Source organism: Aphelocoma coerulescens, chromosome 14, assembly GCF_041296385.1.
Source record: "Aphelocoma coerulescens isolate FSJ_1873_10779 chromosome 14, UR_Acoe_1.0, whole genome shotgun sequence".
Classification (NCBI taxonomy): domain Eukaryota; kingdom Metazoa; phylum Chordata; class Aves; order Passeriformes; family Corvidae; genus Aphelocoma; species Aphelocoma coerulescens.
This window is the reverse complement of record NC_091028.1, coordinates 12418154-12910150: the sequence shown is the minus strand read 5'-3', so window position 1 is coordinate 12910150 and position 491997 is coordinate 12418154. Positions and strand designations below refer to the sequence as shown.

The window sequence follows — 491997 nt, the reverse complement described above, 5'->3', positions numbered from 1 at the left end:
TCAAGAGCTCCCAGCCCATCCAGATGCGGGAGGCCTCTCTGGGTACTGCGAAAGCTCCTCTGTGGTCTCACAAGTAAACACTGGCACTCCACGCGACGCAGCTAAATTAATTAATCTTGTTCCACCACATTTGGAGCCAAGACACAAAGGTTCCCATTCCCTGAAGCTGGAGCTTGAAGTCTGCTTCTCCCAAAAGTGTCCTGCTGCCCCAGGATTTGTGTTGCAGTAAGATTGGAGGAGTGGCAGCAGAGCAGCTCTTGGGAGTAGCTCCAAGGGACTGGCAGAGCCAACAACCCCCTGGAAAAGTGGCCATGGGCACAAACCATCTGCCACCAGCCAGCTGGAACATTCCTGATGTGTCCAGCTCAGCTTAGGCTGACAAAGAGCTTGTGTGCACAAAAACTGTTGTGCTTTGGGTTTCTTCCCCAGCCATCTCAGGTGCTGCAATTTATTACTTCTCCATACAAACCTTATCTCAATTATATCCTCAGATCATTCTCACTGTAACAACACTCCCACCCACCACAGAGGTTGCACACACACACATCTGTGCCTGGCAGAAGCATGGCAGCCCCAAGCACGACAAACCCTTCACGCACTGACAGCTGACAAGCCATGAGCTGCTCCACAGCTGCCTCCAGCCTTGCAGGGTGATCACAGCTCCTAAAAGACAGATGCAGACACCGGGGCTCTGGGTATGATGTGCCAGGAGGCTGGCAGCAGAGGCAGGGGAGGGCAGGTGCCTGGCATGGCCACTCCAAATGTATTTCCCTGGCAGAGCTCACAGCCAGGAAGGACAGTGAGCTGAGGGGTGGGCTGGCTTCTGATCTCACACCATCTCACACTTGGGTCCTGAAGACCAGACATGTCCCAGTACAGCTGTCAGGAGTGGAGAAGCAGAGATGGAGGTGCTGGAGCAGAGCTGGGAGCTCCAGAAACCACCTGAGATGGTGAAACCCTTTTGGATACAGTCGTGTTGCTCCTCTGGCTGAGGTGACTGGGAAGTCCCTGCCCCAGGGTGGCTTTGGAGAACAGCACACCCAGAAGAGCCCACCTGTGGCTGTGAAGGACTGGTCCATCCATTGCTGCTCTGAAGCTGTCAGGAGATGGATTCACCCACTGGTGTGAAGTCTGAGCCAGTCCCACTCTTCTGCAAAGCCACAGACGTACACAGATGGAGATCCCCAGCTCTGATGGCAGAGATTGGTTGGCAGCACAGCACAAAGCCCTCACAAAGAAGAAGAATAAACCAAAACACCACAAGATGCCAGCAAGTGGGAGGAGACAGCTTATCCAGGGAGCTAATTTAGCTGGAGGGGAAGGAAAGGATGCAAGATGTTCCCCTATTAAGAAAGAAAAATAGCACGCAAGAGCAAGGAGCTGGAGGTTGAAGTGCCTGATGGAAGGAGATGTGGATGCATTTGAGTTTAAAAAGCCAAAGCAGAGCTGGGGCAGATGCTGGACTCAGAACAAAGGCTGTGTCAGCCGAAGCTTGAGAGGCAAAGGTTAGGATGAAACTTGCAGAGACCTGGAAGCCACTGAGGTGGGTGAATTGTAAGTGGCACCTCATTTAATCTGAGCAGAATGCATGAAACCAGATAATGTAATTGAAAGGGTTATTTAAACTGAGTATTCAGAGGGAAAAATAAAGCATTGCAGGGAAAATAATAATACTTAGCACTTGTAATGTGCTTAGCATCTTCAAAAGCTGGTCAGCCATTAACTGATTGCTCCTCTGCTCAGTCCAAAGGCTAATAAAAAGGGACGGTTCATTTAGTTATTTCACAGCTGAGCTTCTCAATAGGGCATGAGGAAGTGATCACTGCTCTCCAGCATGTTGGTAAATAAACAGTTGGAAGTAGGAAAATACAAAATCCTCTCAGCACTTGGTCACAGCTTCGTGCTCGGCTCCTTCCTTCCTCACCTTGAGTTTGTCCAGACCAGACCTGTGACAGGGAGTTTGCCTGGAGGACTGGCTGTGAGCCACATGAGCAAGGGTGTGGAATCTGCAGGGCACTTGTCCGTGAGTGGATGGGGTGTGTGATGTGGGCTCGGAGAGACCCCACCTGTGCAGCCTGGTGGCCTTGGCAAGCACAGAGGCTGAGGGAACCAGGCAGCCTCTTGGACAGCAATAAAGAGGAAAGCATTTTATATTTGTTTTACTTCAAAAGCAAACAGTTCCTTCTGTCTTTGATGAGCAAGCGATTTCATAAACTCTGCAGAGAAAACATGACACACTTGCACCTCAGTGATTTCCAGCCTCTTCTCCTGGCAGCAGCACTGGAGGAGCAGAGAAGTGCCTGAGCAGCTGCCCCACACAGTCCCACAGCTGTCTGGGGGTGGCCAAGGGTCTGGGGGCTGCTCCTGGTCAGGCCTGAAGGGAAACAGCCAAGAAAAGGAAGCTCTTGTCAGGATGGAGCCATTCAACCTGAAACATGTTCAGTCCCAGCTTGGGTGAACAAACTCATTGCGTGTCAGGTGCTGCCACAGGCTTCACATTGTGCCCCAGGTGCACTCACTCACTCAAAACAAGCAGCCACTGGTTTTGCCACCCACTTTGTGATGGTTTCTGGCCTTATGAACTTAAACACCCACTAAAACCCTGGCCTCATCACTCCAGAGAAAGGGAGCTGCGCAGATGCTCAGCTGCCCCCATACAAGTGCCCTGTTTTCGGTGCAGTGATGCTCCAGACCCTGCATTGCTGGAGCACAGATCTCCCAGAGACCCTGCTCCAGATGTCCAAGACCCATCCCAGGGGGATGTCTCCATGGGGTCCTACCAGACTGTGCAAGGTCTCCAGCTCACTCTGAGCTGCTGGGACAGCAACCAGGAGAAGGCAATGGTTCATCCATGCTCTGCCCAATCCCAATCCCAGCAGCAGAGACAAACTTCTAGAAGATGTTAGGGAGCTATTTTTCCACCTCAGTGTTGGGTGATCCAAGAGGGGTCCTGCTGCTTTATAGAAGAGATGCAAAAGAATTCATCTCTGAAAGCATTTCTTGGGATAAAGTACAGGGCATGAGGCTGAACTTGGCTTTTCTGGGGCATGTCCAGCAGCAGAAGGGCCATCATCAAAAGCCTATGGTGGAGACAGGGGTTGAGGGATCTTACTTTTTGCCCCAGGCACTGCCTCCCACTCTCTCAGCTGTGCTCGTGGGCTTTGTGCTTTCTTTCTGTTTCTTCAGGTTTTCTTCCTCTTAAATGAAACTTTCCCCAACTCTGCTGTGAGCACAGCCCTATGGATCCTGTGCTGAGGGGATGAGCCAGGTAAGAGCAGGAGGAGATGAGCAGAGACTCCTTACCCGAGTGCCTTTATCCCAAGGCAGGTTTTGCTTGAGGGCAGCATCCGCGTCAGAACCTCGAGGATTTGCAGTGCAGGACGTGTCCCCCTTCCTCATCATCTGGGGGCCCTGGGGAAAGCACTGAGCACAGAGACAGCAGCAGCCTTGAAGGGTTGCTTAAACACCTTTCTGACGGGAGGAAATTCGGGATGTGGCGTGCTAAAGATGCCTCGTTAACTTCTGTGCAACGCTCACGTACGGCCGGGCAGCAGCTCCACGGTCTGTGAAGGCTCTGCCGATCCTCCTCTGCCTGCTCCTGGCCTAACGAGGCCCAATGGGTGTGTGTAAACAAAGCAAGCATCTCTCTCACTGGACCTCATGCATCATTTATAGCCAGCTTTTCTGTGGCACAAGAAACATTTACATATGCCAGCATTAATTCCGAACGCCACTTCAAAGCCATCTCTGTCTAATGAACCCCGTGCGCTGTGCACAGCAAATTCCACCCCAAAAATAATTAGCAGCGCACGCCACCAAAGCGTTACAAGGGGAACGCAGCACACCACCTGCTGAAGCAAAATGAATGCCTGATTTATGTATTTTTTGCCACTTTTTAGCAATATTCAGGCACTGACTCAAAGCTGTGCTCTGTTCTCAGCTTTGTAGGGCCCCGGGAAGCGTAACGTTCCCACTCTGCATTCCAGGCTGAGAAGAGATTGATTTGGGGGCGTTATATGGAACCACAGAAAGGTTTGGGTTGCAAGGAGCCTCAAATATCATCTAGTTCCAACCTCCTCCCCCAGACATGGGCAGGGCTTATGTTTTTCTTACATCATGACTGGACAGAACTGTGCAAGACCCTGCTGATTTCTCCGTGCCAGAGGTGCCAACTGGGATTTAGGGTGCAGGCAGCTCTATGACCCTTTCTCTGAAGCTGCACAAGTCCCAGACCTTTGGGATGCTGTCACCAGCTGACCAATCACAGACTGGTGGCTGGGAGCAGGACAGGACTCGAGTCTCACCCTGGTCTGACATTCCCACAGAGCCTTTAACCCCAGAATGGGATCAGCCTCACTGAGAAAAAAGGAAATTGGAAATGAGATCAGGAGTCGGAGGTTTTGGTGCCCCTACCAGCCATGGTGCTCCCACCCAGTGCTGGCTACAGGCAGCCCTGCTGTGAACAGCTCAGGGGACAGAGCTGGCTGCACTGAAACCATTTCTTTAATCTGTGTTAGAGCTGCCCAGCCCAGCTCACAGCGGGAGGAGCAGCATGTTTAACTCAAAGCCTGAAGTGGTGGCATTGCCACGGGAGACCCAGGTCACAAACCACCATAGGCAGAGAGATGGAGGCCAAACCTGGAGGTGGCTGTGGGCACAGGGGGACCAACTGTGCCAGGATGATGCTGGGATCCTGTATTCTCCTAGTTCTGTCCTCCTGGAGTGGAAGGAAGGTGCTCTGCAGGGCACTGCTCTCAGCCCATGTGTCTCTCCAGCATCAAACCATGGAATTCAAATTGTCAATCTCTGCCTTGTTAGGATGCAAGGGGTTAAACTGTTCTTCCTATGCAAATTAAGCTTAATTAATCCTTTTCATCAGTTGCAAATATACCTTCTGAACCCTATTAAAAACATGAATATGCAAATTCAGACCTTTTTTAATACTCATTTTCAAGGACTTGGAGTCAGGCTTGATTATTCGATTCCCATTAACAGCCTGTAAAACCTGGTGCAAAATTTAATTTCCATTTTAAGTTACAAAAAAAAAAAAAAGAATCTGTTGGTAATTAAGCTAATTACAGTGTTACACTAAAGAGGAGACAAACAAGGAGGACAAGATCATTCATTACATTTAACACTGGTTACAGGACCTGGGGACTGTCCCGCGTTAACTGAGAAGCCAGGGAACAGCAGTGATGGAAACAGGGTGTGTGTGAGGAGGCTCTGGCTTTTGGGGGGCCTGGTGCTTTCCTCACCTTGGGAACAAACCTGCTTCAGTCCCATGAGCCATTCTCCTCCTCCTCCCAAGGGGAGAAGCAATGAAGAGGAGGTGCAGCCAGGCTGGAGGGGTCCTGTCGGTGTCGTGGGGTCTCTGCACAGGTCAGGAACATGCTTGGGGTTGGAGTTTCAAAGTAGCCTTATCTTCCAGAGCTGAGCATCCTGTGCAGGTGGGACTTCCATCCTCCCTGAGCACCTTCTCTGTGTGTGAGGTGCAGAGGGGAGGTTTGCTGACACTTCCCTTCACACTGGCAAAGCCATCAGGGACGACATATGACAAGACTCTGCAGAGGCATCTACAAACTGCTGCTCCACAGCCATACTGGGGGGACAACGAGGTACAGGATGTGACCCCCTGTTGCTCATGCCTGTGGCCAGCACAAGTTGGGAGATGCCAGCAAAACCAGCTCAGCCTACACCACCCAATCCTCCCTTGTGGTCACCCATCAGAGCTTGGCAGTCAGTGCTGGTAGCTCTCAACTTGCCCATCAACCATCCCGTGCCTCCAGGCTTTGCCTGCATATAATTTTTAAAAAAAGTAATGCTATAGGCTGTTAATTATTGTTTACCACCACAGTGTTCTCTTAAAATCAGTCCTTAGGATGCCCAGCATCTATTCTGCACTTGGTGCTTTCTAGTGAGTTTGCAGAGTTAATGTGTCCCTTACCAGAGCTGTAATCCTCACCTCGGAGTGCCAGCACGGCCTGGTGGGCTCAGGTGAGGAGTCCCATGGCTGGGGTTGGCACACATCACACAGGGGATGCTCTGCCTGCAGGAGGTCAGGGCTCAGTGCCCACGATATGCTGCAGGACACTCCAACACTGAACCAGAATGTTGGCATTACCTACAGACTCACCCAAAGACCTCCAACACCAGCAGGATGCACCCACCCAAGGGATTTGTGCTATCTGGGAGCTCCTCATCTCAGCGCAGCTGCCAGCACGAGCAACTCGGCTCCCCATGGATTCGGTTCATCCCTCACCATCACCTCCTCTCCAGGGCTGCTCCTGGCCCTGCCAGGACTCATGGTGAGAGGAGCTGTCACTTCAGAGCACGACACTTCACGGGCAGCTCTGCCTCACAACAGCGGCGTCAGAGCAGGAGCTGATCACGTACACAGCCAGGGGCTGGAGCGTGACTCCCAAACCAAGCTGAGGAAAGGCTCAGGCACATGGAGGAGCCGGGAGAGCAGCGCTGGGGAGAAGGGGTGAAGGAAGGACAGTGGGATTCGCCATCACCCCCCCGTGTACCAGGCTGCGCATGGTCAGTGGGGAGTGGGGGGCACCTCCAAAACGAAGGACCCAAGTGACAGCCTCAGTTTGCATTTCTTTTTAGGAAGGCCACTCCTTGGCACTGGTTATGGGGCAGCCTGGCAGATGAACCAGTCACTACCAGCAAAGTGAAGTATCTGCTGTCATACAGCACAAATGTCACCCAGCAGATGCTCCTGAAGAGGAGAGGTTCATCTGCCAAACTTCAGAGCCTTTCATCCGCCTGGAGAACATTTCCCACCATGCTGATACCAGAAGTTTCTGATCATTATCAATGGAGTGTGACAACAGAGATGATAAGGGAAATGCTTTCACCCTCTAGCCAAGCCCTTCGACCTGCCTGGTGTGTCTTGTCAACTGTATCATATTTTGGGGAGAGTCAGAGATGCAGAACTACCTTCTCAGTCCCCGCAGGCAATCAACTTGCTCCCCAAACCATGAGATATGATTGCCCTTATTACTTTAGCTTGCATAGCAGCAAGCCTTGTTAATGGTCATAAAATTATCCAGTCCTTATTTAAATCCTACAGGCGTCTCTGTTTCAATGACCTCCTGATGGTCTCTGGCTTTGCTCCAGGCTGAAGAAGCATTACAAGGACCAGGAAGGAAAAAGAGGCAGTGGGAGGATTAAAGGAAAAAAACCAAAACCACAACAAGCAACAGTCAACAAAGAGAATTCAAAGTGAAACAGGGAATATTAAAGAGAGATCAATCAGTCAGCTGGAGAGTTCAAAAAAACATAACCTGTCATGAAGAGAAGGAAGCAGCATCAGGTAAAATTAGCAACACTAATAAACTCATCAGCACTGGAGCCTGGGCCAGGAAACAGCACAGGGAAGATGAAGGGGTTGGTAGAGGCTTGATCCCATGTTGGGGAAGCAGAAGAAAACTGTCAGAACCTGAGGGAATGTGCTTTGGTGGAGGAATGGTTTGAGTGGAGACAAAAGACACGGGCTTCTTCCAAGACCTCCAGAAGCAAGAAACTGCCTTTGTGCTCCTCCATTTACATGGCAGCATTTTTCTTTAAAGTGTGTTTTTCTTCTGTTTTGTTCCTTGTACTTGCCCTGAGGGAAAACACGCAGAGAAGGAAGGCTGGAGACACAGACACCGTGGGTGGAAGGAACAGGAGGAGCCGCTGGGATGGCCTGTCCAGGGCTGGGCTTTGGCCAGTGATCTTTCTGGAGCAAAAATCTCATCTTTCTTTTAGATAAAAGACTGTTCCCCTGTCCTTTCAAATAACATCTGCAAATCCCCAGAGTACCAAAAGATTTTACAACAATAATCCCTCAAAACAGAAACAAGAACTGGAAAAACCCCAAGCAGCCGAGAACTCCTTTAATGTAACCAAGCTCCAACACAGATTTCCATCAATTTTGCAGCAAACCTGAGTCATGAAATTAAAAGTAGCATCAGCATATTTCCTATTAGCTACAGTTTCTTTTTCAGAACAGATCATACATTCCTACCCTATTTTTCTAGACACTTGTGTCAATGCGATATCATCAGATGCCGTTCAGTCTTTCCTCTTAGCCTGAAAAAAGCTTTCCTGTTGGGAAGGATGGGATTTTAATATTTAAAAAAGACTTCGTGAAAAAGCTTTGCTGATTTTTTACTTATTTATTTATTTATTTAATATCCCTCCCATGATCAGAGTGGGTGCGTTTTGTAGCTTTTAAATATCATGCAAGTTTTAGCAACGCTGCTATTAAACCCGAATCTGCTGTCACAGCAGGCAGCAGGAATGTGATTCACACCAGCACAGAGAGCCTGTTCCGTCCTCGCCAGCTCCTGTCCTTAGCTACAGTCACCTGGCATCAGACACCATCATTGTTTTCCCAACATCTCTGAACAGCTAAAAGCTCCAGCAGAACCAATCCTGCCCTGGCTGTGCCCTCTCCCACCCCGAGCAGCACAGCCCGATGGGGTCTGGCATCACCTCGGTGATGCCTGAGGAAGGCTCTTGCCTGTCACCCCCTGGGGTTTATTTTGACATGTCCACCCGTCAGCACAACTCACAACACTCTCAGCTGCCTCTGAGCCCACTGCTGGGTTGGGAAATGAAAAGGGCAGGTGCTGCTCAGTGTTTGTTTGGAGCGAGGGGAGGGGAGGAAAGGAGGACAAACAGCAAGGCTGGCACTGCAGCTGTTCAGAAACAGTGGCCTCTCCTTCCATCCAGTGCCCTGTTTCTTCCATCCATCCCCTGCTCTGCTCCTGCCCTTCACTCTAGGTACCCAGCTAAATCATGGCTCCATGCTCTTCCCCCTTCTCCTTCCTTTGCTCCTATAGTGTTACATGGAGAAGATCCAAAACTAACATCTGCAAGCTCCAAACTTCTCATGGTTCATCCCAGAAGGGTTTCCATCCCAGAAGGGTTTCTTTCCCTGGTTCCCTCTCAGGCATCGCACACTTCCAGGACAACGCAAACAACACGTGATGACACCAAGAGCCAGGAGACACAAAGCAGGAGCAAAAGGCTCCAGGTTCAGAGATGTGCCCTTAGGAGAGGCATGAATCTGGTGAAACCTGCCTTAGCCCAGAGCTCTGCTGCTTTCAGACTGTATGGCAGCACCCGACAGCTCCGTGCCTGTTCGGTGTTTGTATGTGCACACAGATGGACAGGGCTGATTTGCAGGGGAGCAGTTTGAGTGAAGGGAAGCTTCAGGCAACACTGCAAACGAGACAGTGCTGTCACACACACACACACACACTCTCTCCTGCAGCCACGCACCAATAAATCATATTTTACAGCCTACAGCACATAAACCCAGCAAGCGTGCACAGAAACCCAGTGAGCACACGCATGCTTGTGAGCCCTCCCGCCTCTCCCCTCCACCCAACTGCAAATTTATTACCCACTTCCCAAGATTTTCTAAAAGGATTTTCCACAAACAGGGCTGGAGCTTTGCAAGTGGTGAGCCAAACCCAGGTGGGACTTGTGCCCTCACCACCCGGGGTGGTGGCCACTGGGATCTCTGTTTGCACTGCCCCAGGGGGCTGCACCCACAGAGCAGGGATGCAGGGAGTGGTGAACACGGTGGCAGTGCCTTTGATGGGCTGCTGAGCCGATATAGCTCATAAAGGAAGGAGCAACCACTGTGAAATTCAGTGTCACAGTTACTCCTTGCAGCTCCCTCATGGCTCAGACAAGCAGGATAATGACAGTGGCAGAGATGGGAGCTGCCGTGGTGTCAGGTACAGCCATAGGTTTGTGGCTTCATCCTGAATTCAGTGTTGGAACTAGAAACAGGGGAGTCTCAGCTCCTCTTCTCCATGGCTCACAGGTGGCCCAAGTGGCTTTGCAATGGTCACACCTTCACATGAGCAACTCCCAGGTTTCCATGTGTGAGCCTTAGAGAAGGCAAGCTTCCCAAAAGTCCCAGTTTCCCATAGTGCCCTCTGAGCTCACTGTGCAGCAGCATAATGCCATGAGCAGGGCAGGGGTGCTGCTGGCTAAAGCAGAACAGTCACCCAGCAGCTTCCCAAGCCATGGACAGGTGCTGCACCATGCCAGCACATCCAACCAAGCACCCACCCTCACCACACACCTCTCCCAGCCACACTGCCGTATTAAACTTAGCTGAACAAATCAGTCTTGCTGGGAGAACAGAGAGCAGAGCAGTAATTCATGTCTCCTCCCCACCGGAGGCATCTCGGAAGCCTACTGTGTGTTCTCTCCCAACTTATTATCCTTTCCCTCTTGGGAGGCAACTTTCCAACGGGCAGAACATGTTTTCCCTTGTCGCTCTCCAGCATCGCTTCTCGCCTCACCTGTGTTTTGCTAAGATAGAGGGTTTATTGTAAACTTATTAATTACTTCATTTCTCCTGCAAGGAGCCAGGAGAAAAATTTTCCGCGGCAGGCAGGATCTGCTATTGTGTTGGTGGCGGAGCTGAATGCGGCTGACGTCATGATTCATTTTCCCCATGACTGGGGAAGGCGACTCTCCGTGCCATGCCGTGCATATGAATCAGGCAGCCTTCCCCTGGCACAGCATGCCCAGCAATTCATCTTCCACCAGGACTTCTTCAAGCAGAAGAGAAAACGACAAACTTTTGCTATTGCGTTTCCCTGCAGAGAGGAGGGTTGGGGAGATGGGGGCTGCAGCCTCCCCAGACTTCATGCTTGCCCCTTCACCTCTGATCTGGGGGTTGATAGCAGATGTTTTCCATGCCTGTAGACGCATCAACAGGTCCCCAGCAAGCCTGGCCAACCCTGCAGTCACTGCAAGTATCTCAGCTAACTTTTTAGCCTGATCACTGCTACCTTCTCTCCAAGCTTAGGAAGTTCCTGCTGAAATCAGGAGGAAATCAATACACACAGAAGTTTATAGCAAAGTGATTTGGTTTAAGGCAGCAGGGCTTGGAACTAGATGATCTCTAAGGTCCCTTCCAACCCAAACCATTGATGATTCTATAATTCCATAATTCTATGAATGAGACTTGCCTGGAAAAACAGAGATAATGATGTCCTCCCTTTGCAAAGCACTACCAGCATCAGACCACTGATGTGCTCATCCTCTGCATGTGGGAGAGCATGGCAAGGCACAGTGTGCATCCCAAATAAGAGTCATGCACCCAGTTTGGGAAGTGACACTTTATTGCTATGACAGAAGAGCTACATCCATTATAACACAAAATGTTAGACTTCTGGGGATGCTCCACCCTCCATGGAGGGGAGGAGGGACACCTCCCAGAACAGATACCCACAGGGTGGTGGCAGGCAGCAGGCTAAAGCCACCAGCACTGAACACAGCCCAAACTGCTCCCTTCCACTTCCTACAGTCCTGAGATAACCAAGAGCCCTAAAGCCTCAGTGAGGAACCAAAAGCACGGCAGTGACTGAGCCACAGAGGGGTCAACACAGGTAGAGGGGCTTCAAATGGCCATTTATGCTTATGCTCGTCTGCTGAGTGATGGCAGACTCAGGTCACTGATGTCTTAAAAATAATTGCAACTTTGCTGAGTGATGAGACGCTTGCAAGAGCAAGAGACTTTTCCTGGGTCTCTGTCCCTGGGGACAAGCCCTTGGCTCCCATTAGAAGAGGACAATGATGGGGCAGGAAGCACCAGCCTCATGCAGGTTTGTCTTTTTGCTGGGGCCCAGATTGGGGGATATCTTTGGAAAAAGCTGCAAATGGTGGTGCTGGGGCTCCTCAAACCAGGAGTTCCCACTGTATTCCCAGACAGATGCTGAGAATCTGGGTAGTGATGAACACATGGCCCAGTTCAAATGCAGGGATTGGATCTTGGCACAGGAGAGCCCTGGGATGGAGCTAGAGTTGCCCTCCCACAGGAGGAAAATTATGCTTTTCAGAGGAATTGGTGAGATTTGTGACTCAGCATGAAAGAAGGGGGAAGAAGGAGTTCCCTGCAAAACAGAAGCAACCCAATACCACAAATTAAGGGTGGTGGACATGAGAATTTTTTCTCGCTACCTCAAGTGTCCTGCCCAGGAGGGCCAAACCCTGGCTGGCAGTGGGACACTAAGCAATGGTCTGGCGGCTGAAGAGGTCGAGGGTGAGGGCGCTGAGGAAGGCTGGGATGCTGTCCTGGCGCAGCAGGTGGAGTTCGATCAGCTCCCCGATGGTTCGGGAGAACTCCGTTTCCAGAAGCTGCATTTTTCCACCGGAGGAGCTGGAGGCCTAATGGGAAAGAAGAACAAGCCCATTAATACCAGGGGGTTTTAATTTACCTCCCGTGACACAGGAGCAGTGCCACCCTGAAGCCTCCTCTGCACTGAGGATGTGCCATCTGCTTGGCACACGGCATTCCTGAATCCTGTATTCCAATGTCCCCATGCAGGACCCCTGTGTGAGCCTTCCCCGGTGACAAATATGGTGATGGGGAGGTGAGGGGTTTGACCATCCTGGAAAAAGCCTGTGCTGCCAGCACACAGCAGGGGTGCCCACATGAGGGTCACTGTCACCAACACCACCCAAGGTGGCAGGAGCTCTGCACAGGGGTTTTCTCTCCATGAAAACACTTATTCCTTAAGTCACACCACTTCTGTAGGAGGAAGCAGACCTGTTCCTAATTAACATAACTCCTTCCCAGTGAGTACTGATCCACCCTGCATCCCTAAAGTGTTTAAATCAGCCTGGCATCACACAGCCGAAACCTCCAGAGGAATTACTCCAGAGATGCTCTCAAGAAAATAAGGAAACTCAACATGTGGGAAGACATTACAAATCTCCTGTAACATATAAAACAAGCAAAAAAAAAGCTAAATGCAAGAGAAATAAGGAATGCTTGAAGCCTCTCCTGCCCCCAGAGGCACAAAAGCAGCTTGTTTATTAATAAAGAGCAAAAACATCACAGTGCAAATGCTAATTTTTTCCCCTGCTATTTTCCTCTTCAAGATACCCCCATTCCTAATTGCTTTGCAGCTCTGGTTCCTGTCAGACCGAGGTGAGACAGCACAGGTGGTGCAGGGCACAGCCAGCAGCCCCCTCCTCAACCAAAGGATGCCAAGATCCAAAGTGGAGGATTGCCAGGTGAGGGGAGAACATTATGAACTTCCCATGTTTGGGTCCCTTGGGATTGTGAGGAGTGCAAGGTAGAGAGGATGCCCCTGTCATCCCCGAGCCAGGCAGGGAATCAAAACAAGGTTTCCACGTGGAAAAGTGAATTAGCTTTTGTTTAAAGCTTCATTTTGGCTGGGTTGTTTTTCAGCAAATCCTGTGCTTTGATCTGAAGCTACCTGATGCCTCCTGTGCACCTGAGGTACCACTGAGGGTACACAGATCAAAGAGGGAAGTGATGGCAGATGAAGGAGCCAGTTGGAGGCATCGGGAAGGATGTAAATCCCCATCCCACGTAAAGCCAGAGGTGCCTGCCGTGTGAGGCTGTAGCAGAGCAGCAAGCACAGGGGCTGGGTGCTGTGGCAGCAGCACAGGTTTTATTTTGCAAATCCTCCCTGGATTCAGCTGTTGGGAAGTGCCAGTTTTGGAGGAAGGTCCGAGTATTATGAATGCATCACTTGTGTCTCCAGCTCTCTTACCGCTGAGTTGGATGCATCTGAAATGGGAATTCAAGCTCTGTATGAAGTACACAGCCTCCCTCGCAGATTTAAAACACTCTTTGGGCACAGAATTAATTTCCTAACAATTTACAAGCAAATCCATTAATTGGTTTACTAGTTTAATTAATTAAAGTAAATTCCTTAAGAAATTTAGCATCCAGTGCCAGACCATTTGCTTGTGTTTTATGACCACAGAAACTGAGCAACATAAATGTTTTAAATTTCCTCTACGTTGAGCTCACTGGTGTCGTGGGTGAAGGCTACATTTGAATATCTTCTCTTTTTTTATGAGATTAATGGTCGTTTCTCTCTACTATTCTTCCTAACCAAAGTTTCCTCCCGCAGCAGAGGCAGAAGAATAATGTTCAGAGAAAGTTATGTGGACAAATACATGCTTCTGAGAAGATTGGTATTTCCCACTGAGTTTTCTCAGCTGCCAAGGGAGGCACCATCCTCCCTGTCACCCCCACGGCCTCTGTCTCCCCAGGAACTCCAAAAAATCAAAGAAAACCCCCAAGTACTTACAAACCCCAGACATCTCACCCAGGTTTCTTATGATTGCTTCTGTAACAGGCACAAGGCAAGGCAGCCACTTGGAAAAAAAGCAATTCTTCCTCTGCCGGGAGACGTTTACATGTGAACTTAGAGGATGGATGCACTTGCAGTGCAGCTCATTCAATCTCACACTGCTTTTTAAAAAATGGAGAAACTTTTTTTTCTTTTTTTTCCCCCAGGAGTGTTTTAAAATTGCTATCATTGTTACTTTTCTTATTATTTGTTTTTATTGCTTTTTTTTCTTCACCCATCTGTTCATAATGTAGTATAGACTGGGATATATAGATAGATTTGCTGCTTTGGGTTCAACAGCGGGAGTACCTCTGCAGCCTGTGCTTTACAAATAAAGTGATTATATTAAATAATAGCAATATGTTCCCATTAATTCACAGGATTTCTTTTCAAAAGGCAGCCTGCACCCTGCCTGGTGCACTCTCTGGCAGAGAGGGAAGTGCCCAGGGAAGGAACAGGAGCGAGCAGGGGATCATGGCAAGGCAGGGGGATGCACAGGGGTGTGCAGGAACACCGAGGGGGAGCACATGGGGGGGATGCTCTGCTGAGTGAACGCTGCAGGGTCTGGTGTTTCACACCATTCTGGATCAATGCAGAGCATGCCTGTGACTCCAGCTCTAAAAACTGGATTTATGAAAATAAGAAATGTGAAATTTCCAGTGGTTCAAAGCTGCAAGGGCACCCGAATCCTCCTCTTCACCGTTCATAGCTAGGATTCCCTCCACCCATTTTTAATCAATTTTTTTTAAAATTGAAAATAGTCTCAACCCTCAAAGGCAAACCCCTGGACACAACTCCTGCTGACAAGAACTTGCAGGTGCCAGCACAAGCCAACTATTCACAGCACACTCCATGTAATACAATCACCAATCACCCTGCTGATGCATTCCCTAAAATTCTAAGTTTCGATGAAGCCAAAAGCCACCCCAGCCCATCTAGGAATAAAATGCAAAGCTGAGAAGAGCATAAACAAGTGTCACTGGTCCATGGGGACAGTCCATGAGTGGGAATGGGGTGAGAGAGACCAGAGTATGTTCAAACCCAGCCCTGACTGCTCTGTGCCCAGCACTACTGACATCATTGCTATAGCGTGTTGCTCTTCAAGAGAGGGCTGAAAGAAAAAAGCATCAACACTTAGAGTCAAACTGAATACATGGGATCAAAGGAAAAGCTGGACCTGTGAATATGCCCATCCATCCCAGAGTCAATGTAAAGAGGAGACAATGCAAGAGGACACTCTGGGGACCACCATCACGCTTCACTCCCCCTTTCCCCTTTGTGCTGAGCCAGACAAGTGCAGTGCTTCACTAGAGATGTAAATATTCCCTCCTCAGCCTCAGTTTCCCGGAGCACAGAGCAGCCTGGGATGCTGAAGCTAAGCACTATGAGAATACCATCTCTCAGGTACTCTGTACATAGCCCTATATTGGTTTCTTCTAATTCAAAAGTCTGTCTGGCTCACTAAACTACCAAGATTCAGGTCTCTGTTATGTTTTATTCAGATCTCAAATACTTGCAAAAGGAAAGATAGCAGCTTTCACTAAGCTCTGTTGCCAGTTCAGTCTGATTGAAGGACTATGGGGACCTTTTCTAGAAAAGCAAAGGAAATCACTCTTTTCCCAGTCTTACCGTACACCCAGCTCTGCTGGAGTGGGCGGGATGTGACTCTGGTTGTAGATTTGAAGGGTGACACCCTGTTTGTCTCCTCACAGGCTGTGCTACCCCACAGCAACCAGATCAGGGGCAGACCTCTCTGTATCATAAACCACATCAACACTGGCCTATTTAGCACAGAACAACACGAACTTGGAGGAGCTGCTCTGAGAAAGGAGCTGTTAGCACAGCTGTTTCTTCAGGGGAATCGAGATCAGCAGCCGCCTGCCAGAAGGAAACTTCATAAATCTTCCTCTTAACCCTGGAAACCGGTAAATTATTCAAGGCTTTATAGTTCAGATATACATGTAAAAATCTCTCAAATAACCACCAACGTGGTAGAAAAGCGGGTTCTTCTCTCTGATGAATAAGGAGCAGACAATGCAGATGATGTGGAGGAGCAATCAGCAACAGGCATTCCCAAATGTCCCACTCGGCGGATGGACTTGCAGCTGGGTGAACCAGGCTCGTAAAACTGCAACATATGGACCATAACAGGCTCTCTCAACTACTGCCATTTCAGTGTAACATGTCCAGGACTTCTGTCTGCGCTGGTCCTGCTGAGATGGCTCTTTGCACCCGTGCTGCTTCCCTGAAAGCCAATACCCAGCACTTCCTTCTCTGCTTCTTCCAGCAGCTGAGGGGCAGCGATGTGAAAAGTGTGACAGTGTCTCCTTTAGTCACTCACAAGCTACCACGGTGTGGTTCAGAAGTGCACTCTCACCCAGATACACTCAGGTTTATACCCATTTCCTCTTCTCTCTGACATATTTTGGTAGCTAAAAACAATGGCTCCAAAAGTGCCATCCACTATAAACCGGCATGCAGTGTGACTTTAATCACACAAAGGATGCTTCTTGAAAAACATGGGCTGAGCATAAGACTCAAGGTCATGCAGACCTTCAGACACTGGAATAAGACTGAAAAGAGGGTGGTTGACTGCCCCAAGGAGAGAGCTGACATGGGGATGTGGTATCATGAGAAAGTATGGAATAGAAATGCAGAAACAGGGAGAAGAGGGCTTCAGCGTTCTATACAACTTGAGATTTCAACATGAAGTGAGGATTTTCTACCTCTGATTTCCATACTGAGCGAGCACAACTGCCTTTGGGGATGCAATCCATGCAGGACATGTGTTCCTGCAACTTCAAACACACACCTCAAGCACCGCAGGTGGAGTTCCTGAATGGGTTTTGGCAAGCTGACAACAGGGATGGTGGAGCTTTGTGCCAGGCACAGCAGGCGAGACAGTTGTGTCTCAGCTTGGGAACAAAGGAGGCTCAAACACCTCCACAGTGTGCAGAAGGATGAAGTCCTGGGCTTTGGCAGGGCTGCCAGAGCCACCCCTTGGCATGGTGACAAACCTTTGCTTTGCAGATGCCACTTGGCCACGCTCTATGGTAGACAGTGCTTTCCAAGGCTGAGATGTATGAGGGGTCAAAAGGAGCAAGTGAATCATTGTCCGGTGACATTTACCCAGCGAATGCATCTCGAAGGCCCCATCTCATCTGCTCTGCTCCTTCCATAAATCACTGTCTGTGCTGTGTCCCCACGGCTCTGAGCACACGCAGCAACCAGCCCCCGTGTGCTGAGGGAAGGGGAACACACACCCAGCGCTGCACACGGAGCTTCTCCCTGCTCTATGCAGGCTGCTCCAGCACTAAGGGCCATGCTGCAGTCCCTGTGACCCAGTTCTCACTGCCTTTTCCTTTCTCCTTGTGGTGCTCCCCACCCTACCCTGAAGAGCGCTGTGCCATCCACTCCAATGAGGGTTATGCACATCTCCCCACCAGATCGACCCATTTGGAAATTTGCCTTCATCACGTGAATCCCTCAGAGCTCCTCCTCATGTGGGGCAGTCACTCCCTCTTCCCAAAGCCTTCACACGTCAGCAGAAGCCCTCAGGGTTGGCTCTTCCACCCGATCACCTCCTGCATCTCTGTTGCCATGTGTGCCTCGGAGCCTTGGCCACGCTGCTGGTCCTGAAACCCCCTCATCTCCCTGAGGCTTCCCCACGGCACCCACGGCCTCCCTCAGCACTCATTAACACACACAAACCCTGCCACAGTCCTACAAACCTATTTGAAAATTTCCTTTAAGAAGCTGCTGGCTCTGACCTTTAAATGAGAAAATCCTTTAGTTTCTGCCTCTTGCTTCAGATGCTGAGATTTTTCTAAATGTCAAAGGCCGCCTTGTCCACGTGCAGATGTTGAGGGGGGAAGCAGTGGTGCTGAGTGGGCTGGCACCCTCTCTCTGGGTCTGCAGAGCTCATAAATCACCACTTCAGATCACCCCAGACAGACAGACAGACAGACAGACAGATGCACGGCAACCCACCATGCACAGAGCCAGCCAAAAAGCTGGAGTGTCCAGAAAAAAACCAAGGAAAATACGTGTGTGTGTGTGTGTGTGTGTGCACATGCAGGAACTGCCTGCTGAAGTTATAACAACCCAAACACGAGGTTTTGAGATTTAATTGCTCGAACTTGGCTCTCTCGGGTGATGATATCATTATCAAAATACCCCAATTGAGTTATGCCTCACCAATCAATCTCTCCTAAGCATCATGCACTGCTCAAATACCAGGTCCCCAGGTAGCCTCTAAATCACTTTAATTACAGGCCGTTCATTTAAAATTAGGGAAATATTAAAGAAAAAAAAAAACCAAAAAACAACACAAAATTGAACCACAAGACATGCTTATGGCTGGAAATATTTATGAGGTTATTTAGCAAACTGTTTACTGGTTTCCTTCTTTTTTTCATGGAAACTGGCAGGTTCCAGCTGGCCTCACAGGACGCCTGCACATTGTGGCTCCCGCAGGATGTGCAGCACTTAATCAATCAGGTCACCTCCCTTTCCCAAATGACCATTCCTTGTCTGCAGCAAAATTTCCCCCCCTTTAATATCCTCATTGTAACCCAAAGAAGAAGAGCACTTCTTTATAATAATTGTTTCTTGCCAAGACCTCTGACCTCTGTGTCACCAGCTTGGTATATAAAGTGAATTTATGAGGCAGACAAGGATGGATGCCTGTAAAGGGCCTTCCAGGAAATGTAATGAAAAAGCTGCTTTTAGCTGCTGAGCAAAGAAAAGCAAATGCCTGGCAGTGCCAAGAAGAAAATTGAATGCTGGGATGGGGTAAGTGAGAAACAGCCCCGTGTGCACTGAGATTTATAGCAAACATTTCCTTTCTCTTTCTTATTATTCAACACTGAGATGAACCACAACCCCAGAATGTCTTTGGAACAAGAGGTCAGCTCATATACTTCCATCTTAATCAGAAACACGACCCAGGCACTGTGTACACGAGTGGCAGCAGGGATGGGGTCCTGGATGCTGCACCAGCTCCGCAGCAAAGGAAGGCAGAGCGGGGTGTGCTGCGCCAGCCTCTCCCCACAGCTCCCTGTTTTGATCTAGCTGAGCTCTCCTGCACCTCACGTCAAAAATGAGACATGAAAAAGAGCAGGGACATGTGCTGAAGGGCTGCACCCCTCTCCATGGGGGAAACCTGCTGGTGTTAATCCTGGGGGACAGTGCTCTGCGCAGCAGAGGGCGAGTCAGCACCTTCTTTCAAAAGGTTTCTCCTACAGGTTAATGCCCTTTAGACTGTCAAATGCGATGCCATAAAAATAAGATCAAAGGCTTTAAAATAAGGGAAGCATATTTTTTGATTCATACTATTACTATTTTATATCTGAATATTCCTATAGAGCTTTTCATCCTGGAAGACAGGTCTTTGAACTGCTGTGATTTCACCTATCACTGAGGAACAACCCCTGGGGTAAAATGTGACAGCTATTATCAGGGTGCATTAATGTTACTGAACAGTTCAGGACAGACAGAGACAAATATATCCAATTTAAATCATAGGTTTGAAGAACTACTGCTCAGTGTGGATTAATACCCATGCATTTTCCAAAAGGGCTTTGAGAGTTTTTAGAGAACAAGTGCTGAAACTAAAATTCCCTGTCTCATCTGTAGGATTCATTCAGGCTCCCATCATTATGCTGCAAATTGAACATTGTCAGAGAGGGAAGATGGCAATGTACATGATTCACTCATAGTATCTACTTTTGCAGATTCTGATGGGATGTCCAAACCAGCCACCAAGGAGACTCACCCTGTGGAGATTTGCTGAGGTGATACCTAAAAATGGTTCCACTGAACACATGGCTGGTGAGAGTAAATCACAGCAGATTACTCACATCACAGAGAATGGAAAATCACATGGGATGTCACTCTAAACTAATACTGGCAGCTGGCTGTAGTCAGAGCTTGAGGTCATAAATTATAAGTTTTTAACAGACTCAGATCTGCTAAATAGTGTTCACCAGCCAAATATGCTTATAAGCATTAAGCATGGAGGAGTAGAGATGGGAACAAGGCACAGAGCTCACAGAATTTTTCCAACCCCATTCCATATCAAAACCCAAACTATGACATTAAGCCTTTAAAGCCAATACCTCCATAAAATCTCAGGATCTTTACAAATCAGTGTCTCTCCTTGTTATACAGCGAAGCTGTGCTGATCCCCCAGCCACAGCTATCTCTGACCTACAACAAATCCCTTTGGAAAGAGCAGCCAAACGTGCGTTATCCCATCTGCTGTCACACCCCGCGGGGCAGGGCTGGACCGCTCCAGCACCCCGTCTGCAGCTTCCCAACCATCTGCGGGGTGACCGTGTTGGACTGGTCAAGCTGCAGAATGAGTAGCTAACAAGCATTAACAACATCTAGCCCATGTGTTCTGTCTAGTAAAATGCCAACCCATCTGTCTGTAACATCAGCGACTCCGTAGAAGCCATATGCAGGAGAGACATAAATTAGGGAGAGAAAAATCTCCCGTTACTTTCTCTGCAGTGACTCTGCAGTTGTCGCTGGGAATGTGAGGGACTGGGTGTTTTTTAAGTTCTGTTTTCCCAGCCAAATCTCAGGCTCATGTAGCTCTCCAGCCCTGCCATCCAGAGGCAGTTTCTGGTCTGCACCTGACCCCGGTGAATGTGTTTTGGCACAAAGAGAAAAGTAGCTGCAACTCAAACCAGCTTCCAAACCACTCCCCTAGGAGAGCCAGAAGAAGACAGACAACTTGAGGGAGATACCAGGGACTGGCAAGTGAACCCAGCATACAAGAAACCCCCAGTTAGACAGGAAGCTCATTAACCAGCCAATCTGCTTATCACATTCCTGTCCATCTCCCTTGCTGGAAGCTCTCTGAGCTGGAAGGAACAGAGGAGCAGTAAACCAAGAACATGGAGTTTCTGGAACATGAGCACCTATGGCAGAAATGGAAAAAAAAAAAAAAAATCATCTGTGTGGGCTGTAATTAAGACAGCCTGTTGCCAAGGCAGGGAGATACTCCACTTGTGAACTGCAGCTGGGAGCATGAGGTCTGTAAGAGAACATGAGCAGCAAAGTTTGTCAAACCCTGCATCAGTGAGAGACGTCTGGAACCACGGAGAATTTTGACGGCAACTTTTGAAGCTGTGGCGTTGCCTGGGACAATAGGCACCCCTCCCCAGAGCAAACCACTGCTCCCCAAGAGGCAGAGCTTGCTGGAGCCTTCATCCCTCACTGAGTCACACCAGACATGTGCCATTCCACTACTTGGCTGCTCCTGCTTCATGGTCCTGCTCAGAAGCCTCTGCTTTCCTGTCTCTGGATTAGAGCAAATCAGCAGTAAAACCCAAGACTCCCCTCTGAAGTGCCTGAATGTGACACAGAGTGAAAATAGGTCATACAGACTTCAGGACTCACCAGCTGCCAACTGGAAATGAATCCCTGAGTTTGGGAGCTGGGCATCTCACTTTGCATGAGATGGAGGGAGAGTGCCTGGAGCTGGGAATGAACAGAGGACACATGCTGGGGAGGCACATCTGGAGTGACTGCTACTCTGCCACACTGCAGATGCCATCATGTGATTAGTACAGTTATCCTTATCATCTTTTTGGTATCCTTCTCCAAGTCTTGCTATAAGCAGGGTGGATGGAAGGCTAAAGAACTGAACAAGGTCCTGTTACCAGTAATGGCTCAAGGGACTGTAAGTGATAAACTTAATGACAAGCAGACAATTAGACCTTTAGCTCTGTGGCTGAGGGATGGGGCAGTATATGGAGCATGCCCGTTCCCGGCTCATTGAGTCTGCAAGGCTTGTGGGGGAAGGAGTAACAGATGGACCTGATGGCAGAGTACAGCTGAAATTCTCACCATGTTTATTCATTACACTCTCCTAGCTCTTGTTTGTCATAGTCTGGCACCCCGGGCTAAAATGCAGGTTCAAGCTTTACATCAAGGAAATTGGTGACACGTATTAGTCACCTCTGCACAGAGCCAGCTCCGCATCACAGCCAGCGCTGCGCAGACCAAAGCCACCGCTCATCTAAGAGCAAGAAGAATTGGTCAATAATTACCCCTTCCTGTGGGACTGTGTGACTTGCTTACAGTTATGATCTACCAAAGTGGAATTTAAGTGTTGGCTCTGGGAATAACGTTAGTGGCCGTTGCAACATCAATAACCAAATGTCACAATGTTAGCGTGAGCTGAGGAAGGTGCTTTTACTGCTCTCGCTTTTTTGCTGGCTCACATTTTCTTCGTTTTTCTTCATTTGAAATCGCTGCCATCAGCACGACTGTCAGCAGGACCAAAGTAAGCCTGAGTTGTCAGTACCCAGAAAGTCAAAGAAGGAAGTTGATTCTAAACACGCAAAATGATTTTCTTGTGTCCTCAAGAATGAGTTTTAACCCTTGACAGCTCACAACCCCACTGTGGGGAAGCACATTTCTCAGAGTGCCACAAGTAGAAGTTTATACTGAGAAGAGATGTTATTATTTTTTAAATGTCAGCATTTCTTTCTCAACTTCAAGACTTCTGAATTCATGGAGCTGATGGTTACCAGTAACTCTGTTTGTGGAGTTGCTCAACCAGACTCGTAGTCTACAGGCAGGAAATCTTGAAGAACAAGTCACCTGGCCTGTGCAGGTTGGGTATACCCAGCTTTCTTGAAATGGGCTTTTAATGGTAAAACCCAATGTGAAATAGAGACATAGGACTCCTCTCTCCTTGAGCAGGTGGGATCTCACCTCAAGAAGAAAGCCCACGGCTCAAGAGACAGAGGTTGCAGCTAAGGAGTGAATAAATAGGAAGATTTCAGTATTCAGTGAAACAGTAGGAGAAATTCTACTGTACCCCTTGGGGGGACACTCGGCCCTTTGGGCTACAACACATTTACTGAAAGTTCCTGCTGTTGCTGCCTGTGCTGTCATTTGGCACTAACCTCCTGAAGAACACGGCAAGACAGCGCTGCTGGTTCTCATGTCTGGATGAACATGCTCCTCTCCCCGAAGGGAAAAGGAGAGGTTTTGTGTTTAGCGAGTGCGCCATGTTCGAGCAACCTCCGAGGAATCTGCCTGGGGCCCTGGGCCTCCCCATCTGACACACATCTGACTGGTTGTCTCTTCCTGCTGGTGTTCTCCCACTGATGTGCTGCCATCCGCCAGTCAGCTCCTTCTGCTGCAAGTGCAGGGGGGGAAGAGATTTATGCAGACACCATGTATGCAATTATGAAAACAGAAGACAAGACACCCGGATATCACATAAATTGATGCATTTTTGCTGGCAGGCTTTTTGCATGATCCAGTAACAGCTGTCATGCTCCAGCTTCTCTCATCTGAGCTCCGCTACCACTTCAGCATCCTTCCACATCCTTTAAGAGGGCTTCCTTCCCTTCCTGGTACAGCCTGCTCCAGATGCCACAGCAAGGCAGGCAGTAGCGTGGGATGCAAAGGGGAGACAGTTCGGCTGCTTTTCATAGCAGCACTAAAACGAAATGTTCACTTCTTTAGGCAAAATGCTGCTCATTAGCAATGACCTCGAGGCATGCAAGCTGCTCTACCAGCAATCTCTCCCACTCTGGAGCTCTTTAAAATTTGCCCTTTTCCTGTGCCAAGTCTTTGGCAAGCTTCCCTAAAGCCCAGTAATGATCTGCAGAGATACACACACGTCCCAGTGCTTTCTGGAGAAAGGTGGTGCAGGGGCTTTCTGGAGAAAGGGGAGCTGGTATGGAGCTTGGACTTCATGTCTTGTCCCCTACTCAGCATAGCATTAAGGGAAGGAAAGGACAAGCCTACAAGTTTCCCTGCCAAGTCAGCTCCTGCTGTGAACTCTAAAGCCTGGGAGCCTGTTAGTGCCCACATCCTCCTGGTTTTCAGCACTCCATGCTATGTTTGCTTTTGTAGATAGATTTAACCTTTCTAAAATTAACAACAGAAGAGAACTTCTTTTGGCAGAACACCAGTTTTAGAAAGATGGAGGAACACAACATTTTCCAAACACTTGGAAACTGCAGACTGAAGATATGTGTTAGTCTCTGCAGTGCTTGCTGGTTTTGCTCATTATTCTGAATGCTAATACATTAATAGATCCTCTCCTGATTAGCGGCTGCACTAGACTCTCTTTCTAGGAACACATATGGCTCCTTCTTGCCACAATATTGGAATAGAGAGCCAAAATATTTAAACACTGACACTAAAAAAAGATTTTATCACCCCCATCCTGATGTAAATAACTAAGGCTGGAGCCAGCTCTTAGCTCTATATGCCTATCTTTCAAAAAGTTCTTAATCAAATATGAATGAACTGGCTGAGGCCCATCTGAAGTAATTGGGCTGTCTGTGGTTACAACGCTGCAGCAACAAAACCACTGTGACATCCTCTTATCCCACAGGATGCTCTGGGTCTGGCTGAAAGGAGCACATACAAGTTGGGGTTTTAGACCCAGGTGTGTGTGCAGTGGCTGGTTCTGCCTGCAAGAAAAGGGAACACATTTTTTCTTTACCCACACCTGCAAGGTTAAAATATTGTCCTGAATTAAGATGATTTTCAGGGGAATCCAAATGCTTCTCTCCCAGATGTCTACATGCATCAGCATTTATCCCACCTGCTGAAGGACATGGGAATTACCCAGCACACAGCCCAGAGGGTATGGTAAAAATTCTGGTAGTGTATATTGGGATTGTTTGGAGTTGTAGGTCAATTGCCAATACAGAATTGCCTAAAAGATCTGTTCCTCCCTCATTTTTTCCCATGCTGTGCCATTACCTTTCCTCTCTGCCATATGTCTTGCCCTAATCCTACCTGTCTAGTGCCATCAGCTGCTAAAATAAACAGCAGTTCCCACTTTGTGCTGTTTGCCCTGCTGCTGATCAGACCTGTCACTGGCTAAGAGTGACACAACCTGACTGCTAGCAAAACCCTGAAACTTAAAAAAAAACCTTTCTACATTTCAACAAGTGAGACCTGAAAGGGGAGGGACTTCAGGTCAGTACTCCAGAAAACACTTATCACTACAGAGCTGAAACATGGTGTGAAAATAAAAGCCCTCAAAACCTGCTTTCACACATTCCCCAGCGTGCCTGGAGGTGTTCCTGCTCTGACCCACCTAACAATGCTCTTGAGAATTGTTTTCACAAGCAAAAAATACAAACAAAACAGCAAAAGAGTCAAGAAGTATTTCTTCAAATGCCTCCAATCTAGGCTGTGCTCTAAATACAGTGTAGAAACAGCACTAATACATACTCAGATGTTACAGAAAGCCACAGAAAAAGATCTCAGCAAACGCTGAACTGTAATACAGAGCAGGTCCTGACTTTGGTGTCAGGATTATTTGAGATCACTGACCTCATCCTGCTCAACCAGACTATTTTATAACTCAATTACTTTATTTCTGTACATATAGATGTACATGAGATACTTAACATTCTTTCTTGTGCAAGAACCAGACAGAAAGCAGAAGATGCAGATGAGAAAACATGAGGATGAGCTCCCTTGGAGGTTTCACGGACAAAGATGTTTAAACGAAGTAATTTAAAACCAGAAAGAACCTCACAAACAAAGTGTTTCTAAGCATCTCATTTCACTTGCTTGTTTTCAACTATATTTGAAAAAAAACCTCAGAGGGAACTAAACCACTTTAGCTGCTGCTTCCTCATTCCTGATGTCCTCTGGAGAACATCACCAACCTTTTTTCCTACCAGTTACACACCAAAATTTCTAGAACAAGTAACTCTACAGCAGTTAGGAGAATTGAAAAACATTATGTAGTCATTGCTTATCACAGCTCTGAAGGGCAGGGAAGTACCAGCACAGCCCGAGACTGACAGACAGGAAGAAATGGGCTTCCTACAGCATCAGAGCAACAAAGAGCCCAAAGGACTTGGAGCTCGAGTCTTGCTTGCCTCCTGTCCTGCAGAAACCAGAGCTTTCCCAAACCATGGGGCTGCAGGGAACGTGCAAGATGTGGGATTCAATTCTGCAATAATCAATCCCAAACTCTGTGTCACGGTGCGGGGAGGGAATGCCCACAATAAAGCCAGCAGTGATGCCCAGGCACCTGCAGCATCCCCTGGGCACAGCCCCAGCCAGGGCTCAGCCTGCCTCGGGAAGGGCCCTTCAGTGTGCACAGGGCTGTTCCAGCCCAACAACCAACCCATTCATCCCCATGACTGCTCCATTCAGGACGAGTTGACACATCCTTCCCACAACAGAACCCTGCAAATGACTTTATTTAACCAGGAAAACAGATTTGTGTTGTTTCTAAAGACAAACGAATCTAGTTTTGGCTGCAGAGGACTGAGCTGGGCCCCTCTCTGTGCCAGTAAAAGCATCAGGATTGTGGAGGAGACTTAAGAGACTGTGTTTACTTTCAGTCTCCCATGGATCATAACTGAACAGGAAAAAAGGGCTCACACAGCACAACAGATCAGGCTGTAACTGTAAAGGAGTTCAACACTTTGGATCTGTTTCTCTCAAGCTCTCAATGAATTTTTTTGAATTTAGAGAAAGACTTTCCACAGTTTACTGGTCTGCAGTGAGAGTGGGGCATTTTAAGGAGAGGATGGTGAAGCAGAAGATTTCATAGAATCACAGAATAGTCTGGGTTGGAAGGGACCTTGAAGATCACGTAGTTCCAACTCAAGTGGGATGCTGCCCACTAGATCAGGCTGGTGAAGGAAGATGCTACTCTTTATTATGTTGTCACTTTTCAGCACATACATGGCCCCAAATGTGGCTGAGCTCTGCCCGAAGATGCAAATATAAGCGTTCCTGTGCTGGAGGCTCCTGCCTGTGTGCTTCAGACAAAAGGGAAAAGGGGAAAGAAGTCCCCAGAGAAGCAATCAAAAGTGCCCAGGGGCACAAAGCAGGTTGGCAGCAGAGGCAGGAGCCATAGACAGATCCTGCAAGTCCCCCCAAAACATCCAGGCTGTGGGGAAATCTCTGCTCTCTGGTGCAAAGGCAGAGGAGGATGCAATGACATGGATTTATCCTTAAGTTGCTAGGAAGGGAGGCACAATTCTTTACTTTATAGTGCCCAGTTATTTAACCTTAATGCTCCACTGACACTATTTTTTGTACGGAATGTTATATACATGTCTGTGTACAAATTTGCAGTGTATAAATCACGGATCAGAGGTGACCTGTAAGTTTGTGCATGTGGAGATTCATGCAGCATGAGGGCTAGCTGGGAGGATGAAGTCATTAAGATGTGTTCTCATCTAAAGTTACTTATGAATTATTTGTAAGCTATTTTCTCACTTATTTTGTTATAATACCCCCACATACTCACTCACCAACCAGTAAAAATAGCTTACCAGTGAATACACGTTTCGGAAGTCTGTTTGCCTATTTTTCCTTTGTGCTGCAGCTGCTGTTGCCATGCTGTCGTTGCTATGTTTTCCTTTTTCTTTCTTTTTCTTAAGAAGAGAAAAGGAAAAAAGAAGTCTATTCCCTAAACATGCTAGACTCAGCTCATGGAACAAAATACCTGAGGTAGAGCCTAGAGGAATATAACATAATCTGGCTGAAAGAGCATAGTTTATGTGTAGAAGAAAGCCTTTTTGACACTAATACACAGATTCTTCTCTGAAAGAGTTAATGAAACCACAAGTATTATTTAGATCAGGTAAAGATCACTAAAGAAGAGTATTAATACATTACAAAGTGGTCAGGGAAAGGTAAAACTCCATGCCGAATAGGTTGATAAGGAGGTAGAGGGGAAAAAAAGAGATTTAAAAGAGTAGATGTGGCCAAGTCTCATCTGGAAGACAAGACAATGAAGTTGCTCAATAAGCTTGTTAAAACAGTTCTTAAAGCTTGAAAGCTAACATTTGTCTCAGTGGGACAGCCCTGAGAAATACAAATGCTTTTTCCAAAGGCTGCAAGTCCATGGTGGAAATTTTGGTTCTGGGTTGTGGGTCCCAGGTTGCTGCCTTTTGCCTCTCTTCCCTGTATGAAGAGCAGGCAGAGTTTGCCAGACTAAGGTTGGGGCTCAGCAATTAAGTTCTGAAAAGACAATTTGGGTTTCCCATTCCTCTGCTGTCCCTCAGCTCAAGAGGAACTTGGATGATTCTCCCATCCTCAGTCCCCTGCTGGTCTCCGTGGAGGACCGTGGAGAAGAGTTGGCAACATGATGACAAGAATCGATAGCTTCAGCCCAACTACTGATGATTTAGAGCACAAGAACCCCCTGTGAGATGGCAAAATGACTTGGGTAGCTTAGGAGTGTGGAGAACTGTGACGGAGGACCTGTGAAATTTGGGTCACTGGGCAGTGCTACAGCAGAAGAAATTCGATACAGACAAGTGCAATGTAGTGTGTGTTGTTCTGCCAATTTAAAGGACTCTTAACATGCTGATGTGTTGGAGGTGATGTAACCTCTCAGAAAAATGAAAAGCCAAGTGCCACCGTGGCCAGTTTCTAGACAATTTCTCAGTGTACAGTGTCACTCGAAACATCAAGTAAAAGGTTAGAATAAAATGTGCTTGAAAATAAGGCTGGGAGTACCATGTCATGGTTTTATACAGGTTGAGAGCATGTCCTCTTCTGAGCAGTGAGTCAGCTTTGGTGAGTTCAGTACAACACGAGGGCAAAAGATAAATTAGGTTTTCCTCGTTTGAGGCATGTGCTGTTTAACCTGCCTTTCTTCTCATCACTGACTCCATCCCGGGGTCACTGGGAGAAACATTAAGGGCTGCAACAATTTACTGCAGAATTAAGACAGGCAACAGTAAAGAGAGGATGGGCAGGGTGGTGAATGCTGAGTCAGATGTTACACTAGAAAACAGACTTCCAGTATTTCAGGTACTCTTCAGCCATTACCCTCCTTGACTGAGGTGGGTGAGAGTTACAAAGCGCAGCTGGATTCAAGATGCCCCTTTCTCTTTATGGAGTTTGGCTGCATTCACTGCCATTTTTCTTCCTGGAAAACCAAGTTTCCATAGGTCAAAACCCCTCCAACCCTGACCTGTGTGGGGCAGGGGTGCTACTCCTGACTGTGAGCTTAAAGCACAGCTTGCTCAAGACCAGTTCTGCCATTCACTGTGTGTTAATTACTCCTGCCTTTACCCACATCCTGTCAGCCCCAGCCTTTGGGGTCTGACAAAAACCCCTTCCCATGAGGACAGCCCCTTCCAGCCAAGCCAAAGAAATCACACAGAGCTATGTAGTCCCATGATTAAGAGCTGTGAGTCAGGAGCTTCCAAGTTTATTCCTCACTTTGAGTCCCAGCATGAACTACACAAGTAGCATCATTTCTCTGCATCTCAATATCCTCACCCTCCACTAGAACTAATAACAACTCCTCCACTGAGCAGCCCTGCTGTGAGAATCAATTGGTATTTGTAAAGGCCTTTGAGAAATGTAAGGCACAGTCTGTATGTGAAAATTATTGATATGATTCATTACCAGGCATTCATACTCTATTTATGCAACTCCCAGTCCATTACTAAATATATTGTCCATTTGAATATTGAAATCACTGCTGCTAGTAATTTCTGCTAGTGTTACACTGGTCTTTCAGAGGTAGCTTTTTCAACTTGAATGGGAGAATTGTGGAGGCAGTGAAAAGGGGAACAAATGCCAGAAGAAGAATTTAAAAAATGACAACAGCTCTGCGCAGGTTTCATGGAAAACAATAAAAAATCCATTTAACAAATAACTTTGTGCTAACACTTTCCTGAATCCTCTTCCCGTTCTCTTTTTCCCTCAGCTGAATTTGTGTGAAAATCTGATCTCCATTAGCTTGTGCCTGCAAGATGAAAACAAGCAAACCTGAGCGCATTGTGTCTCTCCAGACAGACCACTTGCTCCCTACACATGAGCTCGGGTGATGCCCGAGACCATCTTTGTGACCAGCCTCCTTTCCAGAAAGTGAGGATGTTCCATCCAAACCATCATCCTCCAACCCTCAATCACCAGCTCCAGCTTTCCCCAGCCTTTTTCTTTGCCATGCTACTGAAAGCAGCAAAATCTGGGACTACTCGTAGAGTTTCTGAGAAGAGAGAGCATATGTCTATACATTATATATTTATTCACACACTGAGACATGTTCTCACTCCCGAGACACACACGGTATGTTCCGACTTTCTCACTCCAGCATGTTTTGCAAATCTCTTCTCCACCCCCTCTATTCCCTTGTTTCACTTTATCAGTATCTTGTTTAAGGGAAATGCTGCTTATTGTAAACTGGAAACGTTAAGATCAGGTCAACAGACCATTCATTAAGACACAGCTGTGGGACAGGGAGTGATTGTGCACAGCTATTTTCCTGGCTCAGCTTCCTTTCCTTCCAGTTGGAAAATTTACTTCCTTGCTGTGATCCTTCTACTCATTCTTGGTGCTGACAAAACGTTGCCAATATCCGTGGTGTGGGAACTCAAGGACGATCGATATTTCGTTTGAATCAAATACAATGATTTCTTTTTGTTTGTTTTGTTTTCAAAGCTCAACATTTTGCAATTAAACATGCCAAGACATGGGGAAAGTTGAGGTGGGGGTTCTTTTGTGAAAGGCAGGAGGAAACAACACAGAAGTAGAAACCAGAGCAAATCAGCAGTGAAGCCAATAGAAATCTGCTGCGTCGTTTCTTCTTCCTCTTAATACATTTTTTACGAGAAGTGAGATCTTTGATTACATTTTTGATTAGGAGAGACAGGCATTGCCCTGCCCAGTGCACAGTTAGAAGGAAAGGAGCCTTTCATGTTCACAGATATCAGACATCAAAACAGCCATTCCCAGCTCTTAAAAGGATCAGACAAAACTGCAGCTCAAACTGTGCCAGGGTACTTTGGTGCAGGCAGGTTCCCGGTGGAAGGCATTCTCAGAGCTGTAAGAAATTCTGTGGATGCTGAAACTCCTGTTGAGTGCAGGGACAAATATGGGAAATTTCTCCCAGAGACGTCCAGGACCATTGTAAGGGCATTTCAGAATCAGCAGACTGAGAGCCATGACAGCCAGGCTGCAAAGAGAGCTGCCTAAAAGGAGCTCCTGGTTGTAAAGGATGGCTAGGTGCTCCTTCAGAGGGTCCAGGCAGGACAGCTCAGTGGGGAAAGCAGCCATCAGAGCACAGCCAAGAGCAGGATTGTGCAGATGAATTACATCTCTCCTTCCTGAAGACTCATGGGCTCACTGAAACTCCCAAATATGCTGATGCCCAGCTGCAGGACAAGAGCACTGAGAACCACCTCCACCTTGCAACACAACTGGTCTCTGTCTTCAGAGCTGAAGAGCCCCAGTGGCCTCCCTGGTTTAGAGGTCACCTTGACACCCTGACAACCTACGACAGCTGAATTGTGTGAACAAGAGATCAGACCTCCGATCTTGCACGACTCCAGTTGAATACTGACAATGGCAACACGGTGTCCTGGCTTATCCCTCACCCCCACTGCAAATGGCCCATCATCAAATGGCTGTGGGATCTGTAAAAACTCAAAGGCTGAAATGAGACAGGACAGCAAATCAACTCATGGATTAATTCAGAGTTCAGTTCAGCCTGGATTCAAGCACCTTCTCCTGCCACAGCTTGCCAGTATGCATGACAGAAGAAAAAAACCAAATCATTGACAATTTTTCAAGGTCCAAAGCAGGCTTTGTCTAGGTTGGTGGCAAACATGATGCCCATCTTCCCAGAATTTGGCTCAGCTGTGCAAACAGATGTCCTGAAAGCATCAGCTGCACCTGTAACTAACTTGGATGCTAATGCAGACACCTGAACCTTCTCCATGTGTCCCCAGTACTGAATACTGACCCTCACCCATTAAATGGGCTTGCTGGTGCAGAACTAGTCCTATCTCATCAGGCATAAGTCTGGCCTCCAGCCTGTTCCTAGTCTTTCTCTACAGAGAAGTGTCCTTCAAAGCCTTGCACCATCACTTCACCTCCACCATCATCTTCTGTATTCCCTCTAAGTCAGGGTATCATACAGAGAGAACGTCGAGCCTGCACAGCCACCAACACCAGGACACCATCCAGTCCAGCCTGTCTCTGTCTGTGGCCTCCATCTGGCAGCAATGATCCAAATGGCATTAAGCTGACTCCATGCTCAGACTCATAACAAACATGTTGCAAGGGACAATTGTTCCTCCTACCAAGGCTGCTGCAGATTTTTATCCTGCTTTTCCCTTCTAATACAGCAATAATGTCAGACCAAGGGAGTCTGGAGATTCCCACAACTCACCCTCAATGGTGCATTGACACCCAGCCCTACATCTACATTAAGGATGAGCAGAGCCATCCCTCAAACGCCGAGTGCCAGAGTAAGGTAAGTGCGTGGATGACAAACAGCTGTCTCCAGCTCAGGAGAGACACTGCAGAGCTGCTGCTGGAAAATTCAACCCCATCTTCCACTGAAGTGCCATATCTATCTGGGAGATAAATAGCCCTTATTTCCTTCTGCACACACGTCTGCTACTGATATGTGCCAGCAGTGGCTGTGAGCATCCCTTCTGCTGCTCCGAGCAGCCAGGAGGTCACAGCCTTTCACTCCGATGCAGGCTTAGCTTGTGGGATCCCAGCCTCTCTTCCAGAGGGTGTAATTCACAAGCACACTTCCCTGCTGGATCAGCTCGCAGCAGCTTGTCCACTTAGCACAGAGGCAGGTGAGAACACACTGTACTCCAGTGCTGCCTCGTATCGGCTTGTCATTAAACAGCAGATAGGCTGCCATTGATTTCAGTTACATTTCTGTTCCCAGCAAACTCTCTAGAAACACTTATCCCAAAGCCTGAAGTGCTCCTGAACACATGCCCTCCTTGTTTTCTACTGTTATTGAGGCACTCAGTATCTCTCAATGTAGAAGGCAGACCGGAGGAATGCTGCAATCTGATTTCCTCCCCAACATCACCAATGGGATCAAAGCAGCAGTGGGAGCACAGCCATTCTGTTGCTCTTGTGGCTTTTTCCTCTGTGAGACATGTAGACCTTTGATGGTGTTTGAGGCTTTGATTTCACTGGCTGCACTGATTTGATGACACCACCAATTGTTATTTTTTGATCTCTACCAAACAACAGAGAGCTGCTGAAGCTTGAGCACATGCAGTGATTAGCTGCATGGCAGAAGAAAAGTAAGATTCCCCCAACACTGAGGCATGACTAACAATGAGGTAGATTAATTTTTCTAGGAATACTTTCCTGCAAAGCAGGAAAAATCCAAGGGATATTTGGTCCTCTGGATGACAAGAAGAAACCATGAAACAATTCATGCTGCAACCTGAAGAAACATTCCTGTATATGATCTCAGAGTTAGAGGATGAACTTGAGGTATAGAAACAAAGAACATGTGCCATGGACGTGTGCAAAAGTCTCCTCCCCAAGTACAGCTGCCTCCTGTTGATCTCACCCTAGATCCTGCTCACCCACGTGCCATCACAGCACACTAAAGCCAAGACCCCAAGCTCTGTGCATGGCACACCTGTTGAAACTAGCTGCTCTGTGTTCTCATGCTACAAAGAGAGGGAGAGTGAGGAAAAAACAAGGAGCAGATGCACATATCTAGATATCTATGATGTTTAAAGGGAACTGTGTTGGTGAACAAAGGAGAGAGGTAGGAATGGATGCAGAACCAGGGAGTTAACAGGCACCAGCTGGGCATGGTCAGCTCAAGCAAGCATTATCCCACCCAATTTATATGTAACTACCTTGGCTGAAATGCCACTTAATTTAAAACATCCAGGAAACAAAATAATGCCTTCAAGGTTGGGTGAGGCCAGTTTGTTAACTGGCAGGACAATTTTATTTCCTGCTGACTTGCCACCCATACTAATGGTCCCACCACAAGAGCATTGCCAAGGTGAAAGGAGTGGTCCACAATTTGAAACAGCCCATGATGTGCAACCAAACCATTGGCAGCTTCCTTCCCATGGCTGGTACAATCAAACAGCCCAGCTCCCAGTCCCAAATGCCCACCTGCCTGCAGGGGCTTCTGTTGAATTGGAAATGGGAACAGAAACCTTAGAGAAGCACTTCAAAAGATGAGCCTGTGGTTCCCCTGCTCTCCAGCTGTGTATCTGGTGGTGGGCACCAGAGGAAGGGACTTCCCTCGACAGCACAGTGACACTCTGAGTGTAAATCCCACAGGGATTTACAAACCACATTGGATGCAAATGGCTTAGGAGCCCCTCTGCTCCATGCTCCTGTGGTGCTGCTGGCACACACCGAAACACTAAGGAGGCTGGGGACAAGAAAACTGAACCCACTGGTGTGGAGGGACACCTGGGGTCTCAGAGCAGCGTGAGCCATCAATGGCTCTGTGGCCACCTTCTAATGCTCTCCTTCCCTATTCACAAATGGCCATTTCCACAAAGGCTGAGGGATCAGAGAGAAGAAGGTGCCGAATGAAAAACTTCACAGCATCATCAGGAGGCGGGTTCTGCACAGCCACAGCACTGCACCTGGTGAGCAAGCAAAGCCCTGAGGCAATGCCCAACCTGATTAAAATAAAGGCATACTCCTCCACATGCTGTGCTGCCTTGTACTCACGCTGTTCCTCCGTTTTTCAGTTTGTGAAATAGAGGAATATTTGCTGTACCTTGCAACAGTCCTGGAAGGCTTAATTCATGTTTGTGAAGTGCTTTCAGATCTTAAACTGGAAGGCTTGAGAAAGCACAAGTTGTGATTATAATTGCATTATTAAGTGCTGTTAAAAAAAAAAAAATCAGCTTATGTTTTGTAGAATTCAGGTCCTTCTTCAGACTAGCTTTGTCCCTTGACACATGTATTTGACAATAACCCAAATAGCCTTGATCTTTTATTCCCAGCAGGGTTTTCTTTATACCTTAATGAGGTCTCAATCTTTTTTCTGAAGGATAAACACCTCATCTCAGTACAACCAAACTCTCTGAGCTGCTGCACATGAGCCTGGTTTCCCTCTGCTGGACTGGATCTGCTTCTGTAACACCAGTCCAGAGAGGGGAACAGACTGGTCAGGAGGAATATGGGTGGGATGTCCCATATCCCTCACAAGATGCCACAGTACATTTGCAGATTTGCATTGGATATCTCTAATTTTTCTGCCACTTAGGACATTTCTCCTGAGAGCCACGCCAGGTTTAGTCTCAAACACAGCAGTATTTTTATCCCTCTTGTCCATAGTCCCTGGTATTCAACCTTATTTCTGTTGCATAGCAGAAGAGGCTTCCAGGATATATTCCTGGACTATATTTCTGTCCCGAGACTCCAATATTTCACTTCCCTTACCCTTACCATTACCAAATCACTCAGAGATCTACAGCCTTGTTGATACTGACATTCTTCTCTCCTCAATCCTTCTCTCAGGTTTCCTTTTTTTCCTGTCCTATCATCTGCAAATTGCATCGTTTTTATCTTTTGCTATGCTGGAAATCTTATGATGAAAGAGAGACTTTTCTTTTTTCTTTTTTTAATTAGTACTTGGTAATATTACCAAGCTGTGAGTTTATGGTTTTGTAGATCTTATATTTTTGACACTAATTACTCACAAAGGCTTTTAAAGCAGCATTTCAACATAGCAACCGGCATGACTGTAATTAAGTAAGAAGCAGCAAATTTTATTTTACATTTCAGAGGAAGTCTCTAGCATTCCTGCCCTGTATCACAGCTCAGCCCCTGGTATTGCTCCAACGAACGAGACCAGATGCCAAAAACATATTACTCCTCATGCACACAGAGCTCTCCCCACCCTCACCCAAGCCCTTGGCTGATGTATTAATAGTGCTGTCAGCACAGAGGATCCACAGGGATTCACCACTTGCCTATTGCCAATCTGAAGGGCTTCACTAATTTTAGATTTGTGGTTTCTGCTACTTGTGGGAGAGTGTTTTCCCCTGTTCAAACCTCAAAGACTCATGTTGTACCGACCACATGACTGCACTTGATTTATTTCCTCCCCACCATGTCCTCGCTGGGACCCAGAAGGAACACGGAAGGATGTACTGGTTTCCATACTGATGCTGGATGTGCTGCCTGGAAGGTACCAGGGCAGCAAGTGCTCTCATGATATGTTTGTAAACTAGCTGCTACAGAGATGATCAATTAAAGGCGTCTCAGTGGGGAAAGTTTCATTCCACTGGCCTAATTCATTTTCAAATTACTCCAGGATGCTGCCTTTTACTATTACATTATTTGTTCTGAAACTCCAAATTAAGATTTTATAGCGCCATTAATTTTTATGCAGAAATTACCATTAAAATCAATGTTTTCTGCTTAAAAGTTGACAGTTGGAGATGACTGATTGCCCAGCCTGTTTCCTACTGCTTTACTGCCTTGGAAGGGGATGGGTCCATCCTCGTGTGCTGCTAACTCTGAGCAATGTTTTCACTGCCCCCTACCAACACCTGAGCATCATCCCTCTGAGGGAGCTGTGACATCCTCATCACCATGTGTCTCTCCAACATCACAGGTTGTTTCCAACACCTCCTGGAGGATGCAGATCTTCCTCCTGCTAACGAGCCAAGGGTAATGATGGAGCCAGGTCTCCAATGCAGGTTGGAGTGCTGCCCTCCCTTCTGCTCTGGCAGGGAGAGCTCAGGGCAAAGGGCATCCCTGGCCATGCCAGCTCCTCTTGCTGCATCCGCACGGCCACCTAAGCAAGGTCTGCACCTGGGGTACCACCCTGACCAGGCTGCTGAGGTCACTGCCTCCCTGCTCTTGCAGTCCCTTAGCTGCCTGTCCCCATCTGTGGCCTCTTGTCCTATTAACAGCCTGAACACTGAATTGTTGGGTGCTTTGTACAAGCCAGGCTCTGACCTAGGGCAGAGGTTCCCATGCCCAGCAGTTACACCAGTCCCGAGTGGTGCTGGCAGTGACCAGAACTATTCAGGTGCACGAGGCTTTAGACTTTACACTATATCAGGAGCACTTCACGCTGATGCTGGCAGTGACCAGTAGGGCCACCCCCAGGAATCACTCCCAGGAATTCTGTTTTCTATCTCTGAGGGAGCCTTCAGGGAGCTGGGCAGCAGGTAAGGGGCAGAGGAGAACACATAATAATTAAAAAATCATAGAATGGTTTGTTCTGGAAGGGACCTTAAAAATCATCCAGTCCCACCCCCTGCCATGAGCAGGGACACCTTCCACTATCCCAGGGTGCTCCAAGCCCCGTCCAGCCTGGCCTTGAACACTTCCAGGGATAGGACAAACACAGCTTTCCTGGGCAACCTCCACCAGGGCCTCACCATCCTCACAGGGAAGAGTTTCCTCCTTATATCTAATCTAACCCTGCCCTCTCTCAGTTCAAAGCCATTCCCCTGTGTCCCATGCCCTTGTAAGTCCCTCTCCTGTTCTTTTGTAATCCTCCTTTAGGTACTGGAACTCTGCTATGAGGTCTCCCTAGAGCCTTCTTTTCTCCAGACATTTTATTTATTTCAAGACATCTTTCGGAATAAACAAAAAACATTTGCCCATCCTGTGGCAGCCAGAGGGAAACAAAAGAATAAAAGAGAGGGAAAAAAGTTTGATCCTCTAAATATGAGGCGTATTAAGCAAAACTGAATGTGATATGTAGTGAGTATCTGTGACAAGAGCAAACCGATCCTGCTGTTGGAATATTCATGCAAATAGGAGCAATTTCACTATGATTAAAAAGGCAATTAGCTGAAAAAAACGCCAGCAATTTCAGAAGCAGCCTGTGTGTCAGTGAGGCCTCCACGCAGTGCTGAACTGACATTTTGCTCACTTTCATATTCCATCAACGAGATACTCACTACTACAGCTTGAGAGTACTAATTACTCCAACTGGAGGCAGATGCTCTTAGAAAGACTCCAACAAAGTCTCCACGAGGCACTTCATGCACCCTGCAGAGAGGGGGTTGTGCCAGCATCCTGCCTGTCCCACCCCCGCTCGCTCCGCCGCTCGGATGAAAGGCACCGGCACAAAGAGCATCCACTGAAAGAGCCGGCCCAACCTAAACATTGTCAGCCTGCAACACAAAAGCGTTCAGGGAATGGAGCACGGGCAGAATCGGAGCTGCTGCTGCCTTCTCCACTGTCCGCTGGTGGGATTGAAAGCACTTCCCCCCCTGTGGTCAGATCCAGAATAGGGAGATACTGATGAAAAATCTTCAATTACCCACGTGACAATCTGCATTGGATGAGTGCAATAGCCAATAATCTCTCACAACGCAGAGGGATTTAGAGGTAGCATCTGCTGTTGACACCTGAATGCCCAAATAACTTGCCCCCACTCCAGAAGAAAGCTGAGACCAATGCACTGGGCAAAAGCACAGAACCGCCCATTTTCAGAGCTCTTCAAATCCCAGACCATCAAAGATCTCCATGTGACCACCACATACCCCAAGCATCTGGTGAACTAAGTGTACAGTGGGTTGGCTGTCACCTTCCAGAACCAGGCAATCCATCCCCACCAGCACGGGCTGCACACACCAAGAGGCATCAGCAAATTCTTCCGCAGCGGCTGCTGCTCCATCAGCGCTCCAGCACCCGCACAGGCAGAGCCGCTGCAATATGCATGAGGTGGCTTCAGACTTGATCCCTGTGCAAGCTGAGTGTCCTCTGCTTGTCTTTGATGATTAACTGAGCACCAGACTCACCCTCTGCTCAAGACTTTTCTGTGGCTGAGGTATTTTGCAGCTAGTCAGAAACTTAAATATATTTCCTGGCCAGCAGATACTGTCTACTCTTGAGAGCAATTTTTATTGAATTTGTAATCCCCTTTTCAGTTTTTTCTCTCCCCTTTTAATATTGTCTTTTAAGCCCTTTACCAGGAGTTCACTTTCTGAAGGCCAGCAAGGGACAGTGGACAGAGCCTTTGGGTTTAAAAAGGAATATGCAAAGAATGTTAATGCAAGTGAAATATGCAGCACTCTGACCCCTTTCAATTAAGGTGTCATCTCCATAACCTTTGGCTGTCCTCAAAACTTGGATGTGCCCTGAAACAAACAAAGGAAAGACCCAAGAAATCAGTGCTGTGAGCTGAACCTGAGACATTTGACCATTTATCTCCACCAATGACACGTGCTGTGTCTGCCTTTACTTACACAACCTCTCTAGACCAACGTCAGTGCCAAGTGCTGATCAAGGGCAAGCAAGAAATGAAACTGGAACTGTTAAACAGAAGATGAAAGGTGCTAATGCAGGGGTGGATCTCACCACAGAAAACTGCAGCCACTGGTACCTGGAGAAGCACTGGCACTTAGAGATGAAACGTGGCACTGAATGAGGATGGGCTACACCTGCCTGGATACACATGAAGGGCAAACCCCAACCATCCAAAGAAATTTTGTATATGCCACACCTCTCCTCCTCGGATCCTGAATCCAAGATGCACAGAAGATGGGTAGGGAAAGAAAACGTTCCTTTTAATCCACCAAAGAGTAGGCTGAAAGGTCACATAAACACAGAAGGGCAAAAGCAAACCCCTCACTTTTCTCTGAAGGAGATGAGGGCCCTGCAGAGAGGAGGATTGAAGACGCCTTCGACAGGTTCTCCAGCCACGTGGGACTTCATTAAAACCAGGAGAGGCAGGAGGGAGCAGCAGCACATGCTGAGGCAAAAGGCTAAGGAGCAGACTTGGTGTGGAACTCTCAGGAAGCATCCCTGTGGTTCCCTGCTACACCATACATGCTTGTTCAGCTGAACAAGACAAGACTTGAGGCTCACAAGAAGCAAAGAAAAAGTCATTTTTAGACCACTCTAGCCGGTAGAAATACAGGATTACAACTCTTTTGTACCTCCAGAGTTTGGATGAACTAGACTTCTCTCCCGTAATCAAGGGTTTTGTGGACCTCTGAGGCTCCTGGTGAAACATGTCTCCAGCCCTGCAGCTCATCTCAGCGCTGCAAGGCCCTCTGCAAATTGAGAGGTACCTGAGGTTCACCAGGGTGCCTCAGCCCTGGCTTAATTAACAGCAACAACAAAGGGAACAGCGTTTCCCTGGTTTGCCAGACTCTGGCAAAAAGTAACCGAATGAAGTGATGTGTGGAAATCCTTTTGTCAAAAATGAAATGGAAGAAACTCTTTTCTCTTAATTAGCACCACAGGAGATTGGGCTGGTGAGGTCTTCCTGGCTGCACTGCTGATTGTGGCTCTGTGGCCCGGAGCCTGCCCTGGGTGCAGCAAAATAACCCAGCATGGACAACATGAACTCCATCCTCCCACACACACATTCTCTTTGCACCTCTCCTTTGATGGCCATTCCAGTGTGATTTCCTTTACAGGTGAACAAAAGCTCCTTAGGTTTATTTTTCATGCTGTCCTTCTAATTCCTCATCTTGGCACCGGTCTCCCTGTACGGAACAGCGAGCAGGATGCTATAGCCTCCCTGCATCATTTTGCTTTATGTCTGCAAACATCTGTACATGCAATTAGAGGGCCAACTCCTTTTATGTCCCTAAATGAGTAGTCTTAATCACCGCCATAAGAAATTAAACCCTGGCTGGGCAGCACAACTCAGCAATGCAATCCTGAGCCAGGCTGGCACTACCTGCCTGCAGGATCAGCCCTTGGGAGAAATCTCCCACCCAGGAGCAAGCTCTTCAGGCTTTTCTTCAAGGCATTTTCACAAGTCTAATTACAGGGAAGCAGTGGGATGCTTCCCTGCTGTGCCCAAGGCTTTTCAGTGGCTTTTTGGGGCGCTCAGAGACCAAATTCCAGGCATTAGTGCTGCCTCACAGAGATGTTGGGCTAGGGTTGGGAGCAAATGGCTGTAAGCTGGGGTTTGGCTGCCACACTGCAGTTTCCTCTGGCACATCTGAGGGAGTTATAAAGGGAATTGTGTGATATTATTATAAAAAATGGTATAAGCAATGGGTGCCTGCATTCCTCCAGAAAGATATTTCTATTCTCCCCTCTCTTCACCTTCAGCTTCTCCACCACCAGCCTTTGATGACTTGCCCTGTTTTTTCTTGACCTTTCTCTGTCATTTCTCCATCACCACAAAGTGCAGACCCTCACAAGCAGCTCACTTTCCCCCAGAGCAAACATCCATGTTCCACAGCCCCCACCAAAAGAAACAGGCCCGCAGAGGCTTGCTGGCACCTCCCTCGGCTGAGGAATCACAGACTATCCTGAATTGAATGGACCCACAGGGATCCAAAGTCCAGCTGCTGGCCCTGCACAGCACAACTCCAAGAATTCCACCTGACAGCAACGTCCAAACTCTTCTCAAATTCCGGCAGCCTTGAGGCAGTGACCACTGCCCAGTGGAGGAGAGCTGGTCCCATGTCTCTGGTACCGCACCATCACCGGCTTTCCACCACCTCCTCCTCCCACCTGTGCCTGCTTCTGCCTTTCTTCCACCCTTCCCAAAGTGATCTCTTGCTTCCACATCCACTTTCCAAGCAAGGTTCCTCCCTGAGCAACCTTCAAAGTCCATAAGGCCAGGGAGAGTTACGGCGATGTAGTGCATCTAGACCGACGGTGGGAAGCATTTTGTCCTCTGGAAAGCAGCACAGTTGGTTTGATTTGTGTATGTGCAAAATATATTAACTCCATTTTCCACTTCATTGGCCCTGGTGCCTGCATGAAGCCTCTGCCCATTCTCAGCACTCGGGTCTTGAGGAGTATTTTGTTCACCTTGCCATTAGATTTTATGGCATGCGTGCCAGTGACCATTTTGGATTCCAAAGGAGTGCTCAAAATACACACAGTCTTGATTTTTCTCCTTTAGATTTACAAGCTATTCTTCTGCTATGTAGCTTTAAGTCATTTTATTTCAAGCAGGAATATTTTAAAAGAGTAATCTGTATGTGCATGTCAGGGAAAAGAATTAATTATTGCTCTAATTAAAAGGACACTGTTGAAAATAATCTCTCTCTTTTCCTGCTGATTTTGCCCTTTTTCTGTAAGCTTTACATTTTTGCATGTATATGTTTCTCAAGTAGTTTAAAATTAACAGGGCTTATTTTATTTATGCAACAGTATCAAGCAGGAGTTGTACATCAGCAAAAAGCACATTAAGCTGATGGCAAAGGCAAACATCAATGATTTTGTGTAGGTCCTAGCTAAGTACTTGTTGTTATTATTATTATTATTGCTGTTGTTGTTGTTATTATTACATAAAATCCTGGATCCTTTAAAGAATCCTAAAAGGCATTCCCTCTTCCCGAGGCTGCACTTCAGGTTTAAGACTCTGAAATGTGTCAATTAAATTTTGTGACTGCAATGTGCTTTAAAAGGCACGTCTCTGGAGAGCCTCCTCCTCTCCCAGCAGCACAGCCCGCCCGTCAGGGCTGATTGGACAGACCCAGCCGTGGCTCAGTTCCCAGCCTGGGGACGCCACTGCCTCGGGGTCCCCCTGCTCTGCCTGTTTTCCTCCCTGTGTGGCTGGAAAGGTGGCTCTCGTGCTGTCCCCAGCCTGCCCCACCTCATGGGGTCCCCAGGCAGGGCTGCTCAGCCATATGGGGATGTTGGCTCCATGCAGCACTGCTTCCACTGGGGATGGGGACAGCTGGATGGAGCCACCTGGCCCTGTGCTGGCGCCAAGCTCGAGCACAGCTATCAAAGATAATGTCAGCACAGCCTACATGCATCTCCTCTTGTTTTGCCTTAAGGGAGAAAAGGTTTCTTTAACCACAGCTTTATGGTAGCGATAGACAGGGAGAGATGGGAACTGCACAAGCCAGCACAGCACTAGTCCCAGACAGCTTAAATTAAGGAGGAAAAAACCAGATTAATCCCTGGGAAGATGTCATTACATGACAGTATCTGGCCATCAGAAAGCTAATTAAGTCAGTCATTTGAAACTAGAAAAAGCTTGGGAAGACAAGGAGGGGAACAAGCAGGAGTTCATGGTGGGATGTGTGGAGTGATCCACAGAACCCCAGGATTATGTCACATATGGGTAAGGTTAGAAAGGACCACAGTGGGTCTCCTGGTCCAACCTCCCTGCTCATGAAGCACCATACCCTGGATTGTGTATCCAGACAGCTTTCAAATGTCTCCAGAGAAGGAGACTCCACAATCCCCCTTACCAACAGAATGCAAAGCCTTGACACGCTGGAAGACTTGCCAAGGTTTACATTTTAAATCATACAAAATCCAAAGCCTTCCACCCAATCTGAAAGGAAATCCTGACCTCCCAATCGATCACTGCAACTCTTCTTCCAGCAGTATTTAAAGGAGAAAGAGAGAGAAGAAAAGGAATGCCGGACCACTGCATAATTCAGTGTGTTTTGACAGTCACCTTTGGGCATGTCACGCTCAACTGCTCATCATTCTCAAAGATGGATATGAAAGAGGGTGGAGAAAGGGACACTGGATGATATAATGAAGAAGCAATTAAAGAGCACAGAAAAGGAAAACACAAACCAGCTGCATCTTTCTCTAATTTATAGGACATGGAGCAGGCAGTGTGACCCACTCATACATTTCTCATCCTACGGGAGGAGAATAAGAAATGATGTGCAGTGTGAGGAGCACAAACTACATGGCCTCTGTTGACATGTCACTTTGTGACACTTCTCCCTCTTCCCAGCAGATGCTTGTGGAAAACCCATCAGGGTTTAGCACTCTCTCCAAGCACTGATGGTTTAATGAGACACCACGACGCTCGCAGTAAATGCAGAGTCAATTTTTGCAGAGCTCGCAGTACCGGGAGAATGGCGGCATTAAAGGGTGGAGGGACTTTGGCACAGTGACCTCCACATGCAGGCTCAAACTTAAATAAAAATCATTTATAGTTCAGAGCTGGTAAAATAACTGTCTGCTGGTAATTTGCTGTAGATCCTCCTCAGGTGATGCCTTGGAAGAACAGAGATTTCTCTCATTTTCTCTTTCTAAATGTTCTTCAGGCAACTCTTCCTTACCTTATCCACTATCACCCCCTAGATGCTGACAGTTCACAGTCAAGTGTGTCAAACACATCTGTCTTTCCAGGGTATTGTAGCTGTATCCTGACTGGCTTGATCTTCTGTAAAAATGTTAAAAATATCATAAACACACTGTTATCCTTAACAAGGAAACAGAAAACATGGGGAAAGCCAAGGATCAGTGTGAAATAGCTTGTACTTGAATATCTTTAAGGTGTTCTCTGCAAAAATACAGATGATGGAGACAAGAAATCATGCTGGAGAGATCTGGGTGGCTGCCCATAAATCCAGAAGAAAATTAAGTCCCCAAAGCTCTGAAAGTTGCCATTGCTCTCCCTGAAATGAGCAACTGGGTAATCAATGTTAATATTAAACAGCTTGTTCTGAAAAAAAAATAAAAAAGTTTGAGAGATGCTGCCTTCCAGCACCAAGAGACAGTCAGAAAACCTTGGACTAAGAAATGGGACATTTTGCTTGTTCCTGAACTCACACATGTAGCTATGTTAACCATGATAATGAAATACCAAAAAATGGGGGTCGTGTCAGCATTACCTGTCCCCTTGCCTGGCAGCATCTCAGCTCTGTATTGGGAGGATTTACTGGCTGAGGAAACAAAGGGCTGGGTCACCCACAGCAGCATTGTCTCCTGATGCAATCTGCTTGGCTAGCAGGTCCTACTTGAGCCAGGCTCCCTCCTGTTCTGAGTGTGAAACATCAAGTTAAAAAGAAACAGGGAGTCATAAGAAACTGGATATTCCAAAACCTGAGCTTACAAATGCTATTAAGATTGGACAATTTTTATTCCAAATACATATATACATAGAAATATATAAAATACATATCTATATATAAAACCCCTCTATGCTTGCCATGCCAAGTTTCCCTTGCCAACTTAAGTCCAGAGCCCTTTAGAGACCATCAGCAAGTAGAGTTTGTGTAGATAAGCATGTCACTAAACTGCAGTGCATTGAGGACTTTCTAGCCTAGATGCAAGTTCAGTGGCCTCTGGAAAGCAATGTATCTTCTGTTCCCAACAGGATGAATATTTGTTTCTTGACCACTTGACACTAAAGGGAAAATTTAAAATCAGTCTGAAACGGTAAGATTGTCTATTTTGAAACTTACACAGTCAAAATTATTTTGGGGGGCAAGGCTGGAGGCATAGATGAAGCAAAATACGTTAAGAAGAGCAATTTTTCTTTTTAAAATGGCATCTGCATGCCATGGCTGGAGCAGTCAGAGGATTAGCATGAGTCCCTAGGGAAAATCATCACTGTATCTCAACAGACACAACACTCATTCTTACACCCCCATGGATGCTCAGGCATGTTCCAGCTATCTCTAGCAAAACCAGGAGTTTCTATGCATTTACCCTCGGATGGGTGTGACTCTGGCATGTGGGTAAACACAAACACACACACACAGTTCCCACTGCACTGTGTGCAGTTCATACAACCAGCAAACACGGAGATGGATTAATTCCCTGCCTTTCCAATGGTTTCCTGCTGGAACCAGTGGGGCTTCTTGGTGCCTGTGAGCACCTGGGTTGGTAGAAATGAACCATCAAAACCTGCCAGTATATGAGAACAGCCTCCCTGGGGAGTGCAGAAGGCTCACTCTTGGACAGAACCTTTTAATGAGTGCTGGACAGGGAAGACAGAACAGTGCAAGCACAGCAAACACCAGAGAGGTGGGATGCTGGAGCAGAGTCTGCAAAAGCTGGAGAGCTGGCCAGGATGGGTTCCAGGGAAACATGGGGCTGAAGCCAGGGCTGCTGGTGTGCCTGTGCCTTCCCCCTGCTGCCCACAGCCCCATGGAGTAACACCAGCTGTCACACAGGGCACAGGCTGCTGCAAACGTCTGCCAGCTGGATAAATCAGGGAGGGTCTCCAAATGGGTCACAACTCAGGGGAGCCCACTCGAGACATGCTGTCATGAGACAGAGACATGGAGAGAGGGCCCAGGTTCAGGGCAGATAAGCTACAGGGCTGCTGCTGGAAAGCCAGTAGACCCAGAGACCACCACAAGATTACCCAAGATCCTGTGTTAAGGGCAGAGACACAGTTCATGGTGAAATAGCATTTTATGCCGTTGATATTTACAGGAAACCTATAACTAAACTAGGCCTTTATCAGCAGATTGCAGCCTTTATCAGCAGACTATGGCTTCAGGGGCTGGGCACTTCTGAACGTGAAATAAAAATATACCGACTTCTCTGTCCCTTGCTTGCTCCAGTGGCCTTACAGTAGGTGCACTTATCCCACTCAGCTTTCTTGGAGGCTATTCATTTTTGGCTGCGTGCACAGGTCTATCACAGGCCCATTCATAACCAGCCTGCAGAGCACTTGTGACACCACCAGCCGTGTCCTTGAAAACAAAGGTCAGCTGCATCAGGACCTCCGAGTTCCCTGTGCACCACCACAACACAGCACAACACCGTGCCAGGGGCAACAGCACCGCTCCATGGGCCCCGGGTCCATCAGCCTAGTAGAGCCAAAGGAGACAACGCTCCCTTCCCTCTCTCCCCCTCTTGCTCAGGGTCCTACATCTTGCTCCCTCCCTGCACCCCTGAGCTCTGGGAACGAGCGCATGTGCAGGCCGCTTCCCAGCTCCCGCCTGCCCAGTTTCACATTCACGGGCGCACGTCTGCGGCTCCTGAGGAGCCACAGCTCCTGCTAACGCAGCAGTACCTGCCTGGAATTGAAAAGCTGGACATCACCACCCCGTCCAGCTCTGCTGACTTATCATTTTGCTATCACCTGTGCCTCATTATCATGCAGTTTCTCGCCAGGTCTTGGCTTTCCTAACACATTCCCCCGCTTCCCGGCTCTGCACCTCTCTCTCCCCTTCTTATTAAACATGGGCTAGATGCTATCTCTCAGTCCTGCTCGCTCGTCCCTCACCCTCTCTCTATTGATTATTTCCTGGGAGCTCCCTCCAGCTGCTCCCCCAGCACCACGTTTGACCTTCCCTGGGAGGAAACAAAGCCCCAATGTCAGGCGACTCTGAGCGACGCAGCAGCGTGAAGCAGCCACTTCAGCTCACTCCCATTGCACAGACGGACAGCAAAAGATGGAAAACTTGGCCAGAAAAACTGCAAAGGAAAGAGATCAAAATATAGCATTTGAACCTAACAGCTCCTCCTTTGCTCAGAGCTGCCCTTGCATCACTGAAGCACAGCTCACCCCAAGTGTTTGCCGTGCCCCAACCCACTTCCTTCCCTGTTTTATGGAAATGGTGGAGCTTTTTAACTTGCACATTGACTGGCAGAGAGAAATCCTGACAGCTTAATGGCATCCTGCAAATTCATCGTCACCTGAGCTGCCAAGGGCCTTGTAATGACCATCCCACATACTCCTGCAAGGATGACGTTGGCACTACACACTAATGGTCTCGGGAATCTTTGGTTTGACTTGCATTTATGTAGCCTTCCCATTTTTAATGCATTCAGAGCAGAGCACAGGGAAGAAAAAGGAAAAAAGGAAAAAAAAAAAACAAACCAAACCACAAAAAAGCTTAAGAATCACTTGGGTTTCTGCAAATCAGATGAGCTGGAGGGAAATATCCGGGACGTAGCATCAAAGGAGGGGCAGGAGCACAGCAGGAAGGTACAGAGCTGACGGCAGCCCAGCTCACTCACACTGCTGAGGTTGTGCAGAGAGCTCACACACAAAAGGAGGAACTTTAAATAAAGATGAAGCGGATGCAGTGACATTGTTGCACGGCCAATCAATGCCACCTCCACCTCAGGGGTCACCTGAGAGAGAGAGACCTTTCAGTGGCCTTTTCCAACCCTTCCATTTCTCACCAGCAGGTCTTTTCATACTCGTATCTGGTCTATTAACCCTTAAAGCCTCCCATTGCTCTCCTCCCATTTGTTATGTCCATGCACTCCTTTAACTGACCTCTCTGTTTCTTGCTCCACAAACCCTCTTGGTCACATCTATGCTGAGGGCAGCCCTTGGTCTTCTCCTCTTTCAGTGATTTTTCCCTTTATCACACTCAGCATAATTGAGCACACTCAGTGATAATTTCTATGCCAATAGTTGACAGGTTTACTTCTCATCTCATCTGTGTTATCTCTTGGCTCTCTTGCTTAGACATCTCAAAGGCATCTCACAAACCATTTCCTTAAATGTGGACTCAGTGCTTTTGGAGCACTTCGAACTCAGGACGTGCTCAGAAAATCCCAGCACCTCCATCTTTTTGCCTCCTAAACATTCTGTGTTCCCCTTCTCCATCAGTACTAAAAACTTCATTATTTGGTTTGAGTTTTTTCCCCTGGAATAATGAACATCCTAAAGGATTAGCCCTAACAGATGATGTATGACTCCTCTGAGACTGAGCTTGCTGCGCACAGGATGGAGTGAGCTCAGTGCAAACAGCCTGGCTGTGAGACACAGACCCCACGGATTGCTCCCTCCTTTGGGCTGAGGGAGGGACTAGACAATCTTATGTCTTAGCTCTTTCCCCTGTCATTCTGCTCTAAATGCCTACAAAATGTTGGATGGATGGATGGATGGATGGATGGATGGATGGATGGATGGATGGATGGATGGATGGATGGATGGATGGATGGATGGATGAATGGATGGATGGATGGATGGATGGAACCATAAGCATTTACTGGGTCTGACACTAGGAAAATGCACAGCTGGCTCCTTCCTAGGGTAGGAGAATTGCCAGTACAAAGGCAACTTGTATCAGAAAAGAGCAAAAATTAATAATAAAGACTTCCCTGCCAAGCAGCTTTAAGCACCATGGGACACATTTTGACTCTTCCTAATGCATTCCTCTGTCTGTCACTTGCTGGGTAAGCCCATCTCATGACCAAGAGCATGAACTGCTGTGTGGATAGAGCCTGTGAAACCATCAGTGTAAAGTTACTCTGGACACCAGAGAGCTGCTTCACTGACCTGAACTCACAAAGATACCACCCAGCATTAACTCAACAGCACATATTTTCAAGCCCTTAAGCTACAAGTCACTTGGCTTCAGCCTATGCTCTTTGAAGGAGAGAACATCTGTAAGGGAGGAAAGGGCAGAGGGGAACCCTGCAACCTCCAGAAGGTGATTTTATCAAAGGGGGGAATTGAATAGAACTGCAGCTATTGCTGTCTCATGGGCTTGTAGAATTTAGAAAGATATCCAGGTGACATCGCATGATTTAAAAGTTAATTAAACTGAGTGATATAGTATAACAGCCCCAGGTGTTTATTTCAAGCTGCCTGTTTCTGCAGCACTTAGAAGGAATGAATGGGGCAGGGGGAAATCTAATAAAAAAACCTTCTGCATGTTGCATTAAGAAATAATCACACCGTTAAATCATTCCGGTTCTGGAGCAATTCTAGTACCTTAAAATCCTGGCAATTCTCTCCAGCTCAGGCTCATTTCCATCGTCGTGCTGTCCTCCTTCCCAGAGCTGGCACATTTTTCCTTTTAAGAACCCCAGGAGAGAGCTGCACAACCCAGCAGCCAGGGCCTCGTGCATCAGCTGTGCCGGCGGCTACGCCTTTGCTGGAAGGCACATCAGATCCCTTCTGAGCACTAATGGAGTGCCTGGACTGGCACCATCCCTCTCACACGGCTGCTGGGATGGGAGGGAAACAGCCTGGACACAGCACTGGGCGTGCAGCAAATGCTGACAAATCTTAGGAAAACCAAGGGAGTAGCTGGAATGTGAGGTGCGAGTAGGGAGGAGCAGAAGGATCCATAGGAAAGGACCTTCCATAAAATTGGAAGTTTGGGAGAGACTACTTTTCTCCCTCGAAGACATTTTGTATGGAAAATGTAATTGTAAGAAATTTCCCAGGGAAGACTGAGGTACAACAGCTTCTCTTGTTTCTTGGGAAGTCTCCCAGCATGGGCATGTCTCCTTCATAGGCACAGATCTTTTCCCCAAAACCAAGCTAATGGAGAATCCTGTCTTGCAGGACATTTGTCCCACATGCCTCATAATCATCTGACACCAACAGCTGACTCTCTTCAGAGTTCATCACCTTTTCTTCTATGGGTTCAAAAGTCTTCTAAAACTGTTGAACTTCAGACCTCAACATCTGTGAATCCCTAGCCAAGCACCGTCTCTGTGCAGTGTAAATCCAACTGACATAGGATTTGAGCAAGAGCAGGAAGATGGAAGTCTCAAGAGTCTGAGATGAGGGAAAAAGAAAAAGAAAAGGTTTCAGTATCATCAGTGTCACCAAAGGCCCTGAGTTATCTCAAAGGCATTGTGTCTAGGAAAGTTCCTCTGCATTCTGAGGAAAAGTCCACTTTTCTGTAATTCGTCAGGTTAATAAATGACTCCCTCTTCTCCCTACAGCCTCTCCTGTTACCAATTCTCATGCAGCATTGCCAGAGCCTCCTTTCACTATTAATACCACTCACTGTGAAATGTAATTACCAGCTCTATCACAAGGCGTCAGGCACATTTATCCACTGTACACACTCGTTGACTCCAGATCACATCAGTCACTGGTTGCCTTGTTCTGACAATGCTGTCCAAAGGAAAGTGCCTGCACAGGCTCCCAGCTAACTTGGGCCGCTTAAGTGGAGCATGAAACTTGTTCTGGGGGTCCAAAATGGGTTCAATAAGCAAACAGAAAAACAAGAAGCAAAAAGAGATACTTAAATTAATACAGACTCATAATTTAAATCCAAAAGAATGAACGATGATAGGCAGAGAGGAGTGTTTGGCTGGAGAAGATGGATTAGTAAGCGCTCTAGAAAGCAATTCAAAATGATAGAGTGAAATTAATGGCTCCCTCCTTTAGGCTGACACAAGCAAAATCCCTCCTTTGCTTTATGCTTTAGGTCTCCTCATTATGTTTTGATTAAAACTGATACAAAAGAGCTCACTTACTGTCCCTTGCTCATGGCTTTCTTCTCCTGCCTCCCTCTTTACACCTCCTTGCAGCTGTTTCCAGCAAGCACACAGGATACCCAGAATTCACATTGCTCAGCCCTTTGTCATTTGGCAAAGCTGCAACTCTCACAAAGGGCAGGGACTCAGCCAGACGTATCAGCTTTAGCTTTATTCAAAAATCCTATTAGTTAGAAGAGAAAATGGTATACATTCTTACTGATGTCCAACTGACTCTTCTATTAAGTGCTTCTAATTCCATGGGGCTAGAGGCAGCTTTTCCTGTCCTGTCTGAATATCAAGTATGTGCTTTGAAGGTGGTACCTTCACTGCACTCAGTATTCCTGGAGTTGTTTAAAAGCACACAGCCTATGCCTATAATGGGGAACAGATAAAAGGTGAATTTTATTTACTGGTTGAGTGTCACCATGAGGCTATGAACACTGAAATAGAACCTGAGAAATGCAACTCAAAGTACTGCTGACAAAATAAAATAAGAATTATCAGCATACTCGAAGAGGAAAGAAGTGGAACTGAAAGAGGATTAGTTATGTTAACTGCTTATCTGCCCCTGAGTCTCCAACATTTAGACGCCGGTGTCCAAAGCCAGCTAATGATCTGCACACCAGCACTTCCCTAGGCAGAGACAGGGAAGAGATGTCTGTGAGAAACCAAAAAAATCTTTTCTTGAGGAAAAAAAAATGAAAACAAGAAAGGAGAGCTTGCAAAAACTTTCAGGTTCTAAAAAACCTGAGGATTAAACTGCTGCAGATGAGGAAGGAAATGAGGTAGGCGTCTTTCAATTAAAATAAAGCACAACAGTGTGACCTGCTACGGTGTGTTTGTCCTAGGTACACATCCCAGCAATACCTCCAGCAAATCTCCGTGCTCCCAGGACCATCACAGCGCTTCCTGGAGCCTGGCTCAATCCAAGGTGTCTCTTTCCACCTGAATGGGCTCCTCAATTCCAACCAAATGCAACTGGTGGGGGAGAGGAGAAGGAAACAGCTGAACTTCAAGCCTTTCCCATGCTCTCACCATTCTGGTGTTTCAATAATGATGAATTTGTGGATCATACTCCTCTACTCTCACACAACAACGATGTTTCCTGCTTTGATTCAAGCCCTTTTAAGCGTGATGGTGGCAGACAGCAGGCTATTACACAGCATGGCCACACAGCAATGGGAGCAGGAAGGATTATCCACAGAAATAGTGACTCTTCAAAATCAAAAAGGTGAGGGCCCATGGAAGAGCTGTGGTTTTATTTTTACACCTCAAATCAGTTATTTGAATGCATTATGAATGCTGTAAATACACCCAATGGATATAACAAAAATACATTATTAATTGACACTCATTATTAATGAAGTTATAAATTCACAAGTGATGGAGCCATGACAGTGTGAGGGAAAGGCCATGAATAATAACTGGAGATAAATAATATATGCCCAGTTAGCTCACAGGATACTATGTTCATATGACTGTAGTGCCTCATGTTTATTTAACTCAGCAGTGCATTGACTTCTTATTCTTTGCTAGATAATAAGAGAAAGAATTACAGGGACTATAATCTCTATTAATTCAATGTAACAGATCACAATGGACAGCTGATCCTTCCGCAGGGATGCTCCTGCATCTTAAGTAATACTAAAATGCTGGAATCCACCTCTCTTCTCCATCATGCTCTGCCTCTTTGACATCTTGCTTTGCCTCATTCATCCACGGCTGGCAGATAGAGAATGTCACATCTAGAAAGTCATAGCAGACCCAGAGATAAACTCATGCCCAGCCCGAGTGGCACATGAGGGTGACTATCAGTGGTGAAATGCCACAATCTCTGCTGATGTCCCCGTGTGACAAACAGCGGAAGACAAGCCGTGTGCTGTGTGCACATACAGACAAATTTGTTTTGGTTCCATCTGTTAGGACTAATTTGTTAATTATTAAATAGATAATTTATCATCTCTGCTTGCTTGATCGGTGTTTATTACCCGCGGTCTGAAGCAGAGAGTGCTGTGTGAATAAAGATGGGATTAATTAATTACGAAAAGTTCGGGCGACTGCAAACTTGCAGCGACTGCTTCCAGTCCCTGTCTACTCCTGAACAGAAAGGAGGCTGGGGGATGGAAAAAACATCAGGAATTCAAGCCTTTGAATGTCAAATTTCCTCCTTTCCTCACAAATTAACTACTGCTGGATGATGAAAAGCAAACTCTATCTTTTAAGACTTCACCTCAGCACTTTCTAACCAAATTTTCTTGAAAATCTCTGGATCCAGCTACCCTGTGAATATGCCAGCCTATGCAACAGGCTACAGGTGAAGTAAACACCAACCTGCCTAAAGATACCGGACAGATCCTGAAATTCAGGGATGCTGCACTGCAGGAAACAAGAGAACATAATTCACATGCTATCAACTGATGCTGCAAACACACAGGTAAGGGATAACTTCCAAGGAGCCCAGCATTCAACTCACCAGCTATTCAGTCTTCTGAAGGGAGACATCAAGGGAAATCAAAGGCAAGAGATGGTAAGTTATTTGATCAAAGACACTTTTAAGGTTAATGGACAGGCCACAAACAGCAATCACGCCTCCAGTCATGCAGTCAGAAAAATAGATACATCATGTTTGGTTCATAGTAGGAAAAGATCTTCCCCACAGAACTCATTCAGCCAGTTCTTTAGGGACTTTCAGGTGAGTTTTTGGGTAACTGTTGCCCTGCTACGCCTCTGTGTCACTGCATTTTCACTCCCTCAACTGCTCATGACCAATTTAACAAGTATTTTGTACAAACTAAAGTTTTCTTGCTAAATAAATTAATTATGACAGAGTAAACAAAAACTTTTTTAAAATGCATGTTTTGATGTAATTACAACTTTAATTGGCTGGTTTAACATTTGAAATTTGATTTAATTTTAAACTTGATTATCCTCTCAGCAGGGTCAGGCTGCCAGAGACACAAACGAGCACTGAAGCCTCTGGCACTCCTATCCAGCTCCCAGTGGAGCCCCACTCTGTACTGCAGCATTCCTCGAGCCCCCTTCCCTCTTTTAGTATTCTTATTTAAGAAAGGAAGATCAAATTCAGGCCAACAGCACACATACGTTTCCTAGCACTCCATTAGTAATTTTAAAATGAGATGGTGGCTCTGGAGGCCCGAGTATTAATCCCAGCTCTGACAGCTCCTTTCCCTAATTGCCTGAATGAAATCTCCACCCCACCCCAACTGTCCTTGCCCATAAAACGAGCAAGGATAACAAGAAGCCAGAAAGGTATGCCAGGGAGTGGATAAATTATGTCTGGGAATTGCTTGGAAGATGGATGCTCCAAGCTGGGACAAAGAAAGCCACTGCAGTGTCAGTCGTGTGTCAGAACGCACATGCCATGATGAGGCTGATGAGGTGACATCTGCAGCCACCTCTGGAAAAACCAGCCCAAGGTAGGTTTGCAGCCTGATTCCTACTGACACACAGGAAAGCCATTTTCTTTCCAGCAGAATTACCAAGTTGTTAGTAAATGTTGCCACAGATTTCTCTTTCCTGCTTCAAAAGAGCCTTTTGCACTATTCTCCTACTTCCCAGTCCCAGTATTTGTACTCTCAGGTGCTCTGCTGATCAGCACTATCCCTGATTTCTCATAGGTTCCCAAATTGTGAAGCTCAAAAGAACCGTAAGAATCAGCCAATCTAAAAACTGATGAAAAGCACAAGCTGGTGAATTAAGCAAAGCAGTTCCTGCATCAGGCTCATAATTACCAGCTGACTTAGAACATTTCTTGTACGAGAATATCCCATCTTCATTTAGACACTTCAAAGTGATGGCAAATCCCCTACGTACTGAGATAAATAGTTCCAATGGCTAATTACCCCCGTTGTAACAAAAGCATTTCCTTATTTCTAATCTTTTCTGGTTTCTACTTCCAGCATTTGATCTTGTTATGTTTTTGTCCGAGAGATTAAAGAGCTCTTCACTAGCCAAAATCTCCCTCCCATATAGGAACTCGGACTATGATCAAGCTGCTTATTAACCTAGCCTTTGTTAAGTTAATTAGAAGGAAATTCTCCAGCCTCTCGCTGGTTTTCGATCTTGAGGTGAGGCAGGAGAAATAGAGACTGGTCACCAAGGATTTCCCCTATTTTTAGAGAAAACAGGTTAAAATCATGTCGTGATAAAATAGAGGCCCATGTATTATGTGCTTTATGCTATCCACCCCATCTTTATGTCACCTTTCCTGCCTCCTCTTGTCCTGGTATAGGATGATGCAGGAAGTGATACTTAAAGTTGATTTCAAGCTGAATTTGCACATCTTCATGATCACTGACCCCACCTCAAAGGAGACATAAAAGGAGGGAAGCAGAGACTGAGAATCAGGAGATTCTGCTGGAAGACCCAAAGGAAGCACACTGATTTTTGTCAAGAGGCTGCTTGCTAGGTCGCCCTGTCTTCTTTGAAGGCCCTTTACCAGCCCTTCTCTCCTCCCAGGGCTGCTTTGCTCTCCCCTGCCTGCATGGCAAACTACCTACACAGTCCTCTCTTCCCCTAATGCCAACGGGAACTCTTGGACTACTTCTCCCCTCTCCTCCTACCTCTCTCACGCATGTGTCTTCTCTTCACTGTCTTTGCCAAACTGCCTGAAAGAGTGCTTTCTCCCTTCCCTTCCTCCTTTTGCTTCACATCTTCTCTGTGGGAGGACTCACAGGGCTGGTGCTCTCCTCTGCATCCATACAATCCCTCTTCCCAAATCCTGCTCTGAACAGGAGCTGGTCTTCTTCTCCCTCAATGAAGGTTTTTTGGTTCCCAGCACTGGGAGTTTACACGAGCGCAGCTCCCGTGTGAAATACTCCAAACCCATTTGTACCATGCCCTTTCCAGCCCTTTGCAACACTCCTGTCCAACTGCTTGGCCTTGCTGTGCTTCTTGCTGCCCTCCGAGCATCACTGTAAGCACCAACACTCCAAGGCAAAACTGTTTTGCTACCAGTAGGATCTCCAAACAACATCATCTTTCTGTGAGTCACTTGCTGGGAAAGGGAGATGGGAACAGCTGTGCTGTTGCCTCAGGACTGATTCCTCTATCCCCGCGCTGCTTCACAGTCACAGAAATATTCCTCCTCAAGAAGTATCTCATTCTGACTTATGCTAACCACTGGCTGACTTCATTCATCATTGATTGTCTCCTCTCTGAGAACCAGAGTGCTGCTGCAGATGCATTTTGGTGTGCTTTAAATTGAGTGGTGATGGGGGTTTCATTATGCTCGTGTTCGTGCTGAACAGCAGTGTGCTGGTGGTGAGGGAGCAACGGAGGAGAGCTGGTGGGAGAACAGTGAGCACCATGGTGGAGATCTGGGGGGGAGCAGGGAGAGAGATCCACTGACATGCAAATCTAAAACTGGAACTACAGACCAAGAGGTGTTGGGTCATCTAACAGCATCGTGCCCCCATGAATGAGCTCTAAGTGGACAGGAGGAGGATCCACCTTGCCACACAGAAGGAGAAAACGGGAGGGAGACAGCTATCAAGCTGAGGGGATTGGAAAGAGCTCACACTGTTTCCCTGTTAGCCCGATCTGATTTGTAGGAAAAAGGCAGACTTGGGAGAACAGGTTGGGGTCACCTTAGTGTAAGAAAAGCAGGGGAAAAATTGAGGAAAAATTGTCAGCAGACAGTAGAGGATGAATGCAGAAAACATAATTCCTGCCCTTTATTTGCTGTACTGTCTTTAGCACCTTCTCCTGCAAAACAATACCCCAAAGCTCTCAGCAATACTCAGGAAATGGTGGGATTCAAACACTGCTCAGCCCATCTGTGGGGTAGGATCCAAGGGTGCTCTCCATGGTTTTCTCTCCCTACAAGCAGTGCCAACCCCAACACACTGCTTCCTCCTGGTCGAGTGGTTTAATTAGAAATGAATTTAGAAGGGTGGGAAGGAACTAATGGCAAGCAGCCAGAATGAAATGAGCCATCCCAGGAGAAGGATGGTGAGACAGAAGAGCTGGGCTTAGCATACCAAGAGGGGTGACACGCCCCAGTGTCCCCTAGACAGGGAAGACTCAAGTCCTCTCCTCCTCACAACAAAGATTAGCATGGTGGATCCTGGGCTGCTGGCAGCAGGACACAAGGCTGGGATGGCTCCTGTGTTGTTTGTGTATCTGCTCTTTAACAGGAACTAGATAAAGAGATAAAACCCTTCCTGGTGAGAAAAACTACTGCTCAGTGTCAATGATTTTCTGTCACTTCTTGCCAGAACTCTGGGTGAAAAAGTCTGGCCTGGGGACCTCTGGGTGAAAAAGTCAGGTCTCAATTGACTTGTATTCTGGCAGTGAATGCTGTCTAGTGGTCTTCTGCCCACTGGCAAAAGACAATTTTTCCCATCAGTTGGGGTTGTGATTTATTGGTATAGGGGTTGAAATTCAATAAAATAAGCTCCTCCATCATCACCTCCCAGCAACTGTCTTGCTACTCTGCTAATCTCACAGACACAACCTGGGAAGACACCCAAAGCCCAGCCCCAGTGAGGCAGGAGGCTCTCAGGTACATGTGTTTGTGTCACCACAGTTTGTAACTGGCTGTTGTGGCACTTGCAAAGGCGGCTGCAGAGACAGAGACTGTCCCAGGTGCAGAACCTGAACTCTGTGCTGGTGGCACAGCCAAGGCTCCGCTGTGTCAAAAACTCCTGGATGCAGAGTAAATGCAGGAGGTTGTTAAGAGAGTCAGCACAGGAGACCACTGAGGCCTTTAGGCAACAGCAGCATGGGGAAAAGAGAGAGACTAGCTCCTAAGAGTTGGTTTGGACCAGTTGTGAGGGTACTCTGGACATAAATTTTGATGTATTAATGAGTCACAGCGGTCACATAACCCGCTGTTCCATCATTTCTTCCTTTCTAACAGCCCCTTTTGGAGATCTAATCTCAGTAAAATGCTGGAGGAGCCTCTCAAAAGGCCATGTTTTACTGCTGTCAGTCTATCACCAGCTCCTCATGCCAAAGGGCCACGGGGGAATAATCTCTTATCTCAGAGATCAAAGTCCTGTATTAATGACTGGGAGCTGCCACTCATCCCGTGCTCAGACCACCCGAGAAACATGCTGCTCTCCCCAGCTCAAAGCCTGGTTTGTTTATAGCAGCAGCATTAATCTGGAGGATGTGCCTTTCAGTACAGGCACTTTTTATTATTTATTTAGTACCCAATATTTATTATTTATTTAGTGCCCAAAATGCCACAGGTCTTCGTGGCAACATGAGAGAAGCAGAATCCATTCCTTGAAAAGCCCCCAGGCTGATAAAGACCCTAAAAGAAGATGAATGGGGTTGTATGGACAAGGATGGGTTTGAAGAGATAAAATACTCAGTTTCTCCTCACTACTCACGCTCACAAAGCTATTTTATACAGCTTCCTATATGCATGGAACACGTGCAATGGGATGGCTCCTTTATTTGGATGCAAAATGGGGGATTGAAGGGAAAAAAGGCAGAAGTGGCTGTATGGACTCCAAAGAGAACAAATAAGTGGAGAGGTGGGAAGGATAAAGAGCCTGAAGTCTTTTCCAGGCTCTCCTTGAGGTACTTGGCCATATTAACAATGTCCAGTTTTCCTCTGGATCCAAGGTCCCCCATGCAAAGCCCATCTGGCTGCTGTACCTCATGTTGGACTGGCTGATACAAACATTTTCCAGCTCTTATCCAGCTTCTGTGGAGCCATGTTATCTTCCTCTTTCCCATATCTCAAAGATAAAATATCAGGGAAGACCAGCTAGAGAACTACTGATCTGGCACAGCCTTCCCCAGAGAGCAATCCATGCATTTGGACTCCATGAAAACAAGGACTTAGTCTGAAGCTCTCAAGGCTTTTACATTTATGTGCCAAAAAGTGCTTCAGAAGAAATTCCTGAGTATCTTTCTCTATGTAACATGGGGTGATGGTTTTCAATCTGTAGATTAGGAGACAATGTTCAAAGATTTAAGGTAAGGAGCAAGAGGAAACATCATTAGGATGTGATGTGGCATGTTAGCAAATGCTAGGAAATAGAGGCAGGCAAACCTGAAGATTCTTGGCTTGACAATGATCAGAATTATTATTGCTTTTTCTGCCAAGGAAATCTCCTCTTTGCAATGGTGACTCGGTCCTCCCATGTATTACTTCCCAGCCAGATTCTCATCAGAGCTGCATCTTCCAGGTGAGAAGCTGGGGGGAATGGGATGCTTTTGACACCAGGAGAACCTGCTCAATGCAGCCCTGCTGGAGCCAGAGGCTGCCCTGCCTCTGCTCCAGACATCTGCCAGTGCACTGACTCTCCCCAAAGCACAAATCCAGCACAGAGAGAGGCTGCTGTACACGAGCAGGAGCATGAGCTCATCCAGAGAAGGTGTTACTTCTGCTGGCATTAGGAACGGTGCATGGAAAGCCATCTGTGAGAAGGAGCACGTGGCCTGGCCTTGTGAGGATGCTCCCTCCTCTTTGCCACTGTTCTCATCACTGCTGCACTGGTTTCAGGCAACTGCCTCGCACTGGCTGCTGCTCTACAGGAGCATCAACACCCCATCATTGCCAGTCCCCCGCCCAGTGATGCTCATTCCTTCCTTTGTTCAGGTTGCCAAACGTCTCCTGACTGTGCTGTCCTCCAGCCTGTGTACAGCTGCCTCCCACCCTGCCCTCTCCAGCGTGTCCTCACTCTGGGGACAAGCCCAAGATCAATGATGTAAAGAGATCTGTGACCATGCTGTCACTGCCACCTCTCTGCCTCTCAGCTTGCAGATGGAAAGAGGCAGAGGAGGAAGAATAATGAAACAGAAAAGAAAGGCATTGCTTGCAGAAATTGTATTGCTTCTGCTCCAAACATAAAACACAACAGCCCACAGCACTCCCCTGGGGACCTACTCCAAATCCATGCACAGACTTGGACACTTCCTGGATAAAAGCTTCCCTGCCTGGGTTCATTTCAACTCTTAACAAACCCATTCCTAAGAGAGAGACTGAGCTAACAGAAGGCAAGGTTGGAGGCTGCAGGCCTTAATGGATTTGGGAAGAGCTGGGGGATTGCTAGTCCCCCTGGTCCTCTCCACCAGCACAGCACCCTCTGCTCGCACAGGACAGCCAGTCTCTGCTTTCAAAGGCCTTCTCCAGCCTGAGAGAAGGGAAGCTGTGGCCGGGCATACTCCTCTCAACCCTACAGAAGAGGGAGCAGAGCCAGCACCGATGGTAGCACTTAATTAAGGATACCATAATGCCAGGCAGAACTGAGTGTTTAGCTCTCCAAGGGAGCTTTGTGACCTCTCCTGTGTGCCTGGAGATATTTAGCACTGCACTGTTTGGATAAAGAGGGTTTGTAAAGGGAAAACAACAACAGAAATCCCAGTCGTCTACACTGACAAAAGCGTACACAGAAGGCAGAAGAGCAGCAGAAGATTTTCATGCCTTGATGGAAAGACTGCATTTAAATAGCCCAGAGCACCACAGTTCCCCCTGGCTCCACGATGTTGCTTGTTGAAGGAAATCCGCGTGGTTAACCAGGCAGGGAGAACACATCTCTGTGATTTTCACTGAGCTAATGGGAGCCAACAATGCTACCTGTAACTTGGAGGACAGCATTCCCACCCATCCCAATATTTGCCTAATAAAAGGTCAGCCCATTATACAGCACCTATTTGCAAAATTAAGAGCCTCTCTCCAGCAGCTAAATGCTTGCTTTAGATTTGGAATTACTGTAATTAAAGTTACATTGTGCTCGGATTGGTGCCAATCACTGCGGAGCTCCAGGCGTGACCCGCGTTCCCGGCGCCATGCGCCTGGGCGTCCCACTCCATTAGCTCCAGGGAATTAGCTGTCATTAACGAAGAGATGCACACTCCTTCGTGTTGTCAAACCGCAATCAAGCGGGTCACAGGTGAAGAATAAATACTTTCAGAACAAGCCCAATTACACCATTTACATTTCATTACAGAACCTGTTTAATCCACTGATGGGCTCCCAAAGTTCTTCTGCCTAATAAACAGCATTTCAGAGGAATTAATAGGCCCTGCAAAACATGCTAATTACACTCTTTTGCATTGCATTTGCAATATTGATTTTAAAGTTGCCACTTCCCCCCCTCCACTCTCCTTTCCCAGCCCCAAAGCCTTAACTTTCAGCGAAGTACACTCAAACCAACCTAATTACTTGTGAGTTTGGAAGCTAATGCATCTCTATTGTCAAAGCTGAGTTCCAGCAAAGGCCAACATACAGGGAGGGATTTTCACATCCATAACTTGTGCAAGTTTCTCCAGACAACCACTGGAAACAGCTGCTGAATAGCAATTACAGGCAGAGAGCAGGCATCAGCAGAGACTTTGCCATAGCAACGAGACTGGCTGGACCTGCTCCCCAAAGACGCCTCCTCCTCCCAAAGACCAGAGCAGTGGAACAGGTACAATGACAACACAACCACCACAATCTCATTTTGATTTGAAACCCGAGCTGTCTGATGCTCTCCTAGGCACTGAACTGTTTAAAAAACAAAAGGAAAGTTTATTTTCAAATTGCGGGTCTCAGCTAAACCGTTCGGAAGAGAGGAACAAATCAGCCACGCTGGTGGAACATGCTGGCTGCTTGTTTATTCAACCTGGCCATTCTGCCCAGCTCCTGCCATGGGCTTTCAGTTCTCTTCCTCCTCTACGTGCTCACTCTGCCCCCTCCTCTCCACTTCTCTGAAATCCATTTTCTTTAATCAGTGGGTTTACTTCCCAAACTCTGACTTTCTGCACTGGCTTGGCAGCTGTCACTTACCCTTGGGGTTTTATCCCAAGCTTACTGACAGCTCAAAGCATCTGGAGGAGGAGATGGGAGAGGGACAGAGTGCTTGTGGTGTTTCTCTACAGCACCTGCAGGTTGTTTAAATGGAGCCAGCAATAAAGGACAATAGCCTGCTGTGTTCAATTCCTTTGCTGACAACGAAGCAAGAAAGGAAAGCCAAAGGAAGGTCTATCAGAAAAAAAGTGAGATGCAGAGCAGCCATCCTACCATAAGGGCTGATACCTACTCCTGCTCATCAGAAACTCTCACCAATAGCAGGTTTCAAAGAGAAGGGATATGGAAGCAGATACTGCAAGAATGGACATAAGGAACAGTCAAAGTTTAACAAAGACAACACATGCTGCTCAGCCCTACTGTCCCTTTGGTAGGAATTTGGGCATGTCCCCAGCTGCACCGAGGAACAACACAAACACAGCCCGTGCCCGAAGATTTAATCTCTCAGGTTTCCAGTCTCTATGAATGCTCCTGCAGGAGCAAATCACTGCACGAGTCAAAACCGTTTGTGTTTGCCCAGCCATCCATGTAACCCTCTTTGTGAAGTCAGGACCAGGTGCTCCTCAGTGCCCCAGGTGATCCAGGGAGTGCTGTGTCCTTCTACAGTCTGGCCAAAGAACAGCCCAGGAGCCAACTCCTGCACAGCAGGAGGAGCCTTCACCCCTCCGTGCCCACACTTCTCTCATGGGAAATCTGCCTCACAGGAGGCAACGTGTGCAGCAAGAGGCATCCGAGCCGCGTGGGGAGGTGGGCTGTCGTCTTCTACCATTTTATATCATTTATTTATCATGTGTATGGAATTTCTTTTGCCTCTCGGAGATTCTGTAGGGATTTACAAACATGAAATGCTACAAATAATACCTTGGAATCTCCTTCCCCTCACAGGCACCAAACTGGATTAGTTTGTTATTGTCTGGAAAAGACTTTGAAGTATCACTTAATGCTACTAATCATGCAGCACCTCTTTAACACCACCTACCAACGATAGCACAGGCTGGAAAGGGGATATAAATACCAACCAAGCCTGGTAATTGCACTGCAAATACATCAATATTTTTCAAGAACTACTCTTAATCTCATAAAAATGCCACAAGAAATCAAGACCTACAAGCATTTCTGTATCTCTTCCTCAGGGCAGACCCTTAGGCAATGCAACATCTCGACTGCACGCTGTGCCCATGGCTGCCTCAGACAAGGGTGTTTTTTACTGCAAAACCTTCTGACAAACCTTTTACTGCAGGTTTTCCAAAGCAGGGCTAACTCAGACCAGCCCTGCATAGCTTCCAACAGCAGAGATCATCACAGGACAAGAAGAGTTTGCAAGAGAATGGCTAAGACCATCTCTAATTTAAGCTGACAGAAAAGCAAATTGAGAAAAAGATATAGTCAACTATTTGAAGCTTGGCCCTTCTTAATCATCCACAGAAAGCAAGAGCTCAGTGTTGCCATGTCATTGCACAGGTAAGATTAAAGACAGGCAGGAGATTTTTACCCCATAGTTAAAATGATTAATGTTTCTAAACAGACACATAGTTTGAAAGCACTATTACTGGAAAAAGAAAAGTTGTTGCCTCATATTCTCAACCCACTATTTTCCCTGGGCATTGAGCCAGCAGCTGAAGAATGAGGAAAAATGCTATTTTAAGAGTTTTCTTGAATTGCAAGGTTTGGTAACGAACACGACTTGTTACTGTCCCCTTTGCTGAAATCAGGGGCAAATGGAAAAGGTGTGCATGAGTGCTCTGCTGAGCACTCTGTCCTTAGTCAGACTTGGAGGAGGAAGGCTGGTGATATGCTCCTGACAGCTGTCCCTCCATCCCAGCCTCCCCGGTGGCACCAGAACAAACTTCACTCCCTCATTGTCCGCAAAGGACCAGGAGCTGCTCTGCACAAGTTTGTCTGCTGCTGTCAAGAAAGATGCAAGAAAATTATTCATAGAGTCCCAGAATGGTTTGGGTTGGAAGGAACCTTAAAGATCATCTAGTTCCAACCCCCCTGCTATGGGCCACTGAATTCAAAGAGCAGGACACAGCAGCTTTGACTTTTTATACAAGATAGGACACTATATAAAGCTACTGGTCTCACAGTGGTGACATAATGCACATTCTACAGGTGATCATGCTGGGAAAAGAAAAGGTGTGAGCTTCCATGAAGCCAATGTTCCTCATTAGTTGCTGCAATACTTCTGAGAACAACTCCTGCCAGAGCTGGGATGCAACATGTGTGCTGGCACCTTGCTAGGAGACACAGGAAATAAGTTGGAATAAGTTCCTGCAAACCCAGCTTGTGGCCTGGCTGGGCATGGTGTGTTGCTCTCAGTTCCTATTGTACCTCATCATGCCCCAATGTAATTTAAATAGTTCACTGTGGGAAGTGAGAGGAGAATATATTCCATAGGTTTTGTTTCCCACTTCGTCTCGGGAACACTGATGTTGTGAGTTGTTGCTGTAAAACCTCACCGACAAAAAGCCCAACGTGACCTCCTGCATCCAGGGCTTCCTGCTATTATAAACTCAGAAAAACAACATGCTGCGTCCTGCCCATGAGGCAGACAGACAACAGACTGTGGTCTAATTAGAAAAGACATGCTTCCCACATTATCCATAAAGCTGCCTCAGCCTACAACTAAGGACAAATAAATAACTGTCAGGGCTAATAAGCCCAGAATCATAAGAGGAGGAAAAAAGCCGAAATTGGATCTACTCAGACCTCAGTTACGTGATCACAGAAAACTTGTGGTAACAACTGTGAAGACAAACAAAACCAGCTATGGTTGAGCCAGCTCCTCTTCAGCAGACTCAGACATGCTCCACCTCAACAGATTGTGCCAACCTCTCGGCATTTCTCTGAATTTCCAAACTAATAAGAGACACAAACTGCCATAGGTGATTAATTGGAGCATTTGAGCATCACGAGAAGACCTTCTCCATTTCAGCATGCCAGAACACAACAGGAGGAGATGAGGAGATATCCAGTGTGGGGAGCTGGAGAGAACAACCCAGAAATGATGAAGATTGTGAGGTTGGCACAAGCTCCTAGGGCCAGCTATATCAGGAATTTGTTTAGGACATTCTTGGGATAAAAGACATTAAAGGGATGATGTCCAGAAGCTTTGTGTGCATTACCCATTTGGATCACAGCCAGTCATTACACAAGTCCTGAATCTAGAGCCCTTCAATTTTTCATTCCCTCTTGCTGCATCTCCCTAGGAAGGGACAGAACAACTCCAGGCACTCTTCAGAACTCCCCTGGGAGCCAGTTGTGTTGTTGGCACCCCACACCGTAGAGTTTTACAAAGCAAGTTCCTCAGCTTCTTGCTGTGCTTGAAGAAATTTTAAGAATCCACAGAAAGGATTAACTCCAAGTGACAGTTTCCAACTGAATACATGAAGAACAAGTTGGAGTTACCCAAATTGCCTCAGTTTAGTCTCTCCATTCCTTCCTCAGCCACTGAATGACAGCTCAGGAATCTGTTCAGAATTAATTTTCATCAATCTGTTTCACCTTTATGCTCATGGATCCGATGCAGGGCATGGGCCCTGGACATCTGGAGGGTGTTGGAGCAGTTCCCACTGGGAGCCTGTCCCTGCCAAGTGACAGGGGAGCACCCACTGGGACAAAGCCGTGCCAGCTCCCAGCAGCACTGTGAGGCAAACGTCACCGCTCAGGTGCAACCATGCCTGACAGAAACACTGGTGTTTTCCAGTGCTCTCTCTTATTTGGTGAGGGGAAAACAGGGGCTGGACTCGAAACCAGGAGGCTGCTCAGAGCTTTTCCCACAAGAACAGTGACAGCAGGAGCCGCCATATGGGATGAGACAGGGAGCAACTTTGCCTTGGCCTTATTGATTGAACAGGACTAATCAGGCTGAACTTGGGGCCCATCTGCTGACCACTGATCAGAGGCTATGGAACCAGGACACTGCCCATGAGTTGGCAGGACTACAGGCATGGACAGTTGGGAGGGAGCACCATCCACACACTCACCCGCTCCTTGGTTCTTCCAACTCTGCTTTTTAGCTCTGTCCTGGAGGGATCTGTCTCTGGAAACAGCAAGGCAGTGCCACGTGCTGCTGCTACATCAGATCACTGATCAGCCTGGAACATACATCTTTTGAATCAGAGAGCTATTTATTCTAAAAGAAACATCTCCACACTGCAGAGACTCGATGCTCACAAGGTGCTCCTCAGCTCTTGGAGGCCACCAGGTATCTCCTGCTCATGGCTGCAGTGTTTGAAAGAAGCAGTAACCCCTTTGGGAGGGTGTGGAACCCTGGCTGAGCAAAGGTCAAGGAGGATGGAGCTTCTGCTCTGCCTCAGCTTCCTCTGCCCTTGAGAAAGGTCTGAGCTGGACCCAGAGCCATTCTGGTGGGGTACAAGGAGGCAGCTCTGGGGCAGTAATGGGACATGACCTCAAGAGATACAATCCCCATTGACATGCACTTCATTTCACCACAAAGGCAAGCTCAGCATGAACAAAGGACTCAAAACCCTCCAGCTTTTGTCCCTTCCAATTTGTGGGTGCATCGAAGCACCAGCCAGAAGCTTGGAAGCTGATAAGGTGGAGATCCATCATGGAGAATTTGCAAGGTGCACCAAGGTAGCAGATTACAGAAAAAGCCCTAAGCCAGACTTTGTGTAACTGCATCTTGGCCTCCAGGACACCTTTGCATCCTTGGCCCGTGCCAAGGTGGCTGGTTGGGGTGCTTGTCCATGCCAGATCCCTTGATTGCTTTCTGCAGACAGCTTATCCGCAGAGAACTGGACTAAACCCAAACTCATTTCACATAGGTCACTGACCAAGAGGGCAGCATGTAATGACTTCTCATCTCTATCTGCACAGACTGGATCTAAACCACTGATCTATAGCACCACTGAAACTCCCCAGTTTCACCCCACATCCTCAGTTAAAGGACGTCTCCTTCCCACCACCACTCCCCTGGTGCCTGTCAGAGCCAGCAGAGCTCTCCCTCTGCAATGCCTACAGGAAAATTCCCCTTTCATAGGCTCAATTACAAAGGAAAATCTCAACATCTGCCCACGTGAGTCAGCTATTTCTCTGAATCCCAACTACTTTGTCTGTAGGAGATGGCTGGGAAAGGCAAAACCAGAAAGACAAGAAGGGTTGTGTCCTAAATAAAAACAAGTCCAAACACTTGGCAAAAAAAAAAAAAAGAGAAAAGAGAAAAAACCCATTTAGCTTTGTAAGGCAATAACAAGCAGAGCAATACGTAGCTTCAAGGCTACATAGCCAGGTCAGAAAACCCTCCAGAGAGAAAGAAGTAGGCCACAAGGCTCTGATATTAGCTGCTAAATCTGCCTGCATTAGCCAAAATTTGTGGGGGAGGCCCCTCTGATGGCCATGTTGGGTCTCTGACAGAGGCAGCCACTGCTCCAACAGCCAACATCTGGCTGCCATCCCTGCACTAACATGTGCAAGATCTGGAAATGTGGAGAGCAGCAATCCCCAGTCTGCTCCCTCTTGGATCCACTGATGCCCATGGTACAGGACCTTACAGACCATTTAGTTTCACACCCCTGCCATGGGCAGGGACAACTTCCACTATCCCAGGTTGCTCTAAGCCCTGTCCAACCTGTTCTGGGACACTTCCAGGGATCCAGGGGCGGCCACAGCTTCTCTGGGCACCCTGTGCCAGGGCCTCACCACCCTTACATTAAAGATAAAAATTTACCTCTGCCTCTAAAACTTTCACCTACAAATCCAGTGTAGTGAGAGATGGCTTTTACAGATGATTTTATGGAGGAAAAGTCTTTGAGGTTATTCATTCCTATTCCCCTCAAGGGAAATCATTTCAATATTATGAGCAACAGCACTGCTGAAGAGAACATGCAAAAAACCTGGAAAATGCCTCATTTTATCAACAGAAGCAAGGTCATCCAAACCCGGAGATGACGACATTCAATATTAATATCTCCAAGCAGGGTTTGAACCTCTTGGTAACCATCCATTCCCCGGAGAAACATCTTCCAGTAACTTTGACGTGAATTAATTAGGCTTGCACAGCTGCTAAGTGCCATCTGCCTGCCACCACAGTGCTGGAGAGTCCACGGAATGGCAGAGGATGGGCTGTCTCACCCCACAGCACCTGCTGTTCCAGCACCCCTTCCTGCATCCTCCTGTGTTTCACAAGCCCCAGGCTGTCCCAGCTTCCAGCAAATGCAACAATTCAACAGGGCACCGTGCAAAGACAAAGCTGCCTCCTCTCTGACACAAGCAACTTCCTCATTTGAGCCCTGGTTTATTCTCATTTCCAGGAACTCCACTTGTTTCTGCTGCTCCAGCCCTAAGCAGTTGTATACAATGTTCTAATGAGGTCTATTCCACTGATATAAAGGGCACATGGACCACACAGCTCAATTTATTTCTGCTTGGAGCATCTGAGAGCTGCTTCTCAAGGAGTTTGAGAAGATCTATTAAGAGTCCAGCCCCGACTAGTAAACAATGTCCATTTCTGGACTGGCACCATCAATCCAATCAGCAAAGGCATTTAAGGACAGGATGTACAATATGGGAAAATGAAATTACTTTGAAAAAATTCCTCCTTGCTTATTTGCCAGCTAATGACAGAACCAATGCCAAGCACAGCCAGTCTGTGCTAGGGTGTTCAGAGAGACAGTCCTTATGCCGAGACATCGTTTTTACCTTCTCATCCACCTAAACACATCCCACGCATTGGTCCTCCCCCTCACTTGAGCCTGGGAACACCTCCAGAGGCTTCTCCAGCAGTACAGTGGCAGCAAAATTCCCAATGCAGCATGATCAGGTGCCTTGTTTTGTCTCTTTTTATAAAACGTCCTGAATTTTGCACTTTTGGCAAAGCTGTGTTGTTGTCTTCCCCTTGTAAATATTTGCTGTTGAGAACCATTTGCAATGTGAAACTTCTCTAAGGAAGGGGAGAAAGGCTGATGCTCTGCTGTATCTGATGCTATTCCTTATATCATCCATGGTGTTTCCCTTCTACTTTTTTAGGTACTTTCAAAAAAGACTGGATGATATTCAGCATGCAGAAATACAAAAATAAAGAGAAGACAACTCAGCAAGCTAAACTCAGAGAGTTAAGCCTAAATTTGGAAGATCCAGGCTCAGTTCCTTGCTGTTCCCTACACGACCCTCCTGCCCATCCCACAAAGAGATTAACAACATTCCCTGACAAAGGTACAGCCCCACACTCCTCCTGACGTACCTGAGAAAAGCTTCCAGAGGGTTTGTCCCCAGCACAGCCCAGAGGAGCACCATCAGCCACAGCCTTTGGCTGCCCCAGCTGTGTTCCACAGCATCATCCAATCACACCTTGCACTCTGCCCCATCCCTTCTCCCTGTGAACTTCCATATAATAACTGAAAAATGTGACAAGTCTAACTTTAATCATGTTTTAACTCGGGTTGGTATCATTAATCTTGCAGCCACTGATGGGTAATTTAATTAGGGTGCATTTGTAATGAATTACAATCATCATTTAGTGCTATTGTTCCTCACACGAGCAGAGGGGAGTCAGAAAACTGGCACAGCTGATCTTAATAACACTCACACACTATGCAAGGCACCAGCAGCCCCAGCCTTTCAGAGCTGGTTTTGTAGATAAAGGAACATCAACAACAGGGACCCTCCACATCGAGCCTGGCAAACATCTCCAGGCATGCTTCTCACCAGCAATTGGTGACTACCAGGCCTGGGAGATGGAACCTTTGATGGAGGAGCTGTCAAACCTTAAGCAAAGAGCTCAAAGCGAAAGCAGAGAGAAAAGTACACAGCTAGAACAGAAACTGGGCTCCTTCGTTCCTTCTCACCACCTGTGAACATATGACAGACATTAAGGTATGGCAAGACACAAAATATGAATAAATGGACATATTATAAGTCCAGAAGGATCCCAGCTAAAGGACTGGATGTATTAAAACACGCTCACTTGATGGTGCTGTATAGTCACACCAGAGCTACAGGCACATCAGAGGCTGTGGTCACTAATGATGCTCTAAGGGAAGAATATTTGCCCCAGAGCTTTAAATCTACCTCTACACAACAGCATCAGAAATTTCCAACCAAAAACGCTCATTTCTGCTCAGCTCCTCCACTGCTCCAAGCAGGATGCATGGCAGTGAGTGCACGTATTTATTTCAGACATGACTTCAGTCTGCAAAAGAGGAGCAATCTGTTGCTGTGGCTGAGAGCCAGCCCACTTTCTCCTCGCTGTCTCCGTGCAGAACAGACAGACTCCACCATGGACACTGTTTGTGCCACCCCCTTTGGCAGCCAGGCTAACCTGCTTCTGAACTAAACCCTTCTGAAGAGCTGCTCAACTTTTGTTGCTCTCAGTGAGGCGTTTTATACAAATTTATATTTGTTTTTATGTGTGTGTGTATATATATATATATATATAAAAAATGTGTTTTACACAACAGGACAAAAGGAAAGCAAGCCCTTTGTATCTCCTCCAACAAGGTGGTCAGGACCCCTCTCTCAGTCTCTACTCAGACAAAATCTGGATTTCCAGACTTCAGAGCAAGCAGAAGGAACTGCTGTTCCCCACATCCCCCAGTTCTGGCACATTGCTATGGGGAAGCAGAAGCTAGGTCAGATTTTTAAGAGAGAAAAAAACCATCAGACTTTGGGTTCCATGGTCTAGGAAAGTGTCCTGAGGGCAACATGACTTTGTCTCTCCCCTCCTCAAACATATTCATTGAGGCTTCACAGAAACACCATCTGAAATTACTAAAAGTGTCCCAAAGTGCTTTTTTTCCCCAATTAATTTTGTCAGGTATCATGAAGGACTCCTTCCTATGTGTGTGGAATTTGCCTGGAAACCAAAGGATTCTTGGGCAAGGCAAAACACTGGGTTTTTGTCAAACCTAGCTTTTAAATAAAGGCTTGGGAAGGAGCTTACCAATTTGGAGTGGCAAACCATGACCCCGTGCCAGCAAAATGAGCAAGGAAAAATTATTAAATTTATGTGCAAATCCTCTGTGGTAGTATAATAAGGTAAGAGAAATTGATGTGGCTCAGGGCAGAGGACAACCAGGCCTCTGTTTTGGCAGTGCTTTTTCCAAGAGTTAGCAAAACTTGGATGAAGCACTGGATAGGAATGAACAGAAAATAGGGAACAGTCTGGATTATACAGTAATGCAACTTTTTAATTGGTGGTTTATACTTATCTGAAGCATTGTGCACTTTCTTTAAGACAGGCCCAGGAGAGTAGTAAAAAGCACTAGAGGAAGCAAAGAAAGAGGTTTTCATAAATCCCTCAGAAATTCTGGGAAAACTGTAGGAAGGGACAAGAAACAAGAGGCTCATAAAAGAGGTCTGTAAAATATCAAGATTATAATAGAGGAAGAAAGAGCACTGCTCTTTCTTCCAGGAGAGAACTCAGCTGAAAAAAATAGTATGTAAGGACTTTAATTTTCATACAACATGTATTAATTAACCTCTGCAATCATGGTTGTAGGGGAGCAGAAGCACAGAATTTAATGAAAATCTGAACAGACAACAACATCCCAATTTCTAAATGGTATTTCTGCCATTTCCATTTTGCTTTTGAGAATGGGATATGGTCAAGAGGAACCTCGTTTTAATCACATTATTAACAATGCAGTCACTGAGCAGCATTTAATTATGTTTTCCTAAATCACAAGGAACTTCTGTGGCACACTCACAGCTGGGAGCTCAGATGGCAAAACCCTTCTGAGTGACTCTTCCTGGAAAAGGTCCTGCCTGCTCTGCCCCTGCTCTAAGGGCAGGTGAGCACCAGGATGGGTGTCCTGTCCCCTCTGCCAAGCACAAAGTGCTGCTGCACGTGGGGATGGAGCACACCTGGAAACGTGTAACCGTGCTCACCATTCAACCTCAGCATCAAACCCTTCCTGTCACGTCCCAGCCTGGGACGCTGCCAAGCCAGAGACACGCTGCAACTTCACACAAGGTTTCAGGCAGATGCCTTACCTGCTCCCATTGCCTGCCATCATAAAAGCTGAAAAATACAAGGGGAAAAAAAATCCTTTTTATCGTTGGGTTGCTCGCCAAATGCAGAGTCGGCACTTTTGATACGTTACCATCAGCATTTCTTTGTCAGTCGCTTTTCTCCACTTGCTTTCACGTAGTGAGTGAAAAGGATAAAATACCTTTTCTAGCAAAATGATTGTGAAGCCACTTCAAATTAGGGGAGGGATGCAGGCGCAGGTGCAGCTCTCAGCTGCTGCACTTGAAGATGACGCTCTTCGGCTGCAGAACCTCCACTGCAGCAGCTCTCAGCCCTTCCACTCTCAACTCTGTGAAATCCTGACTTTTCAGAGCTGACATCACTCAATTACTTTCTCTGCTGGAACTGATATATTTCAGGGATGCACTGGTAAAAAGCACAGAGTGCTCATGAGATGTGCTATCCAAAGTGTAATTTTCCGTTTGTAAATAAATTTTGGCCACCGCCCAGTCTGGGTGGGATGACTGGGAAGCAGCTGATATTTGAAATCTCAACCATAGCATGAAAATAGTCTTTAATGAACTGTGCATCTGAGGGAAAAAAAAAAAAAAGAATTGGCTGCAAAATAACAAGTGATAACCATTGGAAAAAAGGCGAAGCATATGCAGGAGGAAACTCCATTAAAGCAGCAGCCATGCAATTAAAGATGGATGTGGGAAACGCGTGTGCGAGCAGCTCACGGTGCTGCTGTGACCCACAGGCCCATTAGCTCTGGAGCACTGGTAAGCTGATTAGCTCTGGAGAAGGATGATGGCAGAACTCATCAGCTAAGCTTGTTAGCTGCCACACAAAGTTGGTGTACCTTGGAAGCTTTGCAAAGTGATTAGCTCGGGGTGGGAGGAGGCAGCAGAGCCTGCTACAGGAGATGAATAACCCAAAGCAGTCACTGCGTGGGCACGAGCTCCACGTACAGATCGGCTGTCTGGGCTCCGGCTGCCTGGCAGAGCTGGCAGTGGGATCTGCCTCTGTTGGGGTGTGGGGGAAAAGACACCCATTCCAGGGCACAGCATGCCTGCAGCTGCCAAATCTGTGCCTCGGTCGCAGCCAAGGTCTGCAGCCTCCTTGCACAATACAGTTAAGCCCCCACGGTCTGCAGGTCCCTCCAAAATCCCTGCCTGCCATGGCTGAGTGCACTCCGATCCTCACCACGGAAGGCTGGGAGGTGGATGCTGTCCTCGTGCCAGCCCAGCCCAGTTGAATGTCTTCAACTCTCTCCAAAATACCTCTTGACCAAGTTTACTTTAAATAAAACCATAGGAGCAGGATAACTCAGCTCAATGAAAAATGACAATTTTCTCCCATCTGCCTTCAGCCTGCATGTCGATGCCCTGCAGCCATTCAAGAACAACAACTCCTGTTTCATTTGGGAAACAATTTCAACGGGGCTCAGCACTAAACACCTCTCTTCCTTCTCTGGTGGGATTCCATTTCTGCCACAGAATCACAAAATCATTTTGGTTGGAAGAGACCTTTAAGATCATTTGAGCCCAACCATTAAGCCAGCACTGCCAAGTCCACCACTAAACCATGTCCCCAAGTGCCACATCTGTCTAGTGGGGAATGTGATCTGCACTTCATCCACTTTTATACAGCAAGGTAAACATTTTATCCCAACTTAAAATGGTTCATACAGCTGCTTCACCTCTCCAAAAACTGCACAAACCTACTTCCACTGCCATGTCCACAAGCTGAAGCAAAAAAAAAGGAGCTTTGGTCTTCATGCCAGTTCACAATGGCAGCAGTCTTGTACATACCAGCTTCTGTTTGCCTTTTTTTTTTCCTTCTTTTTTCCACAAAAACAAGACAGAGACAAGAATATCTGTGGTGGAATATAAATATTAAAAAAGCTTTAATCACAAACCCACAGATTATTTAGGCTACATGTGGCTGTAAGAGTGTAGCAAATGTCTATAAGGGTGGAGAAAGTTAATTCTTTAGGGTACAACCATAGAGGGAAAATACGTGTTTTAATTTAACACTTTCTAATTTCCAAGTGCCTACCTGCAAACATTCATTGTGAATGCATGGAGATGTCTGATGCATTCATTAAGACTGTTTGGTTAATCTGCTTTTACACAAAACTAAAAGAGATTAATAAACTTCTCTAAATGCTGTACCATTGCCAGAATTCTTCCCTTTCTGAAAAGCTTTGCAAGATATGATTTGATTAAAAACTTTTCTTCAATTTCGATATCCTAAAGTCAAGGTACTAGATGGCAATCTTTGTTTTTGTTTCAAAATAAAGAAACTTCGCAGTTGCAGAGAAAACATGATGCAAGTATAACCGACAGCTCAAAACCAGATGGCAAATAAAATTATCTCAAAGCATATTGTTATTTTTTACATCGCATTTACAACTTTCAGCACTCATGTTTGGCAACACTGCTGTCCCTCATTTTATGTAGGTTAAAAGTGAGAAGCAGCCGTCTGCTCACTTCAAAGTCAAGTATTTACCCCCAGGTAGGATCTATTTATGTGCATTTAACCAACTATTTATAGCCATTTGAAAACAGAAGGTTTTCATGGAAGTGCTGGCACAGCCTTCACTATAACAGTGCTGGTAACATGTTCTCTCTGTTCCCACTGGAACTTCTAACTTGATAACTCCTTTGGTAAAGATGAACTGGAATGTGGGGACCTGTGATATTAAAATTTTTTTAAGCAACCAACCCCTCTGCTTCCCCAGATGCTTTTCTGCTGCTTGTAGCAATAAATCTTCCAGTCAAGCAGCAAGGCACCAAGGCACTCATGGCTTTTATTAGATAGGCTACCAGGGCTTTGGGAAGTATTAATAGTCCATCAGAGGAGGCACAGACACTGATCTCCAGGTAGCCAAGGCAGAACATCTCAGTGTGACGGGGCTGGTGACGAGCACAGGACAAAAGCACAACCAGAGTGTAACCCACAGACATCTCCCCCCTTCATCCCACAGATTTATTCTCCCTACTGCCCTTTCTAAGAAACACGACAGTCACACCGTGAGATTTCTAAAATGAGCTCTATCCCAGTCCCTCAGCAAAGCAGCAGCAGGAGCAAGAAAAACAATTCATTTCTAGAAGCTGATATTCATCAGCAAACCCCACCTCTCTGCTCTGTTCACTGCTCCACCACAGCAAACAGGGCCTTTCTCATTCCCAGGCTCGACTGTACAAAGATCCATTAGATAAAACAACATATCTAAATGAGAAATGCAGCAAAAAGAAATGAGTTTAGACAGCTCCTCCTCTCTGATCTGGGCTACAATAATTATGCCCACGTCATGCGAATTCATGACTACACATCCTCAGCCTAGCTCATTTTACCCATTAACTTCAAAATCCTCATCCAGAGGCTCCTCTCTCTGCTCACCCACCGGTCCAGGTGTCCAACTCACTCATTTCTCCTCACCATCACAGCTTTCCCTTGCATGGCCCTTCCCTAAAGCAGGTGCTCCTTGGCAGCCACACATACACCTGGCTCTGCCAAGGAAGGTTTGCAGCTTTGAAGCCCAGACAGTTTCACCCATGTGCCCACCCATGCTTTTTCCCATGCTAGAAAAGAGCCTGGAAGAGACTTTTGGGAGCAATCCATGCACACATGAACACATTCTTCTTTCAAATTTTTCCAGACATCCTCCTGCAGAGAGAGCTCCAGAACTCTGGCAGTGGATCAGGATGGGCAGGTGACACGCCAGCTCTGTCCCTCTTCCTCTTGCTGGCTGCCAGGTTCCTGCTGTGTCCTTTGACCTACCTCTACTCCAATTAACAAACCAAATGAATCAACAGCCACAAGTGTAAACTCATGACATTGTGCCAGCTACCACCAGTCCATTTGCTCATGGGCTGCTCCTTCCTTCGATGCTCCTTCAGGTTTGGCTTTTAGGCTGTGAGCTTTCTGGAGAAAGCATTTATCTCCACTTATTTTTCCTACAAGAGCCAGTATTGATGTGGTTAATAACAGCAGCTAACCTTTGGCTGCTAAAGTATTCGCAATGCCACCCATAAAGCTGTGTCATATTTAGTGAGCTGTCAGAGCAGCAGCATCATTAAAAAGCCCAAGCACATAACTAATGTATGTAAAGCACTGCAAGAGATAATCATTTGGTTGGTTGGTGATTTATTCCAAAACTGATGGAAGCAAAGGGCTTGGCAGTGAGAACTGCTGAAGGGAGGGAAGCAGGGCAGGCTAACACTCATACTGGAATGGTCCTACCACCTGCCTTGCAGTAGCAAGTTCTGGTGAAAGCAGTACATGTGTTTTTCGAAACTCAAGTGACCCTTCATGGTCTGTGGACTCACTCTCCTAATGACTTCTGCCTGGATTTGCAAGCTCTTTTTTTCCTTCTCTTCTCGTTTCACATCAGAGGGATGTCAAGACTTTTGCTGCCTAGTGTTAACTTTGTGTCTGTACACGATGTTCTCACTGTGCTTGCTGTGACCCGCGGGCTTTATAATTAGGGCTGGATTCAAGCAGCACCAAGCACACTTGCAAAGATTTTCTTCAAACCCAAACTTCCCCACTCCTTCCCAGCGCCGTCCCTCCCTCCCTCCCACCTCAGCTCTGCAGGCTAAAGGAGATTGCTGAAGAAAAAAGCGACGCCTTCCCCTCCTCGGCACAGTGAACCCGGCTGGCTCTCCATGGGCAGCAGCACCAGGCTGCAGTTCCCGAGCTCTCCTGCTCCTGCATTACCCAGTCTCTTTGTCTCCTCTCTCCCTGCGGAGCTGAGACCCGCAGTCCTTGCTGGGAACACCGGCTCCCTCTTGCACAGCCACGTCAGCCTCTCTGCACACCTGGCCTGACCCACAGAACCACAAGCCTGACCCAAGCCCCACAGGGCCCAGCCCGTCCGGCAGCTCCCACGGAGGGAAGACAAGACCTGTTGATTTCTGCAGTTACATATAAGTGTGAATTGATGAGCTGCTTCAGGAAGCTAATATTAATTCCTAGAATAACGTGCAAGGGCTGCCTAGCTGATTACCCCTCATTCCTGTCTGCTTACAAACAATGATTACAGTCTAATCTCAGCACTCTTGGAGGAGCTGCGGAAAGTACCCTTCATCTACTGTAATTATGTTCCAGCTCCCTTGGAGCTGGAGCTCTTATTCACTCCTAGCATTATCTGTGGTCTAATCTAGTTGGCTGGAATGGAGGTGAAAATTACTCCAAAGAGCTGTAGTAAGCTCTTGCTGTAGCCCCAAAGCCAAGCTAAAGAAAGCAAATTGTTTTGTGATGGTCAGACAAAGGCACGGGATGAAGGAGAGATGGGTCCAGCACATGGCAAAAGCGAGTGTTGCCGGCGCTGCCGACAGCCGACATTAACACGACTCAATGAACCCTGTTTTCTGCAGGCCTGTTCACCCTGCTGTACTTCCTTCAGCCTCTCAGCAGGATGGAGACACAGCAGACATCTCTGCAAGCTCTTTTAAAAGAAAGCCTTTTCCCAGGGGGACCTGGTCATACAATCTCCCATAGCTGCTCCTCCACACTTCAGTGAGGCCTCACACGGTACAACGAGGCATTAAGTGTCAAAACATCACCAGCCTTTAGAATGTGATGGGAAGGTTTAGCTGCTTCCAGAAGTTTTGTTCTAAATATCAAAAGTCAAATACAGTATATGCCTGATTTAATCCTGCAAAGGCTTCCAGGCAACTTCATTCGGCCTAAAAACCAATTCTAGGTAATGTGCAGGTCAACAACCTCTAAATCCACTTTCTGATCATGTTATTTTCTCCAATATCTATAGATTAGATATAATGACAAAATTGTTCCTTGGGAGGATGGTGAGGCCCTGGCACAGGGTGCCCCGAGCAGCTGTGGCTGCCCCATCCCTGGAAGTGTCCAAGGCCAGGTTGGACGGGGCTTGGAGCAACCTGGGATACTGGAAGGTGTCCCTGCCCATGGCAGGGTGGAATGAGATGGTCTGTAAGGTCTCTTCCAACCCAAACCATTCTGTGACTCTATGAAATTATATTTAACTGTTTCCCTTCAATGTAACTACATTCTGGAACGTCGACATTGCTTGCTGCTCTTGTTAAAAAGACACATGGTTTTACACCACCTCCTTGTGCAGGCACAGCTGAGACCCTCTGCTCAGCCACAGAAAAGACCTCTCCCTCCAAGGCTGTCAGCAGGATCCTGTGCTGCCTTCCCTTGCTGGTGGGGATCGTTCAGGATGATGGTAACATCTGCTGGCAACCACAGCCTGCACTGACCACTGTCTCTTATTCACTACTGCTACACGTACCTGTGAGATGGAATGTGAAAGAAACTGCTTGCTCATGTTGCAATTACATTTTGCCTTTGCTGGGGGACAGGAAGCCACCCCTGTGAACAAAGCAAGGGCATGAGCTCCAGTGATGCCTGAAGCACAGGAGGTTTAACTGCAGCAATCTGGGAAGTGAGACATCACTTCCCAAAGCCTGATCTCAAGGCAACCTGATATCTGGGCTGCCAAAGGTCCTGTGTTCTAATTAAGTGTTAAATCTCGTGGTTTTTTTTTTTTTTTTTAAATTCTAGTAAGATGTTTCTCCATCCTACAGTGCCGTCACTCTTTGCTGTGCTGTAATTCAGTAAGGAGAACAGTTAATTAAGTTAGAACAACAGTGTCTAATGACTTCTATTTAAAGCTGTTCATAAAAAAAATACTAGAAGCCCTTAGAAATTACCTAAATTTGGAAGCTAACACAGTACCTTAAGAGAATAAAACATTATAGTCCTGCACACTTGCACTTTGAAGGCGTTATCTTCTACCCCAAGCAGCGTAGTGGAGCAAGGCATCCCCTCCTGCCCTACAACTGCTTATTTTATATTTAAGTCATGATGAGAACACCATGAAAATAACAAAATGTCCCTGGATGCAGGGATCAAAATGAGTGCTGGCAGTATTACAGTTAAGTGCAGTTCCATTTTAACTACTCTCAAATGCTGGAGCAATGCAGCTGCTTTGTGGAAACCTGTGGAACCTGGAGGGGAAAGTAAGTGGAGAAGCAAACAGGTCCTGAAGAGATGGGAAATACTGAAGAGACAACAAAATGAGACAGCCTAGAAAACCAGACAGCAGCCCAAACAAAGCAGGATCATCCAAGATCTCAACAGGAGAAGGCAACCTCACTACAAATGGCTTGAGAAAGGAACTGAGGATAAGAGAAGGGGGAACAGAGGATTATCTACTCTGTTTAACCTCTAGAGATCTTAATCCTTATGTTCATCTCTAGAATTCAACAACAGGCACAGAGGTTATGCTGAAACACACGATGGCATAGGGACATTGCACCAGAGAAACTCCAAGAACAAAACCCACAGAGACTTAGACACGTTACTGGTAGACGATAAACACTGGAATTAACAGAGAAATTAATAAGAAGATTGTTTAAATATTAGCCTAACTTAGCACAAAAGAGGAGATCTAGTGCAGCATTAACCTCAGACAGACCCTTTGAAAACACATCCTGGGAGTTGTGTGCTCACTACACCCACTCACCAAAGTATGTCTAATGAATTTCCTCCTACCTGGTGTGTCGGCTCTGGAGGGAACCCCTCGAGGTAACTTCCTTCCTAGCCTTGCCTTCTGCTTCATGCACAGACTGGGAGTTGTTTGGATTGCAAAAGGGAAGCCTTATTTTACTTATTCTTCTTGGTAGAGAAGAAATGACAAAGACAACTATCCATCACTGCTCCTCATGAGCATCACAGAGCCATAATGGAAGAATCACACCTGATTTATCTTCTACGCAGCCCAAATAAAAAAAGACCTCTGGTCTGTCTTTACTCGAACTAAATCTTGCCAACGTAATAAATAGAAACATAAATATGAAGCCTAGTTTCATCCTCCTTTTTGAAGTCAGCAAAGGGACATGCTGAAGGGAGTTCAGTCTTCCCCTGATGGATTCCACAAGTGCCCCATGATGGGGACACATATTCACCTGCTGCCTGTCAAAGCCTTGCTGGGTGTCATATAAGCATATAGCTCTCCCTGTAACTTGGAAAGTTTGCTCAATTCTCCCATACCACATCTCTTATCCTCAGAGGATCATGAATCACCAAGGCAGGATAATATTTGAGGACTTAAAAGTATTGAAATTGTTAAAAATAAATTAGCCTTAAAATTGGATGTATATACCAGCAGGCAAGAAAGGAGCAATATTGTAGCCTGACTCCAGGTTTTCAAAAATGAGCCAGAGAATATGAAGCCTTAAAACTTATTTCTGTACCAAATAAAACTAAACAAGCAATAATAAACCCCCAGGCAAAAATAATGCTAATAAATAAATAAAACCACTCCCTTTCCATCTAGGATAATTCCCTAAAATTCTTAAGAAGGAAAAAAAAAAAAAGAAAGAAACCCTGAGGATTAGGTTTAATTATTTGGATTTTCAAAGCCTCTGTGACAAAGCACCGCCAAGAAGGCTACAAGAAACTGTCTGAGCAATGGAGCAAGGGATAAAGTGCTATTACAAATCCAGAAACTAACTGAACTAAATTAAAAAAGGAGGTATAACACACGATCAATATTCAACATAGTGAAAGATTACAGTGGCTGCTCCCCGAGGACCGGTTTTGTCTAACATATTCTTCAGCTATTTGCATAGGAGAGCAAGCTGAGATGTGGTGAGACTGCATATGACACGATTGGTTTGGGGGGCATTGAGCTGACCTTGGCTGCTCTGCCTCTTAGGAGCACTGAAACGCTTCATCTTCACTGCCAGTTGTCTTGGGAGAGGTTCACTCACTTTAGTTACAGAAAATATAAAAACACAGCTGTTTAGCAGTTAAGGAGAAACCTGAGAAAGCACAGAATAATGAAGATATTTACTCTTTTCTTGCAAGATGCTAGGGAAATGATACCCAGAGGAACAGAATGGCAATTTTAAACAGACATAAAAACCTCTCTTTTCTCAAGTCCTGCGTTGACCTCTGGAGCTCACTGTCACAGGCTCTCTCTCAGATCAAGAGTTCAGAAAGTTCAAAACTGAATTAGATACATTCAGAGCAATAGTGGTGAAACACATTTACCAAAGCTTCTGAAAAACATCTTTTATAAAGATACCACAGTAGTTTCTTGGGCAGGGTTACACCACTATGTGCTTTGAAATCTGAAAATAAACCATCTCTCTCTGTTTAAACAAGGGTGAAAAAGCTCCCTCTCCCTTGCAAGCTATAAAAATTAACACTTCACCAGGAACTTGCACACCAGAACTGGAACACCTGGACAAAGTGGCAGAGTCATTACTGCTCCCAGGTCACAGATGGGGAACGAGACAGCGTGAGGCACTCAGTGGCAGTGCTGGATTACAGTTGTGGGATCCCTGGATTTCTTGGCCGTGTGCTCACCGCCAAGCTGCCGTATCAGCTGACCAAACAAGCACAGAGAACCTCAGTGGGGAAGAAGAGGAGCTTCCTCAGCTCTTCTCAGCCCCTCACCCATCCCATCCCAGCCCAGATCCGCACTGCAGAGGAGAACTCCCCAGGGAGCCGCCGCTTCGTCAGTGCCAACGCGGTGTAGGGATGGGATAACTACGGACACTGTGCACGGGATAACTTCCAAACCCCACTCTCTCCGTGCCCTCAGCTCCCTGCAGGGTGATTTCCATGCAGATCTTTCTGGCAGCGGAGCACTGGCAGGCTCTGGAGGAGCAGCAGAGCTCCCACCCAGTTTGGCCAGGAGCTCCAGCAATGCTCCCTCATTTTCACGCCAGGTTGCACACCTTGGTGGATCACTGAGGCTCAGCCTGGCTGCTGTCAGCTGGGAAGCAACTGTGCAGAGCAGGAGGTGGGGAGCTGAGGAAAGCCTGCCCTTCATGGTTTCCTCTTCAGTGTTAAGCCAACCCACCAGCTCCATCCACAATCCAACCCCTTGCTTCCCTCCAGATGACCATATTTGCTTTCCTAATATTCCTCTGACAGACACACATCCTCCCCCTGAGCTGTGCATTCCAATGTCTTCACATATTCACTTATAATTTAAAAAAAAAAAGGATTAAAAAAATTAGAAATTACTTTAAAACCTGTAATGGCTTGAGGAGTCTCTAGAGTGAAAGGGAGGAGGGAAGGGGGAACCTGGGTTAATAAAAGCTGTTAATTAGAGTCAAATTTGCTGCTTAATGTGTCAAGAACTAGTGAGTTACGAGTTAATCAACTGTCTGAGTTCCTTGGGAGAGCAATAAAGCTGAAGCCTGAAGATGGAAGGACAAGGTCAGAGCCTTCAAAGGAGGTGTCTTTAAAATTGCTTAATCCTAAGGTCCAGGTGGTGAGACACAGGGACTCTCCCCCTCTCCTGAACATCCTGTTCTATCACTGACCATCAGCATTCCAAGCCTTTCACAGTACAGTCATCCTTCCTTTTTACCTTTTTATCTGCTTTACTTGGGACTTTATAACATGGGACAAAAGGCACAGAAAAGATTGGTAACTCTTCAAACCCTTAATTTTTTGCTTCTGCTGTTCCCTGTGAAAGGATATTGCAAAAGCCCAAAGCAAAAGGCAGAAAAGAAACACAGAGGAATTGTAAAATATCCATCAAGCCCTGGGTTCAGGATCCACTGTTCCTTGTGCAAGACCTATCAACATCTTCCTACACCATGCAGTCAAAGGAGCTGGCACAGCAGGAACTGCCTTAGAGAATAAATTAATAAAAACATCAGAGAGGAAAGAGCGAATAAAGCTTGTCAAGAAATGAAGGGTTCAGAGATGGAGCATTTCCCACATTTTAATGCATCTGGGAGATAGAAGGCAAATGATGGGTGATTTACTTTTGCCATTGAACTACGGAAAGATTTAATCTATTTTTATTCCAATTTACTCTTTGCAAGTCTAGCCTAGATGGAGTACATCCTTCTTCCCTGCAACACACCAGCCATCGCTACTGCGTCACTGCCATTGCTAAGAGAAGAAAAGCTGCAGTTACTGTGGGACCTCTGCCATCACCCAAGAGCTTTCCCAGTGAGGGGGGGTGCAAAGGGAGCTAGAAGATAAATATTTACAGCACAGGATTCCACCAGACTTCCAAACTTCTGCTGAAACAGAAGGCATGAAAAACTTTTTTATTTTTTTGATTGAGACACTCAGTTATGCACCTCCCAGCCAGGCACACACCCAACTCCAACGAAGCTGTTAATTCATGAATATCGTTCATCACTGGGCATTGCTCAGTGTGGGCACCACAGAGGATCACAATTTCCTGCTCTTGCCACCACATCTGCCCCTCTCTTCTCTTCCCTGCACGGCTGCCACTCTAAGTTTTAAAAGAAAAATGCTTTTCCTGAGAGGTTTCTTCTGCCTTGCAACCTCTACTTAGTTTAGGGGGCAAATGTGCTATGTAACTGTTGTGGAGACAACATGACTCCCAGAGGTTGGGACTTGGCACAGAAAGGGAGAAGAACAGATGTTCATGGATTTCATTGCAAAATGTAATTAGCCATGGTTTTGAACACTACATACAACATATTCCAGTAAACGTGAAGCAACAGGAAGTGCCCTCTGTGTCCTTGTGGGCATCTTGGGTGCTCCTCAAGATCTTACCTGTATTTTCCATACTGCAACATTTCAGCACAGCAAGCAGCAGCCTTCTGAAATGTGGGGAGCATGAAGGATCATTTCACATACAGCCAAATAATCTTTTTAGCACTAATTTTCTCGTTCTCTACAACATCCAGGTCCTGAGGGAAAGCTGAGCCCAAAGCTAGCACTGGATGAAAAGATCAGTTGCTTCTGCATTAAGATGCTTGTAATGATTCAGCAACTTCAAGCCATCTTTCTACCAACAAGGAATCTTTGTGCTTCTTCTATAATCCGATAGTTCAAAGTGACAAATAGAAGAATTTGGCAGAAGTCATTACCACCTACAAAGCTGTTGTACATTTGCGAGTACAAATGGGTCAATTGTGCCCCAAATTTGCAGCTTTATTCAGCTGGGGGAGTAATCCCATCCTTCTTTCTGAAAAGAAATCCACAGTTTTTCCTTCCCTAACAAGCAGTTCACCTGAGGCATCATCAGCAGAGCAGAGGCAGTGTCATGCACAGCTCGAGGTGTGACAGTTGCTTCCCAAAGAGCAGGTGAAGTGCACTGAGGACAGTGAGATCCCCTCATTGGGAGAGTGACCAGCTATCTCCCATCTGACTCCCCTTTCCTTTAACACCAGGCACGATAAACTCCAGGAGCAATCAATCCTCTGCTTTTTTTGAAAACGGTTGCTGCACAGAGCAAAATAAACTACAGAAAATCTCAGCAAACAATTCAGGGTCTGAAATTCTTCTTTTCTAACAATTAGTAGAGAGCTTCTTTGTACCTCCTTCTGCAGCTGTCTAGTGCAGAGGGAAGTGGAGAGGTCACAACCTTAATTGTGGACACAAATTGGCTGCTGGTTCTTCACTGCTGTAATGGGGAGGGGAGGTTGCGGCCACAGAGTAATGAGTGAGATTACACTGCAATCAGGGAACAGGGATGGGAGCTGGAGACACATGCTGAAGGTAGGGAAAACATCCCCTAAATTAAACCCCTATTGTTCACCTCATCTCTCTGCCTTGGTGGATAACCCACGAAACTCTGAGCTCCTGCCAGGAGCCAGTGTGAATAATTCTGGAGCATTTTTCCTACCTGTTGCTAACATAACTGTCTGTGAGTGCACGAGCTTTACAATTCTTTGAGCCATACGTATGGGAAGGTAAATTTTCTGTAATCCCTGGGAATATCCTCTTCTCTTCCCTTTTGCCAGTAAAATCTATACTGGATTTTTTTCAGGATGAAGGGGTGCAAGTTGCACTGCTGAAAAATCAGGAGTGCAGTACATGACTCCTCAGCACTTTGTGCATCATTAGAGCGAGGTTATTAACATGATTATGCGGGGCTGAGGGCAACGAGCTCTCATCCCTCTGCAGGATGATGTGTGAAAGCAAGGAAGGCAAATGCAAATTTGCAGAGGAACCATGCTCCATCCAAGAGGTGAATTACTGTTTCCTTCCTCTGAGACACTGTGGAGATCCTCACACCTGAAGAAAACCCCATGGTCATAAAACCCTTTCCTGAAGACAGATGAAGAACAAGAATTCCACAAAGATGGCAAGACTAGAATCATCAATGGACATCAACGTTTTGGGAAATAGAATCTGGGAAATACCGAGTAGGAACTGATGCAACGTGCTTTGAGATCATCCTTCAGAAGCCTTTGTGTAAGACTGTAATGGCATCCCATACCCAGAGCGCTGTGATGCTAAATATAGCCATGCCCACTGAGAACAGCCTCAAGTCCTATCTTTGAAACTGCTATGGATATCAACTCTTCCTTCGTCTCATTAACACTGCTGTAAAGTGCCTGGCACAAATCTACATCAAATGAATATAATTACAGGGGAAAGTACATTGCATTAACTTGTATGTCTGGCCTTCCCTTGCTTTTTCTGTCTTACTGCTGTACACAATTTTGTTTCTATTTTTCTTCACAATTCATCTTCTCTGTCCTTCTTTTCTTTCAGCCTTTCACCTACTCCTTATTCCAAGCCCAAAGTTGCTTGCTTTCCTTTTTTTTTTCAAGTTTGATTCATTTATTCTGCACTTACATAAATTATTTTATACAAGGCATATAAGCTGTAGAACTCCTTGCAGAACAACACAAGCACTGCTCCCCATGTAGGTAAAGAGGAAAAAAAAGTAAAGTAAACAAAATGCTAAATTAAGTAAGAATCTCTTACATCACACTTTAAAGCCTGCCAAATCTGACTCTTCAGATGTACTGCAACAGCAATTTTCTAAGACACAGGTCTTTTGCAGGTAAAAATCTTTAGTGTCAGACTGAAAAAGAAATAGAGGTTCTTCCAGCTGCTCCAGCAGGGACTAGGGGATGATATACCTTTCAAACAACCAGGCTGCAAGTTGTCAGAAAGTCACTACTGCATGGCCCCAAAACAATGCCATTCTCCTTGCCTATTATAAAAAGAAAGGGAAGGAAGATGAGGGGAGGTATTTACTTTTCATATCTCGTCTGAACCACCTGCAGGACTTAAGGCAAGTGATCTCTGCTGAAATGCATTGTATTGCTCAGTCCATCCTCACTTAATTCATCTCATGAAACTCTTAAATGGTACCTAGGCTACAGGCTGGCTGTCTACAGAGATGGGAATTACATCCCTAATTACAAGATATGGTACTGCCCTAATAATAAATCCTGTGCTCAGGAAGTCCCCACCCAGGGGAATGAGCCTTGACCTCTTTTAACAAAGACTGCAAAACAGTTGATAAGAACATTAAAGCAAGTCCCTGCTCCAGAAAGCAGGCATTTGCTTCTTCCAAGCACTCTGGGGCTGGCTGCAGAAATGAGCTTTGAGCACATCTCTCTAGCCTGAGCTGGTGATGGTTGTCTGTCCCCCAGCTCAAACACAGATTTGGCAACAAGCATACAGAGGTGCAGAAGGGGAACTAGAAAGACAGTTTTTCACCTCCACATATTCACTCGTTTTACCCCACAATGCTCAAACAGCACCAGGACAAGCTCGGCTTGACAGGTCCATTCCAGGAACTGCTGGAGAAATTAATCTGAATTTTCACACATCTTCAGGATGAACCTTCACAACCTCTGGAGATGATGGGCTCCTCTACGAAATGCTCAAAAGAACTGGGCGTTGCTAACCTGTCATTATTGCTCCCTGCATTTCCTTACAAACAGCACCTCTTGCCCTAAGAGCTCTCCCACCTCACACTGCAGCAATAACAAACTGGGGCCAGGTTTTCTTCTCCAGCACAGATTTGTAGCATTTAACAGCAAACCTTCAATTACCACAGTGCATGACCGTAAAACTTGCTCAACTGGAAATGTTCACTTATTTCTAACCTTGCCTTCAGTTATCTTCTTTCTTTTGCCCCCGAAGCCATCTCAAACAGTATTCTCCTGGAACCTCTGTGCAGCCTGCCTAGCACAAACCTAAACCATAAGTCAAAGTGATTTAAATTACATGGAAATATATATGTCCCCTTCAACACCAAACTGGGAACGTGGCTCCTAATGGGACATCACTACACATTACTCATAAGGCCAAGACATGTGGCATTTCCCAGGGAACATGCACATTCTCCTTTTTATGCCAGATGACATAAGCAGCCATCAGTTTTTTTCCTGCTGGGGCTGTGACTTCCACACACATAATTTGAGTCCTTAAAGTGAGCCCCTTGATGTGGATTCCACCTGCCTCAGAGAAGAAAAAAAATATATATATTAGGGAAAAATAATAATAAAAAAAAGTATTGGAAATATATAGCAACAAGAAACTGGCAGGACAAACTCACACCCCCACTGTGCCAAATTGCAAGTTTAGTAATTCTGTTTTCTTCCCACTGAGTGGAAGGTGTCATTAGCTGCTGTATTTAGAGCCACAGAAAAGGTTCTTGGAGCAATCCCCAGTCTTCCTCTGAACCAGGTGGCTGCTGACCACAGGAGCTCTCTGCAGCTGGGGACCTTCACCTTCATCTTCCTGCAGTCACCACTTCCATTTGAATGGAAAAGAAATACACAGGGCAAGTGGAGCTGTGTGAAGAGAAACGCTCGGGCTATGCCGTCCTCCTCGGGGCTGGAATTCATCCCTGCACCACCACGGCCACTTTAAAGCCCCTGCTCTGCATAACGTACTCTTGGGTGCTTTTAACTCCAGAATAGCTTTCCTTCTGGGAGAGGATTTCTCCTCTAGGCCCATTGAACCAAATCCTCATTTCTGAAGATTACTATAACAATTCAAAGAATCATCATCTTACTGCGAGAGCCTTGGAAAGGGAGCACAAAGGCTTTGAAAATGCCCTGCAACCATGCAGCGTGCACCTGGGCTAGAGTCTCGTCTGCTGGCAACGTTCCTACAGGCTTTTGAGAATGTCAGCCCACCAGACCACGAGGACAAATGTGCCTATCCACCGCTGGAGGTTTTGCTGGCAGCGCTGTGTGATGGAGGAGGAATGGCAGAGCGCAGATGTGATGACTCGATGGGATTTCAGATAAATAAAGATACAAATCCATAACCATAGGGGGTCTTCATGATGCCTGCAAGGAGGAGCAAAGGGAATTGTGAGGAATTGCCCCTTTGGTGTGGTAACCAAGGCTGGGAGCACCCCGTGGTTTCCAGAGCTGTTTGGGATGGTGGAAGTGAAGACCACCTGCGCTGACAGAGAATTGGGAGAATCTGTGCAAACATTCATTATTTATAAGATAGCTGTCCAAAGGCAAATTGCCTGGAATCCATTAAAGGGAGAAATCCCAGCTCCCTCTGGCAGTCGCCTGGCACAGACCTTTTCCACTGGCAGAAAAGGGAGGGGGGAAAAAAAAAAATCACTTTCATTTCTAATTAATCTTCTGGTATATAATACTTTTAATTAGGAGGAAAAAAAAAAAAACCCTGTGTGCTCTTTGAGAGAGGAAGGAAGGAGCCAAAAGTGAGGCAGAAAGCTCTGGCATCTTGGCTGTAGTTCAGATGTTGCCTTTAAACCTGAGGAGCAGGTGAGCCCTGGCTCCTTCTCTTCCCATGATGTGACCAGAGCCCCCCAACGCTTCAGGGGCTGCTCTGGAGATGGGGAGTGGGACCCTGTGTGTACAGAGCTGGCTATGTACCCTGGAAAAGCAAATCCAAAAGTACTGGAAAAATGCCTTGGATAGAAATGAAGACGACACTGCTGGACACAGCATGGGCAAGACAAGGAGAAAGGCCCAGGGAGAAGGAAATACAGCCCATACATTATCTCTTCAAATTAATAACCCCCAAAAAACGTTCCTTCCCCAACCCCAAATTTCCCAGCCCTTCTTTTTCCTAATGTCTCTCTTCCCTGCATTCATTATTAATGCCACTGGGGGTACAGATTTGCACTTCAGTTTCTGAAAAATTAATTCAATGATTAAAATTTCAGTCTCTGAGTAATGAAAGCAGCTCGGGCAAGCTGGAGATGCCCCTTTGCAGTCTGAAGGCCTTTGGTGTGCTGCCCATTTACCCCCTGCATAAGAAGCCTCCCTGTAGGCCTGGCTCAAGAGAGAAAATTAGGTAGGAAAATGTGGTTTTAAGTTGATTAAATTCTGGTTTTGTGGAGAAGCCATTTCGGTTTAATACCCTACCAATTCTGTATTCGCTGCAGAGAGTGAACCCCAGGTTCTTCCAAGGCTCAAGTACTCATGGCTTTCCATATGACCCCTTGGGTAAGGGCAAATCTCCAAAGAATGTAAATATTAATCAGTGCTGTACATCTATCACTCACTGACAGGCTGATTGTAGGCTCAGAGACTTTTGGTGTGGCTAATGAAATTTTCTGTGACACTGTGCTTAAAATGAAAGAATAGCAGAGAAAGGTTCCCAGAGAAAGACATCATCTCAACTCATAAAAAAATATCTATTTTCTCATCTGTACCCGCACTATCAGCAGAAAGAGCGAGACTCAATGAACCTGTTAACTGGTGAGGAAAGGGCAGGTGACACAGCACCCACCCCTGGATGGCAATTTCACCTCATTCCAGAAACACAGAGACTCCCACAGCAAATTCAGTATCAGCTCAAGGAAGGTCCTTTCCCAGCCTGCAGCAGAGCTACCCTTCCCACCAGCTCCATGCCAAAGCAAAAAGTGGGCAAAAGACCTGCATAATTCTCCACCCTCAACTCCCAGCACTGTTATTTTTATTTATTTTAAAATAAATGTGAGAGGGATGTCAGAGCTGTGAGCAGCACAGGGAGCCAAGAAGCTCAGAACCCTTCTCCAGGCTGAGATTAGAGGAGAGGGAAGGGCTGGATTTAACCTTACACATCCCAATTTCTTTCCTAAGGTGCTAAAAGATAGCAAAATAGAACAAATATACATAAAAAACACCCTGCCTTTTCACTGGCATTTTGCTTCAAGGTTTAGTTGGATTTTTACTCAGCAGAATAAAGACAGCTAAAGTGAACAGAGTCCTTAGGAAGCAACATCTTGGGAATATGGTGGAATCTCAGGGCAGCACTGGCAGGACACTCCCCACCAGCCAAAGAAGCGCTGCTTGTGCTGCCATCATGGGGAAAAGAAATGGTCAAAGAGGAACAGGAAGCTCTGCCAAAATCCTCCACAGGCAGGAAAATAGCAAAGCCGTGAAGCTGAGATCTGATTTTCTCTGAAGCAACAGGATTAGCGACAGCCCACACTGCAGTTCACTGGGGTCAGGATAACTGAAGGAACACCGAGCGCTGACTCAAAGCCAGCTCCTGGATTCAGACGCTGTGCGGCTGCTCCTGAAATATTTTATCAAAGCCAAGTTTCTAAAACTCGACTGATTTGTGAATTTTGGGGGAAAAACCAAACGTAGCTCCAGAAGAACACATGCTGTGTACATCACCTGCCCAGTGCTACCTGCTAACAAAAAGCAACAGAAGCACAGAAACCTACTTTTTACCCCATTTGCTGAAACTTTGCCAGGTGAACGTGCAGAGCATCGACTGCTTGGAAAACTCTCTGCTTTTCTTCCTCAAGATGCAGCTTTGTGGAGATTTCAGAATACGTGGGCTTTTATGTGCTGTTCAACTCTTGAAGCTATTCTGAGCTGAGCCTTTAGCACTCGGCCCTGCATCCACAGGGCAGACAGAGCATCAGGACATGCAGGATGAGCTCCCTCGCAAGCTTTCATGTGCCAGCCTTCTCACCTTGGGACAGGTTCATTCATCTTGCTCTTGGAGCCCAGGTGGTTTTACTGAGCCTGCAGCTATTAAATTTTCCCTTCTGAAGAGGCTCCTGAGCAGGATCCATCCCAACCCGAGCGATGACGTGCTGGGGGCACAGCCCTGACGCTCTGCGCAGAGCAAAGAGGAAATGGAAATGCTGGAACAAGCACTTTGGCACAGCTTCTTGGCTGGGCTAAAGGTTTATTCCTGGGATGCTGCTTTCCTGCAGACTAAGGGAAATTAAATTTAGCACTTTGCAAATAAATAGGTTAGGGCTGAAAGGACACTATTTAGGAATTTACTGCACACAGCAGCCTCAGAGATTATAGATCCATCACCGTCTATTACCTTGCTAGTTACTGCTTCCACTCTGTCTATCTTCCCTACTTACAGAGTGGTCCTTTCATCAGGTCTTTTTCTGTTCCAACTTGAAACTGTCATCATTCCCACAGAATTATATGAAGAAAAACCACTTTAGGCTGCAGTGACTCTGCCAAAAAGTCAAGGACAACTCCCGTGGTTCCCCAAGACAAGGCAATGAGATTCCTGCCTGACAGAGACATGCACAGATGTCTGACAACCTCCTGAGCAGCACAGCAAGAGACAGCTGTTTACACACATGTCCAAAACCTCTGGGCCTCCCTGCAACTGTCAGCTGGGCCTTTTCAACACCCACAAAACACAGGAGGCTTCACAGGGACTGGCAAACCAACAGCTGATGGCAAACGCTGCTGCAGATTCATCACCACTACATGGCACGTGGCAGTCACCAAAGGCACCAACACGATTGTAACCCCCACCTTGTGCTGCTCTCCACTCTCTACTTCAGAGAAAAATCATCTGCAGACAGTTCCCTCTCCAGGGTCGGATACGTCCCAGAAATGCAAAGTGACAACCAGCACATGGAACAATCTCCAGAGCCTTCCATTAAGACAGACAAACCCTTCATTTAAAGGTTTAAATTTATGACAGCTCCCCAGAACATGGCTGAGATAGATCTACTGTTATCAGCTACCTGCTTTAGCTAAAACAGAGTAGGGACAAATTAAAATTTTCAGGTCTCAGTTTGACATATTCCCTCCAAGATACAGACAGACTGGTTTGTTTTCTTTCGGAAGTAAAAGATGCCATCAAAAGATAATCTTGGGAGTTATCAAAGCTGGAGGTCGTCCTCAGCTCTCAAATTCCCTGCTTCCCCCACGATGTGCTTTAGCTACAAATCCTTATAAGATGGATTTGACATAAAATACTTTTCAGTACTTCTTCCTCAAAGGACATTCTCATGCAATTGGCAAAGTAGAAAATACATTAGATACAAAGGCCTAAAACAGTACTAAGTTACCTGCTCACAGCACTAACACTCACATGGAGCAGTGGGAATGGTTTCTGTGTGGAGTTACAGTGATTCGTGGACTTGCCTATTTGAAGCAAATGTGAGAACAGGAGAGGTTTTTTTTACCATTTCCATGAATGTGAATGAAGACAGTTGATACATTATCAAATCCTTAATATTATCCTTACTAGTAAATTATTAGAGCTGTATCCATGTGAAGCATTAATTCCTTAAGTATACAGAATGTAAAGAGCTGAGCTGCAAGCACTGTTGCTCTATAGTGTCAGGTAGAAATCCACCAGAATCCCAGCAGTCAGTCCTTGCACAAAGCTCTCCAGGAGGATTTTCAGGGTATTCCTGCATTCTGTCACTGCTCTGGACACAGCAACATTAATGGATTAACACTGCACCAGTGATATGTTATGATCTGGAGAGCCTGCATGGCACACCATGCTTAACACTCCCTGATGCTGTGAAGTGCATCAAATCTTCAGGAACTGCCACGACTGGATGCCTGATGTGCTTCCAACCCTCTCCTGCAGTAACTGCCTCCAAACAGTGGTAGGATGCCTGGGGGCAAAGCAGAAGGTATGCTCACAGTAGTTATTATCTTTGCTTTTCTACAGGTGGTTTCATTTTTTAAAAAAAAAAAAAAAAAAAAAAAAAGAGGCCTCTGTTTAGATGAGGGTCTTGGGGAAAACCCAAACACAGCAGAGGCTGGGATCCCATGAAGGAGAGCTGCCTAAAAAGCTTTGAAATGTGGGTTCTTATCTTAAGCTGGCAAGCCAGTTTGAGAGAAAGCACATTAACTGGTTTATGCTGTGCCAACTTCATGGCTAAGAACCATGTAAGAATTGAGGTTTTAGACTGTGAAGTGTGGAAGAAATACAAGGATGATAGAGGAATTGTATGGTTGTGAGATGCTGGTCCCTATCTCGCTCCTGATGGTGGCCCTTTGGCTGCCAAAGGGGACCTGTGACCACAACACCCCATTCTCTGCTTCTCACTAGTCCCCCCACTCCATCCTTCCTGCTCACCTGCCAAATGTGGTGGGAAAGAGCCAACCACCCCATCACCCAAACTGAATTTAGGCTGAAATCTTACATGAAGGCACAACACAAGCATTTATATTCACAACAAATAAAGGAGAAGACCTTTATATGAGCCCAGACACGCCTTTCAGATGGAGGCAATAGATGTCCCAGGGCCACACCAGCATCAGACTCTTTTACTGTGTCTCCATACTTGTGAACAATTTTTATACACACAAACACACACCCTCTTCCCTCCCTCAAGGTTAGAACATCTTTTGCCCTATTCAAGCACAGGCAGTAGCTATAACTCCCAAAAGAAGAGATAAGACCTAATTTTATCTGTATTTAAACAATGTGCTGCTTACTCAAGAGAGAAGAGAGGCAGTGACTGCCACCCACTCCACTGGTGGCTTTGTGCAGGCTGAGCTGTGCTGCCGTGACCTGGGCACCCACATGCCCAGGTGCCCACATGCTGGATGCTACCAGCTGCACCTCAGAGCTGTTTCCTGGAACTAACTACTTTTCCTGGAGGTCTTCTCACAAACCTGTTCCCAGAACATACAGGGAAAAGGTGAAGGAGTGGTACAAAAGGCATCTTGAGGTCTTCTTGGCAATATTCTCACTACATGCCCTCTGCACCACCACCCACCCCTCACAGCCAGCTGAAGAGAGGCTTCAGGGGTGTCCATGTGGAATCACAAGTAGAGGAAAGGTCCACAGGGATTGCTGAAGTGCCTGACAGATTTTGTCACACAGGGATGGCACAGAAGATGCTGTGACAGTCTTGCTCTGGCAGAACGTGCTGCCTTGGAGCAGACCAACACCTGCACAGAGGCCCAGAACGGGCCCAAGGCACAAGAGCTGACCTGTCCCCTCCCTCCTGTCCAAGGACAGCAAACAACAGAGACTGTGGAGCAGCCAGGGAAGATGAACTGAGATGCAGGGTACCCAGAAACTCCAGGCTTTTCCCCTGTGAAAGGATAAAAACCTCCAGCAATTTCCGCTGCTTTTCATGTGCAGCTTTGAACAGAACCATATGCAAGCCACCAGCGGGCTGTGGTTTGCTGACACGGCTCTGCATGTTCTGCAAAATCACAACAGAGCAGCCAGGGACAGTAACAAGCATGCATCAAAAGCTGCTTTGCAAAACACCCATTTCATGTGTGCTGCAGGGAGGTTTGGTATTCCCCCATCGCCCAGGCTCAAGGCACTGCCTTTTCCTTAAAGAGTGCTGATCACACAACCCCTAAGTAGAACATCTTTTGAAACTACCAGAGACTCAAATAAATAAATAAATAAAAATATTTGAAGATATTTAATGCCAGTTGGGGGTGGTGGGAACCCACAGAAAAGGAAACGAGCACTAGTGCAGCCCCAAGCCCCCTCAGGATGCACCATGTGCCTGAGGGATAATTTCCTGCATCCATTGCTGTGCAAGAAAAGCCATCTGCCCTGGTTACATCTCCAACCCATCCACATGCAGCTTCCCCACCACAGGACATTTTGAAAAGCTTCTCAAACCCCTGGGAGTCCACGAATTGTAATATCCTGCACCCAGGTGAGAGGGACAGAGAAAACCAGGAGGTCGAGTGACCTAGAGCAGATTTAGCAGCAGAGATGGGAATGGGAATCCAGGAGGGGTTTTGCTTATGTCCCCTCTGCTTTATCCCTTCTTGAACACTGTCTCCATCTCACAGTGCATAAACACATCCCTGCCAGCCCACACAGTCCTTTGTAAGCTGTTCAAACACAGCAGCAGGCGGACACAGACATCCTCCTCTCCCGAGACCTCCCACAGGGACACTGGGCACAGCCAGCGACAAGAACAACTCTTCTTCAGCAAACTGCAATCACGCGGGTGCTGGGGCCGTGCTGGGGGGGAGAGAGGAGAGAGAGGGTTTTATTAGAGCAGGTAAGGCAGCCAGGACCTGCTCTGCCTCCTGCTCTGCCTCCTGCTCACTGGCACTGCCACCTCTGTGCTGTGCAGGGCTGCCTGGCTCTGCCCCATGGCACCAGGATGGAGTCACAGGCTCTCGTTTGGGGCACAGGCACGACCTGCCCCATGCCCACCCCCTGTCCCTCCAGGGCCACACATGTTGCCACACCAGCCTGGATGCTCTGGTTTAATTAAATTCTTATCAGTGACCTGTGCTCCTTGATGGTGAACGTGACAAGCCCCAGAAAGCACAGGCTGTCACTTGTGTTTCATTAAATAAGAGATTTCAGTGTAGGGGATTTGGAGGGAGATAAATTGCAAACCTACTAAAAAGAGAAGGTGTATCCCAGTAATTTTGTTAGTCATTGTTATTGCAGAATCATAGAATCGTTTAAGTTGGAAAAGACCTTTACAGTCATCGAGTCCAACTGTAAATCTAATGCTGCCAAGGCCACCAGAAGCCCAGGAAAGATGGTGAGGTCCTTCAGCTGGGATGGCTGATGCCTGTCACAGCCTGGATGAGGCGATCAGCAGTTCTGACAGTGATGGGGGCTGAAGTCAGGAGAAGAATTTGTGTGGATAATTCCAAAGCTGCCTTTTTTCAGTGCCCTGCTCCTTTGCCAAAGGAAGTACAGACGGAGAGGCAGAGCTCATGCCAGCACAAGGAGGGTGCTGTGGGGAGGGAAACCTGGGAATACTGCAGTGACACTGCTGTGTCCTTGAGGAATGAAGGAGCAAAAGGAATGGAAAGTGCAAAAACAACTTGGTGGTCAGCAGCTGATGATTACAAAACAAACAGGGAATTGCAGAGAGACAACCTGAAGCTCAGATGGCATCTGAGAGCCAGCCTCATGTTACCTGTCCCAAACCAGGCCTGCTTTTGTGAAGTGACAGGTTTTGTACCTGCCTCACCAGGTAACACATCAGTCACTCCAACAGAGAGGATGCACCCACCAGCAAGACAAACCTCTGACCTTTCAGAAAGCCTCACATGCACCATTCTGCCAGTCAGGAAAGACTCTATCACTGTCATGCTCCAACATCAGCAGCATTAACTACCTCCATGCCTGGGTTTACCTTGGCAGACTCACAGGCAAGGCAGGAAGAGGAACAAGTGGTGCCAACACACTGGAAACGGGTACTGTGCCAGCCTGGCAGGTAACAGGGGAGGGTATTCCCCAGCCCAAAGGTGCTCTATGCTCCCCACCAGCACCGTCCATTTACCCTCACAACAGTCCAGTGACATTGGCAGGAGCATCATCCACCTTGTACAGGTGGGGAAGAGAGGCTGACAAAGAGCATTCCCTTTGTTCAGTTGAAAGAAGGCTTCAGCCCAGCCTCCTCAGGCCTCTGCTCAGAAATTCTGCAGTCAAAAGAAAACCTTCTGTTAGATTTTTCCACTATACTCGAGGTGACTGGCTTCATTAAAAACAAAGAAGGAAAAAGCCCTAATGTGCACTAGGGAATAGGCAGTTGTTCAGGGAGGCATATACAGTAAGAGAGAAACTGTGTAAGGAAGAAAAAAAAGCATGAAGAAGAGCAATTTGAAGACAGTAGCAAGAATTAAAGTTAGGTCCTAACACAAAACAGGCTGCTACAATATCTGAATGAAAATTATGTGTGGGAAGTTTAAACACAGGATTTGATGCTGGAACACCATAGGTTGCTCAGCAGCTCCTTTTAGAGGCTGCTGATTAGTGCAACCCAAGATGGGTGCTTGCTGACCCTCCCAGGAATCCCAGCAATCATCCAGCAGGAAGGCACAGTGATGGCAGGCACCCTCAGAGCTGAGCTGAAATCAAGTCTCCACACAGGCAACCACACGGGCAAATTGAAATCAAAATATGAAGATTAAATAACCTGTAATTAACAAGAATGAGGAGTTAAGAGAGGCCTACAGTCCCTAATCAATCTCTTGCTGCCTGGCCTGCTCCACCGATGAGCCCCATTGTTAGTTTTGATTGTGTGTACAAGAGTGCGAGACGGTGGCTGGAAGAATAGCTCTCCATCAAAACTGTGATTTCCTTCCCCCCTTGAGACTCATCAAGGGTGAAGAGGAGGAGAGAGGAGAAGATAGAGATACGAAAAGAAACAAACAGCTACAGCAGGCTTCTCCAAGACACTCTGCTATGTTCAAGGAGGAATATCTGAAACTGCAGGTATGCCAAGAATGTGGACTCAAGAATCACAGCTCCCAACAGTGCTGTCAGCTTCAAGATGAAACAAGAGCACTCAGGAGAATAAAAGTAATCCCTGCATTAACCATCCTGCTTATTCTGAGGTGTACATGATTCACAAGTGTGCCCCGGCCCAACCTGTTCTCAGATTATGCTGGAATCTCAGCAGAACAAACTCTCTCTGCACGTTTAACCACACGAGTTTTGCTTCCCCCTTTCAGGCAGCAGTTTGTCAGCATCACCTTGAGTCTGAAAAACAGCCTCCAAGTTCTTTCTTGTTCAATCCAGCCTCATTTCCCTCCTGAAGAAAAGAGAATTAAACTAATACATCTTGTGCACACTGGTGCCCTACTGTGTTTCACACACCTGGTCAATACAGAAGCAAGAGGTCAGCGAGCTGCCCAAGCCATGGGGCAAGCAAAGGAGGACCCAGCCAGTTAAAGGTGATGTCTGCCCTTCCACCATACCCTTCCATATAAAGGAAAAAAATACCCCATGTCCTTTTTTACCCTCCTATGCATCTACAGTGATTGACATCAGAAGCAAGAGCTCCTTTTCAGGTGGCCCCAAAGTTTGATAGTTACAGTTTCCCCTCACAGATCTGCAAACTAATTCTGCATTTAACTCCTTAAAGAGGTGTGCAAGGATGGTATGTGCACACCAGCTTTGCACAGCTTTTTAATTTATCCGGCTGTAGAAAAGCTGTTGATTTTATTTGATTTTGTGAGCGTATTACCAATCCAACAGGACACCAATAAAGGTTTTATTTTGCAGCAAGAAGTGCCAGCCCTGGAGCTGGCCACGTTCTCAAGCTATGTCAAGATGTTCCTGGTTTTGTTTGCTGTCTGGTATCTTGGGTATTCTCTCTCAAGGAATACAGCCTATCAACCTGGGGATGCTCTTCAATGAACTACTGCTGGTGTTTGGGTTTTCATTTGATAATTTTGACAGAAAACAACAACACGGGCGAGACCTGGAAGCAGAGAGAATTCTGTACTCTGCAGGACTAAGCTCTGAGGATATAGAAAATATCTGTCTATGAGCTCAGACACATAACACCACTGTGACACTGGAAAGAGTTTGTCTGGTTTAACTTCCTTCCCAACCAATTTAGACCCAAATAACTTAAGCATGAATTATCAAGAAATCTGAGCATTCCTTTCTAAGAAAGTAGCACTCCTTTCTAAGAAAGTAGTCTTCCTGACACCACGAAGGTTGCAAACATTGACAATTACACAGGATCAGATCCATGACCTGCTCAGCCCAGGAACCTTTAGAAGTGACCAGCCCCACATTCATGCTGAAACATTGGAAACAGTTTACCTGAGCACTGAGGATAATCAAGAATAGATTACTCCCTTTTCTTTACTCAGGTCTTCACTCCCATTTCCACAGAATGAAGTTGAATGTTGCCAAGTACAGCAGCAGCAAAACCATTTGTACACCCAAGCCAAAAAATAAGCAGAACGAAGGGGAATTCTCTTCCTAACCTCTATAGTGAGGAGTTGCCTTTACCCCTCCAAGCAGAGAGCTGTGAATGTCCCTGCTTCAGGTAAATGTACATATTTAATGTAAAACTAAATATTACTATTTGTCCACAAAGATATCTTAACATTTTAGAAAATGCACTGGCCTCCTGCTCTCAGTAGTTCCCTGAAGCCATAGGGTCTATCAAATAAAAGGATTTATACTCTTTTCCTTTAAAATTGATTGACTTCAAATGCTTTGGCTGGGACTGTGTCCTTAGGCACACAGAAAGACAAAAGCCTGCGATTTAATTTCTTTCCAATGTTTGTTCATTTGCACAAGTGTTTCCAAATCATCTCCTCTTCAAATTTGACCAGTCTTTCTGTTTACTGAAGGACTTTCTTTGTCTGAAACAATTGTCATTGCCTTTCTAAAGACCTCATTTCCTTACTCCCATTCAGGACCCAGCCAGAGACAAGGATAAACAGCACAATGTACACCTGGCCAGGCAATGACAGCCTGATTTGCCACCGCCTCATTCCGAGCCAGATAAGCTGATCTGGAGGCTCCCCTGCAATGCTTGTTTGTTCTAACAGATATCTTTAATGGCTTGTTACAAAGGGAGTCGATGCAGTTCCTGGATATCTGATGGGTGGGCTGGTCTAGACACACTAGTGAAGCACCACAGAGAACACAAAGTCTGTGCCATGGCTGGACACATCGAATGGAGCAGCAATGGGAATGGAATACGAACCTGTCAAGTGCCCCAGGAGGTACAGTGCATTACAGCCCACAAAAAAAATCGTCAGAATCTAAACTCCTGGTGAGGAATCTGTAACAGTGCTTTCCACAGCGTTTAATTGAAACAATAAAAAGGAGCAAACAAGCGGGAGCGCGCTGTGAAGCCTGAGATGTGCCTTTCTGCCCACGCACTCACAGAGGGGATGAAAATCACTGGAACATCCTTCAAGCTGATGAGCTCATCTGTTGCACTGATAGGGATCACCAATAAATACTGGCATGGTTTCATTGGAATTCAGTGCTCATTTATGGATGCAGTCATTGACATTCCCAGCACAGCACTGTGATTAACCCTTTCACTGGAGCTGTAATCCAAATTAATGCAAACTGGCTGGACACATACAGCAGGTAGATAATAAGCTCCACTACAGTAACAGCACACCTTGGCCAGGAAAACCAAGCATATCTTTCATCTTCATTTAGCTTTGAAGGGGTTACATTACAGAGTCTCCTACTGCATCCCTCACTTAAAATTAAATGCCACCAGCAGTGCTACTGAAATATGCTTTTAAAGTTTACAGCCGAACTACAGAAGCTTGTAAAGTGCCAAGGGACTTCTCTGGTTTAATTATATAGACCCTGTTCCATAAACTGCTTGAATAGAATAAATACAAATAGCATCCACGCTCTGTGACCTCTCTGGGTTAATGAAATGCACACAAACACCCACAGTCTGCTACGGCTCAGAAATTCCACAGCATAAACGCACAACCCTGCTGGAAGCTGTAGTCAGGATTCAAGCCTTCATACATACATGAGAACCAGCTGCCTGGACTCAGCAAGGAAATAATTTGTTGTTTATATTCTACTACTATTCAAAGCTGCAGTCGGTGGGAATTGTCTGCGATCTACTGAACAGGGAGAAAGAGACTGAAATTTTCTTGTTCATGTTCTAATTAGCAAATCTGCTCCTCTTGTCTGGAGAGGTGGTGAGGTCAGGGAGGCTGAGGAATTCCAAGAATCAATAAATGACCCACCCTTGGCTCTAGGAAATGCAAGATCTTCTCTACCTGGTGACACTCACCTCCCTCCTCAGAACATACTTGGGAATAAACACTCGAGGGAAGAAGAGAAAGCAGGAAGAATGTGTAGAGAGAGAAATCTCTCTCTGTACTTTATTATCCCCTCTCCTGCATGTAAGTTATTTATATTGCCATTTCATGAGGGAGGGTTTGCTCCTATTGGAGAGAAGCTCCTGAGCTGCCAACCAGTTCTGGTTCATGTGGCCAGCATACAATTTTCTCACATTTTCTTAACTTTCTCCAGGCATGGCAACTCTCCTGTGGTGCAGAAAAAACTGCAACTTGTACTGTCTGGCCATGGCATCCAACAGACATCTCCAGGAGTCTGCTGAAGTATCATACATTAAATATTTAACACTACAGGTGTGAGCAGAGGTCTCTGGAGGTGTTAGAGCAGCACTGCACCATCTCAACAGAGCACTGTTTTTGGGATTCAATGGCAGCACCTTAAAACCAATAGAATTATTCTCTTCCCTGGGCACTGGGCTTTCCTTTGTTGCTGCCATGTGTCTCAGGTAGTCCAGAACTCTCCTAAGGCCAAGCAATATGACTGTTTTGGGGATATTTTCCTAGTTTTACCAAAGATCCTATGTGCTGTCTTATACACACCCTCACTTGCTTTATTTGTTGGGTTTTAGTTGTTTTATTTTTTTTTTCCGGAGGCTCTGAAGTTGCAGAACAGGAAAATGTTTGTCCTGGTATGGAGAGAAACAATCTTGCAGCCATCCAGGTGTGGCACACAGCTGTAGGTAGGTCTGCAGAAACAGAACTTCCCCACTTCCTGCTTGTAGAGTTCCCTCCTGTACTGAACGACTCCAAAACCTTTCAAAAAGGAGATTTGCCCTAGGGAGGACCAGTGGGAGGCAGGTATGATTTTAAGTGCTGTTGTGTTTGCCATGGAGAAAAAGAAAGTTCTCCCAGTGACCTGTAAACTTGGGCTGTTGGCACTTGAACCATCATAAAGACCAGACTTAACAGCTTGGTGACTTCTAATGTCACACCTCAGCTCTCTAATGCATCAGCCCAAGTTTGCCAGCTGGAAGGCAACACAGCAGAAAAACAGCCCCTCTATCAAGCCACAACCTCACAGCCCACCCAGCCAGACCAGAACAGCACCCGACAGACAGAAGACAGACTGTTATTGCTACTCATCTGTGCTGTTCACATAAATGGCACTTCACACACACCAGGATGAGTTGCTGCTCAAAAGGGATTCCAATTTACATAAAGACAAGATGATGACACGCAGACAAGCTAGAGGATGGTAAAAAAACATAGGGACATATATCTCATAGTGAAGTAATGATGAGCCTTGATGGTTACATAAGGTTTTATTACTGCGACATATAACTGATAATATAAAAAGGTGAAGTGCCAGGCCAGATGCCTGAGGTATCATGCATATATAGCCTCTTCTCTTTACTCCAGACTTTGATATATAAGTGGGAGACCAGATGTCAAACCTCCTACTTTTTAACAGAAGAAAGGATCTTTACTTCCCTCACGAGGGACACTCTGCTACATAGCAGGGGGAAGTGATTTTCCAGTCTAATTCCTGAGAAAGAGAAAATACACCCTGGCACATTGAAAACCATGAACCCCAAAGAAGCAGGTGCAGCCAGGGGTGCACAGACCTACCTTGAAAAGCAGGCAGTCCCCCTGGTGCTCGGCGTACATGGAGCTGAGCCGGTACTGGTTCTCCGTGGTGATGTCGATCTGGTACCCCGTGAGTGTGTAGCACACCTTGCGGAACTCCTGGATCTTGGTCTGGAAAACTTCTTTCAGGCGCTGGTTTTTCAGTTCTGCACTTTCCACTTGCTTCTTCAGCTCTGGGTAAGGGAAGAAAATGGGTACTTTCTTATATGGCACCGGCACAGAGCCCTTGTGCTGTACTTACAGTGCTGGCCAGACTGAGTGAATTCAAAAGGTTAATTAAAAAGTGAATTAAGCAGGCAGAGTAACGAAACAAGCAAGCTGGATGCCTCTCCTCCTGGCTCCAGCAGACTAAAAGATAGCAAACTGGGGAATAAGGAAAGCAGACATGTCTTGGTGGGCTGGATTTTCCTTTTGCTCAGCCAGTCTTTTAACAACATACTACCAAAATTCAGAGCTATAGCATCCATTTCCCTACATGCACACATCTTGTTTTCTACATGCAACCCAAGAGAAGGGTGCTCCTCTACACAAAGCAATAAAGTGGAAAAACGGTCCAAAATACGCCTCCATATGGTTGCATCAGGAGGAAGCTGCCTACAAGGGAAATCTCCTCCAATGGAGGAGATTTGAGGTAAGTGCTTTGATCTCAAATTGACACACTGCTTAGGAGTCCCTCAAGGTTTGGGAAGGGGCTTTTATTGTGATAAAAAGCCCGGAGAGCACCAGTGCCTCTTTGCATTTGCTACCTTAACTGGACTAGTCCCTATCAGAGAGGTCCTGGGAGACTGCCTGCCACTCACCCTGTGTTTTATTGCTACAAAGGGAGCTGCCAGTACTGTGAATCCTTCAAGAGGATACACAACAATTACCATGAATCTTTCACCCAAGGTGCCTTCTGAGTAATTAAACCTCAGTTTATCATCCCATTAATTACAGAGATTGGCTTTACTCTAATATACACTAGAGATGTCTCTCAAGTCAGCCTCTTTTATCAACACTGCAGTCCAGGGTTAGGAAAAATCCTGACTCTAACAGCAAACAAATAGACTTCCTCAGTCGAATACCTCTTTGTCATTCTGAGGTTTAAGGCTTTGTGCTGTGATCAGGGACATAATTGCAGCATTTGTAGCCCATATGTCTTGAGTTTAGCTAGTTCAGGTCCAGCACTAGGACAGCAGGAACTTCAGTGCAAGGTGACTGCTGGAATATGAGGAATGTTTTTGGCAGGGTTTATAGAGCCCATACTAAAACTATCGCTTCCCAAGTGAGCTGGAAATTTTTTTGCTTGAGTATTTGCTGGAAAGTGTTTCCATTGGCCTCCCAGGCACGGTGCAGGGAGGATGCAGGATGGAAACTGCAAGGCCATGGACTTGCCAGTGATTCACCTCTGAGCAGCTGCTGACACACCCAGAGAATGCCAGTCACCTCTCCTCCCCTGTACTGCTTTAGTTAGGCACTCTAGGTGGGACAAAAGGACCATTCAGCGTGTTAAGTTAAAGTGCCCTAAATGCCACTGAGGATGCCCCTGCCCAGAAGTACTTTGGCTTTAATTCAACTCAGTTTAATCCCCAGGCAAGGACAGGAACTCTTTAATGGTTAAAGAGAACTGCATGTCCCTTTACTTCTGAGTGAGAGCATCCACACAGGGAGAGTTAACCCTGGCCAGCTCCTTACCTTCAGCTGATCGAGCTCCACCTTCCTGAGCAGCTTGTGGTGGTGATGTACAAGCAATGACTGCCTTTACACTGGGCCTCCCCACAGCTGCATCTTGCTTTATGAAGGGGAGCAAGCCAGTTGTGGGGAACATCACCAGCTGGTTCATTAAAACCCTGCTATACAGGGAACCCCCAGTTGTAGCGGGATGTAAAGTAAGTAGAGAATATCCAAACCACTCTTAATGGCCCAAAGGGTTGTGTCTTACACACAGTCCCTTCTCATGAGCTCAAAAAGGCTCTTGCCTGACCACCCACCTTCCCACTCACAGCAGCTCATCAATGTGTGATTAACTCAGCCCTTCTCGGGATTGTTACAACCCTTTCCCCATCATCTCAGCTGGGTCTGGTCTTCGATTAATCAAGTAATCAGCCTCTGAAGTTGAGAGGTTAACGGGTGGCTCTGACCTAGATATTCTTTGCTTTCATTCAGCTAGGCAACTGTTAAGGACAAAATCCTATATATGAAAGTAAAAATTCAGTGACCACACTGCAGTGGTAAATAACATTTCGTCACTGTCAGAGACAGCACTGCCTTTAATATATTGCCCATGTCCAACAGCAATATTTTTTTCCCTAATAAATGCAGCCTAGCCTTGGAAAAGTAAATCTGCCTCTTCCTACCACATCTCAGAGGTTGCCTTCCCAACTTCTATAACCTTGGAGGTGGATGGCACCCTAATTCATTAACTCCTTGAACAGCTTTTGTTATTCATGAAGAGTTAGTGCCTTTCCACTGTTTTGTCTCTCAGACTCGGTCCTGCCAGTGGCCACCACGAGCATCCTCACCCCCACCCAACAGCGCTGGCCTAGTTAAAGAACCCTCTGACTCTGCAACAGCAACTAAGTGATGGCAACTGCTTCCCTCCACTACCCTCAGGGTGAGAAAGTAAAAACTTTGACTACAATCAGTCTTTTATGCAAGAAATCTGGGGCTTTCCAGTGTAACTGAAGTGCCAGGGAGCCTTCACCCCCGACCGCGTGCCCTTGCTGCATCCCTGCCGCTCCTCCTGGCCCTCTTTCCAGAGCCTGCGGCAGTGTTGGTGTCCTGGCTGGAGGAATTCATCTGCATGAAAAACTTATCTGCTCGTTGGAGATGCCTTGTGTCAGCCACTGGCACAAGGTGCTGAACTCGGGAACTGCTAATGTAGATGCAGCTGAATGTGCCAGCACCAGCCAGGGGTGGGATAAAGCCTTGTCATCCCTCTGTGACTCCATCAGCACTTGTCCAGCAGGGCTTCTTTAGCTTAGGGACAGAGCAGAAAAAAACCCAAGCAGGCACAGGGACACAAAAGGAGTGCCTGAGCGTGCAGCTGCCCCCAGTGAAAGGTCCAGTGAACCCTGACTGTAAAACAGAGATTGCTCCTCCTTTACGCCCAATTAAACCGCAGCCCTGAGCAGCTCAGCTACAGCGACTGCTGGTGCCTCCCTCCTGCAGCGTTCATCCCCTGGGAGCCATTCAGCCCCGGGCTGTTCCTGGTTTAACTCAGGACAGCGCTCAGCACTGTGACTGCTCCCCTGCTTTCCACTGAGGGATCTGCTGACACAACCAAGAAAGCACATCATGAGCAGGATCCATGGAAGAGTAACTTGATAGGAAGGTAAACTGAGACTTGAGGAAAGTCAAGTGGGATCCCACTGCTCAAACAAAGCCATTTGAGATGTCTTTCGTAACTTCCCACCATGCTTCTGCAGGAAAGAGATTTCCTGCAGGTTCTGTGTGATACCAGCCAGCCCCAGGCCAATGTCTCAGGCATCCTTGAGGTGTCTAAAATGGCACAGAATATCTATTTTTAGGCACTGGGTACCTATGGAGCCGCTCTGCACCATGGATCTAAGCACAGAAGTGGCACCGCAGATTCCCTGCACCCAGCCAGCAGGACAGCAGCATATGCACGGACTTGGGGACAGTAATTAATCTTTCTAATATGTGCCCCATCAAGTGAAGATGTTAAGCTAAGAGGCAGCTCATTGTTTGCTCTGCATCTGAATTCAAAGCCGTGACAATGCTAATTCTTAAGCCTCACCTAATACCGCTAATTCCCGCCAAATTTCTAGCACAGTCAGGAAAAATTGATTTAAAAGTCATCATTTGGCACAGAGTGCAACTCAGCTGTTTCAGAGCAGTACTTAAGGCACAGCAACAGAGGCCACAGAACAGAGGGAGATCCTTTTGGGATGGGTCAGAGGCAGCAGCAGAGCAGGGCTCTGGTGACAGCACTGGTGTGTCCACCCCTTTTATCTACCACCTACAGAACACTGAACATCTTGATCCACTCTGATCTTTCCTGCCACCTGGAGAATTAGGTTTAATTACATCTTTAAAAGACAATATTTGAATTCTAGAACCTCTGTATTTAGAGAGCCTGTTTGAGTTCCTGTGTTTGACCTTGTTCAACTTGCACACAACAGGTGAGAGAAGTTGCAGAGGCCATGGATGGGGAAAGTCACACCACAAACACCCTTCATCCTGAAGAAGGGATGCCAAAGCATCTCCAGGTTAATGAAACAAATAAGAACTGAGAAAATAAGCATGAGGTTTGGCAGGCCATGCCTCGGTTGGGGGTAACTACTGGCCTGAAAAAAAAAATAAAGGAGAACAGAGAGAACAGGAAACTATATAGAAATATTCTCCCATCTCCTTTGTATTCAGGCCAAGAGTATGTACAAAAAGTTGCCTGTCCCAAAGAGTTTGATGTGGAAAAAATATCCTCACTGAAGAAAAAAAAAAAAAATCATTAATCTGTTAGAGAATTAATATTGCCAAATGATTAATTCCTCCTAATGATACTGCTTCTTGAAACACCTTGTATTTTCACACACTTACATTGACTTTAATGAATAATTCAAACTATTTTGGATAAATAAATAAAATATGAGTTGGGCTTTTTTGGTCTCATATTGAAAATGTCACTGCTTTTTATTCCATTGCTTTGACACTCCTTACATCTGAAACTGTTCAGAGCAGCCTGGAAATACCACAGCTTTGGCTCTTGCTCTGAGTTCAGCCGGGTCAATCAATAACAATAGCAGTCTCTACACCAAAGAAAACCAAATTCACGCTTAACCTTTTCCCCAGGGAAAGAGGAGGAAACAATGTGGCTCTGAGCATGCCAAAAGTGGCATGAAATTAAACGTATCACTAGTCTTTTTCAGGAAAATACAAATCTGTTCTGCCCATCCTCAAAGATGCCACAAGCCATGTAGCTGCATTAATTCAGCAGCAATCCAGCTAATATGTATCTCTCTCAGAAAGGCCTGCAGTCCTTTCTAACTCCATTAAAGGTTACTTTCCCTTAGTGACATGTTTGGGGATCACTCACTTCCACAAACACAGGATAAAGTATTTACACATCAACTCCTGTCCCTGCTGACCGTGCCAGGGTGCCCCAAGACAGATACCACCCAGCAGTGCTATGGAGGATGCTGCATTACCACCAACCCTGCTTTATTTAAACAAGAGATTGCTTAAATTTTGTTTCCAGCTCACAGAAGGGATGCCAGAACCACCTTGTTCACACAAAGTCCATAACGGGAAGAGGGAACATTGGTTTCTCAGTTCCAAGCAGCAAGGCCACAATTACCTTTATTCTGCCCCATCTACAGAAGCTGCTGCCGTGCAGTGGCACCCCTTAATCACCCCCCTGCACCCCCAGCTGACACTGAATTACACCATCCATTGCAGGTCTGTCCTTCCCACATGACTCTCTGCACCTGGGACCCTTCCAGTCATTCCCCTGCTCAAACCCCAAGCTGAAATTTTCTTTGCCAGCCTCAGTTTATGAGGAGCAGCGTCTGAAAAGAGTTCTGTGATATTCTGTGAAGGGCACAACATAAAAATAAATTGTATCGTGTTAAATAAAGGCTAGCAGGAGAAGAGCTGAACATTTTCTGATGTAGGCAAGTTTACGACCATTGCTTTTGAGAAATAAAATTCTCTTTGCTAGATTTTATAGGCGTGTTTTATGCCCTGGGGGAGTGGGACCGCGCAGCCCCACACCACCCCTACTCGACCTTACAGTCTGGCAGCCTCACACACTGCTCTCTGCAAAACTTGAAATTTGTGACATTACAGCCATGAAATATAACTTTTCTTGAAGGTAAAAAGAGTTTTATATTCAACAGACCGCACTGGCTGCTCAATTTGAAACCTAAGTGGTATTTATTTGATCAGTCAACATTGGTGTATTTTTAAACCGTGTATGTACCATATGGTTCAATGCATCTCCCAGCCCCCTCCTCCAGCCACCAGCTTGCCCTTCCAGCAACTCTGGAGAGAGTTTTCAAAGGCAGCACAGCACAAGTAAAGGTCTCCACCACCATGACCAGCTGCAGCTCTTGCACTGCCCAAGAACTCTCCACGAAAAAAACATTTCCCAGATATTTCTCTTCACTGAACATGGTTGGCTGAAGGCCCCATTTCAGACAACCCACATACCTTTACAAAGGTACCACTTCTTGGAAAGAAGTCCATCATCAATTACCCTCAGACAACTTGCAGAAAGTAGCAGAGGACACTGGAAGGGTGAGAGCAGCAGGACACTGAAGACCAGAGAGAGGAAGCTGTGGAAAAGCATGAACTCTCTTTGGCAGATCCTACACACAGAACACAGATCAGGATCAAGTAAAGAGTGTTTTTCTTTTCCTCCTTTTGTTGAGGCTGAGATTACAACACCAAGGTGCAAAACTCACCAGGACACCTGAAGCTGGCCAACGAACCACCACTGAGCAAAAGGAGCAAAAGGCTCTCCCAGAGGATCCCAGCCTGGGCACTGCTTGCAGCTTTCTCTGTCCTTCTTCTCCTTGTTGGCAGAGCTGTTTTGGAGTGGGGGCAGGCAGAAAACAAGTGGGCTTTTGGAAGCTCAGCTGAGCTCCTCAGCCACCCCTGCAGCTGTTCTCAGTGGAGGCAGCACAGTGTTGTGTGATGAGACCCCGGGTACCACTAAAATCTGTAGCTTTAATGGTGTGAGCAGCCTGCTTGCAGCAATACAGAGCTCAGTGGGGATGGCAACACACACCCCAGACACAGGATAAATTAATCTCAGGAGAACTATTTATTGCCCAAGATGGACTTCATCAATTAGCATGATATGGCACAAACAGTTTGGAAATTAGGGTGGTCACACTGGTCATAAATTGTGACCCAGGCAGGAAGACATCTCCCTCTACCTCCCAAACGATGATTAAAGTCCTCCAGCCACATTTCCCTTCCATATGGCAATTACAGCCCAACAGCACTTCTCAGAACAAAGTGATGTCAGCCAGAGCTGGAGCAAGTCATTAACTTCAGATGCAAAAAATAGCCTCACCTTAAAAACACAAATATACTGTGTCACTTCAGTTTACAGGAAAGTGCTTAACTTCTGCTTCTAGAACTAGCCAGCAAATATCAGGCATAACTCTTCCAGCCCACATGTTTTCCAGGTAATCTATTTTGGAGTTAAAAAGAAAAAAAAAAAAGTCAGTGGGACTTTTCATGGGCTGTAGTTCAGGGAAGTCAGGTAGCAAAAACCAGGGCCATAACATCATTTGTCAGATGAAGGAGAATCACTTCTCCACTAAGTTGCTTCCAAGAAAAAGAGTGCTCTGAAACCACCCAAGTGTCTAATGAAAAGATTAATCCTAAGAACTATATAATTAACATATATAATATGCATTGTTAATTAGGGTGGTCTGCAGAAGCATTTAATAGATTAATTTATCCCCTGTCTATCACCTCCCCTGCACTCTGCCCATTATTTTGTTTCCATTGGCACATCACTACTATCAGTACTACCCCAAAACACTGGATGCATTTAAACCTCCGAAACAGCACCCAACATCTGCTATTAAACCAAATGAGAAAAACAGCTCCAGATATAGATGTTTGTTCCCTCTCACAGTGAAGACTTTTTGAAGGAGTTTTAGTCATTCACAGCACAGGGTGGACAATATTCAATCATGCATTAGAGAGTGCTTCACAGTTTATTAGCTGATGATGTTCACCGAAGCTGTGAATGGGAGCTTTCCACTGCTGGCAAGAGATGATTTCAAGCCTTCCCAGGAGCAAAGCCATTCTGCTCTTACTCAAGGAACTTTCTATACTCAAATTCTGAGGCTGAGACTCATGGAAATGCTATTTTGACTCAGTGGTAGTGTCCAAGATTGTGTTACTTACAGTTTCTTGTCTCCCTCTGTTCCCTGCACTGCAAAATCTGTGCTCACAACACAACAATTTTGTAGCTTTACAGGCAGAGAATCAAAATATAGAACTAACAAATGCCTGAAGAGATTCCTCCCATGTCTAAAGTCACTGCCAAGTAACTGTGGTGTAAGACAGATGCTGAGATGGGGCAGGACATCATACAGATACCCTTTAGTTCTTATTCGGGACGCACAGACCAAACCCTAAACGCTGCAGACTCCCCGACTGCTTGGGAGCATGATTGCCAACAAGCCCTTCTGCCCATATAATGACTTCTTCGTAGTCTTTACAACCCCATTCCCATCTCCAGAAGTCCCTTTTTTGTGACACTGTGCCCTGTCCCCGAGGTGGGATGGCTCAGAAAGGTCAGCCAATGGCCCCACGGGCGCTGAGTGCAGCGACAGCCTGTGGGGCACAGCCAGGAAAACGCACAGGCTTCAGTCAGCTGGGAGGAGAACACAAAGGCACTGCAACAGAGAAAGGCAAGGCTCGGCAGCACGCCACCTTACTTGTGTTTTTAATGGCAGAAGATTGTGGGGTTTGTTTAGGGCTTCTGTTCCAAAGGAAATTAAGCTCTTAAAAGCCTCCGCTCGCTCTTTCTATTCAATCCTTTTTTTCCCCCCGTTTATCCCCTTAATAATGTTTTGAAGTGTTGGCTCTGCAAATGTATTGCCCTTGGCCTGAAAGCTCTCTGGATGCCAACTAGCCAAATCTTTCCCAAACCCTTCTCCCTGCTCTTTGTGCTCCTGCAGCAGGACCCGAAGGCACTTTGCTCAAGAATCACATCAGATGTTTCCTCTGAGCACTCTTCTGAGTGCCCCAGACCTCCTCTCACGGGATAGCAGGTTCTGCTCTGTTTTTATTGGCATATTTTTCATGTGCTACTTCATTATCTGGTGTCCACTTTATGAAAACAATCCTTTAAAGATGCTCGTGCTGGAGTGGAACAGAGCACGGGTTCAGTGTGGAGCAGCAGCAGAGCAAGAGGGGAAAAAGGACTTTCAAACAACAGAACTGCAGGATTGTGACACAGATGTAAGGACAAGAAAACTTATTTCCCTGGAGCATGAAAGATGTTTGGAAACAGAGCCATCTCCTGGATAACCAGGCTTTCAATCATGTTATTCCAGCCTCTGGAGCTTTTATTTTCATTGCAGGAGTCTGATATGTTACTATGGATGAGGGAGGGTTATTTTTTCCCTTAACCTTGTGCTGGTGCTCTTGGCCAAGAGGTAAAGGCTTGATGTCTCCAAGCAATGTCCACAAACTATGCCAAGGCTGGAGGACACCAAAATCATCTCTGGGCAGGGAGACAGGAAAGGTAACATCTGTCTCAGCCCAAATGCCAAGCCTCCTCTCCTGATCCTGAATTATTCATCATGTGCTGACTTCCAAGCCAGTTCAGTTTTCAATTTTTAAATATTTAATAATTGGGTATTAAATATTCATGCAATTTTATTAGAAATTTTGGAAGATGGGCACTAAGGCTCCAATTGTAAAGTTCATCATTGGGACTGACTGCCTACTCAGATAGACCTTCTAGCTACCTAGAAAGAGAGAAGGGAGAACAAAAAAGGTAAAACACGTACTTATAGACCTCTCTGACTCTAAGTCACAAGAGAACAGAGACACCTACGCCCTTTGTTTTCAAAAAAACATCATCTTTTTATGAAAAAGCTGAGAAACCTACACTGGGAACATGCTAGTCAGCTGCAGTCTAAAGAGTTTTTAAGAGTTTAATTTCAGTGCCACAGAGAAAGATGGTCCACCTCAGACAGCTGCAGTGGATCTGGCTGGTAAAAGGAGCCTCTGATTACAAGAAGAATATGCAGTAAGTCTTGGTTGTGATTCGAGGCAGCTGCAGGGACAGTTCAGGTCAATACACCCCTAGAAGGACACAGATTCCTCCCTTTTTCTGATGTCAGAGGGGACACCAGGATGCATGGTCTCCCCTGAGCTGGTGTAATAACTTGGATTCATTAATTATCCATGGCTGTTTCTCTCGATGTAGTTCCTGCAGACCATGTTTTCCTCCTTTTCAGCAGATGACATGTCTTTAACCCTGACTCCTGCTGAGAGCGAGCCCATGTTCCTGTCCCTCTGTATTATGAGCACACGTTCCCCACTGTAGTGGAAATTGTATGGCTCACACAAAACATGACACAAAAGGCCTGGAATTATATGCAAATGAATGGATCCATTCCTCACTTCTTACCATCACAAGTCTGATTTTCCAACAACTGCATGGGGTAATTTCTGCACCAGCTTTCAAACAAAGGGCATCTCTGTGTTATTAACATCTCACTGTGGTGAGCAGTTTGTCACCTTTCACAAGAATTATCCGAAAAGACACCAGCAATTATTCCCAAAGAGATTATTGGGTGGCTATGTCCCAGAAAAGCAGCTGGAAGCTCAAGAGACATAACATCCACCAGGAGAACTACTTTCTCAAATCAAGAGAGCATGGAAGAGATTAAAAAATGAACTAACTGGAAACAAACACAAAACCAAAGTCATGCTTGTTGCCTTCAGTTTTGTTCATCTCTACACCAACATCAGGAGCACATCTACAAAAGAAAACTAGAAGCTCCTGATTATGACATAACAGGACATTAACTTTGGACATTTATCCTGGGAAGGAGCTTGGTATGTTATAATAAAAGACCCTGAGGAAGAATGACTCCAGCACCAGCTCCAGAAATCCAGCTGATTTCTAGGTCTTCTACATTTGGGTTTTCCAATCATTTTAAACACCAAGGACTGGACAAATGCAAGACAGCCAAGTGTTCTCTTCCTGGGACTGCTGTGTAACTCCTGGTTGTATCTTGTAATACAACACAAGACCCAGCATTTGCTTGGCCAATGTTCTTGAATGAAGTGGGGCAAAGAGCAGAAGTCCTGTGGAATTCCAAGGAAGCAATTATCACGGCTCTTGACAGAAGTCAGTAAGTAGAGTCCCTGCCTGTGCAAGAAAGACCAAGAGATTCAGTCACACGGATTTTTTTGGGGGAAATCGGCATTGGAGAGGGCGATGTTCTCCTGGGTGTCCTTTGAGGACAGGCCATTTCCAGTTGCATAGAACCACAGAATGGTTGGGATTGCAAGGAACCTTAAAGATCATCTTGTTTCACACAGGGAAGGCACTCACTGGATCAGGGTGCTCAGGGGCCCATCCAACCTGGCCTAGGGGAATTAGGGGGAAGTAAACCCATTAAGTGATGCTCCAGCAGCTGCTAATTCCACATTCTGACCAGAAATCACACCCAAGGAACCAGGGATGTAACCCTGGGACTGTAACCTTGGGATGTCAAATTTATATTCAAAAACCCAAAAAACAAACCACCACCAACAAAAAAAGCAACAGTCTGACCTTGGAGACAAAAGTAGAAATCTCTTACCCAGTGAAACACTTTTGCTAGTGCTGAACCAGCTCGTTACCTTCAGCTCTGTGAAAAATGCCTCTTGTTACTTTAATAGAAATTCTTCTAAACACCAACACCCGTGATTAGAGATCTCTTTGGAGCCAGAAAAGCACAAGAAAATCTGAGCAAGTCTTCTGTTTGATGGTGGGAAAGAAGAACACACTATTGCTGCACTTTTGGGTGCATACTGTCAACAACTCTAAGCTCAGACTTTTCACAGAACCTATAAACATATTAAAAAAATTATGAGCTCTGCTTGTTTCAAGCCCAAGCAACATCCATAGAGCACATAATGGTCCAAAATGGAGCACTTTAGTGCGTTCATTTCTTCACTGATGTTTTTAAAAGTTTCTCTGCATCATCTAGGAGATATTGTCCAGAGTCAGATTTCATGTTGCTGCAACACATTCACACAGGACATTCCACAAGTCCACAGCCAATATGTAGAATAATAGAGCTGGGGACAGAATAGATCCATGAGGAAATAAGGACATGCAGTGACTTTGCAAAGTTAGCTTAAAGGGTAATTCATAAGAAGTAATGAAAAAAGAAGGTGGAGGAAAAAGATTTTTCAGAGAGAGAATGCAGAAAAGATTTCAAGACCAAGTCAACCACTCTGATATCTTAAAAAAAAAAAATTATAATAATTAAATAGTGGGATTTGGGAGAATGAGAAAACTGAGATGGACAAACGCAGTCAGCCCACAGCAATCCAGAAAGCTGTATGGACCAACCTGCTCAAAAGAACACCCTCTGTGGTTACAAGGCCAGTTTGACTAGCCACATCATCAAGGAAGATAAAATTAATACCACTTTTTATTCTTATCAGCTGAGGGAGTGTGATGGAGGAACAAACAGGGGTGGTGAGTGATCTCACACCTGCACATTTGAGTTACCTTAAGCAAGGTGAGCAGGACCATCTGGGAAGAACTTAAATCACACAGTACTTGGGGATAGATCTAATAAGACAGAAGCCCTTTCTTTTTTCCTAAGAAAGAGGTATTTTATTGGCCTATAAGCCTTTTTGTGGCAGCAGGAATAAAACACACCCAAATTAAAGATTCTGCAGAAGGCTCAGCATCTTTCTTCAAAGGAAGGCTACTGAAAGAGTCAAGCAAAGAGCTTGAGAGTTTTAACCAGAGCCTTTGGAATAATTTTGACAGCATATAATAATAATATGCTCTGACAGCAGGGGTTTGGGTGGAGAAAAAGGGTAAGGGAAGTAGAAACATATTCTTAATTAAAATCTCATTTAGCAAATTTTTTTTTAATGTGCTTAAAAATTCCACCGAGGTCACCATTCTGGAGAGATGACAAACTCCTGGGATAAAGGCTGGAAAATCCTGGTAGTCGTGTCACATTTAGCAAGTCAAAGATATGTTTGTATAAGGCTGTAGAGGGCTAAATCCATTTTACATGCCGTATGTATTATTAATTTCTGACAGTGGGCTTAGAAAAACCTAATTCGCTGGAATACGAGCTCCCTTTGAGCAGAGGGAAGCCTTTTCAAAACTCATCTTTTATTGACTGAGTCATTTTTGAGTCAATCTGTCTGCTTTCGGCAAGACAAGAGTTTTAAATCTTCTCTCTTTTTTTCCTCCTTTTTGAGTCGTGGCAAGTCTATTAAAACCTGCTAATGTATGCAGCAAGGCCTCTGATTTGAAATGTAATGAATTCTTCAGATAGTGGCAGATTAGGGGGAGAAGATGATAGAAACAGCTAGAGCCACCAAAAAAAGAACTCTCCAGAAAAAGAGGAGGAGAAGGGTGAGTGGGAATGAGAAAGATTAACCCTTTTTATCCAGAAGAAGAAAATGTTTAAGCTCCATTAATAGAATCAGTTAAAAAAGCAGAACTGGAAGAGGCAGAGCATCTCCAGGCTTGCCTGGGGCTGAATGAGACAGAGAATAAATGAATCTTTCCTCCTAGAGTCTCTTGTAAGATTAGGTAATTCCCTAAGTGAAAAATGAATAACTTAGAGAAAATTAGCTCCATCCATATAAATAAGCCTTCATATTCCAAACTCGTCACCCAGAGCTTCCCAGGCAAATGCCCTGAAACATTTCTGCTGTTGTGTAACAGATGGTTTCTTCCTCCCCCCTTCCTTGGGTTGGTTCCAACCACAGTATCTTTCAGGTGATCTTGTTTTAGCACAAAAATGAGCATTTTGGGTGTAAATCATCAATCCTGTTAGTGAAAGGAGGCTTAGCAGTTTTATTGTCTTTGGCATCTTGGAAGTGGGGGACAAACCTTATGGAGCCACACAAATGAGAGATTAGCACTGTCTCCATTTTACAGATAGAGGAGCTAAAGGAAAGGAAGTCAAGGATACCACTTAATTCGACAGCATGGATCTGGTGACAGCCCTGAGAACACAGAATCTGCTGAATCACGGCACAGACCTGGGATATCTTCCTGTTTAACAGGAAAATTCATAGCTCAGCCTTGAATTTGATGGCTTTAAAAAATAAAATTAACTCCATAATAAAGTTCTAATGAAACAAAACCTTAGAGAGAAGAGTCTGACGGAGCACAGGTGACCCAGTGGATTATAATGAAAATTAAGCTCAGCAGAACTGATGCAGGTGAGTAAATGTGGGAGATTGAGAAACTGGTTCTGTCAGCCTAATGTCCCTTTGCTAATGAAAGGCATTGAAAGGCTTTAACAACTGAGAAATCCCAAATAACAGAGGCAAAATCCTTCAATTTAACATGCAGCAGAGATACATAAGTCCATGCATGTCTTGAAGGAGGGACTGTCTTTCCCTACAGATGCAAGGCATTCAATCCTCTATCACACAACTCAAACTACAAAAGGCAAGAAGTTTTAAGTGCAAAGTTAGCTCAAAAGCTGCTGGAGGCAGAGAGAGAGCTGTGGAAACTAAGCATGAGCTGGAAAAAACAGCAGCAGGAAACCTTAGCAGTGGGATACAGGACACAGGTAAAAGGGTTATCCTGGAGGCCAGGAAGCCATGGGAGTCAGCCTGGCTTTTCAAATTGCTTCCAGGCACTGTCTGCATTTGCTGGCAGAAACATTTTCTTCCACCCTGGAGAAAAACAATGGCTGTATGCTTGTGCTCACACCTCCTAAACTCCATCAGTCCCTTGATGCGATCCTCCCCAGCTGGGAAGCTGCCTTTTCCTACCTGTCTGCTTGCTTCCAACCCTGACGTGAGCGCTGCAGAATCCACAGACGAGAACTTTTACATTTCCACGTGCCAGTGCTTTTGGAAAGAAGAGGCTGTGCTTGCTTTCATGTACGTAGACACAAACCCGACCTTTAGCTGGGTCCCAGCCCTGTGATTCAATAGCTGGCACTCGCTCCCTGCATCAGTAATGAGCTAAAGGTTATGGCAGGGAGCACGCTGCTCTCTGGATATACCATTTTTCAGAGAAGATAAGAAACTCAGACCCGGAATGTTACAGAAGAGGTAAAACATTTTCCTGGCAGAGAATTTTTTATTTGGGGCCGAGGGCACGACCCAGGACTGTGGCATCGGTCCTGTACAAGTGCCATTTGGTAACCATGTTCTGCCTCCTCCACTTTCAATTTAAAAAGGCACTTCTCACTTTCTGCCATCGGGATGGTTCCTGTGTGGCACTAAGCAGCTACTGTACTTCACACTAGCCATGGATACACGTTAGTGGTGGATGAAGCAACCCCTGTGCAGATTTCCTTTTGCTGTGAAGTTGGCAGAGCACTTTGGGAATCCCGAGAGGCCAACACGCTCATTGCAGCAAGCTCCACCACACCAACTGTGGTAGCAGGCTCAAAGAACAACCTACTCCAGAATATCACTGTTTTTCTTTTCCAGCTGCATCCTAAATTCCCCCTGCACAGCCTCTACATCCCTTGCTCCTGCCCTACTTGTCGGGAAGATCCTCTTCCTTCCTGACATTGCTTGAACTCTTCCATCTCTCTGTCTCCTGAGATCTCTGCACCAAACACTGGCTTAGTGCAGGACTAGCCTGCTTGGAATAAGATCAGTCAAAAAATCCCGTGCTTAGTCACCAAACAGATTATTTTGGTATAGAAAAAAAACACAGCACTGAGGTAACCTTGACTCTTGGTCTCCAGTGATCCACCCCAGGTCAGGGAGCAAGTGCACACAGAATCCTGATCTCTTGCACTGCAGCCTCCCACAAGAAGGATTCACTTCAGGTTTAGGTTTAGACAACATTTTACTCGCTGCTGCTGCTGCTGTGGACTCCTCCCACTGAGGTCAATGACACCAAGTGCCATGGAGACCATGCTGCTGGCATGAGCAGCACTGCCAAAACAGGTCAGAGAGGCCTAGGGAAGGTGTATGTTGAGGAACAAGTGAGGAAAGGAAAAAACGATGCACACAAAAGGTCTGCGTGCGTGGGATGTGTAAGCAATGAGAAACAGATTTACCCAACTTGGCTAAATCAGTGAATTAGCTCTTTGCTCAAAGAAAAAGTTAGCCTTAAAGGCTGTGCTATTCAGTAGCTCACTTTACATCTGGGAAAAGTCTGCCAAAATCCCCCTGCATTATCTCTAGCCTTATAGATTTTTTCTTTTCATCTGAGGCTCAGAGTTGGGATTACCCATTAAGGTGCAGTGGCCAAATCACATTCAATCTATTCTCTGTAAAAAGAAGAAAAAGCTTTAGTCTTTCCTGTCCTCTTCCACCTCATTCACTTCCTATGTCCACATCCAAAGCATTTACCTCCAACTTTCAATAGGTGAATTCAATAGATGAATAGGTTCTGAATACAAAGATGACACAAAGGATGATACTAAATAACAATTCTCAGCTCTCAATCCTACAGGCTGCATCCCACTTCTCCAGCACCACAGAACAAGGGTTCATTTAAAATCTTCATGTATTTCTCAACCCAGTAATGAGACAGTTGGCAATTTCCAGCCAGCACTGACCAATTTTGACCTGCACAGTTTCCACAGTACCATCCCTCTTGTTGTGATCAGGGCCGTGACAGCGACAGCAGCGCTGGCAGGTTGGTGTCAGAGCATCGGGGCTGAACCACACTGCGATGCTCAAACATCTGGTTCACATCTGGCCACCCCAACACCTGACCTGGCAGCACCAGCTCGAGCAGATACCTCAGCAAGGGATGACGTGACCAAGAGATCCAGCCCTGAGCTGTGCCAGCTCTGCCTCTTCCCCTGCTCCAGCAGCCCCAGTGGGACCATTACCAAGTGGAGTTAAACAAGGGAGTTAGTAAGTACAGCTGGAGAGAGGTAATAAAAGCAAAAGATAACTAGAAAAATACCTTTGTAAGCAGGTGAAGCATGTAACTACAGGCAACTAAAACGCTTTTACCACATTGAGTTTTTATAGAAATGTGTTTGCTTTTCCTCAACCACAGAAGTCAGAGACTGTAAACATCTGCTTGTTCATGCTGTCTCTCTCCCACAGTGTTTTGATTTAGGTATTTTCCTGTAATGTCTGCAACTTAAACACATCAGAATTGTGCCAAGGCCTCAGTACCAAACAGTAAAAGGGATTCAAGGTATTAGAAAAGTGAAAAGCTAATAAACCCAAAGCCATATAAACAAACTGACAAGAGCCCTGGCATCACTGAAGCATTCCAAAGCAGAATTTCCTGAGCTGAAATTACCTTGAATGCATCTTTCCAGTAAAACTGAAATTACTTCCCTTTCAGCATGAGACCTATTGAAGCAGTTGACCCTTTGGACATTATAATCTTCTTGGCAGCATTATCAACAGTTGCTTCAGAAGCTCGTGAGCTGGAAGCCCAGCATGACTGCTTGTCATGGTTTAACCCCAGCCAGCAACTAAGTACACACAGCTACTTGTTCACTCCTTCTCACGGTCTTCAGGATCTCAGTGAGGTTTATTCTGCTGCTCTGTTAATTTTATTTACTTGTGTTTGGATTTCAAAACAAAAAAAAGTCAATTATGGCTTAATAGGAATTATAAAGAACTTGTGTAATTGGGCTTCTGATTTAGTTATCAATCCAAAAAGACATTCTGCACTAAGAAGTAAAAGATAAAGCCACAAAGCAAGGTTTGCATTACTTGCAGCTGCTCAGATTTAAAAAAAAAAAACAAAACCAAAAAAACCAAAAAACCAACAAACAAACAAAAACTTAGAGAAAACCTAAAGATATTTTTATTAATGCTTTAGATAACTTCGAAAAAAAGTCACTTAATCATAACATTGTAAACAAGGAAGTTCTACAGCAGTATTTAAAAATATCCAAAATTGTTTCAGGAGCCCCATTGATTTGAATTAGGCAGCTGCATAATCACAGGGGCTGCAATTTTAATGAACATTTCAACAGGAAATGTAGAACTGATTATATATATCAAAACAGGAAAGATCCAAAAGCTGCAGCAACTCTTTCTTGTTGTTGTTTTGTTTATTACCTCAGTGTGCAGACCCAAACCGACTCCAGAACTAATACAGAACTTACCTGACAGCCCCTCTCTCCTCGGCTCCCAATGCTTCTGGCTGCAGCTCTGATCTTCCTGTCTTGATGCATGTCATTAGGCACAGCATTTTGAAAAATAATTAGTGATTCAATCAGATTTTACACTTGATTTTGGATCAAGTGGCTGGAAACTTCAATACTGTGCTGCAGTTTTCCCTTACCATACTGTAGGGCATGTTATATATACTTAATTAGATAATGTTTATACAGTGCTTTGAAGAAATAAGGAACTCTGTAAGGGCTGGATCGCATTTTCACAAAGGAAAAGAGCAGTGTTGAGACAGCACAGGCACTGAGGAAGAACAAAGCTCTCAAAAGCTGAACACCACCTTGTTTTCAGAAAGGTTTCAGGACACTTGAGAAAAAATATGTCAGCAGCTTCCAACATGCAGGCACTAAGAAAGAAACAAAAGTTGTGAAACAGGGGATGCTGCAGAGGCAGTGAAATGACAGTGCTGCTGATACCAAAGTGAGAACAGTGGCACCAGAGCCACAGGAGCAGCAGCAGCTCTCCAGAAGGAAAACTTTGCTTATACCCAAGCCCAGGGCTTAAAGTGGAAAATATTATCATTATCATTACCCTCTTACAGCAATTTTCAACACAAGGATTCAGACAGAGTCCGATGCCTTGATAAAACAAAATGCATTCCACTCCTGTGAACGCTCTTATTCATAAAAGTGGCAACTAATGGAATAAAAGTATCTGGCTTCCTATTGTTTTGAGGTGAGGGAAGCAGCGCTTTTTTATTAAAGTCAGGGTGCTTTTGGGCTGCACGCTAAAATGCTAAAATACACCACAAAACACAAAACTGTGCCTTCCTAGGAGGAACAGGGAGCAGCACATGGTCTTCCCCTGACAGGGCACCCAGAGCAAGCACCAGAGGGGATGCAGAGCACAGAAAGGGCGAGAGCCAGGTTCTGCTCTGGATCAGGATGAGGCACCACATAAATCCTTCATCCAAACCTCTATTAAAGTAATTTGGAAAGCAACAAAGCAAGCTGTGGCTAAATCCACTCAGAACGAACAAGAGATGCTGCATCCAGATATTCGGCTCCCTACAGGGCAAGAGGCACAGAGAGTGCTCCAAAGAGTTTCCAGTGAGCAATGAAAGCAAACAGTGTATGCAGGGAGCTTTAAAAATGATTGCAAAGAGAGCCCTGAGCTTCTATTCTGTGCTGTTTTGGGTTTTTTATTTTCTTATAACTAAATTACATGATTTCTTTGCAAGTCTAATTAAGCAGTTAATTGATGCTGGTGCCCTTTAGCATCTGGCATTTAAGATTAAGTAAATAATGGAGAAAAGTGCATGCAGCACCCAGCAATAATTAAACACAGCAAGAGTTTGTTCCCCCACCCTCCCCCGTTCTAACCTGTTACATATAAATCTCTGAGGATAACTGTCTTTAAAAGCCTCAAAGACACTTACACACCATATAATGGATACTTGACAACAGCATTTTTCCTCTTAGAGATGGTAGATAGTACGTGTATCTTTGGTCTTAATCAGGAACTTTCATTTTCTGCCTTGCACTGAGGGGAAGGAGAAGCTTCATTGTGACAACTCTCCCTGACTGAAGAAGATGTTAAATGATTCTTCATGGGAACACACTTTTAAATCCAGGACTGTGAGTGTTGGCATCAGGCATTAAAGATTTGTGGTCAAATTTTCCCCTTTTTCACATGCTTACTCTTTTCTCATGGACCATTCAGTGTTATTCATGCATTTCCTGAAGTCTGTGGAAATGCAGGTTACAAAAAAGAAAGATTGAGTTATCTAAAATAAAGCTCCAGGGAGACCTTATTGCTGCCTTTCAGTTCTTAAAGGGGGTTTATGAGAAAGACATGGACAGACCTTTTAGCAGGGCTTCTGCAATTGGTTTTAAACTAAAAGAGGATCAATTCAGACTAGATATAAGGAAAAAGGTTTTTTTACAGGGAGGATGGTGAAACACTGCCCAAAGAGGTGGTGGGCAGAAGCATTCGAGGTCAGGCTGGACAGGGCTCTGAGCAACCTGACCTAGTTGAAGATGTCCCTGCTCATTGCAGGGGGTTGGACTAGATGACCTTTAAGGGTCTCTTCCAACTCAAACTAGAATATGATTCCATGATTTTTTACATGTAGAGCACTGCACTGAGATTTCCATCTGATCTTAAGGGCACAGTTTCCTCAGAAGACCACACATTAAGGACTGGACACAAATTGTAAGACCTACTCCAAGTCTTATGCTACAAGAAACTCTGAACCAGCTGCAGCAGACCCAGCTTCTGCTGCTCTTCCAACAAGACCACTCAGGAGCATAAACTCAGTCCAGCAGGTTAATCTGAGCCAGACTGCTTTCCTAATATGACTTTGATTCAAACTAACACCACCATGAAAGGTTTTTAGTTCTTCCAGAGCTGCCTGATGGAAGGAATTGCTGCCCAAAGATTAGTGCCACAATCTCTTTAGGCTCTGCAAGCAAAAAAAGCTTGTGTGGAGACTCCTGCCCACCTCCCATGGGTGCTTAATTAGTACCTCTGGCATACTCAGAGACCTTTGGACAGAGGGTGCTACAGAAGTGGAAAATATTATCATCATTATGCCTGCTCCCACCAGTGCTGGCAGCCAAGGGAGAGCTTTCCCAGCAGATGGTGAAGTTGTGAGCACGGCTGGCTTTGGTTATAATTTCCTTCATCACAGACTCTCCTTGTTGGAGCAGCTTCCCTTCTTGATGCCTGAAGAGCAAACCAGAACCTGCAGAACAGGACTGCATCCTGCTGGTCAGTACTGCTGACACATTCAAGCCAGCCAGCACTCAAATCACTGCAAACTAAATCATCCAAGGGGCTTTCTAATTAAAAAGAGCTTCACTTGGATGGCAATTTTTTCTCCTGCCTGTCACAGTCAGCCCTCCCCTGAATTCTGATCATTAAAAGGGAAAAAAACCCAAAGAATCAGTCAGCTTTTGTTAAGTGTCAAACATTCCCACTCTAAACAATGAGCAAAACAAGGAGAGGTGTTTAATAGCTCTCAGAGCAACTTTATACCTTCCTAAACACTATTTCTGTACCTCTTGCTAATTGCTTATTTGCCCTGGTTGTAAGGATGAGCCTGGCTCACTCCAGCTTTGACAGAGGAGAGCAGCAGCGTTTAAGATGCTGCAGGAGGTGTGATATGCCTGGTTCTAATTTTTATCCTTATTTATTTCTGTTGGGGTTAGCAGCTGAGGGCTCTGAGCTACCTGAGGCGTAACTAAGATGCCATTAGCTTTAAATCTGTTCCCAAGTGCTGCAAGCAGCCTCTCCATTTGGCTTAGGACATCACCTTGCAGATGAAGCTTTTGCATATGTGGGAACATTCTGCTTAAAATTCCTCCCTTCACCAAAAACTTTCTAGGGACACTGGAACAGAAGCACAGGGTGACGCTCCCCTCCTCTTTCCTGGGGTTTTTCATTGTACAATGTGAAGGATCCTGTAGTAGAAAGAAGTGCTTTGAAATGGAAGCGAAGAGTAATCTCTGCTACTGCTTGTAGCACCATGGGAGTCCAAACACGTTCTGCAGGGAGCTTGCAAACGCATCAGCACCCTGCCCACGTAGCGAGGAAGGGACTCATCGTGGAAACAACCTGACCTGGAGTTCCTTGCCATGGTGGCTGACGATGGAAACGCCTTTAGCCCACATCTGCTATGCAGCTCTAACATCACCGGCTCTAACTCGGGATTTATTTTTATCGCTTTTCTAAAATGAGACAGAAACTTCCCCTCGCCTGAATCCTGCCTCGTTTCAGGGAAGGCATGGCAGCATGGCAGTCTAAAAGGGGAATCACATGTCGGCGTCATTACCAGCCTATTCAGAAAGCCTTTGCTGAATGTCTCAGATCTGCACGGTCGCTTTGATGCCACCAGCGGAGAGATTTCTGATGACACATCCGCAGTCTCCAGCAAAGGTGCTGCTGCTGCCGCCTCCGGCCCTTCCTTACAGAAGCCTCTGATGTATTTAATTTAGGTACTTTTGCTGCACACCTATGACAGTGTGTGATCATGGCAGAAAGTAACTTTACAACATTGCACACCTATCCAACAACCCCCCCCCCCCCATGCCACAGTCCTCCAACAGGACCCATCGAGCCTCTTCTGTTCAACTGAGACAGAAACGCACACAGAGCCAGAGAGTGAAAAGGCAATTTGTGAATCTGATCTCATTTTCAGCCTTTCATCTGTTTGATTTTCATCCATTGAGCTGGAGCTGGTTGTATATAAGAATGAATATGCTGTTCCCTAATGGAAGCTGGATTGACTTGCTCCTAAGTGGAGATGCCAGACAAGCTGGCACTAAAGCGCAGAAAACACGGAAACACGACAATAACGAGGGAAGATGCATCAGTGCTGTGACACACAAACCACACCAGGTAGCTTTAGTTTACTGTAAAGAATGGACTGCTCCCAGATGCTCAGAAATCCCTGATGGGCAGACAAGAGTTTCCTGCCTTTTAGGACGTGCTATGATTTAACAATGCCTTTGCCTCCCTGGCACGAAACCACACCAGCAGCAGGAGGTGCCCAGACCACAGCCAGCAGCACAGAGAGCACTGCATCGACTTACTGACCTAACACCGGGGTGTCAGCAAGCCAGGTCGATAGGGGTGAAGATGCTAAGACAGGTTTTTCTCCCTTCCTGCTGACATCCTTCTGTCAGAACCACATTCCAAAGGATATCACAATGCTACCACATCATGGTACTGGTGTCAGTGCCATGATTAAGACAGCAAAGTAATTACAAGTGTGTGCTTTTGTATGCTGATTGCTTTCCAAATAGATGTTCTCCACTCCAAATAAATCCACTATAGATTAACATTTTTCCTCCTTGTTCACCACCTAGAATGTATTTGATTAGAAAAACATGATCAAAACTCTGCTTGACCATTTTTCAGCACTTCACCATTTTTCTTTTCCTCATCAGGGAGAAAAATGTATCCATTAGTTAACCTTTTCAAACACGTTCTTTTTGTAGTCTAATTCAAAGAAGGATTATAAAAAAATCGTCAGGCTCGGCGTGTGAATAGCTTTTTGTGAGCACGGGGAACAAGCATTCATATATCAGAACATCAGCATGGGGAGATAAGGGAGCTGTATACTGAGAGCTTATCTGAATGCAAGATCCGCCCTGTGAAACCAGCATAAACATCAAGGACAGAATCCATATATTGATGTAATTCTTAGTGCTACTAGTGCATTTGTGTGAATTTGCAATTACATAAAGCTTATTCCTTACAAAGAAAACAAGAAGTTACAGAATACAGTTCAAGGTCTATTGAGATCAATGGGAATTTTTTTCATTGCACTTAAATATAGCTCCCTCTCCCTCCCTCCCAATGTGTCTACTAGAATATTAAGAAAGAAATTACCTGGAATTTGTTGGTACTACTTTTAAACAGACCAAGAATTGAATCCTCAGTTCTCTTAGTCTGCTTTCTAATTCAGTAAATCCAAAGTTCTCCTTTCATCCACAGCTAACATTAAATGTATTTAAATCCACATTAGCTTTGTACCAAATAAAGTCATTGAAAATACCACAAATAGATGTGGGTGACAAATTAACTGATGCAGGCAACATAACTTTGAATTTCCTGACTTTTAGGCAATTAAAATATCAACTTAATTGTTGGATCTGTGTAGCTTCTCTCATTTTAATATGTAAATCAGTCCCTATTACGCTATAGCTCAAAGAATGTGTGACTCTGCTTACTTGATTAGGCTGGGAATTGCTGGTCCTGCTGTCACTATGTTTACACTCTAGTGACAACTTTGCACATCAAATTCACATAATGCAATGTCATCAACTTACTCATCAAATATAAACTTCTTAAATACAGCCGTCGCTCTGAAATATTGAACCTTATTTTACTTCATTTACAGATCCTAAATAATCAGCATAAGTGAAAAGAAAAACTGGAAATTCAGCTGCAAAACAGTATTTCCCAGAAAAAAACAGCTTCCCACAGACAGGGAGATGAACCAGAAAAACAGCCCATGCCAAAAGTTATCCTTTGGTTTTCAAATTTTAGTTGCATGTTGCCCCTTTAAAATGTGGTACAAGGAGACACTTTATTTCTCAGTCTCCACACATTCCCCCTGCCTCGTCTGGGATTCAGTGTTAAGGAGCCCTGATTTATCCTGTGAAGACCATCAGATTTCAGCTCCTGGCCACACATACTTACCTGCAAATTGATACAAGTACTCCAGAGAAAATCTGCAAAATCAGTCATTTTTTTCCTATTATGACCTGATCACAACAGGAGAACCATCTTGAATAGTATAGAATGGGAAAGGATAAATAAGTTCAGTGTTTTGCCATTCCTGTCATCTTTCCTGAATCCAATAAACATCCCCACCCCCAACCAAGGGGACGTTCCCCTTGCCAGCACAAGGCTTTTTAAGACTTCCCAGTATCCTTGACACCCCTTGCAAAGTCCCTCCACTGGATTTCTACCACTCTGCTGGCTCACAGAGGCACCAGGCTTTAATTTCCAGGAGAAACAATACATTGACAAGATGCAGAGCAGAGATCTGAGGCTCTCCGCTGCCGGAGCGCTCCGCCACGCTGGCAGGCTGGTTTTTCTGATGTCAGGGAAATCGTGTCGGCCTCAATTTGAGACATCAGCACAAGCCTTTCCTCTCAATCCTGCTGATGAATGAAAGAGCATTTTCAATTGTGTACATCCAGAGGCCTTGTGGCACATCAGGCCTAATCAAAAGCTGCTCCATGATGCAAACTGCTGTCAGAGGCAGCTCACAGCACAGCCCTGCAGGAGCCAAAGGGCAGCTGCAGATAACAGTGCATTTCCTTCCCTTCAGGACTAGAGAGACCTAGCAGGAGCATCCCAGCTGTCACACAGCCACCAAGGAGGCCACACCAAGCAATGAGAGCTCGACTCAAATATCCAAGCAGGAGAACACAAATGCCAAAGTTTACCAACAATAAAGCTCAACAGGCTGTTGGCTTGTCTCTGGTTGACAAAGAAACCATCAGCACAGAGGGATATTGAAGAACCAGAGGGATGTAGAAGAACTGTGGCCACGAACAGTGTTACCTTTTGTGCAGCAGTTTCTATACAGTACAAATCTGATGGTGTTTTACAAGGATTGTGAGGGTGGGAAGGAGCTAAAACACAGAGAAGGGTTTTGGATACTTCTGCAGCTCATTGACTTTTCTTCTTGCAAAGGCTCTGAACACCCCCTGAGTAGAAATTAAGGAGCACAGCTACTTCTGGGGGTTACTTCTGGTAGTGAGAACAACTCTTCCACATGGTCACTTTGTATTTCTTTCAGCTACCGATGGACTGGGAACAGGAATCCCAAGTAATCAGGCTTAAAAATACTGTTTCTATCACCAGTTTTTCCTTCACAGCCACATACAGAAGGAGACAGAATACTCCCTGTAAGCCCAGGTTTCTCTACACATTTTCTCTTGATTTATCTGCTCCCAGAAGTCACCTCTAACCTTGCTCTCTGCCCATCCATAATGACATTAGCTACCTCCAACCTTCCCACCTACCTCAGCAAAGGCAGCTTCTTCCTCCTCGTGTAACACCACACCTTTATGGTGTCAGGACCGAGTAAGGAAAATGCATTTGCCCAGGAAACCAGCAGCCTTCTCCTCAGCTGTATGTTTTTTGCAGTGCTACTCATTTCCATTACACCCAGATTCAAGTCAGGATCAATAAGCCCAGAGAATCTTCCCTTGGGAGCCTCCCTTCCTCATATTGCTACAGAAACCATTGCAGATGTTGTTGCAGTTGTGTTTAAATTTGGTGTCCCTCATCACATATACATTTTTATTTTCTTTTCCATTTCCTTCTCTCTCACAACTTATTTTTCTGTTTTTATCCTTGTAAAAACGGTTTTATTATTTTCTGGAACAAGGCTGCTACTTCTACTAAATATTTTGTAATCCATTTCTACACAGTGCCTAGCAAGAGGGTAGAAGATGCTTTAAAAAAGCCCTTGTAGGACTTGCTGTGGAAGTATTATGTGGGTTCACAGGCTGTCTCTTAGAAAAACAGAAATACTGAGTTCTTGGAGAACTTCACATGTGAAATTGGTAGAAAAGGAGGGCAGGAAGAAATCCTGCAGCTTTTTTTGCTCTTTGTGAAGGCTAAGTATAGTCTGGATAGTAACCTTTGACTGACACCGAGTTTTACACATTCACTAGCTACAACAGAACTACTTCACAGAATTTATTACAAACCTCTGGCTCCCTGGACAGCAGACAGAGCCTGAAAGTTCCAGCAATGTCTCGGTGGCACCTCCCATCCCAGTTTCACAAGAAGCTGCAGGCTTCAGGCATCCTTGGGGGTTTGTTCGGTCAGCAACCTTTGGCCCGCTCGCAGCACACAGATTACACCGAGCTCGGGGCAAGTCTCTGGTTGTTCAACAGACTCATGGCATCTTGCCACAGGCAGGGCACACTGCTTGCAATATCCTCAGTGCTGCATGACTTCATATCTGTATTAGCTCAAAAAAACCCCTTGGGAATCTTTCTGGATGATGAATACTAGATACGATTAAAGCAATTTTTTTTTAAACTGCGGAACATTCCTTCCAGCCCTCTTGAGATACTGGACTTTCATTCAAGCCAGGACACCTGGTTCTTTATAGGTGCCTGCAGTGACTTCAGTAGTGCAGAACATTTACTATCAAAGCCACTGTTGGTGAATCAGAACACACAAAACCTTCAAGGTATTTTCCCCTTACGGCTACACTGCCCAAATCCACTGACACCATTTAGGGACTCTCCCCCAACCACTGTAACCCTGTCAATATGAAATATAGGAGATCACAACTCTGCTAGAGTTATTTATGAAAACAGGTATGTTTAGCAGCACCGCCTGGCTATCTCTAGTGCTGGGCTGAGACAAAGGGATATGGAGAATAAGGAAGGAAATCCAAGTAAGCTCTATTTAAACTATCAGCTTATTCCCACTCTTAATATACTATTCAGGTCCCAGACTGGTCTAAATGTCTTGCAGAAGAGAAAGTAGCACCATAAAAACAATAATAGTGAGCTGAGAGCTGGAGGGAGTGCCCCACGGAGGCTATGGAGTCAGCACAGGAGGGAAGGCAGCTCCCAGTGGGTCAGGACTGCTGCTAATAACACTCATCCCTTGTGCTGCTTTCTGTATCATTTGTGGTTTGCACACTGATGCTATGCAACATCTCGGATGCAGGTAGCAGTAGGGGATGATTTCTTCCCCCCTATCAAGGATACGTGGCCATCTCTGGAGTGAAAGAGGACAGACCTTCATCAGCGCATGGCAAAGCACCAGAGGCAAAGTCAAGCTCTTTATTAACTTCAGATGAAATTGGGATATGCAGAAAGCAATTTACTGAGATACAGGCAGGGCACAAAGGCTAACATGCTGCTTTTAACTGAAGTCCCTTAACATTTAAGGCAGCAAATGCCCTGGACCCTTGTGTCTCTTTGGAATGAAGGCAATTCCTTCAGTACAAGTGAAGGAGAACTGGCAGGTTAAACAAAGTGAGAGAAGGGTCACCTAACAAATCCTTCCTGTGCTTCAGAAAGAGGCAGGATGAGACTGAAGGAGAGCTGCCCTCTGTGCACTCACCTGGCACAACCCCATTTGACCAGTGAGATGCTGGGAGCCACTGGCACAAAGTGAGGAATGGAGGCTGCACTTCCAGCCCCCACCAGCAACTGAGGTCATGGAGGAATCCTCCATCAGGTGGACTCGGGTCTCATTCACAGGTGCAGCCCTCATCATGTGTGGATTCCCTACACAGATGGCAGGAAGCACCAAGGCTTCCAAGCACCAACAGCTCAGCCAACTGTGGATGGAGAACGGCAACTTCTAAATTCCATCTGCTCCTTTTTTGTCACCTTCTGTACTCAGAAACACATTCATCAGAAGCACAAGCACACTGGGACAGTGACAAATTTTACCGTCTCTGGCTTGTCACTTCAACAAGATTAGATTATTTTAATATTAATTCATTACCCAATTTAAATTCAATTAAATACCTTTTACAAGGCCCTGGCATGGCTGTGATGCTGGGGACAGCCCCTGCTGAACGCCAGGTGTAGCATCTCTGCAAGGGCCAAACACCTGCCTCAGAGTGAGATTCCCCAGTCCTTCACCAAGGACCCCCTTTTCCTACTTTTTCCCTAACAAGGGGAAAAGGACACTGAAACCATTGAGATGGATGAACAGCTTTCCTTTTTGGTGGGATTATGGTCCGGAAAATAGTTCCAACATTCTCCACAGATGGTTGAAATCAGAGTTGATTTCCCCATCTTCCTTCCTGGTAGGGGTGCCAGCCTCTCTCTCACCAGAAAGAATATTAAAAGCACTTTTCCTCTTTCTCACAGGGAGAAGCTGCATGAAGAAGGGAACACTCCAGTGTAACTACAGGATAGCCATAAATCGTGAGAGCTCATGGAAAATTTGAATTACTGCATTCTTTTAGTCAGGAACCAGCTTCCACAGATCATCCATTCCTACCTTCAGATACACTACCTTTAAGATAATAACACAAATGGAGATAAGGAGTACGTGAAGCATTGTCTCTCATTTTCACCTGTGCTTTGCTACAAGTCATTACTTCTGTCAGCTTCCCATTAGCTGCCACCTACATATTCGCTTGCAATGAAGACCCAAATCCATCTCTAGCAGTGCCAGAATTCAAGATATCCACCAGGACCCCACAAGGCAAAAAAAAGAAGATCTAAACAGAAATGGCCTGGAGATAAACGGGAAAAAGTAGGAAAAGTTATGGAGATGGAAGAAAAAAAGATGTGGACTGAAACACAGAAGGGGCAGTGGGGGGAAGGTGTGAAGAGCACGGGAAAGGGAAATGCAGAACTGGAACAGATTTCAAATCTGTGCAGCAATGCCCTGCACCACCTTTCCAAAGCTGTCACAATCTGTGCTCCCTGTTTCCCAGGCAGGAGGACTCAGAGCCCCTCCCCAGATGGCTGTCTGACCTTGGTGCTCCCTGCCCTTACACAACCCAGCAGAGGAACACAACACCCACAGAGGTCCAGCCCACGGCCCTGCCCCCCGTTAACAGCCCACGAGCCTGCACTGCCAATCTGTATTTTGGAAAAGGACGGGATGTTGTTACAGCTCTCCATCGGTCCCTGTCTGAACAGAGGCTATTACGGCATCAACGAGAGGAAAGGACCACTGAACCACGTGGCAAGTTGCCAGGCTGTGCTGCAGCCTCCAGCGGTTATGCTCAAAGAGATTTAAAGTCCAGCATAACCTTGATTTTTAATAGAGTCACATTTAATGAGCTTTAACGTCCACAGTAATAATTTTCTTATTACCTACGCAGGAGTCGGAAATATGATCAGAAAGAATGTGCTGCACTCCAATCCAGTGAAGGGATTTAACAATGGCCAACACATTATTATCAAAATCATCAACATCATTGTCCTTAATGCCTTTTTTTGGTTGGTATAATTATAATTCTGTGAACCATAAGCATAGCTGTTGCATATCACATGAGCTTGCTGAACGCAGCAAACCTGGCTGGCTGGAGGCCACCCAAATCCCTCCTCACCAACCATCCAGTCAGGTTATATGGCAAAACACGACAATAAAATCTTACATTTACCTCTGTCTAAAGGCAAAATGCAAACTTACACATGACCTTTGTTGTCCTCCCAGCTCTTATCCACACTCTTCCTACTCTGTCCTTGCTCTCTCTTCATCCCATTCTACTCTGACACCAGGGACCTCCCACCTCAAAAGCTCAGAGAACTGAATTTGCCTCTTGTGTGTGTCACACGAATGAGCTGGATAAACAGACAGATGGGGACTGCAGCTGGCAGAAAGGGGTGCAAGAAGAACTCCAATTCTTGTTATTTTTGTACAGAAACAGCTTCACAAAACTCACTGAAATCCACTCCCTCATCATGCACAACAAACCTCCCTCCTGGGGTAGCCAATTGCACAGTGACAAACAGAGCAGAGGGAGCTTCTGCCACACGCTCCCCACGTCACACCTTGAAAATACACTGAAGCAGAAGGCATGTGGCAGCTGTTCCTGTGGGCAGAGCTAAGAAAACAGCAAAAGCTGGATCTTCCATGTCTTACCCAGAGGGAGACAGTGTGAGGTTTCTGGCCACACGAATCCATGTTGTTAAGCCACTGCTGAACAGCTGCTGTATCCATACTGCAGATGCAGGATGGAGTCAATGCAGAAATGGATGCAGCTTGCACAGCACACTTGATCAGCTGCCCCCAAACCCACCAGGAGCTCTCCCTGCTCCAGCAAGGAGACCAAATCTGGCATTCACCTGGCTAATTTAAAGCCAGCTCAGAATAACCCAGTAACCTTGTGGTCAGCACTGTAACACCCTCAGCATCTCTTCACATCCCAATATTTGCAGTCCCCATGCTCTGACCATGCTGCTGAATGCTCTCACAGCAGAAATGAGAGTTTAGGTGTACTTATGGCAATTTGCCCTGTGCATGACAGTGATGCATACAAGCACGTGAAATACAAGAAAGAATGCCCAAGATCTTTCCATATAGCCTGGCATCCTATACCTTCACCCTGTTCTCAAAGAGAGTCATCCACAGGGCTGCTCCATCCTTCAACAACAGCTTTTCCCCATTTTGTTTACAAGAACCACTTCCAGATGCACTTATAGGCACTCTGAGAATCCAAAGGGCCCTCCTGTGACTGTGGTGCTAAACAACAATGAAGTACTTCCCACCCTTCTAAGTTCTGCACCTGATTCTCTCTTCCACCTGAGCTGGTCACCAGAAGTCAGAATGATGTAGCCTGGGACTGGGGTAAAAGGAAAAAAAAAAAAAAAAAAGCATCACATACATGAGGCTGGAAACACCCTGAAACCCCCTGAGCTGTTTGTTTTCCTGTTGGAATCAAAGGCAGAAGAGAAAACAACTTTAAAAATGCATCCCTTCTGAGCTAACGACAAACCTGGTAACATCCCAGCACAGAGGCACCTCACAAACAGCTAAAAGCAACTGCATGGAAAGGCAGCAGAATGTAATTCTGACTAACACATCACAGGAGGCACACGTGAGGAACACATTCCCCCAGAAGAGATGGTCTAATTACCACAGATGATACCCCAGAGGTTCATTCATCAGTGACAGAGACACAGGGCTGACCTCACCTCTGCAGCCTCTCTGCCCCTGCCCTCCCCGGGCTCGCAGGGCCCTGTCAGCCCCCTGGACCTGCAGCATCAGATGTGCCTGGTACTCAGGGACAGGAGGACAGACAAGGGCACTGCAATTTCAACCCCTAGAACCTGGTGCATTTTGAATTCAAATTGCAATGCAAGAACTAGCCCCAAGAACTGCTCAGTGGGGGTCTGAGACTGGAAGCTCCTACAGATAATGGTCTTTTTAAATGTTTGCCAAGTGTTTCATGCTTGTGCATCTGTTAGAGCACCCACTAACAGCAGTGACAGAACTGTCACTTACTTGTGACATCCAGTGAGCTCTTCACTTTATAAACCACCCCATCTGCACTTCTCACCATCATATTTTTAGGGCTATATAGTACCATAATCCACTATGAGATGCTGGAACAAACACATTCCCAGCAGTAATAAAGTGCCATTGCTTGAGCGATGGGAAAACAGACAAGCTACTTCCCGAGAATTTCGGTTTCATAACAAAGAAAGATGGTTTCTTCTGTGCATTTTCTTTAAACCAGGGCTCTGCCCTTTTGTGGGTCTGAAGTTTCCAGCACTCGTTACCTTTGGGAAAAGCTCTGTTCTCTCAGCCTCATCTGAGGGAGGATCCTGACCTCCAGACACTGACCATGTACGTGCAGTTGGAACACACCAGGTTAGCTCCACACGGACCTTCAGTTCTCTTTTATTTTTCTCTTCTCTAACAAATTGTTTTGAGGGCATGACAGAGTTACAGCAGTGAGCTCTCCTGGGCTCTTCAGCTAAACTCAATTCTGCCCGATTCCTCGCAGTGTTGCAGGCGATGGGTCAGGCTATTGATATCCTTACCTTGATTTTCAGAGTCTGAGAGTATGTCTGGAGGTGTTGATTTTTGGGGTTACTGTGCTAAAAAGTCGTCTCACTCAGGTATGTGAAGGGAAGACAGACTGTACAGGAGTGCCACAGCGTCTGTGAAATGTATTTAGCTCAGTGAAAGATGTACTCTGCTTTCACGGAGTATTGAATGTAGCTGTGATTAATGGGGCACATATACACTGATAAACAATATTAATTTGTTTTAAGCCAGGTCTGAAAAGATTTCAACCACTTGCTTCCCTGCAGCTACGAAAGTTATTTCCTGCTGTCTGTACTACCTCAAGGGCTAAACCAGCCCTGAAAGGAAGGAAATATTTCCTTTCACTCTGTCGGCAGCACCAGCCTATGAAGGCTGTTGTATTGGTATTTCATTTATCATGAGAAAATGATATGAATTATTATTATTTAGCCTTACCACCCACCCTCTACCATACAGCCACAGGATTGCCACCACACATTCACTCTCTCCTGCATCAACCCAGCTTTGTTCATTTTCCATACAACCACTCCATCAAGCACACTGTCTGCAATGCCTCCATCTGCTTCTGCAGTCAGTTCCTCTGGCAACACGGATGAATAAATGCATCCCCAGGACCAGGAGCCAGCAGCCTACCTGCAATTTCTTGTGGGGACTGAAAACCCCCAACTCCTTCCAGATTCCCAGAGATGGAGCCGCCTCCTTCAAGCACCCTCACGAGCTCCCGCAGCCTTTCACACTCCTCCTGCAGCTGCTGCTGCTCCTCCTTGCGCTGCTGCTTGGCCAAACTCATTGGGTTCATGCTGAAATGGAGAACTTTGGTTCTGCTGGGGTCGTAGTCGCCCTGGGTGGCAGAAAAAAACCAGAAGCACATTGAGTAACTAATCCAACCCCTAAGCCCACCCAACCTGTACCACTCTGTGAAATCAAAAGATGTTACAGCAGAAAAAAAGGTGACATTTATGCAGTGACAAGGTTTTAGAACAACAGCTGAAGGCAGCCAAACCCAGTGTTGTTTCTCCTTCTCTTGCTACTCCATCTTTTAAAAAAAAACCTGAAACAAGGCAAAGAAACAACAAACAAAAATAAAAATCCAGAAACAAAATCACAGAAACACCCCACTTAACAGAACTTGCTCCCTGGCTGATACTTCCATACTTAATTTTTTCCACACTTAAATTTAACTCCAGAAATGAAGTTTTATAGCTGTATTTAAAATCTCTTGATAGCAGGAGATTATAATGAACACCCAAATACACCCTTAAACTACTTCAGGACACCCAGTGCCAGCCTGATTTATTGCTCATCTGAGCCAGCAACATCCATGGCATCCAAAGGTGGAGTCTCTAGCAAGTCGTATCAGCTCATCCCAAGCAAGAGAACAGATATTCCATTCTTTTTTTCTCAAAGGAAGTTGTATCTACAGCAGTTTAAATAGTCAGTCAAGCCCTAAGATGGTAAATTAATATTCTTTCAAAGCGAGAGGAAAACACTGATGTTTCATTTGTGATTTCAGAGAGACAATTTTTATATAAACTACAGGAAGCCTCACAACCATAAATGTCGTAAAACATGTGCTAACGCTGGCTGCCACGGCACTCTGCCCAGCTGAAACCCTATAGCAGTGCCTGCATAAAAATATATTTTATATGGTAATATTTTTCCTTCAATTAAATCTCAGGGCCTAAAGTGATTTTGTAAACATTAATTAACCCTCAAGAGCAGCATGAGGTAGGTATTATCCCAATTTTATCATTTCATTTTCATTAAAGACGTGCTAGAACTTTATGTGAGTTTTTCCCATGTAAACCAGAGCAGAGACTGAGCGACCTCATCCTGCATTGCTGGTCATTGCTGGTAAGAGAATCCAGAAGATCCCTCTCCCAAACATCTTTTATTGAAAACACACTCTATTGACATACTGTGAAGCTCCTCATCAGGCAGTGAACTGCTGAAACTCACTGCCCCAGAGCCTGGCAGCAGACACAAAACTGCTTCCAAAATGGGTTTGACAAATTCAAGGACAACAGCTCCATAACTGGGCTTTGCCAGGGCAGGATATGCAAGCATCTTCCTGCATCTCTGGTTGCTGGAAGAGTGCTGGAGAGCATGGACAAATTTGTGGGCTCTCACAAAACAGCAGCTTCTATCATTGTGGTCAAAAATGCTCTTCTGGGCTTTTCTTCCCAGAGGAAGAAAAAAAAAAAAAAAAAAATAAGAGGGGTAACTACTCTGAGAAACCAGTTTGACCACAGCTGTGAATCTGGGTAGGAGAGAGTAACTATTCCACAGTGTAAGTGCAAGTTACAGAGAAAGGAGACCACATGTGTATATCCCAGGCCAAGAAGGGGTGGGAGAACCCCCCAGAGGTCTGCCCTGGTCCAAGAGCTCACTCCAGAGAGCTGGGAAAACTCAGGCATGGAAACCTCAGGTACCCTCCCCAGCTGCTTGCACTGCCCACAGTCAAGAGTAGGTGGTGTCCCAACCCTTGGCCATGCACTGAGCGAGTGAGGAATGTTCTCCTACTGCCCCAGCCTCACTTCAGTGACCTCGGGAACACCTGGGAGGGCAGCACTGTCCTGCAGCCCCTCAGCAACAGGGCTTTGTGATCCCATTTCTGTGGCGTGGCTGAGACAAACCTCCCCTAATTGCCAATGAGGCAATTGGGACCAAAAGAAGAAATAATCCCACCAACAGCCTTGACCAAGAGAAATTCGGGTGAGAGTCGAAGGACACAAGCAACATCTTTGAGATGTCAAACAAGAGGAAGAACGAAACAGCTGCAGCCCCAGCTCATTAGATATATTCTCCCCAGCACACACTGGCATTTACAAACCTGTTCTGTAGCCAGCTCTTTACCTTCTCGTGCTATTTGCACTTCAGGGCTCCTCCAGACAGGTCAGGGCACTCCTCACTCTCGTGTTTGTTTGGTTTTTTTTTTCAAAGCAAGAGATTCAACTCCAAAGCTCGTAACAGGTTTTACTCTGGCTGGCAAAGATGTGTCAGCTGTGCATCCCAGTTCTCCCTGGGCAGCTGCTGGTGCTCCTGACCAGCTGGGAAGGGCTCTGGCCCTGTCTCCCTTGCCAAGGTCAGGCAGAGCTCGCAGCTCCCCATCCTGGCTGCCAGCACTATTCCAGCTCCAGTGCAGGGATCACCATTGCTGCAGACACAGCAGTAGGATCCCTGTGTGAGGAAAGCCATACACACCTGGAGACTGCTGCTACCTCCCTGCTGGAGCTGCTGTAACCCACGCTGCACCAGACTGTTTATTCTGCAGGTTATTTACTCTTTTCTGTCACCTATCTGGCCTTTCTATAAAGCTCTGCCATGCAGCTGCAGTGCTTTGGCTCTTACAGATCTTTCAGACTATTTATCCTCTCCTTTCATAACATGCCCCCCTTGAAAAACCATGCTCTAAAACTCATCACCAGGACTCAGCCTTATTTTCAGGGTTCACCAGCTCTCCTCAGCACATCAGTCTGAAGCTTCACCCAGACAAGAGAATCTCTTAAAAGCCCACAGTGCGACGAAGGCAGTGGCAGAATCCCTCTCATTTAACATTTCTGGGAGATCACTAACATATTTGCTATGCTACTCACATTTTTGGGCTAGGGGCAGTAGCTTTCTCTTTCTTCTACACAGCACACATCAAACCAGTACATTTCTCCCTACAGCTAAAATATTAGTGCAGCTGGTTTGTATTACAGCCATGCCTAAAAGAAACCAAGTGAGACAGGGATCCCAGCATGCCAGGTCCTGTACAAACCCCATAGGGAGCTACCACCTAAAGCCCAAAAAGCAGACAGCAAAGCCTGAAGATGCAGCATGTGAGGGGAGTGCAGGCATGGAAAGATGCAGTCTCCAGTTCCAGATTCCTCAGCAGTACCATGGCAGAAAAGAAAACACATCTTCAGAGCTGCCCCCCCTCACCACCAGACCATGCTGCCACCTCACAGTCGTACCAAGCAGAGCATTGCTTAAGTCTCCAGGAAATTTATTGGCACTCTCTGGAATTTCAAATAAATGCAGGAAGCTTTCCATGGAAACGGTGCAGACCAGAGGCAGTGCCTGATGAAAGGGCTGGGTCTCGTGTAGGTAATACAGAAAGTCAAACCAGTATCGCAACTTGGATCATTTGGAGTGTTTTTCCAAATTTCTGAAGGTTGGGGGTGACTTTGTGTTGTGAAAATGAGTGGTTTAGGCTTGGCTCTATGAAGAGCCATGGCTGGAAACTGCTAAATATAACAGACAGCAAAGCAGCATTAAAATCTCAGTAGCATTTGAAAGACATGAAACCCTAATGCTGGTAGGAAATCAGGGACTGAGGAAAGCAAACAACATCCTCCTGGAATCCCTTTAGCTCTGGAAAATGTAAATTGCTGTTTTTCCTCTGTCAACTGCAGTTCCACCTACAATAAATCAGTCTTACTGATCATAATTTTGTCCTTTTGGTTGTGCAGCAGAAGCCTGGAAAACGGTGTTTCAGGCACTGGGAGAGAAGACTTAAAACAGATTTGCCCATTTAGAAAATAATTTCTAATCTTGGGTGATTGAAGAGGAAGACCAAACAGTGGCATTTGAAAGGTGGGCACAGAAGACACAGCCACGTTCCTTGAACAGGAGCTGGGACTCCCCAAACAGCTGCCCAGGCACAGCTCCAGATGCTGCTTCTGTGCTGAACCAACACATGCAAGGAAGTATTGCTTAGCAGAGTTAAAAAGCATCTTGTAACAAACAGTAATGTATCCCTAGTTTCTCCAAGAAGTGTGAAAATTGTGCTGCAGGTTTGGAAACTTGGCCTGAATGTGAGGTTTGACCAAATCCACTTAAGCTCACGGTGCCTTTATATGGAAATATGGGACATTTGGGGGATGCAATCGATGTGTGACCTACAGAGCTCTGTTGGAAAGCCATCCCTTCCCTGGCTCATTCAGCAGTAACTTGGTAGCTTGTTTTGCTCATCAGCACATCATGGCCAGTGCCTCAGAGAGCAAAGATAACACATTACTGCCAGTTTCTCAGCAGCATCCTCTCTTTACCCCTGTTTTCCCCAATACCTTAAAAACCAAAAATTGTAGAGATTCTGAAGAGCAAATGACTTGGACTAGAGAGAGCTGCTGGCGTTCATTGATTCTTCTCTTGAGGAGTAACATTGAACGAGTAATTCAGATCTGTCAGAAAAATGCACACAGAGCTTCAATTTAGGGGGAAGCAATACATACCTTGATTGAATGCAACCAAGCCTGGTTGGCACTTAAAAAAGTGAATGACTCATTCCTGGAAAGCAAGATGTTAACCAGCTGATTTGGTGCTTAAGGCAGAAAATCCTTTTATATTTTTTTTGGCTCTCAGAAGGGCACTGGAGACTTTATAGAGATGATTTGTTGATTCCACGTGTAAATACGCTTCACAATTGGTGAAATAATGTTGTTTTGATGCAATATCCTCAGTCTTCCAGACACATGCCTCGGGGTATGCACAAGGAAAACTCTCTCATGGACCACCCCATTGTTGCTGTCCCAACTGTGCAGTCACTCTTTGAGACAGACACTGCAGATGCCACACACAAATATTGGCTTAATGCAACATGTTCCAAGCACACTCTGGCAGAACTATTTAGTAAGACTGGGTATCAGTAAACTTTCTGACAAAAGACTATGGAAAAAAGAATTTGCAACAGAGCCAATTTGTCATCTAGAACCGAGGTACAAGCTCAAGTCAGATGCTGCTGCCTCCCTGCTCACTTCCATCTTCCAGCTTGAAAAAAAACCACCCCGGGGAGATAATTGTGCTGATACTTTGTGTCATTTTTCAAAACTATATTATTGTCAAACAGTCAGCATGTTGGTCTACGTGTTGAAATTACAGCTCAAAAACTTCCTAAGTAATCTGCCCATTAGGGAAGAATCAGTCAAGTGCCAAAGCAATGAATGAAGACAGGACTGCTTTAATCTCTGAAAAACAGAAACTTTTCCTTTAGAAGAGGAGTTGTTTAGAAGAACAATGAAAGCTGCCAGTGACAGCACCTTGAAAAGGGATGAACTTCTTTTGGCATCTCTCCTCCTGGTTGTTTGAAAACTGCACAGTCCCAATTCAGCGATGTCTTTCTCCAGGAGCTATAAAAGCTTTTCTCTCTACTCCACTCACTTTCACAGGCACTCAGGTAAGAATAAAGTACTTAAAACCATGTGGACCACTTTACATTTGAAGAAACGTTCAGTGCTTAACAACTCCACTTAAGGTCTATTCATCTGCTGCAGGTATTTCTGATCAGAAGGTAGAGCTGGTAGCAAAGGGAATAGTCTCCATTAGTGTGAATATATTTACCTAACATCACTAATGAAATTAAAGAAGTCCGTACATCCCAAAAAGGCCGTCACTGTCAGGATACAATGTCAGCAGGCACTGTAAAGGATTTTCAGCTGACTTCACATCCTCACAGGCTCCTTCTGTTTAATGCTTTGGCAAGCAAAATCATCAAAACCCATAGATGGGGCTGACACGCACTTAAGTACCTCATTTTTTCATAGTCTTGGTATCCATCAGCCTTAAAAGACTGTGATTTCTGAGCAGCACAATAAATTCTGGTGGAGCATATGGACAGCTGAGCTTAATCGCTGCTGGCTGGCAATACAACAGCTTGTGCTTGGCCCTGCTGAGAAAAGGCTGGCAATTGGAAGCTCTTCAAGGAAAGGACCATTTCCTCCTGACGTGACTCTCACGCACGGTGAGAGCCACCCAAACACTGCTGCCTCCTGAGCTAAGGAATTTCTTCCCATGCCAACTTCTTAAGAGAGAAATCTCCAAGGTTTCTGGACTAGGACACGTTATTCAGTACTGGAGAACTTAAATAGAAATGATTTAAGGAGCTTAGTAGATTGTATCAGCTTTAAATGGGTCAGTAGTTACCTTGGAAAAATATTCAAAATAAAGACTGCATCTAGCTGTAGGAGACAGATGGGAAAGTTTCTTATGTACAGATATAAAACATAAAGCATCAGATGGGGGGATGATGGAAGGGATGTGCTTGAAAAGCATCCAACTGGCAGCTGGTTTATATTAAATGGGGAATGCTCTTGCTTCCATTTACTGTGTCTTGTAGGCAAAAGAGTAGCTTAAATTGTAAACACTAACACACAGCAGATCATCAGGTATATGCAGGTGGTCAGTGTCCAAAACTGAACTTCTGAACTCTTGAGCAGAGGATGCTACCTCACTGCTGGCACAGCCTGGTGGTACACTTAGGTAAATCCTGGACTAAAACAGAGGTGGCACATCCTGAATCCTCCAAAGATAGGACAAAATGTGACAAAATGTTACTCAAGGTTTCTGGCTGGTCTTTCACTGTGTCAGGCTCCAGCTACTGAACTCTTGCAAAATCCAGGTTTCTGATGCTAGAAGAGTTGACACTGCTTTTGGGGACCTGCAGGTTTATTCCTGGGATTCAGTGCCTCCTCCTGACCAGGGATCCTTTACACAGCTCAAGCACGCCTTTCCCAAGGCTTGGGGTTTCTGGAATGACTGTTTGGCTTCCCTGCAAACGTGGTATTTGTGGGTAAACACAGCCACACGGGCTTTGCACACAGCTAATGAACACCCCATTGCTTCCACTGCGTTATGAAATCAGAGAAGTCACATATCATTAGAAGTCGTCTTTGAACATGTTTATCTCCAGCTTACAGTTAATGGCTCAGCATTTATGTCAAGAATTGTCTGCTGTTAGTCCTGCATCAATACCCGTTGGAAATTTCACTCAAAGATGGAGAACAAAAAAAACAGCGGGAAGGCAAAATTGGAATTTATCACCTGAAAGGCATGTGCAAGGTCCCCAACAACTACAGCTCTTGCTACAGTAGCTTATTAACTAGAGTCTGCCTGGCTATTCAGGTGAGCAGCTTCTCCTGATCTACCTAAATTTTATTTTAACTCTAACAGCTCTAAAAAAAAAAAAAAAAAAAAAATTGGTTACTCAAATCTCTCATACAAAAGCCTATTGGAGGCATTTCTGTACCCAGTACAAGGCAGCCTCAGAAAGCTTAATCCTACCTCAGGAAATGCCATTTTAATGGAAATTCGGTTTCTTGGGTTTGTTCTTTTTGTTTCTTTGCTCAGGCTTGTTAAAGTGATTAGAGTAATACCCAAAGTAAACTGCATCCCAAAGAATTCCCTCTGTACCCAGTGCACAAAGCACAGCACACTCACCCGCCCCAGCTCCCTCTGTCACACAAGATAACCACACCAAGGGATCTTTAAAGCCTGTGGAACAAGAGTTGTATTAACAAAAATGGATTGCAAAGATGAGACAAAGCAAGCTAGCAAATAAGCAACAATCACCACCTGCTCCTCGTAGCTTTGCCAGTATGTGCATGCTTGACATCAGAAACAGTTGGGGGGGGAAAAAAGAAAAACAGAAGGTGCTGGATGTTGGGAAAAGGCTCATTTGTTCCCACCAGGTCTCATGCCGCTTCTCTACCTTTTTTCTCTCTCCATCTTTTTTTGTGTACATCTGCACACACACAACGCTGAAACCTGGCAGCAGAAATTCACTTGGGCAACCTTTCCATCCTTCTCTTAGCCAGTTCTTAGGACAACACCTGCTACTTCTTCTGCAAAAGAGGAAGATCTTTCCCCTTGCCCAGGTGATGGGACCTCTCGTCCATACACCTTGATTCAGGCAACCTTTCACCTCTGGCCTCCTGAACACCCACATCAGTCATCTCCAGAACACTGAAGACACTCTGTGTTAGCCTGAGTTATGCCTCTTCATCCCCAGTAACTCCTCCACCAGCACAGATTCCACATCCTTGCCCTCAGGAGCAATCAGTAATCCCACATCACCTTCCCCACTCCATCAGCAATGCCACCTGCAACACCTGCATCACCTGCTCCCCCCACAAAGGCTTCTACAGGGGTTTTTCCTCTTCCTTCCTAAGCAGATCCTCCACACTATCCATACTCATTGATATTCCTCCCTATGGCCTCTTTCACCGCAGCATCTACAGCAAATTAGCAATGAGACAGGGAGGTGGCTGGAGTTAGGCTGTATCACAGACAAAAAAGCTCTAATCACCCTAATCACGCTGTTCTAACACCAGACCATATCTTCAGGTACAGCATGTAACACATTCTGGACACTGCTACAATAGGAGTAATAAAATCAAATGTCTTAGCAGCGGTGCTGAAGCCCTTCAGGTACAGTTTTAAAAGGAGATCTGTTTTCTATACCTCTTTCAAACGTGTTGTTCCCCAGAGAATGCAAGACTGTAATTTGCATTGAGTGAGGCAGTCAGATGAGGTCTGGGATGCAAACAAACGTGACAAGAAGGTTAAGAGTCAGGACAGAGAGACATGGAATGGCATGAAGCTGGGATAATCTAAAAGAAAAAATGCATCCAAATGTTCACTGTCCTTTTCAATTGCTGCTCTTCTTTTTACTGAAATGGAAGAAAATCATAGGCTGCTCTAGGATGGTTTGTTACCACCTAGAGACTTGAATTCCAGGGTTTCTACACTTGTTTTTTCAAGTCAAGGATTCCTGTCTTTCCTGAGAACAAAGTCCATAAAAAGTTGCTATTATTTACAGTCTAGAAGCATGCAGAGGAGACCTGTGCTGGTTCAAAAACCTCTGATAAAGACACTGAAAATAAAAAGCACATAGGTTCTGAAAACAGCCCCAAAGAGCTTATAGTGTGAGTTATAAACATTCTTTTTCAGAGATAAGTCTTAACTTTATATGGTGAGAAATGCTGGCTCCCACAGATCTGAATTTCAAAAAAACATTCTATCAACTTTCCCATACAAATGAAGTAACTTTGGTTGAGAATATTGTCAAGAGGTGTCAGACTAAATCTAAGTTTTCAAGAGAAGAACACACAGTTTGTCAAAAAATTTAACTATTTCTTTGCTGCTCTCTTTTTCATTCTGCAATGTGCACATACAGTCACTGTTCAGTAGACCAGAAAGACAGGAGATACTTGAAGTGAGGTTTTTTTGTAGTATTCACTCCAATCCAGATATTCAGCCACTCAAAGCTTTCCCCTCCTGACAATGCTCTATAAATCTTGCTTTGATGCCTCCAAATTCTGTATTTCCTGCTAAAGCTTTACTTTGGAATGAATTCAGATGGGATTTCAAGGGGAGATCCCAGAGGAGAGAAGCAATGCAAATTGGCTGTGCTAGACCAGGACCCTCAGTATCCAGACAGGAAGGGAAGACTCAGAATGAAGTACGACAGCAGAGGTCCTGCTTTCAAGACTTTATAAAGCAGGGTGAAACTGCAATGTAATAGGATTTTCCAGTTAATGGATCTCATTAGCAAAAAGCAAAACATCTACGGGTATTTTTTTAGATACTATCTGATATAAAAAGAAAGATGCATAATTTAAAATTATGTAAAAGCCTACATGGAAGCATCAAAGTTCATCTGAGCATATAAAAGCCTGAAAAACAAGTGACAAGAAGAGCTGCCAATCACATTGTGTACTGTTACAGCAAACACACGGCACAGACTGGATGCTGAGGTCAACCACAACAGCCTTAGCAGCAATGCTGAATCTCCTAAAGGCTTTAAGTGCACCAGGACATTTTGATCCTGTAATTTAATGCATATAAAAGTACTATTATATGTCCTTGCACACTGAATTCCAACCTGGCAGGGTCCAAAGCAAACCCACTGTGTCTGAGTGAATGAATGAGCACCCTCTCAGCCTTGGCTGCACCCCTGAGCTAACCCATCATCATTAACAGATTCCTGCCTCGAGCTGGAGGCATTTCCACTCAAAGAGCGAGTCAAGTTCCCTTTCCCATCACACAGAAGCTGTGACAGACACGAGTGCTTTGGAGGACTTGTTTCTGACAGTCACCTCGAGCAGCTGGGCAGTGCCTGAGTGGGATTTACAGCAAATGTGTTGCAGGTTAAACAAGCTCCAGTGCAGCCTCTCCCTGTGAGGGGTTATCGCCTCCCACGCGCCTTCTGCTGTGGCCAGGCAGACAGGAAAAGGAGGAAAACAAAACATGTCCCTGCAACACACCCAGGGGAAGAGCAGCTCCAGCAGAACTGCCAAGTTTTATTCTTTTTGTCACTGTCACTTCACAGCGATGTGGTGGTTGTCTTGCCCCTGCGGAGAGCTCATCTTCCCCAATATCACCTCAGTGTCCAATCAGGTACAGGAGGAAATTCCTCTAGTAATGGATAATTGGGAAGAGGGAAAAGTGAGAAAGCTTCCAACATCTCAGAAAAAGATGTATCCCTGTACATACCATCCTTTTACCCACGTAGTTACCTACATTAGTCACCATCAGGAGCCACTGCAGGCTCCCTTAGATGTGTTGAGCAGGCAGAACCCTCCTCTGTTTGCTCAAGTAAGAGACCTGAGTGTCTAAAAACATCCAAATATCGATTCAGAGGGTACATTCTCTTCTATCTCCTCAGGGCAAATAGACAAATGTTTGGTTTTCCCTCCCTTTTCACCATTTGATCAGGTTAATTTTTTTTTTCATTTAAGCAAGTTGTAGGATCCCTGATGAAAAGAGCTCTTTTCCCCTTGTCCAGGAGCATGAAAAAGGTCTCCTCCATCTCCTTCCTTCTCCCCACCTTGTGATGACTATGTTTTAGCTCCAGGTTTCCTCACCCAGCTCCCTTGGTCCCTATGCAGAAGGGCATCGCTTTGTCTCCTTTTATTCCTTGAATATTAAAAGTTTCTACAGACTTGGGATTAACAAACATTAGAGATGTCCCAGGCAGTCAGAACAGGGCTGTCATGGAAGAGGTTGCTGTGCATACAAAGAAACCTTCGACTACAAGAGTCAGCAATGCAAGGAGAATTAAAAAGCACAGTTAAATAACCCTAAATCCTCATGCATATTTATAAACTGCATCACATCAAAACGAAATCAATACCCTCACTAGTTACATATGGCCTGAGAAAGCAAGAACTGGTAATTTGGGTTTGCTTTACCCATTGTACTGACGAGACCCAGAAAGTCTCCACACAGGAATAAATTCCTGGGCTGTGAAGGGGAATTTCAAGCTGTAACATCACAGGGTAAGATGAAGCAGAAGGGAGCAGCCATCCGCAGATGGCACAAGGAATCCACCCGAGCCTTGGCAATGGAGCAAAATTTCAGTTTAAACCCTTCTACTCCTATGACAAAGAGAAAAACACCTCTGGCAAGAGAACAGGTTTCACAATTTCAGCTGCATCTCTGTAGGTGACATAAACTACATCCCCCAACATTTCATACCCCCTGTGCTGGGTGAGACTGTTCACACGGGGACTTCCATCAGCACAACCATCTGCTTAAATATACCTTCTTGGCTTTCCCTGGGGGAAAATACTTCTTGGTTGCCTGCAAAGCTTCAATTACTATTCACATCTTTTCAAGTAAATGCAATTTGAACCAAAGATATGGGAACATGCTTTAAAAAGTCACACTGGGATCACCAACCCATTAGCAAAATGTCTCTGTCAAACATGCTAAACCTGACTTACATCACTTCATCCCCAACAACACATTTTCCTTATTCAGGCTTAGACTGCTGCAAAGTTGAGCCAAACCCAATTTGAATCTACCTTGAAATATATTTGGTAGACACAAAACTGTCCAAACAACAGTGCATGACTTAATGGTCTGAAATACAACTGTCCTGTCTCCAGTTTGATTTTATTTCACTAGTTTTACGTCACTGCACTAATGGACTGGAGAGCAACCAGCACATTTTGCACAGAGACGAGAAGGGGCAATGATTTTAAATTTTACTGCCAGGTTTTTCCAGAATTATGACTGCCAGGTCAATCTCTAAACTGTTAAGACCCTACAAAACCTCCTTCAAAACACAGTACTTCCTGCTGCGTAAAACTCAGGCTTTGATTTTTATCATCACTTTCCTCATTGCCAACATATATCACGGCATTTTTTATGAAAGAAAATGGTGAATGAGGGGAAATTCTACTTTTCTGGTGTTTCTCAGTGAGAACCCAGTTCTCCAGCCTTCATGTAACAATCCAGGGAGGAGAGGACAGCTCAGCCTCACACTACAGCTACCACAACATGCTCCTGCACTGCAGTAGTTACTTCTTTCCCATTAAGTTTTAATTAGACAACATATGCATAACGTGGAAACACAGCCAGGCTGCAGTTGAGAAGGCATCTTCTCAAGTTCATCTGAGCAAACCTGAAAGAGAGCCTTCCTGTACTTCTCTAACCACAGATTTTCAGATGGCATCTTTAAGCACACAATCACTCTGACTTTCAGGGGTGAGACCACGTTTGCTAGGGAGAATGCAATTTTCTTTCCTTGTAGCAATTACCTGCTCCTTTTCCACATTTCAGTTACTGTTTTGTTTTTAATGCAGTTTTAATACCTTAAAATTACTGCTACTTCAGCTGCACTCTTTGGCGGTACATAGGGCCTCCAAGGGAGCTAAAGGCATTTATTCTGAGTTATTTTCATGAGCAGAACCCCAAAATTGCCTTTGGTATGGAATATACTGACAGAAATCAGGGATTTTCTGCCTGAAACTGAGACTGAGTAGTAGGCAAGCACCTTGGAATTCATCTGACTGAACAAGCAAAATGTGGCCTCAAGAACAACGATAAAAATCTCAGTTGCATAAATTTAGACATTTTTATCCTCCAGCAGGTCAACAGTGGAGGAAAAAAAGATCAAGAGGGGTGATAAGGGAAAAGCACATTTGATGTCAGTGATTTCAGAAAAAAATATTATTTTCTGTAATCACTGTGAAAGGAGTACAAATCTCTGCCATCATCTTGCTTAACAGAGCTCAACAATGCTTACATTTCACTTGAGAGGAAATATCCTTTTTCATTATTCCAGCCCACTCAATCACTCCTCCTCCACTTTCTTCTCCAACTTCAAACCTTGACTCGGATGCATTCACTTACTGGAGTTTGCAAATTGCTAATCACCCATTGGCAGTATTGATCTGCACGTTTTACTGCAGTCGGAACGAGACAGCGCTGGCCGGTGAATAGACTGTGAAGACTGAAAAATGAGATTAACCAGCTCGCCTCATACAGATCGAGTTATCTGCTGCCTTGTTCGCTTTTCATGAAGCTTCCAGAATGCAGCAAACTGAATCTCCTTAACTCACAAGACAGGGCTGATACGTAACTCCGTTAGAAGAAAAGATCAGAAAAAGCAAGTAACACAATTTCATGGAAAACAGGTCTTGTCAAACAGACTTGAAGAGATTTCAAGTCTAGTTAACTAAGATAACTGTGTTGACATAACAGAATAGGAGTTCTGTAATATATTTGCCTCGGTATCGAAATCGCATTTTCTTTTAAAACCAGCATGATGCAAAATCAGACTGTGCAGTCTGATTTTGGCAGTTTTTAAATGGCCCAAAAGCTGATGAACTCATAGTGACATTTCCCTGTTACTTCCAACAAGAGTTGCTTCTTTGGCTGATCGTATGCAGCACACATTCTCTAAGATACATAAGAAAATAATAAAACCTTACTAAAATATGCAGATAACACAAAGGCAGAATTGTAGCAAAGCATAAAGCCCACAAAGATAGCTTAGAAATCTGATTGTGCCAGGCACAATCATTCCCTATGAATTCAAATGCACCCTAAGAGACCCCAGAGGGCAGAACAGTCTCAGGTACACAACACAGCAGGTACTTTCTGGAAGACTTGTGTCTGTGAGAAGGCCACAGTTAATAACCAAGGGTTACCTCTAATTTAATGCTGTGGGGAGGAAAAAAACCCCAAGGAACAGCCAGAATCTTTATGTATCATTGAGTAGGAAGGACTAAAGAAACAATATTGTCCCTGAAGGCAGCACTGATGAGACCCCTACAGTGATAACACACCCAGGTGAGGTGTGCAGGCATGAGGGCATTGTTGAAAATTAAGGAAAGTGGTGAGAAGATTTCCATGAATGATTCATGGTCTGAAAAAGCACATCTTCCACTGAGAAATTAATGGAAATCAAACTATTTCATTTGCTATGGAGAAGGCAGAAGCAATTTGACCCGGGTTTTTGGTGGAAATCTGGCACTAAATGGTTCTTTAATGTAGCAAACAAAAGCATAGAGGGAACCCGATAGCTTCGCTTCACGGTGAAGCCAACAAAATGGAAATAATATATATTTTTAATAGGGATGGCTAACCAGGGAAACCAATACATTGTCTGTTACTTAGTTTCTTTAAATCAATATTTGATATCTTATTAAAAAGAGTCTATGGAGCAACCACAAGTTGCTAGGCAGATTTCTCTTAAAACTACATTTTTGTGTTATATCAGACTAATGGGTATTCTTTTTGGCCATAAACCTCTTAATTCAACTCATCCCACTTCCTCCAATTCAAAAAAAGTGTTATCCAATACTTTTATCCATTCTCTCTCATATCATTAATTCCCCCTCTTACTTTATAAGCCTCCAGACAATTCTGTAACTTCACCATTTATTCCTCTTAGACATAACAAGAACTTAGATGTTATCACTGACAGTTTAATCTTTTTCAAGGAGAGTTTTAATTTGTAGAGAAATTATATTAGAATCAATGCCTCTAAATATAAAAATACTTTCAAATCTATGTTCATTTCAATATTCCAGAGTGGCAGAGCTACTCAAATCCTCAGGTGATGGAAAATCAGAATGACACTTAAGACCCAGCCACTGAGATTGTGCTTTTTTTCCCTAAAGGAAATATCTTTTTTTACAGTCATAACGACAACTTGAACATGCAGATGCTGATCCATACAGATGTAATCCAGCTCATTGGAAAATTACAAGGGTTATTCGGTGATTAAGAGAGCAAAAAATCAGAGAATGGAAACAGATTTGTCACCTGCCATCTTTCTTGATCCCTAGGCTTTATATTAGGGAGTCTCCATCCTGATTTAAGGGGAGTGAAGTCAGTTTAAGAACTACTTTTCTGGGAGATGATGAAGAGAAAAACAAAGATGGACTGAGATGTGAAAGCTCTACAGGTCACAAAACACAAACACACCTCTATCTACATCACTCCTGATCACATGTGTACACATTCTTTGTAAAATAACCATTCTGCACATGTATTCACCTTCATTAAAGCCAAAGCTTTAACAAACTATTTCTCATATTCCCATTCAACATCCTGCTGCCAGTCCTGCACCCATCTCCCACAGCTGCCCTCTGAAGGCAGCACCTGACATGAAGTCTTGAGCACTTCTGGGGAGGCACTTGAAGGATTGCAGAGTGGGAGGGGAGCAGAAGAGCAAACACCTTGAAAAAGCACCATTTCCCCCTGTAATCATGTATTATTTCTGCCCCAGCGTGCACATGTCACAGGAGCAACAACATGACTGTGGTTCTTCACGTGCTTCAAGCACAGGTTCAGACAGAAAAAAATGTATGGTTCTGTCCTCAGGAAAGATCTGGAACATCATGAGCCAACACACTGGGAAAGCCAGCTTCACCAGCCAGCTTCACACTGATCTTCTGCAACAGAGAAAACCCAGCCCACTACTCTCAGGCTTTGCTCCCCCCAGATACCTCCTTGCCACTGCCAGCAATTCCAACCCACATTACAAAAGCCCCACAGGAGACCATAATATGGTTGCCTCTCTATACCAGTAAGAAAAAAACCCACAAATCCCTCTAATTCCTCAATACATGCCTGCTTTCTCTGGATCCATAATAAGTTTGTCCACATTCAACTTGAAAACACTATTCAATTTTATGAATTCTGCCTGGATCCGTACCAACCTCAAACTCTAATTTGTTTTCTGAATGTTATCTCAACTGTAAGAACTGATCAGTGCCTTCACTGCAGCTCTGCAGCCTGTATATAAAGTTAAACCACACACAAATGTGTTTGCCTCTCCCAAAAGCTGTTAAATGAGATCACCTCCTATGGAAAAAAAAGCAATACTACCAGGCAAAGAACCAGGAGTGCTGCTCTGCCAGGTGAGATGGTCAGCAAATTCTGGGTTACCAGGCTGGGCAGTCCATGTAACCTCTGTGAAGATTGGCCAGCTGTGCCCAAAGAAGTCCAGAGCTGCTCCAGGCAAACTTAACTGTGCCAGAATCTGACAATGGACCAAACCTGGTAGATTTGGACAGGTGTAATAGATGCTCAAAGGAAATTTGTTACTGCAAAACCTTTTTTTTTTTCAGAATTGTTTCCCTCCCTCTGTGATCTCCAAACCACACTGTGCCAAGAGGGACTGCTGTGGCCACCTGAGCATCTCCTTCCCAGAACAAGGGACCAAGTTTCAGGGACGTTATCCACAAATTCCACAGAAGTCACTTGCACTCAATCACACCCACACCAAAGTTGGAAGTGGCATCTCCTCCTGCCTGCCAGACTTGTGCCCTGTCAATAACCCATCCACATCCTCAACTCTGCTGTGGCACCATCTTCCTCTCGCTGCTTCTGAGCTCTCCCTCCTGCCTCTGCCCCTCATGAACATTAATGTGGGAGGTTTTACTTTTCCAGACATAAGCTTAATTGACCAAATATTTATAAATAAGTGAAGAAGAGAGACTGAGCCCTGAGGTTTTTGCTTGCAACAACCTTATTGCTGATTTGAGCTTCTGTCAGGGATGGGTTTTGTGCTGCCACAGAGACCAGACAACCTTTGCATTCAGGAGATTACAAACTTGTTCCAGTGTTCCTGACACAGGGTTGGGGTTGAAAAACTACTCTGACTGTGGGTAAATCACTGTGCTGCACTGCCAGTCCTCATCTGGGCAGCTGCTGCTAGTCCAGAGCATTATCATCACTGAAACAGTCATGTGTAAATAGAGTGCAATGGGCACCCTCAAAGAACAAGGTACTTGAAGGCAGAAGATGAATTAAAATCCAGTTTTTTGTATATTACTTTCTACAAGTGAACTCTCAAGTGCTCAGTCTCTAAGGTCTTGGGAAAGAACAGTAGCTGAAAAAACACAGGGACACAGGGGAGCAACAGGGGAGTGGAGTAATGAGAGATTTGTCTGCTAGTGCCAGCATTTTAAAAGACAAATTCTACTGATTTTCAAGCTAGACAAATATTTTCCAATTCTCTTCCAGGAAATGGGAACATGCAGATTGACAGTGGACCCAAGGTTGCTTAAAACCTGATCTATAACCCGGCTGCCAGGGAATGCTGCAAGGGATTTGTAACCTTCAGCCTTGGCTGGTCTCTCAGACATGCAGCGGCCTTTGAGCAGCTGTGACAGGCATCCCAAACACTGCAGCAGGGAGGGAGCTGGTGTGGGGGAGAGCAGCTGGAGGAAGAGGATGCAGGTGGTTCCTGTGCAAAGCACAAGTGAACAGAGCTGAGAAGGCCCCTCCATGGGACCACACTGCTCCTCTTAGCCATAAGCAGATCCCTCCTATGAAAAACAGCAGGAGGTAAGGTAAGATATTCCAGACTCGATTTAAACGGCTCCATCCCTTGCAGTCACATTGACCAGAACCACCTGAAATCTCCATTTATCACCTCCCTATTTTAAAACTAATCAATACCACTGCGGGACAGCAACTTTCTGTATAAGTAGAAAACAAGATGGCCTGGAGACCTGGGAAATTCTCCCTGCTCCCCACCAGCTCGATACCAGCTCTGATCCCGAGCCTGCATCACGCGCAGCCGGGGCTGTAACACGGCCTTAAACAATGCAGCAGCAGCAACTACTTTACTTCCAGCAGCTCCACAAGCCTCGAGCTGTGAGTAGAGAAAGAGCCCCCTCTGCTTGCTTCTCCACAGCAGTGTGTGCACGGGACCAAGGGTTTAATCGAAGGCAAGGAAGGAGTATGTGGGATGTAGCAGCTGTAAGCTCTGTTATAAACCCATGTGTGTGTTGGGAGAGTTTTGAAGGGGAGAGTGAATACCTGAGAAACAGAAAAAGGTGCAGTCCACAGGCACATGCAGCACTCCAGCTGTAATTTGTGGTGCCCAGGTGGCTAAAAGCTTGTGAGAATGAGGGACTGGCTTGAGCTGTACTCTGTGGGCACAGGGAGCAAAGTGCCACCAACCGTCCCAAGAGAATTTTTTTAAGTTTGTCAAGAAAAGCTGGGAAGGAAGTTAACTCACTATGAAGGGTCCCCAAGAGAGGGGCAGAGGGCAGTAAAAGTGCAACAGTAGGAGGAAAAGATGGGAAAGAATTTGTGTGCCCCCTCGATCCTCCCGGGTTTTTTCAGATGCATAATTCCTATGGGCGATGACCTGGTGGTTTGAGTGTCAGAGCCCATCTGAATCTTGTCACCACAACAGCCTTTACTGATGTTACTTCCAGAGGAGATACACCCACTGGGAATTAAATACCCTGGCACAGAAAGGTTTTTAAATAACTCTGCTCTTTCCTTCATTCTGTACTCTTGCTGGTAGCATGCACATTAAAAATCGCTGAGGAACCACACACACTAATAATACAAACCACAAGTGTTTGCATTAAGTTTTACCGACCTCATATGTAAATCAGCCTGTAAAGCCTGCTAGCCCGTTATATACTATTCAATTACTACAGCAAGCATCCATCCTGTGCCTTTCACAGTGATCTGTAGCCTGGAACAGGTTCATAAACAGCTCAGAAAGGCGGCTGCTGTAGATTTCACTTAACTCCTTATCTATCTGCTTTAAACAGATTAAATGACTATGTCATTAAAATGCTCGAAGTAAGCCTTTGATCATAAACTTCTCATCATTTTACAGTTATTGAATCTGATCCCTAATGAATCTTATTCTGCCATATTTCTGTCTCTGCTCCCAGCCTTGCTCCCCATTAGTCCTGGTTGCTCAGTCCTAATGCGACTGCTTTGTATGCCCGACCACTGCCTCGTACAGCCCTCGATCGTAGCAGCTGATTGCCCAGCCCAGAGGAAGGATGAAGAGCAGGAATTTCATTTGAGGTAGGGTCAGAAGGAGCGAGAAAATAATCCACAAAATACAAACCACACCAAACACTCTCTCCATATTCACTGCACAGCTGCGTGACTGCAATTCCTGTCTGAGGGCCCCGCACCGAGCAGAGAGGGGGGCTCGGCCACTGTGCTCTCCAATATGTTACAGAAAAAAAAGATGTTTGATTTACACAGAAAAGGGGTACAAGAAAAAAGAAAAGCACTACTGAGATGAAGGGATTTTCTGCCACAGCACAACATCAGATTTTATCAGCTGCAACGAAGGATGTGCCTGATCTCAGTACATGCAGAGGTGGGGGAAAGTTTGTGGTGTCCAGAAGTGCCCCAACACAAACACCAGACACCAGCCCATGTCTAATAAGCACAGCAAGGGGAAAGCCACTGCAGATCCTGGGAAAATGGAGGGAGACAAAACATCCAATGCCCTGCTCCATACATGAGCCAGTAGGGTTGGTAGTAATCAAGGAGAACAAATGTTTACTGGTCTGCAATGATTGCTAGAGATGGGGACCACTGAGGTCATTCTGCATTCCAAGTTCTGCTCCAAACTCAATCAGGCTACAAAACCAGCTATTAAATGTGGTGCTAAATCTCATTTCTTGCACCAGTTTAGTTTTGGCAAATCCAAAGGCACAAACACGAGGGCTGGCAGGAGGAATCTGCAAGCATCAAGGATGATAAACAGAGAGGGTCTTCTGACCCTACTACAAAGTAGACTTGTATAAAGTATTTTTTTTTATATCAGTATACGATATCCTGAGTCTCTGTATTTTCTCCTCAAGGAGAATACAACCACGTTTTGAAATTTCAGAGACTTTTTTTCTAGTGAAGTTCATTTCCATCAGGCACAACAGGAAGAAAATGCACAGGAATTCACGTCTAGCTGTCATTCAAAACAACATAGAAGGATTCCATGGTGAGAGTGGCTTTTATCCTTCAGAATCAGTAGACACAAAAAGGACAACAAGAAAGTCGTTCTAGTAGCCACAGGAGAGGAAAGGTAGGGTACAATGTTACATGAGCACCAAATGTCTGTTTCAGCTGTGAACTCTATTAAAGTCACATGCAAGTGTTAAACTGAATGCTGAAAAACTGCACGTTTGATATGGAAGAGGCCCATTATGTCAACTTGCACAGTCCTTGCCAATGCAGCACTGACTAATGTTAATCATTCTGCATTCTAATTATCTTACCATTATAGCAATTTCCCTGATGATCATCTTTTTTTTCCCCCCCTTCTGCTGTTGTTCAGTGGTTTTCAATGATGCAGGCTGCAAGGCTTGGACCACCTCTTGGCCATTCGAGTGTTTCCAAAGAACACACCAAAGGGTGTGCTATTATCTCTCCCCATCATTCCCTTGGCTTTCCAGGACATATGCTGTACTTTCAAACAAAAGGATGGGAAAGAGGAGGATGCTGCTTTGCTTCTGTCCCCTCACATGCTGGGCACTGAAACAGATTGGCTGTGGAACCCTCCCAGCTGCCCCAGTGCTAACCTCTGCTAGCCCTGGTCCTCTGGCACCAGTGTTGGCTATGATGGGACAGCAGGAACCAGCATCTTTGCTATCGCCCAGCTGGAGTGAGACTGCCTTAGTAAGTGCAGCAGAGCAAGAATGGATTTAATTTATTTTCTGCTTTACTCCAGAAAGAGAGAGAGATAGAGAGAGAGAGGCCATATTTACCCAGTGGCCTCATTCCTACCCCCAGAGCATGAATTACTTGCAGATTTCACAGTAAGCAGATAGAAGCAGGGACACAGACGAATTCCTAGAACGAAGGAAGGGATCAGTCTTTTCTGCCTCATCACCCTCATGTACATATTGTGACATTTTAATTAGCTTCCCTATGTCTGACAGACATCCTGTGTCATGCAGAGAAACCACCATTTACTTCCTATTTCACAAAATTTGGGAGCTTAAAAAAAAACCCCCCTCAAACACCAAAAAACCCCAACCCAGTCCCCTCTTCCTTCCTACCCAAGCAATTCAATTACTTGCCAGACAGCACTAAGAATCCATTAGAGAAGAATATATTCTGCATTTGCTGTGGAAATCTCCTGGTGATCTTATCTGTCTCTCAGTTCAAGCTCAAAGCTCAATTGTTTTTTTCTGCCAGTGCAAGGAGACTTCAAGCAGCACTGAAATCTTTTCAGATGGGGACAGTCATCTCATCTTCATTTCAATTTTACAAGAATAAGAAAGATTTATGGATAAACTGAAACAATAAGAGGAATGGCTATGGGGCAATCTATTGGATTTTGAACAGCTTTGAGTTAACTGCTCCAACCAACGAATTCAACATCATCCTGAGCTGCCTGCCTGAAGAAATAAATACTTCAGAAGCAGCCTGCCCAATTACAAGTTTTCAAGTTACCATGGAGTAAATCAGTAGAAGGGCATCATCACCTCTAACTTTCACACATATCTAAAGGACTCAGACTACCTTTTTGATCCCCTGGAAGCAGGAAACATCAGTAAAGAGCATTAAGTTGAACGAAACAGCCAAGGAGCTAAAATGGGAGGGATGAAAGGGTAGGCTTAGCAGGAATACACTTGGTGAATTCACCGACAGGTCTGCTTTGCAGCATGTCCAGTCACTTTCTTTTCTCTAGGATGCTTGAGAGAATGGACCACACAAAAATTTCCAGATAAGACAGAGATTTCTCTTCTAAGCAGTGTCAGCAGAAGCATCACACTCAGAAGAAGTCAGAGACCTTGAGAAAGCAGAACAGTCAAAAAACTTTGACATTCAATCCTCAAACTGCTTGGCTGTAGAAGCTACCGTGTGCTACCATGGCACCACTTGGCAGCACTGGGGAAACCCTTTCATGTTGTACAATCACTGTTCCTCCCCCCCATCTACCTGAAGAGGATCCTAAGGAATGTCTCCAATACTGCCACCTCCTTCATTTCAGCTTCTGTCAGCCTGAAGGGAACAGTCTGACAACTGCCATGCTGCAGCATACCCAAGGAAGAAGCCCCAGCTCACACCCCTTGCCTGTTCTCCCTCCTGAGCAGGCATTTCCCTCCCCGTTTGGCCACCTTTGCCATCCCTCTGACCACACTCCAGCTGGCTTCTGTTGAGCCAGTTTAGGTGATATTCCTCTTTTACACCCATCTATATCAAGTCATGTCTACATCTAAATACATTCCAATAATCGTCTACAAACATATATAGGTATACAAAAAATTAAATTCCCCAGTGTTGTATTTAAATGTTCAGGCAGCTCCACCATGTTGATATTAATCATAAGAGCTCACACATATCTAATCACACTTTTCCTTGCACACTGAACAGATCGACCTCTGAGCAAGCCCTGACTCCTTGGGAAATAACCTTAAGGTCAGCAGCTCTAGCTGTGATGGATCTAGAGGGAAAGCAGCTCCACAGCTGAGCTCCCTTGCAGACTGCTGTCAACAGCTTTTCACATCCCTCTACTCATAAAAATGAGAAAATTTCTGTAATTACTACTGATTGCAACTGTGGTAGCACTGCACAGAGAGAAAGAATGTATCCACTGGAAGACAACCAAAAATACACAAGAGGACCTCTGGAGAGCTCATCCTTGCTGCACAGCCTTCATGTTAATGGTTTTTCAAGTTTTTCATCTTACTAGAGCCAGAAGCACAATGAACCCCCTTTTCAAAAGCAGAGTCTTTGTTCTGAAAGGTCACAGTCCCAACTGAACCTCTTCTGTCATGTCCAACATGCACAACAGCTTTCAGGGAATATTTATTTCGTTTTAAATGCCCTGGCAAAAATGCAAAGAACGGGCACAGAGCTGCTGCATCATTTAGGAAACATGGGGTTTAAATGCTGATCAGAGGAAGCAGCAGAGTTCCTGATGGAGCTGAGCCCCATGATCAGGTAAGCATGGCTGGGATGGATCACCTGGGAGCTCTCCATCTGCTTGGAACACAGCTGGGCTTCCCAGACACCTCCCCTCCTTCCTACACACAGAACCCCCTCATGGGACACTGCTCATTTTTTTTGAAAGATACGAAGGAGATGCTCTTCCCACAGCACTTCACTTATCCTGCCACTCCAACTGTCCATCCTCATTTAAACAGAGCAGCCTTTCTACCTAAATTAGGCATCATCTTCCATTCCACTGCTATCTGTCTTTCAACTCCAGCTAGGAAAGCCATCAAAAACAATTACTTTTTTTCTGACTTGTCTGGATCCACGTCTCTTTAAAGTCTTATCAAGCAACAGCAAATGGAAATTGAGGCAAATTTGGGCTAGGAAGGGCCTATATCAGGATCTGACTGTGCTCAGGGTTTGCTGACAGAAATGCTCTGTTATTGGGGTGTTACTTCTCCCCACTTACCCCCCTGGGTACATCACAAGCCTGCACTGCTGCATGAACGCTCAATGCCACACATCTGAGTGACAGAGGCATGTCAAGCTTCCTTCCTACTATCTGCAGAAATTCTTCAGAGAAAACCCATTTTTTAAATGTAAATCTGTGCCTCCAAGTGTCAAATAGGTGGTAGGTCGGTCTGATCAAAGGGAAGAGTTCTGGGATATGTAAGATAACGTATCAACATCTCGCATGCTTGAATCCCCCTGACAGAGGTCACACAAAACCCTGTTTCTCTGATGCACACCCCCACCAGTGCCTCAGCTCAGAGCATCTCCCCATTTCCTCATGTATATTTTAACATCATTACAAACACTGCCCACCCTTTACTGTGACAAGAAACAGGCAGATTTTTCCTCTTCCCCTCATCATACACACAGAGAAAACATTATTAAATTCTGACTTATTTCTTTTCCATTATCTGGGTGACACATCCTGGCATTTTGTCTCTTAGAGATGGTGTTAAGTTTTACATATACCAAGTAGTAGAGGAAAAACACGGCACCATAACCAGAGTCTCTTTATCAGAAGAATAAAACTGCTGAAGAATATTACTAAAAACTTGGACTTTACAAAGCCAGACACAACAGAAATGGCAAAGACAAGGGCAGCATGAAACTGTGACCTATTACTTTGTTTTAATCAGAAACTCAAAAATAATTGGGTCATCAAACAAAGGCTGAAATGGTAATGAGTAATGAAAAGCTAAAAGCCTAATGTGGAGAGAGCTGTAACTTAAGGACGTGGTACTCATAAAAGTCTGAGAGAAAGCAAAAAGCTTCAGTAAACAAACCTTGTGAAGCGTTATTTGCGTTATACAGGTCTAAATGACATTCTTGTTTTGTTTCTGCCACATGGAAGCAGAATTCAAAGCAGCAGAAAAATAATAGAAAATGAAGAAAGAACAATTGAAAACTAATTCGTGCCACTGAATGACTACAGAGAAAACCAAGAAAACTAAGGGACAGTCACTCTCATTGCTTCCTGAAACTTTGCTTTTTCTTCATGCGATAAATAAGATTAGAGGAGTTTAAAAGTGATGTCTCGTTTTAAAGTGGTTGTTTCTGTCTCCTCAGCGTTGGCTTTCACCCACAAGGTGATTCTGGGGATCAGTGAAACACACAGAGACCTTCTGGAGTTGCTACTTACTACTACATCACTGGCATTCATTGTTAGTTTTCGGGTGGGGATTTAAATACACAGCTGTGAGTTTGAATGTGCAGCTGTAGCTGGAATTACTAGTTTGTGTGCACTGCTGCTCTTTTTACCATACAAGAGCACCAACAAGAGCGGTGTCTCTGTCCCCATACTCCCATGAAGGCAGTGCACACAGCCCAGGTTTAGTGACCTCCTGCCATGCAACCAAGTCTTGCACGATGCTCAAAACATCACCATTTATTCTGCAACACCTGTTCAGAAAACCAAGCTTTTTCCAAGCCAGCTTTCCTGTACCACAGAAGGACTGGGACAATTTCCTGGTGCTGGCCCCTGCAGAACACACGTGCTCAGGAGCAGCCTCCTCCTCAGTGCAGCAGCATCCTCATCTGCATTTTGTGCTTGATTTTTCTACTCCAGCATGGATGGCACCTCCTAAAGTTTGTGCTTCTTGTGTAGTGGTACAGCGACCTTTTCCAGCAGGGCATTTCCCATGGCCCAGCTCTCCCTGCTTGCTCTGAGCTCCCCGTGCTGCTGCTCAGGTGCTGACACTCAGTGCACTGACCTTTCCTGTTTCAGAGCTGTTCAGGAAATCCAGCGCTCGCCCTTCCTCCCCCTCTGCTCCTCTAATGAGCTCTGTGATGCCACACAACCACTGATATTTTCAAGGGCAGTGGCAGGAGAACATTAATGAATTTATTCTGGATTTTCGTGTTAAATGTATTATGCAAATGTTAATCAGTTTCTGCAGAACTTTGAGAAAGGTGCTGCATGAAATAAACACTACGGTGGCAGCTCGGGCAGAAGAATTTATAGAGCTTCAGGTGTTTAATATTCAGTGTGCAAATTCCTTTAAAAAAAATTTTTTTAAAGGGCACGTTGGTAAAATTTCCCTGCACAAATGTGAATCTGTGCACTCGTGGTCCCTGATGTTAACAAACATTAGCAAGTCTGTTCTGTGCATGTCCTTGTTTCATTCGACATCCACTCTGCACATCACATTTATCGGGGCCACCGAGGTCATTAAGCAGCTTCTCCTTGAACCACCTAATGACAAACCTACAGGTCAATGACATATTTAGGCTTCTCCTCTCTGCTCCCATGGAATGCTTCTAATTTCTGTTAATTCTAATAACAGCAGCATATTCAGAATTAACACATACAAATATTTGCATAGCCCCAGCTAATTCAGTGTCACGTAATCCCCAGGGGCTGGATCACAGCAGGTTCTGCACTCCTTCTGTTTCACACCAGTTCTAGGACTTCCCGCAGTACCTAATCCACGTGGCACAAGATACACAATGTTTTCTCCCAAATAACACGTATAATCCTTCCAGCACAATTTACTGGCACATTATAGGGAAGCTCTTTTCCCCCCCATTCATTTGGGTGGCACTTCAGCATATCCCCTTAGCATCTCCCTGTGAACACCAGGGACACCCACAGCAGTTCAGACTTAGTTTCACCTACCCAGCTCAAGAGATAATTGAACTGAAGGTGGTGTAACAGCACAGGTGCTGCTCAGGCCAACCACCAGGACATGCTGGGGGACTCCACGGTGCTCCTCTGCCCCTGGCACGCCACTGCCTTCACCATCCCATCTCCAGAGCTGTTGGAGCACCAGACTCACTTGGTCCCTTCTTCAATCAAAGCCATCTTCCTGTGTGAATATTCTCCAGTGTTTTATGCAAGAATTACACACCTCTGATCTGTCATAAATTAATACCCATGATGTCTGTTTACCACGTTTTTCATTGCTGTTTTGAGCAAAACTGTGGCGTGATCCCTAGAGTGGCCTCTGCCTACATACACTTGAGCAGATACACATCCTTAGGTCACTGAAGACTTGCTGCTGCCTGTGAAATTTAGAAGATAATCTCTGCCTGTAAAAGATGAGCTTATTGCTGATCAAATCCAGGAGTCTGTGGAACAGGTCACAGATTGCTCTGCTCCCCATCCACTCCCACACGCTCCCATAAACTCGATGCACGGGATGAGTGGGGCAGCACAATATGATACAACCTTCTGCAGTCCTGGGCCTGCACTTCTCTTCATCTTCTCTTTACTGGGTCTCCTGCTGTATGCTCTCAGTTATTCTACCTCATAATTAAGTCCCTCCGGAGTACACGCAGATTTGTTCCTACACCTTGACAAAAGCAGTACCTGACTGAAGAGATGCCAAGTGATTTGCCCAGAACCATCTAAAAAAGCCTTTTAGAAAAGAAAAAAAAAAGGCTGAACTTAGAGTAGGTTTTCAGTGGGGACCAGCTGTGCCACAGAGGCTAACACGGACCTCAGCATGCACAGGTGAAGAAAAAAGGACAGGAAGTTTGTGAAAAGGAAGGGCATGGAAATAATCCAGGAAGAAGACTTGTGAGCATTTGAGAGGCAAATTAGAGAATGTTGAAAGGTTGACTATGTCCTTTTAAGTTTTATAACAGTGTAAATGATTCATTCATCATTCTTCACTGGTCACAAAATGAACAGTTAGACTGTTAAATGACCTCAGCTTTGCCTTGGGTTCTTAACTCCAAGCTAGTCACTGCCTGGCTGCCAAAGCCCTAACCATAAAATGAGTCATTAATGCTTAAAGAGGAGAAACATTCCCTGTCCACCTTCCCCTGGGGTACAGCTCCCAGATGTTTTGTTATTCCTTCAAAATACAGCACTAGAAGAAGGAGGAGACCAGCCCAACCACAAAGGTTGCAGAGATAAGGGAAAAGAGAAACACATAAATGCTCTGGATGTTCAACACTTCTATCCATGGACATCTGATTCCTGGAGAACTTAACCCAGCAGGCACTTCCCTCAAGAGCACCATAATAGGGAATTCAGTCCCTTCTATTCTAACAGCAAAACTTAACAGAAATTCCAGCTTCTGTCTGGGGCAAGTTTTCTGATGACTGTCCTCACACTATGCACTTAGTCAGCTCTTTCTGAGCTTTGGAATAATAGGTAAAAATCAATCATTACAATATGTATGAATAAGAATGCATTTTTGAGAGTGTTGTTGTCTTACTACTGACTGGCAGAAAGGCTAAACACAACCAGTCACTACTGTGAGCAGGGACATCACAATCAAAGTTGCACAGTCCAGAGTTTGTGCCAAGCCATGACCCCTTCCCACAGACAAACTGCCCATGTTGGGTTTTGTCTACTCCCTGAGATCCTCTCCCAGTTTTCTATCAGGTTTTCATGACTGCCAGCATCCACAGGTGATTCTTTTTACTCAGAAACAAGCCAGAAAATACAGACTCTTTCCATTTAGCCTCATAAATACACATGCACACGCTCAAAGGGATTAGGCTGCCAGCTTGGCTATGGGACTAGAGGTGATTTTCAAGCCCAAATACATCTCAGTGTAAAAAAAATAAATCCCATCTTCTTGCCTTTTATCCATACAGATCCACTTATCTGAACTCTAACTGGAGTTTCATTTTTCTCACCAACCAGCTGTGAACTAATTACGAGGACTTTAACTAGTCCTGCTCCCTCTCCAAGCATATGGATCCAATTAAGTCAAACTGCAGCTGATTTTAATCAATCTTCCTTGAAGCAGCCAACCTTGAAGAATCTCTTCTTCAGCTGGAAGAGTAGAGGAGAGCAGGAAAAGCAGGAGAGTAGTATTTGCATAAGGAACACTTCACATCCGACTGGTTGCCTGTAAACACAGGGCTCCTAGCAGTAAGAAATGCTAATTGAACACTCCTCACAACTCTTTCCTCCCACTTTATCCAAAAAGCACTGATTTGATCAGTCTCTTTTATCCTGGCATCAAGCTGCACTTTTCCACCAGCACCTCTGGAAGATGGTCCAGATGATTTCAGATAACTTAAACAACCCAAGCCTTTCTCTGAAATCTCAGCCTGCCCACCACGGGCCAAGCACTGGCAGCTCAGGTTTCCTGGAGTTGTCTTTTGCTTCATGGAAAGAAAGAAGGGTAGAAGAGATGAGATAAAATTGTCTGTTTAAACCCAATTTTTCATATTATTTGAATCCCTCTCCTGAGGCAGAGTTTCAAACGTCTTCCTTAAGATAATATCCTGGACACTGGGAAGGGCAGTCTCAAGCGGGTGTCATTTCCCTACAGCTCTACATCTCTTGTGTTTTTGTAGTCTGAGGTTTTCATTAGCAGTACAGACCTGGCCAGTGAGTGATATCCATGCTAAAGTCTTTATACCAGTGAAGGAAAATCAATGCAGCCTGCAGCTAGGTGTCAAGAGGCAAGGGGTTCCAAAGATGGGGTGTGTGGAGGTGGAAAACGCCTTCAGGCATAATTCAAGCTGTCCCCACACAAGCATAGAATACAAAAAGATGTCAGCTGTAATATACATGGCTTTAGAGAGCTACCAGCACCTCAGTTCATTTGCTAATAGAGCTCAAGGAGTGTGAGACACACACCAAAAGCACCTTTCCAGGTACTCCTTGCCCTCTGCCCAGTCCCTCAGGGTGCCCTTGCTCACAAAATGGGCTTTTGTGCAGAAATTAGAAAAAATCATGTGCCAGTACTCAGGTACAAAAGGATGTGAGAGGAGGAATTTCTTTGCAGAAAGGGTGATTAGACATTGGAATGGACTGCCCAGGAAAGTGGTGGATTTGCCATCCCTGGAGGCTTTAGGGAAAGACTGGATGTGGCACTCAGTGCCATGGTCTGGGTGACAAGGTGGTGTTGGGTCACAGGTTGGAGTCAAAGATCTGAGGTCTTTTTCAACCTATATGATTCTGTGATTTGGAGACAAATATTTTTGAAACTTTACGCCTTTCCACACCTCAATACATTCAAACTGATGTTTTTAATTACAAATTATTAGCTGTATCTCCCTAGATTTCATGCATCACACACAGTTTTGTGAACTCAACAGATTCAATTCAGTATAAAGCAGTCAGAACCTCGATTCTACAACCTGTCTCTTCCAAATTCACAACTTTAGTGTGTCCCTTCTACGTATCTTTTCATTCCAGAGAGTCAGAGGTTTTATTTTAAAAGAAGGAACAGCAGATAAAGATTTGTATGAAATCACCCTCATTCTACCTGATTTAATGTCACCCCCTTCTCTTACACCTTTTTTTTTATTTGAAGCCACGCTTCTCCTATGTTTGTAATTTTAGTCATCTTCCTGTTCAGTAAAACTTCCTTGTGACTTCTGTATGTAGTTTGTCCTGCTTTTTTTCCCCCTTCATGACACAGGCTTTATTTTAACCCATCATGTCCCAATGATTTCTTTCAGAGGTGGGAATAAATAACATGTCAAACTAGCAACACTTCAGTGACCTTATCTGAGTGTGTAATGACATTTTCAGCGTATTTGCTCAGCACTGATAGAAGAGGTGAATTTCTAAGCTTATCCTTAACTTTGTGGGTTCTCACTGTAACAAACCTTCTTTCAATGTGTTTATAAAAAGAGTCATTTTAAGCTTGGCCTGTCAAGATATTTGATTCACAAGGTGAATAAAAATTGGGAAGGCTGATATTTTCCCCTCTGAGGAGTTCTTGGCCATTCAGGTGGGCACACATTGATCAATACTGACACATCAGCATTCAGCTGACATATTCCTGTACTTGTGCTTTCCCCTCTACTCCTTCTCTTTCAAAAAAACTACTTGAGGCATCAAGTTCTCTAAGACACAAGTAAAGTGAGAGCTTAGGGACGGGGGGAGCTACATCCTGTTAAATAAGGAGTTAAAGCCATGTTCTCAGCCTTGGCAAGGGAGATAGAAGAGCATCATTACCTGAATTCAGCTCACTAACTGAAAGATTTCTCTTTCCTAGACCTGCTACTCAAGTCTTGGCATCTCAAGAGCTGTATGAACAAAGAAAGCAGATCTTTGTGATGTCTCAAGACATCACAAAGAAAATAGGGAATTCCTCTGGTCAGGCCTTCTTGGAAAGCCAGCAAACACTTTAAGATCATGTAGGCAAATTAACCACAACCTGAACTGTAATCTGTTCTGAAACCAAAGCTGCTCTTGTGTTTGTCGGAGACCTAAGCATCCAAACACCAGCCCAAAGCTTTAATCTCCTTCTGATGACTGAAACCCAATTAAAGGGGAGCAGGGTGACAGGTTTCACACTAAACATGGCTCAGCAGAGATGCTCAGCAGCTCTTAGCTCCCTGCTTTATCAAAGCTGTCACTTCCCCTATCTCCAGGAATGGGTTATAAAAATAAAAATAAATTTGATTCACGTCTAATAGGTGTCAAGATAAAAATCAATGGTCTGGCTGAAATCTGGGTAATTTCAAACCTGCAGGTTTTCTACCATGAAGCAATTTGCAAAAAAAAAAAAAAGAGGGAAAAATAAAGATAAAAAGAAAGAAAAATTAAGATAGTAGAATGCTACATACTGAATGACAAATTGTTCAGCACATCAGAGGGAAAGGAAGGAAGAGATAACACTGTTCATAGAAAGGTGGGCTTTGAGGTTCTCATTTTCTCCAGCACCTTTCAAACAAGAAACACTACAAAAGCTTGAAGCAACTCCCCTGCCCTTCCTCTGCACAGGAAAGCTGTTCCTACAGTGACAAGCTGAACAGCCAGTTCACTTATCTGCTGCAGGTGCCCGTGCCCTTGCCCTCCTTCAAGGAGGGTGAGATTTCATGGATCTATCCAGAGTTCTGCTCACCTTCTACCACAGAGGACAGCACCAGGAAAAGGCAAAACACACACAGTAGCACAGCAAAAGGAACACACCTCCCATCCTTCTGACTCCACACCTTCTGCTCTCCATGTCTGTGGATGCTGCCAGCTCATCCCCTCAACAGCATGGATGGTTCCTGGCTTGGCAAACTCTGGCCTATTGAGGTGGTCTCTGCTTCCATCACTGATAGCAGCAGGGTGGAGACTTCAAAGCTCAAAATTTCTGATCCACTCCATGCTGTTCAGCCCTGTCTATGCTCCCACTTTGGCATGAGTGCAGCTGGGGACAGACAACTTCTAGTGATGGAGTTACTTAACATGGACAAATTTTTAAGGCTCCAAGAAGAGAAGTCCTGGAGACAGTCATCCAAAAATACAACTGCATCTGTGTGATTGCATCTGACATCAAACCTCTCCAATGGCATGGTCAGAAACACAGGTGTGACAGTGCAGTCAGCACAGGCTGCTGGAAGGTGCCTTGCCCAGATGGAGGGAAGGGAAGCTCCATGCTGGGAGCACTCAAGCACATCTGTTAGAACAGCCACGGCACATGGACCACGCCAGGCTCTCCAGCTGCTCTGGACCTCCACATTCCTACCTGCAGAGTGAGCTTCTCCAGCTTCATTTCCAGAGATCTGTTCTCCTCTGCCAGCTTGCTGCGTTCAGCTTCCAGCTCCTCAATTTTCAACCTGGAGAAAAAGGGAAAAATTAATAGACTTTGTGTGTCCCTGCACAGTCCCACCACAAATAATCAAGTAAAGCATGAAATCAGAAACAGTATCAGATTATTCCTGCATTCAGTATCACAAAACTGCACTACTGAGGCAGCTAAAACATATGGTTAAAAGTGACATGTTTATATGATGAGAATATTATTTGTAAAAGTATATTAAAAATCTACAGCTTGAATATAAAGCAAGTTCAGCTTGGATACCATCTGAACCACAGACGGAGTCTAGACCATCACATTTAATAACCACCAACAGCTAAAACCTCCAGGAGGTATCAAATCTCTTTTTGATCTGATTTATACTTTTGGCCTTCACAACACTCCTTGGCAGTAAGTTCCACAATTTAATTATGTGCTGTATGAAAAATTAGTTCAGTTTGTTTTATACTTCACATGTGATTATTTCACTGAGTGCCCGTTAGTTCTGCTATGAAAAGTTGTCAATTATTGTACCACACTCCCCTCTCCACATCACAGTATGGGCCTCTCTATTATTTCCTGAAGAATCTCAGTTTAGTCTTCCTTCACATCAAGGATTTTCCATATTTTTATTGTTCTTCCTTGTTCCTTCAAGTTTTATATAGACTTTTTGCTATGAAATAAGCTGGAACTACAAACAGCACTCAGATATATTCAGTGGTACAATGAGGATTTCTGCTTTATTCTCAACTTCTTCTCCAATAACTTCTATTATTCTATTTGTATTTTTAACTATGGAGCACCTATCTGATATTTTTTAGAAAGCTGTTCACAACGTGAGATCTCTTTCCCGAGTGACAACAGCTCATTAAGAGCTCTCTGTTGTGGGAATAAAAGTAAGGGTGTTTTTACTTACGTGCATAGGTTTGGCAATTATTGACATGCAACTTCATCTCCCGTCTCAAGCAGCATCATAAGATTTCTTCTGAAATTCTGAATGCTCTGATAAGCTGAATAATTTCATATTATCTCAAACTCTGCCACCTTGCTACTCACAAACCCCTTTTTTGTCTTGGACAAGTTCCCAATTCCCAGTCAAAACCATTCTAGGACCGAGTGGAAAAACCCTCAGCATTGTGAAAACATTTGTTCTTTGATTTTCCATATTTTAACTTTGTATTACATAAGCAAATTAATGGGGAAAAATGCATGAAGATTTACAAAGTGAGAATATATTATTTTATCTCTGGCTCAGGAAATCCTGGAGACAAGGCACAGAGAAGCCAGGAGAGCCTCCTGGCAAGGTACCCAGCTGCTCTGTCCTGTTCATGTGGGCACCTACCACTGGCCACTGCCCCAGACAGTACACTGGGACAGCCAGACCTCAGGGGTTTATACATTCTTATCAATACAACAAAGAATCTCCTTTTTCATTCCATCAAAGTTTCTTTGTGACCTGTGGCTCAAAGCTTTTTGAAAGGTCAAATACATTAGATCAACCACACCAACCTCAGACAAATGACTGGTGAATCCTTCAGAGAACTCTATCAAACTTGTTAGGCAGGATATAAATATATATAAAAAAGACTGGATATAAAATTTTTGCTTGCATTTAAGTACAGAATACAAAACCTTGATGCTCCTTTCAAGACCCTCCCCTTCCACATGTCAACTTATTGTACAACTAATACAGAATAACACTGATCTTTGGATTCAATTTTCTCAGGATCCTTTTTTCAGAATGTTCTTTAAGAATTAATTCTATTGCTTAATAATACTTTTAAATGATTGAAATTAAGAGTAAAGAATGCAGTCACCTGCCAATATCCCAAAATTATACAACAGCAATTTCAGGTACAAGGAAGAAGTCATCTCTCCTATTCATTTGGCAACAGTTCCAAACTTTCCCATAGAAGTGGGTTGATCTACATCATGTTCAGCACAGAAATGTCTCTTAATAAATATGCAGCTTGGATTGCTTAAATTATTTGTAAGCCTGACCCCTGCTGGCAATTTTCAAATATTATAAAGTATCATCTTTTTCTGCTCTTAGAAGCTTCTAAAATGACGAGGAATAGTTTTAGCACTGTCCAGGCCATTAAAAAATATCATCAATAACTTTCAGAAGAGACACAAAGCTAGTGGGGATGGAGGACGCCGAAGCAGGAGACTCAAAAGGTCAGGAAAAATGGAAATTCAAAGTGGAATTAAGGCTTTTAATGGTACATTTCTAAATGGATTGCAGAACAGGCCGTGAGGAGAGCAACACTCTTCTCTGAGGAACACCAGCACAACAGCTCCTGAAAGGTCAGAGCCAGACACAGGACTCTCATCAGTACTTTCTCCAGTCTTGACATGCTGAATTTTAATTGGGAACAAATTTCTCCCCATCCAGCCTCACAAATAATCTGACACTGCTGCTATCTGCCTGCAGAACTTGTCTCTGCGGGGAGGTTCAAGCTCAGGCCTCTCAGTTGCCCTTTGAAAATCATTCATAGCAGTGCTCAGAAAACACTTCCCCAGACCTGAGACACAGCTGTAATGAGGGTAGATTCAAGCCATTACATTTTTGTGCTATTTCACCTGCAATTTTAGGATTCAATAATCTGTTGGTGACCTTTGTGCCTCACTGCTTAGCAAGTGGTGATTTGAAGCCCGGGGCACTCCCAGTCAGGCAGCAGATACCACGGAATCCTGAAATGGTTTGGAGTGGAAGTGACTGTAAAAATCATTTAGTTCCCCCCTCTGCCATGGGCAGGGACACCTTCCCTAGACCAGATTGCTCCAAGCCCAGTCCAACCTGGCCTTGGACACTGCCAGGGATGGGGTAGCCACAGCTTCTCTGGGCAACCTGTGCCAGGGTCTCACCACCCTCAGAGGGAAGAATTTCTTCCCAATATCCCATCTAACCCTGGCCTGTGTCAGTTTGAAGCCACTCCCTCTTGTGCTACCACTGCATGCCAGGGTCATAAGTCCCTCTTTGATTCTCTTGTAGCCCCTTTAGGTACTGAAAAGCCACAATAAGATCACTCTTACTGTGCCCTCTCTTCTCCAGAACCACCTACTCTGTGACCAGCAACAGGCACAGGAGCACCCATGAGCTGAGGGTCACAGCCTTTCCCCCCTGAGCATGGCCTTAGGCTCACCCCTTGGATGGCTGCTCCTTCCCAGTGTCCCAGCTATCGGGGATCCTCCTTTCCTGACACAACGTAGGGCTTCCTGCCATGCCCTGGGCAAGGTCAGCCCATTGAGGCACAGGGCACTCCCTGGTTCTCCTTCAGAGACAAAATCTGTTGCTTCCTCTGCTCTGAGGAACAAGAACATTGCTGTAACCTCTTTGTGCCAGGAGGATTTTGGGACTGACTAGTGCTTTCACCATTTATCCCTCTCCTAACTTATTTTTAACACTGTTAAGTGTCCTGGATCTCCAGTGGGAAACCAATCAGAACCATAAGCAAACAGTTTGTGCTATTCCAGCTTTGCTTCCCAGCTCCCTGGGGAACACTTCCCAATGGCAAAGAGAGAGAAGCAAGGGAAGTCCTATCTATATAAAAACACAGCAAAGCACTTGCAGCTGGTGGTTAAGATATGGAAGTCAAATACTGAAAAATATTTACTGGCTTGGCACTTGGATTTTTTTCATTTATGTACATTCAGGTATAGGGATGATTTGGTACTGCTTTGGGATGCACCAGCATCCACAAAGGCAGCCTTGGTGCACACACCTTGTGCCTTTTCTCTCCAAGGACACCTGCACAAGAGAGGTGATACTATTTTATCACCATTTTGCAATCCTCAACTTGTTACACATTGGAGTTACCTTCAGGTAGGGAGAACAACCCAAGACAAATTTGTGTGAGGACCACAAAAAGCAAGGATACAGAAACACCTGGGTACAGCACAATCATCTACCAGCTCAGTTTTTGGCCCAGAATGGTCTGGGTTAAAGAGGACCTTAAAGATCATTCAGTTCCAGCCCCCCCCACCATGGGCAGGGACATCTTCCACTAAACAAGGTTCCTCCAAGCTCCATACAACCTGGCCTTAAAAGCTGCTGTCTATTCTAAAAACAGCCTTGTGCCACAAGGAAGGAATAAACATCAGTTACTTTCTGAAATGTCAACACCATTGACAAGTTTTGTGATACAGGGAAAAAGCATTTGAATTAATTTCTGGAGAATCCATGAACTTCTCCATACAGGGGTTTGAAAACATGAAAATATTTAATCTCTGGCAAAGATCTCTTCACATGTCTGGAAGATTTTCCTGTATCAGACAGCTCAACCCAGAGCTGAAGGCTCCACAGGCATAAGGTAAATTGATGCCACCTCCACAACCTTTCACAAGATCAAATTTAGTGCAAGAATACAGATTCATTGGCATTTGCTCAGCCACATGGATTTTCCCACTTTTCAAAACTGAGCTTTATATTGCCTCCACTGCATGTTTCATTATCTCAAATCAGAAGAAGGAATGAGGAAAAAAAAAACCCACCTACAGCCTCAGGTCTCCTGAAATGACACTTGTGAGAATCAGGAGACATCCCACCGTGTGTGTTCAGTCTATCTAAAAACCTTAGATCGTGAGACAAGGCTGCTCCTACTTCAGAAAGGAAAAAAGGGGGCAATCTGTTGGATTTTCAACAGCATCCAGGCACTCCAAGTGTCTCTCTCAGTCCAAAGCTTTTCAGTGGAATTAATCAGTGAAAACTCCCCCCCGCCCCCATCACCCTTTTCTCTTTGCTTTATTGGTTTTTAATGTTCTCAGCTGTGTTATGTGGTTGCCTGTGGATATCACCGATGAGGACATGTCTCACAGAGGCCCCATCTGTGAAGGGGACATGGCCTTGTGGAAAAGCTATTGCTGAACAGGAAACTACTGAATGGAGCAGAAAATGTATGTGTTGGGAAGATGCTATTAAGGGATCCAGATGGCATTGAGATGGTGTTAGGAGCAGAGCAGACAGAATTCCTGCAAGTGTGACTAATGGGCATTGGCAAGGACATGAATTTCTTTTGAATTACTGTAACTCTACCCAGTCACTAAATCCACAGAAAACATTTAGGATTTACCGGGGTTGCAGCTTGACAGCAGAAAGAAAAAGTTCAGATTTGTTCCAGCTGAAAAGGTCCTTCAGTTGTTGCCACTTAAGTCTTTAGTGAAGTTATTTTAAAATATATTCCTTTTATTTATAGATTCTGAAATACCAGTTTCTGCACATTTATCACCTTCCCTCTAAAAGGTGCTAATGCCCAAATGCTGTACCCTACAGTGCAGGAACTCAATGGGTTGACCACTGTTTCTTTTCATAGGATCTACAGAATATAAACAAATATTATTTCAGAGGGAGCAGCAAAAAGTGTGAGAAATGACAGCATTAGCACTGCTTTTATTGTCCCTCCAGAAACGATGATGCTGGGAGAGAGCTTCACATTTAAAGTTATAAAAGGTCTGACGAAATAGCACTTTGTTCTCAAGAGAAGGAGGAAAAACTGATAAAGTCTTTCAAGTTTCTGGCTGAAAATTTACTTTCCATACTAAAGAAAAATGAGACAAAAGATATATTTTTAAAAGCTCTCGTTCACTCACAGGAGGTGAATACAGATTCAAAGAATTAATATGGATTTCTTTTTCTCCTTTATGTCTCCCCTGCTTTTGTTTTCAGAAGTGAGCTCCGAACCACGGGGTCTATATGGAAATGCCTGGAGGCTCAACAGCCCATTCCTGCTCTGCACACTCCTCTTGCTGGCTTCAGTGGTTCCCCCTATTTTTCACATTCCTTCGTGACAGCAGCTAACAGGAGAGGCTGGGCTCAGCCCAGAGGAGCAGACACATCATCCTGTAGGTTATAGGATTTCAAAGACTACAATAAACTACAGAAATGGAAATAACTCCCTCATAAGCTGTGGCATTTCTTTTCCCTCTTTCCAATTTGGAAGTTTGCATTCTTTCCCCCATTTTCTCCCAGAATTAGTTTCTGGCAGTGGTGTTGTCATAGGTAGAAGGAAGGAGTGACAGTGGAGACTGTGTTGTTCTCTTCTCCTTAACAGCTATGTAAAATTGAGTAAACGGGTGCTGCTGAGGCCCACAGGAGGAGGATGAGCACAGCAGACCTAACCCCTTTGCATTCTGATCCCTGCTCTCCTCCAAACCCCTTCTGTTCTTTAATCACAGCCACCCAGTCCATTGCTGCTGTACAGAGAGGACACATCCAGCTGAGCCACGAGGAGTGTTCTGATGTGGATCACAGCACATCATTCCTGAATCCCAAAGGACTGGGAGAATATAGTGATTTATTCTGTATTCCTTTGAGAAAAAGCCTCTTCTATGAAGAAAGAACTTGGCCCAGTTTCTTGAACAATGCACAGAAAATGCAAAATAAAGTCCAACCATACCCATTGACTGCTTAAGTCTAGAAACATAAGAAAAAATCTTTATAGAGTCAATTCTGCAATGCTGTGAAGTTCTTGAGAATGCAAGATGTCTGAAGCAGTAATAGAAGCCAACACTAAGGAAAAAGGAGCAGGGACTGGCTTAGAGTGTTCCAGCAAAGAAAGCTCCAGCAGAAAGAAAATGCCTTGCACCAAGTCATTTACTGTTAGAGCCGAGCAGTGAAAAGAGTGATCAAAATCAGACAAACCCATGCTTTGTGGAACAGCTCTGTAGCTAAATAACCAGCACCAGGGCCTGGGACAAGTATTTAAATCAGCCATAACAACAAAAAGTGGTTCAGTAAAAGATGACAGAAGAAACCAGTCTGGAATTAGAACGTGGGATTGTGGCTGCTATGCACCCACAGCTTCAGGAGCAAGAGACAAGAAAACCCAAAATATCAACATGGAACAACTGCAGAAGCTTGGCCTCTGCTGAAACAGCCTTCAGAGTATTGCCCACCACTGGAAAACAGCTCTGCACCATCAACCACTGCACTGGGAATTGGCCCAGGTATGGGACATTGTGTGAAAAGTTTGACACCATTTCATGGAAGGAGGAGAGACATGAGATTAGCAGTCAAAGAAATTCTTTAAAAACAAAGAGGGAAAAACATTATCTAGGAGCTTTAGGGCTACTGTTGAGCTGAATCAAACACCATGATCCTGCAACAAGGAGGTATTTGTGAGCTTCACTCGTCCCTGCCCAGGAAATAGATTTTAGTTCAGGGCAGTCAGACATCTCCATCCCCACTGACAAGAGCCTGTCACAATATGGAGTGGTCTGGACTATGTGGCAATCCAGCTGTTTCTCCCTGAAGCTGCTCAGGTAATAGATGGGAAATGCTGTTCAGGGAAGGTAAACACCAAATCATGAGTCTTGGAGGGGAAAATAAACAGCCTGGATGTCTCCCAGATGAAAGGGTGCTGCAGCAACACCAGCCAGGGAGGCACTGTAGAAAAACTCTGCAAACCTGCAGGTCCCAGAAGACAGCAAACAGGCTGCTGGCTTTACTGATACACAGGAACATTATTAACCAGGAGTGACAGGTTTAATGCTGCCAAGGAGGTGCTGAGTACTTCTGTAGCAGTGTAAACCTCAGGTTTCAGAGGGTCCAGTGTGCCTTAGCAGAGGAAAAGCTTGAAGGAGCCAAAAAAACCCCACAAAAGGCAAAAGTTGATAGAGACAGGTTTATCTCCCTGAAAAAGGGAAGTCATAGCATTCTATCCTTTAGCAGAACTCAAACATATGATAGAATAAAAAAAGGAGATGTATGCCCTGGGCCTCCAGAACTATTACAGCACCTTGAGGGAGCTATAGGAGCAAGTCCCCAAGATTAGGTGTACAGCCCTAAAATGTATTGGAATAGCTTAGCTGAACATGTGTTATTTTCAAACACCTCCCTCCTGCTATGGAACTGGGCTTTCAAAGCTGTAAAACAAGCTCCAGAGGCAAAGCACAAGAGCAAAGCCATAACATACAGGCCAGTAATTTCTGCTTTCTGCAGGATTCTGCTTGCTGAAAAACCTTGCTTTCAGTCCTATGAGGCAGTCACACTTTATTGTGATGGAGCTGAAAATATAAAAGAATTAAGAAGTAAAACTCCAGCCAAAGTCTTAAATCAGCTGAGAATAAAATACTCAAGCTTGTCAGGACCTGATTTGCTCAACTTCAATGAAAGGAACTTTATTAAACATTCAGAAACAGATGAACTTTTCTGTGCTCAGTATTTATTGTGTCACCTGCTTTGCAATGGAAGCTATAAATACTTTAATAAATACATGGAAAGGTTGTTTAGCTTCACTGTAGCTTTTGTAAATGCTCATGTATCCTCTGCTGAAATGCTGTTTTGTAACTACTCTTTCACTGAATCACAACAGGTACCTTTCTGCCATCTCCAGCAATGCACAAGGGGAAACATCCCTCTTTTATCTCCAGTGCCTCACATGCATCAGCAGTACAAAAGCTGGATTCTAAACCTCTTCACACACATGCCAACAGATGCTGTATTTACAGTCGAGATTTGGTCAAAATAAGAAACAAACAGCAATGCTGTTTCCACAGGAAAAAAAGTCAATGGGGGAATAGTGATGCAGTCTTACTAATTAACTGACAGCAAAAAACCCCAAACATTAAAAGAAAAGAGCCTGAAGCCTCCCAAAAGATAGCAAAACTTATAAAGTAGCTAAAGGCAGGACAGATCAGGGGCTGAGTGTTTCTGTTAACGCTTCATGGGTTTCTCATGTTCATAATAGCTGGTGAGAAAGTAAAACGTGCTCAGGAAAAGAACATCCTACTTCAGGAATACAAGGAAAATACGTTCTGATCAATGGCATCACCCCATTGCCTGAACAGCAGGCAGCCTATGGACACAGGCAGTCTATAGACATAAACTTCTTCATGCACTGCAGCACAGTGAGCTCCTGTACCTGCTGCTCCACGAGGAGATGACAATAACCACAGCAGGCAGTGAAACTACCCTGGGCATTTCCCTTCTCATTAGTTCAACCAAAAATAGCAGAATCTGCTCAGCCTTCCCCTGGCTTTGCCTACCTGAGCGTGTCCACCTCCTCCTTGGTGATAACAGAGCTCTGCTCAGCCGTGCACTGCTGAGACTTCAGGACCTTCATCTCCACCTCCAGCTGCAGGAGAGAAAAGGTATTAGTTCCTCCAGCACTGGTAAGGGGCACACACGAACAGCAAAGGGAGAAGGAAACCATGAGGTTCTGCACAGATCAGACTTCTCATTACACAGATGTGAAGCACACCTTCTCATGTGTTAAATGCCAAAACCTCACTTAACCCTGCTTCCCTTTGCAATTCCTTTTGCCTTTCCCAACATTTCCTCCACAGTAGATGAGGCATGGAAAGTTGAATGTTACTAGCAAAGCTTTTGCTTCTCTTACAGCTATTTCCCCTATTTTCCCCCATGGATAATAGGATGCAGAAGACTCTGTGTGGCACTAGGAGCTCGCTGGCTCCTGACATTTAGTATTGACAGTTCAACCTCACTCAATTCCTCCCCCAGAAGAAATGAACCACAGGATTACGCTGTCTTGTCCACGACAGCTCTGAGACACATACATCAAATCCAAAAGATTGGGGAATATTTCCAGCACTCTCCAATAAACACTTCTAGCTCTAGCTGCTCAGGTAGCTCTGGCTGAACAAACAAACAATTAAGAATATTTTCTGCCTCTGGCTTTGTTTGGGAAGGAACTCACAAGAAAGTATTTCAAAACTCTACAGACATGAGAACTTCTTAACCAGACTCTATAACTCCCAGGCTCCCTGACTTGCAGCAGTCTGGATCCCTAATTCAGAGACCAAGACAATTCACAGATTGATATACTCCATATGTTACTTGTTTCTAAACCCCTCAGAAAATGATTTACTCTGAAGTGTAAGCAGAGACAAACTGCCCAGAGGATACTCAAACTTCTGTTCCAACACCTTCTCCCAGCTTAGACCTTCCTCATGCACTCATCCTTGAGGTTCTGGACTTCCTTTTGTCATCGGTCTTTTTACCACCTGTTGACTAATTCCCCTAATAAATCCATTTATGGAAACTATATTTTTTCACCCAAGAGGAAAAAAATAAGCAATCCAGCCTTAATTATAGATGCAAAACTTATGACCACAGAGAGCCCAGTGCTCAGCATCAGGGAAATAATCCATTAATACACCATTCCCTGCAACAGCATGGATTAGACTTGTAGAGCAAAATCACATTGCAATGGCAAACTTCTGCAAGCTTTTTGCAGAAACTCTCCAACTTTCCAAGGAAAAAGAGCAAGCTGTGACGGACAGTCATATTGCTCAGACAGAACTGAAGTTCTGACATGCTGCCTCTTCACCCTTCCGTGCTTACCAGAACAGACAGGCAGAGCACGGCAGTGCTGCTGGCAGGAAAAAGCAGAAAATGGATGGTTGGATTATTCTCTCACACCTTTCTGACACCAAAGGAACAGAGCAGAAGAAAGAGAGCATCAAAAAGATGCTTTAACCTAATTCCCCCTGGCACCCCAAAAAGCCCTGCATTCTCCCCCTGTCAAAAAACATCCAGGAATAAAAAATAAGCAAAGGCCCACCTGCATCATCAGGCTGTACAAATGTTAATGCATATTAGCTGCCTGATAAGATTATCACAGCCAGAAATGCTTCCCTCAATTTTCTGATTACTGAACTTATCTCTCCCAGCTCAGCCCATCACAGATGGCTGGGGATAAAGCAAGCACACCAGATAATTCCAGGAATGTGAATAAAAGGTATTGGGATGAGGAGTAGGCTTCAATTCCAACCTACTTCTAGCAGGAAAACACTCACTATGCCTCCCATTTCCCCTGTCTGCTGAAGCCTGGATGTGTTTGCTGTTAGGAGTTTGGGGATGCTTTCTGGGATGAGTGAGGACAGCATTTGAAGATGGAAGGGCTGGTGAGTTATTTATCACTGGCCAAGAGGGCTCAGCCTCAAGTTTTTCCACCTGTTCACCCACACAAGCACATAAATCACAGCTGCCTTCCCAGGGGACAAGGGCGGGCGAGGAACGTGCTGTTGTGATCTGGGGTCTCTTGTGATGGCTGCACAAAGAAAGGGGCAAAACCAGAGTGTGAAACAGGAAAAGGAGATGGGAGAGTGAATGCACAAGAGCTCGAGGGAGCTTGGAAGAAGCATCTCACTTGATACAAAGCAGTGGCAAATTAATGCCAGGTATGCTCAGCAGTGGCAGGATGAGATTCTGCTGGGTTTCTAAGAATAAACTGTTGAAGGAGAACGAGGAGGGAAGGGCACATGGGCTGTAAGGGCATTTCATCACATTTTTATGTCCTCCCAATTTGCAAGCGACAAGACTCCCTGAACTGAAAATCTGATGTGCCTGAGGTGAGAAAGGAGAGGAGGACACAGTGGTATCACTACAGATGAGACTGGCTCGAGCAGTGAGCTGTTGAACGAATCTGCTTCCCAGGCCTAGGAGTAAAACTACTGGAGAGTTCCAAGTTCAGGCCAAGACACAACTTTGTGCCACGGGAAATTACTGCCATTCAGCCCTCACTAATTGTTTATAAAATAAGTAAAGCAATTAAGGTATTAAATGCTTCATTCAAAATGTGTTCTTTCCAGGTTTCATCCCTAGCAACTGTTAGGAAAACATCCCTTACTGCGAATCTCACTGAAGGTATTGAAATATTAAGATATTTAAAATACTTTTTAATTTTATGTTATTAATGTATTTTCCAGGACAAAAATAGTTAGTTGAGATGGAGTAGCTTACTGTTGGGACCCCATTCTGCTTTTCTGAAGGCAACACTGTGCAAGACACAATACAAGAATGAAGAGAATGGCTAAAAACAAGGAATCTGTTGATAAAGCCTAAGAGGTGAGGAGCTTTCCAAGACCATTCCCTTTGACACAGCCTCAGGAGAGCTCTGGGAATGGGTGATGAGCATGAAATAATACACCACAGGGGCAGTTTGTCCCTTCCTGTCCCCTTGTCCTCTCAGTACCTGTGCCAAAGAACAGCCTCAAGAAGGGATACGGAGAGGAAGAACCAAACCCCCCTTGCTGCTTTCTCTGCCTAATTCCCACCACATCCCTTTTCCTAAATTAATTTCCAGTCCTGGTCTCTCTTGCTCACCAGATGCCACTTTCAGCAGGCATTTTATGCTTTTTGAACCAACTCCTTATTCCTGGCTAAAACTCTTCCAATTTTTATCAATAATTTTATGCAACTGGCCGAGTTAAACTTTTATTGCTTTGAATACATTAAACTAGTAGAAGTCATTATCAAGCAGAGAGGGGGAAAAGGGCTGCTCAAATTACAGCTCATTGCTGTATTCCCCCACTCCATACCAAACAACCCAGGTCAGCCTTGATCTTTTAACTTGCATTGAGAGAAGACAGGGAACATTGCTGTGAAATATGGGATTGCATCTCTTGTCCTGAAAGCTGCACAAGAGGGACTTAAGGACCTACATCATCTGCAGGAGCTTCAGGGATTATATCACCTGGGATCAGACCTTCAGTGATATTCCCATCATACAGAATGCATTAAAAACTTGAAAAGAAATCAAGCTGTTATTTTAATAAAGTTATCTAAGGTTTTTATGATAAGGCAGAATAATGAGTGATATCAGAGCCTATGAATGAATAAAACCACATGAACATATTTTGAGGAAATACTGTTCTCTTCTCAAAATATACTGGGGCCTCTTATTCTCAACCTAAAATGTTCCCATTTATTCTGAACCTTTTCTACCCTCTTTAACTTCTTAAGCATTAATTCCAGTCCAGCTTTATTGCTCCCAATAAAAGGTGATCAGGACACACACGGGATATAGATTAATTTTAGAATATCCATTGCCACAAATATGGAAGCGCCCCAAAAGATGAAATGCAAATAATATTTCCGAAGTAAGTATTGCCATCATTATTTACCAAAGGAGAAAGAGAGGAAGGAAGAACATGGATGGATTTTCATCTAGTATTTAATTATATGAAATATCATTCTTCTTTCAGCTTTACTTTTAAACCTGCCTCGACAAGATTCCAAGAAGGTGGTTCTCCTCCAAGTGTTAATGACATAGCAAACACCCACAGCAGGGTAAGAAATATGTTCCTCACTGGTTCTCTCTTCTGTAGCAATTATTTAAAGACATATGAGATGACAGGAGAAACAAAATTATAAATTCATCTCCTGACAGCTAGAAGAAACAGAGCTTTACTTTAGGGAGCTGATTTTTCTAGGTATATTTCTGGCATTTGTCATTTCTGATCCATATTTGTCCCCTCCAACCAAGCACCCTGAGCCTCTGCAATGCCATGGACCTGTTGTTCCTCACACTCAACTCCAGGAGGTTTCAGCATTGATGGAGAAAAGCCTTTCCAAAGCATCCCACTGACCACTGCTGTCCACACTCCAGAATGAGGCTTATCACCAGTCAGATCAGTCAGCCTTGAAAACCACATTTGCAAACTTCTGAAAATTTTAACGCGCTGCCCAAAACAATGATCACATCTCTGTTCAGGTGCCTCATTCTGGGTAATAAAGGACTCAAAATCTAAAGTATTTCAACTCATTGCCAAAGTAGGATTTGCATGTTGAAAAAAAAAAAAAGGGGGCTGGTTTACTCGCCCACATCATGTACACACATTTCACAGAACACATGCTGGAGACATACAGTTATTATTTGAATAATGAGTGCATTTTAGTGAGCGGCTGATACAGCAATCTTATCCTGATGAAGTGTGTCTGCACGTCATTCAGCATTTTTGGAACTGCAAAAAGCAGGAAATGCTGAATCCATTATAAATGTCTAAAGGTTTATTTAACAATGGGCTGATGCAACATCCTTTGAAAGGCCTTCCTCAGCAAAAGAGCTGATTTTGAGCGGCAGCAATAAATGGGAACTGAATTGCACAGAGCCAGCATGGAAAGGTGAATTGAGAGGTTGTGTTTGACTACAAGTCTCAACACAATTCAAGGAGCTATTTCAGTACAAAAACATTTAAAATGTATGAACACCAAGCAGACTTGGAAAGGAAGAGTGTACACTAAAATAGACAAGAACAGATGAACCGGGATCCCGAGTATGACCTGTCCACTCAGGTCTGAAAACCTCAAGGCAAACCAGGACCTTGATATGACAGCAATGCCATGTGTGCTTCCCTCCATGGGATGGAGCAGAGACTAAGGAGCTTCTCTGTCTCTCTTCCCACAAGGCAGCACAGCAAGCTTGGTGTTGTCTACAAGCTCATAAATCTGGCATCGGGACAGAAACCTAACATACATGGAACACCAGTGAGTTGAATTTGGGGGTCCAGCAATACCACAGGGTAGTAAGACACCATGCTGAGCACTTCAGAGATCATTCTGCTCAGCAAAAGCAGCACCCCCTCTTCCATATGCCCACCCCACTGGCATCCTGAAGGGCTGTTCTCCCAAAACATCTGCAGAGAAGCATACACAGGGAGAACTAAGCCTCCCCAGATTTCCTAGTGAACTTTACTTTTCTTCAAAAAGTCGGACAGTACTTGTAAAACAAAATATTGCTTGCCATTTAGAAACAGGCTAAGCAGCCCAGGATTTTTTTTCTTGGGAAAATTAATCCTCGATGCCATTGTGAAACAAAAGCAATAAAGCCAAAGAAAATCAGATATTCAATAAAAAATGGGTTGGAACTACCCGTCTCCCAACTGGCTGAAGCAAAAAAAATTTTTTTTTTTTTTTCTTTTGGAAGATGAAGGCTGGCTGGATCAGAGTCACCAGTCTCTAGGGGTTCCACCATCTGTAACAAACTTGCTGTGCTTTTATCACTGAGAAGTCAGGGCTAGGAGCAACCTCTCAGCAAACTCTTTCCTAAAAATGTACTCATGCATATATATTATTGTAGATACACACACACTGGGAAATGGACATATGCTGACTTCTGCTTCTCTCCAATACAGTCTGGATTGTGGCTTTTTCTCCTCCTGTTGCAGTAAAAAGAGAGCAATTTTTCAAGTTTATACCAAATGTCATTCTATTTCATTTCCAAATATAATCTCCCAGAGAGAAGGTTCGCTTGCCCTATTTCCAATCTCTAAAGTTAATACACAAATTTATATTCCTTTCTCCCACTCGCTCCCCTAAATTAAGAGGTGTAATTACTAGGAACGCTTGCTACAAACGAATGGAGTGCCAAGGGAGAAGGAACTGTCAGGGCTGGACGTCTGCAGCAGCCACCCTCCCCTCTCCCCCATCCCTGGAGGATCCTGCTTATGAGGCAGTTTCTATCTTTCCCATTAGCAGGGGTAGCTCACACACAGGAGCAGGCGACAACCTCTCCCTTTGCAGGCAGGACAATCATAAGGGACAAAATTACAAAATTAACTTCAGCCTGCCAAGGCCCACTGGTGCTTGCCAGGATGACTCCCCCCAAACCCACCTTTTGCCTCTCCCCAGCTCTGCTGACCTCTCAGGCAACATCAGGGCTCCTTAACAGCAGCAGAGAAATGTAGATCTGTGATCTAAAAATTCAGCCCCAGTCTCCTCACTCTCCCCCTTCCTCATATCCAGCACACCCTCTCCAAAGGAAGATTGATTATTATAATCAGACTTAGCTCTGACACAGCATTTGCATTTTCAAAGCACAGCATAGTCATTAACTAATTCATCTACCCCAAGGGAGCCTTAACGAGCATTCACCTCTCTCCCCTCTGATTCCCAATCCGCAGGCAGCCCGCAGCTTTCCTTCCAACACCTCCCCTCCACATTGTGCGGCACCAGCACAACTTGGGGAAACTCCAGACAGGCTCAGCGAGCCAAACTCAGCCCTGCTGCAAAGGAACAAAAGGACAAATGCACAGACACCCTATTTAAACCAGCCACCCTACGGCTTCCATACGTAATCACAGTGCTACAGGGTCTGGCAGGAAACAGTTTGTTCTGCAAAATAAGGCCAATGCCACAGGGGGCCCAAAATGGCTCAAGCCTGAGCTGCCTGTGCAGCTGCAAGCATGTGAAGTAGAAACCATCATCACACCACAGCCACCAAAGCCCCAAACTCCTCCTGCACAGCCCACCTACAACACACCTTTGCTCCAAGACTTGGCCTCCTCCCCCTCTCAAGTGTCTTCTCACATCCCAATGTCACCAGATGCCAACCCTCCCCACCCACCCACCCACCTTCCTTGGTGTTGTATTTATTTCTTTTTAGTAATCTGGGATGGGTGCAGGATGTGAGTTTGGAACTAAACACTACCAGACATTTCAGATGGATGGAAGCTGGCTCGGAGCTCAAAATTAACAAATCTGGAAGGTTCACGGGGAAGAAGAGCAAACATCTTGTACAAGAGATACACCGAGCAAGGGAATTGAAGATGTTAATTTAAACCCATGAGTTTATTCAAGTATAATTACACATTTCAACCCTCACTCCAAGAAAGGAGCAGACAAGGAATCTCTTCCTCTCAGCCTGTCCTGCCCACGCTCCCAGGCACTGCTATGAGACCTCACTGCCACTGCTTGACAGCAAAACACCTTGACAGCTCCACGTCCAAAACCCCTCTCTTTGCTCTAATAGCTCATTCTGAAGAAGGATCACCTAATTTCCATGTTCATTCAGCTCAGAGCTCTCTGCTGTTATCAGCCTCGCTTCACCACTTCCACCAGTGTGTAGATGACTGTTTCCTTTAATTACTACTGAAAGCTCCTCCCCAGCCAGGGAGAACAAAACAGCTGGAGTCCACCGGGAGAAGGCAACTCTGGAGTAATTAGCGTTAACTGGCTGACACCTCCTACCCATTACTCCTGGTTAGAACAGCAAAACACAGAATAAGAGCCTGTTTAGGGAACCTGTCAAGGTGCCAGACTGGATGTGCCACATCCCTGCCCAGTGTAGCTGCGGTGCTGGCACAATGGAGTTGTCTGCTCTCGAGAAGAGCATCACACAGATGATTTCTTTCATGCAGGAATAGGCATTTTTGGCTACAATCAAGTCTTCTAGCAGCTGTAATTTACAGTCAAAGCAACAAATAAATCTACAAAGATGTCATACCTCCTCCGTACAGAGTTTGAATACAGTTTGTTTCCTGAAAATATAGCCTCGAGGAGTTTCCAGAGCATTCACTCAACAATTCTCATCAAACGGGAGCTTGTAATCCCACCTCTCACTCCCCCCATCAGTTTTCTCATTGAAAAATCATCTCACAATAAACAGTCAGAGAAGAATCTCTGCAGTTACCAAGCACCTAGGAAGATCAAAGGGGAAAGAGGAATCCAACATCCATTTTTGTTCCTTTGTTTTCTAGCATAAATACAGTGGAATCAATCCCGCTTAATACGGCAAAGAGAGCAAAGGAGCCTTCACTGAGTGCTTGAACTTAATCTTCTTTGTCTGGCTCACATGGAACAACACACAGGCTGTGCTTTTAGGAACAGCTCTCTCACTCCTGCTGCAGCTCCAGCCCAATTTTGCAGTTCACTACAGCGGGGAGCACTGTTTGCTGGCACCTCTAGGCAGGGGCCAGCAGAGCTGCCTGCTCAAGCTGCTCTCTGACCTCCCAGAGTTGGGAAATGTGAGGATGGGGCAAGGGATCCAGCTATGGGAAAGCAACATCTCTCCTGACAGGGCCTCCCAGCTGCTTTAGAGGAAGTGGCAGAGCCTTGAAGGAGCCTGACCAAAGAACAGGTTAAGTGGAGCAGGTTGAATATTTTCTAGCTAAATGACCCATCCTGAGATTAGCCTGTGACAAAAAGCAGTGGGCTTTTAATGTATAAAAAGCAAGAAATCTCTCTCCTGGTGCCAAAACCCAAAGGTTACAGGGCCCTGCCAAGACTGCTCTGCCCATTTCAACCTCTTTGGATGACGCCTGCAGGGCCCTTCAGTTGCCAGCAGCAGTCACAGAGTGAAAGGCAAACAGCAATTCCCAGTCAAATACCGTATGTTCAGCTCTGGTGCCAAAGCACAAACCTGGCATTTTAACCTTTGGTGAACACGTTCTTGCTGCCACCAACAATAAACTCTGAGGTCCAGCTCAGAGGAAAGGTGTACTGGATGTGCAGCGATGACATTAGCACTGAACACAGCATCAACAGGACAGGAGCTCGATTTTATACAGCCAGTCTTTAGAAGTTAATGAAATATTCATAAATAAGTTAAAATTCTCCTGACAAGCCAGATCCTGTAATACAACATAGAGTTGTCAGCCTCAATTAAACGATTCCAAAGAGGCAGGGCTCTGCCATTCATTATTTACCAAGAGGTCATAGGACAAATCCTGCTCTATGATCTCCTTGTCTCAGTGGATAAATTGAGTTTTACAGTTCCTGCTGGAGGACTCTGCTGCCCTGACAGACCCCAGCCTGCCACAGCTACTACCTACCCCCAGCATCCATCAGCCAAAGGCAAGAAACACTGGGAACAAGCTCTTCTAAGGACACTGAGACACAAAAAGACCGAAAGCAAATGATGTAGCAAGCTGATTAGGCTGTCAGTGTAAAGACTAAGTCTTGAAACTTAGACTTTTTTTTAAGGCTTTATCTCCCTTTTTGTATACACAAAGCCAGCCCCAGGCAAGAAGAGAAATATCCAGCAACCTTTGATCTGCAGGCACATCCTCTGAACATGCCCTCCATGCCTTCCCCCAGATCCCATAGCTGGAGAGCTTCACATCTCCCCTGCATGTTCAGGACAAGCTGTGCTTACGGAATTGTATTTCTTGTATCAGATCTCTCAGATTGCTCCTCTTCTGATGCAGGCAGAGCTTCCCAGGACTGTGAAAGCAGGAGGAAACTGGTCTCCATCCTTGTCACAAGGAAGATGTAAATTAGGTATTACTTTGTCCCATCGTAACACGACTGTTCAACAGCCCCAAGTCCTCCTTTCCCTCTCTGGTCATGCGCTGGAACTTCATGTTCCTTCTACAGCTTCTCCAAGCTGCCTTTTAGGAAGGCAGAATAAAGGAGCAGAAATGACAGAATCCTAGAGGTACCCTGGACCTCTCACCTGGTTTTCTTAAAGTGCTGAACATAATGTAGAGCCTCTGCATTCTCCAGGGAATTTTAGCTCAGCTAAATCGAACCAAGTGAGTCTGAGGTAGCCCATAAACTTCTTACAGGCTCTGGAAGAGCACAGTTTTGCACAACTATTAAATGGGCCTTTCGTGTCTCTAGGCTGTGGCTCCTATAATAAAGCCTCTGATAATACCCCTGTCCTGCTCTCATTTAGCCAAGTAACTCAGTGTAACTCAGATTGTAGTGACAACAGTGACACTGACAAGCACCACTCCAGCTGCAGCATCCTCTAAACAGGAAAATGATTCACTTTTCTCCTCTACTCAACAACTGAAGAGAAAAAAACCCTCCCCACTCCTCCCTCTCCAGTCCTTGTTCCTGTTATAACTGTGCCTGTCAATACAGCTCAGGTTTTAGGGGTACACCTGTGGCATGGAGGCCACCCCAAGTGATGGGCTGGGAATTAGGGCAATGTCCATGAGTCCCATCTGAGTTGGAATTGCTCTTCACATCTGGGTCAGACCATTTACCCCCAACCTGGCAGCACCTGTCCCACAGGGAAGAGCAGCAGGAAGGCAGCTCTCCACTTCAGAAAGGCACATTTCTTCCTCCTGACAGTCCTAACCCCACGTCAGCTCTTATCACTTTGGAAGAGCAATCGAAAACAGTCCTGCTGAAACCAAACGGTGCTGCCGTGTCCCATAAAACTTCCCCGTTAATGGATCCAACAGCAGGTTCATTTGTGTAATGGGACTTTTAAACAGACCGTTTATTTCTTTTTAATTTGAAGGGAATGTGCTATCTGATCCCATGTGCCCGGCTAGATTTTTAAAACAGAGATAAACCACGAGAATTGACTCACTAAGTCTCTCCTTCTCACCTAATTAAAATAGCATTGAGATAGTAACGCGCAGGGGTGCAGTGTGCTGATCACCTCTCCAGCCTACAGGCAGCTTGTCAGCACTGATCCACCAGGATCCCAAGGCTCCCTCCACGCTCCCTGCTTTGCCCACAGTCACGTGCCACAGATGCTTCCGATGGTGCCACGGTGTTGTGTGTTGAACATGAATTTTCTAAGAGGGAACATGCAGCAGGTGCAACACACCAGCTGAGGCTGTTCATCACTCCTCAGGCTAAGAGAGGGAGAAAAAAATAACCTTGTCTGTGTACCTCAGAGCTCACTGTATTCCTACCCCGTGAGGAATAGCAGGGACCAGTTTTAATGTAGTTGTTTACAACAGGCACTGAGAGCTCTCTGCCAGGGAAAGGGAAAGGAGAAGTGTACTCCCCTGCCTCTATTCTAGGCCTCACTCCACCTTCAAAACTAAAGCTCCACAGTTAAAACAGGGGGAAGATTCAAAATAGGGTATCAATGACTCCTGCACAATCCCCCTCTTCTAACAACTCATCATTCAGAATTTACAGGATGGCATGATAAAGTGAAGAATAATACAAACACTGTGAAGTAAACAAGCAACAAATGGCTCTGCTGAAGTAAAACTAGACCTGACAGAGAAAAAGATGTGTCAGACACATTCAAAACAAACAAAATTCACAAAAGACCTTGGGTCTAAAAATATAAATGCACAAACACTATTACTGATAGCACAGAGGCTTTATCACAGAAAAGCATAAAATGATCAGAAAGAGGAAGCTACGTGAAAACTGAAGGAACAGCACAGAACTGAAAAGTCATAGTGCAAGTCCCAAAACAGCTGAAACCTTCTACAAACTGAGCCTTCCTCAGCCAGAAACTCGAGAGGAGGACAGAGTGGAGCAGATGAACTGATCCCAGGATAAACATCAGCACCATGTGGCACTGGGAACTGATGATGACCTGGATGCAGCTCAGATCTTCCACCACAGAAGTGGAAGAGGTTCCTGCCTGTACTCCATGATCCTATGGAAGACACTTTTGCAAAAGCTACTGCTGGAACATCACCTGGAATAATGAGACCACTCTGATTACTCATCTTCAAAGGAGGGACAGAAAGAGGCAGCTTTCTTTAAATCTCTTCAAGATTCATGAGGAAACTGAAGAGCTTTAAGAGAAGGCTGCAAGAGCTTGATTTGTTTAACCTAGACAAATGAAAGGCTGGGAGAGAACAATTGTTCTCTATAAATATGTCACAGCACAAATACGAGGGAGGAAGAACAGTCACTGTAGTTTAAGGAGAATATTAGCACAAGAAAAAAATGGATATTAGCTGCACATATATTTTCAGTTGGAACTGGGAAGATTTCACCTGTCAGAGCACTCTTTCCATGACAGTAATGGTACAAACAACCAAAGCAGTTTCAAGACAAGCTTGATAAATTTATGAACTGAGATATATGCTGCATTTGCCTCAGTTACTGAAGGACTGGACTTTATGATCTAAAAGTCCTCTTCCAGTCTTCTGTTACTGCATCATTTCATTCTGGATTAGCTTCTTTTGCTGTCTCTTTATAACCAGATTCATGCTTTTCAATCTGATTTGAGGAGTGGATATTTCTCTAAGATTGCCTTACTAGAACTATTCACCCTGCTGCTCAGTTAAGTGCCACACTGCTCATCTGTCTTGGCTTTGCTGGCCTCACATAAGGTGTTAGGATAAAATCTGTCACATGGGAAGGAAATTAGCTGTCACCTGATAAATCAATTCAGAAATTATGTAATACACTTTTGATAGATGGAGACTTCCTGCACCAGTCAATTCTCTCCTGCCCCTCCCAATCTGTTGGTTCTATAGATGTTCCAGCAAAGTTTCATTTTTATTTACAACTACTGTGGTTCAGCCCTCTAATCCCACATTTAATTGCCTTCCTATTACAGATAATACAGAGAATTTACATTTCCAGTAATGAACGCCACTTTTGTTCTTGGTCTGTTGTATTTCTTGCTTTATGTTCAGTAACTCTTAAACAAGAATTAAATGAGCTCTATTGGCCAGTAATCCAGGCAGATGTTTCTATAATAAAGTTGACTTTTTTCCTACTATCATTGGTGTTACCTGTAAATTAAAAATACAGGTAATAACTTTTCCATGTTGCCTTCCAGTTAACAGCTAGTTCCCAACTACATCAAGCTCAGTGTTCTCTGAGTTTATTTCCTTCATGCACTCTCCCTTCTGTCTCCATTTCTACTCCTGATAACCATCAGTGTAGGCAGCCACTGACATTTAAATTAATCCTAAACATTATGATTTCATCAGACTGAACACATGATGGATTCTTTAACTATTGCTGACCTGCTGCTCTTAAATAAAGGTCTCCTGTTCTCTGCAAAGGGTTAACCAACACTTTTCCTCAAGGCAAGGGGCATTCATTATATTAATTTTAAGGTGCATTTATTGCCTCTATAAGGACACTCAGTTTATGCCATTCATTTGGTGACGGTGGCATTCTTGGACTTCCAATCTTCTTTACCTCCAATGCTGCTGAGCAACTCTTCTGATTCTTATATCCATCCTTTTTAATCTGCTGGAGGGTGAAATTTAATTTTTTCCAAAGAGCAGTCTATAGATTTCAGAGCCCACATGGGCCAAGCTGTCTTTTGAAGATGAAAGCCAAAAGATACCCAGAGAACCTCAGGGTAATGAAAACACAGGTGATGCTTTTTTAATACCAAGCTAGCTTCCCTCAGGGATTAATGATAGAGAACAAAAAATCTTGACATGAATGCCCTCTGCTACAGAACCAGACTGGAAGAAAGCATAAGATCAGAGATCAGAGCTGTTGCTTGGATGGCAAGCTTGAGCCAAACAATCTCCTCGTGTCTATAAAGGGATATGAAAAAGGCAAACGAAAATTACAAAAATGAACACGTCTTCTGTTTCCCTCCCTCAGGGAAGGAAAGAAAAATAATATAACAAACAAGAAGGCATTTTCCACAAATAATATTTTGGTGTGAGTGAAGCTCTCAGCTTTAGGCCAGTAGAGCACTAAACCAGCATATCATGAGAAATGAGATCCTAGGACCACAGATCAGGGAGCTGCGTGAACTCTGAGCAACCTCCTGGCACATCCTGGAAATAAAGACACTGTAGCACCAGCCTCAATAAAGAAAACTTCCAGTGCTGATAAAATTGTCAAAAAAGCACACATTCATACAAAAAAATTGCAAACAACAAACATTCAGCAAATGAAAGACAGACAAACCCCACGGATTTCTGGGGCTGCTCAGCGACCTGAGCCCTATCGAGAGGGGTGACTCTTATGTGTCTTATGGGCAGGCACTGTTCCCTTACAGTATGAACATGCTTAACCTGTGAATAAAGAAAAATAAATAAGTGAAGGGTTAGAGGGAGAGGAAAATCAAAGTTTCATTGTTAATTACACAGCACAATGATAAGGGTAATTTTTCTTAAATCAAAAAATAAATTCTAGGTTCAAGTTCCCTGAAGGACATAAAATATTAGAGGGTTTTTTTATGGTTGTAATCACAAACTCATTTCTCCAGCCACTACTGGCCGTGTCTAATTAGGGCAAAGTATGTTAATGATACAGAGGCACAGCCCAGAGAGTTCTTCAGTTGCAATATAAATTGCATTTAGGGAAAGAGGCATGAATTGTGCTTATACAAGCTAATTAGTATGGGTTTGCTAATTAATACTGGAAAGTCAAACTGCCTTTGTCTTGTCAACTGCAATTAACTGAAGACATTTAAATTTCTTTTTTTGTTGTTCCTCCAGCAGCACATTCACTTTTTAGTTGACAAGCAATGAAACCCTGGACTGGAGCAGCCAGAACAGCCACTCCATTCCACTTGCATCCCATTTTCCTCTAGCATTTCCCTTCTGCTCCAGCCTGGCACAGGGTTCCCTATCACACACACACACCCCCCCGCCCTTCATCTGCTGTTTTCCCTGGGGACACAACTCCCTGAGCTTGTGTCCTTGGAGGAGAGGGTCCTGAGTGTGCAGCTACTGTTGTATTGAGGCCACGATCCCATCAGATTTATCCCACAAGTACTGCACTTTTAAATACTGCTACGTAAAAATGAATCATTTACCAGGGCACCAGAGATGCCCCCACTGATAGAAGGAAGCCCATGGGACTCCTCAGTGAGGTGCCATCAGCCAGTTCCCTGGCCCCAGAGCCCATCTCTTCATTTCCAGTGCCCCAGGGAGGGTGGCAGAGCCATCAGAGCTCTTCAGGGTGGCAGCAGAGATGTCACCTGCACAGAGGTTTGTCCCAGAAGCAGCCCAAAGATTCCCCAGACTGCATGAGAGCACCTGACAGATGTTTGTTGTTCCATTTCACTTAGAGTCACGGCCTGCTTGCAGAAGAGCTGATGGAAAGCAATATCCACATCTGTCAGCACCCAGAACAGGACAAGCCCTCCAGCATTCCCAGCTCAACGTCAAACTGAGACTGGAGGTTCATGGGTGAAAGGGATGAAAAGGAAGGCAAGAGGCCAAGAATCCAAACCAGGCAAATAATTTTGCTGAAGTGTCAAATTTAAAGGAGTCTGAAAATAAGGCCATCCAGGTGAGACACTGATCTGGAGAGGGGGGGAAAAATTACATAAAGATAATTTTGCTGGATGGCAGGGAGGACAGTGGGGCTGGTAGCACATCCACAGGAGCCCTTGGCAGGCAGCTGTGGAACAGCCCCATCCAAAGGGGACAGACCTTTGTCACCACCAACACTGCAGAAGACACAAAGTGACAACAGCTTTCCCTACCAGGGAGCTTTCCACTGGGGATGCAGAAGAACCATCTACACCAGTGAAAAGAAGGAGCTACACGATCAGGTTTTCCCTCAAGAGAGGGAAAAAAAAATCTCTTTTCCTCTGTATGAATTAAGTTTCCTGTCTTTACTGAATAAATTCAAGCTGCTGAATAAAGCCCACACCTCACAATCTGCAATCCACGGTCTAAAGCACCACAGAAAACAGCCTGTTCATGGGAGGTTGATGTAAGAGTTTCTGGAAGATCACAAGACCAGGAGTTTTCCACTGAGAAACCCTTGGGAATAGGCACTGAACACTGACTGCTGCTTTATCCTCTGCTGATGGAGGATGCACAGCACCAACTAATGCTTTAACACTGGAAGTTCCAGTTTCTCCAGCCCCAGTCCTCTGCTAGCCTGCTTCATACAACAAATTTTTGAAGGCAAACAACTCAAAATCCAGGCTTAATGAGCCCAAAAGAAAAACTTTAAAATGTTAAAAAAAACCCCAGAACATCAGAACTTTTAAAACATCACAGCAAGTTTTTCCTCTGATACGTCCAGCGAGCAGAATGCAAAATTGATTGTATAGAACTTGAAACTGTAACAAGGCAGCACGTAATGAGATCAGATGGCAAATAGGATTAATTCAGTTTTCTTTGGAAGTATCAGTTGTGGCCTGTGTTACCACAGAAAGCAGCTGGGCATACGAAAATGTTTGCCCATAATGTGAGACCACCCCAGAACCGGAATCAATTAATGCTCTCGTGATGGAAAATCTGATGTTGAAACAGCAAGAGGCACAAATTAAGAAAAAGATCCTAACACACGTAGGGCAACCCATTAACAGCACAGCAGGGGCACCTCATCCTGCCCTTCAGTGCCCTACTAGAGGTCAGCACAAGTCTAAAAAGCCCTGTGTTGGCACTGTAGTTTATGATTTGGATTTTAGAACAGATGTCTGTTTAGCACCTACTTACTAGCCAGTGATGCAGGCCTATTTTTATATTAGTAATAAAATTAATCACATCTACAGAATGAGTCTCTGCATCTTGGATACTGCTCAAGTTTTCCTTGTGACTAGAAAAAGTTGCAGGAATCCCACAATTCATCCATTAGCAAGAACATCAGTTCACGAGATGGCTTAAAACTGACACCTCATTTACTCCTGAGTATAAAGAATCATATTCAAGTCATGAAATTGCACATAAACCTCCCAACTACCTGGTTTTGTGTCCTTTATTATTTTTGGTCCTTGAGGGAAGTGCCAATAAAACAGACGAACCCAGCAGAAAATTAACAGACATTATAAAAAAATAGTTTGTGGTAATTCCCTTGTATCTCATCTGCCTGTCCTTTGAACGCTTGAGACTGAAGCAAAGGCCCCCAAAGAAAGGAGTTAATTCAGCATGAAATAAAATGCTTGCTTCTGATCTAGAACTGCTAAGGAGAAAAGGAATTGCCAAAAAAAAGGAAGACAGACCACTAGATCTCATTCAACGCTTTTTCCAGGTGAGCATGGAGACAGGGAGTGCAAAGACTGGCAGCAGCAACACAAACTTTTAGAATGTTTATTTGCTGTTCATTTCTGAATATTTAGAACTGATCCACTGTTTAAATGAACTTTGCATATTACTGCTCTGTAAAACAACTAGGGAAGAAAAAAAAGGCAGAAATTGAACACTTACCATCTCTGCTCTTTGCTTGTGGTTTCCCACTTCTTCCAGAGCCTGAGATAGCTGAGCCTTCAAGACACAGGGGAAAAAAAAAAAAAGGAAATTAATTCTAGGATGTCATTTTAGAAGTTTAATAAGACTGTCATCCCCTCCTCCCCTCTCCCCCCAAAAATTCACCCAGGGCACCATGATTTTCATGGCACTGAGAAGGAATTGTGTTTGTTCTTGTTCTGTCCTGCCAGCATCCCATGCCATGAGACAATCCTGTCCCAAAGAGCCTGAACTCAACACACACAATTAAAAACGGGTTTATTGCAGAGAATGCCACTAGATGAGCCAGCCCAAATTTCAGTCTCATGGGCCAGACAGAACCATGCCTCCACTCCATTTCTTTGCAAGCTGCAGAAAGAGTGGTCTAAAAGCCACCCACTTTTGCCAAGCTTAACTTAGAAGAAGAGGAGGTTTAGCTCCATAGCTCTGGAAAGGAGTGCGTGCTTCAAGTTGACACCATAGAAAATGTTCTCCTGAAGTTCTGGGGTCCAGGGCTGGGTTTAGAAGCCTTCCAAAATGCTGTGGGACAAAATACTAAGAAAATCTGCTCTGTAACATAAACCTCCTGGATTTCTGTGAGAAAATATCCCAATGCAGCATTTTTACTTTTTTTAAAGGAAAATTTTGATTTGAGATTGTTTATATTTTGAGTAGAAATATCTTCTGTTATCCCAGCATAATTTGGGGGGAAACAGATACTTGACTCAGAAGAGGATCTTTCACAGAGTTTTGTTTATGGAAAAGGATTTTAAACAAAATGGGTATTTAGGAGATGGTTAAGAGAAGCCACACATAACATGAGTGCTATTACTTCCCACATCTTTGATTTTCCAACACTCTTCTAAGGCTGCCATCAGCCTTTCTCTGCTTAGCAGAAAGCCCAAAAAATAGTCACTAATGACAGAGAAGATAATTAAAACAATGTAAACAAATAAAAGAAATAAAAACAACTTTCCTACAAACTGATTTGCGTAATTTCAAGCAAATATTCATTAAAACCCTCCAGAGTCCCTCAGCTTCTCACCACATGAAATATGGGTCTTTTGAGTGCCACATCCAAACCAGAGACAAACAGCAAGCAGTTTATTATGATGAAAGGCAAAACATTCAGCTTTGGAGGCTGAACTGAAATGCAAGCAAACAAACAAATACAGCCTAAGTGTTCAGCACAGCAGAAGTTCCATTATGCAAACAAACAACCAAACAGTTCAAAATTTCCCTGGCCCCAGAGCTCAGCAGAAACTGAAAAAGTTTCAGCTTCTTGCTGAGCAGGGCCTGGGATGATGTGACATTATTTGAGGAACAGACACTGAAATAAGATGAAAAGGGTTTTAATACAAGCCTGGGACCTGGCCCAGGAGAATGAAACACCCTCATTAAACACTGCAGGAGATGCCAGCCCCAACCAAAACTGGAGTGCCTGGATAAGCAAGCAAAGAGAAAAAATGAAATGATCACCAAGTTTGATGTGGAAACCTCAGGGAACTGTAAATTTGCAGACATCTGGGAAAGACTTTTCCCCACTGCTACCGAAGCAGGTACAATGACAGCAGCAGGCTGGAGTTGCCTGGGGAAGAATTAGACAACATGGCCTCAGAGAGGTCATTTAGGAGAGGTGCTGGCATAAACTTTGCAAAACTCCCCAAGACTGACTGAATATTTTTGATTACAAACTACCCCAACTGTTCTGTATATTTATTAGCCTTATCCATATGAAGATGACCTTTAGATGAAAACCACTAGCCTATTCTAAACCAGATGTAAGAATTACTTAATTAAAAATTACATTAAAAATCATGTATTTTCTTACAGTAACTGAATTTGAGGGTCAAGTCTCTGTTCACACAGACTCCTTTAGAATCACAGAGTAACCCACATTGGAAGAGTGTGAATCCCCTTAAGGCTCAATCCCCTGTGGTTTTGGTGGGCACCTAGCACCCAGCCTGGATCAGCCCACCACACTGTGCCAGGCTTTGGTCACCCTCATAGTGTAAATGTTTTTATTTATAACACCAAGGCAACAGTACCCTAGGAGCCTGTTTAACTAGATGGGTTGAAGAGTATTTTAAAGTATAATACCTCCATAACCATCAGAAGAAAAGGATAGCAAAGACTCCAACATATTTTACTTCAGGAGAAAGCTGGAAAAACCTTTTAGGCAAGAGAGAAATAATACAAAGGGATGGGAGAAATTGAAAACACAAGCAGGAAATATGCCATAATTTATCTTATATATAATATGGCTTGGGGAAAATAACCATTTCAAGGTGCTGTGCCAACAGAGACACAGAGAGAAACCTGGACAGCAAGTCCAAGCCAGCAGCATAACAACAGCAGATCAATACAATTTGGAGAAGCAATCAGATAAAAACTAAATCACAAAGTAGGTTTTCTTCATTGCATTTATTTCTAGGCAGCTCATCTCCAAGGGAAAGAGTCAGTAACGACTGGGAATTCAGAGAGCAGCTACTAAACTTACTAGACTGCTGGAAGAAATGATTTATGAAGATTAAAAGATTTTTATACATATGGTTTGACTACAACTCTCACAGAAGAGCAAAAGGGACATATTTAATGCACTGAGAGCTGTTCCAGTGACAAAGCTGGAAACAAGGAGGCTTCCCCAGCGCTGCTGATGCCGTGGGATGCACTCGGAGCCCGCAGTGGGGACCCTCCCATGCCCTGTCCGTGCCCACCTACCCACACAGGTGGGGAAGCACAAGACAAAGCCCAAACTCTCAGCAGGGTCCCCAGTGTCTGCACTTGCCAGGCTGTGATCCAGCTGATCTGGATGCTTTATCACGTCCAGTTTGTAAACATCAGCCCTATCCCAGACTTTTTATTAGCTTAAATCAAATATTGAACCTCCCTCAGCTGTTAGAGGACAGCTGCTTGCAAAGTGATTCACTGCCATATTCCTTCTAGGCCACAAGAAAATACAAACTAATCACCAGCAGCATGACAGATGCACACATTTTTAATTATGGAGGAGAAATTAGGCTCTGAACTTATCCCCACATCTCGCTTAATCAGAGTGCTGGGGAGGAGCTGCCAGCCCCCACAGCCATGGAAGGAAGGAGCTGCAGAGGGCCCTGGACTGGTGCCTGGCAGCCTGCTCAGCCCCTGCTCCCATTCCCCAGGCATTTGCCAGAAAAGACTTGAAAAAAAAAAAAACAGTGTTGTGTTGTTTCTTGGAATGTATCTTCTCAGGAATGAGCTGTCAGGTTTCTGGGTTGAGCCATCTTTGGCCACATCCAGACAAGGAAAACATGACGGATGGACCTGGGACATTCAGGAGTGGTGGGAAGGCACAGGGATCCAGCAGATGCTGGAGCAGTTTGCCAGTCCCATCTCAGAGTTCTGCTCTGGGAAGAGCCACGTAGGTAGTGACAGGACAAGGGGGAATGGCTTCAAGCAGGAGAAGAGTAGGCTTAGACTAGACATTAAAAAAACAATGTTCCCTGTGAGGGTGCTGAGGCCCTGGCACAGGTTGCCCAGGAAGCCGTGGCTGCCCCTGGATCCCTGGAAGTGTCCAAGGCCAGGTTGGATGGCTCTCTGAGCAGCCTGCTCTAAGAAGGTGTCCTTGTCCACAGAAAGTTGATTTTTAAGGTCCCTTCCAACCCAAACCCTTCCGTGATTCTCTCTGTAGCTCAGCTCTGTTTTAGGGGCTTTTCAATTGATCACATCCACCTTGGTATCTCTCAGGAATCTCTCAGCAGGATAGACTTCTGTGTTGAATTTTCAGGCTACACATAAAAGTTAACTTAAAGCTCCAAGGAAATTCTCTTTGCTTAAGACACGTGTTAAATTCCCACAGACCACTGAGCTCAAGCACTAAGAAACCTGATATGCAAACAGATATTATGAATCAGATATACAAACACAGTGCAATTTTACCCAGCGAAGGCAACACAAACAGGTAAAGGAAAATCGAGTAGCAAAGCAGGGGGAAAAAAATCCTCTCAAGTACTCAATTACTTTCAGCTTTCAAAAAAAGGGTTTGTCAATTCAAAATATTCATCTTACATGAAAACACAGTCTAATCTACTGTCAGTGGACTGTGATCCTCAAAAGAGAGCAGCAGGAAGGGGAGAACCTGTGCTCCAGCCTCACTGGGAATCTGCAGCTCGGGCTGAAAGAGGAGCAGGAGCGGTTTCCAAGGAGAGGAACCGATTCAGCTCCAAGGAGACATTTCTGAATTGTTTAACTTGCTTCCCTGCATCAATAATTTGTCTTCTGGACCTTCCAAAAGTCAGCCTCCACTGACAGCACTGGAGGAGGCTGGTCAGGCAGGGTTTAATGAATGAAACTGAAGCAACCTGGTGGTGACAATGCAGTTGTTAAACCCACTACACCCAGAGCACCCCACATCCCCTCCCAGGGCTGATGGTGAGCTGACTGCCCTGAACGATGGGCAAGCAGCTCAAATGTGAGCCCCATTTGTAGGGAAAAATTAACTACTCAGTCTCTAATGAACAGTCTTTCTCTGCACAACAATACCCTCTGCTCTACGAGCAATTAGCAAATTGAAGCGCTCTCTTTGTGGACCTGCATTAATTTACTCCTCGATGTGGCACATTAAATAGCTCACAGGTACAGCTCAGCAGTGGCAACAGCCAGCACCATAAAATAAAAGCTTGCTTCAAAGAGTTTGGGAAGCAAAATTAGGCGTGCTGTATACAGGGAATAAATCAAAACAACCTTCATTTGGAAACATCATTTTAGTCTTATGCTTTCATCAAAAAACATGATTATTGTAACAGTCACGTTAATACAATGTCGGTACTCTACAAGGGAGAGAAACAAGCAGCACATTCACTACCTCAAATTAAGAAGTGCAATTTTTATTCTTTCTCATCAGGGTGAAATACCTGAGAGCATAGACAGCTGCCTATTCTGAGGTTGTGCTTTCACAGCTATAAATCCCAAGTGAGAGTCCCCAGAAGGAAGGCCACTTGTTGGAAGGGCAGCACCCCTGCAGGGGAGGAGAGGACAGGACAAAGAGGTTTTGCCTGGCAGAGCTGGAACACAGCTGCAAAAAATGGCATTTTTACAGCTCACTGAAGCCCAAGATACCCTTAGAAGTATTTTATATGCAACAGTTGTATGCAAATCCAAGTCAAGTGTGATAATTGGCTAATTCAGGTATAACGTTAATTAATAGCTATTCCAAAGTAATTAACTTCTAAGTTAAATTCTTGCTTCTCCTCTTTGAGAGTTAACACACAATTTAAATTTACAAGGATATATCAGCTACTGATCACAGAAATAGGGAATTTTGTATGTTCTAACATGCCAAATCACTTCAGTTTCCTTGTGCTGGCTGCCCCCCATTCCTTGGATAATTTCACAGTTACTTATTTCCCTGATCGCTCACAAAAGAAGAAAGAAGATGGAGACTCTTGGCTCAAGTTGGATGGCTTTAGTGTGTGGCTAAAGTGTGATGTGACCTCTACAGGGTCCAAGCCAGCCCAGCTTGTCTGGTGCCATAGGCTGGGGAAGAAGGGAAAGAAAAAAAAAAAAAAAAAAAAAAAAAAAGCACAATATCACCTTTTTCTATCTGATTCAGGAAACACAAGGCAAATAAAGTGCATTGAAGCTGCAGCTGAAATACAGAAGGAAACTTGAAAACATGGCAGCACTCCCAGGACAGTTCTGATAAGGAAAGCACTGACTGCAACAATTAGAATTCAATCCAATGTAGAAACATAAGCACCGCTCTGATGAGTTCCATGGAGCAACACAGGAATAGGATGAGAACAATCTGAAGAGAACTTTGCAGCCACTAATTACCTCTCATGCAAAGAACGAGGCTCTGGCTTGTGGAGAAAACAGAAGGAAAACTTTGATTTCACAAAAGCCACAGACAGATTACTTCTGGGGGTGGCAGAGACTGAGCATAAGTAACTCATCAGCCACTTGCAGTCAGACTTCACTTTATTTGCATATTGTCATCCTGCATATTAAAATACTGTGAGAACCGAAATTAAATTTTCATTAGTGTTCAATCTGAAATCTCACCCGTGGGATTCAGCTTTCAACAGTTCATGCATGCATTTCCTTGTTTACTTTAAAGTTAGATATCCATTTATGCCATGCTAGCCAACACTTGTGGCCTTCAACCCATTGCACACCATTATTGCTCAGGGGCAGCTGTACAGGATTGTTTCTGCACCTCTGAACTGCACTACAGAATTACTCTGAACTAACTGGTCATTTCTAATTTAACATATTTTGACGCTTTGTAGTTGAAATTGCCAATCTTTCACAAAATTGCGTCAGTTGAGATCACAATCAGAAAGACATTTTAGTACCAGCCATTGCTAAATAATTTCCTTGCTGCTTTTCAGGCCCCTTTTTGCTGCTCTCAAGAAAGTTCTCCTGGTTATAAAATCAAATGCACATCCTCTATAAAGTGGGAAAGAACAGCTACAAATAAACTCTTCTGCTGTCTCAGAAGCATCCAGAACACCATGTTATCTCACAGGAGCTGGATTGGAGGTGGCAGGGGGCTCAGCCTGATGCAAAAGTGAAGAGGAAAATTCCTCAACAACATTTGAACGTGTTTCAGAAATTTAAATTCAGTGAAACCACACTCGCTCTGACTTGCAGAAAAGCTGCAACAGGCAAAGCAGAGACCATTACTTACTGACGTAATTTATGAGCATAGGCTTGCAGCTCAATGAAAAGCATGTGTCTCAGGCCACAGTTTATGTAGTTCTCCATGTAATTTAGTCCTTAATTTCACCCCAAACAAGGACAGGAAGCATGGGAAACGAGAATGCTTGTAAGCCAGATGTCCCACATCTCCAGGGACTCGTGCTCCTGGGCATCACAGCAAACCACAACACCCAGGGACTGAAGGCCACTGCTTTGTCCAGAGCAGTGAGAGTGCTTTCCATGAAAAAAACAAGAGCTGCTCCTTCTCTGAAAACCAGTTTTGTACTGGATTTGTGCAGGGAAATGCCGCCCCCCAGTGAGAGACAAAAAGCAGCTGGTTACCAAAATCAGGGAGGAATAAAGCAAAGCTCTTGGGTGCTAAACAAAAAAAATGATCCTGCAAATTGAAAAAATCGCCAAAGTCGTCGCTATAATTACTGAAAATGCAGGGAAAATATCTCCCCTAGCAAAGATATGGGCTCCTGTCAACACTCTTTCAAGATTTACTGGACGAAGGGATAATAACCACACCTTTCTCTTGCTCTTAAGTCTCAAGGACAGACCAATCTCTCTCCTTCTCTTTAAGAGACACAGTCGCTTCCTAATGTCAAGAATTCTCGACAGTAAGCTTATTATAATGAAATAACCCCAAGCTCTCCCTGGTTAGACTATGAGAAAAGGGTGTTAACAAAGTGACTGTGGAACAACTGATATGAGATGAGGAAGACAGGATTCCAAGCAGGAATTGTCCACATCCTTATTCCTGCAAACCACTTGACCTAGCTTAAAGTAATCTGCACAGTCCTGCAGCAAAAACCTGGCTTTTCTTCCCACTCTGCCTAACAACTGCTGAGAGACCTGGGGCGAAGCACTAAACTCTGGAACTCCTTTCTTTTCTCTCCCTCTCTAACCTAAAGATAATACTGACTCTGTAAAACCCTTCCAAAACCTCTGAACAAGGATAATCTCTGAGCACAAGGTGCCACTGTTGACACAAACCACACCTGATGGGCCACAGCACTCGGGCACTAAAAGGATTAAGCACCATAAAGTCCGGCACCGACACATTCAGAGGTGGCAGCAACCCTGTCTCCCTGATCCTCAAAGCAAAGGTGACCTTCACAGCTGCAATAAAATGTAAAACTTGGAGAAAGACCCTGAACTTCTCTAAATCTATTCCATCATCACTGTTCTCCCAGGCAGATGCTGCCAGGAAAGGAAGGGAAGCAAACTGGGAGATGGAAAAATGCAGAGCATTGGATTCAGGAAAGGATGAGTACCTGGAGGTTGGACAGCCCCATGCCAGGCTGAAACATTTAAAAATGAGGCAGGTAGGCAGGAAAATAGTGGGCTCAGGTAACAAAACCAGCTTAGTTTTGCAAAAACATCTCAAAACAAGAACAATCATTTGTTGTTTCAGTCTCTGAGCTACAGCCGAGGTTGAGGTGAGGCTGAGGGGCAACACCCCAGAGACTCCTCTCTCCCCCTGTTTCCCTTGATGCTTTTATTCAGCACCTTGCTAAGAAGGAGCACAGAGACCAAAAGATTAGCACAGCTCTGCTGGGAACAATAAACTTGTGTAATAGGTCTCCTTCCCTCCATCCTAATCAAATGGTGCTGCAGTCCCCTGGGGAGAGGATACAGTGCCAAACAAAAAATGTGAGTTTGCAGCTGCTTCCTCAACAGCAAAGGGCAGCCTGACTGATGAAACTCTGCCAAGCCAATTGCTTCCAGCATGATGCAGTCAGCCAGCACAGCATCTCCAGGACACACACAAGTGACTGCAGGATGCTGGTGGACTCTCCAAAGGAGCCTTTCCCTATCACTGGAACACCCATCAGAGAAGCCTCTGCCACTAAAATTCTCTTTGTGGCCTCAGAGAAGCCGATGAGTGTGAAGATGGAGCAGGAAGTCCTTCCTCTTTTGCTGCTCCCCAGCAAGAGTTTTAACTCAACAGCAGAATGATAACCTGGCATAAAAATCTGTGTATTGAGGGTCAGCCACTAATCTCTTGCCAGGAGTAAAAAAGATTATTAATATATTAGTGCAAGTGAAAAACATTAGGAGAGTACCAGCCCACTCCACAGGGAAATAGCAAATAGATAAAGAAATACACAGTATCTGGAGGACATTAAGGAGAATTAATTTCACTGTGCTGTGGTCAAACGTCTAAAGGTGAAATGAAGGGATACCAGCACCCAATCCTGAAACAGATGTAGCAAATCAGGGAACCTGGTAATTCCTCACTATTTAGGAGCTCTGAAAACAGGTACTGTAAGCAATTCTGGGATCTGGTGAGCACAATGGTTTCCTCAGGTTGTATTAACCCTCCTGGAGCTGGGAAGCAGAGCTAGAGACAAACAGAAGACAACAGCAGCTAATGGGAACGGAATCCCTTGCCATTATATGCAATAATGAAGCTGGTTGAAGGAAGGAGGAACAAATGCTTGAGTATTTGTTTAATTTTCTGACAAAATTTTAAGCCCAGCTCATTTATTTACTTCTTTTTTTTTTTCTTTTTCCCCCCCGTCCTTTGGTTATCAGCAGAATGACTTCAGGCTCCAAAGCTTTCCCTTGATGAAAGCAAACATTAGCACTCACCAAACCCAAAAAAAGGAAATCTCAAAAACTAGAAGTGGTGGCAATGTGGCACCCAGCACCTACCAAACTGTTCACTCCTTCCTGTGCATTTTTGCCAGTACAACCTCCCTGGATCTAAGTTCTCCCCAGCAGTTGCCTCCAACTAAGTTTGATAGCTAGAGGGAAAGAAACAGCATTTAGTTCATGAAATCTGTAAATTAGCCATCAAAAATGTTCACTCTTATCCATTCATCATAAAAAAAATGGTGGAATTACATCTCTACCTAAAAAAACCCTTCTAATTTCAGCCCCATGAGTCAGCACTGCTGCATCTCATCACCAAGAGTGATTCATTGTCACTGCACTTCTCAAAGTCAAGAATAAGGGTATTCACCCCAATTCTCTGTCATCTCATAACTCCTCTGGACCCAGGCACCGTGTTTGCACACAGCACTGTTATAATGATTTATGTGAGTGTGTCACTTTTAATTTAAAGGGATAAAGAGTTATTGTCAGTCTAGCAACCATAAAGCAACATTTTCTTTCCACTGAGCTGACAGTTGAATACCTGGAAAATATTCCTGTTTGCTGAGAAAGGAGAGGGCTCTACAGCCCATAGCCTTAGGGTGTCAGTGCTTCTGAAGACAGGAGTGGATGGCCAGTGTCTTTGGAGAGGAACACTAGGACTTAGGAGAGTTAAAAAAAGCCTTACAGTGGAGTTAGAATATGAATAAAAATTCAGACAAAAGCAGTGTTGATGGAAAGCCTCTGCCCCAAGTGAAACAGTGAGGAAGAGGGTTTGGGGTATTGATTAGACCCCAAAAAGATGATCTGTAGCTGGATAAAACAAAGAATACCAGAAGTTAAACAGCAGCACAGCTATGGTTTTCTTATTCAACTCTCCTAATATCACAGTCATTTTTGATAATCTTTTAGCTGCTAAAACAAGGCTACTGAACAACTCCCACTGACCTTACACCCCTGAGTGGGCCAGTGCCTTCCTTTAAGCTGCCCAAGGCTGCTGGCAGCTGGTGATAGTTCAGAAAAGTGTCTTTAATGATGCTGTGAGCTCTGTCCCTAGATATCTCACTGTTATCCCCACAAACACTCCCAACAGGAGCCCTCAGGCATGTGGGCACACTTCCTTGGGCAACTGTTGTGAGCCAGCCAGAAAACAACATTGGCAAGTGAAGATCTGTATTTAAATCAAACTTTCTTTGCTAGCTTGAATCAAGTTTAGTTTCTGTTCTGGTTCTCAACACTTCTGCATAGGTTGCCCCAGCTCTAACAAAGGTCAAGGAGGGGTTTCAGCCAGCACTATCCTTGGCTTGGGAAATCACAGCCAGTGTGGTTTTGGCATCCAGCAGAACAGTGGGTAGAGTGCCTAAGCCTCGGAGGGTCTCCAACAAACTTCAAACGCTGTTGGGAGTTGCTAGGTAACAACATCCACCCCCAGGACAGGATTGTGCAATGTTTGCTCTGCCAAAGCAATGCTTGCCTTGCCCTCGCTTCCGCCCTGGGAATGTGTGTGTTGAGGACCTGTCTCCTCTGCTGCCAGAGCATTTCCAGCCTCTAGTCTGGGTGCCTAGTTGGATTTTGCTGAATAAAGCAAACATCCCATTTTAAACATAGCTATTATAATTAGCAGAAGCTCATTGCTCAATTCCCCTTCCAGACAGGGATTTCCAAATGTCAGTGTGCTTAGCACAGCTGATCTGTGCTGGCTGCTCTAAACACAACTGACCTAGGAGGGTCCAGAGCATAAAATCAAATCCTATTGTGGGTGGTGAGATGGAAAAACAAACAGGATAATTGTCCTCCTTCAGTCTATACCTTCATTTTCCTGTACTGTCTGCACAGCACTGTGAGCAAGGCAAGGTGAGCAGAGACTGACATAGAAGGTATATTCATGCTTGAGGCCAAGCAGGAATTTCTCTTAGAAATTTATACCAGTTTTCTGAATCAGCCCTCCAGATAATGCTGCCTCATCCTGCTTGTCCTGCCAGGGTATCACGGCATAAAATCAAAGGGCAGTAAGGGGAGAACAAAAAAAAGGGGGGAAACCCCAAACTAGAACAGCTCCTGCTGCTGAAACCCTTTTACAGAGGCTCTGGCAAATGCAGAGACCAGTTTCAAGCAGTATTTGCTCTCTAAACCTGGTCTGGGAAAGCAAAAACAACCTTAGTCTTCCCAAGTGATTTTCAATATTAAAAGAAAATTGCCAAGTATCTTTTCCCAGCACAGACCTCCCCTCACCAAAGAGCTCCCCCTCCATGAATGAGAAGTAAAGCACTCCCATTTCCAGGTATTGCATAAATCAGTGGCTCCCAGCCTTCCTGCAGACACTTCAGAAACCCTGGCAGAGCTCCACACACACCTCAGAATGTCCCAGGGAGCCAGCAGAAGTCCAGCTGGGTTTATTAATGTGGGCCTCGTGCAATCTCTCACCTGTGGTGCACAAGTGTCTCACCCACAGCTCCTGCCTCGTTGTTTGGGATATGCCAGGATAAACTCCACGAAGGGCTGAAGCAGATTAGCACCAAGCTGCTCAATAAAAGGAGAAACTGAAGTTTAAAGATCATGTGTCCTTTGCAAGGCCAAATGAGCAGTCATAATTTACAATTACTGTATTTTACCCCATCAGGTTTGCACTATAAACAGATTAGAGGCAGAATTTGCCTGAAGTTTAAGGGAAAAAGACTGAAGGGAGAAAAACCCAGAGGTTAACAATCTCTCTATCCAAAGACATTCCTCACACTGAAAAAATAAAAAAATCCGCCAAGATTCCAACTGGAAGAAAAAAAAAAAAAAGTGTAAAATACCCTCAAAGAAAATCAAACATCCCTGCACACCATGGTCATGCTCCTGTAACTTCTTACAAGAGGAACAAAACTCTTCTACTTTTATTTGAGAATTTATTCAAAATAAATAAATCCCAATGGAATTTAGGCACACTGTAGAGGCTCCAGCAAAAATCGTAAAAAAAAGCAAGCAAACTAAAAAGATCCTTTCTTGGCATGCTCTTAAAAGAAGGATTCACCACATTTCTGATTGACTGCCACTGTGGTTTAAATGAATCAGCTATAAATAGGCAGCAAATGCAAGGCAAGCACTTTAAGGGAACAGCAAGGGGGTTTTTTTTGTTTTCTCTTGTTATTGCTTAATGGTCTGTTGGGAAGGAGGTGGCTGACAAGGTAGAAGAAATATGGTAAAAATATAAAGAAACCGAGAAAGACAGGGTGTGGGAAGGAGGGATAAGGAGACATAAAGACATACCAATGTAGGGAATGTGCAAATACCTTTCTGCCTCTGGTTTTCCAGAGGAGTGCAGGATCAGGGATGGGAACAGGCACACAGACTTGGAGCTGGGGATGCCCTGAAGGTCTCCTCACAGCCACAACTTGGAGAAGGCTTTTATGTTATCAGTAACTGCAAAGTCAAGCTTCTGTGGGCCACCTTGGACTTTTCTAGTAACTAAAATTAGTTACTAGAAACGAACTAACTAGAACTCTCTAGTCTTTCTTACGTATCAGATTCAACATATGAAGTGCAGCCATTAAAGAAAAGCACTGGAAGTGTTTCTGCAGCCCTCTTGTGTCAAGAGCCACCCAAACCAGGAGTGGACTCAAAACAAAGTTAAGCAGCTATCCACATCATAACAAAAGTGAAAATACTCCTGTCAATGAGCAGCAGAGCTGGAGGAATCTGAGTCACACCCAGACAGGATCCAGTTTCTGGAAAGCATTTGCAGGGAAATGTCTAATAAACTACTTTTTAAATATTGAATAATTGCTTCTGAAAATAGCTGGAGCTTATTTCACAGCTCTTGTTCCAACTGTCTGCTCACTCTCCTCCTCTCTCCCACAGCTAGTCTGACTGCCCACAACATCCCCAGTCTCCAGCTTTCTGGCATCCTTTTTAATTACTCCTCTTAATCTTGTGCTCCTTCTTTCAAGCCTGAAGGAGACTCTCACAGAATCCAAGGAGCAGAAAACCTTCTGGTTTCCCTTCCCAAGGAGTCTGACTAGCTTTAAAGATCTTCTCTACTGCTGCAAAGTATTTCCTTGCAACTCCATGGAAGATCTTTGCCAGTGAGCAGCCCAGGACCTCCTCAGAGCCTTCTCCTCTGTGGGGATGGAGGCTGATCGATCCCATGTCAGCTCTGCACAGATTTACAGCTTTCTCAAAATTAATTGGAACAGAAGGGACCATTTCCATATGTTGCTCCATCAGTGCTGCTCGGTTTTGGGCTGAAAGGATTAACTCCAGAGGGAGCACTGCAATTTCATCTTAGCCGTGGTCCATTTGTTTCCCTTGGCCCTTCTGCTGAGACTGCCAAAGATGCCAGACAGGATGATATTTCTGAGATGTGGGTGTTTATCTTCTCTGAGTGGACCAAACAGCAACTTATTTCAGGAAACCAATCCAGCAACTCACAATTGCTTCTTGCTCCAGCAAATACAGCCTGACAAGGCAAGAGGTGAAAGTGCCTGATGGTGCCATTAGAAACCTTTGAGTTTCCTTGCTCCTGAATGCCTGTTGAGCAAAACTGTGCTATAGAAACATGAGATATCTCCATTTGGCAGGGGAAGGGAGTCAAAACATGTGCCAAAATAATCTCAGTTATTAGCTCCTGCCACACAGCTAAAGGCTGTATTGAGCCACTCCTCCATGGCACAGTGGGGATGCTCAGGGCTGGGAGCTCTGTTCCAGAGGCTCCTGGTGGCAAAGCACCATGGAGCATGACAGAGAGCTCCCTCACGAAAATACTTACAAATAAGAATTGCCAACACTTCTTTTTTTAAGCTTCTTTTCATGCTTCAATTTTCTTTCTTCTTAACCAAGCAGACAACCATCTACACACATTTACCTGTGCCTAAAAGTGCCTGACCCCAGGGCAACACCAGCTTGCTTGTCCAAGGTTGATACATGCCAAAATAGTGATTCACTCTTTGTGCAAGAAGCCACAGAGGAAGGGTACAGAAATGTACATTTGCTGTAGGAGTGGCTGTATTTGTGCCATGCAGCAGCCTCCAGATATTCATGAAGACTTGAGTGTGACCTTTCCTTTTCTCAGTCCCCTTTGCTGGTCAGAAGAAAAAGTGTAATCCAAAGAGCAAGTGGAATGTAACAGAAGATAATATCCACAATACTTGCAGTAATGTGTCCAGTGTCAATGGGCTGGAGGAATGGGGTACAATGACTGTGGATCTCTGGCCTAAATAAAAAGATGCTCATTATCCTGAAAGGAAATGCCACTTAGGAATGATAAGGTCATGCTGCACAGGGAAGATAAATGTCATTTCTCTACACCGCAGTGATGGTCTCACCTACTGTCTTCAAAAATGGACCTAAACAGCAAAGCAATAAAAAGCCTGTAGAATTAGCCTGGGACATTATTGTTTTGAGAGTGTAAAATCACTCATCTAGAGCTCTTTAGAGATGCTTTCCTAGGAACACTTCTATATGTGTACACGTGTATTTACATTGTGGGAGTACATTTACATTTTGGGAGTAATAATACATGAAAATAATTAACCAACACTTTCAAACAAGCTTGGGTGTGTTTGGTACCACGTTTGTCAAAAGAATTTGAGACTCACCATGTATTTTATACAGCTGTACACATTCCCAGGAATTAAATCCATCTGCATAGGTAGTTTTGCACTCATCACAGGCCCCCCCCTCAGGCAGCCTCTGCCAAGCACAATGAGCAGCTCTAAATAAATACCATCCATAATGCCAACAACTTCTCTCTTTTCAGCAGCTCTGTGGGCTGCCATGCTGCAGCTGAGAGACAATTAAGTACACTCAGATGATCTTTAAGCACACAGTACAGAGCAATCCCCTCGGAGCAGGAAGGGCAACATCCATCCCCTCTGAGCAGAAGCAGCACTGGGGGCTCCAGGTAGCTCCAGCCCAGGCCCTTTGAAGAAGGGGTGTCTCATTTCAGCACTCTGCAAGTGGGGGGCTTCTGCCCCTTCACACCCACACGTGTGCAAGGCAAATAACTGATGAACATTAGTCACTGCTTGCATGTTCCCACCTAGAGGAACAGGGGTTGTCACTGCAGACATCACTCCTGCTGTCCCTATCACCTTCCTTCATGCAAAAGGCCACAGAATGCTTCAGAAACCAGCACCTTATTTTGCCAAGGTGGGACTAGGTCCATGGAGGTCAAACAAGCACACATTTTATCTCAGTATTTGAGATATCAGGGGGCTGATCTATCCTAAGGCTGCATTTTTCACTAATGAAATGACCTATTATAAACTAGAAAGTGAAGAATTCTGCATCCATATGTTGATAAAATTGAGAGTATTCAGAATAGAATTGTCCAAGGGTAGGGCTGGTAAGAACTATCTTAGCAATAATACCTACCTACAAAGATCACTGGTTTAGGGTCTCTGCTATCAGGTCAGTTCCCAAATGCACTGCACAGCCTAGATTTTATGAAAAATTCAGAGTTTGTGGGTTCTCAAGAAATACTTCAATAATTAATACAGATACAGACACTCATCATTTTTTTTGTGTATTTAAATAATGTACAGTGGTAACCTTTATACAAAGCAGCCTCAAACCCTCTCCCATTATGCATGATATGCTACTTAAAATAACCTCTACAAAGTAATGACTCTGTTCACGTTTATGGTTACTGAACATCTCACTGGGCTTTTACACACCATTAATACCATAACAGGTAATCTTTCAAGCTTCTTGTTGATTTCCTTTAAAAATCAAAAATATTTAGGTTTAGCAACTCTTCCAAGAATCAGCTTCCCAATGATAATGAACTGTTTCTACAATTCTCCGAAAAGAAGCGAAGTCAATGCCACAAAAACGCACGTTTGGGAGTGTGGAACACAGGCACAGGAACACAGAAGAGATAAAAATCTATGTCTTAAGCCATGAATCAGTTCTGTTTTTAATGTGAGCTTGAACACAACTAGAAATCTGAGCGTACACGTGTCAAAGCTGCAGCCATTAGAGCCGTTTAAACAAATTGAAAACATAAATCACATCCATATGTCAAATCGATGTGCCATGCATTTCATAGCCATGATACTGTCACCACAGCTGGATTCATAGCACATGTGCTCTACAGCACTGCCTGTTTTATTAAACAGCATAAATAAAATTCAAAAGAAAAATGTTACAACTTGCATTACAGGGAGATTGTGGCTTTCTCTACAACTTTGGACTTTCAGTTTGTTTTGCTGAGAAGCTTTTAGCACAATCAAAGCACATTTGACATTAACACTGATTAAAGCAAATAGATAAATTGCAAAGCCTCTGAGAAAGCAGAATTGTTCCATACAATTTACCTGGACCACCCCTGAACAGAGAAGATCTATATCAACAGTTTAGTTTTTATTCACAGCATGGTGAGAACTGCTATCAGCTGGGTTTTTCACTTACTCTGCTCCCAGCCTTATCCAAATATTAGTAGGCTGGTCACATCGAAGGGCAAAAGAAAAAGAAAAATAAAGAGAGAAATCCAGGCACCTTCCTTTGAATTCTGTTCACTGTTTTGACTGGCAATGGTGCCATGCTCGAATTCATGACCTTAAGACAAACCAGGCTGAGGAAATGGAGGTGCTGCAGCCTCTGGACAACCCAGGCCATGGTGAAAGGCTGGGTGAACAGATGGGAGCAAACAACAGTTCACAACGTGGAGAAGTACTAAGGGTGAACAATTATTGATATTCTGAAACAAAACAACTGCAATTGGCACTTGCATTTAGGCCCCATTCGACAAACTGCTCAGGCACTATGCTGAACCAGGCTTTTTAGACTAATTAGTTCCCTGAAGAAACACCTCTTCTACTGCATGTAATGAAGGCCAAAATAAAGAATCAATGGGCCTCAAAAAGAAAACCAAGACAGCAACTACTGTTGTTCTAATTGCCACAATAACCGAAGTATTAAGTGCGTTAAAATGGATCTTATAATCCTTGCAAACTACAAAGAGCAGGAGTGTGGGGATCCACAAGAGCATGGGAACAAGCTTCTGTTGGTGTTCTTTTCTCAAAGCACTTTTTCTATGTTGTAACTATTTGGTAACAGGATTTCAACAAAACTCTGTAGCTGGACCCCACAGAAACACAGAGGGCACAGCTGTGCTGAGCCTATTTGGAGGCTCCACAGGAAACCCCTGGAATCTTTACAGGATGTTTTTAAACAGAAAATAATCATTAAAAATATAATTCACTTTCACAGGTCACCATCATCGTGAATTAAAAGATGACACGAAAACACTTACAACTACATACTTTAAATCTTAAATTATGCAGAGATTATGCAATTACTCTGAAATGAAGCACTACAAATCACAGAATTCAAATCCAATGATTATAAAAATCAACAAATCTCAACAAGTTCAGAACATCTCAAGACTCCCAGACAAGAGCTATTTCATGTCATTAATACAACTCAAAGTTAGGGAAAGAGGTAAAATTTCCATGTAAAACACTGTCCTGATGTGTAATATTAGCTTTTACATTTTGTCAGAAGACATTTATTTCCTTTCTGCCCAGAACTTGGTTTCCACGGGCTGTTAAAGCTTTCATTGATGTGAGGAGGTGCCTAAGTAGCAGTTCTAACAAACAGGAGACATTATTGGCCTGAGCCTGATTGATTCACTGATAGAAGGGGTAAGAAGCACTGGCCTGAGAACCCCTCTGGGAAACATAACCTGAACAAGCCCAGCTTCTAGTTTGAAGAGAAACTGGTCATTCCCAGCCAATTCTCCCATTTTCCCAAATTTTACCATTCCTAAAGAGTCAGGCACCAAAACATTTATCTGGTGGCTGAGCCACATGAACACGACCACACACTTCAGGAAACTCTGGGTTGGAAGTGCTCTGGAGAATGCAGCAGTGCCTCCAAAGAGATCCCATTGCCTCATTCCAGAAAGGGACCACACACCTTGGAAGCTGTTGGGAAACTTGGACCATTCCTGCCCAAGGCAGACCAGCTGTGTGGCACAGCAGTGACATGGGCTGTACCTGCACAATCCACATGGATCAGACCAGTGTTATCCCAAATCACCATGCTTTCCAGCCTGGAGGAGATTCATAGAGGTTAAATCTCCAAATTAAACACAGAAAGCAGTTTGTCCTAATGTTGAATGTTTCTCTAACGTTGCTAAGAAAACCAAACTTCTGCAATTGTGCAAAGCAACACTGGGAAATGGTGCAAGCTCTAGAGGAACTTGCCCAGCAACCTCTTTACTGCCTCCCATCCATCCCTCCACGCTGCCTGCAGCTGCAAGTGGAGACCAACGCGAGAACACACTTCTAACTCTTTCAAAGCCTTCCTTTTGAAAAGCTGGAAGCTATCTGTTCCTAATCCATTCCCCAAAGATACTTAATTTGCCTCTGTCTTCTGCCTGAGAGGGAAGAGACATGTCATCACTGCTCTGCCTGTGCCCCAAGTCAGCCCCTGCTCCCCAGATGCAGGAGGGGATTTGTACCACCCTGCACAGAAGTTGCTCTTTGCTGTGGATAGAGCCACTGCTCCCATTCCAAACATATTCCTGCTTCCTCCTCCTCCTCAAGACATCTAATTGCAGAGCCTGTATCTCTCAGCACAGGCATGCAGGCTCTCCAGTGTAAAGCATTTTAAAGCTCTCAGCATCGCATGAAACGCTCTCCCCTGCTCTATTGTGGTAAATATGACTCATAACTGCACCTCAGTTATCAGCTCTTTCCAATACATTGCTAAGAAATAACCCAATTTTAAATCTTCTGTAGGAATTTAGACACAGTTCATCTGTTTCTCATGTTTCCTATAGCCAGGGACATCTGAAGCTAATCCAAATTCCTTAGGTCAAGCTTCTTTTGTGCTTGGTTATTCATAACATCACCAGAAGAGGCTATGGGAGGATTTGTTCATACCAAGAGCATTTTAAGTGGAGCATTGTTAGGGAGAAGGGAAAGTCTCTCTGTTGCTGGCATCTATCAATCTGCCAGGGCTGAAGTGAGTACTTAGAGCCTGAGTACAAGAGCATTCCCACATCCTCTGAGCATCAAACCTGGACAGCAGAACAGTCTCACCTAGGCTGGGTGTGCTTCCTGCAGGCTGAAGCACTCAGCCAGCTGAGTCCACCCTGAACTCCCTGCACTGCTAGCACAGGTGATTGCTTACATTTATCATTACTGCACATCTTTACATAAGAGAGTCAAGATGTGACCCAGCAAGAGAACAAGGGGCACAGCGTCACTGACTGCATCTACACCAGGAGTGTGACTTTCAGCAAGAGGTGACAGCAATGACAATTGTCTACCCCTGTCCTTACTGCACTCAAAGTGAGAGCAGCAGAGCTGGGAAATGTTTTTCTGTCCATGCACTTCAACATGCAGCCAAGAGGTAAAAGTGTCCTTGAGGCTGCTGGTTGATTTGCAGCTGGGGTTATTTTTCTGGGGGCTTGTCCATAAGGCAGCTTTTCACAGGCTAGAGAAGTTGTGCTAGTTAATGATTCACCCTATGCAAGCTGGTGACAGGACATTCTCATTCCTGAGAATGATGGAGGTTGCTTCCAGTTAGCTGTGGTCCCTGGGAACTGCTGACTTAAAGCCATTCTTAAACTGTCAGAGCATCCACACACTAAAAATAGCTGCAAAAATCTCCCTGTAGTGAAAACAATGCTGGCTTGTGCAGAATATCTCCAGTGTAAGGAAGTGCCATGGACTGCTTCTCTTGATCAATTACTGACTTTCAGGACAGATCCAAAATGAGGAATCTCCTCAAAAAAATTAAGAGCAACTGAGTTTTAAAATCTAGTTTGACCAAACAAAAAGTCTCAGATACACAGAGACAGGATCTGCTGCAACATCAATTAGTTTTAAGAGTCACTGTCCTTGGAGAGGGCAGGGCCTGTCACCTTTAACAAATCATTAAACCTCTTGGTGACTTGGCTTCCTCATTTATATGATGATTATTTGCCAGGTGCTCTCCCAAAGCACAACCACTGGCAGGTGTAAAAGGGAGGGGAGGAAACTAATGACTCACTGACTCAATAAGGTCACTCAGGTCTGAAGGAAGATGAAACACGTGACATAACACAGAACCCAAGATAATCCATTTTGCAGGACTGCCAGAGAACATAGGCCTGACCTACTCTCCTTTAGCAAAGAAAAACCAAATGCAAGGGACCTCAGTGGTTCCTGGGAAGGCTCGAGTCTGCCAAGAGATGCCAAAGCATTTGGGTTCAAAGTGCTATTTCAACAAGGTGTTTGCTTTGTCAGAAGATGATGTTCAGCCCTGTGACTGCTTCAGCAATCAGTGGGAGCTGATGCGTGGAGCATCTCAGCACCATCTCCAGGGAGAGCCTGTTCTCTCCCACGAGCCACGGATAAGATGCTACGGTGACAGCAGAAGTCTGGGCAAGTGAAACATATGCCATTCTGGAGTGGCAGGAAAGCTCTAGTGATTCCAATTTGCTCCTTATGGACATCCAAAGTGAGCAGAGTAATCATCTCACTGCTTCTTAAACTTGTCACTGAGCAAAAAAAGGTTGGATGGCAGCAGAGAGGTAAAGGAAGGAGGCAGGAGAAACCTGAAAATTAAAACAAACTCCTCTGTACCTTGCGCACATGGGAGGAAACATCTCTGTAAAGTTCCCATCACCACAGAAGCCCCTTCTGCTGTGTAAAGGAGCAATCTACCTTTGAGGGGGAGAGGAAATATGGCAAAGGAACAAGATAAACACAAACTGTGGATCAAAGGGAAAAAAAAAAAGGCAAAAAAAGTGAAAAAGTGCTGATGGGGGAAGCTGGGTGAAAGACAAGGAAGAACTGTTAGCTGCTCAAATTAACATTTTAATGCATTCACCGTAAAATTTAAGCAGTTTAAGCACTGGGGTGGCTGCTGAGTAAACCCCCTTCACAAGGAGCAGATTGGTGACTTAACAGCACAAAATCAGCAACATCCAGGTTTCACCATCAGCAGATGCAGTGCAGTTATCAGGGGCAGATAATGCCACAATATTTGGTCAATGAGTTTTGAGGTCACCAGTAATGCCCGTGATGGCACAAAACCACAGAACATATGGCATTTGGTGTGCTGAAACTGTCAGACTCAATTAACTGATTAGAGTACATATGGTGCTCACAGACAGGGGAAATCTCTCAATGTAAAAGATGCTGGAGACCATTGAAGGTGTCAGCATGAGTCTTCCTTGCAAATCTCTCTTCATTAAAGTTTCGTATGGAGCCAGGAGTGTTGTAATAAAATCACTATTAATGCAGTTATATTTATGATTATCTCCCTTTTGTGCAGCTGGATTTAACTTTTCAAACACTAAACTCCACATCAAAGCTTTTTCACAGGAGCTGCTGCATGCACAGAAGCTTCTTGTTTTGTCATGTTTACCTTGAAATTAGAAGTAATGAGAGCTAAGGTGGTAAAAGTTAACCAAGATTGGTCAGACAACTATAAATGTGACCAGTATCAAAACAGAAATTCACTCTGCCATAGAAATACAGTTACAATTCTGTGAAAGTATTTATAACAGGCTGGCCAGGGACAAACTCATTCCCTCTCCAGTTCCAAAACACACTTTTAAAAAAGATGGTGAGTGACACTTCATTAACCATGTGAAATGGGCTGACACAGCCTGCTTGCTTTTCCAGCCACCATTTCAGATGACACTTTTCTTTGCATCTCTTCGTGCTTTACATTCAACACTCGGTAAAATGCTTCCTTGAACCTCTCCAGCCACATCAGCCCTGTGGAGTGGGGGCTGGGCTGGGGGCAGGCAGCTCTGGGGAAGAGAAAGCAACTGCTTGTCTGTATGCTTGCATGTCCATGCATTACAGATCCAGCTTTTCTCATACAGCATCAGTGAAGGGGATTTAAAAAGTTCCCCACCTGCCTTTCTTTGCCTTCCAGTCCTCTGCCCCATCAGGCTCTGACAGGAGTGGTTCTTCTGCAGCATCACCTCTGAAATGATCTGGGATCAAAGCATCCTGCTGTATCCCAGTTTCTGGAAGGTGCCTGTAATCCAGGTGATGTCTGATGCAGACAGTGCAGTGCTCCCAGCAGCTCTCCTGCCCAGCAAGGGCTGGGGCACAGCTCCCTGTGTCCCCTTACTCCATCCCCCCAGCAGACTTTAACCCTCACACACAGCCCCCTCCAGAGCTTGCACACTCCTCTCCCATTCCCTGTGCTCTTTTAAGCAGCTTCCCACTTCCATTTGCACACCCAGCAAAGGACCTACCAGAGACCTCATCTCCCTAATGAGTTAAAAGCTGTTGTCTCAGCCCAAAATCTTCCCAGTCCCACACAGCTTCCTCCTCTCTCTTACTGTATTATCTCTCTCACTCCATCTTAACCAGAGTTTCCTGACTGCTGCTCAAATGGATGGAGAAATCTCTCTTTCCAGAGTAAGGAAAAACCCCTGTTAAGAACATCCCTTTTTCCCCCTCTATGTTATGTCAGAGGTGGGTTGCTGGTAACAGATTTGGGCAGCCAGAAGAAACAAGAAAAAAATGAAACTATTAAGGCGTTCTCTTCTCAGAGATTTTGTTAAATTAAGTGAAAGAGATTTTGTTAGAGTACTCTGTAGCAAAGATTTAAAAAAAAAAAGGGGGGGGGAATGTGATAAAAAAATCAGAGAGGACAGACATGGTTCATGGTGCAAATGTTAAGATTTATGAACGAAGCTGAAGGGCAGAACCCCCCAAATGCAATACAGGAGGATGATTTACCTTGGAGCCTTCAAAGGCTTTTTTAAACTCCAGAAGCTCCTGGACCACAGCAATACCTGGAGCCTCCCCAGCAGAGCTGGAGCACACAGGGACTGTGTCCCACTGTCTGCTGGGTGCCAGAGGCTCCTCTGTGGGCATCACTGTGAGTATCCACAGCAGCAAATCCCCTGCTAACAGGTGATCTTCCTTGTTTTCCACACTTCAACCATCCCAGCCTTCCAAAAATGCCAGCCAGGCCTTTTCAGCTCAGATCCATCACTGCCCTCTGCAGCTGCCCCAGGCCTCCCCTGGATCTGTCTGGAGTAGCTGGGCACTGGTTGCTTTGCTGCCATGGGCACAATGCTCCCAGGTGAGCCCTCCTGGTTCTCCCTGCTCCTCTCCAGCTGCCTGTGTGCTGCCCTTCCCAGCCCATCCACACCAGAGGCTCCCAGAATGCTCCAACCCTTCTGCCACACTGATTTAAACATGCTGAAATTCCCTTTTCCCTCTCTCCTCACCCCCCTACAGAGGCTGTTTCTGCCGCATCTCAAACAACTGAGGCTCCAAGGTGCCTCATCCCAGCAGTCTGCTCTGTTTGTGAGCTGAGTCATGCAGGTGTCAACATTTCCAAACCTCATGGGGAGGCTCAGCAGAGTTGGGAGGGTGCAGAGCATTAAGTCAGAAGTTATTAATAGCTGCCATCGACCATCTCGGCAGCTTTGATCTACTGGCAGCTGATTACAGCTGCTGCTCCTGATGATGAAGCACCAGGGGTCCTGCCTGTACCTCAATTTCCCTTTCCAGTTTCCCGATTTTTACTGGAACAAAACACTTTCCCCCAAAATTTCAAAACAGATGGGATTCAGCAGCCAACACTGCAGTCAGAAAGGCAAACACAATCAAGCTGAAGCGTAAAATTTTACTTTGTGAGGAAAATATCAGGTCTTTGAATCCTGCTTCTAGCAAAGTCTTTGAAAGGCTTAGAGGTTGACATCACACACAACAAACCTCCAGAGAACACAGCTCCTTTCTGAAATTTTCCATGTAGCCCTTAATCCATATCCATGAAAATAAACTTAGAATTTGTTCCCTATAAATAATTAAAGGGGTATAACCAAATTGTTCCCACACTCTTCCATGCTTTCATCTGAAGAAGAAAAGATAATTTGCTATTGCCTGAAGACAGCACACCTGACATATTCAAGGAAACAATTCAGAAAATCTCCCTGAAACAACCTAGAGCCACTGTTGGGAACAACTAAGGAAGCAGGATAAAATAGCCACCTATCCCTTTATGTCAGCATCATTTAATCCTGCTCTGTCTGCTGGGAAGCAATACAATATTCAAAAGACAAAATAGAGAAACATTCCAAGGCAGATGAATTCAGGCAAATTTCCATTTTATCTGGTGTTACCAGCTAACTTCTCTACCAGCTTGCCCAAAACTTTGCAGAATTCATTTTCTGAGAACACCAATGAAATGGATCTACACCAGGACACTGATCTACACCACATTGTGCTGTTCTAAGGATTTAAAGATCACTGGAGCCAGTACTGCCTGAACTAAGCCCCCATCTCCCAACACAAGGAAAGAGCATTTTTAAAGATGCCAGAAGCAGCAGTTTTGTGCAGAGTGAGACAACTCTATGGTTTGAGCATGAACCCAAGGAGCAATTTCTACCAGTCTACTCCATTTGAGTTATAGCATCTAAATTGACACGATAAGGGAATTAGACATGAAGAAAAACTCACATACTTATGACTATTGTAAAGCCTAATGTAATAAAACTGCCAAGCTTTAAGGACACAGACATATTCAAAGTATTTCAACTCATCACCACAAAGCCCATTCCACTAAGAACAACAGAAGGGAGGAACAATTTGGCTGATGCAGGTTAACATTTAGCTCACCACAGTCACATTTCAGATTCCAAATTTTCAAAACGAGAACTAAAGAGAATATAAGAATGCCTTTAAGAGATACTTCTACCTTTGGACAGAATGTTTTCTTTCTTAGAGAAAACCTAGTAAAAAGCATTTAATAGTGACCAGAAATCCGGGGTTTTCAGGCCTAATGTCAAGAAGTGAAGAATTTAAAGCAAACACATACTTTACTTCTTCAACCCTTAAGTAAAGCTGTTGTAGACACAAGTGGCTCACTCTGTACAGGAGAGCCTTGATTACACGTGTGATAGAGTGTGTAATAGATAGAATCACTGACCACAGCACAGAAAACCCCACACCTGCTACCCCTTCACTCCCCCTTAACCACACCCTTTCACCACAGGGAGTGGTTGTCCCTCCAGCCATGCAGTGCAGCACAGCACACTCAGCACACCCAAAGATGATTATTCTTGGCTTCTGCCAGCTTCAGCTGCAGAACAATAACTCGTGGCTCTTATTGATCCTGGAATTTCGAAGCACGAGCATCGCAAATCTGGCTTCTGCAAGAGCAGATCCCGTCACCAGGCAATTCAATCTTGGAGGTCTCAACTCCTTCACCCCTGGGGTTAGAGCAGGATGCTGCTTTATTACCTCCATCTCGGTGGTGTGAGCATGCAGCTTCTGCACCATGTCCTCGGCCTCGCGCATGCGCCGGCTCAGCTGCGGCGAGTGCTCGGCCGGGGTCAGCTCGCTGTCGTACGACTCCAGGATGGCCCTCATTCCATCACGCTCCTGCCGGGAACAACAGCAAAAACTTTTAGGGATAAAGCCTCTAAATGCCCTCCCCGCCAGGAACAACAGCAAAAGCTTTTAGGGATAAAGCCCCTGGCCACGCTCCAAGGAGAGCCTTCTACATTTTTGCCCACTCTTCTTTTACGCGGCAACTCAACTCTGATGGATGTACACTCGTCATCTTCACGTCAGCATCAAGGCACAGATGGACACACAGTTCTAATAAAATAAATGTTGCTCTGTGAAGACTGAAAAATTAGACTGTCTTGTGTCTATAAAACCCCATACCCTTTGCAGGAAAGCAATATGCAGACACTCTAACAAGCAGATGGCAACTGAAAACAGAGCCTGCCTAGAGACGCTCTTCTAATTCAACATGGCTGAATGGGTTTCCTCAGCAAAATATTTAGTGTTGTACTTGACATTTTTCCTGCCAGAGTCTCAGCAAAGAAAGAACAGAATTGTCACAACAGAAATGAAACAGATTTGACATCGAACAAAGTGGCTGAGAGCAAATATCCTCAAAATGGTATCTGACTTATCACTTGTTAGATGCTACAACACTCAGTGCTTGTAACAAACATTTTTTCAGAGGTTAATGTCTGGCAGACTGTGTTCGGCTCACTTTTCTATCTGCTGGCAATTACAACCAGGCATTTGCAGAGAAAGACAAACAGAAAGATCCTCCTCCCCTCCCTGAGAACAGCTTCTCAACTATAAAGCTTGGGCTCGGAGCTAAACATAAAACTTTTTGTGTGGGGTCCTGGCTGAAGTATTCCTAATGCTTTCCCAGCTTCAGACAGCACCTAATGCCTCCCTCCAAGGCACTGATGGAGAAGAAGAATGGGGACAAAAGGAAAATTTCAAGAAGTCAGGTGTGTTTAAGGAGGTTACTGGTTACACTGCAATATGCACACGGGGATACAAAGGTTATCTCCTCATTCCAAACCTAAAGGTCAGACTGAATGTGGATAGCAAGTGTCCATGTGGCAAAGGAAGGAACATTGAAATTCAAGGTGTGACAGCAAGACTGGGGGCACTGCCAGAGGTACAGTGTGTTCAGAGCATGTCATGGACTGAAAGGTCAGCCAAGATAGTTGGGTTGGTCAGCAGGTAAAAGGACGCCAAGACCAAAGGACAGCCTGGGGCTACAGGAGCTGGGTTAATAAAATTATAAAGAAGGACAGGTTTTAACATAAATAGTACCAGCAGCTATTACCAGCTCCTAGCCCAGATTTAACTGAAGAGAAATATACTTTTCCAGGGAAACAGTTTTGCCATAGTTTAGAATTGTTCATCTGACAGACATGTGAAAGGAAATCCACGTTACTGAAAAAGAAGAAAACCCAATGCAGCCACACCTGCCTTGTGATGAACTTGTTTAGCAGAGAGGCAGCAGGACAGGATCTCTCCATCCTCCTCTTCCCCCTCCAGCACCCACAGACATCACCCAGTCTGCCCAGCACACACTCCATAAGGCAAACTGCTTTTGCTCAGGAGATGAATTCCATTCCCCATTTACAGCCAAATCACTTTCTAGAGCACAGAAGAGAACATAATGACAGCATTTAGTGAAGGTATTGGTTTGAGCTTTTCATGTTGTTGCAATTAGATTTGCAATTACAGCATCCTCTCTCCTTCTCTGCTCTCCGAGCTGCTCCGCTGTCCTAATTTTCTCCTAAGCATCTTTCATCCATGTGATAATTTACCACTGCTATGTTCTCTCCATTACAGCAGGGGCAGTCCCAAAATCCTTGGTGTTTTTTCAAAAGCAAACAGGACCCCTGGCAACTCCCACCACACTTGGCTTCCAATTAATTGCTGAACATGAGGTCATTTGAGTCATCCCCATCAAGATCCCAGCAGCTCCCTGGGCTGTGGAGCTGCAAGGAGGACAAACTCCAGCTTTCATGTGAGCATGGGAAAACTGCATGGGAGCACGAGCAACCCTTCAGGCTGCCTTTTCCCCTAAAATCAACTACAGCCCCTGCCCTTCAAAGCATCTCTCTGAAATAAAGAGTAAACTTCTCAAAAAAAATCACACATGGTAAACACAGCAGAAGCTGTATTATAAAAAAAAAAAAAAAGGTGCTGAAAAGCTGAACTAAAGGGTGGCACAATTAAACACTTGATCCTGGAGTTTACTTATCCTCTTTAATTATTTCTAAATATTAATACTGTTAGTGAAATGAATTCTCAGCTTCCAACAAGTGGTCCCCAGCTCCATTTTTTAAACTTCTCCCCATCAAGAGCACTTATCGAAAGCTTTTCCCCCGCTCCTAAAGATCTTGTTAGTTTGGCAGGAAACAGAAGTTCTTGTTGAAAAGTCCTCTGTCTAAAAAGATTCTCTAAAATGTAATCCTAATTTAGTAATTGCTGCAGTATTTCCTCATTCTTCACGACCCATCAAAATCCTCCCCAGGCATTTTCAGATGCCCTTTCTAACCTTATTCTAATACAGCTGCTTTGCTGCTTCCTATCTGGAGAGTGTTCATCAGAATTACTAAAAAGCAGTTCCTCTGGGAATTTCCAAAATTTACCCAGCACAAGGTAAACCTCTGCTAACTCACCATGGCCCTACCCTGGCACAATTCCAGGTGCTCTTCACCTTAACCAGTTTTAAGTCAACACCCAAACAGAGATGCAGCTCATTCCAAACATGCCCTAAATGAAGAATAATAATCTTGATGTTCATTATAAACCTAGGAAATTAATGCCCTACAGCAAACCCTGGTGCTGCAGCTTGCAGCTGTGTTTGAGGAGATGTAAGTTTGAAAAAGAGGAAGGATAGTGATTTTTTTCAAAGGTTGAACAGTTTCCCTTCCTTCTGCCAGCACCAGCCCATTCATCAAATAAATATTCCTCCTACTATTGCATAAGTAACTAAGAAGAAAACACATTTTATAATTTTAACCAGAAACTAGAGCTAATCTCTTGGAAATGTGCTATGGGAAAGAACAGGATGGCACCTCTGAAAAATGCCACCCCTAAGATGAAGCTTCTCCCCAGTCCTCCCACCAGCTCCTCTACTCCCTCTGTGTAAAACCAAAATTTGACCTGGCTGACAAGCATCTTGAAGCTCAAAGAAAGTCCCTTTCTGCAGCATTCACACTTCAGAGTGGTTTAGAAACAGCAGGAATATAAGTGGGCTCGTTCAGGACTTTTGGTTTAATTTTAGGGAAAGGCCTGAGAAGGGCTCACACAAGCACCATCATCATCATCACTGCAACCACCACCACCCAAATCACTGCAGCACTGCACATCACAAGGGCAGCCCACAGATACCTGCAACTGAGGAGCACCAGAGCCTGGGTTATGGGAAGCAACTGAACAGTAAAACATAGCCAAAAAACCATAAAAAGGTGCCTGACCTTATATACATACATATAAGTTCAGGCCCTTCTGCTGCTGCTGCTCGTTAGCCCCTCTTCAAACACACACCCAGCCCATTCACCACAGACTTTCTAATTAGCTGAAGAAAAGAAAAATCAATAAGAAAGAAATTAAAGTTACAAATCTAACTGAAGTCAGTCACACACCCAGGGAAAATGTGTTCCTGGGGTAAAGTTTATCTAGTGTCATAATTTTATTGAAATCCTATATCTTCCTATTGACTTTTATCCTTTCAAGCTGGATGCCAGAGTTATCATTATTAGAGTCTCAGTGTTGCTCGCAGGGCTGAGGTTTGAGGTGGCTTTTTTATTTTTTTTTCCTTTTATAAACAAGCTGTAATTGTCTGGTTTATTGATCAATAAATCTTTCAACTGCCTCTCTTCACCCCGCTCCTGTTCTGGTGGGTCTCCTGCACCGTTCTCTGCAAGAAAATATAGGGTTGTTGTTTTTTAAAGAACAGATTGTTTTGTCATTAGCAATGAGAGAGTGGGAACTGTGCCGGTCAGTTCCAATAATGGCTTTTTAATGACAGATTCTAGTCACAGTAAAATCTGCTTTATTTCCACACGAGTGAACTCTGACTATTAATACACAGCCCAACGGCACAGCTCGCTTGCTCTCTCACTTCTGCACGGGCTAGAGCCTGGCAGAGGAGACAGACTCTGTACAGTGGAATCAGAATGATATTTCCCACTTGGAGCTTTTTTGATGGTACAGAAATATTCCAAGTATTACATCAGCTTTTTGTTCAATTAATGATAATTTTTAGGGAATGTTAATAGGCTGCTTCATTATCAGAAATCAGTGGCAAGATTTCTTCCCCCTCCTCTTCATCTCCAGACTCCTAAATCCAAATTAGTAATAATAAGGGAAAATTTCAAGACTGAAGAAAGATATGGAGCTTCAACATCAAACAGATGCTATTTGCAATCAGGTATAATTTAGCTAACTCTTTCTTGTAAAAACACAAATAAAAGAGAGAGAGGGCTGTGTAACACAGGTCTGGGCTTTCTTGCTTTAAACTCATATATAGAAAAAGGGAGATGGTAAGTGGGGCTTGACCAGATGTTTAACATCAGTAAAATTAGTGGGAAGCATAGAAATACAAAGCAAAATATGGTTAGAAATAACCGAAGAATATTTAAATATATTAGACTGTGTCAGGACCTATTGACAAAACATATTCTTAGGTTACTTAATAAAATTAATCACATTAATCTCTGGTCCATGAGCAAATATCCTTGAGGAACTCACAAATGGCAAGACAGCAACTGAAAATAGGACAGAGAAACAGACCCAACCTTTTAAAAGAAGGATGGAGGAGAAGATACAGACTCTGGCAATTATAAATCACTTCAATATTTTGGTATCTCATAAAATACTTGAAAAAAACATTAACAATCAAATTGCAAGCAGCTAGGAAGAATTAAGGACAAGAAACAATCAACTGAGCCTTAATATGAATAATATCAAAACAGTCTAATGTCCTTCTTTGACAAGTAAATTGTCTACTGAATAAAGGCAAATAATAAACGCGATAAATCTTAACTCCAGTGATGTGTTTATCAAAGAAGAGAATTACAATTCAACAACATCTCTGTAATTTGGAGGAATGAGTTGGCATCAGGGTGATGAAAATCACGGAAACAAAGCACAGAGTGTTGCGTGGCAGCAGAGCCACCAGGCACCATGAACAGGCTGCAGCACCAGGGGAGATCTGCCTCTTTCCCAGGGCTCCCTGTTTGCACCCTCCTTATGGGAAACACATGCAGCCCTCTTCAGGCTCAGCAGGATGCAGGGAGATGCCCTGTGCCCCACAGAAAAGCATTAACCAGGGAATGTGAACAGGGATGCTGACATCTAACAGGTTCTGCCCCAGTCTGAGGGCTGGAGGGATTGATAAGGGATTGATAAACTGTTAAGCCCTACTTTGGAAATAAAGCTATGTTCAAGTCCTGTTGCTTTATGGAAAGTGTAGGGTGAGAAGCAACAATCAAGTGACAGCAAAATCCAGGAAGCACCAGGCCTGCAGGGAGAGCTGGGGCTAAAGACACATTGGGTCAGACTTTGCTCTTATGGGAGCCACTTCCCTCAGCTCCCTCTTGGAGCACTGCTAATTGGCACAAGAGCTAATGGACTCTTCCAGAACGAAAAGCCCAAGAGTTCCCAACAAACAAAACCAGCAAAAGTTAAATTGCCAGAAACTTCTCAACCCCTCCTTGCCTTCAGCAGCATCTATGATCACCAGAAGGCAAATGGTTCCCTTCCTCTTACCACCCTATCTTCGATACAAGTCATCTTTAAACCAAAATTTTCTACTCCAAGCCTACAAATATCTTCCTTCTCAGCTGCAGCCATTTCCCAACATTTCTCTCCGTGGCTGACCTATTTTCACATTACTTTGCTAATCAGAACTGACTGCAGACACATATGTATACACACACCATTGACTTTCTACTCAAGACCTCAATTAAAACACCATTTACAAAAAAAAGCCTGTTAACTTCATAAAAATAAAAACATCCAGCAGATTGCAGTACCCTTGCACTGACAGGACCATTGAGAAACATTTTTTAAAATATCCTTAATTCTCAAATGTGACTGCCTATATATCAACCCTCTGCTTGTGTTTTTGCCCCTCGAGCCAATATAAAGTCACTGCAGGAATCTAAAGATGGATTTAACCTATAAAGAAGCCTTTCAGATGCGCTGTGCCCTACAACTAAGGCTTCTCCAAGAAAAATAAAATATTCCTTCTTTTGAGGTCCAAGTACCTCCATCCATGCCTAACAGGAATAGGCGGGGAGAGGTCAGAAAGGCTGATGGGCACAACCACAGGCACACAGCAAACCAGGAACCCCTGTCTGTCCCATCATCTCTCTGCAAGGGATGGTTTTCATCTGTTTTCTAACAGTCTCAGAGCCATTTTCTTGCTCAGAAAGTCAGGTTACCATTCAGGTTGAACAGCAACTTTCCTCCCAAGGCTGGAAGTCTGGAGAAAGCAGCCACCCAGAGAAACTGGTGGGAAGAGGACACAATCAGGCAGAGAACACGAGAGAGATGATCAAATACTCATTTTACGTGCCAGAACAAGGCATTCAGAGACACTCCTAGCTTCTCAACCGTCCATTCTTAAATTTTGGAGAAACTCTGCAATCCGATTGCTCTCCTGGCCAACATTCAGCTGGCAGCTCTAAATGTACTCCTACAAATACCTATGTATATCTTACATGCTCTTGTATTCCGTAGGTTTTCCTCCTGATTTATAGCCCTCCCTTTCTAGCTCTTGTCCCTCTCCTCCAACACTTCTCTGCAGAGAGCTCAGCTTGCCTTATATCCTGGCAATGGACCAGAGCAAATAAATCCACTGTAACTCCTTTAATCCATCTCTGATAAATCTCCTGCTTACTATCTTCTGGAAAATTGTGCGTGGTCTCTGAAAACCCCATTTTGCTTACAGCACATCCATATGCCAGCTGACAAGCAATCATACAACTGACACTGCAACAAATTAAATATTATCTGACTAAAATACCCCTGGGGTCCTCTTGCTTCACAGTGAGTTTAACGTGTTTAGTTATGTTTCTTAGCCTCCTGCTGCTGTGAAATAATTGTATGATTTTTTCTTCATTTAGCTCCCCTCTACTGGAACACTCACTGCTGCCTGTCTCCAGAGTGAGCCTGCTTTTCTGTCCCAGTGTGTTTGTCATCTCTTCATTCCAAAAAAACCCCACTTTTTCCTACCACTTCTCACAGTCCCACTTGCTCAGGCAGTGGCAATCTTGTGTGTGAAGCTGCCTTATTCATCTGCCTCAGCACAGGGTCACTCACCATCTGACACCATGTGAAAAACAGTAATTTCTTTTTAAAAAACACCCAAAAAACCTGCAACATACCTTCTTCAACCTAGCCACTAGATTACCATCACTGCCAGAGGGAAAGCATACAGCTGACAAGGAAATGGATTCATCCTTACTTACTGGCAATACAAAGCTAAAGTGTTATTCACCTATTCAAAAAAAAAGAGAAGAATCAAAAATAAGATAAAGAAGAAAGTTTTTGTGATGGTACATGAGATTTTTATGCTGCCAGTGTTGGCAGTGCATAAAAATTCACCCCTATGTTCATTCCTTATTCTCAGATTTCTTTTTCCTCCTGTCTACTAAGTAACCCAGATATTGGCCTCTAAAGCACTTAACAGCCAGTTTCCTGCAGTTTCAACCACTTAAATATCATTAACTTGTGAGAAAAGTAAACTGAATTGTGCTCAAAGCCCATGCTATTATCCCTGCAAGAATGAGGAGGAATGGCCCCACCACCTGGGCTCTGCTCCTGGGGTATTTGGGCTAAGGCAGAACTGCAACGGGGGGAAAAGCTCTCACATCACATTTTGAGGGGACCAAAAAAAAAAAAAAAAATCAGAAGTTCATCCAATCCACATCACATTCCATTGAACTCAAAAGTAATTCCTTGATCCCCTCATGATGTGTCAACAACTCCAGAAATATGCCAGCTGTGGCTTTTTGAAGAAGGCAAAGAAAAAGGGATTTAAGGTGATGCTTCAGAATATCCATCACCCGACTGCTTTATTAGAAAATATTAATAATTTCCCATACTTTACTTAATTCATAAAACATTCCCTCTACTGCCTGCAGGGTAGAAAAGATCAGTGATTCCAATCAGAGTTTCACAAAGTATACATCAAATTATCTCCCAGGTCTCCCATAGCATATCTGCATTATCTTTATAAAGGATTCTCATGGCAGAGGGGACACAGCTCTTGGCCCTTGCAGCCCAGCAGTTCCTCCTTCAGAGAGCACACTAGGCAGAGAAGACTGAACTAAGCCTGGAATCTGGCCCAGTGGGCACCTTCCATACTACATAAACCACCTATAAAGCAAAAGAACACCCAAGTATATTCTTCTTGAAACAATAATAACCATAAAGGGTCATTTCACACCCAAACCATGCTCCCAGCAATGAAACTGGGCCAGATTATTTAATCACATCCAGTGATTTATCCAGGGCAAAGCAATGATAAGCCTTTACTTTGAACTAAAATTCTATGCTTTCCTTGCATGAGGTCAAAACACTGATTTTACATCATATATGTTTCCCATTACCTACATGATGAGGGCTCCATGTTTTAACTTGTACCCTTTGAAAATATGAAAGATTATTTTAACACTTCTGTCTTATAAAAGATGGAAACTGCACCAAGCAACACCTCTTAGGCTGTTTTTAATATCAGTTTATTCTCTCACCCAGAGCACAGCTCAGCCCTCACCCACAGAAAATGTCTCATTAGCTTGATCAGGAATCACCTTCAGCATTTGCTCTCAGGCAGCAAGTGAGCACCATGAAGCTGGGCTGATCTTTAACCTTGTGACCCACACTTCTGAAAGAGTTTTCTGCATTTGAAAAGGAAAATGTGCCACCTCAGTGCTCAGGACTGCAGCTTGTGAGCAGAGGTTTGCCATATGCTGGCTCTTAAATCCCATATAAACCTCAGGGCAGGCTGGCAGAGGAGCCTATAACCCACCCTTCTGTGTCTGGGATCCTGCTCCTCTTGAGACCCTGACAGGGTCAAGAACAAAACTGGATGTTTAAGAAGCAATTACAAAGACTACTTCAGGCAGGTACTTTACCAAAATTCCAGCTGCACCTTCACCTTGGGCTTCTCAACTCGAGAAAAATGACACCTAATAAATACATTTGATAAACAGGCTCTCAGTGAAAACTCCTCCAGATACTTTTATTGATCATATAAATATCCAGGCTTTCTGAACCCTGAGAAACACCTGACCTTGCCAGTTTTCTGGTGGAAATTAATCCCATTACTTTTTTCATTGCTTGAAAATGCATTTTCTTTTATCAGTTTTTAATTTGCCACCTTTCAGCTCCATTGAATATCTTTGTTGTTGCCTTGCACAGACAGGGAAAACAACTCGAAAACAACTTCTCTAAACCATTCATTCATTAGACTCTGTGCTTTCAAATTGTCACCTCTTCTTCAACAGCTTTTTAAGGTAAACAAGTCCAATCATCAGTTTTCCAGCTTGACTGCTTTCCCAGCCTTCCACACTCTCATCACCCATGTCTGACTGCTGCTCTCGTTCCGCAGCATCTTTGGCTGAACTGGGTTGATGAGGAATAAGTGAAGAGAAACAGTGAAGATACAAAGTCCTGGGTCTCTTCCCCACCTCTCTGTGAGTAACAGGGGTGTCCTCACCCACTCCTGGCACGGTCACAGCTACAGGACAAGATGCTCTCCCAAAAGCTGCTGAGCCAAAAAAACCAGCAAATAACCTCCTCAAAACCCCTCCCTCAACCACAGCAGGAGAGAACAAAAGAGAAGAGGATGCATCTCTACACCTGAGACAGAACCTCCAGTTCTTGTGATAAGAGCCCACACATATAAATTTCCTCAAATTTAAACATTTCAGAACCGAAACTTTTACTTTAAAATAGCCTACTAGTTAATAGAGTGAATTTTAACACTAGCTGCCACTCAGTGAACACCTTCCCTTTAGTATCACTAGGCACTGTAAAATTAATTCACAGACAAAATGCCATCACTTTCTTTTCTTCCTCTCAACTGTCTCTGCAATATTAAGTCAACAAACTCTTTCCTCAGAACTGCACTGACATCAAGAATGTTATGCTCAAACCATTAGACAAAATGTGAAGCACTGAAGTTGCGCTTCATTAAAAACGTGGAAAAATCAGTTTACCAGAAGAAAAACATTATTTAGGAAAATATTCATTATACACATCTGAAAAGCAATTATGATTAAATGTATGATACCGAAACATTCATCAGCTGTTAATTAATATTTGACCACAATATTTGCATTTTCAACAAAACCACATTTCAATAAGGAACAGAAACACACTAACAAAACATCTCCTTCATTGCAAACTAAACCCTTTGGTTTGTTTTCCTAGTAATGAGCTGCCACGTTTTGGAGAATGAAACAGACCATCAGCTTTTCTACTTCTGGGCACAGCTTCAAAGTGTACAGAATATAATCACTGAAATAGCTGGCAAACAACAGACAGAGGGAAAAAGTCCCTCCCTGCCATGTAACATGCTGGTCAGTAGCAAACAGTTAATGATGGTTATCCTACTTCCATACTGCAACACATCCACGCAAAACTTCCTGGATAATTTTAAGGGACTTCAGTTGAATTTTTGCCTTTGCTGTGTTCCACCTACCAGAAAGACAATCCAAAGGACGCCCAACCCACCATAGGCAGAATTAAAGAATTTTGAGTTGGCAATCAAGTCCTCAAGAAAACAAAAAGGTGAGAACAGACCCTTTTGCACAGCAATATTTAAGCACACAACACTCATTGCTACATTTGTCCCATCTCTGGAAAAAAGTCCATTGTGATGTGCCAGGAAATACTATCAGAACAATTTTTCTAATTCTAAAGTAAGTTAAAAGTCTAAAGTAAAGTCACATACCTGTTGCTATATTTGGTTCTTCTGCTTCCATTTGGAAAATACCATTATATTATTTTAAAAAATGCCTTTCAATAAACTTGGCACTCTCCTGACTTGGTACAATCTTTCTCAAATACACCTTTATCTTAGCAGCCAGTGCTGTATGGGATGATGCCATTTTCAATGGGGTCTATTCTCAGCACTAGGCAGACTCAGACTTGCACAACAGTTGAGGTCTGAAAGCTCCTCAAGATATTGTCCCTCCCCCAGCCTCCCCAGCTCTCCTGGTTTCCCCTTCTCTCCAGAAGCATATTCCCTGGAATTCTTCCAGGCAGGTTCATGAACAGATCAGACTCCCCTCTCCAGAAGACCAGGGCTGTGATCCTGCTATTGGCCTTGTTTCCTACTCTCTGGAGTAATTTTCAATTATTTAACAGCATCCTTAACATCCACCTTAGGCTGTTTAAGAAAACCCTCACAATCACCATAAAATCACTTGAATCCATAAGCACAAAAAAAAAAGGGTTGGTTTGGTGATGAAGGGAAGACAAAAGAAAGAGGAACAAGTCACACAGCTGGAATTTCTGACCACCTGACAATCTCTCCCCCTCCACTTATTCCAAAAAGCCGTTCCTATTTCATTTGCAACTATCACTTTTTAGACTTGTCCTTATTATTTCACCTTCAGTAACAACATTTGTGAGCTTTACCATGTTCAAAGACAGCAGGACAACTGCACTGTTGTCAGTGCAGACCCAGAGATGCTGCCCATGGCTACTAATTCTCTTCAGCTTGTTGAGGGTAAAGAAGCACCCAAGAAGCAGCAAGTGATAAGTTTCTTCCTGTCTCCCTGTGCACATCAAGGATGCTAAATGCACACACAAACAAAATCAACAAGCAAGGTTATGCAAAAGAACCCCTGTTCTAAATACCTGCCTCAAGTCCGTGGGAGAAGTAGTACAATTTTTACAGCATATGTCAAATCTTTTCAACTTTTTCTCTGAATCAAATTAGTTACTAATGAAACAGTTTATGATTAATACTCACTTAAGTCAAGGAGAAAATGAGGGGAAAAGCTATCAGCTGAACACGAGCAAATCACATCGGCTCCAGATATACATAATGAAAGGAGCATATGCAAAGAAAATACGGTTGCTGTATCTTTAGAAGTCTTCAGTTTCTGAACAGGCTGTTAAAACAGTGTGATCACCACATAAGATCCTCTAGTGGCATTCCTGTGACACAGTGAAGAAGGTACAAGCAGTTGATGTCCCTGTGAAGTACAGATTTACCTTCTGACGATGGATCTTCTGATGGCCTTAACACCTGAAGCCTCACCAAGGTTTGTATCTTACTGAGCACCTGCACAGAGTTCCATTCAGGGAAATATTGATCCCATCCACCTCAGGCTGCTTGACAAGACCAGGCTGGCTCACAGGCTCTGTCATTTGGATTCCCCCTAAGCCCAAGGAGCAGGACACCGAGGTCATGAAGGGAGGAGAGGGCAAAGCACAGTTCATCCATCCTGTCTGTGCTCGGAGCTGCTGGGGCAGCGCCCTGGAAGCACGAACAGAACACAAAATACCTGCTAGAAATGATCTCTACACCTGTAAGCACAATTCTCAGCAAAAATTTATCACCTTTTCCTCCAGAGCAGTCTTGTACATATTTGAAGATATGTTTCTCTGCAGTATTCACTAGTGTAATTCTTCACTTTTTCCTCTTACTTTTTACCGTTTCACTAGATGGTTAATAAATATCCATTTCTCTCCAACAACTGAGAGGAACCACTCTAGCATCTCTCTCAGTTATCCAGAGCTGACTGCAAGGAGAGCCAGAAATAAATGAGATGGGGAATAAGGACAAGAAATCACTTTGTAATTGAAAACTCAGGGCCAGCCACCAAGCAAAATGCAGAAGACTCACAGAGCCACACTTAAAATCAAAGCAGAGAAGAAATGTCTGTGGTCTTTGATTAATATTCTGTATTTGCACATCCAACAGGTTACCCCATGTACCTAATTTTAACAGCAATCCCTAAAAGCTTTGAATTTAAAAACAAATGTGGTACTAATTGAAAACCCTCCCTCACCAAGCCTGTGGCACAGCTTATACAAGGACCTGTTCCTCCAGAGGGCACTGAATGGAAACTGTAGTTGTATTTAGGTTTTGGATACATGAGAAGGGAAGGAAAAAATACTGTCAGATCAATGTGTTTGAAAGAGGATGACATGAAAAGAATAAATAGGTTGAAAAGTAGAGAGCTCTGAAGTTTTCATCTCAAAAGAAAAAAAAACCCCAACTTTACACAAAATTTTAAAAAACTTCTGAGGAACACAAGCAAATGAAGGAATTAATCTCCAGCTGAAGTCTGCGTGCTTCTAAAAGAAGGTACCTATTCAATCATCTTTTTCTTAATCAACAGTTTAATACTATAAACAGAAAAGCAGCAGCATGACAAATGAAGTTTTTAGAGAGAGCTTCTCCCTGCCTCCTCCTGTGGCACCAAAAGGCAAACAGCTGCTCGCTCTGCCTCGCACGCCTTGTCCTCACACTGGCACACTAATGGGTTTTCTGACAAGGCAAACTCTAATATTAGACACTGCTCTTATTAGCTCAGATCAGAGGGTGCTGTTAAACCCTGCAGGTACCACACTCTGCCGAGGTTGCTCTCTTTATTTCACAAATCATGTGTAATTGCCTCTCTAATATCACCCACTGAATTGAGTTGAACACAGTCATTCTTCTCCAAATTCAACACTCATGCACTTCAAAACACATGTATTTCATTCTTAAAGAATACTTTTTAACAATATAAATACTTCAAAAGCTTAGAATTGAAGTTATTAGACAATTTACCCCACTGATACCAACAGCAAAGAGACACACAAAGGCAACTCCTCCCATGCTCCAAACAGCAATTGCTTTTTCACTCACCACATGAAGAAACAAGGGGTTTCTGAAGTGGTTTTAAACCCTTATGTTTCAATGAACAGTGTGTGATGGATATGGCTGTTATTTGCAACGCCATAGGAGCGCGTTATAAATAAGCCGGTGTTATTTATAAGCAGCATGTTGTTCTGCACACCAGAGCAGCCCCAGAGGCACAGCATCCCACGGCAAGCTGGCTGAGAGGAAAGGTTCTGTGGAATGTTTGCACAGGCTTGGGCACACGGGTGATCTCTGTCAGGGGCTGCTGGAGCCTGCCAGGAACCGTGGATGCCTGGGAGGGCATCGTACAAATAGCGAGACCCTCACGGGGCAGTAAAAGAGATGGCAAACGAGCAGGAGCTGGGGTGAATTCTGCATTCAACATTAAGGAAATTTCTGTGGTCTCTGCTGTGCCTGATAGCAGACCATTTTAAACAGAGCCAGAAATGACAGCCTGTCTGTGCTGGGGGTGGTTAACACCAGCATGAAGCGCTTGCTCAGCGTGGACTGAGAGGGGAGGACAGTTACTCATCAACTAATGCTTACTTACACACCACTCTCCCACCAAGCTTGCTAACAGTCTGGCATGCTAATGGACAGTAAGGAATTTTTTTTTTCCCCTTCCTCTTCTCATCTTCAGTCTTACCCGCTATGTTGGAACCAATTTAATTACTGCTAAATCATCTCCAACAACGCACGCCAAGCTTGGCCCTGTATTTCTTCAAGAGGTGTGATTTTATCCCTTAGTTTCTCCTGCTTTTTCACTTATTTGCTTTTTAAACAGAAGAGATTACTGCCAAGATATCGTGTGAGTTTCATATTTCCCTACCATTTACAGATGACATTAGTCTCTTCCTTGCTCATTCCTACTGAAACAATGCTGTCTCCTGGCACGTCAACTTTAAAAAGCAAATGCAATTGAAGTTATCACCATGCAGCTCACAAAGAGAGATACCTGCATGATATAATTGATTCCTCTTCTGATCTCACCGGTTAACAAAAATAATTGAATTTGGTACCCTTTTTAACACACTCACATATTCTTTCACAGTTCTAAGTTGAACATCCTCCCTGCTTTTGTCCTTGGTCTCATTTTCAAAAACTTTTATCTTTAGTTTGCCAATCTAGCACAAGCAAGAGACTCTCCAGTCTGGGGAAAACTGGAGCACAGACAATTAAGGCAGAAGAGAAGCAGAAGGAAAAATGCAGTATAATATATGCAAATGCAGATGTCTTACAAGGACACTGTTATAAGTATATATAACTTGTTCATGAAACTCTTCCACTTGGTGCAGGGCTACCTTTAAGCTTTTATGCTGCACTTTTTAGCAGTTAATCCTAAAGCAGCCTCTTTGGGGAGTTCAGCATCTCCATCTCCTTGGAGGGGAAACTGGTGCCCCAAGATGAAGTGGTTGTGGTCATTCGCCAGTTTAGAACTGGGCTAAAACACAGACCTCTGAAGTCTCTCTGGGGATCTTCTCAGTGATTAGGTCATTCTTATCAAAACAAAACAACAAAATGTGCACCAGCTCTGTAGGAAAGGATCGCTGACACTGTGCAGCCACTTCTGAGGTGCTGCCTCTCCTAAAGTCACACAGAGAAGAGCAAAACCAGAAGGAAACAGTAAAAAGAAGCAGAGACAGTAACAAGTATGAACATTCCCAAAGCATTCCTGTTACACGTGCTCCAAATTCTTGACATTCAAAAGTCATGAAAGATGTTAGGAGATCTCATTCCTGTCTGTTTTTGCAGAAGAAATAATCAATACCCACCAGAGTCAACCAAAATGTGGCTTTGAATTCTAGGAGTAAAAGGGGAAATCCATAGGTGCTGCTTTGTCCCACTATGAGGAGATCATCCCATCATCTCCATGCCTCTGGAGATGAAAATTAACAGTTCCATTAACAGTTCCATCTGTAGCCACTGATACTTCATCCTGTCTCTCATGTGAGCAAAGGAACTCAGAAGGAAAGCTTCTCATTTTCTTCTCAAGTCAGCTTTCTGCTGATGGAGCTTCAGAAACATTTTCAAACCAGTTCCAAGCAAAGAAGACCAGAGCATTTAGTTTGGGAAGGGGAAAAGCACAAGTCACAAACCCAGCAATGACTTCCAGCAGCATAAAGCCAAAAGCTTCCCTGCATCTCCATTTCACACACAAGTGAGGAGAAAAGGCACTCCTGATGTCACAGCCACAAAAAAGCCCCATCCTTCAGCAAAACCAGGGCTGCATTCACAGGATAACTTTGCTGAGCTGCTGAATTTATATGCAGCAACAGAACCATGGAAGGATCAAATAAAATTAATTCTGTCTAATAACAAATTAATTGTCCATGCCAACCCCTAATGTCTCCATCATCAAATGAATTTCCATGTTATTTACCCACCACAACTTCCCATGGGGAAGGAGGAAGACAGCTGCTCAGATTAAAGAGCGAAATGGAAGAGCCTCCAAGACAAAGAATCTTTTCATTTTCTAAATGATTGCTCTACTCCAAAACGTCTTAGGAGAAATAATGTGGGTGTTTTTTTTATTCTTTTCACAAAACCAAGATGCAAACTGCCTGATTTGATGCTGCTATTTCATTGTCTCAGAACTGCATACACCAGCTTCTAGTGGCAAGGAGAGAGAGGCTCAGGCAGAAATAATGTTCCCATTACAAGAAAAATAAATTGTCAATAGACCTAAGGAAGTTACTTTTCTCATTTTATATTTTTTGAGGCATGGATCACTGTAGCCCTCACCTTATTTATCGACAACAGGAACATCTTTAAAAGGCAACAAACGAAACACACTCTATGGGTAGAACTAGGCTATAAATTCTTCCAAAAGACCAAAAAAGTGACATATGCTGTTAGATCCCCACTGCTCTTATTTTACAATCTTATTTTAATGCCTCTAAAACATCAAAAATTGTCCAGTTTGGCCGCACCAGAGAGTACCTCTCAAAATCATCATCTAATGAACAAGTTTTTCTGGGAAATAAAAACAAGCTTTCCCTAACAGCAATATCAGTGTTCCATCCACTTAAACAATCTACTGTGATGCCTGAACTTAGGAAATCAGCTCTTAACAAAAAGCTGATCCATTTAATCCTGGAGAAGTCCTGGGAAGAGAAAGGCAAAAGGGGAAAAGACAGATTTGGAGTTACTCAGGTCTTTGACCTGGTAACTCCAATATTTCACTGTTTTTGATCAGGTAAGCAGTGGCAAAAGACACAACAGATGTTTTAGACAAAAGTCAAAGTGCTTTGTCACCCAACACACAATTCTTATTTGAATGAGGGTTTAAAAGGTTCTGACTCACAGGGTTATCATGAGATAACCACCCAGTAACATTTTTGTTACTGTGTATTTGTACTGGGAAATCTTTGCTACAGAGCCAACAGAAGGACTGGGGTCAGACTTACAAGAGTTCCCTAGATTACAGAGCGGTCCTACCAAAATTCTGCCCTGACTGTCCCTGCAGCCACAGAGGAAAGCAAAAATCTGTGCACAGCAAAACTACGGGGCACAACCCGTAAGAAATCTTTCAAAAACGAGCACAATCTATCAAACTGATGCAATTTATCCTGGCTGCAATGGCTTTTCTACACAGAGAAGATCAGGAGCAACAGAATCACTCTTCCAGAGCAGAAACAAAACAACTTTTAGTTAAGAAATGAAGCAGATGGCCTGCGTAGATTAAAGAGAAGGTACAGAGCAGTGCACGAGCAAACCGCTGCGCCCAAATCCCACAGTAATTACTGCGGCGGCGGCGGCTCACTAATGATGCTGTGCCTCTGAACTGGGACAAATTAACACAAAGACACACATGCTGGTGACTTGCAGCCCAAGGGAAGGTGAATATTATGGAGACACAGACATTTAAGGCAATCACAACAGATTAAACGCTGCAAGGTAGAGGCAAGCGACATGCAGTCCCAAGGGGAAAGGGATACGGGAAGGAACGTGTTCCTCATCTGTCCTAGAAAACGAAATGAAAATGAAAACTGATGCTCTACATATATCCATTGTGCAGACTCTTTCTCATCCCAGTTGTTTTTCAGTAACTTTACTGTTATTTCCATCAAACTCCTGTAAAGGCTGGAGATCAGGACCGCTGTCACTGGGATCGATCCTCAGTCAGGATAAACCAGCATTACCTGGCCCAGGGGTTGTGTTGGTTTAAGTGTGAACTTCCATAAAGCAAAACCGTTTGGAACTACATCCCCTGCATTGACTTATCACTCCCAAACATTGTGAGCTGCCAGAGCAGTACATCTGGAGTGGATGCCTAATGAACACTGCAGTTTTCCCCACTGAGAGGAAAGGCAGCTAACATCCCATCCCAATGAGTTCAGGCTGCTTAGCCTGTGGTAGCAGCTCGTTTTCTTGGACCTTTGGGAATAGAGGTGCAGTTTCCAGTGTGGCTTTTTGGATATTATTGATGCTGATTACTTCTGGGCTTCCAGATCTGGCAGGCAGTAAGATTCTTCCTTGTCTGGACCAGTGGAGAGCAATTCAATATTATTTTGTACTTCAGATGATTTTAAGCTAATGAAGGTCCTATTCTTTTTTTTAACTCCCCATGCAAATGTTAATTTTTAATAAACTTTGCCCAAGTAGGATTTAAAGCTTATCTCACAAGACATATTTAGAGCAGTGCCATGGTGAAGTAATTCTGGGAAAAAAATATGTACAGCTGAAAATAGGATATTTCTGCATGCTTGCTTCAAAGGCTACCAAGAGGTTTTTTGCAGAGACTTGTCATCAGACTAGTCATTGTGCAGGACTGGAATTATTAATTAACAGCCCAAACTTGTGCCTCTCACATGCTACAGAGGAACACCATCATCACCATGAGCTCTGTGCTGCACATAAGTGACAAAGACACCCACAGTGACATCCCTGGAAGTGCTCAAGGCCAGGTTGGATGGGGCATTGAGCAGCCTGCTCTAGTGGAAGGTGTCCCTGCCCATGGAAGAGGGTTGGAATGAGATGAGCTTTAAGGCTTCTTCCAACCCAAAGCATCCTCTGATTCTATGATGTGGGTAATGATGAGGGTGGGAAGAGCAGGCAGATTTTGTTTCAACTTCACAGGGTTGGAAAGGCTGAGCTGCTGCTAACAGCAGCATGTGGACTGAGCAAGAGGCTCAAGTGTCATCAGGCTTCTTCTGGTGGTAGGATGGGAGCTGCTCTGATGGAAACCTTGCAGAGGCTGCTTAGCACGAGCCAGGCCAGCAAATCAGCAGGAAAGAGGAACACTCTGCTTGGCTGGGATCCGACTGAAGAGGGCTTTAAAAAGCTGCTGGTGCTGAGGGACAACAAACAGCTTGTTACATATCCATGCTCAAGGCCCCATAATCAATTCAAAATAATTAAGCTTAATCATGTGAGTTGCAGAAGGACTTCTACACATCGTTTTCAAAACCTGTTGAGCATTCTCTCTTCAAATCTCCAACCCCCACAGCCTTGTTTCAGTCCATCAGAAGTTAATTATGGGAGAGAGTTTCAAAACGCATTAAGAGCTATCACATATCTGGGGGTCATTTGCACTGAAGACAGGAAAATGCATTAATGGAAATGGTGCTGTGAGCATCTGCAACGTTCACAGATTCAAGGACACAACTTACAACCTCTCTTTTCCATCATCAGAACCATTCAAAAAGCCAAAGCTCAAAAAACCCAGTGTTAACAAACCAGACGTCTTTAGTTCTTTCATTTGCTAATTTTTATTTATATTTTTCTATATGCATGTAAGACTGCAAGTACTGTGCATCGCTTCTTCCCCCACAATACTACTCTTGTCAGCAACTGCATTCAACCAGTCCATAGAAATTTCCAAGAGGGAAGAAAAATAATGCTGGAGAGCTCTCTCCAAGCATCAGGATTTACCTTGTATTTCACAGCTTTCTTGGGACATCTCATTGGGAAATGAACCCTTTCCAGTGCATAGGTCATCAACAGATTGCAGCATATAGAAAAGATGCTGCTTCTAAAATATTCATGCTGTTTGCTGCTCTAAGTTGCTACTTTACTTTGTATCTTGAGGGATGACACCCAAAAATTAAACCTAAAATCTAATTTTGGTCTTAGGATCCTTGCCGTGCTCTATTTAAGCTCCAGAAGTCAAAATAACATAAAATTTTGATTAAAAAAAAAGCCACCATACTGACATCAAATTCTCACCTCATTATTTGAAACTCTTTTCATCTATATCTTTAAAATTACCTTCTGCTCCCAATATCCACATCCATCACCAAGAATCACAATGTCTGAAGGTGAGGATGCAGAATGGAGGGCCTGTGACTCACAAATCAGACATACACAGGCACTGGAATTTTAGTTCCCAAAAAAGATTCATGTTCTCTTCCCAGCAGCAAGAAACTGTTGCATTGAGCTAAATATCTTAGAAATCCATATATTTACAGGTCCCAGAAAAGGGGTATGGCATAAAGTAGCAAAATCCACATGTAATGCCTGAAAAACTGGAAGAGACCTTTTTTCCCCTCAATTCTTTTCTAGTAAAATGAGAAAATGTGAAAAAAATGTTCAGCCTTAATTGTCACCACTGAAAATATCCATATTCTCAGCACATGGAACCTATTAAACAAATGCCCTTTATGGCTGAAGTGCTCCTGCACAACGTGGCTCCACCATAACCTCAGAACAGACCAACTGTTCTGACTGAATAAAGAGACCATTTGTTAGACAGCAAGAGAAGTGTGGATCTCTTTCTAAAACAATGTAACAGAAATAAAAATGTCCTTTGAGCATGTGGCAAGATAAAATTGAAGATTCCACTTGATATACAAAATAGAAACCTCCCTCACATGAAATACAACATCAATGAATGGCAAGAAAAGTGCATACACATATCACTGATAGGAGAAGCCTGAGAATAGTTCTCTCTTTTTCTTAAATGTTTTCATATTTGCCCAAAAACAACATTGAACACATAAAAATCAGGAGTCTTACCATTTGTCTAACAGAGATGAGCATGACAAATTAAAATACTTTATGTTTTAAGCATTGGTTGTCATTTCCATTTGTCAGAGCTCCTGCAAGCAATGTTGTGTTGGCCCTGCCAGGGACAGGCAGCCCAGTAAGGGACAAGGCACCTGCTCCATGTGTGCCCCATTTCAATAAGTTCTGGGTGCTCACTGTCTTTTCTGAGCACCCATCTCACATTCTCCTGACCACACAGCAACAGGATTTAGTCAGCAGAGATACTGAAAGAACACTGGTTTCCTCTGGTACGGGGAATCCAGAGCAACAACAAGTTATATTCTGAATTATTCTGATCTGCACAGGCCTGGGTAACAAGCCTTTAGCAGCATCTACCCAGACACTGGGGACAGCTTTTCCCTGGTGCAGCCCAGCTGACATTCACAGAACCACAGCAGGGTTCAGCCTGAGGCTTAGTGCACAGCAGCATTTCATCTTGGTCACCCCACCAGCCTGGCTAAAGAGAGGATTTGGGATATCAAGTACAAAAGAAAACCTCAAACACCCAAATCCCAGGGTATCCCTGGCCTAATATCCCTTTCAGAGCATCTTTTGAGGAAGCTGTGCTATGAAGGCGGGAGCAAGCAGGGGATCAGTTGTGGCTTTTCAGTGTGGGTGACCTTCTCCCCCTGCCTTCCCCCAAATGAGTCTCCAAAAAGGTTTTTTCCCCTTTCCCTCATCTTTTAACTCTTTCACAAAACATCACATGGATTTTCAAGGCTGAAGAACAGCCACCTGACATCTGAGAGTAAGACCATTATGTTTTCCACTAGGAAAACCACAAAAGGCTAAAATGAAGAGAAAGGCTAATGCCAAAGAGCTGTTTCACAAAGGTCACAAGGAACACAGGGACTCCAGCCTCAGTTGCAGCCCATGGTAAGGGCACTCCATGTCTGCTAAGCCACTCACTTTGGATGTCACCTGCACACTGGGGAACAAAAAACTACAGAAAACAAATCTGTCTTTGACTGCCCTTGGTGCTTAGAAGATTAATTACCTTCAGCATCCTCAAACTATCTGGACTACCCCCAGCAGCTGACAAAACTCTCTACCTATACTCAACAACACAGATGGTTTTGATAGTTTTGTTTAAAAATGCAGACAGTGAGGTTTCTCATTTTCCTAAAGCATTAAACTCCCTCTTGAAGTGTAACCGGAGATCAATTTTATTTCATGTGTTATGTAGCAGTTTTAATAAAGTGTTAAAATGAAAGATATTGAAAAATTACAGGACAAAATAATCCTCTGAAATAATGTGAAAATGGAATGGGCAAATAATAACTCAACTGGAGCAGAAAACGATTACATCCACTCTCAGTTTGCTTCCATGCTGAGCATCTCCTCTGCTTAATCCTTCCAAGAGGAGGCAACAGTAGATGCCAGTCCCCATCAAAGTCTCTGCTCCCAGGTTTGTACTCCCAGTAAAACTACTCACTATTTCTGCAGGAAAGAACTTTCCTCTTTAGAATAAGATAGACAAAAAAAAAAAAAAAAAAAAAAAACACATTAAATCTGCCTGTTTATCTTATGTAAAGATACTATAATGAATGAAGTATTAAATTATGCAGCGTGGGATGTAATGGAGTGAATTATATTCAGTAAGATCACACATTACTGAAAATATGCAAAAAGCTGTGCTGCTGGCTTTCAGTTGTCAAGCTACACACACGTACATACATATTTTATATATATATTTTTTGCTCATCTCATTATTTTCTACTGTCTCCATGTGTGATAACATGCCCAGTGCTGACACTTGTCCTATTCTCCCTGGAAGACCCTACATTAGCATGTAAATAGCTGGCAGATATGAGGAAATGAAAGCAAGGAATAGCTCTTTAATTAACTTTAATCCTCTGAAAACCCATACAGCAATCTGTTCTGACAGTTTTCTACACGAGATCTTCTTAGGAGGTCCCTAAGTGCTGCCTGCAGATCACTGCCAGGCTGGAACGAGGAGAAAGAATGAACAAACCAGTTTTGGAGACAATATTTAGGCATTTTTCTGCTATTAAATGGTGACTGGTGACTGCCATCTGGCATTATCAGAGCTGTCATTAGCCTGACTCTGGATGGGAAACACAGAGATGCCATAAGCAAGGCTCAGCACACTTCCCACCCGTCTGACAGCCAGATCCATGAAGACACACACGGAGCAGCCTCCTCCCGTTCCTCATGCCACACAGGCTGCACAGCTCTGCCCTCTGGCACACCTTTTCTCAGCCCACAACAAAGACAAAATCCTCAAGGTTGAAGTGCAAAGAAGTTTCCTTGTTGGAAGACTCGATGAAACAGCTCCAGAGCAGTAACCCAGCCCTTCAAATCTTGAACAGCAAAAAGGCTGGCAGACTGTAAAGGAGTGAGCTGAAATCGTTCCTCAATGGCTTACAACTTCCAGATGCAACAAGTGTTACTCATAATCCTCTAATACAAGGAAATTTCAAACCAATTTTGGTGTAGAGGGTGGGAAAAAATCTAAGGATAAATGGAAGGAGATGCAGTGCCACAGCTTTTGGCAACGCAAGATTGTCAAAAGAATTCCCACCTGCAGGTTAGGTTTAGCTCTGGAAATGGTCTCCTGCTGATGGGAGCAGGTAAAAATCTCCCAGAAAGACCACTGATTCCAGCTGTGACATGGAGTGACCACTCTGAGGCCACTTATAGCTCAGAGCTGACCTGCAGGACTCTCCAAAGGGATGACAAAAATTGATCCCAGACATACCATTAAGCAAAGCAAATCTGTCCTACAGCATCAGCCTGTAACCACCTACAGACCTGCTTCCCCAAAGCCCAACTAACAGTCCCATTCCTGTAACTTCATACTCACCTGCCAGTTGAACCACACTAAGTATAAAGACTGCATGTCATGCCAATTCTGCCTCTCAGTGTTATTAATGCTGTACTACCATGAGCAGCCATCTCACTTAACTCATCACATCAGATTCCAGGGCTAAAACATACAGAAAATATCCAGCATGGCAACTTCAAAAACTTGGTGACTGGTAATGCTCAGAAGAATGAATCCTTTTATGAATATGTGAGCATGAATTTCAATAAAGTGACCTTTAACATGACAGATTCCAGCTGAAGAAAGAAGGAAATCTCTACTGACACATAAATTACTTAAGATAAAGGTGCTCCTAAGATTTACCTTACACCGACTAGTCCTTATACACACTGATCACTAATCCTCTTTAAACTATGCCCTACTTCCTGCAGCTCTGAGAAGTTATGTTCTAATCTGATCTAAATTTTCCAGACTAGAGAAACACCATAAAAAGTGCCCTTAACAGCTGTGAAAACAAATAAAAGGTAAAGTTGGAATAAGTTCATAAAAACATCATAATCACATCCACAACTAGTTAGAAGATTGCTCTTTTGGCCATCTGGCAATGGTACCTGGCACAGAAAATGCCTGAACTATGGCCTCTCAGCTTATCTGGCAGCTGATTGCCTCCCTTTAAATAAATATGCAGCCACCAACCAGGCCGGTTCATAAAATAAAATAATAAAATAAAATAAATAAAATTCAATTATAAATTTTAAAGGGGCAAGAAAGGGGAAAAAAAATCCACTAAGTAATACCCCAAATGAGGTATAACAGATTAGAAATCTCCATCTGATCCTAGAGAGCAGGACCACCCAGCTCCATATACTGCCCACAGCTGCACATTTCAGAGGCTGATTCATCTTCCAGACAGACAGGAGTGACAGCAGCTGTGATCCAGTCACACTTTTCTGGGAATACAGTGATTTGTTTACTTATTGCAACACTGTTAAATCTCATGGGATATTCAGGCACTTCTAGAGGGAGAAGAGAATGAGCAGCTCAGAAATTGCTACTTGCAATACGTGAACTTGCAAGAGTATCTCATATCTTTAACAAAATTTGAAAGAAAATAAACCTACTGTATATCTCCACAGATTTTTTTTTTAACATTACCAGTTTCATAAAGATGAAAACAAATACAAATATCAAAACACTGAAAGTCACGATGTTTGCATAAAGCAAGAAAAGGTCATGTAAATGTAAAACATAATGGAGAATTTCAAGTAAATGAAAGCCACAGCAACAATATTAATTTGTATTTTAAAGGCAGACAAATTTCAACACTATGAAAACATAGAACCCCAAACAAAGCCGAGAAGGGCAGCTCCACGTACAGGGCAATCCTTTGAGTCTATCAGAGGCACAAGTGACTGTAGCTGCACACTCTGACCCAGCAAAGATACAGGCTCCAAGAACCATCACAGCTCCTCTGCTCTGTTTTAACCAGAGAACTGTGATAAAGGCAGCTAAATGCTTCAAGAAATTAAACTGCACTAAGAAGATATAATAATAATCATCTCAAAGCTGGATATTCACCCAAGACCAAAAAGTAACAAAGGTGTTAACAGACAAAAGGAATAAAATGATTTATCATTAAAAATGGCTATCCTATTGGAGATACCAGACAGCAGACATCCTCCTCTGTTTTGAAAGCAGAGATAAGGTTGTTCTGGGAAATTAGAGTCATTGGCAAGGAAGTTTCACCTGAACATTAGGAAAATTAGTTAAGAAGGTTCCAAATTCAAAGCATCTCTTTGAGTTGAGCGTAACAAGATAAAATAGAGATAGATAAGCACAAGCTTTTGTGAGAGTAATTTAAACTGAACCAGTTAATTCCTTGAGAGAACTCACAGGAGAGTGAACCAGTGAACACAGGGTTTGAAAGTCTGTTTAAATGACCGAGCATCCCTGGGTTTTAATCATTATGTGAGAGTCAAATACCTGCTGGTATGAGCTGGCTGATGGAGGAGCACACCACCCCTCCCTGCCATGGAAAGCAATTAGCAGGAGGCTGCACTGGGGATTAGAGCCAGAAGTTTCCTTCAGGATCATTATTAGAGTAGTGGAACAGGGGCAAACAGCAAGATGTGAGCTGACAACATAAAATATTAATGCCAGCAGAGTCTACAGACAAGGGTGAGGCATTCTGGAGCACCTAAAAATATCAATAATGACGGACGAGCGAAGGCTGATAGACTGAGCAAAATCACACACGAATGCAAGTTAATGCAGAGGGGAAGGAAAAAAACATTAGATTCCACACAATGTGCACACAAGCTGCTTTTACACCACAACCTCCTAGGGATTTGATTTTGACACCCTTGGAAGCTATGACATCCCTAGGGACATGCCAGCCAGACACAGCCTGCAGAGAGGAGGGAAGGGACTTCAGCCATAACCTCCACAAATGAAACCACTTCAGCAACACAGCTCCAGGAAAAAAAAATAGTACTTGTACTAAAACAGGTTCACCAAAACTATACCAGATGCTTCCAGGACATGACAAGACTCAAAACATGTAGAAAATCAGTGAAATGCTGATACTAACACAGTGGAACAGGCAGCGTCAGGGAATACATGCACACATGCTGCAGCAAAGGATTTGCCACCTGAAGGAAGGTCATTGTCACATAGGGAAGGCACAGAAAACTGCAGTCTGTGCTGGGGGACTTCATAAAAACCCAAACATTCTCAGAAGGAGATACAGTAAAGATTTAACAGCTCTTCCACAGCACTCCTGTTTGACTTGGGCTCAGGTCTTCAGTTATTTCACCCAAGCATATCTGTTCTCCATCCTCTTTTATAACTGAAATAACAGTGCTTCTCCACCTCACAGCAATGACAGAAGGAAAAAAGCAGCTCTAGACATTGAGTACTGCTAAAATGTGAGCAGCAGTGTCATTTGGGCTCCCAAAATAGACAGCATTTAACCTTCATTAGTTGTTAACAGCTCTCATAAGTCTACCAAGCATTGATACTCAGATATTTATAACACATTTAACTCCAGACCAAGTCCCAGGACAAAAAAGAAGGACAGGCAATGTATCAAGAAGGTTGCCACCCCTGCCTTCAGAGTTTCTGATCACCACTTCTTGGGAGAAAGAACTGCCAGGAAAAAGAGCTCATTGGTCTGGATGAATAAACCTGTAAGTCCCAAAGCTGTCCCTGGGAGAGCAGCAATCACACTTGTTACATCTGAACAATGCAGCAAAATGAGAAGATACCATTTTTCTTAAGTTGTATTTGCATGAAGAACGTGAACTCTGTAATTTGCATTTAATTTTATTAGCCATCCTTTTAGCATATTGAAAGTTAATTACAAATCAAAACTTTTGATGCAGATCGTTAGGCACCCATTCATCCGCGTGGAGGCAGAGCCATGATCCGAGCACAGAGCAGCAGCTGAGGAGGAACAGCTTGCAGGTTCTGTCAGCTGAAGAGCATCCAAAACACAGGGAATTCTCCATAAAGCCAAAGTATGACCCCCTGCCCACCAGTCAGGCTTGGCAGGAAGTTCTTTATCTGTTCTTATTACTAATTCAACTGGATATGCCTACTTGGATGTTCTGGCTGCAGTTAAGAGATCCAGTTCCTTCAGTGGAGTAGTTTGGCATTAAAACTAAGCCTGTGTAACTGCTGGCTGATGAGGGGCAACAATTCCACATCCCTGCTCCCTCTTCTTAAAGGAAAACCAAGCAGAAAAAAATACCTCTACAGAGGGAGAAGCAGTGAGAACATAAATACTGACAAAAGAACACCCCAAACTCAGCTTAGCTAGGTGAAGTTTAAGAAGACCTCACAAAGTCACAGCATTTTGGTAGAAGACAGATTTAGGTGAGTCAGCTTGAGCTGGTTGCTTGGAGGGATCAAAGCATTCCTGATGTTAGGGAGTGAAACCCAACAGAGGACACAGCTCAATGCAGAAAATGCACCAACAGCAGCAGGAGCTTCAGAACCTCAGAACTCACTAATCCATGTGCAGGCAGAGAGGAAAACGAGGCAGGGAAGGTGTGCACATTTAATTAGTTCTTTATTTCTAGTTTCCTTGTGTTATCTGAAGCAAAACATCAGATCCAGAACATGTGTTTCACACCCTTCAGCTTGCATATGCCCCGTGAAAGTTAAATTATAAACCTGGCTAATATTTACAGCTCCTCAGCATCCCATTTAGGATGTTTTCAAGGAATTCAGCAGGGCTATTTTTCTTCTGTTTTATGCAAGTAAAAAAGCCAATATTGGAATGCAAGGGCTACAAACATAGCCTCAGGTTAACACCACACATGACAAATTCATGTGCACAGATATTACATAAGAAACACGTTGCCTCACATAGAAGGAGGAGGTGGGCTAAAAAGCTTTCTGGGGCTTTTTAAATAATTTCTTTGGAGAAAAAGACTCCATTTAAAGCTTCTAAAGTGTGATGACCATGCTCCATTATGAACCACTCACTGAGCTACCCATGACCTGCATCTCTGTGACACTTCCAGCACAGAGGAGAAAGAGGAGAAAACAGGGATGAGCAGAATGAGACACTCAGCAGATCCTGCTGTACCCCTCATGTTCCAAGATGAAATGGCCACTAAGCTGAGTGGTACTTTCCTGCACAGGATTGTTTAGGGGCACATGAGAGCAGGCAGCTCTTTGCAGAAGGCAATCACCTGGGCTTTCAGCAGAGCTGTGCCTGGATGGGACACTGAGGCAGAGCAGGAAAGTGCTGCTGCTGCTGTTCCCCAGTGTCCAGGGAGAACAAGGAATGGCTCTGTGAAAACTAACAGCTCTGTGGTTTTAAACTGGGAGGCAAAGGAGAAAACAAACAGATGATTTGCTTGGCATTTTACTAGATGCAAACAGAAGAGCTGAGATTTACTTAAAGGACTGGCAGAGTGAACCAGAGATGGGAAAGAAAATTATTCCAGGGTGAGCTCTCCAAGCACTGATGTGACAAAGGTTACCCCCAGCCCTTTGGTCCATGAAGGCTGAGCCCCTTTAGCCTCATGAAGAGTGAGCAAGAGGGAAAAAGGATAATGGACAGGGATACGTAGTGAAAACAGGAAGTGGGAGAGGTATCACTGGAGTAAGCACTGCCTCTTGTTCATGTTCACTTCATGCAAAAGGTCAAGAATTCTTATATGGTGATTTTAATTTTTAAAAAACAACCCCAAATGGTTCACAAGCACTTTTTTCCCCCAGCACCGAACTCTTACATACGCTATCTTAATAAACATCTTCACGTTGGAGAGGAATAAAAGGCATTTTGTTTTGATTTCATTATATCTCCTGAAATTGCTTTTTTCTTTCTGCATTTTTTTCTTGTCATTCAGTTGTGGTGGCCCTCACTGAGGGATAATGTAATAACACTTCTGACAAGGTCAGCTTTCCAATAACTTTGCAAATGGCATTTCCCAATGACAAAACAAGCACAGCTTCTCCCCTCTTTGTAATTAATATAATAGAAATGTCAACCTGAAAAGTTGGTCTCCAAAGGTAGTATGTTATCAACAGAAAATTAATTTATTAAAGCCAGAAAGTTGCTTATCTGCAAAGCTGAAAACACTATTTACAGAGCAGAATTCCTGTTACAAGCATAAAACATAAAACTTCTGCAGCTTATATATGTGTCTGAAAAAGCAGCAACTGAGGAGAGGAGTTAAATTGCTTAAATTTCTAATTCCTGCACTAGATCATTTTGGGAGCTGCACATTCCTTTTGTAAATGCCCTGTAGAAGCACACAGCTCTGTGCTGTGTGCACATCCATGTTTATCTTTAATTTAATCACAAGTTCAATGCACAGAATGAGCCTTCCCAGCTACTCTCCCATCCACAAAGCAATAACAAGGAGCTGTTGGTCCTGGACCTGCCTGTAACCCATCTACCACATAAGGCAGAGAAAAATGGGTGTGGGAGCAGGGACTCTTCCAGTGGAGAGAAGACTCTACTGCTCAAAGGCAGAAGGGGAGTAAGAGCATCTCCTCTCCCTGAAGGGGGAATGAGTTCTTGGTTCTGTCCCTTGGAGACAGAGCCCACAGGGCTTCAGGCACACCCCACTCCAAACCTATGGGCTCTACAATCAAGCAGGCCAAAGCTCTCCCTAGGACCTGCTGTGCATCATGGTCTGAATCTCTCCTTCAACTGCTCACAAGGACAGGGAGCCCCAAGTCTTGGCATCCATTTCTTTCTGTATTTACATTTTACAGCTCCTTCCAGGCACTCAGGACAAGCAGACGAGCCCCAGAGTGCTGTGGGCACAGTGCAATAACCCACCAGGGGAAGTGTGTTCACATTTCACTTTAACCACTTGGTCTCAAATCCTTGCACACCGACTTGTGGCACCCAAAATACTGACTAAAAGACCAAGCAGGGTGGAGTCTCCATTTTCCCCAGTGTTGCTACAGGAGCAAGTGCCTGGGATGATGCAACGTTGGAATAATCTCATGGCACTCTGTACACACCCAACACCATGGCAAGCAAAGGAACACATCTGCTGGAATCCTTGCACTTCACTACCCACAGGAAGCAAGGAGATGCAGACACAGACAGACACGTTTAAACATTACTCTGGCCAAGCTTCCCTATGCTTAAAAAGCAGCTTGGATGCCCTGCAAGGTTATAGGACCTTCCTAATACAACCTCTACAAATCAGAAGACTCTTGTGAGATTTCCTTCTCCTCCTCCTGACAGAAAGCAAGTTCAACATCATCTTGACGTAAGAAACTTACCTTCTTTTCCTGTCTCCTGCTCACACTTTACCTGTTGATCCCTTTCCAAATTCTTGACTTCAAAAAGGCAGTGATCTTTCCAGGGAAATCCTGAAGCTCTGGATTCATACACACAAAACTAAGCCTCAGCTCCCCCAATGTCCCAAATTGGTTCCACCTGAACAGGCAAGTTTACAGTTAACGATTCTTCACAAGTCCTGCCCCACATAACACTAAAAAACCCAGCAGTTGTTCTGTATACTGAGAAACTTGTAATATAATAATCTCATTACATCAATCAAAATTAATTAACTGAAACTATACCAATTCTTCTAACTTTCTATAGCTTCTACTAAACAGTTGTTGACTCTGTATTGAAATACTACCTAAACAAATGTGCTCATAAAAGAGGGAACAATACATTTCTCCTCCATGCAACAAATCATGGGTCAGAAACCACTTCCAAGATGCTTTGTAAAACCTCATTTGACTTCTAATATATTCATCAGTTTAAGCAATGCTTGACCTGAGATGTTGTGAACACACATTGAACAAAATAGCCAGTACTGCATGATACTGTGCCAGGAGCAATCCAAAACTCCTCAATTCTCCAGACAGTCCTTCAGTTTTATAAAGATTTTTGGTCTTCATTTGAAAGGATGCTCTGACTGGTGCGTGAGTAGTGCAGCTGTTCTTACCAGAGGCTCACATCACATGTTGAAATAAGCTACTGTGCAATTACTTAATTATCTCTCTCTCCTACCCTTAAAAAAAAAAAAAAATCCACTGCAATTCAACTTGAAGCAAACCCAGTTAATCCAGTTTTATGGCTGAGAATTAAAACAGCGAGAAGTCAGAGATTCAAAGCTGCAGTTCCTGTGGCAATACCACCACTCTAAGAGGCAGTAAGATTAATGCCTTCAAACCATAAGTATCTCAGGAACAAAGAAATGGAAAAAAAAAAAAACCAACCCTTTTTGTGCAGCTTAGCCTTGCTGGTATTTCAGAGCCTGCTGTTCAGAAATCCCAAGCCCCTTCCCCATCCCTGGATGCTGCCCAAGCCCCTGCCCAGCAGACAGGTTTGTTCTGCCCAGCTTTCCCCAACAATCACTCCCTCACTCCACCCATCCATCTTCCCGCCTGCTTCCCTGCCAGACCTGCTCAACCATCCTTCATAATTCAGAGCTGAGCAGCTAAGGAATAAATGTTACAGCACACGCATCAAGGGAACTATAACTTTGAATTACCTGACCTGGGTGAGTTTAAATTCTCAGCCATAACATTGGATTAACCTAATTTCTTTTTATTGAATATTTTACCTTTAGAAGTCCTACAGCCCTTTCTTTCAGAGAAATATGAGAACTGAAGGTCATATAAATTCTTTTATGGGTATATTTCTAATTTTCATAATCTAACCTCCTAGCAGTGAGCATTAATATCTAGTGGGGGCAGAACAAAGCAGAATCCAGTCAGTATTCTGGGAAAAAAGATCACATTTCTATTGTTCTTCACAAATACCTCATAAAATAACATATAACTTTTAACTTTGCTGCACACTCTGAATTGTTATAAAATTTTTAAAAACCTCTAAACTCACTGCTTAAATAGAAGTTATGTCAGAGATAACATCAATAAGAATACAGAGGCTGTCCTTGTGCCTCCACCTCAAAAACATCAGATATAAAGATAGTAATGAACTCAGTATTTTTATCATTGAAAGGTTTTACCAGATACATAATAAGGCAAGAGAAAGAATTACACAAAACTGATTCCCAGAGAATTGCTAAGATAATTTCTATGAGCTCTTTTATGCTTCTGAAAGGGAAGGGGAAGCAAGGCCCAGGAGCCAATTCATCTTCTGCCTCCAGGCTGCCCATTTGAACTCACACTCACCATTTCCATGTTGAGAGCCCTCAGGTGATAAAGCTCAACTCTACCAAAGCACATCACCTTCCCACCTCCATGGGACAAACTCCTACAGGTGCCACATGGGTACACAAAGTACAGTATCCAAAGTCAGGGAAAAGGCAAACTTATCCACTAGCTATGAGGAATTAGGACAACAGATCAAGAGCAAAGGATCTCACTGGAGAGGATGCAGTGGAAAGCAAGAAGGCGAGGGCAGACTCGCTCCCAAACACATGTGGTGCCCACAGCCTGGGAATGGCCCCCACATCTGAGCCAGAGATACCTTTGACAAATGCAGACTGACAAGTCAAACTACAGGAACTCTCAGGCTTTGGAAAAGTCATTTTGGAGCAGGATAAGGAAGTGAGAACTCGACAACGCTGCTACTTTCTTCACTGAGTCAAAAGTGAGTAGGAAACCTAGGACCAAATCAGGCAAAGTAAGGAACAATGGCAAAAAAGAAAACCAAGCAAAAGAAAAGCAGGCACTGCTCTGGGAGCCCACACCTTCTTCTGAATTTCCAAAATCTGCAAATCTCACTTCAGAAACAGTAACATTTTCTGGTTTTGTTAAAAGATACTTCCTCTTCCCAAATGGTTTTTGTGCACTGCTTCAGTCAGTCCCTTCTACAAACACATCGATCTCAGCTCTCCTTACTCATTCTCTACAGAGAGATTCTGCAATTATATTAGTAAATTATATTACCAGGCCTCGAGAAACAACCTGTTTCAATGGAAAATGGCTTGTACTCATTTTATTCTGGAAGACAATTGCCATTTGCTTAATATAGCCATGATATTTTACTGAGGTAATTATACTCTTAGCTATCAGTAACAATTAAACCCTTAGATTGAGGTTGCTTTATAAAGGTCTCAAAATAAATAACACATTCCAAACACAGTATTTTAAAATGTCAAGCATGCAAATAGGATCTTGTAATGAATATAACTAAGCATCAAGTATAAATCAGCACAGAGTTTGTCACTGTACAAGTGCTGTTGGAGTATTGTGGGATTGTGCTCAGAAAGCTACAGATGAAACCATTTCAATAAATACTACAGCTGGTTCATGACAAGGCCAGGGTGAAGCCATCAACACTGCTGTGCTTCTCTAGGGGCAGGGCTGAGTGACTTGGGGAACAGTTGAAGCTGATAGAATTTGTATTTGTTCTTTTGTATTCCCTGTAGCAACTTCCTTGAAAACTGGAGTTAGACCATTCCATTAAAAACTAAATAAAACTCAGAAGCAGACAAATTAGAGGGTACAGACAGAGGAGGAAAAATCACTCTCATACTCTGAGACCTAGAGATACTTGAAATCAGGTTAACAGATCCTAGCAGGCTGTTAGGTATGGAAGCTGAGAGCATGGTTTAAAGGTCCTCACAAAGCAGATTGCAAGATGATTAAGAAAGGTGAAGCAGACCAGTGACAGATGTGAAAAAAAGAAAAATTAGCCAGGAAATGTGTTGTCACTACACATATTTGTGAAGTTACCTTGCAGGGCATCTACTGCAGGCAAAGAGTGGTACAGCAAGTTACCTCCAACACTGCTACATGGGGAGGCAGCTGCTTGAGCTCTAGAAGGTGGTTAAGTGGATTAGAACTAAAACATGATACAGAAATTAACTGGCAGAAGTTACTCAAAAAAAAAAAAAAAAAAAAAAGCACAACAAATTTGGGTTATATAGAAAAAAAACCCCAACAACAACAAAAGCCCCCAAACAAACTGTGTTAAAATAACTCCTCACAGAACTCCATTTCCCTGGAGCACTTTCCACCTCACAGACAGAAAGCTCTCAGAGACCAACAAAAGCAAAGTGTGATATTTCCTTAACTCCAACAAAAAACATCCATGGAAGCAGTCATCAAACTCCCAAATCCTGCTTTCTCCTCACAAAACTCAGCACCCTTTATCCAGTAACCCAGACACTCCTGTGGAAATCACAAACACAAAGCCCTACAACCACCCTGCATCAGACTGAACTCAGGATCATTTTAACACCAGCTCACAGGGCAGAAAATTATTCATAAAAGCACCTACCTCATCTCTGACCTGTTGCTCTTCATTCTTTAAAAAAAGGCACCCTACAAGAGGAGTCTGGGAATTAAAATTGATGATGATGCTGGTAACTAAAAATTAAAATTCTGCAGTGACCTGTTTCGAGCCGCTGCACTCCACAGGCAGCAATTGTCTCTTTGCCTCTTTCCAACACCTGCTAATGATCTTCTGCCTCATTCTGCTATTATCCTACTCCACCCCTAACTACCAACCACCTTTTCTCTGAAATTGTTTAACTGATTAATATAATCAAGCTGAAATTAGAGAGACCTGTGCTCAATCTAAAAGGCTGCTGAGTCTCCTTCAAACACAGAGTGTCCTGTCTCCTTCTTCTCAAGGATGCAGGATGGTCTAAGGAAGCACTCACAAAACCTGCCTTGCTCAATCACTGAAGAGGAAGAATTGGAATTGCCTTAAAATGTACTTATTTGCAGGCATAAAAAGGAAGGTAACTTCCCTGAGTTTATAAAAACCTCCAAAGGGAGGCACAGTGAGCAGAGGGAAAGGTTTGGCGAGGGTCAGGCTGACAGCAGTTAACAACCATGTGTGGAGCAGCAGCACAGCTGGTGATGCAATAGCACTGCTTAAATGACACTCGCAGAATCATCACATGGATTGAAGGAAGGCAGGAGTATCAAAAAAGCCAGGGAAAGCATTGGATACTGCTCATAGCCCAGAGGAGAGGCTCAGACCTGCCCCAAGGCCAGCTGTGCTGTCTGGAAGCAGAGCACAGCTCAGGGCATGGTGCCCAAAAGGTCTGTCACAAGAATCTGCCTGCCAGAGTGCCTGTTTTCAGTGCTACAGTGACTGCTCTATTTACAGCTAATTTTTTCCATATCCCAGGAAACGGTTAAATTCACCTTCTTATCTCCACACTCAGAACTTTAAGATCCTTCCTTGTGCTTTAAAATCATCTACCTACCTCCTCAAAAAAACCATAACGCAGGACCCAATATGACAGAGAAGCCATCAGCATTATTTTAAATCTTTACTGATTACAAAACAAAGCAGATGGCAAATCAAGTCATGAACTCTGCATCTGCCATGCTTAATGAACAGTTTAATTACCTAGTGCCATTTCTAATGCATCTTTGCCATTCTCAGCTCTGGGAGTCACTAATATACTTCACACTGACTGATATCTCCAGGAACATGTGGTATCAGCAGTCAGCTGGAGTTGGTTAATCAATACTTGTTTAATCTCTAACTTTTATGGTGATGGCCTAAATTATATCTCAATAGAAACAGATTTCCTATCATATCACATGACCTGGTTGAGAGCTCAGGAAACAAAAGGGAATTTTTCAGTCTCTTCTCCGGGCAGCAGAGTACCCAAAGGCAGACAAGTGCACAGACAGGAAATAAACACAGTGAAACAACAACAACATCCAACACAAGCAGATTAGTTCAGTCCTTGTGTTATGCCTTATACGAGAGCAAGGGCTGCAATTATGGCAGTGTGCATTCATAAAGCCTACAATTTCAGGAGCAAATTGGCCTCATTTGGAATAAGTTACAAAAAGTCACTGGAACTGGGCTTCCCATTTTGAGTTTTGAGCTTCCTGCAAAGGATCACACCCTGGATGCAAAAAGCAGGGCATTTAGTCTCTGGTCAAACCTGCAGCACGTGCTATGGGCTGTTCCCACTCGCTCTACAGCTTCTTGCAGGTACCTCTGGCAGCTCAGGGCACAGAAGGAATCATTGCTTTCAGGAGGCACTGAACTGAACATGTGCAGGGGAAGAGCCTGGCAGGTCTGAACCCCGGCAGCAGCTGAGTAAGGAACACAGTAAGGGCTGATCAGGTGGAGGAGAGGAGGAGATGATGGCCACATCAGAGGTCTTTGCGAGCTTTTCAGTGTGCCTTTATTGCTGTTCTCCAGCCTCATTTCTGCTGCACGAGGCCCAGTTGTGCCCTCTGGAAGCTGTCCTCCTGAAATAAATATTCAGAGCGTTTTTTCCATGAAATACTGACTCAATCAGCTTCTTGCACTTAGATAAGGATTTCAGAAAGGGTTTTTCATTTTGGGAGGCCTCTACATCATATAAAATTTCCTGAGAGATTCAAATTTTAGCCATTCAGTAGCAGAATTGACTGTTTTTAACAAGCCCACTTCATAAACAAAGACCAGGAGCTGTGTGCAAAGCTCTCAGAAAAAGATAAACACTCACAAGCTTAAGGACAACACAAAAGTCAAATACAAAACTGTGTGAGTAAACCTGGCATTCAAAGCAAATACAGCAGTAAATCAAACAGGGAAAAGGGCAGAGGTGGACTAGGTGTTTCCCCAGCATTTCAGGTATCTCCCAGTACTGCTGTATCACAACCACCTCAGCTATTAAAGCGAAGATGAAAGATTTTCCCAAAACTCTGAGCTAAGGGAAAGCAAAAAGCATGACAGACAGCAAGCCCAGCCAGGCAGATCTCTGACAGAGAGTGAATCCATCCCTTCAAACATCAATTTCTGTTTCATCACCTTAAGTGCATGGAGTGACGCTCCAGGAGAAACCTTCCAGCCATCAATGTCTGAAAGCCTTGGTGGTGCCCAAATCTAGTCTTATGTTCCACTGTAAACATGTAAATCAGAAAACTTAAGTACTGCCCTGATTTACAAGGACATAGGGGGCAAAATGATCAACCAACATGTTCTAAAGTACAGTCTGTGAGCAGGAACAATCAGGATGCAGCTCCTACACCAGCCCACACTCAGCAGTGGAATCGATGGGGCTGGACCACTGCAGTAACACGTTAGAGACTGGAGAATGCTGTTCCTCTACTCTGCCAGGGAAGAGAGGTTTGTAGGGATGCACTGAAGTATCCCAGACTGACATCTGTGCCACTTCCAAGCAGTAAACCAACTGGAAAGGCCCAAGTAAGATCAAGAAAGCCCTAAAGAAGCAAATGAGGCGAGGAAGGAAGCGATGGACAGAGACGTTAAATGCACTGAAATGAAAATATGAGAGCAACCAAGACAGACAGAGACTGTGGTGAGCAGCAACTGAGCACGACTGACAAGTGAGACAGGCAGTCTGTAAGAGCCACAAAGTATTGCTTCAATCTTGAGGACAAAAAATCAGTAGCCATAGAAGTGAGAAGGAGTCAGACTGGCAAAGCAAGCATCCCCTGAAGAGAGGACATTTACTACTGGAATATTTGGTACTGCTGTTACCAAACGAAGAAAAACTTACTGTTTTCTATTCATATTTTAAAACATATTCTAGGACTGAGACTTCCAGGTTCCAATTTGAGCCCAAAGAAAGGAAAACTGTTACAGCATTAAACTTGCACTGTTGAACACCTCTGATGCCTTTCAGGCCTTGTTTGCTCAGCACACAGGAACTGATTCACTGCCCTAGTAGAGGGTCAAACATATACAAATGCAGAAGTCATACTATCAAAAGCAATAGCAATTCAATCATATATATAATACTCTCCCCCAAATTAGATTTTCACAGTCCTATTTAACAAGACAAAGATTGAATAGAGAGAACTCATCTTTTCCATTCTCAAATTACATAGAAGCACGCTATAGTACTGATGCCACTAATTAGATGATTAAATACCATTCTAGGTGATATGCTTTCAATGTAAAATAATTATTTCTGACAGGAAATATATTTGCTCAATCTCATTTTAAACCACAATACTACACTTTTTTGAATTAAATGAAATTCCTTCTTCTGATTTTGCATGAGAAGAGCAACCAGCAGGAGAAACAGTGCCAAGGATGGATTGTCCAAGTACCATAATGCATGTACTTCTTCACAAAGGACCCCAGCGTTCTCTGGATGGAATATAAATCTTCAGAGAACAGCAAAGTCCTTATTCCTTCAAAACAGGTCAGTTGAGGAATCACTGAGCACACTGAAAACCTCCCCTGTCAAAACACAAGTTTATTTGTGATGGTCTGATGAAGAACACTCAACTTTTCCTGTACTCCTCTTCAGGGGGAGCCCAGCCAACGAAGCAAAGGTTTGTCTTTTCATATAAATCAGGGCACAATCCATCACATGCCAAAGTACTGTTGTGGTTTTGTCCTGTACTTAAAGAAAAGTAATGATATTTTTGACTTCTATGACAAAAAGTATTTCTGCTGAGCATTGGAAATGAAGTTAACAGAGGGAATATTTTAGAAACTATCTGAGAAACTTCCTTCAGGGCTGAGCAGTCCAGCACAACATTAGACAGCTGAGAAGGTTATAAAGACAGGTTTTTTATCGGGCTCAGTATCCACTTGTGCCTTATCCAGCCATGGCAGTTCCAAAGTAGAACACTGTGGAGAGCTGTCTGCTGCTGGGGGCAGGAGAAGGGCTGAGGAGGAGATGCCTTTTCTGATTCCATGGCGAGAGTTTGCTCCATCCACCCTGACTGCAGTGCCAGCCTCAGTGTGAAGCTGAAAGAACTGCTGTCATTTTTCTCCTTGCACTTTTGTGACTCTCCATGGCATCAAACTCTGCAGTCAAAAGATCTGATGGAATATCCTCTTGTAAAGTGGCTGCTTCATGCTTCAAGAGCCCTGCTTACTGCACCATACATCACAGCTTCTTTGGCTCAACAATGACATGGGAATTATACAAAATTGGGTGCAGAGCAATTAAAATCGATCAAAACGCTTTAGTTGACACTGAATATCAAAGCCTAAAGCTCAGGCACCAGAGCTGCTCTTTCCCCTCCTGCCTCTCATCACGGTGATGTGCCTGGCTCCCTCTCATGAGTTTTGACTACTGGAGTCTGACCTTCTGCACACATATAAGCTCATTTACGTGAGCAGCTTTATAACACCAGAGAGATTGCTTAGATGAGGGAAGTTTTGCAAGGAGTATTCTTGGAAAGTGAAGTAACTCTCATTCTGACTACAGCAAATTATTATTCCCTTTGTGGAAAGAGAGCTCTCAGAATTTAATATAAAATTTTCAATGCTCTGTGGACTTCAGAATTATTGTATGGAATTTCATGGTGAGAGTACACCTGATATAGGATGATGCAGACCCCTTTGATATATTCTATAGAAAGAATCTTAAAACGTATTTTCAATTTACTGGTCTAGTGCTTGCCATTACATTTGAACAGACTTCCAGCGTAAGAGGAAGGCAAATCTCTTACTCTCTGTAAATTGTTTTTCCACAGGAACAGTTGACAAGGTGCCGCCACTTCGTTCTCTTTAGGAAAGGAGGCAATGTAGCCAAAGCCATTATAAATTCCCTTCAGTGGCTCAAAACACTCCAGCAACAACATGATTCAATTCTCTGCCCTCACATCGATGCCAAGCCTCAGACAAAGTCACGTATCCTCAGCACAGCATGAGCCCAGCTTGGGGGGAACATTAGCAGCGTTTTAGGAGGCACTGGTACTTCCATTCCAATGAACTCCTAAAGACAGGTTTCATGTCTCCCACAGCACCCATTATGCAAAGACCCCAGAACAGTTTTATAGCACCAGTTATGGAGGTGAAAAAAGAAGAAATAGGAAGGGCTGCACCTGGCAGAAAGAAACAAGGACTTTTCCAAACATGGTGTAGGAACTCACCTTGGTGAGGAGCACCACACGTTTCTGCAGCCGCCTGACCAGCGCTTCCTGGTGCTCTCGTTTCTTCTTCTCATCCAAGAGCTGGCTCTGAACACGCAGGACTTCTTCCTGTAGCTGCTGCCGGGCCTTCTCCAGCATTCGGGCACTGAGAAAGATAAGACAGACCTGTGAGTGCTGCCTCTCAATCATCAGAGAGATCAGGAAAGCCTCAGAGGAGAAGAAGCATCACCATGACACAGGACCCAGGGTCACTCTCATCTTACGGCTGCGCCACTGGAAACCGGGTAGCTGCATTATCAGCTGTTGTCAGAAAAAGATGTGAGAGAAGAAGAACCACCCCAGGGACAGCCTTGTTGTGCAGCACGAGACAATTACTGGAACCTCACACGTACGAAGCATTTAAATAGTTGCATATCTGTTTCTAAAATCAATCCATTTGCCTTTGAGAACGTGCCTTGTTTTCAACAAACAACGCCCGATCTTGGGTTCTACTGAATCTTTTCATTTTTTTTCTAACAAAGTAGAAGAAAAAGTAGGTTTAATATGATCTATTTTGACTGACAGATAGTACTCAGCAAGTAATTACAGCCACCACCTGCACATTGCTCTTGCCAGCAACCTATGTTGGAAGAGAAATGTCTTCTGAGGCCAGGTGATTAGCACTTCCTTTGAGATGTAGACATGATTCTCAACTAAATCAGTATAGCCTGGGCCATCTTCTTCTCAGTTCTCTGTGCAGCATGCTGTGGTGATGCACAATTATCTGTGTGCTCCTGGAGAAGCTCTCCACATGTGCCCTTCAGCCCTCAGTCTGCTGCTGGGACACTGGTGGGCAGCTGCTCCAAGGCTCACATCAAGCAGCTCATCACACATCAACTGCTGGCAAAGCACTGATCAATAACAAAATAAAAGTGAAATCACTCCTGTGATTGCGAAGAGTCAGTTCATTATTTAAATATGACGAGTTTATCCAAGACTGCACTAAGTATTTAATGAGTGAGCAAGACATGAAATAAAAGTATTGCACACAAGTCAAAAACCCTCAAGCAAGGGAGAAAGATCAAACCCAACATCTCCAGCTTAGTCAGGAACAGAAGAACTTTGTTTCTCTAATGCTAGAAACAACACTGGAAAATTTATGAGTGCTTCTAAGGGGTCTTATTCATCATTATAATTGAAAGAAAATAAATAAAAATGCTTTTAAATGAAATAGCACTATTGTTAAGGTACAGTTTAGATAGATCCAAAAGGGAATACTTCAAGAACACTTCTAGCATAAATCAAGTACAAACTGGGCTTCCAGGTCACCAAATTGTATTTCTTGGGAAATGTATGTAGGAATTCACAAGACTTCCAAAGCAGCCATCTCCCTGCCTCAAAATCCTTCTCGCTGAAAAAAGTATTTCTTTTAAAGCACTGGATGAATTAGAAACCTGTTTAAAGCTCCAGTTCAATTTCAAACCATTCACAGACCAATTTAATAATTGGGAACTGTGAAATAGTCTCTTCATTGCTGTATTCAGGTGGGAAGGTTCTTCACAGGGGCTTCACATCTGCATTTGAAACTTGATAATTGCATTACCAGGGCACCACCACTTCCTTGGATCTGTTTTAATTAATCAGTTAAGAGGGGTACCTGTGCCAAGAGTAACATCTCTGGTGATGGAACATGCCTGTGGGTCAGCCTGTCAAGCTTGCAGCAGGTCAGTTCTCGAAACAGGGCAGAAAGGATGGGTAAGACCTGGAAACCTCAATTTCTGCCTTAAGACTCATTGCAGTTTGTTCAACAATATTCCTTTTTATGCACAGGGTAAATATAAGTACAAAATCCTCATTAACTGTGATATATGTGTTACAACAATTAAAACAACACTACAGAAACCTTACTGCAAATATTTTTTGCTTTATCAAAGCAAATGTCCTGATTAGAGTCAAAACAAAATAAAAAAATGCAAACATAAGATTCATTACTATGAAACAGCCAAAATCTCACATTTGATTATTGCAGAACATTTTGATAAGGCAATGGAGAAATCTTTTTTCTTAATCTCCCAGTACTGTGTATTATTTCTATAAATGTTGAGTGGATCGACAAATGATGATTGATTTGACATTCACCAAGAAAAATGAGATATGTGCTAGGCTTCCTTCCCAAAATAATGAAAAATATTTGAGCTTCACATCTCATGGAGAGCACAGACGTTCAGCCACACACAAAACTCTCAAACTAGGTTGGAAAACAACTGTTTTAAAACATGAGAGAAGTTGAGCAGAGACAAATGGGCAATTTCCTCAGCCACTGCATGGAAATAACACCTTCATCTGTTTATATTTCAGCCTCAGTACAAATTTGATGTTAATGTACCTAAAATTCAAATGCCAGAGATGTCTCTGAAAGCAGGGACAATCCTCAAATTCCCTGAACTGACTGTTACCATAGGTTTCCTTGCTATGGGAGGCGTGAAATTCAACTTTCTCACAACTCTCCACACCATGCCAAAGTACATTATTGAGATCCTTTCTTCCTCTCTCAGGACAGATTGATAATTCTTCCAGAAACTGCACCAAGTACAATATGAACTGCCTCTATAAGGAAAAATCTGAAAGGAAAGCCCTATTTCTTATTGACACAAAACAGGATTTGAAAGTAGGTGCTGAGAAGCAAAAGCCTTTAAAGCCAGACTTGTGCACTCTTCTTCCACCCTGATGACACCTATGGCTTTTCAGAAGTAATTGCTCACTCAATATGAGCATTAAAAAATAAAATAAAAGAGGCACAAAGTTCTCCATTCAACATAAGCTTGCAGAAGTGGCATTTTAAAAAATCTTTGCAAGTTCAAAGTAAACCTTTTAAGCCTTAAAGAGAAAAAGTCATTTCTGTTTATCAGCCTATTAATGTTCCTTGTTCCACATCCCAGTGAATGAGATGCCAACATCTTTCTGTTCTGAGCTGTTGAGATTCTTCATATTTTGCTCTTCCCTTCTGTAATCCACTTTAATGCAATCTTAATGATAAAACTTCATTTTCCAGAATATTCTTTGAAAGACTGAGAACAATGAGGGCACAGAGTGAATACTGAAGCTATAAGATACATTTTAATAATCTCCTTCAAAAATGACAAAAGCAGCTGACAGCTTTCCACCCCCAACCCACCCAGTGATCCATAAAACATTATTTTAATCATTCCATCCTTTCAGTAGCCAAGTTACCACCTCAGAGTTACCAAAAAAATGTAACAGGGAAAGCAAACAGGATGCCAGAACCAGTCTGTGTATGAACCTGAGAGGAAAACAAGGGGTCCACAGCGACAATTAGAAGAGCAACACTGTCTGGGTCATGTTGTAGCTCAGGAGAAGATGAGACATGTGTACCTACCAGGGCCAACTGTCAGGAAGGAGATCACTTCAAAGAGAAAAGCAGAGTGTGATGGGAAGAACACTGAGGGAGCACAGAGGGAAAACATTGCCATTGCACAGAAAAGAGAAATGCACTGCAGCGATCAACATCCTCCTGCCAGAGCCCAAAAAAAAAGGGTTAATCCAGAAGCTAATGAGGCAAAAAGAAGCAAGGGAAATTGTTTTGTAGCAAGACATTTGGATGAAGGAACACCCATTCCTGAAACTTGACAACTCACAGGCATCTCAATGAATCCACACGTACACACATCAACCACATTGGAAACTGATAAACAGAGGGCTGGATGAAAATGTTATTTTTCATCCCACTTCCTCCCCCACAGGTTTTCTGAGCAAACACAAAGGCATAAGCAAAAACAGGGTAACTCCAGCATGTCTTTTACTGCCCACTGGATAGCAGCAGGACATCCCTGCCTGTGCCCTCCCTTACGGATTCTTCCAACCTCCCATTTCTGACACAGACAACTGCCCCCCTCAGCCTCTGCCTAACCTGCCTTGGCACCATCCAGAATGGGAATTAAAAAGGAAAAACAGAAGGGAGAAAGTGAAAACAGTCTGACTTAAATAGGGACAGGACACAAGAAAGAAAAGAAAGAAAAGGTGAGGCTTGGCAAAACAGAAAAATATCCATCGTATGTTAAAAAGGGAAGAAAATATCTATTACAAAATGTTGCTGAAATGACTGATTGGAGCTCTGAGAACACAGCTGCAGAATGGAGCTGTCTAAACTGGTTTAACATTTAAGGCAGGTAAACTAGAAAAACAACCATCAGGAAGGAGGAGAGGACTTCAGTGCTACAAGTCAGAGGTTCGGGTGCTAACTTTTACTACAATAAGATTGGCATCTCTTTCTGCTTCCTTTCATCTTCACAGATGGATCTGTGGGTATAGGGAAGCAGTAGCACCCACCCCTGCCCAAAATCCTGCCCTGCTACAGGGGCTGTGGGAGTTGTGGGGGCCAACAGGTCTGTGTCATCTATTTGCTCACTACATTCAGAAAGAGAAATGATACAAAATATGAACATCTTTAGTAGAAGTTATCACAGGGGCTATATTTTATTTAAAGCTTTAACTGTGCCTCACAGAGAGCCAGATGAAATACTGCTACACAAAATACTGCATGAAACCGTCTACAGAGAGTTGGTGGGAAAACAAGCTTTCTTCTTGCTATTTATTTCTCCCAAGTCTTCAGCAAACTTTCTCTTGGTTCACACCTTGTATTTTCTCAAGGATCTTTTGTGTAACTCATCAGCATCAGGCTTCCATAAATCAAAAATCATTCAAAAGTAAACAGATCATACATCACATTGCTGCTCGATGCACAAGGAAGACTGGAATCATACTGAATTCATAATGAGGGAACAACATAAAGAGAATTATTTTGCTAGTGTGGCCAGCTGAAATGGCTAAGAAGCAGACAGACATTTGGAGCTTTATTGGTACACTGACAATGTTTTATCTGTGAGACAGTATTTAATTTTACTCCCTAATCAGCAGCGTAACTATCAGGCTCAGAAACGCAGTTCCACCAAAGTGAACAGTTAGAGGAAAGAAATAACACACATTTTCTGCCCCAGCCCCAGTACAATGGCCATAATTGACTGGCAGGAGTTAAGATTTACTAAAAGACATTCACATCAGGCACCCTGTGCTTCCTTTCATTACAGGGCCAACACGCTGCAGCACACAGGGCTCTGCTGACGGCAGCGAGCCAAAGGAGCCAAGCCCAGGCGAGCTGCCAAAATGCACAGGGCAGGGTGGCTCTACCTGAACAGACACTTAATCAGCCACTCGGTGAGAGAGTCCCTGTCACAGCTCTAAGCATGCCTTCCACATCACCATCAAGATGAGAATGAAAGCAGTGTCTTAACACAAGAGGAACATCCATGGTTTGTTTTGGTTTTATGTGGAAACATCAATAGTTTCAACATCCATCATTGAATTCTGGAATGTAAAATATTTCAAGGGGGAGATAACTACAGGCATAAATGTCCTTTTTCTAAGCCTCTAAACCTCAAGTGTTCATAAGGCCAAAGCTTCTACTAAAGGCATGTATTTGGCAAATAAAACTTTTACTGGTATTTAAAAACCACTGAGCCCACACTGCTGGCTGTGCACTTACTACACTTGAAAATGCTGCTGCCTTCAGTACAACTGGCTACAGGAACAATTAAGCTGCTGGTTGAATAAACAAAGGGATTGATATTAGCTTATGTAGACAAATCTTTAAGGGCCTTTGGTAGGTGCAGATGCTCATGGCTCTTCTTCTGAAATCAACAAGTCAGGCATCAGTTACACCCTGAGCAAATGGATTCCCTTTGCAGTGCTTGGAGAGAAGCAAATACTAAATGTTCTTAATAAAATGCAAGTAATTAAAAAGCAGGGGTTAAAACCAAGAGTCCTCTATGATGATTAACACAGCATATAGCCAGTACAGCATATGTCATCTCTCCCTGCATCATCATTTCCATGTGGCATTTGGCAATTATGGAGGATGGACTATTTTAAAAGGGCATTCACTGAAAAGGATTTTCCATTCCCATTCTGAGACAAGAACAAGTTTAAAGTGTCTTTCCTACACTGCAGAGAACAGGATGCCCACAGATGCCCTCTGACCACAGGCTGATCCACCAAACCAAGCCAAGATGTTCACTGAACTGTTCAAAAGGCATTACAGGGAGTTGGGAAGGGAGCATCTCCACTCCATTATTTCATTAGGAGTTCTGCTCATTTGGTCCCCTTTGCAGCTCCTAGTTTGGGTTCTCCTAACAACCCTGGCTAGTGAGGAAGGTCAGCCTGTGGACGGTGCTGCCAGTAAGGGAACATGTGGAGCTTCAGCACCAAAAGATGCCAAATGTCTGCTCCCTTCCCCATCACTCCTCACCCAGCTCTGAGCATCCAGCACAAGGGAGTAAAATACTGGAGAAAAGGAACTGTCATAGGAGAGAGGAAAACAAACAAACAAGCCCCCCCAAAAACAACCCCAAGGAAGAATTTTGAAAGGAAACCTTTTCTCCAGCCAGGATCCAAGCACCCTCTCTGCAGCTGGCTTAATTTACATCATCTAATTCAAATTCTAAATGCTTCAAAGTGTTATTACACTTTTTTCTTTGAAAACAAAAATGACAACAACTGAAACAAAACTCTGAATGAGAAAATCCAAAGACTGAAATAATTACTAATCAAAACAGAGGCCTCTACATGGGCTGGTGAAGTCACTGGCCAGCTCTACCCAGTAATTTCTCTTCGTGTCGGCTCTGATGAGTTTTATATTTCTAACATTTCATCAATTTGAATCACTAAATTCAATTTGCATTCACAGATAAACAGAGAAGGAATAATAAATACTCTCGTCTGACCTTGAAGTGTGACACAGAAAATTGCCCTCGATGATTTCATTTCAGTCTGAACCAGAATGAATAATGCAGTTGGCCCCACCAGTTACCAATCTATAATCACACTGGTGGGCTGGAGGAACTCATGGCTGCGCCCAAATATGATGAAGAAAGTCAAAACTTCTCACTTTTTTTTGGTACTAATCTGTTTTCTGCTGCTCCCTCACTAAAGGGATTAAGCCCCTACCTCTGTCCTTCCCCACAACTCAGCCCCAAATACACATCCCAAGGATTTCGGTTTGTTGCACAGTCACAAGTGAAGGCATTGCACCGTTTTCTCAACCCAGTCCAGTACTATTAACTTTATGAAGTGCACACAATAACTCTTCTCCCTCCCAGTAAGCTGTCAAGCCACCGAGCCAACTCTCCAAAACAGCCACACCACACAAGCAACTGGTTAACATGAACACCACGTGTGGCTAAGAATATTTCCAGTTTGTGTTATACATTCCAACCAACACTTATCAAGAGAGCAGGAAAGTCATCTGGGAATAGCATGAGAGCTGAGGAGCTCTAAAGAATAAAGAACTGATAAAGAGGAGTGAAAAAAAGGAAAATTTGCCTGAAGTGGTGAAAGAAATGAGTAGGAGAATGGTCGTGCTGAACCAACTTGTCAGCAAACAAATCTGCTGAAATTCTAGGCTCTTGACAGTTAGATAATGGCTTATCTTAATAAAATAAGAAGGGTCAAAGTGTTTAGATGAGAAAAACAAAACATTAAACCCTCCACTGCAATACAGCAAGTGAGTCCTCACAGACTGGTGACTCATTACAGCTTTGTGAAGGTTCTGCGGATCTGTTTCAAATTACCTTTTCCAGTGAGACCTCATTTCCAATGTGCATTACAGTACTCCACAGTGAAATGAGGATTGAAATGAGGATTGTATATTACTGCTCAGTCACTTTTTTTTCTTTTTAATATCCGAATCTAAGACTACCTGAACAAATTTACAGAAACACAATTATCTAAAATATTTTTTGCAGAACAATTCAGTGATGGACCCCCACCATAACTCTCACTAAAATCCAAAGCTATGGCTCAGCATTTCAGCATCAGGCTTTTGAGTGGAAACCCCTCCAGGTTATGTGATGAAAACTTGTCTCAGTTTCCACTAGGGACTCAGAAGAGAATTTGTAGTGTTACTTGTTGACAACAAATAAACCCAAACAATTAAGTGCTACCCCCCAGCATTTATCCATGGGGACACTGACACAGATAAAAGCAAAGGAATGACTGCAAAGTCACTCAGCTATCTGTGACAAGCACTCTGCCAGACTGCTGCTCTTGGCTTTTCTTTCTCACAAGCACCAATTTAACTCCATCTCATATCTGCCTCCCACCTGCTTTGACTCAGCTTATGTCAAAGCAGTCTACCAGGATCCAAGCCATATTAAGCAGAGAGTTGTAACAGACCTGCTAATCCTTAAATCCACAATATGGATGCATACTAAGTCTGCAAAGATCTTAAAAATTCCATGACCAAGTAACCTGACCTGTAACCATGGATTTTCCAAGTGCCACCATATCTTTGGTCACCAACACCATGACATGCAAGTGTAGGATCTTTTCTACCATGTTCTAACAACAAATCAGGATTCACTGCTAACTGCATCTGTTTTCTGCAGGATCTCTGCCTCATTTGCTGCAGAATTTGGAAGATTAATGAAGCACAGAAATTGCTTGAAGAGAATCGTCTCACATTAAGGCAACTGAAAGTCTCCCAAAAAAATCTGGTTCCAGTTGTTGCCTCTGCCCGAGTTCCTGGTGATACCATGGCCTTTTAAAGCAGTCCTTGGTGCTCAGTCATTGGACAGCCCTTGGTGCTGAGCTGGGCACTGACACTGCTGCAGAAATCAGAAGCAGCTACTCAGGCCATATGAAGCTTCGGGTAAGTGTTTTGAAAGAACATGTTCTAAATATTCCATGTACTCCAAAAATAAGGCTACACTTTCTCCTCAGCTTACATCTGGTATAACAGGACCAGCAAAAGAAATAACTAATAAATTATTAAATTTCTCTGTAGAAAAGCATTAATAGCTGCTCATTAAGTCAACATAATGTGCCATCTCTGCCAAGTGAAACAAGAATGCTGCATGCTATAGGAAACCAGACTAAGGAGGTGTTTGGTGACTTGAATTTGGCATTTCCCACCCTCTGAGAGCTTCACTTTGCAACCCTGATCTTGTCTTTCAAGTACCTATTTTCCTCATGGGGAAAATAGTACTTAAAAATATTTTCTAAAAGGAAAAAAAAAAAAACAAACCCAAAACATAAAAGCAAAAATACATATCTAAGAACGAGGCAAAACAGTAGAATTAGCTGAAACTGTCCTTATCTTCCTCTAATTTTTATCCCCAAAATTAGCTCAAAGAACCCATAAACCAGCACAAGGCAAGGAGAATAAAGCTGTCACCATGGAAGGAGAACTGCCAGAACTACTGCGTTTACAGTCCTGTTACATCAATTCTTCTGCATCAATATTTTTAAGTGTTTAATAAAACAATACTACATTCAGTGCAATCTTTTTGTCATGAATACTTATAGAGAAACCAGTTAGGTGGACATGTAAATAGCAGCAGTTTCAGGTTTCAAAATCACTAGATGAGCAGACAACTCAAATCCCTTGTTTTGTGGTGAAGCTGTGACAAGCAAATTAATTTAAAGACATGGCAACCAAGTAATTTTGGTTTTGTATCACTCATGAAAGAAATGCTCTGGTCAATGTAATTTAGTGTCAGCCAGCTGGCACCACAAATCACACATGAACCAGCACCATGTTGGAGGGGTAGGATGATAGTCCAGGGTTCAACAGGTGTAGGCAGAAGTTTCTGCCCTCAGCACTGTGGCACCATAATTCATCACTGTCTTGGTTTAACCCCAGCAGAGCATGACATCACAAGGTCTGGAATATCACAGAATGATTTGGGTTACAAGGAATCTTAAAGATCAGGTCATTCCAACCTCCCAGCCATCAGCAGGGACACTTTCCACTAGACCAGGTTGTCAGAACCCCATCCAGCCTGGCTTGAACACTTCCAGGGATAGGGTAACTGTGCAGAGATACTTGGCAAGGCTGATTTATCTGTCACTGTCAAAAATTGTTCTTACCATGGCACTTTATTTAAAGCAAAGCACGACAGGACAATGCCACTGATGTGTTTATTTCTGCAAACTCCTTTAGGAAGGAAAGAAGAAAACCTTCAATGAGAGTTCAGGTGGGCCAGCAAAACAAATTGACAAGAAGTTGGCAAGACCGAAACTAAAACCCCAAGGCAGTAAGTGGGAGACAGCTCGCTCTCTCTGGAGCTGCCCATCAGCACAAATTAGAGCTGGCCACCCCCAGCCCACGTCCCCCACGCTCAATAGAGGCACTTTGGCAGCCAATTGATGGGCTGTGCTCAGCACATCCTTCGATTGCCACCTGTCTTCCCTCATCATCTCCCCTGCTGCCTCCATTGTACCTGATTAATGCAGCCCATTCTTCCTGGTTATTTCCGTATCGATCCAGCGTCTCCTGCATGGGAAAAGGCATCAATGCAGTTAAGGGCAGGCACCTGCTCAGAGACCTGAGAGGGAGTTTTGTTCCCACTGGATAATAAGAATCGCTGGTTAAAGGATGTTTTAGGTATTGGCAATGTCATAAAATGTTCCTTGCGTCCTACTTCACTGGAGCTGACAAACTCTCCACTCGCTGTCACTGGACTAATGAGGAAAGAAGCACTTCTAAAGAGCTTTGGGTACTTTTGCATTGCAAAGTGAAAAGGAGAAAGTAAGATATTTCAATGATGTTCATTCCAAAGCCCCATAAAGAGGAAAGAAAAAAGGGAATGTTTCTGCACAATCACTGTATCAAGCAAGCAGCTCACTTATTAATCTCTCCTTCCTCCGCATTCACTAGCTCGGGGGCTTGAAAAGTTGACACTTGACTTGAAAAATGCCAACTCTAAGCAGTTTATTTCCTCTTGAACTTTAAGAGCTGACTGAGACAGAAATGACCTTTAAAAAGGCAGGGTTAGTTCTTGTATGAATTGATAGAGGGATTCTTTGCTTACACAGCACAGCAAGGTACTGAGCAAATCTCCTGTACAAACTCCCCTCTCTCACCAGAGGCGAGAACAACACCGTGTTCCATCAGCCACAGGATGCACAGAACTGGAGGATGTGGGACCTGTGACCCAGCTTGTCTACAACAAGAGAGGAAGAGCCTGATACAACCATAAATCGATGACCTTATACATGCCCTGGATGGAGACTACACCAATACCCACACCCTGGAGACACCCCACCTTCCATCACAAGGAAGCAGTGCAGACACAACCAGAATTAAGCAGAGCCACCAGCTTGTACCTAAATCCCACCACCAGCCCCACCCACAGAACAGCCAGAGTCCTGCTGGGACACACAGCAAGATACCAGGACTGCTATTCTGGGACATCTCCCTGGTGGTTGTGAGTTTGTTTACATCAATCTTTACTGAAGCTGCTGAAAAAGAAACCAATCACTACATGGCTCATTAATGGTCTTTGATGAAAGGCAGCTTGAAAATGCAAATCAATACCCAACAATAACTACTAACAATACTTGCTGCCACACCAGCAGCCAGAAATGTAACTAGGCAGAATATTCTTGTCTGAGGTCCACCACAAAATTAATACCACCAGATGTCCAAAGAAAGGCAATTGAAGGATTTTGTGGCAGCAGGGGACAACCTAGGAGTTCTGATAAAGGAAATTCACAAAGCAAATATCTGGGATGTTAACAGGGATGGGAATACACTGGGGACAAGTAAGTTTAGTTTGCCTGTGTGCAAATAAAGACACTTACTGGTACAGTATTTGAAGTTACCAAGTGCCCTGCTGACAGGCATGACACCTGCACATTAAACTAAGATATCCAAATGATATTTCATTTATCCAAAAAGTGTAAGAGTATTCAGCTGTTTCTCACTCTGTAAGGAAGGCAGGTGTGGTGATTTTGTAACAGCAAAATATTAATGCAGAAGGTGAGCAAACTTTCCACTGCCAGGCAGAGAAACACCTGAGAGGCAGAGTTGAAATCTTGCCTCCTCCTTTTATTTTTAGATTTATTTTATTTCTAGCCTTGATCTTCAGCTACTACTAAACCATGCTGACTCCAAGCAGTAAAGGACTGATGGAGTTCAGAAATCTCCAGTGAAGTATGAAGTATCACTTTGCCATCAGCAGCAATGAAATGCTTCCAATCTACCATCAGCCCACTTAAGCAGAAGCAGACATCTTATAAAGAGAACCCCATGGCTATTCTGTGCAGGGTTTTCTTTTTCTCTGGATGGGAAATACACATCAAACTCAGCAAGGCAGACAGAAGAAGTCAAGCCTTATATAGCCTAGGTTAACTTATTAATAATGAATAATTTTTGTCATTATTCCTAAAGGTTAGTATCAGGCACTTTGGCAGGGGGAGAGGAGGTGGGGAGGGGTGTTTTGCTCTCCGGTGCAACTGGAGGCATGACAGGGAACCACGGCCTCACTGGGATATTGAGTGGAAACTCTCAGATAAGAGCTTGGCATCTCACTGCTGGTAGAGACTTAGCAAATTCCTGCTCTTGAAATATATATAGACAGTTATATGTACAGTGTATAAATATATATATATATAGAGAGAGAGAGAACACAGAACTTATCAATGCATATTAAAGAAGAATATCTGGACTGTTTTATCCTATGTAGCACTGCAAGGGTTGCAAGCATTAATTTTTTATATATTTTTAAATACTGTCTGGTCTCTCTGATGGGGTTTTTCCTATGTGTATAATCACAGGAGGTCTTGGAAAAACCTGTTTACTTCTGCAATCCATTAGAGAGACTCCCACTTCCAAAGTTACTGCACAATCACTTCTTTTAACAGTCAATTTAACAGTGTTTAGCCTCCAACTGTTGCACTCGCACACAGAATGCTGTTTTGGGGGCTCTGACTCCTGTGCATAAAAAGACTTCTTAACATCTTTAGGGCAATATGAAAAGATAGATTTATACTGTAGGTGTATAACTGCTGCGAAACAGATTTGCTCAACTGTAATACACATCAAACAACATTAGAAAACAGTAACTGCCATCTGATTTACATGAGATGTACTTTGAGACTTGTAACTTTTGCCTGAAGGTTTTAATTAAAGCAATTCATGTCCCAGGGCACTTTTCTCGTAGTAAAGTGTCTTCCCCATTCAGCTGCTTCAAGGACTCTGCTCTCTGTGCTTTGGCACCATCTAATCACTCCCATGGGAACAAACGGTAACACGAATGCAGATCAGAAAAACAGCTTTAAATGAAGCAAGAAAGATGAAGAACTAAATGTAAAAGAAGAAACAATTTTGTACCCTGTATTCAAGAGTCTGTTAGATCTCTGGAATGACAACAAAAGGGGGAAGAAGGCGTTGGTCTGACTAAAATCTGAGACTCCTGAGTTCTGTCACTGCTTTCTGAAACACTCCCAATATGTGTGTTCCCAGATCTAACTTCCAGCAGGGATCATCTTCAGTCAGAGAATTCTTCTGTCTTCGCTACTCTTTTGAAAGAAGAAAGCAGTGATCAAGAATCCATGTTTGGCAGCTCTTCCCTTCGTCATTTAATTCACTCTGAGGCAGGGGAATTTACAAGTCACAGCCACTTTGGTTACTCCAGGTATTTCAGCAGAAATGTACCCAGTGGCCCAGAAGAAAAGGTGGGATTTTTCCCCAGATTTCATTCAATAGTACAGAAAACAAAGTTTACTGAAGGATGAAGAAACGTCAACATGCCAGACACAATAAATTATCTCACTAGTAGGTTGTGTAAGTCAGCTTTTAGCAGCATAAGGCAAAGCAAAGCAAGGCTTTTGCTGAAAATGAGGAACCCACAGTTCCCATAAGGACTTTGACTCGAATACTGCAATAACACACCACTGGAGTATTAGTCTAGGTGGATTCATTAACATAAAGCAGTGCAAAAAAAATTTGCAATTGTTGAAATTCTTGTCAATTTTGCACAAATACCTTAAGCAAACTCTCTCACCAAATGCATCAACACAGTGAGGGGGAAAAAAAGGATTTTTCTAAACAGTTTAAAATGGGATTCAAGCAGAAAACTGATGATTTTATTGCAAATTCACAAGAAGCTTGTAAGAATACAGAAAACATCTCATTCCATCAACAGCAACAATGCCACCCTTGAATGGCAGCAGAGTTCCTCATGGGTTGACTGTCATTTGGTGATGCTTTGCACAGAGCAGCTGTACCAGCTACAGGTGATGTTCCAAACCAAAGAATATTTGCAGGGGCTCCTTTGTATGCAGGTGTCAGCCAGGAACAGCCAGCAAGTGCTTCCCAAGCTAAATTCCTACAGATGCATGAGGTTATATAGAAAAGGTAACTAGCACAGCAACTCTGTAGGGCCTTCATTCTTTAATCTTTTAATTAACAAAAAAACCCAGGAAAATAGAAACAATAATTTAAAAAAACCCAAGCAAGGAAGACAACAGAAAACAACAGGAGAGTATAGTAAAGAAACACACAAAATCATCAGGATTTTACCGAAGTTATTTTGTGCACGTACACTGGCTGAACTGACAGACTGCTAACCTGGGAGAGGTTTTTCTTTGATGTTGTGGCTGTTCAAAGGTATTCTCAAACTGAATAAAAACAGTAAACAACAAAACCTGAAATCTGTTAAAGTATCCAAATATTCTCTACTGTAGAGGATCATGCTTTAATGGCATGCATGCCCAAAAGAGTAAATATTTTCTGATCTTTAGCTAATTTTATGACGCACTTAGTATCTCAAAATGAGTCTATATTGACAAGTCTACTTGGAATCACTTAAATCAATCGAACAGTCAATCAATTTTAGTTGAATTCATTAATTTATTTAGAGATAATTGATTCCATAGCTCCAACTATTAGATGCTGATAGCATTTCTATACTTAACAACCTGAGAATGATTTGAAAATCCATAAGCCATAATTACTTATGACAAACTTCATACAGGAGTATTTTAAAACTCTAATCTGGCTGATTTGGTCATCCTTCTCTAGTTCTAGACAACAAGAACCAATTCATTCCAAGGCTGTTCATGTTCTCATTTTCAGAACCATGGTGTTCCAATATTTGTGTTTCTATTAAGGCAGGACAGTCTAGGGAAATGACTACTTTAATAGTGCTATAAAAAAATGTATAGAAACATTTCTATCGATTAAAGAATCCTTTTAAAAAGAATTAATGTTTGTATTTTACCAGTAGTGTTTTACAGAATAAAACCAATTTCACAAGTTCATCTTTCTTTTTTTCAATTGGATTTGTAAAATAGTTCATCCACTTGAGGTGCTGCATATGGGATAAAAGCATTGGAATTAAAGAGAATGAAGGCACAATCCAGCCTTTACATTGCATTGAACTTTCAAGCCACCACTGTTAACTACAGCACAGAGAGCCCTTACAAAGATTACGTGGGCAAGTGAGTATTTCTAAACCAGATGGGGAACTTCTATTTGGTTTTCTACCACCATCATCCACAGAACAAAGGCTGAGCAAAAAGATATTGTCTGTCAGCTCCTCAGAATGTTGTTTTTTTTTTTTTTTTAAGGCTGAATTAAAGTATTAAACTGAAATATAAGATTGCATCTGACACTAAAACATATCCTTTCTTGAGTTAACCACATGACAACCAGAATTCCAGTGAAACCGTCAGAGAAAAGCAGTAACAACCATGACTGAATGCACGAAGTAATGCCTGACTTTTAGATACAATGCAAGAATAATGTCTTGTGACATACCAGTAATTCAGGAAACATTTGTACAGTACCAGATGTATGGAATTTCCTTTGATTATGAGGCACCTCACCTCTCTGAGCACACTTGAGCACATGGGCCTACTACTGGCTTATTTTGGTACCCAGTGTTTATTTACAACAAAGCTGTAACAGAAAACAACTGCTTTAACCTAAGGCACATAAGAGAAATAAATTCAGTTTTGCCCCTAACTGAGGACTAAATTCAACCAGGTCCTCAGCATTTATTTTAAATGTGGGGCACAAACCCAGGCTGCAGCCTGCACAGCCTAGATTGGCACATTCCCAGATTTTAATTTTCATATTAGTGGGGCTTTTTTAAAATTCTTTTTAATTCTCTAAGAAAATTGCTGGCAATTTGGTTTCAACAAGCAAATATAAGCTTCCTATGAGGTCTTACACCAGGCTGTTAAGTAGAAAATCCTGGGTTTAGCACTTGGGAGGTTTGAGCTGGGGCAGAGCAGGGCAGTGACACGAGAAGAGGCAATGGGCTTGCTCCATGAAAAATACCAAAAGGCAGAGCACCAATATTTGAATATTCAAAAAACTTCCAGTACTTATTCCCCTTTTTCTTCAAGTTCCTATAGAAACATCACAAGCAATCATGTTAAATAACATCAAATTTGTTTATATAAAGCTAATTGCAGTGTTTGTCTCCACTAACATCCCAAGACAAATCTTGCAGCCAGGAAAGACTCCTGAAGAGAGAAAACTAATCCATGCAGATGCCTGAACAATCTTTGCTTGCCTTCATGAGATTACCTGCTGAATCCTGAAAACCTAGATCAATTTGACATCAACTAATTGTGGTTATTCTCACCATCTTTCCAAGTGAGGGCCAGACAGAAATCCTAGGCTGCACAAGTTACCAGCGCTGTGTGCAATGGAGTTCTGACCCCAGCAGGTAAAATCTGGATTGCTGAGAAGATTACAGGTGTCAGCCTTACAGTTTCATTAGAATAAATTAGTGTGGTTTTGCACAAGATTCAGTGTGCATTGATTTTTTTTTAAAACCATCAGAAATATTGAGTGTCATCAAATACGAGGTTCTGCTGGTGGCTCTGTGTTTTTAAAAATCAATCTGAAAACCCAATGCCTCCAAAAACAGGGCAAATCCAGCTAATACCACATTTAATAGCATGGTAGTAGATCTAAATGCAAGTGCAAAGGAAATGAGACTACAAATAAATATGAGACTATAATAGCTGTAAATGTCTTGCCTTTAGGAACATCCAATTTACTGTTTTAAAGGTAGGCTCTCCTGTTTGCTCTCCTCTGGGTCCCATCAACTGTGACTGCATTAATACAAAGCTTAGTCTGGTCTTAAAGAACAGCTGAGCAGATTAGTTTCTATTCTAATCTTCAAGCAAAGGTTGTATCTCAAGCAGGTTTTTTCCACTCTTTTATGTGTTGTGTACAGGAGATGTGCTGGGGCAGGTTGCTTTTCCTCAGAACAATTCAGATGAAGATTCAGCCCAAACTGGTTTGCAGGAGACACTGCCATTTCTCATCCAGCCCCATCTCTTCTTAAAGTATTTTAAAGTCCATTAAATTCAGAGCTCATATGCTTGGGAGGGTCCCCTGACACACACGTGGTCTGTGCAGTCTTACACTGCCTGCAGACACGGCTCAAAAACAAGAGTGAAAATTTCCTATTCACTTCATGTGTTTGCTGTGGATAGTAGTGCTAATTAACCAGAGGGATGTAAATTAATTTTGTAATGGATAATTTCGGTGGAAACTTCCAGCTCTCCTGAAACTGGTTTGTGCCTGGAATTGAGAACCTGGCATTTTCCACCCTCCATTTTGAACAGTCCCCAAATGTATTCATTTCCTAACCCCTGTGCAGTGGAGAATTTGACTGGTGACAAAAACTACTACAAAAATTGTAGTAGCTGTCCCATCTGCTGACCTGTCCAACCTGGAAATACATCCAATAACCAGAAGGCTGCTGGCTGAGTGGCTTCAACACTGAATGTTAGTTTAATTATACACTTTACTCTCTAATCTGACGTTTGCATGTACATACATATGCACATAAAGTCATATTTTAAAGTATTACATTTACAGTACAGCTTAGGAAGGAGGAAATTGAAGTTTTCAATCAACAGTAAGCTTGCAGTAACACTCAGTTAAACAAAACCACTCCACACACGGAGCCCCACTGACAGCATTCAGCCTCACACATTTGTGTGCAAACACCAAGGAAAACATTATTTGTGTTTACACACAAAGAAATAATCTTTGCTTTGCTTCCATCCAAGGCACATTAAGCCTGAAAAGCAAAGGCAGGCACCACAGTGTGCTGACTTAGAGAAGACATTTCCAAAACTGCCTCTGAATCACAGAGGAATTAAGGGAATTAGATGGTGACCCTTGAGTCCAATCTGGGACATTGTCTGGATGTGGGGAAAATTAGTGTGAAAGGGGAAATGTACTTTGTGTTATATCTACAGCCCACCAAACCTCTCCTGGCCTGGCTGGTGGTTGGGCTGTTCCCATCATTTTGAGTTATCTCTGGCTGTGCTCCATGGCAGTTTCTCCATGACAATGCCTTTCCTGGACAGGTAACCCAGCAGGATTCAGATCAGGGGCTTTGAGCCACAATTCTTAGGGATCCATGTCAAAGCTCTGTGGCTCCTGACCAAGGGCTTTACTTGAGCTGGCAAGAACAGAGCTAGTCCCCTGTATTTCTGTAGCAATCCAGGAAATTTTGGGGGGAAAAAAAGGTGTGAAGTGCTGCTCTCCCATGAGCAACCTGCTCTCAGCTGTCAGCAGGCACAGCCACAACATGCAGCTTGCAGGGCACACAACTCTGCATGCAAGGGCCTGGAGAGTAAGACAAGATCCATGGCAGCCAGTCAGTTCTGCCAAAACAATCTACTCACAGACCTTGACGGGTTTGTCCCTTTTTTCTTAATTTTTTTTTTCCTCAAATTGTTTTTCTGCACGTGAAAAAAATTATGAAGTGATTGAAACTGAAGGTAAAAACCTCCAAATTTGTTACATTCTTGTCATGTCAGTTCACCTGTGAGAAACAGTCCAGATCCAATATTCTCACTTTCCAAATGAACTCAGAACCAGGTTTGAATTTAAACTTTATAATACACAGATTCAGGAATTGCCTTTTTTACATTTCTCATGGTCAGACAGTGCAATGCAGCCCCCCTAAAATGAGACAAAAAGCCATTCTATGCCAAAATGCTAAGAGCCCTTCATATTCTCAAATTCCTCATCTCATTTTTCAAGGAGAATCTCTTGCAGAAACATTACAAAACCATTTTCTTCTCCTTTCATCTTTGTGAAACAGCACATGATTTCCATGCAGGGAGCTGAGGTGCAAGGGCATTAAAATCCAGAGTCATTATGGTGACCAAGCAACCAGGAGTCATTTCTAACTAAACTCAGCTGCAAATCTCTTGCTTCAGACCACAACACCTTGGAAGCTCCATGGACTGAACAAAGGCTGAAGAATTTCATCCTCTACCCAAACATAAGTAATAAAGTACATAATCCCATTGTAGGGAAAATGAGGCTGAACTGGCAGACTTTGATATAGAAAGAACAGAAATGCTGGGCCAAGCTAAATTACCTCTATAGTTTTTATACTATATATGACAGCTGCTAGTAATGCTCATTCAAATGGGAAAAGGATCTTTGATACTCTATTTCCAGTAATGCATTTTTGACACACAGACACTAGTTATAAAAATAAGTTGATGCATAGGGACAATTAAGAAATTTAAGCCTCCAGCATCTATTACATAATTTCATTCCAAACGGTGAACACTCAGTATCAAAACTCCCAGTATTGCAAAATAGAGTGAACTCTTCTATAGTATTTTGAAGGCAGACAAACAGACATTTCCCTGAAGTCTGACCTGAAAATTTCCATGGTGACTGTTACCATACAGAATCCAGGAGGTCATGTTCTTCCAAGAAACAAGGTGTGTTAAGGAATCTCCCTGCAGTACTAAATGGGCTCTGGTCATCTTGAAGCACAGAAAAAAGCTTGTGCATGTTTCCCCAAAAAAACTCCACAAATGCAAAATACCAGCAGAGGTGACTTGCTTTAAAAAAACATCATTCTTAAAATGCAATCCATGAGAAGCCACTTAGGAACACACTGAGCTGTGGGCTGCCAGAGTCAAGCCTCAGCCAATTACCTGTTGAAGCTTCAGGAGATAAGCAATTAACACCGAGGTTACGCTGTGGAAGCAAAGAAATTTATTCTTTAAAAAATAAAGAAACAAACAAGCAAAAAAAAAAAAAAAAACTTCAAAGGGAAAATTACTTTGGAAAACAAAAGTACTAAACAACAGGGTTAGCTGTTTAGTCCATCTTAGGAAGACCTATCAGTTATTTTGATCAAACAATCCAGTGGATCATGGAATCATGGAATGGTTTGGGTTGGAAGGGACATTAAAGCTCATCCAGCCTCACCCTCTGCCATGGGCAGGGACACCTTCCACTGTGCCAGGTTGCTGCAAGCCCCATCCAACCTGGCCTTGGATGCTTGGATGAGTGTCCCAGGGATGGGGCAGCCACAGCTTCCCCAGGCAAGCTGTGCCAGGGCCTCCCCACCCTCTGAGGGAAGAGTTTCTTCCCAATATCTAATCTAAACTTACCATCCTTCAGTTCAAAGCCAACATCCCTTGTCTTACCACTGCATGTCCTTGTCCAAAGGATAGAACAGGCCTCCACCACAGTCACCATGGGAGAGAGGTCTCTGCCAAGTGGTCACCTTCAATCTCAAGAAATCCAAACAGGATATAAAATCTCCCAGGAAACTGGGTGTGCACAGTTAGAAGTGGGGATATCTATAGCCTGAAGAACGACTGGAGACTTAAAAGCAATATATTTTCTACTTTCTGTAATACTTTGAAAATATTTATTAGTGGTTGTCCAGTTCTTAAGAGTAAATTCCATCTAAAATTGATAAAACATCTCTTTTGTGTTTAGCCATTGAAATATTTTGCATTTGATGACACAGTTATAAATTGATTGCAGCAGGAAGAAGAAAAATTAGCAGGTTAGAGCTCTTATCTGGGATTCAGCAGCTCTAAGTTCAAAGCCATACTGAGCCTCAGGCTTTCAGCTTAACCTCAAGCAATTCATTTAACCTCCCCTGTACCTCTATTACTCATCTGTACAACACTGTATTTAATAAAAACGCCACAATGCTTCTTATGTACACTGTTTATATGATAAACATGCAACAGAATCTGGCACTGGCATCTATGTGGGCACCTACAGGCACGCACAAGACTGAAAACCCAGACATTTCTCAACAGAACCTTCAGGCACAAACAGTATTTCCTCTCAAAAAGAGAGTAAAAAGAACCCCATCTCCCAAAAGCCCAAGAATTGTCATAAAAGAACTGTCAGAAAGAAGACAGAGCAAACTTTTCTCTTGGTATCAGTAGCCTCAGTGCAAGAGTACAATAAATGAGAGATATAGGTCTGCAGAAAAGCCAGCTCAGAGGGAAAAATCACCTTAATTTCAGACAACAAAAGAGAAATGAGAGAAGCCAAAACCAATTGGTTCTGCTCCCGTGTTACAGATTGGGAAATCAGTTATTCCCTGCCTTTACAGAAGGAGCTGGAGACAACACACAGTGCCTGTGGTTTCCAAAGGGGAAGCTGAGGTGACAATCAGGTGCTGCTGGTCAGTGACAGCAGAGCAAATACCTTCAGGAGAAGCATTTTGTATTTTCCACCCATCCTGATGCATCAACTTCTTTGCAAAGGGATATCTGGACACAGTCCTGGCAGAGGAGCCCAGGACACAGAGGAGAGGGGGGATTTTGAATAATGATGCCAAAGCCAAAAATAACAATCAGCAGTTTTCTGATAACCTTAGAACTCTCAGTAACCTGTGGCCAAGGTTGGCAGGTAAAAATACACAGTGGATTTTATCAGATAAAACAGATTAACCTTATGGGGCTGAGCCATATATTAGATTTCCCAGTAAATGGCTGTGATTTACCAATCTAGTAGGGATGAGGAGGGAATGCAGAGCAAAGAACTGCACTTCTGCTTCCTTACAGCCCTGCCACAAAGCAACTTCTGTGCAGAGCTAAGGAGGAAAGGCAGCCAAGAACTGATCAAACAAACCCATGGAAGATGTTCTGACATGCCACTGGAAATAAACCACTTCACTTAAATGCGTTTCTTACAGAGAGAAATCTGAAGAAACACAAAGGCATTTCAAAAGAAGCTACTCCTAACAGACTCCATGGGCAGCAGCACAACCAAGCTGGCTGAGAAAGCAGATTCAGCTGCTAAAGCAAATGGAATTCACATTTAGTTAGTGGAAATCTACTGGATACCCGAGGGTGATGAACATTAAACAGTGTGAAATTTTATTGCATTTTTCTGCTCCCCTCCTGGGACTTTTATGACGATAACCATTTTTTGCATATAAACAGTGTGAGCTCCAAAAGCTTCATTTTAATCGAAGATGTTCCATTAAAGTTTAACATGCGCCAAAGGTTTGAGTGCTGAGGCTGCCTTGTGAAGAATGTCATATTTAAACAGCTGGTGAATTAAACCCACGTTATGCTGTGCATAGTAAGGTGACTTACCCAGCAGGTTCTGAAGCACAGTGAATTTGCTCTGTTGATAATTTGCAACCTATTTGAATATTCCTGGTGTACAGAGACTTAACTGTCTTGTCATGCAGAAGATGGATTTCCTGAACACCCACCTACATTGTTAACATTTGTACATCACCACACTTTGCACTGAGTACACAAATATTCCATTTTATAAAGACTGTTGCTATTCCTCAAAAAAACTATTCTCAGCAGTCACTCTGGGTCAGACCAGATCTAATCTAGCCCAGCACCCCATCTTCAACAGCAGCCAAGGCAGATGTCTTTGGAAAAATACAAGAGCAGGACAAAGGCATATCAAAACTTTTGCAGGATATTCTCCATGTTTCCAGAAACTCCTATCCCAGACTCTTTTTGAATCAAATGTGGTACCTTTGTAATAATAAACCAAAATGTATTTTTCTTCCTTTGTTGTTCTCACTCCCTTTTTTGAACTTTGATACCATCCTACTGCATGGTATCCCAAAATTTAATCCTACTCATCATGATGTGCTCTTTTACACCTGCAGATTTCATCTGCAGGTCTCCAGCTCCTGTAGCACAGACAGACCCTCAACTTTAGAAAAATCTTGTGTTTTCCTGAACATAAAAAGACAGTAATAAGAAAACATGCAAAGGAAGTTGGGCTGATAAAGATGCACATCCACGCTGTGAAGAGATGGGCAATTCTTCACTAAGCAGATATCTTACCTGGCTGCAGGAACTACTGCAGAGAAATGAACAAAAATTTACGATAAATTAAATTACTTTAACACATTTTTTTATGGGTAGCACACAGATAACAAATCTCTAAAGAAAATCCCAAACCAGATTACAACTAGGTTTTTATAGCCCCAAGTATCTGAGAAGTTTTATGAGACAGAGGAGAGAGTCAGCAGCTGCACAGAACACCTTTCATTTAAAAGACAGGATAATAAATGAATATAAACACAACGGAAGGAACAAGGAAAATAAATACTGTCTTGTTGTCCTTAGTCATGCTTACAGCTTAAAAGGCAGGTTGGGGGTTGCAGTTAAAATGCATCCAAAAACTAACCAGCACTTGGATTTTAAGCATGGAAGACAAATAGCAAACAGAAGGGACTACATGAATAAAATGTCTGTGTGTAAAAGGATGGGAAAAGCAGAAGGAAACAAGAAGCTCAGCACCATGAGCAGCTCAGGCTTTAGGGCAAATGAAAAGGTGATAATAAAAGGGGACTGGCCACCAATGAAATGTGTGCAAAAAATGAACCACAGTTGGTACTGAAATTTGAGCACCAGTCAAGAAATGCTGCAGTCAAGAAGCTACAAAAGGCCCTCTGGATAATAAAGTCTCTCTGAACTCACAAAATTTAGAGGGACATGCTCTCAGGGCGACCACAAAGAGAGGGCAAAGCTTACCTGGTACTTCCTGCTTCCTAAAAACATTGCCCCAGCTTAAGGAGTACTGAAAAAAGGGGAACAGAGTTTCCTCTGCAACATTACAAAAGGAGACTTGGGAATATACAACAGGGAATGACCTTGCATCGACAGAATGTGCTGGCACTTTGTAATGAAGCCCCAGCACAAAGCTCAGGGCACTGAGAATTAACAGGACCTGTGAGAGAAGCAGCACAGGAAACCCTCAGCCCAGACTGAACGCACACTCTCTCCCTTGCTTAGATAACAATCCAAATAAAAGACACAAAGGAAGATTCATTCCCACTTAGATTCCTTTATTCAAAATAAAGTGTCTTCTACTGCCTTCCATCTCTGAATCCAGGAAAGAAAAAACACAAATCACTTTTGTCTGCTCTAAGAAAGCTCAGAGCAAGTGATTGGAAGCAGATGGAACCAGAAAGTTTCTGTACCAAAATACAGTTTCCTCTACCTCAAAATTTTTCCCACTGCCTTCTTTGTGTTTTGCTTTTTTGGAACATTTTAGCTACATCTATTGATTTTCCTCCTCCTTCTTTAGGGAATATTCACAGATGTGCAAAGCCACCTCTAACAGCAACATTAGCTGAAGCAAAAAATGAAATTTACACTTGACTGCCTTCTTCAACAATGTGCAATCACCATTTAATAGGAAAATGGAGCAGAGTGCAAACAGGAAAAGGAAAGGCCTGATTAAAACCCACCCATCCCCGAGCTGATGATCCCCCCACTACGGAAACACGGCACACGCTGAGCTCGGAGGAGCAGGAGCTCTGCACGGATCCACAGCCCTCACAGCCCTGACAAACTCAGACAGAACTGGAGGAGAAGGGCCAAGGCAAGTATTTTCACTGGAGAGTGGGGTGGTGATTACCACCATACATCAACTTGCTCTCCTGTTTGCCAAGGACAACAAAGCAAGTGCTTAAGATAGGCAGCCATGAATCCTTTTCGCTCGCTACCAAAAGCCAAACCCACCAGGAAAAGCCAAGAAATGAGCTCTGAGCAGGGTCCAGCAGTGACAGGGCCCACCCTTTTCTACTCAAAGACAACAGAATTTGGGCACAGCTCCACTACCCAAAGAGTGAGACATCTCATCCAGGAGGAGTTGGCTGTTTCAGGGCTGTGACTTCAGTGGCATCTCAAGCCCTGCCACCCGCTCGAGCGTCCTTCAAGCCAGGCTATCTAAGAGTATTCAACTCACAGCACTGACAAAAAAATCTGCCTTCACACACAGACCACACCTGACAGGTTATTTCTTTTTGTTGCTATTGTTGTTTTGTTTTCATTTTTATCATTTACATTACAGATCTCTTATTAATGGATTCTCATTTACACATGTCAGAAAGTGAAAGAAATCACCTAATTACCTGCTTTCCCCATCAGTTATGGAACAGGGCTAACAATTTGCTTTCCACTCCTTTCTCTTCTTTCTTTTTATGTATGTGATTTACTATCCCCTGTCAGCTGCAAGCTGGAAGAATCATTTTCTAATTATCAAGATTTCTCACACACCAACTTTGAATTATTTGGCTTTTTTTTCCCTCCTAAATTAGAAAAATATTCCTTTGAAACAATGTTTCATTTTCAATTGGCTCTGAGAAAAGTCTGAGTTTCTGCTTAGCTTTTAATTGATATTCACAATACATTATTAATGACAAAACCAAAAGAATATGATTAGAGCAAACAAGTAAACAACCACATTTTTGTTGTGTTCTGGCAATGCGAATAAAATTATAAGAAAAAGCGTTTAATTTTCTTAAGCTAGGCAGAAACTTTACCTTTTTATTTTGCCAAGTATAGTTTTATTTGTAATATGAGAGAACCTTAAAAACTGCATTTTGTTGTTAGCTTACTGTCTCAGAATGCTAAATTATACATTTACGAGCTGTGATGCTACACAAACAGAATACAGCAAGATAACACCACTGGGGGATGAAGGTCTCCCACAACCCTCTACTGCTCCAACCAGAGCAGAAGTTAACACTAAATACTCCAGTCACTGTGGAATATCATTTGCCCTCCTGCAGTTATTTAGGACTTTCAGAACATCTGATTTTCATAAATCTGCACATCCACGTGGTTTTGCACCTCACCTCCCTCCTGGAGTTACTCTGCTGAGTTGAAGGCAACTAACCCTCCCAGAGTGAACAAATTGAGACGTTTCATGGGTCAAACCAGCTGTAATTACACATTCTAGCAGAGCTCATACCTACAATAGGCTCCTTCAGCAGCTGTCTGGATGGAAATTATTAGTGAAAGAAATCTGCTACCCAAGTGGGCTTCTAGTGCCTCTGAGAGTGAGAAATTCCATTGTGCCCAAGAGAAAAAATGCCAAGAAGCAAAGGGCGCTGCTGACTTCAATTTCACTCCTGTTTGCCCTCACAAACTGAAAATACTGACAGCACCCCACTCACACACATTGAGAAGGTGCAGCAGTAGCTGCAGCAGGACCCATCTAAACTGAAAATGCAGATCCCTTCCAGATCCCTGCACTGATATGACACAAGATTAAGAAACCACTACAGACAATCTTCAGAGCAAAACCTTCCAAGAGAAGTATCACAGGGAAAGGAGCACGCTGCTTACATCTAAAAAACTAAAAGATAAAGATAGGAATTTATCTAATCAGCTGCCTGGGGCAAAACATCTACGCTCAGATAAGTGATGATCAGAGTTTCACTGCCCAGCTGCATGACAGGCAGTATCTGTTATTACAGGCACTGAGGCCTATTACAGGAAAGCTGTATTGAACACATATGGATCATCCCCCATTTGAAGTGAACTTGGGAAGAAGGCCAAAAGGAATAACAGTGCCTGAGCACTCCGGAGCTCAGGGATTTAACCCAGCCCAGCTGTGCCAGGCTCCAGCTCCGCGTGTGAATTCTGTGTCCGATGTACGAGAGCAACAAGCAAATCCTGGAAAGATTCTACATGCCAAAAAACACCATTCATTTTCCTCATCTGTTAAAAAAAAACAGAGCAAAATTTACATTGAAGCACTGCTGGGAAAAGTGGGCAGAGAGTAAGAAGAGGAGTAACACAAGGCTGGGGAGAATGAGCCAGGTGTGAGCAGCCAAACAAACACAAAGTTAGTCCTTACTAGGAGATGTTATTCAGAGGACAGGACAATCCAGTTACAGTGGCATTCAGAATCACATCAGCCATAATTTATCTCTTGAAAAAGCTTTATATTAAATACTTAAATGCATGCCAGGAATAAAGCTCTAGTTGTATATTTTATAATCAGTTCTGTTAAGCCAACTGTTTCAGTAACTGACTTCATACCTGGGCAAGTTCTCAACTTAAAAACGTCATTACTTTATTCTTACACATCTAAGTCCAGCATTCCCAATACATTTAACATGAAAGTTCCAGGTCTCAGAAACCAGGTGAGTCCAAATCTGGATAGCTACTTTTGATCAGCAAAACGGGAACCAGAAGCATCTTTTTTGGTTTTAGGGGGGCCTGGGTTGCTTGGGGTCTTTTTTGTTTGGTTGCTTGTGGGTTTGTTGGTTTGGTTTTGCTTTGCTTTTTAATGGGATGTGGATGCTGGAAGGTCCAAGCTTCTGGAGCATTACAGAGAATCAGTAGCCCAGAACTGGGACTCCTCCCTAATCCCACTCACAGGCACCAGCAGCAGCCACAGGCTGCAACACTTTAATGCTTTTCTACCCGCACAGTAGAAGATTTAACCTAATCTGTAAGAAATGAAGTCAAAACGCCAGCAAGTGAAAAGATTAATCCTGCTTTGAATTGGATCCAGCACAATGACACACGGGCCAGCAAATTTTGCAGCAGTGCATGGAGTATTGAGTAACAGAGATGATTTCTCCCTCTACAACACATTCCACTTGGGTTCTCACACCTACACCATCACCACGGCACCAAGCGTGTCCCACTGCAGGAGCAGCTCTGACATATGGCACACAGCTTCTGGGTGTCTTCCCTTCTTCCCATCCCCAAAGCAGTAACCAGTTCTAATTCACCACCTATTTCTTTAACTATTAGAAACAGGATGGTGAGGTTATTTTAATTATGGAGGGTAATATCAAAATAGACGCTCAGCTGAGAAAGGGGGAATTGGGTTTACATCCAGAGAGAGATTTTTTTTTAACAACCTGAAGAAAATTTAAGAAAATTCTGTTCTACATGGAGAGCTGAGATGTCATTACAAAAAGTCTCTTCAATATCCCAGACACTGGTAATTAGAGCAGGGAAGAAAAACCATGGAGACCTTGGGTTCTCTGGGAGGAAAGTACAAAAATTTATTAGTAGATTCGATCTCTGTACCACAGACCATGCTGAGGAGCCTGAAACTGCTGTGGTTTGTAATCCCAGGACAGACTCACACTTCAGTACATTGCTGTATATTCCAGCCCAGGCAAGAAATTACAGAGGTGCATATGAATGAGGACAGGCTGCCATCCAGCTGCTCACAACACAGAGGAGAACAAAACTACCAAGGATGAAACAGGACTTTGGCTTAAGGAACAGAGCAGAAAAATTGCTGTAGGTATAAAGCAGCCCTGACATTCACAGGAAGCTGACTGTAGCTCCAGACTCTTCCCAAACACTTTAGTCTGCAAGCCAGCAGTATCTCTAGCAATCTTAATAATTCATTTTAATACTAGCTGTTAACCCAAGAGTTGCTTTGAGGCAAATGTGGAGACAGGCTGAAGACAAATGGTGCTACCGTAAGGCAACGGATACAGCAAAAGAAAAACACACCTAATGAAGATAACCCATTCTCTGGGGGGCTCAATCCACTACTGAAAGAAAGTATTTTGATTAATTCAAGCAGTTATTTTTCTGCACATAGCTGTTCTGATTGAGAGGCCAGCTCATTGAAAGGTGACAGGACAGGATAATAGTTTAACATTTCAAAAATTCTATTTAAAAACCTATGAACACTCTCAAAAAGACAAGAATTATACTTGTTTAAATAACTGGACTCCCTGCCACAAAGAGGACTCAAGAGTTTAATACATTTTATAATATAGGACAAATAAAAAAGCCCCAAGGGCTTCCACCTATGAGTAATACAAGAACAAATTAAATTGTACAGGAAAAATAGAAAGGAATTTTCTCCTTTCCTTTCTAGTAGGTCTCTGAACCTTCCCTTTATAAAACTGCCCTGGGTGACCAACATTGTGGTAAGTCCTCAGTCACGCAGACAAAAAATTTATACATGTGTGACAGACAAAATCAATCAGACACGGGGTGGGACACACCACTGGCAAACTGAAAAGACCAGGCAGTGGCTTTTCATTTTGAGCCTCAGCACACACCAAGGACCCCTGTGCAGTTTTAGGGGAGCTTCTCCAGTGTCCTAGTTAGGATTTAAATTGACTTGAAGTGTCTCTGACCAGAGCCTGGCTAAGAAGCCTCCTGTCCTCCACACACCTGTGGCACAGGAGTTCTTCTCATCTAATAGAAACTCCAGAATCAATCGCAGGTATTGACATGGCATTTCATCATAAATCTGATCTGAACCTGAAAGGATGGTTTGATCAGGCTCCTAAAGCCAGATTGATCTGCACTAAGATCCATCTGAAACAAAATCATTTGCCTTGAGGTGGTCTGGTAGATAAACTACTGAGTTTTCTAGTACATGGAATTATGTCTTCACAACCATGGAAAAATGTGGAGTACACATCTTTCATCATTTTGGGTTCTTTTTAATGCAACTGATTAAAAGAAGATCATCCTCTATTTCTATAATTGTACTTCTTCACTCATAGGTACAGCTTACCAACCTAGCAACTACAAGCAAGAGGCATCTACACTTCATGTCCTGTTCCTGATCTCCAGCTGTGGAGTTACATTTTCTCCTGCATGAAATATCCAGCAACCATCCACCCTCCTGCCAACACACTGCTTTCGATGACCATGCCAAAAACATAATTTAAAAATGATGGTATTAGATAGTAGAGTCCATCTTTATCAGGGGAAAGCAGCCATTTGTTTTGGTTTGTGTTGTATGGTTCGTTGGTCTGGTTCTTTTTTTAAACACACTGTACTATATGAAGAAATAATATATTGTTTATTTGATATGTAAATATTTTTACATGCATACACACATGTACATTTACATCGTGAATTCCACTTCTTGATCTCACAAGCCTGGGGGATCTGAAGTAAAGTAATATTTATACACTGCTGAACTCCATGACACACACACATGGAATGAACGTGCAAGAGAACTCTGTGCTGACGAAGACATCAAACACTTCCAAAGTTTTCTTTCAATCTGACATGAGCAAAGACAATAAAACCAACACTACCAAACACAAACCCTATGACAGCTTCTTTAACCTTACCCCAAACTGAACATGTTTGGAGAAATTTTTTTGTTTTTATTCTACGCCTGGAAATTTTAATAGAAATGTTATTGTACATTTGAAAACAGCACAAACTTGAGGGATTATATCAAATCAATTCCGCTGGGATTTGTGTCCGCTCTAATCCCCTATTCAGTCTCAATCTCATTAACATACCAGGCTTAATTGGCATTTCATCCCTGCATTGTGTCTCCAAAATGAACAAGGTGTAATTATGTTAAAAAGAGCACTTCAACGGTTTTAGTTTAATTCATGTCATTCATCCGCGTCAGAATGAACGCAGATGTTCTATTGCGGGGTACAGCAAGAGATGAGCAGCTTTGAAACCACACTTCTGAGTTGAAAACTTTATGTTAAAAAAGTTATTTAAGTGAAACGTAAAACACAGTATTTTCTTCCTTTGTTTCCGTGGCTATACAACATTAACTTTCAAAAGCTGGTTCTGCTTAATTTGATTTTTCATTTTCAAATGAACAGCTGTGTTTAAGTCTAAAAGCCCTTTGTTTAAGCATACAGAGCCCCAGAAAAGGTTTGAACAAAGCATCTTTCTGTAAACACTTGATTACCAGGAAAGGCCTGGCTTCCAAAGTAATCTTGGGGTGGTTTTGCTCTAGGTTCTCTTTTAAAGGAAAAAAAAAAAAAATTGCATCACTTCTCAGATGTCAAACAACAAAAGCAACAAATGTCTTACTAATTGCATGGGCTTCTTGTAGTCAAGGTAAATAAGGGAAGACAGAAGAGGATTTTCCAAATGGCCATTTTCCATCCTTCCTTCCTTCCCCAATTGCAGACACAAACCCACCTTAATGAAAACCGCAACTAATGGGCCTCTTATTTAAATTGTTCAGAAAATCAACCACTGTAGAGTTTTGTGGTCAGATAGGTCCTCTTAATACTGATAGTTCCCAGACAAAGGGAATATTTGTATAAGATATGCTATTTCAATCAATATTTAGGTTGTCAGGTAAGAGTCATTTAATATGAATCCTTAACCAATATTATTGAACATTAAGAAAAAGGCTCAGTGGGAAAGCCCAAGTATTTGCCCAAATTCCCAGTTTCAACATTTACTTTGTTAGTGCTGTAACATTTCATGGTTCTTGTATGGAGGCAAAAGCTTAAGTATAAATCTCTTTATTAAGATTAGTAAGCGTTCTTAAGTGATTACAGCTGGAAGTACTTTGGATATTTAAACATACCTCCCAATACACTTCCCATTGTATTTTCCCAACTATGAAACATGAAAAATACATCATCTATTGTATAAATGCTGTAATTACCTAATTACATGGCATCAGGTAAATACGTGACAATTTAGAATAGTCAGTAAACGAGTAATTAAGGGAATTAAGATTTATTATTCAGAATGCATAATAACAATGACTGAATCAAAGGTGCATCCAGTCAAAGCAGCAGCAGAAGCACCTCGGTGGTGGCTCTTAATTCACACATAACAAGTGACTGGAGTGAGATATCCAAATGCACCCTGAGTAATCCATTCACAAACTGGTTTTTTAAAAAATCATGTGAAACATTCTGTTCAAAATTAGCGTGATGGAAAATCTTTAATAAAAGCACTGACAGCATTCATAAGAAATACTGATGTCTTGTTAATAGAGTAATAGCAGTTAATGCTGCTTTATCAAAATATGACATGGGTTTGGAAATCTCAATGGAAATTCCTCCTAGCAGGTACTAACACACAACACTGTCCTTTTATCAGCTTAAAGGAAAAGAACATTTAATACTATTGTATCACTTTGTATGCAAAGTATATCAGTCCCAAGTTACTCTCACTTAAAAAAAAATAAGAGCTATACATACCTCTGGGTGCAAACTCCATACTTTTAGGATTTTTTAATCATTATTACTGAAAATCAAGGTTAGACATTCTGTGCATCTTTTTCCTCCCCTACAATACCTATTTACAAAAGCCATCTCCATAGATGAGAGTAGACATCTTAAGGATAACTCTCTTCCTACAAGTTTTGTGAAAATAAGCAGCTGGTGAGGAGACAATTTGGAATTCACAAATTCACCCTTAATTTCTCTAGTCCCTGATCTAATTGGTTGTGTTGAATACAGCAGCACACATGCTGCTATCCAAAATACTCTGTAGGAAAAGAGCAACAGGGAGAAAAGGATGGTGGTTTTTCAGGCTAATGAAGAAACCACAGAAAAATTAAGCCCAATTCAGTTTGGAGAATGCTAATTAAGCAAGACAGAGAAACCCACAGGAAATTAAAACTGTTCATGAAAATGTTTGTTTGGTCATTCTGATAAGAGCTGCTAAAAGGTCTGTTCAATATTGAAATACTGGAAGTACTTTTCCAAGAGGAGTGGGACCCTTCAGGCTCCCAGCTCAGAGACATTCAGGCTCCATCATCCTGCACAGGGTAAACCCAAACACAGGTGTGGTCCAGGCCTTCCCTGGACTGAGGCCACACTGCCTGGACACATTGTTACCCATCACTGATCATGGAATCACGGAATGGTTTGGGCTGGAAGGGACCTTAAAGATGATCTCCTTCCACCCCAGCCATAGGCAGGGACACCTTCCACTATCCCAGGCCACTCTAAGCCCCATCCAGCCTGGCCTTGGACATTCCCAGGGATGGGGAGTCCACACTCTCTGGGCACTTCTGTTCCTTTCTCTACTGATGTACACAGAAAAAGCATAAAAGCAGGAGAAGCTGACCAAGGAAAAAATTTTGAGTTTATCTTCAATGAAGCCAGATTTAATATAACCCAAAATGTATTCACTGATTGCCAGTAATAAAAGTCTGTTTATTCCATGCTACTGTAACTTGGGAGCTAGAAATTATCTCCAGCAGTATCATTATGTTTAGTATTCAAAACTTATAAACAACATGCGACCCTCTGGGCATGGAAACAAGTCCAAAATCTGATCTGTGTTTTTACTACAATGTTGCATTTATGACCATACACTGCAGTTTGAATATGAGCAGCTTTAAAGCCACCTGCTGTTGCAAAAGTTATTTTCCATAATTAAATATCTTCATATCAAAGTCATCCAGGTCATCTAAAAACATGTGGTTTTCTCTCACACACATAATCAAAGTCAGCATATGCTATGAAATAAAACCATAACTGTAAGAACATGGGCAACATACTGTCATGAAAATGATTACTGCAAATCTCAAACCTCAGAAAAAACAAGACTTTATCTTACATCACTGTCTTCATTCAAATAACAGCTGCCATAAACTTGAAATGATCCTCAATGCCAATTGCATATTTTATTATCTTCTGTGACTGTGCTTTTTACCAGGGTCTAGCATCACATCCCTGGAAGTGTTCCAGGCCAGGTTGGATGGGGCTTGGAACAAGCTGGTCCAGTGGAAGGTGTCCCTGGCCATGGCAGGGGGTTGGAACAAGATTATCTTTAAGGTCCCTTCTAGCCCAAACCATTCTGTGATTTATCCTGTTAAACCACATCAAGTTCTCGTAGCAAAATCCCATACAGCTCATCACACACGAGTGAAGGGCCACCTTTCCTGGGACACGGAACTGTGCCCTCCATGTCCCTGGATGCCACCTCTCCCAGATCTGAGCTCCCTGAGCAGCCTCAGCCACGGTGCTGCTGCTGCCCTCCCTGCACAGCCTCTGCTGAGCACAGGCTTCACAAACTTGCCACAGACACAGGAAGGCAGCAAATGAAACGTCTGCTGTGTCTGCTCAGGAGATGGGAGTGACCCACATCTTGTCACAGGGAGTACAAACACCTCCCTCTGCAGCACTTCCCAGCAGGTGAGAGAAATGTGGGACAACGAGTGACAATCACAAACCTGTGTGAAGCCCAGGGAAAAAGCTGCAATGGTCCAAAGACCATTGAAATAGTTCACATGGTCTGCAATTCACTCCTGCCCTTGTCTGGAAGTTCATCAAGAAGCAAAAAGCATCAGCTAAACATCCTAAATGCCACACACAGGCCTCAGGTGCCAAAGTGAACCATCCACTTTAATGAAAGCTGATTCCTGTGAAAATCAAAAGCCATGCAGTTCAACTGCTGAAAAATTAATGAACTTGCTATAAGATTGAGGTAAGAGACTACACAGGTATGCACAGAAAGTACACAGACAAGTCATGCAAATACGGGCTTCAAATAAGAATTTTGAGCTTGCTCTTTAAGTCTCTAACTCTTAAAAGTCATCTTGTCTAGGATTCAGGGTAATGTAAATATAAGTGCACCAAAAGTTTCTGACATACAGCTGGGAAGGCTCCAAACCAGTCTGCTTCCCTGTAAAATCAAACATGCTAAACTGGCACCATAAATCACTGCAGAGAGGGAGGCAGGTAAGGAGCAGTAGTACCTGAAAGCTTGCTTAACACAGAGCAAATGGAAATGCAGAGGACTGGGAACACCAGTGAGTGAAGTCAAAGAAGGAAAAAGGATCAACAGTTATCTTCAGAAAACACTGAAAGCACAGGCAGACAGGAGAAAACAAACAGCTCTGTATAAAATGATAATTTTACCAGAATGGGAAAAATGCTTCTTTATCAAGGCACAGAGTACTCCCCTTGTCTCTGAGAAAGATAAACTAGAATACCACCTGTGTGAGCAATCAATTTTCCAGCAACATCAGGAGGTGGAGCTGGGTATTGAACAGGCAACAGAAAAGATATGGGGAAAGTCAGGTGGACTGAAAGCAAACAGAGAACCACATCTCAGCAGTTTCCAACTCCTGCTATTAAAAGCAATTCCACTGCAGCCCCTTACACAGGACAGGAACCCAAGTATTTCCTAAAATTTCAAAAAAGCTCCAAAATTCAGCTCTGTTTCAGGTACAGCAGCAGAAAGTATGAGAAGCAGAAAAAAAAAAAAAAAAAAACAAAAAACTAAGGCATCATTAAATTATGAAGCAAAATATTTTGGCATCAGATATTTTTAGCAGAAGTTGGCAGGAGATGACACTGAAGTAAATCATAAGTAGCAGAACTGAGAGAAAATTCTACGACTAAACAGAATTTGTGTTAATACTTCCTGGGATAAAAATTCAAGGAACTGGCAGAAGCTGTTCTGTAAGTCAGTTCTTGGCTACAATTTTGTGTTTATAAGTTCTAAATATTTTACTGAAGCTTTCATTATAGGTAACCAAATTAAATCAACAATAGACCAACTGTTCTGCTCTGGAAAAAATGTACCTGGAGTCACTTGGGGAAATATCAAAAGTTGAATATGTCATCGATTGTGACACAGCCATATTGGTCTTTCCCTCAACTACAGCTCAGGGGATGAAATGCAGCATTCAAAACCTCAATAAATCAATTAAAAGGATATGGCGTGGTCCCTACAGACCTGGGGGATGGTCTAGAATGCAAGAGGTCCTTGCCAGGCCCTTCATTTCCATGACAGTCATGGAAAACTGCAAAAGCCCAGCTGCAGAAAGGAAAAGTATTATTCCAGGAAATGGAAAACACTGGTGAGAAGACAACGTACAGAGTGTATCCACGTGATAATCCCTTGGGAATGCTGGGTCAGGCCTCCCCTGGTGTGCTGGGCAGTTCCTGCTGAGAGGAGCAGCAGGCTGGTGATTTATAAAGCTTTTTTTTTTTTTTTTTTAATGCCATCTGTACTATGCCAGAAAAAATTTAAGGAATCTTTTTTAGAAATGCCATGGAGAATTGAATATAAAATTTCTTTAAATTTTAATGGAACATCAAAATGTTTGGGATTCCCCCCCTTCCTCATACGGAAATCACAGTACATTGTTGGGAAGCAGGCTTTCATGGTAGTTCTATTATTAAGCCATCATGAAAAATGTATCAAAGACAGTTCCACAAAACTAGTATCTATTTTCTCAAAAGTGAAAATACAACACTCAAAAAAATCCCAACCTATCAGTGTAAAAACATGCAAAAACACAATCTAACAGAACATTAACAAATAAAACCCAAACTGGAATTGCTGTAGAAACCAAAAAATCTGACAAGCTTCAATAGATACATTCTCACAGTATACAAAACTGCACACATCTTAGCCCAGCTGTTACACCATCCACTGACTCTCTGCCTGGCCATTTTCCAGGCAGCTCAGCAGCTGGAGTGCCACAAAGGAATGCCCTCACTTCTATAGTAGAGTTAAAATATTAATTTCCAGAAGCCTTTTGCTGTCTAGTGCTGAGGTTTCTGGTGACATCTCCTCACAGGGATCACCTCAGTGTTCTCTGGACTGTCCTTGTGAAAGGTGCTCCTCACTTGTAGCAACCTTGAGCCAAGTCCTGTGCCTAAAACAGATGATGGAGTAAGCACTGCTGTGGGATATTTTGCTCAAAAACTTTGAGACCTTCACCAGTGCCAAAACCTCTCCAGTGCTCTCTGTGAGGTCTTCCAGAATACTCACTTTTCATCCAGCACCACGGGATCTCTGATGCTCCCTCTGATGTCCTGAAGCTTCACCTCTGACAATGCTAAAATTTTTATGACTTCAGAGCAGAAATCATTTCATTTTAAACCAAGACAGGGAAGAGAATGGTTAATCCTTGTGAGATACAAACCACAATCAAACCAGTGGGGAGGAGAGCTGCATCCACTGGTCTCCACTGACAACGGTGAATAAAGTCTTGTACTTTGATACTTGTTTGAAATGCATGTTTTCAGGGCAAATATTCCGAGGAATTGCAACTAGATCATGGAAGTTTGTACTCCCCATTGCCCATCACTGTGCTAGCAGCCCCTTGGGAGATATTACATCTGCCCAGACAAATCCTGCATCATCCCATGTCTCCCATGATGGAGCTTGGGCTGGATGAGGTCTCCTGACAGCAGCAGACTCTCCCTGAGTGTGCCCATTTCCTACACAGGCTGCTCTACCTTCATCTAATAGAATCAAAACACATTCCAGGAATGCTTCCTGGGAAGGAAAGCTGGAAAGCAAGATGCCACATCTGCAACAATTCCTCCAGCTCACTGTCTGCATCTGAAGCAGCCCTCTGGGGAGAGTGAGACAGGACCAGGCTGCCGTGCTGGGTCTGAGGAGCTGCAGAACACAGCACTTTTATTTCAGAGACACCTCCCACATTCTCCCACATTTGGTTTATTAATAAGTCAATGAGACTTATTTACAGAATATATTGATGACACCAGAGTTCCCAAATCTCCCAACACCCTCTGATCAGCAAGGGCTTTTATACCTTGCATGTTATAAATATAGCATCTTAAAAATTAAATAACAAGAAGCCCTCAAAAATTTTAGTGTGCTAGAAAAATATATTTCAAGAACACACCATCAAGCCCTAGCTTTATGGATGCTGTTAAGAAAACAGTTCTCATTCCTTTAAGGTTTTTTTCCATCAGCATTTCTGTCACCCTCCTTTTACCTGGGACAAAGTACCAAACTGGATTTGCCAGCACAATGCACACCCATTCCTCAGCTTGGCTGTTTTCCTTAGGCACAAACAGCCTATAATCAAGAAGAAATAATAATCATAATACAAACAGCTGGATTCATATTCCCCTCTGTAGATTGCAAACACATATATCTTCTGTAAAAAAAGAGATGAACTCTGTACTTCTTACGGCTAAATGGTGTTTGTGTAAAGAAGGATTGCTCCATGCTGGGCTGATGGTTTCACTTCTGTAGGGTATTATTTTGGAGTAACTCTTCTCTCACCAAACCACCTTTTTGCCTCCAGATGAGGAGAGGAAAGCACAATAACAAGGTAAACACAAATATTTCAGACTCAAGGATTTAAGGGTTAAATACAACACGTGTTTGTGCTTGTGAGATTAGGAAGTGCTGGCTTGCTACAGTGGCCCTTTCAGTTTATATTAGAAATGCTCAGTGTCTGTTAATACTGTCATGACTTTGCTTCCTGAAATATTCATCCATCCTGCTTTGCAGCCTCAGTTTGTAAATGACATTTGATTTTTAATTCTGCAAATTATACAAGCAGTGACTCTCACCCTATTTTCCTCAATAATGAGCAATGACTTAAAAAAAAAAAAAAAAGCCATCCACACCAATGGATGGCAGCTTGCAGTCATCAGTTCTCATTTCCTTGGTCAGACAGAGCACAGACAGTCAGGCCACAGCGCTAAATCCCTGCACAAACCCTTAAAGACAAGTCTGCAGCCACTGGGAGTTTAGATAAACTCAGTACAAATGATTTCTTCCTCTTCTGACAGCAAGTTGTTCCTTGATCCAACATGAGAGAAGGTACATCAACAGCCTCGCTCCACAACAACTCATGCATCAACCAAATTAATTCTGTTTATTGTCTGAGTTTTGAGATTTTCTCTTCCTCCCTACACCTTATCCCAATTAGCCTTTTCAGTTGTCAGAATCCTGGGTGGCAAACAGAAAACTCTGAATACTGAGGCATTACCAAAATGCTCTGCCAGAGCAGCAGCAGGCTGGCTGAAAACCCAAGCTGCTTGTAGGGAATGTTGGCGGTCTTTGCAGCCCCAAAAAAGACAAGGCAGCCTACATGTCCTTTCAGATAAACTTGAGCTGGTAAATTAGTGCCAAGGAATTAAGGAACTTATTTTAAAGTGCAGCAAAATACTTGAGAGGAGCAGATAAACACAAGCACAAACACTCCTATGTAAACAGTGTTATTTTAACTTCTTTTATTTGCTTTCTTTACACAACAACCAAAATACAACATGACTATCAACAAAGAAACCCCTGACTTTCCAGCTCAACGCATCTCCCTGTCTATTTACAAGCACTGAATTATTCATGTCGTATAAGAGTATATACAGGAAGAGATCCATGTATGTAGGAAAACAGAGAATGTCAACTCCCAAGCATCAGAGCCTTTTCTTAGAAAACTATGAGAGAGAGTCACAAACTGTTTAGGCATCACTGAATTTCTGTAGAACTTCAGTCTCTAAATTACTTTGATACTTAAAAATTTACCTTATGTTCACAATCTGCTCTAATGCAAATCACATTACTCTGGGCTATAGCTCAGTTTTATTTTTCTAAGCGAGGAACTTTTATTGGCAGCGAAGCCTCAGAGAATAAAACTTGGCCTAATTAGATTGTTCACAGCGCCTTTCCTCCAGGAGAGGCACGTGCCACAGCCATGGAACCTTGGTGTATTTGCTGTCACTCCAAGCCAAGTTTCCCTTACAACCACAGTGGATCATCACCACGTTCCTGTACACGGAGCATTTTCTGGCACATGAGCTCAGCAGTCCTTAATGGCAAAAGTACCAAAGGCAAGAGCCCCAGGTCCTCGGGTTTTCCTCACACAGCTCTGACAATGTTTGTAACTCCAACTCTGCTGCACCTCAGCTGTGAGATGGTCAGCACCGTGCTAAGAGCTCCAACCAATGCCAAGGACTTTATGTGGATTTTTGGGGGTGATAAGGAAAACAACCTGGTTGTTTTCTTGGAGGTTGAACTAGATGATCGTCGTAGGTCCCTTCCAAATGAACTACTCCATTTTATTCTTTTTACAACTTTCAAGACTGTTTTCTTGTAATGTACCTCTTACCAAACCCTTGTCACCATTCCAAAACTATCCCACTACAAAGGCTTTTCAACACATCTCCTCTTAAAATTAGTCACCCACCAGTTACCCTCCCACTTTATTAAATTCCCTCTGCTCTGCAGTCAACTGCAACGCAGCTGCACAGTCAGGATGATAAATGCCCCAGAAAAGCACACAAGAATCCAAGATACAATGCTTAATTTTGTTTGCTCCTTCGCCCGGAGCCACTTCCTCCTCTGACACAATATTTGATATTGGCTCAGAAACCTCGGATTTCTCCAGGCCATTGTGGGGAGGCTCATTCGTGCACAGCCTTGACAGGGAACTGTAGAGAGCAAGTGAGGACTGTAAACAAACCACATCCTGTTTATGACAGTCGGCACAGAAGAGCCATTTCCCTCCTGCTTGGCACTTCCCAACATGTCACTTGGCATCTCCTCGCTGTTTTGGAAGGAAAGCTCATTAGAAAATTCATTTACTGCTAAGAAATTCTTGTCCTGCAGGACTGCATTTCGAGTGGGAAGCATCAGGAGGGACTGCAGCACGTCCAGGGGGGTCGGGATGCTGGTGGAAATTGTCAATTTTCCAGGTAAAAGAAATCAGATGTTTCCAAATCGCTGCATTTCCACATGAAAATAAATGGGTGAGAAGCTGCAGCTCCTCATTGGCTCCTACCACACTCTCCATGGCAGATGCTGTGTGCTCCAGAGGCCATTTCTAACTAATGGATCTTTCTAAGATGCATTTTAGTCGTATGACTATTCAATCCTGTCCTTCTCTACTAAAATATAGATGGCATAACACAAATTCACCTCCTACAGAACCGACTATTGTTAGAATGCCCTTCTACAATCCTCAGCAGAAGCCTCTCAGAGAGAGGGGAAAAAAACCCAGCACACATCTTCCTGTTTTCCAAACTATTTTATCCATAATGCCCAAGGCTGGATTGAGTTTGGCAGGTAAAAAGTTGGAATTTTCTCTAACAAGCTATTTTATTCTTTCCATCAGCTAGCACTAGCACAAAGGATGCAGGCAATCAAGAATGTGATAATACAGCCCTGGAATCACACCAGGCATGGGGGTAGGAGAAAGGAGCAGCAGCCCATAGTCCCAGTCAATCACAACAGTCCCTTCTGTGCTTGTCTAAAGGTGCCTTGAAAACAGGAAATAATACCAGGAGAATGCTGCAGGAAAAGAGAAAAACTTACAGCTGACAATAGCAGTTTTTGAGATTGTTGAAAAAAAAAGTGAATTTGGATGGGTTTAGTTTCTTAAATATACCTTAGAAGCAGAACTTTGCTATCAGGGAAGGCTTGAAAACCAGCAAGGAGTGAAATTATGACATGGCATAATAGAAACTGAGGCCACAGTCCTGAAGTCAGTGCCAGCCCCACAGGAGTAGGATCACCATGGCCATCCCATAGGATGGCACCATGCCAGAGGTGAGACAGCAAGGGAGAGGCAGCAACTCAGCTGACTCCACAAGGCACTGAATAAGTCATTAGACAAGGCTTTAAGCAATTCCTCTGAACAGTCACCTCTTAATAACATTTTTAAATTATCAGATGACTGTGTTGACTCACTACGAGTTTATCACACAGTTCCTGTGCTAATTATTTCACTCTGGCACAAAGCAGACATGCAAAACAATGCTCTTAGTTTTGGTAAACATTCAATATTCCTTCAATAGCCTTATAATCATTTATCATGTTGAAGTTCTTCTTCACTAAACCTGGAAACATTATGTTTAAATTTAGGGTAAACTGGGGGGTGAGGGCTGTCAGTGAAGCAGCTGAAAAGTTACCCTTCTTTAGACCTTACTGACACACCTTTCACAAGGTAATGCACAATGTACACAAATATATTTATTTACAGTCTTTCCAGGTCATCATTAAGCAAAATCCTAGGTCTGGAAAAATGAAGATCAAAGCCTACATACAGTGAGTGCTTACAAAAATTAGACTTAATGAGTTTCCTTAGGAGGTACCTTAAATCTCCATAAAGATAGGAAAGAAGAGAGAATCCCAAATATCAACAACAGCTCTGGAGAAAACGAAGACTGCAAACCTGGTACTTTGACAAAAGCAACTTGATGAAAATAGTGAAATCTGTAGCAGATGGGTCTACACAGACACACCACACCCACAAAAAATTTCATCAAAGACTGAGAACAAACAGCAACTGGGTCAGAAGGCGTCAGAGCAGGAGAAATGGTGCAGTTCAGGTGGAAAGGCCAGTCTGGGACCTAAAGACAGGAATATCAGATGGACAAATGAACGACACAAAAACCTGGCACATCATTAGTACAGGTTGCCTCTATGAAACAGTTTAAAATAGCCACAACACCCACACCTTAAGTACTGCTGCAAAGTCAGAAGAGTCTTTCTGAAGTTATCCTGGGCAAAGAGGAGTCTGGGAAAGAGCAATTAAGTATATTCCAGACTGGGTTCAGCTGCCTGCAGGGAGCCGACAGATCCCCCTGGTCCTGTGTCACTGCAAGTAGCAAATCAAGCAAGTGCCTGGCTCTACTCCCACACAGGAAGCAAATCTGTTTACAATCCTGGAATAGATAAATAAATGAAACTCAACACTAGTTTAACACCCAAAGTTTTCCTCAGTGCACGGAATTAAGAGCAGAGGGGTGAAATGCCAACTGCGGCAGTCGCACTCCATTAAAAGAAGAAACCAAGGGAGAATCTGAGGTCTGTGTGCAGCAGCAAAGTGCCAGCAATGCACAAACAAGGAAACATCTGATATTAACAGGCATTTCTCAAAGGCAAGAGGGACACAGGCAGAGCAATAATGTGCATCTGACATGAGAAAGGCTTGACTGGAATTAGTTCATCACTGTAAAAAAGCTAACGAGCACCAAGCTGTTCTTGGCCCTGAACAGCCAAACTGGAGACCTGATCTGTCTGTATGAAACTCTGTGTATTTAAAGACAGTTACAATCTGGATCTTCAGAAAAAAATGTCATTTAATTGTTATGAAGGGAGAAATATATCCAACTCCACTGACTTCAATTCTGCACTGCACTGATGGAATCCACTCTGGACTTGGTCTGCTAAATGCCAGCTTTTGATGCAGCTCAGCTACTGCAGTTGTCCAGGGAATACACAAAGCCATTAAGCACATACCCCCTGTATTGTTATTTTCACCCAAAAATGGAAACAGAGGCTTAATTTTACACAAGGCCTTCACATCTGGCAAGGAAAGGTACAACCTTTGAAGGGAAAAGAAAGGAGAAATACCAAATTGCTCTTTTTAGCATAAACAACCTTTGAAATAATTTGGCAAGGAGTCAGTTCTGGACTTCTTCAATCCTGTGAGAGAGATTAAAAAGGAATAAAAACAACCTGAATTAACTATACAGGATCAGTGAAATTCAACAATCTCTTGGGAGTTGAACCTCGGGCTCAGAAGAGGTGCAAACAAACTCAGCTCCAAACACCAGCATAAGAAAAAGTCTCTTACAAAGCAAAAGATACAAAGCACCAACTCTCCTGAGAAGAACAACTGAGTTTGAATTTAGCCACTGCTACTATTACTATCCATCACCCTCTCAACCTAAGGGAAACAGAGAGCAATACAATAAACACGTCAATGTTTACCGAGCACTCTAAGAACTGCATGATCTCGTGATGCAAAATGAATCTGTACTGCTTGGTCAGCTCATTTAACCTATTTAAACTCTGTCTCAGCTGTCTCCTTTATAAAAGGGCTTTTGCCAGATATGGGATTTCAGCACTCAAAACAGTTGAACAACTAACAACCATCCAGCTGCACTTACCAGAGTCCACTCAGCAAGGCTTATCATTCCTTCCTGTTTTCCCCTACTACCTGCTTTCTTTGTACCTACTTGTTTGTTACAGCTTGAATGAAATTACATTTCAAACTAATTAAGATAATAACTCCTTTGTGGATTTGTTTTGCAGCTGAAACAACACAATACCTCTTGTCTTATGGACTCAGGGTAATAAGAAGCCAAAGAGTAACAAAACTACCCCAGAGATAAAATTGAATGTCTTTAGATCTGTAATACAATATTAAGGAAAACTAGTACAAAAGAGAGCCAGCATGCAGCTGTGTGATGTCCAGGGCCTTCCCTCATTTTTGTGGGACCAATTCTTTTTCCAGTGAAACTGAAGGGTGACCAAGGCAGATACAAGTCTTCCAGGACATATGATGCACCCAGCATCACCTCAGGAAGCTCTCAAGCAGAAAACCAGAAATGTCTGGTTTTTCATTTTCATTGTCTTTCATGGGTCTTCAGCACTAAGTACAACCACAATATTGAGAGACCAGCAGCTCTGAGGAGGAACAGACAAGTACTCAACTCCTTTGGTTAAACAGCTTGAGCAAAACACATTCATTCTACTCCCACTTTTCTGAAACAAATTAGATGTGAAAAATTAGACGAGGGTAAAGAAAATCCAGCTCAGTAGTGAGAGCACTGTTTGAATGTCCATCTTACAGCACTCCCACTGCAGGGACTCAACAGGGGAACATCTTCACACAAAAAATGCTTTCATAGGTCCAACAGAAGTCTATTTATTTTCCAACAAGAAGTCTATTTAATTAGAAAACTTCTCTTCTTAGATCCAAGTGAGAAAGGTCTGCACACATGGACCTGAGCATCTTCTGATAAATGAAGAGCACATCTGCACAGATCATGTTTTACTTGCTGTTCCCAAGGATTGTGTGTTTGCCCTAGGCACCACTTCAAGAAATTCATCTTATTGTTCTGGAGGTTGATCAAATTTCATTGCTTATTACGTTTCACAAATTGCTTTTCTGGGTGGAAGTGATTAATAGATACACTTGTAGGTATCCTCCCCCAGAAGTTTCCCAACAGAACAATCAGAATAAACAGAACAGTATGTTCAGGGCTTCTCAAATTAGTGTTTCTCCCCCCCTATAAAACAGTTGAAGTTCACTTCAAAGGCAATATTTCAATCTCCAACAGGTGAGCACACATTCAAGAGCTACTGCAAGAGTTCTACAGCCTTTTTTAAACAACGGAATTGTATCTGACATTAACAAAGCCATGTATGTTATGGGAAGACTTGGCAGCATTCAGCACATCTTTAAGGGAACAGACTGATTTTTTAGAAGTCAGCAGTGAAAACTGGAGGTTATTTTCGGTTGCTGGCACTTAGCTCAGCTCTACCTTCTTGTCACTTTAGCTCCCCATTCTGCCACACGAAGCAGGTGGATCCCAATGGCAGAGGCAGCACTGAGGCCACCAGGGAAGAAATCAGAAACTCCGGAGTTGCCCCAGAGAAGCGAGACAAGCACAAGGGTTGCAAAAGGGCAGAAGGGAAGGAGGCCACAGAAGAGGGAATATTTACCAGAAATTATAAATGAGCAAGAGGCAGTGCAAGATATTAGTTATTAATTTGAAATCAAACCCAGTCAATCCCAACCAGAGGCCTCTCTGAAGGACCAAACCTTACTTTCTCCAATGCCTGAACTTTTCCTCTCTTGCTTCTGACCGTGTACCAGTCCCTTGGTGACATTTCTAATGCTCTTGCTTGGAATAGAAAGCAAATGTCAAACCTCCCTGCTGTAACCACAGCCTTGATGTGGTGAAGCAGGTCGTGCAGACATTTCAGTCCATGGATGAAATGGCCATGTAGAGCCAAAGAAAAAGGAACATTTAAGATATGAGTTTAAGCCAAAGGAATTCAGTTCAAAAATACAGAGTAAATTGAGTCCACCCACTGCAATAGTCTTTTGCAATTTTCTGCTGCAAAGTTCTTTATAATTAGCACAAAACCAAGCATGTTAATCCTCAGAAAAATCAATGGATTCAACTCTGGAAGACACAAAGTGAAATTCTCCATACTGAAATGCCTCTCTTTAGCTCCATAGTCATTAAGAAAAAGAGGGTTTAAGAAAATCAATTATGGTCTTAACCTGCTCAGTCACAGAATGCATGTCAGGAGAAAAATACAAGTCTTTTTAAACAGCTGTTATTGAGCAGGTCCCCTTGCAGGCAGCCTTCTCTGACTGTGTTAAATTACCTTATGCACACACACAACATCAGATACTTCTGTAATCCACAAAACCACCTAACTAGCAAAGCTCAATTTCCTTTGGACTGTGGTTGTACATCTAATTCCTCCCATGCAGTAATAAATCAAATGTCCTCCCACAGCACCCTCATCAGCCCTACATTGCCCACACTTCCTCTCCCCTCCCTTCCCCACACTTTCTTGCCAAATTCTGTTCCTTACGAACGTGTGGGCTACAGAACACACACGCCCTTCTCCTTGCCACTGTCAAACTAAATAGAGCAACCCAGCTGTCTCTGCATTTGGCTGGAGTGAAAGCCATATCCTTGCTCCTTCCTTTGCACAAAACTCCCTGGCTTTAAAAGACCTGTCCCCCTCTCTGGTGTGACCAAGGTAGCCAGAGGCTGAGCAGGGAGAGGCCAATGAACACCACAAACTCAAAGCCTAATGAAACTATTCCAAAACTAAATTTTCCTTCTGTTCTTAGATAAAGAAGCTGGTTTGATACCCTAGGAAAAATCTGCCACAATTCAATCCATTCAATGCAAATACCTCAACATCTCTGCGTCTGTTTGCAAAAATGGTGTTAAAACTAAGGTCTAGAACAAAAAAGTTCAATCATGCACTCTAAACAGAAATGTTCAAATCCCTGTCATCTACAAAGCAACCTGCTTTAGTGAAAGGGGTCCCTGCCCATGGCAGGGGGTTGGAACATGATGATCTTTGAGGTCCCTTCCAACCCAAACCTTTCTGGATTTTATGCTTTACCAAAACTTTGGTCTCCTATTATCTGGAAAAAAAGGATACTGATCTCAGCATGACGTTTCAAAAGCAGATGGAGACTGTCCGTGCAGATGAACATGCACCATGTCTTCTCTTGGAAGACACTGATAGATGGATAATCCAGTTAATTAACAAAAGGACAGAAAAAGCTTTGCACAGTTAAATGCCCCACTCAAATTCCACCATGATTAACAGCTCAGATGTCAGGTACCTAACAGCAGACTGTCACTTCCAGCATCTATTTGGCAGAGACTTCAAAATCAAATATCTGTGTGGTCCTGGTCAATGGACTGAGATAAGATTATATGAGAAGCTCACACAAGTCCCTCCTGTGTTTGAACTTGTTCATACCCCAAGAACTGATGGCAGCCCTGAAAATAAATCTGATCACAACACTCTTCCTCAATAAAGTATTTTAGAGGAATAGCAGCTGTTTGGCCATGATCAAAGATTTCAATAGAAATCACTAACCTTGGTGCTTGGTGTGGGTTTTTTTATAAGAACTGGCTTCTTCCAGCTCTGCTGACCAAACTGTGATTATCAACCAACCTGCACCTTGTCACGTAACATTTGGCAAAGATAAGAAACCAGAACTAAATATTCATGATACTCATATTCATGTTACACATCTGAAACACGACTGTCTATGCAAACTCCAGCCCAAGCTGCAAATCCTCAATTCTGAACTCACAACTTCTGCTGGCCCCAAAGTTACCTCCATCTGCCTACAAAACCTTCCTACTGCCACATTAAGTGTGATGTACCTCACTGGAACAACATACCAGAGCTTTCTACTCCCTCTCTAACTATGTCCTTCACCAATGGATTTCCTATTTCCAGAACAACCAGGAAAGAATATACTTATTACACGTTTAGGTATAAAGATTTTTAAGCCATAGAAAAATGGCATTTGAAGCAGAAAGAGAAAGAAGTTTCCTTTGTTTTCTTTCTCCTAAGAAGGTCACTAAGGAAAGGTTATTTCTAGGGAACTCTTCAGCTTATGCCATTATTCATCTCTAGCATGGGTTTAATATTTTGGCCTGCAGTGCACTAAATTATGCTTTTTCTTCTTCTAGTTCTACCCAAGTCCAGTACAAAAGCAGAACTTTGTGAGCCAAACTAGGCAGGGCCCCTTTAGAAATGCATGCAGATGCCCATTTTAAAAGAACATTAAAATGCCACAAACATTAATCAGATGAAAATTACTGAACATCCTTCTCATTAAAAAGAGCTCCCAAACAAAAGGCAAACTGAAAACTTGGCCCAGTAAATACCCCTTGCCATTTTCCCCCCATACCTACAGCACATATCCGTGCATAATTAACTTGGTTCTAAGCACTCTCATTCATTTCTGGCTTTGCAATATTTAACTAAACTACTTATTTTTCAATTGTCAATCCATCTAAATAACTTTGCCAGCAGCACAGCTCATCTCCTTCATAATTATAAGAGATATGAAGAGTCTCCTTTCATCTTCCAGTGAACACGTATTTAGCTGGTTTCCAAATACCTGCTTCAATTTGTTATCCAGGGCTGCTTCTTGCCCCTGGCAGTCTCCTTTCTGTAACTCAGAGACATTCTAAGGATCCAACAACGTCCTGTTCAGTGGTAGTACAGCACTTATTTTAAGATGTTCTAATTGTTTCCTGATACCAAAGTGTTTTGTCAGCCTTTCAAACTACTGCTACATGTCAGCAGAGGTTTTTTTAACCACTGAACATAAGAACATCTAAAATGTTTTTTCTTCATTTGGATGTACAGCCAGAGTATCCTTCCAGTGGGCTCCTTACTAACAACTGGTTTAGAATTCTAGAATACACAGTCCATTTATTAAGTAGCTTAAATGATCTACAGCCTTTTGAGGCTGGGTGAACTATTATTGCTCAGTCAGAACTTGTTCTGCCTTCCATTTCCAATCCCCTTCAAGCTTAAATTTCACTTAACACACTCATTTCCACTTTTAATATGGCCAAATCAAGGAAGCATACGGATGTAGTAGTATTAATAAAAATGGAGGCACTCTCCTCTAATAGTGTGATCAACTAATCAAGCAAAAACTCATTAAGCCAACATAATGAAACATTATAACAGTGTTATAAATGACAACAACCCATCTTTCAGAATTTGACAGCACTGAGGAAAACTAATTACTAATAACACATCACACCAAACAAGAAAACATATCTTCATCGAGAAAGAGCTTATGGCCCCTGGTCAGTGTCTTTCTCCTGTAAACACAGAGTGGTTTGTTAGCTATTAACTCTCCTGTGTGTTCACCCTCAATGCTGTATTTCTTATCTTACAAACCCTATTGGCATAAAATCTCTCTCCACTTTGTAGCGAGTCTGTCTTCCACTTCTGCCCTATTAACTCACGTCAATACAGCAAAGGGAGCAAAAGAAACCAGCAAAGTCAATACTCATCCATCACATTTCTGTGCAGCTGCTGCAGTGAAGAGGAACACACGACAAAGGAAGTGGCTGCATAGGTCCAAAATTTATCTGTCCAATTAATATGGAGCACCCCAAATATTCAGAGCAAGGACCACACGCTGAAGCAGAAGCTGCTCTATCTCCACTGTGCTTTTGCAAATTAAAGTCTCTCATAAGACGTGCTGTCCTTGTTTTAGGGAAATTAGAAGCTGTGGTGGGATTTGCCAGATAGTCCCACTTCTTTCCTGTGCCTTTTCTGCCCTTCCTGCAATTGCATTTCTCTCACTAAATCACAAAGTACCTCTGGGAATAAAGGACGGCATCATCACTGAACACTTAACTGGACAGGATGATCTCTTTTCTCCGCCAATCCCTGCAACAATAGGAACACTAGAGATCTGAATTCAGAACAAAGAAGAAAGCATTTATCAGACAGAATAGCAGAGATTAAAGCATTTCTCCCTCTGATTGAATGACCACAGTATCACATTCCCTCTGCTCCTGCTGCTGCAGAGGAAGTGATTGAGCTCTGGCACAGGGGCCTTGCTGAGTGAGGAAGGGGGCAAATCCTCTCACCAGAATTTTAATCTCTTGCTCCTGGAACCAGGAAATCATTACCCAGTGCAGCCAAGAAATGAATGCTACATCACGTCCAATGGTCTCCCTGCTGGCAATTTCTACGTGAGAGAGTTTTTTCAAAGAGAGTGGATAAGGTATTGCAGACCTTTAAGTTACATGGGACCCATGAAGGGCTAAAAGAACTAAGAGACAAAACAAAAGAAATGAAAAATAGAAAAAATGAAATTGTGAACACAATTTAAAGACTGATGGAAAGAGCCTGAGTGAAATCTGTGACTTCCACTGTGGAGCAGTAAAACACATTAACTCATCTTGCCAAAATACATGCTGCAAAAGGTATTATTTTAGTACCTTTTACAAATTCCTGGGCTGCACTCAATTGAGGTCTCTCCATTTCCAAGCCTCATTTCTCCTTTCCAGTGGACAATGTTGGGGGTGCCAGGAAGAGAAAAAGGTAAGATCCCAAATGCTGGACTCATTCCCATACGAAGAGCCTCCTGCCTCCTCTCCACTCCAGGCTATTCTGTGCTGAGCAGAGCCCACCTTGCACAGGGACAGGCCAGAGGCACAGCTGGGCAAGGTGGGAAGGCACCAGACCTCTCATCTGGCTGGACAGGGCACTGCTGAAAACTCAAAACTCCACCGCTACCACAAAGGTACAAGCTTTTGGCTTTCCTTTGTCCCCACACTTGCAAGGACAAACTCTACAAAAAGAGGATTTGTTCTAAGCTACAGAATTGTTCAGAGCCAAGTCTACCAAGCCATAAAAACCAGCCAGCCTCTGTTACTGAAGTACCTCCTGGAGCAGATCCAATGATGCTGGAGGGACTGGAGCAGCTCCTTGTGAGAAAAGGCTGAGAGAGGTGGGGCTGTTCAGTCTCAAGAAGAGACAACTGAGATGGGACCCCATCCCTGGGTGTCCCTGCCTGCAGGGAGGGCTCCAAGCAGGGCCCAGGCTCTGCTCTGGGGGCCCAGCAATGGCACCAGAGGAACAGGCAGGGACTGATCCCAGCAAGTTCCACCTGGCCAGGAGGAAGAATTTCTGTCCTGGGCAGTGACCGAGCACTCAACAGGCTGCCCAAAAAGGGTGTGGAGTCTCCCTCACTGGGGATATTCCAGAGCTGTCTGGACATAACCCTGTGCCCTGTGCTCTGGGATGGCCCTGCCTGAGCAGGGAGGTTGGATCAGATGAGCTCCTGTGGTCCCTTCCAACCCACACCATTCTGTGATTAAAAAAAAAAAAAAAGAAAACAAACAAACAAAACACACACATGCACAAAAAAAAAAAAAAAGAAAAAAAATGCAAGCTTTTAGAACAGAAAAATATGAGGTTTTAAAGAGCAGAAAATCTGGCACCATTTTCTTCTCACTGTCTCTCAAATAACAGTTAAGAGCTTCATACAAGAAATCAAACACAACACAATGCAAAATTTACACAGGAATTCACGAAGTCGGGGCTTTCTAATTTTTTTTTTAATTTCTTTTTTTTTTCCTGCTGTAGAAATCAAGAAGCAATGCGAAAATAATGCAAATTTTTTTAAAAAAGGAAAAAGTTAGCCACCCAGATATTTGCTTAGACGCAAAGCCAAATGAGTGATGGGATACCTGTTCTGCACACTCCAAAATGAATCTACACTGGCTCCCAGAATGATAAAATGGATGCTATAAAGGAATTATTAAAATAAATTTATTTAATGTAGTTCTGTGTCCAAGTTCTCTGACCATTAGGTCATTTGCACAAACAAAAAGCAGACTGATTTATCACAGCCATTACTGCCAGCCTGTAAAGTCGTTCAAGTTTACATTGAGGTTTCAGGTTAGTGGGCAGAGGACTCTGTGCCAACTGTGCCTCAGATGGACACCGTGTTCCAACCCATTCTGCTTTTGTGACATCTTAGACAAACAGATTTAATCATTCTGATGGATTAAGGGGCTTTTTTTTTTTTTTGGTTTTTTAAAATAGAAGTAGCAAAACAAATGGCCCCTGTTGTAATACAGTATAAAAGGATCCAAGCAAGTGTGCTCAGCCTCTGGCTCCTCTGTGGCTCCCAGCCTGTGCTGAATGTGAACGTTGGTGTAAAGCAGCTGCTGAGATACAAGTTCAGAATGTGGGAACTGAAGCTGTCACTTGAAGAAACCATCATAAACACTTTACAGGAACATTTACCAACTGTTAAGCCATGATGAAATCAGAACAGACAAAACCACAGGCATCAGTTCTCAAACAGTTTTAATGTCAAAAGGTATTAAATGAAGCTGTGACCCATGTGGAGATCAGACACCAGCCTTGCCACTCTCTGAAGGAAGATCCAAAGCCAAAAGCTCAACAGTTAAGAAATGTCAAACACATCCATGGAACCATCCCCCAGTAACTGCCTACCTTCCCAGGCTATTTTAGCTTTTCAATGCAGCAAGAGTAACCTCCTGGAAGCAGATGTATGAAATCATAAAGACTTCTGGGTTGCAGGTAGAATAATTGCAATTAACAAATAAACTAGAGCTGGTCCTCAGCAGTCAGCTAGGAAGGGTCTCAGCTATACCATATTGTATATATATATATACTAAATGTATGTATATGTACAGCTATACAGTGTACAGAACTTGCTGAACCTTTCTATGAAAAGGAAAGAAACAGCCTCCCTCCTCCCCTCACATTTGGATCAATGCCTCAAAGCATAAACCAGCTCCTCAGATGAAAGGAAAAGGAGGAATTTTTTTTAACAATGAAATTCATTCTCAGCTGTGACAGGTTGGGTTTTGTTACTTCTGCACTGGCTTCACTAAGCAGATGATCCTGGAGTTGCAGTTTAAGCCTTTCAGTGACTTGCAAGCATCCTCCCTGAACTAAATGCATCACTGCAGTGGACATTGCCTCTCATTTCTTAATTTTTATGACCTACTATATTAAAACCAGTTTAAATGTAATAAAGTCTACAACATTTACAGCTACAAAATATGGGAGGGCCATAAAATTAGCTAAGCATAAAGGTAAGGGAGTCTTAAGCATCCTGTGCTCGCTTTCCAACAACAATATACACAGAATTCGCATGGACTACGAAATCAAAAGGAATTTGAATCAAATTAGAATTCTAACAACCTTTTCTCCTGCCTGCTGGGGGCTCAAGGGACATTAACACACGCAGACTCACTCTTCTGCATTGTTTCCTCAGGTTTTCATTCTCACTTTCTAAAATTTTTTTATCTAAAATTTGTTTATCAAAGTGGTGATCTGAAATATGATTTACTCTCATACGTGGCTCTGCTCAGCTGCAGCTGGTTTGGCAGTAATGACACACTTTTTCTCTTCACACTCCCCCCCTTTTCTGCAGAAGATGGAGTTGGAATATATAATTTTTAGAATCATAGAATGTCCTGATTTGGAAGAGACTGACAAAGATCATCGAGTCCAACTCCTGTCCCTGCACAGACACCCCAACGATCCCACCCTGTCTCTGAGAGCATTGTCCAAACACTCCTGGAGCTGTGGCAGCCTTGGGGCTGTGCCCATTCCCTGGGAGCCTGGGCAGTGCTTGACCGCCCTGTGGGTGAAGAACCTTTTCCCAATATCCAGCCTAAACCCCCCTGACACAGCTCCAGCTTGTCCTGTACACAAGCAGTGACAAAGACATGCTCTGGTAAATTCTGTCACAAGGTTTGTTAACTCCCACCAGCCAGAGGAGAGATTGCTGACTTGCTTAACATTACACACAAGTCCTGGGTCAAAATCAGAGCCCAGAACAAAATTGCTTCCAAAGGTCCACTGAGTTTTGAATGTTTCTGCAGTCCTGCCTTACTGAGGTCTCTCAATTTCTATCCAGCTTCTCCCTCACCCTCTTTACCTGAAGCAGCTTTAACACATTAAAAAGCACCACATCATTGACCACAAGCAGAAACACATATCCTTGTACACACTTGGGAAGAACATAAATAACATTTACTGTACTTCAGAGAGGCTCCAGTCTAGGTCAGGTGTAAAAACACAGCAGACACACATTGCTTATACCACCAGCCTCCTTCTAAGGAAAGCATTTTTCCCAAGTCCTGGTTCATCTCTGCTGCAGGTCCCAAATTTTCTGCACACCACCTGACCTCCACATAAGCCTCTCCTGACACAGTGATGAGTGCTAAGTGGCACAAATCCCAGTATGGGAATATGTACATGGTTGTGTGTTCGTAACAATCAGCTAATTCTCATGGATTTTATATGTCCAATTCTCTCCTTCATGTTTCAAGAATGTGCTTCAATGTCTTGCAGCAGAGACAATGATGGTGATCTACTTCTTTGAAGTAAGGTAACTAGAGAAGGAACTTACTCTTTAAAAGTGCTGTGGAAAAAAAAGAATTAAGAATTAGCCTGACTGATCAAACATGGTACCACCATCTACACAGAGTCCTTGGCTTGACTCACTTCTTTAAGGACAAGAGGAACTTCTTCAAAGTCTGTACACATTAACAAAAGATGCCATTCACTTTATTTTTAAAACATCAAAACCAATGAAGTCTGAGGCTGTCTGACCAGGACTGCTGGGTTTGCAAGGAGAAGGACACAGCAGCTTCTGTCAGCCTCAATGACAGCTACATTATCCATGGGAGCTGCAACAGCTCTGCTCTCTCTTGTTCAGCTCTCATTCAGGAATTAGACAACCATCTCCAGAGGATGGGAAAGGAGAATCTACTAAAAATCTGAAACTTCATCCAGTCTCACTCTCCTGTGTTCAGTTCAAGGCCTTCAGCATTCATTCAGGGAAGATGTGAAGTAATTAATTCAACACAAAATTTAAAAATCCAAATTAAAAGCTTGCAATGAGGGATTTCTGCCTTGTGTGTGGCACATATGTTTGAAACAAGGCCCACAGTTCATCATTCCTAAGTTTGCCACTGAGCCACATATTTCCCAAGGAAGTCAGAATGAATTTCAAGTCTCCTCTGCCTTTAAGTATTAATGAATACTTCTGTAAGTTCAAGAATGTCCCCCATCCTTGTTTATACACAGAGCCCTCACCTTCAAGCAGCAGCTTGGTGAGATGCCACAGCCTGGGTGCTCGTCTTCTCCACCAGGAAAAGCTCTCCCTGCAGTTCAGAACAAGCCTGTTATGAAGTCCTTCTGAGAAAGGGCACATTCTACAGACAGCAGACCTGCATTCTGGTTTGAGCAGATGATGGGAATGCATTTTCTCTTTGCATAAAGGCATTTCCTTGGAGGCATCAGCAATCCATGCAAATGAAAGGTTTCCAAAAGGTCACTGGCAATATAAAATGTAATTAGCTTAAAAACAGCAAGTATTTTTAGGCACTACTCTGCCCCGGGTTATCTTACTGTTACTTGGGTTTTTATAATCATAGTTATTATCAGCATTTTTTCCCCCCTTTTGGATTGTAATTAGGAATGAAAAACATCTGACAAATACACTGTTAGAAGACATCATGTTACTCTCAAATAGGTGAGTTAGAGACTTACCACCCATGGCTGTGCACAAACTACACATCATGATTCAAGGTAACACAGCAGCAGGTGCACTTTTATTATCAGGACACAATTTTAAAAAACCAAACGAGTTAATTATGCTGCTGTAAAGCCCAAACAGTTACTCAAAACTGACAACAGATTTTGCCATGAGCACCAACACCCCACTTGGTATCTACAGCTGGCCCTTCCCAGAGTCAGCAGAGCCCCCAGAACTCGCAGCAGGGCTCAGGGAACAACGACTTGATCCTAAAGTGTTTGGACAAACAAAGCAAAACTCATTCAGCAGTCACTGTATTGGCAGTTCAGACTGGCTGCTGCCCTCGAGTGCCCAGAGGAGATAAGTCAAACAATATAGCAAAATTATTTTATTGACAGTTTAGAAAATAATATTTTTGGCTAATATAAAATTGAGTTCTAGTCCCTTAACTGCAAGGCTGACACCCCAGTGCTGAGTCAGTGAAGCACAGGATTTACTGGGATGTGGCTCCAACAAAAACCTGACACATACTTTGCTTTCAAGTTCCTTCTATAAGGAGAAAGTTCATTCTACTGATTGTTTGTTTTCTCCAAGTATCCAAACCCTTCTATCAGAACAAATTGCTCAGTCTCTTTCCCATGGGTGGTAACAGCCCTTCCATCTCCTCTGACACCTGTACCAAGTGTGCCCACCACCTTCTCTCTCAAATTGCCCAATTGATTAATCAAGTTAAACTCAGAGCAATTGTTCTCAACCTGCATTTAGCTCGAAGGCTTTTGCTTCTCCATCAGAAGTGAGCGTTGGCTGTGTGCCCACACGTGTCTGTCTGCTAATCCTATCAGTGGCTCTAATAAAAGGTATCACTTCTCCTTACAAACCTGGCTCTGCAGATTCTTCTGTGAATCATCAAAATGCACTCTGACTTCAACGAGCTCCAATTCTCACACCAGAGCAAGATTTGTAGAATGGAAAGCAAGGCATAAGACCCAGATGAGCAAGTTCAACTCAGTAAATTGGGAGTGTGACACAGCCAGACAACCTGTTTTACAATTCTATCCCTGGTGGCACAGGATTCAGCAGGAGGGCATGGAAGCAGCCCTGCTCCACACTCCCAGCTACAAGAGAAAGAGCTGCTTCAGTCTGGCTCTTTAAGTAGATACAGATGTATCAACATAAATGATACTTTTGATTTTCAAAGGTCAGTTAATGTATTGTCTCCATAACAATTTTTACCTCCAATGCAAGGTGCACAAAGAGGGACTTTTTCATTAGGATAACCCATGGAAATGTGCTGCTTTGTCAGTAGAGTGCCATAAAAAAAACCTCACAGCTTTTTTTAAAGCATATGCTCTATTTTATTACTTGTAGATGCTTTGGACTGTATGTACTGCAACTGCCATGGGCTAGATCTGATAATCTCTTATTTGTACAGTCAGAAAGGGACACATTTTGGTTTATTTCCATAAATATTTCAAAAGCTTTCTCTGGCTGAGAAACAGAGAGCCTCTTCAGTAGTTATTCCAGTCGTAAGAATTTGATTGTTGTTGCTTGAATAAAAGGAAAGCTTGGGGGGGTTGTTGTGGGGGTTTTGATGGGACTTTTTTGTGTGTGTGTTTTTTGTTACTGATTTCCATCTCTTAACAGTGAGAACATATTTTAAAAGTTATGAATATGGACATTGTTTTAAATATTGAAAATATGTAAAAATAGCCCATACATAAAATATGACAAGGAAATTACATTTTGCTGGAACACTGTTCTAAACTCTAGCAGAGCATCGTGCCCCAGCCTTCTTTCTGACCACACATCCAGCCCCAACAGGCCCTCTGAATGTCACATCCCACCATAGTTAAAGGGAAAAACAAAACAAAAACAAGTCTCCAGCAACAAAATAACTGGACCAGTAGCTATGCATCCCTTCTGAACCCATCTTTAACTCTATTCCCTCTCCTTCCTAGGGAGAGATACATTGCTGCAGCAGAATGACTGCACTGAGAAACTGTCAGCATTTCTTCTGAACCAAATACTGTTTCAAAGAGAGACAGAGAGAGGAACTGACTATAAACACATTTCCTTTCTGTGATGCCCATGCAAGAACTAAGCAATTGGTCTGACTTTTGAAATTTAAACAACAAAAAAATTTTTTTCAATAAATTTCCTTCAACAAGAAATCTTGTGCACAAGGCTGGAAGAAAGGAAAAAGCTCCAGCAAGGCATGAACACAGCAAAGATCTTTCCAATATCTAACATAACACTTTCTCAGCACAATTTCCTAAGGCCTTGCCTTGACTCCTCCAAACCAACTTCTCCTTCCTTAGCCAGATGCCTCAAAAGTATCTGATGCTTCACCAAAAGCTGCACCAGAGCTGTAGCTAAAAGCACAGCTAGTTCAGGAAGATGCCCTGAGGGCTGGAGCACCTCTCCTACAAAGGCTGAAGAGATGGGGTTGTTCAGCCTGGAGAAGGCTCTGGGGAACCCTTACTGTGGCCCTCAGATGCCTAAAGGGGGCTTATGAGAAGGAGGCAAGAGGGATCTTTTATACAGGCAGAAAGTGGTAAGACCAGGGGCAATGGTTTCAAACTGACAGAGGGCAGGTTTAGACCAAACATTAGGAAGAAATTCTTTACTCAGTGGATGGTAAAGCACTGAACAGGCTGCCCAGAGAGGCAGGGGATGTCCCATCCCTGGAAGTGTTCAAGGCCAGGCTGAATGGGACCCTGAGCAACCTGGGATAGTGAGTGGCATCCCTGCCCATGGCAATGGGCTGGAAGCAGATGATTTTTAAGGTCCCTTCCAACCCAAACCATTCTGTGATTCAAGCTCTCCACAGGAAGAGTATCTGAAACGGGCATATTCACATCAAGATGTTCTACAGCTTCTTCTCTTTCCTTTCACTTGTAACATTTTTTAGCTAATTGGCTCCAGAATTTATAATGCTGGTGACAGCAGCCTGGCTGTGCAAGGCAGAGGAGGTGGAGGAGGAGGGGAGGGAAGGCAGAGCAGCTGCCAAGGCTGCCGGCACCATCTCCTGTTCTCGGCAAGTTACTGCAAAGCCCCAGCCCGAGCTCGGGATGCCGATGCTCACCCAGGCAGCTCAGGGTATCTTACGCTTAGAAATATCACAAGACAACTTAGGAGGTTTTATGCAGACTCCAGAAAAAGCAGGAATCCAAATAAGAAGTGCAGCTAAAACCACCGAATTTTGAAAAGGAGAAAATTAAGCAGCCGAGGGGGGGGGAAATGCAATTACAGCAGAAAAAACTGTTTCACCATTAGCATTGCACAATAAGAAGGTTTGTCAGGCACCGGTTTAGCCTACACATGTTCACATCCGTCAGCATTTCCATGATAAATCCTAATTTTCGCCATTGTTGATCACATTGAACTAAAACTTGGTATGCAAGTTTTTAGCACAGATGCTCAAATAAATTATGCACATTAGTCATTTAACTTTCAGAGCAGCAAGAGAAAGCTGCTTTTTGGGAGGGGGGTTGACTGCAATTTATGACAAGTTTTTTTTTGCCTTACACAGCTAAAAAAGACAAGCAGCTCACTTCTTGAATAAACTTTCCAAGCAGTATGTCTTTTGTAGAGATGATAAAACTTTGACAGTAGAAGAATATTTATGACTAATTAAAAATGCCTTCCCACCACCACCAGGGATATACTTTCAGTATTTTGCTCTATACATTCACAGGCAGCCACAAAGAATATTAAACACATAATGAAAATAGCAATAAGAGCAGCCTGAAGGCAGCAGGCAGGAGAGATTATGTGATCCAGATGAGAAATTGTTCAAGAAGCAGTTAGTTATGGAGCTGAACAAAGTGTACATGCAGATATGATCAACTGATTGAGACACTCCAGGCCAGACAATCTATTTTTCAGACATAACCATACTCTGTGCAGTATTTGAACTGACACCACTTCACAGCAGGTTAAAAAATCCCATAGAATTCACTTTTACCTTGGTAAAATGTCTCAGTGTATTCTGGCTGTCCTCATCAATCTGCTCAAAATAAACAATATCAACAGTACCCTAACGTACTTTAAAAAATCCATAGTCTTTGAAAGTCCTGTTATTACAGCAACTACAGTAGGTGTTCGAGTAAATGAGTATAAAAAGATAGAAAATTCATTCTGCATTCTGCCACCAATCTTCCTCTGGCTTCCCATGACTGCTCAGGAAAGCTATATTGCAGTTCTAGCATTACAAATTAAGAGACAAAGCTGTTAAACATAGCCTTGTTTGACTGTTGATGTGCTCTCATGAAACACACAGTCCAGGAGCCACGGTCACTATGGTCATTCTAAGATACTGTATGGGAAGACACAGATGTGTATTTGGGGGAGAAAGGAACAAAAAAATTCTTAACAGGTATGGATATACAGGAATTAATGTGTTTTATTTGCCCTGAAAACAATGAGGTGCAGAGTAGGCAGGATACATGACCAGAGATGTTTCCTTCACGAGGTGAGAAGGTGAGAAACTCGTGTCACTGTATAAAGAGACTCAACACCCAGGAAAACACTCCAGAAACTAAGTCCAGACTTCTTGGGCTCCATTCATCTACCTCATCCATGGAACCACCCTGGTGACTTCAGCACTGATTCCAAAGACATTACCAAACTGACAGGCCCTACTCTTTCCAACTCACATCAAATTTTTCAAGGCATACTGCCACGTTGCAGAGGCAATAAAACACAAATCCCTAAGAACTGGAAATCTTAAAGCACTACAATTCCCAGAGCTCTATACAAAGCTTGGCAGCAGGCTGAATATGTGGTTTTACATAATACTACTGGTTTCAAAGTAGAATATTTCTGTGCTGCTGCCTACTGCACAGCTGAGATTACAATTCCTCCCTTTGTATTCATATCACAAATATAACATGGATGTGGGGCACTCTTCCTTTGCCCATCAGCCTCCTGTAAATCATTAATTTGATCATAGCATCCCTCTGCTAAGAAGGAGAGAATAAAAATAATGAAAATAGATAATAAGTTTTGACTTCTAATTACTTCAATAATTCTAAATATCCATTCTGGTTTCTGAGAACTCTGGACTAGTATTAAGATACATCTATTTCATCTAGAATTTTTAGGAATTTTAATCTCACAAAAGCGAAAGATTTATAGTGTAGATGTGAGTCATGCACAGGAGAGATGCAAGGCACATTTCTCCTTCTCTAACTTTGTGTGCAGCTGCAAACACGGTGCCTGCTGTAGCACACACTACCAAGAACAGCCTGTGCTTCCTACCAAACTAGCTGGTTATTTTTACACATTCTTCTGGTCAATAATGCCCACTGCTACCAAGGGAATGCTGAATCAGCATCTCCAGGTGAGCACTAACAAATGAAAGCCATCGTTCATTCCAGTAATAAAGAGATGCACAGACATCAGGGATGATGCTGGTAGGAACACCCAGGGTCAGTCACTACCCTGGAACAAGAACTATTAAGAACAGAGTTAAATAGCTTCTACATTTTTTTAAATCTTAGAAGTGATCAGAGCACTGAACAGATTGCTCTCACAAATTATTCTTGAATGTTCTCCCAGAAGCACAGTCAAATAAAAGGTAAGAAACCAAGTACTAATATTTGTACTGGTTGTGCACTCTACAGTCTCCACAGAGCTCCAGGCTGGGAAGATGGTATCATTATAGCTTTGTCTATCCCCTCTAGGCTGCTTTTTTTGGCTTTTTCTACATATTTTCTTTTTAAACAGAGAGAGAATAGTTCCATGAGCTCAAGAACCAAAGTTGCCTGGTTTCCTATGGATTTCTCTCTCCAACGGTGACTCGACTCAAGCAGACTTCTTTTTCTCATACCAAAATCACATGAAACATGAAAAGCATGGAAATGATGCCAACATTACCATGGTAGTCTCAAATGCCACGAGCCTTTGGAAGGCATGGAACGGCAGAAATGATGGTGCTGCCAGGGTGTGAGGACAGAGCTCCCTCAGTGCTGCCTGATCTCCAGAGGAGCCTTGCTGACAATGCAACATTCCCAAGAGTCTGTTTGCTTGCAGGGCTCTGATCCCAGACATGACCTCAGGGCATGGCCTCAGGATGTCTCTCCTGGAGACAGAGATCTGACTCCCTTAAACTTGCTGGAATTCATTATTTTTGAGACCTCCACCATCTGCCAAGCTTGATAGAACACAACTTGCAAGTTCAAAAGTGTAGGGTAAGCACAGACAAATCTCATTTACATACACACACAAAGCACAGTAATAAGCCTCACTTCCTCAGGAAATCAGACTAAAAATGGCACAATCATGAAAAGCAAAGGTCTGGGCAAAATCCCATGTTTTTCAAATTGGAAGCATAAGTCAATGTCTTGGCTAAATTATTTTTTGCCTTCCTATTTTCTGCTAACTATATGATAGAAAAAAAGGAAAGCTTTCTATCTACCTAATTAGAGTAATGAATAACCAGATGTTGCTCTAGAAGCTTACTGTATGAATATGTAGATGGGTCACTTAATGAGACACTATCAAGTAGCTTCTGGTATAGAAGTGCAGGAAAGACCCATTTTGGAGAAAAGGAAAAGCAGCAACTACAGTCATTCCTTCATCATCTCACTCTGTAAAATGAATGCAGAACCTGCCAGCAGTTAATATTGCCCTGAAGCACTGTAAATAAACATTTGTCTGGTATTAGGTACACAGACACCTCCACATATAAATCAAGGTGCAATGTGCCATATAGATGAACAAAGGAAGAAAAAAAAATCACTATCTAGTCCTATATTAGACATTAAGTGCTTCTTTTGATCACAAAATAACTCATAAAGCCTATTAAAAAGCTAGCACTTCTTTCTCTGTCAGATAAAAGACACTTCACTGTAATTAAACTTCTGTCCAACTTCCCAGAAGATTAGGGGAAGAAGTCTGACAGGCTCTATTTGTTTTTGTGACTGACACTCATTGAGACATCCAAGGAACAGAGAGGTTGGGCCAAAGATTTACAACACTTCTGAGCTAACAGCATTTATGAAGATGGACAGGTCTGGGCTTACCATCACTCATTCTTTTTTTTTTTTATTAAAAAAAAAAATCCCTGCTGCCCAACTCTAAAGCATTTTATGTTCAGTTTGCAATGTACATTCCCTGGTCTTCGATGGTTTGGGGTTTTATTTCATTTTAAGCAACAAAACACATGGCAGGTTGTTTGGGTAAATCAGCTTTACATGATTTATATGAATAAAGGTGGTAAACAACCATGTCTCTTAACAGAACTTCGTGAGCACTTGCAGTAGGAAAACCCTTTTTCAAACACAATCTCTGTGTCCCTTTTCCCATATGAAACAATATGTCAAAACACATGGCTGGGTTTCTGACACGAGGTGATGTGAATAAGCCACCAGCTCCAGGATCTCAACACCAGAACCAAGGATTTACTGCTCTTCCATTTTCCTTGGTGTCCTTCATCCTGCCCAGAACCAACCTCACCTTTGTGTTTCCTCGTATTTGCCTTCCCACAAGACATCTTGAGGTCCAGAGTCAATATTGCACTCAGACAACAAGAGCAAAAGCAGAAATGGGAGGGACCACGAGTAACCATTTTCATTGTATGTCTTTCAGAAGTGCAGCAAAGCTGAAGCCATAAAGAAGCATCATTCCTTCACGTGAGCCATCTCACAGGACAACATTTCAAATTCTAGAATACTTTGCCAGGATTGTTCTCGGAAATCTCTCCAGAGACTCCAAATATGCAGATAGGAAGCAGGCACAATAAATATGCAGCTTTTCACACTTTAAAAAAATAATGTAACTGCTACATCATTTCTCCATAAGACAAAATCTGAAGAACCACTTGGCTGTCTTTCCATATTCCAAACTACAACCCGCAACACATTTCAGTGTACCACACCTACAAGCAGTCACAGTTAGGGGGAAAAATGGGCTTTATCCAATGGTTACTGCATGGTTAAACTGACCCACTAATTAAACACCTTCCTTCCATCACCTTTTCCTAAACAGCAGAGCAGGTACACTTTTTGCTATCAAAGTGGTCCTGAGCAATCTTCTTTTGAGCTTTTGAACCTCTGGATTGCTATCTTTGCTCTGCAGTTAAAAAGCTCCACAACACTTCCTGCTGCTGCTGCTGCAAGTGTAATTTACTCTATTTATACGACTTCTAGCAACACACTCCAAAACAGCACTGGGAGTCCATCACGCACGATTAATGGCACTTTCAGCTACATTACTCAGCCATCCTGAAGTTGCCAAGAGAAGTGAGTTTCTGCCCATGTGCTCAGTGCTAAAGTGACCCTCTCCTCTTGCCCCATGCTGGCACCACAGGAAGGTTTTCTCCCCTTAGCAAAAATAGCAAGCTCTGAGGGAGTCTACACAACTCAAACGTGTAAACAATCACTGTTAAAAGAAATTGATTTAATCCTACTGCTCAGGAAATTCAGTCCTGTGGTTCTGTGTCTAAAAGCATCCAATGTGAGTGATGGAGCAAATAGGATATGCATCATCATTTGACCTCTGGGAGCCTGGAGACACTGGCAATTGCACAGGCTACACAAAACACAGATTGCAGTGCAGATCTCCACACAGGGAAATACCCCTGCAAAGGTGGGTTTGTAGTGATGTTGCCTCTTTGTGGTGGGATCATCTCTATTGCCTTTTTTTACACAAACACTGGCTCTGAAAAATGCACAGTAATAAATGGAAAGCAGGTCAAGAATGAAGGAATGAGAACAAGTAAATATTCTGTTTAGTGAAGCCATTCAGAAAAGGTTTTTACCAGTGTGTTTATCAACCATAACTCCCCATTCTAGACCAATTACAGGACACTGGAAGCAGAAATAGCAGCTGGCAAGTGTCTACCACAGTCACTGAACAGTGTGGGAAAGCATCACTGGGAATAAAAACCAAGATGATTGCAGTGTAAAGACAGAGAAAGAATAGTCAGCTTGCAAACCCCCCACCACCTTCCAGGCACTCTCCTGCCTGTGTTTAAAAGCTTGGTGATGAACACACACACATCCACTGCACAAAGACTCCATATCTGCCATGTAGGGAAGAAGGCCACAGAACCCTCTTTAACACTCAAATCTCTTCTTCTACTAAACACATTTACATTTTTGCACTGCAGCAACAGGTAAGCCAGGACTATTTGTGATTCTCTCATAAATTCAGATGCTGACTTCTGATGATGTTTTCCTAAGCATCTGCCAATTCATTAATTTTAATGGAGAAAACTTACCGAAGTTTTTAGGGTAGACACAAACGTTGTGGTGTTTGTACTGCACATTGCTCTGTACACACAGAACCACTGACTGTATAAATCAAACATTGCACTATCACCACCAAAGACAACACATTTCAACTAAGGGCAAAAGAACCTGTGGCTGAAAAAAATAACAATAGAAAGCTGAATAAGTGCTGGCCTCCATCACTAGAGGGAGGCATGATCACATATTAAGTTACTGTAATACACAGACAATCCTGAACACAATTATGAAACAAATAAAAGAGAAGACCATCAGCTAAATCTGGAAAAGATTTATGGAAAGGAGAAAATTAGGTTTGCTTCCTTAACAACGTTTTATTTCCAAAAATTCAAAGCCCTCTGCTGGGAACTTTCAAATCACCTGTACTGAAAGGTTTTTAAAAATTCATCTTATTGCCTTCTTTTTAAGGCAGAATAAAGTATGTGATAGAAGAAAGTCAAAATTATCAGTTTCAGAAATGACACACAGCATTGCATCAGGAAAATGTCAGAATTTTAATTTGAGCAGCTTTACAGCCCATTTAACTTGAAATCAAAAAGTAATTTTAATCATGTTTTTATTTTTAAACTAAATTGGCACAATTATATCTAGATGAACAGGCACTACCAAAAAGCTGCTTTTTCAACAGACCCATGGCCATTAATAAATTCAGAAAAAGCACTTCTCTGAGAGGTCGTGAAAAACAGACTAAAAAAAACCCTCAAATCAGTAACTCGAACACTACCATCATTCTTTTATTTGATCGTTTAATCAATTGTGGATTTGAGGGTTTGCTTAGTTTATTTTTAATATACAGAATGTCTTCTTTATATTCGTGAGAGTTTTTTTTTTTTCCTCCCCTGTAAACTTCCCAGCAAAAACCACCAAACAATTTGGCTGGCTCATTCCTGGGAATTTACACTTAGCTAACCATTTTACAAGTGACTAAACAGTTTCATTAACAGCACCAGCACAACCAAAGCTTTTAACACCTGGCTTGAATCCTGCCCATCATTAGGAAGGCGGAGCCCAAACCACGATCATCTCTTGAACCAAAATGCAGCTCCTACCTCAGGAGACATATCAGGAAATGCTGCCCAGGTCAAGCTAAGTGTGCCCACCCAGAGCTCAATCACACAGTATTTGACTGCTTTACATTCAGCATTTTTACACCAAAGGCTGAAATTCTCCACAGTCCTGTTGCTCAGACAAGGCAGCTATGACCCTGCAATGCAAACAGTCCAGGGCCTTTTTGAAAGGCAGAGGTATTGCTTTGAACAAGAACGGACAGAAGGCTCCCAATGTGAGGAATTAAACAGGGAGGGAAGCAAGAATATGTGCACTGAGGGTGAGAAGCACTGTCTGGCACGCTGTGGAACCATGTTCAGAAAGGCTGTGGAACCAGTGCAGTCTGGAAAGTTTAGCTCTGGCAGACAAATTCACTTCCCCATTACATATTCACTCCCACTGGAGGGCAATGGTTTAAACACCGTCATGTTTCAAACAAGCATCTCACTCCATAAACAGACTGCTCCTCTCAAAGCCTGGCAGTACTTTGCCACCAGAACTGCTAACATCCTTTTCCTCCACCATCTCTACAACCTGGTCCTTTTTAGCAGTCAAATCACAGTTCTCAGAGCCCCTACTCCCTTTCCTATACCCAGATGGGTACTTGGCACATTTTGCTTTGTGACATTCCCTTTCCAGATGAAATGGTCTAGGAAAGCAACTCACTTCCCCTTGCAAACACTGTAGCTCATAACATAAAGTTTGATTAACTCTTCACTGCATCACCTACAGTTCTTCATCTTTTTCTTCCTGCAAGGAGTTCAGTAAGCAAAAAGCCCTTTATCAATGAGAAAGAATAGAAGGCAGCACAGAAGGCTCCACGGAACAGCAAAGAAATACAAAGAGCTGGTCTCCCAGTTTGCAGTCCTTGTTTCCTTTCTCTGTGCTTTAACATAGCAGTCTTGCTACCAGCATCCCCTCCTGGAGTAACTCACCTGTTCATGAAGGTGGAGTTCTGCTCTTTCAGGACAAGCTCCCGTTGCTGCAGGGCCACAATTTGCCTCGAGAGGTCATCAGGTGTCCTATGCAATTAAAACGAAATAAAAACTTATAACAAATCCTTGGCTGCAAATCTATATTCCATATATAACCATAAAACAGGTCTCACCAAAAGCAGCCAAGGCAATTTCCTGGGGCCAAAGCTGCTGCAGTCCCTTAGAACAACACAGAGCTGCAGCCTGGCCAGCTCACATAAAATCCAAAGCCACCACAAGAAGAGCACAGGATTAGTAAGAGGGTAAGAAAAGGAGGAAATAACATAAATACAGACTGTACAATTCAACAACTGTGGCTACTGTTGAACATCCTCTGAGAGCACAGAGGTTCAGGTACATCATAGGTGACTCAAGAGCTCCCACAGAGTTACCAGTGTGCTGACTTCAGAGGCCCTCACACACACCGTGACTCCATGGTGAGCCACAGGAGAAAAAACCCAAATCTCTCAGTTCTGGGTAACACTTCAGATGTCACTGATAATCTTTTCTTGTCAAAGAGATCAGAGACTTCTACAGACCTGCTAGCGACAACTCTGGAGTTGTCAGAAATAGGTTTATTCTTCCATCAAATCCAGTGACAAATCCTTAAAGGTAATGGAATGGGATCAAGATAGCTCCAGTCTGGCAGTTCCATCAGCAGTCTCTGCAGGAGGAAACTGTTCTTTTGGAGGCCTCTCTTAAAGCCATAAAAATAAAAATTTGTCTTGCACCGTTAGAAAGGTTTTCCCACCCTAAAATAGAAGCATCTCTATCACCCTTCCCAAAGGAAAGGAAGCTGAAAAGAGCATCCCTGTATGTACTGGGTACACACACCTCGTGCTCCAGCAAGATGCACCACCCACAAAGGGGAAGAGTGACCGAGACCTTGAAAGGGCTTTTCATAGGGAGCAAGTGGGAAGTCAGTTTTGCAGCAGTGAAATCTGCAGAGACACAATCTATCATGTCCCCCAAAAAGCAAGTCAAGGTTCCACTGTTGCTGGCAGGTGAAACTAGGCCTGGTCAGATTCTACACTATTGAATACAGTGCTGGAATGAGGCTGCTGCCACTCCAAAACCTGAACAGGAGAAGTGCCTCTAGCCTGATCATTGGATTTGACTAAATCTAGGACTAAAGAAGCCCTTTCTCTGATGAAAATATTTTTCAGCCAACTACTCACATCAATAAAAAGGCATCGCTTTTTCTCTTTAATCATCTGTCACTTCCAGTCAAGTGAAAATTAGTTAAACACTGAGTTGGTGCAGATAGGATTCAATTTTGGCAATCCCAGCTGAAAGATTCCTGCGTTTCACTTCCAGAATTACAAACCTGTACCTTTCCTCAGCAGAAAATTTTGAGGCCTCTACTACCACTTATGTTACATCCAAGTCTTAATAGTCAATATACAATAAAACAGATGGAAGTGTTCTCCCATCAGACAGTAGAGACACAGACTGCAGCAAAGAAATCAGTCAGGACATCACATCACACTCACTAGCCAAGGGAATTATGAGGAGAAACCAAGACACAACCTGGAGACAGCTTGGCTAAAACATCTGAATATAAAATTCTGGTAGCAGAGACAAGTCAACTTTAAGCCAACATGCACCTGAATTTTCAAATGCGCTGCAGCATTAAATAACACTTTAAAGTTCTGTAGCTGAGCCTGAAGGGATACTTAACTTGAGCAGTTCACCAGCTCTTTACTGAGGGCTACTAATGGCTGGGCATCAGAGGAAACACCCCAGGAAAATGGACTGGGCACACTTAGGCTGTTTGGCAAAAAGAAGCTGTAAGCAGACACACCAATTTCCACAGGAAAAATCTTTGTACAATGTAATGCCAAGTCAACAAGGCTCTGAAAAATGCACTTCTAAGCCTCTAATAAATGACCTAAATACAGCAGATTTATCATAAGGATAGTTAGTACCTCTGGCCATGTTGAGTGCCAGCCCCCAACACCAGTGTTTGGTCCCTGCATCAATGAAATAATTTCACAGATTCTTCACAGATTCCTTTTTTTTATGCACAAAAATAGTGTATCTGCCTTGATTTTTTTCTCAGTTTTTCAGAAATTCAGACCATAATCTGTTAGGACTAAGATGAGGAACTGAAATTAATCCAATAGTAAAATGAGAGAGAACTACAAAAGCCACAGATTTCTAGTAATGATAGCTCCTGACGGATTTCCAATAAAAAACAATCATCCTCATCTGTTCAGCCATTCAAACCAACAATCAGCTCCCAATCTCAGTTCCAGCAATTGGCAGCTTTAGGTTTACACTTAGTTCTGGACGATGTTTTATTGGCATTAGATACCTTTCATTACTTTATTTCTTTTTAAGTGGAGCAGCACAGATATACATATATACAGTCAGATATATGTAGATACACAGTCAATCCCCTGTAAAGAAAAGTTCACTTTCTGTAACACTAAATCATGTCAGGTGATGAGAGACAAAGACACCATTGCATGCACTCTGCTGCCAAACACCCTTATTGAGAGGTTTCAAAGCCTGGTTCCGAGGTCTGCACCCCACCCTGAGCACCAGCAGTTTGGCAAAAGCTGAATTTCCACAGATCCGAGCAGAGGAATGATGCTGCATGCACAATAAAATTAAATCAGAGCTTTCAATTTGATGACAATTGGTCAAGTCCCAAAGCACTGCAAACACCAACCAGCTGTAACCAGCTCTCTCATTGCACGAGTTTCTGCAAACAATGCCATGGAAAGAGAGAAATTTGTCAGCATCCCAACACACAGCAGCATGTTCTGGCCTTGAGAGCCTTGGCTGATGTCTGTAATTTTTGCTAAGCTCTGTCCATTCCCTATGGAACAGCTGATACCAAAACCAGTATTAGAAAAGACAAGGAATCGGCTTTAAGAGGATCTTTATGACAACACAGCTTTCCAACACTACTGGAACACCATGGCTTGTTGAGGGAACTTTGAAACCCTGTCCTCACCCAAACAGAGCCAGAACTCCCTTTTTGAAAGAACTGCCATTATGTTTGCTCTGCAAACCTGTAGGCAGCTTCCTTCCCCACGGAGTAACAGAGCCCATGGAACCACCAAAAACCCCACACCTTGTGTGCACCAGGCACGCAAAAACCTATAAAGGGACACATGGAAGGGTCCAGTTCAGGGCAGTGTATTACCAAAACAGATTTGTGTGCTTCGTAATCAAAGTTCACATGAACAAGTGACAAAGTGGCTTCCAAAATGCAGGAGCAAATGAAATCACTGCCTTCAGTTCCCTTCTCCTGAGTAAGGCACAAGGAGCCAAAAGCTAGAATGTTCTTCCTCTGTCCCACCTTCCCATCCTGAGACCCCCTTTCCTTAAGCAAAATTCATAAAAACAAACAGTTGAATTTAAGCCTAATTTGGACAAGGTTTTCTTTTGCCCTAAACAAGCAAATTAGTCCCGCAGTTTACAGCACAGTAAGGCAGGAGGGGGACAAAACCAAAGCTCTTTGCCTTCCTTTGAAGCACAGATAATTTGAAAAGAAGCAATTTAAGAATGATGAAAACGTAAAACCATTCAAGTGAAGTGAAAAATTAACTTAATGGGATGTCCAAACAAGTCATATAATGACTTTTAGTGCCCACTGTCAAACTTTTTAAACTTCTAAGGAAAATGGCTTATGTTATTTTGTATAACTTTTTTTTAATGCACACAACTAACATTTCCTTGGATCTGGAGGAATGCTCTGTTCTTAGTTAAGGATCTATTACCATTTCAGTACAAACTGTGACAGTTACACATTGAGAATTAGCTGTTGAAGTAACATTTAAACCAAGACTCTGTAAGCAGATGAAAATGTTAAAGAAAAAAATTTTTAATTTATAATTTATTAGAATGTCAACTTCTTATTGCTTCTATAAAATGTTTCAAAATGCACAGCAAAGGAAGAGTTTTGATTGTAGCTAGAGATCAGACATTAAATTTTATGTATGGAAGTGCAAGACAAAAGTAAAACTAAAGAGAAAAATAGGCACTTCATCAACTATGTTTGGAGGACTGAGTTCTTCACTGTTTTTAGTTTAATTAAATTTGATTCAAACTACCAAACTAATATCACATTTATAATACTAAATTACTCAGAATTACATATTTTTGGAACTCTGCTGAATTAACACTTCTCTTTACATTTTTAGCTCAGTATGAATATACAATGACAGATTTGGTTGTCTCAACTAAGTCATATTAAATTGAAATGGAACATTACCAGATTTTTGGCACAGTATTTTCAGTTTTACACTTAAACATAATTAACTGACAAAGACCAGAGACAGACGTTTGTATTAAAGCGTTTGTTAAGAAAATAAGGCACAGAAAGGGAAGCCACATCTGCTTCATTCTCTTCTATGAAAAACAATTTCCAGGTGTTTTTGTGGGTTTTGGTTTGGGTTATTTTAAAGGTAATCCCCCAGAAGTACAAAATATTTATTTTGTTCCTTATCTGTTTTTGTATTGTGTATAAGGAAACATAAGAAGATTCTGAAATTCTCCTCTCCCCAAGAAGAACCTTTTCTACTTTTACAAAAATAATTTAATCTTCTTCCTAGGGAGGAAAACAACAGCATCTGAAGAACAAACAGAATGGTAACATGACAACAAGAGAAGATTTCTGGAAAAGCAGTTTAGTTGTTTTAAATATTTCTCTATGATTAGAACGGTCATGGAATGCCTGTAATAGTCTTTTCCTGTATGCTTGAAGTGAGTCTCAAACATCCTCTTTGTATATTTGATCTCCTCAACTGCTTTAACTCCTCTATCTCTGGCTTACAGGACTCCTGTCTATCTCTGAAGCTTCACCAAGTCCAAAAGCAGCTCAGTTCCTGGAAGGACTTGCCCTGCAAGAAAGTTCAACAAATAACAATAATCACAACAGCTCACAAAGACTTCCCAGGGTACAGCAGAGAGTCCTAAGGTTTAATTTGGTCATATTAACTCAACGTTTGTTATGAGAAAGGTATAAACTGCTTAATATCACTTTCTCCTCAAAATATGCATCCCCTCCCTGGGAACATTCCTTAGCTCCCCTTCCCCTAGAGGAAAATATTGCCACTAAAATCTGGTGTCCAGACCTGGAAGTTGAGAATTAACTTTCACAACAACAATTCTCCTGCAGAAAAGCCCCTTCAAGCTCCAGTCCAGGTAGTTACCCCTGTTTGTTGGTACCTCCATGCCTACATCCTCCCTTTCTATTCCTGACTACAGTAACTAATCCATATGGTCTGGAATCTCCTACACACATTAGTCACAAAGACAAATCCTCAATGTTTCCAGGCAATTAGGACACATTTAGTGCTTTGCAGCACTTTGATTAAAATGTTTTGAAGAACAGTCACAAACCTTTACTCATTCAAATGAAGGTGCCAAGACCTGTCAAACCCACAAAACTAAGGTATACCTGAGACTGTTTCTCCAACAAAGTGGCTTCTTAATATTTTATGTACAAAGTAAATGGAGGAAATCTGCAGTGTAAGTGGAAGCAATAAGCAATCTCAGCCTCAGAGGTTCCCTTCATTTAGAGAACTCTTATTTGTGTACAGATAGAATCAACAAATCCAATTGCTCTTTACCAAAGCAAATGTCCCCATTAACCACTTGAAGCAGAAGAACAACTTATTTGTAAGAAAACATTTTAAGTGTTTATAAGTGCCTTGACAATTCTAAAGACAATTGATACGTCTCTTTTGAAGCAATTGCAAAATTAGCAATTAATCCAATCAAGCCCTAATTTGAAGAGGGGCGGAAAAAAAAGGAAGAAAACTATATTAGATTCTAGTTAATAGGCTTCTTTGGATTTTAATGAAGAAAGCTTTTTTCCTCCCAAAGTTAACAATATGGCATCGTAAGAACTCCTCGTTCAAGTACCATTTCTACTTTAAAGATATAGATATGGGCTCAACAAGATAAAATTAATCTTACTTTGGGAAAAATAATTCACCATTGGGCAGACATTTCAACAGGTCCAACTTCTTTCTCATCCCTACCACTGCTCTAAGAGCAAGCACAGAACAGTCCACAGAAACCTGCTAACTGACCCACGCTCCACAGTGGAGTGGAACCTCGCAAGTGAAAGGCTTTCAGCGACCTCAAGCAGAGGGAATATACACAGAGCAGCACCAAACCTGCTGATCTGAAAGATAAAAATACTCAGCTTTTGGGTTTGCCACTGCATGCTCAGTCACGTGACATAACTTAAAGCTTGGAGAGGTCATGGTGAAACAAAAATTTCACAGAGTCATCAAGAGACCTTCATTAAATGAAACCATTTTTAAGGCAGCAATAAAGGCATTCAACATACAACTCAAGACATACGGAGTGTCTCTGCAAAGCTGTGGAATATTCTTATCCTATGTTTTTCCTATACAAGAAAATAATGAGTTCTTGAGGTCTTAACCCAACAGATTAGACACTGAAGAAAAAAACCACACAAACTTCTAAAGCACCTTTCAGGTATTCCCCGGCACTAGCACAGAAGTGGTGAAGTTGGAAATTATCAAAAGGGATTTTAAAAATGGCTGTTACTGCTCTCATGCTAACAGAGATGTCAGCACAAACTTTACAATCAGAGAAGCAAATGTATTTTCTCAATTCACAATTTAGTGAATGTAATTATATATTAATGATGACGTTGAAAGGAAATTATTGTGGCACACAATTTCATACCTACTGCCCTTAAGACTTGAAGCACAAAATGTAAACACAGTTAATAATGTAATGTTTCATTGTAATGCAGCAGCAAAAGCTATTTTAAGTCTTTTTCCTAATCACAAACTTAATTTGAGAAAAAAGCAACAGCTAAAGGTAAAAATAATGCTGTGAAATTAATAAAAACTTCTTTTGGGGAGTCATAAGTAGGGTTGCTTTTCCTATAGTTTCTATTTGTCACTGGAGTTGGAACAATCATTTTGGCACTCTGAGGTTGGGCTGAGAGGACAGTGTGGACAGGGTACCCAAGAGACTTCATGAGGAGGGTGGGAGCAAATCAAACTAATACAAAGAACAGAATCACAGCAGAATACCAATTCTGTATTCTAATCCTGTGGGTTAGAACCCTTAGATTTTCAAGGCATTTGGATAGTTGTAAATAGTAATAAACAAAAAATTAGTATCTGAAAAGCAGACTGAAATACAAGGATATGTTCATTGGAAACAAACTCCAAACAGACAGATGATGTATCTTTCACAGAGATATCATTCAACAGAGGGTCATTAGAAACCCTGAAATCCATTCCAGGCCAATTACCAAGATTATACAAAACTGGAAAAGAACCCTGACAGCTAAAAAATGAAAGCAATAAATGAAACTTCCAGAAGATCAGGCAGAAGCTTCTCTTTTTAACTTCCATGTCAATGAATAAAAGCTCATTCAGAGATTTGCTCCTCACCAAGCTGAGGGCCAGCAGGGAGGGCTGGTTACAACAGAAGCATCTGAAATAAAAATATTTAACTCCTTAACTTTCAAATTAGGCAAGAGTTTCTATGCAAATAAACAGACAATTTTACCAAACCTCTGCTGGTTCCATGCTGCAAGGTCACTCTCAAGACATTTGAATAGACCTGGAGCAGCCTAGAAATAGACATCATCAGCTTCTTCTCAACGAAGGAGGAGTGGGACACAGGGACAAGACACAAAAATCCTCCAAAACCTAAAACCAAATATAACTCATGCATCCAACATGCCCTTCTGGCATAACTTCCACCCCCATGGAAATTACCAACACAGAGACATCATTTTTCCAGATAGCCAGGGCTCCTGTCTGACAGGAGAGCTCCTGCTGCAGCCAAGGCTGGCTACTGACAATTTATGTACATTTGACTATTTTACAGATTGCACTGAATTGATGGTCTTGTTCTTTTGACACCTGTCTGAGATAATCCTTGCAGAATATTAATTTACCTAAGTCCTTGTATTGTTTTCAACATCTTTATTGATCCTGTTGTTTACCCAGACTCTTATCAGCTGAAAATATTAGCCAGCAGTAACACAAAGCCCCTAACCTTGAGCAAGAGGAAATACTATTAATGGCTGGAGACAGGTCCTTGGGAGAATCTAGACCATATTTTCAACTGCTTTTATACAAAGTGATTTGACATCCCATATATTATTCTTATTTACTTCTGATTACAATCACATACTTATTCAATCTCATGGCAGGAATGGCCACTTTAAACTGCAACTTTAAGCTACAGTAGAAGTTCTTTTAACTGGGTTGTTTTTTAATATCAATCCAATAACAGTCACAGGTAAATTTATGGTAACAATTTTAGAAAGAATGAAAAGCATACTGCTTGTATGTTCAGCTGGAATTCTAAGTTATTCTTTCAGATAGAAAATTGAGGTTAAGCCTGTTGCTTTGATTAATTAAAAACTACCCAAATTCAGTAAAAGATTATTTCAAATCTTTTCACAACAGATGTCTCAGCTCTGCCAGAAACAGAACATAATACATCCAAGTTTCAACAAATGTGAGAGGTTAAAAGCCTTACTGAAAACACAGCTGATAAATTATTATATTTATCATGAAAAACAATAGCAGAACAACAAAATTAGATAATGCCTAAGGAAAATGCTTGCGCTGTCAGCAGTCACAGGTTCCTGCAGGGCATTTGTATTAAGATGGCAAAAAAGGTGTCAGCTGCCACTGAGGCCCTGTTTGTGGCAGTTACATCAAGTACATAAACAACTGAGATAGCCCTAGAAACCAGACCAAAGCAAGGCCTGAATTTTAGAAACTGAGGCACAAAGACTGGGCAATATGATTAGGGAGACCCAAAAATCACTAGTTCAGTGTAAGAAAATGAAACCCCACACTGACTTAATAGATGATAAAAGCTATCAGTTGTAAGCACTGTCTCCTAAATCTTTTGTTTCCTAACTGGTAAAAGTCAAAAATCAGTATGCAACACCATTTTTGCAAGTCATACTAATCAGTTAATCCTAAAACATGAGTTTAAATCCCAGCTTTTTGCTTAGCCTAGCCTCATGATCAGCTACCACATTGTTTCCCACCAAGTTCATTTCCCATTCAGAGCCTGTTGCTCAATTCCTGGTTTTAACAAATCCAGGAGCACGTGAGCTCACTGTGCAGAACCCCCACCCCTGGCTCAGGCCTCCCCACTTAAGGAAGCACATTTCCCACTCAGCTGTCCACAGGCTCCATCCAGGAAAAGGAATTATACACGTCCCCAGACACATGTAAATAAACCGAAGAAATTTCAGATTTACAGAGCTGTCTTCAAACCCTCTCCCCCAGCTCAGGGAGGATTAAAAAGGACTTCAAAGAAGCCTGAGTTCCAATTAAAACACTGTGACCACCCTGGGGACGCAAAAATATTCCTCTGATTAGTGAGATGCACTCTTTGAACTGTTTGGCTAAAAAAAGCTTTCAGAACTTTAAACAAATGCAGTAATTCTCTCTCATACTTTTTTTTTTTTTTTTTTAAGTTTCTAAAAATTTAATATTCAAAGTGAAGGACAAGTAACATTTAAAATGGAAAGTTTTATGGAAGCCCATTAGCACATCAGCTCTAGGCATCTACTAACATGAGACACACCAAGACCTGAATGCTGCAGTCCCAGTACAAAGCAGATGACACAAGCTGTCAGAACAGAAGAACCCAGAGTGTCACTGCTGCTGCAGAGGTGGTGGCACCCCTGTGTTATGATATCCCAATCTCACCAGCCCTCAGAACCACTCTCCCTGAAGGGCAGAGCACATCAATCCCACCTTGTTTTGAAATTCTGCTTTATTTCCTTAACATCCAAAGCTCCCAAGCCACACATACAAAGTGTCTCACATCCAAGTTCTTTGACACATGGTGATAATACAACAGTTACCCTCAGACTTAGCAATTAGCACAGATTTAAATAAAAAGCTCTTCCTATGCTTGCTGCAAAGGAAAACAAAAGAAAGAAACCAACTCCCTCCATCCCCTGAGACTCCCACTCCCAAAACCAGAGCTGAATTACATACTCCAAAACTTTTAGCATCAAGAACAATGAATGCTAAGAACAGGTGCTGGGAAAATAACTGAGGCTTAGAGCATGCCAAAGCAGTTGGAGCTAAGTGGGCATAATAAACCTGCCTGTTAAAGCCAAACCCCAATCACTCTCATCCAAAAGGAATGAATAATTCATGGCAGAAGGAGATAGAAGCAGACTTTAAGACTTGCTCCGAGAAAGTGGAACTGCTCAAGTATAATTGCATTAGATGTAAACAGTGGCATTTCAACAATTACTCTTCTCCTTTTGGCAGCTTGTTCTCAAAAACCCACACTCAGCTCAGATACCTGCATCCAGCACAGGGTTCAGAGCAGCCAAAAGCAATTGTGGCTTCCCTGTGTCTGCCACAGCTCCTGGAACTGGGATTCTGATAAGGACAGCACTGGGGTCACAAGCACTTGGACATCATCTTGGCTTGCTGCTATCATCAGGCTTTGAACACTTTCAATGCCTGAAGCTACTGGGGGAGGGACTAATAAGATTAGATGATAAACACTGTCAAAATTTGAAATGTATCCACGGAAGAGAAAGCTCCTAGTCTCTCTGCTAAAAGAAACAAACACTCCTTTTTCATACCACTTTTACATGTTTCCTTTCATTCACATTTACCTTCAAGATCTCGCTTCACCATGCTCTACAATACAGAACTACCCACAAACCAGTTACTTTTCCTTTTCTTAGTGAATGGATGCTACAGAACCAACCAGACAAGAAAAAAAAGAATTAAACAGCCTTCCCAAAGTCTTTAAAACATCCACCCTCCTGGAGATCTCCTCCTGGCTTCTCAAGGATCTTCAGCTTCCAGATTCTGCTCGCTGCTGGTGTGACTGCAGCTTGGTACAACAGCTCCACGACTGAGGAAAAGGTGCATCAGATATGCCCAACTCCCCAGATTTCAGTGGAACTTGATTGGGAAGATATTGCAGAGCATTTATAACCTCAGTGTAGAAGGGAGTCCTATTTATACAATAAGTATTATGTACCTGAGATGCTAAATGTGTCTTTAGACAACAGTTTCAGAAAGCACAAATGAAAGCTGCAGCCATTAAAACACAAAATAATTTTAAGTCGCTGGTGCAGAGCTCCCTCACTCAGCTGCTTTCCTCCAAAGCTTGTCTGAATTCTCAAGCTCTCCTGTTACATTACCAAGAAAATTTTTAACTTACTTCAACCATTCTGGTTTATAACCTGAGCACATGCCATCTAAAAGCATTCTCCAATCTCAGCCCATCTCTCCTTCCTCTGCTGAGCCACAGCTTCTCTCCTAGAACTCCCCACTTTAGAAGCACCCCAAAGAAACAGTGCCAGAAATCCACATTTCTTGTCGAACTTGATACCATCAGTATGTTTAGTACTAGACCTGTGCAAAGACAGGATTAAATGAAAGCACAAAGGCATATGGAAAACAAGTCCCTCTGTACTTGAAAGCAACTTTGCAAATGCAAACGCTTACAGAACACTTGGCCACATGCTGAGCATTTACTCTTAGCAGAGTCATGTATCAAGACCAGGATTTCTGAACTGCCAAAACACCTTTTTTTTCTACCACATTTACTATATTTATTTAACAAGAAAAAGAAATCTGCACACAGCACATGACAGAAAGAAGACACTGTTAAGAATCTTTGTAACTAATGCTTAAACAGGCAAAGAGCTTTTTGTAAGCCTAGGTAAGAGGGTGAGTGGCTGAAAAATTAAAAAGTCATATCTTCAAGTTGTACTTTTCATGTAAGGAGATGAACTCTTCAATTAGTGCAAGAAACACACAGAAAGGTTCAACAAGTAGGAGCCTTCACAGGAAACCAACACCTCTCTGCACAGGCAGCCTGCTGCCCTCTGCACCAAGTCAGACAAGCTGACACATCCGTCACTGGCACACCCTTTCCCAGAGAGGACTTGCAAAATCCTGAAGGGATGGGCACAATTACTGTACTGAGAGATTCAAATATATCCTACAAAGAAGCCTTTTTGCTGCAAACCCGAGGAACTACATAAACAACCCCAATTTCCATGTGCACATTCACCAGGGTCTGTAAAACTATCCATTTTTTAGCAGGTTTTAAACAAACGCTCCAAGATACAGCTCCTCGGAAAGGAGAAACGAGAGGTGCCTATTGATTAGGTGTCAGGGTTACCTCAGGAAAGAGAGAAAGAACATAATAGTGGAAACAAAAGTTGCCCACTACATCCTCCCTTCAGAATGCACAAAGGCTTTAAATACATGAAACCAGCTCAACTGTGTAGTTACCCCCTGAAAGGCCGTCAATTACCTAAATTGGGCTGTGTGGCATGGAGGAATAAAAATGAGACAGGGTCAAAACAGCTCCGGAATTAATTGGGAGAGGAGAGGGCATATTTCAAAAGAGGGAGAGTTTTCACTCTCGCCTGCCTTCCTTCTCCCTCGCTCTCCAGCAATCACCAGGGCCCAAAGAGACAGCAGAGGAAGATTTCATTAATAAATTTATTTCAACTTTCTTTTCAATGGCACTAAGAATGTATGCAAATCCATTCATAATTAGGTTTAAAAATTCCATTTCATGGGATAATCAGACTTCAAAAAACTCAATTTTAGTTTTAATCAGATTTTAACAAGGATATTAAGTCCATTTCGTTCAGAAGAGGGAGAAACGGTGAATTTAACACAAAATGTATTCAAGCTTAGCCCTGGGAGATAATTAAATAAAATTAATTTGGCAAGGGTTGTCTGTAAATGGAAACGCTCCAGACAGCAGAGCAGGTTCCTGAAGGAAACAAAAGCAGTTCATTACTGTACAAACAGATACAAAGCTTATTGTTCAGACAGAAGAGAATTGCAGCTCCTCCACAACAGCAGGACAACCTGAGCCCTTGAGCTGCCTCTGACAAACACAGCTGAGTGTGGAGGAGGAGAAGGTAGTTATTTCCCTCTTGTTTCAGCTAAGTCCCCACTCCCCTAGCACAGCAAGGAGGGAAAATGCAGGGGACAGCATATACAAACCTAACAATTCCAAATTACTAAGCACAGAAAATTATAAGAAACAATCTAGTGAGAGACAGCTCCTTTAAACGACGAAAACCCACGTACAAACTTGAGGCTGTCAGCAAGATTCTTGCCAGATATGATTCCATCAAATTCCATGTAATGATTTAGTCACACAAAGAACTGAATCCCAATTTAATACCAAAAGCATCCCACTCTCCTTGACAAAAGCCATGGACTGATACAGATGCTAAAACTTTGGTAACTGTCCTGATGCTTGAATTCTGAAGGACCAAATATTGATTTTGTAGCCCTTATAACCTTAAACTACAAAAATGCAGGTTTTTTAACACTGTATATCAGATGTGTCTGACACTTATTTTAACATCATGATGGTACCAAGATTATGAAAGTCACTCCTGGTAAACACAACTTTGCTGTAGAGTCAGACATTCTGGTTTAGATTTTCATGATGCATATTGGTTATGGGTTTACCTAAACTTTCCCCCAATACTGGGCACTTTTAAGGTTCAGCTGGAACCAGTGCTGGACCATCTTGTCCAGACCAGGCTGTTGTCAAGAATAGCTGAACCTCAAGGTCCCTTCCAACCTGGTATTCCACAAATCTGTGAAAATCTGCTGACCTGGACACACTATCACTGAAAGGAACAGAATACAAAAACCAGACAGATATTTGTGGAAAAGAAAAAGCTATTTTAACTACCTAACTACAGTCAAATGACACTGAGAAACAGCATGTTTATCTTTAGCAGCTGTCACAAGCCATCCAGACAGGAGCACGTGCATTTGCAAGACCTCTGTCTACTCAATTAGAAAAAAAAAAAAATCAGAGAATTTTTTCACTCATCCTCTCTGCCAGCCTTGCAAATATATCAGTTATTACAAAGTGCCAACTGCATTTTCCCCTTGCCAGCTACTTGCAGACGGGTGAGCCAAGAGGTGTTGTGTGACCTTGACAAGTGGGCCAGCTCTCCAGAAGGCAGGTGATGTCTTTGCCAAAGTCACACTGGAAACCATCAGGCCTCAATGAAAGGCTTGTCACAAAATAGGCTGGATGCCATCAGCCTTGGCTGCTACATTTGCAGAAAACCACCTGAAGCCACAAAGCCTTATCTCTGGGAATACAAAGAGCACTGAGTCAAATGTCATTTGCAAACACAGTAGCAAAACTGAGTACAAAAAACTCCTAACTAGGTTAAAGCATCATCCTCTAATGGAGCCAAGAGCAGAGCTGTGAAGTATTCCCAAAAGCTGTCCCAGTTTAACTGGGTGAACAGCTGACTTCTCCAACTGAGGATGCAGATACTGACCATATTCTCAGCCAAAGCCAGATACCCCATTTCTGCCCTGCTTAGAAAAGTTAGCAGGATTTCAAGAGAGCTTGATGTGTATCACAGCAAGAGGATGACTGTTTCATTAAAACAGAAAATAAATCAACTTGGTCAGCAGGGAGTAACTCAAAAAAATCTAGACTTTTATATTTCTTCCTACCCAAAAGATTTATCTTCCCTTTTACTACACTGTTCATATCAGAGTATCTCTGGAAGACAGTTTAAACAAGTAATAAGAATTCAAAAGCAATTACAACAAGAACAACTTGTGCCAGAAACTGGTTCTTGCAATAGCTGCCCATTACTCCCTGCAGAGACATAGAAATTGTTAACTCTGCTGACAAGAGAGTTGAGAATAATGCAGAGAAAGGAAGAGAGTAAGGACTGAATCCAAGTGGTACTAACAAAGCAGAGAAGAGATGCTCGAAATCTCAATCTATACTTTTCTAGAAAAGCCAAAAAAACTCCACCTATGTTGGAAGGCTAGGCTCTGCAGCAGATCTGTTCCTGCTTATAGCAAGAGGCAACAAAAGTTGAGAGCAGCTTCACTGCTTGCAGAGGTTTCTACCACACGACTCAAAATGTATCACCCTCTTACAAGAACACCACTCTGCAGGACATGACTTCATTAGAAAAAAACATTTTGCTGCAAGGTGACGACCAAAATATGTGCAGAACATTTATTTGAAAAAGTAAGTTTTGCCAATGCACTCCTAGAATTTTCCATCAGTGGCAGAGAGGGAGAGAAGGTCCCATGCACCTCCACCTCTTCCCTGCCTTGGCTAAGTGGGAGAGTTGGTGTGTTTTGTCCTTTCTGCTGAGCACGCCTGCTCACTTCCTGCAAGCTGTTCTAACCCCACTGGGAGCTGCATTTGAAAGCAGGAGCCCTGAGCTCTTATTTCAGGTATGCAGGTCAGCACTTTGATAACAACCTCCAGACATGGGTTCTGGGTGTTCACTAAACACAGGGACCCACTCAGCCCCCAACACCTCACATCTTTGCTTCCAAAATGGGAATCGTTCCAATTATCCCAGCCCCAGTGCTCTGACCAGCCTGGTGCAGTGTTTGCTCTCATTCAGGCAGCTCACTTCAGGCTGTGGGTTTTGTAGGTTAAGACAAAAAACACTTTTCATTTTGTCTCAAACAGAAAAAGGCATAATTTATATAAACAGCAACAATTTAGGAAGCTCACTGCTCTGTAATACCTTACAACTTTGTTGAATATTGTTTCAAAAAAGAAAGATTATAGCTGAAAGCAAAACATTTTTCTATTTATTCTATGTACATAACACATAATAGCTCCAATCTGCAAGAGTTTTTACTTTTTAAAAGGGATGGATGGGCACCAACTAAAAATCTTTATATAAAGATTATATAAAATTCATACTGATGAGAGTTAACAAACTTCCATTTAAAAAAAAAAAAAAATCTGCTTCAGGTCTTGCACGTTACTCTGGATTTTTCTATCTAGCCCAAGATACCACTGACACTGACCAGAAATGGATGAGTAAATAATCCAATCCACCATGCTAATTTCCATGCTATGAGTTATTTTAAAATAACAAACAACACTTACATAATCACAGCGAGTTCAAGAGAACCTTGAGGCACTTATCACATTAATCTTTTAACTCACTAACATTTCAAGTTCACTGTGCCCTTTAAGAAATATTTGAAAATATTGTGCTGTGCTTTTGCTACTCCAAGCCACATGAATACTTCTCTCTTCAAGCAATGCATGGACAAAGGTATATTTGCAAGAATATTCCCTTTAACAAAGTAGCTTGTGAGGAAAGAAAATGCAGCCCAGGTAAAGATAAGCTTTCATCAAAAATATTCACTGGGAAAGCAGTCCTGAGGGAGGAAAGATTGGAGCTTCAGGACAAAGCTTACATAATATCATCACAGGGCATGTAAGCAAGCTTGTCAGAGCAGCAGCATTTTAACAATGCTAAAAAACTGGAGCACTGTAATGTTCATACATTTCCAATTTCCTCCTGCCCCATGTTGACGTTGCTATGCCGGCTGTTAGGTACAACTAGAACTGAAAATCAGACCTTTCCTGGCTGATCCAGCACAGAACTCCTCACTGCACTGATGACAAACCAAAGACAGATGATTAAAGCAGCCCCTTCCTTCCCAGCTACCATCAGAAGCAGGAATCCATGCTCTAGGCACTGATGAGGTTAAGCACTATCCAGGAGTGAGTCATTCTCAAAACACCATCAAGATAACCTGCACCAAACACACTCAGAAAAGCTGCTCAGACGATACAAATCATATTTTGGTCTTATCAGCACTGACAGATAAGCTCTTCTTAATAGTTCAGTGCATTTTTCAGCAAACTGCTTATTTCTCAATGTGAACAAAAGTCAGCTGCTCTCACACTTCATGTACATCCCTGTCCACAGGTTTTGTTCTGCTTGGGCAGAAAGATGGACATGGGCTGCTTTTACTCACTAACCCCTGCTCCCCTTTCCCCACCTCCAGTTTTCAGAACCCTGGTATTAAATAAAGCCTGCAATTCCAAACTAAAATCTACTGTCCCTTCTTCCCATTCTTGAGTCCATTCCCCTGCTTAGAGATTGGCAGGACAGAAAAGAACATTAGAGTTTAGGTCCTGTCTAGTCCTTTGCTGCTATGAACTCATCTTTTCCATAACCCTGTGGAGAAGTAATTTGGATACTTTTGACTCCACTGGAAGCTGAATTCAGAACTTCAGTCTTTCTGAAAGTAACAACCTCCTTTTAACTGCATTCATGGAACAGTTACAGCAATTTGCTTTAAATGTCAGTGCAAGTCTTAAGGATAGCTGGTTCTTTTTCTCACCAGTATGGATCCCCCTTCCTTCTCCTCCCTTCTACCCATGAATTTCCTGGCAGCAATTACATCTCCCACCAGACTCTGCCAGAGGCTGTTCCATTCAACACTCAGTGGGCTCCTAGACTCCTTCCAGCAGTCACTTTCTGCACCCCCACTATCTTCCTCCACACTGGGTGACCAGAACTCCAAGAAGCATCTCCCAGGCCATCTACGGAGGTACTTGAACACTTTCATGTCCACAGCAATTTTTCTCCTGGTGCATCCTCTGTGTGAGAATGAACAGCCATTGTAGCAAGCACAGGGCCCTTCTGGTCCTTTCCACTGCATGTGCTACATTTTCCAAAAGAAGTTTGCATTCAGCTCCCAATTCCATGGAGCATTGTGCTTTGTTTCAATGAATTTTGTCCCACTTCTGCACTCTAATCCTTAGGGTCACTCAGTTCTGCATATCCAGCTTTTGTGTATTTATGAATCCTCTGAACTTGGCATCATTAGCCAAGTTTTATCAGCACACACCAAATTTTTGCACCAAAACCATTAATAGAAATACTAAATAAAGCAGATCCTAAGGCTAATCTTTGAGGAATTCTACTTATCCTTGCATTTTCCTTTCAACAACACTGAATCTATCCCTGTTTAAACAATTCCTATACATCCTACAATTCATCTATTAATTTCCATCTTCTCCCCCATGGTTTATACTTTCCCAAGCAGCTCCTGTTTCAGCGAAGTTCAAAGAAGTAAGATTTATTGTGATTTATTTGATAAGATAATCAATTCTCTAGACAAAGAAAGCTGTTACAGTAGTCTTGCACAATCCATCTTGGAATTCTTGATCCAATGAAGAAGGGAGACTCCTTGCCCTGTAGTTAAAGGCCGTGCCTAGGAGTACAGGGGAGCAGCACATACAAGAGTTTGAATCCTTACTGAAGCATTTTGTCTTGCTTCTGTTCAAAAAAGGCCTCTGCATTTAGAGAAGTTTTGGAAAAGGCATTGCTCTGCTAAAACAAAACCATCCCCAAAATGCATGTATGGGATGTGCATTTTTGTTTAAAAGTTTCCCTGCAAAAGCAAAACTTTGGGGGTAAGGGAGGGATAATAAATAAACTGCACATCTAACGGAGAGGGGAGGCAGAGCACGTCGACAGCCCCAGCAGAAAATTTAGAGCTGAAATACTGAAGGATGCTAAAATGGAAATGGAAAGGTAAAATTAAAACTGAGCTGGAGATTATAGTGGTTATTGGGTTTTTGGAAACGATCAAATGATAGGCTGAATAAAAATCAAGCATAAGCATTTGAGCTGTCTGACAGGAGCAAACCATCCCCTCGCTGATTAGTCTCTGCTATTTAAATGATAATTTCACTTTAAGGCAAACAGGGCTGCTTAATGCAACCAAAGTGGCTCTTTATAAAGTGTCTGTATTTTTGAAAGCTTCTCCTTCACAGCAGACTGAGCAGTGAAGTTCAAGCCATTTACACATAACATGGGTCACTACATGCTGCAAGGAGCCAAGCAACTTCTACCCAACTGTTTTCCAACAGTGTCAAACAATACTGGCAAGAAATACAGCAGCAACTCAAAATGAAGTGTCTGACTGGTGAGTCCCCCACAGCAAATGAAACACCTGCTGTGGAGCAAACAACACCAGCACACATTTCTAAACCCACTCCTGTTCCTAAAGGAAAAAAAGAACCTTAAGTTTATTGGTTTGGGGAATGTACCCTATATTCAAGCTGGGGTAATGCTCTATATTCTGATTAAAAGAGCAATGGAAAAAGAAGTGATAATTTCCATTAAAAAATGTCTATTGGTACCTTCACTTCCAAAATAAAGTTCTTACTCCCCAAGTAAGAATAGTCCATCTTTTCTTTGATGTCATTACTCTCCACATAGTTCTTGTACTCAAACTACTGAAGTTCCTCAAATCATCCTTCACCAAAGAAGATGGACAGTGTGCTGAGCTATTGCTCAACAGCTTTTTCTGTCTCCAGAATGCCAGATCTGTGATCCTGGGAAGACAATCTCTTGAACTGTTCCCAGGGCTTTGAAATGCAAAGCAAGGACAGATATATTTTTGATCTGAGCTTGCTTACTTCTCACTCTGATTATCTGATTACACATTACAGCCTCACTCTGCCTCAATGTCAGGTGCTCATCCCTTATATTTTACACTCTTCCTATCTCTCCTTTAGCCTCCAGACTTATTACTCTGATATATTCAAATGGAAATAAAAGCACTAATGGCAAAGGAGAAAGAACACTAATATTTTTGAACATCAGAGATAAGTACAGCGTTCTTTGGAGAAAATTAGTATCAGATAGGAAAGTCTGGCAGGAAGTTTTGCCCAGCATTTCAGTGAAGAACAGTAAAAGACAGACCTACGACACTTTAAGATATCTATAAAAGGTGGTTGCTTTATTAAAACTTAGTGGATCAACCCCATGAGAATGGGAGAAAACTAAACTCTGGTTAAAGCACAGATTTGACAGCACAGTTCCAAGCATTACATTTAAGTGCATTACTCCCAACATCCAAACATGGACTGAAGTCTCCCAAAACTGCATCTGACTGCTCTGAAGCCTCGAGCTTCAGAATTTGAGATTACAAAGGAGCATTTTCTCCCCACCAGGCACAGTAAGTGTTCTGTCAAGGAAAGCTAAAACCTAAGGCAGCATGGAAAGTGAAGAGTAATGTACATTTTAAAATAAGAGAGCAGAATAATGAAGAACAGAAGAGCTTAGAGCAATACTCCAGCATATGCTGCATGTCACATTCAACAGGTGACAGCTTCCTCCAGGACTTCTCTATGTGAAACTTGGTGGCTTCAGCACACGCACAATTAGTGTAAGACAACCACAAATAGTTTTCTCTTTAAACCTGTACCTCACTCTCTAAAGCCAAAGATGCCCTTTGGAACTGTTCAGGCACTTCCCCCTCAAGAAGCTGTTAAATGCTGCTAAGGCAGTGCTTTCATCTTTCACACACACTAAGTCCTACAAATACTGAGCACGTAACCTTTATTTCTATATAAACACAATGATTACCCTCATCATCCCTTCCAACCCTGGCTGCTCATTGCCACATCCCCTGCCCTGCTTTGGAACAGTACAATTATTTATGCACCAACACAGGAGATCTGATCAGGGAACAGATCAGGAATGGGATTGCTGATTCCTATTCTAGATTGCTTTTTGCTATGCAGGGACACCTCTTTCAGCTGCAGAGCTCACAGAACCAGAAGGCACCAGGAAGGAACAGAATATTTTGAGACAGGCACTGGAGTCAGAAGCCCCAGGTGAGACAGGAATGGCAGAGCTTCTCTAAACTGGGACTAACTTGTCCTGGCAGAACAATGCAAGGGAAATTCACTTGACATTAATCCCTTTGCAAAGCCAGGAGAAAGCCCTATTCTGAGGGATTTGAGGGAATATTAGCAACCTGCATACACTGGCCCTCTACAGAGAGTGAATTCTTCAGCATTTCCCAAACCTTCAACTTCAATGGAAGGCAAAAAAGTAACAATAAAATGCAGTACACTGTGGCTGTAGAGGACAACAGCAGATAATCTGTCTATGAGGTAAGCTGAGACCTCATAACTACAGAAGTTTCTCTAACAAGCACAGTGCTTTTTTATTGTTGTTTTGGTTTTTGGTGCTTGTTTGTGGTGGTTTTTAATTACTTGTTCCCCCTACACAGCGTTTATCTCCCTACTGGGTGCCCTGGGAATTCCCACTGTGAGGAAACAGTTTGTTTTACACTGGGAATCTTGTAAACAGCAGTCATGCAAATTTCAGTCTGTTCACAGATCATAAATTACAACTATTTATAAAAAACTGAAGACATAGAACATGAAGCTTCAATATCCTCATACTGTGCTAATCCTAATTTGCTCCACCAATTAGGGACACAGCTCTAAAGCTGGGGGCCACCAGTGGCCAACCCACACAAACCAAACTCCTCACCCTCCCCAACAGAGAAATTAGCACTGTAGTTCAGGTCAGTGGTACAGTTACACAGGGCAGCCAGCACCAAATGCTTTTAATTAGACTGATTTCTTGCTTGGTGACAAGAGACCACAGGGCTACAATAGGCTATCCCATAAAAATATTTGCTCCACTATGGAATGATCACGCCAGAATTACAGCATTACTGGAACCAGCAACAATAACCTGCAGTCTTGGCTTGACTGGTTGCAGTTAATTAAGTATCCAGAGTAACATGAGTAATTCAAATTATTTCAACATGTACTACTTTGTATATCTGTCAACAGATTTTTTTTTTAAACCAGTAACCACTTACTCATAATGGACATTCAGAGAAAGACAAATTACTACCTTGTGAGAAAGGAAAAGATTATGAGCTTCATTCACTACTGCAAAGATATTCAATGCCTTGGATGGAAGAGAGTGCACAGTAGCTAAGCATAGTTAATCAAGATTCAAAAAGGAAAGTAGAGAACACCAATATTCTCTTTTTTCTTCTATTCACTGAAAAAAAAGAGCACTAATCCACCACTAAATGCAGAATCAAGAAATCCGATTCCCCTTTCCCTCCCTCTCTCCTCCCTTCCCCCAGCTCCAAAAGCAGAATGTGCATAGAAGGACTTCCCGTACTGAGCGTAGCACCTGGGTAATTACGAATTACAACTGTGCAAACCACTGTACCGAATAGAGATGCCTGCCACTTAATTAAACCCTTTCTTAGAGAGGAAATGCATACACATTCACACTATCTCCTCTTCTTAATTGGTCTCAGACATTGCAGGAAGTTAGTCCCCAAGATTTGTCAGCCAGCCAGCCCGCAGATGTTTCAGAAAGAAAACCAGGTCAGCATTACCAGGTTCACTTCTTGGGCTCGAGGTGACAGGTCAGCAGATCAGTGCCTGCTGTCTGCAGCTGGCAGCTCCACCAAGGGAAAATGGTCCCGCAGCATTGGCCCAAATTCCTGCCAAATGTGCACTTCCCTTGGCAGGCCTGGCCTGGCCGGCGAGCTCCCCAAACAGCCACGGCAGCTCCAGGAGATCTCGCTGCTGCAGCCACCTGCACTCACCCTGAAGGGCTCTGCAGGCACTCCCAAAACCCAGACTCCAGTGAACCCCAGGGTGCCTCTGGGTCAGCCTCACGTCCTCAGCACCAGGGCCAAGACCTGCCTTACCCCAGAACCACAGAGGGACACAACTCAAAACACCCAAGCCCATCAGCGGAGCCTCCAAGCTCTGCACAAGAGTCCAAGCTCACTTCTCTTCTCTCTGACACATCAGCCTCACCTCTAATTTCCACACTGTATTCCATGGCCCTTCAGAAAAAGACAGCAGACATCCCCACTGTGCCCCTGATGGAAAAAACTGAAATAATTCTGGAAAGTTGCATGAACAAAATCTTTTGTTTTTTCCCCCCCACATAAACACCAAGCCTGAGCTGACAACAGAAAACAGTGCTCCAAAAAAGAAATTCTAACTTAAATAGGCCATGATCAATATATTTGATCACCAATATAAAATAATTCTGCTGTGTGTACAAAGATCTTTGAGCCCAGCAGCTGAATTTGTAAAAACTTTATACTCATTACTTCCATTAAAAAAACCACCAAGCAAAATAACAAACAAAAACAAACCCTGTATTATACTTTACTATTTATTATCTCAAAAAAGAAAAAAAGGTTGGACTAAAACTCCTCTGAAGCTGTTTTTTGTGGCCCACCTGGCAGTGTTCACCCAATTGTATAACTCTTCAGCCAAACTTTGACCTTTCAAAACCTGCAATTTTCTGCCACTTACGGAATAACACAAAGACAAATTCAGCAATAAACCTTGTCAGCTGCTATCAATGGCTATCAGTACCTTCAGTATCTGAATTACTGCCTCAGCTTTAACAAACACCTGATGCACATCTTTTTGCATCACCCAGTACTCCAGGGTATATCTATTTATGGAGAGCAAATCACTTGCCTAATTCATTAGAGGACAAAAACAATATCAACCAAACACAGACAAACAGCAGCAAAACAGGCTTATTTAGATTAATAGCTCACAGAACAAGAGCCTTCATTTTTTATTTGGGCATCTTCTACATGCTGTGGAAGGGAAAGTCAGAACAATAACAGTGCTGCTCTGAGAATGCAATTCTACAGCTTGGGGTGGGGAGAAAATAATCACTCTGTGAAGAACTCCTATTAAACAAGACAAAATGAAGAAGACACGGCGTAAACATGAAGTTTACAAAGTCAGTTAGAAAAACAGTTTCATATTCCATTAGAGAAATCTGCACAAACCATTTTCCTAGCAAGTTACAGCCCTGAGTACCGGGCAAGGAGACGATGACTGCATGCAGGCAGCATTAAAGAGGGTTTAGAAGCTCTGCCGGCAGGAATTACGAGTTTTCCTGGGAGCAGCTGTCCCTTCCCAAGGCCGAGGGATGCTCACCGGGCTGAAGCTCGGGCTGGAGCGATCCCGCTCCTCCCGCTGCAGGAGAACGGGCGCCATCTCCTGGCAGTTCTGTGCTTTGTCACCCCAACAAAGCCGCCGCTGTCACCCAAAATCTCCCCCAAGTATTTTCCTGTTAAAATATATTAACTGTTTAATGGCAGTCGAGGAACTGCCTGGAAAATATCTCCAAGCTCAAAGTCCAGTGCTGAAAATACAACCGAGCGTGTCATGATTAATGTGGTTTGTCAGTGAAGATGGTCAACAACTCAATTACTCAAATACTGGGTTTTGAAGAAATACAAACTACATCAGCACATCCTGGAGAGAAAGAGTACAAGAAGCTTGTTTTGTCAACACAGCCCTTTCCTAATAACAGTCCTAAAAAAAGCCGTGTATAAATATCCTTCTATAGGACAGTGCACTCCAAAATAAATAAGACTTTCTACTCACAGAGCAAGAATTTTAACATTTTGTGCTTTTTTCCCTTTCCAGCTGAAACCAATTCTACAGCAGAAATATCAAACCAGAGCAACACATGGCAAATGTATGAAAACCCCTGGCAGCATAACAGTAACACACAAAAAAGACCTACATCCACAATAAAAATCAGATCCAACTGTACTGCAAAGTAGGCAGTAAGAAGTCAAGAAATCCAAAGGACATATAGTTGAACACAAGAAAGATGATACAGATTTATAATGTGTACACATGAACCATATATAACACATATGATGAGTCCTGTTTTATTATCTGGCTACGGTGCAGCACAGGGATATTTTGCTATAGAGCTACAGCTGTCTTTATTTCCACTGTTTATGAAAGAGAGAAAAGCCCAGGAGCTTACAAGTGGAATCCAGAACTAGGAAACACAAGATTAGCCAGAGTCAACTGTTAATGAACTTGTCTTCCCCCCACAAGGTGAAGCATTATAAACACTCTTCCATTGTCACCAAAAAGAGACCAGTACTAAAAACAGTAGGATTACCACTACACTCCTGAAAGCTGCACCTCCTTCCCAAGTATTATTACATAAAATTACACTGCAAGGGCTGATCATAAGCCAATCTGACAAAAAGCCTGCTGGGAGCAGGCAATCAGTGAACAGAAACCACTGAGAGCAGACACTGAACAAGCCCTGTGGAAGTGCTGGAGGAAATGAAAAATCATCCTCTCCTAAAACACCACATACTGCATGCACTTCTCTTACATCCTCTGTAGCAATGAAGAACCTGATAAGAAAAGATGAGAAATCCTAATTTATTCCCTTTTCCCTTTCTTATCTAGTTATTAGCAAACAGAACATTGCTCTGGCTCTTTGGGACAATCAGCCAACTTGTTCCTGTTTCTTTTCTGCTATGAGATGGGCAATTAACTCTTCTCAAACTTTCACCAACAGCATTCTCCAGGATCCAACCAGGACAATGATCTCTCATCATCTTCATCATCCTGACCAAAAATTAATGTAATTCATACTGTAAGAAGTCTGAGCAAGAAAAAAAAAAGAATAATGGGAGGGGGGGAGGGGAAAATCATCCAGTCCCACTTGCCTCAATTGCATGAAAAGATGATCTTTCTCAAGAGCAATTTCCCTTTCTGTAGGAGAAGGTGCCATTAATAGCACTAAACAATATGGCCCAATCACAAAACTAGCACTTCACAGTGAATATTCTGATTTTAAATGAAGGAGTTATTAGACTTCAACAGGCAGAATCACTTGGTTCCATTTCTCTCCCACTGTGAAATTACCTCGTTAAACCTTTAACAGCTTGAGGTAAGTAGAAAGCTTTTACTCCAAAAGGTTTTGCAAAAAGGATTCCTACAATTTCTGTCTATACCTTACCACAGAAGACTTAGCATAATTCCATCCTCATCTAAATGCATGGATCCTCAACAGATGCAGGAGAGAACCTCAAGCATGCTACCTACTGGCATGCCTCTGGAAAAGGTTCATTATCCTCATTAAACAGAAAACACTGAGAAAAATAAGGGGGCTTCCCCAAGTTGGAACACAAGTATCTTTTACATGAAACAGTGATGTCTCCAAATCATATGTACATATCCAAACATTCCTGCTTCCAAACAATCCCAGCAGTGTGCAGACACAGCTCTGTGGCTGGGTATGTGGAATGAAAGGAATGAAGAAACAACTGGCAAGATGAGGTTCTGCATGTTTCAGCTGTGACCCAGTGTGAAAGGTGATCAGTGCTCATATCAAACAGTTATTTACAAAGAAGCATCTCCTTTTCAGTGTAATAACTTGTAAGTATTTAGAGAAAATAAAGCAGTGTTAAAACATGGCACACAAGAGATTCATATATACAGAACACCTTCTGCAGCAGAAGAAAATGATCAGAAATTGCACTATTTCCAGCTCCTTTTTATACCACCTACACAGGGGCCTTAAAAAATCTGGTTCACTGCTCCAGATGTCAGGAGGAGCTGTTAAATACCAGCACACAGACCAGCTGGTGTTACAAAACACAACTGGGGGGTGGGTTTGACAAAGTAACTAAAATAACATTTCTTCAGCTGCTTTAGGGAGCGAAAGTCACAACACGATCTAAAAGCTCATTTTGATGTCCATATTTCAAAGGAAATATGTTACAACAGTTTGCCACAAGTAGCACACGTTCTCTTCTCCAGACATCTAAAATGCTTAGAAATTCACTTACTAAGCAAGCAGAATCCCTAACCAAAAAAAAAAAAAAAAAAGGGAGCTATACACAAGAAGGTGAAACAAGACGTTTCAAGAATTCAAAACTGAACCCTGGCTTTAGAGACACTGGTCAAGCTGATTTGGTGAAAAACATTTGTTAGTTCCCAAAGTTACGCATTTTTTAAAGCATCTTCTTTTCTTCTCATATATAATAAAATGTACTAGAAGAGTTTCCACATGAAGAAGGGATAGCAAGAAAGCATGACCAACACACTTAAGAGATCAGTCAGAAGATTTAGAGGAAGGGGTTTAGAAGTCTTACTTCCCTCCAGAGCTGTGAGCACATACCTGATATTTAAGCCAGTGCTCTGGTCCAGTTTCTCCCAGCTTTGTAATTTTCCCAGAAGCTTCTACAGTAAAGATTAAAAGTAGAGTTAGTCACAGACAAATGTCCTAACAGCTCACTTTCCAGAGTTTTCTCATAATCTTCCATTCAAAGTCAGTGTCATTCCTTCTCCTCCTGTGGATTTCCTGATCTTATCCAGCCCTTTTGGTTTGTCATTGTCCAGCCCTGGGTATCAAACTTCTTACCACACACCTCTTTGACACCACCACGTCTGGACAGAGCTTGATGCCAAAAAAAGCCTTTCCAGCAAAAGAAAGGTAAAAGAGAAACATCAAGGCTAAAATAGACACTATGATGAGATTATTCTTTACACAAAATCTCCAGCTGAACAGTAGATATCCTTTTGCCTTTTACACCTTCCTTGCCATAACTCCTCTCATGCTGACTTTCCAGTTTGGGAATGCCTGGTTTGAGCCCATTAATTAAAAGAGCTATCAGATCTTAAGTAGCACAATACAGGAAGAGCCTAAAGGTCAGGACAGGCAATAAAGGAAACTCCTGTTCTGCTCATCCACCAGATGTTCCCAGCTCCTCACCTCATTTTCCAATTCCACAGTCACTAGCTGCGCTTGGACTTTCTCATAGCGTTCCAGTTTTCTTTGGAGACCTTCCACTTCCTCTTTAAGCAAACCATTGTTTTCTTTCATTTCCCTGGGGTGAAGAGACAGACAATTACTAAAAATTCATGCAACTCAATTCCCCTTCACAAACTTCCAGATATACAGGAATCCCAAAGGAATCATGACACTGAACATTCAACTGACTCGATTCTATAACCTTCACTGCAAAGCCACTGCTACAAAAAAAAATACAGTTTTATTGAAATTTTTTTTTTCTACTTTAAGTACCATCCTAATTATGCCCAAACAAGCTGAAGCTTTGTGTCTGCTTTACTATTTGTCAAAACAGGGGCAACAAAAGACTCCAAACTCTGCTGTTCTGTCTGGCTGGAACACAGCAAGCAGGACAGACCTGGGCTTTGGAGCACTGCTTGGTTTTACTTCAATAGAGGTGTACAAGGTGAGATAAAACTGTACAAAAACAAATGACCTTTAATCTGTGCATATATTTCTGTGCACAAAAAACAAGCATGAGAAAAAATTCCAAGATAAACAATTTAAAATTATAATTAAATAATTAAAAGACCAAAATCTAGGAAAAAAACTTAATTTTAGAAAAAAAAAGTCTGGCAAGATGACTCATTGTAATAATTTTTTGAAAAAAAACAACAACAGAGAACAACAAAGAAAGAGCTTTAAGGCAAGTTCTTTCACATTACATTGAATTTAACTTTCCAAATTGATTGCCACTTTGGAAATTCAGAAAGCCTACTCTACCAAGGGCTGTATAATAGTGCTTCAGAAATTTAAACAAAACATTTTCTAAACACTATTCTGGAACAAAAGGCCTTTAAAATAGTGGTAACAAAAGCTAAGCAAAACCAGTTATTAAAGAAACATTCAGCTGCCTCTTTTCCCTGCAGGAAATTACTTCCCCAAGCTGTATGGAGTTTATCACTACCTTTAAACATTGAATTTTGTTCTAACAAACCCAATCACCACCCAGAACAATCAATGCACATTCTGAGGCTCTTGTGTTCAAGATTCCTCAGATCTTGTCACATCCTCCCATCCATCTAGTAACTACCTCGACACTACTCAATTCATATGTAATACTTGAACTTGCTTCTGAACTTTCCCATGTGGAAACCCTAAAGAGGAACATAAAAGCGCAGATAGTGCAGCTGCAGCAAGTACAGAAGAACACAAAATAACCCTCAACAAGTGAACCCTTTTTTCACCTGAAAAACACGTTTTCCTCCCTGAGCTGGCGCAATTCACGCTCCATTTTTGGGAAACGAGCCAGTTCTGCCTTCATGTTCTTGACAATTAGAGCATCGTGTTCCTGCTGGGACAACTTCTGCTCCAGATCCTGGAAAACATGGGATGAGAACAGGACAGCAATGAGTAAGTTGGAATTTGTAAGAGCTATTTCTGCACTGTACTTTTTAAGCTCAAATCAAGGACTTGAACGAAGTTGGAAGGGAACTCAGGAGGTCATGTGGTCCCATCCATACTCAAAGCAGGGATGACTCTTGTTGCACTTGTCATACCTGGGCTGGCCTCTGCTCTACACCTGCTTACCCCAAGTTCATAACAAAAACCCCTCACTTCCTCATTAAAATGATCTATCAGCTGAACCAAACCTGTGATTTTCTTGTCCTCTATCCCTCCATCAATGAAGAGCAGAGAGGCATTTGAATGGCCTGCAAGAATTAGATACAGAAAGAAACACAAATCTGCATTTTAACATTATAGTATATGTTGGGGGTTTTTTTTCCACTAAAAAACCAAATTATTTAGGGGTGTGTTGCAGACATATCCTGTTTTCCATCCTTTCATTTCAATGGAGAAAGTCTCCTCCTGCTGGCAATCAGGCTGGTTTTACAGCAAGGCAATGCCACTGTCAGCACTGCTCAAACCAAACTCTCCATGCCTACCTCTGCCAGGAAGACAAGACAAAGGAGAAAGATACACTCCCACCAGCCTATAGGCTCATTTGGAAGAACATAAAGCATCTCTATACTCACATTTAACTTAGTGTGGTTCTGAAAGCTTTACAAGTAATTGCACTTCCTCAACACAACTGCAGAGGAAGGATTTTCTGGGAAGCAGAAAATAACTGTAGCTGCTGGGCTCATCACATACCATTTGAAACAAGATCACTCTAGAAGCAGCCTTTTGCAGAGCAGATTTGTGCTGTGGCACAAGACCAAAAAGAGCATTCCTCCAGAGCACTGCATAAGGATATAAATCACCTTTCTATAGAGAAAGCATGGTTTGTTTTCAATCAATTGTTACAGCTAATTGTAGATAGCCTGGTCCACCCAAGCTCAACTCTTGCTAGCAACCAACTCAGGTACTTACATGACAAACTAACCTTTCACTTCTGCAACAGCCAATTTTTTAAAAAGCAGCATTCTGTTCTTTCTCTGAAGGAATTAAAGTCTAAAGCTTTACATAGGTCACAAAGTTTCTTACCTTAATCTTCTGTTCATATTCTGCCAGTAAGGACTGGCTTGCCTGCAGTGTCTGGATTTGCTGACTTGCCTCCTGCCATTTCCTGTTAGATGAAGACACAAGAGGCACTTGAGCACCCAGAAATCAGGTACCAGAAACAACCCACCTTCAGAAGTTCCTGACAGAGTCAAACAGCACTAATAATGTTACTCTTATATAACATGGTCTTTCAGTTTCACAGTCATATCATCTCACTCTAATTTAAAGACAAAAATATCCCTTCGTTTTAATGAAAATATGTAGATTGAGAAAAATACAAAAATCAAGCCACTTTAACTCTGAAAACAACAAATATACAGAGTAAACAAAACTTCACAACTTTGAAATTGAAGAGTTGAAGTTAGCAAGCAAGGAAAAGCATACTCCTAACTTTCAATTACCCCTCCACTATGATTTAAGGTTTGATATTTTTGTTCTGTTCAGCCCATGAAGTTCAGATCAGCCTTTCCCACCCACATGCCTTCTGTTAACTCTCCAACAGGAACAAGAAACAACACTGAGATTTAAAGCTCAAGTTTGTGGGGTATTTTCCTCAAGGTACAATTAAAGTTGCACCTCAGAGTTGGTTTCAAACAACAGTTATAACCTGCACACCCAGATCAAAGAACCCCTTTGAAGAGCAGAAATCAAACGCTGCTTAAAGTTTTCTGAGTGATGACAGCTGCACAAGACTGAAGTTCTGTTTGCCTTTTTCTCCCTACAGTCATTCATCCCTTGCTTACTTTTTTTCAACATCCAGATGCTCCATCAGTTCCTGCTTCTGAGAGTCTTGGCTTGTCATCTGCATCTCTTGGTTCATTATATTCCATTGCAGCTCTGATATTTTCCCTTTTAATACAGTGATTGTCTGAATTAATGGGGGAAAAAAAAAAAAAGCATAAACACACAAGGCTGTGACTCTTCAAGCTGGATATTACGGATGGTGATAGAAATAATTTCCAACTAAAAAGTACTAAGACGATCTTAGAAACAATCCCAGACTCTTGCAAACCTTCCGACCTGCAAACCTACCTCAAAGGCAAGAGAAAATAATTTTTCACTTTCATTTGCAATCCAAATTGTCATTTACATTATCTCTTAAATGGGTGACCTCAAACTGGAATGAAAAATATCAAACTTTTAAGTTAGATGATTCTTTTTCTAAATATTTTATCTCTAAAGAAAAGCTCACAGGTGTGTTTCCTAGCTATTACTCAGCTCCCTGTAACAGAGAAAAAAGAGAAATATCTCAAAACATTACAGATGTAGGGTGTCATCTAGACAGAGAGACAGGTAGGGTTCTCATCTTGATACTGATGGAGATGGAAATAAAAGAACACAGACACAGAACTGCAGCACACATCTTTTAGGTGGGTTTAGTTTCTCTTATGCACCATCCCTGTCTCCCTGGTTTTAATCACTGATAACTGGAACATTAAATGTGATTACCTGCTTTATCACATAGCTACATTTCCAGTAACACCTAGGCAGGAGCAGGGCTTAAGCACTTAGTGGTTGCTGATCCACAACTGGTGCAGGAAACCAAATTAAACAGAAAAGTTACAAATTAAATAGCTGAACTTAACTATAATGATATCTGAGAAGACTGAGGGTTGAGAAGCAACCCTCACTCGGTCTGGGCGTCCAAAGAAACTGAAACTGTTACCCAAGCATTCATTCTGCAGTAGAATGCACTGGCATTTACGACACTTCAGGAAGACACACTTTGTTCATAACGCTGGTCTCATCCACTCTACTGTTCTCCCTACTTCCATGAACACTTTCCCATAGTATCTCCTCCATCACTGTCCCTTTTTTCACACTTCTGAACCCAGATGCTCTACGTTGACTCACACTTTTTTTCTCCTTCTCCATATCAGCTTGTCTAAAAAAATCTCTTCTCCTTCTGACCTGCTCACTTGTGTCTCAGCTTGGTTTGGCTCTACACTTTGACAGAAAAGACACACACCACCAGGGTTTATTCATTTCCAGGTGATGAACATGGTGTTCCAGTTATTTTGTTTGAGGGTTTTTTTTAATCAAAAAAGGGCATTTTCAAGTCATAAGAACTGCAAAGTCACCTGAAGCTATAGATGGGTTAAAAATTACTCTGTTCTTACTTCATTAGCTTCGGCTAATTTGCTCTCCTTTTCTTGCAGCTTTTTACTCATTGTCTCCATGCTCTTCTTGTAAGATTTGTTCATTTCCATTTGTTCTTTCAGTTTATTTTCAGCCTCTGTTTCCCTTTCCTGGTACTGCTTTATGCGTGTGAGCAGCTCCTGGTTACGGTCAGCCTCTCGCTTGCCAAGGGAAAAAACACAAAGAGACATAAGAAGAAAGCAGCAGAAAGGTGAAGTCATTTTTCCTTCTTCTGTCTTCATCCCTCATTACCACGGTCACCAATGGTAATTGCTTCATCATGAAGCAAATTTACAGACCACAGCTTTAACCTAGCAAGGACAAAAATCTGATGAGCAGCAACTCAGTGGAATTACCCAGGGAAATGGAGCTGGAAAATTAAGAGACCAAATCTCCCAAATCTCTTACACTAAGACATGACTATAAAAATACAGACGTGGCTTCACAGACTCCACTGCACACTCTCCAGCAGATCAAAGATGAAAACATTCCATCTCCAATGTAAAGCTGACCCATGCACAGCAAATTCACTTTCAGAAACTCAGATCTCAACAGTTGGGTTAATAAGACAAACTTCCCTCTGCAACTTCTGGAAATGAGGCCATTTAAAAGAAAATATTATCAACTAATACAATAAATATTTTTGCAGTCTGACAACCTTTCATATACCATTTCAGTTTATTCCTACCACAAATTGATTATACTTATTGAAAAAATGCATAGTAAATTGCTTTGCTAATCAAAGCAACTCGAGACACGGATTTGCATAGCAAGCAAGGATTATGCAAAGCAATGTGAGGTTCCTAAAACCTTTATCCACATGACTTGGAAAAACACAGAATCTGAGCAGGGTAATTACCACAGTGCTGGATTAATGCTGCTCCCTTTTTTTGTACCAGTATTTCAAGAGTTTCTGTGACTGACTCAGCTACACTCCAGTTTGAACTCTTCCTGGCTTAATCCCACATCACCTGACTTCTGAGGAAGGAGGAATTTAGTCACTGATTCCCTATTTCACAACCACACACTAAATCTGTCACCCAGCATCCTCACAAAATACAACAGAACATACTTATTATTTCTTTTCAGATTTCTTTTTCGATAATCACACACATAAAAGACTTTTATTATGCTACAAAAGACACTGATCTACAGCTTATTTCAGTAACATCATTAAGCAAACATATGTGGGCAGAAAAGCAGAACCCAATAAAAGCTGTTAGTCCCTGAGTGAGGCTCACTGTTTTATCAGTGCAGGCTCTCTTGCGTGACACTGCATGGCTGGCACTGCTGCCATTCCAATTAATTACAATCACACAAACTAAATGCTTGCAATTGTGCCAGCAGAAGTTTAAACTCTTATAGGAGGAAAATAACTAAATACTTCTGGGAGAAGCAAATCACAAATCCCTTTTGTTATTGCTACCCATGACAATTTCAGTGCTGAACTAACAGAGCCCAGTGATCAGATCATCAGTCTGTCAAGCTAACGAGGCTTCACGTTCACACTCTGGTGTGCATTAGCAGGTCAGTGCAGCCCACAGAGAGGGTTAGTGCAGAACAGAGCAGTCCTGCAGACCTGTTGGTGCTGGCAACTTGACACCCACACCTGAAATAAATGCAAACACCGTAAATGTATTCCAGATTCATTGAAGTCCTGCTCTGAAGACAGCATCCACTAGCAACTGGAGAACACCAGGCTTGCTCCTGGAGCACACCTTTCAGTTTAGTTTCACTCCAAAAAAGAGTAACTATACACATTCTGAGACAGTCCACTGCAAACCAAAGCACAGCACATGAGAAGTGGAGAGCACATCCCTGAACCAAACAAAAACACCACTGTAAATGCTCTCCATGTGTTTTGGCTCAGGCCAATGATGCCAAGCCATGTGCAGACATCCCACTCACCTCATAGTTCCTGGCACTGGTATTAGCTGCCTTCTCCAGCTCAATGCGAGCTCGTTTGTGGCTCAGCTCCATCTGCATCTTCTCCCGTTCCACCTGCAGCAGCTGGGATTTGGAGTGGATCTGCCCAGCTTGTTCTTCCAGCTGGCCAGTTCATGTGTGAAAAGGGACATTGCACACCATTAACAGCACAGCAATACCATGGTGCCTCCCACCCTGTACTGCTCAGCTGACACTAACCTGCCATTTTACAAACTATCACCAAATTTGTGGTACTTCTCACACCAGCTGCAGATGGGGAAACCAAGAGTTCAACATCATGCTCAGAAACCCACATCAAACCAAGGTGAATTAGAAAGAAAGTAATTCCAGGTTCTTAAGTTGAAATTTCTTGATCAGTCTCTAGATGTAGTCTGACAAAATCTACTTCTATCTAAAAAGTTAATTATGAACTCCCCAAGCCTCATAAAAGAGCAGCTAGCCAAGAAGCACAGATCATGCTCCCAATAAAATGTAACTGCTGAGCAAAATAACACATTTTTCTACAACCTGTACAGCATCACACTTCATTTTTTCATTCAAATTATCTGAGAGAACAGACAATACTAACAGAATTCCTCAGGTCCTGGTGATGTACATCCAACACACAGTTAATGGAGACTTTAACCAGAGAGAGCCTCCTCCAACTACTGCTGCCACCAGAGATGTAGCACAGACAGAAAATGCTTAAATTTTTGTCAACATTCCAAATGCAAAGTAGATTATTAAAAAAAAAAAAAAGGTTTATTTTGTACCTAAAGGCTGAAAAAGACATTATATTAAGATACAGAATAGAGAAACTTCATTCCAGCCTAATAAACAGTCCCTGGGGTCTAAGATGTCAATTTACTTTATGCTTTATGAACCTGAAGCAGCTAACAGAAAAAAAAAGTAAATAACCCAGGTGGATACAAACAGAAGTGGATAAGAAAGCACAGCTGCTCTGCATATCAAAGCCACAGCACAATGCAAGCCTCCTGGATGTGTCCAGGCAAAGAAGCCTCTAAATCCTGAAAAAAGGTAACAAAGTGTCTTACCAGAAAAATGGTAAAATGTAAAGCTCCTTTGTTCAGCAACATGAAAACAACTTATGATTTAATTTCCTGAGCTGGTTCACAGATATAACTAGCGGGGAATAAATTCAAAGGAGCTTTCTTAAACTTTTACAAAACAGAAATACATCTGTTTGACACTGAAAAAAAAAATTAAATATATTCTGGAAAAGATTCCAGAATGTTGACAGCAGGCTTCCTTTATTGAGTTTGTGTCAATTTCAGAACGTCAATTTCAGAAACAACGGTCGGATGCAACTGAAATTCCCAACTCCTGGAATCAAAAGGAGCACACAATCACACTGAAGTGATACTCCAGGAATCACCAAGATGAGGACTCCTCACCTGCATCCTCTGCTGGTACTGCATCTGTAAGGAGCTTTGAGATGATCCTGGAGTAGCCAGCCCAGACACCCCCTCCATACGCTGTGAAATGAAGTTGTTGAGGGATCTCAGGGTGGAGAAGACAGTGGTATTATTTTCCAAGTCCTCCATGGCTCTGGAAATGGACAGAAAATTATCAGCAAAACATTCAGAGCAAGCTGCTCTGCTAAAGAGGGATCCATCACTGCCCTGAGGAAACACTGAACACAAGATCTTTCAATTTACAGGGTAAAATCAATCTGCAAATCACTGCTGGGATCCACAGAAAACATGACCCCACCCAGGCTGAAGTCGTGAGTCTCTGAAATGAGAAAAAGATGCAAGGCAGCCTTTTCTTCTTTGACCAAACCAAACTCATTTTTCTTCCCTCTAACTTTTGAAGCTGATGGCAGCACAAGTAACTCCACAGCAGCAGCAAATCCTTCCTGCTACACAACTTATTTTTGGTTTCCCAGAAGCACTTTGCACTCTAGTTTCCAGCAAGAAGTCTTCCCAAGTCCACTGATCACTTGTATAAGTGAAACTGCATCTCATTATTCATATTAAAGTTTTTGCAACTCTTCCTTCAAATTCAGAAGGGTACTAACTAAAAGGCCAAAGATAAATCAAGCCTGGAGCTCAGAAAGGCCTGCAAAGTTTCCCAGGAGATTTCAGGAAGCCTTAAGTGAGTCCCTCCAGTGACTGCACGCTCCATAAATCCCCAGAAACACCGATAAAGGTTCAGGACCAGGAAAGGCAGCCACAACATCTACATGGGTTGTACCACAGACAGAGACTTGGGGCTATCTTCGGGCTCCTGCATTCTCGGGGTTACACAGCAGCTACTGTTTGGATTTACAGCACGAGGAGGAGGCACAAGAGCAGCGCAGAAGCAACAGATCTACCAAAACACAAACTGAGCACTGGAATACCCACTGCACCCGCCAACAGGTAGCTCCAGCAAGCCCGCTCCCAAACCTACTAACAACTAAGACGACACGCAGGTGTGTGACCCGGTTCAGAAAACCCCGCGGCCAAGGCTCCCTCGGGGCACCCTCGCCGGGCAGCGAACACCGACAGCGGCCGCGGCGGGCACGGGGCAGCTCCGGCACCGCGGGGTTCCCCCGCACGACTTCCCCGGGGGGAGACCGCCTTGCGACAGGCGCGGCCGGAGCCCTGCCGCCCTCCCTCTCCCCCTCGTCCTTCCCTCATCCCTCATCCCTCATCCCTCATCCCTCCCTCGCCCGCTCACCCGCCACGGCGCGCGCCCCGCTTGGATCTCCCTCCTCGCCCCGGCCACGGGATCTCGCGGGAACTCCGCGCCCGCCTCTCGCGAGAACGGCGGCGCCGGCAGCCGTAACGACGGGATTACGAGCGCAGCGCTCCGCGCGCTACCGTAATGCCCCGACAAGGCGCTATGGTGGTCCCGGCTCAGCTCGGCCTGCCCCCCAAAAACGGCCTCCTGCTCCGGCAGGAATCTGTAAGCCTCCCCAAATGAGCTGTGTATGATGAGACAGGCCTGGGAGTCTTACAAACAGCCTCTCGTATAATTCATGCCACAGTCAGCCTGATAGAAGTGCTATTTCATGTAAAAGTTGTCACTTTCAGATAAGGCAGCGGCTGAATTTATTTGTGCAAACAGATTTCCGGCAATTCGGTCATTCTCCCTAGCTGGATTTCAGGAACATCTTGTCTTTTCACCTGAAATATGACCACTGGTCACACCTAAAACATGACTGAAGACACTGGGGAGATGATCTGCATGGCAATGACCCAGTGCCGCTGCCACTGACTGGATTTATGAGCTCCAGGAAGCAGCAATTCCTAAATATAACCTGTGTCTGTAGGAAAGGCAGCAGAGCCACGGGGCTGAACATTCCCGAGTCAGTCGTGCCTCTCACATGGCTGTGCTACATATCCCACATGAGGATGCACATCCTGATGTGCACAGAAATATCTTCTATTTTTACATGTGCTAATAAATTGCACCAGCTTCTAAAAGGCACGGAATTGGCTCAAACTCCCCTTGCTGTTCCCTCACATTCCGACAATCACCTTTATGGTCAGTCTCATGTATGACAGCATTAACAGTGCAACAATTTTCAAGCACGCATTAAAAACGCATATAATCAGCATTTTATTTTCATTTCCACTACTCCAGCCCCAGAGGTTGCCTTTTAGACTATTCCTCTCCATTCCCAACCATTTTGTCCACAGGTATTTGAAAAGCCTGGTGGACTTCAAGAAGAGTAGCAAATTTTCCCAGGGTCTTAGTGGTGGGATTTTTCTTTAAACACCCACTAAATTCAGATTTCCAATCAATGTCTGAGAATCTGCAGTTCTTGACTCTCATTTCCCTCTGTACAGCCTTGCCAAGTAATAAGATTCCGCAGAGTCCCTCCGGCTGGCCTGAGGCTTTATAGTTCTCACATCCCAGAACTGTCCCTTCAGTCTGTCTTGCAGAAGACGGGCCTCAGATCCATCCCAGAATTTACAGAGCATCGTTCCTTTCGGCTTTAAAATGCTTTGGCACATATTCAGAAGGCCTAAACACAGACTGATCAGCTTCTGATGATCCAGTTCTTTAATGCCTGTCGCGTTGGGTGCCATGTCACTCAGGATGACATCTGCCTTCCCTAAGGGAAGCAGGCTCTGGATCGTCCTCAGTGCGCTGGGGTCTGCGATGTCAGTCTCCGACAGGAAAACCGCTCCTTCCAGAGGAGAAATCCGCAGGAGGTCAACGCCAAGCACGAAGCCAGTGGGGACAGCAGGATCTGCAAGGATGAACGACACAGGGAACACTCAGGGTGGCTGCAAAAACCTGCACCTGCATGAGCTCTGTGCCAGTCAATAAACAAAACCCATCACCTGCCACAGCTGCCTTCTCGTCCCCTGGCAGTTTGCTGGGTGCATCTGTGTGGAGGGTTGGCCATAAGCTCATCCGTTCAAGACATGAAAACTCAGCTAGTCTGGATAAGCAAGGGGGATTTTTCTTGGTTTTCTGCTGCTCTTTCAAGGCTGACAGTCCAGAAATCCTGGGCAATGGTGCAGATTATAGCACCTTATCTTGTAAATATTAATGGCTTCACCCACATAAACCATGCACAGTGGTTGCTTCCATTTTTCAAGAAGGGAAATAATATTCCAGATGAGCCAAGGTAATTGCTGGAGGTCACACCTTTTTCAGAAGTAGATGAAGGGATCTTCCCCACAACAGCTAATCAGAATACTAGCACCACATGGTATGTTTTATTTCATAAACACAATTTCTCCAGACCATAAGATTTACTAGGCTCACCCCTTAATGTTTTTATCACTGACTCTGGCACTTGCCAGTACCCATGTTCTCTCCCCATACTGTTACCACCATACTGTTCCCTAGATTTCATAGTATTTAGATTCCATAGTATTTCACAGATCTCTTACACACTTCACGAGCAGTATCATCCCCATCTTGCCTGCCAAAAAACTGCACTTACCAGCACCTAAAGCATTGACCCTCTCTACAGCAACCTGGCTCCAAGCACCAGGTGCTGCTCCACAGTCGAGAACAGAAAGTCCTGGACGAAGAACACAGAGCTTGTTATCAATTTCCAGCAACTTGAAGGCACTTCGGCAACGGTAATGCTGCTGCTTCGACGCCTTGACAAAGGGATCCTTCAAGTGCCGCTCCAACCACCTCTGCTCAGTTCCAGTTTTCCTCAGAAACCTCACCGTGGTGTGCAGGCATCTGCTCATCCAACGCCAACAGCTGCTGGGAAGAGAGGCAAGTCAACCAGTTAGTACATAACCACTCTGTATTTCGAAAGTCTCTACAATAATTAGTTCCAGCCACTACAGGCAGCCCGGGGAGGGTGTGGAGTCTCCCTGGCTGGAGACATTCGAAACACAGCTGGACACGTTCCTGTGTCACCTGCTCCAAGTGATCCTGCCTTGGCAGGGAGGTTGGGCTAGATGGTCTCCAGAGGTCCCTTCCAGCCCAAACCATTCTGATTCCAAAGAGAAGCCTCCAAATTTGAGATTTTTGGCACCTTTACTTATCAGGTCCAACCACAACAGCAGCGTCGGGTTTTGGATGGGGCCTCACGTGTCACCCTGAACTAAGGGGGGAAAGAGACCCCACTCCAGCTTCTGCTCTGGTGTTTTAAGGACACGACATGGCAGAGTGATCCCAGTACGGTCCTGTGCTGCCTCAGCGGGGCTGGCGGCCTCCGTGAGCCCCTCGGAGGAACGGGGGGATGACCGAGCTCCTGCAGGCTCTAGGCAGAGCAACCAACAGCCACGGCCCCTGCCCGGGCACAACGGCCGCACGGCATTTCCAGCAACCGCACACCCCAAACGCACATTAACCCATTCCCGAAGGAAACTCCAGGCACCGGCACTAACGACACCCTACCATCCCCCGGGTGGGCGCCGGGATCGCCTCAACAGCCCCGCCACGCACCTGCCCCCGACGATGGCAGCTCGCCCCGAGCCCGCCATGGCCGCCTCAGCCCGCCCCGCCACGCCTCCCCTCAGGGCGGCCGCGGGCGGGGCGGCGGCGGCGCGGGAAGAGCCGGGACGGGCCGCGGCTGAGGGGGACACCGAGAGAGCCGTGAGTGTGGGGCTGAGGTGCGCGGGGACACCGAGAGAGCCGTGAGTGTGGGGCTGAGGTGCGCGGGGACAGCGACCGGGGCGCAGGGGGACACCGAGAGAGCCGTGAGTGTGGGGCTGAGGTGCGCGGGGACACCGAGAGAGCCGTGAGTGTGGGGCTGAGGTGCGCGGGGACAGCGACCGGGGCGCAGGGGGACACCGAGAGAGCCGTGAGTGTGGGGCTGAGGTGCGCGGGGACAGCGACCGGGGCGCAGGGGGGTCAGGGATTTGGGATGGGCATCGCATTTTTGGGGAAGGGGCGCTGGGAGTCAAAAGATTCGGGGAGGGGATGCTGAGGGCGATAAGGGATTTAGGGAGGGAGTTTAGGAGGAACAAGGATTTGGGGAGAGGGGATAAGAGATTTGGGGAGGGGTTTCTGGGGGCTCGAAGATTCGGGGAGGAGGTGTTGAGGGTGGTCGAAGAATCTGGGGGGGGGCAAGGATTTGCGGAGGGGATCAAAGATTTGGGGAAGAGGTGCTGGGAGTTAGGGATTCTGGGAGAGGGTGTTAAGGGTGGTCAGGATTCGGGGAGGGGGTTTTGGGGGGAACAAAGATCTGGGAAGGGGGGATCAAACTTTGGGAGGGGAGTGCTGAAGTAGCAGGAAAGCGATGATCAGTGAGAGCGTTAGAGAAGTAGGTATTGGGAGAGGCACTGGGGGACCGAGGCTTCAGGGTCCGGGCATTGGAGAGGGGTGCAGGGTGTTTCGGGGGTCAGGGGCTCTGTGCACCCCCCGGGTCCCCTCTGAGGGGTGCCGGGAGGCCTTGGCACAGCGTGCCCGCCTCGTCCCTCACCCAGGAGCCATGTACACGTCCAGACTCTTCACCCTCGTCCTGGTGGTGCAGCCGTCCCGTGTCCTCCTGGGCATGAAGAAGCGCGGGTTCGGCGCCGGGCTGTGGAACGGCTTCGGGGGGAAGGTGCAGCCCGGGGAGAGCATCGAGGAAGCTGCCCGCAGGTGAGGGATGGGCCGGCACCCCGGGGACAGGTATGGGGGCACGGCTGAAGGTGTTGGGCCATCGGCAGTGGGCTGCAGGTGGAGGTACCACGGTCATCTGGTCAGTGAGACCCTCGTGTTACCCACCACTGCAGTCATGAGCCACCTGCTCCACAGGTGATGAGGGATCATCCACATGTACAGAGAAACAGGATTGCTCCCCCTTTGTCATCGGCAAATCTTTAACTGCCATCCAATCTGTGAGCAACTGGAACTTCCTGTGTCCTCCCTCCGGACATCTCCTGGACTCTGATCTAAACTGAGTCTGTGAGTGGTGGGTGGAGGTTCTTGCACCCTTCAGAGAGGTGCAGGGTTTAAATTTGGCTATGTAGCAGAATTACAGCTAATTTAAATAATAAGCCAAATTGCTTATTGTTTAAATATTGAAGCTATTGAACAGATGCCACCTTCCAGTAGCATTTTTAGTACTGCATGAAAACATAGCCACAAAATAGCAGAAATTCTTAGGGGGTCCTTATGAAAAGCCCTGTAGAAATTTATTATTTGATTGTATGGTGACATTTTTAAGTCCTAATGCTGAGTCGGGGAATTGAATTTCATCACTAAAAAGGCACGGTGTAATTTTTGAAACCTTTGGTACCGATTTCTTGTAGTTCTTTCATCTGTCTGGTCATTAAAACAAAGTAGCAGACCACAGCTAAATTGCTAAACTCCTCTAAAAATTAGGTACCTTGTTCTTTACATGAGTGTCGCTGATACAAAGCCACACTTTGCCATCTCCTCGGTTTCTGATACGTGCACAAAACTGCCCTTGCACCTGCAGGAAGATCGATGATGGTGTGCTCAGCTGGTACCCAACAGCCTCTGCCCTCAACAGCCTCCACAGCTGTGCCAGCACAACCGCCCGGGCTCTGTGGTGAGCTGGGCCCGGGGACAGAAGGGTCTCTGTGCAGGTGTGCTATTACCACAGGCCTGGTTCCTAGGGTATATCACTGTGACCCACAGCCATAGGGAGGAGGAGCAGAGAAGATCCAGCAGGCAGGAATTGTGCAGCAAGATTGATTTTATTTAATTATTTTACAAACTCTTTTATAGACATTTTTCTTCATAGTCTAATTGGACAAAGAATCAGCCACCCCTTGGGGTGATTGGCTAAAATCCTAAACATCCATTGTCAAAATATTTTTCTACTATACCATAAACAAGACTTTTCAAGGCTGCAGGTGTTTGGTTGTTTACATTCCCTGCTACCTCTTCTGCGTGAGGGAAAAGTCTCTCACAGACTTAGAAAATAGCAAGAAAATCCTTGCTAGCAGCATTTTTGCACCTACAGTGTGCTCCCAGCAGCACATGGCCTTAATGTACCTGACACTTCATCGTGGCTTTTCGTGTAATTTGTCATCTCTGAGTGGAGGGAGGGACATAAGTTTTGTCACTTAACCCTTGCTAGGCTTACACTGCCACTGAGTGTGGGGTAAATCTAATGGTTTCATGTAGCATTGGATTTCCTGGGTGTGTGTTCACCTGTGCTGGCCCCGAGTTTGACACCAGAACTTCTGTTCACACAAGACATCAAGTGCTAAAATTTTCATCAATTCCAAAGCAATGTGCCACAGCACAGCCAGCACCTGCTGCTGGGGACTGTCCCCATCCCTTCACCTGCAGTTTACTCCAGAATGACACAACCAGTTCCTGCTGAGGTCAGCTGGGCAGGAAGCTGTCCCCAGAGCTAGAACCAGCTGGACATACTGGCCACCTTTCTGGCTGGAGCACCGCTGGTGCAGTGCTGCCTCAGGGCACAGCTCTCCTGCAGGAAGCATCACACAGTCCAAATCAAACTTCCCTTGTACCACCTCTGCTCTGCCCTGGGAGCTGAGGTATGAGGCTGTGGTTCCACATCGCTCTGTCTCAGCTGGGTTGGCAGAGGCAGCAGGTGTGAAGTGTCCTCTCAGCACAGGTAGTTAAATATTAAGCCAAAACATGAACAAAAGTTCCCAGTACCAGTAAGGTTTCCATCCTCTGCTGGGTACAGCACGTTCCCACAAGCACCTGGGCAGCTCCTCAGTGGCACATCTTGTAAGGGGAGCATTTAGTGAATGAGTTATTTCTAATTTGCCACCTGTAATGTTTCCACTTGCTACACACAGAGCCAAGCAGCTGATGGATAAATTGCCTGGTGAACTGTAGCAGTGTTGTGCTTTGTTGTTCAATTATCAGTGCCTGTAAAAGGAAGCTTTTAGAGTCATTGCTAGAAAACTGCCTCTATTTTAGACATAGATAGGGTCTCAGAAAATAAAATTAGCCAAGATATTAGGTTGAATTATAATTTTGAAAGATGGGCTCCATGAAATCAATGCCAAAGAAAGCTGGAGCCTTAAAATCATTTCCATTACACTTTAAAATTGTTGTTACTGCCAAATAGGCAATTGCATTAATTATTAACTTTAACTAAAGAAGTTTCAGAGTATTCCTTATTTTTGTACATTACAAAAACCATGACTGACATCAAGCTGTGCTGCTTCTGTTAGAGGGGGGTAAAATAAAAAAAAACCCTGAGCATGGAGCATGAAGAGAGGTAATAATGAATGTGCTTCAAGTAGCTGTGTGTGGTGGTGTGTGGAAAAGAGCTGGCACAGCTCTCCAAGTGCTCTTAAAAGTCTTGCCTTCTGGCCTCTTGTTATGCTCAATGTGCTTCCAAGGAGCGGAAAGGCAAAGTTTGCACAATTGCTTTGTGTATTTTACACTGCATTTGAATGGGAACCGGAATTCTCAGCGTTCTGTGTCCAAGTGGTGTTATGGAGTGTGTAATTTAAGTAAGCCTCAGTATGCCTCAGAAGTAGCTGATTGTGTAGTAAGTATACATGTTCTTTCTGGTGTTCACTACCTGCTTCCCCACAATTGTAAGATTTAGCTTGAAGTTGGCAAAGCCTTTTTCCTGTCTAAATGAAGTGTATCTTGGAGTTCTGAAGCCACACTTAGCTCCAGTAACATGGCTTCATATACCCACTTCTCGCTCACCTCAGAAAAGATCTGCATATTGCAAGGACTGTAAATTATACTAAATTATCAGTTTTCCTGAATCTTCCCTTTCCAACCTAGACTGTTTTCCTACCAGGCTCAGGAACCTGAAATAACACACGATCCCATCTGACCTGGCTCCCCTTTGGTGTAGTAGACTCGTGGCTTGGTGCAGGTCAGAACCCTGCTCTGTTGTACAGGTGCAACTTTCACCTTTGGAGCGCTGGAAGGGTTTTGAATGTGTGAGTAAAGCTAATGACTGCATTTTTGTTCTCCCACTGCTCACTTTCATGGAAAGAAGTTTTTTTCTTGTGCAGGGAGCTCTTAGAGGAGAGTGGACTGACTGTGGACACCTTGCAGAAGATGGGGCAGATCACATTTGAATTTGTAGGCAACTCTGAGCTCATGGATGTTCACATTTTCCGGGCAGATCACTTTCATGGAGAGCCAACAGAAAGTGAGGGTAAGTGGCTGGTGGGGGGGAAAGGAAGGATGTGCATGCTCTTCTGAGACAGCATTGCTCTTATGAAATGGAGAACTATTCGTGCTAAAATGCCTCCCAGAAGGCAGCTGGGCTGCAGGGGGAAGCTGCTTGTTGACCAATATTACAGTGTAGGCAGCAAAAATCCATGAGGAAGTCCCACGTGCAAAGTTCTTTTGTTTTCTGCCACCAGAAATGCGGCCCCAGTGGTTTCAGCTGGACGAGGTGCCATTCCATCACATGTGGCCAGATGACAGCTATTGGTTTCCCCTGGTGCTTCAGAGAAAGTTGTTTCGTGGCTATTTTAAGTTCCAGGGACAAGACACCATCCTGGAGCACAGCCTGAAAGAAGTGGAGGAAGTTTAAGAAAGCAGAAGCTTTCAGCCCATGTGCTACTGCCCACACTGGGCTACAGCACCCCGAGTGTGACTTACGAGGGTCTCCTTGCTCAGCTCTCCAGGAAAGGAGACGTATTTTCCAGGTCAGTGGGAAGTAAGGAAATTAAGGGGGTTTCTTAAACCAGAAATAAAAGTAACAAGATTTTCCATGCTGTGAAGTCCCTGGCTGTGGTAGGCTTGAGTGGTTATGTGATTACAACTATTAAAAATTTAAGTGTTAACCCTTTTTAGTGGCTTAAGCTTTTCCTTCACGGGTGGAATTTTTTTTTTATTATTATTATTATTAAAAATATTTTTTCAGTAAAGCATGTGTTGTTCTGTTGTAATGGTGCTGTGAAAGTCTTTTCAAAAGTTCAGACCAGAGATTCCTTCAGGATTCTCCAGCTGAACGCAGTGTGAGGTTACGGGAATTAAGAAAACACAAGGCAGAGGTAGATGTACAGCCCTGTCTCAGCCCAGCTTTCACTGTTGCAGCTCCTGCTGTGAAGTCAAATTATTTGAGCATTTCAGGTAAAAATAGGCTGAACAAATTCAACTTTCAGCAAGTCCCTGTTGCAAAGCACCATCCCCTAGGGCTGCACGCTCTGTCCCAGGGCAGGAGCAGGTGACTGCTCAGCACTGATGTCAGCCCAGCTCACCGTGGTGGGCAGCAACGTTTAATCCAACCATGCCAGAAATAACACATCACATATGTAACTTCTTACACAAGTTTTTTTTTTTTTTTCTTTTTTCAAACACTTTTACAGACATATAATACAGATAGAATCTTGGAATGTCATGTAGGATCTGTAAACATTTCCAGTCTACCAGCTGTAGTAATAGTTTTTTAATTCCTGCATTTGGATAAAGTGCTTCATACATAAGGCTATTTGAGCAAAGCAAAGATACAGGATATTCCAGGCAGGCAAAATTCACACCCTCTGAACTATGTTTGTTTCTTGTCTCCCTCCAGCAGTTTTGAAAAATTTATACCACTCAAAAACGTCCTTCTTCATCTGCTCAGCAAGCCACAGCTCAGACTTAGGAGGATGAATTAATACCTTAAAACCTTACTTTTCCTTTTGTGCTGCACACTTGAGTTATTTACAGAGGTTTTGATACCAACCTCTGCTTCTGACCTGGCAGTGAGGGTTCCTGGCTGCTCTAACAGAGAGAATGGCTTGGAGCAAACAGAATATGTACAAAAGGACAGGCAGCTTTTACAGAGTGTAGGACCTTACTGCATGGTAGGAAAGGGAATGACTGGCAGCCAATACCTGTTAAATACCTTGGTTTATTTCATGGTGGAAACTGTAAATTGCTATGTGAGAGACAGCACGTGACAATCACACAGAATTACTTCCTGTTCCTCCAGGAGTTTGGGTAGGAAAAGAACAAGCGTGGCTCAGGCTTGCACTTCTCTGTTATCCCCTGTCTGCAGTCAGGTGAGTCCTTTCAGGAAGATGCTTTCCCCCAGCCCTGATTTTTAGCTCATGTCAAAGAGCTGGGATGTTACTGCTCCTGTTGCTGTGAGACTGGCACAGTTTAAGTTCTGTCCCCAGCTGGTGATCTTTGTCTTTTAGTAAACAGCACAAACTGAAGAGTGTAAATTAGCCTGTTACAAATTCCAGGAATTACACCCTTGTATGGTCAAAGGAGAGTTAAAAGCACTGGAATGCAGCAAGGCACTATTGAACATGTTACAACTTAAGAGGAGCAACTTGCCAGGAAGATGGAAGGAGGAAAAGGAAAGAAGGATCAAAGATTTAAGGTATTGTAAATAGAGTTTTGAGCCTTTCAACACTTGATACTGACAAAAAGCTTGGATATTCCCACTTCACAGCTCAAAGTGGAGAAGCCCTCAGGAGTGACAAAACATAGAGCCCTTTTCAGAGAACAATTTTCAGGCAGCCAGCCTTTCAGGGTCTCAGGTGTTGACTAGCCTGGTACCTCCAGGACCGCTCTGACACTGAAGGCTTTTCTACCATCATTCCTTTGAACACATGAAAGTTCCCCAACCTCAAGCACACACAGAAAAGCTTCCATTCACAAAAGCACATTAACATTTTGGCACTACATCTTACAGGAGCATCAGATCTCAGGTAGGCAGCACACACTCCTCAATTAGTCTGGTTTGGTTAGCGTTTACTGCAGAGGGCAAGAGCACGGAGGTAACTACAAGTGTTTTCCCCACGTTGGCTAGGGCAGACAGACAGCTGAAGTCAGCTTGATGGATCCTTGGAGTCCCTGCTGCTTCACTCTGGAGGAAGGAAGGTGTGCTTGATGCTGCCCTCTAAGTCTGGCAGATCCATAAACTGAACATAACAAAGACAGTAAGGAAATCCCTCACACATTGAGGTAAACAAACAGTGCTATTTGCACACTGACCAGTCCCCCAGAAGAAAGGTTTGCAAACTAAGGGTTGTATGAAATAGTGTCTGCATGTGTCTAGGAATGAGACAGAAGCTTGACAGTCCAGTATGAAATGAACTCTGAAAGTGCCAGCAGCTGGATCAGCTTTGAGAATACTGGGCCTCAGTTCTCAAATACTTGGTGAACAGAGTAAATGCAAAACAAGAAAAGCCCACCTCCAAAACTCTCTTCAAAGACACAAGGGCTGACAATGGAGGAATGGGTGTTTCTCAAAACAATGTAATTCCAGTTTCTTTATAGATCCTGTGGTGTGTCTCTATCATTGTTACAGTCTCTGCACTTGGACTGTAGAATTTGTGCTTGAAGGAGAACAGGAAAGAGGAGTTAGTCTAAAGCCCTCATGTTATTTTGATTTCACTTTTTGGGGGGTTGTTTTTCGATTTTAAATCAAGTTCAAAATTGTAATTTTTTTCTAAAAGTGAGAAACGCAAAGTTCCATTCAGGCTAGTCATTTGCAACTGCTCCCAGAGAACATTGCCCAGTCAAACAAATTACATATGAGACCCATCATAAATTATCAGATCTTGCCCCAAAACATACACTATTTTCTCAATTTCACTGTTCACCACATCAGGCAAACAAAGATTAATGAGGGAGGATGGGTGCTGAGACTAAGCCAGCCATAACCAGCCAGCACCTTCTGATAATGCCAGGAGTGAAGAGCATGGAAAAGTCTGGTAACACACTTTCCACACTTGAACCGCAAACCATCTTCCTCATCAAGACAAGGTCAGGCAGAAAAACCTGTCATGCCATGCTTGAGATGATACCTTCTTTGTAACTGGACTGTAGAAACATTTTCCTCCCCTGCCAGTTTGTTTTGTGAGCAGAATTTCTTCTGCATCACTCAGGAAATCTCCCGGAGAGAATCAAATCTGTCACAGCCATTTGCAGCTCATCTGTCTCACTGGACAAGGCCCATGTGCAGGAGGAAAGTGAGTTAACATTTGAATTGCTGGAAAAAGCTCTTAATGCATTCTGTGCAGGCTGGCTACACACTGCTTTAAGGCCCAGCACTCAAGGAATTCACCCATACCGGTGTATTTACTCCATTTTGAGGAATGTGAGTAATGGTTATTCAGTCTCCTGAAACGGGGAAAATAACTTCTCTTGCTCCTAGCTGAAGAAACTAATCCAGAATTTCTACCTGGACTAGGAAGAGTTTCATGTTGCACTGAATTTTCTAAATTAAAAAAAAACAAACCCCAAAAGCAAAACAAAAAAGCTTTTGTGATTGGAGGATTTAAATATACTTCCTGATAATGGGGAAGTTCCCCAGTAGGAAAATATTGTAATGGTTCCAGTTTGACAGCAAGCACTCATCCTTGTTAACATGCTTCCTTTTTTACCCATTCAAAGAAAATTCTAAGAAGCCAAGTCCAAATTCCCCTTTGGAAGCTATTTTGGCCCCAGAGAAGTCAGATTCAGGGAGTCCTGTTCACACAGTTTTGCTGCAGACATTTGCAGTTTGATTATCAGTTTCCCTGGAGGATGTGCACCATTTCCCCTGAGGTAACACAACATGCACATTCTCCCCCTTTGCCTCCCAAGGGAAAGTCACTGGAGATACAAAGTGAAGAACGTTTAGTCCCTTTATCACAACCATAAACTGATCTGAAAACCCCATTACCAAGGGCTGTGGTGTTTTTAGAGATGAGAACTTTCACTTAATTGTCTGCTCTCCTTCACAAACAAACACACTGCAATGCTACCCGCAGCCAGGAAGAATGACAGTAACATCCTGATAATACTGAATTTTTGCTAAAGAACTTTATCAGCACTGTGTTCCAGCCTGCTGGTGTAACAGGATACTTCTGATATTACACCAAAGAAAACACCACCCTTTGGTCAGCAGCTCTCCAACAGACCTAAACAGCTACTCGCCAGATGGAGGTCAGAACCTCCAGAAGAAATAAACAAGCTACCTTGTAGCTGTTCTGCTCCTGTAGTACGAGTGGTTTACATTTAAGGAGTGTTTTAGTCAATTATTTTCTCATTTATGCCAGGCAAACTCCTCTGAGTTTCTGAACCCAGTTGTCTTTGGCCCCAAACTGAAAAATACGAGCAAGTCCGCAGGCTGCCCTGCAACCATGAAGGGAAACACACTGACAATACATCCATCCAGCACCATCAGGAAAATCCCTGTCACACAGCAGCACTGACCCCTGCCCAGCTGGGTTACAAAATCCAACCACTTCATTCATTTTGTGCTGAAGTCTAGCAGTAAGAAATCAAATCCAGATACCTACAATGGGATGGGGGATGGCTTTCAGCTTTCCTTATGCACACACATCCCTAACACAGGCCCTCCAAGACATAAAAGGCAGTTTATCTCCACTACAAGCAAGTGCTTCAGCTATCCTGTTCATCTCAGCACTTCAGAGACGTGCAGAGATGTGTCAGCACAGCTGCAGATAAACATGATTGGAGGACTGTTAGTACAAGATGCAGAGGCCTCAGCAACAGCACTGCAGCACTCGCTGTGCCAGGCCATATCCCGATCCCATGAGGAGTATCTGCAGGATAATGAACATCAGCTCTGCCCCAGAGCATTGCAGAATTACAAAATTGTCTCTATATCCATATGTTCTGCCCCACATCCAGTCTGTCTAAATCAGAGAGCAGCTCAAAGCAGCAGTATTAAAAAAAAATAAAAATAGCTGTTTGGAGGATTCATTGGAGGTAGAGGTCCCACCCCTTCGTTGACTGCCCTTCTTGCTCCATGTGGGATGCTCAGAACATTAACTGGAAAAGAAGTTTCCCTCTGGAGGTGACAGTGGTGGAGTTGGCATACTGCTAGATCCCACGAAAAGGCAGCTCAACTTCGGCTTCAATTCATTCCAAACTTTACTCATCTGTGAGTGGAGAAGGAGAGAAAGCAGACATGACCACACAGCAGGTAACAATCTCACCACACGGAATTCTAGCAGCAGTCTCGGGTACTCAGAAGCACAACACAAATTTGCTGAAGTATTTTCAGGAAGTTCAGTGGACCCAGATTGCTCCTTTTAGACTGGTGCTATGTGCAGCTCCCTGAACATTTTCCTGAGCATGTACAGAAGGGAGATTTCTCTTCATCATATCCTTTCACTGAATGGATGGAAGGGAGCTGAAGGAGAAGAGACTTTTCTAATATAACCAAAGCAAGAAAGTCTGTATATTGGGAATATTAAAGCCCATATTTAGGTTTTAACAAAAGGGAACTTCTGAGGTTTAGACCAAAACCCAGAAAGTTTTCTTGTCATAGAATTTCTGTGTAGCACAACAAAAAAAAACAGATTAATCCAGCAAACACACATCATTCATTACAGAGTAGAAATTTAATGGTTGAGTCTTTTTCAACTACCCATAGGGTAGGGCCAGCTACAGATGAGAGAAGAAAAGATGAAAAAAACTTGCTGCAAGAAGATACTGTCCTTTAGAGGGGTTAGAGGCCAACCTTGATCCTCACCCCAAAGTGGAAAAACCTGAGGTAACTTTTTAAGTTATGAGAGAGCCCGGCTGCACAGAGGATTACAGGATGAAGGCCAGTGGGTGAAAACAAATCCATTCAAATTCTCATTCCTATTTTGGGAAAAAGGACACGGTCCAGAACTCACCTCTTTATGACCCTGAATCTGGGAGTTGACGAAGGCGCCCAAAATGTGAGATGTGAGAGGCAGGTAGATGTGGATGAGCTGTGTCTCCTGATGCAGGCAATACAGGGAGAAGTAATTCCGCAGCTCCATGGTTATGATCGCGTTTTCTTGCTGAAAGAAGAGGAACTCAGTGACCAGGAAGAGGGTGCCAAGCACTTACAGCAGGAGAAAATAGCATTCCTCCCCATACCAGTAATTCAAAAACATACCAAAAACCTAAAGCAGGCAGTTCCTGGACCCATTTGATACAACAGGAACTGCCCTCTCCATCACGCAGACTGCTGCTTCCCACAGCTCCTGCAAATGACGTGCTGCCAGAGAGCCAGTAACAAGTGTTGAGGAAAACAAACATGTTTTCCATGTGGCACAGCGGGTAGCTCAGATTTCCCAAAGTACAGGCTACCCTTTCAGTCCAAAAGCTCTCTGCAAATGTGACTGAGCTGGAGAGCAGCACCATTACAGAGCCCAGTCCCACCCTTAGCTCTCCGAGGTGCCTGCTCTACCTCCACAATCCGAGACTCCAGTTGCTCCACTGATTCTGGTTCTTTGTTCTGTACAGTGGCACTCATCATCTGCTTCTTCATCATGCTGTACTTGTGCAACGCTCGCTGGTGCTTGTGCAATACCCCCTTCTCATGCCTTTCACACAGGTCCTTTATGGGAAAAGAAAACAACAGGTACATAGTGGGAGCCAAGAGTCAGCAAACACACAGCCAAGTACATCAGGAACACACACACGTGGTCACACTTTATGTCATTTCTATGCTGCAGATTTTTGCTCCTTTGCTTTCAAGAGGGTCAAAAAATGCTGGCAGTTAAGAATTTAAGAAACAAAACTGCTTGAACCCAGACCATTGAGCTTAAGAGGCAACCTGGAGCATCACTTCTGCCAACATTTTGGATCTTATCAGACCTCCTATCTTTTCTGACCTTCTCACTATTAAGTGCTGGCAATTAATTAAAGCGCTGGCCCAATAGTGTCCTTCAATTTCAGTCCCAGCCTGGGAATGTCAGGAGAGGCTGCCACACACAGTTGACCAAAAGATTAGTATTAACAAAATCCTTTCATTCATAACTGAACTCATGTCTCCATGAGCAAACCAGCAGCATTCTAGTTCACTGCTTAGACTCAAAAGCAGGCAAATCTAAAAACAAGAAGTTACCCGATCCATACAGTTTAACCACTCATATTTTTAAATTCCTTGCAGAGTTTGCTCTTTGGCAAGTTCTCATCATGAGACGAGCTGATCAGTAAGGCTACAGAGCTCCCTATGGCCAACAGCCACTCCCCTCCCTCTGCCAGATGCCCAGTTTGCCTCTGAACTGGCCTCACTAACAGTTTTCCATCCAGTTGGCGTTACACCCTCTAAAGAGCACAAGCTTGCTCTAAACAACTTTCTTGTTGGCAGAAGAACAGCAGAGCTCACTTTATAGGACTGGAGTAAATCCAGGAAAAGGTTCAGCTTCTCCACCACATCATTCTCTTCCTGTTTACCCTAGAAAACAAGGGAAAAAGTACATTTTACGTAAGCCTGGCATCACAGCCCTTCACCCCACCACGCAGGCTCTCGCTGCACTCTCCAGGGCAGATCGGCGCTTACACAACCGCATCAAAAATCTCTCTGATGGCACTGGAGTGTTTGGTCTTCAGTGTGCAGAACAAAGACCTGACTGAGGCAGGAACAGCTTTTCCAACTGACTGATCATTAGAACAAGAGGAGTTGGTTTCACAGGCCTGCGTGTCAGTCCTTTCAGCGCACTCTGCCTGGAATTCCTTGCTCTTGCAGATCCTCCAATCTTTCATCTTTCCTTCCTACAAGATAACTAATCCATTAAAACTCTGAATACCTGCATGTTCCCCATAATAGTTCGTGCATCAGAAGGCAGAGATGAGACACCAAGAAAAATTTCACTACCAGTTTTATTATTTTACAAAATACTCTTTTCTTCCTGTATCAATAGAGCTCTCTGGAACGTAAACTCTGGAGAAAGAGACGTGGCCTGACTGATCTACAAAAGCATGCTGAGTGTTTTAACACAATGCAATGAAGAGCACTGAAGACAAAACTATTACTTTGCCTTTGCAGTCTGTCGTGTTCTCACATTATTCTGACAGTCATTATCACACTGTACACTTGGACAGGAACGTGGTGCTTCTGTCTGAATGACTCTCATGTAATGTTTAAGTACATGAATGTGAAAATTTGATTCAGAAGTAAGTTATTCTGGGTTCTCTGTAGCAGATCAGTAAGATGGAACACAGCACTTTTGGACAGCTCACCCTAGTAGTGAGCTTAACGTGTGCAGTAACCATTTAAAATTACGAAAGAAAGCAGGTTTTTCCCTCCTTTCCCTTGCCTGTTACATTTTTTCCCCATTTAAACACAGTCCAGGTATTTCACACAAGCTTGAACAAGCAGGCTGGTAGCTGAGGATGTGAGCTTGGACTACAATCTCCCCTCTTAACTCTTGAAGGGCTTATGTCCACAGAGCTCATGATTGAAGATGAAATTCAAGGATGAAATTCATGTTACAAAAAGAAAAAAAAAAAAAAAAAAGAAAAAAGTAAAGAACTCACCTGCTGCACAGCCTTATCTGCCAGAAGTGCAAATTCAACAGACAGACCCTTCAAGGCTTGTTTCAGAGTCCCCCATGTGTTGTTATTCAAAGCAGCCCAGGAAGGAAGTGGGGTAGTGTCTGAGCCCAGAGCACTGGAAGGAGATAAGCAATGGTCACATCGAGGAGACAAATCCCACTCAGTAGATAAAACTTATTTGCAGAGAGCAGTTCAGAGTTTCAAATCAGTCTAAATAGCTCACAGTGCTGAGCTACCACTGTCCCATCCTAATGCAGCTAACTGTGCACATACTGGGGAGAGAGACAATAACACAAGTACCTGAATGTGAAAGTATTTCTGTTTGCTTTCCTCACACTCTAGGGAATGCAGCCTTAGTGGAAAGCGTGCATTTCCTCCTTTCATAGAAGGAAAATTGATCATGTCCTACAGCATGCACTGAAATACCCATTTTTACCAGACCATCTGCAGGTAAACTTGACAACAGTTTTGAGTTCTAAACCAACAGTAGAAACGTTCACATCAGCAAACCCTGTTCCTCCCAACCTACCTTAGCTCCTTCCCAAATATGAGGAGGTCGGAGGCGTTATCGATGGCTCGGGAAGCGATCCTCTCCGCACGGTCCCGGAGCTTATAAAAGCTGTTATAAATATTCCTGATCAGCTCCCTGCTGGCAGCAAACTGGGCCTGAATGTCAGCTGGGAGGAAGTCCTGAAGGAGTACAGAGGGATTACAGGTGGATAAATCAGAGGCACACCACAGTCTGCAGAAGGGGACAGGCTTCCCTCTTGTGCTCACTCCCTCATGCTGTGTTTTAACAACTCTGCAGAGATCAGCTTCCCATTTAGGTGTTCAAGTCAGATGTCACACAAATAACCCTAATCTTCAGAAGCAGAAAGAGGTTCAGATACCCAGTGTAGACAGAGTTGCCAAAATCTGCAATTCTACTATGCAGTTAAAACAGGGTTTGTGAGGTTTCAAGCTCACAAGTTCTGATCTGATCCTACTGGTAACTCCCAGCCCAGTAAAGTCAACCATGAACTGAAAGTTCAGCTTTTTTTTGACCAGTTTACCACTGGTAAAAGCCTGAATTAAGCTCCAGTTGCAAAATCTTCTGCAAGCATTGCAGGAACCTGAACAACAACTTGCTTTGAAATTGCTCAATGAACACAGTGGATGTGTACTTAAAACTTGTCATAGCACTAATCACTGGGATAAACAGATATATAGAGAACTTATAACTAACTTTTCCATAACAGTCCAAATTGCTCTCTCACAGGAAGAGGACAACCGACAGAATGAGGGCATGAGCACAAGGGAAAGACATCAGTCTAGATATTAACTTCTAAATTGTGCAATTTGTGCATTTGTTTGTTATGTAAGTACAAGTAATTACAGAGAAACATGTTCTGAGCAGGATTCACTGGTTAATCTTTATCATATTCGTGAGCCAGAATTTAGCTGGAAATATCAGGCCCTTAAGAGTCAAAAGCTTATTTGATCTTTTCAATAAAATTACAAGTCCTTCAAACTCTGGAAACAACTGTCTCCTATCTAAGGTCTCCATCACTGCACAAATGCCATAACTGAAGCACTTGGAGCAGAAAGCCATTTAAACCAGAATTACACATTGCAAGAAATTCATATACATACCTTGGCCTGGGTAGCTAATCTGCAAGTCACAAATTCATCTCCTACTCCCTGGACCAACTCCCTTAGCTTATTCTGTACATCCTGGAGAAAATACAGAATCAAATGAGCATGAAATAACTAAGCAACCCAAGGGCAGGTCACACAGGTCTCAGATACATTGCAGCAGTAAGGCACAACTCAGCAGACACAGCTTTACTCAGGTTAGGTTTAATTTAAGGAAAAGCATAATCTCTATTCCCCTAAGAACAGTTATAATTTTCAAAATACTACACTCCTGGCATTGAGTGAAATTACCTTCCACTTTCCACTGTGGAAACACCTACTGAGAGAAAATTCTCTTCATCACAGGGAGCAAACCCATGTAGGTTAACAGCAATTCTGAATGCTGTGCCCAGTGAGGCAGTTACAGCAAGATGTGCAAGCTCAGGACTATTGCTAACAAACACTCACTGAGCCACTGAAGGACAGAAAGAGTTTCAAGAGCACATCTTCTGAGAAAGGGGGATGTCGAGCCACCAGGTTTATGAAACGCTTCAGCGCTCTCCTCCTCGATTCTATGAACTCTCGATCAGCTGCAGGAAGAAACACGGAATTCCAATTAATGCATCTCACATTACACCTCAGAGAGAAAAAAGAAAGCACTGCAACAAAAAACAAAGAATGGTTACCTGTAGTCTGCCAGCTCCCAAAACCAGACCTTTTAGACTGACCACCTGAACAAATATTCCATCAAGCATTCTTTACCTCACCAGAATCCAGCATACACAGCCACATGTGGTTATTTCCACAGGGGGGGTCAGGGAGGAAGGAAAAACAACCAAGCCTAAGGCCTGAAACCTCCACTTACAAACTGTGGGCCTACAGAGATTCTTCTTCCTCTGAATCAATTCCACAGAGGATATCCCAGTCTGTTTGGGACTCCTGGGATCAGCATCTATCCTTTTCATGCAAGATGTCAAAAAGTACTTTGGAAGACTTGCACAGTAATCTGCAGTACATCCATCCAGAGTCTTGTCAAACTAAAAAAATTCTGCTCCTCTTGCTGAAACAGGAAGATTTTCAATCTAGCAATAACTGCAGTAAGGCAGTAAATCAGAGTTCCTGGAGTTTTTCAGGAGCAATAAAAATAAAACCAAATATTAAAGAAAGCAGCATAGAAAGAAATTAAAGGAATGCTCTTATCCATGACAACACTCCTGTATCATGAAGCATTACTACTCCTTTCCCTCAGTTTGAAGCTGGCAGTTTGCTGGCTCTGAGGACTCTCACAGGTGATCCTCACTACAGCACCACCCACCAATTCCTTTTTCTGCCATTGGGGTTGCAGATCTTGATTTTGCTTTGGTCACACTTAACCTACATGGACGTTTGTGAAGTCATGTACACACTTCCCACAGGATCTGCCTCGGTTGCCATCCTCCAAATGAGCAGAGCAGGACATCCATCTCCATCTGACAGATGGAGGGGAGCAGACCCCCATTGGTGTAACTCAGCAGAGGAGCACACCAAGGACAAAGCACAGAGCTTTGTCCATCCAGCTCTGGGACTTGGAGGCTCCAAGAGTCACACATCTGTACTAATCCATCAAATCCTGTGTCCTACAATACCATTTGTCAGTCCATTAATCTACTCAGAAACAAGAACTACCTGTTCCCTTTCCTTTTTCCTGTTTGCAGTTTCCATTAGGCCCACTTCCACAGCTCTTCTATATGCAGTCACTGGACTAAAGGCAATCAGCAAACTCTGCCTCATCACAGCTTTGCACTGTATTAGAACTGTTCTCCTAGCATAGTTTGGGAACTAATCCTATCATTTTTTTTTCCCTAAAGTTATGATATGTGTGGGAAGAAATGCACTGGTGAATGCAGGGAAATATCAACACACCAGCAGTGCAAGGAAATAACAGTCCCTGACAAGTGATAGATATTGGGAGCTTCTTTCAAGCATCCTTTCTCCACTGAGATTAATCAGAGACGGTATCTTTGCTCACAGGTGTTGCATGAGGTGGAAATTCTGGCTGAGAACACTGAATCAGGTTAAATTCAATACATGGGTTTCACACTCCCAAAAAAAGCCTTCACAGTTCACATTCCATCATAAGAATATATGACCATTGAAGCTTTTCAGGGGTATGATTTTGCTTTGCTCCAGTTCACTGTATACCCTGCTCTGCTCACTGTTTACCAATTCTGCTTTACTGGAGCAATACATGGACTCCTCAATTGAAATCAATTATTTATTGAAACACAGTGAGCTTAGCACCATGGGCAGGAGAGAAGACACTGAAAAGCTTGTTCTTGCCCAGATAAAGTATTAAACAAGATAAAATTCTATACAGTTATGCAACATTCAAAATAATACATGCTTAAAAACAGCGTCAATATTTGAGATTAATGAAAAATGTTCCTGAAGGAGTTTGATATGCTTTCTGTCTTGGGATACTTCTTGGTTTCTAGTCTAACACCTAAAGTATACTTGAATGAACTGACACTGGTTCCATTTAGGTTGGAAAAGAACTTTTAAGGTCACTGAATCCAGCTGTTAAACTAACACTGCCAAGTCCACCACTAAACAATGATCATCATGACCTGTTTTTCTAAGAAGCAATACCTGCAACTCTGCCGTGCTCCTGTGTAGAACTCCACCTAAAATCTTATTAAGAAAAATCATTAGATACTGAAATTCCACAGGAAGAAACCCCACTGAAGTTTTGCATTAATATCTCACCTATAGGAATTTCTAAGATGGCAATCATTCACCCCTCCAAATTGTGTATTATAACCTCAAAGTTGTTGTCTGAGCCAAGCAGAACCCAAGACCTTCAATCTTTTAAACATTTATTTTCAACAGTATCACCTTGATTACGCTTGCACCATGAAGCAAAACCCCTCCAGTGAGAAAGGAAGATGCAGGTTTACCTCCCAGCATCCTCTTTGGGGGCAGTGCTGGCACCATGCGATAGGGGAACTTCTGCAGCAGCATCTCGTGGAACACCACGAAATCGTTGTATCGTCTGTACACGGAGCACTTGAATCTCTGCAGTGAAGGAAGGGGGAGGGCAACTCAATACACAGCTTAGACAGCAGCACTTGCACCATTTTTTTGTGCTGCCAATACAATTTCTTCACTAGCTCAAAACAGTTTGAAATATCCAGCTACCTACACCCATTTGTCACAAAACCATTCAGTTTTCATTGTCATACACCTGCTTTTGTACAGAGCTCAGGTTTCAAGCAAGTGAACTTGCAGACCATCCTTCACACCCAGGCCAGGAAGGCCCAGTGCTACTGCATTAAAATTGAGCCAACACAACTGATCTACACCAAACCAGCATCACCCAGCACGTCTAAACCACTCAAGACCTTGCCAGCAGAAACTGCAAAGGCATTCTTAAGAGCATACATTCTCACCAAGCCCAAAACTTGTTCACATTACCTTGCTGGAAACCTCATATTCCACATGTTTCAGAAAAAGGCCCTTCTTCTCAGGTATAAGCTCCACCTGTACACTATCCTTGCTCAATAGCTCTTGTAGGGTGTGGGAAAGCAGCAGTGGATTTCCCTGGGGCGTCTGCATTAGAAACTGTTCTGGTTCCCTTGGTTCATTTACTGGAGGCTTTGCCAAATCTAGAAGACAAAAAGGGAAAAAAACAGTAGACCTGATAAGATATCGTAAAAGAAGTAGCCTTAAAATATTCTGTTCCTTTGCTTGGTGCTCCCAGAGTGGTGCAACACAACCAGAAGCCCAGCCAGGCCACTCCCCAGGAGGTTATGCTGCTTCACACACGTTCCCAACCCCGGTACCTCCCTGCTCACAATACCCAGGAGCACCACCAATTATATCGAGTCAGAGAGAAATCTCCACTAAGCAAAGAATCACAGGCCAAATTTGTTCTGTGAATCAGCTAAGAGGCCTGCATTTCCTGTCTGTCCAGCTCCCACCACAGCAGGATCTGCCAAAATGAACGAAACCCTTGCTCAGCACTTTTGGATCCTGCCTAGAACAACTCATGGAAGGAAAGAAAAGATGTGTCGTTTTACTGCGCTGCAGAAATTTATTCCATTAATTTTGCATATCATGACAAAGGAAGGAGACACTTCATTTGACATAATTTTATTAAACTCTATGACAGTGTGCTACAGTGAGCATGAACTACAATAATTTACTATGTCAACATACTTAAGTTCCAAAGCAGAGGGAAAAGGTTCCTAATAAGTGCTACCAACCCGACAATTCCCCAGTCACAGCCAGCTGTGGCAAAATCTTCAAATTTACCTATTCTATTCCACTGCTGGTAGTTGGAAAACAAACAGCTTTTAACAGTGAATTTGACCATAGCTGGGCAGCTTTGGACAGTAACTGATTCTCAGACAAATGCAGAAGAGAAAAAAGATGGGTCTCAAGAATGTGACCCCAGAGGACAAATGACATCAAAGAAGGGGCAAAGCTGATGACTCAGTGTTCTCTTATTAAGTGCTTGACTGCAGTTTATTGTCTCAACCTGACTTTATAACTACATCTATTATGTGACTGTAAACTAAGCTTACATTGTTTTTCAAAGCAAACCTTTCTTTTCCACCCATTCCACACATAGGAAACAGTGTGAAAAATGAGGGTACAACCCTGGAATTTATTCACCCCATACCTGATTTCTGCTCTCCAGGCTGGAGCAGGTGGGTTGCTTCCTCTCTGTAAGAGGCATATTGTGAACAAGCTCTTTTGCAAAGCAAGTCAAATCCACTTACAAAAGATACCTGAAAAGCCAGGTAGGATTCATTATCCCTTCCTTGCAATTGTGCAGAAGTTCTTAAATATATCTGCAATTTTGAGAACACAGACAGTAACGCTACAGAAGCAAGCAGTATTTCTTTAAGCTTTGATACATAGTTCAAAAAGTTGCTAACTGTGTAACAGATTAACTCAGGGAAGATAAGAAGTCATATCCTTAACTTGAAAGCCCTGACCTCCTCCTGATAAGGATTTCCCACCTGCTCCTTCATGTGCCCTAGGCCCTGATAAACGGGAAAAACAAGCAATCTTTAATTCCTCAGATCTATGACTTCATAACAGCCACTTTGCTATTTGTTCCATAAAATGGCTTAATGAAACCAAACCAAATCCAGGACAAATGACCTTATCCCACATGCCTCGTCAGGCTTCAGATTCCTGCTAATGTGACTCAGAGAAGCAAGTCTTAACACCTCTGCTTTAATAGACTAATATATCACCTGCTAACCCCACCTATGTAGCAGCTCCTAAAAATTTCCAGCTACCTGCCAGAAATTTGCAGTTAAGTAATGCAAACTAATTCAATGTTGACATGGGATGCTGCTGGATGAAGTGATAACATCTGTAGAGCACAAGGCATCCTGGATATCCTGGATAGAGCAGCAGTTCTCTGGGTGTCCACTGTAATTCTTGGGTTTAACTGCTCAAGACACATCAGTGAAATGCAACACGACACAGCAGATGTTGTTACTCCTCCAGCACACACACACATCCCTACACAGAATTCCAGAGCCTTCAGTGATGCCCAGCCACTGGCCAACATTGCAGAGGCCTCTCCCAAGGAGGGCTACTCAAAATGCACCCTGACTACTTCCCCAAGCAGTGCCAATCTGTACTAACACAACATCTCCTCCTGCCTATTGATTCACTGTCTCTGCTTCCCATCTTTCTGCTGGAAAACCAACAGCACAAACTGGTCCCTGAACTGGAGCTCAACACTGTCTGGTAAACTACTGAAACCCCCAAGGGCAAGATATAGGTATGAGGAGAAAAGGGTATAGGGTGAACATGAAACCATCAGTGTTTCATCTGTGAGTCCCAGAACCAAACTGATGCTGAGGACTCTCAAGTTCATTACAGATCTGAACCCCATTGCCCAGTAAGACATCTACAGAGTGATGCCTCACCAAGCAAGACTCCACAGTCCTTTGACAATTCAGCCACGTTGCTCTTTTCTAGGTAATTCTTCCCCAGTTTTCAATCAAGTTACTCTTTAAATTTGCTTTCTAAAATTCACCTACGGGAAATGCCTTCTCTTTATCAGCAGTTCACACTCCTGGCTCTCCCTGAAATAGTCTGTAGCTTCTTTACATCTCAACCTTGTCTAAATGTGTGAAATCACACAAACCAGACAACCATGCAAACAAGTTTGAATAATTACTGTTTAATTAATAACCTCAGCGTGTCTGGTATCAACAAGACAGTTACTCAGAGTGAATCTACACCCCCAAACACTGGTCTGAGAACACAATAAAATGACTTTGGAACAGCTGTTAACCTGCTTTTAGGAACTGTTTATCATGGCATTAACACTAACCCTACAGAGCAATATGTACTGGAGCTATTCTTCAGCCCATTTTTCATTGTACTTACTAAAGAGCCTGTTTGGGAACAGCCTCAAGAGCCCTGGCCAGGAATGGTGGATAATGGTGGGAACTCATTGGTACAAGCTCCTGTGTTCAGCCAGTCAAAGGATTTACATGCATTGTAACAGAACACTTAGAGCTTCCCATCACGAACTCTCTGCTGGAGAACAGCTAATTGTGAAAACGTTCCCTTTGGTTTCAGCAGATCATTATCTAGTAAAGCTTATATAGAGAGAGCAGCAAGTGGATACAGAAATGCGGTATGGAATGGTCCCCTGGAACACTGGGAAGCAGACAAAATAAAAATCAGCTTTTTCCTACAAGCTAAGCTTTTGCTACAGCAGTTTCCCAATCTGTTGCCAATAAGATATCAGGAAGTGGCCTGGTACAACTGAAAACAAGTTGATATAAAAGTTAAAAATAATACATATACGTATGCAAACAAGAAGACAAGAACTAAAAGTTTGAAGAAACATTCAAAGCACGGCCCAATTTTTGTTTGGTCGTAAAAGAAAACAGCTATGAAAACACTGCATAATACTTTTTCTTTTTTTTTTTCTTTTTGGTAACGTGTCGGGCAGCCTTTGGAATGAAGGGAGTTGAGAAACTTACCCAGAGAACAACTGCAATAGAAAATCTCTCCACTTCATACCATGTGTTTCACCCTTTTGTTAGTGCTCAACGTTCATTACTCCACTGAAACAACGGGGCAGCAATCTGCCCTCCAGAGTTACCAGTTTCCCCCATCCAGATTTCCAAAATCATGCATTTATGAAAGCCAGAGCAGAATTCCAAGTACCTGGATAGCTGCACAGAGGTTTTACATGTAAGCACATACAGTAGAGCAATGCCAGGGCCGGAAGCACAGGTGGTAAATCACAACACTGATTTCCCTTCCCTGTTTAAGCTCTGTCAATCAAATTTGGAGGCCTCATCTCCATTTTACAGATGGCTGATGCTACCAACTCTTTATTACACCAGGTGCTAATCAGATAAATTTATTAGACATGCTTAAGTAGATGGTGCCACAGAATTAGTTGTTACATTAGTAGCATACTTTCTAGAAGGAGAAAGGAGCCTGTAAGGAAGCAAAACGTTCAGGAAAACCAGCTAAGATCTCTCCTCCATCATCACAGGCCACAGCTGTGTGGAGCAGAGGGGATCTGACCCACAGGAAATGCAAGGGAATGTGAAAACTGGTTTTGTACACAGATACCTCAGATTTCTCCCTGGAAAAAAGGAGGGCTCCACTACCAACTCCTGGGCCAAGAATACTAAAGCAGCAATGTAAATATCATTCATCAGCATTTCCCTTTCCTTTCTGTCTTCTCATGAGAAGCCTGAGGAATTATGAAAATGCCTTTCCCCCTTACTGTGTCAGACACATTCCTCCATGATTCCAGAATCGTGTCCACATCAGCCTCCCTGAAAGCTGGTGCAGATTTCAACTACAAAATAAAATATATTCCTGTCTTACTTTTTCCTTTTTAAAAATATTACATAATTTGAAATCACCTAAAAAAGCAAAGAACAAGAGAAGTCCCCCCCCAAAAAAGCAAAAAACCTTTGTTCCTATTAAAGGCTTAACATATTTTTTGAGACAACTGCACTCAACTTGTTTGGTTTGTTTTGAAGAACTTAAAACCATGCAGTTCTTATTTAAAAAAAAAAGAAAAGCAAAAGAATCAGTCTAACAAAGCCAAGTGCTGCACAGCTGTGAGTGCAACACAGAAGGCAGGTCTGTATTTCTTACTGGATACAAGAAAAGTTATCATACTTAGCTTCACTCTAATTAAGAGTCTCCTTCCTCCTCCTTCCCAACAATTCCCTTGTAAATACAAGCTACCCAATGCCAAAATGAGATAAAATAGCACACACACTATCATAAAATTAGATATTGAGAAACAGGCTCCAACATTTTGTTTTTCTCCTTAAAAAAAACCAAAACACCACCACCAGAGCTTTCTCAGTGCAGATGACAAGTATGTACCCTGCACTAGTTAGCCTGGGTTTTCTGGGGGTTTTTTCTTTGGTTAGGTTTTTATATTTCCCTTTGTTTTTGAGGTGTTGTGGGTAGTTTGGTTTTGGTTTGGGGTTTTTTTCCCAAGTAAGTTCAAGACTGTTATTCAATACTTGGTGCTCTTAGAGATGAAACAGAGAAGTTATGCCACAACTCAAAAATAGATGAGACTATTGAAGCTTTATTTAGTAATAATTAAAAAGCACCTGAATTTCTGCAGTCCCCTGCAGCTGTAGGCCACTTAGCTCCTTCTCAAACTACCACAATCCCATACTTCAGCAGAAAAAAACTCCAAGACCAACTTATCTCATCCCAATGTCACACAGATTTACTGTGTGTAAAGAGCTAACCCTAAGCCTAGCGCCCTGTTCTTTTAACTGTGCTGTTAGATCATCAACTGATTCATCTGATTTCCCAAGTCTGGGAACTGAAGGGACACATTCCATTCACAAGCCAGCCATGAGCCACAGTCCCCAGCTGCAGCAAACACAATAAAGTGAGATGGAGCTACTCTGAAGAAATAACAGGATTAGCAGAGAAAAATCCATTGAGGAATGTGCCCAAAGATTACAGAGACAAAAAGTCAAATGCTCACTAGGGCTGGCTCCCAGCGCCCAGTGGATGACTGCAAAGCTATCATTTTTCACAAAGAGGTTGGAAGTGTAAAAATTCACACCCAAAAATGTAACCCAGCAAGCAATAACCCAAACAACTACTCCCGGAAACTTTCACAAGGACATTTTAGCCTGACTACAAAACTGGCAAGTTTCCACAACCAACTGTTTCTACAGAGGTCAAGAATATCCCATGGAAAGAAATAGTTTATCTTTGTTTTGCCTCTCATCTTCCTTACACGTTTCTCACCCTCCTGATTATGCTGGGGAAAAACTTGACCATTAGCATTTAAGCATTAAAAAATGGCATTGCCACTCCAGACACTACAGCCTCCCAATGGCCTTTTCACACACTTTATAGTAAGAACAAGCTCACTCACATCACAAATCCTGTCGAAAAGCAATCATTAAACCACTCCTCCTTTTGTACCAATTCCACATGTCTGGAACTGGTAAATTTTTCTCTATCAACCTGCACCAACCCATAAAACTTGAAGACTGTGGGAGAAATCAGCGGTCATGTGCAAATTACACTGTCTCTAACCTGTACAGCCCTCCCACGGGCTGCACACACAGTAAAAGGTTTACCATCAGAAGAAAAAGAGACACCTCACTCCCTGCACAGCCAACACACCTGGATTAGCTCCCTGCAATCACTGCAACACAGACTCACATGGAAGTAAAAGCAAAAGGGGAAAAAAAAATCAATAAAAGCCACTCTGCAAAATTTACTTCGACAAATTGGATATTATCCTTTTTTCTTTTCTCTTTGATTGTATTAAAGTAGTTTGAACTCTGCAAAATCAAAGAGCATTTGTAGGTGGTCTCATAGGGGGCATCAATGATACCTATCAGGACTCTCCATTACTCTGCCTATTTCATTCCTCCCAAAATACTCACTGATAAGCTGCTGATCTCCAAAAGAATTACATATGGGTGTGAAACTTCAAAGATCTCTGAACCTGCATCATGATGCTAGAAATAAAAACATTGCAAAACACAGCAATGTTTTTCTTTAGCTAAAATCATTATATACCCTCTCTCAGTGTTCCTCATAAAATCTTTGCCAAAGAAAACCAAGTTTTCTAAAGAAGTCTGAGTAGATCAGAAAGGTACAGAAGCACCATCACCAGAAGTTAATCAGTTCAAGAATACTTGGAGACAACTCTATAAGGCTCCTGAAGCAGATGGCAAACCCATAACAGACATACCTGAGCAAGCTCTCTCTTTGGTACAGTAGGACATTTTTTCCACAAAGGCTGCTGTTCAATATGTTACATCAGTCCTGGACAGAAATATTCCAAAATAATTTATTTATAAGCATTATCTGCATCAGGAGCATCACAGGCCTAACAAAAGCACACTCACAGTGGATCTTGAATATAATCCAACCAAACCATTTTTCCCTGCATTAAGCTTACCTACTCATATTTCTTTCCAAACTGAGCAAAAAAAAAAAAAAAAAAAAAAAAAAAAAAAAAACAAAACAAACAAACAAACAAAAAAAACTATGTACAGATCAAGTACAAAACTTCAGCCACTTCGAAGAGAACTTTAGAGAGCACTCTAAAAGTTTCCTTCAGTTTAACTGTTAAGGAGTCTAACACGTTATTCCCTCAATTCACCCAGGAGCTCCCTCCATCTCTCATTTCGCAACAAGCGCTGGCAGTATTTGGCTACAAGTTTCTTCATCCCAGAGCCAGCTGCACGCTCCTAGAACTGCAGCGTTAGGAGCTGGTGCTTTCCCCGCTGGATGTGCCGCTGGCTCGGCTCGGAGCGGAGGCACAGGGACCGCCCGTGCCGCTGCCCACTGACCCGCTGCGGAACGGCTCCAACGTGCCCCGAGTCCACCCCGGCGGGCGGGGAGCAGGCACGGAATAAAGTCTTGTCCAGCACGCAGGGAGCGCTCGGCCGCGTGACTCCCCACGGGAGAAGTTCTGGACCGCGCCCCGTGCCCGCGTCCAGCCCGCAGAAGGGCTACGGGGAGCTGACCGCCTGTGGCCACCGGGGCGGCCGCCGGGGCGACCTCCCGCCGCCCGGCCGGGCAGGTAACCCCAGCGGCCCGAGCGCCGCCAGCGCTGCCGCTCCTTCCCCCCGCGGAGCGCAGCGCACGGGGAGCGACCCCCGCCGCCCCCGAACGGCACCGGCGCGGCCCGGCCGTGGGCAACCACCGGGCGGGCCGGGGCCAGCGGGGTCCCGCTGCCGCGGGGAAAGAGGGGAAGGCGGCGGCGCTTCCCCGCAGGTCTCAGCGGGGAGCGCGGCCCCGATCCCGGCGCGGAGCCCCGTCCGCTCCCCGCGGGGCGGCCGGCGCGGCCCCGCCACCCGCATCCCGCCGTACCTGCGGCCGTGCCCGCGCCCGCCGTGCCCGCGGGCGGCTCGCCGTCCATCGCGGCCGCGGTCATGTGAGGCCGGGGCGGCCGCCCTCCCCTTCCTCCGCAGCGCCCGCCTGTCAGCGCGGGCGGGGCGGGCGGGCAGAGCCGCCTCCCGCGGGGCCGGGGGCGAGGGGCGCGGGGTGCGCGGTGCCCGCGGCGCGGCGGCTCCGCCCGGGCCCTGCTCCGCGGGGACGTGTCAAATTCCAGCGCTCGGGACAGCGCTGTGCGATCGCGGCCCCGGGCAGGCAGCACCCCCGGCTCTGGGGCTGCCCGCAGCGTGCGGCGCGCTCGGACAGGCGCCGGCAGGGACAGCGAGCCGTCCCCGCCGCTGGACGGGATCGCTCCGAGCGCCTCCGAACCCTTCGGATTAATAACACATCCCTCAAATATCTTAAAGCGTGTAAGAAGTGACCGGCTCAGGGGCTTAATACAGAATTACTCCGAAATAGAGCTGTTTTATTTTTTTAAATCTGAAAAGGATGGTTGTTGTGAACTTCAGGGAGGCTTTCTTGTGCGCTAGGAAAAGTACATAAACTGTTGAGGCTTTTACTTGGGTTTCCAGTCACACAATCACAGGATCAGTCGGGCTGGAAAAGAGCTCTGAAATCATCGAGTCCAACCTACGACCAAACACCACCTTGTCACCCAGACCAGGGCACTGAGTGCCACGTCTGCTCTATCCTTAAACACTTCCAGGAACGGTGACTCCCCCACCTTGCTGGACAGCCTGTTCCAATGTCTAATCACCCTTTCTGTGAAGAAATCCCTCCTGACGTCCAACTTAAACCTCCCCCGGCACAGCCTGAGACTGTGCCCTCTCATCAGATTACTCCAAGTCAATTTTGATATATTTTATTTAACTGAGTTCCTTTCCCCATGGCATTTCTGCTGCCATCTAGACAATTAATCAAGTTTCCTATGCCCAATAATTCTTTGTATTTTGCATGCATCTGGAGTTTTGGTAAATTTGGTAGAAATGAACACTAAGCTATTCAGAAAGGCACAGAAATATGAACATTTGAAATGCAAATACACTTTCCAAAACTGCATAAAAATAAGAACTGCATGTATGAGCACCTCTCATTAGTGATTTTTTTCCCCACTTCCTGTACTTTATTAATCAGGAATGATATCGTTGACAGGGGTGAAAAATAAGGCACATGTCTTGTACAGTGATTTTCCTGAAAACACCACCAGACAAGAAAAAATCTTGATAGACTGTGGACCTCCAGATTTAGATGTTACAATCCATAATAATGCTTTATGTTTTCCATGTCCAAAGTATGGGATGCATTCGCTAATTAATGTTCCTGATATTTCTTAATCACGGGAAGCTAAATAGTCACCTCCACTGTATGCAGAGAGAACTAAACCAGAGAACTGTGAAGTGAGAGTTATTTTAGGGGTAATTGTGACCATAATGCACGCCTTTGCTACAAAGATGTGAATGAGTTGAGTGATTCTCCTTTTCCTCCTCTCTCAGTGCTATTTCAGCTCAGTCCCCAGGAGCGTGGGTGCAGACGAAAGCTGTGTATAAAATTAAAAAAGCATGGCATTATTTAAGCTGAGAGGCCCTTCAAATCGTGTTTGTACAGCAGTCGAGCAGAGTTCTGCATGCTCAGCACTTCTGAACACCACAGGATTTTTCGCCTATATAGCACTTTTTGAGAAAATGAATGGAGGAATCAACATGTTCTCATTTAGCTATAGATTTTTGATTGGTCTGTACTTAAGCTAATAGCATAACTATTTATTTGGTATAAATAAGATATTCTCAACTGAAGATTGCTTTGGAGTCTTGGAAGAAAAATACTGTGAAAAATAATTCAATTGCAGAAATAATTTTTGAACAGGGCCAGAAAGACTCTGCCTGACATAAGTTATTGAACACTTCTGTATTTGCTGTAACTGCAGCAAAAGCTTCTGGAAAACCTTCAGCATAAAGAAACAATAAACACTAAAGAAAAAAAAGAGCACATATCATAGAATCACAGAATGGTTTGGATTGGAAGGGGCCTTAAAGATCATCTTGTTACAGCCCCCTGCCATGGGCAGGGACACCTTCCACTATCCCAAGTTGCTCTAAACCCTGTCCAACCTGGCCTTGGGCACTTCCAGGGCTGGGGCAGCCACAGCTTCTCTGGGCACCCTGTGCCAGGCCCTCCCCACCCTCACAGGGAACAATTTTTTCTCTAATCTAAACCTACTCTCTTTCAATTTAAAGCCATTCCTCCTTTTAAGTAGTCTCTCCCCATCTTTCTTGCAGGCCCCTTCAGGTACTGAAAGGCCACAGTTAGGTCACCCCAAAACCTTCTCTTCTCCAGACTGAACAATCCCAATTCTCTCAGCCTTTCCTCCAGGAGAGCTGCTCCATCCCTCTGATCATCTTAATGGCCTCCTCTGGACTTGTTCCAAGAGGTCCATGTCCTTCCTGTGCTGGGACCCCAGAGCTGGATGCAGGACTCCAGCTGGGTCTCAGCAGAGCAGGGCAGAGGGGCCAAAGCAGCAGGTTCCAGGTGACAAAAGCAATGCAGAAATAGGTCCCTACCCGAGGCTCTGCCTCCCAATGTGTCATTCCAGGCACGTCCTGTCAGGATTAGATGAAATTTCATACAAGAACTTGCTTACTCCTTCAGAATTCAGTTTAGGAAACAGAGCTGTCAGCTTCACTATTCTCAGATCACCTGCATGCAATGAAATTCATGAGGCTCGGCCGGTTGGAGAGTTGTGTTATAAAAAGCCATTCCTGCAAGATTTCTTCCCCCAGATTTCCCATTGATCAGGAGTTTTGCATGTGGAGTACTTAAAGGAACAGGCTTCAGCTGCCAGTGCCGAAATCTTTGATTTTAAGAGTTGTTCCACTCTCCCTCAGATTGCCGAGTAAGGACTGGAAGAAAAAGAATAGCAGTGTGATAGGACAGGGACTGAGGGGAAATTTCAACAGAGAAAGGAAAGGGAGAAGGAAGGAAGGAAGAGCAGATAAATCAAAAGTTGCTGAACAGTACAGGAAAGTACAAAGAGCAGCACGTGCAATGTCAGGGAAAGAAGAATCCAATGTTCAGATCCACTGTTTAACCAAAGTGGCTGGAAAAGTGCAAACAGGAAGAAGGGTAATTGCAGAAATTGCACATTCCAACAATACAGACAACTGCGGGAGTGGTGAAACAAGAGCAGCACAGACCTCACACACGCTCCTGGAAGAGCCATGGAATAGCTGGGACCATGGATTGAACTGCAGCCATGTCGTGCCTCACATTTGGAATACATGTGGTTGTGATGGCAGGAAACAGCAATTTCTGTTCACTTTAGTGTCAGTGCTGGTGCTGACTGGGAAGTCAGAGTCTGGTCAGCTACCATGATATAATGAGGGGGAAAAATAGCTGCACAAAGTGCCACTCGTCATTTCCATTCATTCGAGCTGCCTGAGGCTTCAGTAGGGAACGGACACGAAATTGGAGTTTGGATGCCATCGTGTGACTCCCTGAAAAATTACACAACTGGCGTGTCTGCCTTAGTTTCTTAAACATCTTAGTTTGTCAAAACATGGCAGATACTGCAATATAAAACAAGGTTTAATTTTAAAATGCCATGTACAGTACCTGCTCTGCTCTTTTTTTTTTTTTATGCTGGCATTTTTATTGTTTGTTGTGACGATTGATTGAAAGTACTAGGATATAAAAATAAAACCAGAAGCTCTACTCAAAATTCACGTGTTCGTCTCTTAGGTGGGCACAGATTATTCTTTTGAGATCTTTTTCCTCTAAAATTGACGCCTCAAGATGGTATCGGAGGCAAATTCCAAGTTTACTGAGCCACTTCGAATATACTGTATTAGCACATATGCTGGGAAAAGCGATACTACCACACATTTTTCATCCACCTGAGGTGCCCGGGACAGAATGCAGCGCTTCAATCGGTAACGCGGGGTCAGATCTCTCAGGTCAGTCATGCTGGTAAACCGCGTGAGAGACGGGAGCTTTATCAGCTTAGAAACCACTTAAAAATCATGCTAAGACGCCCGGACTGTAAACGGTGACCCCTCAGATCACCATCCTTCTGTGTATCCAACTGCACCGGGAGCTCACCGCCCCTTGAAGGCCTCTCCCGCCAACCGGGCCAGGCAGAAATACCGCAGCATGGCCACTGTCACCTTGTACGTCAGGTAAAATGTCGTTTAAAACCCACAAAGGTCACTGTGGGACTAAAACAGCGCTCGGAAGCTGCCCGGCCACGGCCGCCGCCAGCATCCCCACAGCCCCGGCGCCGCCGTCCCGCCCGGCTGATGTGGCGCTGCCGCCGGGCCGTACCACACAGCCCCGCCGCCGCGGGGGGTGCGCTGACCCGCCGCCCTCGCCGCGCCCGGGCACAACCGCGTCGGTGTCAGCTCAGCACCGCGCGCCTCCCCCTCTACGCCAGCTTGGTAGCGCCCGCGCGCGCGCCGACGGCCTTCGGGCGAACTCATGGGGAAAGATTGTAGGGGGGCAGTAGGGTGAGTTTCGCGCCAGTCCTGTCACCGCCTGCCCAGCGCTGGGCTGCGACACAAATTCAGGGAAGTTTCACAGGGCGTCAGCACCGTTAAATGTAATGGCGCTCCCCGAAAAATGGTTCGGTCGGACCCCACCTCAGTAGAATGGAAGGCGGCGCCATCTTGGGCCCAACCACAGCAGCCACGAAATAGGGGTGTCAAGAGTGCAGTGGGGTGAGAAGGTGGCGAAGCCGCCGCTGGCTGAGGAAGACAGGGCTGGTAAAGGCGGCGGAATCGCTTGTGTATGGAGCGGAGAGAAGGCGGCGGCGGGCAGGAGCGGCGGCGGGGACAGGGATCCCCCCTCTCGCTCCGAGCGCGTTGGTAGGAGCCGGCGCGCGCGGGCCGCTGGGCCTGGCGCACATGGCCCGGCCGTAGGAGCCGCCCCGCCCCTCCCCCGCCTTTCCCCGCCGCGCTCCGGACCGGACCGGGACCGAGCACCGAGACCCCGCAGCGAGCACAGGGCACCGGGTACCGCGCCGAGACCCGGACACCGCGACCCGGGCACCGCCGCCGGCCCCGGGCACCGCCGCCGGCCCATGCAGGACACCGAGGAGAGCCCCGCGGCCGCCGCGCCGCCCGGCGCGCAGGGCCCCGCCGAGGAGCTGGAGCACACGGACGCGGCCCCGCCGCCCGCGGAGTCGCCGCAGCAGCAGGAGGAGCAGGAGGAAGACGACAAGGAAGATGAGGAGGCGGAAGGAGGAGGCGAGTCCGAAGCGCCGGCGGGGCGCCCCGAGCCGCCGCCGCCCGCTGCCGCCGAGGAGCCCGAGCAGCCGCTCCCCGAGCCGCAGCCGCCGTCCGGCCGCGAGAGCCCCGTGAAGGCCGAGCCCCAGCCCGGCTCTGAGGCCGGGGCCGAGCCCGCGGCGGAGCCCAAGTCCGAGCCGCCGGCCGAGGCCGAGCCCGGCGCGGCGCAGGAGAACGGGGAGGCCGCGCCTGCCGTCCCGGCCGAGCCCGAGGATGAGATTTCCTTCAGCGACCCCGAGGACTTCGTGGACGACATCAGCGACGAAGGTGCGGGACGGGAGGAGCCGCGGGAGCGCTGCGGGGGCCCCGGCGTTGCCCGGAGCCGGGGGAGCCCGTGGGGAGTCGGGGCCAGGCCGGGAACGCTGTGCCCCGAGTCCCGCGGGCCCCGCAGCGCCTCCGCCCTGGCGCTGGGCAGCTCCAGATGCGGAGTGCGCCGTCTGCATCGTAGCTGTGCTTCATAAATGATCTTTTCTCTGAGTTATCTCTGCACCGCACAACGCTGCTGTTGTAACATCTGCTGTTAAAGTGGTTCTAAAATCGCTGTTACGGCTCAGATGGGGGCTGCCCTCACAGAGTGGAATCATCAGCTCGTCTCCCTTTCCTTTGCCTCCATTAGTTAAACTCAGCTGTAGAAACAGAAGTTTTAAGTGGTTGACGTGGTCGTTACAAACTAGGTTTCATCGTTCTGGTTTTTTCCATGCACCCAGGATGAAATCCGTAGGTAAATAGGGTTTGAGAAGAGTTACTTCTCATGAAGAAGTGATGTTGGTACTTTGTGACAAGAAAATAGGGAAAAATCGTTTCTGGCAGTTAAAAATGTCAGCCCAGACTCTTTTAATAGTAGTGGATATTGACGGCCTTAAAATGGCAAAGCTGTTGTGTAACTGCACAGACAATAAAGGTTTATGGGTGGGCTTGCCATACAGAAGTTAGAACTGTAATTTAGTGTTTTTCAGATGGGTCTTTCTGGATAAATTTTCTTAGCTTTTGAACAGCAAAAGTACTTGTTTCCCCCATTATTTGTTCAGCATTTGTGCTGTTGTAGGGTTTCTTGTGCAGGTATTCTGTGTGTTGTAGGGTCTGTTACATGTATCAAAACTGGAAAGATGTTTCTAAAGCACAGGACTGTAAATCAGCCAGTTATCTCAACTGGCAGTGAAATACAGGTAATACAGGTGCATTCTTGTGTTTCAGTCCTTTGTTTAGTTTAATAAAACAGCAGCCAAATATCCTAGATTAAGGAAGTGTTTGCTGTTCTCAGTTTAGCAGTCTGTATAACAGCTCTTTGAACTTTTGCATTTGTTTCTTAAGGAGACTTTGGCAAAATTGCCTTGGAGTTGGATTCTTTTTGCTAAGTGCTTGCTTAATACATTTTGTGTACATCTAGGATTGTTATGTTTTGTTCCTTCTTAGAAAGTGGGCATGTTTTCCATCCCAACCTATTTTATTGTTAATTAATTTGGTTAACTTCTCAGCTATATGGAATCCAGTGTTAGTGGCTGAATTACAGCGTTTAAGTTTAGTCCCTCTTGCTGGTCTGGCTTTCTATCTGTGTGTATTGCTTCTTGAGCTTCCTTATTCCTTTCCCATTATTCTGGTGCCCTTCCCAAGGAGCAAAGCAGTCCAGTGTGACCAAGTGAAGGTTCTTTCAATGCTCATCATAACACAGATCTTCAGGAACACCTGTGAGATGGACCAGCTTTAGGAGTGGAGCATCTCAGATCTTTTACTGCCACTTTTTTCCCCCTGAGTGGTGGTGGCATGGAAGAACAGCTGATCCAAGTTAAAGCAGGAGAAGAGATGTGTTGGACAACCACTTAGGTACCAGTGAAGCTTTAGTTCAGATAATGACAGTGGTCCTTAAAATACTGCCAGGTGAAGATAGCCCTGTACCCACCACACCCTGCTTCCCTTCCGGCTGCAGTAGGAGCTTGCTGAACCAGCTTCTTAGTCTTTGAAGATTCCTTTGGTCACAGTTTTGAATTTAAGGGCACAGCGTGGGAATTTGTCTTCAGTCTGTTACAGTTTTGATTCAGTGCAGGGTGTTGCATTCCTGCCCAGGAATCTAAACATGCATTCCTTGGCCTGTCTGTAGGCCTACAGAGTCTTTGGTGAGAAGTGGTTATGAAAAAATAACTAAAAGAGCCTTAAAATTACCCTTTTGTGTTTTACTTTGGTTTTCTCCTTTTGCTTGTAGGCATGTCCTTGTGGGGCATGCCTTCATTTTATATATTTTATATTGTTATTTGCAGTTCTTATATGCACATGGAGATCATCTTTATGAGTGATAAATACTACAAACAACAATATTCTGTGGATGCTGCATAATCTTGGTGGTAATGGACTAAACATTTGTGAAGCACATTGCCCCAGACCTGTGGGAAGCTTCATGTGTAATAACCTGTAGAAGCTTAAAGTTGTAGAAAGCAACTTTTTAGTAGTTTGAAATTCAAAGTAAGCATATTTCTTCATTGCTGGAGATCTTCCCAATGATGTTTCTGGGCAGAAAAATTTCTTGAATTACAAAAACCATCAAATATCCAACGTCTTCAAAATATTAGCATATACAACACCTTTTTCCTAGTCTGTGCATGCTATAGGTAGTCTGACTGTCCAGATTTTATCTAATTCAAATTATGGTGGTGTGAACTTATTTTTTGTGTGGCCTTATATTTTATAGTGATCTTCATGTAAGCTTAAAACTTACTGCAGATACTCAGGAATTAATATGTTTGAAGAATATCCAGTGTGAAAAGATGTGTGCTTGTCTTCACAAAGCTTAAATATGGCTTTAAGTGTCTTGCCTTAGACCTTCATTTTTGTGCTTAATTAAAAGTTTAGAGGGAGTGTGAGTTCTTAAACATAATTATAGTGATGCTGAGACATGCAGAGCTGCCAGTATGGTGGGTAGTTTTGAATTATGCTAAAACTCGTGTAATTTGGGAGGGAGGTACAGGTTGCATTTATTTTTATCAAAGTCATCTGGTTATAATTTGAGCAAGAGGACTGCTCAGAGGTCAGGTAATAAATCATGCATTTGTCTGTGCTGTTGTCAGTTTTGAGGACTTTGTGAGCCAGTTTCATCTCCTGAAAAAGCTGACAGTGCAAGTGTTGATGACCTCGGTGTGTGAAGGATTTTTTTAAAGAAAGACTTAGAGAGTTGGGTGCCTAAAGTTTGCCATGAAACCACCTAATCCTGTCACTTAGCCAGGAAGTGCTGTTGGGATGCTGTGCATTCACTTCAGTTGTTTTTCTGCCAGAAGGTTCATTCACTACCAAGTCTCTTAAATGATTCTTGAAATTTCCTGAAATGCGAAGTTTCTCTGTTCTCTTACTTTCACTGTTCTTTACACCTTTGTCTTTCTCCTCCTTGATGTGCCCAGTGCCTTAGTTTCCTGTCTGTCTTGTCTTTGCAGAACTGCTTGGTGACATCCTGAAAGATCAGCCACAGGAAGCAGATGGAATAGACTCGGTGATTGTCGTGGATAATGTACCCCAGGTTGGACCAGACCGACTGGAGAAACTGAAGAATGTCATCCACAAAATATTTTCCAAGTTTGGTAAAATTATCAATGAATTTTATCCGGAAGCAGATGGAAAAACAAAAGGGTAAGTCATGGTAACTCCAATTGGAAAAAGGATGAAACATGGCTCTGGCTTACCTTTGATTGTTAGTGTCAGTACCTTATGGCCAGTTTTTAGGGTGACCTCATAGTCCTTATCATCAGCTGCTTCTACTTCAGCCTGTGCAGTCCTGACATCAGTCTCAGTGACAAACAAGTTCCTGAGGGAACTGAGAACCTTAACAGCTCATTAGGCTCCATAGTAGAGTGTGGTGGGGATTAATTACGGAAATAGTTTAGCTGGGTTTGGAGACAAATGTCTGTGCAGTACGACATGAGGAGTTTTTTCTCAGTTTTCTGCTATGGTTCGTCAGTAAGTGAAAGGTCCTCTTGAGTTAAAAACCTGGTAGCAGTGGATGTACTGTTTATTGCAAAATAGACTGTCAGTGTCTGTAGCAAATATTCCTAATATTGGAGGAATACATAGTTTAGAAGGCGTAAAAAAATCGAGTTTTCTGGAGGAAGGATTATTGGTTCTATAAGGTCAGTGTGAGAAGCATGAGAAAATTATTCTCTCTGTTTATCTCTCTCTGAGACATTGTCTGATGGTGTTCAGGATACCATTAGTTTTGAGTCTGCTGGGCTCCAAGGTAGCTTGGATTAAGTGGCCAGAAGGAAGCCGAGTTGTGTAATTGTAAAACAAGAGCGATGCTTTGAGATGCCTGTGACAGCAAGTTACCGTTCCTAAACGTGACCTGTTACTCAGCTGGGAAGAGCTGTGGATGTAACCTGCCTGTTCCCGGCTCTCACTGTTGTCATGGTTGTGCTGAACTTGCAGTCACCACTGGATCTGGCCCATTTCAGAAAGGATATCAGATAAATTGAGGTCAGGCCCAGACAGTAAAAATCTGTGTGAGCCTGTGGCCAGAATGGAGATTAATTGCTATTTACCCTAATTGGTTAGGGACAAGACAAGAAGTTATCTTGTAGATGCACTGTACTGAATTCTTAATTCATCCCCATTGTTTCTTCTTTATTATGAGCCTGTTTTGTAGTCAGCAGTGTCTTCTACTTGGGTTTTCCTTCCTTGTAGGTACATCTTCCTGGAGTACATGTCCCCCTCTCATGCCGTGGATGCCGTGAAGAACGCAGATGGATACAAACTGGATAAGCAGCACACTTTCAGAGTCAACCTCTTCACAGACTTTGATAAGTGAGTGCAGCAGTTGTGTGTTATCTGTAGATTTGGGGATTCTAATCCAGAGTGCCTGTATGGAGTGTAACCAACCAAATTGCTCTTTCAGGTACATGACAATCAGTGATGAATGGGAAATCCCTGAGAAACAGCCATTTAAGGATTTGGTAAGGAATTTTTTGAAAAGCAGAAAGAATATTCAGCTTAATATTAAATGGTTACTTCATTGCTGTAATATCCATATAAAAATAGAAATGATGTGTTAATGGTGTTGTGAATAGCAGTGCTGATCACATGCTCCTGTTCCTTCATGCTCACCATCATGAAGGAACTCAGTGCTTCTGTTTAATAGTTACACATAGTGTAAAGCGTAATTTACTCCTATTATTTAAGAGTAAATAATAATTTTGCACAAGTCATTTAAAAATAGATTTTCAAAAGCATCTTTTTATATATTCTTAATTGTTTGAGGCAAACTTCGGTGTTTGTTACCAGTTGGTTTGTAAATAGTCTGGTGGAAGAAAGGATAGTTTGTTTTTTCTTTGAAAACCAAATACCAAGTGATTTCTTGTTTAAAATAAATATTCAACATCATCAAACCATCTTGAAGGTCCACCTGCTCATGGTGTGCTCTCAGCATCCAGCAAGTGGAATTGTTTAATTTCACTTCAAAAATTTGTTTGCAGTGGTAAGACCAACTTCCACCTACCAGGTAGACACTAATTTGTGGAACTTACTGTCTTAGTCTTTGACTCACTAACAGTCCTTTTGCTCTGTTTTTCTCAGGGGAATCTCCGATACTGGTTGGAAGACCCTGACTGTAGGGATCAGTACAGTGTCATCTTTGAGTCAGGAGACCGGACATCCATTTTTTGGAATGACATCAAGGAACCTGTTCAAATTGAGGACAGAGCAGTGAGTGTCCTGGAAGTGCTGGAGATTGCAGATACACTGCCAGTCTCCTTCATTTTATGACATTGCAGCTTTTTAATTTAAAAAAAAAAAGTCTTTCTCCCATTGCTGAAATAATTTTTTCTTCCTCGTGAAGAGTGGTGAAATCACATCCTTTAGAATTAAATTTAGCTGCTTAGGTAAGAGAACTGTGGAGTGAACTTTTTGGAGTTTATGGTGGTGGTTTTTTTTTTTTTTAACTGGTTTATGATGCCCATTAGTTTCCTTCATCTCTCTGTTATAGGTGATTCAGAAAGACCTGAGAATGCAAAGTCAGAGTTTGAGGAGCACTATTCATTCGAGCTGAATATGTGCTTATGTTTGCTGCTTCAGATGACTCCTTGCTTTTGTGCTGACCACAGAGGTGTTAAAGAGGAATAGCTGGTTTGGTAATGGCATAAAAGAGGGAGAGTTAGTCTGCCTGTGTGCTGCAGGCACTGGACTTGCTGGGAACTGTTAGGACCCAGGAGCATTTTCCTTAATAACCACTGTGCATTACAGTAGAAGGAAGTTGGCTCTGGGATGGTGAGAATATCTGCTCATCACCATGGTCTCTGGCTGTGGTCTGTATTGCTGAGACCTCTCTAACTTAGCTGAAGGTCCAGAGCTGTGTTCAGAAAGTTGAAATACTTACCCTTACTTCTGAGAAGAGTATGTTCTTACCAAGGCTGAAAGAAGGAAACCCAGGCTGTTAGGTGGGTTTAATTGTTACTACACAAAAGATGTCACTGTACCTGAAAAACATCTTTGGTGATCTGTAAGTTGAAAAGGTCTTAACTGAGAGTTTTCAACCTGAAGAATAGGTACTGTATGTTACGTGCATGAAATTAAACTCCACAATTACCACAGATCCTGAGATGTTCCCTTAGTAAAGGGATTTACAAAATGTGCTGCTACAAGCCATGCATTAATTCTTTCCCTTTTAGGAACACAGGATGAAATTAAGCTTTTATGTGTACTTTTTTTTTTAAATCCAGAGGTGGACAGAGACCTACGTCCGTTGGTCTCCCAAAGGCACCTACCTGGCTACGTTCCACCAGAGAGGCATCGCTCTGTGGGGTGGAGAGAAGTTCAAACAGATTCAAAGGTTTAGTCACCAAGGAGTGCAGCTTATTGACTTCTCACCCTGTGAAAGGTACAGAGCGTGACATTGCTTTGGGCTAAGGGGTCAAAAGCATGAGGCATGAATAGCATCCTCCAAATCTGGAGTGCTGAAATTAATTCCTGAAGATTTCTTGAACATTAGGGAGCTCTGGAGAGAAGGATAAAGTAATTTCAGGACTGAGATACATTTTCTGTTGATGGTTTTCAAGTAACAAATTTGGAAGCAGTTGGGTTTTGTGCTTTATTGTAGGAAAGAGATTATTTACCAATGGAGAAATCCAGCATCCCTGTAGTTTGGGTTGGATAAGGTCAATTATTTATGTTTGGTTTTGAACCAGTGTTATTCTCATGTCAAAACTATATAATAGGTAACAGTGTATTTGTCGAGTTCCCCTGCCTTGTAACATCAGTGTGGAAAGACTTGCACATAAATCTAGACTCTTTTTAGCCAGAGGGATATCAGGGGAGCTTTCTCCTCCTTTATCATTCTGTTCTTATTTTTCCCTCTCCTGAAAAATCCCATTAGAGAAACTTTTTTTTCAAAGTGCCTGGTATTTAAATACTACTTGGGTGAAAGGCTGCTGGTACTGACAGATGAAGTTTCAATAGTGAAATTGATTATTTCTTTTGTAGGTATTTAGTGACCTTCAGCCCTTTGATGGACACACAGGATGACCCTCAGGCTATCATCATCTGGGATATTCTGACTGGCCAAAAGAAGAGAGGATTCCACTGTGAAAACTCAGCTCACTGGCCTATTTTTAAGTAGGTTGAAAAACAGAATTAGAGAGTTGTAGTCCCAGACTTCATTTAGTAAAAAGGCAGTTCCAATTTAATGGCTTTTTTTCTTGCTTAGATGGAGTCATGATGGTAAATTCTTTGCTCGAATGACTTCAGATACCCTCAGCATCTATGAAACACCTGTAAGTTCTTGCAGGGTTTTTTTTGCATAATAATGAGAGTAGAAAGTATGTGTTGAAATACAAGAATGTCACTAACTTGAAAATTCATCCTTTTCTCATCTTTTAGTCTATGGGCTTGTTGGACAAAAAGAGCTTGAAAATCAATGGGATAAGGTGAGTCTATTCCCTTGTAATCATAACTGTGCTCTTTAGCTGGAATCTTTTAGTCTGGGGATTTGTTATGGTAAGAGGAATCTTTAGACTGTTGACTAGAGCAAACAGCCTTACATGTTGAGTCGATCAAATTAGAGAAAGTGGCAAAAATAAATGGAAAACTCTCCATTTGTTGATGAATACACTTGGTAGATTCTGTGCTTTGAAATCCTCTTTGTGGTACTGCTTAATCCAGGGTCTAGCTTGGGAGTCCTGTTCCTTGTCTACAAAGGAACCAGAGTGGAATGCAGTTAGTTAGGGAATATCTCCCTAACAAGGTGGTTGTGCTGGCTCAGTGCAATGTGCTGTGTCTGCACAAGACACACTGACTCCTCTGAGAGTTTTAAAAATACATCTCTGTAAAGCAACAAGAAAATCAAGTGTACCCAGGTGCAAGAAGATGGTCTCCATGGTAATTTAATAGGGGGTTTTTTTGGCTCATTTGTTCCTAGATCTTTGGCATTTATTCTATGTGTAATCCCTGCTTTTTGGTGAGATGTACTGATTGGATAACATTGGTGATATAGCAAATTTAAATAGCTGCTTAAAAATCTGTTTTGGTGTCGTTATTAAATTGCCCTCAGTTATGTGTCTGTGCCTGTCTTTATTATTGAGAGTTGATCTTTGTCTGCAACATTCAGATACAATGAGGAAAGTGGTTTCTGCTTGTAGCATCTCTAACTAAAAATTAAAATGGCATATTTTTAACTTTGTTCCTGTAGAGATTTCTCATGGTCTCCAGGTGGTAACATAATTGCTTTCTGGGTGCCTGAGGACAAAGACATCCCAGCAAGAGTGACTTTGATGCAGCTGCCTTCTAGACAAGAAATTCGTGTGCGGAATTTGTTCAACGTAGTAGATTGTAAACTGCACTGGCAGAAGAACGGGGACTACCTGTGTGTGAAGGTAGACAGGACTCCCAAAGGCACACAGGTACATGGATTCTGATTTTATTGGTAAAATTTGGTTCTGTCTCATGCTTCCTTTTCTTACAGTACTGCCTTTTAGCAGAGGCGGTGTAAATTATATCATGTCAAAGCTATTTTTAATTTTTTCCATTTGAATTTGAAGCATGTGGAAAGCAAAATGTGTGTAATGTTTGCATCCAGGATTTGCTTTGACTTTAGTGGCCTCTTGGTCTCTGAGAGGTCTATGCCTCACCTCTTCTCCTGCTCAGAATTAAGCAGCTGCTGAACAAGATGTAGGTCAAGCTGTGTAATGTGCAACATGTTCATCTGTCTTAATTAAATTTTGTAACAGTCTGAAAAAAAACCAGATGCTTTTGTACAATTCTGAAGTTATTCTTCATCAGAACAAATTTGGGATGTTTTATATAAGGAGGCATATAGTATTTATTTGCTCTCATTAAAGGAGTAAACCTTGACTCACTCTCATCCTGTGTCCTAACAGGCTAATTATGGAGTTGTCCTTCTATGCCTAATGATAAAATTTTTTACTCTGCTGTTTTTGTGCTGGATAACGAGCTGGTTTTGGCCTTTACAGGGAGTAGTGACCAACTTTGAAATATTCCGCATGAGAGAGAAACAGGTGCCAGTGGATGTGGTGGAAATGAAAGGTAATGCCACATAGTTCCTTACTTTTGAGCTTGAACTTTTTTGTATAGATCCTTGTGTTTTCCTTATAAATTCTTGTTGGCACGTGACATAATTAGGAACTTTTACTCTTTGGAAAAGAGCTGGATTGTTAATGTTCCAGAGTGTCTCATGTCAAAATGAGAAATCAAAAACTTCTGATGCTTTTCATGCTTGTGACTGACTTGGAAGATGACAGAAGTGAAAATGTGTTATTAATAAAGATGGTAGGGCTGACAATGAGTGTATTTTGTAGAAAATGGAAGACTTAGAGCTATAGTTAGAAACACTTCCCCTAACTCCCTGCAATTGCCTTATCAACCTGTGTTTTAAAAGAAAGTCTGTTAACTGATGGGTTCTCTCTCTTCAATATCTTAGTTTTCTTTGGTAGCTAAAGAAAATCAGAGGTTTGTATTGTCCTTTAACAGTGTTTTGGCTCCTCTTGTTACAGAAAGCATCATAGCCTTTGCTTGGGAACCAAATGGAAGCAAGTTTGCTGTGTTGCATGGAGAAACTCCACGAATTTCAGTTTCCTTTTACCATGTTAAAAACAATGGGAAAATAGAACTCATAAGTAAGTGAAAAACAAGTGAAAAGTGCAGATAATAAGGATTTTGCATGGTAGAAGATGCAGTAAACTCAAAATTGTGGCTGTATGTGATGTCTTGTGAGAAATTGGTGGGGCTGATGCTTGCAGGGTAATTGATGGCATTGGACTGAGATCTCTTTCTGAATTTGCCATGTTTCTTTTCAGAAACATTTGACAAACAGCAGGCAAACACGATATTCTGGAGTCCCCAGGGGCAGTTTGTAGTGTTGGCTGGCCTCAGAAGGTGAGTGTTGCACAGGTTGCTGAACAGCACCACATTCATTTTAAGGAGGAAAAGAACTACTGTATCTCACCAAGAAGTGTTTGGTGTCCCTGTGAATGTTGATTGCAGTAATCCTGATAGAGCTGTGCAAAAGCAAAGGCCGAGCAGAGATGCAACTTCATGATGTAGCTTAGTCCTTTGTAGCTTTCATTTCCTCTTTTTGCCACATCAAATGAGGAATGCATTTTTCAACAGAAAAGTGGATATTTAGAAACACCTTTCAGCTGTTCAAGTTAACACTGACTGAGCCAATCCAGTTTGGACATGTATGTGGCTCTTGTGATGCATTTGCTGTCAGTCTAGTGCCCTTTCATGGGCAGTACCTGTTAATGACAGTGCTGCTTTGTGAAAGAATTATCAAGAAAGTTGCACTTTAGAGCAAGTGAAAATTATTGTTATTAACTATTCAAGTAATACTTGCTTTCACATGCTTTCAAACAAGCACTGCTGTTCATCTTAGTCGATGAATTTTTTCTTTAATCTTTTCTTCACTACTCTGTCTAAGCATATGATTGTTCAACTTTGGCTGTAGCTTGCCTAGAGCACGTTTTTACTGTAACTTTAACCCATTTTATTTGTATTCTTAAGGGTCACTGAACATGGAAACAAAAGTGTCATTCTTACATGGTGTTTTGTTTTTATCCACCGCGTTCCTCTCCAGCCACAGAGACTGGTACCAACCTGTCTCTTGGCCGCTGTGGGAATTTGTTTGTAATGAGGATTTGTAGAGATGCAGCTTGTGAAATGCTTTTAAAACCCCAGGCTGTGCTGGTGTGTAAAGCAATGTCTTGTTTTGCCTGCACAGCATGAATGGTGCCTTAGCATTTGTTGACACGTCCGACTGCACCATGATGAACATCGCGGAGCACTACACGGCCTCAGACGTGGAGTGGGACCCCACAGGCAGATACATTGTCACCTCTGTGTCTTGGTGGAGCCACAAGGTACTGATGCACCTCTTTTCCCCACCCCCACTTGCTCTCCAGTGGTACTGGAAAGGACTTTTGATTAGGAAGAGAAAACGAACACCTGTCACTGGTCAAATGACTTAACCTGCACCGCAGTTTTAAGCAATAATTTCTGAGGACTCCAGTGTTAAGTTAAAGCTTATCTTGGCTGAGCTGGTGCACTGCTCTTCCAGGTGGACAATGCATATTGGTTATGGACCTTCCAAGGCCGTCTGCTTCAGAAAAACAACAAAGACAGGTTCTGTCAGCTGCTCTGGAGACCACGACCAGCTACCCTGCTCAGCGAGGATCAGATCAAGGTAGGGTATTCCAGGGACTTTGTGCTGACATGGATTTGGTGTATCAAGCATACTTGGTTTGTTTCCTCTTCTTGAGGATGAGGCTTGTTACACAACTGCCTTTTGCCCTGAATTTGTGAATGAACACGTTGCTGTGTGAGACCTCACTTCTGGGAATGTCTCCAGATATTAACTGTATTGTAAGCTCAAAGTAGAAATGGTCACCTGTTGTTCTTACAGTTAGGGTATGATGAAAGGCTATAAAGAAAAGTAAGATTGAATTTTTTTGTTCAGACTTTGCTAGTTGTATGTGTACAGAAGCACTTATATGATCTATAAGCCAGGAAGAACAAAATTATAGTGAAGGAAATTGCCTACCAGAGAGATGCTCTTCAGAAAGGCATAGCCTGCTTAGGCTTACCAAAGGAGTTCTTAGAGAAGATGGTGGTTGTAATTGCTAGTCTGATACTCCAGTTGAAATAAAATTTCCTGTTTCACAGCAAATTAAGAAGGACCTGAAGAAATACTCCAAGATATTTGAGCAGAAGGATCGCCTGAGCCAGTCCAAAGCTTCAAAGGCAAGACACTTTTGAAATACATTATAGATCAAACTCTTGTAGCTTATCCTTAGTTGGCAGTGGTGATAGGTAAATTACATTTCCTGTATCACAAGTGTTCATTTGAATCCAGAGGGTTAGAATTAGTCCAGTGGGTAGTTCAGAGAGGTGCTGCTGTAAAGAGTCTGGAGAGGAACCGGTGTCACCTCATTAAGCAAAGGTGGTAAAATTTCGGAGTTCTCAGTGTGTTGCTGCATTAGGCAGAGTTTAAAATAAGAAAAGCTCTTTCAATTAAAAAAAACCCTCACCAAAACAGCATTTTGATTACAGAAGAGAATCTTTTTTCTTCTGAATCAGTAGAAGGTGTTTCTGAGAACAAAGCTTGACTCACTAAGGGCTGAGGAGTGCCTGGCGTGTGGGTTTGGGTCCGTGGGAGGTTTAACCCCTTCCTGCCCCTGCAGGAGCTGGTGGAGCGGCGGCGCACGATGATGGAGGAGTTCAGGAAGTACCGCAAGATGGCACAAGAGCTGTACATGGAGCAGCGCAACGAGCGCCTGGAGCTGCGCGGGGGTGAGACTCAGGGCTGGGCAAAACCACAGAGAAACACCTCCTTTGGGGCCTCATCCTCTCCTCTCCTCCCTCTGCTTCCTGCTGAAGCCAGTCCTGTGTTCTCTGAAGTTTTTTTGTACTTTTTATCCTGAATCGTGACAGGATTTAAGAGGGAGAAAAAAGGCATTGGCTTGACCTTAGGATAAAACTATAGTGGGAGACAGTAATGCCTGAATAAATTTTGCATGTACTTGTTATGATTTAAATTTAAAATTTAAATACTTCTTGTTTCACTGCTGCTCTAAGGAATGTTTCTGCCAAGAGCATCAAATCATTCCGTTGCTGCCTTGTTTGATGGGTTCAGTGCTGATGCTTTCTCCATTGCAGGGGTAGACACAGATGAGCTGGACAGCAATGTTGATGACTGGGAGGAGGAGACTGTGGAATTTTTTATCAATGAAGAAATTATTACCCTTGCAGAACCAGAGTAATTAATAAAACTGTGGTAAGATAACTCTCAGTAGAGAGAAACTTTCTGTCAGCTATTGCTATAGAGCTGATAATTTGCTTGAGAGAGTTAGGTCTGTAGCATTGGTGAATGTGTTGTTCTCTGAATTGTTGTTTGGGTTTTTTTTTTTTTGTGGCTAGAGGAGACAAAAGCTTTTTTAAAAAAGTAATTGCAGACAGTCAGATTTGTGAGTTGTACTGAGCAGAGTACTGCATATGTCCTGTCTGGCCAGAGAGATCAAACCCACAGCAGAGTCAGGGTCAGCCTCTGAACACAGCGTATTGCAGAGGCTGTAAATTCTGTCTGCAGAATGAATTGTAGTTAGTATGAGATAGGAACTTTGCCTTTTGGAAGATTTGCATGTTAGTCCAAGACTAGGCAGAGTTTAAATACTGTATTAAAGATTATGCAGCATTTATCTGTAGGCTGATAAAATTTTGAGATGATGTTTAAATATCTACATGAAGTCAGTTATTGTTTTCTAGAAAAGCTGGATAAAGTTCAGGTAGTGGCAGATTTTTGTGTACTGACTGTCATGGCTTGTTGCTGAAATGTTTTATTTAATTCAGTGTTTTTCCCAGTTCCTTCTTTTGAATTCATATATTTTATGTTGGCAATGGAGGCTACTCCCAGCCCCTGCTGTGGAAAATGTCTTTTAGGGAGCTTGACGTTGTATTAAGGAGGAAAAATACCTTGATAGTGAAGACACTCATAGGATTTAAAACTTGCAGTGGGTTTGTGCTCTGTCATGTTTAGGATCTCACTCAAGGAAGAGGGAGGGGAGACTGGAAATACACACCTCTAAGTCACCCTGCAGTTCTTCAGCCTCCAGATGTCTAAAGAGCTCAGGTGCCTCTGGGAGCTGTAGAAAAATAATAACCTTGATACCTTTGACTGTCTTTGGGTCTGGCTTATCTGTGTTCCATACATGGGAGATCTTTTTGTGGAAGGAAGAGGGAGAGAAGCTGCTTCCTGTATGGATTTAAACCACATGAGTTTAGGAAGAGGTGAAACAGAAGCTGGTGTAGCCTTTCACCAGCTCAGCTGCTGAGGTTGAGCTGTTTGTATAAAAGCACAGTAGCTAACTCACCTCTTTTTTTTGTTTTTCTGCAGCTCCACCAGATCTTGTGCTGAAAAGAAGTTTGTTTGTTTTCCAAAAGCCTATAACAACTTTGGAATTCTTAATCCATATTCTTGCACTCTGGAAGGGTGGATGCACCAGATTTTCTTCATTCTGACACATTGTAGTGCCTTTAAGTCTTGCTGCCTGCTGCAGTGAGATACTGGAAAGGCGCTGCTTTTAAATTTATATTCTTTTTTTTTTTCTAGGGTTTGATTATTATTTTTTTCTTTTTAAATCCACTACTACCAGTATTTACTTCCCGATTCCCGTGCAGTCCTTGCCAGCTGGCAGTTTTTGCCTCTTGCCAGTGAGGTGAGATTCACCAGTGCACCCCTGTGTCACACACACCATGTTTGGGTTCCAGGGCTCTCTCTGTGTCCCAAGGGCATGGACAGGTGTTCGTTTGGGTTGGGGAAAAGTCACCAGAACCATTTTTCGTATGATGTGTTTTAGTGTGCTGAAGCAGCACTACAGCGGGCTATACCCTCCTCCTTTCAGATTGTGAAAGGATGTCTCCCTCAAAGAGCTGAATATGGAAATAAAAGCAGACCTATACTAAAACCAGGCTGGCTTCGTGTCATTTGTAGGGAATCTTTCCCTGAATGATCAATGTCAAACATCACCCAGTAATAAGAGTGTGTTTGCTATATTGACTTAATGGCTCCTTTGGATTTATTTCAAATCTTGGTTCCTCATGGCCCTTCTGGCTTTGTGTTGTGGTTGGTTTGTTGTTTACAATATGGTACAGCTCATTAATCTGTCACATTGACCTGTTCATGGTGGTGGAGTGACTAGAAAATGACTGGATTCTTAAACCATTTGCAAACTGATAAAAGCCTCAGGAATTTTTGGACTATTGTGTCTTGTTAGTTAGAAATACTAGAAAATTGCAGACTTCTAGAACAGTGCTCTGTCCACATGCCTTTTGCTCCCTCTTGCAGTGCCTGGTTCCATTTCCAAAGGCCTCTGAGCTCAGCAGGGAGAACTGTACTCAGAGCTGGTGCAGCAGCATACTTATATTTATACTTATATTTATACTTATATTTATACTTATATTTATACTTATATTTATACTTATATTTATACTTATATTTATACTTATATTTATACTTATATTTATACTTATATTTATACTTATATTTATATGTAGAACTGGATCTTGTCAGAGCAGTCAGTGAGAGAGGTTGGCCTGTTCCTTGCCCTTGGAGAATGAGGATGTTCCTCTCTTCTGGACTGGGCAGGGAAATTGCCAAGGTGAGCACTCTTGACTGGCTTTCCTTAAGCCCAGGGCTCACTTGTACAGCAGGGTGGGACAGCTCTGGAGTGGGAAGCCCTCTGGGCACAGGACAGCCCCACTCAGCTGCAGGTGGCCAAGGGACAGGGATGTTCTCAGCACTTCCTTTTTCATAGGTAAATTTACTGTGATGGCCAGTGCACAAAAGCCTCAATTAACTCCCATGTCCTCTTCACCAGGAAGTTTTCAAAATTATTTTCCTGTAAATGGTACTTAGTGTCAACAATTCTCTCTTTAACAGCACGTGTTGTTTTTCCAAAAGTCTGTATTAATTTCCTGTTTTCTGCATTTGTTCATTCATAATCCATATAGACAGGTACGTAGTTGATTAAAGTTTACTCCACAGTATTCCCCAGCCTCATTTCTCAACTGGACTGGAAAGAAATACTTTCTAAAAAAACAGTGCAGAAGAACTTAGAGCACAACAAAGTTCTCTGGTGATCATGGAATGGTTTGGGTTGGAAAGGATGTTAAAGCTCATCTCATTCCACCCCCTGCTGTGGGCAGGGACACCTTCCACTATCCCAGGTTGCTCCAAGCCCCATCCAACCTGGCCTTGGACATTTCCAGAGCTGGGGCAGCCACAGCTTCTGTGGGCACCCTGTGCCAGGGCCTCTTCACCCTCATGGTAAAGAGTGATGGCTTGAACTTGCATAGCAGGAATCATTTTTATGACCCTTTGGTTGTGAAGAGCTGACTTCTCAACCATTTTCTAAGTCACAAATTGAGTTGACAGGTTTTTTTCTCCTGTCTCCATGCAATGAAGGTTTAATAGGCTACTGTGTTTTATTCCTGGCTCTTTTCAAAGTAATGAAATGTAATTCCAATGTTGAGTAAATTGAGTTCTCTTACAAGATGCTTCTCTGAAGTGCAGATCATCAGTGGAGGAAAAAAAAACAACATAAAAATTGCTTCCAAAATTGTTCCTGCAGCATCTCTGGAAGCTGATGAGATCTTGACCAGCAGTTCAGGCCTTTTCTCATCTAACACCAGCATTTCTGACATCACTCCCTTCAATTACTTCACCTTTTCTCTTGTGCTTCTTACTTCAAATGCTTTTTGCAAATTATGTGCTACTGAAATTGCTTTATGGGAATGTATTTGGTAAATTATCCTCTTTGCCATATCTTGGAATAGCACTGGGAGGTGGAGTAGGGAGGCAGGCTCCTCCTGTTGGATTGAATCCACCTGTGTAGCTTCGAGTTCTCTGCCACTGCTTCTCAGCCTGTGCCTTTGTAAGGGCTTCAGAAGGATGGTCAAAGCAGAAGCAGGTTTGTAGGTTACTGGCTAAAGCTATGTAGGGTGGGGAGAAAAGGCTTCCCACAGCACTTGAACCTCCACTGAGTGCCCTTGAGGGTCCAGAATTTGGGTGGGAAAGGAAACAAACCTTAAGCATTAAGATAGTATCTCTCCTTAGTTTTGTTAAAGTATTGTATTGAGTATTTTTAATGATTGTTCTTAAATAGCAGGATTAACTGGACTAATTCATATAATCCTGGGCTAGTCTTCACTCTGTCTTTATTTTGAATTTGTAGTAAATATTCTCATGACCTTTAAACCATCTACAGCCTTTAACGCAAACTTCACAGAACAAATTTTAGTCGCTTGCTCTACTACGTTTTAACTTCTTAAATTCTAATATTTTTTAATTAAGCCTTGCTGTAACTTTTATGAGGTTTGACTCCTGTCAATAAAAAATTAATACAAAGGGTGATTTCCTTGTGGCTTTTTTTAATGGGTTGTTGTAATGCATGGACTCCTGGTGTTCCTGGGCTTTCTGGTCCAATCGGGGGGGAAAAAACAGACTTGCACTATGCATGCATGATTTAAAGCAGTTGTGGGTAAGTAATCTGCAGAGAAAAACATGCAGTGGGGGAGGTGAGGCTGGGTCAGCTGGCAGGTGCTGGTGGTGGTGGTGTCCCCCTTGGACAGTGATCCTCATTGTCCCCATCTCTTTGGGACCTGAGTGACAGATTCACAATAAGCAGCCAAAAGCAGCTGGGATTAAAGGCCTGCCAGAGTCCTCACAATTCCTTCAGGGCCTCAGCATCTCTGTGTTGATCTCAGTAAGAGGAATGCTTTGAAAATGTAATCCTCTCCCAAGTTTTAACCTTCAACCCCGTGCCTCTCAGTTAAACTGAAGCATTGCTCTCAGTGTGCTGAAACAGGATTGGGGCAGACACAGAAACCTCTGCTCTAACTGGAATCGCATAAAATAAAGTCAATAATATGTGGAATACCTTGCATTCCTCTCTAATGCAAGGAAAAGCCTTAGTACTTGGTGTGACCTGGCTCCACATGCTGCTCGTTGGGGTTTGTTTTCTTACCCTCAGGGGCTGGGGCTCCCAGATGCAGTGATTAACTGGACCATTTTGGAGTTCAAGGCTGTCCAAGAGACTTGCATGATCCCCTCCACCTCCTGTAGAATTTGGGATTATGGTGTACAGGATAGTATTTTTAAATGCTTTTAAGAGATGCGGGAATGAGCTGCTCCTAGCAGTGTCCCTCAGCCCTGTTTAGGGAGCTGATGAAACTGCAATTAACTTAATTCTTGTGAATATTAAAAGCTATCCAAAGCTAAGGAGCTCACCTGGTACCCTGACATGTTCACAGTGAAGAAATGTTCCTTTGCTGCTGCTAGAACTACTCAAAATTGTCTATTACAGTGCTTGAGACTGGGAGCTGTTGGTGAAACCCTCATTTAATTGGTACATGGCTTGTTATTGTGCAGATAAATCTGGTTCCTATAGAAACTAGTTGCTTGTGACTGGTGGGGCTGTAGAAAAAGTCTGTTTTGCTAAGTGCTTGCTGGGTACAGCATCATTTCTGTGCATTATGAAATGTTTTAGCAGCATCAGCTCTTCTGCCAGGAGCTGTAAAGGGGATTTCACTGTGTTTTATGAAAGTGAAAACAGTCACGGAAAGGTGAAAATAGAATTTTTCAAATCTCTCTTATTATGTGAGGTCCCAAAGGGAGTTCTTTAGTGGGATTTCAAACAAACCCTCTGCCAGGCACACAGGTTTGGGACCATGCCACTCACCCACAGTGAGGGCCAGAGCAGGACCCCAGCTTCAGGAGGCCCAATTAACCCCACAGCAGGATTTCCTCTGGGGCTTCACCTGTAGGTTAAACAGGCTCAAATACACGTGCTCTTGTCTGTTATTAATGCTGACAAATAGGTTGTGCCATTGTGTTTTAAATCTTTGAGTCAAATTATGTCTATGTTTCAAACAGAGCAGAGTGTTTCTGACTGATTGAGTTGTGGCACAAGGCACTGGCACTTAATTGCTACTTTATAATCACTCCAGTCCTGTGATGAATTCCAGATGAATTCCAGCTCCCAAGGAACCCTGTGGGACCTGCACAGATTAGGGCCAACTTGCTCTGATCTGGTTGAACAGGCTCATAATGATTGCTACCTGGGATTAAACAAAATGGGTACTTAGTGAAATGCAATTCCCTTTCTTCGTAATGGATAACTTTAATCGGTGTTTTGGGAACACCAGGGGAATCTGTAATTGTGCTCAGCCCTATGACTGTGGGTACCATGGTCCCAGACCTCCGAAGGTTCCCGCTGGCTGCAGCAATGTCACGGCTGAGTTCACTCTGCCACCTTCCCTGTCAATCAGTCAGAGTCCTGCTGTGTTAGAGACAGAAACAGAGGCAGAGGGAGGAAGAGTTTGTCAAGATAAAAGTGCAAATCCTGGGAGAATGAACTGGTTTAAACTTTATGAACTTCATTAAACTCTCTGGGCTTTAAAGCTTTAATGTTTTGAGTTTGATCAGCAGAAGAGATGCAGCAAGGAGCTGTGACTGTGGCTGGTGCTTGCCCAGAGCTGAGCCCTGCTGCAGAGAGCTCTGGGTGGCCTCAGCACACAAAAGCCACCTGTGTCCGTGTGTTCAGGTGACCCTTTGCCCTCAGTGGTGCTGAGACTCGCTGCCTGCAGAGTGGGAGAGCAGGTGAGCTGGGGGCTGGCTGTGCCTGGGAGTAGGTGAGCTCTGGGGCTGTACCTGGGTATAGGTGAGCCCCTGTGATGGGCACCAGGGACTCTGCTGGGTACCCCATGGGCCACTATGAGCCTCTGGCTCTTCTGCTTCACATGCAAGCACTTGCTTTCAAATCCTGCAAAACTCCTGCCTTTCCTGAGACACAGCAGGGATGCAGCTTCCTGTGCAATGGAACTTCTTTTTTTCCAGTTCTGTGTCTTCCACCTCTTGCTCACCTCTCTAGGAGGCAGGAATTGCAGGAGGCTCTGCTTACCTCTTCTACATTGCTACATCTATTTGCATATTTTTATTGTGCCCTCGTTATTTACCTTCATTTTTGATGTAAATCCCATTATTTTTTATTGTACTTCAGCTGATCTTTCTCTGAACCCTTCCTGAACACACACTAATTCTGTAATATATCTTGTCTCCACACAGTAGTCACATGATAGCAGCCCTCAAAAGCAGAGTGAGAATGAATCTCTCTTTCCCCTTTATAGATTACAAATGCAATTTTTGTTTAGCACTTTACCTGTGAAACATCCTTTTTATTTTTCTTTTCTACTTTAAAGCAGCCATTAATCTCACAAGGATATCAGCTTTATTTTTATACAGCTTATTCAGACTTGCATCGTCTTCCCCAAGATCTATTTTCTCTAATGGAAATCTGGGAAGGAAATGTGCATTACATTAGTCTGAGTAACTTCTGTCTATGAGAATGCTTTTCTCTTAATAATGCAAATAACTGTAATTATGGAAGCAAATTAATTGACTGGGCAGTCAAAGTACTTAAATTTCCTGGTGTATTTTGATTTGCATTCATGTTCCCTGCTATTTTTACTCCCAGCTGAACTCATTTAGAACTGCTTCCGTCTGCTTATTAATCCTAAATCAAAATTGACTTTGCTTGTGGCTTGTTATATTTTAATGCCTCCATGAAACAGCAGAAGATTTGTGCTTTTAGAATACTGCTGGTTAGACAAGCCCCAGATTGGAAGAGGAGGACTCTTGGACACATGCATACACTGTGTGAGCAAAATTTGGCTGTTACATGAGCTCAGTAAGAGGGGCCTGAAAGTGTTACAGCACAAATTTCTCAAGGAAACAGGCTGACCTCGTTCTCCAGGCGCTGCTCCTGCCTGTCACACTTGCCTGTGCACGATTACGTGTCAGTCTGTCTTATGCAGGCAAATGCTGCCACCAAGGACAAACCAGGAGTTCCCTTTGGAGTTTGTTCTTGTGTTGCTTCAGGTTTTAAGGCCTGAGCTGGACCAGTGAAAATGAAAGAATTAAAACAACAACAACAACAAAATAATTCGGGTAATTGAAAACTTGCATATCAAAGAGATACTCGTTAGACACTTGGAATTCAGCAGGAAATGCAAAAGAAAAATAAATCCCGAGGTTCTGAAGTTTCTTGAACCCCACAGGCACCTGTCCTGGACACTTGTCTCTCTCCTGGGGCACCAGTGGGGTTATTCTGTCAGTCTATGCTCTAACTGCTTATCTAATGATCTGTTACCTGAGAGAACATTAAAGCTGCTCTGGAGAAGGTTCTCTGTCCTTCTCTTGAGCATCTCCTTGGGAGCCCTCTCGGTGGAGGAGGAAGAAACTCATTCTCCTCAGTACCTATACATTGTGATAATCATGTACTACATAAAGTCCTAAAGGACTGAAATGGAACAGAACCAGTTCTGTAACCTGCTGTAGCTCCTTTCTCACCTTTGCTTTATTCCTTACTAATAGCCAGACATGGAATGAAGTTTGTGTCCTTGAGCAATGCAGATATTTACCTCAGTCCTTCTGCACAAAGAGGCTTCAGGCAATTTTGCTGCTGAGGAATGTAACTATTTTCTTTCACAGCTCCTCTGTCTGAATCTTAGCTGAAAATTGAGGTAAGAGGTGCTGTCCCTCCCTCCCTGCCTGCCCAGGGTCTGTTGTGTCCCTGCAGGCACCGCTCTTACCCAACGCCAGTGACCATTCCGCTGCTCAACGGCCCTTTCAAGGATTTTGCAGTGCCCCAAATTGCAGAAGTTGCTACACCAATTGCAAAACCCAGTCTGTCGGCCTCAGCCCTGTGTGTGTGAGTGTTTTCCAGGCAAAGCTGTAGTGCAGCATTCCTCTAGCCAAGGGATGGTGCTGTGAGGAATCCCAACAGGCTCTGAACCAAACCCAGACCTAACGGTTCTCCGTCTGCCTTTATCCCATACCAGAGGGTGGTCCTGATGGATCCAAGCCAAGATCCAGATGACATCTTGCGAGCTAACAGATCTGAGGAAAAACATTTGTATTTGACATGGGTTTTGATCACACAGCAGCCCAGGTAACAGCCTTCCATTTGTTTTTTAAAGGCTTAACCTTAGAATTGTTTTCCCTGCTTAGATAAATGTTTTTTGGCAGGTGAACAGAACTGCACAGCCCAGAGGCCACTTGTCACCCAGATGAAAGGTGACAGTGCTGAAGGTGAGAGGGCTGTGAAGGTTTTCCTTTTACCAGAGAAGTGGGGGAGACGTGTGGTGTTCATTCTGCCTCTTCCTCCCCCACTGGCCCTCCCCAGGTGTAACACACCTGAGCAGAAGTGAAGAGCTTTGTCTCCCAATGTCTCTGGGACAGGTCACTGTCACATTGTTGGCTCTGTTGCTCACACAGCTCTTCCCTGTGTTCTGTGGTTTTACAGGCTCGTGAAGGGAGCTCTGGTGCCCTCACTGAGCTGTGTTTTGCAGACGGAGGAAAGGTGCACTGGGAGGATTCAATCAGCGCCTGCATTTTATGATCACCACAATGTGAGTGCAGCCTTGCTTCTCACAGCAGTTCAGTCACCTGTGTTCTCTTTCACATCAAACTTCACCCTTGTATGCCATCTAAAACATTTTTGGAAGCTCAGTGGCACTTCTCAATGAAGGAAAGGTCAGGGAGTGAATTTACTCCCTTCTTCAGCAGACACAAAAACCCCAAAGCATTTAATGTTCAGAGTCCAATAAAATAATCATATTGAAGGGTATTTCTTTCAGTAGGCTCCTTCATCTTGCCTGCCTTTAGAAAATCCAAAAAACCTCGGTGCTTTTCTGCTCATTCTGATGATGTATCAGAATCCAAACAGCTTGTGAATCCTTCCAAAGCCCAGGAAATTTAGTGAGAAAATCACAGGGAATGTAATTAGGTATAGATCATTCGGACAGCTCTTGTGCCTGACCAAAAGCTTGTGCTTTTTTTGACTGAATTAGGAGGAAGTATATGTGTTCACAACAAAAAGCCTGACAGGAGGAGTCATTTCTGGCTACAGCGCTACCATTTTTGCATATGGTCTAACAGGTAAAGTAGTCCCTGTAGCTGTACTGCTCCAGATGAACAAAATATAGCTGTAAAAACCAGAAATATAGAGACAATTAAGTGCTTATTGTGAGGACAAGGGTGAAGAATTATAGTACCATTCTCACTGGGAAGTATGGACCTCACTTAAATGCTAAAGTAACAGTGAAGCTGTCGTGTTTGAAAAGTCACTTAATTGAGGTAGAATTCAGTAGAGACAAATCTTCCAATTAGAAAGGAGGAGGTGATAAGGGCATCTGTGCAATGCTGGAGGCTGATCTCAGGAGAATAGATGTAGCTGTAGAAAGCATTTATAGATTACAGCTCTAGCTCTGAACACCTAGGTGAGCAGTTAACCTACACGGCTGCCCATCTGCCAGTCCTCTTGTCAACCTGTTTGGATGGCACATACAGTCTCTCTCCTCAGGCAGTGTCACTGTGGGGTGAGACACGAGTAACTGGAAGAAATTATGAGGTGAAGGGCAAAATCAACAGGAAGCCAGGCATCATTTGTTGGGGAAACTTGCTCACATGGTACTTGGGCTTTGATGCTGCTCTCTATGTCTTTAACAGGAACAGGAAAGACCTGTTCATTTCTGCCTCTCAGAGGATTACGAAAGGGGCTTCTCTATGGTTAAAGAAATTCTGTAGATGTGGGTCGTACATCTCTAAGCTCACAGGTGACCAGTGAGTTTTTAAATTAACTTAATGCCTTTGAATGTTTCATCCCTTCTATAAGATTTGGCTGAAATTGGACAATAAATTTTTTGGGGCAGGAGGAAGGAGGAGTGAGAGTGACTGTGTGCTGTCATAAGTTGTCTCTCCCTTAGGAAATCAGAAAGGTTGCAGACACGCTCTTCGCTATGCTGGTTATTTTATGGATACTTTACAACCTCATTTATGAACCTTGCCTCAAGCCTTGGTGCTGAGCTCTCACTGGTGCTGCATGACAGATGTGTTTTCTAGAGGATAGTGGGAAGGAGGAGAGATGGAGGGAAAGGCAGGCTCCTTTCGTGAGCAGAATTGAGCAGCTGCCAGTGCATTTGTGTAAATTGCGATTTTCTTGCAAAAATTCTTCTTTTCTAGCAAGTTAATTACTTATTGATTTTACTGTTGATGGAGAGAGGGCCTAATGAATGGTCTTTTACCAGCACTTCCTTCACTCCTAATTGGGATTCTCCACCAGAATCTCAATGAACTGCAGGGTACTCAGCCACAGTGGTTGCCCCTGAACAATAAAACCCTGTCACATCCACATTAACCACATCAACATTGCATCTCTCCAGGACTCCTTAGGGAGCAACAGCAGGACTGTTATGATTGGACACATCAGCCCAGCCAGTTCCTCCTTTGAAGAATCTCAAATGACCTTGATCTATGCCTATCGAGCAAAAATCAGTGATACACAGGTACCAGAGCAAACAATTCCTGAGGAGGTGGGGCTTAGAGAATTGGTGAGGGTGGGCAGGCCCTGGCACAGGTTGCCCACAGGAGCTGTGGCTGCCCCAGCCCTGGAAGTGTCCAAAACCAGGCTGGACAGGGCTTGGAGCAATCTGGAATAGTGGAAGGTGTCCCTGCCCATGGAAAGGGGTGGAAAAAGATGGGCTTTAAGATTCCTTCCAACCCAAACCATTTTATGATTCTATGACTAAAAGATTGCAAGTAGAAATAGAAAATGAAATGGGTGAAGAGAAAGCAAATTTCAGGAGGGGTAGAGGCTCAGTGTGAGTGAGAGAAGAAATGCAGAGGAAGGGAACAGTGGAAAGCAAATTGTGTGAGATGTAGATGAGAAATATGAAGGTGAAAAAAATGGGGCAGAATAATGGAAAGGGAGAGAATGATGTGCCAGGTATGGATCTGGGGAGATTGAGCAGCTGAAGGCAAGGGCTGAGAAACAGGAGAAGGAGAAAAGTGCAGTCAGCCCCAACCTCAGGGTTCTGCAAGGTAAAGTCAGGAGCTAGAACAGCTCTGGGGTTTCTGGAGGGAAGAGGACAGGAGAGGAGCTGTGTGTGGGAGTAGTGGTGGTGCTTGTTGGGTCTCTCATGCCTGGGGAAGCTGGCTCAGGAATTCCTGTAGAGGAGAAGAGTGGGAAGCACAGTCCGATGGGCAGTGGAGGCAGACGGGGAGCTGAAGTTCTTTTCCTGCATGAACCTCTCTCTGATGTACTGTGTGACTGTGGGTATGGCCCTTCTCAGCATCTTCCACAGCCTTAAAATGTCTTAAATTTCACAAACCTGCCCTTGAAAAGAGATTTGACATCAAATGCTGGCATTTGCTGTGGGGAGTCCTGTCTGTCACAGAGAGGTGACCGAGTTCGTAGCCCGCGTCGCTGCGGGCTCTGAGGCTGTGTCAGGACACCGAGCTCCACTCTATGGTCCATTGAATGTAATTAAAAAAAAAGAAAAAAAATAGAGAGACAGGCAGGGTGAAGATTTTAAAACACTGATTGTTCTGCCCCAGGGATTGTTCCTTTTGTCAGTGAATCTGGCAAGAAATGAATTAAAAATAGTCAAGTTCTCTGACAGATCAGACATGAGATACAATAGGCCTTGGCTACCAACAGCCAAGGTTATTTCTAGATAACAAGCACAGAAAACAGACACCTTTTTCCTTTCGGTGTGTGCAAAGGCAGAAGAGATCTCCCTGCAATGCAGTTTCCCCTTCATATTCACAAAAGCATAGCAATGAGCCCTAGTTATTGCTAATAATGCACTCATAAAGCTGCATGAGAATTCTTCAGCACGTGATGAACTTGGCAAGACTGCAGAAAGAAGCAGAGTCCTATAGAGGAGTGCCTTGTAACATGTGGCCTGGGCCCAGAATAGTTTTGGGGGAACTTCACAGAATTTCACCTGGCCTGATGTCAGATCAGAAATGTCTTCTGCAGCAGAGAGGCACCAACGGCCTAAGGCACACAGCAGCCAAGTAATGAATACCTTGAGGGCACAGCTGATAGAGGCTTTCAGGGAGAAAACAGAGATGTGTCACTGCCTGATGGAGCTGGAAAACACCAACATTGAGCTGCAGGCACCTCCTAACAACTGCTGAGTGAGTCTCTCCTTAGCTTCCAGCATGACATATACTTGAATCTCCAAACTCACCAGAAGCTATAGCTCCATAAGGCAACCAGCACATAGAGCATTGAGTTTAGTCTCAAGACTAAAGTATAAATGGGAGATGTCTCACCTCTTTTGGTCCTAATTCTGAACTTGTGTTTTAAGGGAAAATCTGCGTGGAAGCACAGACTGGATTGGTCCTTCCCTGGTCCAGTCACTCAGCTCTTGTGAAGTGGTTTCCATTCAGAGGCAGTGCCTCTGGGCATGATTCCATGCCAGAAAAAGCAGCAGCATCCTTTTCTTCTGGATAAACTTCTAAGTAGGTGTCAGTTCCCTATCACTAGTCACTCACCCAATGCCTCTGTAAATTTTATGGAATCATAGAATGGTTTGGGTTGGAAGGGATCTTAAAGATCATCTCATTCAAAACCCCCTGCCACAGGCAGGGACACCTTTCATGATCCCAGGTTGCTCCAAGCCCCATCCAACCTGACTTTGAACACTTCCAGGGATGGAACAGCCAGAGCTTCTCTGGGCAACCCTCACCCCCACCTCACCCTCACCACCCTCCCAGTAAGGAATTTCTTCCTAACATCTAATCTAACCCTGCCCTCTGTCTGTTTGAAGCCATTCCCCCATCCTGTCACTATATGCCCTTCTTAAAAGTTTTTTTTCCATCTTTCTTGTAGACTCCCTTTGGGTACTGGAAGTTCTGGTTCCTTAGGATTTAGGTCATTTATAGCTAAAAAATCTTTAGGACATTAAAGATATTCAACAAGTACCTGTGAATAGGCAGTAATTTGTGTTGGGGTGTTCTTTCCATGAAAAGATCACATAGGAGGCAAAGGGAGGAAGGTAATTGTGTTCTTTTGTGTCATTTGCCCAGCTCCAGAGCAGTCTGGACTCATTAATTCTGCTGTTGTCATGGAAGAGGAGGCCGGACAGACACAATGAAAGGCTATGCATCACCAGAGCTATGTCACTGTCTCCCAGAAGTTCCTTTCTTCTTTTTTTTTTTTTTTTTTTTTTTTTTTTCCTGGCAGCTGGGAACCCGAGAAGGCTCAGGGTGCATGCAAGGATGATATGCCAGCAGAGGAAACACTGAGGAGGAAGACAGGGATGTCATGGATTCACCTGAACCTCAGGAAGTTACAGCAGCAAGAGAAGAGATCAACCTGCTGCTGGCCCTGAAGGTGAGGAGGGGAAGGTGCCCTTGGGGTTGCCAGTTTGGCCTCTGCCTGGTGGGTGCTTGAGGGCAGGATGGCAGCAGCACAGCTCAGAGGTTCATGTGGATTTGTGCCGGCACCATAAAAGCTGTGAGGCACCTGACTGCTAAACACTTCGGGCTGCCGAAGGAAGCAGCTTAGGAACATTGATGTTTGTATCCTGCCTCTGTCCCTGTGGTTTTTAGGATGAGAGAAAAGCAGCCTCTGAACTTGTGCACCTATAAGTGAGCTAATTCACAGAATCACAGAATACTCTGAGTTGGGAGGGACCCACAATGATCATTAAGTCCAATTCTTAAGTGAATGGCCCACACAGGGATCAAACCCACAGTCTTGCCATTATTAGCACCACGCTCTGACCAACTGAGCTAATTCTTCCCATGTTGAGGGTTTGCTGTGCACTGGTCGTTCAATGTGTTGGTAATTACTTTTAGTGATTATATTTGTGGTTAACATTTGGGAGTTCCTCTAGGCAAGGACTCTGCATCTGTATGTATCTGCCATGACTGAAATATGGCAGCCGGTAGTAAAACAAGCAAAATACAAAATTGTTTTTCTAGATTTTACTTTAATCTCAGCGTGATGGAGACAGCAGAGAATTGCTCAGATGCCTTTGTTACCCCAAGAAGCTGAGCTGCCTTGGCAAACCCCTATCTTTTTCAGACAGAGCTGGAGCAGCACTTAGCAAATGCCACAGAAAAAGCTTCTCAGATGAAGGAGTTTTTCCCCAGACAAATCCCTACTGAAGATCAGCAGGAGGTGCTAAGTTTTCTCTGCAGGGCCCATGAGCTCCAGCTTGGCAATACAGAGCTGCAGGCAAATCCACTGTACAGGGAGAATCTATTGTGCCAGAAGGATTTTGTGATCCAGTAACTGCAGCAGCACATGCTACTCTGCAAAGAAATTATTCAGCAGCAGCAGATGCTGATAAAAGGTAAAGCGGCACCTTTGCTCCTGCTCTATCCTTATCTCCAAGCTTTGTTTTCTGATGGCAAACTGGAGAAAAATCCGTCCAGGAAACATTGCCTTGGATGTCATGACTCAGTTGTACTCAGCTGTTTCTCTAGGAGTCATTTTTAACTCTTCCTCCCTATCTCTGCTCCAGCCCAGAACATTCCTGTCCCAGAGACACTGGTGAGGTTACACCGCCTGCACCTCCCTGAGCTGGAGGAGGGGGTGCTGAGCTGCCTGCTGCTGCTACACTCGGTGACATCCAGCATGCTCAGGTAAGGCAGAGCAGCCTCTTGTGCTGGAGAATCCACCCTGTCCCATGATGTGGTGTCATGGCCATGGAATCACACACACTCAAAGCCTGGCTGGGTCCTGGTGCCACTCAAGAGCTGCACAGAGAGTTTGTTTTATACAGCTGTTGTCTCTGGAGCTTCACTCAACAGAAAGGCAAAGGTGAGATGGCCAAACATGCAATGTCCCAAGTGACTGCTGAAGGAGACTCTTATTCAAAGGCCTCTGTGCACTCAGGGGGCACAGTTGTTCTGAGGCCTTCAGATCTTTCCCACCAGAAAGGAAAGGTGCTGCTGGCCCCTTTGTCTTAGGAAAACTTGAGTGTTTTGAGACAGTAAGGGGCTGCCAGGAAATTGCCAGTCTTCAGCAGGGAGTCCAAGCAGCAGCATCTCCTGTTTATTATGATTGTCTAGAATGAACAGGGCATGGAATTGGGTTTCACCTTGAATAATACACTTAATGTTAGTCATGCTGTTATATGAGAAATTAAACTACTCTGAGTGACCCTCTACAGGAGGGGAGCAAATAGCAGGTGGCTGGAACTCTGTAAAAGCACATGAGGTATTAAGAGTGTCTTTGTAACACCGACTGAGAGCCTGGGCTAGAGAAGGGGCTTTATAGTGAGAAAAATCTGCTGAGGATCTCATTCTTCCCTCTTCCTGCAGCCCCACAACAGCCCTTCTCTGGATGTCAGTCAGCATCTGGATCCTAACAAAGATGAGATCAGAAAGGGTGTGCCTGGGAACACAAAGGATATTCCCTGGAGGGTGAAATTTGACATTCCCTCCACCACCCTTGAGTCAGACAAGTACTCTTTCTTATTATTAGGCTTATTCTCTAGGGCATGGGGACCTGGCAGCTCTCAGCTAAGTCCACAAAGCTGGGAGATACCAAAGTGGAAGGACCTCTAGAAACTGAAATCTATTAGAAGAGTTTTCTGGTATGTTGGCCTTGCAAATCAGCTCTGTTTTAGCAGGAGCCTTCTCCACAGAGAAGGCAATGGGACAGGTTTCCATTTGCCTCTGTTGCCAGGCAAGCTTTTAAACCAATAAAGTAGCCAAGATAGTGAGGATCAGGGGACAAAATGAATTCTGAAGTATTCCTTGCTGTGTTCTTTATCACCATGTTTACCAGCTTTCTGACTTTCCCCACCGCTTGACAGCTCTCAGCTAGACATGTTTCATCTCTCCCTGTTGATAAAGGGTCTGTGCTTTCATCTGTTAACCTCTTGGCATATTCTGTTCACAGTGGCAGTTACAGATCATCTAAAATGACACTCTGTAGGAAGGATGGTCTCTGGATACCCATCTCAGCCCAACTTTCTCTGGTTTGCCAGAAAGTTCAGTCCAGTAGGTCAGTGTGGCAGGAACTGAATTCAAGGCATGTTTGTTGTGGAAAGCATCCTGCTCTTGTGATGGCAGAACATGCACAGCAGCTAAACCTAGTGTACGTGAGGAAGGTAAACCTTGGCAGGCAATAAAATCACATCTAGAGCACTGGCCTTGGGTTTAAAATGTGGGAATTAGCTAAGAGGCCAAGGCTTAGCTGCCACCTCCAATTTAGACTCTCCCTCCGTGTGTCACCTGCATCCAGTGGAGTGATGGGAGTTTAACTAGAGATGCACTGAGCAATCTGGTGTGAGGGCACTTGTGTTGACCAGGATGATCACCTCCTTTTGTGCCATTCACTGATGACTCTCTGGTGAAACTGATTTCATTCAGGACCCTGAAACAGGAGGGAGAGTTAGGAGCTCATCAGTTTCTTGTTCACCGGCTCACTTATTTTGTAGCCACAGCTCTGTATGGGAGATACACAGTCAAAATGGTTAACTTTTGATTTACAATGCTCTTATTTATTTTGGCTAGATATTAGCAACTCATACACAGCAAAATGCTTTTAAACTGTGCTCTGTTCCCACTGTTTATAACAAAACACTCCCTGCTTCCAACAAGAGGGGACTCCACTCAAGGTACTGCCAAAAGGCAAGGCTCCTGCAAGCACCACCCAGCACAGCAACGCTGGTCATGTCAGAGGACAGGACCTACAGAAACGAGTGCATGAAATATCAGATTGGCTCAGGAGGAACTGTGACACTCTTCAGCACTTGCTCTGGTGCAATCTGAACTGAAAGAGCTGTAAATGCAACACAAATGGTCCAGTTGTGAAATCAGTCACATGCGTAGAGGTTTTATAGCCAAGTTTTAAGCCTTTTTTCTTTGCAACAGATGACACGGGCAGTGTTCCAGAAGGAGTTACACTCCATCTCCCTCTTAGCCAAAAATAACCTCTTAGGAAGAGAAAATAACATTTTCAGTGGTGTTCATAACCCCAGTCTAATCCACGTGTGAAGGACAAAATTTAATCTGAGTTAGCCACATGCCAACATACTGCCTTCCACTGAAGGTGTCACCTTGGGCTCTTCCTGAGGCAGCGATGTGCAGATCCTTGGCCTTTGCCAAACTCACCCCTCCACAGCCTGTAGCAATCTGTCTCCTCCCCATTTTGACTGGCAATGAGACTCAAATCAAGGTATGAGAAACTTGACTTGAGTTCTTCCTCTTGCCTCTCTTGTAGGGCCTGCAGATGGTGCCAGCAGTCGGCAAAAGCCACAGGCAGTCGCCCATCTGGGGAGCCAGCCCAGGACTAAATAGAAGTCACCTGGGGAACAGGACTCTCTTTGGCCCCAAAGGATTGCAATTTCAAGACTGGTGGAAGTCGAGGAAGCAGATTCAAGAGTGTGCCTTAAAATGTATTTTAGCTTCTGTGTTGTGGTGTTGAAGAGCAGAGGGAAGGCGAGCAGGGAAGAGAGGAAGCTTATACATTTTTCTGCATCCCTACTTAAAGTCTTTGCTCTGTACTGTGTGCTCTAGTTGTTGGCTTCAGTTTAAAACAAGTAGGGTGTTAACAGAGTCCAAGAGAAGAGGAAAACCTCCTTTTCCCAGCAGTGTCCATCTCCCAGAAGATGTCAGCATGGAGCCCAAGCCGCCTTTTTTTCCCAGGGCAAAAGCGTGGATGCCACCCATGCATCCAAAAGGCTCCCTGACTATTAAAACCAAATGTAAATGCCTGAGAAATAGTTTCCCTGTTTTTTCCCTGTGTGTTGCTGTGAAGCTGGGAGGTGTACTGCATGTCTGGAATGCTGTTTGGGTGAGCAGATGTTCGGCTGTGAGAGCAGCCAAAGATTGCTCTAAGCTCTCTTCTCTCTACAGAGCATTTCAGATCTGACTGCAGACAGAGAGGCAGCAGTGGTGATAGGTGAAGACCCTGATAAGAATTACTAGCCCAGAGGTTAACTGTGGGAATGTGTTTTTCTTTTTGGAACAAGCATCTTCAGGTGGCAGCCTTCTCCATTAAGGGGCTTTTAAGATAATGCTGCAAATAAAATGGTTCTGACAATTGCATGGAATAATGACTCCTTGCCCCAAGCAGAAGTGACTTCCCTCCTCTAAGGTGACAATCTCGGGTAGGTTTGGGCATTTTTTTCAAATGGATGAAGAATCTTTTTTTATAGCTGCAGCACTTGCAAAGAATTCTCCTATGTGCTGTTTCTCACTGGGTGACACTGTACATGCTCCTACTTCTCTATGCCTGTTGCTTTGCTGTTGGGAAGATGAGGGATAGTTCACTCCAGGGATGAGGAAGCTCAGTTACTTGTATTTATAACTGTCTGAAGCCCCTGAATTGGGGATGCAATCAATGCAAGGGTGTGAGCGGGTGTAGCAAGCAGCCGATTTTCCTTATGAAACAGAAAGCAGCAGGAAGAAGTGTGACGGTGAAGTGGAAGGTCAGGATCACTTGTCCCCAGAGCTGACTCTTTTAGATTAATGAAGATATAAGAAAAGGACACACAGATAAAATAAGCACAGAGTGTGTATAAGACAAACTTGTGCCAGCAGGTCCTGAGCCAAGACTGTATTTACAAGACCTCACGTGACCTGCAAACACTGCGGGACCAAAAAATGAAGGAAAACGAAGCTTTCCAAACATATACATCTCTGCTAAATACCTTTGGGCTGAATCACCAGCAAAAAGTTGCAGTGTTTGGAGCCATTTCAAGTGAGCTGAATTGAGCCGAGTGCCTCAGTCTGAGGCTGCATGTCCAAAGGGGAAGTTTGTGCGACAAAGAGTTTGATAATTTGCCATGACTGTTGTGAAGAGTACAGAGCCACATGATGTTTAGACTTCTCTGTTTGTAAAATCTACATTTTAAGTCTGTTAATTTATGTAAAAGCTGGGGCTTGAAATGTTGAAGATGGAATCTGTAAATTATCACTTTTAGGTTTGATTACTGCTGGAGATGAGGCTGCAGCCCATGTCTTGTGCAAAGTGGAACCTTGTGCACTTTCAGTGCTGGGCTATTGTTTTTTTGATTCACTTCTTACCAACCACAAATAACTAGAGAAGCAAAAGGAACTTAAACTGTCCTGGGATTTTTCAGCAGCATTTTCTAGCCTTACTGTATCCAGTTATTTAGACTTTGCTCCTTATAAGGACTGCTGGCCCCCCAAGCTTCCAGGACATTAAATACCCACACAGGGTTATGATGTGGTAACCTGTAATTAATTTGAGTTTTAGGTTAAATTTTTACAGAATCACATAATTTTGAGGGTTGGACCTCTGAAGATCACCTAGTCAAACTCCCTGCCAAAGCAGTGCCACCTAAAGCAGGTGACACAGGAACGCGTCCAGGTGGGTTTGGGATGTCTGCAGCGAGGATGACTCCACACCCTCCCTGGCCACCCTGTTCCAGCGCTCCATGGAAGCAGTTCTTCCACATGTTGAGGTGAATCTGGTGTTTTAGCTCACGGCCATTTCCCCTTATGCTGGGAGAGCGTCAAGACTCGGCAGCGCCGTGGACACACGGCCCCTCCGCGCCGCCCCCGGGCTCCCTCAGGCGAGGGCGGGAGCGGGGCCGGGGCCGCCCCTGGCGGGAGGAGCGGCGCCTGCGCGGCCCCGCGGGGACCCCCGCGCGCGGCGTCTCGCGAGAGGCGGCGCCGGGGCCGCGGCGGGAGGAGGAGGAGGAGAACAAGGGAAGGAGAAGAAGGCGAAGGCTGCGGTGCCCGGGCGGGAGGTGAGCGCGGGGCCGGGCAGGGCTCGGGGGGTGCCCGAGGGGCCGGGCGGGGCTCGCTGAGGCGGTGCCGCCCCGGGGCTGGGCCAGCTCCCGGTTTATGAGCACGCCGTGGCCCCGCCTGTCCGTCCGCTCTCCCCGGTGCCAGGTAGGGCTCGGCTCCGGCGGGACGCGGGGCTGGGGCTGCGGGGGGCTCTGCGGGACAGCTCCCCTTCTCCACACGCGCGGCACCTTCCCGCGCTGCCGCCGGGCTGGACGCTCCCCAGGGAGCTGGGGGGTTTAGCCTGGATTAGAGGAGGACCGGGGGGACCTCATCGCTCTCTACAGCCACCTGGAAGGAGGTTGTAGGCAGGTGGGTGTCGGTCTTTTCTTCCAGGTAGCAAGAGCTAGAAGAAGAGGAAACAGCCTCAAGCTGAGCCAGGGAACGAGCTGTCCAGAAAGGTGGTGGTGTCGCCGTCCTTGGAGGCAGATGTAGATGTGGCACTTGGGGTCACGGTTTGATGGTGGACCTGACAGCGTTAGGCTGATCGTGGGACTCGATCCTAGAGGTCTTTTCCAACCTTAATGGTTCTGTGCCTCCCTCCAGCCCCGGTGGTGGGCCTGAGGCTGGTGCAGCCGCTGCCGGGCTTGGCAGGGACCGAGGGATGAGCGGCTGCGAGAGCGATCCCGGGATGCCGGGATGCAGCCGCCGCCCGACGGCACAGCCCGGCTTCCAGCGCTGCTCCGCCGGGATCGGCCAAAACCGCTGTTCTTCCAGCCTGAACTTCACGTGCAAAACTTCACTGCAGAGCTCAGGCTGAAAACTGTACCGGAACCAGGTGTTTGTATGGTAGCTACAACCAGTGCGGGTGTCAGGGTCGGCACACAACAAATGTCCCCGGGTGCTGTTGGCCCAGGCTGCAGCACCGGGGCTGCCTGAGGTGCTTCCTGCGATTGTGAAGCCAGGGATGGTGCGTGTGCTGGAAGTTTGTGACAAAAGTAATGGATGAACAGGATGTGCTGTGTTGTGGGAGCTTCCTCCTGAAATTTCAGAAATTGCGACAACTTCCAAGTATGGATATTAAAAAAAGAGGCAGCCAGTGCTGCCAAGCCTGTACAAGCCAGGCTTTGTGGCAGTGATGGGAGACAAGGTGCTGGCAAACTGTAGATTAGAATGTTCTTTTGCTGGTGTCTAACATGTATGTGCTAAGTTGGGGTGCAACATGCAGTGCATGTTTTTTACTTATGGTGTGCATTTATACTAATGTAAGTATTGATGTCATTAGATGGGTTGAAACTTCCTTGCTCTGCAATGGGTGCTAGACTTTTGGGGGGCTGGGCAGAACCAATGTGTTGAGTGATGGCCAAGTGCATGAAATTTGTTTCTTGGTACAGTCTGCTTTGACTGGTGGGAGCCCATTCTCCTGCACCTTTAGGAGATTAAATTGGTTCCACTTTTCTAGAGGTTACTGATTCCCTAAGCATAACTGGTGTGTACCATGATATGTGAGTATGGAAGGCTGCATGGGTCCGGTGATTCCTGATGAAGTGCCCCAAGGAAAAGTATCCTTTTGAATTTGGTGGGGGTTTTACATGTTTTTAAAAGTCCTTATTCCACTTCTTTCCATCTTCCTAAGCAGGCAAAATCCAAGTAAGCTGCCTGAAATCCTGCATCTTCTCATGTTAGATTAAGTGGGCACTGGAGGAGTTGAGTTGGTGCTTAGGGCAGGGGAAAACACAAAGCAAGAAGAGATGGAATCTGCACCCAAGACTTTGGAGGCACGTTTCTTTCAAAACCATTGCAGTTCATAGAGAGGGCTTATTGTCCCCTGTCTGCTTTCTGTAAGCAGCCTTATTTTCTCTAGGGCTTACTGCTCCTGTAAGGGAGCTGGAGTTACTTTCTTTTGCAAAGAGAGGCTGGAAGAGAATGTAATTGTTGCATAAAGCCAAGAGGAGAGGAAAAAAGAGACACAATTTACTTAAGCTCTTATCTGTCCTGAGAATAAACAGTTACAATCGGGCTGTGAAGTGGAAATAAAGTTTCCAAACCCCCGAGGAGTTGCATCTGCAATGGCTTTTGCAATAAGAGTGTTAGGGACACATCATCCCTTTCTGGTGTTAAATGAGAGTTTGAGAGGTGGTTGTTTGACCTAGCAGGGAGTTTGATATGTCATGGGACCAGTGACCTTAGACCTCAATGCCTTTCTTGGGCCTGGGATGCGGAGAAAAGTCCTTGTTTCACACCCAGGCCAGGTTCAGCTTGGAGATGGTCACAGGATGGCTGCTCAGGGAACTCTGTGGGATGATTATAGCACTTGGTCCACTTCCCAGTTTGCCAGCACCATGTCACAGAGGCAGCTTTGTGCGGATCCTGGTGCACCTTCCTGTTGGCTGGTGACTTTGGGTTGAACTTGAATGTAAATTCTTGGCTCTTTCTGGAAGCTTTTCCTTTTGATTCTGGCAAGGGGAGGACAGAGTCACGTTCCCTCTAATGTGCACAGAGACCTCTAATTTGTGCTTTCACTCTGGCGTCCTTTATGAAGTGCTCAGGAAGGCGGTGGGTCATAATCAATAGAGCAACTAGCAACTCCTGTTTTCTGCAGCGTTTTCCTCCTGAGGGGGAATTCAGCTGTCTTACTGCTCTTTTCCAGGGTTCCTCTCTGGCACTGGTAGAGTTAATAGAAGTGGAGTCTTTCTGATTCTGTACTGCTCGCTGCTGTGTGTGTGTCTTGGAAAAGCCAAACTCTCTGGCAGGCCTGCGTGCCGTGTCCTGGAAAGCAGGCTGGAGCCCTTGGGGTGCACTGGGTAAAGCTTCACTATGGGGTGGCTTTGACAAAGATCCCTCTTTCCATTTGCCCCAGGAATGTGAATGCCACACACAGTGTCCAGTCTGCCCCTGTTGCTGCTGCCAGGAGGGTGATCTGTCCATGCCTGCCTGGGACAGCTTTGCAGGAATGCTGGAAGGCTGCTGTGCTGCCCAGGGCTGTGGAAGCTGCTGGATATGGGGATAGCAGAAAAGGATGCTCCGTGCAGCTTTCCAGGCTTGCTGCATTCCAGCCAGCCTAGAGGTCTCAAGCAGCGCTGGAAGCACAGCGTGGTGGGATTCTGTGCACAGTGGGCACCCTATTCATCCAGAATAGGAAGCAGTCCCTGCCCTGAGCAGCTAAACGAGATCAAAAGCAAGAACAGATTTGGGCAAAACTCAAACCCGGGAGTGTGCCAAGCAGGAAGCTTGGCAGTGTCCCTCCATTATCTTCTGCTGCTGGACTCAGATGCTTGGTCTGAAGTGCTGACGCACATATGTAATTTGCCCCTTCTTTAGCTCTGTGCTGATTTTTCTGGGTGTTTCTTCTCAGATCTGCTCCATCCTCAGTCTTGACTAGCTAAACACAGAGAATTACTGCTGAGTAATACCTGCTTCTTGCTCTGCAGAGTGTAAAACATTATGTCTGCAGTTCCTCCAGCTCTTCTTCACAGGCAGAATAAGAACCTGGCTTCAGGAAAGGCGCTTTTTGGTGTTGCAGTGCAGAGCCTTGTGTTAGGCTACAGCTCTGCTGAATTTCTGGCTCTCCCTACTTCCAAATTGTAAATAAATATACCAGGGTGGAGAAACCATAAGCCTTCAGATATGTGTTCTGTGTCTTGGGACAAGCTGACCTAATGCTTTGACATGTAACAGTAGCCAGTATTGTTCCTGTTTGTTACTAAATTCTTGTCTAATATTTGAAACCTGGACTTCGGTTGTTAAAACCTGGCACCCCTGAGACACAAGCACAGCCATGCAGCGGACTTTTTACCAAGTCATTCACTGCAAGGCTGCAGTGAACTTCAGAGGTGCTGAGCACCTTTTCCCTGGGAATGACAGAGCTCAGCACTTTTGCATATCTGGACTCGAGTTCTTCTTCATCCCTGTGCAGGGTGGGGTTGGTGCTGTTTAAGGGTGGTGTGAATGTGGGGAGCTACTTCTGTGTTTTCAGAAGAAGAGACAGACACCCAGCCTTCGTTTAAAAAAACTTTTCAGGGCAGCTTGCCCTGAAGTGGCTTTGTTTTCAGAGATGGTGTTTGCAGTATTTGTTCTGAAGTCACTGGAAAGATTCGGGATGTCTGTGGAAAGGGCAGCTCTTGTTTTTATCTGTAGGTCCTGCTCTGTGTTTATAATCAGAGCCTGGATTGTGCTTCGAGGGGAGGAGGACACTGGAGGATCTACTTGTAACTCCTCACTTTGCTGTGTTGTTCTTCCCTGGCTCTAGGCACTGGCTCCTTGCTGGCTTGGGGAGAGATCAAGGCTGGTTTGCCAGCCTGCCTCTGCATGGAGCCTTGGACCAGAAAACATGCAGCAGGGTGGGGAGATGGGTCTTTCTTGAGGATCTTGCAGGAAGAAAGGGGCTGGGAATCACAGAAAGCAGACAGCAGTGAAAAGATGGGGCTGGTTGAAGCAAAAAAACCAAACCTGCTGCACCCCTCAGAACAGATGATCTGAGCTGCCCCTTTACCAGTGATTTCTCACCTGTCTTTGGTGATCAAGAGTTGTTAGTGTTGAGTATGATGGAAATATAAATTACAGGTCCTGACTCAGTGGTGTCTGGGCACGAACACAGACACAGCATCCTTAATCTCTGAAATCATTCAGTTAAAAGTAATCACGCCTTTAAATTTTTTTTGATGCATGGCTCTTATCAGGACTATATCCCTTTGTGGGGGGTTGTAGGAAAACTGTTTGTGTAACCTTTCTTCCTGGGAAAATGAAATAGCTACCAAGAAAGGTTATGGAGATAACACCTACTGGGTTACACAGAGTAGATAAGGTGGTGTGTTCAGGTCAGTGATGTTCTCTCAGCAGAAACTTGCTTTAGCCACTGAGGCAGCGGCATCTTCAGCCCTGTATCCATAACTCCAATAAGGAGTTTGTTGTCAGCACAGAGCACCTTCATGCAGAGATGAGACCACATTGTGATACCACAAGCCAAAATCATGGATTGAGCCTTCTTTCTTCTTGTGTGTTAGATAGTGTAAAAATGAAGGAGGTCTGAAAAGTAATTGTCTCTGCATATTTTCTGTGTATGGTTGTATATTTTAATGCTCTCAAACTTACCTCTGTAAGCTCTAGGCCTGAAATGATTATATTTGACTAATTTTTTTAAATTTAAACAGAGCTTCTCTTGAAATCACCTAACTCAGAAACCTGAGGTTGATAAAAAGCCATGATTGCTATGAAGCTGATGAAATTGCAACACATTATGTCTGCTTTTGGCCAGCCAGCTCTTTTCCACAGAGTCTCTATGGATACCTCAGACACTCACAGCTCTCCCCATGTGGAAATGGGGATGGTCAGCCCCATGACAAGTCTTGATTGTGACAGATCGTTCTCTTCAAACCAGAAGGATTAAGGGTTCAACTAACTTTTCTTTCCTCATACCTTTCCAGGCTCCTGCTCTGCAGCACCATGCTGGATCCCAAGCCTCACTCTGCAAGCCGGAGGTGAATCCAGGTGAAAGCCAGCTACCACAGTAGGTGTCAGGATGACCAAAGCGCGGCTCCTCCGGCTGTCTGTGGTGCTGGTCTCCATCTTCATGATCCTCCTGATTATTGTGTACTGGGACAATGTGGGAACGGCTCACTTCTACCTGCACACATCCTTCTCCAGACCCCGCTCTCCAGGAGCCATCGTGGCAGGTGAAGACTGGGAAACCTTGCCAGATGTAGATGAATTTTTGGCAAAGCTGCTTAGTTCAAGCCTGAAACAGAACAGCTCTATCCCCCGAAAGACAGAGCAGCTCCTTGTCCAGGGCTCCAACAAGCCCGTGGTAAGTAACTTGGAGGAGAACGTACGGGGCTATGACTGGTCTACACACAAGGACAGGAACAGCTTGGACCAAGAGAAGCTGCAGGTAGAGAGGCAGAGAACGTTGCGGGAGTTTTGTGCCAATTCCAGCTTCACTTTCCCCACCAAGGAGCGCTCCTTCGATGACATTCCAAACTACGAACTCAACCACCTGATTGTGGATGACCGCCACGGCGTCATCTACTGCTACGTGCCCAAGGTGGCCTGCACCAACTGGAAACGTGTGATGATTGTGCTCAGTGAGAGCCTGCTGGACCAGGGGGTCCCCTACCGGAACCCTCTGGATATCCCCCGGGAGCACGTCCACAACACCAGCACCCACTTGACATTCAACAAATTCTGGCGCCGCTACGGGAAGTTCTCCCGGCACCTGATGAAGATCAAGCTGAAGAAGTACACCAAGTTCCTCTTTGTACGAGACCCCTTTGTCCGCCTCATCTCTGCCTTCCGCAGCAAATTCGAGCTGGAGAATGAGGACTTCTACCGGCGTTTCGCCATCCCCATGCTAAAGCTCTACTCCAACCACACCAACCTCCCCACCTCCGTTAGCGAGGCCTTCGGGGCAGGCCTCAAAGTCTCTTTTTCTGACTTCATCCAGTACTTACTGGATCCCAGGACAGAGAAGATGGCCCCCTTCAATGAGCACTGGAGGCAGGTTTACCGTCTGTGCCACCCGTGCCAGATAGACTATGATTTCATCGGAAAGCTGGAGACGCTGGATGAGGATGCTGCTTATTTATTGCAGCTCCTCAAAGTGGACAGGCTGCTTCGCTTCCCACCCAGCTACCGGAACAGGACTGCCAGCAGCTGGGAGGATAACTGGTTTGCCAAAATCCCACTGGCTTGGAGGCAGCAGCTCTACAAGCTTTATGAAGCAGATTTTGTACTTTTTGGCTACCCCAAGCCAGAAAACTTGCTTAAAGACTGAAAGTGATTGGGCAGTGGGTGTGGGAGGGAACATCTGAAATACCAAAAATGTTTAAAGCCTCCTCATTTTTGCTCTTAACTCCCTTCCCAATGCAGGTTGGTACATGGAATATATTTTTTCTACTGCTTCCCCTTACATTTTTGCAATAATGCCAGAGTCCAGGGTATTCCAGCCAGCTGTGCATATGCAAAAAATGCCATTTTTTTGGGTTATCATTTGTTTTCTGTTTTTTAAAATGTCCCCATACTTTGCAATGGGTCGCTGCCCTTGGTCACTCTGCCAATCGTGTCCTTCAGTAGCTTTTTATTAATACTTTTTAAAAATTAATATATTTAAGATATTTAAAACAAATTGTGTGTCGTGGCAAAGGAAGGGAAGGAATGAAAAAAAAAGTAAAAGAAAACCCCAAGAAATTATCTACCCGCCTCTGTGTGTTGTCTCAGGGCTGCTGTTTTGGAGGTCCAAGGTTTGCAGAGCACTTGGATCTCTCTGGGGGCTGGGATGTTGATGGTGCCAGGTCTGCTGGTGGTCACTCCAAGCTGCGCTTGAGGCAGTGGGGTGGGTCAGTGCCTGTTTCTGCCAAACAATCCCAGAAAAGCACCTGGAAGGACTCTGGTGACTCACTCTGCTCACAGGTGGAGCATGACACCAGGGTCACAGGAAGGAAATGGCATTGGGAGAAGTGACAACAAGTCCTGTGGGCTGTTTTGGGGCATGCAGGTGGTCAACACAGCACCTCTGCACCGCCTGACCTTTTGGCAGAGTACTGTGGGACTCTGCTGTCCACAAAGCTGAGGTTCAGCCCCCTATACCTTGCTAGTGTGGAGCATTCCCATGACGTGTCCCGGTCCAGGATGGTGCTGCAGTTCTCAGGGGTTGTGGCCAGTCAGGGTGGGCAGAGTGTGCTCCTGGATGGGCGAGCTGGCCAGGCCCTGGTGGTGTGCTGCTCCATGTCCTGGTCACTGCCGCACGCAGTGCAGGTCCCTTGAGAACTGTGCTGTGTCCTCATCATCCCTGTGCATGCCTTAAGGGGATGTGGCAGGGATGCAGACGCTTATCCCTGGGAGAGGAAGATCCAAAAGATTTCTTGCAATAAGCAGATGTCAAGGTGAACTCAAAGTTTTTCTGTTTTCAGCATTTCAGCTACTGCTTGTGACACCACATCCTCATCCACTGCCTTTCTGCTTATTCCAAATGGCTGATGCAGATTTGATCATCTGCCTTGCTGGGACCTGCTGCAGGAGTGATGGTTCCTACTGTGCTGGGAGCATGTGGGCTGCTTCCCAAAGGAAATTAATGCCTTTAGAGACTTTTTGTGTCTCATCAGCTGAATCTGCTTCTCGTTCGCTCTCTGAATTGCTCTGCAAAAACTGTTTGCTGAGCAGATTAGGCAGGCAACTCTTTCAGAGCTGAAATGCCTAATTATTTCCCTGGACTGTGGATGGTATCGGTGATTAAGCTCCAGGGTCAGGCCTTGGGAGACAGCTCTGTATTTTGGAGAGAGTTCTTTATATTGGCCTCAGTTTCTCTCCAAGGCCATCAGCAGGCGTGACTTTTCCTCTCTCTCTCTCCTCGCTTCCCCAATTTCTGCACAAGTACATCTTGGCACTGCATGCTCTTCCTAACAAATATGCTGTATCAAGCTTTTTAACCTATAAATGAGAGGTAATTGCTGGTAGTTATACTCAAAACAAAGAGTTTGTTTCTCATTGTATTCACACCACTCTCCTGTAATTTCTGCGGAGATATTTGCAGTTTAAATGAGTCTGAAGCCATTGTCAGGGTCTCGGTGCTTAGCTCCTCATAGCTTGGGGAAAAAGGAAGTGCCTGTTTCTGAGTCATTATTTAAAACTAATAATAGAAAAGTGTTGATCTCTTCAATTTTTTCCCCAGTTACCAGTTAATTGCTGCAAAACAGAAAGATGTAGAGTCTCGTCTCCTATAATGAGTAATCCCGGGAGTCTCTTGATTCCTTCTACATTTACATTTCTTCAGGGTGGGTTCATGTCGCTCTTCAAAAACACAGCATGGATGTTTTCATCTCTTGTCTTTTCAAAGTGTTTATTTTTTCCTCTTTTAATTTCCATGTAATTGATGTTTAGTATGTGCAGGCATGGGGGACTGGGGCCGTAGTGCAGAGGCCGTGCAAGCTTCCTCCCAGCCGCTTCCCCTGCACCTCTTGATTTAGTCCTCTCTCTCCCTTGCCCCTCCAAGCAGTGCTTGGCTGCTGTACCCCAGTGCCACCCTGCAAACCAGCTGCTGCCTCCCCAGCCACACTTGTACTGTGATTCATGGCCATGGCAGTGAGGTCCTGGTTGTGCAATGGGCAGAAAAGGTGAAAAATGGCTGCAAAGCACACCCAGCAGCTATTCCATGTGGTGTGAGAGTGTATCCTCTCCATGTGGCTGCCTTGTGATTTAACAGCCATAGAAGGAAAAGGTTTTTCCAAGGCTCCCTTCCCTTGCCGACACTGGCTAGACAGAGGAGACTTGGAACACACTGATTTCTCTTTCCACGTCCAAAGCTGGATGAAGTGAGTGAATTCCAGCTTTATGTGCTAGCTACACCCTGCATCACACTGAGGTCCAAAACACCCCATGTGTGAGTCTGAGCAAGCTGCCTGCATCCCAATGGCTTCATCAGCCTCCCTGGGAGCTGCAGTCAGGGGAATGTACTGATGCCATGAGGCCACCAAGGGCCCTGTCTTCTCTTCTTTCTCTCTTTCACCTCACCAAGTCCAGCCTTTATTGGTATCTTAGACATTTTAGTGCTTGCAGAACTGTCCCAAACCAACATGCTGGGTGCTCCTTGGCTCTCTCCTCATTTTCCATTGCCACGCTTCAAAGCTCTTCCCGGGAGGAGCAGTAAAACTCTGATGGGGAGTGTTCATGTTGCAGTGGTTGGCTTCTGGATTCAAAATAACTTGTTCCTTGCTGCTCATCTCTTTTGAAGCCCTTCTTCCCCACCCTGCCACCACTGTGAATGTATTGTTAAGAAGTCAAAGGGGATGCTGAGCTTTGTGGTAAGACCACTGAGTTGCCAGAACTGGGATGTAGCCTCTGGCTTTGGAAATGTGCATTTTTTGTGGGTTTCTTGCTCTGTTCTCATGATGTGAAAGTGTGTATGTGCGGGGGAGAAGGACAAAGAGTTCAACCAGCCATGCGGAATTCCTTCCCCCCTGGTTTCCTGAAGGAGTTGGAATTTGGTGTTTGACAAATAATGGCAGACAGAATGCATCCATGCTGGCCTGAAGTCAGAAGAGGGCTAAAAATCCTGGAATGTAGATGGTCATGATGCTAGTATCATTTTCCTGAGGGGTGGAAAATGCTTTGAAGCAGGCTATTTGTGTCTGAATAAACCTGGCTTTGTCATTTCATGTTCAGCCTGCAAAGCTGTGTCCTGTTCCCCTCTTGGCTTGCTTTTCCCTGGGGTTGACCACTTGGCCAAAGTCAGCACGGAGTCTCTAACGAGGCAGAACGGATGTGCAGATGCAAAAATAACCTGGGGTTTGACCAAGATGTTTCCAGCTGGGTAGAACTGAAACCAGCTTTAGTGCTTGCTCAGCACCAGAGCCAAGGTCTTTACACAACCATTGAACAGATTTGGTCCCTCACTGTTTGATGCTGGATTCTCTGGTGGAATGGGATGCATGTGACCTGGCTTTGCAGCCCCTGTGTCCTCCAGGAAAGGGCTGTCAGGTCTCAGAACTCCTTGCTTTTCGAGCAGTGACATGACTTTGCCAGAGTCGGAGTGTCCTTAACACATGGGTACCTTTGCATCTCAGTTATTTTTTTGCCTTAACCATTTAATTCACTTGTGTTTAGGGGGACAAAATTATAGAGCCATCACCTGCGGACAACATTCACCCCGGGACAACGTGTGAGATGAAGTGTTTTGGCTGTGTGTTTTGCATCCTTCAAGGTGGCATTGGGAGGATGGAGGGCAGGGGATGAATGGCAGCATTGAAAGGGTGGTGAAGAAAAGCCAGTTTGTTCCTTCTTACGTAAGCTGGACCTTCGCAGCGCCCGCGGGGGAAAGCCGGTGACTTGGCAGGGTGCTGCGGGGCTGTGGTGCACAGCGGTGCCAGGGAGGGTGTGGGGTGTGGTGGCTCAAAAGAAAGTCGTGTTGCTTGAATTTAAGGGCTTGCCCACGCTGGTGTTGCTCAAAAACAATCTAGTCAAGGGCAAGAGGGATAAATAAAGCAGAATTTAATAAAGCCATTGATACCTGGCTGTTCGGGAAAGAGATGGGGAGGGTGGATGGTGCTGGCTCTGGAGCTGACACAGTGCAGCTCTTCTCTATCCTTGATTCAATCAAATCGGGGATCGAGCTCAGACTGTGCAGGCTGAGGTCTGTCCTTGCAGGAGCTGGGCAGCATTTGCCCTGGGGGCTGTGGGAGAGTGCCATGCCACGCTGGGAGTGGTGTGGAAGAGCCCTGTGCTGGGATGAGAGCAGTGCTGGGATGGCAGGGATGCTGGAGGGCACGGTGCTGGGGCAGAAGGGATGCCGGTGAGCCCCGTGCTGGGATGGCAGGGATGCTGGAGGGCACGGTGCTGGGACAGAAGGGATGCCGGGGAGCCCCGTGCTGGGATGGCAGGGATGCTGGAGGGCACGGTGCTGGGACAGAAGGGATGCCGGTGAGCCCCGTGCTGGGATGGCAGGGATGCTGGAGAGCCCTCTGCCGAGACGAGAACGATGCTGGAGAGCCCTGTGCCGGGACGGGAGCGATGCTCGGCAGCCGGCGGGGCTGGCTGAGCCTCTTCTCGCTGCTGTGTCTGGGCGAGGCTCCGCGGGAGCCGGGGAGTGCAGCATCTCCCCAGTGGCCCATTCTAAAACCCATTTTGTGTTCCTGGGCTCTGGCAGACGCCGCTGCCGCTCCCCCCGGCCTGGCTCCGGCGGCAGCAGGAGTCCGTCTCCTGCGCCCGCTGTCTGCAGCAGTTGCCATCACGGATGCCCTGCGAGGCGATGAGCAAAGCACAGCCCAAACCCACAGCGCGGTTCCTGCGCTCAGCAGGAACTTTATTTGTGCAGCCTCTGCTGCAGGTGAGCCTGTCTCTGAGACTGGGAATTAATTGCTGCCACTGAATACTGAAGGCTCTGGAAAACCTCATGGAAGGAGGTGATTTAAAAAAAATAGAGAACCATAGCATAGTAGGCTATCCTGAGTTGGAAGAGACCTGCAAGGATCCTCGAGTCCAACTCTTAGCCCTGCCCAGGACATCCCCAAGAGTCACACCAGAGGTGCTAATGGAGAATGCTGCAGTAATTTCAGCAGAGTGCCCCAGAGGGGAAGCCGGGCAAGTAAATGTGGCTGTTCATCAGTCTTCTCTCACAATTTATACTTTAGGGGTATTGCCTTTTATATCTAGCTTTTCAGGTATTGGTGTCCTTGCCATCTGGGCCATGAGGTCTGGACCTGGTCCATTGCACTTGGAGATGCACAGTGACCCCCAGGCTAGGGTGGGATGCAGGGCAGCAGGAATTTCTCTTGCAAGGGTTGATGTGAACCCAGAGACTCACGCAATTGGCCATGTTTTCCTCCTCAAACCATGAGACAGAGTCAAGGAGCATGTATTTCATTATCAGTGATGCTAATTGGAGCTGTGAGCCCTTTGGTCAGTGACTCAAGCTGCCTCCTGTTTGTCCTCTATAAAGGGGGAGTGGTACACCCCTGTTTTCTGGAAGGCTCCTGGGTGTGAGCTGTGTCCACAGGTCTGGAGCTCTCCAGGAGGAGCAGTGACCTGGGTGGGAGTGCTGGGATAGAGTGCTGGCAATGAAAGCCGTGCAAAACTGCCTCAATCCACACATGTTTTACCATGGGGTTGGTCTGGAAGCTGTTGGCATGAGAACTGAATTGATTCAAGAAGTACATATGCTTTGGAGAGCTCAAGTGCTCGTACAGGTCAGTGAGCAAAACTCTGCCACAGAAATGCAGAGGTCCCAGCTCACCATCCTGCTCTGCCCCTGGCTGGCTTCCAGAGGAAGAGGAGGCACAGAGTGTACCATCAATCTGAACAAAATGTCTTTCTTCATCTTGGGAAATGCTGGGCATTCTCGAGCAGAGTGTGCTCAGCCAGCTGAGATGCCGTTAGTGGAGCTGGCACTTTTCACCTAATGAGGAGGTTTGTAATTTTGTCTCAGATTCTCATCCTCAGACTGTGCCAGTATCAAAATACTCCCAGTCTTGCCCAAACCATGTGTTCAACAAATGAGGGAGACTTTTCCTGACCCACCAGGCAGCGCCTTCACGAATTCCATGTTTCATGCCCCAGGCAGATGGATCACACGCAGCTTTGGCAAAGCCACATTTTGTGGCAGAGAAGCTGCAGTTTCTGTATTTATTTCTCTGTCATTGCAGGAATTCAAAATGGATGGAACAAAATGCCATTGGGACTGACTCTTGTTTTGTTTGGACACTACACAGGTCTCTGTGGAAAACATGGGAGGAGTGCAAGGGACAGAGAAGAGCCAAGAAGATGTGTTAAAAAGACAGTGGTGGCCAAAAGAGTGGTCAGCAGGCAGTGGAGCAGGGCTGGGGATGTGTTTCTGAAGGATAAAAAGGGTGGGGGGAGTGGAGGGCATCTTTAAACAAAATGGGGATTCTGTGGAGTGGGTAAATGCTGAGAGGGGCTGCTGAGAAGCCAGGTGCCATCTGCTGCAGCATGGAGACCTGTCCTGTCTGCTTTTCCAGGAGGGAGCGGGGGCCAAAGTAGAGGAGAAAAGAAATAATTGAAAAATCAGGTGGTGAGAGCTTATTGGAATGAAGCAGGCAAAATCCAACAGGTTCTGATACCTGATGTGGGGACCAAATATCTGAAATTCCTGTGTCTTCATGAGTGCTGGTGGGGCGTGTGGACTCAGACCAAACAGTTGTTTAGAGCAAACTAAAAAGAGTGGTGGTCTAAGGTTCTGCTTGCCTGGGGGAGGAAGGCTTGCAGCTCTACCAGCTGTCAGTCTCTGCAAGCAGGCAATGTCCACGGGGGGTGAAAGTGCCTGAGAGATGGTGCCAATGACCTTTCACATGCTATTGGGCACTTCTGTCTGTCTCCAGTTTTTCTTTCCCTCAACCTTTGCGTGCTTTATTGATTTCTGACTCTGTATATTTTTTGTCTTGGGTAAATCAGAAGTATTTGTCACCTAGAATGATCATGCTGAGAGGATAAAGCTTTTTACAAAGCCTTTGGTGACCTTTAGCTAATGGTAAATCAGTGAACTGAGTGTATATAAGCATTTCCCAAGTGCTGGGTGTTGTTGTGCACAGTGGGAGACCCACCTTGGCATGACACAGCTACCCAGTAGCAGTCTGGGCATACAGGTCTTTTGAATAAAGGTTCTTGCTTCAGGTCACGATGACCTAGATTTGTGTTTCTTGATTATCTTCCTTTGTACTTTATGTATTTTGAGTGTATGTGAAGTCAGGCATCAGAACCAATCCACAGTCCTGGGCAGCTGAACACATCTGAAATGTTTAAACAAACACACATTTTTGATGGAGTGAAATACATGCAAGTGATGGCCGCCTGTTTCCTATCAGCAGAGGATCATTTTTGTGGTTACAATTAGTACATTGCAATGGATTGTAGTTTCTAGGATGTTTCTCCTGATTAACCCGGTTTGTTCCTTAGTTCTCCCAAGCAAATCCCAGGAATGCTTGTGCTGTGCAGCCACCAGGGTGCCGAGGGCGTGGGACAGTCAAGCTCTGCTGGTGGCTGTGGATGTCCCTGGCTGTCCATCCCTGAGCCTGCTTGCTTTATTCCTGTTCTGGCTGCCCTCAGCAGCCAAAGAGCGAACCCAGGCACGGCTGCACGTGCACCCTCCAGTTTCCACTGCGAGGATCCAGCCCCTGGTCAGCGGGGCTGGGAGCTAATCCCAAAATCGTGGCATTGGGATTGTGTGGGGTTTCCCTCTGCTCTTTTAGATGCCTCAAGTCTGAACCTCGTGGATTTCTTGGATTCTCAAAATAGCATCAGGTTTCCCTCAAAGCCCTGCCAGCTGCAAAAAGAGAGAGAGTACAGCCCGTGGTGGACAGTAAAGCTTGTAGTGTTATTCCACAGATACTCCCAGATAGAAGCAATTCTTGGAGATTTTGCACCATACACACAGGTTTTCCTGGGGAAAATGAGGGTGCCAGGAGCAGCCTGAAAACAAAAGCCCTTTGTAAAACCAGGACAAACTGTGTTTCTCTTCCACCACACAGCACCAGGTAGAGGCAGAGCAGCAGGATGAAGCTCCAGTGTGATGAGGGCCCTTCATGTACCAAAATTGGGTCAGCTTGGGACCAGGCCCTCAGCACAGCTGTGACTCCAGGCCACAGAAAGATTTTTGGGTGCAAACCTGTTTAAAAGAAGAAGCACAGCATCTTTCATCAGCAAGTGTGAATGTGAATTCAAGATGTCAGGGCAGGTTCCAGATGCTGTTGCACTTTGCATTTATTAAATTTTTCAGAGCTTAGCAAAAGGTCAGTGTGCTTGGACACAATTCCTGGCTTTTGAAGTCTGCAGGTTTGGGATTGGTGCTTTTCACTTTATTTTCAGTAGGAAAACTGCCTGCTTGCAAAGTTTGCCTCGGGAATTGAGATGCCAGTGAAAATCTAGCTGTTATTTCAGTCTAAAAAGACAATGAGGGACAAGGGTTTTTTGGGGGGGAGGGAGAGTGGGTTTCGGTTATTTTTTCTCTCTGTTTTTGTTTTTTCCCCCAATATTCAGGAAAAAGCTTTCAGTATAGATTAGGCTGCTGCTGTCAGTGTTAGTTGTTTTTTTCTGGCCATGCTGATTGGAAGGAAATTTCCAATACAGCCTAGTTGCCAGAAATGGATTCTTTGCTGGAACATTTTGGTTAAAATATTCTGACTTGCTCCTTGCAGGGATGCCACTTAGTGCAGGAACACCCAGCAATTGGCTGCCTTGTTCTTAACTCTGAGTTTGACTTTTTCTTTATTTTTGTTGAGGGTTTTTTTGCTGGTATTTGCTTTGGACAAGCCTGTTCCCACACTCGGAGGTTGTGATGCCACAAGCAAGGTCTTTCTGTAGGATCCTTTCTTGGCCCTTCTAGAGATGTATGTTTTCCTGGGAGTGGAGTGCAGTGGCAGGAGGAATTCCATCAGGATGGAGTTAATTAGCTGGTGAAGGACCAACATGTGGGCAAGGTGTTGGAGGCAACCTGGGTTTTCTCTCATTTTCTGATCTTCTTGGATCAAAGTTGGGACTCACTGACCTTGGAGGTCTTTTCCAACAAAAATGGCTCTGTGATTCTCCTTTCTGGGAGTTATTAGACAGTATATATTTGCCTCCAGGATCTCACGTGGTGCCTTCCGAGTAAAAATGGGGAAACTACACGTGTTTGGCTTGATCTGCCTGACCCTGGCAAGGCATTTCTGAGGCCATTGTGCTACTGCAGCTCCCTGCCTGCAGCTGCAAGGCTTGACAGCGTGGAGCCGAGGCATCGCTCTCCTCAGCCCTGCTCAGACAGTCACCCACAGACAGCGGGAGCTGCACTGGGATTTGTTTTTCTTCTTTTCTTGTTTGGTCAAAAGCAACAGGGGATTTTTTTCCCCCCTGAAAGAACAGCAGTGTTTGGTTTGAGAAAGGATGAGGTCAAGAAGTGGCAGGAAAAGGCTGTCTCATTGTGTTTTAGGTTACTTGATTGCTTTTTTGCACCTGCACCAGACTTCCACTGGTGAGAACTGGGGCTTCGCTGGGCTCCCAGGATGGTGCTGTCGCAGAGGAAACATCTTCCACTCTCCAGCCACATCCTGTGTTTTCCTTCTCACTCTGTCATCACTTTACAAAGTAAAATCCTGAGCTCACGTTGCACATTTACACAGCCATCCACCCTTGTGTTCCTGGCTGCTGTCAGGATGGGAAAGTGGCAGCCACCAGCAGCAAAGGGATTAACTGGCAGGTGATTTTAAGGGCTCTCTTCCCATTAAGGATGTACCTCTTGGTTTTCTCCAGTCTGTTCTCCACAAATAAAGAGAAATACTGCAAAATGGGAAGTGAAAGAATACAAAAGAAGAAAGGAAGAATAAAAGAATTTTGCAAATGAAAGGCTTGAGAAGAAAAAAATTTAAGAATTAAAAAGAGAGGAAGAAGGAAACAGAATTGATAGGTCACATTTCTGGGCTGTTTCAATAGCAGTGCAATTCAAATAAATTCCTGTGTGTGTGTTGGAACTGCCTTTGCATTGCCTTCCCCAAGATCAGAGACCACCAGGAATGCAATTGGGATGCAAGGCTGAGAGGCAAAGGATTTTCCATTCTTGGTTCTGCAAACGGGTCATGCTCTGACCTTCAGTGAGTCACTTATCTGCCTGCTGCCTCCAGTTTTACCGAGGTTACAACTACTGACTTGCTTCTATGGATTTGGAAACACTCTTGGGCCAAACAGATACAGAGAATTACAAAGAACTCGTTTTAGGTTAATGGCTGCAACAATTAAATGGGATCAGTTCTTTCCCACCCTGGGCTGTGGTTGCATGTGAAGTTAAGCCAAGAGTTCAGCTGCTGCTGCAGCACCTGCAGGGAGGGACTGACCCATTAAAAATCTTATTTTGCTGGACACCTTGTTCAGAGGCTTTAGTTTATGCTAGTTACCCTTAATCTGAATCATGTGTAGTTGATAGGCTGGCGGGCTGCAGTTGGATCCTTTCCTGCTGTGCTTTTCAGGGATGTGCAGTACGTGCTTTGCATTGGCTCCAGGGCACTGTGCACGAGATTTTGTGCATGCAGTGGTCTCTGGATTCTAATAACTTATTGGGCAGCTCGATGGTGAGCTGACATTTGCCCAGTCCTATTGGCACCTCCACGGTTTTACTTTGACTTGGGAAACTGCAGTGTGAAGCAGGCTTTTTCCCTGCCAATTAATTTTTTTCCTAGGGTGTTGGTTTTTTTTTTTCTTTTCCTATTTCTGCTCTGCCTATTCTAAAGGCTGAAGTAGGTTAGCCCCTCTTCTCCTTTCTGCTCCCACACAGACATATTTTGAAAAGTACCACAGCCTCAAATTTGCAATCTGTGCAGTTTGAGTGTGTCAGATACTCCAGATACTCTCTAACACCAGCTATTAGGACTGTGTTTAGTCTAGCAGTATTTGAAATAAATTTGAGCTGGTGGAATGTGAGAGGACTTTAGAGATTGCTAGAAAAGAAAAGTTATTCCAAGAAAACCCATATACTCTCAGGAACTCCAGAGGCAGCAAGAGAGAGAAGAGAAATAAGTTATCTATAGCCCAGGCAAATAAAATATTCTTATTATAACTCCGTGGGCAGTATGCCAGCTCTCTGCAAGTAATATTTCTCTTTGCATCTTGCTTTGCCAGTTAATTGGACATCTATTATTTCATGGTTTCAGCAGGAAGCATAGCCTGAGTGATGACTTTGGTACCCAGCCCAGTGCTACTGTTCACTTTCTGAGCCCTGAATTGTGGAAACGCTTCCAGTTGGTCTCTGCTCCTTCTCCAAGTGTGTGTGTGAATTGTCAGTGCTGCTTGGTGACATTTTCTGGGGACAGTGGGTCTGTGACATGTTCCTCCAGCAGACAGCTCTAAAGACCCCATGATGTTCAGGGCCCTGCAAGGATGGAGGCAGCTCCTCCTTCCCCATCTCCTGCTCCTTTCCTTTCCCTGCCTGCAGACCAGTTTGGCTGCTCCCTCGAGGACATGGGGGCAGCTGGAGGGCAGAGCCACACACCACCTGCAGGGATGTGGCAGCCCAGGGCCAGTCCCCAATGCCCAGTTCTCTCTGCCAGATTTTTTCAGACAGTTCTATCTAGAAACCATGGTGGAAGCAGTTTATATTAAGCTAACACAATTTCTTTTTTTTTCCTGGCAAGATCCTGATTTTGTAAACAAGTTTATTTACCCTTCCTGCCCAACTCTGGGGTTATCCACCCACAGACCAGAGCCTGAGCATGGTTATAGCTGCCTGCCTGGATGCTCATGATGAATTGTTTGCTGACAAACTTCAGACCTGCAATTACTCAGAGAAATTATTCAGCAAATAGTTTAGAATAATGAACCCCTTTGAGAAATTTGAGTTGTTTTGCAGGCAGATTCCAGACAGAGAACATGCTCAGGAAGTCATAGCTTTCAGCACATTTTCCCCTCTGTTTGCCAGGCTGTGGAGTTGGCAAAGCATCCCTTTCTGATACCTTCATGTGGGATTCAAGTGCTCCACCAGACTTGTGTGATGCAGGCTGAGTGTGCCCACTGCTCTGACAGATCTCAGGCACTCTTGGGCCCCAAAATCCCTCCACATCTCCTCCTTGATGGTGGTCCCAGCTGCTTTTTTCTTCCAGTCCATCTTCCCTGGAGCAAGGCAGCAGGAACATCTGCATCCATACATGTTACAAGCAGTGCAAAGTATCAGGGTTTGGAGAGCTGGACCCTGCCCTGTGTCACCCATTTTGGCCAGTATTGCTGCTATGATCTGCAAAATCAGCACCTTAAATTGCTGCTGGGCCTTCAAGCAAAGGGGCTCTGGAAGAGCAGAGTCGGGAGAGGCCCCTGTGAGAATTCACATCCTGAGAGCTACAAGAAGAGGGAAAAACAGCTTTTGAGGTCAAGTATCTGTAGATTCATTCCAGATCCCACCTGCCAGTGAAGCCCAATGCAGGATGTTTTATAGCTGGGGAAGGAGAGCTTTTAGCAGGGAAGGCCAAATTGCGTGACACCACTTTACAGCTGAGTGTCTCAGTCCCTGAGTCCCATCAAGGGGCTGATCACTGTGGAATAAAAAGATGGCACTTGCCAGCAGGGAATCATGAGGGCAAGAAGCTGAGGGCTTGGCTCTTTTCTGGGCAAGTGGCTTCCAGCCACCTGCTCTGGACTCTGCAATTGGCTGAAACAATGAATGATAGAGGGCAGAACCTGGTTAAAGGACACAGGATTCTAGCCCCTCAAGGATTCATCTTAGTGAATGCAACATCTGCACCTTTTCCACCATGAAGGGGACATGAGGGGAGGGGAGGAGAGGGGAGAGTCAGGGCATGGAGAGGTGTGGGGGAGCCACGTTGCCAAAATGGTTGGCAGAGGTCGCCCAGAGAGGCTGTGGATGCCCATCCATGGGAATGTTCAAGGACAGATGGTGCCCTGAGCAGCCTGGTCTAGTGTGTTGCACCTCTACCCACGGCAGGGGGATTGGAACTGAATGATATTTTAGGTCCTTTCCAACCCAAACCAGTCTATGATTCTATGAAACGCCCTGTTCTTTTTTTTTTTGGAGCTGCCAGAGGGGGAGGATGGCAGTGCTGCCAGGGCCGAAGGCTTGAGGCATCCGCTGGCCACGTGCCGCACGTTCACTTGACCCGTGCCTGTCGCAAGGAGCCAGCGCATCTCTGCAAACAGAAGCGGCTGTGCCCTCACCGGGGCCGGCGTTCGCATCTTTGAAGCTCTATGGCCACAATCTGTCAGCGGGAGAACAGCGGAGGAGGAAACAGCTTCAGACGCTTGTACGCAAATACTTCTGCCCAAAGGTAGGACAGGAATACAAATCACCTCCTCTCTCTCTCTCTTCAGGGCTCTGTGCGCTTTGATTTGCAACTTCTGCATACTCAGCTGCGTTTGAAACGCTCGCCAAAGCTCCCGCATCCCCTTCCTAAAGAGCCGAGGTGGGAAATTCCCTTTCTCGGGATGTTTTGCCACCTAGTGCCCAGCTGGGAAATCTCATCCGTCTGCGCCTTCGGGAGGCAAAAGCGCCAGGAATTACTTTCTTCGGGAGAACATAAATATTTTAGGAGGACAAAGTGATGCAGGAGCCTAGATTTAGGTGCTTTGGCGGGTCAGACTCATTGGTAGCCAACAGTGCATACCGGTATCTCATTTCTGACAATAGGCTTCAAATTCTAGAATTGTTCCACTGTTGTCATTCCTGATGCACCTCTGAAAAGGTGATGCTGGAAAGAGCGAAGAAAGGGCCGGAGCAAAGAGCTGCTGACCTTAGGGATGAGTATCACAAGGGACAGTAGAGCTGGATGCGAAGAAGAAGGACAGGATTGATCCAGAAGAAAATCAGGCAAGAAAACGAGTTTCATCAGTCATCTGTTGGGGTCTATCTTGGTTCTCTCACCCTTCAGAGAGCAGCTTACTCCTGCTGTCCAAGTGTTTTGTAGGTTTGGAGCCGCTGGCAGAGCTGAAGCTCTGAAGAGGAAGCCCTCTGCCTTGTTTCCAGCTGGCTGAGAGCACATCTCACTGCTCTTCTGCTCAGGAGATGCTTGGAGAGATGCTGGTGATGGACAGGACAAGTCTGTGCATAGCAGGCTGAAGGTTTGCCAAATAGCAAGGGAACAATGACACTACTGACCCAGACAGACCCGAGCCCAGAGTAAACTCCCTGTGTGCCTGGAAGCCAAATAACATCAGCTGGGAGGCCAGACCCACGATGAGTTCTCTCTGTCAGTCTCTCTGTCTCTCTCCCTCTCTCTCATTGCTAGGACAGATTGCTGATGATGGAGAAATGGCAGTTTCATGGAGAAGGGTGAGAAGGCAGAAAGCAGAGATGGAGCTGAAGAACCCCAGGTTAAGCAAAGCCTCCAGAGCATCCTGTTTATCTGTTAGTCACTGTGCCAGCTCTCACTTGCCACGTGCCCTGCAGACAGGGGATGAGCAGCACCTACAGCAATTTCTGGCATGGGGGTTTGGCACCTCTTACCATCACCAGGTTTCCCTGGGAAAGGGAGACTTGGAGAGCCACTGTCAGAGGAGAGTTCCTGCTGCTATGAGGGGCAGCCTTAAAACAGCACTTGGAAACTGAGGAGAACAAACAAGCAGTGTCTGGGCAATGACTTGGTGCTTTTTGTAGCCAGGAGCCGACTTAGGAGAGAAAGTCCTGCCCTAAAGAATTCTATCCCAAGCATACTGCCTGCATCTGGAGGATGCTCTGGAGAGACAGGCACCCAGGCTGGGTGATTTGCTGTCTCAGGGGCCGGTCTGCCCAACTCTGACTTCCATCAGCATCGTCATGGTATCGAGCACCGGGGCTGGTTCAGCAGCAAGGACAGGCACTTGTGTCCATGTCCTTCTGTCACTTTGTATTTGTGCTGCCAAGTAATCCAGCATTGCATGCACCCGGTGTGACCAAGCACTTTGAGCTCACAATGATCAGATTTTCAAAGCTATCAGACTCCTAAATATGCCAATAGGTGACTAATGGCTTCTAAGTGGACTATGCTCTAAGAACCCTGAGACACACAAAGGGGCTGAGATAAGACAGGAGAGGGATAATGCTTTGTATCATTTTAATAAAAGCTGCAGCTCTCAAGTGTTTTGAAAGAATGTGTCTAATGTCTAATATTAATTTCTAATGAAATGAAAAACATTAAAGAAATGCATGAAATATTTCAATGACTTTATCGATTGGTATTATAAAGTATGTATTACTAAACCTTGTTCTGTTGTGGTTCTGCAACAACTGATAAACACCATCTTCAGCAAGTGTTCTCATAAGTTGGTTTTTTTAATATTCTCCTAGTTTGTGCAATGCAGCTCTGTGGAGCTCAGCTTACCCCTATCTATTTATCTGAAGAACAAAGTACCAAAATATCACTGTAGCTGATACACGAATCGTCTCAAATAATATCCTTCTGATGGGCTTAAAAATAGAAATAAATCATCACAAAACACGGGCACCATCAATGGCTGGAACAAAAATAGTACCAGTGCTACACGCTTTTTAAAAAAATTACTGTTCAAGTTTAAAGGTCATCAAAAATCCAGTTTTGCTGCTTGCTTTAAAAGCTCAGATATCAGAGGAATCTTGGTCAGAGCAGAGGTAAGGCCTTTCTCACCACAGATGAAAGCTGATGTAAGTAACAATATCTGTGTCTCTGACCTGTGACAGACACCAAACTGGTGCATGAGGAAGAAACTGCAGCTCCAAATCAGGGTGAAGTCAGCAGAAAATCTTTTCCAGATTGTTTTTGTCTCCAGCTGGGGACTGTGGTGAAATTTAGAATTCCCTCATGCCTCACAAAAATCGGTGGTTGAAGTAGCTCATCTATAAATAATTTAAGTTCCACTTATATGGAATGAAGATTCCAGTATCTCACCAGGTCATCATAAAGACAATCAACAGCTTCTATTCTGTTACATCACAATTCCCTGTGGAGACCCCCTTTTTTTGTCCTTGAGACATGGTGTTGAAGTCTTGATGTGAGCAGGAGTGGGATGCAGGGCAGTGATTCTGCTGAGGCATCAAGTAGGCTTCAAAGCTGCATCCTAAAAAAACCAAACCTCTCAATTTGCCTGTGCCTGGGATATGCTACAGAAGCAAGGGAATTAAATTAAATAGTCTTTATAGAGCCCAGAGAGTCAATAATTTAAATGCTGGGCTCTTTTCAAGCTGGTTTTTAATTTGTCATTACTCTTTAAATGGCTTTGCTTACGGAACGGTGGAATTCAGATAAGGGCTAGGAATCCTGGGCTGTTTCCTACAGAACTGCAACAAGACAAAATACAATGCACCACCATTTCAGATATGCCAGGGCTCACTCTCAGGTAACTGGAGTGTCTCTAGTGCACAGTGACGCCTCCAGCTGTCATCAAAACCTGGGGCACAGAAGTACTAATAGCTTTCAGTAGGTCTGATGAGATATACATATTGCAGCAGCAGACCCAGGAAAATGCATGACTTCTATTAATTTCATATCATCTTAAGGATCTCTGGGCCAACTATGTCATGGAGAAGTGTATTATTTCTCCAAGAGCTGCAGAATCTGTGGTGGTGGAGTTTGAAGCCAGGTAATCACGTGTTCCAGGCACGTATCTGAAAACAGTCTTGTGAAAAACTTGGATTAATGTTAAGCAATTTAACAGAGGGCAATGCCAAACTGGCATCATCTTCTTACAATTGCTTATGACTTTGTCTTACTCAGTGACTAGCACAGCATGTAATTCTCTAGGAACAAGGTGTGAGTGTTTGGGAAATCTTTGTATAACCCATGGAAATTGGAAGGAAAAGATGAAGAACGTGAATTCTTTATGTGGATGCTGCGAGGTCTGTTGCTGCTGCTGGAGGAAGGTGCTTTAAAGAGAGCTGAGGTGAACCCAGTGTGTGCCTGGGAGATCGGGGCTTGGGAGGAGGAGTTTTATTGGAAATCCAAGCTGAAGCTGACCTTGGGGGTGTGGGGCAGCAGGGCATGGGAGGCCACCCCCCTGACACGCTGGAGGGGCTGGGTGCTTTCCTGTGTGCCAAAGATGGGCCACCAAGGAGCGCAAGGATGAGTCACCACCAGCTGAGGGCGAGTCTGGCAGGGACTTCTGTGAAGTACCTTCACCCTTTGTGGAGGCATCGTGTAGGCTTGAACTCAAACCCTTCTGTGTAGGCTTGAACTCAAACCCTTCTTCTGAGTTGGCTCCACACCCTGCCCTCTCTGTGTCTATTGAAAGACAGAGAGTTCACAAACAGTTACTTACTGTTACTCTTTGGATGTTCTCTTAGGTTTATATTTCTTGGATGAGGGAGGAGAAATGGGCACATAGAATTTCCTCGTTGAAATCTAGCATGGGATTCATGTGTCCTCACCAGAATGACAATACAGGTATCCCACTTTGCTATTTTCTTTGAAGATTACAGGAAAAGAGAGCCTGTGGAAAAGGCTTTTTCTGGATTTTGCAGGTGCTTTTGCACATCCTATACCCTGACAGCCCCTCATCACACCCTGGCCTTGTTCTGCTCTCTCGTGTCTTCTGGACACAGCAAATGACTCTGACTCCAGTTCCTCCGTGTCTCAGCTGTTTCTGTGGCACCCAGTAGATGGTGCCACCAAGTAGCACATTTACATGAGCAGTTTCTTATCGGAGGCGTTTTAAGTTTACTTCAATCACTGCACATGCCTTAGGATCCAGCAGAATTCCTTCCTTCCCCCACTACAAAGAGTTTTTCCCCCAGGCTTTGGATATTGTCCCAGAAAATATTTATACGTTAGTTTTTCCCTATTTTCATCATGCCATCTAATTAGTATCGTTTTTACTGTACAAATATTTAGAAAAAGTAAGCCTAAACTGTGATAATTCATTTTTGAATTTATATAATTTCCCTGGCTTTTCATGTTTTTTGAGCAAAATTCAGTGCTCAGATTTTTTTGTAGGGACAGAATCTATTGTTAGAGAGCTCCTGTGAAACAAGTGGTTCTGGTAAGAAATGTTAGGAGTCACGTTTTGGTCACGTCTTGAGAATCTTTTCTCTCCTTTCAGCCCCCTTAGCAGCATATTTGCAAGTGAGAGATCCACGGATGCTTCTGTCCCTGGCCAGGGTGCAGGTTTTAGTAACTCATTTCTTGTAACCAGAGCTGGCAGCAAAGGAACAAATGGTGAGCTCCATTTCCATCTTAGATGTCTTCTGCTGCACCAGCCCCCAGATGAGAATCCCTTCTGTGCAGCACAAATGCTTTGATAATTCAGGCTGTCAACTTGTCTGCAAAAGCCAGAGAAAGAGATATGAGGGAAGGCTCCCCTGTGGGTAAAACGCAATACTTAATTCCTGATCCTTTGTTTGCTTTTTTTGTTGGAAGTTTCACCTGTGGAGCATTTGGTTTCCTGTGTCTCAAAGCATGGCTTTCCTTTTTCAGGCTGTTTAAATATTTACCTTCTCTGCCCTTCTCATCCCACCATACTTCAAACCAGAGAAGGGGACATTTATCCACATGCAGCCTGGAAGATGCTTAGTCTGAGTGAGTAACAAATATATGCTGCTTAATAAAGACTGGAGTTTTCAGTCTTTGAGAACATGTATTACAGCCTCAATTTGGAATAGGTGATGAGGTGATTACTAAACCCTGGTTGCCATGGGGAAAGGGAGGAGGGTGATTGCTTTTTGATGGAAGAAACTAAGAGGCACCAACAGTAACTTACTGCTAATACACACTCAAAGTGCACTTGGCATCAACGCCTCTGGTGGGGAGCAGTGGTCAATCTTACTAATGTCTGAGGAGTCAGCTTTAGCAGCACCAGTTATTGATGCAGAAGGTCAGATTTTTGTGACTGGTCATTCCTTGCAACCTCCCTCGGGTTTGGTGTGACTGTGGGAGTGATTCCCGCAAGGGCGGTTGATTGAATTTGTGAGCGGTTCAGGGGTACTCACAAATCAAGCAGACATTGGCCACCTACAAACAGGAGTAAAGCATCAGTACAAAATGAGATCTGGAGGCTGAGGGATTCCTAGCAAGGCAGATTATTGTGCTGGTGTGCTGGAGAGAAACTCCTGCCTTAAAATTCCAGGGGCTTAGAAGGAAAGCCGTGCAGTGTTGCGGGTGCAAGGATGCCCCAGCTGAGCAGTGCGTGCCAGAGGGTTTGTGTCTGTTTTTTGGTGCTTGGAGCACAAGGAAGAGATTGGCTCCTTGATTAGATATGCCAGGCTGGACTCTTCCCAGCCTGGATAAAGCTGCAGTAATCCCTCCCCAGGAAAAACAGTCAGACAAGGGAATATGAGAAGGGAGTGAGACTCTGGCAGAGCAGAGGTTGATTTCCGTCGCGTTGGTGATCACTTTGATGCAGACCCCACAGGCTCCACGGCTGCTGATGGCTGTGATACCCTCTGCCACCACCTCACAGCCCTTGGGGAGGCATCCTGACACTGGCACCTTTCCAGGGCACAGCTTGCTCTGGGAAAGCAGCACCAAACTGGCCAAGATGGGACTGAGCAGGTCTTCAGGAGCTCGAGAGTGACAGAGGGGCTGGAGCAGGTCGTGGCTGCTCTGTCTGCTGGTGCTGAGAACCTCTGAGCACCTTCACCCTTTCCTACCCTCCTCTCCTATAGAGTGCATTTGAGGGCTGCTCTTGGTGTCTTGTTTCTCTCTGAAAATGGGGAATATTTGGGGTGTAACTATTGAAAACATGGTTTAAGTTCTGCTTTCTGTGCCAGTTGTCCCCCAGTATTTCTGAGGGGGTTCCTGCACTACACAAATGCAGCAAACCAGCCTGTTTTCCCTGGGTCACTGTGGATTTTCCACCTTGCTCTTTCTCTCTTCTTGGGACTTTTCACACTGGAAACAGCTCCCAAATAGCCAGTCTTTGGAATGACACTTCTCTTATCATCCTCCTTAATGATCAGAGACAGTGGTGGAGACACATCACTGTAATTGTGTTTGTCTCCTTCACTGGATTTTCCTTGTAAATTTGTTCCTTGTATTTGTTTCTGGATGGCAGATGTGTTAATGGCTGGGCAGTTTAATGTGTTTATCTTTTGTGTGCTGTATATTTTGGATATAGAAGCAGTGAGAAGAGATAAGCGTGAAGAAACCACTTCTGCATTAATGCCAGCAATTCTGACATTATAAATATATATGAGAGAGTTTCCGTGATTATATTTTAATGTTTTGTTTAATGCATTGGCTCTCTAGGGACAAAACAAGAGAAAACCTCATTTGTATAATTTAAATGGCTAGCAATAAAAATAGGAGCAAAGAAAGGACCAATTAAATAGTCATGCTTTCAAACACACACAGATCCCATTCCCTTTGAAGGTCCAGTCCCTGCAATGGAGCCTGTGTGGCTCCAGCCCCTTCTTTCCTGGACAGAAGCCATGGGCTGTGGAGCTTGTGGCATTAGGCTCCTGGCACCTCCTTGGGGATGACAGGACTGGGGGAAGTCAAATCTCAGCTCATGTGATGTTACAAGGAGGGCATGGGGACCATTTCCCACTTGAGAGGCAATGGAAAGGACAGCAGGGACTGCCAAGGGCAGTTGTCCTCTTCTTCCCCTGGCTGGACAGCAGACCATCCCATAGTGAGAGGTGAGGCATATAAAATAAGACAAATTTGTGTAGTCCCTGTGTTGGTTGGTTGGTTCTCGAGCAGCTCCTCCTAGCAGAAGTGCTCACCTATGGTTACTTAATTTAGGTACTTTCTTGCTGCTTCGCAATCTGTGTTGTTTTCAGCTCTGTCTGTGTCCAGCTCTTTGTTCAGGGTTGCACTCCATCATCCCACCCCTTTATCTGCAGATTTCTCTTATCCAGCACAGCATGCCAAAGAACAAAAAATACAATTTCTAGCTTTCCTCACAGCTGAGAAAACGACTTGGGAAAAAAAAGCCCCAACAAACCTCACAACAATAATGTATCAAAACATTTCCCATGGGCAAAGGCTGCTGGACCAAACATGCTGAAGCTTATCAGCACAAATGAAATGCTGCTTTTCTTTTTCCCACTCCTTTTGAGCTCTCTCACCAGCACTGCACATCTCTACTCCCACGGGGCAGGATACAGACCTTCACCAGAAAGTGCCATGCCCTGAGAGTTTCCTCCAGTCACTTCTAATTGCCAGCATGAGAGGAGTCCCTGGGTTATGGCCCTTATTTCTGAGCTACAAGAGCAGGCAGCAAAGATTGCCTCTGGTTGAGCAGCTTCAAGTCTGCAGATAAGAAATTTAAGGTCTTGCTGTCCAGTTGTGTTGTGCCTTTGCAGCCTGGAGCGAGGAGCTTTCCATGTGTCCTGGGAGTGCCTCTCTTGGCTTCCCTCAGCTGTGGGTATGGAGGAAGGGGAGCTGCTCCATTACCACTTTCAGATCCCCACATCCATCACTGCCTCCCCGTTTTCCCAAGTTTTGCTTTTTTGCTTGATGGAGCAAACGACTGGGAAAGAGTTGTTTGCTGTTTCTAGGAGTTCTGGCTTCCAGTTCTGGCACTGAGCCTTGCAGAAAAGCTTTGCTATTTCCATGACAAATCTGGCAGCTTTCTGGCTTCTGGGCTGTCATGCCTGGACTTCAGGAAGAGAATTAAGGAGATGAGATCAAAAAGAGTATTTTGTTATTTGAGAGCAAAGTCTTTCTCATCCTACTCAGTCTTCCCACGCTGTGCTTGCAGATGCAGAAACGTGGCTGCCATAGGTGTTTTCCTTCCAGGATGTGTGTCTGTAGATCCATTTGAATCCCCACAGCTGGTCCTGTGTGACATAGTCTTGGTTAAGCCATGAATTCCATTCACAGCCTGTGATCACACAAATATTCACCAACTTTTGGAGGGACCACGCTGTTCTAAACTTGATATGCCTACACTGTTATTGGGAAGTGTATTCATATGCAAGCATTCCTTATTTCCAAAGTCTACAAGAAAAGCCCATACAGATGGATTACTATTTATTCTTCATTATCTGAATTTTTGTTGTAAGAAGCTGCACATCATCAGGACTGTGTTGTTCCCAGCAAAAGGCAGCCTCAGGAAGGGGCTTAAAATCTTTTCCATCAAATTGCTGGAGAACTCCCTGGAGGACACAGTTGCCCATTATGGCCCCTGACAGTCTGTGTGGAGCAAGCAGGTGGCCAAAAAATATCCAGACTTGAGACCAGAGGGTAATGAAAGCATTAGCGAGAATTCCACCTTTCCGCAGGGAAAGAAAAGAATACATTGCAGCTCAGACCTCTTGGAAAGAGCTAATGTGGTATTTATTTCAGATATAAATTTGTCGGTATAAAAATGACACCTTTGTGCTCAGCCTGTGGTGCCAGGTCCAGCTCTCACTTGTAAATTAGGAGTAGATCCATTAGGGCAGTGGAATTACAGTGGCTGATGTGACAGCAGCCTCACCTTGGCAGTATTTCACTCCCTGTGCACTTCATTCTAATCTCCCGCGGGTATGAATCAGAAGAAACTCTGCTGAAGCCAACAGCGGTGGAGAGGGAATGAAAGACAAGCATGATCTGCATGTTTTTGGGGAGCAAGGAGCCTGGGCATGCTCTCCTGCCACTGAGGAGCAGCATCCCCACTGCCTCGCTGGGCAGTCAGAGCCGTGCTGGAGAGGTGACATCAAAAATGCTTTTGCACAAACTCTTGATCACTGTCTCGTGCTGCTGCGTGGATGCACCTCTGCACCTCCTCCCTGATGTTCCAGGTCACCATGTGGACCTCACAGGGCTGGTTGTCCCCCCACAATCTGTTTCCCTTCCCACTCACAGAAGAGCAGAGTGCAGCCTTGCCCCTGCTGTGAGGATTTAGGAGGAGGAATTTGGATAGTTTTCCATTACATATCCTTTCCTCGATGCATTTCTGCCAGAGGCTGTGTTATGTCCGTTAGCTCCTGCAGGAGAACTTCCCACCTTCATGGAAGCTTAATGAGTCAGCCCACTCCAAATACCAATCTGTACTGATTGTGCAGGGACTCATTGTTTGCTCCCATGCTACCAGAGCCCAGAAGAACAGTCTGACAAGGCAGAACTGCTGGATGAAGCCTTAGGAATTCCAGGTTCAGTTCTCAGTTGAGGGAGGCAATTAGGGAGGTGACTGAGTCACAGTCCCTCAGCAATTATGCTGCATCTCAGGTGCAGGTACCGCTTACCTGGTTGTGCACAGTCATGCTGGAAAAGGTGTTTCTCCAGGCATGTGACTTTGTGAGATCCTTGGGCTGCCTCTGGTACTGATTACAGCAGATTTAATAGTGTTATTAGTTTAGCCAGTGAGACCTTTATCAGAAGAGATTAGCAGGTGGATGAGATCTTTAATATCCTTGGCAGATCTATTTCTCCCCCAGTAATTGCCTTAAGATGGTTTTATTTCATTGTCTGGACTTTCTCTCCTTCCCCCTTTTATCTTTTAGCTTATTTCCTGAATGTTTTGCCACATTTTCCTTCCATACACTAAGAAATAGCAGCTCACGACTTGTGAGCACTGGGTAATGGGATACATCTGCCTAAAGACTCATTCATACAGCCCTTTAATTCAGCAGCTCCATTCTCGTGGTGAATGGCTGAGGACAGGAAAGCGGGGGTTGACTGAAAACACCTCAAGTGGAAAATGAAGAAAGGCAGAGACTCTTCAGCACCTGGGGCAGCAACCTGCACAGCCAGGGATGCTGGTGCTTTGTGCTTGGAGGTGCTTGGCCAGCCACAGAACAGGGGGGCAGGGGGAGGCCACTGCTCGCTGCTCTGCAGATTGGCCCCAGAGAGCCTGGCAGAGGGCTGCGGCTGGGAAATGCCTGCCAGGTAAAGGAATGATTTAAGTTGGGTGATTTTATCCTACAGTGCACACAGCATTTTGTGCTCTTCAGTGCCATAAAACCTCACCGAGACAAGGGTAAGGCATGTGGGGACAAGTTGTTATTTCCTGGATCTTTCAGGTGCAGAAATACTTGATGTGTATTTTTTAAAATAAATTATCCTTGGATAATTCACCCACCCCTCGGTGTGCAACATAAACCAGTTGTCTTAGAGTGCAACGAGTTAAGAAGGAAAAGGTTGAGCGTAGAAAACATTTAAAATCAAAGGTCACATTGCAGCTCCATGAGACTTCCCCTTCTCCCCATGGGGTGAGGATAATCACAAGGCAATCAGTGCCCCCTGCTCTGGCAGTCCTGAGCCAGCTCCTCACCGGTGCACTCCGGGCATTGATTTCTTCTGGGGGTGTCTTGCAATCAGCAAGAGACACCAAACGGGAGCACTCTGGTGTGGATTCCTCACTTGGAAAAATGTTCTCTGCAAGTGCTGCATCCATCTTTTTTTCTGAAATATTTTAAAATATTTCCTGGTGGTTTCAAGCGAAGGAGGAGAAAATCCCTAGATCAGGGCAGCCAGGAGCTTCCTTCAGGGTCCGGCAGAGGAGCCTGGGGGTGGCTGACATGAGGCTGCATTGATTTTGCAGCTGTGTTGTGTCAGTCTGAGGGCTTTACCTAAAGGTGTTTAGCAGGCAGAGAAAGCAACTACCGCAGTTCCTGTGCCCCTGGGCTGACCTAACCAGTAGTCATTCATCCCCAGAAATTTTGGGAAAGTCTTATACGATCCCTATACGTGCTAAGCAAGCAGTACTTTCCTGGAGGCTGACTTTCCCAGAGGGCTCCACAAATATGGTTGTACCTGCTCATAGCTGCTCCTTTATTTGCTCTTCTAGGGGCTGCCAGCAATTTATTTTCAGGACAAATATAATCACAAATGTAAACTGAGATGTACTGTTTTTTCCTAGAAGATTCACACTGATACTTCTCGGATTCTTTATGAGGGCATCACAACGCACTGGAAACCCAGACAAGTCCTGCAGTCTCCCTGCTCTTTTAGATACTTCATATCAGAAGAGCTCAGGTGTTGCTTTGTGTGGGATGTGCTGTGGTGGAGGGAGTGCAGGAGGAATTATGCTGGGGCTGCTGGTGTTGTGGATAACTTGCCAGCCAGCTTCCATCCTATTTTGTAGGCCAGCATCTCTAAGAGCAATGTGTAAAATACCAGCAGGCAGGAATTTCCCTTTGGAGGGCATTCTTCTTTCTGGGATGTTGCAGTGAAAGTGCTGACCCCTTGAGAGGGCTGATGAATATTGGAAGAGGGATGGATCTGTTGATTCTCTTGTGTTGCAGTGGAGTGGGCACCATGCACCATCCCCTGGGGCTCCTCAGCTCTCGCTCTGGAAGTGCCTGAGTGAGCATTTCTCAGCCTGCACTGTCAGCATTACCATGCCCTACCTCCAGGTGACTGCGTCTTGCAAAGTTTTACCATTGATCAAATTATTCCAGGTCTGAAATCATCCCCTGCTCTTGCCTTGTTCTTTAACGTGCAGGGTTTTTTCATAGGGATGTAAAAACAAGGGTACTGAACAGCTCAAACAACGCTCAGCCCAGCAGCCAGTTCCAGTGATGGCTGGTAGCACATCCTGGGAAGGAGCAAGAGTGGAAATTACAGGTTATATACCCAATGTTCTCTAGGTCAGAAGTTGCATCATTGCTTTAAGTAGCTGCTGATGGCCTTTTCTGCTGTGAGCAGTCTGGTCTCCTTCTGGACACTTTTTATTGCTTTTAGCCCTCACCACCTCCTCCTGTGAGCCCACGGTGTGAGAAGAGGTACTGCTTGCCCTTACACATTCTGTATAATCCTTTCACTGGCTTCCCCTGAGTATTTTATTATAAGGAACAGTGATTCATCAATCTCCATACGAGGGCTACGTAGCAGTCGTGATTGTACGTACCTCGATGGTACCTGGTACAAAAGATTGTCTCTCTTCCATCTCCCCCGTGGTTCACAGAAAATAAACCTGTCTCATCTCAGAGGCAGTACTGACAGTACGAGAACAGATCATGGAATATGCCTGAGTTACTGAGCAGCAGCTGCCTGTAAGTCCTTACCACAGCAAATGGTTTCAAGCATTGCAACAGTCTGCCCAGGGCAGTGGTGGAGTCCCCATCCCACCCCTGGAGGGATTTAAAAGATGTGGCACTTGGGTACAGGGTTTGGTGGGGGCTTGACAGTGCTGGGTTAATGGTTGGATTCGATGATCTTAGAGGTCTTTTCCAAACTAAATGAGTCAGTGATTCTAAGTAAAGCTGTTTTAAACATCCTATTTTGATAATGTGGTAAAATGCCTGTATTGATTTAAACAGCAAAGCAGAGAGGAAAGACCCGTGGGGGAAGAGTGGGACTGAGATGCATTAGCAGCATTGCTGTGGGAAAACATTGTCCTTGAGACACCTAAAGTTCACATTTCCAGTCTGTCTGGGTACATTTAGAGAGAAACACATTTCCTCAACCACACACTGAGTGCGAGACATTCGGCTCGAGCTCCTCTGAGGAAACCATCTGCATTCACCAGCCAGAGTCGTGTCCACTCCTGATTCCTCGAAGGACCAGGAGTCCCTTGAATGCCTATCAAAGCACCTGCCACCTGAAACAAGGACCTTGTGTGGCCTGGAGGACACTCAGATATCTCGTCAGCCCTAAGTATAAAGAGAGCTTTTATCAGACAGGAGAAGGAAGAAGCCGCCTTCCCAAATGCTGAGTTTTCACCTCTCTGGGATCCAGGATGAGTCAGCCGGGCACTGCTGCGTTCCACAGACCTGTTCAGGTTAATAAAATCACTGCCAGAGCCCGGGCAGCTCACAGGATGCTGTGTGGCTTCCACATTGACGTCACTGCTTCTCATTTACCCTTGGGTGAGAGTGACCGAAATCCATTACTACCTGGCAGCCACTGGGTAAAGCCCTGCAAAATAAATCAGCGTTCTGCACAGCAAACAGGTGTCTGCAGCACAAAAGGAGCCATTCAGATCAGCAGCGCAGGAAGGGATTTTTCATCAGGGAAGTGAAGACATGAATGGGTCATTAGAGCGAGGGGAATTCACAGACAGAGAGTGATAACAGGGAGACGCAGGGGGAGATTTCGTTGTGGAGACGGTGGAGAAGTGATTGGAGTGTGGGGGATAGAGAGGAAACAACCAAGGAGACAAAGAGGAGTTAAGTGAGCAATTCGACTTTATTATTGGAAAACAGGGACACTGAATGAAACTGGAAAATACATTTAGAAGTGTGAAGAGGACGTAACCTTGCCCAGTGAGGGTGGCTTTTGCCACAGTGAATCTCAGTGGTCAGGAGTGCTGTGGGGCTGGAGGAAGGCACGGGCACCTGCATCAGGAGGGGAAGGCTCAGGGGAACACAGTCCCTGGTGTTTCTGCCTCCATGGAGGGTACACAGACTTTCAGGCAGGACCCAGGCACCAGCTCATGAATTCAGAGAAAAAAAATCCTCCTCTGGGATATTTTAAAATATGGATATCTTGCATCTTTGACAGCGTCATTTGACCCTGTCCATTTTCAGAGCCATGCCACCACTGGGAATAGAGCTGGTCTGGCACCTCCGTGGTTCTTTCATTGTAGTTTATTCAGGGCAGGATTAAATACACTGGTCAGGGCAATGTAGGGGTTACAATGCTGTGTTACATTTGGTCTGGGGATGGAGAACATCTTTTCACAGACGTGGAACCAGTGGGCATTCAGAGCGAGCTTTTGATGCTCCTCAGGCTGCCACATTTTGCCAGCCCTAAAAATATGCCTTGAAAGAAAATAAAATCTCTACAGGCTTTTCTCCATAGCTACTAAAAGATCAGGCAGTAGGTACACTGCTATATCACCTGCAAAAATGCAGATGCTCTCATCTCTAGCACACATAAAAGCCATAAATCTGGGTGGTTGTAATGTCTTCTTCGTTCATATAAAAAGAATACAAATTGTGGATGACACTGCCTGGTAAGGAGAAATCTTTCACTTCCCAGGCAGATCGTTGTTAACATTAAGTGCTATTGAGTGATCATTACAAGGGTTAGGTTGAACTGCTATTTTCTCGTCTCTATTTTTTTGACAACAAAAGGCCCCCTGGAAGGCAGCAGGATATTATATGAAACATGGATTTCCTTAAACATCCTTCCCTTGTTCAGTAATAATAATAATTTAAAAAGCCCCCAGTCATCAGAAGCCTGAGTTCCTTTAAATTCAAAATCCTCTTGCAGGGACACTGCAGTGTTCAGTCTGGACTTTGCTAAGAGGACAGACTGGCTGTGCCAGGTGCTGGGGCACAAGTAGCTGGGCAGGAGCTCTTCTGGCACCAGGAGATGGTGCACATCCCCTCACTCCTGGCATCGGCCAGGGAAGGGGTTCATCCCTTGTATCATTCCAGCCTTTTGGATCTTTGTTGTACATTTTTTCCCTCCAACCTGTTGCCTGGTCTGTTGTGTTTTCTCTTAGATCTTGGGGAGAAAGGTCTCCTTTATGCATACAGATCCAGTGCTCAGAACAACAGAATGCTTAAGCTTTACTGGAGTCTTTCAATGCTAACATAATAAAAGTACACAATTTATTTATCAAAGTCTCCTTTAAAGGAGAAGATGGATACAGAAACAGGTTTTAACCTACTTGTGATGCTCAGGAAAAGCAAGCACTTTGATTCACTCCCTCCCAGACAAATAGCATTGCATTAGTTGTTTCTGATTTTATTAACTATAAACCACTTTCTATTTTTATTTTCACATGCCATTGACTTTGTTTGATACAGACACAGCTGAACAAGGCTGGTTTTTCAAGTGCAAATCATGTTAACAGATGCCCAGTTCTTTCCACTCCACACGCAGGAACACTGCTGTAAGAAAGAGAGCTGATGCCCCAAAAAATATTTTCCTGTTGCATTTCCTAAATCATGGCTGAAGCCCCATTATCCCTTCTGAATTCCCAAATGTGGAATGGGGATGGTTGTTTTAGTACTTCTGGCATGGTCTCTTCACATAAGGAGAATTTATTTGCAGGGAGGAGTGAAACAATACGAGCAGACAATGAAATCTCAAGTGGTGAAGTGTGTGAAATTCTCCATTTACTATTAGTTTTTATGATGCTGTTTCCAGCTTTTCTTCACTGCTCGCAACTACAACTGATGGATTTGGAGTAGAGAGTGCCTCTTATCGCTGCTCTTCATCAGCAAGTGTGAGCAGCAGCAAGCAGTCAAATCGTTGCTGTATCCAAACAGCATCTCTGCATCCAGGGATGGAGCTGCAGGGAGAGCTCACTCGCTGGGAACTTGATCTGTCTAATTATGTGACTGTTGACTGGGCAACGGGCTGCACATCCAGTTGTCCCCAGTAAAAATAAATTTGTCTTAAAATTTCATCTGAGTTAAAATACATCATCTTTTTATCTCATTACCTGTTTCTTTCCCTGTCACAGCATTTTTGAACATTTGTATCAAGAGTTATTAGAAGAAAGCTCTTTTCCATCATTAAAATACCGGGTTCAGAAAGATCTCTAGAGTCCTTAAATGCAGATGAGGGTATGAGTGGCACTTCCTGAGCAGAATTACAAGGAAGTGTTCTCACTGGAGACAGTGTTCAGAGGTGGATGCTGGCAGGAGTTCAAGTGTCCACACTGTTTCTTATGGCCATGATTTCCCTGACATCTCCTGCCCATGGATGGGGTGGTGGAGGGTCCTTTCTTTGCAGGGTCCACTGAACTCGGGTAAGAGAGCAGCTCTGGGACTGAGGAATGGGTTGTCCCTTCAGAAAGAGAGAAGTTAAAGAGAGAGACCATCCTTTGGTGGTATTTGCTCTTCATTTCCTTGGCTGATCTGTAGAGGTTCCCAACAAAGCAATAGCATATGGGGTTGAGGCTGGAATTGGTGAGGCCAAGCCACTGGGCAAAAGGTCTGAGCTGCAGGATCCAAGGAGAAGGAGTCACATCCTGCAAAGATTTGGGGATGTTGAAATCAATCCAGATGTCCATCAGGTAGACGGGCAGCCAAGAGATGGCAAACAGCAGGACCAGGGCCACCACCATCTGTGCCACCTTCCTGCGGACCTTCAGCCTGGAGGCCGGCAGGGATCGGTTCAGGGCAGAGCTCTCCTTCAGCTGGCTGCTGCGGCTCCACAGCCGGCGCACCGTGAGGAAGCAGATGACCATGTTGAACAGGACGGGCAGGCAGTACAGGGCACAGAAGAGCAGGAAATTGTAGGCTTGCTTGAGCCTCTCCTGAGGCCAAATCTCCCTGCAGATGGAAAACACCAGGGGCAAGCCCTCCACCACCCCGATCTCATCCCGTTTGTTCATGAAGATGAGAGGCATGCATATCCCTGAGGACAACAACCACACCACCAGGATGGTGCTGAGGATCCTCTTCTGGGTGAAGAAAGACCGGGCGTTGAGCGGGTTGTGCACGCTGTAGTAGCGGTTCACACTGATCACGGTCAGGCTGAGGACGCTGGCAGAGACAGAAACAGCCTGGATGAAGGGCACTGCCCGGCAGAGGAAGTCCCCGTACACCCAGGCTTTGTAGATGAGGTTGCCCACAGTGATGGGCATGCAGATGCACACTACCATGAGGTCACACACGGCCAGGTTGATGAGGAGGCTGCGGGTGGCACTCAGGCTGGACACCCGACTCCGGCGCTTGCGGGTCAGCACCCTGATGGACATGATGTTGCCCACGAAGCCCACCACAAAGGACACCAAGTACATCACTGTGAGGCTGATGGTTACAGGCTCCTTCGCAAAGAGGAAGAGCATCTTCTCCAGCTCTTCCCACCCCAGCTCCTGACTGCCGTTCCAGAGCCCGCCTTGGGTCTGGTTCTCCTCCTGCCAGAGCTGCAGAGGGTCAGGGGGGGCCCCAGGTTCTGGAGGGGAGGAATCCATGCCTGAGTCCTCCCCTCGGGCAATCTGGGCTAACGGGGCAGAGCCTGCTGCGCTGCTTCCAGTGCACCGGACATGGCGAGCTGGGATCAGCCCCGCCTGCAAGAGAGGGTGTGGAGAGAAGGGGTCAGCGGGGGCTCGGGGCAGCGATCGCCCTTCACAGGGAGCTGCCGGGCCAGCAGCAGCTTATCCGCAACTTAGTTGAGAAGCGGCCGTAGCGCGGGGCGGCCGGGCTGGGCAGCGCGGTACCGGCACCGGCACCGGCACCGGTCCGGCAGCGGCGGCGGGGCCGGCGGGAGCCCCTGCCCGGCCGCGGAGAGACGGCGCCTCCGCTGGGAGGACGGGGAAGGAGCCCCGGACCCCTGCAGCCCTCGGTCCCTCACTCCCTTCTTCCCCCGAAAGTTGCGTGTCCCGCGGCCGAGCTGCCGGACCCCTGTCCCGGGCTGCCCCGAGACCCCCGGTCCCCCCCGGTTCCCCGTCTCTCCCGCGGTCCCGCGGCGCGGCGGCACTCACCGGGCGGAGGGCGGGCAGCTCCGGCCGGGGTCCTCCCGCCGGCAGCTCTGCCGTGGATGTGTGCGTGTGTACGTCCGTGTGTCCCCGTGTCCGTGTGTCCGTGTGTCCGTGCGTGTGTGCGGCGGCAGCGCCCGACCCGCTGCCACACGCGCGTGCTCGCACCCACCGCACCGCCAGCCCGGCGCACTCCCCGCGGCGCGCACACGCTGCACACCCCGCACAGAACCCCGCACACACCCCCGCGCACCCCGCACACAGCCCCGCACACCTTGCACGCCCCGCACACCCACAAAGCCACACACACACAGAGCCCCGTTCTGAGACCCCCGCGCACTCACACACGCGGACCCCGACAGACCCTACACACGCCCCTGAGCGCACACGCACCTCTGTAGACCCGCACACTCTGTGCACGCCCCCCTTGCACACACTCGGCTGCACGCACCTTCCTACAGGTGCCCTGCGCACCCGCAGGCACCCTGAGCATCCATGGCCCCGCTCCCTCCTTACCCCCACCCCCCGCACCCACTCCCGCACCTCTGCGTGGCCGCGCCCTCTTTGCACCCCCAGTCCCTTCCCGTGCACCCCTCCCCGCACACGCAGGTGCGGCTCAACCCCCGCAGCCCCTTCGCACCCCAAGAACACGCACACGCACCCACCACCCTCCCCCCGCAAAGGATTCCCCCGCCCCTCCGCCGGCAGCGCTGGCTGGGGCCATCCGGGGCCCGGCCCGGGATAGACTAAGCTGGGACCAGCCGAGCCGAGCCGAGCCGAGCCCCTGCCCGGGCCGGGCCGGGCCGGGATGGACTGAGCCGAGCCGAACCGTGCCAGCCGCCCCTCCCTCCTGGAGCCAAGAGCCCGGCCCGGCCGCGGTGCTGAAGGGACAGCTCCGCCCGGAACGGGCAGGGACCGGGCAGGGACCGGGCAGGGGCTGGTACGGTCTTGGACTGTTCCTGATGGTCTCCTCCTCCTCCTCCTCCTCTCCCGGGGTCCCTGGGTTCAGCTGTAGCAGAGCGGGGAGGGGCCCGGGCGCTTCACTTTAACATCCCCCACCATCCTGAGGTTCTTGCGGATCTCGGCACGCTGAGGGTTAACACCACCACAGGTGTGACGGGAGCTCACCCGAACGAGGAGCGCTGCACAAAGAAACCCAACTTCTGGTCTCTTTTATTAAACTGAAGGAATGGGGAAAAGGAATGGTCACGGAAAAAGTCGCTTGAAAAGTTGAAGGGCTTGGCTGGGGAGCAAGGTTGGTTTGTAAAATGGAACTTTTGACTGGAGGTGCTCAGAGGATGCCAGTGAATCACAGGGGAAAATGTTTGATGAGGGGAATTGGTACCTCTGCCTGAGTTGTTTAGTTTTTATTCTCTTTGCCTTCTCTGACGGAGAGCAAAGTAACGAAGTGGAGGCTGTTTGCCACTGAATGGTGCGTGCCCTTGATTTCACTGGGAAATTCCCCATCCTCTTTATTCTATGCATGTGAAAGAATAAAGTAAATATTTTTGGTCAGCCTTACGTGAAATGAAAGAAAGATCAGTAGTGGAGCTAGACTGGGAGGGGGGGTGGCAGGCAAATGTGACCAGCCTGCAAACCTCTCCTGTGTGAGAATGCATTTGCTTTAAGCATGTAACTGCTCATTCTCCTATAGTTTTGTGTATGTGTATTTATAGGGCTTCAGAGACAAACAACTTCCACGGATTAATTGCAGAGTGTTGCCCAGAGCACAAGGTACACATTATTCCATGCAGTGAAATGCACGGATACTCCCATGGATACCTAAAATCGGCTTCAGTTTCACAGCTGTTCCATGAGCAAGTAGATCTGTTGCAATGAGGCAACTACAGGGACCAGCCTCGGAGCTGGCAATTGGAAATCTCCACGTGCCCGAGCCCTTGCCAGCCCCTGACAGCCTCCCTATGGCAGACCTGCCATTACACACGGAAAACACAGGATGGAGGTGTTTAAGTCAACATTTTTAGTAGGGTATTAACAGAATACAAGGGAAGAGAGTGCAGAAATGTGCCTGGGGTTGTTTTGTTCAGGTAGTTGCCTTCCAAATATTCAAGCTAATAAATACATTTAACTTCTTTTTTTTCTCCTCGGTGTACTTTATTTGTGCATGATTTACTGCTGAGGAACCTTTAGGACTTCAGGACTAAATTGCTAAGTTAATCAATGGTTTGATATAATGAGAATGAATCTGCTTTTGCATCCGTTGACACAACTCACAAGTGCCAAGTCATCTCTAGCAGCAAATGACGAATCCATACGCTGTGTACAGCTGACAGAGAGGACAGGGCATTGATTATAATGAGTTCATTGATTCTAACAAGTTCAAAGTGCCCAGATAAGTCAAGATGGGGAATATCCAACTGAAAGAAATGCTGTACCCTTTGCACATTGGTTTGCCTCTTACAGAACAGATTTGAAGTGGAAGCTAAATAAAGTCCACTGGAGACAGGAGCCATCCTTCAGCAGCAAGGGCAAGGGGCTGGGCTGTGATCATACAGCAAAGCGCATCAGAAATAACCCACCAGTCTCACTGGAGTTACAGCTGTGAACAACTGACCTGAGAGGAGTGAGTCAGCCACTTTGGGGCTTTGCCAGAATCTCAAAAAACCTCACATTTCCCATGCCAGCTACATGTGCCCAAACCTGCCCTGCCCACTGCGCATCAGAGTCCCGGGCCAGGGTAAATTTAGCCTCGCAGCCTCAGCACAACCTCCCTGCTCCCACTGCAGCAAGAGCTGGGTGTCACACAGAGCCGCAGTGATGCTCTGCCTGTCCCAACAATGGGTGTAAATTCAGGAAACCCTGAGGGTTTTCCAGCTTGTGCTGGACCTTGAGAGTGTGAAGGTAGAGCAAATCCTCTGGTTGTGCATCTACTTACAGCAACTCATGTGCTCTCCCTACTCAAACTTTTCTCCCTGGTACCCAGGCTCTCTGCCAGGATTTGGGGAATACACAGCCCTGTGTGGCTCCCAACGCACCCACATCCCTGACCCCTGTGTGATGCCTGGCACCCGACCAAAGGGCTCTTGGCTCTCTTGGCTTTCTCCCAGTGCACATCCCGACATGCCTGATGTGTCTCAGCGGGCACAGTTTGAGGTAAAGGCCTGTTGCGAGGCTGTAGCTGCTCTCTCCTCCTGTGCTTGCCCAGCAGGTAGGTGGGTTGGGTTCTGCTCACTTCACACAGATGAAACAGCATTAGGGCCTGTCTCAGCCAAGCAGGGCTGGATTGGTGCTACCGGGACAGACTGCCAACAGTGCTGCTTGTGTTAGGTGAGCTAGCAGCACGTTCCAGGCTGTTAGGGGTGAGCACTGGCGAAATTGTTTCCCACCTGCTTTTGCCAGGAGGTGCTGTTTAGACTGCCCTTGGAAAGCACTGGGTAAAACCCACCTTCATTGCCACTTACCCCTTCTGCCCCTCACTCTTTTTGACCGATGGCAGGGACACAGGAGAACCTGGGGGACACAGGAGAGCCCCCCAGCCCTCACATCTGCTCCTGTGCTGTGCACGCTCCTTCCCCCTCCCAGGACCCTGTTGGGCTGTTGTGTGTGAGCATTTCTAACGCTGAGATAACCACAAGTGATACTGAATCCTGCCTCTCTTGCCATCAGCAGAGAGTAACAACATCACCGTGTGTTAACTCACACTGGATAAAAAAAAAATACCTGCTCTTCTCTGGGACATTTCCTTACAAATCTCTAACCCAGCAGCAAAACTCCCCAAATCCTCTGTGCCATCGGCCCGGGGATCTCTGAGCCGGCTTTGCCGCTCCCTCTGCTGGTGACTGCTTCGTCCCCGTGCCGGCGCTGCTCCAGCACCGCAGTTTTGGGGCGGACACGAGCTATTTCTGGCCCCATGATCCAGCTCCTCATCACGGCTCCCGTGTTACATTCACAGATGTCAGCGCTTTGATGCTGCTGTGAATCCAGGAGAAAATAAGAGGCCAACGCTGCTCACAATCAAAGGCAATACAAAGGAGATGCCAAGTGCACTTCAGATTCTTTGAAAATAAAACAGCGAAGCAAACGAAAAACATCTGGGAATTGATGTTTGTTACTTGTAATTACTTCCATGAGAGTGAAAATCTTTGTTCTCCCACCAGTCTTCCCTCAATCAAAAATTGAAACATTTAAACTATTGCCAGTGTCCTTTTGAGGATTTTAAGTGGAGAATGGGTACATTTTTATGTCTGAGAATATTCAGTGGTCAGTTTTCATAAACAGATATGTGCCAAATTTCATATCTTCTGTCCTTTTCATTGGGCGCCTTTTAGATTGAGTGCTCCGGAAATGTAGTGGCTGAAAGAAAATGATAATTTTGAACAGAATAATTTGTCTAATACAGTGTTCACCCGCTCAAGAACAATGAAACACCATTTTGGCATTGGAGTGATTGAAAAATCTGTCTTTCAGATGTCTTTGCCTGTGGTTTGTGCAGAAATTCAGACAAGTAGCAGGTTGGGAATACAAGGCTTAAACCTGCTCCTGCAGAGCCCCTGTTTAAACCCTCAGCCACACCAAGTGAGCTTGACCCTCTCTCACTGAATGGAAGACCCTAAATGGATGTGTAACGAGTAAAAAGTGAGTGTTTTAAGGATAAATCAGTGCTTTAGATCCCTAAATCACTGCACACATTTACAGAGAAGATTTTGAAGTGAAAATGAGCATCAAGTCAAGCCTTTGAGAAGTTAAGAGAGCCAGGACTTGGCAGAGGAGGCAGCTGACACATAAAGCAATCCTCCAACACTGCCTGCATTCATTCAGCCCTTCTCTCCCTGGAACTGTGATCTAGGACCATTTACAGCAGTAATGGGATTTCCTCCGTGCCCATGTTCTGTGTGGTGCTCTCACTCTCTTGCTAAGTACAGGCACCACAAACCCTGGGGAGAAATATTTAGAACAAGACTGAAAGCAAAGCCCAAATCAAGCAGATTTGGTGACTGAGGAAATCTGGTGGTCAGAGCAGGTTTGTGGGGCTCCATTTCATCCTGTTATGACTCCAAGCAGTTTGCCACTGATGCTACCAAGGAGTGGTGCTGCCAGGGGAAACAGCATTATGAGCAGGGGCTGTCAAACCCTCCCTCCATCCTTCTACCTGCATGCTCCACATTTGAATATCAATACACCTTCCTTGGTGCTCTATACCCAGGTGCAACAGGCTAATAAAGGGCTTTCTAGATGACAAATCTTCCTGGGTTTCCTCATCTGATTGCCATCTGGGAGAAGTCTGACAAAGGCTTTAAATTTGCCACTGTTTTGCCTTTTCCCAGCTGCAGAGGCTTGCAGAGGGGAAATGCGGGGAGGCAGGAAGGAAAGGCTCTGCAGAAAAGAAACCACTCTCAGGGCCCACAGATCTGCTAGTGTCAGAGAGGAGATAAAGATTTTAGAGAATACAATAGGAGGGAGTTTGTCTTTCTGAGCAAGATTACTTACTCTCAGCCTAGGTGATACTTTGCCAGTAGCTGTCACAAAGCAGATACCTCAGGGATCAGGTTGCAATAGACTTGGAACTTGAGCACATTTGCAACAAGGGCTTAGTGATCAGTCAAGGGTTATATGTTTAAAAATCAGCTTTCCTATATTTTATACCTGCAATCAGGAAATTCTTAGGATTTGTGCTCTCTGGTTTCAAGAGAGGATCAGCTGGGAAGCAGGGAGAGATGTGATTCTAGTTCTGAATGTTCTCCAATGTTTTGACAGCATAAGATAATCTGTGAGTTGTTATTTATATTCAGCAGCCTTTTAGAAGGAATCCCCACAACTAAAGACAACCAGGCAGGCAGAGGCTTTGAGGGCCTGTTAAACTCCTGTCAGGATCAGTTGCAAACTTTTTTCTCCCAATGCCTCACCTCTCTCTGTGCAGTGACTCATGTGGAAAGGCTCAGGCAATTTACTGAAGTACAATCACTGCCCTCTCATCACCACTGACTGCGTCTGTCTCTCTGCTTCCAGTGTGTGTTCACAGCACAGAGTAACTTCAGGAAATGAAAGCTGACAGCAGCCGCAGCTCGGCGCAAAGGCGGAGGAGGTTACGAGGTGAAATAGCTGCATCTCAGTTTTGCCCCCAGTTTTTGAAACCAGCAAGCTTTTTGTGCTGTAGATCACACAGCAGTTGTTAAGTCCTTGGAAAAGGGATGTATGGAGTAAGCAGAGGAAAATGAAGGGTTGGTGGTGGCTCTTTGATCATTGTGTGGGCTGGAGCATGAAACGAGCTAGAAAAATGCTCATTAGTATGGGAGAGCACAGTGATGGTGTCTGAGTACAGGTGGATGGAAACTCCTTGGGCTGCTGAGCACCCCTGGGCCTCACTGAAGACAAGGGGCAGACTCAGCAGTGCAGCCTGCAGGGGTCCAGCATGGGGCCTCATGTTGACTCATTAAGGCTTGGGGCAACACCTGATAGATCATGAAAACCCCACTCAGCCTACCCATAGGCTCCAGGGCCAGGGCAAGAGCTGCAGGGTGAGAGCATCAGGCTGGAGACAGAAGCACCTGGTTCCCTCCTTCCTTTTCTGCTTTCATTTCCTGCAGGTGCCTTGGTTCCCTCACCTGCACAAGGGTGTTATGACAGTTCTTTTTATAGTTTACTTGGATCTTTATGAGTGCTTTTTAAGACTCCAAAAGTCTTACAATAATGTGATGGTGCAGAGAAAACATCCAAATCTCTGTAGGCTGTTGTCTTGTGCTCCGCTAAAACCAGAGATTTGGTTGGTGATGTCCACATGGCTTGAAGAAATAACATGATAAATTGCATCTAGCTTTGGCAAGAGAGTCTTGGACAGACTGTGGGACTGGAGGGCCAGCAAATCTGGGCATCAGGTTAATTTCTGTCACCCTTTCCTCAGGCAACAGTGATGCACAATAACTCAGCTGCCAAAAAAAGTGATACCATCAGCTTCCAATTCTTCAACTCAAGAGCTGAGCCTTTCTTTCAGAAAATAATCCCTCTCCAGCCTTTCATGACTGCAGCTAGTACCTGCCACCATGCATACAAAATCAGGCCTGGGAGGTGTGCTTTTCTGACTGAGCTGGCTCTGGATGGAGATGCTGTGTGTTAAAATGGCTTTACAAACCTCTCTTTAACTGCAATTAAAGAAACATCCCTCTGCTTTCCAGCAGACACTCTTTTCTAGCTGCATCCTGGGCCTGCCTGGGGCCTCAAAAATGCCTCTTCCCCATCAGAACTGAGAGTTACTACTCCTTTCCTCTGTTTTCCTCATACTCTTCAGAAAAAGGTGGTACATTTGCCCTGCTTGTCCCTCAGTCCTGCCAGCAAGCACCTGTGACTCCTGAGCCTTTAAGGAGTTTGACAGCCCACGGGGTGGAATAAGCAGCCTCTTAGATAAGGACTCAGAGATGCGAAGCAGAAAGTCACTGCTGATAAGGTCTGCACTTCTAGCAGGTGTTTCTGTGCTGGGAAAACAGCCCTTGGGGATGTGGGAAATTAGAGATGCCATAGACAAGGGGCCAGGGTCACTGAGCTGCACCACAAGGCAGCTGCTTATTATGAGTGAAGATCTCTGCCGCGGACCAGCTGTTGTCCACCAGGAGATGCTCAGGGGGACATTGAAACGAGAGGAGAAAGGGAATTTTTAGTTAAATGGCTAACACCTGCCCTCCTCCTGCCTTTCTTCACCAGAGCTACCTTCTAGCACTGAGAAAGTAGCTAAACCTCCAGCATCAAATTTGGTAGGTTTGGGGTATTTTTTGTACAGGGGTGGTCATGTTGAAAACAGAAGCTATCAAGTTGCAAAGTGAGTATGGGGCAGAGGCAACCTGTGTGACATTCTTGTTTTTAAGAACTTTCCTCAAAGGTTTTGTCACTGCATTGGCAACAAGTCCTTGCCCTTTCCCTCCCCACCTTTCCTGCCACCAGGCAGGACCCAGGCTGATATTCAATTGTCCCTTGCTAAGGCTGGCACGGCCGGTGTCAGTCAGTCAGCCCCACATCCCCAGGCTGCTGCTGTGCTGGTGAGACGTGACTGTGGCTGACGTGGGAGCTGTTTGCTCACCAGCCTGTGAGGAGATTGATGGAGTTTGCTGCTGGGGTGTGTGGTGATTGCCAGTGCTGTCAGTGACACCGAGGGGCAGCTCTGATCAAGCATCAGCAGATGCTCCACAGGAGATCCGTGAAACTGCCAGAGGGGACCTTGGCCCTGGGAGCTCGGGCACAGCTCAAGCACAAAGGATTATGAACCCGACTTTCCCCTTGTTGATCTGGGGATGAACCAGAGCATTTCTGAGCTCGTGGATCCAGTCCCAATGAGGACAACTGGTGGGAAAGGGAGAACCCACGTGGGAGGTTGTCACTTCTGTCAGCTTTGCCTCCTGAGAGACATCTCTCTTTCTCAGGTAGCCCTTCCTAGTTTGTGTAAGCCTTACAAGCAGCAATTGCTGCTTTATCTACAGATCCTGACTAGGATAGTCCCTATCCCATCCCACAGCAGTGTTCTCTCTGGAACATTCCAGCTGGCTCCTGTGCAGCACTTGGCCACAGCAAAAATACTGAGCTTGACTGTGAGGTTGGGAAGTGAAATTCTGGTGGAATCCTCCAGAGCTGCACCCCCAGCTGCTGCAGCCCCTTCCCCTTCAAAAGGCCTCTATTCTTCAAAAATACCTCTGGGCAGGAGCTTGTCTCTATCAGTTCTCCACCCAGTTTCAAGCCCCAGGTCATGAACAGGAAAACTGATCGAAATTTGGAAGAAGGATTAATTTGTTCCCTTTGATCCCCTCAATACCAGCACATGATTCCTCTCTGCAAGTCTGCTGTGCCGGCCCTGCTCCAGAGAGTTTAACTGACCATTGTAATTGCAGGGCTTAATTTTTTTATGGAGTTTTTCCTCAAGGGACAGATGAGGGTCACAGACTTGGAGGGCATCTAATTCCCCTAAAAACTGTGCAAAACAGCTATAAACAGCCAGCCCTGAAGTTTTGCTTCCAGCAGTGTAGAATCCCAGACCTCTCTTGCTCTGCAGCCCCCTTCACCCTTGGCCGTGTTTTGGCTGGAGGAGGCAGCAGATAAAACCCTGAAGGCAGCAGCAGAGCTGGGGATGTGTCAGGAGAGATTGGTGCAGATGGCAATGGAGTGAGATCAGCTGCTGGCAGGAGTTGGGGGGGATGTGTCCAGGAGTCAGGGCATGATCTCTGTCTCGGCCTGATTTTTGTGGCATCTCTTTATTTATTTGTACTTGAAATGCTTTTGCCCATTTGTCTGTGGTCGTTTGCACTCGTTTCTGGGGAACAATGAAAATGTGGGGTGCTCCTGCAGCAGTGGCTATGGATGCAACTGGTGGCCATATAAGCACGAAGTATTACCCTTATAAATAATTTCATCACTTTTCCTCCATGAAAAATTATCTGTCTTTATCAGCCCCTAAAAAAGCACAAATAGAAAGGGCAATTTCTTTCAAACGCTGCTCAGCCTTATCAGAGGGATGACACAGAGATCCCAGCAGGCCTGGTTTTGTCTGGGTTTGTGCCTGTTTTGCTGAAGGCATGGCCATGAGAGCAAAGTTTGTTGAAGCCTTGGGTTACATTATGACAACCAGAATTTGAGTCGACTCCCTCGTCCCAGTGGTGATGGATTTATTCCAGGCTGGAGGAAGTCTCACCATCTCCAACTTTCCTGACTTGCCATCAAGACCACTGCTACTTCCAAAACATGTTTTCTGTTCTTTTTTGGGGGGAAAAGATACCCTTTGGCACCTTTTTGCATTCCCAATGGGCCCTTTGCTACAAGAACAGGATGGTTTCCCGTTAGCATTCTTTATAGGCTGGAAAAACACTAAAAACCTCTTAAGAGATTCAGAAATGTCTGGTTTGTGGAATCATGTGTTGTGGTTTTCTACACCCACCTCTTCCTCACAAGTCCTTGAAACTGTAAACAGAAGGATGTTTTGGGGATGGCCAGTCTGAGCACTGAGGAAAGGCCGGAGCAAAGCTGCAACCTTCAGAGGTCTCATCCAAAGGCAAGGATGGATCAGGGCTGACTCCTTACTGAATGATTTCTCCTCAATGGAAAGGACTGGGAAGGCAGGATCATCTTTGCCTTTTCCATCAGGAATGTGCTCTGTCTTATACCTGAGGAACAAAGGAATGATTAGGGGGCAGCTGTAATTGCATTTTTGGAATAAGTTCCTGTTCAGATTTAACATTGTGACATTACACTGTTTATGATGCATGTGATTAAAACAAAGTGAAAATAACATCTTTTACTCTGCTGTGGCCTTGAGTCAGAGCCATGTTGTGATCCAAGGAAGAGGGTGCAAGGAACAAGTGGATTGTTTTGAGAGACAACTAAAAAGGGGGAGAAAAGAAAACAATAAAGCAGAGGAAAGCCAGAGGCTATCCATGCATATCCCCAGGCACTCTGTTCATTCCAAGCTTATCATCATTTCAAGACCTTGGTTTGCTCAGTCCCTGCTGTTGGAGTCCAGCTGCATTTCTGGTGCATGATGGAGGAACCATGTGCTTTTATGTGTCTCCCCAAGCTCTTGCCCTTCTCTGACACACTACACCACTCTGGGGGCCTGTCTGAGAAGCCTGGACTTGGCAGGACTAGAGCTGATCAAACATCTCTCAGCCAGTGAAAGGAATTCCTGGTAATATCTGATGATCCACATACAAGGGACCTTCACCTTCTATTAGCCCTCTAAGCAAAACTGCAGTATTTTCCCAATGCCAAAATCACACAAACCTCAGCCGTGTCCTCCTGCCCCGTGACCAGCCCCTGCTCCTGGCCAGGTGCCTGGATTGGCAGGGAATGAATGATGTGATTGATCTGCCAAGAGAGCGATGTCGCAGCAGGGATTTCCTTGGTTGATTTTATTTAGGCAAATCTGGTATCATTCTTACCCAGCTTCTGGAAAGAAATGTCCCTTTCCACCCCTAACATCCACATTCACCATGTGGCCAGCTGAGGACTGGTGCTCATTCACACCCTACTCTTGGGCAAACACAATTTCTAAGGTAGCATTCAGGTGTCCTGACTACTCAAGACAGGTTTTGATGTGCAGCAAAGAGGATCAGACCTACAAAGCCTGTTGTGCACCCTAAGGTGTAGGGGGAGATGGTCTTTGATGGGCTGGGCTACAGTGAGTGACGTGGCTGGGTGATCTCTTAGTGGCTTGTGATGGAATGACCATCCCTTCCACTTTGAGGACACATGGCTACCTCCCTGGTTGGTGGTGGCATGTGGAAATGGGGAGGAAATGATCCCTGGCTGGATCAGGAGCTTAAGGGGGAATGGTCTGTGAGAGAGTCCCAACTCTGGTTTCTACTACAGACCTCGTTTGGTGATTTCCACTGAACAAATGTTAATATCATTGAGAATCTGCAGCTTGGTGATGGATGAAAGATTCTTCTGCCGATGCTTGTACTGCAGGACTTTGTTTTCATTGATGAAAATGTGGAAATAGTCCTGGTCAGAGTAGATTTCAACCTGAAAGAGAGACTGTGTTAGGTCCATGTGGCCTTACTGGACCTTGCTTCCATCATGTTAGTGAACTTCTGGATCTGTCCACCCACTTCAAATCCTGCCAGAGCTGACACACAGGCTGCTCACCCCCACTCTGGGCAATAGGAGTGAATAACTGAGATTTTTTGTTTCATGATAACAAAATCTAGTGGTAATGCAAAACCCAAATTGAAAACAAATGCAGCATCCAGGGATTATTGCTGGAGCTCTGCATAGCTGTGCCAGAGCTGGTTATAAATCACCAGGTTATAACACAATTACTAACAGGAGACAAAGCCAGAGAAGGCATGTTGCTGGGTATGGTGCTGGCAGGAAAGGCAATGGGGAGCACCCCAATATTTGCTGGGTTATTCCAGTTACACCTGAGGAGACCTGTGGGGTGACACAGGGTTACCTGAAAGGGTTCCTTTGCTTTGAAGGGGAAAGTGTTGTTAACCTCTTCCTGCCCCCAGTGGCTGTTGAGGAAAGAGTTGCAGACGATTCTGGAGCTGGAGAAGCGAGGGTTAAAGTGGAGAGCGATTTGGTCTCCAGGATCAGAGAGCAAATTAATTTCAAACCTAAGACAGGGGGAGAAAAGTGATGGAGAGCTGTGGAGCGATGATGCTGGCCCTCGTGAGCCAGGAGAGCTGTGAGCAGAGCGTGTCCTTCCATGCTTGAGCTGGAACTGGTCTCACCCTTGACCACGATGCTCCATCCAGGACAGATTCCCTCTGGGTGCAGGGCCTCGAACTGCAGACAAGGAGCAGGACACAGAAAGGTGGCAGAGATGCAGTGCCCCACTCAGTCCTTACACTTCTTTCTCACCTTTTCATTGTCATCTTCTTTCTCTTCCCTTCCCACACAGGCACACTCTCTATCCCCCTCTGTTTCTCGATCCTGAATAATCTCAGGGACTCTAAACTGATAAGAAATCAAGTCTCTATGACACCGAGTTGATGAGGTGGGATTTGTTGTCCCCAAGGTCTTTTGTAAAGAGCTGAGCGGGATCAGAGAGCAAAAATTTAAGAAGAACTTGTATGCCTTCATTATTGTCAGGACACAAAGATATTCTGCTTCTCTCTGCACCTGAGCAATACAAAATCTGAAGCAGAAAACTTTGTGATGCTTTGAAGCAGAGGAACAGGTGTAAAGTGACATCCAGTCTGAGCTCATCCAGCATTACATGGCTGATTCTTCCCCCAAGTTCCTGCCTGATCCCCTGTTCCACGTGCTCTCCCCATCTCCAAGGTTAAACTTGCATAAAATGAGCTGGAAAATGTTCCTTTCTGAATAATTCATAGTTTTATTAAATAAATCATTTTAATAAGAAGTTCTTGCCATTTCACCTCACTTTTTTTTCTAGCACTCTAGTGATCTTGCATTTCTAAGCATCCCCTCTTGCAAACTTATTGCTCACATTGGAAGAATTTCCCCAGCCTTGGCATCTCCACTGCCAGTTGTGTGCCTGTTTTTCCCTTCCTATAGCTCAGGACTTCCATTCCCTTGTTTCTTTGTCTGTCATGAGTTCCTATTTCCAATGCTTTTTTGGGATATACATGCTTTTGGGCAGGAGCTGAGGCATTTGGGCAGGAGCTGGCGATGGCCAGCCTCACACTCTTGTGCCTGGCTACTTTAGGGGGGCAGCTTTGGGACCCCAGACATGGTCACTGAAAGGCTCTGACCAGTGTTCACCCCTGTGAGGCACAGGCAGCTGCTGGAGCTAAGCTGTAGTTTCAAAGGGCGAGTGGTGATGGCAGCACCCAGGTTCACGTTGCCTCGGCCCTTTGTTTGTCATCATTGCAGCAACCCCAGCAAGAGACACACCACACACAGGGAAAGAGCCGTCCCCTCTTTGCTGTTGGCTGTCCCAGCAGAGGGAGGGCAACACGCAGGTCTCAGCTAAAACCCCCCAAGTGAGAACTGCTGCCATTAGAGCAGCACTACCCCAGACCAGCCCTGGTATAACCGAGATGAAAATCCGTCCTATTGCCCGCTACTGAGCACCTGAAGCTCAGGTTTGCAGGCTGACAGAGAGGAGCAGCACTGTAAGTAGCACCCCTGTTTTTCAGGATTTCTACCTGTCCTGCCCTTCTCTGCCGCTTTCCCTTATCCACTACCAGACCCGTGCTGTCACCCCCGCACAGCCCAGGCAGTGCCACATGCTGTCCCCAGCGCTTACCCGCAATGCCATCGCTCGCCGGCCCCGCGCTGCAGCCCCTGCCGGGTGCACGGACAGAGGGGCTTTATAGACACTGCCGGCCAGGAGCCCACGTGTGCCGGGATTGGCATCACCAGCGGGCTGAGGACTCCTGTCAGAGCTGCCAGGCACGGCCGAGATGGGGAGCAGCAAATCCCGCTGAGCCCGGCAGGGTCAGCCCGTTCACCCGTGTGGGACTAATCCAGCCCCGCTGCTGCCCGCAGCGCTGGGCTCTGACGTGATGGAGCCGTGTGTGGCAGTGATCCAGGAGGGTCAGAGCTGTTTAAGGCACGAAGGAAGGATGGGGACTCCCAAAGCTGAGGGAGATACCGTGAGTCATATCCACCTCAAGGTCCAGAGAGAAGGGAGGTGCAGAGGAGAAATGGTGCCTCCGACAGGGGCTCAGCTTCACCCTGACCATCAGAGATTGCTTTCCCTCCCTGTTTTCTTTTTTCTCTCTTTGTGAGTCACAGCCTGGCCTGAAATGAGCTGATGCCAGCTCTGTCACAGCCGCTTTTCCCCCTTGTGGCGCCCCGGGGCCGGCCAGGCTCGGGATGCTGCTGCGCTGAGCTCAGCATGCCCCGGTTCCGCGTTTCCCTTCCCTGCTGGGGACAATACAGGGATTTGGGAGCAGGGTGAGTGAGGCTTTGTCCAGTATTTCCTGACATGGAAATGCACCAAGAAATGAGCAGCGTTGAAATGAATTTCAGTGATGAGGTGTTTTTACACGGGCAGTCAGCATGTGCGGCTAAGAAGCTGATCTGGGGAAGGGAGGGATGGTTGTGCATCCCCTCCTTTCCACAGTGTAAATGTCTTAAAAACATTAAGCACTGTCCCCATCCCTGTATGCATGGGAGGCTGTGATGGTCCTTGGCTGGTCCTACAGGAATCCATGGCTTTCGTGGTTAAAACCCCCCTCGTGTATGGGCCACAGTGCTGGTGTTATTTAATGTTTGTTTTATTTCCGGCAGATAAGCAGAATGATAACTACTATCCCAGGCTCCGGTGCCCTTGGCAGACAACTAAAAATGCAATTCAGCAGACATAGAAGCCAACAGCCTCTCTTGGGGCTGAAAAAGCCAAGTCCCAGGCCAGGATTTGCCCATTCGGACTCTCACAAAACCAAACCTTGCGAAACTGAGCTCTGCCGTGGTCTCCTTGCCCTGCTCCCGGCTCTGCAGGCGCTGTGCTGAGGAGCAGGAGCAGAGCTCTGTGCTACAGATGGCAGCATTGGGTCGTGCAAGGGAGCCGTGAGCCAGCAGCAGAGGTGCCAAGGTGGTGTTGGAAGGACAGGGACAGGACATCCCGCCTGTCACTCCTTGGGTTGCTGAAGGACGACGAACATTGATGTCTCTAATCTGCCCACCTGCATCTTTCCTCTTCTTATGAACTGAACCCAACATTGTGTTTTCACCCCCCAAATCACCACTCCCCGCTCGTTTCTGCTGCCTGCAAGGGAGTGCAGGGAGAAAGGGCTTCTTTTGAGATACTCACAATGATGGTGGGCAGAACAGCTGCCCTGCACGTAGGAAAGGAGGGGTCTGCAAGCTAAATAAGTGTGTCAACTTTATAATAATTATGTTAATGATATCAGTGGATGGGGGAAAGCTTGGGCACTGCAGGGCAGGTTGGGTTCAGGCAGGCTGAGCTCCTTCTCAAAGGGTGAGTCTGGGTCACCCCAAATCCAGACAGGTCTCCCAGAGCCTTTTCCCATCAGACCAAATCAGGGGCTATGATTTCCCCAGTGCACACCTCCATGCAAAGCTTCTCCAGACTTGCTCATCTGCTACCTGGCAGTATTTATACCTCCTCTGCAGCCATTTCAGCTTCTTGAGGGAATTCCTAAAACTCCCCCATGCAAGCAGGAGTCAGCCCTGTGCTCCAGCCATGCTGCCTTAGGAATGTGTTACCCCACGAAGGTTTTGGGACATTGTTTTGCTGGCTCCCCCCCATTCCCTTTCCCCCAGATGGCTCTGTGATAGCTTCCTGCTCCCTGTTGCTCTGCTTGGGATCTCTCTCCAGCACTGCTGTCCACAAGGGACTGGTCATGGCGGTGCTCTGCCAGGGCTGGATGGTGTGTCTGCTCCTCCAGGCTTAGTGCAGGAGAGAAAATAACTATAAAAGCCTTTTGAGCTAAACCTTGGTGCCACAGACTGTGGTATCTCTCTCTTTCTGCAATCTCACCCTGCTGTGCCTTATGGAACTGGCCAGGAGAGGGCTGGAGAGTGCAGGCAAATCCCAGAGATAAGTTATGAGAAAATTCACACATGGTTCTAACTCTAGCTCTCCTCTAACTCTGGAAGAGTCTGATGCAACACCTGCTGCTGCTCTGGGACAGGGGTCAGTGCTGCAGCCTGAAGCTCTCAACCCTGCTGTAAGGAGACTCCAGGCTCTCTGGCAGCTGCTCAGCCCAAGCAGCCCAAGGCAGCTCATCAGAGAGCACCGAAGGAAAACATCACACCCTGTAAGGTGGCAAGAGAAACAGGGGGAAGCTGACACCCCGGCACACGCTGCTGGGGGCTGGCTGAGCCTCCTGCCCCTCACAGCAGTGTCAGCCCCGCTAACGAGAGCGGCCTCGGCACTGGCAGCTCCTGGGAACTGTGTGTTTGTCAGATTTTCCATTCTTTAGCCTCCTGTTAACATGTCCCATCATCCTCCCAGGCAGGCACTGGTGCTGGGGAAGGGAAGGATATATCCTCTCACCCAGCAGCTGTCTGGGTAGCTGCTGGGTGTGGAATTCTGCTTTTACTCTTGTGGCTGGTAAGAAAAGGAGCCTGGCTCTCTCCTGGACAGTGCTGTGAATGCGACTCATTGCAAGGGACGTCTCTGCCTCTCATTGCTCCTTCCCCACACTGGTGAAAAGGGGGAGGTGACCTCACCCCTCGACAGGGCCATGAACCCACACAAGTGCAACTGAGGCCAAGCCTGGAGCCACTGCTGTCCCCGGCACTGCTCCTGCTCCCCGCTCAGGACTTCCCTTCCGCGGCTTTGAGGAGCAGGGATGAAAGGCAAGGGAGTGGAAACACAAAGCATGCCTGGTTTATTTTATTTATGACTGGCCTCTGCTTAAAAGGAAACCAGCATTATCAGTCCCAGCACCGCCAGGTCAGATGAGTAAACGAAAGAGGAGGGTTTCGTTTATGATCGGGAGCTCGGGATTGCTCTTATATGGGCATCCCACCAGGCGCTGCCTGCTGCCACCTTGCTGCTGCTCCTGTCAGGGCATGGCCAGGCTCAGCCAGAAACTGAACCAGGGTCTTCCAGAGGTGAAAGTCTTGACGCAGAGAGTGGCTGAGATCAGGTTGTACCTACCCCTCCTTCTTTGGCTCAGGGCAGCTACATGTACTGGGACAGCAACCTCTCTGCTGCCAGCACTTCCCAGCAGGTCTGTACCCACACCTGCCACACTGTTATCCTGCCAGGCTCGGTGAACCATGACTGTCCTTTCCTGCTCAATTCCCCAGGGAGAAGGTGGTAAAACCGTGTCAGAGTAGGTCCCTTTGCCCTCACCAGTGACTCCAGCTGGAATGGAGCAGTGGGTTTGGGGCATGGCTGGTGCTGCTCCTCACCCCTTGCTCCTGCTTCGTGAGGAGCAGGCAGAAGGTAAACACACGACCTGGCAGAGCCTGGTGTTTAATGCCTGGGGTTTTTAGAGCCAATATTTGATCATCCATAAATAATTGCCCTGCTGCATATGCAGGGACCTGATTTATCCTGCTCCTCGATGATACCTTCCAAACTCTTCGGGGACACATCTGTCTCCCTCTTCCTGGTGATTGATGGAGAAGGAGGAGAGCTGGCACTTGGCCCCATTGTGCTCCTCGGAGTCAGCTTGTGGGTGTACTGCTTGTCCCTCCACGGTGGTCTCTGGCTCAGAGCTACAGCAATGACAGATCCTCAGGGGGAGGGGGGTTATGTATGAACACTCCCTGCTCATTTTCATGTTGAATCCCTGGTTCCTGGGGAGTGGTGTCAGCATTGTCAAATCCCCCTTCATCCCCCATCACTGATTCTTGCCAATTCAGAAGTGCTTCCCAGCGCCTTCCCAGGTGAGGTTTGTCTCTGGGAGCCATGCTTCCTCTGTTTGAGCAGATTTTATTCCATGTTGAATGATTTACTGCCCCAAAGCAGGGGGGGAGGACGAGGCACATCCCTGGAGGGGCTGCAGCTTGGCCTCGTGCTTTGCTCCAGCGCTCGGCTGCACGCACAAGTAACGGCACGACCATCTCCTGCTGGTGCTCCCCCTGCAAGCTCCGTGCCAGCCCCTTGGCCAGGGAGCCCACGTGGCAACAGGCCTGAGCACGGCACAGGCGGGCCACACTCCACGTATCAAAGCCTTACTCCTGCCCCGGGCAGCAGCGCGTGGGCTGGAGCCGCAGTCATGCGCCTGCAGGTGGGTTTGGAGAAGATGCAGAGGAGAGGGGAGCCTGGGGCAGTGGAAAGAGGGAGGGAGGCAACCTGTGAGGTTTTGGGGATGCTCTGGGGTTCAGGGAGCAGCCAGTCACAGGTGTCTCCCGTGTGCTGGAGCCCTTCTGGCTATTGGCAGGTTTCTTGAGGACTGTTTGGGTCTGGGGAACATCGGAGTTTGTGTAGCCCTGCTTTTCCACCATTTTCTATTGAGATTTATTAACATAAGGAGTCATAGTCAGGTTCTGACATCATAGAAACCTTTCCACGGCTATGTTTGATATCCCCATCACCCCTGAAAGCAGCTGCCCCACCCCTAGGGTGGCTCCTAGAGAAGGTCCAGTTTGGGGTCAGATGGTGACTGGCACCAAAGGAAGCAGAAAAAACTCCAAAGAGAAGAAAACAATGAGACTGTCAGTGTCACAAACCTTTCAGCCTCCTCAGCTCCCAGCCCTGGGTGACCTTTCCCAGGCAGAGAGAAGTGCAAATAATACCCAGGAGGAAGATGTGCCAAGGCCAGGGACAGCACAGCCCCTTCCCAGCAGGCAGCCAGCCTGGGGAGCTCTGTCCAAGAGCCACCATCCAGCAGGGTGGCAGAGATGGTGCTGCCTCCAACCAGGATGAGCAGTTTTTCCTCCAGGCAGACCAGTGGTGGTCAGCACTGGGACACAATAGATGGCATCATGCCAGGCTCCTGGAGCTGCTGATAGAAGTGTGAACTCCACCCCAAGGAGACCACTGGGGAGCTCAGAGGAGGCTTGGAGGCATTTGTGGGGGAGGAACTCTGGGTTTGGTCAATGAAAAGGGTTTAGGGACTGAGAGACTTGCAGCTCTGGGATCCAGAGCATGTCCTTTCTCCACCTCTGGGTATTTGACCCACTTCTTGCACCACCACTGCTTCCTTCTCTCGGTCCTGTTGCACTGAAGCCACCAGGGTGTCACCTGCCCTGCTGCATCAGAGGGACATTGACAGTAGCAGAAGGGATGTAGGGTCCACTCCCCCTCCCAGCCTCTGGGAGAAGGTGGGATGACACAGGGGTGAGTGATAGGAAGGACATTTTCAGCCTGGCAGGGCCTGGCACACATCCAAAGGTACCAGCACCAGCAAGACCCCACATATATCTGCTTCAGGCCACCCAGTCAACAAACCCTTGAGCTTAGAGCTCTGGTCCCCTCCACATGGGCTCTGACCTTTGCTACTGGTGGCTAGGGAGAAGGGCTGGGTGTTGCAGCAACCTACAAGAGGCAGCTGGGGAGGAGGATGCAGCTTTTTGCTATTTCAGAGAGCAGGGAGGAAGAGGAAGGGCTGCTAACAAAGACCGAAACTAGGAAAATGACGATGATGACAAAAACCCTGCTCCCATTTAGGGAACCAAGTGCATTTGCTTCCTGATGTGCCCAGGATAGCTCAAACTGAGAGAAACACGAGAGGCACACATTCCAGCTGCTGAGTGGCAGCTCCTCAGGTCCCAGGGCGAGGGTGGGACAGATGGAAAGCACCAGAGGCCCTTCCAGCCCCCTCAGCCCCTGACCAGCCCAGGGACCAAGAGGTGCCTTTGCCCAAATGCCTCTCTCCTTTGCCTGGCTCCCCTCCATCCTCTTCCCCAGCCACTGTCCAGGAGTGGCTGCCTTGCTGTCCCACCCCACAGCCAGGGACTGCACTGGGGGCAGCCAAGGAGGTGGTAGCCAATAGCATCACATTTTTTGGAGATTTTGGGGCTCACAGTGGCGCTGAGGAATGAAGAGAAAGAAGCGTGGTCTCCCCTATAGCCATGTCTGCTGCTGCCCGTCCTGCTGGCAGCTCCTCTGGAACTGGAGGAGCAACAAGCCCACCTCCCCCTCGTCAGCTCTGCTCCTCTCTGCCCCTTCCCGCAGCGAGACTCCCTGACCCCACTCCAGCTCCTCATTTGCAGACAGTAAAATTGTTCTTCCTGAGACAAACAAACTGACAGCCCCTGCCCCAGGGAGCCTGTGGTCAGGGCAAAGAGATGCCATGTTATTTGGTTTCTTCTCTATTTTCATTTTGGCTCTTAGACTTGCAGATGGGCTCCAGCCACAAAGTCTGGAGGCAGATCCAGCTTCCAGTGACTCCTGACTTGGGTGGAGGCTGAATCCAGGCTGTTGATTTAGTCCCTCTCTATTTCTGGTGCTGGGTTTGTACATAATTTGATTGCACACAGTTATGGATAGAACTAAGCAGAGCGTGAGAATTTCAGCGGGGAGGTGAAGGGATGCTTTATGAATGAAACATTTGTTAGTGCGAGGTTTCAGCAAGAAGAAGGGACACAAACTGGCAGGAAGAGCACAGTGTGGGGGGATGCCACAGGTCCTGCAAGGGGTTTAGTCCACAGAAGGCTCCACCCAGACCCACCCACGCTTTGGCTGCAGTTTTCCTGCTCACAGAGCAGCTCTGGGAATTGGGGTTGAATCCCATCTGCATCTCAGTAGCAGCTCAGGAGAAGCCAAGGCATGCTCAGGACCTGAGGACAGAGCTGCAACTCCAGAATGTGCTGTATCCATCTTCCCTGCTCCTGCCATGGCTGATGGTGGGTTGCCAACCCCTCAGGGCTGTGGAGCAGGCTCAGAGGGAAATGCCATCTGCTGCAGTCAGGGGCAAAATTCCCACTGATGGAAAAGGACAAGGACTGCAGGGGTTTGCCCTCCATCTTCAAGAGAGAGCTGTGGTAGCTCTGACCTGCCTCAGCACTTCATCAATCCTGTTTTGTACTTGATGTGGATCGTAGCCTGGGGAGATGTTATCCAACCATGACTCTGCTCCTCACATCCTCTGCTACTCCTCCTCCTCCTTTAGATCTGTCTGATGGGAGAAATTATCTTGTTTTCTGGAGCTTTTACCAAACTGCAAGGGGTTTTCCAAAACATCTGGAACAGCTCATGGAACTGGAGTGGAGTGTAATGCTGAGGGTGGAAATAGGGTCATGGAAACAGAGGCACCCTGTTAGATTAATGCTTGAGAGGGACACTTGGGACGGGCTGGGTTCAAATCCTCACCCCACCCACAAAGGAAAACAGTTGGCAAAGAACGGTGGGACCCTCTCCACACCATCACGTGCCTCTGGGTCCTGCTTCCCAGGGGCCATGCCTGAGTGGGACCCACCAGTGTGCACCTCAGCACAGGGATGTGGCACCGTGCTTTGAAGGGCAGCGTGGGTGTTTTGGTCTCCCAGACCCAAACCCTGCTCCTATATCCAGGCTGGGAGGAGCTCTAGAAAGAAGCCAGTATTTTGCAAAGGGCAATGAGGCCCCTTGGGTTATTTGGAAGCTGCCAGCTTGGCATCCATCACTGCTGAAATACTGAGATGGCTTTGAACACAAAGCAACATGTAGTTAATTAAAGGAGGGGTGTAACTGATGCCAATCCCAGAAAATGATGAAAATAGACCTCTGCTAACTTCTTCATTTCTACAGGGCTAGGATTTGGACTGATAAAGAGGATCTTGTCAATGCCACAGCCTTGGTTGTGTGGTTTGACTTGGCATCAGGCTGTGGTACAAATAGAGCTGGAGCTGAGTCTGCTGCTCAGATAAACTGATAAATTCTAACGACACAAACCTATCACAGCTCACCTGATGGGAGGACAAACGGGGCTGGGAGGTGCAGCTGCCCTGGGGAAGTGTGTGGGGTTCACAGTGGGGTTGCAAAGTGATTGGTTCTTGAGCCTCCTCAGTTTTACCTGTTAAGTGAAAAAATAAAACCCTTCCAGTAACATTTTTAGACAGCTGCTTAAAAATAAGCCGGATCACTCAGCTCAGTGCAAGCCAGAATTGCCTCTTTTAGTACAACCACAAGGAGATTTGAGGAACAAAAAGGGAAGGTGTGATTTATAGGATGGGAGAACCTCTCTCTTGGAAAGGAAAATATGTGGAAGCCATGGCAGAACCATGACTTTTAGCCTTATTTTAGTGGGACAACCGCTAGAAATGTTTCTGTGGTCCTTCAGGGGTAATCCAGGCTCCCTGGGCCAGTCCTCAGGTTTGTGACTCCACAGTAACTCTGTGTCCCCTCAGCTGTGTGGACAACCACTGTCCTTGGCTGTGGTGGGGTGAGGATGGAGGGTGTATTTCCTGTGGCTGTGGCAACAGGGTGAAAGCAGGGAAGGTGATGTCCCCAGCTCTGGTGTCCCCTTGCCAAGAGCAGGGTGGCACATTGGGAGTGTCCAGGAAAAGAGCCCCAGAAGTGATGCAGGGCCTGGAAATGTTGCTCATGCAGACAGGGTGGAGAGGCTCAGTTTATTTTGTATTATATTTTTTGTTATTTATTTTAGCACTATATATTGAAAAGTTTTGGCTGATGGATGATGATATCCCTAAATATCAGGATTGAGATGGGAGAGGGTTTCCTGGGCCAACAGGAAAAACAGGATAAGATCAAATGAATGAATACAAAAGGGTATAACTTTGGGCTGGAATGAACACTAAGGTCATCTGAAAAATTTAAATGGAGGCTGGAACACCCCATTCCCCTGCACTGATTGCCATGAAATCTTTAACTTCTGCAGAGAATATTTGGGAGTTCAGGGTGAGGGATTCTTGCATGCTGTGGCTGTGCCTCCACCTGCCAGCCTACAACAGGCTGGCGGGTTTTAAACCAAGATTTTAACACTGATGGCCTCAGGCTTTCCTATCCAGGCAAGAAAACAAGCTGTGAAAAAGTAAACATGTCACTGAGGAATTTTTCTTTCAGATGGGTTGATCTTTCTGATCAACCTCTGTCCTTTCAGAGAAAGGACACAAGGAAGCTGCTGTCAGACATGAGGATACCAGCCTTGACTTCACAAATATTTGAATAATATTTGCTGAACTTTATGTGTTATTCCACAAGAAGTTAAAAAAAATTTAAAAAGGAAGAGAAAAGGTTTCACTGGACTCTGCCAGATGTGATCCCCTCAGGTAACCTCCCTGCTCACCCCAGGTTCAGCAGCTGCCATCACCAACCGGCTGCACTCACCCCAGCACCCCCGGATGGAATCCTTGTGGGAGCAAAAGCTCCAGGAGGGGTGGTGACCCATGGGACACCATGCCTGGCACAGCACCAGGAGACCCTGCCCCACCTCCATCACACCCCGCAGACACACATGGAATGCTGCCACAGAGATGGGCGCCGTCCCTTGCTTAGAGCACAGACGGGACATTGTGGATGTAGGACCTCCCTCAAGTGCCTTTGCTGTTGAGCTCCCTCTGCGGTTTCCTGTATTTGAACCCCTTATCACAGCCCTGCTGCCACAATATGTGCTCGGGAGGGTGAGTTTTATGGGTTGATAAGGTTTTATTGCAGCCAGACTTACTGATGGATGTCTGAAATAAAGAGGTGGGGAACCTGCGGAGACGGGGTCTAGGCAGCTCTAATTTCCTGTAGTCTGGACACAGGTTTTAAGTAAAACCCAGGCAGTTTTAAGTCCAGCTCAGGCACACCTGGGAAGGTCCATGTCAGAGAGCTCCAGGGCAGCTGCAGTTTGTACCAAGGAACTGGGTTTCATTAAAATATATATTTCCATCCCCTGGCAGGAAGAAGCAGCCACAGGGGTGTGGTGTCTGCAGCACCCTGTCCACACCTCAGCCCCATAACACACCTCAGGAACCCCTCAGAACAGTGAGAGCTCCCCACTGCACCCCACTAGGCCATCCCACTGGGTATGGAGCAATCTGCAGCCTTTTCTGCCTCAGTTTCCCTCTCCACTCCACACACTTCCATCGCAGCCTTCCCTCCAACGTGGGCCAAGTCCTTCTCTTGGCGGCAGTTCGCATTTAACTTTTTCTGTTCCTTAGCATCAGATTAGAAATGAATTAAACTGGCCAGTAATGACTTTGCCAGGTGCTGACTCCTTCTGCACTTCAGCTCTGAGTGTGCCTCTGTGTGCATGTGTACAAGCGACAAACAATGATTAAACAGGCTTTATTAGTCCCATGACTAAGCTATAATAGGAAAAACCTGTGTCCTTCCTGACAGTGACCAGCACGGGGGGAGCAGCTCTCTATGAGTGCTCTGCCCCTTCTCTTGTGCAGAGGACAATGCTGTGGCCACATTAGAGGGTTTTCTGATCTCTTTTACCCCAATGAACACACAGGGAACATAATGTCAGACACAAAGATGGTTATGTGCAGTCTCTTTAAACTGTCTGTGGTCCCATGTGTCTCCTCCCAGCTGGAGTGGCTGTCCCCAGGGTGCTCTCACCATTCAGTTCTCTTCCACCTGTCCCTGCTCATGGGGATGGTGGTCCATCCAAGGACACAGGGTGATGTGGACGCTGCAGTTCTTGGAAAAGGATTTGTCTGCAAGGATTTGGACCAGTCTGCCCCTAAATGCTTGCTGTGACCTGACCTCCAGCACAGAAACCCCCACAGCACTGCCAGGGAGCCTGGTCTTCCTGATTTATCCATCAGTCTTATAGAAGAATCACCTTCTTATAAACTTCACCTTGCTCCTACCCAACCAAACACACCAGAACCTTTCCACACCAGAAGCTTTCCAGAATACATCTTCTACTTTTGAGGTGGCAGATACCAGGACATTCCTCTGGCTGCTCTCTGCATTGCAGGGCATAAACAAACATCTTGAGGAGAGATGCTGTTGGACACTGGCTGTGGCTGTGCTGTCGGCATCCCTTGGTCCCAGGGATGTGTGACTGTCCTGGACCCAGCACCAGGGAAATGAATTAGGGACTTCTGGGACCTGGGACGTGCTGTGAGAGCACTAGGTCACAAAAACAAAGCAGCCCAAAGTTACTGTTGCTGTCTCTGCAAGAAGCGACCAATTATTTCAAGTATTCTGGGCCAACAGATACAAACTGTGGCCAGACACAGAGCCTGCCCTGTGGATGTAAATCTGTCAGGAGTCCAAGTGATGGGGAAAGGGCTGATTTTTACATTTTGGTTGAGAGCTCTTCCCAGCACAGGGCTTTAAGATGGTGGCTCTTCCCAACCCAAGCACATCTCAGCAGAGTGATGGGCTCAGCAGAACAATGCCCTGCACTTCTGCCACACTGCAGCCGGCCAGGGGATGGTGCTGAGGAAATTTCAGGGAGCAACTCAGGTATTGCT

The 491997-nt window shown here is 44.5% G+C and overlaps 8 protein-coding genes and 1 long non-coding RNA gene across 35 annotated transcripts; 4 read left to right on the top strand and 5 right to left on the bottom strand.

Annotated features, from left to right (window-relative positions):
* Positions 1-11134: 11134 nt before the first annotated feature.
* On the bottom strand, positions 11135-360136 carry MAD1L1 (mitotic arrest deficient 1 like 1). Of its 17 annotated transcripts, XR_011155161.1 has the most exons (19): positions 360073-360136; positions 358803-358956; positions 357370-357510; positions 355443-355622; positions 354066-354190; positions 353305-353386; positions 352065-352195; positions 350800-350914; positions 350206-350267; positions 323580-323666; positions 257653-257797; positions 217733-217873; positions 192228-192284; positions 174945-175033; positions 165909-165999; positions 133930-134137; positions 101509-101699; positions 86736-87477; positions 81420-86634 (listed from the first exon to the last, which is right to left on the bottom strand). XR_011155161.1 is itself a non-coding variant. In XM_069029432.1 (18 exons), the coding sequence occupies exons 2-18, from the start codon at positions 358950-358952 to the stop codon at positions 12031-12033; spliced, it is 2154 nt and encodes a 717-aa protein (XP_068885533.1). In that variant the 5' UTR covers positions 358953-358956; positions 360073-360136; the 3' UTR covers positions 11135-12030. The 17 variants fall into 17 exon arrangements, 16 of the variants coding, with proteins under 16 accessions (XP_068885533.1, XP_068885534.1, XP_068885547.1 ...); XM_069029432.1 differs by lacking the exons at positions 81420-86634; positions 86736-87477 and adding an exon at positions 11135-12189; XM_069029433.1 differs by lacking the exons at positions 81420-86634; positions 86736-87477; positions 360073-360136 and adding exons at positions 11135-12189; positions 359122-359765.
* LOC138118441 (uncharacterized) lies at positions 259293-266929 on the top strand. Its single transcript, XR_011155131.1, has 3 exons — positions 259293-259355; positions 266091-266353; positions 266830-266929. It is a non-coding gene; the product is annotated as an uncharacterized lncRNA (long non-coding RNA).
* A 212-nt stretch (positions 360137-360348) lies between the features above and the next one.
* On the bottom strand, positions 360349-363308 carry MRM2 (mitochondrial rRNA methyltransferase 2). 3 transcript variants are annotated; one of them, XM_069029790.1, is made up of 3 exons: positions 363265-363308; positions 362300-362574; positions 360349-361594 (listed from the first exon to the last, which is right to left on the bottom strand). In XM_069029790.1, the coding sequence occupies exons 1-3, from the start codon at positions 363300-363302 to the stop codon at positions 361170-361172; spliced, it is 738 nt and encodes a 245-aa protein (XP_068885891.1). In that variant the 5' UTR covers positions 363303-363308; the 3' UTR covers positions 360349-361169. The 3 variants fall into 3 exon arrangements, with proteins under 3 accessions (XP_068885891.1, XP_068885892.1, XP_068885893.1); XM_069029791.1 differs by having other exon boundaries at positions 362300-362571; XM_069029792.1 differs by lacking the exon at positions 363265-363308 and adding an exon at positions 363217-363263 and having other exon boundaries at positions 362300-362571.
* A 40-nt stretch (positions 363309-363348) lies between these two features.
* Positions 363349-368577, top strand: NUDT1 (nudix hydrolase 1). 5 transcript variants are annotated; one of them, XM_069030406.1, is made up of 4 exons: positions 363349-363414; positions 364248-364404; positions 367740-367885; positions 368097-368577. In XM_069030406.1, the coding sequence occupies exons 2-4, from the start codon at positions 364253-364255 to the stop codon at positions 368267-368269; spliced, it is 471 nt and encodes a 156-aa protein (XP_068886507.1). In that variant the 5' UTR covers positions 363349-363414; positions 364248-364252; the 3' UTR covers positions 368270-368577. The 5 variants fall into 5 exon arrangements, with proteins under 5 accessions (XP_068886507.1, XP_068886510.1, XP_068886508.1 ...); XM_069030409.1 differs by having other exon boundaries at positions 363389-363431; XM_069030407.1 differs by lacking the exon at positions 363349-363414 and adding an exon at positions 363475-363559.
* A 54-nt stretch (positions 368578-368631) lies between these two features.
* On the bottom strand, positions 368632-390006 carry SNX8 (sorting nexin 8). 3 transcript variants are annotated; one of them, XM_069030403.1, is made up of 12 exons: positions 389926-389971; positions 388799-388872; positions 382015-382205; positions 381498-381615; positions 379030-379151; positions 378580-378660; positions 377477-377637; positions 376930-377062; positions 375779-375847; positions 374855-375004; positions 374313-374462; positions 368632-373568 (listed from the first exon to the last, which is right to left on the bottom strand). In XM_069030403.1, the coding sequence occupies exons 2-12, from the start codon at positions 388830-388832 to the stop codon at positions 373455-373457; spliced, it is 1323 nt and encodes a 440-aa protein (XP_068886504.1). In that variant the 5' UTR covers positions 388833-388872; positions 389926-389971; the 3' UTR covers positions 368632-373454. The 3 variants fall into 3 exon arrangements, with proteins under 3 accessions (XP_068886504.1, XP_068886505.1, XP_068886503.1); XM_069030404.1 differs by lacking the exon at positions 389926-389971 and adding an exon at positions 389403-389420; XM_069030402.1 differs by lacking the exon at positions 388799-388872 and having other exon boundaries at positions 389926-390006.
* Positions 390007-394608: 4602 nt separating this feature from the next.
* On the top strand, positions 394609-410161 carry EIF3B (eukaryotic translation initiation factor 3 subunit B). The gene is made up of 19 exons (XM_069029758.1): positions 394609-395492; positions 398642-398834; positions 399882-400001; positions 400093-400150; positions 400770-400898; positions 401912-402069; positions 402672-402803; positions 402895-402961; positions 403068-403114; positions 403876-404086; positions 404657-404729; positions 405197-405319; positions 405500-405578; positions 406423-406561; positions 406759-406884; positions 407364-407441; positions 407882-407990; positions 408357-408474; positions 409591-410161. The coding sequence occupies exons 1-18, from the start codon at positions 395021-395023 to the stop codon at positions 408458-408460; spliced, it is 2418 nt and encodes an 805-aa protein (XP_068885859.1). The 5' UTR covers positions 394609-395020; the 3' UTR covers positions 408461-408474; positions 409591-410161.
* Positions 410162-428703: 18542 nt separating this feature from the next.
* Positions 428704-435948, top strand: CHST12 (carbohydrate sulfotransferase 12). 3 transcript variants are annotated; one of them, XM_069030103.1, is made up of 2 exons: positions 428704-428786; positions 434187-435948. In XM_069030103.1, exon 2 carries the CDS (start codon positions 434282-434284, stop codon positions 435530-435532), a length of 1251 nt encoding a protein of 416 aa, XP_068886204.1. In that variant the 5' UTR covers positions 428704-428786; positions 434187-434281; the 3' UTR covers positions 435533-435948. The 3 variants fall into 3 exon arrangements, with proteins under 3 accessions (XP_068886204.1, XP_068886205.1, XP_068886206.1); XM_069030104.1 differs by lacking the exon at positions 428704-428786 and adding an exon at positions 428908-428931; XM_069030105.1 differs by lacking the exon at positions 428704-428786 and adding an exon at positions 428991-429135.
* Positions 435949-465033: 29085 nt separating this feature from the next.
* Positions 465034-466362, bottom strand: LOC138118732 (galanin receptor type 1-like). Its single transcript, XM_069029910.1, has one exon. It carries the CDS (start codon positions 466360-466362, stop codon positions 465034-465036), a length of 1329 nt encoding a protein of 442 aa, XP_068886011.1.
* Positions 466363-478158: 11796 nt separating this feature from the next.
* GRIFIN (galectin-related inter-fiber protein) lies at positions 478159-480526 on the bottom strand. The gene is made up of 4 exons (XM_069030314.1): positions 480515-480526; positions 479006-479085; positions 478751-478913; positions 478159-478320 (listed from the first exon to the last, which is right to left on the bottom strand). Exons 1-4 carry the CDS (start codon positions 480524-480526, stop codon positions 478159-478161), a joined length of 417 nt encoding a protein of 138 aa, XP_068886415.1.
* Positions 480527-491997: the final 11471 nt, after the last annotated feature.

What these genes read in the sequence shown, in the direction of transcription:
- NUDT1 (XM_069030406.1), top strand. Translation starts at nt 364,253, where the DNA reads ATGTACACGTCCAGACTCTTCACCCTCGTCCTGGTGGTGCAGCCGTCC. An exon ending in ATCGAGGAAGCTGCCCGCAG is followed by an intron (nt 364,405 to 367,739) that starts GTGAGGGATGGG and finishes TTTCTTGTGCAG; the next exon opens with GGAGCTCTTAGAGGAGAGTG. An exon ending in AGAGCCAACAGAAAGTGAGG is followed by an intron (nt 367,886 to 368,096) that starts GTAAGTGGCTGG and finishes TTCTGCCACCAG; the next exon opens with AAATGCGGCCCCAGTGGTTT.
- SNX8 (XM_069030402.1), bottom strand. Translation starts at nt 389,989, where the DNA reads ATGACCGCGGCCGCGATGGACGGCGAGCCGCCCGCGGGCACGGCGGGC. An exon ending in TTCTGTCCTTCAGTGGCTCA is followed by an intron (nt 378,661 to 379,029) that starts GTGAGTGTTTGT and finishes TATTTTCTCCAG; the next exon opens with GATGTACAGAATAAGCTAAG. An exon ending in AGATTCAGGGTCATAAAGAG is followed by an intron (nt 373,569 to 374,312) that starts GTGAGTTCTGGA and finishes CTCCACTCACAG; the next exon opens with ATGAGTAAAGTTTGGAATGA.
- GRIFIN (XM_069030314.1), bottom strand. An exon ending in ACCAGTTCCAGCTCAAGCAT is followed by an intron (nt 478,914 to 479,005) that starts GGAAGGACACGC and finishes CCCCTGTCTTAG; the next exon opens with GTTTGAAATTAATTTGCTCT. An exon ending in AAGCAAAGGAACCCTTTCAG is followed by an intron (nt 478,321 to 478,750) that starts GTAACCCTGTGT and finishes TCTCTCTTTCAG; the next exon opens with GTTGAAATCTACTCTGACCA.
- LOC138118732 (XM_069029910.1), bottom strand. Translation starts at nt 466,362, where the DNA reads ATGGATTCCTCCCCTCCAGAACCTGGGGCCCCCCCTGACCCTCTGCAG.
- CHST12 (XM_069030103.1), top strand. Translation starts at nt 434,282, where the DNA reads ATGACCAAAGCGCGGCTCCTCCGGCTGTCTGTGGTGCTGGTCTCCATC.
- MAD1L1 (XM_069029432.1), bottom strand. Translation starts at nt 358,952, where the DNA reads ATGGAGGACTTGGAAAATAATACCACTGTCTTCTCCACCCTGAGATCC. An exon ending in AGTACCAGCAGAGGATGCAG is followed by an intron (nt 357,511 to 358,802) that starts GTGAGGAGTCCT and finishes TGAACTGGCCAG; the next exon opens with CTGGAAGAACAAGCTGGGCA. An exon ending in AATTAGCCGAAGCTAATGAA is followed by an intron (nt 354,191 to 355,442) that starts GTAAGAACAGAG and finishes CCATTAATTCAG; the next exon opens with ACAATCACTGTATTAAAAGG.
- EIF3B (XM_069029758.1), top strand. Translation starts at nt 395,021, where the DNA reads ATGCAGGACACCGAGGAGAGCCCCGCGGCCGCCGCGCCGCCCGGCGCG. An exon ending in TCAGCATCTATGAAACACCT is followed by an intron (nt 402,962 to 403,067) that starts GTAAGTTCTTGC and finishes CTCATCTTTTAG; the next exon opens with TCTATGGGCTTGTTGGACAA. An exon ending in GGATGTGGTGGAAATGAAAG is followed by an intron (nt 404,730 to 405,196) that starts GTAATGCCACAT and finishes CTCTTGTTACAG; the next exon opens with AAAGCATCATAGCCTTTGCT.
- MRM2 (XM_069029790.1), bottom strand. Translation starts at nt 363,302, where the DNA reads ATGGCGGGCTCGGGGCGAGCTGCCATCGTCGGGGGCAG. An exon ending in GCTGCCATCGTCGGGGGCAG is followed by an intron (nt 362,575 to 363,264) that starts GTGCGTGGCGGG and finishes CTCTCTTCCCAG; the next exon opens with CAGCTGTTGGCGTTGGATGA. An exon ending in GGTCAATGCTTTAGGTGCTG is followed by an intron (nt 361,595 to 362,299) that starts GTAAGTGCAGTT and finishes TCATCCTTGCAG; the next exon opens with ATCCTGCTGTCCCCACTGGC.